Source organism: Mauremys reevesii, linkage group 9, assembly GCF_016161935.1.
Source record: "Mauremys reevesii isolate NIE-2019 linkage group 9, ASM1616193v1, whole genome shotgun sequence".
NCBI lineage: Eukaryota > Metazoa > Chordata > Testudines > Geoemydidae > Mauremys > Mauremys reevesii.
Genome location: NC_052631.1, coordinates 15,691,097 through 16,267,812, shown reverse-complemented (window position 1 = coordinate 16,267,812; position 576,716 = coordinate 15,691,097). Strand labels below are relative to the sequence as shown.

At 42.1% G+C, this 576,716-nt stretch overlaps 15 protein-coding genes, 3 long non-coding RNA genes and 1 other non-coding gene across 61 annotated transcripts; 11 read left to right on the top strand and 8 right to left on the bottom strand.

Annotated features, from left to right (window-relative positions):
- Window positions 1-11,085: 11,085 nt before the first annotated feature.
- Window positions 11,086-15,590, bottom strand: LOC120371791. Of its 2 annotated transcripts, none has more exons than XR_005584580.1 (3): window positions 14,921-15,590; window positions 12,587-12,651; window positions 11,086-11,437 (listed from the first exon to the last, which is right to left on the bottom strand). It is a non-coding gene; the product is annotated as an uncharacterized LOC120371791 (long non-coding RNA). The 2 variants fall into 2 exon arrangements; XR_005584579.1 differs by having other exon boundaries at window positions 15,276-15,546.
- A 779-nt stretch (window positions 15,591-16,369) lies between these two features.
- Window positions 16,370-21,451, bottom strand: ACTRT3 (actin related protein T3). The gene is made up of 2 exons (XM_039488040.1): window positions 21,177-21,451; window positions 16,370-17,428 (listed from the first exon to the last, which is right to left on the bottom strand). Exons 1-2 carry the CDS (start codon window positions 21,377-21,379, stop codon window positions 16,510-16,512), a joined length of 1,122 nt encoding a protein of 373 aa, XP_039343974.1. The 5' UTR covers window positions 21,380-21,451; the 3' UTR covers window positions 16,370-16,509.
- A 109-nt stretch (window positions 21,452-21,560) lies between these two features.
- MYNN (myoneurin) lies at window positions 21,561-46,284 on the top strand. Of its 9 annotated transcripts, XR_005584432.1 has the most exons (10): window positions 25,754-25,960; window positions 27,090-27,382; window positions 31,089-31,891; window positions 33,729-33,888; window positions 34,584-34,762; window positions 35,115-35,198; window positions 35,872-35,958; window positions 40,327-40,503; window positions 44,805-44,937; window positions 45,372-46,284. XR_005584432.1 is itself a non-coding variant. In XM_039487356.1 (9 exons), exons 3-9 carry the CDS (start codon window positions 27,117-27,119, stop codon window positions 40,593-40,595), a joined length of 1,848 nt encoding a protein of 615 aa, XP_039343290.1. In that variant the 5' UTR covers window positions 21,561-21,710; window positions 24,949-25,091; window positions 27,090-27,116; the 3' UTR covers window positions 40,596-41,077. The 9 variants fall into 9 exon arrangements, 7 of the variants coding, with proteins under 7 accessions (XP_039343290.1, XP_039343288.1, XP_039343286.1 ...); XM_039487356.1 differs by lacking the exons at window positions 25,754-25,960; window positions 44,805-44,937; window positions 45,372-46,284 and adding exons at window positions 21,561-21,710; window positions 24,949-25,091 and having other exon boundaries at window positions 40,327-41,077; XR_005584431.1 differs by having other exon boundaries at window positions 40,327-40,652; window positions 44,805-46,284.
- TRNAV-AAC lies at window positions 23,756-23,828 on the top strand. Its single transcript has one exon. It is a non-coding gene; the product is annotated as a tRNA-Val (tRNA).
- Window positions 27,694-67,869, bottom strand: LRRC34 (leucine rich repeat containing 34). 11 transcript variants are annotated; one of them, XM_039487371.1, is made up of 13 exons: window positions 67,812-67,858; window positions 66,992-67,076; window positions 60,829-60,949; window positions 58,731-58,852; window positions 58,513-58,577; window positions 57,333-57,416; window positions 55,960-56,088; window positions 55,195-55,290; window positions 53,734-53,888; window positions 52,410-52,565; window positions 50,409-50,535; window positions 49,890-50,098; window positions 27,694-28,934 (listed from the first exon to the last, which is right to left on the bottom strand). In XM_039487371.1, the coding sequence occupies exons 2-12, from the start codon at window positions 67,011-67,013 to the stop codon at window positions 49,895-49,897; spliced, it is 1,281 nt and encodes a 426-aa protein (XP_039343305.1). In that variant the 5' UTR covers window positions 67,014-67,076; window positions 67,812-67,858; the 3' UTR covers window positions 27,694-28,934; window positions 49,890-49,894. The 11 variants fall into 11 exon arrangements, with proteins under 11 accessions (XP_039343305.1, XP_039343306.1, XP_039343309.1 ...); XM_039487372.1 differs by lacking the exon at window positions 27,694-28,934 and adding an exon at window positions 31,966-32,072; XM_039487375.1 differs by lacking the exon at window positions 27,694-28,934 and adding an exon at window positions 35,561-35,745.
- LRRIQ4 (leucine rich repeats and IQ motif containing 4) lies at window positions 67,820-80,763 on the top strand. Of its 6 annotated transcripts, none has more exons than XM_039487364.1 (6): window positions 67,820-67,965; window positions 72,120-73,244; window positions 76,612-76,785; window positions 77,914-78,052; window positions 79,030-79,226; window positions 80,457-80,763. In XM_039487364.1, exons 2-6 carry the CDS (start codon window positions 72,141-72,143, stop codon window positions 80,604-80,606), a joined length of 1,764 nt encoding a protein of 587 aa, XP_039343298.1. In that variant the 5' UTR covers window positions 67,820-67,965; window positions 72,120-72,140; the 3' UTR covers window positions 80,607-80,763. The 6 variants fall into 6 exon arrangements, with proteins under 6 accessions (XP_039343298.1, XP_039343300.1, XP_039343295.1 ...); XM_039487366.1 differs by lacking the exon at window positions 67,820-67,965 and adding an exon at window positions 70,698-70,835 and having other exon boundaries at window positions 79,030-79,151; XM_039487361.1 differs by lacking the exon at window positions 67,820-67,965 and adding an exon at window positions 70,698-70,835.
- A 4,227-nt stretch (window positions 80,764-84,990) lies between these two features.
- On the bottom strand, window positions 84,991-100,419 carry LRRC31 (leucine rich repeat containing 31). 3 transcript variants are annotated; one of them, XM_039487359.1, is made up of 10 exons: window positions 100,289-100,419; window positions 99,064-99,321; window positions 97,515-97,664; window positions 96,957-97,124; window positions 95,430-95,597; window positions 93,946-94,113; window positions 92,372-92,539; window positions 90,265-90,432; window positions 87,517-87,684; window positions 84,991-86,217 (listed from the first exon to the last, which is right to left on the bottom strand). In XM_039487359.1, exons 1-10 carry the CDS (start codon window positions 100,299-100,301, stop codon window positions 85,898-85,900), a joined length of 1,749 nt encoding a protein of 582 aa, XP_039343293.1. In that variant the 5' UTR covers window positions 100,302-100,419; the 3' UTR covers window positions 84,991-85,897. The 3 variants fall into 3 exon arrangements, with proteins under 3 accessions (XP_039343293.1, XP_039343292.1, XP_039343294.1); XM_039487358.1 differs by lacking the exon at window positions 100,289-100,419 and having other exon boundaries at window positions 99,064-99,428; XM_039487360.1 differs by lacking the exon at window positions 100,289-100,419 and having other exon boundaries at window positions 97,587-97,664; window positions 99,064-99,428.
- A 20,921-nt stretch (window positions 100,420-121,340) lies between these two features.
- Window positions 121,341-148,349, top strand: SAMD7 (sterile alpha motif domain containing 7). Its single transcript, XM_039487322.1, has 10 exons — window positions 121,341-121,429; window positions 130,118-130,185; window positions 130,798-130,926; window positions 134,555-134,681; window positions 136,065-136,201; window positions 137,505-137,583; window positions 139,098-139,780; window positions 145,726-145,847; window positions 146,608-146,718; window positions 147,788-148,349. The coding sequence occupies exons 3-10, from the start codon at window positions 130,824-130,826 to the stop codon at window positions 148,058-148,060; spliced, it is 1,635 nt and encodes a 544-aa protein (XP_039343256.1). The 5' UTR covers window positions 121,341-121,429; window positions 130,118-130,185; window positions 130,798-130,823; the 3' UTR covers window positions 148,061-148,349.
- On the bottom strand, window positions 129,200-160,406 carry LOC120371525. Of its 2 annotated transcripts, XR_005584423.1 has the most exons (5): window positions 160,154-160,406; window positions 153,745-153,798; window positions 151,705-151,755; window positions 148,983-149,086; window positions 129,200-130,107 (listed from the first exon to the last, which is right to left on the bottom strand). It is a non-coding gene; the product is annotated as an uncharacterized LOC120371525 (long non-coding RNA). The 2 variants fall into 2 exon arrangements; XR_005584422.1 differs by lacking the exon at window positions 153,745-153,798.
- A 1-nt stretch (window position 160,407) lies between these two features.
- Window positions 160,408-191,150, top strand: SEC62 (SEC62 homolog, preprotein translocation factor). Its single transcript, XM_039487323.1, has 8 exons — window positions 160,408-160,554; window positions 169,153-169,261; window positions 174,780-174,885; window positions 180,434-180,644; window positions 180,921-181,013; window positions 185,270-185,330; window positions 187,120-187,239; window positions 188,981-191,150. The coding sequence occupies exons 1-8, from the start codon at window positions 160,519-160,521 to the stop codon at window positions 189,448-189,450; spliced, it is 1,206 nt and encodes a 401-aa protein (XP_039343257.1). The 5' UTR covers window positions 160,408-160,518; the 3' UTR covers window positions 189,451-191,150.
- Window positions 191,151-217,326: 26,176 nt separating this feature from the next.
- Window positions 217,327-233,186, top strand: GPR160 (G protein-coupled receptor 160). Of its 2 annotated transcripts, XM_039487324.1 has the most exons (4): window positions 217,327-217,582; window positions 229,157-229,205; window positions 231,131-231,238; window positions 231,882-233,186. In XM_039487324.1, exon 4 carries the CDS (start codon window positions 231,945-231,947, stop codon window positions 232,941-232,943), a length of 999 nt encoding a protein of 332 aa, XP_039343258.1. In that variant the 5' UTR covers window positions 217,327-217,582; window positions 229,157-229,205; window positions 231,131-231,238; window positions 231,882-231,944; the 3' UTR covers window positions 232,944-233,186. The 2 variants fall into 2 exon arrangements, with proteins under 2 accessions (XP_039343258.1, XP_039343259.1); XM_039487325.1 differs by lacking the exon at window positions 231,131-231,238.
- Window positions 233,187-246,436: 13,250 nt separating this feature from the next.
- Window positions 246,437-361,403, bottom strand: PHC3 (polyhomeotic homolog 3). 10 transcript variants are annotated; one of them, XM_039487328.1, is made up of 16 exons: window positions 347,492-347,617; window positions 341,507-341,654; window positions 338,457-338,615; window positions 335,137-335,214; window positions 331,912-332,070; window positions 328,583-328,681; window positions 272,036-272,276; window positions 269,692-270,566; window positions 264,328-264,478; window positions 262,198-262,451; window positions 261,061-261,220; window positions 256,079-256,193; window positions 252,058-252,208; window positions 251,731-251,962; window positions 251,446-251,563; window positions 246,563-246,717 (listed from the first exon to the last, which is right to left on the bottom strand). In XM_039487328.1, the coding sequence occupies exons 1-16, from the start codon at window positions 347,530-347,532 to the stop codon at window positions 246,696-246,698; spliced, it is 3,003 nt and encodes a 1,000-aa protein (XP_039343262.1). In that variant the 5' UTR covers window positions 347,533-347,617; the 3' UTR covers window positions 246,563-246,695. The 10 variants fall into 10 exon arrangements, with proteins under 10 accessions (XP_039343266.1, XP_039343265.1, XP_039343267.1 ...); XM_039487332.1 differs by lacking the exons at window positions 251,446-251,563; window positions 347,492-347,617 and adding an exon at window positions 361,311-361,403 and having other exon boundaries at window positions 246,437-246,717; XM_039487331.1 differs by lacking the exons at window positions 251,446-251,563; window positions 347,492-347,617 and adding an exon at window positions 361,315-361,397 and having other exon boundaries at window positions 246,437-246,717.
- AKAP4 (A-kinase anchoring protein 4) lies at window positions 276,356-279,058 on the top strand. Its single transcript, XM_039487339.1, has one exon. The coding sequence runs from the start codon at window positions 276,499-276,501 to the stop codon at window positions 278,872-278,874; it is 2,376 nt and encodes a 791-aa protein (XP_039343273.1). The 5' UTR covers window positions 276,356-276,498; the 3' UTR covers window positions 278,875-279,058.
- On the top strand, window positions 313,238-316,011 carry LOC120371528 (A-kinase anchor protein 4-like). Its single transcript, XM_039487338.1, has one exon. It carries the CDS (start codon window positions 313,362-313,364, stop codon window positions 315,828-315,830), a length of 2,469 nt encoding a protein of 822 aa, XP_039343272.1. The 5' UTR covers window positions 313,238-313,361; the 3' UTR covers window positions 315,831-316,011.
- Window positions 361,404-361,663: 260 nt separating the features above from the next.
- Window positions 361,664-414,145, top strand: PRKCI (protein kinase C iota). Its single transcript, XM_039487340.1, has 18 exons — window positions 361,664-362,024; window positions 376,405-376,526; window positions 380,945-381,034; window positions 382,854-382,904; window positions 384,897-384,982; window positions 388,292-388,432; window positions 389,608-389,662; window positions 392,230-392,288; window positions 392,722-392,898; window positions 393,191-393,288; window positions 394,579-394,665; window positions 396,466-396,601; window positions 404,455-404,542; window positions 406,215-406,340; window positions 407,135-407,214; window positions 409,112-409,201; window positions 409,518-409,633; window positions 411,208-414,145. Exons 1-18 carry the CDS (start codon window positions 361,894-361,896, stop codon window positions 411,293-411,295), a joined length of 1,821 nt encoding a protein of 606 aa, XP_039343274.1. The 5' UTR covers window positions 361,664-361,893; the 3' UTR covers window positions 411,296-414,145.
- On the bottom strand, window positions 390,319-429,003 carry LOC120371531. Of its 3 annotated transcripts, none has more exons than XR_005584424.1 (6): window positions 428,971-429,003; window positions 422,154-422,233; window positions 410,215-410,304; window positions 408,538-408,753; window positions 405,937-405,982; window positions 390,319-391,705 (listed from the first exon to the last, which is right to left on the bottom strand). It is a non-coding gene; the product is annotated as an uncharacterized LOC120371531 (long non-coding RNA). The 3 variants fall into 3 exon arrangements; XR_005584425.1 differs by having other exon boundaries at window positions 428,918-428,984; XR_005584426.1 differs by lacking the exon at window positions 428,971-429,003 and adding an exon at window positions 427,495-427,537.
- Window positions 429,004-429,195: 192 nt separating this feature from the next.
- Window positions 429,196-463,974, top strand: SKIL (SKI like proto-oncogene). 3 transcript variants are annotated; one of them, XM_039489440.1, is made up of 8 exons: window positions 429,196-429,307; window positions 430,898-430,992; window positions 431,771-432,884; window positions 440,220-440,317; window positions 445,639-445,877; window positions 446,118-446,359; window positions 451,427-451,651; window positions 458,522-463,974. In XM_039489440.1, the coding sequence occupies exons 2-8, from the start codon at window positions 430,943-430,945 to the stop codon at window positions 458,681-458,683; spliced, it is 2,130 nt and encodes a 709-aa protein (XP_039345374.1). In that variant the 5' UTR covers window positions 429,196-429,307; window positions 430,898-430,942; the 3' UTR covers window positions 458,684-463,974. The 3 variants fall into 3 exon arrangements, with proteins under 3 accessions (XP_039345374.1, XP_039345376.1, XP_039345375.1); XM_039489442.1 differs by lacking the exon at window positions 429,196-429,307 and adding an exon at window positions 429,311-429,327; XM_039489441.1 differs by lacking the exon at window positions 429,196-429,307 and adding an exon at window positions 429,774-429,909.
- Window positions 463,975-469,161: 5,187 nt separating this feature from the next.
- On the top strand, window positions 469,162-484,780 carry CLDN11 (claudin 11). Its single transcript, XM_039489947.1, has 3 exons — window positions 469,162-469,595; window positions 472,528-472,692; window positions 483,610-484,780. Exons 1-3 carry the CDS (start codon window positions 469,370-469,372, stop codon window positions 483,840-483,842), a joined length of 624 nt encoding a protein of 207 aa, XP_039345881.1. The 5' UTR covers window positions 469,162-469,369; the 3' UTR covers window positions 483,843-484,780.
- A 17,537-nt stretch (window positions 484,781-502,317) lies between these two features.
- On the bottom strand, window positions 502,318-576,312 carry SLC7A14 (solute carrier family 7 member 14). 2 transcript variants are annotated; one of them, XM_039489024.1, is made up of 8 exons: window positions 575,943-576,312; window positions 541,194-541,655; window positions 521,982-522,218; window positions 518,643-518,860; window positions 514,952-515,098; window positions 513,796-514,004; window positions 511,150-512,027; window positions 502,318-503,855 (listed from the first exon to the last, which is right to left on the bottom strand). In XM_039489024.1, the coding sequence occupies exons 2-8, from the start codon at window positions 541,492-541,494 to the stop codon at window positions 503,533-503,535; spliced, it is 2,313 nt and encodes a 770-aa protein (XP_039344958.1). In that variant the 5' UTR covers window positions 541,495-541,655; window positions 575,943-576,312; the 3' UTR covers window positions 502,318-503,532. The 2 variants fall into 2 exon arrangements, with proteins under 2 accessions (XP_039344958.1, XP_039344959.1); XM_039489025.1 differs by having other exon boundaries at window positions 575,975-576,312.
- Window positions 576,313-576,716: the final 404 nt, after the last annotated feature.

Sequence of the window (576,716 nt, the reverse complement as noted above, 5' to 3'; positions counted from 1 at the left end):
TTATCCTGCTTTAACCGTGTTCCTGAACCAGGCAACACTCCGGGCAAGGCTGTAGTATAATTCAGGAATATGATTAAAACATGGTTTGAACCCATCTGTGCTGCAAGACTAAACCCTATTTCAAACATGTTAGACATTACAGTTTTGTAACCAAGTCCTACAAAACAGAGTTTCATCATGCAGGGGTGACCATCAATTCAACAGACAACTCTATGGCATTATATCACATATACAATGTTGGTACCACTGACTGAGAAACTTGAGTGTGGTAGAAAAACACTTCAAAATATGTCAGTCCTGCAGTATGTTGTGAAGTCCTTTTAAGAGCCTGGAATACCCAGCACTGTGTGTGCTTTGATATTTTCAGTGTTATGTACAATCATGATGCATGAAATAAATATTTCCCAATAAGAATTTACCATAGAATCAATAATTTGACCACTAATTCATCTATCTGTTCTTGAAGAGGGTATGATGCTCATTGAAAGGTCATATGAGACTTTTGTCCATAAGATGCAGTTATGCTATAGTGAGGAATAGCCTTTCCCGAGGGCAAAGAAATTGGCTATTTTTAAAAGCTTATTAATGTGCATTTATTTTAATTTTATTTATTTCATTTTGTTAGGAATAACAATTTCCATTTAAGCAGAGATGTTAACCATATTTTTTCATCAAATTAATTTGTCATAAAATGTAATTTATGATTAATTGCAAGGCATATAATTAATTTTTCATCAATTACTTCCAATGAAAAATGGTTTGTACAATGTGTTTTTGCGCAATGAATCACTCATAGAAAGGCCAACAGAAAAAGCATTTTCATCAAAACGACTGTCCTTACACCCCAGCCAATTATGCATGCAGTGCTTCAGTGGCTGAGCTATACAAAAGGATCCTCTCTCAGAACATGCCCCCTGAATGTCAAAGTCTGCACAAGGGGAGCTGTTCTCCTCCAGACTTTCTAGGTGCACAAATGCATCTCCTAATGTGAGCAAAACAGGATCTTCTCTCCAGGCAGCCCCTGGGAAAGGCCCCTTGCCCATTACTGTGGATACAATTTTGTCATGGTAAAATTAAGCAAAATTCATGGAACTGTCATGGTAAAAATGTACAAAATCAGGGTAGGGTCACAGCAAGGCTGACACTCAAGCCTGACCACAGGTGGCTTATGCCAGAGTCCGAGCCCCGCTGCCTAGGGTTGACAGTCTGAGCAAAACCCCACCACCCAGGGCTGACAGCCCAAGCCTGAGCCTTGCCACCTGAGGCTGACCCCGCTGCCCACAGCTGACTGCTCCAGCACCAGTTCCCTCCCCACTCACCCGCCTGCAGCTGACAGCCCCGGCACTTGGGGCTAAAGCCAAAGCAGTCACAGAGATCTGCTAAAGTCAAGGAATCCGTGACCTCCGAGACCAAATTGTGTCTACCCATTACATTCTAACCAGTGACTCTTGAGTCCAATGCTCCTCTACTGCTGCTTCCACATCCCTGTTACTGGACCCTCTCTACTACCGTGTAAAGTTTTCTACTTGTAAATTATAAGCACATGTGGTTTTGATATGTACATTTTATACAGTTATATATTTTCTATTATGATTTTATATGTCTAATCTTTGCAAGCAGTAGTTATGGCTGAAATTTTCAAAACCGGCTAGGGATTTTAGGATGTGCAATTCCCACTGAAATTAAAATGAGTTGTGCATCTAAATCCCCTAAGTGGTTTTGAATATCTTAGCCTATACATATAAAAGTTAAGCATTTATAGTCTACCGGGGAACACTGGTCAAGTCAGTAAATGGGGAGGAGAAAGTATCTGCCTAGGACTTAAAGCATGGGATGGAAACTGGCTGAGGGTCTTGGAAGCAGAACTGGCTACAAAGCAGCATTAGGGAAAACAGGGGACCAGGGAAGCAGTAATATCTGCTGTTTAAAACTCTTCTCTTCCTGTGGAGATAGTTTTAAATTACATTAATTTTTTCTCTGTTCAGCACTCAAAGCTTTCAGCCTGCCAGGCTCCTGCAGCTTCATATGAAAGTGCCAGACTGAGGAACCTGTAGCATCACTAAAGCACTTTCCACCAAGGATGCAACGTTTTAAACGTTTTAAAGGGAGATAATAATTTGACAAACTCTGCAGCACTCCCACACCCATCTAGACACTCTCACTAGCCGTTCAGCAAGTTTCCACTTCTGGGTGCCCAGCCTACATACGTATTATTTTAAACACTAAGAAATTCCACCATACAAAAACATAATTAACTTGGAGTTGAGGTTTCCCACGCATTTTTCCTTACAACATAAGCTCTGAAAAGGAAGGAAATCATAAGTTAAGGCAGCACTCACACCCAATGCAGCACCAGTCTTCAGGCATTAGCCCACTACCATCATGACACTCAATCACCCCAATGCACTAACAACCTCTCTCAGACATTCACTTTCAGATCACCAGTGTTACCATCCTCAATACACATATCAAAGATTTGAAAACATGTTCATGTCATGTTTTTAGAGGAGTTAAATGTTTTTAACATTTAGCCCTCCTGGTTAAGTTTCTTTCTATAAAACAGAGATCCCAATTCAGTAAGCCTGTTTCAGGCTAATTTTTCACTGAAGTCCATAGGCGTTTGCATGAATAAAGAATGCATGAGCAGGATCCCAGTTTGCATTTCCCGATATTTATCATTCATTCTGATGGCTCCAAATGTACAGAAATTGATTGTATTATGGGTCTCATCCTGCTCCCATTGAATTCAATTAGAATTCTGCCACTGACCTCAAACTGTATAATTGAACTCCATAATTTAAGATAAAGGAAAGTAAGTCATGTAAATGCAACTTTTCAAAAGTTTTTAACTTTTACCATTATCATGGCAAATCCCAAAGGGACATGGCTGCCTTGCAAATCAAGTACCACCCAGATCGATCTCTGGCAAGGTGCCTAAGTTGGTCTGGTTGTGTATTCAGTGTATTTATGCCCATCAATCACACTCTTGTCGCACCACTGAAGCTTTTGATGCCCATGTGACCAGCAGTCAGGTAGTAGCATTCCATGGTACACACACTTCAGAATTCATTGGTCTTCCAGTCTAATATGTCCATACTAAGAATGCCACCAAAACAGAGCTAGTGTTGATGGAGGCAGTTGCTGGGTTTGGCTTCAAATATCCTCATTTCTGATCTTGTCCTGCAACTTGGCATGGAGCAACTGACAAAGACAACAAGAATGAAAACATCAATCCAGCATTCTTCAGCCTCTCTCAGCACCCAGATTACGGTTCCATACAACAGAGTTGATATAACCATGGTTCTATAGATCTGTGGCTTCATAGCAAGCTTGACGCCAACAACATCCCCACAGAAGAAGCTGAAGGGCCTGAAACATGGCAGCAGCTGTTGACACACAAGCATCTACATCTTTCGAGTATCTTCCAGTACTGTCTATGACACTGCCCACATATTTGACACTGCCAAATGCTTGATGTTCCACCCAATTAGTTAATACTAAACTGGTTGTAATCTAGAGCTGGAGACTGTTTGATGGTAATGGTCAGGGACTCCGTTATAATAAAATGAAACTGGCAGAAGCAGGCCGATTTAACTTTCACCAACTATTATTAAACATACTTATAAGAACACAGACCCCTAAAACTAGTCTCATTTCAGCTGAATATTCTTGAATTTTAAGAAAACTGACTATATGGGAGCTTCTTCCTTTATTCACAAATTTCCAGTTAACTAGGTTCACTACAACATTATCCAAACATTGATGCTAAGCTTATATTCATTTCATATTTATTAAATGAATGGCCCAGCCTAGTGAGAGGCTGAATCCTTTCAGCTCCAATCCTAGACAACTCTGAGTACATTTTTATGCACCTCTTAATCCACACTGACAGAGATATACGTGCTTCAGGGGGACAGCTACATTTAAATTGTAGACGAGAGCCAGAAGAATTTATTATAATAACAATCAATTCATCTTAGCTCTCATCTTAAGCTTAAACTTGCTACTATACCAACACATATGTGTCAAACTTTCAGGGTAACTGCACCTGTAACCCTCCAGGTACCATTCCAGAAGTTCCCAGTCAGGTCTCCTGCTATCACTTGACTCTGGGCAGAGACCCTTGTCCCTTCTGATTGTGGATTTTAAAACTTCACAGCCCCCTGACATACACTGTGATATCTGCAGCAAGCTAGTCTCCTGACAGCCAGCACCTGTGTGTTGATTTCTCTCCAAGTACTACGAACAGTGTGTTGCCACCAGTTACAGTTGCCACACAACTCTTTCTAAGCAAGCACATTTACTCTTAAGGTAAAAGCACTACATAGAAAACACAAAAAACCCCAAATGTTCCTATATGCATGCTAAAAGCTGCCAGAGGTCACCCATCAGTTTTATGGGCGCACTAGAATGTAGGACTGGAGCGCTCCCTAGAACAGAAAGTCCTGTCCATTTGCTAGATATGAAAGGAGGCCCTGAGCCAGTTTAAACTCAGCCTTTTTTATATCAAAAGCCCTTTATTTCTCTGCTGCTCTCTTGAAAACCTAGTTTGAACCAGCATATGCAAGCACACCCATGAGGTGGTACCTCTCTGAAGTTGTTTACAACCTAAGTGATTCACTTTAATCACACCCCACTGTTTTTGGTTCCTGGGGGCACTACACACAATCCCTGGCCCACAGTGATACATCAACTTAATACAATATGGTCCCCAAAGGCATTGCTTGTGGTTGCAGTATCTGTCACAAGATGGAAACTAAACTTATTCTTGGTCACATCTAATGAAAGAGCAGAGTGTGTTTAAACAATGCTCTGTTTAAATACTAAATAACATTTTAGCACATAGAAGCCAATAAACCTCTGCCCTTTAATGAGTCTTATGATTGTCTCCACTGAAAAAATGAGTTTTGTTATGCTTGTCAACTGTGTTGCATCACTGTCCTCTACAAATTGCAACAGCCACAAAAAACTCAGCAGCAAAACAACTACAAACTTTTCTGCTTAATCAGATCAAGATCAGACATGTCCTAGTCTACAGGTTTACCTTTTAGCTATAAATAAAAACACAGTAAAATTAACATAAGTACACAGCAAAATTGCTATTCAATACAGCAGTGAGTATCCCTGTTTGCCTGTAACGCCCCTTCTGTAATCTCTGATAATTTCTTGGGAGCAGAATCAAAGGGCTGTAGTATGTGACTTCAACACTATATAAAAACCAGCCAGAATAAATGGAGAAAACACAAAAACAGCGATTTTCTGGCACTCTGTTTAAAAGGAAGAGTTAAATTAATACATGAAAAGATCTTATCAGCCACAATTCGTCTGAGTTATTAATTGAACACCTTCTTGGAAACATGTAGATAAAGAGGTGTACCTTAGAGAATTTGAGATAAGAGTGAAAGAAAAGGGAGGGAAATCAGCAGACTTTTGCCAGTTCACTCCCTTAATTGTCATGCTAAGCTTGTGCAAAGCTTCCTAGAGAAGCATAATATGAAATTGTAACTCGAATGTAAGCTGATGGTGCAGAAGATAAAAACTTCAGAATTATACTTAAACATACTTATCTTTAGACACAGAAGAGGACATAAAGGCACCTGAACAGCATAAAGCTATTCTAAAACAAGACAAATGTATACTCTATGTGTTGTAAGCAGTTCAAGCTGCTTCCTGTGATGAAAAACATGTACTGTATGGTGGACACACTTAGTTAAATATAGTAGATCCCATGATACAGTTGTTTAAAATAAAATAAAATAATATTAGTGTGATGAAAGGAGTGATATAATTCTGCTCTTTAGAAGGCTCTTAAGGCTGAAGGAAACAGAATTTAGAGCAAATATGGTAGCCTGATGGGTTTGTACTGATCCTGAGAATTTGCTGTTAGAAGGTATGTTCACATTATGAAAGGCATGACCTCTCAAAAAATAATAGGGGTGTATCAAGTTTTTGCCCTGAGTCAGGGGGATTAAGAGAATAATATCATTAGCACTTTTCATCTGTAGATCTCAAAAGAAGGTAAGTATCATTATCCCCATTCTATGGATGGAGACACCAAGAAGTTAAGTACCAAAGGGCACAACAGGACTCAACAGAATAGCTGGGACGAAACCCTACATCTCCTAATTCCCTGTCTAATCCTCTATCCTCTGTACCATACTTTCCCCCTCACAGACCACAGCAAACCATTCAACTGTACAATTCACTTGACCCAGATATGCATCAAAAAGAAACAAAATCTTAAAGAAAAAATATGTCACCAATACAATATTATCGTTTCTGTGAATGATCCATAATTCACTATATTATCATCACACAAAAGTCTGGTCATCTTCTTAATAAAACTGCAATTCTTGAGACCTGTTGTCTGCTCAGAATGTTAATTATTACAATAACTCATGAGAACTTTTGAAAATTTTGTAACTGAAAACCAGTGCTGTGGAGTGGTTGTAATTTTGGGCGACAGACAGCGAGACCACTCACTCTCACACCTGACATGACTGACATTCACACTTGCGGAGCAAACCAGATATTCCACAGAATCAAATAGTGAAATTATTTAAACAGTAAAAGAAACTGAAACATATTATATACCTGCATTGGCTTAATTTTTCAATTTTTTTCATATTTAAGTACTAAATAAAGTGACCTGATTTTCAGAAGTGTTGAGCAATAAAAGATCACTGAAGTCAATGAGAGCTGCAGGTACTCAGCACTTTTTAAAAATCAGGCTATTCATATTTAGGTACCTAAACAGAAAGGAGCTTAACTTTAGGTACACAGATTCAAAAATTTTGGCCATTATCTATTTAGGTACATGGTATCCAAACAAATTATTAATCATAATGAGTGAAATCCTGGCCATTAATTTAAAAGGAGCCAGGATTTGAAACTCTTACTTCACAAGGTAAATCCTAAAGTTAAAGGTATAGAAAACATATTCTCCATTTTGCACATTTTCTAAGCAAATGTAACTGGTATTTGAGACAAAACTATTAACCATTTTACTTGCAATCAGGTGTAGGTGCTCAACCAAGATTCCTTAGTCTTTTACAAAGTTTAATGTAAGTATATATTAAAATATATGCTTATTCCATACTTCCATTGATTAGGAATGAGGTTTCACAGTGGTGTCCTGCTGCAAAGCTTAACAAACATCCATCAAATCAATATGAGAACTAGGAATCTGCAACAACCGCAACTGCAGTTTCCAATTTCACTGTAACCCCTCCCTGAGTTGGAAAACAAATAATCAGAATCTTAGCATATCAGGGCTCATGTCAATTGTTTCACTTTGAACCTACAACTGTAAATGATCATTTTAAGAATGATTCTATTTCACACTGTTGATATTTTCAGGCTTGTACATTAGGTTGTGTAATGTGTTGAATATTTGTGTTGGATTTTTGCTACAGGTGAATGGATGTTGCCATCTACTGTTCAAAAAATATATGATGGCTCAGCCAAGATATATACATCTAGGACAAACTTGCTTCGGAGCACTGATTTAAAAAGCAAAAACAAAGACTTATAAAGTTATAGGAAAGAAACTCATTAAATATAAATCTGCATAACTGTACCATTCTCCTGGACAGAAGGAAGGAGAAAAAGGTAGTTCTGCTCCTAAACCATTATTATATTAGGGGCTGATACAAAACCAGCTGATACAAAACCATCTCCTAAACCATTATTATATTAGGAGCTGAATGTCCATGGTTGCTTTTTTTGTGCCCATAAAACTGGGTACTCTTAATTACCATTGACTTCAAAAGCTGAAACTCCACTGAAGCAGATAATTAATTTTAAGATAACATGAGTCCTGATCCTGAACTTTTATTTTTATTATGTTTTTGTTAGCAGCAGGCAGTGATTACATAGGAAACAATTCATCCCTGTGCTGTCTGTGCAAAGTTTACACACTACTGAAGTCTCACAAACATGCATAGACCTTGTTAGTACTCTGTACAAAGATGAATTTCACCCATAGAGAGGCAACTTGGTCTACTGGCCTGGGCAATAGGAACTCCTGATTTCTAATACTGGGTCTGGGACTGACTTATGTGGCATTAGGCAAGTCTGTGAACTCTGGAGACAACATCCTGGCCCCATTGAATTCAATAGGAGGTTTGTGTTAAACTCAATGGAGCCAGGATTTCACTGAGTTTCAGTTTTCCCCTCAGTAGAGCAAGGACAATACTTACGTTTGTAGTGCACTTTGAAGACAGAAGTTGCTACGTGTTATAAAGATACAAGAGTATTTTTATTTTACTTAATTTCAATTGGCTAGAGTAAAAGCATTTAAGTCATTTCATTACTTTTTGTTACAAATTCATATTTATCCAAATAACATGTAGACAGTAAATACAGGATTAATGAAAGACTGTAATTAGGTAATTCAAGGACCAAAACAAAACAAACAAAAAACCCAGCAATCCACAGAAAGAAGATTAATTTGAACTGTGAGAACACAGCTGATAGCATAATGGACCTACCGGAAACATCCAGCCCTCTGGCCTCAATTTCCTGAATCAAGCATGTCAACTTGAAAATGCAGATCTTTGCAAAGCAAAAAGGGATATATAAATATGAAAAGCCAGCATGTGTTTCAGTTCCTATTTTTATTAGTTATGCAGATTTGATTGAATAACATTTTACATATAAAGATTATTTCCAAAAATCAATACAACAGTTAAAAAAGCTACATCTCTCCCATTGCCTTTTTGCCAATTCATATCTGTATATATGACATCACACCTACATTTTAAAAATTTCCATATACCCTTAGATTAGTCTAGGAACAGGACTAGGTTAAGTTCTATTAATGTTTAGCCAGATTCGTCAGTAGTTAATCAATCTTTAAAGAAAACAGTTCTTCGTTCTCTGATAACTATTATTCCTCGCCAGGACACTTTTTTGTTTGTTTGTATCACAAGTAAGGTCAAGCTGTTTTGTTAGACTTTATACTGTAGTTCAGTCTAAACTCTACCTTCATTTTCTTAGACAACCACATGAATATTAGTTTTTAAAAAGAAAATATTTTATTGGAATTTTCTTTAACTATAATAATAAATAATATGAATAAGTAGCCCTTATATAGTATTTTTAAAGCATAGATCTCACTGTTAGGCATGGTCTATACAAAAAGTTGTACCAGTTTACCTACTAATGGTGTGATTTTATATGATTTATTTTAACTGGTACAACTTTATGTGTGGACACCATTTTCATATGATTTAAACCTGGCTTATATTGGTTTAGCGTGCATCAGTAAATTTACAAGCACAAACTAAACCAATATAGTTAATTTTAAACCAATAGGAGAGTTCACACATGCACACACACAAGTTGCAGCAGCTTAACTGAATTTTAGCTAAACCTGTGCAGCTTCTGCATATAGATAAGCCCTTAGGGCTTAGCCCTTAGGTGGTTACATATTATTATTATTATTCATATTTTACTGATGGGGAACTAAGATTCTGTGACTTGACAGAAGTCACATAAAATCAGTGGCAGACCCAGGCATAGAACATAGGTCCCATCTCCAGCACAGTGTTCTATCCACTGAACCACTAACAAAACCAAAGTACACGTTGCAAAACATGCAGAAAAAAGAGCATATTAAAAATAGAGGGGGGAATGTGCACACTTTTATGTCTCACACTGAAATAGCACACACAAATTCTTCAGGGCCATCAAGATTCATTTTGTTTCCCTCTGTGGGTTTCTGTCACTTGCAGGCACAAACTGGGCCTTTGTTGTTTTCAATTAAAAAAACCAACAACTTTTCTCCAAATTCTTTTACAGGAATTGATACCTCAATGCCTCAACCTGCAGCCCGTTCAAGAACCACACAGCTCTTGGGGGATACATGGGAGGAGAGGGACATCTATGTAGCACTCTGCACTTGCAAACTAACTTTCTGGTCCCTTTCCTCCTCCAGCTCCTTGGCAGCAGCACTGCCATTTCCACTATCCTGAAAGAGGTATCCCACCACATAGAAGGTCTCTGAAGGAAATTTAACAACAGCCCCAGGCTGTACTTTTTTACAGATGCTCCACAGGGCTGGTGGAGCAATGGGGAATATTTCCCATAGCCTGCCTCTAGCCACAGCATCTCCCTGCCACTATGGAGAACATGCCAAGGTAAAAAGAGGCACAATACCAAAGGCAGCTACCCATCTGCCTTAAGTGGAACGTTCATGCATAAATCACCAAGGCCATGTTTTAAAATTAAATCCTAACATGATGCAAACCTTATGAAAGCAACTTCATAACCTTATTGTATGTAAATCCTTCTTTTCCCTCCTTGAGTGATGTTCTCTCTCCTTGTATCACATCATGTCATATCTATCCTTGATTATGAGGTCCTCGAAGCAGTGATCATGTCTTTATTCTTTTTACACACAGCAAGTGTACATATGGCAGTGTACACAAATGTTAAATAAGTCGTACAATAAGTTATGCTTTAAAAAAAGAATTTAAAACTTGAAACATGAAATGAAGCAAGGGACAACACGACTGCAGCGTTGCTTCCCCAAGCTGCTCTCTCTCCAGAGGCTGCAGCTTGGTACCAATTGAATTTCAAGGGGAGAACTATCAAGTGTGATTTTCTTCACTTTCTGTGGTGGCTGCCACTAACAAATAGTTTTAAGTTCTTAAGGGGAAAACTTGCTGAGAGCTTCAGTTATTTTGGTTCCTGAAAAGCCACAGCAGTGCTCTTTTGAACCATTTCTGTGGTAAAGCACTAGTGCAGCTGGGAAGGCAGCACAACCGCAACAGCTGAATCTTCCCCGATTTTTTTTGTAGAATCATCAGTAGTAACCCCCCAAGGTGGCCATCTCGCACAAAACTCTGCTTGCTGTCATACAGACCAATAGAAGTAAATTTGGAGTAATATACTTCCCAGTTTCCTAAAGACCTCAGTTCCCTAACATTTGTAAATAATTTGTAAACTCCACTAAAATGAGGTACACAAGGAATAGATTTGGCCCAGTGCTATTTTCACATGCTGGACTGAAGATCTGGAAAACCAAATTAAATCTAGTAAGACTAGGAGCCTAAGATTTAAAAAAAATCGTGGATAATGAACGATGTAATGAATTGCCAATTTTATTTAAAATTGTTGAAAACAATGTTATCTTCTTCCCTTCTGTGGTCTTCAAGGCTCCTTTCTCTTTCCCTTGCTGACCAGAATGCCACAGATCATGTGGTGACGGATTGTGGTATCGATATGCAAACACACAATCCTAGATCTTTTTACTGCTCCATATGGACCATTCCTTCGCTATTAAACCATCTAGCCAACATTTTTATGTTGATGAGACAGCTGACAAACTCAAACCAAGTACAACAGGTGACTTTCAGAGCAAAGTGGGAGTATTTTGAGAATACTCAATTATTCAGGGAGCATACCCCTACTGGCCAGAGAGATGCAGAACCTGAAGAAAGGGAGAGAAGGAACATTGAAGGGTTGGTCTCTTGACTACTTTAGCAACATCTCTAGAGAGCAGTCAACTCCAGCACATGCTTGAGGCTCACTCATTTCTCTTATACAAAGATCTCACCACACTCACTGCCATCCTCAGGTTAGCCAACAGCAATGCCCACATCACTGAACTTTCCATGCAACTGATCTAGAGGCTGCGATCATTGCCGCACATGGCTGATATCACTCCTTTGCATAGGAATTACATCGGTCTCTGCAAGCTACAACTACCAATATAAAGCCTATCATCACCTAGGCCCCAAGTACTTGAACAATCACATCTTGCCCTAATCATTTTAATTTATAAAACATTAAACCCAACTAGTAAATCAAACCAAGGGTTGTTTCTTAGGCATTAGGTCCTGGCCAGACTGGGACTTTTCCAGTAAAGCATATTTAATTGTGAACTTTTTTCTCCAATTCCACCTTAGGTGGTCCTAGAGCAGGGTTCTCAAACTGGGGGGTCACAAGGTTATTACACAGGGGGTCACAAGCTGTCAGCCTCCACCCCAAACCTCGCTTTGCATCCAGCATTTATAATAGTGTTAAATATATAAAAAAGTGTTTTTAATTTATGGGGGGGTCACACTCAGAGGCTTGCTATTTGAAAGGGGTCACCAGTACAATTGAGAACCACTGTCCTAGGGCATTTGGCAAGATCCCCTTGTTTTACCTGGACCCTTCTTTCCATCCAGGTTTGCATTTTTACACTTGCCATCTCCCTTTCACCTACCTTGACCAATGGCATATCTAGAGGTAATTATTTCATCTAGTGCCAGATTTGTTTGACAAAAAGGCATGTTAAACATAAGACTAAACAGATGCACCTTGAGCTGTTTCCTGCTTACTTCTAACTTGCAGGAAATTTGAAAGGAGAAAACAAGAGTGAGGTTTTTTGCAGAGGGGATTCCAACTATTCAGCGACATGGCAGAGACACACATTTACTTTCCAGGAAATAAGCATCTTATAGCAATTAACAGTCAAGCAAGGACTGACACTTGTGTAGTTTCAGGTAGGAACCCCATACAATTCTATTTATTATTATCAAAGGAGGGGTGAGGGAGGGAGAGCCTTGAAGGACAGCAGGGTAGGAACCCTTACTTGAAAATATTTTACTTTAGGCTGTTTTGTTGAGTGTGAGGAAATCTTGCCTTCTCTTTGGTTACCTACAAGTCCCAAAAGCAATATTTGATAGATGTTAAGCTAAAGTTTAGATGAAAAAAAACAAGAGATGATATTCTGAACTTCTCAAATAAAAATTAGTAATGCGGTTACTTTGAACTGAGAAATTGGACCACATGACAATGGTAAAGGGTTGTAGAGCTTTCTATTTTTAGTAAGAACAAATTCATTAGACGTGTTATACATAACCTCTATCAAAATGGGAACACTTTTTTTTTTTTTTTTTTTACCAACGAACAGGACACACATAGTTTTATTACTTTTCTTTTGGCAATGGAGCATGTATTTCCCCACTCACTCCACCTTGCCTTAGTCTACCCCCATTTTACATGGAGAGAAAGAAAACAGCCACTAGGTGGTGCTGGTCAAACATCTATTCAGTTACTAAACTGCAGCTATACAATGCAGTTAGCCTACACCGAGTTTTAGGCCTGGTCTTCACTTAAAATATAGGTTGAGATAGCTATTCATTTAGCGAAGTCAGCATAGGCTGCATCTACACTTTGGGATTATGCCAGCACAGTATAGTCCCATAGTGTTAACATGGCCTAAAATACCCATTCATCCAAAATATGATCCTAAAACTTAAGTTGACCTGGCTACATTACTCACCTGGTTGTGAAAAATTCACAGCCCTGTGAGATGTAGTTAAGCCAACCTAAGCCCCAGTGCAGACATCGTGAGGCTGATAGAATAATTCTTCCTTTGACATAGCTACCCCCTCTCAAGGGGATGGATTTACTAGACAGCAAAACTCCTACTGTCACTGTAGTGTCTAAACTACAGCAGCACAGCTGCCACACTGCTTGAAGTGTAGATGTACCCTGCCTAAGCAAAACTCAGGCTCTGTAACAAAGAGGTAAATTAGAAGACAAGCCTGAACACTTTCTCCTACACCCTCCTCACACCTCCCATTGCACAATCCAGGACATTATTTGCAGACAATTTTCCTTTGTGCTTGTATAGTCCGGATTGTTTCATTTCTCCCACAATTAGCCTCCATGTCAGTGATACTTAGATTCAGGAGCCAGATTAGTGATCAAAAGAGCCACAGTAGTGTGAATTCATTGTTTCATTTACAATAGTACTATATATTCATATTTATAGTGATTAACACAGAAAAATGACTGACCAAGTATTATTTTATCAACTGCAACTGGTTAATAACATGGTTACTGCTTAATAATTAAATCAGTGTTTTAATATCATGAGCCTCGGTCTGAGTATCACTGCATGTATGTCTGAGTTGTAGCACTTAAAAAAATAAAAATCTTGTTTAACTATACATGGCAAGATTGATAGGCAAGTGAACTGAAATCAACTCTGACTTTATTTCCAGACAAAAAGAGGCTTCTCTAGAGACACTGAACATTCAAGGCCCCAGAATCCCTACTTTTGTTTCTACCTACAGACCTCCTCTTGGATGCAGCAAGTCCACAGATAATGAAATTGGGTCTCTGTGAGCCTCCCTTCTCCCAAAAATCTCTTTACTATGCTTTGACGCTGCTATGCACACACAGCCAACCTGTGACCCTTCTTGCCATACTCACACACTACCAAGCATGGAGAGTCACAGAGTATAGCCCTGTGTGCCCGGGGGGAGGGGGCCAGAGGGGGAAGAGTAACAGATCGTGGGTGTTTGGGGGGGGGCACACAGAGCAAGACCCTGTGCTCATGTTGGGGTCTCAGAGCAGGACCCTGGGAGAGATGGGGGTCACGGAGCAGGCCCCTGGGTGGCCACGGGTCATGGAGCAGGGCCCCAGGGGCAGGTCTGAGGGGGGTTAGAGAGCAGGGCCCCCAGCATGTTTGGGGGGATGCACAGGGTAGGGGGTCCCGGCACATGTATTTGGTGGGATGGGGTCACAGCGTGGGGCCCCGGGCACATGTTGGGGGACAGGCACACGGGCTCCAGACGCAAGTGGTTGGGGGCAGGGTGGGGGTCACGGAGCAGGCCCCTGGGTGGCCACGGGTCATGGAGCAGGGCCCCAGGGGCAGGTCTGAGGGGGGTTAGAGAGCAGGGCCCCCAGCATGTTTGGGGGAGACGCACAGGGTGGAGGGTCCCCGGCACGTGTATTTGGTGGGGCGGGGTCAGGGAGCGGGGCCCCGGGCGCATGTTGGGGGACAGGCACACGGGCTCCGGCCGCGAGCGCTTGGGGGGGGGTCACGGAGCGGGGCTCCGGCCGCGAGCGCTTGGGGGGGGGGTCACGGAGCGGGGCTCCGGGGATAACGGAGCCGGGGGGCTCCTGAACCCACCCGCCCGCCGTTGGCCGCAGCAGCACCGCGCTGCAGCCTCCTCACGGCGGAGGGAGCCCGACGCAGATTCCCGCGGCCCCTCGGGACCGCAGCCAGACGGCAGCTGCTGCCAGGAACGGCCCATCCTTGGCACTGGCCAGCCCCGCCTCCGCCGCCTCCGCTCGGCGTGTCTGAGCGCAGCCCCGACCGCGGGCCCCACAGCTCGGGGAGGGCGGTTGCGCAGGGGCCGCCGCTCACGTTTGCTCTCCCGGCCGACCCGCCCGGGACCCGCCCTTCCACCCCGGCCGCCCCCGAGGCTGACAGAGACGAACTCTTCGCGGCAGCAGTGGCGCGAGCCGGCTGACCGCGGCCTCACCAGGGCGGGGCGACGGGGACTTCCCTGGCGGGCCCCACACCGGCCCAGGTCGGCGTGGGAGGGGAGGGCCCCTCGCTGACGTTTTTTGGTTGGTGTCTCCGCCCGCTCCCCCCGTCCGCTGAAAGTCAGCGAGTAAAACAGCGGACGGCTGCGGCGGGGAGGGGCCACGTTCCGCTTAGGGTTAGAAAGACTGAGCCCTCCCCGCCACCGCAGCGAGCGAGCCCGCCTTGCGGCGCGTCTTATATACCTTTCACCGCCCCGCCCCCGCGCATGGATTGGCTAGCGGCAGTCCCCTCTGTTCCCATTGGCTCTGCGGGGCACGGAGGGGGAATGGAATCACTGGCGGGAGATTGGAGATGCCTGACTCCGCCCACAAACAAACCACGGGGCCTAAGAGTCTCTTTTCTTTGTCTAGTCTACCCCAGTTCTAGCAGCGGTATATAGGGTGGCCAGCTTGTAATGTTGTTTCCTGACCTGCGCCGTAGGCACAAAAATCACATGGCCAGGAAACCTGTTCTGTTCTCCCCCACAAAACCCACACACTCCAATAGCACCACATCTCTATGGCCAGAGAGGCTATTGTCTCTTTAACATGGGCATCAAATCCACATGGCCAGAATTCTCTCCTCTACCCTATTCTAGGGAGAATTTTCTCTAGGGAGAATTTTCCCTATTCTAGGCAGGCCCTTAGTTCCACCCAAAGGAAAACAAAATGGATCTCTTTATTTTGTGTTCATAACTCAAAATAAAGGAGTTTCTGTTCTGCGAATATCTCCCTTCCAACTAGATCACTAGAAAAATAATCTACCAAATATGTGCTTAATAACATCGCAATGGCCTGTGTCCCTCAGTTATTTCCTGCTCAACATTACATTTTAGTAACAGAAATGTCTGTTAGAAAGTGTGGGGATATTACACTTATACATAGATTCAGTAATAATGGGATAAGATTGCAAAAGCCATGTTGTAAAACTGTCAATTTCATTTACTTCACTTGTTTTCTGCACTGTTTTGTCCTCGTGTAAAAAACTCTCACTAGAAATCCAAAACATTTTACACATATTCATAAAAATATATTCTAGAACAAGCACACCCAGAGTTATGATTTTTATTAGTCTTTCACCAAACAAATACTACTGGCGTAGGCCTCCTAGAGTTTTGGGGTTACTATAATTTGAGGTTCTTTTCTTTCCCACAACACTTTCAGTAAGATCCTTTTAAAAACAACTGGATTTCAGAAGCATTTTCTATGCACTATGTTAGGCCCAATTTCCCTGTACTCTGCCATGGTAATCCACATTTGCTGGAAGGCAGAGAGGGAGGAGAGGATGGAGCCCCCCATCCAAACAGAGAGCTTCCTGTCAGGGGGAGCCATGACCTTCACCTCAGTGTCACTGGGGACCATGCGGATTATTTCTTTGGTGATGCGCTCAGCCATGCCAGGGAAGAGGCTGGAACCGCCAGACAGGATTATGTTGGAGTAAAAGTTGGTCCTCAGGTCAATGTCACACTTCATGATGGTGTTGAAGCAGAGCTTGTCAATCCCTGGGGCCTCCATGCCAATATTAGATGGGCAAAAAAGGGTCTCAGGGCAGCGGAACCTTTGATTCTGGACTTTAATAACCTGTCCATCAGGCAGCCTGTAGGATTTCTCTACTTCACTTGGTTTCTTAGCCATCTCCTCCTCTGGATACAGACACACATAACACAAGTTCTCCTTCATGTCTCGTACAATCTCCCTTTCAGCTGTACTAACCAGGGAGACACCACTCTCTTTAAGGATTCTCATCAGGTAGTCTGTAAGATCACGGCCAGCCAGGTCAAGCCGGAGAACGGCATGGGACAAGCAGTAGCCCTCAAAGATAGGTACAGTGTGGGTAACGCCATCACCAGAGTCCATCACACAGCCCGTGGTAAGGCCTGACGCATAGAGTGCCAGTACGGCCTGGATGGCCACATAAAGGGCTGGTACCTCAAAGCGCTCAAAAAGAATCTTTGTCATATGTTCTCGATTGACCAGTGGGTTGAGCGGTGCCTCGGTAAACAGTGCTGGTCGCTCACTTGCCTTCATCTTCAGGTCATGGTCATAGACATTCTTCCACACAGCCTCCATGTCCGCCCAAGATGTGACAATCCCATGCTCCACTGGATACCTACATGGGGTTCAAGCAGACAAAAAACAAAGGCAGCATTCACCATTTACCAGGTTCACTTTGTCAGGTGTTTCCCAAATATATCATTTCATGAAGTGTACTGCATATAAAACTCTAAGTCACAAGTGTTTCCTTGAAAAATAAAATTAATAATGGCCTGGGCTAAAGAAAGATGGTGATTGCCTCCTGGAGCGGCTGACTCTCAGCACATCTAAGAAGGGATGTAGCACATTGCAGGATTAGGATCTACATTTTAAAAAGTATCTAAACATTATTTAAAAAATATTACTGAAAAGTTCAATATGAATCTTTACAATTTATTAATTTCACTATTGATAATGTATGTTTATTAAACATTATTGTGGGAGTATTTCTTCTGCCAGCCCTCAAAAATTCATCCAGTAGATTAGTAGCTCGGAGATTTACCTTACTCTCTGATAGCACTCAACAAGTATAGAGAGTGTAAAGGGTAGAGAAAGATGATTAAAGATTCTTGGAAGTCCCAGACATTAGCTTTGTCTAGAGAAGGACCTTTACATTGTCTAGAGAAATCTTGCATAAAATCACTAGAGAAATCTTGCAAAAATTCACCATCAACGTTGGGAGCCTTAGCATACACTGGGTGCTGGCAGTGTTTTAAGAACCATGTCGATTAATTATGATCTGGAGAGGGCTAGATAACTAGGTATTTAAAACACCGCTGGTGGCAGTGGTCATGGTAGTTCCCCCAACATTGCTAATACCAGTGGAGCTGAACTAGCATTAGCAGTGGTAGGCAGAAACTGAAGACCAGATTCTCTATTGGCCTGCATCTTGTACAGTCATCTACACCAGAGCTTAGTGACTACAACGTGGGTGCAAAATGCTACTTTTCTGATTTAGTAGAATTTTACACCTATTATGCACACCTTTTGAACTGGCACAAGTTGCAGTGCATGGAGAATCTGGCCCTATACAGTCCTCGATGTTAACACTGAAAAGAAGCAGTTTGTAGCTCTCTAAAGTTGTTTCAGGCTGGCTGGCTGGCTGGAAACACAAGGATGGCTGGTCTATGTTATGCTCTGGGTGAAGCCTTGTTATGGGTTGAATTAAAAACTCATTGAGATTGATGAGTGTGAACACTCCCTTCACTTAAGATAATGAGGCCACACCTAAAACAAAGCCTAATAAAGTCTGCCCAGAAACTAGCACCATGTAGGCGAAGGGTTCAACTGGGTATTGTGTGTATTGCATGTGGTTGTGTGAGAGAACAAACAGACCATCATGTCTACATTACCGAGATTATAGCAGCATAACCATGTAGTGTAGACTCAGCCTCCATCAATGTAAGTTTTTAATTCACATCTTTTATTATTCCATGTAAAGTGTGTGTGTGTGTGTGTATGTGAATTGCATGGAAATAACAAAAGGTATTCATTAAAACTAGTTTCATTATATCAGCGCAAGTTTCTGCATGGGTCACACCAAAGAGAGCCCAGCCTTCACATTCAAATTTTCCTTGCAAGTGCTAGTAACCTTTGTCTTTAAATTCCAATCCTGCTGAGGTTGTGGGTTTGTCTAGACTAGGGTTTGTAGTACTGTTTTCTTTTGAGGGAATTGGTTGTTTGTGGTTTACCCTGGGCTAAGTCCTAAAGTAAAGTGTAACCATTTGTAGCCAGAAAAAAAATGTCTGTGGAGTATTTAGTTTAGCACTTTACACCACATTTGCTAATTTGAACTAATTGGTAAACTAGTCTAGACAAGCCCTGAGAGATCAATGTATTTATCTTTCCTTTTTCGGTCTCCTTTTTTACTTTTCATTGTGTCCAATTTTCCAGTCTGTTCTTTCTTTTCATTCTCCCCAATTTTTCTTGTTCTTCTTTTAGTGCTTCCTTTTCTCCACCAGATCCCTTGAATTCTTCTTTTCCTATTCCCTCCTCTCACTGCTCTCCATGCTACTGCTCCCTACACAACCTTCCCACCTATTTGTAGGTGCATTGTCAATCAATAGCTTTATCTACATCAGAGAAAACTGCGGAACTGCTGTAAATTGTAATGGTGCAGTGTGTCCACAAACGAGCCATCTTGGCTAATACAAACCTGTTCAGCATGTCACACCACTCCTTCCAATCATTGTACTTCTACTGTAAAATGGGTGCAATGTTTCTAGCACAGGCCCCTAAAGCAGTGTTTTGTAGGAGTTATCCATAACTGGAGAAGTGCTATACCATTTAAAAGAAAACTGGAACTGTATAAGGCAGTATATTTCAATATACAAAGTAGCACATGCTTTATGGAAGCTTCTCTGTTTTTTTAAACAAGAAAACCATGAACATTGCATGCATCGCACCTTATTAAACAGAAAACTCTAATGTGTAAAAATAATAGACGCACCAGTAATTTAACACAGGAATATAGTTTGAAATACAAGAAACGCTGTACATTGCAAGTGCTAAACATATTACAAAAGCAGTAGCGTATTATTGTGTGTAGCTGCAGCCTAGGCCTATGAAAAGGTGCAGCTGCAATTACAGCATTTTCTGTCTACATTAGCAGTGCAATAGGGAAGGGGGATGCAGGATACAATGGTGCTCGGGAAGTACAACTGCGCAGCAGTGCACTCCTGCCACTGCTTTTGTGTGTGGACATGAGGTGTGTTTCAAGCATAATAGGTGTTTGCAATGTTGCTTTCATACCCAAATGCACTAATGTAGCTACATGTCAGAAGAGCTTGTTTTGCACACTTCCCCATGCCCTTTGGAAACCTTCACACTGGCTGCAAAAGTGCATAAAGCTGCTGTAGTCGAACTGCACAGAATTTGAGATGCATCTTTCTCTGTCTCTACCCTCTCTCTCTTTGTTTCTGTGGCTCCCTTCCCTTCTTTTCTGCACTTCCAGCCTCCTCTGTTAGTCTCTACTCTTTCTTCCTTGTTTTGTTCTCCCTCCCACTTTTTGACCTTGTTTGGCCTTGACTCGTGTTTACCTTTGGGATACCTGTATTAGTCTGTGCAAAGCAAAAGTCAATAGCAACAGCCTTTCATTTGGAAAAGGCCCTGCAGGTTCCTTGACAATTTCCTTCTGCAGACCCTTCCATGATCAAACTGGCACAGAGGAAAACTTTTCCTCTGTCCTGTACCAAACTCTCTCCATGAAGAGAGGCCTTCAAAGGAGACTGCTGTCTGAGGCAATGCTCCCTCCTTGTTCAGATACCAGGTTTCCTTTCCCAGCTCATCCTGCATTCACTTAACTGCTGCTTCACAACCTTCCCTCCCACAAGGCTAATGGTACCTGATGGCAGGGCCTCCCCAACTCTGCTTGGCATGCTTCTCCTGTTGAGCAGCGATGGCTGCTCCTCCCTCCTCAGTACCTGATGGACACATTCTTCACTAAACCAACCCACCTTGGGCAGGGCCCCCATCATCTCCTTTCCTACCTAAATAATATATAAAGATATACTTATCTCACAGAGCTGGAAGGGACCCTGAAAGGTCATTGAGTCCAGCCCCCTGCCTTCACTAGGCAGGACCAAGTACTGATTTTGCCCCAGATCCCTAAGTGGCCCCTCAAGGATTGAACTCAACCCTGGGTTTAGCAGGCCAATGCTCAAACCATTGAGCTATCCCTCCCCCTCCCAATGAACAGGACCCCCCCACTTGACCTGCTCCCTACCCACTTTCCATGTCCCCCTCTTTAGACCAGGTGGAGAGGACCTGCTCCTTGGCCTGCTCTCCTCATTTCCCCAGGCCTAGTTCCCACCACTCTCTGATACCTGATGGAGAGGATCCCCCGCTTGGCCTGTGCCTCATCCCCAATGTAAAGGTCCTTCTGGCCTGCCCCCAGCATCACGGACTTGGCTTTAGGCCGGCCTGTTATGTTGCTGTAGATGAAACGTGGTTCCTTGTCCCCAGCTATGCCTGCCTTGATCAGGCCTGAGCCATTGTCTATAACCACAGCCGGTAACAGATCCCCCATCCCAGGAGGTGGCTTTCCACCTGCCACTTCCCACTCAGGCCACTGGGGAGTGGTGGGGGCCAGCAACTTCCCCTTCATGTGATAATCCCCTCCTATTGTGACAAAGGCACATACAGGAGTAGTGCCCTTGTTGCTAAGACACCTCCTCAGCCCTTATCAAGCTAAGAAAAGTTCAGCCTGTTCACTACCTGCATGGGAAACTCCCTGACTGTTGGAGGAGCTGGCTTAGAGCCCCAGGATTTAACTTGCTACCTGTCACTGTAGTAGCTGAATGCCTCGTTGCATTCCCCATGAAAACTAATAACATGCCTGGGGGTCCCTCCTTTTTAAGGTAAAACATTTGATTGGGGTAGGGTTTTTGTTTTAAAATTTTATTAATATACTTTAAAAATAATTAGAATAATCTGCTAGGGAGGCCCAGGATCTGAAAGTTGCCCCTGGGAATTGATGGTGTTGATTCTGGTGGTGGGACTTTTCCCTCTGAGTCAGTAATGAAATCTTCTAACATGCCTGTAGGGCAGGCAGCACCTTGAAACTGGTAAGCCTGCCATCATCATGTGGGCAGACCCCAACTTTGCTCTGGACAGTGGCAGGGAATCTCTCCTTGTTCTTGTGCTTGAAAGGGTGGCTGGACAAATCCACAGAGTACTGAATTAGTTCTCTGGGTTCCCAATACACAAGTCTCAGTAGATGCCTAATTTGCTTTTGCCTAAGGCAGGTCCTAGCAGCTTAATTTAATATATGGGATATTGGTCTTGATGATTTGAGGTAATTAAAGAGTCCAAGACACTTTTTGTAAGAGTCGAGATGTTAACCATTGTGTCCAAGACAAATTCCAACCCAGGCAACTGAATTTTGCAGTCTAGGTTCCCAATATAGTTTTAACTGGGCAGTCTTCTTTACTTCCTCTAAACTGAGTGGTATTGTTAACAGTGGATGAATTTCATCCCAAAGATGGTTGCATTTCTGAGGTGAATGACGTGATTCCTATATATAGTTTGCATATCAATTTGTTAAATTTGTAAAGGGATTTGTTATTCTTTGGGATTAAAGACACTGTAGGTATACGTTATTGCTAATATAAATACAACCTATTTATTTTTCTTTTTATAGCTCTTTTCATCTTTTTATATGAGAAATGTTGCCCTCTTGTTGCTATAATATTGCTATAATGTTCTTTTTTTCTTGGACCTACAAATTAAGGCCAGGATTTTGTAACTGGGTCTATGTAGGTGGCTACTGGGGCCTAGCCATGTGCATCTGATTGCAGGATCAGAGCCATAACTTCCACTATTTACTAACACAATGCTGCATTATTTAGACACAAACATCGGGGGGCTGTTTGCGTTCTGATTTAACGCCCCTCCCCTGCTTTTACTGTTCTTGTTTTTTAAATTAACAGCAATGTTTGACTGATTTTTGGTTTTGTAAAAAGTTATTTTAACAACATTTAAATTTTAGTCCAAAAACTGAGCTCTCTTTAATACTACAGTACTAAAAGAATATTGAGTCACTTAATCTACAGGAATAATATTTTATTAGAATTCACATAGTAATTTTAATATACTCTGGTTGTTGAAGGAATATCTTCCACCAACCATCCAATCTTAAAACGAAAAATTAAACATGAATGGTGGTACGCCGGGGAGGGGCGGGGAGGAGAGAAAGCGTGTGTGTGACTCAAAAGAAAGTCAAACTCTGTGTATCATGCTTAACTACTAAAGAACACCATGTTGATCACGAAATTAAACTCCTCCCACCCGCGCTATGAATCGGTTGCAATTAATTAGGTAGCCTTTGAAAATGCCAAGGCAGGGACATTATGCCCTTGTGGAGCCCTGCCCCTGGTCTTGGCACCAAGCACTGGAGCGAGCAGACTGACGCTTGTGGCTGGGCAGGTGTCAAAAAGAGGAGCCCGCTACGTAGCCACAGGTCGCCCGTGGCGATGTGACGGCTGTAGTCGTTCCCATGCCGTTCTGCCCGCTGTGCGGTCCCAAAGCGGGTACGGGGCGTGCTGGGGCTGGGCGCACGCTGCAGGCCCGATAAGGGAGGGAACCGGCGGGAATGTGCTCGCGGGGGAGGGGGGTGGAATACACACCACACACGTGCAGCGATCGGTTGCAATCCCCGTGAGGCCGGGTGCTGCCCCTGCTGACCCATATTTGTGTTAGGAGCTCCACTGAGGGCCTGGAGACCTGGTCAGATGCACATGTCCTCCACGTGAAGCTAGGCGGGGGTTGCTTCCCCAGTAAACGTGCCGGTTTCAGGCACTAACGTTGTAAATAAAGAGCCCACATATTACAATTCTTAGTAGAACACGGAAGGTACTCCAGCACATTAATAAAAGAGACAGTTTGAAAACTCTTTACCAGGCAAGTTTCCGTAGTGTAGTGGTTATCACGTTCGCCTAACACGCGAAAGGTCCCCGGTTCGAAACCGGGCGGAAACAGTTTTGTAAATGCACTTTGTAAATTTGTGTTTTAAAACTTCTTTTAAATACATTGAAATACATTGGATACTGTTGCATTAGAAAAAAAAAGTGTACATTTCCAAAAGAGGCAGTTTAAAATCTCTTTGAGTGGTACCATTTTAATCCTTTCATTTTGCCAGAATGAGATCTTCGAAAAAGTAAGTTAAATGCTTGATAGCATTGACCAGGCAGCTGTCTGGTTGTTGTTGTTGTTGTTTTAATAATTAATACTTGAATGTACACTAGTGAATCTGTTTCAAATTAATAGTTTTTTTAGATTATTTTTAAATGAGTGCAAAAATACACAATTTGCAGTTGATTAAAAGTTTTAAGCACCATTTTAGGTTTCAGTTATGTGTATTTTGTAATGATATCATTCATACCTCATATATGAGAAGAGCATAAGGGCAATATCAAAGCCCTGAAAGTAGTGAATAATGTTAAGCAGCTTATTATTTTGCTAGTCTTTCTTTGTTAACAATGAAATTTGTCTCAGTATCAGAGGGGTAGCCGTGTTAGTCTGGATCCCAAAAAAGCGACAAAGAGTCCTGTGGCACCTTATAGACTAACAGACTCATTGGAGCATAAGCTTTTGTGGGTGAATACCCACTTCGTCAGATGAATGTAGTGGAATGTAGGGGAACGGGCACCAGGTTGACACCCAGGAGCTCATTTCTTCCAACTGCATTTAATATTTCTGTGCACTTCACAATTTTAATTATTGACCATAGCCTCATATCCTCAGTGTGGAGAGAAGCAACTGCATTCCCATCATTTACAGATAAGATAGCTGAGAGGTAGCATAAAGTCAGAAATAAAGACCTACAATTTCCCTTTCTAGATGAGGCAAAGGAGACCAAGAAGGCTGCACAATCATCTGAGAAGATCTAACTAACTAATCAGATTTTACTATCAAACTGTAACAGTTATCTGTGTGTGCAGATGGTTCTATGTGCATGTTTCTCTGTGCCTGTCTGTGTGCCTGTGTGTTCTTGTTTGAATATATGTATGCATGTGGCTGTGTGTCTCAGAGGACATATTCCACACTGGAATCTACATCCTGAAACTATGTTTTAAAAGTTCTGTATGTTTTTGCTAGAGAAAGGGTTAAGCCAACCATCTGGAACCAGACTCGCTGAATCATGGCTTGAGAGCTGGATCTTAAATTCAAGGTTGGCTCCTTGCTTTAAGAGGCCACGTCTACACAGGAAGGCACCTGCTCCCGCACCAGTTTAAGGCAAGGTGTGAATTTTTCAGTGTTTCTTGGGAAGAAGTTTAAGCTAACCTGAAAAGCCACTCGGACAGCAGAATGAGAGGACCCCTGCGGGGGTTATACTAGTATGGCTGTATTGTGTAACTAGTAAACTATCCCACTTAGTCAAGGTCATCCGCAGCTTGGGCTCCTGCCCCTCTGTAAATCACACGTGGGACTCATGGGAACGAGCTACCCAGACTTTGTAACACGAGCTGCCACATCTCGGCGTTGGAGGCCCATTTCTGGCAGCCCCATGACCCGTCACCCCCACTGTCTAGAGGGGCAGCCTTGCCGGGACTACATTTCCCACCGTGCACTGCTCCACGCTGAATCGGGGCTCCCGCTTGCGGTGCTGCGGTGCTCGATGGGAATTGTTGTCCACGCCCTGCCCACCACCTCTAGTCCACCCCCCGCAGCCCCACGAGACCGAGACCGGAGGATGACGCCGTGCCACTGTGGGAGGCAGGTCCTGTTAGCTACGTAACGTGGAGCCTGGTTGGCTCCAATGTGGATGGGGGCAGAGAGCTCCGAGGTTGAGACCGGAAGTGATATTCCGGAAGCGGACAAGCGGTGCGTGGGCTGTCATCGTAAAATGGCGGCCTGAGGTGAACGGACTGGGTCTCTCCTCCCTCAGGTGTGTGTACAGTATCCCCCACCCCACCCGGGCCTGTCAGCTGGCTCCGCCGCTTGGGGGATGGGCAGGCGGGACCGAATCGACCCATCCTGGGGGCTGTGGGAGCGGACGGGACTAAATCGCCCCGGTCCGGAGGGGTGGTGGCAGCGGCAGAGGGGACGGAACCAACTGCCCCTGGGTATATGTGGGTGTAAACAGAGCCGCGTCCGCCACTCCTTGGAGGTGAGCGACTGGGCCGAGCCAGTGGGAGGCTGATGGGGGGGCGGGGCCCGGACCGAACCAAGTAACGGGGGGGGGGGGCACGCACTGGGCAAGGGAACCGCCCCAGGCAGCTGAGGAGGGGGGAGGATGGAGTCGCCTGGGAGCGAGGGTGGCACGAGGCAGGTGCCCCCTTACGCCTCCCTGCTGCCATAGAAGCAAACTGCAGCAGCCCCGGGCCCTTGCTACTTGGCGAAGCCTTGTCTACGCCGGGCGCTTTACTCCCCTCCCCCCCGCTGGGTCGGGGCAGGCCTGCCTAGTGCTGCCCAGCCCCCAGGGGAGGGGGCACCGTCTGCTGGGGATCGAGGCTGCTTGCAAGGAGCAGTTAGAAGAGTGAGATGCAGACCCCTGGCACTTGTGCTGGCCTTAGGCAGATGTTTTCTTCTCTCTCTTGTTGCTGTGTTAACGACCCGCACTGACAGCTGCTACTGACTGTAGCAAAGTGAGAAGAGGGCCTAGCCAGGGCACTCACGTAGAGCCAGGTGAAGTGATTTTTTACAAAGAGTTGATAGGATCCCTGATCTTCACAGCACTCCTGTGACATAGCTGTAAGTAAACAATATCCCCCTGGTATGCCCGGAGAAAGTTATGCACAGAGAGGTTGAGTCTTGCTAAGAGCCACACACTTGCAGATCTGGCAGAACTCAGTAGCCCCTAGTAACCCCTCCCATGTTCTGTCCAAGAGGGGGGGGGGGAATCTGTTTCTGTAGGGAGTTAGAAACTTTAACATTCATCTTACAGGACCATTTCTGTAGAAGCATCAGATTGATAGACTTGGAGCAGTGAATGATTCACCTAGTGTTCAGATTTTGGGTGCAGGGGAAAATTTATATCTATATACACACACACACACACACACACGTGTCCTTTTCTCTCCCCCACCTTGTCTCTGTATGCGTTAAGACTAACCAGTCCCACATTGAGAGGGATCCAATGCTCTGTTTCTGTTTTTTATATTTTGTACAAAGGACATAATATTAAAGTGAGTTGCACTGCAGTAATCATGGGAACAGTATTGGACACTGTCCCACTTAACTTACTGTGTTGAAAGACATGAAATTACAGTTGTAAACAAATTCCTTTGCTTCTTTAGGCCAAGACGCTCCATCCCTCTACCAAAATGCAGTATTCCCATCACTGTGAGCACCTTCTAGAGAGACTGAACAAGCAGCGAGAGGCAGGCTTCCTTTGTGACTGCACGGTAGTTATTGGTGAATTCCAGTTCAGAGCTCACAGAAATGTGCTTGCCTCCTTCAGCGAGTACTTTGGTGCATTTTACAGGGATGCCTCTGACAGTAATGTGGTTTTGGATCAGACTCAAGTGAAGGCTGATGGATTTCAGAAACTCCTGGAGTTTATATACACGGGAAACTTAAACCTTGACAGGTAACTTTTTTTTTTTGTTTAAAGTTAAAGAGATCCAGCACTGATGTGTTCTGCCATAAATTATGGCAGAACACATTTAATTTCAGATACAATACATACCAACGAATAAAGCTGTCTACTTGGCTTTTAAAATACTGCTTTGCATATGAACCAACTAGGGTTCCTTTATTATTTTCTATTCAAAGTGTGTGATAGTGTCTAGCTTGTTAAAACTGGTTTCCTATTCTCTCTCTTGCCAAGGTATCTAAACTCATTATTAGCCCTTACAATTACATTTTTCAGATTGAGTTGCTGTAGTTCTACCCCCCCCCCCACTCAATTTCTATACCAAAGCCTTTATGTGCATGCCAGACTCACCATGGTGACCCTGATCGCTCTATTATAAATATAAAAACAATTACGAATTTAGTTTGTGTAAGCCATCCAGAAGCCATTTAGAGTGTCTGTTTTTCACACATCTAACTACTTTGTCAAGGTAGTAACTAGAATCAACTTTCCAAAGTGTCTATATAAATCTTCTCCAAACTATATTTGGTTAAATGACTTGCTGGTAGGAGTTTTTGTATTTGTGACTATGACTCTCTGGATTGAGATTAAAAAGATCCATCCTACTTAATTTCTGGGAGGAGAAGGATAACCCCCACAGTAATGTTCGTTGTACAGGAGCCCATTTTTCCTCATATACATAGACAGACCTAGCTGCATAAGAGGGGCAAATACCAGCATTTGAGAGAAGATGTAACAGGGCTCACCACCACCAGAGCACCCTCCTGTAATCAACCATGATGGGTCAGGGCTAGTCCTCCCTCAATTTCTCCTACAATCTCCAGGGTTGAGTGAGTTGACCATCTTTTCCTCCATGGATCACCCTGAAGGTCACCTTTCCCCACCCAGGAAAGGACTGTCATCCTTCTAGGTCTAAATGAAGCTCTTCTTAAAAGGTCTAACTTATTAATAGAATTTCAACCTCTAGCAAGTCCCTCTGAGTAATACAGTTCTCAAAAACCTCAAAATAAGGCAGGTTGAAATGCAGCAATCCTCCGGGTCCACACTCCTGGCTGCCCACACAAGAGTAAACAGTCCCTCTTCTCCAATTCCTATGCCCAGGCTGCCACATCTCTGCCACATAACTATTGTTTCATTTCCCAGGCTCCTTTGCTTGCAAGTCCTACCCTTCTTATGGGAACCTCCCTCTAGAATCAGTTGTCTAGTTCATGGGCTTGGCCTACTCTGAGCTAGTTCTTCCCCTTTACCTTGAGGCTTCTATATGAGTCCTCTATTTCTCAGAGTTTCTTCATCTGGCCAGTTCTTTCCAACAGCTCCCATCTACTTCACTCTCCCAACAGTTTTCTACATTTCTTTCTCTTCACAAGATACTCCCAATTATCACTGTCTTATGTAGCATTCTCCAAGTAACTCTGACGTGCTCCCTTTTCTGAACTGCTGCCATGGTATTTATAGAGGCAAGGTACCTTCTGTCAGGCCCTGTTGGGAGGCAGGTAACTAGTCACAGGTGAACTGGATCCATTTCCTCTTAAAGGGGCTATTCACCCTGTAATAGATAGTTTAGGGACACCATCAATTCAAAAATTGCACTTCTGTATGAATTGGTTTTACCTGTTACTGTTACAGGTAACATCTCTTATTACTGTACCTGAAAGTGATTAGAGAACAAATATTTATCCGCATTTTAGTTATTAACTTTGTGCACTTTACATCACTTTGTGTAGTCAGTTTTTCCTGTTGTTTGTGTGGGGAAAGAAAACAATTGCTTCCATGCAGAAGTAGTTAAAGGATTGGAGCAATAGACAATTTCACTCTGCAATCAGTGCTTGAGAGGAAAACTTGTATAATACAAGGTATTCTAATCACTACCTCTGAGTACCAAAAATAGCAGTTTTTAGTTATTTAGGCTCTGATCCTGCAATTGGATCCACTCTGGCAGAAATTGAATGTAAAACTGTTAATACAGCGTCTTGGTTGCATAAATAAAATGACAAAAAGTCAGGCAACGTGAAAGCATCATTAGTTCTGCCACACTGCACATATTTAGTACAGTGGTTATTAAAAATATGGATTTTTTTTTTACAGCACCACTGTATTTACTTTTTATACCATTGTATTTTTGGTAGTCCCTATTAGACCAGATATATCTCATGTACCATGATAAATGTCTAGTTTTTAATAGTTTCCACACTATTTTCTATTCTTTGTGTATCTTTAATATATATTTTTGTGGTAAAATCATGTACCTTACGTATAATAAAATTTAATGTTCCATCAGCAATGCAGACAAGTTAACGCAATAGATGGAACCTTAGTTTTGTATTTCCTGGCCTATTGTGATTTGAACTGTGCAACCCTAATGCTGAACTAACTTGGGGGTTTGTGTTCAAGGTATTATTCTGTAGTTAATATTATCTTTCTAAGCTATTACAATCAGTTACTGCAGTTTTTCTTTAAGAAAGTGCTTTTACAAACCACTGTAGCATCCTTAGAATGCTTCTGTAACTGCTGGCCTTGTCCTTAATGAAGAGAGGTAAAGAGAGGAAGAGGAGGAGAAAATAGATGGACAAGAAGAAAGACAGGAAAGAAAGACAGATAAGACAAGAAAGGAGAATGGGAAGGAGATAAGAAAAAAGAGGTTGAAAGAACACCTGTGGTAAATTCTGTTTTACTCACTTTAGTATTACCTATTATTTCATATGAAGGAATATTAAGAATATCAGAATTTGGGCTGACCTTCTGAACTTCACTACTTTTCTTTTTTTTAATCATCATTTTTTCCCTTTTGCATTTATACTGAATGCATGTAAGCTTAGACCAAGGTGATCTGTATAATTCTTAGTCATTTTATTGTTCTGAAATTGCTTTGTATGTTGTGTTGACGGAGAAAAGCTTTATTTAAAACCTGTCCTGTGGGTAACCTATTACCATACTAAAATCACTTTGTTTACCACTGATTTTGTATTCAAGCATTGTTAGGTCAGAGATAGTTATTTTTTTAGAATAGTGTATAACCCATTTTTTAAACTTTTTTTTTTTTTAAATCACTGTAGGTTGACCTCTGTTCAGGTATACCAAAAGTATAGTGGCCTAAAGATATACTTCCTGGGTTTTACTCCTCTCTTTGCCACTGAGCCACAGTAATGACCATTTGAAAACAATTTTGTCTGTAAAATGGGGCTAATACCTATTTCACAGAGGTGTTGAGGTTTTATTCATTGTCTGTGAAGTGCTTTGAGATCCTTGAATGAAACCACAATAGAATTATTATTTTTGTCAGCTTGTACGTCTCCTATCATATATCAGTGTTAATTAATCTCAAACTATCAAAGATATAAAGTTAGATTTTGTTAGATTCTCCCCTGACGGTTGTTGTATCTTTTTAACCATGAAACTATTTTTAAATAAGAGAACAGCCATGTAAAAATCTTAGTACAGCTCTACCCCGATATAATGCCACCTGATATAACACGAATTCGGATATAACGCGGTAAAGCAGTGCTCCGGGGGGGCTGGGCTGCGTGCTCCAGGGGATCAAATCAAGTTCGATATAATGCGGTTTCACCTATAATGCGGTAAGATGTTTTGGCTCCTGAGGGCATCATTATATCGAGGTAGAGGTGTATTTATTTATATTGATTCTTAGAGACACATGTTTTCTTTGTCCAGAATATTGTCATTTAGCCTTGTTTCCTTGCAGTTGGAATGTTAAAGAAATTCACCAGGCTGCTGACTATCTCAAAGTGGAGGAGGTGGTCACTAAGTGTAAAATAAAGATGGAAGACTTTGCTTTTATTGCTAATCCCTCCTCTACAGAGATTTCTAGTATTACGGGAAACATTGAACTGAACCAACAGACTTGCCTCCTCACTCTTCAAGATTACGATAATCGAGAGAAATCAGATGCCCCTTCTGCAGACTCAGTTCAGCCACAAGCAAAAAAAGTGGGTTTAGAAAAGAAATCTACTCAGACCAGAAAGCGAAAAAAGACTTTTAACTCTCAGAAAAACATGAAGAATAAACCAGTGCAATATCAGAATGACATAATTGAGAACTCATCAGTCGATATGTTTTTAGATGCAAATAAACTGGCCACACAGATAACGGAACAAGCTGCCCAAGGCAGCGATAACTCAGAGCTACAGTTAGCGTCAGTGGTGGAAAGTGAGACTTTTGCAGCACAAGATGTTTTGGTTCAGACTATTACAGTGAAACAAAAACGGGGGAAGCCACAGCAGAACTGTGCATTGAAAGAACACAGTATGTCTAATATAGCTAGTGAAAAGAACTCTTACCAACTGGAGAGCTCTGGAGAAGAACTCGATCAGAAATACTCCAAGGCCAAGCCAGTGTGCAACACTTGTGGGAAAATATTTTCAGAAGCCAGTAGTCTACGACGACATATGAGAATACACAAAGGAGTAAAGCCTTATGTGTGTCAACTATGCGGGAAAGCATTTACACAGTGTAATCAGCTGAAAACACATGTCAGAACGCACACAGGTAAGCTGTGGCCTTGGTTTATAAGGACTTCTTCCATTTTTAATGATAGCATGGGGAAGCATAACTAAAAAGGAGCCCTGTTTTCTTCTAATATGTTGTTTCAGAAGCTTCGAATCTTCATGCTGACGTTCTGTATATTTGGATGGTAACTGCTGGTCAGTGCTCTTTGCATTCCACCAGTCTGTAATATTTAAAAATAGAAACTATGACTGTGTCTAGAAAAATAGTATAGCTAGAAAGGATAGCACTGCAGTCAAAGCACTCTGTAGGGAATACCTTGACTTCCTAAAGTCTCAGCAGATTTGATTCAGTCCTTTATCCTTGTAAGATAAATAAGTGGAGTGCAATGCAGAAAATGTCTGATATACAAGAGATCAGACTCTCCTTTCTTGCTATGTCACATTAATGGCATTTATAATTTATTAGTTCACTGGCTTTCAGATTTCCATGATGTACACAATATAGTAATCTGTGCAGCTATTTATGTCTGTCAAGTCTTGATGTACCAGAATGAGTTTGATAACATCAGGGGTTGAAAAATCCAATCTCCAGTGGCAAGTAGGAAGCTTCAACAGTGATATCTTGTTTATAGTGCATTGCTAAGCCATAAATTGTTACGGAATTTGAGCTTTCATTTAATTACATAAAGTTTATAGCACATGGTTATGAGAATAACTTTCCAAATATGAATTGATGCCATGCTGTCTGCAAAGAGCCCTGGTGCCTTTGCTGCTGCTGCTCATAGCCTTCTCAGTAGGTGACAGAGTAAAATTGTCTACACATGGGTGCCTTTTACTGCTGTTATTCAGGACTCTAGGAGAGTAGTGAAACTTCCAAAAATGATTTCAGTTTCATTATGCTCCTCTTTGGGCAGATTCAGGCAATGGAGCTATTTCCAGGAATCTCAGGACGGAGTAGAGTAGGGGGAAATAAGAGGCTGTAAGGGTGGGCCGAGGGAAGAACTTTCCTTTCCAGTAGTCAAGGGGGAGGGCTTCTTATCTACCAGACGCTGACTAGCCAGAGTCTAATATGAAAGTTGGAGCCCCTGAGCAGGCTTCAAAGACCGTGTTTTTGGGAGAAACATCAGCAGTGCATTTCCCTTTCTGGTTCTTGCAGCTGGACTTTGCATGGATGGTTGGGAAACTTTGTCATATGTATCAACCACTGGATGGCAGATTTAGTCCTCTGGAGAGCAGGTGTCTGGTCATTTATTTTTTTGTCAAGCCTTGATCTATGGCATTATGTATTACATTTAAGGATCCCTGAAACCTCTGCCTACTAACAGATTCTGCACTACCATAGTAATATAAATTCATGTTCTCCTACTATAGTCCCATGAGACCTAGGAATAGTACTTGGCACATATTTATTAGAGAATGCCCTAATAGCAATTCAAAAATAGTGAATGGTCATGGAACTGCTGTTAGCATGCTGCAGCTGACCCTAACGAAATATTAGCAAGAACTGAAGAACATACTAGCTGGACAGACCAGATGACTTAACAGGTCTTCTCCATCTCAAATATCCAGGATTTTGCATAAGTTAAAATGATTCTCTGCCTACTGACAGTGCAGTACTAGTATTAATTGTGAAGAATAGATTTTATTAAAACTAATAGTTAATTACCAGAGAATTTTCAAATGGTAATGCTTTTAAAAAATTATCTGCTGCAGTTCTCATAATGTGCAGGCTCAGCTGCTTGATTGTTGGGTGCTATGTGGCATCACTAAAGAAAAAGTACTAGGGTCAACCTCTGAGTTTGGGTCAACTAACTTAACTGAAGGCTTTCTTACATAGACACCAAGACAGTGGAAGCGTAACAGTTTCTCTTTCCCAGGGGAGAAGCCATACAAATGTGAATTGTGCGACAAAGGCTTTGCCCAGAAGTGCCAGCTTGTTTTCCACAGTCGCATGCATCATGGAGAAGAGAAACCATATAAATGTGATGTATGCAATCTGCAGTTTGCAACTTCAAGCAATCTTAAGATCCATGCCAGGTGAGTGAAAGTACTAACTAAAGACTTGATCCTGCAAACACTTATGCACAAGCTTAGTTTCACGCATGTGAATAGTTGACTTAAACAACCACTTGTGCAGGAAGTTCAGTGTGTGTGCACGCACTTGCAGAATCAGGCCTAAAGAAATGTTGTTGTACTTGTTTTTGTCATTCCCAGTCCCTTCCCTACTTTCAGTAGTGATTTGGAGCAGTCCATGTGGGATCATTCATCCTAGCGTCCCTGTTGCATTTGATAATTTCTTCCCTTTCTAACCATACTGAGAGAAGAGAACTTCTCTGCCATTATTGTCTTGGTGAAGGGATGAATCCATTTATATTCTCTGGCAGGGGAGAGAGTACAACATATCTCTCTGCAGTGGCTGTCAGTGTTGGTAGTCAGCTTTCATAGTAGAGTGACACAAGTCTTGCTTACTTCTTAGGGTTGACCTATTGCCTGTGCAATGCCCTTAGCCTGATCCAGCAGCCACTGAAGTCAGTGGGACTCTTTCCGTTGACTTTGGGAATTGGAGTGTCCCTGAGGGTGAGACACTTCCATCTGAAAACTAGACTCTAATCTTACTCCTGTTAGGCCACAAAATATCACCACAGTGAGGCCAGATATAAGATATTAACTGGTGTAATACAAAGTTCCTTTCATCTTGTGCGGGATTCTCTAAGGCATGTGTTTCTTACTAGGAAGCACAGTGGTGAGAAGCCCTACGTGTGTGATAGGTGTGGGCAGAGGTTTGCTCAGGCCAGTACGCTGACGTACCATGTTCGTCGCCATACAGGAGAGAAGCCATATGTGTGTGACACCTGTGGGAAAGCATTTGCAGTGTCCAGTTCTCTGATCACTCATTCTCGAAAACATACAGGTGAGGATAAATGGGCTGCTGAGTGAGCTGGCATAAATTGGGGATCCGTCTTGGAGAGGGTTGGCTGCAGCGGAAGAGGTAAAGGGAGCAATTAATGATATGGGAGTCTAAAGAGCTGGATTTGGGGAGGAGTGCACTAATGGAGTCTGCATTAGTGGGTATGGAATCTGTATAGGAGAAAGTACTAGAGTCATGTCAGCTCTTTCCTTGGGGGTTGCTTAGTGTTGCAAATCTGAATTTTCATTGCGGTTTGGGGAGCTCTTCACAGCATTGTACACTGACTCTGTTTAATATGTATTTTACATACACATGTCTGTATATTGAAAAACTAACCACCTTGTGTACCCTTCAGGAGAGAAACCATATATATGTGGCATTTGTGGCAAAAGTTTTATTTCCTCAGGAGAGCTCAATAAACATTTTCGGTCTCATACAGGTCAGTTTCCAGATTTTTTTCAGGATGCTCTTTTGCATTTAAAATACGATGTACTGTACTATAATTGACACATAAATTAAGAGGACACACTGTGAATCTGTTAACTCATTTAAAATTGATTAGATAGTTTTTCTTTAAATAAATCTAAACTGTTGTAAATCTAAAATAACAAGACTTCAGCAGAGCAGGGAATCAAGAACTCTGATGCTAAAATGTCTGTGTGAGTCAGTATGCCACTTAACCTCTTGGAGTCTCTGTTTCCTCAACTGTAAAATAGAGATTATACTTTTTTATCCATTCCTTGGATTATAAAGTGCGGTCTCTTTGTAAAGCATTGTAATATGGAGTAACATGGGAATTATTTAAATATTAAAGAAAATATTCACGGTGCAGTATTAGTTTTCAGATAAACATTTGTACAAAGACAAGTTGGGTGTATGATCTGTTTCAGATGAAGCAGTCAGTCCTGTATTCACCATTTTCATCTCGTCTTTCTTTGAATGTTTTCATTCTGGATACTGTTTTTAAATGGGTTTAGTTCATAAAGCTGTTAAAGTAATTTTCATTGCAGTTATTTTGCCTTTTGTCCCATAGACAGCTTAAGAAATAGTTTTTCTCTGTTGCCATTTTGCAATTATGTTCTGCAATTCTAACTGTCAACCCCATTTTTCAGGTGAAAGACCATTTATCTGTGAACTGTGTGGAAATTCTTACACAGATATAAAAAATTTAAAAAAGCACAAAACAAAAGTTCACACAGGTAAGTGTTAGTCTTATAAAAATGAATTTTTGGGGTCACAGAATAACAATTCTGCTTTAGTGCTGAATAAATGTTTTTAAATGTAACACAAAATTAGATAAGAAAAGAGGTCTGGCTAATAGCTCTGTTTAATGCCTAGAATATGTGCTCTAATGGCACCCAAATCTTTCAGATAAGGATTGAAAAAAGCAGGCTTTAAAATGGAATGTCCTGGCGAGATGTTAAAAAAGAAAATACAGTGACTACAGGGTTAAGCCACTATTGTCAATAGGGAGTGGGGGGCTGCTGACAAGACTATTTATGTTTAAAAATCTGGTCTCATCTAATAAAACTGAAAGATTTCTGCTCTAAGACAGCTGTGAAAGTCATCTGGGTCACACAAGACTTTTGTGAATCCTATTCAGTATGGCTCTACCCCATATTCTGAGGGCTCTCACAGGTATAGATTTGAGGTGAATGAGACACACCAGTTCCAGGAATTACTCTTCCTGATTCTTTGTAGGCCCATTCCTTTATGCAATGGTTAAAGATGGTGGGTTTGTTTGGTTTGGGTTTTTTTTTTATATAGTCAAAGTTAATCCATATCATAGCTGGATTGACAGGCACGCAAGCTCAGATAGACAGCTGGTGCAATGCTTACAATTAGGAATTCTATTCTAAAAAAGATTTCTCAGTTATACCTAGTCCTATTCTTCCTAGATTTACATGCAAGTGTTTGAATGGCAGTAACTTTGGTATACAGATAGCTTACAACTCCTCCATGCTCAGTACTGTATGTGGGCAGTTCAGATGATAATGTAAACAGCCTCCCTCCAGATTGGCTCCACATGCCTTCTTACACTGGATCACATCTGTCCATACTTAAGTGCATTAATACCACAACCTCCTTGCCTCTAGTTGTATAAAAAAAGAAATCACAGGGGCTGGCCCAGATAGTACAGGGGAGAGACTAGCAGAACGAGAGGAGAAGTAACGTGCAGCGGCAGCTTTGAGGATCACGGACTGGTGAAACTGCATGTAGAAGATGGGTGGGGAAGATCTAGTAGATAAAGGAAGGGAGTGTCAGGGAGAGACAAGCTGTAAGCTGCTGGGGAGGATTTGGTGGAAGTGGAGCTGGAAGAATAGTGAAGAGACGGGTTGGGAGAGGGATGTAGAGGCTGCCAAGCAAAGGAGGGCCAGGCTGAGGGAGCTGGAGTGTGGTGCAGGCTGAGTATGTGGACACATGGAAGATGAGGTGAGAAATAAGCCAAAGTGGTGGCAGGGAGAGAAGGGAGTTAAAGCAGCATCAACAGGAGAACTGCAAACCTTTGCTTTGCTACTCTGAAACTTTGCTTAGTGCGTGGCCCTTGTATTAGCCTGGCACGATTAATTAATATCCTTATCTAGCCTCAGCAGGGCCTGACTCAAAGCCCTACAAGGATTCAGGGGCAGGGGAGACATATGTCAAAGTTTAATGGAAGGTCCATTGTCACCCATTTCAGCTGAGACCTGAACAAAACTGAGCTTTCAAGTGCACTTGTACTCTAGACAGTGACTGTGTAAAAACAATCTTCTCCTGCAAAAGTTCTGTTCTTCCTAGCCCTGTGTTAATTGAAGAGATGATGCCTGACATGCCCAAGGTTCTACAGCCCACTGCTAGAATATTTCAGGGAATCCCTGCTGATTTTCCTCATAATTTCCCATTAACTGTGACATTAAGAATTTGTTACTCTACTGTGGCCCAGATAATGGAGGCTCTGTTGTGATGTATCATTTCTCGAGCTGTCATGACCTGGACACAGGCACCAGGGACTTGATTACTTAAAGCTCAGACTGGGTTGGAAGGGACCTCAGGAGGTCATCTAGTCCAACCCCCTGCTCAAAGCAGGACCAATCCCCAACTAAATCATCCTAGCCAGGGCTTTGTCAAGCCTGCAGTTAACACACCCCTACTTACTCCACAATGTGGTGCCATATAGACATACTGCTCAGCATTCAGGATTCAAGGCCACCATTTAGAGACAGCCCAAGATGAGATTTCAGGCCTCTTTGAGCTCTCTGCTGGCACACCCCTTTCTTGGATACAGCATATTCCCCCGGCAGGCTTGGTAGGGGGGAGGGGTGCAGCCAAGCCCCCAAGTTCTCTTATCCCTTTGGGACACTGTGTACCCCTAGGGTGGAGTAGCCCGTGAACTGCTTTAGGTGGAAAGAGCAGAACCCTGGGAAGGCACAGCCCCAGCTTGTGGCAAAGGGACCCACTTCATTCACTCGATCTACCAACCGTGGAGGAGCAGGGAGCGATGCAATGTGCAGCAAGGCAATGGAACTTGCTGCTGATATGAAACTGGGTGGGCCAGCCAGTATGAAGGAAGAGGAACAATGCATTTGGAGTATTGGGGCTTATTGACATCAATGTACTGTATGAAAAGGAATGAGTAGAGACGGGTCCGAGAAGCAAGGCTCTGACCCAGATCTGAAAATCCTCGCAATTCAAGGGAACCCAGAGTTTTGAGTCAAGCCCTTCTCTAGTAAATGAAGCCACAGACAATACAATTAAGGAGGAGGAGCAGCCACATAAACATTGAAGAAGTGGGGTTACGATGGCTGCTGTTCCTCATCAATACAATGCTTAGCAGCAGTAAAACAGACCCTCCAGAATGGTAAAACAGGGACACAGACTGTACAGGAGGGACATTTTATAACTGCATATGCTACCTGAAATATCACATTTATAACACTGCATGCAAACAAAGGGGACCTCAGTCACTGAGATGTGCAATATTCTAGAAGGAATAGACAGGCTGCAAAGCTACTTGATCTGGCCAGAATGAAGGGTGTCAACTTCAGCTCACAAATTGGGCAATAAAAAGAGGAACTTTTTTATACAGAGAGACAAGTGTAATCTACAGATTCCAGCTGAGGAATAGAACTTTATTAAGATATTGCAGTGAATCAGAATAAGGTCACAACTTCTTTCTACCCTAATTTATTCATCTTTCAAACAGGGATAATAAACGTATTGAACTGACACGAACAGAGCAAAGCTTAATTAACCTTAGGCATGCAGGAGTTTAACTAGAGGCGTGATTTAACACTCGTTAAGTGAAAAGTCTGTGTGGACACTCATTTTGATTTAAGAGTGGTTTATAGCTGTTTAGATTAAATCAACTCCTAAGGCCTTGTCTACATGGGAAAGTTGCAACAGTTTAACCTAACACAGGTGTCAAACCTGTATAATTAAACTGGTTCATAGACACTTATTTTGGTTTAGGAGTCGCTTAAATAAAAATACCTATACCGGGAAGTGCACCAGTTTAATTAACCTGTCTCATAGGGTTGCCAATCCTACAGGATTGGCCTGGAGTCTCCCGAAATCAGCATTGATCTCCTGGTGACTATTGAAAGCAATCCAGGATATTTTAATAGGATATTTTGAGAAAATGACACTATGTCCTGTTTGAGGGGAAGGAGGAATCTCCCAGAATAACTTAAGTCAGAGTTGGCAACCTTACTCTCTCACGTAGACAAGCCCTTAGTTTCTCCAAGTGCTTTGAAAGGCACTATGGTAAGTGTAAAATACTAGTGTTGTTACACCATGAAATAAAATGAAAGGGCAGCTTTCCGAAGAAACAGTGGTAAAACTATAGGGTTTTTTTGGGAGGCAGGGGGAAGAAGGGAGTTAGTTTTGTTTTTAATAAAAAGGGATGGATTTGCTGGTTTTCATCCATGCTCAAAATTCCCAAGTTACAGCTTTCAGAGAATCTGTCTGACAGAACTGGTATGACAGGTTATGTAACTCAAAACAAAACAAAAAGTAACCTTGTCGCCAAGTGATGGAAGAGCAGCAACATTATCTGCCTTGTTCAGTCACTGAAGGTTTTGGGGTTTTTTTTTTTTTAACTCTAACTGAATTACAAGGAGTGAGTTTCAGACACCCCAAATGCTTACACTTAGAGAACTCTTTTTTTAAGCCTACCAGCCAGCCGGATGAAAGGGATAGCTTTGCAGTGCTGCAGAGCACCCTTGATGAATTTTGAGCAGTTCTCTACCCAGTCTTTGTTCCCTAGAAGAAAATAGTTGTAATGAAGTGTTGTAAGGGGACTGAAGTAGGTGTACTTGTTCCTGCTTCCAGGGTGGGGGGAGAGAGAGAGACTGGACTGGATGACTTCTCGAGTTTCCTTCCACTCCTGCATTTCTATGATTCTATCATTTGATGGTGGGGGAGTGTTGAGGTTTTTTGACGGATAAAAAAGGTTCATATCTTAATTTACCTCACCCACTCAATTGTTTTTCCTGTCACTAGTGTACTTTTCCTTACATTAATTGCAGGCATTTTACTTTTTCCCTCGTGAATAAATGTGTTACAAATTTTGTTTGTTTTGTTTCGAGGATCTGAAACCACCCTTGATTCTAACACAGTTGATAATTCCTACAATGAACAAGAATCCATTCAGAATCAGAAAAGCCCTTTGTCAGAGTCTGTAGATGTGAAGCCTTCTGAGATGTCTTTACCACTTCCTCTTCCCATTGGGACGGAAGACCATCAGATGCTGTTGCCTATAACTGGTAATCAGTCTCCTTCTTCAGACACATTGCTGAGATCTGCTGTGACTGGATATTCAGAACCTCAGTTTATTTTCTTGCAGCAGTTGTACTGACTCTGTGCGATATGGGAATCAACTAGACAATCCTGATAGTGAACACACACATTACTGGTAAGGTGAACATCATCATCCAAGCTGTTGGACTTGCTCTTACTCATTCTTTTGAGTGAAGACATTTGGTAATGTATCTACCCTGTGCAGTGCTGTTTCTCACTTCTTGTTAAATTTTGCTAATCTGAAATCATATTTACCATTGTAATTGACCACTGACATTTCCTAGGAGGAAATATCTTTCCAGAGCACCTGCCTTAAAAATCGTCTGTTAAATAGATACATAACTGTACTCTGGAGATCTCCTCAAATGCTCATGCAGAGCTAACATGTTAGTGTCATTTGTGAGCAGACTTTCAAGCCATATTTTTGTTAGTTGGTTTACTTTAAATACCTTAACTCACAGGTGTGGTCCTTGTACACAGCCTTGTTTTAAAAAAAAATATTGCATGAAAAATGTATTAAACACAGGCTCCCAAACTCGAGGCCAATGTCAGAGGAGTATATGATGGCAACTGGGCCAGTTCTCTGGTGAAATGTTTTTGAAGCATTATTGGTATTGATCAGAAGTAGCTTTTGCCAGTCTGAGACTAGATGGAAAGCTTTGGGCAAATGCCACTGATAGGTGAGGGAGGCTTTTTCCTTGAACAGTGATTTAGAGGCTAGATAGCACAATGCCTTTCCCTTTCCAAGGCCTGGATTCACATTCAGAAGTGACAAAAATGAGTTTGACCCTAGCTGTCATCTCTCCACATCCCCCAAACATCTCTTAGTTTGACAGAAGTGACAGTCTTCTGCTCAGGAGAAGTCAAAAGATGGAATATGATGAATGCTGTAGGTCAGATTGGATTAAGATTATTGTAAGTACGAAGGTGTGTTGAGTTAGCTGTGAGGAGACATGGGTAGCACGTCTGACTTTTATCATCATAGTTATTAACATTACAGTAGCACCTAGATAGAGCTCCCAGTCAGGATCAGAACCCTTTTGGGTTAAGTACTGTACAGACACATCAGAGGAGACAGTTCCTGCCCTGATGAGCTTACAATAAATGAGCAATAAATTTACTCTTAAAAAAATTAAGTGAAAGCTAAAGTTGGGGGTGTTTTAATAAAGAAGATTGACCAGAGGCCCTAAACTTTTGGGTTGCCCACAATAGGCTCTTACTATTCCATGCCAGAATTCAGGAGGGCATAATAGAAAAATATTTCCTTAAAAAAATAAATGCAGTGTTTATTTCCCATGCCAGTAGTGCAGTTTTAGGCAGTTCCTGTGGTTTCTAGCAAGACCCATGTGAAAAAGGTTTTTTTTGTTTGTTTTTTTTTTAAACAAACATTCTTGTTGGCACACAGGGCAGATATTAGGCTCTTCAATTCCTCTGTCTTTTGCTGCTGCTTCTGTCTGCTCTATGGTGCTGAGACAAACTATTCTGCCCTCCCTCTCTAATGGTTCTTCTTAAGGTTTCTCTTGGACTCCTTATTTTCTCACACCAGTTGGTTTCCACTGAACAGCTTCATGTGGAGTCTTTGTGCTGACATCCAGAGTACATGCCCCAGATATGTTCAGGGCTTCCTTCTGAGTGTGGTGGAAATGAGTTGCTGATTGATGATTTCATGGATCTCTTCATTGGTAATGAAGTCTCTCACTCTCCAGAATCTTACACAGGCACTTATTTTCAATGGTGTCTAGTTTTCTGTCTAACCATTTGGTAGATCTACATCTGTCACAGCCATATGTTAGCACTGAGATTACATTAGAATTGAAAATTCTCAGTTTTGGTCTGATTTTCTATATTAAGGTTAGTAAATGCTGTGGGTGCCTTTCCTATTCTTGATGTCACTTCCTTCTTGTGATGTCCATTGGTCAATCTAGTGCTGCCAAGGTAGATGAATGGGTTTACTTTCTTGATATTTTTGCCAGTAATATTAATATTACTGCTTGAAATCTAGGTTTCAAAGATGTTTGTTTTAGCATGACTAATTTTGAGCCCTGCTTGGCCTGTTGTTGGCGGCGGCAAGATTGTCTGTCTTTATTAGTAACTTTTCATGGGTGTCATTCAGCATGTCATCAGCAAAGTCTGGGCCTTCTGGACATCTGCCAACTCCCCCATGCTATACCAGTGTTAGTGTTGCTAATACACTTCTTCAATATTCAGTCTATGGCAATGCCAAACAACAGCAGTGATAAAATGCAGCCCTGTTTCACATTAGTGTCCACACTGAACCATTCAGTTGTCTGGGTGTCCACCCTTGCAGAGCACTTCACATCTCTGTACGTGGCCTTGATGATGATTATGACTTTAGCTGGGATTCTGTAGGAGTGAAGAATGAATAGTCCATAATGTATGTCTATCTTTGAAAAAAAAAATCAGTGAAATTGTTGAGGAGAGCTTGCCATTCTATAATTTCTTCTGTCTGTAACTGAATATCTGGTCTACACAGAATCTTTTGGGCCTGAATCCAGCCTGTTTTCTACACTTTGCATCCACTGCCTCTTTCATCCTGTTTAGAATCACACTACAGAAGGCTTTCCCTGGAACAGAGTGGTGTAACTCCTCTTCAGTTGTTACAGTCAATAAGATCACCCCTTTTGGACATTCTGATGATTCCATATTTCCATTGGTCAGGAGGCTTCTCTTTTTCCCAAACTTTATTGAACAGCTCTGAAAGTTTCATTAAGGTGATGGTATCAAATGTTTTTAGCATTTCTGCAGTGATTTGATCATCTGCTGCTGCTTTGTTATTTTTTTCAGCTTCCTGATTGTGGCCTGTACTTCTGTCATCTCTCTTGGACTGATGTTAATGTCAAGTTGGTCAGGTTTGCATGTTTAAATGGAAGTCTGGTGCTGAAGTCCACCTTGGTCTGTTGAGGATTTCTGTGAATGCTCTGTCCATTTATTTTTTCTGTTCTACCTCAGTTGTAAGCATTTTTCCATCTTTGCTTTTTATTGGCCCATGTCCTATTCTGAAATTGACACACAGGATTTTAATCACTTGGTAAATAGTCCTGATAATCGCTTAATAGCAGCAGCTTCAGCTGCTAGATCTTCAGTGTATTTTCATTCTTCTGCCCTTGCATTGCTTTTCACCACTCTATCTGCTTTCATGCACTCCTCTGCTTTTTCCAGTACTCTAGTTGGTTTTAGTATTCAGGATTTTTCCTTTCGGTATCTTTCCTTCCTCAAAAAGAACAGGAGTACTTTTGGCACAAGTACTCCTGTTCTTTTTGTGGATACAGACTAACTCAAACTCCTTCCTTCCTCAGTGAGACGTCATCTCTCTTTAGTTATCCATATCTTCTTCTGCCTCTATTGATATCCAACTGTGGCTACTGCAGCTTGAACCATACTGTCTGTAAGCCTGGCCCAAGGAGTTTACATTAGCTTTTTCTTTTACAAGCAGTGTTTCTGGTGTCTGACAGCGTCACTGCTTAAGGTCCATTGTGATTAGTGGGAGTGTTTTTATGCCTCACCAAGTCAATCTTAGACCTGTCAAGAATCATCAAATAAAGAGCCACAGAGGCATGTTTTCTCCAGTCAGACAAACAGCACCTGTGATATTTTTAAGTGCATTCTTTGTTGGTTGGTTATTTGTTGATACCATTTTATCTGCATTGGTGCCTTGGGTCTAGGCCCTGGTAAACAGAGCATAGAAGATGCCACTTAATATAATTCCTACTCTACTCCATATAACAACTCATCTTCACCTTAATTAAAAGGGCCTTGTGAAAAATTTTGTAGTGGATTTATCCCCTGCAAATGGATTCCTGAATCCTGGGCATGGCTCTGTCTTTTAGTTGTTGCTTTCTTTATCCATGTGTCTGTTTTCCTCTTTGTCTGTACCTTTTAAATGAAATAGACCTTTCATCTTTTGTTGTTTATAAATTTTAAATGTGACGTGTAATACTGTTTTTGGTTGTTTAATGCTTAATTACATGTGGTCGATTTGCTGTTGAGGCTTACTGGACATTATGAAGTACAACCAAGTCTCCCAAGAGTCTTCTTACTGCACTGAAGCCAATCCTTGCCATTGCTTCCTGAACTTCACTGTATTTGCTTTGCACTTAGCTCCATTACAGCATTTGCCAGCATCTACTGTCCTTCAGCACATGAGTGTAGGACACTGGATGAATCATTTTGGGTTGTCAGTGGTGCGCAGTGTGGCTTTTTTCATTCTTTTGAAATCTTTGTTTTTTTCCCCTCGTAATCTCTCAAGGATTCCGTGGCCAACTGGTAATTCTGTGACTGAAGAACCGCACCAAAAAGCAGGGCCTTGAATATAAGTGACAAAGGTCCACTCCATGTGACCAGATCTAAGGCTGCATTTTCTGACCAAAAATACAGCAAAGGTATAAGGATGAACGCAGTTTTAGTAATTAGTATTGCACAAAAGAAAAGCCGTCTTAAGCGCTCCGCCAACTCATATGGTTACACTGCTATTTGGCAAGTTCATCTTTTAAATGTACTAAAGTACATCTCTTCTGATGTGCTATTACTATTTTTTTTTTTTAAGTTTAACTTGTTCAGAATTACTGAGTAATGCATATATTACCAGGAGAGCAAACTAACTCTGAAAAACACATTCCTATGTAGAATATGCATTCCATAAGAATGCTTGTTTCAACTGTTTTTATATTTCTAAAATTTTAGATTACTACAGTATTCTTACATTTCAGACTTTTTTTAAAAAAAATCAGTGCTTAGATTTATACTGGATCCAGTTTAGATATTTATAGAGGTGACATTTGCTTTATATTACTCATTTAGTTTTCTTTATACACAGGAAGATCATCATTTTTACAAGACAACGGTTTTAAACCTCTCTTCACAGAATACACAGGTTCTGATAAAGTTGTTCTCTTGCAGCAATAATTTAATGATCTGTACTCTTGAGTACCAATTTTTATCCTCAACTTTGATGAAAATGACTCAGCTGCTGAGTTCATTTCCCTTAAATATATTAATTTAATAAACCTATAATGTAAAAAACGTGTAGGAGTGTTCCAGCTGGGTGCTGTCGAGCTTTGAGAGAGAGCTCTACTGCATATCTGTGACAATGCCGGGAGTACTTTCCATGCATCTCTTATGTGAAAGCGTTCTGCTCTCAAGTTCAATTTGGAGCTGGAAGTTATCAAGAGGATTGATGGTCCATGTAAAGAGTGAATAGGGGGAAAACGTGGACATCTTAAATAGTCAAATGCCGTTAATAGTTAACCAAATTTCTCCTTTCTGAAAAATGAAAGCGAGAGCATTAACATTTCTTTAAAATTTTGAAAGACTTCTAAAGAATATCTCCAGTGTGATCCAAATCTCAGCAAGTCCACTAACTTCAATGGAAGTTTTGCCTGAGGGCTTGACTACTCTTGGAAATTTACCAAAATAGCTAGCTATTCCAGAATGGGGAGTTCTCCAGAATAGCTACTCTGCAATAATTATTTTGGTAAGTTCCAAGGATTACAAGACTGGACTTTGTGAGAGGCTGTTGGTAAGACTTACAGAAATAGGTCTAGATAAGAACTAGTAATTGATTTGGGTTAAGTTATTTTTGAAGTATTTTTCCTGTATATACAAAAAGTGTTTTTCCTTCTGTTATGTATATATAGTTGTTCTTTTTTTATAATCCCCTGTGGGGGTTTTGTACATACTTAGATTGCAGTGTTTATGTTAGGCTTTAATAAACTTGTTTTGTAATTTTCCCTCAGCTTCTGTCTGGTGTTTGTAATTACAAAGGGTAGTAATTAAAGGAGGAGGAGAGACAGTCTAACATAACCACCATCACAACGCACTACACTAGCGTCACAGAGGGCTCAGAGACAGCCCTTAGCACCGTATACAGCTGTATAAGGGTTATTTGAGAACAGCATCATTCATTACATTTTCCTTCCAACAGGAAGAAAACACCCAAGTCCCTTGCAACAAGGTAATATTTTGGGTGTAAAGGAATAAAAACATTGTTCTAAATACACCTCTACCCCGATATAATGTGGTCGTGGGGAGCCAAAAATCCCTACCGCGTTACAGGCACTGGCAGGGCTGCAGCGGTGATTTTTTTAAAGAGCCTGGGCTTCAGCTGCGGGGAGCCCCGCTACCACAGCCCCGGGGTAGCAGCGGCAGGACACCAATGGTGATTTAAAGAGCTCCAGGCTCCGGCCACTGCGAGGAGCCTGGGCCCTTTAAATCACTGCCCTAGCCCCAGGGTAGCGGTGGCAGGGCTCTGGCAGTGATTTAAAGGGCCCGGGGCTCCCCGCAGCAGCCAGAGTCCTGGATCCTTTAAAGCGCTGCCTGAGCCCTGCTGCTGCAGTCCCGGGTTAGTGGTGGCAGGGCTCCAGTGGTGATTTAAAGGGCCCAGGGCTCCGCAGCGAACCCATGTTATACCAGGTCACGTTATAGCGGGGTAGAGGTGTACTACTTACTATAATTAATTTTGAGCTGTGAAAGATTCAAAGCACTGTGGAAAACAATGTAAGTTTACCCCCATGTTTTAAAGCAGATATAAACTAGTTTGCAGTGAATGTCTTCTACAGAGGTTATCTTAATTTTTTTTTTTTTAAATATCACTTGTATTTTTTTCTATGGAGACAGAGTCTGTTGGCTAAAGCACTGCCACTGACTTGCTGGGTGACTTTGGGCAAATCATATCTTGTCCCAGTGCCTCAATTTCCGCTTGTAAAGTGCTTGGAGTTCCAAAGATGAGAACTATGTAGCATTTTAGCTATTACAGTTTATTCACAGGAATAAAGTAGTAGTTTCTTGCCTATAGTAATTTTTTAATTCAGAAGTATACAAGATAACTTAGTCCTCAGGCAGAATTTGTTATTTTGGCTATTTTATTTTGAAGAAACCTGCTGAAATAAGTACTATAATAGATTTAGAAGTAGTCATTTTATAGCACACTCTCATAAAAAGTATATGAAGGAATTAGTGGTGTTAGAGATGTGGACAACTTTTGGTGAATGTCAGTAGAACAGAATGCTGTCACAGGCCAAGGCTCTTACTGTTAAAATAAATAATGAGGTGCAGTGAAGGTGCTCTTTGAAAATACACATCACTTATTTTCAAAATGGATGCCATTTATCCTTTCACATTTTGTTTGTGATGTTATTGCTCTCCTCAAACCAATTAAAATTAAAACACTGCTTTTGGCAGAGTCGTGGTTACTTATCACAGCCCATTTTAAGCTTACATTATTTTTATGAATAAAATTATCCATCATTAGCATTAATCATTAATTAACAATCCATAAGTTGTTAATTTAATCAGTGGAAGTACTTTGAACATAAATGTGCAGCAGAAGGGGAGGATGATCTAAGATTTTGACAAAGAATATAAACATACTCTCATACTTCTAAAATAAACCTACCACTAAGGGTATGTCTACACTAGAAACTTAAGTCGACCTATATTAGGTCTACTTAACAGCCACCACAGTAATTACTGTGGTGGTGCATGTCCACACTACCCTGCTTGGCACAGTAGGCGCGCTTCCACCGACCAGAGGGGCAGCATGGGGAGCCTGGTCTCTCAACTCTGTTGGCAGCTTCCTGCTGGGAGCCTGGCTGCACTCCCAGCTCCTCACCCCGGCGTCCAGATAGCCAGGTCTCCCAGGGAATGGGTGCAGCTGGGCTCTAGCTATCCAACTTGCTTGTCAATTTCACAGCTCATGCCATGAAATTGACAAGACAACCAACAACCCATGTAAGTAACAGCCACTGCATCACCCTAACTACGCCGACATAAGCCCTACATCTTTTGTGGAGGTGGCATGTCGTCAGTGTAGTAGGGCACTTAACATCAGCAGGAGCAAGACTGTAGTGTAGACACTGACATAATTAGGTTGACGTAAGCTGGCTTATGTCAACCTAACTGTAGTGCAGACCAGGCCTACCTAACAGTAGGAAAACGAGTCCGGTGGCACCTTAAGGACTAACGGATTTATTTGGGCATAAGCTTTCATGGGTAGAAAACCAAGAAGTGGGGTTTTTTACCCAAGAAAACTTATGCTCAAATAAATCTGTTAGTCTTTAAGGTACCACCGCACTCCTCATTGTTTTTATGGCTACAGACTAACATAGCTACCCCCTGATACTTAACTGTAAGAAGAAACTCTATTTGGAAGCAGGCTATTCCATAACTGTCTGTTATGGGCCAATATGCATCTTTCTCATGGACACTGAGACACAGGATACTGGAGCAGATCAACCACTGGCTTAAGTCATTACAGTGATTCTGATCTGCATGGTATCTAAACTAGAGTGACCAGACAGCAAGTGTGAAAAATCGGGGCAGGGGTTGGGGTGTAATGGGAGCCTATATAAGAAAAAGACCCAAAAATCGGGACCATCCCTATAATATCAGGACATCTGGTCACCCTAATCTAAACAGGCACAAAACCCCAATATCCCTCTCTCCACTTCCAGGGCTAAGGCTAATTTTGTGCACGCACAATCAGTATCAATACCCTCTTGGATATTTCTGTCTGATACAGTAGGGCCCTAAGTAGTCCCATAGCGCTAGGATAGCAACGTTGTGGCACTGAGAGTCCAACTAACAATAATACATAGTTGCTTTTTAAATGCATTGCTGTAGCTACTTGACAATTTTGCTTTATTTTAGAAGCCTGATTTTCTTGCCAATGTACACTCTTTCTATTTAACGGCAGTATAATCTGTCACTTAAAAAAACCCACAACTTTCTGCTGTACCTGTGGAAGATATCAGTGCAAAGTACTGCTGTCATAGTTGGTTGTTCTTCCTCTGTTACTCTGTGGGAGGGTGGATCATATTGACTAAATGAGTGGGCACAGAAAGAAAACAGACGCTTGAGAGAGAGAGCATCGTGTCTCCTTATATAAAAAATGACAGCAATTAAACCCATGCACTTTCATCATAAGAGTCCTTTAATCATAGTCTGGGCATCATCTACCGAACTTCTGTTTATCTACAGCAGTGGTTCTCAACCTGCAGCTCAATCAGCACACAGCTGTGGCCCATATGACATCCTCAGGGCTATATAGGTAGTATGTGTTGTGGGCTGCATCCACACAATATACAGAGAGAGCTGCATATATGGCCCACAATGCTAAATAGGTTGGGAACCACTGCCTACAGCAACAACATATACTACTTTGTTAAAAACCTCATGTTGGCCTCAGTTTGAGTTGGTTTTATCTCTAGTACTTTTCAAATGTATATTGGCGCACTCCAAAATAACTTCAAGAAACTACATACTATCATTTTGACTTACAAAGAAATAAGACAGAAAAACCCACACGCTGATAGATATAAATGCATCAAGTTGTTACCTTGTTCACAAATGTTCTGCAACTGCTCCTATTGCAAGACTGGCATTAGCATCTTTGTTATCAACCGCCCCATAACTTGGTGTCCAATAGTAATGCCTTTTAAGGCCATGAGAGAGTTCTGCAAGATATACATGCCCATCCACTTCATACGGATCCACGTCTGTACAATTTGGTTTCAAGCGGCCAGTTTTAATTAAGTCTGAAAATGCCTGAAATGAACAAATGCAAAGGATTTAAATTTAACATTCTTCTAACATGTTCTACCTGCCAGAGGCTTAGAAAGTCCAAAGCAGAACAGTAGAAGATGATGCAGACTGGGTCAGCACTCAATGGCATTTTAATCATTTGTATATTTTTACTGTCCCATAATTGCTTGGTATGAGAAGACCATGCCACAACTACCATAATTTTACAATAAAATAAAATATAAAAAGTTTTACAAATAGTTTTAGTGAGCATATTAGTTGTATAAAATGAAGATAAGCTGTGGAAAAGGTCAATGATGAAGAAAACACTTACGACACAGGTGGCCTCATCAAATTTGTTTCCCCAAATATAAATGTAGGAAAGCACCATGTTTGTTTTCATTGAATCCGAAAGAGCAACAAGTCCTTTTCCACTTATATTGTTGCTCACTATTGCTAACCTAGTAAACAGAAAAAATAAAACAACAACAAATTATATAAGTAAATTCCAAGCCATTTGATTCCTACCTCATAAGTATGGTATTTGGAACAAATCAGCAACAAAAATTATTTTTATAGCTCAAATCTGTTAAGTCCTATATAATTCTAATATTCCTCAAGGCACTTCCTTGATTTGGGTGGCAAAGACTTTGACGATTCATTTCTTCAAAGCAGGTGACCCTATGCTTGGTGGCCAGCTCTCATATTTAGTCTGTTTTGAAGCATGGCCCTGGCTTCTAGCCAAGTTAAACTTTGATCCTGAGCTAGGAGAGGTATTCTTGTATTGGTGAACCTGAAAGTTTTTCAGAGGCACCTAGCAGACCCTTTGATCTTTACTCCCCAAAACTAATGGCTTCAGGCAAACAGGTATGATCAGTGCTTACATCTAGCCAAAGGTATGGTTTTCTGCAAGACACAAAATATATCCTGTAGGAGAGATTAGACAATCTCCTGGTGAACCTGAAATAAACTAAAAAAAGGCTTCAAGAAAATCCTTTTTAAGACCTGAAACAACACTCAGAGACCCTTATTCTTGCAGTGTGTCACACTGACTTAAATGGCACTGAGTGCAGCAATTAGGATTTTTGTTTGCAAATCCTCTGCAAAGCCTAGACAGTCAAGACACTAAGGGTACATCCAGACTACCCACCCTATCGGTGGGTAGCGATTGATTTATTGGGGATCGATATATTGCGTCTCATCTAGACGTGATATATCGATCCCCGAACGCGTTCCCCATTGACTCCGGAGCGAGCGGCGGTAGCAGAGTCGACGGGGGAGCTGCGGACATCGATCCCGCGCCGTGAAGACCCGAGGTAAATCGATCTAAGATATTTCGACTTCAGCTACGCTATTCACATAGCTGAAGTTGCGTATCTTAGATCGACACCCCCCTAGTGTAGACCAGCCCTAAAGGAAGCGAGACCCAGAGCTGACCACCAATGTTCATTAGAGTGACTTGAGATGTGTACTGTGACCAAATATAATACAGAGGAAAATACTATCAAATTAATTTTAGATTCATCCATAAGGGGAAAAGAAGAACTTGCTAAAATATCAAAAGTATGAGAACAAGCAGTAAAAACATTTCCAACAGAAACTACTGTTCTATAACAACAAATAACTTAAACCAAGGGGAGAGGGGAAACCAAGTAAAATGGAAAAAAGGGCTTTTAGTAGAATTGACCATAGGAAGGGTAAACCAGAAAATTTAGCAGCTTGGAAGTGTGCCTGGTGGAGGGAGGAGAGAGTTTGGGACTTTTGCCATGAAGGGAAGGGCTCGGCAGCAGTAGTGTTCCAGGGTTTAGTCACTGACGTGGTAAAGAGTTTGGCCTCCTTTTGCCACGTGGATGATCAAATTTAGGGGTCAGAAGCTAGATAGGGAAACTACTAGAGCTTTGTCACTGGTGGGAAGGGAGCATCTTCATGTTTTCTCCCTCTCTTGTCTCTCTTCCCTCTGCCCCTAGCCTTTCTTGTTTCTAGCATCCCTCCTCCCAAGAGCGGAGAGTCCATGTGACTTCCCTCCCACAGATTGACCCAGCAGTTCAACCCAGCCAGTCCAGACATTCAGGTTTGCTTTGCAGAGTAGGGAGCATTCCTTGGACTGGCATGTCACTGGTTCTGCCAGAGCCCAGGTGAAGCCATGGGACTGTCATCATCAGTGTCCCCAGCTGTCCCCATCTATGTGTGATTTTGGAAACTGTTTGACTTTGCAGTTTGGATCACTAGCGTAAAAAAGTGATGTATTACATATACATATACTGCTGTGTCACATTTTCCGATTTTCCACTAGTTACACCTGCAATCTCTTTTTGGGAGTTTTATCTATACTAACGCTTGAAGAGTCCTGTTGTACAAAGCCAGGGCTTCACTCAGATAGATGGCTCCATCATCTTCTATCCTGTTTGAATTAAGATCTAGGATTTCCAGAGTTTGGTTCCGTTTCAGCAGTTCTCCCAAAAATTTCACACCATCACGAGTTATTTTATTACTGAAAGAGAAATATTTTTTTTAAAGGGGGGATACTATTGAGAAACCTGCAGTATTACTTCCTAGGCAGAAAATGCCTCATAGGCTGCTGAATAAACTGTTCTGAAATTTACAGCTGTTGAAGCAATGTACAATACATGTACTCTAACCAGATTTTTACTCAAACTGGCAACTATTAACACAAGCTAACAGATTAATGGGATTTTTAGAACCCATTCTAGAAATCCATGTGCAGGGACTTCCAATAGTTGCTGGATAACAGGATCAGGTCCTAAATGTCTTATATTGTATTTTTCCAATGTTTGATTTTTTACATCTTCTGTAGAGTGGCATAATTTCACACACTGTCTGATTAGTATGTACCGTAGAGTAAGTGCTCTTTCTTCACTCAAGTGTACAGTACTACAGAATTTAAGGCCACAAGGGACCATCAGATTATCTAGTCTAACATCCTCTACATCACAGGCCACCAACACCACCTAGCTACCCTACCCCCACACCAAGCCCAACAACAAGAATTAGACCAAAGTATTAAAGCCCTCAGGAGACTAAACTATTGCGTGACAATGGGTAGAAAAAAAGGAGGGACTGAAATGCACTCAGGCCTGAGGCTCCTGCAAGGCAGGAAAATGATTTAATGAGATATAGCTGACCACTTAGGTTGCAGCTTGTAAATTTAGGATTAGACTATGGCATAGCCCTTAAGCAGCAGGGGAGGGGAGAGAGGGAGACCTCTCTTCTGCTCCTTCTGTAGCCAGAGTCATAGCAGAGTTGACCAGTCAGGCCGGGGAGGGTGGAGGATGCTGCACCCCTTAAAGGGGTGTTATTAATTGCTCCTCCATATACACAGAGGGCACTGCACCTCCCCGAGGCAGAATGTTTTCTGGTGCTCCTTCTGTGGTGGCATATCTCCACCATCCTCACAGCCAAGGCTGTGGCTAAATACTAGTTTATCCCTTAATAATGTTGCACTCCCTCCAACTACGGCTTCCACCTCAACTCTCCATTTCACCTAGAAAAATCACATTTTTTCTGGAGGGAATGGTATCAATATCATATAATACCTCTCATGCCTGCTATACTGATATTGCATTGTGCACAAATTTCACCAGCAACAATATACTCTATGTTTGTGTAATTTAAACAAAAACAGAGGGTGAATCTTTTACCAACTGAGGTCAAGATATCGCAGGCTGCAGTTTTCATACAATGCATGACACAGACGCTCCACACCAAAGTTCTTCATTTCATGTTTGCACAAATGCAGTTCCATAAGACAAGAGTTATTTTTCATCATTAGAGCTGTGTGAACTGTGGTCTCTTCCTAAAAATAAAATCTCAGTTAAACTATAATTTTAACGTCAGATCAGTTTTTAGGGTCAAACACCACTCTTCGGTGTTTGGCTCCAAGAACAAGTTCAACCTTCCCTGCAGTCAACGGTAGATGTCCAAGAGCAGAATTTGGCCTTAACTCATCTTCCTTCTGATGTATTACAACTTGATATACAAAAAATCAGGAAACAATTGCTTATTGTGATCGCTGGGAAAATAGTGAAAGTTACCAAAATGTGGCTGCAGATTTAAGGAACTGTATACCCCTGCAGTGTAAATCTCAGGCAAGTCAGTACTCTAACAACTACTAGTTCTCTCATCTACCTTGATCATTTCTTTTCCAAGTTTCCATGACACAACGTTTTAGGACTTGATCCAATTCCTATTGACGTCAATGGTGTGACAGAAATAGGTATCAACAATTATTTTATGAAGAGCAGAAGTCTTTGAAAGAGGGATTAACTATAGAAAAAACATATATCCTGCCTCTATAAGAGGCAGCAAATTGGTTTCAAAGTTATCACCTTTGGTTAAGACAATAATTTATATGGGGCTTCAGTCAGGTAGACACAATGGAGAAGCCTACAGACCAGAGAGGAGTAACAAATGGGAAGACTCCGATAAACTTCAGTGGGTGTTGGATTGGGCCCTTAGTATAGCGTGGTGTTTATTCTGGTCCAGATTTTTTTCAAAAGCAGGAGACTAAAATTAGGCTTCTAAATCCATGGTTAGGCACCTATGGTGTTGTCTACACAGGGAAGTTTTTTCAGTAAAAGCCAAGGTGTGAATTTAAACGGATGTAGTTATACTGTCAGAAACCCCCAAATGGATACTTACCTCATTTTAAGAGTGATATTTCTTTGGTTCTGTTTATGTCACTTAGCAAAGAGTTTAAGCTAAACAAAAAAAGCCACTCTTACTCTGCAATTCCCATTTAGACAACCCCTAAATAAGGGCTGATCATCCAACTGCTTCCATTGAGATTAAGAACTGAGCACTTTGAAAAGAAGGCTGTTTCTTCATGTGCCTAAATTATGATTCAGGAGCATAACCCTAGGCAAGGAGGTATGAAAATTTTGGCTCCTGAGTCTGTCTACAATCCTTTTTCTTGGTGTTCTCTCTTCCTTGGGCAGAAAGACTTAAAAAACAACCCTGGCAGCTCTCACACAAGCATATAAAGAAGCCCCAGAAAGTCACACAGTCCAAGACCATTATAGGCCTCCATAAAGCTATCAGTATTGCTTCTCTGTATGCGTATATCTGTTTAATTGAACTGACCCTACAGTATATACACATACCTCTTGGCTGTACAGTATAGGACGGTTTAGGTTTAGTGCTTTCATCGCTTTGTTATGGCTCATAACTGTTGCTATTGCTATTAGACTTTGTGTACCCTGAAAACAAAAACAGAAACTTTTTAGAAAAACCTGTTCAACATATAAATAAAGCAACATACCAAAGATACCATGCCTCCTTACAGAATGTCTTTTTAGAAGATCATAAATATCAAATTGACACGAGTTAGAAATACTATTATTTTTAGCTCTATGTGTGTTGGAGATATTCAGTGGTCATCTGCCTCTGCAGTATTGCAATCCATACAAACATTTCCTGAAGATATCAGCAGGCAAAGGATGTTAAGAGAATGGAACTGAAATAATTGGCATGAATTACTATGAGACCTGCTGAAAATAAACAGAATCTGATACATTACGAAAAATTCTTCTCGTTTATGGGGTAAGACTGTTAGTAACATCATGGGTATGGAGAGCAGAGCTCCCCAGGTTCGGGATAGGGTTGTGGAATGCAGGGCTATCAGGGCTAAGGTTAGGTGGGCCTCACTGAGCTAGGGTGAGGGTTGTGGAGGAGAGTGTTCTCTGGGCTAAGGTTAGGGTTGTTTTTAAAGGGACAGTCCCGTTTTTGGGGACTTTTTCTTATATAGGCGCCTATTACTCCCCATCACCTGTCCCGTTTTTTCACAGTTGCTAACTGTTCACCCTATTTATAATACACTTGAAAGGCTATTAGTTTGCAGTTTAAGTTGATAATTTTACTTTACTCACCAGATCACAGTCTCCAAGATCTAACTTCTCTAAGGTCGAATTAATTTGCAGCATTGAAGCAAAGTACATCCCCCCTTTGTTTTCAATTTTGTTGCCAGTCATTCTCAGGTGTAGGAGCGTTTCATTCCTCTAGGCAAGAAAATTTAAAAGGATTTCCTTTGGCATAAAGACAAAATGTCATCTTCTGTAAGGAATACAGCCAACTGCTAACAGTAACTAAGTAACTGCCTATCTTTTCACTGGGACTAGTTGCCTGAGTAAAGTCTACCAAGAGCATAAGGGTTTGTAAGGGTGGGAGGGCTCTGAATGATTTATGGGTATCTGTGCTTCCACTATAATCTACCAATTTTCATATGTTTATTAAAGAATTCCAGACTGATATTTGTGTCCAAACTGCTTAAAAATAGAGTTAATTCCATTCATCATTATATTTTATTATAATGCCTGTCATTTCACATATTTAGCTAATAGCTGAATTTTTTAATTTAGAATACTAGAAGTTTGAAGGTCTTTCATCTGCCTTTATCACATGAGTAATCAAAGCCCACTGAAGTCAACTGACTTCAGTGGAATTACTCATGTGCAGACAGTTAAGCTTGTGTGCAGATCATTGCAAGATTGGCCTCTTTTTTGGCAAACTAAGGGCTTGATCTAAAGTCCACTGAAGTCAAGGAAAATATTCCCATTGACTTCAGTGGGCATTGGATCAGGCCCTAAGCATTTAAAGGATCAAGCCCTAGCTGTAGTGTATACACAATCATTTTCATTTTTTAATTCCTCGGTGTCACTGTAACAGAAATTGCACTGAAAAATCCATTATGAGTAATTTAAATATGAAATTACAAAAAACACATTTTATAATGCTGCTATGTGAGATTATACAGTCATGTCCTAGACAAACTGATGTCAAGGCAAATAATGTCACCACAAAAAAAGGAAAATTTAAAAACAAAGACAAAAATAGGCATATAAAAGTTAGCAAGTTTCAGAACATAATGGAAAAATAAAAAAATTCTTGGCTATGTATGGAATTGTGTGAAATTTTGCCCCATCAAATTTTGATGAAATTTTTTGTTTTATTTTTCAGTTTAATAATTTTCACAAAGAGATCTCCAGCTATTTTATAGCTGAAATCAATAAATATCAATGGCTGCAGAGGGCAGTTTTCTCTTCTTCTGAAAGATGATCTAAAAGTAGCAGAGATACAGTCTGTCTTGAGAAGACAAAGCAATCTCTTTGTTATAACAAATACTGGATATAAGGAAAGAAAAGGTGTTTTTCAGATTAACTTTGATGCTGATGTCCATCGCAAGACACAATATCAAATCAGATGCTATTGTCAAAATTACTATAGTATATCGATTAATACTTACATGCAATGCTTTAGCTATCAGTTCTGCTCCACTGGCGCCAATATCATTAAACATCAGATTGAGGTAGCACAGGGTTGAGTTTTCCTACAGTACACAAACAGGAAACCAACACCAAATTCAAAAGTATATTTTACAGAGCATTTTCTCATTTTAAAGAGCTGATGCCTCACACAGTTTTGAAAGACATTTTGTTTAGAAACTGTTTTCTCCGTAATTAATATATTGAGCACCAACCTTTAAAAACAACACAAAAATGAACACAGCATTGATTAACCAAAAACTAACATCCTTATTAACCAATGGCCCAGCTTCAAACTGCTACATTTGCATAGTCAGTTTTCAACATGCCAAAGGTTTTTGTATCTACAACAAATAACCTCATCACGGAAGATGACAAGGGCCAAATCAGAGGTTTAGGCAAATGGGGAAGTATTTTTTTAGATAACTGGGGAGGTGTGGGAGGCAGCTTGGGACTGGGGGATACCAGTGCTAAAATGCTACTAAAATGATCATCAATAAAAAAGTTAATAGTGTTGATATTTAAATTGTCATCCTTAGGTTTCAGTTCAAAGCCCCGGGAAAAGACTGCAATAGTATATGCCTCAGAGGTACTGTTTCAGGCTGTCTGCAGACTCAGGAAAGCAGTACTGCATTGGTTTACACTGATCCCATTTTCAAGATTTTCTACACAACTATTAGAGCTAGAGGTATAAATTTTCTTTTTAAAATGAAAGTTTAGGTTCGGAGCATGATTCTGCACCAATGAGCTAACTCCATGGATGTGGAGTTGCAGACTACAGGGATTTTTGTATATAGCTTGCTTCTGGCTGGCACTAGAAGCCTATGTTTTTAAGTTTCCATACATACTAAGGATATACATTATGTTTTTGTCCATTTCCATTAATTTTGTCATGCACAATATACTACCAAAATGCTACACAAATGTCTCTTTTTCAGACTGTACTGTAAAAACCACATATATTGAACAACTGCAAAAAGTTTATGATGAATGTAATCTGATATTCTAAATTGATGGATCTGGATACGAAAAGCCAAGATTTCTGGAATTTTTCCAGAACAACACATACTGTCACCAATATATTGCACATAAATGTTATCATGGCCAATGAAACCACAAACTTGAGGTAAAAATCAAATATTTTGGCCCAGAGAAAACTACCTGAAGGAATTTTGCAGCATGCTCTGCTCCAACATCAGTTAATACATTATATCTAAGGTCCAGCCCTGAAAGGGAAAGAATACAGAAATAAATAAGACTAACACCACTTATTAATAACGAATTGATCTTCACATGAAAGGTAAGAAGAAAGAACCAAGACTCAAAACTGTTTCTTGTTTCCAATTTATAAAGAGATATGAAGTAATGAGATGACATACCTGTAACAAATGTGTTATTGCTTATGATGCAGGCAAGCATTCGAAAATCCTCATCTGTAACTTTCTGTACTGGCACCAAGCGGTTATTTCCAGCTATTTTTAATGTGATCCCTTTTGTCAATCTGTTGTAATGTAGAAATACTTTAAAGCATAAGAATGGCAGGAGAAAGAAACATTATACAAAGTATTACACATCTACCTCGATATAACGCTGTCCTCGGGAGCCCAAAAATCTTACCGTGTTATAGGTGAAACCGCGTTATATCGAACTTGATTTGATATGCTGGAGAGCGCAGCCCAGCCCCCCCCTCCCCAGAGCGCTGCTTTACCGCATTATATCCGAATTCGTGTTATATCGGGTGGCGTTATATCAGGGTAGAGGTGTAGTTCCATATGTGTCATAGGGTGGAGATGCAATAGTGCTTTCCCCCCACTAGTATATTTATCAGGATTGTGAAATCTGGATTAAAAAAAATCCATGGAGAACAATGCTCTACTAGCTGTAATTCATAATTGTTCATTTTGGCAGCCTGATACACTGTACTGCCTCAAGACCCCACTTAGAATTTTAGCAACAAAATGGTTCAGGAGATTATTCTGGAAGGTTCATTCTCTCCTTTTTCCTTTGTTTTACTCCACCCCACCCTCAATAATTGAGCACAGAAGAAAGCAGCTCTCTTTCCATTTTCTCTACATCATCTTTCCTCAGACCACCCCAACACACAAAGAAATCTGTCATCTATAGCCAGCACCCTACACTGGAACCCATATACAGTGCCCTCAAACAACCACAACCCAGACTCAATCAGGACCCACCCCAACCTGAAAGAAATCTTTCCTGAACCTCCACTTCTGGCCTTCAAACTATCCCCCAACCTCTCCAAGCTCATCGTCAGAAGCAAGATCTCCACAGACCAGGATACACCAACTCAAAGCAGCATCAGACCCTGCCAGAACAACAGATGCAAAACCTGCAGACGTATCTCCACTGCCACAATGATCCTTTCAAGATCCATGGGTCCTATCACAACATGTGGTATATGTCATCCAGCGCACTAAATGCCCAAATAACAATTACGTGTGTGAAACCAGGCAATCACTATGCTCTCGAATGAACTCACATAGAAAAATGATAAAGGACAAAAACACCCTATCACCTGCGGGTGAACACTTTTCACAAAGTGATCACTCTATAACTAATATATCTGTCCTCATCCTCAAAGGAAACCTACTTTCAAAAGATGAGCCTGGGAGCTTAAATTCATTACTCTGCTAGATACCAAAAATCATGGGCTGACCAGAGACAGTGGATTTATGGCTTATTACAATGATCTGTAACCCACTAACCCCTTCTTTTTATCCTATGACTGCAGAGGTGTTAACGGGCCACTTTATCTTGAATAAAGAACAGGAGTACTTGTGGCAGCTTCTAAAGGTTTTCAAACTGTGGGGTGCAAAGAAACGTTCGGAGGGGTGAGTGGCGACGCCAGGCCCGTCTGGGTTGGGGGCGGGGGCACATTCAAAAATTGTAACTCAAAGGGGGAGCTCAGTTCAAATTTGGGTGGCCTGCTGAGGTGACTCAGGGTGGAGGTGGCGCTCCCCACCCCCCAAGCCCCGCTGCCTGGGGCTGGCCCAAAGTGAGTCAGGCAGTGGAGATGGCACTCCCTCCCCGAGCCCTGCCAGTTGGGGCTGGCCTGAGCTGCCTGGCATCGCCGCTCACACCTCCCCCTCCCACCACACGAACATTTCTCCAGGGCATGCTCCAGTTTAAGAACCTCTGTACTAAATAAAATGTGTTGTCCGCCATTACAGGATTTTTCTCACGTACCTGTTGACGAGAGCTTGCATAGTTTGGAAACTACTGCTCTGTATGTTTTGTACATTTTGAGTTTTCTGCCTGGAAGGAATATGCAACTACAGACTTTTGCCAACCTGTTGTCAACTTGAATTAAACCAGAACTCTTGCAATCTAAACCCAAAAAGAGTGATGTGTGTTTAAACCAGAAAACTCTGCTTTTTCATCATTCCATTCCTGGTCCTATTACGCTGTCCAAAGCTTTCAGAAGTATTTAAAATATGCTATTTATTATTTCCTTACGTTATATCTGCTTTCTCAGCTTCTTCAAGCATGTGGGCAATGAAAGGGTTTTCTGGCTGGCTTGACTCTTGGCAGGCTTGCAAATACTCTTTATGGAGACTTAGATGAGTTGACATGACAGCTTGAAAATAAAAGCAATTTAGTAGACAGTTTTATGCATTTCTAACGTGCCTATCATATAGAATCTGGGGCCCCATGAGAGGCAGCAGTAAGTCAAAGCACACTATAGACTTTTAGTGTCCTATAGGAGTTTCCATATGACCAGTTAGTACATAGCAGGCTAGAGCACTGTAGATTTACACTATTTCCCACACACTAACTCTCCATACAGACAAGCCAAGAGTCATCTTTAGTGTTAACACCAGGTAAGAGTGTGTGTTGCAATAATGCAATCTAGAGAATGCACATGCATGAATCTCTGTAACAAGGCCATAACAGAGAGGAATAGTTCAACCACTTAGCCATTTCTGAATGGAAAAAATGCATTTCAGGCTACTCCTTTTTGAGCATCTAGGACAAGTATTAGGATCTGGGACTATGAACCATCTTGACTTTTTGGCCATGTCTACATTACAAACTTTGGTCAACGCAAGCATAAAGCTGCCACGGTTAGTATTTTGGCTCCTTGCTTCAGTGCTCTGCATATTCACCAGGAGTGCTTGTGTTAATGCACAGTGGTGCACTGTGCATAGGTATTCCAGTGTGCGACTCACCATCATCCAGCACACTGTCTTTTGGGAAATTCTAGCAACACCTGGTGGGGCAGGAATAAGTTGTGCAGGGATGACTGGGAACAAGGGGTCAAGTTCTCATTATGCAACTTTCTCTATCCCATAATGTCATTCATATCCCTTCATTTTGGTGCCTTTTTAAAAAATCCTACAAAACTGCACAGTATTTCTCACTGTCTGCCATCTCTGAAGTATGGAGCCCACAAAGCTCTACACTCTTATCATGAGCATTGCAAACACAAGGATGTATAATCCTCTGATATTTGCAGAGCTTCAAGAACTGCAGCAGCAGAGGATATAAACATTTATTGGAGGACAGATTATTGTGGGACATAGCAAGAACCAATTCAATGTTGTTGTTGGGGTTCATGGAGCAGCCGCAGACGGTGGAATGCCGCTTCTGAGCCCGAGAAACAAGCACTGACTGGTGGGATCATATCGTAATGCGGATTTGGGAAGACAAGGCTTGGCTGCAGAATTTTCTGATGCGAAAGGCCACATTCCTGGATCTGTATGCTGAATCCCCAGCCCTCCAGCACAGGGACACCAGAATTAGAGCTGCATGGACAGTTGAGTAGTGAGTGGTGATCACACTGTGGAAATTTGTAACACTAAACTGATTGCTACCAGTCAATGGGAAATTATTTTGGAGTTGGAAAATCCACCATGGGGGCAGCTGTCATGCAAGTATGCAGGGCCATTAATCGTCTCCTGCTACGCAGGACTGGACTTTTGGTAATGTGCAAGACATAGTGGATGCATTTGCATCACTGCAGTTCCCGAACTGTTGTGGGGTGATAGATGGCACGTATATCCCTATTTTGCCACCAGCCCATCTTGCCACAGACTATATCAACGGAAAGGCTTTTCTATGGTAATACAAGCATTGAGGGCTCACCGGAGACACTTCCCCAATATCAGTACTGGCTGGTCAGGGAAGATGCATGACGGTTACATCTTTAAGAACAGAGGACTGTTCAGAAAGCTGCAACCAAGGACATTCTTTCCTGACCAGCAGATTACCACTGCCAACGCTGAAATGGCAATAGTGATCCCGGGGGACCCAGCCTACCACTTGCTTATGAAGCTGGCCATCTCAACAGCACCAAGGAAAGATTCAACTAACAGCTCAGCAGGTGCAGAATGACAGTTGAATGTGCTTATGTTAGATTGAGGAGAATCTGGCCGTGTTTACTGTCATGATTGGATCTCAGTAAGAAAAACACTGCAAATGGTTGTAGCTGCCAGTCATATCCTGCATAATATCTGTGCGGCAAAGGGGGAAAAGTTGCCACAAGGATGGAGGTGGAGTGGCTGTCTGCAGAATTTGAACAGCCAGACACAAGAGCTATTAGAAGAGCTCAACATGGAGCTATGCACTGAAGGAGGCCCTGAAAGAGCCCTTTAAGAGTTAGCCACAGTACTGTAATGTGGTGTCATGGACTGTGCTCTCTACCTGGTCCTGAAGTTTTGGGGGCTGCAGGGTACTGTGCAGTGGTTGATGTACATTTATGAATGTAACACTGTCTGTTAATGCACCTATTAATATGCAGTGAGAGCTGTAACTTTATAATTATTACAATATGTTTGTCACTGATCCTATGAGTTCTGTCGTCCTGTACAATAACAAGTAGTGGGTGCTTTCAGTAGATATTCAGTAGCATATGTTGTGAAGTAATAAAGATGCCAAAAAATAGAATTCTATTGCATCCCAAAACTAGTACAAAAAAACTATGTGCAATTAAAAAACAAATACAATAAAAAATTCTGAAATAAATTAACAGAACTTACAAGGGGAAAATGTTCATGTCCATTTTAGTCGATTTTGCCTACACAAACAGCAACCAGGGCGCTCTCAGTTCAGTTTATGTTAAGCTGTTCTTACTGTTTTCTAGCATGGATTGGGAGCCATAGAGACACGGCTCCTGATGCCACATGGAAAGTTGGGGGTCTAGGGAGGTGCTAACATGGAGTTCTCCATTGGCTGCAAAGGGAGGTGAGCCCATGCTTGTTGAACCTGTAGGTCAAGAGGCTGCAGCATCTGTGTTTTCTGCTGGAAAAGCCCCATTATGTCCTGGTGCAGCTCCCTCTCTCTCCTTTTCCTGCTGGGACTCCTGGGCCTTTCTCCACGCTGTCAGCAATATTCACCCACCAGCCCCTCTGCTCACAGTCTGAAACGGCACTGTCTTGCAGGATCTCAGAGACCATATCCTCCTAAGTCGTCGTCTTTTTCCTCCTTATCCAGGTCAGGCTTTCAACAGGTGTGGAGGGGGACCCCTCCAGGCCACAACCGCAGAAGACAGAGAAAAAATACACAGTGGTATCGTTGTATTTATAAAGTGAAAGTTAAGTTTCAGAGCTCCCTTCCCTTGCTCTCCTAAAGTTTTAAACAAGACATGCTTATTGACACTTCAGCTCCAGAATGCCTGTGCACAGCACTGCTCTCCAGTTTCAGCCATGGTGAGTATGGCCCATCAGGGGCACGGGGGAAAATGAGGAGGGAATTGTTCTGTAGGATGAAACAATCAAATGTTGGTCCCCATCTCCATGGGTACGAATGTAGGGCAATGGTACTGAGTACTGGCACTATTTTCCACAGGCAGTGGTGATTGTAGCAGGTCTCTTGCTTCTGAGACTAACAAAGGCACAGAGAGCACAGCTGCTGCTGACATCCCAAAGCCACTTGGGCCCATATGCTGCTAGCCTATTAACCGCTATGGTGCCTGAAGAAGTCATTGCGGACTGGCGTGGGAAAGTGTCCTACCGCAGAGGAAGAAATAAGACTGCCATCCCTAGAAAGCTTTGGGAGAGGATTGTGGAGATCCTCTGGAGGATCTCTCTGGAGGATTCAAGGGACATCCCTGTGTACATAAACAAAGTGCTCTGCATGGCCTCCCTTGCCTGACTCTACAAGGAAATGAAAACCAGACAACTCTACCTCTGTTTGATGTACCACTACCTCTTCTATGAGTAAACTAATGAAAAGTCAATACCTGCTTCCTGCTGCATTGGGTCAGGCACCATCTATACATTTAATCACTGTAATGGGAACTGCATTCACACATTTACCCAAGGTTCCTTTCCCTACTCATCCGAGCTCTGCTGCTGGGACTGACTAGATGGTGGTGGAGCCTCAAACAGGTCCTGGCTCGCAGCATAGTTGGACACCCCAGATCGCATGCCCCCCATCCTCCTCCTCACTGTTCACAGCAGGGATCTGTCTCTCAGGCTCCTCAGCAAGTATGGCATGAAGCTCATTGTAACAGCAGCAGGTCTGCAGCTCAGCACTAGATCAACTGTCGGGCCCCCTGGCCTTCTGGTATGCCTCTTGCTGTTCTTTAGCTTTCCCACATCATCGCTGATTCCTGTCATACCCCTTCACCTGCATCCCCCATGTCATCTGTCACATTTGTATGGCTGTTCCATGCCTGCACAGTCTCTTTTCCCCACAGGCCAAGGAGATCTGATACCTCTTGTCTATTCCATGCAGGAGTGTGTCTGGAGCATGCAGCCGGGCATGGTCGGTTTGGCAGTTGCACACAACAATGTGCATGGTGTATCCACAAGCTGGGCAATCAGGAAAAGGCATTTCAAAAACATGTGGGGTTTTTAGTGAGGGTGGGTGGGTAGCTTCGGATCTCTGTGACCCATGGGCAGCAGAGTTCACACTGCTGACCAAAGCAGTGAGTTTCAGTGCTTGTCTACACTGCACTCCATCACCACAGTACATTCACCATGGCTCAATGCCATTTGGGGAGGTGGTGTTACTGCATCGCTTTATCAGCAGGAGACAAATTTGAATGCAGACTCATGCAAAACTAGGATGACGCAAGGCGACTTACGTCAACCTAACTTTGTAGCATAGACCAGGCCTAAGAGGCAGATACTCAGAGAGTGAAATCAAAGTTCCTCAAAATGATTCCCCCTACTGATATACATTATTTCAGTCCTACCTGTAGTGAGCTTGAGATGTGAACTTTTAAAATAACTCAATTAAAAGTAACTGCAACTCTTTTGGCAAATAAACAACAGAGCAATTCTGCCCCTGTGGGCTGAGGTTCAACAGTCAGCCGTTCTGATAGCAAGATTGATTCCATTTCCAAACTTGGGGGGAAAAACAAAAAAATACTACCTTGGTAGAAAGACTCTAGACTTAGCACTTTTAATCAATATTCAAAATCAGACAAATGACAGAGTAATAGAGATGAAAGACAAAACAACCACTTAAGCATCCTTCATCCAGTTTAGGGTTATATTTTGTCCTTGCATATGTACCTATGTATTCATGCACTTCCCTAGCACTCCACACAGGTCCTTGTCTTCACTGGGGGGAAAAAAGATGTGTTCCTACCTCGAAGTAAAACCCTACTGAAGACAAGGCAATTTGGAGTTTTTACATAAATTAACAGTTTGGCCTGTTAAAGGCTGTGTGTCAGACATTGGAGACAAGGCCCTAACTCACACAGGGGCTGACACAAACAAGCCCACAAAATCAGGAACCACTCCTCTGCTCTACTGCACTGAACAAATCTTGAATGCTTGAGAGAATCTTGCCATAATGTTTACTATAGGATTGTACATACAGGGTATGTCTACACTGCAGCTGGGAGCTACCCTCCCAGCTCAGGTAGACAAACTCATGCTAGTTGGGCTTGAACTAGCACAGGGGTAGGAAACCTATGGCACATATGCCAAAGGCAGCACACAAGATGGTTTTCAGTGGCACTCACACTGCCCGGGTCCTGGCCATCGGTCAGGGGGGCTCTGCATTTTAATTTAATTCTAAATGAAGCTTCTTAAACATTTTACAAAACTTATTTACTTTACATACAACAATAGTTTAGTTATATATTATAGACTGATAGAAAGAGACCTTCTAAAAACATTAAAATGTATTACTGGCACGCGAAACCTTAAATCAGAGTGAATAAATGAAGACTCGGCACACCACTTCTGAAAGGTTGCCAACCCCTGAACTAGCATGTAAAAATAGCAGCATGGATGGCTCTGGTGGAGACGCAGGCTAGTCACCCTAGCTCAGATCCAGGAGGTCAGGAGTGCTTGAGAGCCCAAGCCACAAGTTCCACACTGATATTTTTAGTGCGATAGCTCAAGCCTGACTAGCACAAGTCTGTCTGCCTGCTCCCAGCTGCCATGTAGACATACCCCTATGTTCCTCCATGGCAAAATAACAAGCCCAAGTCTGTGAGTACTGAATTTTTTACTAAGCAAAACCAAGAGAAAGATTTCACTGTTTCAACATACTTGATCATCTTTAATCTACTTTTAAATTAAAACTATATTCTCAAAGGCCTGTATCTTATATTGATATTTCCTTAAATAATAAATAAAGTGTGTCAATATGCAGCAGTGGAGAATTTCAACACAAATTAAATATTAACATGGTATAACTTGTCTAGCAATAAAGTTACCTTCAGAGGTTTGAGCTGTCATTTCAATGTACTCTAGGTGCTTTCACTGATAACTCCGATGTCACACTACGGGGGGGAAAATAGCCTAATATTAAAAAAAAATGAAAAAAAAATCTCCTTTTACAAAGAGCCAAACACACACACACAGACATCTGTTTTAAAGGCTTTCCCCTTATTTCTGTTGGGCAAACAAGCGACTCCTACTAGTCAATTACAAGTGGATATTTCAAACATTAACTATATTCCTCACAGGTTTTAGTTTCAAAAAAGATTTTTTAAAATCAGGCGCAGCAAAGCACGCCTCACATGCATCCGACGAAGTGGGGATTCACCCAGGAAAGCTCATGCTGCAAAACGTCTGTTAGTCTATAAGGTGCCACAGGACTCTCTGCTGCTCTCACCGGTTAGGGGCCCGATCCAGCCGCGCCTGCCTCGCGTTCACGGCGGACGGAGGCACCCCCACCCCATGACACCCGCTAGTAAGCGCTGCTGGCAGAATGGGCCCCGGGTTAAGTTCCTGGGCTGGGGGTCCTTCCAAGCCTTGCCCCACAGGGCCGGTCTCTCCCCAGCACGGAATGGGGGGGGGGGCAGATCTGATCACGCCCAGACACGCCCTGGAGAACCCCCCCCCCCGCCCCCACGTGCTTGTGCGCCCTACACGCCGGGGTCTCCCACCCCTGCGGCGCACCGAGCCCCCCGCCCCGCTCCAGGCTGGGGACGGGTCTCCATGGCCGGCGGGCCCCTGCGCTCTGAATGCCTGGGGCTCCCCGGGGCTGAGGGTCAGGGCCCAGGCGGCAGCCCCTGTCCCCGCGGCGGCTACCTGCGGCCGTGGCCGGGGGGTGGTTCGCAAGCTCAGGGCCCCGGCCGTGGTTGCCATGGAGACACCGACCGCACGCGCTTCTCTTGCCGCCCGTCCCGCCGGAGGGTTCTCCAGTGCGCCTGCGTCCCCTCATCCCACTCAGCGAGCGCCCCGGGTAAGGCTCGACCCTCGCCGGGCACGGCTCGGGAAGGAGCCGAGCGAGAGTCGCCCTCACGCGCCCCCACGTAGCCCTCCTTCTGCCAGCAAAGCCCCTCGCTTGCGAGACATGACATGCATGGGCTTGGGGTATCCCCTGAGAGCCATGAAACCGGGGGGTCCCTCCCGGTGAATGCATTGAACAGGAGTGCTCTGCAACGGGGTGAAACCGGGGGGTCCCTCCCGGTGAATGCATTGAACAGGAGTGCTCTGCAACGGGGTGAAACCGGGGGGTCCCTCCCGGTGAATGCATTGAACAGGAGTGCTCTGCAACGGAGTGAAACCGGGGGGGGGCCCTCCCGGTGAATGCATTGAACAGGAGTGCTCTGCAACGGGGTGAAACCGGGGGGACCCTCCCGGTGAATGCATTGAACAGGAGTGCTCTGCAACGGGGTGAAACCGGGGGGGCCCCTTCCGGTGAATGCATTGAACAGGAGTGCTCTGCAACGGGGTGAAACCGGGGGGACCCTCCCGGTGAATGCATTGAACAGGAGTGCTCTGCAACGGGGTGAAACCGGGGGGGCCCCTTCCGGTGAATGCATTGAACAGGAGTGCTCTGCAACGGGGTGAAACGGGGGTCCCTCCCGGTGCATGCATTGAACAGGAGTGCTCTGCAACGGGGTGAAACTGGGGGGGTCCCTCCCGGTGAATGCATTGAACAGGAGTGCTCTGCAACGGGGTGAAACCGGGGGGGTCCCTCCCGGTTAATGCATTGAACAGGAGTGCTCTGCAACGGGGTGAAACCGGGGGTCCCTTCCAGTGAATGCATTGAACTGGGATGCTCCGCAATGCCGTGAGCCTGGGGATCCCTCCCCATGAAGAGCATATGGGAGCAGGGTCCCCCGACACACCTATGAAAATACCTCTCCATACAGAGGAGTTCTGTTCTGAAAAGCCATACACTTGAGGTTCCATCCACAGGAGGATGTTTGATTGGGGTCTTCCCTGCAAAGCTATGAACTGTCCACCTCCCTCTCCCCCTCACTTGTACAAGCCTTGAAATTGGTTGTCTCTCATCCTGTGATGGCATCAATTTGTCAGAACTATGAAATTGGAGGGTTGATGGGGTGCCCCTTACAGACTTCACTGGAAGAACTCTTTTTTCTGGTGCTCTGACCTGTTTTGTGTGTCCCTTTAATGGTTGCCTTACATGTTACTTAACGGAGGAATTGTTAGGAGGCAGTGTTTCCCCCTCCCCCGCTCCCACCCCCACCCCCACCCGTTTGCTGAAATAGCATCCTGCATAATTGCACTTTATTACTAGGCAATCTCTTTTGTTGTGCCCAGGGTTGCTGGATCAGTAACCTACCACCCAGACTTCTCCCCCTCAAGGGAAATTCTCCAACACGGTGGAGCTGAACCCTTCTGAAACCCTACATCTAGGGCTAGCTAGGATTCTGACCCTTTGAGAGCTTCCCCCAACCTCCCATTTTTGCTCTCTCCCATGTGATACTCCCACTCTGCTCAGGTCTCTCCCTGGATGATGGCCAAAACCACTTTACTCAACGTTGGGCTCCCACAGGCAGGATCTACAAGAGTGGGTCCGGAACCACCAGTCAATAATTGTCTCTGAGCACAACCAACAGGTAGCAAGGTCCTGTAACCACTGCACCATCTTCTGCACCCAACTTCACCAACCTGTGTTCTCCACCACATGTAGGCCACTGGTCTGTCTCCCCGACCTGGGAGGAACTAATACCCAACACTCTCCCCTCCAACTGAGCTTTCTCATCCCTTTATAGGGAGCTCCTACCCCTCCAGCACTGTGTCTGATAATTGAACAGGGCAGGTTGGTCCCTGGCTTCCAGACATCCTTAAAGGGGCAGACTACCCTGTTACACATAGGTGTCTGTATCTGTCCCTCTCATTTAGTATATTTTTTCTACTGTCTGTCACTATCTTAATATTACCCTTGTATACAAGACATGTGCTGCTGCCTCTCACAGGGCAGAAGCAGGGTGTATGACAGCACAAACTTTGTTTCTACATCAAAAATAGAAAACTGGGGACTCTCACTTTGTATTAGAAATTGGTAATCCCAACCTGGACGGGTATGATGGCTGCTGCTTTGTCTCCAAATCTGAGCTTCTTTTCCTTGCTCCCCATCTCTTTTTCCATTTATAGGAACACAAGAATCACCATACTGGATCAGATATGTGGTCCATCTAGTCCAATATCCTGCTGAGACAGTGGCCAGCACTAGATGCTTCAGAAGAAGGTGCAAGAAACCCTGCAGTAGGCAGATGAGGGATAATTTGCTCCCTAACAATTCTCCTCTTAGCCCCTAATAGTCAGAGATTGGTTTAAATCCCAAAGCATGAGATTTTATATGCCTTCCAAAACTTTTTTTTTATCATTTACTATTATAACTCTGGATATTCTTGTTATAAGTGTCCAATCTCTTTTTGAATCATGCTAATTTCTTGGTTTCAAGGGCATCCTGTGACAATAGTTCTGCAGTCTAATGTATGGCTTGTGTGAAAAAGTATTTCCTTTTATCAGCTTTGAATTTGCTGCCTTTCAGTTTCATTGGTTGTTCCCTTGTTCTTGTTTTATGAGATGGGGCAACAGACATTCCAACTCCAATTTCTCTATACCACTTGTTATTTTGTATATTTTTCATTCCTCTCTCCCTTTCTGCTGGTGCTTGCAAACTGCTCATCGTTGAGATTATGACATCCTTTTAGGTGAGATTATGATGTAGAGGTAAATGAGTCAGCCACCAGCCTCTTAGTTTTTCCTCCCATTGCTTTCTCTGCTGCTGCTCTTTGAACATTGACTTGTGGGATTGTGACATCCACCCCAGTAGGTTTGTGACATCAGATGCAAGTGAGCTAATCATCTCCTCTTCCTATTATTCCCCATTTTCCATTATTCAGTAACATTCTGCAATCCTAGGTTTTTAAATGCATATATACATATGATTCAAATGACACTTAGCTTGTCCGTATTGGTCAGAAACGATAGAAGTAATATGTGTCATGTAAAATGGTGATATCATTTGTAAAACTCTGCTATTATTGAATTATTATGTAATACAATAGTGGTCAGAGGCCTCATCTGAGATCTGGGGGCCATTGTGCTAAGGGCAGTATAATCGTAAAACTATATCCAACATGATGCCTGTTACACAAAACCCATAGAACAACTCTATGGTCCTGATTCAGCAAAGCATTTAAACACATCCTTAGCCTTATATGTGAATAATCCTGTTCCTATTCAGCAAAGCACATAGGCACATGCTTTAAGTTAAGTGTTTTGCTGCCTTTGAGCCGATAAAGGCATGATGCTACTTGGGTTCATCAACTCCCACTGAAATCAAGGTCATGCCCCAGTTGAGCAAAAATTCCAAAGCAATAGTAGAATATGAAAATCGGGACACTTTAATGATAGAAAAGATCTAATTTCCAGGAGGTATCACTGGTGCACCAGTAAACTGGAAAAATTGAAAAAACACTGAATTTTGGGAGGAGAAATCCAAATTGATCTGTACTGAAAACATTTTAAGAATATAAGCACATCTCCTCTGCTGGTGTAAATTTTTATAGCTCAATGGAGCTATGCTGATTTACACCAAATGATGATGTGGCCCATAAAACTTAAACTCAAGACCTCTTTTGAAGTATTTCAAAACACACTATGTAAGAACTGTTTATTCAATTTAAAATCACTTGACAATATAAGGCCAAATTCTGCTCTTGGTTACACTTGTATAAATTGCAGTAACTGCTTTAGCTTCAATGGCATTACTCCAAATTTACACTGGTATATCCGAGAACAAAATTTGGTCCATATAATTTTATACCGAGGACTTTCTGGCTCATTGGGCTAAATTCAGTCATGATGTAAGCAGATGCATCTCTGTTGACTTCAGTAGCATTTCATCCACTGAATTTGGCCCTTTGTGCCTTTACCAATAGATTAAGGGCCAAAAAATGCCTTCATTTACATTCTTTCAAGCTTTGGATGTCAGTGGGTAACATCAGTTTCAGTGGTATGGGTGCATCTGAAGTCAGAATCTGTCCCTAAATATCGAACTATTTCATCCTTTTATTGTTATTTAAGTGGGTTAAAGTTGGACTACTGCTGATTCCTTATTTTTTTTCTCTTTAGAGTTAAAAATAAGTAGCACAGATGGTTGAGTTTCAGCAGAGCCCTGATGCCAACGCAGTGAATGTTCATTTCTCAAGAGCAGATACCACAATTCTTGAGAAGGACAGTTCACAGATTTCACAGGAAACACAAGTGACGAAAGAACTAGAGAAGGACGCTCTACCTGTACACGTCACAGATCGGATATTTTTTATTGATTTAGCCAATAAGCAACAGACAACTATCCCTTTACAAATCTTTGAACTGGAAGATCTGGAAGAACTGCACTTGGAAAAAAACTTAATTGAAAGCATCCCAGGAGACATCCATCATCTTAAGAAGGTGAAAGTTCTTTATCTGAATGAGAACTACATACACGACATCTGTGAAGAACTTGGGGAGCTGAAATATCTTCAGAGCTTAGATTTAAGTAGCAATCCACTCTCTTACAGTTCGCTGCATATCATCAGCAAACTGCAGGCGCTCCGTCAGCTCAGGCTTTATGATGCAAACTTGGATGAGTTCCCAGTGGAGATCTGTAAATGCCTCCATCATGTTGAGCTGCTTGGACTATCTGGCAATAATCTAAGGTATCTGCCTAAAGAAGTAGTGAATCTGAGAAAACTTAAAGAGATCTACCTGCAAAAAAACAGATTTGAAAGCTTTCCCCTGGAACTTTGTCATCTTCTTAATCTGGAAATAATAGATCTGGAACAAAATCTAGTGAGTTTTGTCCCTGAAGAGATTGTCTCTTTGACAAACTTAGTGAAACTATTTTTAGCTTTCAATAACCTGTTATCAGTCCCTGATACATTGCATCGCTGCCGGAGACTGACTGTGCTTGATTTGTCTAATAACCTCCTGCGTAGGCTCCCTCCTAACTTCAAGCAGCTCACAGAAATGAACGAGCTTGGTCTGTCTGGTAACAACTTGGAAAAGTTTCCACGTCAGATTTGCCATTGGAAGTCCCTTTGCCTCATTTATTTGAAAAACACTGGCTTGCAAGTGCTACCTTCTTCCTTTACCAGATTAACCTGTATCAAGATATTAGATCTTAGTGAAAATTTCTTTGATGAATTCCCTAAGGAGATCTGTGCTATGGAAAATCTGGAAATATTGTCACTGGATGACAATCAAATATGTGAGGTATTGATTTCTTTATTTTTGGTGTGGGATTCTATATACACTTCAAATTCACTAGGCTAATCTGCATTTCAAATGTAATAGTATGAGCCACTTAACTCTACAACATAGGGAGATAATAATATGTATGGTCTTTTGGGGCAGGATACATCTTTTTGTTCTGTGTTTGTACAGCACTTGGCACAATGGGGTCTTGGCCCATCACGGTTGTTCCTAGATGCTAAAATAATAAATAGTATTAATAATAATACAAGCCTGAATCCAAGGATGTGAGACTCAAGAATATATAACCCTCTAAAGCGTGCAAACCCCAGCAATCCTTATGCCAGGCAGCACAGCCAAATAGAGATGCCACTAGTTGGGGCAGCAGGAAACAAAGGATTCTGTTCCTGGCTCTGCTATTGTCCAGCTGTGTGATCCTGGGCAGGTCACCTCACCTCTCTTTGCCTCAGTCTCTCAATCTCTAAAATAGAGCTGATGATACTCACTCTCCTTTGCAAAGTGCTTTGAGATCTTTGCCTGGAAAGCGCCACTGTAATTGTTAAATATTATTTTACAGGGAAGAGATCTACCCAATGCAGAAGCCAAAATGTTTTCAACCACCCATAGAGTGAGACTTCCTATTGTCATTTATCTTCTCTCTTCCCAACTTAGGGACATGCCTTTTGCTGGGGTGGTCTCATCCATAATAGTCACTGGATGGAGGCAGCTGTAGAAGCTATATAATTTACCTTCCCTCTCTCATTTCTCCTTCATTACATTCAAAGCTGGTTTACCATGACTAAGTCTACCCTGCACTAGGCAATGGAGTTAGGTATCAGTAACCTCGCAGTTCCCACTGTCCCTGCTAGCCCCATTCAGTGAGTGTCAATACCAAAGCTGTTCTGCAACTTAATTTTTAATCTATTCAGATATCTACAGCTCTCTCTTCTTTAACACATTTACAGGATGGCATTGAGCTATCTAAGGTCTTCTAAGGGATAGCTCAGTGGTTTGAGCATTGCCCTACTAAACCCAGGGTTGTGAATTCAATCCTTGTGGGGGCCATTTAGGGAACGGGGGTAAAAATCTGTCTGGGGATTGGTCCTGCTTTGAGCAGGGGGTTGGACTAGATGACCTGCTGAGGTCCCTTCCAACCCTGATATTCTGTGATAATTATTCATTGTTTTCCTTTAACATTAATGGGAGTCTTGAAACTATATCCCAAGGCATCAAAAATCCTTTCACCTCTAAGTACTCGATGACCCCAATTCGGTAAAAAGGTCCTTGCAGGTACTGGGGTGCAAAGCATGAACTTCACTAAGGGTGGGAGCCTAGATTTCCCAAGAATTATATGATATGGAAGAATTGTACTTCAGTGCTTTACTTGGAGGATATTTTCTTTGATGCTTGTGCAGTGTTCATTATAAGGCAGGGGTGGCCAAACTTACTGACCCTCCAAGCTGCAGACAATAATCTTCAGAAGTTTGAGAACCAGGACCATCCCTAGCTATTCTGGGACCCTACGCAGCCCCCGTGGGGGGTGGGGCCCCAGCCCTCGGGTGGGGGGACGGACTAGCCCCAGGCCTCCACGGGGGTGGGGGGGGGAATACTGGCTTGGGGGGAACCACTCCCAGCACTCACTGGTGGCACGTCTGGGGCCAGGTCGCTGCACTTCCCACCACCGGTGAGTGCAGACCCAGCCCTGCTGCAGTCCTCAGGGAAGTGGGGGCAAGGCTGGGACAGAGCAGAGGTGGGAAGGGGGAGGCTGGGGCAGGGTGGGTGCCCCAAATTTCCTGGTGCCCTACGCAGCTGCATACTTTGCATATGGGTAGGGACAGCCCTGTTGAGAACCCAGCAGGCCTGCCAGGGATTGAGGCTTCTGCCCTGCGGCGGGATGGTGGGGTCTCAGGGTTTCTGCCCTGCAGGAGGTGCCTGTCAAGGCTTGGGGGTTCTGCCCCAGGGAGGTGCCTACCAAGGCTCAGGGCTTCTGCCCTGCTTCTGTTGAAGCCCTGGCAGGTGCCTCCCACAGGGCTAAAGCCCCAAGACCTCTCTCCCTGCTGGGTAGAAGCACCTAAACCCAGACGTGGGCAAACTACAGCCTTCCCTACCTGGCCCTCCATACAGTTGTGCAACCCTGATGTGGCCCTCGAGCCAAAAAGTTTGCCCACCTCTGCCCTAACCCCACCACCCCACTGTGGGGCTGAAACCCTGAGCTCCCCCCATCCAGTGGAAAATGTGGGGGATGACATGGTGGGCTCCGCAAGCTGCACTTTAACTATTAAAGACCCACATGTGGCTCGCAAGCCCCGGTTTGGCCACCCCTGTTATAAGGCATTAGTACAAGGTGTTTGTGATGTGAGACACTGTTATATGCTACCCAAAGGCAGCAAGGTGCTAGAATAACACATTCTTAAGGCCATTGGAGCGGATGAGTGACGGTAGCTTAATTAAAATTGCAGTTAATAAAACTGATAGTTATTATGTTTACGTTTGTTTCCTAATGCTGATGTGCATCACAGCCTCACCACCCCCGGTAACCGATTGTCACTGACAGACAGATATTCAGCCAGGAAAAAAGGAACCAAAAACAAACCACTAAAAAGTGAAAAGCTAGACATGGTAACCTGCTTTGAATAGTAGAGATTAGATGCTAAAAGGGCCTGGTTCTATTTATTCCTAATTTTTTCTGAAGTAATGGTCTGATAATTGCATTTGCCTAGGATCAATAAATGTGACATACTATTTGAAACAGAGCAGGAGGCAAGTTTACAATGGATGTACAAGTTGTTAATGCTTTTAGATCCATTATTTTATGCTTGCCTAGGGAACAATTATACAGCTGAAACCTGTCAATATATGAACAATAATGGGTGTCTTCCTCTTATGGCATCAAAACCCATTTCCCTTTTGTGATATAATGCAATCCTCCCCATCTTGTGCCAGGAGATCGTGATTCGTTTTATTTTTTTTCCCTTGAAGGCTACATTTGTGGAAGTGGTAATATATGCAAATGGCCCAATATAACATTTTAATTTATGTAAATTAACTTATAATACACAGATACTATCAGAGGGATCGGGAGCACTGTTACATTTCATTCTCCAGGCAGCCACTTCTGGAAAGAACATATATATGCTAAGAATTAGCCTAATTCAGATGAAGTTTACACAGAGACACCTTTCAGTAAGGGAAAATAGCAGGGAAACATTTAAAAAATTTCAATCATAATGTGGCAATATCATAGAATGTGGCCAGCATGATATTCTTCGTTGATCCGTAGTAATGTGACAGAGTATTTCCCAGAACAGCAAACAACAAATAACAAAACATAGCTATTTAATGGATATAAATGTTTTTTTTTAAAATGTATGTTTTGGAACATGCCTAGATACCTCCAGAGGTGACGAGACTCTCTAACTTAAAATGCCTTGGTCTGACTGGAAACAGATTCAGTGTCTTTCCAGAGGAAGTCTTTCTCCTTCAGTCATTAGAGAAATTATATCTGGGACAAGATAAAGGGATCAAATTCATGACTCTTCCAAGAGACATCAGCAAACTGCAGGTAGGAAAAAGAGCAGAGAGAGGAGCTCAGTAATAACTCTGCCTGGTACCACAAAGAAGCACAGAAGAATTAAGCTGTTTGAAGAGAATGAATCCCAGTCCTACAGGCTTTCCACAAATGCACCTTCCATGGACAATGGGATTTGGTGCACAGGGCCTGTCAACAGCAGGTGCTGAGCACACTAAAGTCCCATTTAATTTGATGGGACACAACAGCTTGCAGAATTGGACCCACTGAGGTCTGGCAGGATTGGGTACAGGGCCAGCTCCAGGTTTTTTGCTGCCTCAAGCAGCAATAAATAAATAAAATAAAAATAAGATCCACGATCGCGATCTGCAGCTCTACCACCACCACTTCAGTCTTTGGCAGCAATGCAGTGGCAGGTTCTTCGCTCCGAGAGGGAGTGAGGGACCCACTGCCGAATTGCCACCGAAGACCCGGACGTGCCGCTCCTCACCGTTGGCCACCCCAAGCAGCTGCTTGCTGGGCTGGTACCTGGAGTTGGCTCTGATTGGGTAAAACATTTGTAACAAACAGGTTTTGTTAAAGTTGATGGACCCAAAACTTAGATATCTCTATATTATATGTAACCTATTTCACATAGATTCTCTCTATTATTTCCATCTCCCTATGTGGAATAAGTTATGTATGTATATCTTTCTGATCCCAGGCTCTAACATTGTTAAACCCATGTTTTACTGGGTGATCAACCACCACTAAGCCCTAGGCAATAAGCCACTTTACAATTGCTGATGGAATTCATGTTTTCCCCTCTCTCTGCCTGCCTACAGAGCAGCCGCTATACCTTTCAAGAGGTTGCTAGCATGCAGGAGTGACAGAAAGACCACATAGTGCATGTGCATAACTATGAACCAAGGCAAAGGAAAAAGTAAATCCTCAAGCCTTGATAGGTCATGCTGCACTTTAAAGAGATGCTCAAACACTGCTGGATAAATTTATCCAGTTATATCACACTCATTACCATAGTATCTGAGCACCTAACAATGCTATCACCCCAGTCGTACGTTTTGCATTTGCCAATGTTCAGTTGTGCATTGTTCAATGATCTCCCTAAGGAAACAAATCCTTTTTTTTTTTAAATAGAAAATCATGCATATTTTTTTCCAGAATCTGAAAGAGCTGTACCTAGAGAACAATTGTCTGGAGTACCTGCCACCTTCCATAGGCTTGCTGAGCAACCTAGAAATAGTTGACTGTCACAACAACCTCCTTAAAGAACTCCCAGACTCCATATGTCAAGTACAAGGTGAAAAAACATCCTATGCATTTCTGTCTGTAAGGGCACAGGTTTAAGCAGGGATTTCAGAGTTCAAAAATCTTCCTCTTCTCACCCAGACACCTTTCCTGGTCCAAATGAGAGACTAGATTGAGTAATCAGTATTATTAAAAATTCTTATTGTCTGATGATCTGTTGAAGACTTTCCCTATTGAATAGATTCAGATGCAATATACACCACAGGAAAGTTAATGATCCGCAGATAGAAGTGGCATTGTTTTTTTCAAATTGGTCAATTTATGACAAAGTAGAACAATTAACAATTCTTGCGGCTTTCTTACCAAGAAAGCATTTTGCTGCTTCACAAAAACTCCCCTGAGTCTGCGGCACAGATGCAGTGTGTAGGTGGTGTTTATGTAACCCACACCCACTCAGTGTGGCCTTCTCTCCTCCCCTAGTGGTGGTTGGGCCACAAATAGAGGTTAATAAGCCTGATTCAGCCTTGGCTAACAGACTGGTGTCTTTTAAGCTTAGAGGATCATACTTTAAGATCCCCAGCTCCCAAGTCTATTTCTTGTTGCCAGCGACCCACCTCAGGGTGTGGCATATCATTTAGGAAATGAAGCTCTCTGTTGAGTGCTTCACTCTAGTTCCTATTTTGGGGAAAAAACAATTTTGTATTCTTGCAATTATCTTGAGCCTAAGCCTAAAAACTCATAAGTCAGGGTTGTGGAAGTAGAAAGGCACAACAACAGTAACCCTTGTTGATATTTTTGTAGAAAAAAAGAATTTTGATCATAACATATTGGTGTTATTGAAATCCTGTGAAAAATCTCTCTTTATACTATAGAATGAAACAACCTATTGATGTGCTGGGAAATATTTATATACACAGAGTAAATATTTCACACCCCAGCAATACATTGTTTAATTGTAAGCACACCCAGGGGAACACTCCAGATTATTATTATTCTGTGCATTGCAGTTTTGTGATTTTATTTGTTCAGGTTTGCAAAGATTGCTTGTTCAGAACAATCAGTTGTTCCAACTCCCAGAAAACTTGGACAATCTTCAGAAGCTGCAGCTTGTCTTGCTGGATGGGAACCCTATGACAGACCCTCCAATTGAGGTGTGCAGCCAGGGGAACTTGGCTATCAGGGAGTATTTACAGGAAAAGAGGCATCAAAAGGCCAAGGCTACAAAGGTACAAGGCATAAGAGATCTAATACACTGCACAAATTGCATTAATAACCCAGTGTTTTACACAACATTCTACAGGGCATGCATGCAAGGTCCTGAAGTATCTTAAAAATTCTGTCAGCTATGATGGGGCAGTAAAGCAGCAGATACCTCCTTGTGTTCTATGAAGTCTCTATCTCATTGCCAAATGGGGAATGTGGGCTTGGCAGGGGAATGGCCACTGGGTCCATGCACAATGCAGAGCCATTAAGCCAAATCCTTGCTTGGGGAAGAAGCTATAAACTGCATCCTTTAGTCCCAAGACTGTAGAACCTGGAGGCACAAAGATTCAGCCTGGAATGGCCCTAGATCAGTGATACTCAGACTGAGGCTCAGGAGCCGCAAGTGGCTCTTTAATGTGTTTCCTGGAGCTCTTTGTAGCACATATTAAAACAGTGATAATTAACCACCAATCAGGATGCTTGTACTATGTTATTAACCAATTGTAGAATACTTAGTTGTTTTGCTGTGAGATTCTAATTATATAATATAAGAGAAAGTGAAACAATTACTGTGGCTCTTTTGGGTAATAGTGATTGCTAAGTTGGCTCCTGAACCACTGAGGTTTGAGTATCACTGCCCTAGATGGTTATTAGAAGCTCAGTGTACAGCACCAGTAGGCAATAGAGTCATTTTGCTCAAAAGATGGGGATGAGGAACAAGGGGCAGGTCCTCAGTCGCTGATTCTCCTGTACTTCAAATTCTTCCCTTCCCCCAGTTATTGTCTCTTATTTCTAACACATTGCTACCCAACATCTGAAAGGAAACAACTTCCCTTTCATTGGATCCAATGTAGGACCATTAGCTAGGTCCAAATTGGCTGTGGGTACATGGGCTAACATAACAGCCAAAATAGTGACATTTAAAGTTGGGAAGCTGACTTCTCCACTTGAAGTCCTTGCCTTGACCAAAGAGTTGAGAGAACAACAATGAGAGTGTTCCCTCCCTCAGAGAAATTTTAGTTTAATTTTAAAATAGCACATGGAAATAATCTGAAAAATATAATTTTGTTGGTTGGCACGTCCTCTTACTTTAAATTAATTTAGTCTAATCATGAATTTAACCCCAGTTTACTCCAGCAGACCCCAATGCATTCAGCTTTTTGCATCAATACTAGCCAACAGTGCTCAAGTCAATTGTTTGAAGTCACCCTCCTCTTCTCTAGGTAAGAATATTGTTCCATCCTCTCTTTCAGATCCAGGCTTGGTGGCGTGGGCAGATGGTGCGGAAGGGGCTTGGAATTTTTGCTGAGCTTCAAAAACTGTTAAAGAAAGGAAAGAAAGATAAGAAAGGAAAAGAAAAGGGGAAAGAAAAGCCTGGCAAAGGTGCAAAGGGCAAAAAGTAGTAATTCCGTAAATGATTTGTACATCAAACTGTTTAGAACTCTTGTACATTGGGAGGGCAGATACTTTCTTGCTTCTCCCGGTAAGGGATAATCAATACTAAAATTTCCAGAACACTGAACATTACAATTAAAAAATAACTTAGGTGTTTTATGGCCAGTTTTGTGCATGTGTCAAAATTTCTCCAGTTAAATGAGGTTAGATGGTAAAATAATTTATGATTGCAAAGCACAAGTGCAGTTGATTAACTGGAAGTGAATTGTATCTGTGGAGCTCTGTGCTGACTACATTCTTTAAAATTTATGTCTTCTGTAATAAGAATGGTCATACAGTGGTTTAGCGTTTTCATAACATCCCCACTGGGTCAGGCCAATGGTCCATCTAGCCCTGTATTCCATCTTCTGACAGTGGCCAATGCCAGGTTCTTCAGAGGGAATGAACAGAGCAGGCAATCACAGTCTACTCCCAGCTTCTGGCAAACAGAGGCTAGGGAAACCCAGAGCATAGGGTTGCATCCCTGCCCATCCTGGCTAATAGCTATTGATGGACCTATCCTCCAGGAACTTATCTAGCTTTTTTTTTTTAAAACCCTGTTATAGTTTTGGCCTTCACAGCATCCCCTGGCAAAGAGTATCACAGGTTGACTATGCGTTGTGTGAAGTAGGACTTCCTTTTGTTTTAAACCTGCTATTAATTGTATTGGGTGACCCCTCATCCAGCTGCACCTCTATAGAGTTTTAAATGTATGTATACCATTAGACAGCACTTTGCCTACCACTGAGGTGCAGCCACCTCTGGGGAAAAAAAATACAACTGTAGCACCAAACAGAGCAATACTACACAAGAGTTTAATGAGAAGTGATGACTGCCTCACTCAGCAATACAAGAGGAATGTTAGGTGAAATATAATTGTTCCCACCAGGACATAAAAAAGTCCAAAATTTCTAGATGTTTGCAAAAATGTCCCTTTTTAATGGAAAATTTTGAGTAGGTCTAGTCACAGCATTTAATAACTGCAAATTGTCAGACCCTCAGATTTATGTCTAGTCCCAAAAACAATTCATGCAATTGCAAAATGTCTTCATATAAAAGGCATATTTGCAACACAGTGAATTTGCAAACTACAAAATGGTACTGTGATTTCTGGGATTCACATATTAATGCCCCTGCTCATATAGAGCAATTTATGGATGTTTCTCATGCGTTAGGATAACCCATTTACACAACACTGCACAAACAGAGGGCCATACTCTGAATCACTGCCTAGTATTGACTTAGTACTGCTCAGGCAATGCCTCCTTCCCTTGACTTCGCTGAGATTTATATCTGGGTAAGGCCTGAATCCAAATTGAGAGGCAGGCTGTGACTAGCCCATATGCTGCTTCACAGAGCATGAGTGGGTGGTCTGTGTGAGGGGGAGGCAAAAATTGCAGTCCTGCTCCCTCCCAGCATGTACTAGAGGTGGGGAGAAGAAGGTAGGGCGCTGGCCCTTCCCCATTGGCTCACACAACGGAGGGGTATGATAGGGTCACCATATTTCAGGTTCCCAAAAATAGAACACTGCTATGCGGGGATCTGGAGGGGTGTGTGTGTACTGGGGGTGCTGGACAGGGTACCTGGAGCCTCATTCTCAAGGTGAGGGGCAGTGTCACTCCCTGTCATGGTGACAGAGCAGCTGGCCCAGGCCCAGGAGGCAGTACCTCCCTGTGGGCCTCTCCCCCGAGCCAGAGCTGGGAGCCAGGGCTTGGGCAGGTAGGATCCAGCAGCTGAAAGGCTGTGGCTGAAAGGAAGGGACCAATTGGTGCAGAGAGACAGTGCTTTCTGAGTTGTAACAGCTGCGCCGCAAAAATCCTGGACGTTGCCTCTTATTTGAAAAATCTGCCTAGGCTGAGGATCAAAAAAAAAGAGTCCCGTCTGGGAAAACTCTAGATATGCAATACTCGCTGAAGGGATGTAGAAGCATGGGCAAATCAGATAGAGTACTTCCATTCTGGAGCTTTCTATGCAGGGCAGGGCCTACGTTCCACAACTAAGGATTTGGTCAATAGATTGTTGACCTTCAAGACTCCCTGCAAAAGCCATCTATCTAATAGGTCTTCTGATGAAAGCAGGGGCACTTTGGGTGGAGTGGGATGGAGTTTTGCTGCTGTTTGAGTTGCATGCAAATACTTCCATTGTATTGGGTTACTAGATGATATTTTAATGGATTGGGGGACATGATTGCTGTTAAGGCCCCTAGAGCTTATACAAAGGGGTTTGGAGGTAAGATTTTTCTTTTTTAAACCAGAAAAACAAATAAATAAGGCATGTTTCTGACCCTTGAAAACCTTGCAGACTAAATAAAACAAAACATGACACAAGACAGTAATTCAAGTTAGGGAGGGTACAGGACTGATTGAAGAGAGTGTTGCTGGAAGGGGGTGGGATTTGAAGGAAATCTAGGACATTTGGCAGATGTGAATAGAGACAGGAGGTTACTGTAATCAAGGGAAGAGACAACCTGCATATTGACAAGGGTTTTCACATTGAGGACAATCATAAGAAGTTGGGGGTTTGGAGATAGCAGAAAAAAATATTAATCAGGTCTTGATTACTTGCTATGGGATGTAGCAAAGGAGAGAGGTGTTTCGGTAGATCATTGTAATGTTACCTCAGTTTGGATGCCACATAAAGTGTGTGTTAAAACTAATGTTAAAATGTTTTCAGTGCCTCCATATTAGAAATAAGATTCTCCTGGCATGATATTTATTGCTAGAAATGGACACATGCTCTTTGCTTCTTTTTAATGTTTGCATCATCAGAGTTCCATGCTCACCTTTACAGAATTTCTTTTCTGAAAACAGCTTTATGCCACGTCTGACCAAACATACAATTTGATCTCTGTTTTGCCTCCTGAGGATAGTAAAGTGTATTTTTACAATCAAGCTGTTACTAGAAAAAGGAAGTTCAGAGATGCCCAAATGAAATCATAGAGTAAACAGTGTAGTAATTCAGTATGGGAAGGGTAAACAAAGCAGCAGTCTATTTGGCAGTTACACATATTGAGCAGCCAGAAGAGAGGATTTTCCTCTACAGAAATTAATGCCCACAGTATAGCCGGTGCTGAAAGCTGCCAAAGAATCTTCAAAATACTAAACTCCTGCACAGAAGGGGTTTCCGGCAGAGGCTCCTTCCTGAGTAAAGTGACTTGGGCTGAGAATGAGCCTAGTGTGTCTTTGCCACTGGGAAAAGCTTTCTGCATGGAGGCTCAGGGCTAATTGAGCAGTACTTTATTACTCAATTTGTCCCATGATTTCAATAGGACTCCTCACTTAAGGGGCAGCTTCTGATACTACCACTTAGTAACTGTACCTTACTTTACAAATAATCCCATTGAAGTCAATGGGGCATCTCATGGATTAAGACGCTACTCAACATGAGTACATGTTGCAGAATCTGGCCCTTTTAAAGGCAGCAATTAACATGAGCAAGGGTGGGTGTATCTGGCCCTATCAAACAAAACAGAAGGGTTACTGAACATTCTAGTCAGCTCCTTAGTTTAATGGGTCAGATGGGCTGAGCTCAAGATTGGGGACCAGGAAATCCTAAACTCTCTTCCTGATTATTCTGCCCTGTCTTGCTGTATGGCCTAGAGTAAAGCACGCAACTTTTTTGTGCTGATTTTCTCCATCTGCAAAGCAGAAAGAATAATAATACTAACAGTACCTACTTCACAGGGTCATTGTGAGAATGTGATGAGAGGCTTGTGCTGTATATCAAACATGTAATACATGCCCTATGGGCCTAAGCCAGGACCCAGAGACAGGAGCAGCAGAAGCTTCCTAAAAGTTGGGGCCCACTGGCATCCTTCCCCAAAACCCCTCACCACCACCCTTCCCCAGAAGCCCCATCTCTCTCCACCCATCACTCACCCTCCAGCCATGGCCCCCATCCCCCATTCCAGCACCCCTGCTCACAGGAGTCACTAGAAGGACTCTGTCACAGGGGATGCTCTACTCACCACTGGATGGCACCTCCTGCTGGCAATTAGCTCCAGCTGGTTCAGCAATCCCTTTCTTCTCTTCCCACATGCCACTCTCAATCCACTCCACAGACTTCCAACACAGCTGCTTTGTGACTCAGCCAGCCAGCCAGATTACACTGTGGTTTCCCCTTCTAGGGGAGTCTCTTAAGGTCTCTCTTCCACCAGCAGCATTAGGCAGGCCTCAAACCTGCTGTCTTGTCCCACAGTAACTCAGGCAGTCTTCCCATTCACTGCTCCTAGCAGTACCACTCTGCAGTAGATGGTAGGAAAACCCAGGCCCACACACTACTCTAGGTTCCAATTCAGGGTCCTGTAAAAAGCCATTAAGGTCTGTGTTTACACCCACTTTATTGCTCTCATCCCTAGACCCCTTCCTACCATGCTGCTTCTCCCTGGGGTAAGGGAGAAGATCTGCAAACTCATCTCTGTTGCTAGCTTCCTGGCTTTATAGAGGCCCTGCCTCTTCCCTCACAGTTGAGCTTCTTCCTAATTAGTGCCCTCCAAGCAACCTAAACCTCCCCCATTTGGAGCTTAATTGATGGATTGGGCCCACCTGTCCTAATTCAACTCTCTCAGGGCTGGTGTGAGGAGCACACTGCATCACAGAGTCCCATTGCTTTCAAGGAGCAGTGGATCAGACCCTTAATGCTAATGGCTAGACTCCATGGCTGTACCTACTGAGAGAGGCAACACAGAGTAGTCTAGGTAGAGGGCAATAAAGATTGTTGCAGGGGCTGAAGCAGACCCTCACATAAGCAGGAAGAGCCCCAAGGGATCCTGTAATTTGTTGCAGTCGTACCCAGAATGCCTATGGCTTGTTCTGCAGCCCTTCAATCTGCTGTGGTCCTTTTATAGCCCCCATATGTCATTGGCATAGCATACAGGGGCCAGAATTTTGTGCAGTCCTGAATTATGAATAAGTGTTCCAACGTGCTCCAACCTTTCTATCAGCAAATATGCTTAAGGGCATTACCACAAATGAGGCAGAAGAGGCTCACATTTAAAAGGTAGCTTATTAAAAACAGTTAGATATGTATATAAGAAAGATAGACCTTCCTTACATACCCAGACATTTGGAGTTTATGTGATCAAATGGAGTTATCTGTGTATTTCACACATCAAATAACGTTGTGTAGTTGGGGACTATTTCAAGAGACATGATGAAAACAGATTTACTAGTAAAAAATAGGCTATTTTCTGAGTCAGAATCACACAATACATAATGCATGTGCTACTTGGAAAGGTCTTTTCATAAACCCAGGCCCTGCATCAATAGTCAAAGTGAACATTCCTTTTCGCGTCCTGCTTAAAGCTTTCCAGTTGTCTCTGCTGTGATTCTGGAAGGGCCCACCTTTGCATCCCTATCTCTGTGAATGCAGGCAGCTTTGACAAATCTGTTAACAACTTGCTGAACCACATTCCACAGTCGCGACAAGATGATGGCCGAAGACTGACGTCCAACTCTGAAAGTTCTTTGAGTGCAGTTAAGTCTTGAAAGAAAGTGGCCCATCCTTCATCAGAAACACTGTCATTATAACTCAGGTCTAGCTTCTGTAATTTGGCTAGATGACCAGCTTGGACCTCTAATGCTGAAAGAAATGGAGATTGGAATACACATTGAATATATACTTACAAATATTGTTTCAAAAAGCATATGACTAAGAATAGTGCTCTTTAACTACCGTGTTATTTAAGGTCCTTTAGGAATAAAACATGGGAATGATTGGTTACTAAGTGATATGAAACATGTTGCTCAGACTAATCAGAGATACTTGCTATTGGTCTCACAAACCCTATTTTATTGCAAAAGACATTGTGTAGTTTACAACATGCAATTTAAAGGGAACTAAAGGGATTACAAAGGTGTTAGGTTAAAAGTGTGTGGCAACCTCATGAAGGATCAGCCAGATGGAGTTTAATGTCAAGCATAGGATGAAACTGGCAGGAAGATTTTACAGTGAGATTTGGAGAGAGAAAAATGTTGAAAGAGCCATGCCTAATTCTGGAAAGTTCATGGGAGTGGGGGCTAGGGTAGAGTCTTGTCTAACCTAAGAAAATTAGGACCTGTAATTTACCACTGGTGCCATTTGGACAGTGGTAGCAATGGTGAAGGCTGTAGGGTCAACAGGGCTCAAGCATTTTTTACCATTGTGTGGTCTACAGGGACCCCAAAAGTTTTAAAGCAGCTGTTACTGTACTGCCAACTCCAAGCATTCAAAAGTCATGTGTCAGGCTCCCAAAAATCAACAGACTGACTTAAAAATCATGAGATTAAAAAAAAATTATGAGAATTTTAAATTTGATTTCTGGTGTTTGAAACTTCAGGGTTCACATTTTCCAGCATTTCTCAGCAACTAAGAGGGCTAGAAATTTACTTTTAAAAAAAGCTGATATTCTCTTCTAATAACATGACTCCAAGAGTTGGGGCTTTCACAAAAAAAACCCCTAAAATCAAGAGATTTGGCACCACTGCAGTTACGTGTAATGCTGTTAAAATATAATTTAGCCGGAGTTACTGAGCCCAGAAATACTGGTTGTGCAATATATTTTCTCAGAAGTGGCTTTAAATCTAGTGTTTGCATTGTACATTTATATTTTTCTAAGTGTTGTATTTGTGAAGTAATACAAATAGCTCAGCTAAAATGGGTCCCTGCATATTTTTCCAGTATTGTCTACACTCTTCAGTTTTTGCCCCCTTGCTGTGTGAAGTACTGAGTAAATATTCCTCATCAGCAAGATGAAAATTCCCTGGTGGAAAGATACTGCCGCATTCTGCCTCCTGTCATCTGATTTATGCATAAATCTGCTCTACCCAAGGAACAAGTCTCTGAATTGTGGTCTAAATGCAGCAGCTGCTTGCCTGCTAGTAAACATCACATTATACATACCTAAAAGAGTCAGATCCTCAGCCACCAAATTACAGCTGCTCAGTCTCAACGTTCGAATCTCCGTTGCCAGCTTTAGTGCTTCCAAAAGCAGCTTTAGGTTCCCACCAACGCATTTATTCCAAGAAAGGTCTAATATCTCCAGTTCAGGGAGGTGAAGGGCAGTCTCAGCTGAAAAGATTAACACCAGCAACTTCTGCTTACTAATAGAAATCATCGTGGCCTTAGCAGACATTTCACCATGTATTCACCTGTAAATAGGTTTTAAGTATGTTGCCTACTTACTTGTGCTTAGAACATAGGTTTATTGGATCTCAGTAAAAGTAAGACAAAATAAAATCTCGCATATTCCTTAAAGAGTTCAACATTTGATTTTTTACATATAGAATGGGTATTTAACAGACAAGTCCTTGAGTTGTCTTTCTTAAAAGGGGTTGGGATGGTGTGACCCTATTGGCATCCCAGTGTCAGATGGCCTGGAGCTCCCTGATATGTAGCAGTGATGAGTATCAGCTGGCCTGATCAGCTCAGTGCATCCAGCTGTGCTGGAAATATGTCACTAAAATGTATTTAAACCAAGCATGTCAGGGGTAGTTGATAAACAGGTTTTTCGTGACAAAAAAAGGAGCTGACCCCTCAAGCTAGGTGTGCCCAAGGACAGTGGCCTATTCATTTGTATCACAGGTTGCAGGAAGATCATTTGCATTGTAAAAATCACAAGTTGGGGAGAAGCCAGCATGGCATTTACACCAGAAGCCTGGTATCTACAGCCCCAGGGGAAAGGAACTTTATTTGGGGATACACTTCAGAAGAATACATTTCAGAGTTTTACTGGACTATAAAGAGAGTAGGAGAAAATCCCTAAATTATCCTTTATCTGAGCAGACAAAGAAACTAAGTGCTGTGAACTTTGTATCTGGATCCTGGCTAAGGACTAGCCATACTGGAAGAATGTCTATGGTGAGAAAACTATGAACAAATGACTAGTTTGTCAAGTTGTGTTTCAGGCTAAGTAGAGTATTTTAACTTTTGTTTGTTTGTAACCATTTCTATCCTTATTCCTTCTACTTGATTGAGATCACTTAAATCTATGTCCTTTTGTTAATAAATTTGTTTTGGTTTTACTATTAACCAGCTTGGCACTGTGATTGAAGGGAAGGATATGTTAACCCCAGTTAAACTAACAGGCTGTGGGTTTTGTCTCTTGATAGGAGCGGCAAACCTGAAAAGGTTTTGTGAGTACTACGGTGCATGAGGCTGTGTATTGCAGATTAGGGTTGCCAATTTTGGTTGTACGTATTCCCAGAGGTCTCATCACACCACATGATCTTTAATTAAAGATTAATCTTTCATTCCTGAAGACTCTAGGCCAATACTGGAGGGTTGGCAACCCTACTGCAGAGACATTTTTTCGGGGAGAACTTGGGGTTGGAAGGGTTGTTGAGACCCCCTGGCAGAGTAATAGGGAAGTGAAAGCCAAGGTGTGATCAGCAAGCTGTTGGTGTCAAATCTGTGGGCATACGAGATCATGTGTCCCCTCACAGATTCGCTGCTTGGCTTGTATTGAGCATGCTCACATGGACTGAGCATGCTCAGGAACACTGCTGAAGCCGGCTGCCCTCTGTCTGCCCCTCCCCACCCTCACTGTCGGCAAGCACAGGTCATTTCTGTCTGTGGGCCGCACAGCAGCAGAGCATTTAGGCACCCAGAGCTGCAAGGCAGGTGTTAACTGAACCCCTTACCGGCCTGGGTGAAACACCCAGATGGGTGTTTTGTTTTACATTAGCAATATTGGCCTGATCCAGCCCCACTGAAGTCAATTTAATGTAAAAAGAGCAATTTTGACCATTTTATGACAAATTAAAGGGAGCAGTTCTTGATGCAAACCCATGAATTAAAGGCAAGATTCATTACATTTTCTGACAATGCTGACTTCAAGTTATCAAGAAATCACTATTCAATAATAATATTTTACGCTTCTTTAGCACATTGCCTGCAAAGTCCTCAAACCAGTGCTAGCTTGATCCTGCTTCCTCTGAAGTCAGTGGAAATTTTGCTATTGACTTCAGTGGAGCAAGCAGTAATAAACAACAGGTTCTTTTTTCTGTATGCAACATTTTACTATAATCCCTTTTATAAGCTCTTGATTTGCACACATGCTGCTTACTTGGAGGCTAGAAAGTTTTTGTTGGTAACTAGAGATGAAAAAACTTTACTCAAACAAAGTTATATGCTCACGACTACAGGTCTCTATTATGGGCATGTGTCAAGATCCCTTTGCACTCAGGAGTAGTAAATATTAAGACATCAGTATTAAATGGATAATTATTACAAGGTCTGCCCACTAATGATTAAAATTCCAGCCAAGTATGAGATCATATGCTGTAGCTTTCTTTTCTAAACTTAGTAAATACATTATAGTTCTTTGGAAGATGAAGGATTAATAGGACTACATTAAAATCGGGTATAATGTGGTCAGAAGCTGTTACAATGCACCTAAGTCCTGACCTATAGTACTCCTAGTATTCCACTTTCAGACTTCCCTTTGCAGACAGACCAAATTATGTGATGGTTTTGTGATGTGGGCAGACAGAGCCAAAGGTGAGACCGAAAGATACATTTTTACTCATGACCATAGCCAGAATTCCACCACAGATCTGCTGAGTCCCATCAAAGGACAATGCAAAACAACTGCATTATCGCATCTTGCCGCATACAGAGAATATATAATAGTTTAAAAATCATTCCTACCTAGTGACGCAAAAGAATCTTCCCCTAAAGAGCAACTGCTGACGATCACAGATTTCAACTTTGGTAAAAATCTGAGCCTGCTAAAAAGGTAGTTGGAAGACACTCCAATATTTTTATTGGATGATAAATTCAGCTCCTGAAGACTCGAGAGTAAAGGTATCACCTGTGCTTTAAAAATACACAATATTTATTAGTCATTGTGATCCTAAATTACTATATAGCTGTAGTTTTATTTGCTACAATTTCTTTTATTTATAACTCAACCCAAAACACATTGCCAGATTCTGACGCCCTTGCTCATGCTGAGTAATACTTTACTCCATAAATAGTCCCATTGTTTTCAATAGGACTACTCAAGCAGTAGGTACTATTTTGCGTTGAGTAAGGGTGTCAGAGTCTGGCCTCCAATAGATAGAGTAGCTGAGATTTTCAAAGCCAGCTAGGGGGTTTAAACACACAACTCCTATTAAAATTAATGGGGGAATCTATGTCCAAATCTCACAGCCTTTGCTAACCTCAAGTAGAATATGTTCATATAATATATACCAGTAGATAGTTATCAAAGTCCTATTACATGTGCATCAAATGAAAAATAAATCACTAGAATTATTACTTAAATGATTAAGTTAACTCTTCTCCTTACTAGTATTACTTCATCAGTAGCTTTTCACATTATCTTCCCTATCAGGAGGACCAAGCCTGTACACTTCAAGTCATGGGATTTTTTTACTCTAAAGGTTAAAATCCATGTCAAAATACAATGGTAACAGAAAACAAAGAAACCAAACCATCTCCTTGGTGGGAGGTGAACTGTATATTTCCTGTAACATGAAGTGAAAATAGTGCTCTTGAGAGGGGTTTGTACAACGAGCCCTGGAGCATGAAGTCTTCAGTTTCTTCAAAGAACAGCAGTACAAGCTTCCCTAACACCACCCTGCCATTGTATTTCTGCCTTGATATGTAGTTACCACTACGGGCCACAGGGGAGTTCAATTTTCATGTGCATTCATCTCTTGGAGACATGCCAATTTACACCAGCTGAGGATCTGGTCCTTGGTTTCTCCAGTGTGGTCAATTAACAAAACACGATTGCCTAGTTGGTGCTAGTCAGGGCCAGCTCCAGGCATCAGCGCAGGAAGCAGGTGCTTGGGGCGGCTAACATAAAGGGGCAGCATGTCCGGGTCTTCGGCAGTAATTCGGCAGCAGGTCCCTCAGTCCCTCTCGGAGCGAAGGACCTGTCACTGAGTTGCTGCCGAAGAATGAAGCGGTGCGGTAGAGCTGCCGCCGACCACGGCTTTATCTCCGCCCCCCCCCCCACTTCGCCGCTTGGGGCAGCAAAAAAGCTGGAGCCGGTCCTGGTGCTAGTGTCTATGATGTGGACATTTGTCCAAATGGGCCTATATCGCTTGCATTGAGAAATGCCCCTTTAGTGTTGTGGCCTATCAAAAATAATATTCTAACAGTATTTTCTCTCCATTCAAGGGTCTCAAAGTACTTTACAAACATTAATGAATTAAGCCTCACAAAATCTCTGTGAGGCAAGTAACTGTTACTAGCTCCATTTTACGCATGAGCCTAAGGCCTAGTCTACACCAGAAAATTAAATTGGTTTAACTGTATGAAAAATCCACGCCCCTGAGCGGTGTAATGAAGCCGACCTAAGTCCCCGTGTAGACAGTGCTACGTCACCAGAAGAATTCTTCCGTTAACCTCTTGTGGGGGGTGGATTACCTGTGCCAATGGGAGAATCCCTCCTGTCGGCATAGGTAATGTCTACTCTGATGTGCTACAATGCCTCAGCTGCAGTGATGCCACTGTAGTGTTTAAGTATAGGCAAGTCCTAAGGTTCTGAATAAGGGAAATTGCAGTTTCTTAGCACCTCTCAGGATCAGCCCCCATGTGACTAACCCATGATCATGACTCTCAGTCCTGTACCTTAACCAAAAAGCTAGTTGTTCTCCACAATCACTGCACTGCCAAATCTGTGTGGATAAACTAGTCCTGACTATTACAATCTGATGGAGGTAGGGTCCATTTTCTGCCTGTGAGAAGTTTTCAAAGTTAAAAACATTTATATTCTTAATGAATTTTCTAACAATGTTCTTACTGAGAACCACCATGTCCTCTTCTGTTACACAGCACTGGTGGAGATCCAGGACTTCTAGGTCTTTAAAACTGGCCAAATGAGCTGCTGAGTCCTTAAACCCTCCACCAATTTCTTTATTGCACGATAGGTCTAATTTGTTTAGCTCTGGTAAGTACTGGAAAGCCCTGTCTAAAAGGAAAAAGGCAGAATTCATGGTCACTGAATATTCTAACACATAAGGCAGACTGTGGACTTAACATTTGTTTACTCTAGTATTAATATTTGCGAAAGGTGTTGGAATGACAGCTCTGGAGAATGAGGTTTTCTGTGTAGTTACAACAGAAGTAAGTCAACATTGCAAAGCTCTTCCCACCAATGTCACTGAACCTTACTCTAAAAGAACCACCCAAAAGTGAGAGAGCAGCTCACCCTTCATACCCATTAATACTAGTCTATTTACTGAGAATACCGTCAAGGGTGCCAAAGAGCACCAACTGTGATACTGAGTTTTGTGTGGTGAATAATTAGTCCACTAGGAACTAGACAAAGATAATCTGGACAGACTTCAGGTGATGACTTTTAGGTTATGTCTATACTGCAATGTAAGCTCATGCTTGAGCCTGGGCATCTACATTATACTACAGTTGTGCTAACCCAGGGCTTGGACCCATGGACCCAGAACCCTGCAGGGCTGGAAAGTCCAAGTTCAAGTCAAGCTGAGGCCCAGGATCTGAGCCCTATTGCTTTACAGTGTAGTCACAGCCCTACTTGACTCAGGTCCCGGGAGTCATCCAGAAGTAACCCACAATTCCATGGGACAACTTACATAGTCCTCTCTATCTCAACAATTTGCAATCCACTCTATTGAAAATGGAAGACCCTCAACCTCCCCTCACCCCGCCTCTCCAGCAAATGGCAGCAGCTCAGGTCAGTGTTAACCCATTCTGTTCTGATCACCAATTTGCAAGCATACTATCAGAGAGCCTCCTGGGTTTGCAAAGGAAAGCGAACTGGTCAAGCCTTTTGCAAAACGAGCTACTTCCTGGTAAGGTGCAGGCCAGGCAGTAAAGTTTCCCCACAGTGCACTACACTCCTAGGGCTAGAGCAGCCACATTTCAGGAGGTAGGGAGGGCGAAGCTCTAGGGACTCTGGGATATGATTATTTTGGCTTGGGTCTGCGCACTGCAGTGTGGATGCCAGAGCCCTAGGTTTGAGCATGGGTCACAAAAGTCTTAACCTAGGGTTAAAATACAGTGTAGATGCTCAAGCCAAGGGTTCCCTAACATGGGTCAGCTGACTCAAACCTCACTAACCCTGGGCTTACATTGCAATGTAGACTTACCTGTGTTACTAGCCCCTTAAGATGACTTTGAACCAAGAAACTAGAGCTGAAAGTCTGTTTCCTTTACTAAACAACTTAGTCCCCAAACAGAAGAGAATAATTGTCTAGCAATATTTTTGACATTGTTATGATTCTTATGATTTCTATCACACAAAATACCTATTTCATTGCCTGTAGCCTAGACATTTCCTTAGATGGGTTTTAGATTTAGATTTGGGATTCCAAATCTAAACCACACTAAATCTAGACTAACCTAAATACTGGAGGCCATCTTGCTTTAATCCACACATGTGCAAATTTAATTCTTTCAAAACTGGCACATTTTTCAATTCCTGAGCAATACTCTTCAGACTGCAGCCAATATTTCTGTTAATAGAAATATCTAATACTTCAAGGTCATGGATGACATTTAGAACCTGAGCTGAAATAAAAGGAAAACAGAATTGATTAGTTACCAGATTTACTGGAAGGATATTGCAGAAAACACCACTATAAACAGGAATGAGACAACTTGTTTTGTCTACATTCAAACACATTCTAACAACATGGGCTCAAAAGTTTGATTTAGATTAATTGGGTTCATGGCCTGCTTAAGAAATGCAGTGAACAAAGGAGTTAGGAGGGACCAGAGAAATAAAATCAGTGAAACAGTAGGGTGAGAAAATGGAAAAAATACAAAGAACTGTACAACAAGGAACAGTGAGGGGAAGAGAGAACACTCTAATGCAAAAGGATGAACTATATATATTGAATACAGACCACCCACTGGAGCTATTCTAGCTTTGGGGAGTGGGAAGAAGGTTTAATCCTTTATCTTTAGTTCATAGCACAAAAGTTTCCCTTTAGACAGGAAAACTTTTTCAAAATACAGAATCACTTCAAAAGAACACAGTATTAAGTCATGGGGTGGGTGTAGAGGGAAAAAATAAGTGTCATAAACTCAACTAGTTTTGCAAACCCCATGAATCCTCCACCAAAAAACCCACAAGGTTCAGGAAATGTTGAACACTGCAAGGATCATAAATGCCAAACTATGGCATCTTTCCACTGACTTCCATGGCTTTGGGTCAGGCCCTACAAGTGAATAAACAACATATTTCTAGTACCTTCGTCCACACTAGCACACTTCTTGGTGAAACAGATATTCTTACCCCATTTTGGGATGGTAAAAACCATGGCACAGACAGACTTGGACCAATTATACATTTGGGCCCTATTCATGTAATGAGCTTCACAGCGTTGGGGCTTGGGTTCCCAAATTTAGTCACATAAATATAAATGGCCTGATTTTCAGAGAGGTTTAGCACTTGAAGCTCTCACTTAAGTCTTTCTCTGTTTGAAGAGTCTCCAGACCTCTGAAAATCAGGCCATTTTTATTCACATGCTTAAATACACATTTAATTGTCTAACTGTAGACTCTCAGCTTGGAAAATTTTGGCCTAAGTGACTTGCCCAAGGTCACACAGGAAATCACTGGCAACATTGAGATTCAAGCCCAAATATCCCTCTTCCCAACCTCATGCTATAACCACAAAATTATCCTACCTCATACGGTTAGAAAAAAGAGCTTCTTTGGAAACCAATACAGATAATGTTATAGTGGCCAGCCAGAAATGTAATAACTTTCAATCAATACTAAGCTTAATATTGATTCTTGTAAAATGCCAAAACTGAAACCAAAACAGTTGCAGTTCTGAGGAGCCAGTATTTCAACATAGGTACATGAAATACACTTACCTAGAGATTCTCCATCTTTTGCTGTTAGACTGCAATCTGTAAATTTTAGGATTTTGATCTTGCAGCCTGTCTGGAATCTTTTGGTCAAGAGGGATAGTTTTCCACCTATGCTATTATTCCAGGATAAATCCAGTTCTTCAAGGTGAGGAATGGTTTCAAGTGCCTCTCCTGTTACAAAGCACCCAGAAGTCTAAGATGAATCATTCTAGATACTATTTTCAGTACAGGATAAAAATACAGTTTAACACAATATGAAAGGATGTCACTAGTCATTTCATTCTCATTTTAATTATGCAGTTTTGTTGGGTTTTCTTCTTTGAAAAAGAAAGTGCAAGTCAGGAGGTGATTTGCTGTTGCATAAGTACACATACCTGGAAACACACACAACCCTCCTACTCTCCACCCTTGACACTTAGGCCTTGTCTACACTGCCACTTTACAGTGCTGAAACTTTCTCGCTCGGGGGTGTGAAAAAACACCCCCCTGAGCGACGCAAGTTTCAGCGCTGTAAAGTGGCAGTGTAGACAGTGCACCAGTGCTGGGAGCAGCGCTCCCAGTGCTGGTAGCTACTCCCCTTGTGGGGGCAGGTTTTTTTACAGCACTGAGAGAGCTGGTGGATAAAAGGGCAGAGACAAGCTAAAGGGAAAAAATATCCACTAGAACAGATAAAATATAAAACACACAAGAAAGAAAAGAAAGGTAGAGAATATAAAAAAAGGAATGAGAAAAAAAATCAAACAATAAATTAAAAGCAGACTCAAGCTCATGCCATAGTTTGTGAACCTCCAAAATAATCCATAAACTTGCAGAGCCCCAACTCCACTGGGTTTGCCCTTCCTTTGTACGTACACAATCAACTCATTCACAGTATAAATTCTATGTTCAGTGGTAAGTGTTTGCAAGATCAAGGTCTCTTATACAAATACCATCTCTAAAATGGGACTTCACCCTTTGTTGGGTGGCCTGTTGCAGCCGATTACAGCAAAACAGTGCGAGGACGGCAAATCTTGGCCAAATTTCTTCCAAAAAGCAGAGTGATCTTGAATGCTTACACTGAACAGACAGCCCGTCTGTTTTTAAGGTCTCTTCCAAAAGATATCAGTATCTTCATCTGCACGGAGCTCCCTATATCTGCTGCTGAAGGAAAAAGGCCTAAACTGATCATGCTATGATTTGATCTTCCAATTCTGAGCAGTCTACCAGCAGGCATTTCAAGCTCATTGCTTAAAATGTTAAGCCAGTTTGAGTAATTTTGTTGCACTTGCACAAATAGGCCCTGATTCTTCACCCATTCTGCATGTGAGTGACTTTTTGCCCATGAATAGCCCCACTGAACTCAATGGGACTAATCTTATGTATAAAGTTACTCACAAGTATATGTGTTTTACACTTCTTTATAGCTGAGAGTTTACAGACACAGATTGAGATTTTGGCTGCTGTGGTGTGATCGAAGTATAGATTTAATAGCTCACAATAGACCCTTGGTAATGAGTGGTTTGGAAAGTAAACGTAACTGCCATACTGTACCTAAAGAAGTAACATCCTCAGCTGTCAACTTGCAGTTGTTTAGTTGGAGGATTTTTAATTTGCTCACATGATGGAGCCGAAGAGCAAGGGGTTTCAGAACCCCTCCCACAAAATCATTCCAGGAAAGATTGAGCTCCTCCAGCTCTGGTAGAAAAGGTAACACAGCAACTAGAGGTAAAACAAACAACAGCAAAAATAACCAACTTAATTTGTGAATGTATGTGTGTCAATATGCCTTATTATAGAGGTGCTTTTCTAAACTAATATGGTAACATGATACAGAGTGATTTGTCTTCAGAATAAACTGTGCCTCAGTTTCCCTATCTGTAGAATGGGTATAAGGCTATCTACCTGATTCACAGCATTGCTTTGTGGCTTAAATTGTTAATGTTTGCAAAATCCTTTGGGATCTTCAGATGAAAATCCTGAATAAGAAGAAAGTATCATTACCAGAGGGGGAGAGGAAAGGAGTGGGGTTGGACTATTTTATTGGCAAATGAGAATAGAAGACTCTGTTCCAGAAGCTTTCAGTAGGTAGGTGGGAAAACTTGTGCTTACCCAGCTCCAATAAATCTGTTGCATCTAATGCACAATTATTTAGGTCCATATTCTTGCTGTTGGGCTTCTTACCCAGTTTCTGCATGAACTGCTTAACGCTCCACATACCAGATGTTGTGTTTGTTTTGGAAATGAGATGTGGAGGTTTGTCTGCATAACCAAAAAAACCAGGATTGTGGTTAGCTTTAACAGTAATCTTATTGATGAGATTTTGTCTTGTGTAACTACAACTGTCATCTTAAGACATAATGAAACATACTGACCCTGGCAGAACTTGTGGAAATGGCTGCGTTCCCATTTTAGAGATTACTGGTGGAACCTCTGTACCATGTCAATTGTCCATTGTTACCCTGAGTAATGGGAACAGGTTCACCATGCCCTGGTTGATGGTACCTGATGCTCTGATGTTGATGGTACCTTATGGTATCTGATTCTGTTAGTGTCAAAAGTCTCTAGTGAAGTCTTTGGGCTGGTCTACACTAGAGACTTTTGACACTTACAGCACCAGTTCAAGCACACAAAATGCTTGTAAATCACTAAGCGGATGTATTCTGTGTATCATTACCCCTTCACTAGTCCTGCACAAGTATTATAACCCCCTCAGTTCAGCCTGACTATTACAGTGCTGGTATAGTTTGGAAGTACAGGCAATGGAGCTTCACCAGTTCAATTAGTCCTTGCAGTGCAATCCCACAAGGCTTCTGCTCCGTCCTTCAGCGACAGCTCTGACCACTGTCTCTGCCATCCGTTAACCTTGCCGAGTAGGTACTGAGGTGGCTCTTGGCGAGTCTTGGCTCTGCACAGCAACCCCTCTTTCATCTTATTTATTCATTCCAATTCGTACATAAAGTAACAGTGCACCTATCCTGGCCTTTAGGAACACTTAGCAAATATGTAAAAATACTCCTGCAGCAATTTTACTTAATACCCCTAGCCAAAAATGAGCAGCCAAAAGCTGCACAAAAGACAGTAACCCCGTCTTTCTACATTTTGCCTCTCCACCCCATCTCCACCCCTTTTGTAAACCTCACCTTCCACCAGCCTTTCAATAATAGCTTTATTTCTTCCGTGGCACAAAGGTTAATAGCAACCTTGTATACACACACAAATTAGAAGATTGATTTCCAGCCTCACGATATCAAGTGGTGAGAAATATCTGCTTTTGTTGTTGTCTTAAAATTGCTCTAGCAGCAGGGTGCGCAGAAGCTGACCTTGAACACAAGCAAACCAAGCTACCGCTTGAGGTGCTGATGTCCCACATAAACTCTGCAACTGATGAGCTGACTCTGATATTGACTTCTGGCACTAGGAATCAAGAGTGAGGTAACTCAAAAGCTTTATCCCTCCAGCCTCAGCAACATGGGTCCCAGTTCTTGATTTATGTCCCTCAGATTATAAGGCACAGCATGATAGTGGCTTAATCAGGAGAAAACAACACATACAAAATAAACTACCAACAACAAATCAGAGGATTCTGGCTAGCAGTAAAACCAAGCACTCATTCATCAATACATTTCTAATGCACCCATCACTGTGGTATCAGCATTACCTGCTACATGGGGAGCTTGCTCCTCATTCTGATTATCTGGTCTAGAGTTACTGATTTCTGCTCCTTCACTTTCTCTTTTGCTTTCGCCGTCAGATTTCCCAGTGTGTAAGCCCCTGAAGAATCTAGTGCCTGATGAGCACTGAAGTTTTGCCTTTTCCACAGAGGATTTCTTCCTTTGGATTTGGTTCATAATCAACTGAAATGGGGATCTCTTCAAGATGCCCTCTTCACATCTATCCTGGGAACTCTGGTTTGCTTCTTTCAGAGGATTGACAAACATAGGTAGAACAGTTTTTAGCAACATTTATTAATCGGTTACCTGCCCCCACCGCCAATAGTGGATATTATCAGGAATTTCTTAGCTACTCTCACATCATTCTCTCCATGTCAGTATCAATAGTATACAATTCAGTGGACCAGATTCTGAACTCATTGCAATTCCTGTTGCCTTCAAAGGGAGCTGAGGATGTTTAGCACCACAGTGGAGGTGCTCAATATTTTGCACAAGTGGATCTAATGATCCCAAGTCTCTGCTATATTGGTGCCATTTTATGTTAGTTCATTGGGTATAGTAGTCCTAAAAGCCAGTTTATCTCACCAATGGAGGGGGATACCTGGATGGGTGGCCTCTATTTCACCTCCTGCCTAACAGTCCACATGAAAATTATTTGCAGACATCTCAGTGCCAAGTGTTGGGGATGACATTCTGGAAAGGCTCCCACTGGCTTCAATGGAGTTAGGATTTTACCTTCTGTATTTACACCAGCCAGAAAAGCCTTGTGATTTGCTTTTACCAGCTAATTTCAGGTACAGTGCAAGCATTACTTCTCTCAAAAGAAAAACAAAATTGTAAAGTAACAGAAGAAACACTGGGTCCTTCATATATAGTTCTTATGCTATTTTACCAGCAATTAGGCTGAAGGAAGAAATGATAAAAACAAAGTCTGTTGGCAAACAGTCCTTTTACATACAGCTAATTTTTATGCCACTTTGTTTTTAAATGTTTTATTTGGTTTTCATGTCTGTGCAGAGGTGGGAAAGGAGAACTTTTAAATACAATTTATTTATTAGTTGATTAGTCACAACTATGTTTCTCATGACCAATGTACAAAACAAATGATATAATATAAAGCAGAATTATATATACATGTAAAGCAATGTTGTTTACATTTGTAACTTTTCATGCATTGGGACTGTAATATTTTTAATAGACAAAGTTACATACCTGTCTTTTCCATTTCTGGAATAAAGGATCCGTTGCACCTTTTAAAGCACTTTCATGGCTTGGAAAACAAATGTACCATGCTCTAGAAGTGAAGTTCTCTCTTCCTTAAATGCCAGATTTGTCTGGGTGGTTTCATTTTTTATTGTTGTTGTCTACCAGAGAGTTTCTGTCTTCACAAATTTGAAATCAGCTGCTCACTACAAACCGGTTGATCAACTGCAATTTGTTGGGCTGTTTGTTCTGCTGATTTTGAAATATCAGGTCTCGCAAAATATTTAGCAAAACCTCTTTTTGTAACCAGGTCCACGAATAATTCATTTGACTAGTCTTGTCCGTTTTCTTTTTAGAATAAATTAACAGTAAAAAAATGAGGAAGTCATTGCATGGACTTCGGTACTGAGCTTTCTACCTCCCACAGGTTGTTGGAAACAGCTGATTTTAGAAGGGCTGAGTCAGTTTATAGATCAAATTACATGAGTATCTGAAGAAAAAGCTCTTTGTTTCCTCCACCTCTTCACTCACCCTCGGTACACTCCAAAAAAACTGCAGGAATGTGAGCAAAGCAGAGCATTTAAATAGTTTGCATACTTTGGTTGGAAATGTTTTAGTAAGAGGGATAATAGAGGCTAGCTCATTTTCATTCACCTTAGGTACTCGATTGTCTGGACTGTAAACTGATGCAATTCTGTCATGGGCCAACCTTGAAATCCTTGCTCAGTCACAGCTCCAGCTGAAGTCAGTTTTGACTGAGTAAAGTTTGCAGGAGCTGTCCCTGTATGTTTAACTGTATGGCAATATTAGTTCAGTTCCTAGTCGACAAGAGTCCACAAACCGAGACACACCACCATGACTACTACTAGTAGGGCCAGCCCTAGATCAAATGGCACCCCAGCCGAGGAGTGTCTTTGGCATCCCCACCCCTCCATTTGTTAAACTTTTGAATACCTTACAGCACCCCGAGCCCAGCACCCCAGGCGGTCACCTGGCTCGCTTGCCCCTAAATCCAGCCCTGACTACTGGTAAGCAATTGTGTCTACAGTCACAGAAGAAAGACTAAGGACTGTATTGCTCATGGAGACTGAACAACCCTCATCTGCAGAGGCAATTCTTCCGGGTCAAGGAGGAGGCATCGGGCTATATATGGAAGCCTGCTCTGCCATTTCCTGCGTTGTACAGACGCTCCCCGGGTTATGCAAACCCGACTTATGCAAATCTGCACTTATGGAAAAAGTTCCGTAAATTCCGTAAACTAGAAATTTTTATTATTATTATTATTATTATTATTTTTGCATAATGGTCGGGTATACATTCCCGACTTATGCAAAATTCGAGTTATGCAAGGAGTTCTGGAACGGAACGCTTGCATAAGTCGAGGAGCGTCTGTATCTGTTTTGTGGGTAAACAGAGTACCTTCATCTCCAGGACCATGAGAATGGCCCCCTGAGTGAGCATTAAATCCATTCAAATAATACATTAATAAAAATTAAGGAATATGAGTTACTAAATCCCTCCTCAGAGGAGTCTGTGTCCCCAACACACAGAAAGCTACTGTGATCACAAACAGAGGCCCACTGATAATAAATCATGAACCCAGCAAAACCTACCCAAACCACCAAAGATACTGGCAAACCAGAAGGCATTTGGCAAAGAACAACAAAATTGATCAGCGGGGCTGGAGGGACTGATTTAAAAGCAATTACATAGGTTGGCTAAAAGACAGGTGGTGTGGGTAAACATGATACCAGTCTGTAAATAGCTGCATGGTTTAAACACCAAGGAGAGGGAGGAATTATCTAGGGCGATGCACAGGGGTATAGCTAGGAGTAAACAGGATAAGATTAAGACAGGAAAAACCTGGAGTGAATATCAGGAAAATCTTCTTGACAGTATTAGATTGTGAAAGAGTCTCCCGGTTGTGCTTGGGATGGGGTGTTTACACTAGACTGGAAAAAAAGAATAGAAAACATACTGCAGTGAACTCACTACACTGCTCTGGCAGGGGGATGGAGGAGTTGGCCTAATAGGTCTTTTCCATTTCCAGCTACTATAATTCTCCAAGTAGGTCTCTACTGGCCTTTATCATTCTTTAGTATTATCCTACGCTAGGAATAGTAATGCTATCCTGACTCCCGATGCTAGTTTCTTTGCATGGGTGATGCTCATTCCGATTGGTCCCATTCTGTGAGCTACGCTTTTATCATCTGACTGTGTTCCATCTCATGTCACGTCTCTGAGCACATCATCTCATAGTTGCTGCCACTGTCAGATCAGTCTATCTGTCTCCAGTCTATCCAACCCACTGCTTTGCCTTGCTCTTTTCCTTTCTGCTTGGGAATCGAGTGGTGGGGGTTGAAATGTGGACAAGCTGTTCCCTTCTTTCCTGCAACAAAGGCTCAGGTGCTGATGAAACAGAATGCTGCACTCTCACTGCAATGCCACAGAGCCTGTTAAATTGCAGTTTGTGACAATCTGTGCTCATGGCATTTGAGTATTTGTTTAAAGACTCATTCAGGTTCTTTAGCTTAAAGCTAACATTAATGCTTTGACACTAACACTTCATGGGGTGTACTGTCCGTTCAAAAATGCTTTCACTGCTACAGGTTTTTAAAGGATTATGCAGAAAATCTAGTGCCACAGCAACAGCATCTAGAAATGCTGTTTGGCAGTGACCTAATTTCTTCCTCCCTTAGGGTATATCTCTGGCCTTACTTGCAGGAGCTATGATGGGAAAGGGGGCAGCAGAGTGATTCCAGTGCAGAGCAGGATGATTCTGGTCAGACAGCTGCAGAGTGGTGGAGTAAACACTAACATTGCTTTGGAATGGCCCAGTTTGTGCCCTGGATTAGCCTGTGCTGCAGATTGCAGTGTATGGGCCTGGTCATGTCCTCCTTACCCAGCAGTGCAATGGTCGACTTTCCCTCCAATGTGCAGTCTTGTGTACTTGTTCTACTGCTGCATGATGAAAAGACTCTGTGTCTTCTTCCCTCAGTAGGGTACCCACACTGGGCAGGGCAGGATTGGCTAATGAAAGATCAGCTGTATCTCCCAGTTGCTATGCAGGGAGGTGGTTTGTGATTGCACCACTGTTTGAGTGCCCCACGTAAACACACTTGCATGTTCTTTCCACTGTGTAATAACTGGGGTGAGGATAGGAACAGAACCTGCTCTAGAACAAAGTAGTTAAAAATGCATCCTGTTCAGCATCCACTATAGAGAGATTAATTTGGATTTTTGTACTTTGCCTCATCGTGACTCCTTAATCCAGCATATATTCCAAGGGAATAATGCCATTAGAAGATTAATGCCACAAATTGATTTGAAAAAAGGATTTGCAAACACTGAAATCCTATATTCCATGTACTTAATCACTGAGTATCATTTTGGGGATTTTCTCTTCAGTTTAGTAATGCCTCTTCTAACATAAATCCACCCTCCCAATTATTTATTTCATGCACCTATTTTAAAAAATACATCTAGTTAAAATAACACAGAACATAAGTATAGTGGGCCAAATTCACCCCTATTCTTATTCCATTCCCTTCAATGGAGTTCCACAGGGATGAATTTGGCCCAAAGTCTATAGAAAATTTAAGGGATTTATATATTTAATAACCAAGAATTTAAAAAAAGTTATTTTGAATTCAGACTATAGCATTTAATGGTGATGGAGTCCTTTTTCTAATGTGGGCAACTTCTTAAGACAGAGATCCTGTCTTGTAGCTTTGCTCCTACATCTATTGAAGTCAATATAGCAAAGCTCCCATTAACTTCAGTGGTGCCGGATCAGAAATCATCACCTCATCTTAGCAAACAACATCCCAAAACTGGTCCCACAACTTATTTGCAGCAATTTCAGGTTCTGGTTATATTAAAATGTTATGCTACAACACTGTTAAGGAGACTGGATGAAAATAAACTTGTTTTAATGTGATTATTATGGCTGCCCATTCTTCTCTCCCCTTAATTTGTATATCTGCTATTTTAGTTCGTTTTCCTGGGACAATCTCATTGTCTGCAGCCTTCACTACTATAACCTCTTCATGCCTCTTCCCAGTTTGGTTCAAATTTGTGTGTTGGTGTCATCCACTAATCTGTTGCTGGCTACATTTAAACCAAGGGAACTCCTGCCAAAGACAGATGTGCATCAACTGTGCAAAGTCCTCCAAAAAGTCTTTGGAAACCCAGATAAGTACCCTGGACTAGGCTAGTTAGCAGGAAATGTCATTACTTGAAAATGGGTGCAGAGGAAGCAGCTCCATTGACCCTCACTGGTGTATCTCCATTGATTTCAGTGTGCATACATGAGGACTGAATTCAGCTGAAAGTTTTTGGAGTTTGGCCTTTAGCTGATTCTGCAAGACAATCTGTTTTCTTGGGTGGCTGTTTAAATCAGGTTTCATTGTGTTATGAAAACTTAAACCAACGCCTTATTCTAATATTTATCTAATGTCTTAGAATGACCAGAAAAAGAGTCTTTGAAGTTACACTGATTGTATTACAGAGAACATATCAAACACTCCCACAAACATGTATGCATAGGAGTAATTTTGCACAAGTAATCCCATTGAACTCAATGACACTACTCATGCATACAAGGGTTGCAGGAATAGGGCTTCAGATTTAAACTTTTCACTATGTTTTTTACATTTCAAAAATACCATTCAAAATGTTCTTTGCTAGAGTTTTTGTAATATTTTGAAATAACGGTGCTGGTATCCTCAATATTTTTCTCCTGTAGAAGGTGACTGAGATGTTAATACTTACAAACTGAACTTTTTCTTTAGTCCTGCCCGTGACCTTCAAACTGTCTCAGTTAGGACACTGTGTGTTTCCTAAGAGTATGAACTCGTTAGAGTGCTTATCTGGTCCTCCCAAAAGTTCACTATAGCAATAAAGGTGCCAGGCATGCATTCTCATATATGTGACACAGGGGCCTTCCCAAAAGTATGCATTTGTAAGATTGGGACTAAAATTCATTCAATTTAAGTATTTTTTAAAAAGAATTGACCTTTTTGCTAAATTCCATTCCCAAGAATCCCATTGAGAATGTGCTTTGATTTCATAAAAGAAAAAAAGTGTGATTGATCATACGAAATGTATCTTTATATTATCATATTTGTGTTCTTCGTGCTTTGATATTAATTATTTTGAAAAATTGCAGGGATAGAAAAATACATTTACAATTTTTTTATACTGTATTACCATTTCCCAGTTTGTCAAGTAGCTTTTCAGTGCTGGAAAATTCTTTTTGGTTGAACTTATGCCAGGAGTAATCCCCTTTCAGTTAATCATTTACATGAATGGGTAATCTGCTGAGTTCATGCAAGGCCTGTAAACTATATTAATTACTAGAAACCTAATTAGAAATCAAGAGAGTCAAAGGCTCAGTATTTCTTCCATACGGTACCATCTGGTATAACGGATCGGATCCTACAGGCCTCACTTCAGGAAAACTCTCCATTAAATTCTATAGAACTTTAGCCAGAAATAAGTATTACTGGATTGAGCATGTTTGTATTTGGTGATAAGCAATTCATTCTAAAGTACTTTTGATAGTCATCCTAAATAATGATGTCAGACTGTGTATTTCACTGCGTAGATGGGGAGGAGGGCAAGTCTTCTAAAAACGGACAAGTCTGAATTCATGGATATGCCATAATTTTAAACCCATGATTTTCTACCCTTTTGATTTAATGAGCTGTGACACAATCTCCTTTAAAAATATAGGTTTGGGCTAGAAATCTGGAACCTCCATTTTAAATTGTAATACAGGTCAGACTAGATGATCTAATGTTCCCTCATGGCCTTAATATCTATGACTCTGTGAACTGCTAAAAGAAAGGAAAGGAACTCAAGGCCACTGCTCTGTGCTCAACCTCTGACCTTTGTATTTGGGAGCAGTCATGGACAGGTTCAATGGCTTCTAGGTATGGTTTTCCAGTTTTGTCTTTGGGTGGCTCCCATTTTTTGTTGCTAACTAGATCAAGTCAGATTTCCATTGAGACTGAAGCAGTTGTGTCATCAGATTATAATCCTCCACGTCGCTCCAAAACCTCCTTCAGTTGCTTTTGTAAACTTAGTAGATCTGCTTGCAGTATAACATGCATGCTGTGTTTCAGTGAAAGTCCAATATAAATTCACTGCAAATTTCAACATACATACAAATGCAAAGACACAATCTTCCAAAGAGCTCCACTGAGATCATTGGGAGACTAGGGCATCTGTCCTCTTTTCACAATTAACCAGCTATGAGTCTGATGGTGATTCTGGAAGAATTTTTGAACCCCCACCATGTGCTCTAGGACTCCGGTAGGTGTTACTACTTTCTCAATAAGGTTTGTGTTGAACATTGATGTGTCAGATGCTTAGGATGACTGTATCACAATCTGGCCCAGTCTGACTAGAGACAGTCACCAGTCTGTTGCAAGTGGACCCAATTGCAGTGCCCCAAATGCTTCTAAGGCAACTGGGTCAGAGACTGGGTAGAGTCTAGTCACTGTTCCTAACTCTGGGATTCTAGGGAACACTTCCCTGGCTCAAACCTTCCTTGCGTCATGAGATTCCATAGTCCAGTCATCCTCGCTCTCAAAAACAGGGCCTCGCACCTCTCAAGCCCTTTAGGGTATGTCTACACTGCAATTAAAAACCTGTGGCTGGCCTATACAGCTGAATTGGGCTTGTGGGGCTCAGGCTAAGGGACTGTTTAACTGCAGTGTAGCTGTTTGGGCTTGTGCTGGAGCATGGGTTCTAGGACCCTGCGAGGGAGGATGTATGAGGGAAGAGGTTTTTTGGTATGCCCAAGCTGAGAAGCTGCAAAACCTGCAGCTATAGTGACACTCCTGTTAGAAAATCCATTTTTCCATGGGATTGGGCTAGTAATTGAGAGACAATCAAAATTAATGTCTCTAGATTGCTCAATGATGGCTTCTCAGTGGTAGATGTCAGGCACCTTTCTTGGGCAGGGTAGCTGTCTGGAGCACATCATAATAGACTTGCCTTGGGCAAGGTTAGACATGTGCTCTGCACATAGCTCAAAAATGGGAAGTTATGATTAGGGTGACCAGATGTCCCGATTTTATAGGGACAGTCCTGATTTTTGGATCTTTTTCTTATATAGGCTCCTATTACCCCCCACCCCGTCCCGATTTTTCACACTTGCTGTCTGGTCATCCTAGTTACGATTCAAAGTGGAATTCACAATTGGACATATTTCACTCTGTTGCAGATTGCACACAAGAAGTTCACTCTTCTTTCTCATTTTATCTTTATTGTCTTGAACAAATGGCAAAAAGCTTATTGTCACTTTCTTCTCTGCATTCGTGGATGGCACCTTCAGCAACTCAGACACAAAGTTCTCTTCTCAGAAGCAGTATTAATGATATTAAGTAGGAATGTTTGCCCACTGGTACGGATGCTTGCAGACTTTATCAGGCCATCTCTCATGTTTCATCAACCATCTTGCATTAATGTCAATAACAATTCTATTAGTCCTCTCTTTAATTTTTCCAGTTCCTTCACATTCAGCCTCGTACTTGCAAGTTTAAATCTGTCTTGAGGAGTCAGACATGACTCCTTAAAACAAATAACTGGACTGTAGAAGGTGTGTTCCCCATCTGCCTTTTCACACCATTTGAACTAGCTTGGACTTTACTGGTTGTGTATCCACTGTGCCATTTATTTGAGTTCCTTACACCAACTCTTACAGTCCCATGCAATAATACTACTGTACTTACAATGTCCTCTGTGCTTTAGACCCTTCCCTCAGGAACTGAGAGGAGCAGAGGTCTCCCTTCCCTGAGGCCTCTGTGAGACTGGGTTCAGCAAGCACTAGTGTTAGCTGCACCTACCCACCTGCTGCACTTCCCACCTGTGTCTCTTTATCAATCTTGAGCTGATGGACTAATTAGCTCATGCGGCCTACCAGCCTGATTAGCTAATTATCATTAATTACCTCAATCAGCTTTCTTGGAGAGGGAGGAGGGAGGGAAATACTAATTGGTGTCAGAGTGATCAGAGTGCAGGGAGTTAACAGGTTAGCCTGCACTCTGTCACATGGACTCTTAGCGCCATTTGACCTCTTTTACTGAAAGAAGCTGGATTAAGGAAACAGACTTCTTTACACAAATTCTAATTATTGAAATTGTATCAGCTTTTCCATACTATCTTATGATTTATGAAAAGTCTTAACTGATCTTTAGCTTTAAACTCTCTTTTCTGTGGTTTATTAGGATAAAAACTTAGAGTCTGTTCTGGAACTAGATAATTAGACATATTCCACTTGGCATTTATGCTTGAGAATTTAAACTGCAATTTTTGTACCTTGCCTTGTTGTATCTTCATGGCTCACTCTTATTTCTCTACAATGGGGCCAAACTTGAGCATAACATCAGAACAGCCCTGAACTTTGGGAAAAATCTGAACTCCAATACAAATCTAGTTCTGAACTTAAAGGATAAGGCCCATTTCTAAATACAGTATGTATTTTAAATTTGCCTCTGCCCTGTTTCGTTCTTTCTTTTTCTAGCAGTGTGGTTATTCTGGAAGGATAGCAACTCCAGAAAAAGCAACAGGGCATACTACACTAACCTAATAGACACAAAGCACAAAAATTGCATTGACTTCCATATGCAATATACAGGAGTATCCTTAATGAGGCATGATCTTTGCATGTTTCTTGTACATATAGCCAGAAACACCCCGTGTAGTACATGTAGTTCATGTCTGCACTACAATGGCATAGTGTAGACATACCCAGAGTTGTTAATTTTTAGTCTCTTCTACAAACTTCTCCAAGGCAGCTTTTCATGGCTGGAAGTGCTGTGCTGCTTTTTTATCTGAGCTATCCACAAATCCAATTTCACACTGAATAAATTCACTGAATCTGTGTAACATATTTTTTTTTGTCCTGATGCTTTTAATTGACTGTCAACTTTTTAGCAATGTCCATCAGAAATGCAAAGTACTCCTCCTGTGATGCACACCAGAAATACCCAGAGTTGAGAGTCACCTCAACACCACCTGCCCCTAGCGTAAGGAAGTCTTGTCTGTGCGTCTAGTGGATCAGCTCCCTGAAACACCAGCCTCTGGCAGCACAGGCACTGCCTTCCAGGTCTTTGCAACATGCCTCATTTTCTCTGTACAGGTTAGCAAGAAACATATACCAATCCCCGAATCCTCAGAAACCTTTAGTATATAAAGGTTCTGAGGAGTCTTAGCAGAACCTATTGTCGTGGAAAAATTGACCACACCATTGATTTTGGGTCAGACACACTGAGGCACCTTTATTAAAATTCCGATATGCATAAAGGGAAGGTCAACATGGCCCCACACAAAGAAGGTGGGGGTAGCTGCCTTGCCTTTAACAGACTTTCACCAAGCTTATAAAGGCCAAAACCACAAAGCATAATTACACATCACACACATTACACGTTACCAACTCCTTATTTGGCATACTTTCTTACTTTTAGCGAGCCTGTCACCATCTAGGGCTTTTCCTGCTATTGTCCCAAATGTGGTTTTCGTTGGTAGTCTGCCTGCCTTTGGACCCCTGCTTGCGGTTACTTCTGCAAAAGCTCTAGCTAGACTCTGCGTATTACAGCTGGGCACCTTAGGGCCGCTTGGTTCCTCTTTTTGCTTTACTTCCTGGTGCCCTTTATACAGACAAACACATTTTGCAGAAGTATTAAACTCATTGCTTATATATGCTAGTAGGGCAAGGGGTTAAGGCCTACAAATTATGCCAAGCAGCAACGGGGGGTTAAGGTACGCTTAAAATTCTGGGCCTATAAGCGGGGTGGGGGTGGGGGATATTTTCCCTATCATTCCCTCCTTTTGATGCCAATGGCATCAACTCCCTCAATGTGAATATTCAAAGAGGTTCTGGACTTCAGAACTCATAGGCTCATTTTATAGGGTGCTTCCAGGGTTTCAGGCAGACAGGGATCTAATACCCTCAAGGGAACAAGGGCCACTTAATAAAGTGGCATAAACAAAGCAAATATAGGGCAGGGACAACAAGCTCTACAGCAACAATAACAAAAAACAAATATGCAATGACAACCCTCCTTTGGAAAGGCCTCAGTATATGTACCTAGAGGTATGGAGGGCTAGAGGGTTTTGATAATGTCCTGTAAAACAATTGATTTAACAAGAACGCAGTTATCATTGGTCTGGATAAGACGTTGGGAAGCAAGGGTTGTTAATTGGCCGTTATCTCCCCAACAAATATGATCACGGACAGTAACAATTTCTCCAGGGTTAAGCTTTCAGATAGACTGGAGATGAGGGGGTTCTAAGGACCATAATGTCCATAGGTTACCTAGTCCTATCCAGAGATCCGGTTTTAGTTTCGTGGTACCAATTAAGAACCGGTTAGGGCTGTGGGGTGGTTTTACTGTTGTATTACCTCTACTCTAGTTCTAAAAGCAAGCTCAGCTGTTATAATATAACAGATATTCTGGTTTCCCTTATCCAATTCTAGTTCCTCTTTTTGGGGCCCTGACCACATCTTTCTGCCCCCACATGCCCTTTGTACAGAAAAGCCACTGTTCCATTTTGGGAACTTTCCACTGTGACTCCTTTTACCTTTTGACACACAGAAGCAACTCTCTATCACTCTTTCATCGCTCTGTCCCCCTCCTCTCTTACCCTTATACACAGAGACAAGTTGAACCAAAGTTCAACACAGCCTGAAGACAAACTTATCCAAAGTTTAGGCCTAAAAGCTTAGTCAAAGTTCTAAGCCCATCGTATTTGCCTTCTTGTCCTGCTTATCCGTATACACATTCATCACTGCTTCTGGCTTCCTTTTTTTCTTCCAACTGTTGCCATAAAGTTCATTAACAATTATTAGCTTCACTCGCTCTTATGCATTAAATCTAGCAGGTTTAGGACTGGGCAAGTAATGATAAATGCATCCATTACAAAGGCAACAGTAACATAACCCCATACCAAACAATAATAATAAAAGCAATAACATTTCTATGGCAATAAAACAATGGGCTTGGGATTACTAAATGGCTTTAGTTACAAAACACAAAACATCATATTTAGTACACAAAATAGAAACCCTATAGGCTATATAAAAAGCATTATTTTCAATTTGATATATATTCTGGAATATGTGAATTTGCCATTGAAGCTCAGAAATTTTTGTACTACTGGTAAGACTGCAAACAAATTCTGGAACCAGTCAGGTACTAGGGTAGTCCAATTAAAGGGTATCTAAGCCTAAAGGGCTGGTTACAAAATTTCTCTTTTTAGGCCAATTCAATATATGACTGTCTGCAGCAGCAGTGAGATTAAATGTATGTCTTGTAAATAGTGGCCTCTACAAGCACACAACTGTCACTAGCTTAGAGAAGTGGGTGTCCTAACAGGATAGTTTTCTATATCCTTCTAACAAAACTGTGACAGTTTCTCCTGGCTTCAGTTTACATACACACTGAAGCTATAGGGGTTCTAATGGCGAGAGCATCCATCGGTTTCCTATCCCAATCCAAATATTGTTATTTTAGGAGCACTGACTATGAATTGGCCAGGCGTATCAGATGGCTTGATTTCCCAAATGTCTTGGTGAATTACCCAATCTCATGTGCATCCTCCCCACGGGCCTGGCAGGATTCGGTATGTGGAAGCTCACACTTCCTTTAACTGGTCCATATGCTTGGAAGGAGCACTGTGAATGCACACACTTTTGCCCAGAGAATTTTCAATTATGCCTCCATGACCACAGGTCAGATGGTACTCCTAAGATGTCTGTAAGGGCCGTGGGCCAAGCCTGGTGCTCAAGATCACCCTGAATGGCCATTAGCTGGTCACCCAGAAAATCCCAAACATGCCAGATCCCACTGCAATTCCTTTCCAGCATCAGTGATATTTAATACCACCTCTCTTAATACTTTATGGGTCATAGAACTAAGGGCTGAAATAACATGCAATTCACCCATTCCCGCCTACGCGCTCTGAGGGTGGTGAGCACAATGTAAATGCTGCTCAATGTGGAGAGTCTTGCAGACTTGCTGCATGTCCTGACCCATAAAGTGGGTACCTCGGTCACTGTTTATAGAAACAGGGAGACCAAATCATGAATAAAAATCCCTAGACAATTTCTTTGCCACTGTGATGGAGGCAGCCTCTGCACAAGGTAAGGCCCCAATCCATCCAGAGAATATACAGACACATATTCATATGAGCAACCTTTTGGCATGTTGATAAAGTCAATCTGGATATTTACAGACGGGCCCCACAGAGTGGGTGAGCTGCCGGTTTAGTCCGGACTGGCTTACCACTATTGTGTACTACTAGTGTCGTGACACCAGTGCAATCATCCCTCCTTTGCTCACGTGGGCCAAACCATGGGTCACATGAGCAAAGCAAGGCAACAAAGTCTTGGGCGCTACCGAGCGACCATTCAGCTGCTCCATTAGCCCCATCCCACCCTAAGTTCATTAAGGAGGAGAGTTTGAGGAACACTACAAGTTTCATTTTCAGGTTGTTTTGGCTAGCTTCCGCAAGCTATTCTTCGAGATTTCGTAGTCTTAATTCACTTAGCTGTCCGGCAGTGAGGCAGCAAGGGAGAGGTTGCTAGCACAATCACCTTGCTTGCTTGGAGGCTTTATTATGTCCTCAGGTGGAGAGGTTGTTTTCTCAGCAAGATTCAAAGGCTCAGTGGATCTGTCAGCAGACAAAGGAAAGGTCACCACATCTTTACCTTGTCCTTCACTTCTGCTTTCTAGAAGGAGCAACAACGCCAGAAAGAAAGATAGACCGATCATCAGTCGGAGAGCCATTACAGTGAGAAACATGGGCAGGTAGTCAGTTCCTGACACTTCACAGCGGTGTTGGCAGTTAACAGGATTTGATAAGGGTCTTTCAGAATGAGGCCAGAGTAGTTTCTCACTGGTGGACCACCATGTAGATCCAGTCTTCTGGTTCAGCAAGCAGCAGAGCTACTGTATATAAAAAGACCTAACACATTTCATTAGTCTCTTGCAATAATTAAGCATTGTATTATTTATCAAACGAATGTCCATCTTAGCCAAAGCCAGCAGGGCACTGTTGATAGTTGTATTGGGTGCCCTGGTACAAATTTTATAAAAGCTTAATCAGGCTTTTCAATTGGGAGCGGCCTTCAAAAGGCATGTGACCATACTAGATCTGTGAAGCTGCACATAACTTATTACAATTTGTCCAGTATATTAAGTTCACAATCACTGTTGCTACTCACAGGTATGCCAAAGTTTTACAGCAGTTTTGGCATCTGTCTTTTTACAAGAAAATACTTTACTAAAACTAACACATACTTACAACTACAACATTCAAACATAAAATTAATTTAAATAATTTTCCTTTATAAATACCCTTACTGATTGCAGGCAAAACTGAGGAATTACTCAAATTACTCCCCATATTTGCCTGTATTTGTTTTATAGACAGGTCAGGTTTTAATAGTTTTTTTTTCTTTTAACTTCTGTTCTTAAATATATGTTGATTTTTAAATGGAAAACACAATCCATTTTGGCTTTCCTTTGACAACGTAACCGTTGATTGCATAGAGCCACCTTAAGGTTCAGTGTGGGGTTCTTACTACAGCTTCTATTTGCTATTTGTTACCAAAACAGATTCAAAATCTCTTACCAAAATTTTATAACACATTAAATTACCTTAAGGATTAAATACTAAATTCCAAAATCAACACTAGTTTCTTTTTGTTTGTTTTTACAACCCCAAAACAACACCAATTTATTATAAAACAAAGATTGTACCCACCATACGTGTTTTTAACAAAACTGACTATCTTTTTATAGTCAAATGATTTTACTCAAATAACCTCTTGCCTGGATTATTCACAGACACTCCCAAAGGAATGACTGCAAAGAAACCAAGATTTTTCTTTTCATAACACCTTCTTTTAATATTTATACATAGTTTTACTGCTCAATTTCCTCCAATAACTTCAGAGTTAACTTTTAACTTTCCTTCTTTTAACTTCCTCAAACTGCGGTTGCCTGCTTGTATGGGCCCAATCCTTTTTTCTTGCTACATTTTTTCTTTTCCGGACTTAATACAATCCTCCTCTGAGGCGGTGACAACCCCTCAGTACCGAAAACAACAGCATAAACAGCACAGTAAAATTCCTCTCTCGGTCTAGTTTGAGAGAGGGTTTACTACACTTTGGGAAGTGGTCCTGCTGGGTTTAGACAAATTTCAGCCAGTTGGGCAGCCCCAATGTGCCCAACCCGGTTGGCATGATCGGCTCACAATGTCCACAGGGAGGGAGAGACCTTAACCAGCTGTTCCTGTTGCAACGAGGAAGGGCTGGGGTCAGTCTGCTCCATTAGAGTGTCCTTCTGAAAACCTGCCAGGACCTCATTGTGAGCGGGATCAGACACATCCAGATACATACCATTTGGGGTACAACAGATTGCACAATTTAATTCACAACGCAAATCTTTTGATATTTTCTTCCCTCAGGGCCAGTGGAGGCTGGGCAACAGCTCCCTATTTACTTTCTAGGACCATAATTTGGGTATATATACGTGACTTGAGTACCCTTCTCTGGCATGGGAATCTGCTTAGATTCCCCCTTTGCCCCCATTATGGATACCGGGCAGACAATTACAACCCAGCTGACAGGCATCCCTAAAGGGCTAAATATAAAACACTTAACAGACAGGCTAGCACAGTGGACAAAACATACAACAAAACACATCACACCCCTTTGCCCCTCTCACCAGCAGTCAGGGTGTAACTCTTAATTATTTCAGCATTCACTGGCACATCTACGGGCTGTTAGCTCCAATTACTGGCAGCTAGTTGTACGGCCCCTCCACTGTCTGCCTATTGCTGACGGGAGCCTTGGCCAACCTTATCTCTAGGACCACTCCGGGGTTACTCACTTCCCCAGGGTTCATAGTGGCTTCTACCTCGGGGTTCTAACCCCAAACCTATAACCGACACAAAACAACCTTCACAATACAGGCATGGCGTTGACAAGGAGTGCACCCCTGAGGTGTACAATCCTGTCAAGGTCAAAACTTCCCTTCAGGGGAAATTGCAGTTTTGGATCATTTCTGGTATACCAATTCCATTTTTCTAAATATTTACACGTCGACAACCTATAATGTACGTACATATAAGCAGCAGGTGTGCCTTGGGGTGGGACCGGCAGGATTTTCGATCCTTTGGCCCCCATTCTCTCCACAGCTCACTTTTACTCAAGCCAGTCACACCAGGATGCTAACTCAGGGGTCACCACAGTTCTACACTAATGGCCCAACCAGGCCTGCCCTTGTTTCATGGCAGGAACACAAGGGAGCAGGTTCCCAGGCATTTCTCCTCTGGTGAACCTACAGGAAAGCGGACAAGGGGGGTGGGCTGGCCAAACAACCCATGTCTGGACAACCCGTGGTCCCCGCACGTCCCTCTTCAGCTCTGGGCACCAGCCTTCAAGCCAACGGTGCTGCAGAAGCCTCAGAGCCGACGGTACGGTTTCCTGGGGCTTCCCTCCTCTCCGAGGAAGGGAAGGGAGCTTATGGCTCCGGGGGGAACAAAAAGGGACCCCGCGGCCTTACACAAGGTGGTGCTCAAAGAGCGGTCACAGGGCCATGGGGAAGTGGAGGGGTAAGGGATAACAGGATGGGGAACACACAAGCACACTGGCTGGTTAGCCACTTACCAAGGCCTGCCAGTCAGGGAAGCTTTTCAATCTTTCTACAAGCAGTGTTGTGGAGCTTGCTTTCAGAACACCCCCGGTCACGAGCTATTGCTTCGCAGGGGGTCTGGGGCGTCTTTCCACGACCAACACACTCCGGCCGCTCGGCCTTATACACACACACAGGCCGCACGGCCACACACACACAGGCACGTTTCTTGGCACAGGCACCAAGGCGAAACCAGATGCCCCTGGTCCCTCCCAACCTAGTGGCTCCGGGACCCCGAACGCCCAGCTTAATAGGCGATCAGTCTCCTCCGGACCAAAAGAGCGCGGTCCGAGGCCCTGGGGCTGCCGGCACTTCCTGAGATTGGGACCCACCCAACCTAACTGCAGGCTCACCCTGCCCTGGGACTGGGACCCACCCAGCCCAGCATAAACCTGAGACCAGGACCCACCCAGTCTAACACAAACCTGAGACCAGGACCCACCCAGTCTAACACAAACCTGAGACCAGGACCCACCCAGTCTAACACAAACCTGAGACAGACAAACAAACCTACTGAGGCCTGAATAAGGGCGTCAAGTGTGTCTGACTTTGTTCCAAGGTTGGATCCAGCTTGTGACTTACCCCAGCCGGAGCCTACGGACCAGTCCTCTTCCAAACCCCTGCAGAGATTTCAAAAGGTCTCTTACCTCTCAGATGGGCCCGGGGTTTGAAAGGGAACTGCTCGCGGTCCTCCGATCCGGGGTGTCATCTGTGGATCCCGGACGAGCCCCCAAATTGTCATGGAAAAATTGACCACACCATTGATTTTGGGTCAGACACACTGAGGCACCTTTATTAAAATTCCGATATGCATAAAGGGAAGGTCAACATGGCCCCACACAAAGAAGGTGGGGGTAGCTGCCTTGCCTTTAACAGACTTTCACCAAGCTTATAAAGGCCAAAACCACAAAGCATAATTACACATCACACACATTACACGTTACCAACTCCTTATTTGGCATACTTTCTTACTTTTAGCGAGCTTGTCACCATCTAGGGCTTTTCCTGCTATTGTCCCAAATGTGGTTTTCGTTGGTAGTCTGCCTGCCTTTGGACCCCTGCTTGCGGTTACTTCTGCAAAAGCTCTAGCTAGACTCTGCGTATTACAGCTGGGCACCTTAGGGCCGCTTGGTTCCTCTTTTTGCTTTACTTCCTGGTGCCCTTTATACAGACAAACACATTTTGCAGAAGTATTAAACTCATTGCTTATATATGCTAGTAGGGCAAGGGGTTAAGGCCTACAAATTACGCCAAGCAGCAACGGGGGGTTAAGGTACGCTTAAAATTCTGGGCCTATAAGCGGGGTGGGGGGGGGGATATTTTCCCTATCACTATATATTAAGTACTGTGGTGTTAAGCAAAGTGGTGAACCTGAATTCAATCCTACAGCTGGTGTATTCTGTATTCTCTGGCAACACGCTTTCTAGAGAGTAAACTTAGCTGACAAGTTACGCTCCTGTCTAAAGAAGTTTATCTCACCCAAAGTTCTCTCCAGCATTTTCAACTAAGCCTAGACGAGATCCCTCTTCCATTTAGCAAACTCACTTTCCATTTACTTCCTAGGTGAAAGATGACAGGGTGTCTCCGTTGTGCCCCAAATATATAACAGCAAACCTTGATGTGCAGCTCAAGATAGGGTTCACCGCCCTACACGCTCCATGATGTTTACTTCTTCATGTTACCTTTTTCTCTTGGAAGTTTTCACAATCCTTCAGCAGCATTCAGTTCAGACTGGAGATAGGAGATCCATTGTGAACCATGCAAAACTTAATTTACATGTAAACAGGCAGATAGATAAACATTTCTTGTCTGACAGAAAACCTGTTTTTCATCTTTCCTGGTACCCAGACCGTAGACACAGACCTTTAAGAACATACTTTTCAGTGTATATGCATGACTTCTTACACAACATCCATATATACATTTCACAATGATATTGATGACCAGTGTGACACCATCTTTTATTTGAGACCTCACATGACACTCTTTGGTGAACTAAAATGTACATACCAGACCCAGGCGATCCCTATGCACCACTTCGCCAGTTAGCATCAAGAGGTTCTCAGGCCACAACTCCTTGTTGGCAAGATCATGTTTCTCCATTTCTTGATTCTATGATCTCAGGTAAAAGACTGAAAAACCTTTGCTAAACTCTACTTTGGCCCAACAATCTCATCTCATTTTGAGTAGGGGGAGACCTGGCTTAAATGGACTTGATGAAACATATTATTCATCATAATGTGCTGGCTGATAACTAAGGCAGTGATCATTTAGAAAATCAGTGTCCGGTCTGCAGCATGTGATAAAACCTGTTTGGATCCAGTTAAAGCTGATGCTGCATCTGCTTACACAAACCAGGTCCATCGTTACTTTGTTGTAAATAAAGTACTTCTTGAACTTTTAATAACTTCCCCTCTTGCTTATTTCTTCACAGGTGGCTTTGTCCAATATCTCCCTTTACACTGCTATTTTCAAACACAAATATCACCAGCTGAGTCATGTCAATCATATCCATTGTTTCTGTCAAATTGGAGAAGACTGCTCTGCCTCAAATTATTTTCCCACTGTTGTCAAACCTATTGTGACAACAGTTTGATTCATCTCGCCTTGTCTCTGTATTTGCAGCCGGTTGCACACCACCAGCTGAATTAATAATTCTTTGCCTATTTCTAAATTCTTTAAATGGAAGCTGATCTAATTAATCCATTGTTTCTTTCACCAGTGCACCATCATTGACAACCTGGTACGTTTTGCAGATACATGAGCATGTCTGAAACTTAAGACATACCGGGGCAGCCTTCTCTTTTGTAATGGCTTGAGAAAGACACTCTCTTGGGTTCTCAAGGCATCTTAAAGATAACTTACTTACATTTTTGAAGACTGCTATTTTGTTTTGATAGTCCTCTTCAAATTTCTTATGATACATGATAAAGTGACACCCCCCCCAAATTATCCTCTTAGATAATGGTGACACTGACATATGTGGCAGCTTACATGGAGCAGTACTGCTCATTCCATGATCTCTGCATCAGCCTTTAAATAGTTAAACAACAAACACTGAGAATTTGGCTGTCTGTGCAATTAAACGAGCAAAGGAACATAAAAGGTAACTGCTTGTTTGCAGCATTTTAAGCAAAGGCCGTAGCCTGCCCTTGGAGTTCAGGGTTAGTATTCAAGCACTCAGTTCCTACACTAACCTCACCCAGCACTCTCCCAAAGGTTCAAGAAAGCCTTCTTAACTGGTTTACTGGCCCCTGATTGGTCAGTGTCTCCTTCTGGCCCTTCTAGTCCCCTGGAGGACTAAGTCTTGTTGGTGGCCTGGCCTGGCCAGGTTTTCCTTAAGCAGGGAGATGTCAGGGCACTGATGCCTCCAACAGGTGGCAAAGATGGACTGATAGGCTCAGTCACAACGTGACGTAAGAGGAGATTTCTTTCCCCCAACGTCCAGCTCATGATTACATTTGGTTCCATTAACCATAAATTCCCCTCCATTTCTTTGCTCCCTTCCACATTTCATCCCTTGGGTCTCTCTCTTCTCTCCTTGCTGCTCTCCCCACTTCCCCTCCAATGAAGATGTACAATAGGAGTAGTACTAGAAGCATAAAGAGATGTGAAGACCACTGCATGATTCAGAACCCTGTGCTTCAGGGCTGGTAAAATCCAGCCAAGACCAACTAGACTCACTACTGATAGATGTGCTTAGTGACTCCTTCAGAAAATGATGTTATCCCACTTCCCTAAAGCATGCAATAATCCTGCTTCTTCTCAAGAAACCAACTCTGGATGCCACCGATCTTGCAAAGTTACTTCCCTATCTCCAGCCTTCTGTTGCTAGGTAAAATCAAAGAAAAAAGTCATAATTATGTTGCTGATTTTGTTTCAGCCTGAGAGGGTCTTTTTGTCTGTCTGTATTAAACCCTCTTTTTGAAACCTGATTCATGTTTCCCAGCAAACTTTGTGAGAGACTCTTGATGCAAGACCCTGCTTTTGGTCTACTGGGGAAACCGGCCAACTTACCCAATGTTTCCTAGTTTTAGGCTGCAGCCATGCTACTTAAAAATTGCCCAGTTAGGAAACATTTTTGCAGATTAGTTCAACTAATTACATTTCAGATGTTAAAGTTTTGCATGTAGGTACCTGGCTGGGTGGATGGGAAATGCAGATGGGAGAAATTATTCTTGAGCATTAGGATGCTTCCTAGCACTGTCAAGCTTGTATGGGTTGAACAACTGTATTAAAAAAAGTTTCTCAGTCTATGCCAGCTATTGCCTGCTGGGACAATTATGTTTGTGAAATGAGTTTCAAGATCTGATACTGGAAACTGTCAGAAGATTTTGGACCTGGCCTTCATGTTCTCACTCATCGTGAAACTACATGAAGTTAATCCAGTAACCATGACAATGTCCACAACAGGGAAAATTTACGTTATGCCAACCCCTAAAAAGCCTTCAAAATTAATGTCATAATACTCTTTAGGAAAAGGCATCATTAAAGGTAAATAACCTCTCTTTATTGGTGAAAGCTTCTTTCCATGAGCAATGATTAGTGGGAGTGGCTCTGTGTTTTTCCAGGTTTAGCCATTAAGTTAGAAGTTTTTGGACATTTTACTGTTGCTTCATTTAGGTTCTCTCCCTTCCCTGAACATTAATGCCAGTGCACAGGGGATTAACAGTCACAACAACATTAGCAAGTTTCCTGTTGACTGAGACTGACATTAGAAGAAACAAGTAGATGTCTGACATTTTAAAGTCTGCCCTTTACCATGCATTCACTCTGAGAGGTGTTAATTCACTGACTGAGAATTAAAGAGTAAACTGTCAGCTTGAGCAGTATAACCATCTGATCCCTGTGTTAGCCTCACAATATGCTTAACAGGATTGTCATCCTCTAGTTCCCCCGAATCCAATAGGATACATAATTCTGAGCTATCTGCTTGCCAAATGGCAGAAGTATGTAGCTTCTAAAAATCAATAGGAAAAAAAGTATTATAGATAAGAGCTGAGGCAATTCTGAACCTTCTCTTGTATTTCTTTTGGGAACAGTAAGATTTTAAGTGAATGCACCAAGCATCTTAAAGGCTAACAACAGATTAGCAGGTTAACTGTTGAAATAGGTTTATCAGATCAGCATGATGCTCTTCTTGTAATTATGTTTTTACAGCCTCTTTAAGAGATGGTAGAGGAGAAGGGCTTGTGATGTCAGAGTGGGTAGGGCTTAAAAAGAGGGATGAGAGCTAATCAAGATAAGTTGAATTTGTATTTAAAGCAAAGTCAGCGTTAGTTAAGACAGTTTTTTGACGTGTTAATCTTCATGTGTTTTAAAAGCTGCCAATCATGCGACTAAGGCAGCTTGAAATGAAGACTGATGGTGAACATACAAACTCTTGGATGTTCATGGTGTTCTCCTTTATCTCGAAACTAAGGTCTTCATAATAGGTGTAAGTATACATGTTAATGGAATAAAAAAATGTTAGTTATTTTAGCATAATGTGGCAGTATAATCATGGTTACATAATATCAGGAAATGTATGATTTTTCAGACGTTGGTATTAAATATCCTCACATCACAACAGAAAAATCATACCTCTACTTAGTCTCCTTTATGGCATATTTAAACCATGATAACTCTAGATACAGTAACTTTAGGAAGAAATAGGCATAGTATATGATAGGTAATACAGATGATAAATTATGTGTGTTGGGGCATTGGCTATCTGTTAGAAATATTCTCTTGATATATACTCCTTGCACATGTGGCTGGAAGCTTTAAAATTTTTACAAAATCAAATGGATCAGCTTGAAGATTTTTTCAAAATCTTTCATAAATAGAACATGTCCTGTTTTTCTAGATGGTTCATTGTTGCATATACATTTACTCTTCTAAAAAAATGCTGCCATGCTTAGCAGAAAATCTCAAACAGATACAATAGAAAATTGAATGCCACTTATCTTAACCCAGAGGAACTAAAAATATTTAATGAAAAAATATTCCTTAAAATTAACTAGCTGTTAAGCGGCTACAACTTAGTCTTCATGTTAATTTCTCTTATTTGAAGTACAGTAGAAAATCTCAATTATTTGCACTAATGACTGGGAAACACTTTATGGACTATTCTGGCTACTGAACCATAAAATATACTTCATTGTTTTATTTTTACAAATGTAGTTTAGGTCGATCTATCTGAGATGTCTCTAGCATGTGTAGCCTCTTGATATCTAATGGGTCCTAATGCTACTATTCTGCAGGATAATCATATTTTGTACATCTTTATACATTGTATTATCTTTTGTAAAAATATTGAAGTCTAAGGTGAAACTTCCTTACATACAGCTATTAAAGGGAGTATGACCACTAAAACTTGAAGAGAGTTAATGGATTTGTAGACTGAGAAAGATTGAGGCTCTACTTTATTGCACTGTAGACTTAATATTTCAAGATCTCTGGAATTTCCTTAGCATTTTGGTGAACATGAACTACATGTTGTCTGTTTTCATGGTGAATAATTTCTCTCAAGACCATGGAAAATCAGGATAGTCTCTTCTCTCCACACTCTGTACAACATACTCGTATCTTCCAGTCACCATCTTATGGAGAGAGCACTGTACTTACTAAAGACAGTGTTGACCCAAGTTACCCATGTATGGGTCTGATCCTGTACAGTACTGAGCTGAAAGCCCTCAGCTTCTGCTGAAGCCACTGAATGTTGGGCTGCTCAGTACCTCTCTGGATCAGGCCTGAAGTCTGAGATTTTATGTAGTAATTTCACTGAATAAAATGTAGTTTGGTTTAAGTCTTGTGGCTATGCATATTAACTCAGAAAATAACACTAGTCGTTGTGGGCTTGGTATTTAATTACAGCAGCTTATATATAATCTAAGGTGATCTCCAAAGAATTTTTTTTGGGTTGGTTCCCTTTTTACTTCATGATACATAAAGAAGGCCTGAAAAGTTTTTGTTTTGTTGTGTTTTTTTTTAATCAGCTTGTTTTATCTTAGACATACAAGAAATGTCAAGTTCAGTTTTCTCTGATTTTGCTGGAGAAGTTCTGGAAGGTTTTCGGGATGTTTATTGTGATCTCTAATACCTTAACTGAAGGGGGAGAGCATTGAATATTTACCAAAGGCTTTCTTTAGTCACACTGTTAGTTAATCACTGCAGTTGAATAGGTGTATAAAAAAACCCCAAACACCAAACAGTTTTAATCAGGCTGAATAAAAGTCCCTTCCTCTTTCAGCAGCTCAGCTTTTATTCTCTTGGCTCTGGTGATGATATTATCTACACTTGGATAGGATTTTCAAATAAATTTAAATCAGATATCCAAATCCCAGTGAAATTCAATGGGATTTGGGAGTCTAACTCCCTTAGGTTCCAGTCTAGTTCTCCAGTTGTCAAAGAGTTTTCCAGCTTATCCAGGACCTATATTTCCAATGTTACAAAACAGACAATATAAAAAACCCAACCTTTTCATGCCAGCTTTATAAATCAAAAAAGTTAAAAGGTCACTAGGCTCCAATTTTTTCCTCTTTGCTGGTCCCCATTAATACAATAGACCATCTACTGCAAGGTCATAGGTCTGAGGCATTTAGTATGATGTACGAAGCCTGGTAATTATTATTAATTTGTTTTCACTGTACCACACCTTTATGTTTCTGAATAGTTTGTGTTCAGGAGCAGCTCCTTTACTGGGAGTCCTGGTGGATGCAGAATGCTCGAGAGGATGTACACACAGAGACACAAATGTACTGTGCTCTTATTTAAAATTAACTTCCATTAGAGGTCTGCTTGAGCCTAAGTTTATGGCCCAACCTGGACCCTAACCCCTGCCCACCAAATCTGAGTCAGCACCATCACTATCTCTGCCTGTGGGGTTGGCACAATGGCTGTGTGCCCCACTCCTGCCAGCCATTGCTCTTTGCTGTGCTGTGGGTGCTACAACTCGTCAGCACACTCACTCCACAGCACACAGAGAGGCAGAGGCCAGCAGGAGCAGGGCACGCAGTTGCCACTGTGAGAACCCCGTAGACAGGAGAAGGCCATCAGAACTGACCAGATCCAAGCCCAAGAGGGTCCAGTGGCTTTCTGTCCTGACCCAAACCCAAAATTTGTAGTAGGTTCCCTCTGGGGTTGGGTTGGGTTGCAGGGCTCTTATCTTGTTTTGTTATTTCCCTTAATCTAAATATGTAATTCAGACTGATACTAGATTATACACTCTTAGGAGCAGGGCTTGTGTCTTCTTACATGTTTGTAAAGTGCCTAGCACAATGGGGCGCCTCAGCTGAAGCCTTTCTTTGCTACCACAAATAAAAATAAATATTAATAGAGCTATGGTTGTGTGAAAGATGGTCCTGTGGTTAAAGCACTACATTGAGACTCAAAACATCTGGGTTGAAGTCCCAGTTCTGCCATGACCTCCTGTGTGACCTTGGCCAAATCACTTAATTTCTCTATACCTCAGTTCCCCATGTGAAAAATGGGAATAATAACTCTTCCTTTCTCCCACCTTTTGTCTGTCTTATCTATTATATTGTAATATCTTCAGGGCAGGAACTGTATCTTACTAAGTGTTTGTCAGTTTGTAGCACACGGGGGTCATGGCCTGATCTTGGTCATGTCTTTTAGATGCTAGTGTAATACATGTAGCTAAAGATTGCCTTAGAAGTGTGCAGAATAATTAGCCTGCTCCTATCTCCATTAACTTCAGTGGGAACAAGATCAGTCCTAATAATAACTACTATTAAAATCAGCCCCAGCATGTGGAAATTAAACTCCATTTACTTCAGTAGGGGCTGCACCCACTAACGTCAGGATTGAATTTGGCTCTAGAATTATTTCTTAAGGCCACTATACCTAAAAGACTAGATGAATGAACTACAGCTTCCAATTTTGGTATTCAGATGGGTCAATAATGGTGTAACATGCTGATATTTTCTACAGTTACACACATTGTAAAAGTATGCAAACTTCATTGGCGACATACACAGAGTAAATATAGTTATTTTTCTTCCTTGAGGAGGAAAAATTATTCTCAATCCAGTTTTAGGACTAGACTCTAATCTCAGTCTCAGAGCAGTTTGCGCCCACGTATCTGGGATTAGAATTTAGCCCTCTAAATCTAGTCTGTCAATTTGTACCTTACCGCAATCAAAGAAGCATGTTTTATGCTGTTGTCTGATACATTAGCATATTTTTTTCTTTATTTGTTAGAACTGCCATTTATTTTGCTAAGTGTGGACTCATGAATCCAGCACAATTTTGAACTTTAGTAGTTATAGGGTAGTTTTAAGGCAAAAACAATACAGATTTCAGGTTTTACTGTTGGGACTAAATTTATTTCCTTTTAAACAGAATCTAAACTTGCTATAATTGAGGCAACCAAGAAAGCTTTTCTAAAAGAAGAGGCAAAAAATGTCAGGAGAGAAATATACAATATTTACATCAATATTATGTTGAATACTATTCAAGAATAAGATGTATTTTTTAAAAAATTGTTTCCTTTCTCTTTAACTTACTTGAGGATTTTAAAACTACACTTATGTCCTTCAAAAAGAGTAGAGCAGAACCATTGCAATGATATATTGCAAATTACTTTTTAAATGGTAATTCTGTATGCACATGAAGTATGTCAAAGCAGTATTTAAATTAATGAAATCTTAATTTATATAACTATAAAGAAGGACCGTCTTCCAACAAGTCCATATTATACATGATATATTGTGATTGTTAGAGTAGGTTTTGCCAAAAGCAGTAGATTGCTTTGAATAAATTGTCTAGATACATATGACTGCTATACACATTTTAACACTGCACATAACATCATTGAATTTGTGAGTGCTTTTAGTTCATGAAGTTTGTGTCTTGCCACCTCTTGCCTAATAATTTGAGACAGAATTAGCACTGGGTGAGTGGTTCTGCCTGCTGCCAAGAAGGGTTTGTTGAGGGTAAGAATCCAAAGCTAGAGATTAACTTGTCTTCATCCTTGTAATGTGCTGTACAGCCAGGATTTGTGCAATAGGATCAGAGAAGAGTCATACATGAATGTAGCACTGGACAGCTGGTGTGTATGCATTTTTTATATGAACCCTGCTTCAAAATTTTGAGCAGCCTTTCAGTTCTCACCAATGTTCTAGCTAATATATGAATCATAAGTATGCTTTCTGTATTTTCAAAGTGGTTTTGTTTTATGTGGCAGTTTGTAATATGATAGCTGTTAGGAGGCAGAGTGAGCCTTTTAAAAGAAACATGAATTTGACCCATGATTTAGGGCACAAGCTAATTGCTGTTTGGTATGGGTAGGAATTTTCCCAAAGGAAATAGCATTACTGAGCTTGCCATGTACATTGTGTGTGTTTTTACTTCTCTCTGAGGCTAGGTCACTTCTAGCCTTGAAGCAGGCTGAACCTAGACAAATTACTGTTCTCTTTCAGTAAGGCAGTTTCTGTGTTTTCAGGTCAACTGAAACAAAACATTTAAGTTCTAATCTTCCTGCAGAGAGAAACCATATGCAAGATTGTGTCAAAATGAACATAGTCCAAATTCACACTAATGATATTCTGAAGTTCAGTATAAAGAATTAGATTTGGAATTTCAAAGACGAGCAATTGGGAAATTTTCCAAGTATAATCAAAAGAAAACCTAATGTAAATTACATGGGATTTACTGAGGCACCAGTAAAAAACAAAATGCCTTCATAGAGCCATTAACATGAAAAACTCACATATGAGTGGAATCTTCTCTCCGGCTTGTAGATTTTCAAAGCCTGGTGTTTCACTAAAAGCATCGGGCCTTTGTGGAGGAAGCCATAGATTTATAAATGCAGCAAAAAGTCCTGTGGCACCTTATAGACTAACAGACATATTGGAGCATGAGCTTTCGTGGGTGAATACCCACTTCATCACATGCATCCGACGAAGTGGGTATTCCCCCATGAAAGCTCATGCTCCAATACGTCTGTTAGTCTATAATGTGCCACAGGATTCTTTGTTGCTTTTACAGATCCAGACTAACACGGCTACCCCTCTGATACTTGACACTACAGATTTATGTTGCTCAATTACATTAGTTAAGACCATAGTGACTTGATGTGGACAAAACCTAAGATTCCTATATTGAGTGTATCAATTGATACTAGTTTGGGTCTTGGTATTTGCTGATCTTTATTCAAATGATAACCACATATCTGCAAATATTTCTCATGCTTCATCAGATTAATGGAAGCTGAATTATTTGCTGCCATATTTCGAGAGGACATTTCCAGTAGAAACATCACCAAAAACAAAAAACAAACCAACAACCCAAAACAAAACAAAAAAAAGCAAAACAAAACCCATCCAAGTTTCCCTAACAGGTGCTTCAAGGCAGTATCTGAAATAGCCCTGGCACTAGCTCACAGAACAAATGTGCTATTTAGCAAGAACATGTTTGTCAGCAGATTGTAACTTTCTATACAATCCATGACCGTAGTTAACTTGTCAAAATCCAAATAATTTTATGAATGACATGGAAACTAGTGCTAATGGTCACCTGCTAACTACAGTCACCTTTACCTGGTCTAAACTGAAAAGTTTTAGTGGGCTAGCTATTTTGGTTAGGGATTTTTTTTTTGTTTTTGTTTTTTTTACTGAAATAGTTACACCAGTAAAAGTTCTAGTGTGGATACAGTTTATAGTTGATGTGGATGTGCCTTATAGTTATACCAATATAGCTTAGTCCTTTTCCCACACAGGAATAGCTATGCCACAATAAAGCACTTTTATACCAATACAGCCATGCCCATGTTAGGGGGTTGTAATGCTTTATTCTGGTATAGGTAAAGCAGAACAACTTTCCAGTGCAGACAAATCCCCTGGCAGCTGTTAATATCTTATTAATGTCAGGTTTTTGTATATAGTTTTTCTGGTTTACTAAAAAGGAAAGCAAAAAGACACTTCCTAGTCTCCAAGCTCTGTCCCCACACCCAGCCCTTGCCACTTCACCTCCCACCTCCAAATACCCCACAAGCCAAACCCTGAGGAGGTTACGACGAAGCTTCCCCTATAGGCAGGCTGTTTGGTAATTGCAAAGGTTTAGTGCTTTCCTCTGAAGCATCCAATCTGGCCACTGTCAGATATAGGAAACAAATTAGGTAGACCACTGGTCCAATACAGTATGGCAATTCTACATTCCCTCCCGCTAGTTACCACCTATGCCCTGAGCCATTGTAAAAGTGTTTCAGTTCAGCACTAAAGAGCTTTAGCACTAAGGCACCTTTGAAAATGCTTTAGCGTCTCAGAAGCACTTTGGCAGCTCAGATGCACTTCAGCAAACATCCAGCATCCTAAACCACTTTATGACTCAAGTGCCCTAAAAGAAGTGAATGGAAACACATCTCAAGGTGCATGTTCAAACCCATATCTTGAAAACTTGAAAGATACTAAGCTATTTATCTTCAAATTTGTCTTGATTTTCCTCCTCCACAAGGACTACTGTCATGGTCAGCTTGGTGTCTAGTGTTTTAACCATTTGTGAGTCATGAGACTTTTTTTTTTTAAAAAGTCATGTTTTTTCATGGTGACAATAATTCCCTCTCCTGCCACCGTATACCTCAAATGGCTGAATTAATTTAATTCACATTCCTTCAGTAAAATTCACTTTGGGACTAGACCAACTATGGGAATTGTTATAAGATGGTAAGGTTTTCTGAGAAATGGGGGCTCGAATGGAATCCCACACTCATTCCGTCTCACTGAAAAGTATTTGTGATTCAAGCATGACTCAACTATGCATATACAATTTATTATAAAGTAACTAAGGACATGGTTACTCCCTTGTTTTGGAATTGGTTTGGAATCCACACAAATTCTAAGGATTGATTCCCTGAAAGAATATAGATATCTGATAATGAATTACCCTTTTAAAAGTATGATTTTCTGTGGAGAGCTTGTAGATTTTGGAAGTCCATGTTCATTGTCTCTCAAAAATTTCCATAGAAAGTGGGCTCAGTTTACAGCTGAACTGCTTACAGATTGTTTTTTCCTGCTTTCATGCCATCACCAGTGCTAAAGCTTCCTCCCTGGGCCAAATTCTTCCTTCAGTGACACCTGTGCAACCCCACTGTCTTCATGGACTTTGCACAGGTGTAACTGATTGGCCCTATAATTAGATTTTAGTGAAAAATTCTGTTGATGATGACCAGACATGAATAGACTACACCTCACTCAATTTATTGGCTCAGCAGGGATACAAGAATGGTGGGGGGAAAGGGGAATATCAGTAAAAAAAACATTTTAATCTATGACGTTAGCCAGTACAGCATGACTGAATACATGCAAAGGGGTAGATCTAAGTAAGAAGTTGCCAAGACATTTTTCAGAGGAGAATGGCACTTTAATATATCAAAACTTATCACCATATGCCAAAAATAAGTTGGTTAACAAGCCATATAAAATCAGATAAACCAAAGCCCTAAAATGGTTTGGGCCCTGCCTGCTTCAGAAACTATGTCCCTTCTTGTGTGAAAACATGGCTTTTGAGATTAACTGAGGTGCCTCAGGTGCCAGCTCCCTGCTTAAATGGGCATGGCTGGTGGCAGGGGATTTTCAGTGAAGGTTCCTTTACTCTGGGGTTTACTTCCCTCACTTGGTCCAGCAGCATATGACCAAGACCTATTTCCTTAGCAGTTTAGCACTGGCTAAATAAATAGTAATAGTGGCCTAAATCATAGCTGTAGTTTGACTACCATATTTGGAGGGGCAGCTCCAGTGAGACCAATGGGGCTATGCATAGAGAGGCAAATTCCATGCCTGCCCAAGGCTTGCAGTTTTGGGGGGGGGGAATATCCCCCACACTCCCCCCCCCCAAACTTTACCCATGGGCCCAATCCTGTTCCAATAGTAGTTATAGCAAAACTCACAGTGAGTTTAATGGGAGCAGGATCCCTGCCTAATATGAGCAATACAGCATGGACTTAACTTGTCTAGCTTTGGGCTTCATTCCCCAAGGCACGGCTGTGAAGATTCTTGAGTTGAGAACTGCTGATTTAGAATGAAGTTGGTACAGTCTTGTGTTCACAGATGAGAGTGCCATCCGCCGAGTTTTGATTCAGCACTAGTACAAACATTTTCTGTCTTGTTTTGTCTCCTAATGATAGAGCAGAAAACATCTGATCGTTCTGAAGACCCAGACCGTAAAAAACAGCTTGTGGCACCCCAGCAACAGGTAGGCACCTTAGAGTTATTTTTAAGGATAGCTTATTAAAAGTGTAGCCTAAATTTAGTTGTTTTTGTTTATTTTTTCCAAAGAACAGCAACTGTTGTGCTACTGAAGGCTTAGACTTTGGGACAGATTCTGATCTAATTTAAACTGGTATAATTCTGGGGCACCTTCCTTCACTGAACCTGATGAGGATGGACTAAGTTTACCCCATCTCTGTGTGTTTTTCTTTGCTTTATTACCTATGTAAATTTCATGATGTTTTGGTTCACTTAAAAAAAATCCAGGGGCTTTTGGAACACACAGGAAAATTAGTGTTGGTTTAAGTTGAAATTTTAAGTCTCAAAGATTTTTTTTTTTTTTAGCTTTGGAAGGAAATAGTAGCACTAGAATTCTGGCACCTTTGACATGGCTACTAGTTGTGAAAAATTCAGAAAGGCAAAATCCCACAATATCTTTCTGTCATATGCCCTATGGTATCTACAAGCATTGCATGTTGGCTTTGCAGATCTATCTGTTTAATAGAAAAACTATATGTGGGACCTGAGCTCTTTTAACCTGTTGAATATTTTATGATCTTCTTGGGCCCTTCTGACTTCATTCTTTACATTGGAAAAGGGAGGTCTGCTGCATCACTTCATGACATGACTCCCCGAGATCACATGAGAAAGATGTCTATACTTGGGGAACAAGGGACGTTGGATGAAAAGCACTTATACCGATTAGCAAGTGGCATGGCAGCAGGAGGTAAGCTAGAACTAAAACTTTCCAAGACCGTGTTTATAGTATTCACAACATGTATTCAATATGTAAGCAATAATGTCTGATAAGTCTAATGTTCTGGAAAGATCCCCTCCAGATTCCTGACCAGGACTTGGGAAAAACTGAATAAATGGCTTTCAAAAAGTTCACAACAAATTTTATATGGAGCCCCAGTGGGTCTTTGGGAGTTTAAAGTTTGATTCTGAGGTGCTCTAGCACCTGGGAGGGCACTGCTCCTGTAACTCCCATAGATCTAGGGCCCAATCCTGCAAGGTGCTGGGTACTGAGTGGAGCCCTGATCTTCCACCATTCAGTGGCAGCTTTGTCACTGACTTCAATGACTGTAGGATTGTGACTTACAGGAGGTACTTATTACTTTGCAGGATCAAGTCTTTAGTCAACTATGAGCAAAGCTGATCATTATGTTCCCCAATGCACAGTCTTTTCTTTGATTCAAGAAACTCCCAGAACTCTGGGACACAATAACAGGGCATGCACAAGCTGTGTGGTACAAACTTAGCAGCACAAAATGTGCATCTCTCTAATAATTTATGGTCATACAGGATTCTTTAATAATAAATATACTATTAAACAATGTTATTTTACTAAGATATTTTTGTTGGTTAATTTGTAGGGGGTAATAATTTTCCAGGGATTTTAAGCATATAATCTGAGGGGCAAATTTTCAAGGAATTGGTGTCTCTTATAGGTACACATTGTACTACACTCTGAGAATGCTCAAGCTTTGTGGGAAAACGGGCTGCTTACTGGTGAGCCCTATCAAGGGCAAGACCAAGTCCTGGATATGTACAGATGAGGGAATTTTGAAAGGAGAGTCTATGACTGTGCCTTTGCAGCCCCATCCTGGCAGACCTAAGAGCAGCAGAAGTGTCATTCAGTTGGTCCTGTTCTCTTCCTCAATTCTCCTTTGTTCCCAGCAGGCTGGTGGGGAGCTTGAAGTTTCCATCTATTGGAATATGCCCCAACTAATACTCTGTATATAGTGCATTTGAACCAAATCAAACTTTAATGGTCCCATTTTATATTGGGGGTTCTGTTTATAAAGGGTTAACAAATGATTAATAAATGTTATAAGCATGTCATAGACATGAGCAGCATATATTACAGATGGTTAAAAGCACATAGGTAGAAAGTGGTGTGGAAGGTTTATAAGCCATGGTTATAAGCAGCTTTTTGACCTGTTGGACTCTATAACAACTGATAACCATTTATTAAAACATCTATTAATCATTTACTATTACCCGCAATGAAAGTGTGACCACTGTAATAGCATACTTCAAATGCTAGCGTCAAACATTGCAACTATTGGTCCTGCAAAATAAATGAATAAGGAAAAGACCATTTCTCAGACCCTACATCTCTGCAAGAAAAAGCAGAGGAAAGAACATCAGTGGAGTTTAACATGACAAACAGTACTGCTGCAGATGCATGTCCTAGCAGCAGAGTAAAAGACAAGTTATAATAAAATCATCCTTTTTCCCCTCTCCACTGTCATCTGAATTTGAGTTTAGTTGAAGATACTGATACTTCAGGTGCAAAGACTGAGGCTGATGATGGAATCAATCAAAAAACTAGCATCACCTCTCACAGGTTCTAAGGATGTGAAGGGTCCTTGGACCCGTGGAACTTTTAATTCATTTAAAATTTAAAAATAATTAAAAACAATCAAAACAAATAGGAAAAATATATTTCTCTTTTACCTGACTTCAGTGGAAGCCACGGGTGCACTGAAAATCAAGTACTTATGTCCTATTCCAGAATCCATTCAAATAAATGTGAGTCTTTCCATTGACTTCACTGGACTTTGGATCAGACTCTTATGAGATCCTTATATATGGAATTCTGTATTTACCTTTCAACACCCAAATCTGAAATAGTTCCTGACTCAAAGCCCCATGCTTATTCCATTAGATTACGCTATTTCATATCAGGACAGGTTGGCGTTTTTCTTAGCTAATTAGAGTCTTCCATTTTTTCATAGATCTGCCCTATCATTAAAAATACAAATTTCCACAAACAGCACACTTCCTATACATCACTACTCCTTCATACTTTAATAGTGGTGAGGTATGCATCAACATGGACTGTGTAAACTGTCACTGTGTTTACATGAGGCTTTGCACGTCTTGTTTATTTCTGGTGCAGTCAAAGATTGTATAATATTAGGGCAGCTGGTTAATTGCAGTTAGCTCACATGATTAACTCAAAAAAATGAATTGCAATTAAAATGAATCACGATTAATCGCCGTTTTAATCAAACTGATAAACAATAGAACACCAGTTGGAATTTATTAAATATTTGTGGATGTTTTTCTACATTTTTCAAATATATTGATTTTAATTACAACACAGAATACACAGTGTACAGTTCTTACTTTATATTATCATATTTGATTATAAATATTTGCACTGTAAAAATTATAAATAAAAGAAATAGTATTTTTCAATTCACCTCATTCAAGTACTGTAGTGTAATCTCTTTATCATGAAAGTTGAACATACAAATGTAGAATTATGTACAAAAAAATAACTGCATTCAAAAATAAAACAATGTAAAACTTTAGAGCAGGGGTTGGCAACCTTTCAGAAGTGGTGTGCCGAGTCTTCATTTATTCACTCTAATTTAAGGTTTTGCGTGCCAGTAATACATTTTAACGTTTTTAGAAGGTCTCTTTCTATAAGTCTATAATATATAACTAAACTATTGTTGTATGTAAAGTAAATAAGGTATTTAAAATGTTTAAGAAGCTTCATTTAAAATTAAATTAAAATGCAGGGCCCCCCAGACCGGTGGCCAGGACCTGGGCAGTGTGAGTGCCATTGAAAATCAGCTTGCGAGTCGCCTTTGGCACGTGTGCCATAGGTTGCCTACCCCTGCTTTAGATACTAGAAGTCTACTCAGTCTTACTTCTTGTTCAACCAGTCACCAAGAGAAACAAGTTTGTTTACATTTGCAGAAGATAATGCTGCCCACTTCTTGTTTACAAGTAGAACTGAGTGGACTAACAGGCTGTAAAGTTTTACATTGTTTTATTTTTTAATGCAATTATTTTTTTGTACATAATTCTACATTTGTATGTTCAACTTTCATGATAAAGAGATTGTACTACAGTGCTTGTATTAGGTGAATTGAAAAATACTATTTCTTTTGGTTTTTACAGTGCAAATATTTGTAATAAAAAATATAAAGTGAGTACGGTACATTTTGTATTCTGTGTTGTAATTGAAATCAATATATTTAAAAATGTAGAAAACATCAAAAAATATTTAAATAAATGGTAGTCTCTTATTGTTAACGGCCTGATTAATCGTGTGATTAAATTTTTTTAATTGCACAATCACAATTAATTTTAATCGCTTGACAGCCCTATTATAATATGCTATATTGATCAATGAGATGCTCAGTGTAGCTAAGCGGGGGATATAAGTCTACATTTTTTAAAATGGCAGTAAGTACTTTGTGTCTTGTTTTCCTTATTAATAGGTGGAATATAAAAGATTATATGCTAATTATTATATTTCTGGTAAGGTTCATACTGAGTATAGAATCACTTACTGAACTTACAATAGAATTTTATATGCTTTGTGTTAGAACTGCGACAGCGACAAGAAGTGCTAATGAGAAACCAGATGATGGCAGTAAACCCTCAGCTAATGGGAGCAGGCCAGCAGAGAATGCAGCCAATTCCTTCACAGTTTGAACCTCGATTTGTAGACAGGTATTTCTCCCCACTTCTCCATTGGATTTAAAGAACAGCAGATCACCTTATATTCATGAATGTGTAAAGTGTTAAGATTTGAGATTATTTTTAACACAGTCTCTAGTCTCTAAAATAGCCTTAATAACTAAGGGATGGATGAAGCTGTGTGTGTCTCCTTAGCTCTCCCTTATATTTAAATTTTAATATCCCTGTCTTTGGATACAGAATACTACATTGTTCCTGCTATGCTCCTATCCACCTTTGCGCATAGCCCTAAATTCCACATGGACAATTGCTGAGGCAACTGTCTAATACCAGTTACTCTGATTTGAAACATATTTATTAAGTCCCCCTCAAGTCCTAAGGTGAACATGGAACATTTTCTGACATAACTGGATGGCCTATTCCATCAGTACCCAGAAAGACCAACATTGAAAAGACATGCAATTACTGACTCCTACTGCTAAGGACAGGAAAGTGTTTGAGTTACTTCCCCAGGATGTAATGCCTTTCCTGACCACTATTGATACAGACCAATCTGCCAGGAGAGATGTCCAAAGGACCAACGGGCATCAAAACATTACACAAACAATACAAACCAAACAGGGCAGTAATTTCTTTGACAAATGTCTGCAGCCTCTACTACCTTAGGCTGTGATCTATTCTAAGGAGACTTGTGGTATGTCTACATTGTGATTAAAAAAAACCCTGGCATCAAGTCTCGGAGCCCAGTTCAGCTGATTTAGGCTTGCAGGGCTCAGGCTGCAGGGCTCTAAAATTGCACTGTAGATGTTCTGGCTCAGGCTGGAGCCCGGACTCATCTGAGCCCAAATATTTACACTGAAATTTTATAGCCCTGCAGCCCAAACCCTGTGGGCCTAAGTCAGCTGACTTAGGCCAGCTGCGGCTATGCCACAGGTCTTTTCTTGCAATGTAGATATACTTTTTTGAGATTTAGAATCTAATGAGAGTTGTGACTAGTCAGTACTTGCATGGGAGACCTTGAGGAAATGCAGAGTGTTGCTATATGTGGCATGAATGATTCAGTAGATCTTTCCTCTGAGTCACTTAAAAATCTGTGCTCGAGGGGAGTGTTATTGGTGATGCTGTTTTTCAGCTGAAAGGTAAAATTGAACCTGACCACTTGGGCTTGTAAAAACCCCCAAGGCCTTTTACATAAGAATTTAGGTCTTAATCCAAGTTATTTTATTACCTTATTACTTTTTAGCAAAAATTTTTGAGCAAATTCTGCAAATAGCATCCCAGTTCTGCCTCAGTCAAATGTGCCAGTCCTATTAAAGTTAAAGGGAGCTGAACCAATGTACGTGAGTGTAGAACATGACACATTAAGTTAGAGCATATACTTTACATATCTAATTGTAATTTTCTCTCTTTCCCTAGAGATTTGTTGCCTTCCACTGAAATGATGGCACCAGCTGACCCAAGACAGATCCATGTAGCTTCCCACCTTGGACCTTCAGTCCCACAGCATGCAAACATGCCAAACATATTGTCCAATCGGGTTTATCCTGGTCCAGGTAACAGCCAGTTGAATGATCCTGTGAAGTAATAGGGTACTACTGAAAAAGTGGATACTCCTAGTTTTTCATCAGGTTTGTCACTGATGACAATAAATAAGTTTTATTGTATTTACGTTTGTAAAATAGCCTTGAGAAAGGAAGCAGCCTGCCTAGCAGAAATCCCAATCTGCACCAAGATGAGACTTCAGACATGCAAACTAGAATTTATTAGGCACATTGGGCTTTCAAGATCCATCTCCATCCTATATGCTTGTGTGTGTGTGCACACCCTCCCCTTGCTTTTGCATTTTCCAAATAGTATGGCATTTGTCCATCTCTCTCCATATAAGCAGATGTTCTAGCCAGCAACATTTATCTGACTGGCAATGTTCTTTGTGTTACACACATTTAACTCTCCGCAATAGGATTTTTTTTGTCTTAGCTGTTTTAAGGGGTTGTTTCACTGGTCACTTTCTTTGATCCTGTTGCCAGGACCTATGTTACCTGGATATAATTTATTCCCATAAAATGGCTACATATTTATTTTAATAAAGTTTAGCTTGTGGTGCTCAGTCCTAAAGCAAGGGGTGGATACAGTAGCAAATTTCATGGTTGCACAATTGTGCAACACATGTCATGCTGGGAATAAGAAGTTAATAATGGACCATATCTTGAGATTCTTACTCAGGTCTGAGTAAAAACTGAGCAAGGACCCCAGATTTGCTCAAAGATGAATAAAAAGGCACTAGAAGCCACGATGATCCAGAAACAGGAACTTTTGGCTTCAGCTTCTCACCCTTCTGTGAGTCTCTGACTTTGATTTACCACATTTGGGTCTGAAACAGTTCTCAGAGAGGAAATGCTATTAAAAAATTACATGTAAGACCATTGCAGCTAGCCTGTAAATAGACTTTTAAGGAGTGTTCTTACATTTCTTTTCCTTTTTTAAACTATCAGTTATTATGTACTCAGTTGGTCCTCCATGTTCTTCAAAGACAGAAGTTATCTCATAAATGTCACTGCTCTCCCTTGCCTTAGAAGTATCGATGACAGGTATTCCTAAGGTCCTGACCCTACAAACACTTGATACTAGGCTTAGTTATTACTACTGTTAGTCCCATTGAAGAGAGAAATGTTTGCAGCATCTGGATTGAAGTTATACCAGTGACTCTGAAAAATATTCCATAGGCTACATTTTCAACTGGCCTTTTAACTGTTAACTTTTAACAATACTTTTAGGAGCATCCAACTATTTCAGGGAATGTCTGAAGTGTGAGTGCAATTCTAAACCTTTCTAACCATATATATTTATTTTTTCTAGGATATAGTTTTCTCCAGCCAGAATCCATGGAAGCTGTGGCCAGAAGGCAGGAGTTGGTTCAAAAACAAAATATTGCCAGGTACCTGAATGTAAATTTTGCACTGAGGTGCAGGCCTGGAGTGGGGAGAAAGGAGGCAGACTGGGATGGTTAAGCTGCAGATTTTGTAATACACAACTTTTGGTGCCCCGTTAAAGGTAATTGCAGTACTTGTTCAAACCATCCAGATATATAAAAAATCCTCTGTTTCAGGAAGCCAGGGGCACAGAAAAACTTTCTGCTTTTCTCCCTCATTCTGCTTTTAGCTTTAAATAGCAGATATAAGATATAGGCCCAAGCTGGAACATCCAGAACTTGGTTAAAGATTGGATATGGATCTAGACTTTGCAGCTTGGAACTCTAGATTCAAATACCCTTGACCTTGGGAAAACTCAGAACCGGATCTGAACTTGGCAGTTTGGACTCATCACTCATAGTATTTTTTAAATTTGGATTGGAGGGTTGGAAATCCCTACACCCTGTACAGGATGCCCAGATGTCCTGGTTTAGTGAAGCAGTCTTGGTGTCATGGATGATTATATGGAAATCTGGTGATTGGTCCCAGTTTCAATGTAATCAGCTGGATTCCTTTTCCCATGTAGCGAACCCCTCACCTTTATCTTCCAAGAGGAACTTGAATCCAAACTAGGGTTACCATAGTTCAGTTTCCCAAAAAGAGGACACTGCTAGAGGGGGGAGGGGAAATTGGGAGAGGTACAGCTGGGGATGCTGGAGGGAGTACCTACAGTGGGGGTACTCACTGGAGGTGGGAGGGGAGCCAGTCACAGCTTCCTGCTTCTGCACTGGCCTGTCCCCCTAAAGGATCTAGTGCCAGGAGAGGACTGGTATAGCATAGTGGAGCGCCACCTGACCGTCAGCATCTACCTCCCTTCTCTGGCAAGCCACCCTATGCCAGATACAGTGGTGGGCGGCTGGTACAGGAACCTGTTCCATTGGCTTTATATCAGTGGGTAGTTCCCTCCACAAAGGTAATTCTCATATTGTCATTTACTGTCAGAATACAGCCCTTTGCACCATCTGAGCATTAGACAGAGACCAAGGTGCATTGGAGAGTTGACCCAAGGTCTTTACTTACTGTTAATTGGCTCTGGCAGTATAGTCAAGGCCCCATGCATAATACGATTATATTACTGTATCAATTGCCACATAAGTGCCCTTTTTCAAGGTGTTGTATAATTTTCTGCTTGGAATCTAAGCTTTTTAAGTCTCTAGCCCTTGTGGTGGTGAACTGAGTGTAATTGATGCTGGGATGCCCGTATTATCAACTTACAAATCATGCTTTTGTTGGAAAATATTTCATCCCTTATTGTCACAAGCATAATATTCTGTGAGTTTTCTTTCGTGCATTTGACAACACTTTGTGTATAGTCACTTCCTCTATTTCCTCTGTTGTTCATATGTTTCACACACAGCAACATGGGAAAGAAATATTTTTCTATTCATGTATTATATCGTTCTAGTTTAATCTGTCATTGAAAAAGAAATGACAAGAGAACTGATCAGTCCTCACTGCTAATGCTCTGTTTACTTCTTAGGATGGAAATGGAAATGAGTGCTATTTTTCAACAAAAAGAAATTGAGAAAGCTCATCGTAAAGGGCTACTAGGTTTGGAAGCACCTTTCCTCTACCATGGAATCCCAGCTAGCCCAGTTGCTTTCCGTGGCAGGCACAGACATCCTGAAGGCCACCTTTCTAGCGACCTATATGTTCATCGAACCACCCTTGATGACCTTCATGGCAATACCATGCTCATGGCAACCAGCCCATATCCTCCAATCAGCAACCTGCAAAGGGAGAGAGGCCGTCGGCCAGGGAGAAGAGCTGGGAATCACAAAACTAGTGATTGCAATGCCAATGGTGCCAAAAGCCAAGCTGAAGACAAAAATGCAGACTCTGCTTCCACCACTGCTGATGATGAGAAAGAGGACAAGAAAGAAACAGAGCTTGAGATGCTGAACAAACATGAGCAAAGCAAAACCCATGTTGAGCCATCTGCTACTGCTGTGAAAAGCTGTAAAGAGTATGAACACAGCCTGAGAAAAAGTTGTGTTACTCATGAAATTTCCACTGAAACAAATGGCTGCAGCAGTGCAAATGAGAAGGATCCCAATAACTCTTCCACAGCCTTTGATGACAAGTATATGTATCCTTCTGCAATCCCATTCTCAGCACTGCCATATAGCTTCCCAGTACCCAGCAATCCATTACTGCCTCCAGGTTTGTCAAGTTGGCCTCTTTTTTTTTTATTGATTAGCTTTCTCATCATCCTCTTTTTATTTAAACCCCACTTACAATGATAGAGTCAGGGTTTCAAAATGTGGACTCCATTAATCAGGGGCATATGCTGCAGCTAACATGACCTGATAAGTACACATCAGTGATGGCAAACATAGTTATTTCTCCCATTTATAGAGATCTCCACATGTTATTTGCTGGCATATGAACGTTTCATTCTCTAAGGCAGTGATATTCAATCTTGCAGAACCACGTGGGAAGTAGATGGAGTTACAGAGGAGCAAAGTCACAAAGTAACTTCCTGATGCAAACATCACAATAGTGTGTCATGCCATTATGTTGTTACAAAATGATCTCATCACATGCTGATGGGATACTAACACATATATCATGTCAGGATAATTTTGTGGTTCTCTGCAACCCCATTTGATACATTCTGTCCCCGCAGCTCCTCCAGGCTGCCTGGTGGGATCCTGGCAGCAACTGCCCATTTGAGCAACAATCCTATGTGTGTGTCAGGCAGCACAGGAAGTTCTCCTATCAGCTGCCCTCTGCTTGAGACCAAATTCATGCCTCAGGTTTGCTATGTACACATGATAGCTTACGTCGGTGTAAATTATGTCACTCAGGGGTATGAGTAAGACCTTGTCTGCACTATACAGTTTTGTTGATAAAACTCAGCTTTTGTCAACAAAACAATGGAAGTTTACACAATGAAATGTTCCTCTCATCGATGTAACTCCACATAATAAAACCACCTTGACGAATGACATAGAGCTTTTTGCAACGTAGTTAGAGTGACGCAGCGGCAGTGTAGACACCTCACTTGGTTATGTCACCCTAACTTGCCTCCAGAAGGCGTTCCACAATGCCCATCATGACCACTCTGGTCAGCAGTTTGAACTCTGCTACCTGAAGGTACATAGGTATGCGACCCTCCTCCGTTTAAAGGCCCGGGATTTTTTGAAATTCCTCTTCCTGTTTGCTTGGCGTGCTCAGTTCACATAGCATCTTCCCAGGTGACCATGCCGGCTGTATGCAGCAGACGTGCTCCCATGTGGAGCACACCAGAGCTGTTGGATCTGCTGAGTATATGGAGAGAGGCAGCTGTGCAGTTGCAGCTTCACACAAGCCGTAGGAATTTCGATAGCTACGGACTGATTGCTAGAGGCATGCAGGAGAAGGGGCACAAAATGGACACACAGCAGTATCGTGCTAAAATCAAGGAGTTGAGGCAGGTATAGCGGGAGGCCAACCAAGACACGCTGCTTCCATAAGGTGCTGCACGCCATCCTCAACGGTGACTCCACCTTCACTGTCAAGAGTCCCATGGATACTTCGAGGGCAATAGAGGCAGCGGCCAGCAGACTCAACTCTGATGAAGAAGTGATGGATGAGGAGGTGGAGCTAGAGAAATATGTGGAGCACACAGCCGGGTTGTCTGGTGGTGTGGTGTGTCAGGACCTCTTTTCCACTCCGGAGGGGTCTAGCCAGTCCCAGCACTCCAGCTATGACATGCAGGATGCCGGAGAGGGGAGCTCTGGTAAGTGCTCATTTTGCTTTCATACTGCACGGTGAGAGGAGATTGAGCTCTCATGTACTTTGTTATATGGCAGAGGAGGGATAAGGGACAGAAATTAACACCAGAACTTGTCCATCTACGCCAGTGGTTCTCAAACTTTTGCACTGGTGACTCCTTTCACACAGCAAGCCTCTGAGTGAGACCCCCTTTATAAATTAAAAACATTTTTTGTATATTTAACACCATTATAAATGCTGGAGGCAAAGTAGGGTTTGGGGTGGAGGCTGACGGCTCGCGACCCCCCTTGTAATAAACTCACGACCCCCTGAGGGGTCCCAACCCCCAGTTTGAGAACTCCTAATCTACGCAGTGAGGCCATGGTGGGAACGTTTGGTAATATACACGGGGATGTCTCTGGAATCCTCCATAGTGATCTCTAGGAAACTTTCCTGTAGGTATTCTGCAATCCCCTGCCAAAGGTTCCTTGGGAGAGCTGCCTTGTTTCTCCCCCCACTACAGGAAACTTCCCATGTCACCCAGCTCTTATTTCTGCAGGGGCCAATGCGGCACACAGGCCAGCAGCATATGAAGCCAGTCTGAAGCCACACAAATGCAGGAGATGCTCCCTTGCAGCCTAGGTTACCCTTAAGAGTGAGATATTGAGTTTGATTACCCTAGCCTGTGGAAAAAGTACAAAAATTCAGATTAGGCTCCCTACCACCTTATAATAACCCCCTTCACAAACCACCCTTTGTCCCTTCTTGTCCTTTCTGCCTTGCCCACCCCACCTCCCTGGGAACGCATCATAATTGGGACTTGCAGCAACCTGTGTGCTAGCCAAGAGGCGGTGAGAAAGAGGTGTGTGTGACTTTTCTGATTCACAGTTGTGAGCGTACTCACAATACTGTCTCTCTTCATTGTTTCTTTGCATTCTGCAGATGTGCCCTTGAGAACACATTCCTCCATGCCGGTGGAGTGCCTCCATCAGATAAGGCAGCAACCCAGGAGGAGTAAGGATATGTTTCGTGAAGTGCTACAGTCAAGAGATGCAGCAAACAGCCAAATAACAGCATGGAGGGAGACAGTGAAAGACTGAGGCTGAATAGCCAGGAAAGGACACAGGGGAAGAAGCAGATGATAAAGTTCATGGAGGACAAGACGGAGATGTTGAAGTCCCTCATTAGCCTGCACTCAGAGCTATCTGTGCTCAACTCCCACTCCCACCACTACAGAACTCCAATCCATGCCCTCCCCAAACTCCCACACCGCATTCATCATGTGCTCCCGGTCCCTCACAGTACCCCATGCACTCCATGTCTAGGGACTGATTTCCAATGAAAATGGGAATTTCACCCAGCTGTGAGAGCCCTAACCACAAGACTGTTCCTCATTTTCATCCTGTTTGTTCAAAAGTTTGTGTTTTATCTCTTTATTAAACTTGAGTCTTTGAAATAAAATGAGTCTGTATTTGTGAAATACATACATCACTCAGTGCTAACATTGAAACACAGTGGCTATAGGTAGGAATATTTGCTTCTTGCAATTAACGCTCATGAAGCAAACACTACAGGGATAATTCATGGCAGCAAGTAAACATTGCCTGGTCAAATGCATCAAATAGACACATTATTATGAATCATTGTCAAACTGCTCCTTTAAACCCTCCATAATTTGAATTGCCTCCCGCTGCACCCCTCTAATTGCCCTTGTATCTGGCTGCTCAAAATCAGCTCAGCCAAACAGCCTCAGCAGCCTATTCCTAGGGAAACTTTTCCCCCTTTGATTCACAAATATTATGGAGAGTGCAGCAGGCTGCAATAGCCATCGGAATATTTTCCTCACTGAGGTCTAACTGGCCACCAGTGACCTTTTAATCAGCCGAAGGCACATTCAACAGTCATTCGGCACCTGCTGAGCCTGTTGTTACAGCACTCCTTGCTATTGTGTAGGTTCCCAGTGTAAAGCTTCATGAGCCATAGGAGCAAGGGGTATACAGAGTCTCCAAGGATCACTATGATCATTTGCATATCCCGCATTGGAATCTTCTAGTTTGGAAAGAAAGTGCCAGTGTGCCGCTTTCTACACAGTCCAGTGTTCCAAAAGATGCACCTTCCCTGACCACCCTGCACTGACATCAGTGAAATGGCCCTGGTTGATGTGCGCTGTCACATGATGTTTGGGGGCCAAAACTGGGACATGCATTCTATCTATTGCCATGCCGCAGTTAGGGAATCCCATTGCCTCAAAGCCATCAATTATTTCCTGGATGACAGACCGGTAGCAGTCTGGAGTTGTCAGCTTCCACACACTGATCGCCACTCGCTTTTGCACAGTGAGGGAAGCTCTCATTCTGGTGTCCTTGCACTGCAGTACTGGAGCAAGCGCCACATGCAGTTCCAGGAAGGTGGCTTTGTGCATCCAAAAGTTCTGTAGCCACTGCTCATCATCTCATACATGCATCATGATGCGATCTCCCACTCAGTGCTTATTTCCTGAGCCCAATACCGATGATCCACCATGGCAACCTGGTCCGTGAATGCCAGCAGCAATCTTGATTTGTTTCCATGGCAGACAGAAAGGCAGGCATCACCAATTCACTCTCTGTTTTGCAGCTCATGAAATACTGCAGGACCAGCCGTGTTGTGTTCATAATGCTCATCACCAGAATGGTCAGCAGCTCAGGATCCATGTCATCAGGCAGAGATGGCGGGCACACAGTTTACAAGGGCTACTGAAAAACAGCACAAAACAAAGTAGGAAGCCCATGGAATGATAGGATGGAAAGAACTGCATCAATGGATTGCGAGCAAGTCCCCATGATGCACTGCAATCTGTTCCCAGAGCTCCCAGCAGCAGAGGGCAACAGTGGTTGGCGAGTTTCACTGTGGGATAGCTACCCTTGATGCAATGCTCTCTCTATTGATGCAAGAGCAACAACTGTGGATGTGCTCATCTGACACAAGGGCCATTGTGTAGATGTGCTCCACTGATGTTATTAAAGAGACTTATGATTGTTGACAAAACTTAAGTCGACTTAACTCTGTACAGTAGATCCCGTGAGTGATTTAAGTTACACCAACCTAAGCACCAGCATGGACAGTGCTATGTCAGTGGGAGAGCTTCACAGGATCACTGTTCTGCAGCCATTGCTAAGTGCTCTAACAGCAATGGGTCCAATCCTGACAAAACTTCCATTCACTTAAATGGCAGCAGGTTCAGGTCTTTATCCTAAAACATCCACAAAAGCCAGTTTGTATTGCTGCAAAATGAATTCATTAGCTTGCAGACTTGCGTCACATGTTTGTTTCCTGTCTGCAAAATGAATTTAGGTTAATACAATGCCAAACAAACCAAACAAAAATTGCTGCAGTTTCTGAACTAGCCTCTCTCTTCTGCCCATACTCTTTCTGCATGTATTTACAGCAGATATTAGTTGTGATGGGCTGAGTTGGGTGCATATATAATCTGTGTATAACAGCGGTTCTCAGACTTTGGGTTGGGACCCTGAAGTGGGTCACAACCCTGTTTTAATGGGGTTGCCAGGGCTGTTTTAGACTTGCTGGGATCTGGGCCAAAGCCCAAACCTGAGGGCTTCAACCCTGGGTGGCGGTCTCAGGTTATAGGCTCCCTGCCTGGGGCCGAAGCCTTTGGGCTTTGGCCACCCAGCCTGGGGCAAAGGGGCTTTGGCTTTGTCCCCCTCCACCCAGGTGTGTGGCTTGGGCAGGCTCAGGCTTCGGTCCCCACTCCTGGGGTCCTGTAGTAATTTTTGTTGTCAGAAGGGGGTTGCGGTGGAATGAAGTTTGAGAACCCCTGGTGTATAACATGCATTCTGAGCTTTGTTATATTTTTTATGAAGTGCTGTTTTGTGATTTTACAGAAGATGTCCCTAGTACAGTGCTTCACCTAGAGACTGATGTGCCTTCAAACAGTATAGAAGATGTTGCCTTTTAGTATTTACCTGGAGACTGACACACATAATGCAGTTCATGCTTCATCATGATATGAATGAGTGTGACACAGAGCACTGTTATCGGCTTGCCTGTTTGTTCACTTGAAATATTAGTCAGTCAAGTTAAAATAGTGGTAAGGTATAACAAATCAAAAGCATCAGATAATGTAGTCTTTAGAGAAAATGCTGTGGCATGGTAGGCATGTACAGTACCATCAGTAGAGAAAATAAAAGTAATCAAATAAAAGAAAAAACCAAACCCTTCAGAATTAGAAAGTGATGAGTGACTATTTAGTATGTTGCTTATGACTATGCTATAAGTACGTGACCATATAGTCTTGTTAGTATATGAAGTAGGTCCTGTAGATGTGTAAAAACTCTTACTTTTAATAAGGTTTTCTATTGTTTTGCCTGTTGAGATGACATAAACACAACATTTTTGTTTCCTTCTCAAAGGAGCGCATGGCCTGATTTTGAGTGGAGAAGATATTTCTTCCATTGAAGATATTCGCAAATGGACTGTTGATGATGTATACAACTTTATTATTAGCCTTCCAGGTTGTTCAGATTATGCACAGGTGACCACAAGTATTAATCACACTTACATTTTTAGATGTTTAAAGATACATGCTCTGGATTTAAAGTTCTGCTAACATTATTTTATCTACTGAAATTAAATTATTATTACTATTTATTATTTGCAGTAGAGTATCTTGAGGCTCCTTTGTGCTAGGCAATGTGTAACCATGCAGTAAAAGATAGCAAACAATGTAGGTTAATGCTCGTTTGTGGTTGTATGCTGCAATACAGAGTGTTCTATCATGGTGTAATATGAGAATGTTAATAGGAGAACAACTGTATAAGGAAAGTGTTTTAATACCCCACCCTCTGCCAGTATAGCACTTGCACAACTTTCAAACAGGCAGAAGCAATTGCATGGTCCTGTGATGTTAAGCAATGTTTTAAGCAATAGTGAAATTACTTCATTCAATTTCATGAAAAATCATAAGCAGTGTAAACAGGAGGCTGAAAATCTGCATATTCATGGATAAAAAATGAATGACTAAGACATGAGCCTCCCTGTAATTGATCACTTTTGTTAAAATAATAAAACTAAATGATGTTGCAACATTACACAGCTGGAACTCTGAGAGCAAGTGGATGTGCTGCAGGCACAGATGATGACAGCCACATCCATCTGCTCTCAGATTAATATAAAGCTGAATTACTTCCATGTTACTGTTTCCTTCCTTTATTGTCTGGGTATCAGGATTAAAATAGAAGACATAAAAGAGTCTGTTTTAACAAGCCATTGTGTGCATTTTATTGTTTGATAAGGTATTTAAAGATCATGCTATTGATGGAGAAACCCTGCCACTACTCACAGAAGAACATCTGTTGGACACAATGGGATTAAAACTTGGACCAGCACTAAAAATTCGATCTCAGGTACTGAAATGCTAAATGGAGAGAGAATGAAAGATTTGTGTTGCATGGGAAGGTGACAAAATTGTGTTGATTTTCTTTTAAGTTATAACACTCTTTCACTCATAAAATATCTGAAATAGTATTGTGACAGGGTGCACTATCTAGTCCCAGTGGACAGTGCATTAACTCCAATTCAGCTTCCCTTTGCTTTTCAAGAGTGCCCTAGGGAAGAACTATGAACAGCTGCTTGAGAGACAGTGATGGAAGAGAATGCCTTTGGGAAGGTTGGGATACATAGCCAGGGTCATAAGATTGGGTTGAAATTAGAAAGACTTGTCTGATCAATTAGTTCATCTCCCCTTTTTTCCCTCCCTCCCCTGACCAACAGAGGATTGTTCTCTCCTGTAGCTTCTCCATTACTTTGACCTGTCCTTTAAAATAACCCAAGTGATGAAGCTTCCATCACTTTCTTTGGGATAGCATTCCACACTGTTACAGATCTCACTGATAAGAAGGTTTTCCTGCCTATCAGTTACAAATGTCCTGTTCTTAATTTCATCCACTGACTTCAAATTTGTTCTCATTTTTCTTTGTCTCATCTATCTTTCTCCTAACCCATGTTCCTTTTCTTCTTCTTCTTAACCCATGTATATCTCTCATTCTCCTCTTATTAAACCTATTTCTCTCTTCTCTTAATCATTTGTCTTATGTACCACCAATAGCCTGCATTATGCATGCTGAAGCGCACCACCTACTGGGAAGAAAGGAGCTTCTTGTCTAGATTCAAAGGGTGCTTGCTCTCCTTCCCCTACAGATTGTGCTGAGCACAGCCAAACCAATTCAGCAAAAGTTGGGCATAACTGAAACTGAGAAGCAGGGGCAGTGGAGGACGTTTCTGAATTCTTGCTAACCATCCTTAGATCTGGCCCTATGAGATGGCTGGAGGCGATACAACCTGAAGGCTCTGAGGTCATGTCCCCATCAGCCCTGTGGATAATTTGGACCTACATTCAAATTTAAGGTTAAGATGAGCAATTAGTTAAATTGACATTATTTGAAGTAATTATTGTAATTGCTTATGTCTTTAAAGGTGTCTCGGCGGCTGGGCAATGTGTTCTACATGATGAATCTTCCTATGTCCATGCCCCTTCCTTCTGCTACAGGCAAACCATCAGAGCAGCCCTCCGACATGACCTCCCCTATGCACTGCAATAGCAGTGGTGATACACTGGGCAGTCCCTGCTCCCAAGACCCAGAAACTTCAAAAACAGTGGAGCAGACTGTTTCAGAAAACAGGGAAAATCCATGTGACACAGCTGGAGCCCAGACTGACTTTCAGATGATCAATTTTCAGAAGAGCTGAGCTGGGTCCAACATGTACAATGTTTTCAGTAATACAGTAGAACCCCTATGTTACAAATGGTTTCAAGGAACATCTGAAACCTTCATAAAACCAGGGATAGTGAAATAACCTCCAAATGCAGCAGGACTCAGTAAGGTATTTTTAAAAGCATTTTTTAAAAAGTGCAAATACACATTAGTGCAATTAATTTCAAGTGCAATTCATACAAGTTAATATTAATGTAATTAAAGCCTAAATGTAAATCAAAACTCCAAAAGTATCATTCAGAACTGTTAGGATTCAAAGAAAACTGTCTTAGGGCTTGATCCCGCAGGCTGCTGAGTGCTGAGGAACTAGCTGTTAGAGGGAAAAGAATAACACTGAACAATTGGCTTTTGCTCAGCATCTCTTAGTGACTTCTGCTGAGAGCCCAATTCTGCTTTGCCAGTCAATGGCAAAATTCATATGGAATTTAATGTGAGTATATGGGAACAGTTTCAAACTATAGAGAAATTTGCCTAGTGCTCTGCAATTTGAGTAAATCTCAATGCCCTCCCTGAACTGAGCACTTGTGTGTAGTGGAGAAGTAGATGCAGGGTGTGGGCATCACAAACTGGTTAAATCCTGGACATTAAAATGATGCATGGAACGGCCATATTCATTATTCTGGGATACTCCTGCTGCTGCCCTTGAGTGCTGCTTTGCCTGATTGCACATATGAGCTGAGTTTAGGAGAAAGTGAGAGCAGAGGCTGTCATGAAGACAAGCCAAGAAAGAAATGTTTTCCAGTTCTTGCAGCTGGCTGGCTCAATGCCTCAGAGTCGCAACCAATGATGGGCTCAGAATTCCTGCTGGCCTATTGACCTGCAGCAGCACCCATTCCCCGTGTCTTAATTTACCTTATTAGACCACTTATTAAAAAGCACCACGCGCAGCAGCATACCTTTTGCATATAACACATTTCAAGGGACGTCACTCATTTTAATGCCAAAATTATCTATGTTCTGCACTAATTTGGTGTCCCTCACTTTTTCTGTTGAAAATGATCTGCAACAGAACAAACAAGGATCATGAAGCTGACGTTTTAGAAAGGGATAAATCTCAAAGCATTTTGTGATGTTTCCTGCATTAATTATTTTGTGTGTTCCTCACTGTAGGTTTTTGTCACACACTTTGTCCCATATTCAGGTCTTGGCAGGTTGAGAGATATAGTCAGTAGCCTGCTGCCTTAATGGTGGCTCTGTAATGCTCTCTCCCAGTCTCATCCACATCCCTGCAGGACTGAGCCCTTACGCCTGGAAACACACGCATTTTTTGGATAAAATGGAGTTTTGTAAATTGAGGTTTGATAAACTGAGGTTCTACTGTATGTCATTAACAGAGAGTCTCTTTCCCCTAGTCTACTTGATGTGGCCTTGAGTAATTAAACAAAAGGAAAACTGTGAATGGCTTGCCAACTACAAAACCAGTTTCTCCTCCCTTGGTTTTCACACCTCAACTGCTAGAACAGGGCTTCATCCTCCCTGACTGAACTAACCTCGTTATCTCTAGCTTGCTTCTTGCTTGCATATATATACCTGCCCCTGGAAATTTCCACTACATGCATCCGACGAAGCGGGTATTCACCCACGAAAGTTCATGCTCCAAAAGGTCTGTTAGTCTATAAGGTGCCACAGGATTCTTTGCTGCTTTTAAAAGGAAAACTGATGCTTAGGATAGTAAGTATGTTTTTAATTTACCATGATTGTGGGGGAAAAGTAATTTAACATTTTAAATTAGGGGAACCTGTTCTTTTGTTTTATCTTTAAGTAAATCATGTTATATTATGACAGGTTTCAGAGTAGCAGCTATGTTAGTCTGTATCCGCAAAAAGAACAGGAGTACTTGTGGCACCTTAGAGACTAACAAATTTATTTGAGCATAAGCTTTCGTGGGCTACAGCCCACTTCATCTGATGCATAGACTGGAACATACAGCAAGAAGATATTTATACATACAGAGAACATGAAAAGGTGGAAGTAGCCATACCAACTGTAAGAGGCCAATCAATTGAGATGAGCTATCATCAGCAGGAGGAAAACAACTTTTGAAGTGATAATCGAGATTACCCATAGAAGGTGTGAGGATACTTAACATGGGATACATGTAAGTATCCTTCTATGGGTCATCTCGATTTTCACTTCAAAAGTTTTTTTTCTCCTGCTGATAATAGCTCATCTCAATTGATTGGCCTCTTACAGTTGGTATGGCTACTTCCACATTTTCATGTTCTCTGTATGTATAAATATCTTCTTGCTGTATGTTCCAGTCTATGCATCCAATGAAGTGGGCGGTAGCCCACGAAAGCTTATGCTCAAATAAATTTGTTAGTGTCTAAGGTGCCACAAGTACTCCTCTTCTTTTCATGTTATATTATGTCCTTGGTCTTGTAGATCATATCTTTGTTCATTAGATAAAGTGTGACAAGATGCTAACAGCAGCAACTAAATGAAGAAGCTTATCTTACTGTATTGTACTGTTCATACTGTGTGGCCTTTAGGAGTATTCTCTTTCTGAAACAGCGAAGTTTTGGGCTAAAAAGAGTAGGGGCCTGATTCTGCTTTCAATGGGAGTTCTGTCATTGACTTCTATTGGAGCAGGATTGGACTTTAATACTGACATATTTGTGTATTTTCTCTACATACTAGAACTAGGGTTTCCGGTTTTAGGGCTAAATTAATAAAACCCAATAAAGCCTATCAATACATATGTCTGATATATATAGCAAAATACCCCAAATTTGTCATTTTTGCAGTATTTAAAACTATTTATAGTGCTGATGGACCCTACAGTCCTCTCATACTCATGAGGGCCCTGATCCTAATCCTATTGAAGTCAATGGGAGTCGTTCTGTTGACTTTGGGTTTTAGATCAGATCTTTGGAGATCATCCCTGGGAGTAAAGAGCTACAAAGGGGAACAATCTTTGATATAATTCAAAGAAAACAATGTTTTAAGCAGAGATTTAAAAAAAAACTCATTTTGTTTACTTCTAAATATGAGTAAAAAATTCCCTAAAATTAAACACCTATAATGAGAAAAAAACAAAATAAAAACCTGAAGCCGGAAAACCTAAGTATAACTCCATAAGGTTCTCTACAAAAAAAAAAACAAAACCAAAAAAACTAAGTAAGTGTTATAAACTTAGAATGGCAATTAGTTCGCTGTTCAATTTTTCTCAAATAACTTTAGCAAGTATTGACCTCTACCCTTTTCATTAACTTTTCTGTATTTTTCATGGCTAAAAACTTTCTAAGAAAGGATTTTGGGTTTTTCTGTAAAATAATCAAAATTTACTTTTAAAACTTTTGGATAAAAGGCCACTGTCAACTTAAAAAATCACATTCTTCCTGAAACATCTTTACCTAATACTCGAGTCAGTAGTGCCTATGATTACTAAAAGTGAAAGCGATTAGAGTAAAAAATTATTCTTCATTCTTTCATTTGCTACTAGACAGGGCCACATATTCAGCCCTTGTGTGTTTATATATATAAACATTAGAGGCCTTATTGATTCTCAATACCTGCAAATTCTTTCTATATTTTTAACAAATATTACATGCTGCACCAAAGGTGTAACTAGCAGTCTCAAATATGTACCCATATTGGCTGAGCTTTGTAACTTACTGGTGTTCCAGTGTCCATGCCACCTCTGTGTTCTTTTGTTCTGATGTGCCACTGAAATCACAATTGAACACAGATGATGCACCTGAATACATGTGGTAGCACTGGACATTATTTACTTAATATATCTGCCATATTCGGCAGCAGTGAAGCAGTTAATGAAGGGGTGTATGTCTTATATGTGTTCAAATTATTTTGCCCGTGTCTGCACTAGATGTGTAAGCTAGTAGGGGCAGGGACTGTGACTTTTTGTTTGTACAGAGCCAAGCCCAATGACAAGGCTTAATAAATAAAATGTAATACCGGATGTGTTGAAAATCAATCTCTGCTAGGAATAACTGAATTAGAAATACTTCTGACAAGAAGAAAAAATAGAAGTTGGAAAGTCCATCAATACCAGTCTTCTCTCACCCCATATTGCAGAATTTGATTATGTGGACTATGCCCATATAGTCTTAATAGATTATTCCATTCTTAATAGTCCAAAGTAAGGTGAAAAATCTCTAAAGGAAACTCAGTATGATCAGTGAGAGGAATTCCAACCTGACCCCAAATCAGATAATTATTGTAATTCAGTGCATCAAAGAAAGAACTGCCATTTAAGAATTACCACTGATGTTTCAGGCCATGCAGTGACCAAATAATTGCCCATTTTTAAAAAAAGAAATCCTAGAATTGTGGAATAGTCTTCACAGGACAGAGAATTCAAAATGTTAATTTTTTTTTGAGTGTGGAGGGAAAAAAAGCATCTGAACTTTTTAACCTAAATTTATGTTTTCTGAGCTGTCCACATATTTTCTTACTGTAGCTCAGTTCAAACAGAGCCTCACCTAAACTTTTGAGGTCTCCTTTTAGTACTGTATTATGATCCCCATAAGCTTCTCTACAAACTCTATAGGCTTCTGCTCACCAACCTGCTGTCACAGCTATGACCTTACATAACTTTTATCAGTTGAGCCGCTCTCCTTAGAATCTTCTCCAGAATTTGAGCATTCCCACAAATGTTTTACAGGTGGTTACTGAAAACTGGACACAGCACTTCACATGGTACTTCCCTCAGATGCTGTACAATGGTATAATGGCTTCTCTGGTTTTGTTTGTAATACTTCTGATGCAGCTCAGGAACTGACTAGTCTTCTTTGCTGCAACTGAATAACACCTTCCCATACAGCTGACTTGAATCCCTATCAGCATAGGCAGCTGGTGGCTAGGGCTAGAGGAGATCAGTCCCCACAAATTGCTCTCTGCCAGGCGCACATGATCTTGCTGCTCAGCGTCTCTGGCTCTGACCTGTTTCCCCCTGGACACAGGATCAGTCACAGGGGGCAGAGCCTGGGACTAGGAGCAGGAGTCCATGCACTGGGTTGCAGTGTCACCCACATTTGGTTTGGCTGTCCCTTCATCATGCCAGCAGGGAACAATCAGCCGATGGGGAGGTGCTAACTGGAGCTGGGTGGCATGGGGCAGATTTGGACTCAGTGCTGATGGGAAAACAGAGCTGAACTGAATGGTCTGAGGGAGCAGCAACTTCACTAAAATAATGTGCCCCTCAGCGCCCCTGCTCAATCTGGGGTTGCGAACCCCACCGCCTTACTTTAAGCACTTTCCTGGTGCTCAGATTTGCTGGTCCTGGGTGCTAATAGGAATGGGCCATTGGCCCACCTGCGGCTATCCCCAACTCAGACCCAACCACAAGAATATTTGCACCAGTCATCTATGCATGTCAGTATATTCCAGCTCTTTACACGGCATCATATGAGTTGCTTTATGATTCTTAGAACCAAAATGCCTCACTTTATATATGCATACATTAAAATCCACCAATCATTACTGATTAAATCTCATGGAATATACTACCAGTTTTACCATTGGTTGTATGTAAAATCTCACATATGGGATGTTACCCCCAATTCCTAGTACCTATTTACTTGTTTTTTATATGTAAAATGTGCCCAACACATTGTGTCCAAGTGCAAATATAAAATTACTAAAGTCATACACAATTTATTGACCAATATAAACAAAAGTAGAATAAATTCGCACCTCCACACTGTGAACTGTGTCCATCCCTCAAAATCAGTTCCTTGAGATAAAAGCCTACGAAAATAGATCCTAGAATGGTCAACAAACTCTGTTTCTGTTAGACTAACAGAAATATACATATTAGAAACAAAGGCCCCAACTCCAGCTTCAAGATTTTTAAAGCTAAGGAAGTACCTGGCTTGCCTCGACATTTTGAATTACAAATAGCACAAGGTGTCATCTCAGTTAGACAGATCCCAAACAGGAGTCGTACATGGTTTTATAGATCAGGGGTTCTCAAACTGGGGGTCGGGACCCCTCAGGGGGTCACCAGGGTATTACATGGGGGGTCACGAGCTGTTAGTCTCCACCCCATGCCTCACTTTGCCTCAAGCATTTTTAATGATGTTAAATATATTAAAAAGTGTTTTTAATTTATATGGGGGGGTCGCACTCAGAGGCGTCCTATGTGAAAGGGGCCACCAGTACAAAAGTTTGAGAACTACTGTTATAGATCATCGTCAATAACCTAAATTTCACTTGGAAGCAAATAGGAAGCAAAATCAGTCTGGAAAACTGGTGTTAAGTTCTCCTTGGAGGTGGTCAGCTGCTTTCTGCAGCTGTTGTAGCTTCTGAGTTGTTTCTTGAGGGTATCCCGTCAAGTGCATTGCAATAAGTAATTTTGGAGGAATGGGTAACAGCAGCAAGGCCTACACCACAGAAAATAGTTACAGTTTCGGTTTCCTAACCAGACTTGGACAAAAAAAAGCATTTTAGGCTGTAGATACCACTTGAGAATTCAGGAGCAAAGTTGGATCCAAAAGTTTCCTCTGCCCAAACTGCAAACCTCATTGACAAAATGTAGTCAGTCCTACTCAATCATGGAGGCAGGCATCACTCCATCTTGCCTTCTGCTAGATGCTGCTCCATCCTACCAGCATCAACAACTTGTCTGGATTGAACTGCAACCACCTCACCCTATCCACATTCAATCCTAGCCAGGCACTGGGAAATCGATACGCTACTCCATCTACGCTCAATGAAAATCAGATATAGAGCTGTGTGTCACCTGAACACTGATGGCAGCATAGTCCAAAATTTCTCACTATCTTCCTGCAATGGCCTCACATATTGTACACATTAACCAGAGCAGTGACAGAATAGTACTGGAACAGTGGACCCCATATGAGAGAACTTTTAGGCATGAACAATTCTGTAACCCCACAATTTAGGATATATTTGAGAAGAATAAAAACTTCCCATCTATCCTAGCCAGTATCTGCAGGTGTGTTAACAGAACTTCACGGGCACTGGTATCAAAAACTGCTGACAAATCTTTAAAAGAAAAAAAATGAAAAATCAGCTTCAACATGTAATTTGTCTATTTCTAGGAGATCATCAACCAATGAGACCACTCTTCCTGACATAATCAGGTCCAAAGCCAGACTGAAAGAGATCAGGGAATCTGACACCAGATTACACCAAAGTTGCCCAGCTATAATCTTCTTAATAACCTTCCTGGAAAGAGAAGGTTAAAGACTGGGCACAATAGAGTATAATTCACTTGCAGTCATGGCCTTCTCTTTATATTTGATCTATACTTGTAACGCAATGCACAGTATGCATTTTAAAATATATTTCATGTTTTTTGGCAAATCTGCATTTATTACTTCAATATCAAATTGCACAAGGATTTTTTTTTTTTTAATATGGAGGATTACTGTTCAGGTTGTCCGGATTCTCTGATTAAAGACTCCCTTTCTATACATTGATGCAATACAGCTTTAAAAAAGCTGGTAAGGCTTAAAGTGCCAGTGATATGCAGATCAAGTTGTCCCAAAGTATGTGTTACATGATGGACCATACTGGTTCCATTCTTTTGTCTGGGCCCTGTAGTGGGTTACTGGGTGACTTCTGAATCGTCCCTTTCAGTCAATTGTGTATTATTTGTCTTAAAGGATACAGAAAGCTGTGTTAGGATTTCCCTTAAAAAGAAAGACCAGTTTGAAAGTTCGTATCATTGCAAAAGCTTTACACCATGTATAATCTGTGAAATGTATTAGAAAATAGGTTTCTAACTAAAATGGACAAATGTATGTATATGTGTAGTGATAACTATGACAGGTTAGACCCCCTTTTTGGGATGCCACCTGATGTACTGGGGTTTCACTAAGCCCCTGCTGCTCCACCAGCCTGGCTTCTCTCTCTGTTTTGCTGAATTAGGCTCTCTGGCCTTTTGCAGCGCACACACATAGGTAGGGCCACACCCAGGTGCAGACACAGACTTAAGTCAGCTCTGTGTGACAGTATTCACCTAGCACTCATGTGCACACCCCCTTTGGTGAATAAACCCAAAATAATATTGTCTTGCGCTGTATAGAAAGATCTGCAGAGTACAAGCTCATAAAAATTCACCCTCTCCCTCAATGTGAAGAGAGATATGCACAACTTCTTGCCCCGCCCAGTTAGAAGTTGCACAAACTTGGTTTAATAAACAAAAATTTATGAACTATAAAAGGCAGATTTTAAGTGTTTATAAGTGATAGCAAACAGAACAAAGCAGATTACTAAGCAAATAAAACAAAACACGCATACTAAGCTTAAGATCTTAAAGAGACTGGTTTCAAGAAGTAATTTCTCACCCTAAATGTTATTTTAGGCAAGTTGCAGAGTTTCTGTAGCTTAGAGTTCCGGTTATTTATTATTACAGACTGGACCCCTGTCTGTCTGGACTCACCCCTGCCTTTCCCCTCAGGTTAGTTCCTTTGTCCCTTCAGGTATTTTCAGCAGCCTTTCTTCTTGGGTACGCAATGAAGGAGAGTCCAGATTAACCCCCTCCCCAGCCTTAAAAAAGATTTACCCCAGGCGGGAAACCTTTGTTTGATCTCCATCCGCCTACAGAGGAAAAGTACCAACAGTGTCCCAGATGGTATTTTGTATCAGGTGATCTTATCAACTGGCCTTGCAGTGTCAAAGCAACTATGAAAACAGGTTTATTTGCAATGGCCACGGGAAGGAACTCCAGGCCTTATTGGAAATTCACATCTTCAAAGACTCATTGTCATTTTCTAATGACCCATTAAGGCTGATTACTTACTGTCTGATGGGCGTTTCCCAAGTATAAACACAGATGTAATTGTTACATAGTCAATATTCCTAACTTTAGATACAGAAATGATACATGCATACAAATTTGATAATCACATTCAGTAAATTATAACCTTTCCAATTATACCTTATATGAGCCACCTTGCATAAAATATATCTTAGTTATGCCATATTCGTATCATAACCATCTTTCTATGAAGAATATGGGGTGTAGCGTCACAATAGCCATCTTGATTTTTAAGAGCAGTGGCATTTGTAAAATCAGAGACCCCAGTATCAGGGATTACAAAGAAGTCTGTAAACACTGGTTCCATAGTTGTGGATATTTTACAAAGACATTGTCTGTGCCCCATGCAACTTACTATCTAAATCAGATAGATACAATACAAAACAATCTTGACTATTTGAACATCACGCATCCAAAACCCACTTTGTAAGCTGCTTGTATTCCCGCTCTACTCCTAACACAATATACAAAATTCAGAACTTAATTCCTGAAGTCCTACATTGCTGCCAGCAGATCCAGTCTCCTCCTTACCTACAACATTTCTCTTACTATGCCCTATTCAAACTCCAGCAAGGCAAGAGCATGATCCTACTCTCCTAAAGACAACAGGCCATTGGAACAAGTGAGATACTCACATTATGAATTGAGCCATCTGACTCGTTTTACTTGGTGGGAGATAACTACCACCGTAAGTTATACATCTGGAATTCACATGAACACAGATCACCTTGAAAGGTTCTCCTACCTGCAATCACTCAATTTTGACTAAGCCCTATCATACTAATGTCTGGACACACCCCAACTCCATGAAGGTTGATGCCATCTCTTTCAGCTGCACTGACACAGGACGTCCCCTGGCAGCACTGGACTTTGTTTTACAGATGTTACAATCTCTTTCCATGGGTCAGGTTCCACCATGGGAAATAATTGTTTTATATTCCACATATCCACCACAATAGAAGGCAATTATAAGAAAGGCCAATAGTTCCCGCCTCAATTCTTGGTATGCATTCCTATTCCTATTTGATTCATTCCTTGGAGTTCCAAAGTCACTTCATTCTTCTCTGGGATGGCTCTACCATCTATTCAACTCTCCTTCAGTTCAAGGCTGTGGCCACAACAGTTCCTCTGTTTTGTTGGCCTTCAGGTAGTCCTCTGTTTGTTGGAGAGCCAAGTTCACCTACGTCTGCATTCTTCCAGGCAGACTTTCCAAGTACTGCTCCAATACCATGAATTTCCCTACGATACAGGTTCCAGAAATTGTGTAAGATGCCTTTTAATGAAAGATCAGTATGTAGGTTGAATTAAGAAACTTTGCTGTTCCACTTATTTAAATTCCTAATGTGATGATGACTCAGTTAACAAGTCTGCTGTTTTAACAGCAGATACATGCTACCTCACACGCACGACAGAGAGGTATAGCACAGGACATATTTTGCTGTTACAGGGAGTGAGAGCATTTTCTTTCTAAAGTGTTTTGTATGTGTTTGAATATGTCTCTAACCTGAGTAGCCAAAGCTTTCTTGCAGTATTAGCAGAATGCTTCTCATAAGATAGATTTAAGCATTACATCACATGCCATTTGTCATTATTCTGCATCTCAAGTCATGTTTCTACTCAGTGTCCTGTTAGCACTTGTGCATTCCACCACTTCTATGCCAAGTAAAGTGTTGTTATCCTTGGTCATTCAGGAGACGGGCAAAACCTCTTTCACAGGAAAGTTAAACCAACAGCCTCAATTTGAACCTACTGTTTTGTAACTTCAAGAGCTAAGCACATTAAATAATTATTAAAAGTCTACTGCCAACCTAAAAATCACACTTTTGTCTGAATATATTTTACCCACTATTTTTAGAAGAAACACCTAATTTTACTCTATCTAAAATAGATTAAAACTTTATTTCCCTATATTTTCAATTTATTTTGTGTATAATCCCCTCTATAGTCAGACAGTTTAACTTGTAGCTTGTGTGTTGTCCAGCACCAACGGAGAGAAAAACATTAAAAAAAAATAGGAAATTGTGATTATAAAATCACAGACGTGCACAGGGTGATTCAGGGGCAAGTATATCTGAAACTTTTAAAAACTTTTTACTGTTTTCAATTGACAGTATAATTTTCATTTGCGCATGAATACAAACTGAGACAAGCTGAGTGCTTCCAGATTAGCAGGAGTAACCAGGTACAAGGTTTGGTGTGGGTTGCATATTCTGATACAGAACTAAACATGCTTTGCTAATATATATGGCCTATTAGTAAAAGCATGTGGTGAAACAATCTCAGGTAAAGAGGTATTTGATTTTTATGTAAGATGTATATCTGCACCTATCGCTTAAACTATGGGAAAGGGTCTGACTAACCTAAACTGGTACAATGCCTTCATAACCTGTGGACATATCAACAAGCATCTACAAACGGAGGCACGGTGCATCAACTACTGTATCTTTGCTTTAGTCTAATCTCTTATCTAGGAATGTGTAGTCAATTGTCCATTCTAAATGTATGTGCCTATATTCAAAAGAAAGGGTTATTACTAACCTAGCTTTGAGGCAGACTTTCAAGATAGAGAATAACGTCTATGACCATTTACAGATACTTTTTGGTTTGTTTAATCTATTGCCTGGCATAAAATAGTGTACCTGGCAGAATGTACCTGGAGTGCTGCCACACACATTTGGTACATCGTGACGTGCTTTGTATTGTACATGAATAGAACACATGAGCACAGTAGGCAGAGATGAAGAAAAACACCTGAGTAAATATAGATTTAGGAGCTTAACTTTGGGCACTCGGTTTAAAATTTTTGACCAAGGACTTTGTAGCCTTTTGGACCAAATTCTGGACCTTTTCAAAACAAGATGCCTCTAGTCGATGTGCAAAAATGCATGCACAATTGGGCACCTAAATTTGTGGGCTCATTTCAGGCAATTGTTCTAAATTGTGATAGCTGCATACATGAGTTTGTGAATGCTGACACAGAGTCCTAGTTGAAGGCCAGACGAGAACATCCCATCAGATTCTAGGCTGACCTCCTGTTTATCACCCGGTTATCCCTTGAATTGAACCCAATAACCTGGATATTAGACTAAAGCATTACAGCCCTCCACAGACTAAACTATTGTGTGGCACAGGAAGAGACTAGCAGGGACCGAGGTGCACCAATGCCCCAAAATGGTGGTGATCCTGGACACAAGGGTGAGAAAAGAACTCCAGGGATACAGCCACACTTGAATGGTTAGTGAATTAACGTGTTAATTAAGATGTGTTAACTAACACCACTGTGAGCGCTAGTGTAGACACCACACCAGCACCTACCATCGGTGTCCCGTCCAGGGGCGCTAGGTAAGATGCAGACACCACAGCTCTGCTCCGCTCCCCTCAGGCGGAGCAGCGGCGGGGCGATGAGGGAGCGCGCTACTGAAGAGAGACGCTAGGAGGCCGCCTAATACCCAGCGCGGTGCTCGCCCCCGCCTGGCTCGAGCCCCGCCGGGAGCCCGCCAAAACCGCCTCCGCCCCCGTCTGGCGAGCCGGTCCCTAGCCCAGCCCCCACGTCACCCCCTCCCGCCAGTCGGGAGCCCCAACTTAGCTACCAGCCAGCTCCGCCCCGCTTACATAAGAGCTCCCGCGGCCTCTCGCGAGACTCCCGCCCCCACGTCACCGGCAGACCAGACTTCGACAACATGGCGGAGCGGAGGAGACATAGGAAGCGGGTCCAGGTAGTGCAGCTTCCCTCGGGGACTCGTTGTGTCCCCCTGCCCTGTCTCTGCTCCCGCTCGAGCCCCCTGCGGCTGGCCCTGCTCCCGGCCTCCCGCCCATCCTTGGGCCCCCCCACTAGCCTCTCGCCCCAGCCCCCGTCTCCCTCCCGTAAGGCCCCTCTCCTCCCTGGAGCCCCCCTGCCCTTCCCCCGCCTGGAGCCTGCGCGCCCCGCCCTGCGCAGCGTCCCTGGCACCCCGCATCCTGTCAGCACGCGGGGACCCCTGTCGTGATCTCGTAGCAATACATCACCCCCGCCCTGTCCGTGCTGGCCTGCGTGCACCCACCCACCCACCTCCTGTGCATGCTCACGAGCCCCCACACAAGCACCCCTGTGCACCCGTGCGCTACACCTGTCGCAACAGCGCAGCTGTGCGCTGCCCATTGAATTAATGGGAATGACAATTTTCTTCTCTTGGAGGAGGGGACAGAAGGGGTTTCCAGATTTAAGAACCAGTATTTTATAAAGAACGTCTGAATTTCTCATACCTTCTTGCAGCTTAAAGACCTATTCAGTTGTAAACCAAAATATGTGGAAGGGATTTTCTTCATAATATGGTTTAAAACGTTTTGTTGTTTTTCTTAAAGAGACAAGGTGGGTGAGGTAATATCTCTTATTGTAACAACTTCTTTTGGTGAAAGAGATGAGCTTTTGTGAAATTTAGACAGGTAAATGATTACTTTTGTGAATGATGGGTGTTCTTTCAGGTACAGTAAATCACCCCTCCTCCTTCCCCTCTCCTCCCCCCAAATCCTACATATTTAAATGTTTATTTAGACAAATACTAATGGGGATGGGGGAGGAGCTTTTTTTTCAATAAATATTCAAGTGGGGGAATAAAGTGTTTCTTACAGCTGGAACCATAAAGGCATCTGTAGTTCAGGTTGCCAAAACGTATTGGGTGGGATCCACAAAGGTACTTAGGTTCCTAAATCCCACTTTTGGTGCCACTGAGATCCATAAAACACCCACTAAATGCTGTAGGTGTCTAAACTAATTTGACACCTAAGTTTTCAGGGTAAAAGTTCTCCTTTGTGCCTATGTTTATGTCTCTGAGAGTGTACATGTCTGCTTTCCTCAAGGTGTTGAGACACCATCTCCTGCCTAAACCCCAGAGTCATTCACAAGCCTGGGAAAGATAGGTATGTGGCTGCCTATCACACATGCATGGCCCAAACTGGTAGGTGGCCTCTAAATGTGCCTACCAGATTGGGTCCCATTCAGAATCTGGCCAGAGGAGGAGGAGATGGTGCTCATCTTATAACTTTAGCCCCATGGTTAGAGTATTCACCTGGGACTTGGGAGATCCCTGTTCAATTCCTCCTTCACTAGCAGAGGGAGAGGGAGGATTTGAACAGGGGTATCCCATATCTCTCAGGAGAGTGCCCTAATCACTTATGTGGGGTTCCCTCAAAGTCTCCTGCTGAAGCTGGTCCACTGTGGATAAATAATAAGTGAATGGAGCAGAGGAACTGAAGCCAACTTCCCAGGTGGATGCCTTACCCACTGTACTACAGTCATTCTTTCCCTCTGTCTCTGGCCCAATGACTACATCTCTACCCGGATATAACATGAATTCGGATATAATGCACTAAAGCAGTGCTGCGGGGGGCGGCTGCGCATGCTGGTGGATCAAAGCAATTTCGATATAAAGCAGTTTCACCTATAACGTGGTAAGATTTTTTTGGCTCTTGAGGACAGCGTGTTATTGGGGTAGAGGTGTATTTAATGATTTATCCACTGTGGACCAGTCATTGAGTGAGAGTGTGTTTCTGAAAATTTACAAGTTATTTTGTTGTTAGTTTAAGTTAATTAAAGACAATCCTTTAAGAAATTAAGCAGCTATCAGTCTTTTCTCTGTCCCAAATGATCTTAACAGTGGAATAATTCAGGCATTTTAGACTTCCCATATAGTTAAAATTAATTGAAATCTTGTGCAGGAGCACAGGGGGAATCCTGGGAGCACAGAGAGTCACTGACTAAGATCTGTTACCCTCCTTCACCTATCACCAGTTTTGCTAATACAGCCCTCTCTCTTAATAAGTCAATTGCAAATTAAGAGTCAGATTCTCCAGTATGCTTAATGCTGCTCTGATGATGCAAAGCAGCTGTAAAACCATCTTAACTAGCTGACGTGCTCTGGCTGTTTTGGTGTACTGGTGAATTTGCCCCTAAATTTAAAATTAAAAAAAAAGATTTGAGGTTGATACTGCAGATCTTCAAATAATTAGAAATGTTATATGGTAATATTCTTCTTAGGTTTCTTGTTTAGTATTCATGACTGAAAAAACCCTAGAGAAATTGAGACAAGAAACTGCATTAACATGGAATTAAGTTTGAGAATATATATATCAAATATATCAGTAACTTCTCAGTTGAAAACATTATAGAGAAGTTGTAATTATCGTATACACACGCATTACAAATCCAGAAAATGATGCCAGGCAGGGAGGGGAATATGTGAAAAAATCTGTCTTTAAAAATAAATTTAATCTGGGATCACAAATATTACATTACTTCAGGACAGAGATAAGGTTGTTTAGAGTTCTTCACCATGTTTTTTTTTTTACCTGAATATGTTTGGAGTTCTTTTAAATGTAACCTTAACTCTGAATTTCCTGGGTTTGTAATGTATCTTTTGGGAATAATTACACCATCCCCATAATGTTGTATTACTGATGTATACTCTCAACCTTAACTTCATTTTAGCATATTTTGTCAGGGAAAATATGTGTGTGTATGCACATTTGTGAACTCATGGATGCAGTGTTCATGTAATGAATTGTAGAGTTGTACAATATGTGTATTTATTCACTTCGATCATCTCATGTGCCCACTAATGTATCACACTGGGACTTATTCTAGCATGCCATGCCTGTGATCAGTGTCAAACAGCCACCATTAAAAACCACCACTACCACCCAGCAACAAAAAAACTGTCAGAGAAGTGTTTTCTCTTTCTTCTTCCCAGTGTGGAATTTTCTGGGGGAAAAAAAATCATACCTGGTTTGAAGCCCAAGAAGGACAGGACTCATTCTTATGCTTGTGATCTATTCTTTTTTTTAACTTTTAAAAAAAATTACTATTAAAAAAAGAAGAAACTGGAAAAAGTATAGATAGAACAAGAAAATAATCAGGTGCTTACAAGTTAGAACTGCATCCATTGCAATAATATGGTACAATACTCTAAAGTGTCAGTGATTTGAATTATTCTTTATATAGCAAACAAAGTACAAACAGGATTTAATACAATCCAGGAAAACACTCACCAATAACAATTTACATATGACATTTAATGTCTGGTGTAATAACAACCTAAGGCTCCAATCCTGCAAACACTCATATGTGAATTTAAAGCATTTAAGAAGTACTCCTGAATTTAACAGGACTATTCACATGCTTAAAGTTAAGTATGTGTATAAGAGTTGGCAAGACCGAGACCTAAATTTGTAACACACGTACGTAGATAAACATATGTTGCCTTAGCAGTTTCTCCATCATATATCAAACAGAATTTAGGAGATGAGTCCACAAAGAAAGTACTCTTTAATTTGCAGAGTTCTTAATTGGCCAAAATGAGTCAATTGTTTTTCTTAGCTTCTTGGACTGTCTTGGCATAGTTCAAAAAGGATCACTAGTTTTCAAAGTAATACTGCAAGCTGCCTCTATTGGATAGTCAATTTTTCCATTATAAGGGTATATCAGATTTTCTGGAACCAAGGGTGGAATCCATGAATCAATGTAGGCTCCTAACTTCTATTTAATCAGTGGAAGTTAGGCGCCTTAATATAAGTTAGAAGTCTACATTGCTTTGTGGACTCCACCCTAACTGTTTATTATAGGCCGGTGTTTAAACTTCCAATTATCTGCCAGTGAATAGCTATAAAAAAGCTTGACTTTAAAGTCTGGCATCTTGTGGCCTTGCTGGGCAGTAAGTAGGAGCTTTATCCCATTGAGAAGGGAGAGAGTCCCAGCAATGGGACATTAGATGCAAAGGTAACAGTATAGTCAAAACAATTTTATGTTTAGAAAAACTATTTAAAATAACTTCTTAGGGGGTTTTATGTGTCTGACATTGAATTCATGGTAATTAAGTCAAATGACTTTACACGAGGGGAGAGATGAGATGAAAACAAGCTCCAATAAAAACTTTTAAACTTCTGTAAAATGTTCTTAAAATAGTTCTTTGCTGGTAGCTGTCAATAGAATGCAAGGGCTAATAATAATATATATTCATAGGGTTTTAAAGAGGAGACTGCCTGGATGCATGGCATAGAGAACAATGTATAATTAACCATGGCAAACATTAAATGGATTAAAAGATGGCTAACTGATGGGTCTCAAAATGTAATTGGAAACAGGGAATCATCAAGTAGGCGTGTCTTTAGTGAGGTCCCACAGGGATCTGTTCTCGGCCCTACACTGTTTAACATTTTTATCAGTGATCTGGAAGAAAACATAAAATAATCACTAAAAGTTTGCAGATGACACACAAATTGGGGGAATGGTAAATATTGAGGACAGGTCACTAATACACAGCAACTTGGATTGCTTGTTAAACTGGGCACAAACAATATACATTTTAGTATGACTAATGTAAATGTATTAATCTAGGAACAAAGAATGCAGGCCATACTCACAAGAGAGGGGAATTCTATCCTGGAAAGCAGTGACTCTGAAAAAGATTTGGAGTCATGGTGGATTATCAGCTGAATATGATTTCCCAGTGTGATGCTGTGGCCAAAAGAACTAATACAATCCTTGGATGCATAAACAGGGGAATCTCAAGTAAGAGTAGAGAGGTTATTTTATCTTTGTATCTGGCACTGGTGCAACTGCTCCTGGAATACTGTGTCCAGTTCTGGTGTCCACAATTCTAAAAGGATATTGAAAAATTGGAGAAGGTTCAGAGAAGAACCATAAGAATGATTAAAGGATTAGCAAAAGTGCCTCATAGTGATAGACTCTGGGAGCTCAATTTATTTAACTTAACAAAGATGGTAATGGGGTGATTTGATTTCAGTCCACAAGTATCTACATTAGGAATACATATTTTTATAGTGGGCTCTTCCATCTAGCAGAGAGAGGTATAACACAATCCAATGGCTGGAAGTTGAAACTAGACAAATTCACACTGGAAATAGGGTGTACATTTTTAACAATGAGAATAATTAACCTCTGGAACAATGTATCAAGATTCATGGTGGATTCTCTGTCATTAGTAATTTTAAAATCAAGAGTGGCTGTTTTTCTAAACAATATGCTCTAGGAATTATTTTTGGGAAATTTTAAAATAAAATAAATAATTGGAGATATACCAATCTCCTAGAACTGGAAGGGACCTTGAAAGGTCATCGAGTCCAGCCCCCTGCCTTCATTAGCAGGACCAATTTTTGCCCCATATCCCTAAGTGGCCCCCTCAAGGATTGAACTCACAACCCTGGGTTTAGCAGGCCAATGCTCAAACCACTGAGCTATCCCTCCCCCCTGTGCTATACAGGAGGTCAGACTAGATTACTACAGTTGTCGTTCTGGCCTTGGAATCTGTTAATCTAGACATAGAACAATGAAGGAGATTAGGCTCTTGACTTAGGCAAAATAAGAAAAAAATAAGTTTCTCATATCCCACCAGGATCTATTTCCTTTCCATAGTTATGTAGTCTCTCATTTTCCCCATATCTAGTTCTGGTGTTTTTCTCCCTCTTGAAATCCCACCCTCATGTCTCCCTTTTTGCTCTGTTTCCACTCCGTGGTGTTTCCCTACCACACAGCTCTCTTCTGTGTAGTGTTCTGGCAGCAAGGTGAAATTTATAAGAATTTTGGTCTTTGAAGGATCAATAAAAGGGATTTTGGAGATAAAGATTCTAGTAAATCTTACTTGGGTGGCAGTTTAACTAAGGTAGTAGGAAGAGCACTATATTAAACAAAATATTGAAAGAGAAAATCTGGAGGGAATCAGATTGCTAAAAATGGTGTGATACTTAGTGATATTGAGGTTTCTGAAGACCCAAGACTTTAATTTCTCTGAGAAAGGTGTATGTGTATGATGTATTTAAAAAAAATAAAAATCTTTTCCTTTACAGACTCCAGGTTAACATCTTTTTAAGAAAAAGTCTAAATACATATGGTCAAAAAAGAAAAACACCACCACAATAACCTTCCCTCCCCCTGAATACCTGTTACCTAAGAAACCTGATCCAAGGTGCACTTTCATCTCTAGTTTAAAAAACAAACATGTTTTATAGCCTACAATGAAAGTATTCACTTAAACACAAAGTCGTCTTAGTCCAGTTCATTTGGACAGGTGTTCAGTTGAACATCACAGCTGGCACTTTGTTGGCAGTTTCAGAGACTAAGCTGTTGACTGAATAGGCACTTAAGTTGAACTGCACTGGCCAAATTCTAAAGTGGATAATTATATGGTGCCTACCTGAAATTGTACCTATACTTTCATTTGGATAAATAAATAATACTTATTAAATGCCTCTCATCTTCGTGTCACTGTATTTCACAAATATTAGTAAATATGACCACTATTACATAGATGGAAAAACTGAGGCAAAGGTTGTGGTTGGGCAATGGCTCAGTGGAAGTTGGTGGCAGACATGGGAATAGAAATCCAGATTTGACTTTCAGTCAGTTTCTCTAACCACTATACACAGGCTTTTGGGATTCAACTGAGGTCTTCAAACTGCAATTTGGGGACTTCAGTAACTCAGACATAGGCTAGGGGTTTGTTCTAGAAGTGGGTGGGAGAGATTCTGTGGCCTGCATTGTGCAGGAGGTCAGACTAGATGATCATAATGGTCCCTTCTGACCTTAAAGTCTATGAAATGAAAGATGTGTTGGTCGTTATTTTTAGAAGACATTAACATCATAATCCTACAGTTGGTTCTTCTACATTTGGGTTGGAATCTGTGGGTAGGACATTGTACAATAGCTTGCACCACTGTTTCCGTGGTTTACCCGTTCGGTGGATGAATAAAGGACTGGTCTTCAGAAGTGACAATAGAACACTTTTTACTAAAACTAAACCAATGTTCCTATTTGCTACGGCTCTTTTCAGTTAGTTTCATGGTGATTTTTTTTTTTTAAAAAGTAGTCAGATGCTGGGTGAAGAGACAGGGAGAGAGAATGGCAAGAGAGAGAAGAGTGTATACGAGATTTCAGATAGTAGAGGAGGAAGAAAAAAAGAACAAGAAAAACAGGAGAAGTAGCAAAACAGGATATGAAGACAACAATAATTTTTTCCATGATGAAAGCACTTACTGTCAGTCAGACAAGTAGTATGGTCTTCAAAAAATCCAAGTCAGGTGTGGGGAAGGGACCAAATCACCTGGCATAAGGTTAGGAGAAAAAATTAGGCATGACCTTTGCTTTTAAAATGTTGTCTCCTCCTATTTTGTCATTAATTATTAATTTTGAAATGTGATGCTTTTAGTTGTTGCACAACAGAATTAAAGCTATGACTGAATATAATAAATGATTTTTAGTGAGAGAGATTTATATGGGACACGTCAGTGATCAATAGTAGAGAGAGAGGAGTTTGGTGAGGTAATATCTTCAGTTGGACCTTTGGAGGAAGGACCATGCTATTCATTATTTATATATTGCCATAAAAAAACTTGGTGCTTTTTAAAGTAGTTGAGATTTAAGTTCAAATGAAACTGTCTTGGCTAGGGGCGAGCAAACTTTTTGGCCTGAGGACCGCATTGGGTTTCGGAAATTCCCACCCCCCCTGCTTCCCCCTGATCTCCTCCCCGCCCCGGGACTCCTGCCCCATCCAACCCCCTTGTTCCCTGATGGTCCCCCCGGGACCCCTGTCCCCTGACCGCCCCCGGAATCCCCACCCCTGACTGCCCCCCGCCGCTCCATCCAACCCCTCCTTTCATTTCTGACTGCCCCCCAGGACCCCTGCCCCATGCAATCACCCCTTCTCCTTGACCGCCCCCAGAACCCCTGCCCCTGACTGCCCCCGGGACCCCTACCCCATCCAACCACCCCTTCTCCCTGACCGCCCCGGAACACCTGCCCCCCACTGCCCCATCCAACACCCCCGCCTTCCTGACTGCCCCCTAGGACTCCTGCATCCATTCAACCACCCTGTTCCCCGCCCTCTGACCGCCCCGACCACTATCCACACCCCCGCCTTCTGACAACCACCCTGAACTCCCTTGCCCTCTATCCAGCACCCCCTGCTCCCTGCCCCCTTACCGTGCTGCCTGGAGCACCGGTGGCTGGTGGTGCTACAGCCACACCGCCTGGCTGGAGCCAGCCATGCTGTAGCCACTGCGCAGCACACAGCACCGAGTCAGGCCCGGGCTCTGCAGCTCTACTGCTTGGCCAACCAGAGCATTTGTGCCAGCAGTGTGTCGCGCTGAGGCTGCGGGGGAGGGGAAACAGTGGTGGAGGGGCCGGGAGTGAGCTTCCCGGCCCAGGAGCTCAGGAGCTGGGCTGGAGGGTCCTGCAGGCCAGATGTGGCCTGCGGGCCATAGTTTGCCCACCTCTGGTCTTGGCTGTGTGTTTAAACCAGCATTAATTTTATATTTTTATATTATAGGAAGTTGGTGAGCCGTTCAAAGAGGAGAAAGCTGTAGCCAAATACCTACGTTTCAACTGTCCAACAAAATCTACCAACATGATGGGCCACAGAGTTGATTATTTTATTGGTAAGATTACTTGTAACCAAATAATGATACTGCATATTTACAAATATTATACTTTTTAAAAAATTTAGGATACTAGTATTTTTAATTAGTAAGCTGTATATCATGTATAGCCCAGGGAAATTAACAAGGCACTTACTAGTCAGAAGATTACCTTTACCAACCTGAAGTAGATGCAGAAGACACAGTCAGGAAAGCAGAAGTGAGGTCCAGAGTAAGACACCCTGGTGAAAAGCCCTATCTGTCTTCAACTCCTATCTGCTGGTAAGGGAGGAGGACTGAGATTTCTAACGGAGTTATCCCCGCACCCTGCTTGGGGGCTCTAATGTTCAAATCAGTCACTGAGTAGTAGGTGTCTGATAAATCTGACACCACATCCCACCTCTAGCTGCTGAAAGGGAGAAGTAGCTTTCTGTCTCTTTCCCCATCCTCTTGAGTATCCTGGTTGCTGTGAAAGGGACAGACTCTGCTACTTTACTTCCCCAGAGCCTTCAAGCTGCTGTGGGGGAAGTGGCAGCAAGTTCCCACTCTTAGTCTCCAGTTTTTGGGTCTTTTTTCTCTGTGAATAAAGAGCTTTCTCAAACAGCAGTAGCAGCATTAAACTAACATGATTCATGATAGCTTCACAGTATTCCAGTAGGTTCTGAATGGAAGCAGGAAACTAACCAGAATCTTGTTAATTTCATTGTCTTGCTGCCTCATAGAGCTATGAGGAGTAGTAGAGGTACTGTGTGCAGACTTGGCAAGGCAGTACTACATTGGCTATTCTATTCTTATCCGGAAACGTATCTTTGTAATGATAAGGGGTATAAATGATCTTTTAATATGAAATTGATGGCTTAGTCTCTCGTGATCGCCAGGGAAACCATCCCATGTGCCATGGCCAGTGATTTTTTTTTCAAACCCTATTTTTAGTTCGCTTTTCATTGTGAAGTAATGTTACAAAAATTCTGAGGTGTTTTGTGTGGCATTAGGATTATTAGACAAGAAGTCCTACTTCTACTTATAACTTCACACAGACTCCTTTCTGTAGCCTTGGACGAGCTTCTGGACCTTCCTGCCCTAGTTTCTCTATCTGTAAAATGGAAATGAAGGTAATAATTACATACCTCAGATGGGTGTAGTGAGGCTCAATTAAGCTTCATAGTGTTTTTCAGATATAAAGGGCTATGTAAGAGCTATATACACCTCTACCCCGATATAATGCTGTCCTCAGGAGCCAAAAAATCTTACTGCATTATAGGTGAAACTGCGTTATATTGAACTTGCTTTGATCCGCCGGAGTGCGCAGCCCTGCCCCCCCAGAGCGCTGCTTTACCGCGTTATTTCCAAATTCATGTTATATTGGGTCATATTATGTCGGGGTAGTGGTGTACTTGTATTATAGCTTTCTTGGTAGTTTGAATGGTTATTTTTTATATTTTTCAATCACTTATTTCCTTGTAACTTTTGGAGATGACACCCTATCCTCCTGATCTTGTATTCACTGGTAAAATTTTATACAAAAATGGCAGTAATATAACAGCAGATTCTACTCTCATAGAATGAAAGCATTTCTTGCTTGAGTGTTCAGTAAGTCATGCTCATGTTTAAAATGTTTATGCTAATTTTTTACTTTTTGAAGGGCGTCCATCACTTCCTTTCTCCACCCCTTTCCCCCATCACCACCCTTAAAAGCCCCAAGTTAAGGTGACCTTCCTGGCTGAGGAGAGCTGGATTTTGTTTCCTTCCTCCAGGGGCTAAGGATACTACTTTCCTTTGTACCCATCCCCTGCTGGCTTAGGGTGGTGTGGTAGCAGGATTACTCCACCTTTATTTGGTATAACGGTGCTGTAATACTATAGTAGTTCAAAGTCTCAGTTTTGCCTGGGTAGAAACAAAGTGCTCTGTTGTGTATCCCTCAGTATTATAAGGAAACCTCAATGTGGGCATCCTCCTGCTTCCAACATTAGTAGCACAGGCATAGCCTGCCTCAGTTTCCATTTCAGCCATCTATGCAAATGAGTATTGTCTCTCTCAACAGCAAATTCAGGCGCTTTTATTCATATCAAGTGCCACAATCTTCACATCCCTCATGGTAAAAACAGCTTCTCCCCAAACCCCAAAGTAGAACACAGCATGCTTCAGGGTTACAACATAGCACTCTTCAATCCCGTTCAGAGGTCACCATTCTCTGGTTGCCCACCTGAGAGTCGTTAACCCTTCAACCTCAGTTTCTTTATCCCTGTTCCAGAACCCTCACTCTCCAAGGCATTCATCTGAGAGTTCCAAGACGAGTTTCTTTCCCACAAGTCATCTTCTATAGCCGCACATTAGATGCCTGCAGCATTCCACTCCCCAGGCCTCCTTACTTATGAATTTTACCTCTGGTCCTGCGGATCTTCCTCTAGAGTCAACTCCTTGCATCTAGGTCTGGCTTGCACTGATCAGACTGGTTCTTTCCCTCATTCCTAAGGCCTCTGCACAAGCTTCCCTGCAACTCATAAAGGTTCCCCCGCGCTAGTCAGTCCTCCCAACAGCTTTCCTCCGAACTAGTCACCAGCAGCTCACAGTTACTGTTTCCCTACTGTTCTTTCCCTCTAGCCACTCTTTGCTATACTTTAGTTTCTCCTCTGGTCTCAGGCTGCTCATGCCTGCTGCCCCTTCCTGACTCTGACATGCTCACACTCTCTCTCTTTGTCTTAGTCTCCTCCTTTTAATATGGCCCTGCTCTGAAGCCCAATTGGAAGGCACAGGTGCAGTGGGTCCCTCTCTGTCTTAAAGAGGCAAGTCTCCCTGTGACTCCCAGAATACAGCCAAGATGATGAGTGTATTCCTAACTGTTTTTTAATTCTTTTACTTCTTACTGTGGGATATTAAACAGGATTGTAAATAGTTTGTAAAAAGGATTACATTCAAAAAGGACAAATGCAAAGTACTCCATTTAGGAAGGAACAATCATTTGCACACACACAAAATGGGAAATCACTGGGGAAAGGGATCTGGTGGTCATAGTGGACCATAAGCTAAATAAGAGTCAACAGTGTAACACTGTTGCAAAAAAAGCGAACGTCATTCTGGGATGTATTAGCAGGAGTGTTGTAAGTACAACATGAGAAGTAATTCTTCCGCTCTACTCCACACTGATTAGGCCTCAGCCGGAATACTGTGTCCAGTTCTGGGTGTCACATTTCAGGAAAGATGTGGACAAATGGGAGAAAGTCCAGAGAAGAGCAACAAAAATGATTAAAGGTCTAGAAAACATGACCTATGAGGGAAGATTGACAACACTGGGTTTGTTTAGTCTGGAGAAGAGAAGACTGAGAGGGGACATGATAACAGTTTTCAAGTACATAAAAGGTTGTTACAAGGAGGAAGGAGAAAAATTATTGTTCTTAACCTCTGAGGATAGGACAAGAAGCAATGAGCTTAAATTGCAGCGAGGGAGGTTTAGATTGGACATTAGGAAAAACTTCCTAACTGTCAGGATGGTTAAGCACTGGAATAAATTGCCTAGAAAGGTTGTGGAATCTCCATCATTGGAGATTTTTAAAAGCAGATTAGACAAATACCTATCAGGGATGGTCTAGATAATACTTAGTTCTGCCATGAGTGAAGGGGACTGAACTAGATGGCCTCTCAAGGTCCCTTCCAGTCCTATGATTCTACGATTGACAGAATAGTTCAACAATATATTTTGCCATGAAGCTATTCTAGAGTTCCAACAAACTTGAATTTGGAGTAAGGACTCAATTGTGTTCCATGTGATTGGACTGGATTTTGGAAGTGTTTTCATGACATTTACACTTTACTGGTATGATGCTCTGACACTGTATGGATTATAGTTCTATGACATTATGCTTTTTTTTTTTTTAAAACCCTCAATAATAAGAGATTGTAAAACAAAATATACGTAATACACCAGACTAAAGAGTGGAAAAAACGGTAACTCTTTTCCTAGCTCTACACACAAACAGCTGCATTTGTGTTTTATATCCATTCAACCTCAAACTGGGAGATCACATGGTATAATCAATAACATTAATAGAATACTTCAGTAATGATCGGCTGAAAACAAAGGCTTTCAGTTCTGAAGGGATAAAATTGGAGTCCAGATTGGCAGCCTGTTTATGCGATAGCTATTGTGCTAAGTGTAAATATTAAAAAAGAAGGGGGAAAAGGATGTATGATCAGCTGTGCCAGAGCTCCAGTCAGTGCAGCTGAAGAGTTGGACAAAGGTAGTTTTGCTGTAAATTACCTTCTTACTAAACGCCTGACTGCAGCAGCCCCCACAGAGCCATTCTGTAGCCCAGGAATACCAGAGCACAGCAGCACTCCAGCCAGGCCTCGTGTCCCCAAAATGCCCCCTACGATGAGACTGGGAAGCAATGTTATAGGGCTGGCTACAATATTTTTCTGCCATCTGAATATTCCACTATGCCAGAGAAATTTCCTTATACTGGTATCTGGTTAAATTGGCTTGAAGGCTGCATTGTACTACCAGTGCAAAGTAACTTTATTGGGGGCCAGGATCTGACCTGGAGCCTTTAAACTTCTAAAGTAACTAATTGGATCACTCAGAGTTGAGTTATGGGAGTTGAGGTTTTGTTTTGTTTGGTGGTTTTAAGCTTTAAAATCTTCATTATGATTTCAGACACTCTTTCTGAGCCTGTGTGCATATGCTTACACCTTCGTACATGTTTGGACATTTGGTGTCTGCAAGCCAGTTATACAGAAGGTGTGGGACAGCAATTTCAGGGAACAGGCTAATCAGAATTGTCCAGCATAAACAAATAACTCTATGCTTGTTCTTTTTATCTTATCTGCCCCATGATTAGTGTGTTGCTGTTACTTTTAGAGCCTGGACATAACAATCTGTTTCATATTTTGTGCCAGATTTTTGCTTTAGTCACATGGCTCCCTTTCATAGAATTTAACCAAGAATATTTAAAGATTTAACTGTAATGTTAAAAATAAAAAAATCATGCCTTGAAATAAAATTTAAAAATATGACTTTTTTTTAAACTACTTACATGTTGTACTTCCTGCATTTCAACATGGATAGTAAAAATGGACTAATCAGTTTAACTTCTTTATTTTCATTCACTAGCAGCACAAACTACTGTAGAGGATAATTTTTTTTTTTTTAAGGTTCCATTGGAATTTCTTAAACGGAAAATCCTCACTCCTTAGTTTTGGAATTATAACAAAATTCTTCTTTAGGATAGGATTTGATCTTGCAATGACCTGTTAAAATTGGTTTGTAATATAATATTGTGTAAAGTATGCATCTGAAACTGGATTATTTATGCAGGCAAAGTTCCCATTGGCATCAGTGGGAGTTTTGTTGCAACACCGTGGCCTCTCTCTCTAAGAGTGGGGTGTTTTTGTTTCGTTATGCAGGTAGGGTTGTTCCTGTATTTTGCAAAACCGAGATAACTAATTACAGATTCTGTTTTTGTAGTATTTGGGTGGATCAAATATTGAAGTGAGCTCTTTCTATATTTTATCACAGATTTGTTTTTTCCCTTTTTCCTTTCAGCCTCAAAAGCTGTGGATTGCCTTTTGGATTCTAAATGGGCAAAAGCCAAGAAGGGAGATGAAGCCTTATTTACAACTCGAGAGTCTATAGTTGACTATTGCAACAGGTATGGCCTTTTAGTCAAGATAAATAGTCTTAATAACAAGTACAATTTTCAAAAGCATTAAAGTCCCATTTTCTGAAGGTCCTAAATCACTTGGGCCCTTTTGAAAATGGGACAGATATTTTAAAAAAATATTTTTCACTATTTTTCTTAACCTTTTTTGTGTACATTATAATTACTTCAAAAGAGATGCCAAAGCAATGTATGTTTTTGATTAGAGTGTTTGAAAAAATATTTGTGGCATTGTATCAATAACATAGAAATAATGTAGTTTAACGACTATACAATTACAATGATTAAAAATTAGAAGAACTTATTGGGCCCAATCCTGTAATAACTGGTGGCTTTGCCACTGGAGCAGCACCCCTGGAGGAAAAAGGAGACAGTAAAATAATAGCAAAGTAAGTATCTTTCTCCCAATTCCACAAACATGTTAATGTTTATCTAGCAGAATAGCTGCTCTTTCAGATGAAGAAAGTATTTCTTTACACAATGCACAGTCAACCTGTGGAACTCTTTGCCAGAGGAGGTTGTGAAGGCCAAGACTATAACAGGGTTCAAAAAAGAACTAGACAAATTCATAGACGATAGGTCTATCAATGGCTATTAGCCAGGATGAGCAGGGATGGTAACCCTAGCCTCTGTTTGCCAGAAGGTGGGAATGCGCAACAGGGGGTGGATCACTTAATGATTACCTGTTCTGTTCATTCCCTCTGGGGCACCCGGCATTGGCCACTGTCAGAAGACAGGATACTGGGTTAGACTGACCTTTGATCTGACCCATTATGGCTGTTCTTATGTAAGAATTCTTGTGGGACTGCTGCTCTGAAGGCCTGGGCTCTATAACCCACAAATCTCCAGGAGCAGTCAATCAAGAGCCTATCGGCTGCATCGGAGGGCAGCAAAGATAGATTTTAAGTTCCTACTTTATGACTTGTAGGAGCAAAACGAATCTTCCAGTAAAGACTGAAATTGGGAGAAGCTTTAAATGCCTTGTTGTTCAAGTGACTGTCCACATGGATTCCACCTTATGTACACCAGATTGGATTTTTTTGGCCAGCAGTGCTTGTTGGGGGTGGGCCTGTGCTCTAGATGTCATTCAGCCCCTGCACTCAAGGGCATAAGGGCAGAGTGGGTCATACAGTTCCTCAGTTCCTACTCATCAGTCACGGCTCTACTGGGCTGCCTGGTGTATGCAACCATATGCCCTCAAACCAATGTCCTCTTCCCTCACGTCTAGGGTAAGATCGCCTTCCCCTAAGACGGAGAAGGCTATAACAGGCAGGGGTAGAGGAACAGTTGATCCCGGCAACAATTTCATCCTCCTCCCCTGATATGGCAGCCAATCTCTCTACCTTGTCCAACAGATGACTTTAAGGCATTCCAAAACTGAAGAAATGTATGGCCAGACCCTTGACATCCCGCTGAAATTAGTGCAAGAGAAATTGCAAAAGCTGCTAGACATTCTGCACCCTTCCATGTCTGATAGACTATGCTTATTAACAAGGGATTATTAGAACCTGCAGTGGACTTGTGACAGGCTCCAGCATCGATACCTGCCACTTACAAAAGCGTGGATAGACAGTATGAAGGTCCTCGTAAGGGCTTCAAGTATTTTTATTTGCTTCTTATAGGCATCAGGTTTAAAACAAATATAAGGAAGTTCTTCTTCACACAACACACTGTCAACCTGTGGAACTCGTTGGAAGGCTAAAAGTATAATGGTTCAAAATAGAATTAGATATGTTCATGGAGGACAGGTCCATCAATGGCTTTAAGCCAAGATGGTCAGGAATGCAAACCCATGCTCTGGGTGTCCCTAAACCTCCAGCTGCCAGGCGCTGGGACTGGATGACAGGAGATGGATCATTCAGAATTGTCCTGTTCTGTTCATTCCCTCTAAAACATCTAGCACTGGTCACTGCCAGAGACAGGATATTGGGCTACATTTGTCTGACCCACTATGGCCATTCCTGTAGTGCCAAATTCACTTGTCATAGTGGCTGTTACAGAAAGATCCAAGCAGAAAGGGCCTCCAAAAACATCACCAAGGAAAAAGGATCCTAAGAAACTAGATCAGTTCAGCAGAAAATTTGTCTTCTCTGCTAGTCTCCCAACTATCAGCTTTTGGCAAAATATGACTATCTGAACTGGGACAAATTCTCTCTGTTTATGGAAAGACTGCTGCAGGAGCATAAAGAAGAATTAAAATCCATCATGCTAGAGGCGCAGCTGATGGCTTTAACTTCCCTGTAGGCTGCTTTGGATGTATCTGATACATCCACATGCACCATGATCACATTGGCGGTGGTTCAGAATTGGAGAGGTCCAAAACACTAATCAAAAATGGATGAGGCCCTCCACTGTTAAAGGACTCCTGAGTCGCTGAGTTCTCTGGGTTTGTACAGCTCAGCCCCAAGAAGAAAGCAAACCAGACCGCAAGATTCCCACATAATCGCTCTGCTCCATACTGTTATAACTTTCTGAGGGCATTGGAGCGAGTAAGGGAGAAGCAGAGCTTCCAGAATAGACAACCCATCGCTTCTTCCTCTGCTACAGTGCACTCAATGTCTTCCTCTCAACAGCAGTTTTCATGCCATAGTTGAGCCCTTTTGGAAACTGCCTTTCTTTTTTCAGGGAAGCCTGGGCTGGGATCACTGGACCAGTAGGTGTTGAGAGATTGTCAGCAAGAGGTATGGCGTGCAGTTTGAGTTGCTTACTACCCTTCAGGTACCTTCTCCATTCCTCTTCTGAGACCCTCTCACAAGATACTGTTGAAGCAAGAGTTGTTTTTTCTCCTGCTTCTCTGAACAGTGGAAGGAGGTGCCCTTTAAGTTCAGGGGAATGAATTTTTATTCACATTACATTTTCATTCCAAAGAAGAAAGGTGGCTGGTGTTCTGTTCTGGACCTTTGATGTCTCAACAACTTCATCCACCATTTCAGGCTCAGGATGGTGACTCGAGCCTCAATTAGATCCTCAAGACTTTCATGGCTCTAACCTTTCAAGACACCTATTTTTAGATATCCATACATCTGGCTTATACGAAATACCTCAGATTTCTAGTAGGAACATTTCATTACCAGTACAGTATTTTGTCTTCTGGACTTTCCACAGCACCAGTACTGTTCAAGGACTTGGCAGTTGTAGCAGCTCACTTAAGGAGAGAAGGGATCCAGGTCTACCAATATCCCAATGATGGGTTGATCCAGGAAAGATCACCGCAACAGGTGACCAACTTGATTAGAGTAGCCTTAACTTTCTTTGCCACACTGACTCAAAGCAGAGAGTTCATAGAAGTCTTGTTAGATTTCAGGTCAGCAAGAGTCATCTTCCACAAAAAAAAATTTAAACTATTGTGGCCCTCAACAACTCTCATTTCAACTAATTGGACTGTTTACTAGACCTGAACCAACTTTGGCTTCCTATTATTTCCATAAAGGTTTAGCTAGCAATATCATCTGCACATCACCCTGTTATCCAGGGCCAAACTGTATTTTTTCCATCCTAGAGTAGCTAGATTCCTTAATGGCCCTATTCATTAGTTTTATTTTTTTTTGCTCCTTCCAGTTCAGGAGTCACCTGCCTCTTGGGACCTCAGTATAGTTTTAACAGGATTGATGGGTCTCCTTTTAGAGGCCTTAGGTGGTATAGGGAACAGGTTGCTATCAGTGAAGACTGCCTTTTTAGTTGCCATTACATCAGCTTGAAGGGTTGGAGATTCAGACTCTTATTGTGGGGACACTTATTCTTTGGCAGAGGCTTCCAGAATGGATGCCTATCTTGGTAGGGCTGTCTTGCCGTTTTTGTTTAAGTAGGACAGCTACAAGCAAATGGATTGTTTGTTACTCACCAAGTATAGAATCTATGTGAACAATCACTGAAAGAAAGAGCGCTTACTTACCTTACGGTACAGTAACTGGTTCTTTGAGATGTGTTGCCCAGGTGAATTCCACACCCTGCCCTCCTTTCTTGCTACTAGAGTCCTACTCTTCTGCGATTCTGTTTTGGCTAAGCACCATGGTTGGGGTTGCACCACCCTGATGCCTCAGGTGGGGAGTGGATGGGAAGTGAGGACATCTAGGGCACAGGTGTGGCCCCAATGGACACTGCTGGCCAAAAGAGTCCAATCTTACAGGCATGAGGAACATGTACACCGAGAGTGGAATCCATGTGGAAAACACATCCCAAAGAACTTAAGTTACTGTAAGGTAAGTAACTTTTTTTTCTTTCTTTTGAATAAGGGGTTGAGGTCCTGATTCTACTGCCATTTTACATTAAATATTCCTACTGGCTTTAGTGGGAGTTTGTGTGCATAGGAACTGCAAGGTCAGGCTGAAAGCAATGTAGCTTAGGATCAGATTAGCAGAACTGGACTATTTTTCAAACATATTCTTAGTAAAGTTACTCTGCCTTAAAAAGGAAAAAAGAATGAAACCATGCTTTGCTTTTCTTTCTATCTGTTCAATTTTTGTTGTGCCTCCAGCTGTGTGTTTTATTTTAATATCATTCTGCATATAGTTTTTCCAATGAAGTAGTTCAGCTGATTTCTTACCTTGTAAAATATTTAGGTAAATTAGCTCTGACAAAGGTACCTGATCTGTAATAATAATAGTTTAAATGAAAGGATGAGAATCAGTTACTGGGTGAAGCAATGGCAACAATTCAAACTAACTAGACCACAAAATAAGGACCAGATTCTCTGGTGTTTTAATCCCTGCCTCCTGCAGCCCCAGTCTAACCTGCCCTTGTCATGGCAAAGGCTATGACCACAGTACTTTATGCTCTGGCTAGCTCAGTTGGCATATACACCTCTACCCCGATATAACGTTACCAAATATAACACAAATTCAAATATAACGCGGTAAAGCAGTGCTCGGGGGGAGGGCTGCGCACTCCGGCGGATCAAAGCAAGTTTGACATAACGCGGTAAGATTTTTTGGCTCCCGAGGACAGCAGTATATCGGGGTAGAGATGTACTTGGTTTCTCAGATGTAAAAGTCTCCCCAACACTTTTCCCCTCACTTGGAACCAAGTTTCTGTTTGGGACTGCACAGAATGTGGTTGTCCAAGTGTGTTACCTTGGTTCCAGTAGTACATCTTGGGTCAACCTACAGCTCTGAACCACACAGCCTGGTAAGTTGTATGTCCACTTCCCATATCTCCTGCTGCTATGAGAAATGTTGACATGCAATTAAAGAGAAGTATTGAAAGGAAGTGTATCAAATGAGAGGGTGTAAGAAAAATAATTTTAACAATGTACCCGATTTTCCACTCTCTTGCTCCTGGTGTTATTTACATCTCTGCAAAATGCAGCCAAATCAGGAAGGTAGAGGTTTTACTCCCACTTTGCACAGGCGTACAAAGAAGGCACACAGGTGTGAGGCAGAGGAGAATCAGGCCCACTATATTTATTAATAATCAGTCCTGCTTGGTGTGACACCGTTTTTGCATCATTCTGTCAGATATCCAATAACATAATTGTGTTCTAAACATATAACCATACCAGTAACTCCTAAATGATTTAGTAATATAACCTTTTTATTGTAAGACTCCTAAAGAAACAGTTCTTTCACCGAGCATTGAAAGTGATGAAAATGAAGCCTGATAAGGACACAAAAAAAGAAAAAGAGAAAGGAAAGACTGAGAGTGGGAAAGAGGATGAGAAAAAGAGCAAGAAGGAAAGTGGCAAAGATGAAAAGACTAAGAAGGAGAAAGAGAAGGAAAAGAGAAAGGATGGTGAGAAAGAAGAGTGCAAGAAGGTAAGTGCAACCCAAAAAAGAAGACCGTCAAATCTATTAGCAGATACTACAAACTACTGTGGAAAACCTAGTTATTAAAGGGTAAGGTTGTTCGATCCAAAATGGGGAGTGCTTCTGCAGTAGTAGTCTTGTTACTCAGCACTCATAAGCAACTTTGTAATAATATATGGATGCAGCCAAAATTTCAAAATGGGATCTATGAATCTAGGGCCTTTTACAGTCTCTAAATTCATTTTTAATTATTCCTTCTGTTTCATGATTGATATATGTTCTTAGGATGAGAACCCAGGAACACCCAAGAAAAAGGAAACCAAGAGAAAATTTAAACTTGAGCCACATGAAGATCAAGTTTTTCTGGATGGAAATGAGGTGAGGTTTGTGTGTAACTTTTATTTCTACACTTCCTGTATTTATTGGTGACCAGTGCATTGACAATAAAATACTGAAACTGATTAATTTCTCCAGACTTTTTCCTTCTGCCCTTTTGATAGTTACCAGCATGGGTAGAAACTTGCTGGCCTCTCTTGCTAGTAGGTCATGCCATATTGAAGTATTTTTAAATACTTCAAATTCAGCTTCAAATTCAGTTATAGGGAAGAGAGTCCAAAGTGGTTGCCATCTAGAAGCCTCATGGTCTGAACATGGGCCTGGGAGTCAGGCACGCCTGAATTCTAAACTAGACTCTGCCACCAACTTTCTGTGTGGCCTTAAATTATTTAACCTCTCCGTGCCTCACTTGCCTCTTCTTTAAATCAGATGATTTACTTCTCTAATGATACCATACTGTCTGGATTCCTGCCCTTGCACTTACATCTTGAGACGAGGGAATTTCTGTACTTCTCAGTGATTTTACCCATTTAAACAGAGGGAAATGTGTCTCATACTTAGGGCGTGGCTACACTTACAAATCTGCAGCGCTGGTAGTTGCAGCGCTGGTCGTCCAGCTGTGCAGGGCCAGCGCTGGTGTGTGGCCACACTCACAGCTACCAGCGCTGCAGTGTGGCCGCATTTGCAGCGCTGTTGGGAGTGATGAATTATGGGCAGCTATCCCAGCATTCAAGTGGCAGCAACGTGCTTTTCAAAAGAGGGGGGTGTGGGGCAGTGTGACAGGGACGGGGGGTGGGGGTGGGGAGAGTGGATTTTTGGAACTGACACTGTGCAAAATCAGAAAATTTTCCCACCCCCTTACTGTTAACTGCAAACAGCCTGCATCCAACATACTCTCTTTCCCCCCTCTGCCCCCTCCCCCTGTTTCTCTCAAGCAAAGCAAACACTCAACCCCTGTGAATGACTCCTTTTCTCGCTGCTGGTCAAGCAAAATGCAAACACTCAACCCCTGTGAATCACGCAGGGAGGAGGATCTCATTTGATTGTTCACAGATTGATCACAGCAAACAGGAGCTGATAAGCAGCTCCCGTAGCAAGGGAGCTCCGGAGGTTCACAACAAAACAAAGAGAGGCTGCATAACAAAACAAAGGGAGTAATTTAGTTAAAAGTATTCTGGGATACACCCTTATACCCTGGAGGCCAATCACAGCGCTGGTGTGTGGCCACACTTGATGACCAGCGCTGCAGCACCAGCGCTGCAATCCTTATTCCCCATGCTGAGTGAGGTGTACGGCCAGCGCTGCAGCCAGGGAGTTGCAGCGCTGGAAGTGCCCTGCAGGTGTGGCCACTTACTAATTGCAGCGCTGGAAAGCCTCCACCAGCGCTGCAACTCGCAAGTGTAGCCATACCCATAGACCAACTGCTGTGTCTCATTGGTCCCTGGAATGTTTCCTTAAATTCCTTTCTGACGGTGGTCAGCAAAGGAGTGTCCCGTTAGGACTGTGACTGTTATGACTGGTTCCAGTTCTCTGCCTATCCTGCAGACTATACATCAAGAGAAACTTTCTTCACAAAATTGGTGACTACCTACAGTAGTGGGTTTGTATATGTCTGGTATGCAGTTGACGTAACGGTCACCTTCTTTTCAGCTGTGAAGGTCACCAGTTACTGCTGTCAGGTACTTTGAGTCTTCACTACTAGATGAAGATGTTATCTGGCTTTAATGACATTCATTAATCATACTAGTTCAAAGTATTCCTCACTTTGACAAGAAGCTTTTTCCTTAGGGTGAGTGAATTCATGGTTCAAGTGGATTGTGTAGTTCCCATGAACACCTTTAGTACAATGTGATGCAACTGTGGGGATTAAGATGACACTGTACTGGGTATAAATTATTGCTCCTAATTGCCATTTGTTTGAGCCTATCAGATAGAACTTATCTCCCTTACCTTAGTTTATTCCTACATTTGTCTTCTTTCGAGCCTCCTGGCTTGCTGTCTGTTTTCCCTTGATCTCTTTCTCCTGGGTGCCTCTTGGCACCTAGAGCAGTATATATTTTTTCCCTTTGGGAACATGAGTGAGTTTTGTTTTTTACTGGAAGTTATTGCTTCATGGCCAGTACCTCCAAAGCTCCATAAACACTTTGATTTAGTGTTATTTCTGAGGCTTTCATTTCCGTGAGTCTGTTACTTAATGTGAACTCCTAGAGAAAACATCTTTCATAAATTCTCCTTGGCTAAAGCTTCTTTTAAGAAGTAATGCTTCTAGGAATCCATTCCGGAAAGTGATTTTGTTGCTTAAAAGAAGGGAAAATTATTTACCTGTAATTCTCTGAAGATATCCTTTGATGTGTTCCTACTTCCTTACAGTTGAGAGATGAACCCTTGATGACTTGCCTTTTGTCCATTTAGCTAATTTTTTGCTCACAAATTATTCTTAGAGGTTAGAGAGCTCCATACTTCCTACTCATTAAAGCATTACAAATGAATGCTCAAGTGGGACATTGAGGCACCACTGGTTGGTCAGTAAATGAGACAACTACCAGCACTGGAAAATGCCAGTCTTTGAGAGCTAGGGAAGTTAATGCCAGTCTCATGCTAAACTTCAAGTCCTAAGTAGACATACACAGCTAAAATGGTATTTTCAAATAAGCCAGATGAAAGTAACTTCCCTTTCTTTACCTCTGATGGAGCTATGAGGATTAATGTTTGTAAGATGCTGAAAGTCTAAAGGGCTATGTATTATTAATGGAAAATAATATACTCCTGGGGGAATTCTGTGCCACTGCACATGTGCAGAATTTATGTCCCCCGCAGATTTCTTTTCTTCCTCGCAGAAAAAATGACTTTCTGACGGGGAAGCCACAAGAGCAGTCATGCAAGACTCCCCAGCAGTATGTTTTGGGTGCCTAGGGCAGCTGGCACACAGGTAAAGCACTGTGGGGCAGAGGGTGGGACTGGGGAAGACCCAGCTGGTGGCTCTTACCCTGCACTGGGCTCAGCTGTTAGTCTCAGCTGGGCTGGAGAGGACTTCCTCTTCCCCTGCATGGCATCTGGGGCTGTGTTAGACCCATCCCCAGGTTTCTCCCCTGGCTGTAGGAAGCTCTGCAAATTCTCTGCTTCCTGCACCCATTGCTCCTCAGCTGAAGAGGGAGAGATCCCTGTACAGGAAGCTGCTCCCCCATGCATCCAACCCCCATGTGTCCAGACCCCCTCATACCCAGACCCTCCTGCCAAGCCTCACTCCCCCCCACACCCAGAATCTCAACAAGCCCCATTCCCCCTGCACCTGGCCTACCCCGAGTCACCTGCACCTGGGTCCCCACCCTGCTGAGCCCAACCACCTTCCCCTGGACCCCCCCTGCAGACTTCCATTACTGTTGCAACAAGAACCACCCCCAACAAGCGCCTGTGCACCCAGATCCCCCACGGAGCCGCCCGCACCCACAGTGCCCCACACCAAGCCCCTCCACACTGGGATCCTGCTTTGCTGCGCCTGCCCGCCCACTGGTGCACATGGCACTGAGGGGCATGGTTCTGGGGTGTTTCTGGGGCAGGCCTAGTCCTTGTGCAGTATCAGGGTTGGGTGCAGCCTCACTGCTGAGTCTATGTTGTGGGTGGGAGCTGCACAGTGATCTCCCACATCTGGAGCCTCCACATTTATTTGACAAATAAAATTTGCAGAATTTTAAAATACTGTGTGCAGAATTTTTAATTTTTTGGCACAGAATGCCCTCAGGAGTAAATAATACTAGTAAGTCATTAAAATATTTTAAATAAAGGCACCAACACACACCAGGGTGTGAACAATATATTCTAATAAGAACATTTATCAAATGCTGGAAGCTCCCAGCCTTCATCCTTGTGCCTGACAAGATTTGGCACCAGTGTAATATTAAATATTTATATTATACATCCTTCTCCAATAAAAGTACTGTGTTAGGCCTTCTGCTCACTGAGTCAGATTAAGATCAGTGCATTGCTGAGGCAATTTGTGTAGGCTTAAAGGGGTGGTACTGACAAGTTTATATATCTGCTTCTGCAGCTACTTCACTGAGCAGAATTGACATAGACCTTGGCTTCATGTCTCATCCAAAAATATGGAACCTCCAGCTGTACCGTGGTTCAGTGCTGACTTAGAGGACAGAGTGGCACCTGGTGGTGAATGTAACATAGTAGTAGAGTAATATGGTAATAAAGAAACATGCAGATGAGGAAACGAATCTGAAAGCTCTTACCAAAGATCTTTATTTGGGAATATAATTTGTTAATTTTAACCTGATTTATTCTTACTGCAGGTGTATGTGTGGATCTATGACCCAGTTCATTTTAAAACATTTGCCATGGGACTTGTTCTTGGTAAGTAAGAATAGATGTTAATGTTCCTCAAGACATCTGTCTCTTTCCCATGGACAAACCTTTTAGTGTTTACACTTTTTGCTCTAATTTGATATCTGCTTCAGCCTTGGTACCAATGAGAGAAAAGGTGCATGCAGTAAAAACCTCAAAATAGTAAGGCTCCTTTTTATTCTCTCAGATTCGGACACAAAATTAACATTTTTATCAATTTGCACCTCACTTACAGTTACACCTACTAACTGATCTGTAGATTTCAATTACTTAACACTAATAGATTGTGTCCTTAATAGGTACTGAACACTCATAATTGATACCCTTTCCCTTCCACCTCCCAGTATTATTTATGTAGATCATTGGCCTAAGCAGTTTTTTTTTTTAACAGTCTGGATCAATTTTAATGTTTACACACTGGTCTATTCTTCTTCATTAGCTGCTGCTGTGTAATGGGGAAATGGAAAAAGTTAGGGCCTAAAAGGCACCCAACTTCCCTGAGTTTAGAAATCATGGTAGCACCTTTCTAGAGAATCATGTTGACACTTTATGCCTAACCACCATGGTGATGGGCATCTTGGAAATACCCAAGGTAGATGGATAAATATTTTTGATCAGTATATAGAGGTCCTAACCATGTTACATGCTACAGCTGGTGGGGATGTTGTGTACAGGATGTTTTGTATATTAGATTCTGTCTACACTTACTAGGGAATACTTACTACTTCTATGGTGCTTTTTATCTTGAGAATTATACAAATCATCTTTTTAAACCCTCCCTGAGGTAGGTGAATATTGTTTGTTCCAATTATAAGATGAGAAAAACTAAGCAGAGAGGTCAAGTGACTTGCCAAGGCAAGGCCACATGGGTAAGTCAGTGTCAGAGCTGGCATTAGAATGTAGGAGTTGCTGGCTCCCAGTTCCATCTTCATATCATATCTCTCTATCAGCACAGTTCTCTATGGAGATATAATTTATATGACCAGGATATATTTAGGACTTTGAAAGGTAATGTGCTTAGCTTCTAAAGTGGTGTTGGGAGCCAGTTATGTATTTACACAATCTTGTAGACTTCAGCAAATGGCAGGAGGGCAGAAACTGTACAACTGTAAGGAAGACAAGGGGGGTGAGGGTGGCAACTGAAAAACAAGCAAAAAATGAAAGGGTGGGGATATTCACTTGCTCTCCAAACTTAAGCATGTTCTATTGGGTTTTTATGGCCTAAGCTGGTCATTTATATGTGTGTATTTGTGGGCCAAGAGAAATCCTACTCTGTTTCTGAATGGCAATCAAATAATGGGAATGCCTGGCAGTGGTGTAGCCAGGTGGAGGGAACAGGGGGAGCGATAAAAAAGGTGCCACCCGCTGCGGCGCTTTTACTTACCCGGTGGCGTGCCAGGTCTTCGGCGGCGGGCCCTTCACTTGCTCTGGGTGTCTTTGGTGGCACTGAAGGATTGCCACTGAAATGCTGCTGAAGACCTGTGGAGTGAGTGAAGGTCCTGCCGCTGAAGACCCAGAGCGCCGCTGGGTAAGTAAAATAAAAGAGCTGCACTGGGTGGCACTTTTTTTTTTTTTTTTTAAATTCGCTCCCCTGGGTGAGTACAAAGGCTCCAAGAAATTGACAAGGCGCCACTTGTGCTCAGTGTGGGAGTGGCCACTGCCCCGCTCCTCCCTAGCTATGCTACTAATGCCTGGTCAAAGTCTGTACAAACATTACTACAGGCAACACCACCAGACCACGATAGCCCTTTAATTGGTATCTTATCCATGTTTCTCAAACTCTTATCTTCATTTTTAGTGATTGCGGTTATAGCTGCAACTCTCTTCCCGCTTTGGCCTGCAGAGATGCGAGTAGGTGTTTATTACCTCAGCGTAGGCGCAGGCTGTTTTGTAGCCAGTATTCTCCTCCTTGCTGTTGGTAAGTGTCATTTGTTATCAATAGAAGTTAGATGAACAGGACAAGCAGGATAAAATTTTCAGATGTGTCTAAGTGACTTAGAACCCTGTCTAACCTGTAAAAGTGGAATAAGTACTTAGGCTCCTAAATCTGTCAACTTAACTTTTGAAAATTTTACCCCTATTCTTTAAAATAGCCATAGACCAGTGGACCCCCAATCAGTGAGGCATGCACCCCTTCGGGGAGTGTGGAGGAATGTCTGGGGGACCCAGGCCAGCTCCCACAGGGAAGAAAGTGCCACCCAGCCCCACTCTGCCCTCAGCTCTGCTTTCAGCCCTGGCTTGACCTCCCCACCACAGCCCTGCTCCTGGCCAGGGGACCGTGGACACATTCCATTACTGGTAAGGGGGAGGGGGCGATACGAGAGGAAAAGTTTGGGGACCACCACCATAGATTAATCTTATGTGAGTCATTCCTTAATGGCCACTATGTCACTATTGTGGCATTGGAAAAAAGTGTTTCTCAGGGTTCATTTCAGTCTGCAGGCTTACACCAGGGTGTGCACTCTTGATCTTGCATATTGGAGATCATAGTCCTTAGGACAGAGTGCATGTGCTATCCTATTAGGGCTCTCTGGGCCACTGTTCGTGTTAGACCTCTCTTGCTGCTTCACTCTTGTTTTAGGCACTAGATAGTAGCAGCGGCTCTAATGTGAGACATGTTAGTAAGGTTGGGAGATGAGATAAAGGTGGTCATGGTGGTGGGGTCTTTAAACTGGAGGAGAAACAGTGGCCAAGGTGAAGAGAAAAAGTTTGAGACAACAGGGAGGGGAAAAAGGACCATCATCTACAAATTAGAGGCAGTGCTTCTTGTTGGTCACAGAATGTGTGCTTCCTCCTGAAAAGCCAGTTCAGGCTTTTGGCAGAGGTGGAATCACCAGACCTAGAAACAGTGTGTTACTTATAAACTTATGGGCATTGCTTGTAGATAGAATACAAAGGAAAGTAAAATAGCTTGAGTCACATTCGGGTATGTGTTGCATCATGATATCAGAGGCCTGCATTTTGGCCATCTGCCTTCTAGGCAGAATTAGATGCAATACCCTAAAGGAATAGCTCAGGACCAACCCATAGGCACTTGCAAAAGAAATAAAACTGAGAACATGACTCACCTGTTAAGGATTTGGGTCCAGATCCTCACATCTGAAATCAGTGGAAGTTAGGAGCTTAATTACCTTTGAGGAGCTGGATGCAGGTAATCAAGCTTGCTTTTTGACTTGCATGGTGTGTAGCTGAGCAAAACAGTGCTTAAAAATGCAGATGGGAAATCACTGACCCTCTTATTTTTCATGGAGACTTACAAACTGTAGTAGAGAGAACTTGGTCTTTGGCTAAGATCAAATGATCTTATCCCATTGCAGGGGAATAGACTTTTCTGTCTATTAGCTGTTTACAGTTTCTAACTTTTATCATCAAACTTTGTATCAGACTTTTATTTTTGGGAGGGTGTTGAAAAATGGCACCTTTTAATTCTCCCCCTTGCCGCCACCTTGATCACCACCATTAAGTATCAGAACATGCTGTTAGACCCATCCTTCCAGCTGAGGGATTTGGTTTCATTTGTATTTTGTGTGTTTTCTCTGTCCTCAACTTGATTTTGAGTACAGCAGGGGAGAGACATCTACTGAACACGGTTGTTATATGTTACAAGTTATATGTAAATATTTATATAAAATATTTGGGCTCTCTCTCTCTCTTCACAGCCCGCTGCATTCTCTTCCTTATTATTTGGCTGATAACTGGAGGAAGGCATCACTTCTGGTTTTTGCCAAATCTGACAGCAGACGTGGGTTTCATTGACTCCTTCAGGCCCCTGTACACACACGAATACAAGGGACCAAAAGCAGACTCAAAGAAAGAGGAGAAATCAGAGTCCAAAAAGCAGCCAAAGTCTGACAGTGAGGAGAAATCAGATAGTGAGAAAAAGGAAGATGAGGATGGAAAAGTCGAAGCAACAGGCAACTCAGGAGCAGATGGCTCTGGAGGAGAGCGGCATTCAGACACAGACAGTGATAGGCGTGAGGATGACCGATCCCAGCATAGTAGTGGAAATGGAAATGATTTTGAAATGATCACAAAAGAGGAACTTGAACAGCAAACAGATGAAGGAGATTGTGAGGAGGAGGAGGAGGAGGAGGAAGAAGAAACTAGGCCTTTACATGAAAAATCCTAACTCACTGTAGTTTTGAGACTCTATATGTGCAAAACAATTGGATTTTCTTCATTGGCTGATCACCAAAATGTAGTTACAGTAACATTCTTTCCATTTGTTTGAAATACACATTATCCAAACAGTTTTATATCTAGTTTCATCATTTAAAAAAAACTATTAGCTTGATTACTTGATACAATCTGAAGTCATTAATACACATTTACAAAAGTTGTGTCAATTTGACAAGTTTTCTGTCAGATCCTATAATTTGTCTAGATAGTCCTCAAACATACCGAAGAACATAGTTTCCCTATTGTCATTTTCTGGTACTTGCATAACTTTTCAGTAAGTATAGCCTACTCAAAATAGCTTTGTAAAATGGTAAAAGTTGAATGACCAAATCTCACATTATTCCTAGTATATTCATTTGATAGCTAGTTAAGTAAAGCACTTCTTAGCTCATGGCTCTCTTGACATTCTTCTTGATTTTTATAAAATTGTAAGAAAAAACTTTAAGACAACTAGTTTTAGCAGAAGGTAATTTTAAAGTATTTTGCTAGACATACAAGCTGGTAGTGCTTATTTGGCTGCAGTGTTTTCAGTTGTGTACAAATTGTGTACCACCAACTTAAGAAATTCAAACTGTTTTGTACATCTGGTTCAGAGAAAGATGTCATCTCGAGAGGCAAAGGGAACAGCATAGTTTGGAAACTATGGCTGTCTTCTTTTCACCCTCACTTCCCCCACTATCATAATTCAAGAAGAAATTATTCTGTATGTAATTTTAAAATAAAGCAACCCTTTTTATTTTAACTGTTACTTATTATTTAGAAGTTTTATCCAAATTTCAATTTGTATAATTGAAGCCATTTCAGGGTGTGTTTATTAGAGAAATGCAAGATGGAGGACCTCACAGAATCTGTTTGATTGGTAGATTTGTCCCAGGAGCTTTAGTTTCCTGCCAACATTCCATGTATTTGAGTGAGTAAATTGATCCTTATTAAACAAAAGCAGATAACACAGCTGTCTGTATGCCTTAATGTTAATCTTAACATTTTCTATATTCAGAAACTGGAGTACTATATTAACTGATGAGTAGGCACATCTTGAGAGTATTCACTTGTTCAGAAGTACAGATAACAAAAAAGCTAATTCAAAAGATGACCAAGCTCAAATTATTTTCAAAACTGCTGAAGCACTTTGAATGTTCAGTTTGTCTCACACATCTCTTCTTTGCTAGACTGTTGGAGGACATTTTGTGTTTAGTTATATAAGCATTTAAAAAGTTAAGACAACATAATTCCTCTGAATCATTCAATTTCAGACAAATTGAAATAGTGAATACAGATATTATTCCTCCCTGACACCACTGTGAGGAAAGAATGCTAGTTGTTGTGTGAATTTTCAATAGTTGACAAATCTTTTTTTTTTTCTTGCTCTTTTCCATTACCAGTGTTTTGAATGAAGATGTTAATTTTTCTGATTGTGCAAATATATACATTTTACATGTGCAGTGATAAGGTCTAATTTGCATACTACTTCTGAATATTTATTGTATGGGGAACAGAAATTGGCTCTGTTATGCATTTTTTCTATTGATACAGAAGAAATTTTTATTAACCTGTTCCCTGGCAAACTTTGACATTTGTGTGTTACTGGTGTTTGCAGTGACTTGTTTTAACAGATCTGTCACTACCATCCCCTACCTTAGATGTGCATGTGTAATGGGATAGTACACTGGCTCAAGACTCTTCTCTCCACTCAGTTTAGCAGCTCTTTTGAACAACACCCTGCCTTCAGGCAGAAGCTGATATCTACCATGCTTGCAGTTCCAATCTCCGTTGCTAGCATTGGGAACTGAACTGCAGTCCTTTGTGTACAACAGTCTTTAGCTATTTGGTTCTGTGTTGTATCTCAGTACCCCCCTAAACACCCACTATTATCATATATAAAATGGTACACATGCATCTTCCTTTCAGATGAGCAAGAACAGCACGGAACCCTTGCTTTTACTATAAAATGTAGGGTGGTAAAACCATTTTGTAGTCTACACTGAAGCTAAATTTTTGTCTTTATTCAAGTAAAACTCCCATTGAGTTCAGTGAATTAAAATCAAGACAGACTGACATTTGGCCTCTATCTAGTTTTTAAAAGCCAGTTAGAGAACAACACCTGAAGTGTTTAAAAAAAAAGTGTGTAATACTTAAGTTGAAGATGGTTTTACTAATATTTTTGAAAATAAGGTCCAGCATTTTTCCAAGTAATTGGGCTATCCCTGTTTTGAAGCTTTTAGGGCAATGCATTCATCTCTGTCCCCAGCTAAAATGAAATGACATCTTAATAATCCTGTTGAAAATTAAGTTTATTATTCCAACTTAGAATGATTAATACCTTTTTAGTAAAGCTGTCACCTGCTGTCTGTGCAGTGACCTATTTGAAATGAGCTTGTGATGGCAGGCTATTTCCTAGTTAGACAGGTGTCTAGATCTCAAAACCCCTACCAACCCTGGCAGGAGAGTTCATAGCTTAACTAGGCATGGACATGGAACTATCTTCTAATCCACTGGCTCCCAAACTTTATTGGTTCATATATCACCTTTAAAAAACTGAGCTGGATGGAACATCCAGCTCATGTACACATTGAACCCCTAATTACCCTTAACCCTAATTTGCAGTGCTCAGCTCTGAGACACATTGACAGGGTAAGACGAGAAAGGGTGCACTATTGTTGGGAGCTGTTCTGTGGACAGAAAGCATTTCACTGCCCAGTTCTATTCTGTCCACAAAAACTAAATTCACTGTACTTATTTTAAAAATTATTTTAGGGTTAGATAGGAGATGAGTGGCTACAATTTGATATGCCAGCAACAACTAAAGAGAAAAAGAATCAGTGGACATGTGACATTTTGCATACACACTTCCAAAACAGACACAGGGTCCAAACAGAGATATGGAAATAATGAAGGTACTGACCAGCATTCAGTTCTCTTAAGATATGTGGCTACTTTTAAAATCAAAGTATTTCAGAGTAAGTTGCCTCTACTCCCCTTACTGGTTTTTACTTAAACTTCGTAACTTATATGCCTGTCTAGTAGGATGACTTTAATGGGAACAATTTTATTTATATTTAGTGGAACATTTAAACAGTTACTCTATTAAAATTTCCTTATTGCAATAAAATGTTAGTGGTCTCATTGATTTTTCTCCCTATAGCTGTATAACAAGTGTAATAAAGTTACTCCTTTCTGATAAAATGTGATTACTATTAGTTTAACCAATTTTGAAAATAAATTATTAAACGTAAGCAGAAAACTGTGCAAGTCAACATCTAGAGGTGATGTTATACTGAAACCTGCTCTGGGTACAGGGTAGACTAGAATTTTCAACTTAATTTCTCTATCAACTAGTGCACATTAATTTTTTTCAGATCTTTATCTGGTAATGTATAAGACTCAATATTCAATCAACTCATTCTCAAATCAGTACTGTATGCATTAGAGAGTATGGCAGTGGAGAGGAGGCTTACTAGTAGCTGTGGAAACTGAGCAAATATGATTACTAGAAATTTAGTAGAATTTTAATACATATTAGACAAATGGGACCATGACCATCCTGTGATGTGTGTGTCAGATTTTCTTATAAATATTTTAAATATTGAAGTCTCTGTTGTTGCCCCAGTTGAGGCCTGATCCAACTTCTAGTGAAGCCCATGGGAACTGGATTAGATCCATAGAGTGTAATGTAGCTTCAAGGAGAGACAAAAGGGAAGGGGAATGACTCAAATGACTGGTAAATTACACTTTAGTTATGAGCCTTTTTTATGTCTGATTAGGGAAAGAGCCTAATGGCAGAGATGCTGTAGGAATACAACATTCTGACTCCCTGAACCTACAAGTTCATAATCCAGCTGTCTTGACTTATCGCAGGGGTAGGTAACCTATGGCATGCATGCCAAAGGCAGCACAGGAGCTGATTTTCAGTGGCACTCACACTGCTTGGGTCCTGGCCACCAGTCCGAGGGGGCTTTGCATTTTAATTTAATTTTCAATGAAGATTTTTAAACATTTTAAAAACCTTATTTACTGTACTTACCTTGTTAAAATGTATTACTGGCATGCAAAACCTTAAATTAGAGTGAATGAATGAAGACTCAGTACAGCACTTCTGAAAGGTTGCCAACCCTTGACATTTAGCTGTCTCAGGAGGCTGAGGTGATGTTACTTACCATGCATTTTACCATATTATGCTAAAATCCAGAAACTTATCGCAAGTAATTTAATTGGTCATTTCCAAATGAGATTTCAAACTTGTGCTGCTGTGAGGTGCTAAGTGCCCATGCCTTGTTTCTAAGAAAAGGGAGTCACCCAGTGTCTTAACCAAACTATCCCCTTTCCCTTCCCTCTGCCATTGTGCAGACCACTCAGACTTTCGCCCTGTTTTCAGATGTGTTTCAGGAGTGCTGTATTGGAAACCTTCAGGTTGAAAGATTGTGTGAGACTATTGTTACTGTCAGACCTCTGGAAACCCCACATGCTTAACTTTTTACATCTCTATTAATTGGAACCAAATTGAATTTGGAATCACACTGGTATCAATCCAGAGTAGTTCTACTGTCTTCAGTGTAGCTGAGATCAGGATTTGTATCTGCTCCTGCATCTCAGCCGCTCTGCCTCCACCTGTGATGGACAGTCAGTGAATGCTGCTTTATAATTGGTCAGAGATTGGTGCCAAAGCTCATTTCTCTTGGAGGCAGCATGTTCATTTGCTAGTGTGGCTTTTTAAATAATTCCTAATTACATGGTTGACTTGAGTTTCATATCTGATATCTTTTAGTACATCTTAACAGCAATCCCAGAAACACTTGCAGAGGTGCAGGAACAATTTTTAATAGTATGGTGCTGAAAACCATTAGACAAAACTGTAACCCCCTCTGCATGATGGAAACCATGCATTGAGTTGCTATTATTACTTCAAGCTAAGGGGTGTGCTCGCGTGCTCTCTCTCTCTCACTCACTCACACACACCCCCAATTTTGGGCTACTTAGAACTATAAACTCACTTGTGCTGTCCTTACTGAGGAATATTTATCAATCATCCAATGTAAGGAGAGTCTTTCTACAGTTATGATCCAAAAAAATAAAATCTAGTAGCTACTCTAGGTTGTAATATTTTGGATTATCAATGAACATTGTAGCATTATGTTTTGTAGGGGTTTTTGTTTTTCAATTAAAGGGTTCCTATCTCCATTGCTAGCAGTGAGAACTGAACTATAGGCTTTTGTGTTCAATATTTTTCATACACATGGTACCTTAAAGCTGCTGTCAAACCTTTTGAATCCAGAACAAAAAGGAGATAATTTCTATTCAGTGTTCAGAACTAGAAACTCCTGTATTCTGATCCCAGTTTTGATACGGACTCATTCTTTCACACCAGTCAAACTACATAGGGCCAAGTTCTCGGTCAACCTATCCGCCACCATTGCAAGTTGGAGGCATGACTTGCAACTCCATTCCAAGTCATATGACTGACGGAGAAATAGAGTCTTAACCTCTTTACAACATGACAGTAATATAGTAGTTATTTACCTGCCATACCGGGGCACTGTGGTACGAATCATCCTTTGTAAAATACTTAGAAGTCAAAATTCATTTTACTGCTGTGCACATTTTTATTTCAGAATTGGTATGTATGTGTTTTACGGCTGAACTCAGTTTATCATTAATTTTGATCATGTGCCTTGAAAAGTTTGTGAGGACAATGGAATAAAATGGTGCAAGGCTGCATTGTACTCTGAGTTACACTGTAGCTTTCTTATTTACAGACAAAGAGCAGGACAAAATAACTCAAGCACTGCAAATGAACGAGTCTGTTTTCAATAGACTTCCTGTAACAGCTGGTATAATTTCACAGTTGCTTCCTGCTTTACTTAATGAAGATTGGATGATTTTATTCATAGTGTAGCAACTGAACAAATATGAAAAGATATAGCTCCTGATTGTGTATACAGTCCATTATTCCATTGGTTGATATAGTGGTCATTAGTGCTGAACTTATGTTTATTTAATGGAATAAATGATTTCAAAGAACATTTATTGCCCCTGCAAAGAACTTTAGAAAAAGTGTTAGCGTTGGTGATAGAATCATGTAAATAATTCCAGTATAAGTCTTGAGAGGGAGAAATACTATACACTTGTCATGTTTCAGAGCGAGATCAAACCACTTCGCAAAAGATCATAAATGATCCTTATTTTACAAGATGGGGGGAAAAAAGGCACATGGGGCAGATCCTTAGGCATTGCTCCACTCAGCATTGCAATGCCTAAATCCTAGGCAACCTGCCACTCAGTGGAATTTTCAGCCCCAGGGGAAGTACCCTGGCTCCCCCCTATAATACACAGGGAGCGTTAGGCACCTACAGAAGGGATTTTTCACAAGCCAGACAGCTGAGTGGGAAGCTAACCAGGAGTAAAATGTTGAGGAGAGGGGTTTAGGCACCTATATTGCTGACAGACCAGAGACAGACACCTCCCTCTGTTTGGGGGCTTCAGCTGTGAACTCTCTCCTGAAACAGGGCACCTAAGCAGCTGAACTGACTTAGAGACCAATGCCCTAACAGCTATTTCTCTCTCTCCTGCTCACATTTAATACCTCTCACACTTGCCCTATGTTTCCCTGTGCCCCCAGCTTTCTTCTGTACAGTCCTCTGCTCTCCCTCTACCTAGTAGTGGCCTGCCTCCACTCACTTGATGAGGTGGCTGGTTGGTAACAGCTGGTAGGTATTCTCTGAGCATGCCTGCAGGTTCAGGCCCCTCTGGTGAGAAAGGTACTCCCCCACCCACCTTGTTTGAAGCTATAAGATCTCCTTGCCTTTGGCTTGTGGATCTTGATATAGCCAGGTGCTTGACAGGCAGCAGAGAAATGTGCAGAATCATTTATAATGAACCCAGTTTGCTAAATCCCTTATTATAGTTCCAAGCTATGTAGTGCAAATCAGCCATGTATAATAAAATATAAAGTACATGTAGGGCAATTCAGCCTATCTGCTATACATGCAAAATTCTCATGTGACAGGATTACTAAAGATTAGAAGACAATTCTCATTTGGATCAACAGACAACCCTGCCTTATATCAGTGATGCACTGATTCTTCTTCGAGTGCTTGTTCTTGGCGATTCCAATCAAGTGTGTGTGTGCGGCACGTGCACAGTTGTCAGAAATTTTTTTCCCTTAGCAGCTCCCGTCGAGTTGGTTAGGGAGCCGCCTGGAGTGGTGCCTTCATGGTGCTCAATATATGACACTGCTAACCTGACCCCCCCGCTTCAGTTCCTTCTTACCGTCTTTGGAACAGTGCCAGGGGCGGCTCTAGAAATCGGGCTGCCCCAAGCAGCGCGGAGCGCTGCGCCGCCCTTCCCCGGTCCCGCGGCGGGTCCCCTCTTCCCGCGGCTCCGGTTGAGCTCCTGCTGGCATGCCTGCGGCAGGTCCACCGGAGCCCGGGACGAGCGGACCTGCCGCAGTCGCGCCTGCGGGAGCTCAACCGAGCCGCGGGAAGCCGGGCCCCGCCGCAGTCATGCCTGCGGCAGGTCCGCTCGTCCTGGGCTCCGGTTGACCTGCCGCAGGCATGCCGGCGGGAGCTCCACCGGAGCCAAATGCCGCCCCCCCGGGAAACGGCCGCCCCAAGCGCCTGCTTGGCGTGCTGGTGTCTAGAGCCGCCCCTGAACAGTGCTCAGCAAGTGCTCCCTTAGCTTTTCTTGTTAGATCTAATTGGTGTTTAGTTTTATTAGTAGTTTATTGTATAAAGTTAGATAGTAGGTGTGGAACGGGGTACCTCCCCAATCCCTATCCCTTCCCTGGGCTCCGGGGCACGCCGTGAGCCCACAGCTTTAAGGCATGCAACACTTGTAATAAGCCCATGACCATAAGTAGACCCCCACGATTCTTGCCAAAAGTGTCTTGGGGAGGCACACCAAACTGAAAGGTGCAGAATTTGTAAAGCTTTTCGGCCAAGAATGAAGAAAGAGCATGACTTCTGCCTGAAACAGCTTTTAATGGAGTCTGCTCTTTGCCAGCAACTGGCCACAGAGTGCCAGGATCCAGCACCGAGCGTGTCCCTACGGAGTGCTCCAGCATCTGTATGGAGTGCTCCGGCATCTGTATATGACACGGGGCTGAGGAAGAGACCCTCGGCACCAGTGGTCTCCGGCACTGCAACCGGGATCAGTGAGCTGGCACTGCTCAACTTCTCCAGTGCCACACAAGAAGTCTGAAATCCTGGCACTGAGCATTGGTACTTGGGACCTCTGCACCGCCATGGTACTCAAGATCAGCCTCAGCCGCCTTGGGTTGCGGCCGGGACATCTCCACCACAGGACCAGCCCCTGGTATCAACTGTAGTGGCCACAACCGTCTGTACTGACCAAGAGGAGGTCAGAGACTTAGAGGGACAGGAGGACCCCAGTACCTCCACTAGCCCCCTTGTCTTCTTCCCCAGACAAAAGCTGTAGCAGGGGCATCAGCTTCCAATAGATCACAGGGCACACCAAGCCCTCTTCAGGCGAATCACCTGCAACATGGGGTTGAAAGCAGAGGAGGTTGTCAAGACCAAGAACCCCATGGTGGACATTCTCACCCCCGAAGGTCCATCACAGGTGGGTCTGCCCCTAATCAAGACTGTGCAGAACAATATAAAAACCTCTGTGGCAGACCCTGGCCTCAGTCCCGCCAACTGCTAGAGGCATCGAGTGTCAATACTTCATCCCTTCCAAGGGATATGAGTATTATTTGTTCTCAACCCACAGCCATGCTTGCTAGTTGTGTTGGTGGTCAACAAGAAGGAGCATCAAGGATAGCAAAGGCCGGCCCTCAAGTCCAAGGAGGTGAGAGGATGGACCTTTTCAGCAGAAAGGTCTATGCCATGGGCAGCCTACAACTGAGGATAGCCAATCAGCAGGCTATCCTCACAGGTACAACTTCAATTCATGGACTACCATGTTGAAGTTCAAAGACATGATCCTGGTGGACTCCAGAATGGAATTCTCCACTATACTTGAGAAAGGGAAAGCGGTTGCATGAATCAATCTGCAGGTGCCACTGGATTCAGCAGATTCATCCGCCCGTACCCTCTCCTCAGGAATAGGGATTCAATGAACATCATAGCTCCAGGCATCTAGGTTACCCCCGGAAGTGCAGCAAACCCTGCAGGACCTTCCCTTCGAGGGCGCAGGACCTTTTTTGGAGCAGACTGACTCCAAGCTGCACAGTTGGAAAGATTCCAGGGTGACCATTAAGTGTTTGGGGATACACACCCCTGCAACCACTTTAAGCCCCAACCACTGCAACAGCAACGCCCATCTCCTCCTTGGTCGCGGCAGGATTTTTATAGGCAAAGGGGCAGAAATCACAGACGCAAGCCTTAAAACCCACTTTCAAGGCAGGATCAGGGCCCAACTAAGCCATTGTTGGGCTCCAAACAAAGATTTTGAAGGGATGCCCGAGGACGGCGTACCCTCCAATATCCTGGATCCTTCCTGGTGCTTCCTGAATCGTCTGTCACACTTCTACCATGTTTGGTCACAAATAACATTGGATTGCTGGGTGCTTTGCACGGAAGAAGTGGGATAGTCTCTCTAGTTCTGCTCCTCCCCTCCCTCACCCCCCTTCCCTGTCACTCTTCAAGGACCCATCTCATGAGCAACTCCTTGTTCAGGAGGTGCAATGGCTCCTTGTCATAGGGGCAGTGGAGGAGGTTCCTCAGGAGCTAAGGGGAAAGGGATTCTACTCCAGATACTTCCTTATCCCCAAAGTGAAGGGAGGTCTCAGACCCATTCTAGACCTCAGAGGACCCAACCAGTTCATGGTGAAGTTGAAGTTCCGCATGGTCTCTCTGAGCATGATCATACCTTCCCTGGATCCAGGAGACTGGTACGCTGCCATCGACATGAAAGATGCGTACTTTCATATAGCCATTCATCTGGCCCACAGACGTTTCCTGAGGTTTGCGGTCGACCATAAACACCATCACTTAACGGTGCTCCCATTTGGTCTATTGACAGCCCCACCCCCCCCAAGTGTTCACCAAGTGTGTGTCAGTGGTTGTGGCCTTTCTCCGAAAGAGGAAGGTATAGATGTATCCCTTCCTCAATGACTGGCTGCTGTGTTGGCGCTCCAGGGAGCAGATGGAGCCCCAAGTCTGGTTAGTCAGAGACACCTTTGAGAGACTACGATTCCTCCTCAACGTGAACAAGTCCATGCTTTCACCGACCCAAAGAATAGAATTTATCGGTACAGGCCAGAGCAATTCTGCCAGAGTCCAGATTTCTAGCAGTGACAGATTATCCAGACTCTCAGACAGTATCCCACCAAAACTGCAAGGGGATGCCTGAGTCTCCTTGGTCACATTGCAGCCTGCACCTATGTGGTCAGACATGCTAGACTGAGGCTCAGGCTGCTCCAGGTATGGCTCGCCTCAGCTTATCACCCAGGTCAAGACAGCTTGGACTCGGTAGGGACAGTACCGGAGCAAGTTCTAGAAGCCCTTTGCTGGTGGCTAGACCCTCGCATAGTCCGTGAAGCGTCTAGCACCCCTCCATGACTCTAGTAACAGACACGCCAGCTCTGTTTGGGAGGCCCACCTAGGAGACCTACAGACACAGGGTCGGTGGTCAAGGTCGAGCGCTCACTCCACATCAATATCAAGGAGCTCAGAGCTGTATGTCTAGCCTGCCAGACCTTCCAGGCCAGAATGCAGGATCAGTGCATGGCAGTGATGACCAACAATACCACCACGTTTTACATAAACAAGCAGGGCGGAGCCCACTCCTCCCCTCTCTGTCGGGAAGCTCTCCAGTTGTGGGATTTTTGTATAGCCCACTCCATTCACCTGGAGGCATCCTATCTCCCTGGAGTACAGAACAAGCCTGCAGACCACTTCAGCAGGTGATTTTGTAACCATGAGTGATCCATCTATCCAGATGTCATACATTCCATCTTCCAAAGGTAGGGGTTTCCCAGGTAGACCTATTTGCCATGAGGAGCAACAAGAAGTGTCCAATGTTTTGCTCTTTCCAAAAAAAGAACACAGTCCGGGCTCGATCTCAGATGCATTCATGCTACCTTGGGGAGACAGCCTAATGTATGCCTTCCTGCCGATACCACTCGTCCACAAGGTGCTGCTCAAGATCCGCAGGGAGAAAGCAGAGGTAATTCTGCTGGCCCCAGTATGGCCACACCAACATTGGTATACCACGCTTCTGGAGCTGTCAGTGGACACCCCGATCGCACTGCCGCTCTACCCCGATCTGATCACACAGTCCCTCCATCTCATGGCTTGGAATCTTCATGGTTAAACCCAATGGAGCGTCAATGCATGGAATGGGCGAGAGAGGTGCTGCTTGGTAGCAGGAAACCTTCCACCAGGGCCACTTACCTAGCTAAGTGGAATAGGTTCTCGTGCTGGTGTGAGCAGCGTCACGTACCTCCACTTCAAGCATCTATCCCGTTCATTTTGGAGTATACTGCATCTGAAGCAGCAAGGTTTGGTGGGATCATCCATCAGGGTACACCTCACAGCCATCTCGGCATTCCACCCAGGAGAGTTGGGGCGCTTGGTATTCACCAAACCTATGGTGGGCCGTTTCCTGAAAGGCTATATCCACAGTCCCAACCACCGGTACTTGCTTGATATCTCAATCTGGTCATCTCTAGGCTAATGGGGGCCCCATTCGAACCACTGACTACATGCGGTATCCCTTCTGTATCTCTTGTAGAAGGTGGCATTCCTGGTTGCCATCACATCAGCCAGGAGGGTGTCCGAGTTAGAAGTGCTAACCTCTGACCCCCCCTACACAGTCTTCCATAAGGACAAAGTACAACTCAGGGCGCACCCAGCCTTCCTGCCCAAGGTGGTATCCCAATTCCACATTGACCAAGACATTTTTCTACCAGTCTTCTACCCCAAGCCGCATGTGAATTCGCAGGAGCAGAGACTTCACTGACTAGATGTCTGGAGAGCACTAGCATTCTACACTGAGCGCAAAAAGCCTTTCAGGAAGTCGAATCAACTGTTTGTAGTGGTGGCAGACCAGGTGAAGGGGCTTCTGGTCTCCTCATAACGCATTTCTTCCTGGGTCATGGACTGCATCCGTACCCACTATGACATCACCAAGGTCCCAGCCCCAGCTATTACGTCCCACTTGACACGAACTCAAGCCTTGTCCACCACTTTCCTGGCCTAGGTGCCCATCCAGAAGAGCTGCAACATGGCAAACTGGTCTTCGGTGCACACGTTTACCACCCACTATGCCATCACCCAGCATGCTATGGAGGACACAGCTTTTGGCAGGGTGGTTCTCCAATCGGTGATTCCTTAACTCTGACCCCACCTCTGGGGGAGAGCTTGGAAGTCACTTGATTGGAATCTACGTGAACAAGCACTCAAAGAAGAAAAAACGGTTACTCACCGTCTTGTAACTGTTGTTCTTCAAGATGTGTTGTTCACGTCCATTCCAATACCCACCCTCCTTCGCCTCTGTCGGAGTAGCCAGCAATTAGAAACTGGGGGAGGAGGGTTAGGTCGGCAGGGTCATATATTGAGCCATGAAGGCACCACTCCAGGGGGCTCCCTAGCCAACCCGACGGGAGCTACTAAGGGAAAAAGTTTCTGACGACCATGCATGCGGTGCGCGCACACCTGATTGGAATAGATGTGAACACCACATCCAGAAGAACAACAGTTACAAGAAGCCAAGTAACCATTTTTTCTGCTTGCAGTGGGTATAATGCAATAGATCTCAAACCAATCTATCTCAGTTCCTATATAGCACCCATCACCAGACAGCAACTTCAGAAACAAACAAGGAGAGAAAAGTTATTGGTAAACTAGTTATTTGAGTTAATGCTCCAGATGCTGAACAAACAGCATTATAGATAACTGCACCTCTCATTTAGGCCTGGTCCACCTGCCAGCTCCATCTGTGTTTACCAGTATGATTCTCATGGCAGGGGAGGCAGAGACTTACAGTACGCACTCTGCCTATCCATCTACCAAAGCCATTATGACCAGATAAAGACAAGCGGAGAAAACTGCAGCGTCATAACACATAGGAGCAATGGTTACATCACAGATGGGGAAACATACTGCAGTTATAAATGTTAAGGAAACTTGCTAGTTCAGTAAATGAAATACTGATCATGATTCAAGACTGGATTTGAATATGATTTGTGACTTGTGTGAAAGATGAGCTGCAACATGCAGCAGAAAAATACACCGATGTACAGTAGGGTTTACTGGTCTTCAACTGAGTATCTGGAAACAGATTACGACTAAGAGAAGCTTTTTGAATTAAAAGTTGACAAAGGAAATTGTTGAAGTATCTACTTAAGAAAAACAGCCCAGGAACAAATGGTAGGAAATAGGTCTGAACAGGAGCCCTAATTAATAGCAATAAGGAATCCCTTAAGAGACAGATTATAAGAAACAGAAAACATCCCATTAATAGAATAGTAGTGCAGTATTTTTCTTAGATGTAACAATTTTTTTTTCCAAACACATGGCTCTTTTTTCTCTGTCAATTAAATAGTTTATTAAGTTTACATTAATACAATAAAACCTTTATCACCACATACTGTCTCAGCCCAACCATTTTTTTTTAAACAAACATACTAGTTTCTCATACAATACTCCTGATAGAAGTTCCTGCCACTCTCAGCTCCTTTCATTTCTCCCAGTATACGCTTACATTATTAATCCCTTTGGAAGCTTGAAGCTTAGATATGCTTCTGATCCTATATCTTGCTCCCTGAGGATCAGATTGTAAGATGTCCAATTGCGGGAAGAAGACTCTGTGAGCCTATGCTCACATCAAGGACTCAGCAGCAGCAGGGAAGTCAACTCGTTTCTACACATTGGTCAACAGGAAGCTGATCAACCAACAAACCACAGCTTTTCTCTTGCAACAGCCTTTTGTGCTCTCTGCACTCATTGCGGGACAATGACAGTTTTTAAACCACCCAAATTTGAGGAAGCTGTGACATGAAATGCACTAGGGCCAGATTCACTGCAGAACCCAGGCTGCGAGCTCCCAGTAGCATGCTGTGCATGCTAACTGCAACCCTGGCTCTATCAGGGCCCTGCCTTGAGCCAGTGCAACAGTACCTGGATGATGCACTGATTCAGCACATCCCCCACTCTGCTGCTGGAAGGGTATTTGCTATGAAGCTCCAGCCAACATTTAAAGCTGCTCTCCCCTGGCACAGGTGGCACCACTTCCTGCATGCCACAACCCCGGCTGAATTCCCTCTCCTGCACAGCTACCCGTAACTGCCACCACCCTAAAATGTTTCCACAGTTGCAAGCAGGTGTAAATGCCAACATCCTAAATCTGGAGGGGCAATCCAGCCCATTATTTACAATACTTACTGACAGATGTATAACAAAAAGCTTGTGGGCTTTGTTACATAGTTAAAATCAACATGTGCTAAAGAAAAGATAGTGAAGAAGGGGGCAGTCCTGTGCTACACTTAGGGCTCTCATCTCTCACTGCAATCAAAAGAGGCTGGCAGAGCTCAGCTCAGCACTTCACAGGATAGGGCCCAAAATTACCTCTCTTCTCAAGTGCAAGGTATTTAGTTTTTGAGAAACTTTATTCTACGTGATCTATTTGTTTGTTTTAAAAAAAACAGGAGTACTTGTGGCACCTTAAAGACTAACAAATTTATTTAAGCATGAGCATGGTTAAATAAATAAATTTGTTAGTCTTTAAGGTGCCACAAGTACTCCTGGTTTTTTTGCGGATACAGACTAACACGGCTGCTACTCTGAAACTTGTTTGTTTTAAGCACTCTAACACGAGACACCGCATTTGGAATAATAGCAATTACCAGATTAATTCTGGGGAGATTAAATAATGAGCAATAAACAAACTTTCAAGCACCTACCACAGTAACTGCTGGGGGAAGCGATGGATAGGGACCCATGGGAAGCAAAGTGGAAGCAGCCTTGAGGCTGCTGTAACTCATGCTGGGGTTATAGCACTTCCAAACAGCCTGAGAGTACATGGAATGAAAATGTGGTTTAAAGCCATCCTCCCTCGCCCCCAGCCACCAATCCATTCCTACACTCAGCACAGAGGAAGAACTGGGACCCAAGTCTCTTATGTAAGTTTTATAGCACACATTCTAAATACCTATACAGGTCACACGGATATTTCTCTCTGCAATACATAAGTGCCAGCTTGTAACAATGCAAGACTCACCCCTGCGGCACCTCCTGCTGGTTTCTTCCAGGAATTAGCTCTCCAGCCTCCACAGCGCCCTCTGCAGGCCAGTGTCCCACTACCGCTTGGCCCCCATGTCCCTCCCAGGACCGGGTGCCCCTTTATCTGGGGCACTGCCCCCTGGCAGTAACCCCTCAGTCTTAGGGTCTCCCCTCCACAGGGAACCCCCACCCACTATCCCCACCTCACCTCAGTATACAGCTACTGCCAGTCATTGTCTAGGCCCTGGGGCAGACAGCAGTATCAGCCTACTCAGAGAGAGACTGCTGAGCTCCTGGCTCCTAGCCTCTTTATACAGGCCAGCTGTGGCCTGATTGGAGTGTGGCCCAGCTGCGGCTGTTTCCCCAATCAGACTAGGGTTTTCTCTCTCAATCCCAGCCCTCTCCAAGGGCTGTCTTTAAACCCCTCAGAGCAGGAGCAGGTGACCACCCCGCTACATAGCTATATACCCAGAAACCCAATAGGTATACAGCTATATACAGTTAGCTCCTGCTCAGAAAATCCTCATTTGATTCCCAACTCTGTCAGTCTCCTAGTCCAGGTGCTGTGTCCCTATGCCCCAATTTTATATTTTCTTCCTTTCCACAATGACTGCAGCCTCTCCTAGCATGTAGGGCCCTACTTCATTCTTATGATGAGGCACCTATGAGCTAGATAGAGGTAGCACGGCAGTTGTGTGTGATTCCAAAGCTCACAGCCAGGGTATCAAGCTAGAAGCATTAAACTGTCAGAACACTCTTCGGCTGTGATTTCCCTGAAGAGATCACACTGCTGCTAGCTGCCTTGTATAAATTAAGCCTTTGAGATGTCACCTATGCCACATCAGACAGATCTAGAGACCCAGGAGAAAGAGGAGAGAGGAAAACAAATGTCCAATATAACATTTGGGATTTTCATTTATACAGACAGCAGGGCTGCCCGGGGGAGGGGGGGCGCAAGTGGGACAATTTGCCCCAGGCCCCTCAGGGGCCCCGCGAGCCCTGGCCCTGGCCCTGGCCCGGCGGTCTGGGTCTTCAGCAGCATTTTGGTGGTGGGGGGCCCTTCAGTGCTGCTGAAGACGCGGAGCGACTGAAGGGCCCCCCGCCGCCTAAATGCTCCGCGAGCCCTGGCCTGGCGGCAGTCTGTGTCTTCAGCAGCGGGGGGCCCTTCAGTGTTGCCAAAGACCTGGATTGCCGCCAGGTGCGTACAAGCGCCGCAGCTCCCTCGCTTTGCCCCAGGACCCCTGAATCCTCTGGGCAGCCCTGACAGACAGTGACATTGAAAGGTCTGAATCTTCTCTTGATTCTGCACTGAGAAGAAGCAGGTTTTAAAACAGGCTCCTGTAAGTAAGGGAGATGTCTTGGTACCTTCCCTGTTTAGGGAGATAGAGCCATTCACCTCCACCATTTCAGGAGACCTGTAAAAAATCCACATCCAATTTTTATAACATTGTTCCTGAGACATAACACTCAAAAGCTTTAAAGAGAACCCCAGAAGCCTTATGAGATCAACAGAGGCTTCTATGGAAGCATGTGGCCTACATGGTGATAACCAGTTCACAGAATGAGCTGAGTCTGCCCAGCTCAACTCTCAATGCATACATGAATGAGCAGAGAGGATTCCTATTCCAAGAGGTTATCCATTCAGATCTAAAAGGGAGATGGGTCAGTAAGAATCTAAGTGATCCTCAAGATTTCTGTCTTTACAGAATCAATGCCTGACTGGAGGAAATGAGTAATGAGCGACTATCCTGAGACAGAACTGCATTTAGCTTTTGTATTTTTCTAGGTCAAAGCCATCTGTCTTAGGTACATTCCTTGATTTCAGTTCTTCAATGACCTGAGCTCTCACCCCCACAGCTGAATAAGTTGCAAGGGACCCACTAAAGAAAAATCCAAAAGAGCCACCCAATCAAAGAAAGAAAATCATTTTTGTTTTAAGTATAAAGAAATGCTCAAAAAAAAAATCAAACATAAGAAACTAGTGGGTTTTATGTATGCTGCATTTTATTTCCCTAGGATGGGGCAACACCTCAAAGTCATTCCATTCTGAGAGCACAGTTGAGCAGATGGGGATAGAAGATCAAGATAGTGAGTCATAGACAACAATAGTAAGACAAAGTGGAATATGAACTTAGTTCTCTTCCAACTGAGTTAGTGACTTGGCTGGACTGGTGTGTGCGTGGACTGGTGTGTGAAGGAAGGGGACATTTTCACTTGAGATTCTTTTTAAGGCGGGTTTTAAGTGCTTCTTTCCTGAGAGGGAGGATTTTGCAACACATTCCAATGAGACAACTAAAATCTCACTCATTCCAATTGTCATAGTTCAACACAGTGGCACACGGGTCATAATGCATGAGTACCTACTAAGTTATAAGATGGATAATACATGTGGCAGATCCACTGATCCGTTCCACTGGAAGGTGCCTTTCCTCTAACTCATTCCTCAGTGTACTGCTTTGTTACATTTTGAGATTTGGTAATAAGAAGCAACAGGAAATGTCACAATGCAAATAAGTCAATGTTTCAGGTGACAACAAGAAAAGCCACACCAATTCCTGAAAAGCAAAGTATCACCTCACAAACTTCCTCTGTAATTTGGTATGTTTTGTGAATTCAAGAATACAGAGAAAAAGAAACTGCAGTGAAGAGGTTTATTTACCCATCAGGGGATTTCAGAGTTCTGATCACTGCTGTCATCCAGGTGTGTGCGTGCAGCCAGTTACATTCTAGGAGCGAACTCCAGGATATATAACTTGCTCTGGTTTGTATCTAATTGCAATTAAACCTGAAGCACAATACTAAACTCTATCAGGGCCCTATCCTTACTTACTTGTGGCCAAAATGCTTAATACCTCATAGTGTACAGCAATAGCCAGTAGTAAGTTTCCTTGTTGCATGGGTACTTTTTGTAAGAGTCCCATGGAAATGGTGATCAGACACATGACTCTCACTAGGCTAGCTTGTGGCATCTTTCCAAACTATAAGAGTGATCATATTTTTAAAATAAAGAATTATTGAATTTCTCATCTTTCACAAGTTTATTTAACCCCTGAAATTGAATGAAACAGCAAACACAGAATTGAGCACCAATTGCTTCTGAATTTACCTCCTGTGAGTGCCACAATGTCTCTTGTCAATGGTAGGTGCTCTACTGGCATTAACAACTTTCCACACAGAGCAAAACATAGACTCTCAGTCTAAAGTAATAAAGTCTTCATGAGAGAACAGAGTGTCTCTCCATTCTAACAGGCTACACCAATCCTGAGTAGGGTTGTCAGGTGTCCGGTTTTAACGCCCACTTGAAAAGGGACCTCTGCGGCTCTGGTCAGCAGTGCTGACCGGGCCATTAAGAGTCCAGTTGGCAGCACAGTGAGGCTAAAGCAGGCTCCCTGCCTGCCGGGGCTCCGCAACCATGGCCAATGGGAGCTGCAGGGGTGGGACTTGCAGGCAGCACACCGCACAGAGCTGCCTAGCCACGCCTCCATGTAGGGGGGACATGCTGCTGCTCTGGGAGCTACCTGAGGTAAGCACTGCCCAGAGCCTGCACCCCTGACCCCTTTCTGTGCCCCAACCCCCGTCCCAGCCCTGATCCTCCTCCAGCCCTCTGAACCCCTCTGTCCCAGCCCAGAGCACCCTCCTACACCCCAAGTGGTTAGGGTACCCACCTAGGGGGCAGGAGTCCTTCAGTCAAGTCCCCCTGCTCCAATCAGTCTTTCATTATTTCTCAACGATAGAGCTTCATCAACAGGAGAGACCGAAGGAATCTCAAGTCAGACTATCCCTTAGTTCAGTGGTCAGCACACTCTCCTGAGAGTTGGGAGTCCCCAGTTCAAATCCCTTCTCCCACTACTGCAGGGAAGGGAGAATTGAACCTGGGTCTCCCACATCCTAGGTGAGTGCTCTAACCACTGGGCTAGAAGTTATAAGATGACCACCATTTCCTCCTCGTTTAGCTAACTTCTGAATGGGGGCCAATGTGGTATGCATACTCAGAGGGCACCTATCAGATCGGGTCCTGTGGGCAAGACTGGTAATCGAATACCTATCTTCCCCTGATTCATGAATTGCCCTGGGGCTTAGGTGGGAAATAGGCATCCAGCCACCTAGAGTGAAGCAGCAGTGCATAAGCCCAGAGGCAAAAAAGTTAGTTAACCCCCATTCCTGTACCACCCTCTACCCTGCCTCCAACCTGTTCCATCCCCATATAGGAATCCCTATTCTAGTCAAAGGCCCTCTGGGAGGTTCAAGGACAAAGGTATGATGTTACAGAGGGAACCAACCTCCTTATCCAGACCAGGGGCGGCTCTAGGGATTTTGTCGCCCCAAGCACGGCAGGCAGGCAGGCAAGCGGGAGGTCCACCGAAGCTGCGGGACCAGCAGACCCTCCGCAGGCAAGCCGCCAAAGGCAGCCTGCCTGCCGCCCTCGCAGCGACCAGCAGAGTGCCCTCTGCGGCTTGCCGCTCCAAGCACGCACTTGGCGTGCTGGGGCCTGGAGCCGCCCCTGATCCAGACACTCCTGCTGGTTTTCTTCCTCTTCACAGGCAGAGGGGATAATTTGGCCCATTATTATTTAAACAGCACAGTAGACAGTGCTATACAACATATAAAAAGACCAGGTCCCAGCCCTGTAGCACTTATACTCTGACAAACATGATGCACAGGACAACTGTTATTATACTAACAACACTTTGCACTCCTGTACTTAAGGAGGATTTCAAAAGGCATTTAAAGCATTAACTATTATCTATGTAGCTTCACAACACCACTATGAGATGAGTAAATATCACTACCCACTTCATATAGAAGAGGAAATTGAGGAATGGAGTGGACTATTTGTGTCCAAGAGACAAGCATTTAAGCATCCTATGATGAAATCAGCACACATTAACATCACAAATGAAGGCCAAGTAGGCAGGCCACCAACAAGAACCAAACATCAACCAAAGCACAATAAATCTCCTGCAACCTTCCTAACCACAAAAGCAGAAACTATTCCCAGTTAATGTAAGGACTAGGAAAGGAATGGGATTAATACATGGGGCGGGGGGAGAGGGAGAAAGGAAAAATACAAGAGGAATCAAAAGCCAAATAGGAATGAACCTGACATAGTATATGGACTTTGCATAGTGCCCTAACATCAACCCTAAACTGAGAAAGCTGTATTGTAGATTTGCTCCTAAGAACCAAAAGCCAGTCCCTCCTAGCTGACTGTAACTAAAGACATTACTCAATTACTGAGGGCCTAGATTATGAAAGGCCAATTATAGCAGTACCAGAATTGCAAATTAAGTTATGTGGGGCCAGAATTGCAAATGTTAAGTGACTAAAGGCATAAGGAGTACAGTTCCCAGAGAAGTCACAGCAGGAGCAAATGTGGTTCACTTGTAAGGTTCACTAGAAAGCAACTTTCTTCCTGGGAGCAGCCAGTGTAGGTAGATTGATATCACCTCACTTCTCTTAATCAAAGAAATAGATCATCATCATGACAGCTTTCACAACAATGCAAAACAGACACAGAGCTTAAACCATCTTTCCCATTTGAGTTCAGTGGAAAAATTCCCATTGACTTCAATAGACTTCAGATCAGACACAAACACAAGAGGGTATTGCCTGGTCCTGGTGAGAAGAAATTAACTCTAGCTCACCTTATATAGGTGTCCACGGAAGATTTTAAACAGTTGCTTCTTGGGAACCAGAAGGGAGAGAATGCCTTTCGGACTGCTGGGCTCCACAGCTGGAGGTCACAGGACCAAGCTGAACTCCAGGAAGGGGCACTTTTCTTTTTACTCTAATTAGATTAATCTAATTAACTTTAAATGTTGAAGCTCATGCTGAAAATCAGTGGCAAAACTGGGACTAGAATACAGTCCTGGCTCCCAATCCTCAATTCCATTTCTTATCCTTCTTCATGTCAGCTAAGTGCTCTCACTATTAGTCCTGATCTCTCCCTTATCCTCACACTCACAGAAGGATTCTTGCTGGCCCTAGGTTTTGTAAGTTTAACAGGGTGATCATTCTCAAACAATTAGAAATTGCTAGTAACACTTGATCTCTGAGGGGTATTTTATTCTTTTGAATAGTTCATACTTATGAAGCTCATTTATCAATATAAAACTCCCCAGCTACATCTTACATGCTGTAGTAATGCTCAGTTGGTTCTCCAGAAAAGATCAGAAGAGGCTTTTCAGAATAATGTGGAATTCTTGTGTGACATGCTTAGGGTACAATCACTTGAGGTCATTATACAACTAGAAATTCAGCTCATTGAGTTGCTGACACTACAGCTCTGAGGGAGGCTATAGGATAAACTGAGTTATGACTAGAAGAAATTAAGAAAAAGAAGGGGGTCATGGATAACTTGACATGAGAAGATGGAACCTACTTGGCTCTGACCAGGTCAGTGTTAAACAAAACTGTAATGTTATTTATATATAGACTCTGTATTGAATTCTATACTGTCACTTTAATGCAGAGGAATCTGAACCAGTGTCTCAATTTGCAGTTGAGAACAACAGGTGGTCAATCTAAACCTTTCAACTTCCTAATAATGGGCCAAATTCTTTCTTCTCTAAGAAGAACCTATACAGGCGAGGAAACTATAAAAGGTCAACTACCTGCATTTATTTCCTTCCAGCTTAGCTGTATCGTGATGAGCTCTTGTTGGTATGAGGAAATGGAAAATGGTATTGGGACATAAGTGAGTTTGTTCTCTGCATTGTAAAATAGGTTTCTATTTTGCAGTGTTGATTTGAAACCTGCCATATTGATGTTTTTTCCTTGGGTTAAGAAAAAAGAGGTAATCTCAGTGCAGCTAAACTGGTTGCTCCCAGGAAGAGACAGCTAAGAGTGACACTTGTAATTAGATATCATGAGCCATGCCTGCCCCTGCAATAAGCAGGCATAGCTTCTATTGATTTCACTGAGAGCTGTGATCCTTATTCCAGAGATGAATTTGGTCTAGTCTCCATAGTGTAGCTGTCTGAAAATTCACTGGGTATGTGATGTTACAAGAATGTTCCTTATATCTTAGAGTGAAACTCACTTGTCCCTTTTAATAAGGGATGTCCTCTGATGCCTAACATTTAGCATCAAGAATCCGATCAACTAGTGTAGATTGGTGTAGCTGTCTGTTATTACTCTGAACCACTTAAATCCTACTTTTTATACTTAATAAAATAACTTTTGCTTATTAATTAACCCAGAGTAAATAATTAATACCTGTGGGAGCAAACAGCTGTGCATATCTTTCTATCAGTGTAATAGAGGGTGGACAATTTATGAGTTTACCCTGTATAAACTTTATACAGAGTAAAACAGATGCATTTGGGTTTAGGCTCCCAGAAAGACTGAATACTGAGTGTTGGGAAAGTCCCTGTTAACTGAGAAGCTCCTGGGATAAGTGAATCTTAGTCTCTGTGAACTGTAGGGGCGCGTGGCTCAACCTCTTGGTCTGCGCTGTAGCGGACTGGTGTGTCCAGCTCAGCAAGATGGAAGTGGAGGGAAGCCTTCTCTGGCAGGAGAGTTTGTTCTCAGTGGTATCCCAGGACATCTAGTGACAATCTTGAGGGAATTTCTGTGACCAAACCCATCTTCTATAAAAGAGCAAGGAAGTAGCTATAGGCAGCAAATTTACAGGACTTTTTATCTTTAAAGGAGTTAAGTATTTGTAAACTTTCCTGAAAAAATATTAAAATATTAATGTAATGGGTTAAAGACTCAGCTTTTAGCTGTACTAGAGTATGTTAAATAAGAGTTTGTGCTTTAAAGAGAAGTCAAGGTTTCCATATGCACTGAAACAATCCCAAGAAGACTTTATTTCTGAATTTCTATAGACAATCCAAAATACTGTAATATCTTTAACATACCATATCAGCAAGTGGCTTTAAAAAAACACAAAAGTCAATAGCTTGATCTGGAAACAGGAAGAAATTGGTTAAGGAAAGTTCTTAACTTGATTTAAAAAAACAACAGAAGTGACACATCAAAGATAATATGCAATCAAAGTCAACTAGCTTTAAATCTGACACATTTCCTTCCTGAGGTCATTGCAGGAGCTTTTGTGGATGTTCAAAACAAGCAACAATCTCCTAGCTTCATTACTAAAGAGTCCTTAATCTTTCAGAACATCGAAGATGGGAAGAAGCAGCTTGCTTTTTGTTTTTAATGCTAACCGTTCCTCTTCTAAAGTTATTATAAACTGACCTCTCAGAGTAGTTATTGTGTTATAATTTGAAATACAGTCAAGGGTCACCCCGTCCCCAAACCACTGACTGGTATAATTTACTCGGCAGGTGAGAGATGGGTGGGTGTTACACTGTGAAAAAAGGTTATTTAATGGTTGGTAAGACAATACAACTGGTTGGGGTTTTTTAAAAAAAAAAAAACACGTAACAGGGATTTTATGTAAACCAGAAGAAACAGAACTGGATTCCATCTACCTACAATAACATTAAATATATTAGTAATATATATAATAAAAATTATTTGAATACACACACACAATAACTTACTACTAAGTGTACTTAACTATATATAACCTGGTCTCTCAATATATATGTGTATGCACAGGCTATTATCTTATAGATTATTATTATTAGTTCAAGGTTCCCCTTTTCCCAATCTTTCACTAGGTGCTCTCTAATGCCCAAATGAGTCTTTGAACCTCAAGCGCTTCGCAGAACTTCCTGTAGAGATGGACTTGACTCCAGTGGTGTTTACTTAGAGGGGTACACAGTAGACTGAACCCATGGGATCTGAAGGACCTTTGGTTCTCCTGTTCTGGATCTCTGGGACAGTATGAAGCAGTCATAAGAGATGGCTGGATCCGATGCTCAAGGAACATGCCATCAAATATGGACTGACTTGATCAGACAACTCTAAAACTGAAGAGCCCCTCTCCTGCATGTCTCTGTCTGTCCTGCCCCATCTCAGCCTCTCCATCCACTCTCGGTTTCTCTGTCCTGGTTTCCCTCTGTCCAGCCCCTCCCCTTGCCCTCTTTCTCTCAGCTACTCCCAGACTGTTTCTCTGTCTCTCTCTCAGGCTCCCCCTGCTTGCCTCTGTCCCTCAACTGTCCCCATTCTCCTCCACTCACTTCCCTTCCTCCTGAGGGGAGGGGCCACCTCCTTTCCACAGAACAATGACATTGCATTTGCCCTGAACACACCCTAAATCATATATCCCCAGCTAGAGTCAAGTCCCATCCCTTTACCATATTTACATTCTGTTAAAAGAAAGATTCCTGGGGAAAATACCTTCTCACTTGTATACACAGTATTGTTACATGTAAGGGGTTACCAGCTCGATACGACGTTCTCCTAGGAAAGAACAAATATGGTTATGAGATTAGATAACATATGCGCTGTACTATGGATATGAAAACATTCAATAAAAGCACTAAGTAATGTTAATAATTTAATGCCATTGTAACCAGGACACTAGGCAGAATTTCCAAATTTGTTTCCTGGTTTTTTAATCAGTCTTAAGTGTGGAAACATGGTGCAAAAATGTTGACTTGTCAAGTATTCAGAGGCTTTGCTCTGTAATGGGGAACAGACTCAGGGCCCAATCCTGCCCTCTTCTCCATGGCTCTAATTCCCATTGACTACACAAGAATGACAACATCATGATCATCTTGGTCCAAATATATAGGGTGGGAAACAGTGTTATGCATTCTGGAACTCTTCAGTTAGATTTAGTTACAATTCCTACCCAACACGCTGTAGGAACAGAAGTCCCTGGCAGTCGAGCTGCCACAGGTTCCCATGTGCTGAGGGCAGGGGGATGTGGAGAGCCCATGAATGGGATAATCACCTCATGTGCCAGTAAGCCCAGCTGCCACACAGGAGCTTGGGGTTTGAGCAGGCAGATTAATTGTTAATTACTAAGCAGATCCATTGGCCATATCCACTGTATACAAGACTTTATTTATGGCAACTTATTTTAAAAAGCACCTATTATGGGCTCCAGGCACTAATATTTTATAGGGGGTATGTCCTCCACTTTGAGCAATCACTGTGGGGCTTAAAATTGGTCTCTTTTCATTGCCTTCAATGGACTTTGGATCAAGTTCCTACTGCGCTTCAGTAATTACACTTTCAGGACAGGAAGCAGCTTTAGCAACATGGCAAGGGCCACTGAGAATTGTCTTTCCCATGTTTATGGCATTACAAAATTTTGCATTGAAAACATAAACTTTGTTTCTTGCACATTTATCTACTCTTACTACAGTGTTTATTTCCCATTTCAAGTTGGAATATTTTTGTTTCAAGGGAAACACTCAACCATCTGAAAATCATACAATTCTAACATCTGGATTATAAAATGCTTCCTAAAGTGTTGACAATGAGATTAGATGAAGGCTAATGGACACAGTTGACCTAGAGCTGACTGCACTTATTCTACAGACATGTTTCTGATAATAAATTCAAGATGTGCAGATGCCTAAGTTGAGCAATTAGAGATTTGTAATTGTGGAGCTGCTGGTCTGGTTTTGAGGAACTACAGAGAGCTACCACAGGGCTGTTGTGGCTGTCAGGAATTGGCCAGGCCTAACGACTTTCTGGCTACATGACTTATGCTGGAAAGAAACAATGGGATTGGAGCTGCTACACTGGCTTTATGTTTCCTGGTGATTTACCCCACCCTACTTATGACAACTTGTTTGCTTGCACTGTGAGAGCAAAAGCCGGGCTCTGGTACCAGTTTTTTATCCATAAGCAGTATTTGTAGCTTCATCTTTTTCATTCTATGGATCAATTTATAAAATAAATCTTTTCCTGGACCAACATCCTCATCCCTCACTGTTTGGATCTCAACATGTTTCACTGGCAAATGCTGCCAAGTTGCCTGCAGTTTGCAAGCTAAGGATCACTGTAACACAGTAGGAAATAGTATCCACATTCACCTGGAATTATCTTCTCTATCAGCTGAGTGCCTAGAAAAGGAATATAACAGCACACTAAACATTCAAACTCCAACAAAATCATTTCAAAACATAACATGTACACTCCATATTCCAAACTTTAACACTCCTGGAGCCTGATGCTGTAGGTTGCTGATTTCACTTGGACTTGACAATTCATTGGCCTCATGACTGACCCCTAGCCAACTGGTTCCCAAACTTTTTACTAAGGCTACCCCCACCTGCATTTTGTCTTTTATTGTGGCCCAGCCAGGGTCCAAATTCATAATGGTGGCCCAAAATCATAGGTCAGTGTCCTTTGCCTACTCTTGCTCCTTGCCCTGTCAAGGGAGCATCCACCATGCACAACAGCACCCTGTGCCTCAGCACTGCAACCCTAACCCCAGCCCACCACAGAGGGGAGGCCCCTGTATGTGGGGAAGAGAAGAGGGGGCGGGGAGAAAGTGAGCTCATCCCACAGTAGCACTCACTCAAATGTGGCCTGTTTGCCCCTTCATCAGCACAGAGGGGCAGTAGTGTAACCTTGTGCTTCAGGTTGTAGTACCTGGAGTGGGGAGCAGGACCCAGACCTCAGGACTGGAGCCACTGCTGTGGAGTGAGTGCAGGGCAGTCTTATTCTACAACTCCCCTTCCCTCCCAGTTCTCTCCTCCTCACTGGGCCTGTGACCCGTTGCCAAGAGCCTTCTGCAATCCACTGGTGGGTTAGGACCAACCTTTTTGGAAACACTGCCCTAGACCAGGGTAGGAGTGCTTGGTTCCCATCTCCCACTCAGGGAGCACAAGCACAGTCCCCAGTCTCTGACTTCAATCTACACAATAATACCTCCATCAGGCTCCCTTCACAATCTTCTCCTCCCAGTCCAGTAGCTCCAACAATGGCTTAGGGTCTCCCCCAAAAAACTGCAGCTACCGTGAACTCCACCCTCTGCCTCCCTGCGTGTGCTTATTGCCACTGCTCCAATGGCCCTGGCTGGGCATCGGAGAGAGGGGTCACCACTACAATGGTAGTTAAGCTCTAGAACAGGCTTCCACCAAAGGTTGTGGAATCACCATCACTGGAGTTTTTAAGAGCAGGTTGGACAAAACCCCTGGCGCAAGGTTGGTGGAGGTTTAGCTGATTCTGTTGATGACTTCTCCAGGTCCCCGCCAGCCCTACATGTCTAGGAGCCTATGACTAGAAATAGGACAGCCCAAAGCCCTGTACCCAAACACCCCTGTGCCCTATGCTCTGACTTTCGGTGCTTGCTGGGCCCTTCTCTGCTCCTGGGACCTGAAGACATGCCCAACAGTGGTAGGGTAACTAGATAGAAAGTGTGAAAAATCGGGATGGGGTGGGAGGGTAATAGGGGCCCATATTAAAAAAAAGCCCCAAATATTGGGACTGTCCCAATAAAATCGGGACATCTGGTCACCCTAAGTGTGAGGAAGTTGGGCGCCTGTTTTCCCAGCATGGGGCCCTGGGGAGGGGAGAAACTAAGCAAACTATCTTTCCAGTCTGGGCCCCCGCACCCTTGACCCCGGCCGGCAGGACTCCAGCTAGCTGGGGAACGGCGTGTGACGGGTCTCAACCACGCCCCGGGTGCAGGGGGCGTGCGGGGGCCAGGCGCCCCCAGGGAGCGGCAGAGGGGCCCTGCGGTGCGGCTACACCCAGTTCTCGTCAGCCCCAGCCGGTTCTGCGGGCCCGCCCAGCGCCGCGGGTGCCAGGCAGGGCAGGGCTGTGTGCGCTGTTCCGCACCAGCAGTCCCCTCCCTGTGGGCGGCTGCTCCTCCGCCAGGCCCGTCTCACTTCCCAGGGCGGAGCCCGGGGGGACCCCGCCAGCCGCAGCGGCCCCACGGGGAAGCTGGGGGAGCAGCCCCGAGCCCCCCACGCGCGTGGCCAGAGCGGCACGGGACAGCGCCGACCGGGGAGCTGGGGGGGAAGGAGGCTGGGGCGCAGCGAGCCACTTCCCGCGGGCTGCCAGGCGAGGAGGCAGCGTCTGCAGGTGGGTTTGGCTCCTCCGAGCTCAGCGAGCAGGAACTTCCCACCACCGGCACAAACCGCCCGTCCCAGCCTTGGGCAGCCCGTCTGCCTTCCCTGCCCCGGCCGGTTGCGGGAGACTCCCCCTCACCCGCCCGGGGAGAGCCCCCGCCCCGAGAGCCCGCCTCACCCGCCGGGTGAAAGCCCCCGCCCCAAACCTCGCCTCAAGACCCACCCCGGAAAGAGACCCCCCCTCCCGAGAGCCCGCCTCACCCGCCCGGGGAGAGCCCCCGCCCCAAACCTCGCCCCGGGAGAGACACCCCCCCTCACCCGCCGGGGGAGAGACCCCCTCCTCGCCCCAAGACCTAGCCCTAGGACCCCACCTCACCTGCCGGGGGACCCCATCTCACCCCAGGACCCCACCTCACCCACTGGGGGAGAGACCCATCCCACCCTGAGACCCCACCTCACTCGCCAGGGGAGAGACCCCTCCCACCTTGAGACCTCCCCCCTCGCTCTGAGACCCCACCTCACCCGCCAGGGGAGAGACCCCTCCCACCTTGAGACCTCCCCCCTCGCTCTGAGACCCCACCTCACCCATTGGGGAAGAGACCCCCTCCAACTAACCTGCTGTGGCCAGCTTTTCCCGCCTCTTTGTCCACAGACCTCAGCTTATCCACAACTCAACTCACCCAGCATGAGATGCCCTTCCCCCCAGTCCTAGTACACCCGCCCTGAGAGATGTCCCCTTCCCCTCCGCCCCCAGAACTCAACTCACCCAGCTGCAAGAGATGTCTCCTACCTCTGCCATAGACTTCAACTCACCCTCTATGGGAGATGCTCCCTCTCCCCTCTGTTCCCAGACCTTAACTCACCCACTATGAGGAAGGACCCCAACTCCTCCATGCACCTCTGCCCCAGCCCTCAGCTCACCTGCTATGGGGGATGCCCCCTACCTGTCACCTTCCCTCCAGATCCCAATTTTCCCACTGTGGGAGATGTCCCCTACCTCCCCCCAACATCTCAACTCACTCCTTGTGGGAGATGCCCACTGTCCCTTTTCCCCACACACACTCACCCCCAACTCTCCTCTCTGTGAGCAAAGTGGAAGGAGGGCTCTCTGATCCCCCTGGCTTGGAGAAAGCAGGCGTGTGAGACTGTCAGCCCCCATCTGAGAGGATGGGCACGAGGGCTGGTGCAGCCTGGCGAGGAGAAGCATTGCTGGGTCGTAGGAGGGAAAACAAACAATGGCACCAGGCAGAGAACAAACCCCCAACCAACACTCAGGCTTGTGGTGATTCTGGGAACTGAAAGTTCAAGTTTAGATCAAGTTTAGCTGTGAGAGCAGGATGCTAACACGCTGGGGTTAGGGAACTTCAGAGCATAACTTCTGACCCCTAACCATTAAAGTAATATGGGATTATCAAGAAACACAGTATATGGGTAGCCCAGTGGTACCCATATACTGGTACCCATTTAAAGTCCCATTAAAATAATGTTTCCTATTCTCAGCTCTGAGCTCCAGACTTTGGCCCAGTTCACTCATATAGTATGATAAATAGATATATTGTCCCCTCTGCAACCTGTTTGGGTTTCAGAACTCAGAGTTATGCTGAAGACAGACAAATCCTCCACATTTCAGTCTGGGCTCCTTTCTTATAATGCTGATTATTCGCTCCAGAAAAATTTCTCTCCTAAAATGGCAGATCTTTTGCCTCTCTTCATTATCCTCTGGCTGCACTTTCAGACACAGCCAATTTGTTTTCTTGTTTAAGGGGCATCTGGCTTTAAAAAAAATCACACTTAGAAAGATTTGTTTACCCATTTTATTTTTAATATGCTAGATTATTAAAAGCAATTTTATAAATATTAATTTATTTTTTACCACTTCTGCTGCTCTTTCATGCTTGTATTTCAGCACAGATGTGAAAATAGACTTGTTATTTCATGTACTGGTTCTAGGCTTGATCAAGGATGTCTGAGTCCATGGCAGTAGAAAGTTTACAAAGTTTTAATTTACTATAATGATGTTTTTGCATTAGGACTTGTAAAATATGTAATCTGCTTTGGTGGCACACACTTCAAGGGACTATTAATATTGAATTTAAAATGAAACATTTCTAGTATCATATTTTGAAAAAGATTCTTTTTACAAAACCTAAAGTTTGGTTGGTCCATGGCTACAACATAGCTTAATTTATGTAGTGTGGAAAGGAATTGTTTCCCCATAACTGGGCTAAAACCTTGCTCAGTCATGTTTGATAGCCAGGTTTGATTCATACTATGAATTATAACAGTGCTGTAATGTTGTCACCTGACTTAGTTCTATTTGTAGTGTAGATGGGGCCTCAGAGCATTAAGGTAAGATGGCAAGCCAAGCTCTTTGCCTTTGGGCTGAATTTGAGAGAGGCAGACACACACAGGGTCAAGGAAATTCACTATTGTTTCTAACTTCCCTCCAATCTTTTTCTTTTGCTGATTCCTTCCCCCACTCCTCCAAATGTGGCTGCATCTTCCTAGTAAACGCAGATATAATTCACCACTAGTACAGCTCCACCAATTGTAGCATTGGTGGAAGGTGTAGTTGTGTGTAAAAACACCGCAGTCCTGTTGACTCTACAGTTTCTGCTATTGCAGAATTACAGCTACAAATCTTGTTTGTGTAGATGCAGCCCTGAAGACTGAAGTCTGTCTCTACAGTATAGATGCAGTACAAACTTTGTTTTGCACTTGTGCATCTATGCTGGACCACACCTTATAGATGGAAATACCTTCTAGCACCTGTGATTTCTAAGAGAAGCAATGTGTTTAACAGTCAGAACAGAGTATGCAATGGAACTCCAGGATTTTACTCCCAGTTCTAGTGTTGATTTTCTGTGTCCAGTCACTTACCTGTGGGTTGGTTAGTTCACCCATTGTTTCTTCCCTAAACACCTCTCTCTGACCCATTGCTCTCACTCCAAGACCAAGAAAAAGAAAATATTAAGTGTTCCTACTCAGTGCAACCCTCATCCCTTGTCTCAAATATATCTTAAAAAACAACGTTGTTTTGGTGGCAGTTATAATACAGTAAGATTTGTTTTAAAGTGTTTGGCGAGCGCAAGAGGGGAGGACTCCTGCCTCATACTGAGAAAAACAGGATGATCAGCGAGTTATCTTAATTGCCTATACACAAATGCAAGAAGCCTGGGAAACAAGCAGGAAGAACTGGGATTCCTGGCACAGTCGAATTATGATGTGACTGGAATAACAGAGACTTGGTGGGATAACTCACATGACTGGTGTACTGTAATGGATGGATATAAACGGTTCAGGAAGGACAGGCAAGGGCAGAAAAGGTGGGGGAGTTGCATTGTATGTAAGAGGACAGTATGACTGCTCAGAGCTCCCGTATAAAACTGCAGAAAAACCTGAGAGTCTCTGGATTAAGTTTAGAAGTGTGAGCAACAAGAGTGATGTCATAGTGAGAGTCTGCTATAGACCACCAGACCAGGAGGATGAGGTGGACGAGGCTTTCTTCAGGCAACTAACAGAAGTTACTAGATCACAGGCCCTGGTTCTCATGGGGGACTTCAATCATCATGATATCTGCTGGGAGAGCAATACAGCAGTGCACAGACAATCCAGGAAGTTTTTGGAAAGTGTAGGGGACAAGTGAAGGGTTTCTTCAGGTATGTTAGCAACAAGAAGGTCAAGGAAAGTGTGGGCTCCTTACTGAATGGGGGAAGCAACCTAGTAACAGAGGATGTGGAAAAAGCTAAATGTACTCAATGCTTTTTTTGCCTCTGTCTTCACGAACAAGGTCAGCTCCCAGGCTACTACACTTGGCAGCATGGTATGGGGAGGAGGTGACCAGCCCTCTGTGGAGAAAGAAGTGGTTCAGGACTATTTAAAAAAGCTGGATGAGCACAAGTACATGGGACCGGATGCCTGCATCCAAGGGTGCTAAAGGAGTTGGGGGATGTGATTGCAGAGCCATTGGCCATTATCTTTGAAAACTCATGGCAATCGGGGGAGGTCCCAGATGACTGGAAAAAGGCTAATGTAGTGCCCATCTTTAAGGTAAGAATATGAAAACTGGCAATTGAGGGGAGTTTAACGGCTCCAGGCTCTTGGCGGTGGGTCCCTGAGTCCCTCTTGGCCATTATTGCTGCCGAATAATGAATGAAGCGGCGGCAGCAGTTCCTTCCCTCTGAGGAAAGAAGGAAAAAAAGGGAAGGGAGGGGGAGAAAAGTGTGTGTGTGGGGAGAGTGGGGGTGAGGAAGGCACCATATCTCTGGTAAAAAAACAGCTAACTTTTTTTTACATATGCTATTTTTTCTTGTGTTTTTTGTATAAATCCAAACTTTAAAAAGTAATCTTGTTTTAATTAAAAAAACCCACATATGTAAACTCCCCTCAATTGCCAGTTTTCATATTCTTACCCAGTTGTTGTTTTGGTTCTTTAAAAACACTATTTTTAAAAGAACAGGCTAGTATCTTAAACCTTTTTAGTTCACTACAAAATATCCCTAAGAGGGGGCCTTGTTTTGTTACAGCTCAGGCAATACTGCTTTTTCATAATAAACTTTAAAAAAACATAATGCTTCAAATAGGCCTCACTGCATACAGAATATCCTTTTAAAAGGTCATGTTATGTTACATTTCAGTCAATTCTGTATTTTCATGTTAAAAACCTTTATATAATGAAACACTGTATGTTTAGCAAGTGTTAAAAGTATGGGGGAAAGTCAAGGGGTGAGGGTAGTCTTCAGATAGGCTATCTCTAAGCGTCATGCAGTCACAAAGCGATGGTTTTTGTCTTTTACAATCAGTAAATGGAATAAAATACTTCTTATAACTTTCATAAAGTATCTTTCAATGCAATCTTGCCATTTTTTAAAACTTGAACAGCGTTTAAAAAGTTAGGAAAAAAGTCTGTGTAAAAAAACAAGCAAACTGAAGGAGTGACCCCTAGAGCCTTGCTAAGGCAGACTATAGTGCATGAAGCACTGGCTAGCCTAATTAGTCTTATCTGTTTTTAAAGTGTAAAAAAAGCTCCAGCTCCAGCCTGTGTTGTATTATTTTAATAAAATCTATGAACCCAGAACAAACACAGGAGCTTGTACCTGTGTCTCAGCACGAGTTGCAAACATTTAAAAACAAAAAACATTCTAATAATGCAACAAAAAAAATCACACTTAAATCTAAAAGCCCTAGGAAAATAAAAGCTTACTATAACTTTCACATAAATTTGTTAAAAAGTGGGGAGGAAAATAAATTTCTAATCCACTGGATTACAAAATAAGGGGAATATAAACTAGCTGTTACTAAGGTTCTGTGGTTTTCACTCTGGCGTGTTTTCTGCATGCTCTTTTTTTTAATTGAAACATGCATGTAAAAATGTTAAATAAAGGGCTCTGGGTTCATATAGGTTTGTCTTTTAAAGTGTTTATTCCTTTACAAAACAATATAACTTTCACTTGTATTTGTTAAAAAGCAGGCAAAGAAGCAGCCTTCTTATCTCTGATCTACTGGCTTACAGAGGTTGTTTTTGCTGACAACTGTTTTGCTGCAAAAGCCTGCTGTCCTTACTTTAAAAAAAAAAAAAAGACCAGTGCTAGTCTAAAACCTAGGGGGAAACTTTTATAAACAGGCTTTCTGTGTATTTAAGTCTGGGTTGTTTCTGCAGGCTTACATGTTATTGAAACACCTATGCCTAAGGAACTAAATGAAGGTATGGGTCTTCAGGTAGGCATGTCTTTTCAAGTGTTTATTCCCTTAAAAGCCTTAATATAACTTTCACTTCTATTTGTTAAAAAGTAGGGGAAGAAGAAATCTTCTTCTCTAATCCACTGGTTTACAAAATAAGGGGAATATAAACTGTCTGTCACTAAAAACCTGTGGTTTTAAACGTAGGGTGCTTCTGCATAATTTTTATTACAACATATACAAAAGGGTTGTGTCTTCATATAGGTTTGTCCTTTCAAGTCATTATACCTTTGCAAAACTTAATGTAACTTTAACTTGTGTTTGTTAAAAAGTTTGGGAAAGAAGCAGCCTTCTTATCTCTGATCCACTGACTCACAGAGGCTGCTTTGCTAACAGGCGCTTTGCTGCAGCTTCACATTGTGCTTACTAAATAAATAACTCGTTAGTTTAAAACCTAGGGGAAAACTTTTAAAAATTGTTTGTTACTAAAAGCTTATGGTTTTAACTTTTATAAAAATCCCCCTGCTTGCTCTTTTTCATTGAAACACTTATGCCAAGGGGGTTAAATAAAGAAATGTGTATTCATTTAGGCGTGTTTATTCCCTTAAAAGCCTTAATATAACTTTCACCTCTATTTGTTAAAAAATGGGAGAAGCAGCAATCTTCTTCTTCTTTCTAATTCAATGGTTTACAAAATAAGGGGTTTATAAACTGTCTGTTACTAACAGGGGCGGCTCTAGGGATTTTGCCGCCCCAAGCACAGCAGGCAGGCTGCCTCTGGCGGTTTGCCTGAGGAGGGTCCGCTGGTCCCACGGCTTGCGGGAGGTCCTCCAAAGCCGTGGGACCAGCGGACCCTCCGCAGGCAAGCTGCGGAAGGCAGCCTGCCTGCCGCCCTCGCGGTGCCGGCAGAGCGCCCCCCGCGGCTTGCCGCCCCAAGCACGCGCTTGGCGTGCTGGGGCCTGGAGCCGCCCCTGGTTACTAAAAACCTGGGGTTTTAAACCTAGGGTGCTTCTGCCTGCTCTTTTTTTATTACAACACATACAAAGGGGATGTGTTTTAGGTTTGTCTTTTCAAGTCATTATCCCTTTGCAAAACTTAAAAAACTTGTTAAAAAGCAGGTAAAGAAGCAAACTCCTTCTCTGTGATCCATTGACTCACAGAGGCTGCTTTGCTAACAGGAGCTTTGCTGCAGCTTCACATTGTGCTTACTAAATAAATAACCCATGTTAGTCTAAAACCTAGGGGAAAAACTGTTAAAAATTGTGTGTTACTAAAAGCTTATGGTTTTAACTTTTATAAAAACTCCTCTGTAAAAGGACTACATGGTGGGAAAATGCTGGGGGTTTGTTTCTTTAGATGAGAATAAAACAGTTAAAAGGGCGGGGGGAGAAAGGAGGAGAAGGGAAAGGAAGGAGTTGGCTCTTGTTTAAAATCTTGGGACTCTAGGATTGGTTCAGGAAAATGAATTCTATGACGCTGCTGTAAAACAACCTCTAATTGGGTCGATCCAAAGGCGGTGATAACAAGTCTGAGAGGGTCTAAACCAGGGACAGAAAGACTTAAAAGGTGAAAATTCTCTCTCTCTGACTCAACCATGTGTTGTCTATCTTTGCTCTTTGCAAAGAGGGCTCTCTTTTCTTTTTTCTTACCCATTCTTTCTTTTAACCTCTCTTTTTTCTTAACCTACACTGGTATGCCTGACTAACCTAATTGCCTTCTATGACAAGATAACTGGCTCTGTGGATGAGGGGAAAGTAGTGGACATGTTATATCTTGACTTTAGCAAAGTTTTTGATACAGACTCCCACAGTATTCTTGTCAGCAAGTTAAAGAAGTGTGGGCTGGATGAATGCACTGTAAAGTGGATAGAAAGCTGGCTAGATCATCAGGCTCAACGGGTAGTGATTAATGGCCCCATGTCTAGTTGGCAGTCGGTTATCAAGCGGAGTGCCCCAAGGGTTGGTCCTGGGGCCAGTTTTATTCAATATCTTCATTAATGATCTAGAGGATGATGTGGACTGCACCCTCAGCAAGTTTGCAGATGACACTAAACTGGGAGAAGTGGTAGATATGCTGGAGGGTAGGGATAGGATACAGAGGGACCTAGACAAATTAGAGGTTCAACAAGGACAAGTGCAGAGTCCTGCACTTAGGATGGAAGAATCCCATGCACTGCTACAGACTGGGGACCAAGTGGCTAGGCAGCAGTTCTGCAGAAAAGGACCTAGGGGTTACAATGGATGAGAAGCTGGATATGAGTCAACAGTGTGCCCTTGTTGCCAAGAAGGCTAAAGGCATTTGCGTTGCCAGCAGATTGAGGGACGTGATCATTTTCCTCTATTTGGCATTCGTGAGGCCTCATCTGGAGTAGTGTGTCCAGTTTTGGGCCCCACACTACAAGGATGTGGAAAAATTGGAAAGAGTCTAGCAGAGGGCAGCAAAAATTATCAGGGGGCCGGAGCACATGATTTACGAGGAGAGGCTGAGGGAACTGGGATTGTTTAGTCTGCAGAAGAGAAGAATGAGGGGGGATTTGATAGCTGCTATCAGTTACCTGAAAGGGGGTTCCAAAGAGGATGGATTCAGACTGTTCTCAGTGGTACTAGATGACAGAACAATGAGTAATGGTCTCAAGTTGCAGTGGGGGAGGTTTAGGTTGGATATTAGGAAAAACTTTTTCACTAGGAAGGTGGTGGAATCTCCTTCCTTAGAGGTTTTTAAGGTCAGGCTTGACAAAGCTCTGGCTGGGATGATTTAGTTGGGGATTGGTCCTGCTTTGAGCAGGGGGCTGGACTAGATGACCTCCTGAGGTCCCTTCCAAGCCTGATATTCTACGATTCTATGAAAACAAAATGTTATGACTACATGAATTGAATTTCACCTCTCAGTGAACCTTTTAGGCCTTTTGAAAATAGTTGTTTATAATAGAAATGCTGACACAACTTAACTAGTAGCTGGATAGTTGAAAATGACAGCAACAACATTTGGGGCATGAGCTATGGGCAAAAGTTCTCTCTCTCTGAATAAAGGACTCTGGTATTATTGTTCAGGAGTTAATACCACTAACCCCTTTGATGCTGATTGACCACAGGTCCTTCCTCACATGTTCAGCAGGTAGGAGAATTGATGTATGCAGAATAGTACACATTATTTTTCATCCATTCATAAGTGCTTTAATTTATATTGTATAATGTTCTTTGCCTACATACACACAAAATTGCTCCTGCCTGACTTGCAGAGGCAGCTCTAGGCATTTTGTCGCCCCAAGCACGGCAGGCAGGCTGCCTTCGGCAGCTTGCCTGCGGAGGGTCCGCCGAAGCCGCGGGACCAGCGGACCCTCTGAAGGCAAGCCGCCAAAGGCAGCCTGCCTGCCGCCCTCGCGGCGACCGGCGGAGTGCCCCCAGTGGCTTGCTGCCCCAAGCACGCGCTTGGCGTGCTGGTGCATGGAGCTGCCCCTGCTGACTTGTGCACATGCAACAGCCAGTACACAATTACAGAGTGAACTCTTGCATGATGTGCACTTTTGAAAATGTGGGCCATGTTGCACACAGTAAATTGAGTTAAAGCCAAAAGCAAAAGGAGCTGTACAGTGAAAGGAGGCTAACGATGCTACCAGATGAGATTAGAATAGAGGTGGAAAAATTCATGAGGTGGAATTATAGATCTAGTTCAGATAACATGAACTTCAGTAGAAAAAGCTCTTGCAACAACAGTGGCCAAACAGGAAGAAACTGGTACTCAAAGAGCAGAGGAATAGGAAGGGGAGTTCAAAAGACAGACTGCAGCAGAATCATAATTCTAGAATCAAAAGCAATATCTTGCGCGTGTGGTTTAAAACGGCTGAGCAACTGAAGTTTCCAGTGACTTCAGTGAGACTTATGGGTAATAAATAGTGCTGTCAATTAATGGGGGTTAACTCAAATTAACTAGATTAAACAGTAATCATGGTTAATCACAGTTTTAATCACACTGTTAGCAATAATAGAATACCAATTTAAATTTATGATAAATATTTTTGGATATTTTTCTACATTTTCAAATATTGATTTCAGTTACAACACAGAATACAAAGTGTACAGTGCTCACTTTATACTATTTTTATTACAAATATTTGCACTGTAAAAACCAAAAAAATAGGTTTTTTTCCAATTGACCTCATACAAGTAGTGTAGTGCAGTCTTTTTATTGTGAAGGTGCAATTTACAAATATAGAATTTTTTTTTCCCATGAATGCACTCAAAAACAAAAGAATGTAAAAATTTAGAGCCTAAATTTTTCAGGGGAAAAGTCCAGTTAGTCTTACTTCTAGTTCAGCCAATTGTTAAGACAGATAAGCTTGTTATATTTACAAGAGATAATGCTGCCCGCTTCTTATTTACGTCACTTGAAAGTGAGACGAGATGTTCGTATGGCACTGTTGTTGCTGGTGTTGCAAGGTATTTATGCCAGATATGCTAAACATTCATATGCCCCTTCATGCTTCAACTTGCACTCTCTTTTTACACTGCAAATATTTGTAATGAAATGAAGTGAGCACTGTACACTTTGTATTCTGCGTTGTAATTGAAATCAATATATTTGACAATGTAGAAAAATATAATAAATTTAAATTGGTATTCTGTTGTTTAATAGTGCAATTAAAATTTTTAATCTTGTGATTAATTGCAATTTTTAAAAAATCATTTGACAGCCCTAATGATGAACATTTCTGAAAATCAGGACAGTTATACTTAGGTGTCAAAGCATGGCTTTAGAGCATAACTTTAAGCACTCATCACTGAAAATTTTGATCTGAAGGGCAAATTTTTCAATAGAACCAGCCCTCCTCCTAATTTTGTGCGTGCAGTTCTGAAAACACTATCAATCACTTGTATGCACCACTGACTAAATTTGCACATGCAAACAACATTTCTAGGTGCAGGTGATGGTGCAAACAAAATTAAGAGCCATTTATTAAGATTGGACCTTTTTTTGCCTCCTGATTTAGCAGTTCACCTGTAAAGTATTTTCATTGCTGTTTGATTAAACGTGGAAAGATCTGTCCAAGTGTAACCAGGTTAAATGTGTCCCGAACTTGACAATATGCTTTCAAATGTACAATTATTTTAAAAGTATAGTATAAATGTGTGTATAGTATATTGAAAGCCTTAGGGCCACCTTCTAACCTGAGGTATATATCCACTAGCTATCACTAAAGTGGGAGACATAGTAAAATTCAAGCTCCAGATAACTGTCTTCTCTTCCCATTGAGAGTAATATTTAAATTACACATAGTTCACCTATGTTGTCTATTTATGCAAAATGGTAACAAAATGTGGATGGAGATTTATATATGAATAAAGCAGGCATAAAAGAGACTGGAAGAATAATTCTGTATCTATTTACCTTAATGGCCATGGCATGAGTTCTGGGGTTTTCCCCTGCAACAGTTGATCACACCACCCTAATGCAGGCTGAATGCTTGCAGCTCTCTTTTACCTGAAGCAGGTGAAAGTACTGACAGACAGATGAGTTTTGCAAGAGGAACATAATACACGGACTAAAGTCTTGGCAGGTAAAAAGTTTTTCAGCTCCCCTGGAAAAAAAAATTTTTGGACAATAAATTTAACTTGTTAAAAATAGAATGTTGGAAGCAGAAGTTGGTCTGTAGCAGCTGAAAAAAATTGAGAACTGAAGAAGAAACCTCTGAGGGGACAATTGGGATAAGGAGGAAGAGAGAAGGGTAAAGTGTAGGGAAGATGAATGAAAATGTTTCATGAAAATGTCTCGATCTGATATATGAAGTTATATTAAGATAATTATACGTGTTACATTCGCAGTATAATAGAAACTGTAAAGATTTTCTTATTTCTGGAAAAACGCAAACTGATACTGAATGAAAAGACAACTTATGTTCTTTCTCTCACAGGGCAGCTATGGACCATGCTTTCAAGAAACGGGGCTCTTTAATAATGATGGTACAGTATTTATAAGCATCCTATTGCAGTTTAGTAATTCAGGATTAAGTTATAAAACTGCATATCACAGTAACTAAAAACATGACAAATTAATGGGATCCAGAGATGAAAGTAAGCTGGTACGCCCCAGGCAGCAATTTAAAGGGCCCAGGGCTCCCAGCAGCAGCTGGAGCCCCGGGCCCTTTAAATTCCCGCCAGAGCCCCGCTGCCAGCAGAGGTGGCTAGGACCCCCGGGGCTCTGGTGGCGATTTAAAGGGCCCGGGGCCCTGATGTGGTAGCGGTGGCTGGGAGCCCCTGGCCCTTTAAATCACTGCTGGAGCCCCACCGCCGCTACCCCAGCAGGGCTCAGGTGGCAATTTAAAGGGCCTGGGGCTCCAGCTGCCGCTACCGCCCTGGGCCCTTTAAATCTCTGCTGGCTCCAGCAGTGGGGTTCTGGCGGCAATTTAAAGGGCCTGGGGCAGTAGCAGCGGCCAGAGCCCTGGGACCTTTAAATCGCCGCCCAGGGCTACAGGCTCTGAAGCTGGTAGCTCTGGCAGTGATTTAAAGGGCCCGGGGCTCTAAAGGTCCCGCCCCCTTCTCAGGACTCCAGCGTACCGGTAAGTCCTTTAAGTTACTTTCACCCCTGATGGGATCCTACATAGGATGAAGAATGGGATTAGATAAGTTACAATAGGGAGAATATCAAACAATCTTGGGAAAGTGGTATTTAATTTTTGTGTAAAAGCTGAGAAAGATATGCTTAAAGATGTGTTTAACTATGGAAGTGGTAGCATACAAGTTCTCTAAGGAAATCGAACCACTGTTATTAAAGGCCAAATCCTACTTACCTTACTCAAGTGAGTATTATTGAAGCTAATTGAACTAAAAAGTCCAATTCAAAATTAATTGAAATCAGTGGGAGTTGAATTGGAACCTCACTCATGTGTATATGGCACACACGATTTGGCACTAGTATATGCCCACCTTTGCTGCCTCAGTTTTTTAACACAGGAAAATGCCTGTTTTCAAAATGGCCACAGCCTCCAACTGTCCCCAACAGAAATGAAACCAAGATTCCCTCAGAGTGATGGTGGACCCTGACACCCTTGAGGACAGTTGGTGGCTTTAGTCTCATAGTGAACAAGAGGAGGAGATGGCTGCCATTTTGAACGAGGGCAATTCTTCATAGAATTCTCTATAGTGGAATATTATTCATCAGTCTCTGCTGAAGGAGAAACTGTTATGAAGAATAATGTCAAAAAGTTACCATTAATTTTCCCCAAAATTCTTCAAATGTAGCCGATGCACAAAATTTGAGTTTTAATTATTTGAAGTGTCTTACTCTGTTCTGAAACCATTAGACACAAAAAGTCTGACACCCAATGCGAATTTTTTTAAAGGACCCACTTTTGATTACTTAACCTAATTAATGGATTTACTTGTAAATTTTCAGAAAATTAATTCTATATTCAAAGTACTGTAATTTAGGGAAGGATACGCTCTGTTCTTCATATGTAACAAAATAGTTGAACATTGGCTGAAAGTGCAAAACTTAACTCCACCTTAACTACAACTGGTACTGCCATACTACACATGCCTCTGTGCACAAGGGCCTAAGAGTGCTCTAGACTCAGGCTGCTTCAATCTGCAAGGCTTCCTTGGCAGATCAGGAGGAGCTACTCCTGGGGAAACTGTGGCTTAAAGCACCCCACACCCTATTTTCTCCAAGAGGCAGGCAGAGGAGAAGGCAAGCGAGCAGACATCACCCACAGGGTTGTAGTGGCTTCTTTGTAGAAGACTGGGTGAGGAGAGAGAGAGCCACTTTTAAAAAAAAAAAATGAAAAAGTGATAATTATTGGCTTTGTGGGATTAGGAAACAGATTTTTAAAATTATATGAGGTGGCAATCTAATTCATTTACTCTTATTCACTTCTCTAAACACACAGATAAGGACAGTTGATCTTACCACATCCTGATTCTCTAGGAACAATGGAGGAAAGCTAAATGACTTCTTCCAGAGGACAGCCTAAGCATGAGGATGTTACCATGCCGATGTAGGTGAAGCAGCCATCCCAGGCTCACTTTGTATAGAAATGAATGTATGCAAACAAGTTATAAAAAGAAACCCAAAAAATCCAAATGGAAAACAAATAGTGAAATCGCTCAGTAAAAATAAAATCTAAATTTAAATTATTTCAGATGACAGATCTTTTAATTCCCAAAACTAAGAACATGTACAGAAGATAAAGGAACTTGCTGTCAATAAAATGGTGTTTCATTTAAGCTTTATTCACAATCAAAGACTTGTGAAAATTCAAGTAGGAGTTTTATAACTGCTCGACTGACAACAGAGTTATGATAGTATGCAGTGTGGTTGTAGCTGTGTTGGTCCTAGGAAATAAGAGAGACAAGGTGGGTCAGGTAATATCTTTTTTTGAATCAATTTCTATTGGTGAGAGAGAAGTTTTGAGATTACACAGAGCTCTTCTTCAGGTCTGGGAAATGTACTAAGAGTGTCACAGCTAAATATAAGGTGGAACAGATTGTTTAGCATAAGTGGATAACACATTTCAAGGGACCATTGAAAGTCAAGTGGCTCGTAACATCCCTTCCGGAGGGGAAGTTATGATTGGCTGGAGAGTTACAACAGTAATCAGTTAATATACTTTCCAAGACTGTCATTAACTCTCTTTTCAGGTATGAACAACTGTGTCCTGTAAGATTTATTTTGCTGGCTCTTATCCTTGAAGACTGGCTGCCATGTCTTGTGCAAATTGTTCCCTTCAATACTACAACCAACTCAATCAACCTCTTGAAGCTAGCTGTATGCTGCTCCTGATTATGCTTGGAAAAGTGTCGCTCAATCTCTTCATGTTGGGAGTTAAAAGATGGGATGTAAAACAAAGTTTTATGGGATATTTCTGTATTTCACTGGCACTCCTTGACTTCACACTTCTGGTGAATATAGCTTTCATCTCCTATTTTGAGGACTTTGCACTTTGGGGTGTGAGATTTACCAAGTACCACATTTGTCTATTCACTCAGATAATTTCCCTTATGTATGGTGTCTTGCATTACCCAGTTTGTCTTGTGTCTGTTCTGGATTATTACATGACTATAGCTCAAACCCCTAAACCTGCTAGCATAGGTCAAAGACTACTTTATATACTTGCTGTGATTTTTATATGGATTTCAGTCCTCTTTTATATTCTGAAAGTTCCAGCTGTTTCTGCAGAGTTAGAAATACAGAACCACTTTTTTACATGCCCTTTCTATATCAGTGTTCAGAGCTACTGGCTATCATTAGCCATCCTGTTTGTTATAGGTGTGGCTCTTGTGATTTGTTGGTCGGAAGTTATAACTATGGTGCGGTCTGTCCGGATTATTTCCTTTACAAGTGTGACTGTTTTAATCTTTTCATATGCATCTGACTGTGATTGCACTGTCTGTAAAAAGCAGCTTTTGACAAGACTCCTCATCTGCTTTCTTGGCACTTGGACACCTTTTGTTTTCCTTCAGATGATCATCTTGTTGCTTGGTGCTCAGATTCCAGCCTACATGGAGATGAATGTCCCCTGGCTATACTTCATAAACAGCTTTCTAATCGCAACAGCATACTGGTTTAGGTGTCATGACATTCAATTGACAGAGGGGATGTGGTCTGCAGATCCATTTGTCAGCTGGAAATTCTGCTTCATTCCATTTAACAATCAAAATACAGAGCAAGCTGAAAAGCCAGGCACAGTAATCATCTGTTAATGAACTGCTGTGTGAAAAGAATACAAATAAGTGCTGTGCATCAGAGGGTGTCTGACTATGCTATTTTGATGTCCTCTGTGAACACATGTAAATGGGTTATACAAGGAAATTCCTCAAACTACAATATGAAGAAAAATTCACCAAAATTCTCCAATGTATAATGGAATATTGCATTATAATGGAATACTGAACTGTTTTCCAAGCTAGACTTCAAATAAAAATGGGTGCTTACTGCACAAAATATTTTAATGGAATGTGTTATATTTTCAAAATATAGTTGAAAACAGGTAAATAAAAATGTCCAATACTTCTGCAAAAAACTGCCTGATTTTAACATTAAATGCTAATAAACAAAGTTGAGATTGTTTAAAATTGTCTGATTGTCTGATGCATGAACTTGAAAAAAAGAAGAGAGAGGAGTAAAATCTTTAGCTAACCTTGAGACTTCTACAACTATGGACAAGTATTATTAATTGTCAAATGTTTTAGCTTTAAACACCTTTATAATTTATCAGTTCTAAAAAAGTTTTACTATTTCCTATTAAAAATTGAAGTTTCCCTCTTTGCTTAAGGAAAGAGAGACTGTCTAAAAGGAATGGATATAACTTTTACTACCTTCTCCCCCCAGAAAGTAAATATCATATAAACTATGTTTAAAACTGTCTACAAAAAAGGAAAGGTAGGTGAGGTAATATCTTTTATTGGACCAACGTCTGTTGGTGAGAGACAAGCTTTCGACTCACACAGACCTGAAGAGCTCTGTGTGGCTCAAAAGCTTCTCTCTCTCACCAACAGAAGATGGTCCAATAAAATATATTATCTCGCCCACCTTGTCTCTCTAATATTCTGGGACTGACACGGCCACAACTACACTGCAAGAAAGACCAATAAGATGCACAATTACCAGGGTGACATTAAGTGTGACAGTTTAAACTTTTTGTAAGCACTAACTTATACATTCACAACATACAATTTGCACTGTAGAAGCAAGTGTTATTTATTTGTGTTACTTCATTTCAGTCTTTACATTCCATATTTAGTGTTGCAGTAACTTTACCAGTAACATCAGAATGCAGTGGCTTTCCTTAGTGTGCAAATAAATATAAAAATTTACTTTAATGTCAAAGGTTATCTTGTTTTCCATACAGTTATTTGGTACAAATAAATTAAACTGCTGATAGTATAAAAAATGTGAAAGAATAACGTATCAAAATGCACATAGTTGGTGTGAAAGATCTGCAGCTGTATGTAAATCTGCAGAAAGAATCAATGGATAAAATAGGAGCTTTAGCAGAAAAAATATTTTTCTGCACATTGTGTTGCTTAAGTAATTAAGTGGCCAGTGAGAAAAAATAAATGGAATATCTTCACAGAACATTAATAAAAACAAAATAGTGGTCAGTGGATAAAACACATGATTCACCACTATATTATAGTAGTGCTTAATGATACCAATGCAGATTGTTCCAGGCACTCTGCAAACACATAGTAAGCACTATGAAGATCATCATCCAAATAGACTTCATGGACAAAGGAAGAAAGAGAAGTGACTTGGTTACAGTGACACAGTAGGTAGACCAATGGCATAGCAGATACTTACCTAATGTAAATTGTCAGAGCTGAAGATCTGGCCTCTAGTGTCCTGACTCTCAGTCTAGTGCTCAACCCACTGGACAACACTGCTTCTTTGTACTCGTGAGTGGAGTTGACATAAGAAACTTATTCTGCCTGTCCCGTATGTATGTATGGGATACTGTTCTGGGAAGGAGGAGTGCTGGGAAAAGATGGGGTCCAGCTAAGAAGGGGAAGAGCATATTTCAACGGTGTGAAAGTAGAATTAATTATATTGTAAAAATAAGAATGGATTACAGAAATGTTGTATGTACCTTTAAGCAGAAATAAGAAATGTTGAAATACAGGTGTCAGGAAAAGAAACATTGGGCATAAACAATGAGTCCACTTAAGCTAATGGTGAAACATTAACAGAAGATCAGTAATAGTAAGGAAATAAGATATGCATGTCTAGCCCAGATAAACTTATCAGATTCTGCTTCCTTTGTTATCTTGTTAAGATCTCGCCCTTTTATCTGTATAAATAAGATAGTTTGTGTCTTGCATGGTGCTCACATTATCTGGGTGTTATTAGCAGAGCACTGTGCTAATAAAACAGAGTGGTCTGACAAACTGTGAGTCCTGAGTCTAACTTGGACAAGGGTGACTCACCAAGCTAGTGAGAAGGAATGGTAGATTACTATAGAGTCGTATGAGCAACAGGATGGAATTAAGTGAAAGAGTATGGGGAACAAACAGGAAGAACTGGAAGTTTTAGTGCATAATCTAAATTATGACTTATTTGGCATCACACATTGGTGGGATACATCTCATGACAGGAATGTTGGTAAACGGGTATAGCTTGTTCAGGAAGGTCAGGCAGGATAAAACTGAAGGAGGTGTTGCATTATACATCAAGAATATGTACACTTGTTCTGAGACCCAGAAGGAGGTGAGAGGCAGACCACCTTAAAGTTTCTGAGTTGAGATAAAAGGGGGAGAAAATAGGAGTGACACCATGATAGGGGTCTAAATCTGGAAGAGGAGGTGGATGAGGAATTTCTAGAATAAACAGAAATATCCAAAACACAAGACCTAGTAATATTGGGGAACTTTAACTACCACAGATATGTTGGAAAAGTGATACTGGAAAACATTCAGAAAAGTAATACTGGAGACATTCCAGAAGACTGGAAAAGGGCAAATATAGTGCCCATCTATAAAAAAGGGAAATAATGACAACTCGGGGAATTACAGACCAGTCAGCTTAACTTCTGTACCTGGAAAGATAATGGAGCAAATAATTAAGCAATCAATTTTCAAACACCTAGAAGATAATAAGGTGATAAAATAACAGTCAGCATGGATTTGTCAAGAACAAATTGGATCAAACCAACCGGATAGCTTTCTTTGACAGGGAAAAAAGCCTTGTGGATAGGGGGGCAGCAGTAAATGTGGTATATCTTGACTTCAGTAAGGCTTTTGATACTGTCTTCCATGACCTTCTCATAAACAAACTAGGGAAATACAACTTAGATGGAGCTACTATAAGGTGGGTGCATAACTGGTTGAAAAATCGTTCCCAGAGAGTAATCATCTGTGGTTCACAGTCATGTTGGAAGGGCATAACAAGTGGGGTCCTGCAGGGATTGGTTCTGGGTCCGGTTCTGTTCAATATTTTCATAAATGATTTAGATAATGACATAGAGAGAGTACACTTACAAAGTTTGCGGACAACACCAAGCTGGGAGGGGTTGCAAGTGCTTTGGAGGATAGGATTAAAATTCAAAATGATCCGGACAAACTGGAGAAATGGTCTGAAGTAAATAGGATGAAATTCAATAAGGACAAATGCAAAGTACTCCACTTAGGAAGGAACAATCAGTTGCACACATACAAAATGGGAAATGACTGCCTAGGAAGGAGTACGTGGAAAGGGATATGGGGGTCATAGTGGATCACAAGCTAATATGAGTTAACAGTGTAACGCTGTTGCAAAAAAAGCAAACATCATTCTGGGATGTATTAGCAGGAGTATTGTAAGCAAGCCATGAGAAGTAATTATTCCACTCTACTCATGCTGATTAGGCCTCAACTGGAGTATTGTGTCCAGTTCTGGGTGCCACATTTCAGGAAAAATGTGGACAAATTGGAGAAAGTCCAGAGAAGAGCAACAAAATGATTAAAGGTCTAAAAAATATGACCTATGAGGGAAGATTGAAAAAATTGGGTTTGTTTAGTCTGGAGAAGAGAAGACTGAGAGGGGACATAAAAGTTTTCAAGTACATAAAAGGTTGTTACAAGGAGAAGGAAGAAAATGTCTTCTTCTGAACCTCTGAGGATAGGACAAGAAGCAATGGGCTTAAATTGCAGCAAAGGCGGTTTAGGTTGGACATTAGGAAAAACTTCCTGTCAGAGTGGTTAAGCACTAGAATAAATTGCCTGGGGAGGTGGTGGAATCTCCATCAGTGTGGATTTTTAAGAGCACGTTAGCCAAACAGCTATCAGGGATGGTCTAGATAATACTTAGTCCTGCTTTGAGTGCAGGGGACTGGACTAGATTACCTCTTGAGGTCCCTTCCAGTTCTATGATTCTATCAAAACAGAGAATTCCCAGTAAGTTCTTGGAATGTATTGGGGATAACTTTTTTTTCAGAAACTGGAGGAAGTAACTAGGAGGATAGCCATTTTAGACTTGATTCTGACCAACAGGGAAGAATTAGTTGCAAATCTGAAGGTGGAGGAAAATTTGGGTGAAAGTGATCATAAAATGATAGATTTAATGATTCTAAGGCAAGGAGGGAATGAGAGCAGAAGAATAAGGACATAGGACTTTAAAAAAACACTTTGTAAAGCTCAGAAAACTGGTAGGTATGATCCCATGTGAAAAAAATCTAAGGGATAAAGGAGTTCAGGAAAGCTGGCAGTTTCTGAAGGAGACAGTATTAGAATCATCGACTTTAAGGTCAGAAGGGAACATTATGATCATCTAGTCTAACCTCCTGCACAATGCAGGCCACAGAATCTCACCCACCCACTCCTGTATCAAACTTGTGTCTGAGCCATTGAAGTCCTCAAATCATGGTTTAAAGACTTCAAGGTGCAGAGAATCTTCCAGCAAGTGACCCGTGCCCCACGCTGCAGAGGAAGGCAAAAAAACCCCAGGGCTTCTGCCAATCTGCCCTGGAGGAAAATTCCTTCCCGACCCCAAATATGGCGATCAGCTAAATCCTGAGCATGTGGGCAAGACTCACCAGCCAGACACCCAGGAAAGAATTCTCTATAGTAACTCAGATCCCACCCCATCTAACATCCCATCACAGGCCCTTGGGCATATTTACCACTAGTAGTCAAAGATGAATTAATTGCCAGCACATCCCTCAGCCTGCACCGCTTCCCACCGCCCCCATTGGCCTGGAGCAGCGAACCGTGGCCAGTAGGAGCCGCGATCGGTCGAACCACAGATGCAGCAGGTAAACAAACCAGCCCGGCCCACCAGGGTGCTTACCCTGGCAAGCTGCATGCCAAAGGTTGTCGACCCCTGCTTTAGATGATACTGATTTATAGATATGGGGAAGACAGGCAGGCTGATGTAAGGATCTTGGTTGTACAGAATGGGTAAAGAAACTAGACCAGTGTTTTGTTATTTATGCCTTTTTTAAAACGATGCTCTCAGTGACATTTTTTAAGTGTTCCATGATTTGCCAAGATGTGTCAATATGCCTAGTTTATATGCACCAAAAACAATAGATATGTGCATGCATTTAAAAAAACTAAATTGCAATCTGATAGCAGTCAGAAAGGATAGTTACTTCCTGGTTAAAGCTAGAAGGAATATGAAAGCAAATGTTTTAACTAAAAATTATATTTTAAAAAGAGCTACATTAGTGGGAAAAATATTAACTTGTAACTGCTAACCCAACTCAAGTGAATAGATGTTATTTGTTCTTCTCCTGTCCTTAAAGGTTTATGTAGCATTTGATTTTTCATTTTAAAGTGAAAAAGTAAAACAGATTAAATAATCAAAGTAAACAAATGGAAGTAGCTTTTATTTCTGAAGCACTGAACTCACAATACAACATAGTATTGAAATATAATGATATCAGTAAATGATGCTGTAGGTTGGCTAATTTTCCACTTAGACCCACAGGGAACAATGTTATCACGCAAGAATGTTCAAAAGAAAAAATATGCAGATAACAAAAGGTGCAATTACAAACAAATTTAAGCAGCATAGTATAAGGTGCTTTGATTCAACATTTGTATAATCAGATTACCCATTCACAGACATGTTGTTAAAGGTAAATTTTACTTCACTCTGTTACAGACTAACAAATATGAGAATCTATAATTCATTCACATGCTAGCTAATAGGAAAGTGCTTTTTCTTTAAAAATGATACACAAAGTGAAGATAATATTTTACATAGATCACTGTGCTCTTCAACTCTAAAATTTCTTTAACTTAATTTTTGGATTAACATTTACATTATTACACTTTAATTATAGACACTGATATTACACTTTAATTATAGACATTGATCTAGGTGCTGAATTTGATGCTACATATGCTAAAACTTCTGGGTAAAGAAGAATCCAGTATGATATCACTCCATGATAAGAACAAACACATATTATTCTCTTTATATATATTAATCTAAAATTTGTTTCTGCAAACAAATTCCAATTGTTAGTTTTAATACATGACTTTACCTTGCATAAAGCTTCTCTCATCCACCGCATGCCACATCTTTCTGAGGTTTCAATAACCAAAGTGTCCTTTTTTTAAGATGTAATTAAAAGGAGGAGCAAAATTTAAACATATGCAAAATGATTGGGGGAAGTATGGTTAAAAAGCAAGTGAAATGACTGGTGTCATTTGCTAAATTACCAACAAACAGTTGCATTTTAAGAACTAGTGCAAATAGAAAAAGGCAATATTTAACAATATGTAGTTTGAAATGTTTGGCACCACAATCACAGCTTCATCCCTTATGCTGGCTTCCACAGCATGGAAACATTATTGTATTTGATGTTAAAAATAGGAAAAAAACTAAAATACCTTCAAGAACAACCCTGAAAAACACCAACCAATACACTTAATTTCTAGATACTATTTGAAAAGATATAGGGCAAACCCTGCCCTACTACATTTCTGAACACTCTGTTTCTTCAGCCTCTACAAACTGGATACACATCTAAAAGGGCTGATAAAATATTTACAAAAACCTAATGGAATTTAAAAATCAGCATATATCGCAAATGTATTCATGCACCAGGCATTTAAAAAGATAATGAAATAAGTGAAACTTTACCGAATCTACAGGTATATGTATGAAAATACTTCATTTTAACTTCATATGACAATAGATGGAGATTATAAGGTTATGTCCTGTCACATCCATTTTAGCAGCTCCTGTTTAATGAGGTTAATCTAATCTCTAGTCCAATAAGAATTCTGATACATCAGCTTCTCAAATGGAACTGGAACTATAGATGAAATTGTAAAAAGTTAGATAAGGTTGCTAACATATTGACAAGTCGGATTTGGCTTTTAAAATCTAGATCTAATAATACATTACACACATTTTTTCTGTCCTGAGATGGCAGCATTCTTTATATTTGCTGCAATCATTTTAAAGCTAATGGTAATTTTTACAGGAAAACGTGACATCAAAACAAATCAATTTCAATTCACAAACATTATATTTCAAAGAACACTTTTAAAGCAAGATTTGGAAAACTTTAAAAGAGAATAGTTCTCTTTATTTTACCCATACACTTTGGGAAAAGGTATCAGATTGGCAGCCTGAAGGTTGAAATCCTATGTATCCACTGAACAGATAACAGCAGGAAGACAAACTTCCACATACCATCCTCCTACTGTGCTTTAACCCAGTGTTAGAGGAACCATCTTTAAATATGAAATGGCAGTTTTCTCTTTATGCCCATTTAATCCTTGTCTTCTTATTTAAAGAAAGAAATTAAAATGTGGAAACACTGTTCACTAAACCCTAGACTGAGATCATAGACTCATGTCATGTAGGATACCAGCTAAAATAATGATTTTTTTTTAAATCATAGTTGAACCCTAGTGACTTATGATAAAACTATGTATGCCATTACCCTTCCACAAGATATCTGTGTTCAAATAAAGGATCTTCTCTCTATAGCCCATCTTCTTCTCTTAGCTGATACTACAGCGAAACTACAATGCTGCATCTTTAATATAACAATACAACTGCACACCATGATATGAACAGGGCCGGCTGTAGGTTTTTTGCTGCCCCAAGCAAAAAATTTGCCACCCCAAGCTCAGGTGGGGCTGGGGCTCGCAGGCGGCGCTGGAAGCGGAGGGAGTGATGTCATCTTCTCCCAATGCCTGCAGGGGCTTTACCCTCCTCCCCCGCCCAGCCATGCAGAGAAGCCCCGATATAAGGGGGGCATAAGGCAGAGCAGCAGCCAGTGTGCAGATGAGGTGCCGCAGCCCCGGCTCCCCGACAGGCCTCGCTCCCTCCTCCCCAGGTAGTGGCTGGGGCTTCCTCTTCCTGCTGCAGCCGGGGGCTACGGTGCCCTCGCCCCATCTAAGTGGTGCAGCTCCGAGAGTGCAACTGCCCCGAAAAAAAGGTTGGCCAGAATGCCGCCTCTTGAAATGTGCCACCCCAATCTTGTGCTTTCTTTGCTGATGCCTAGAGCCAGTCCTGGATATGATTAACAGGATTACAGATTCACTGCAGAATCCAATAGGAAGAGAAACTATGCTGAGAAGGTGGTAACTGCAAATATTTCAAATACTGGCAAAATGACAAGAGAAAAATCACTGACAAATAATGTGCTTTGTGCATTACTTTATGAGCATGCTTGTGTCAGCATTAAAGTCCTCCTTTAACAGGCCACATGCCATCCAAATGCTGTATAGTCATCTAGCCATCATTATTATAAACATCAAATAAATTCATGATGATGAAGGTGCTACCCTTATTAAGAACCTTCTGTACCCATCTCATCTTAGATTCCATTAAGAAACCAACAAATTGACTCAGATGAGACAGACAGTGTAAATCTGTTCTTTAATGAGATATTCTATTTGCTTTTCAGCTCCAAATGGAAATATTAGGTACTTATTAATAAACCTTTTATTTTTCTTACGAATGCTAACCCACATCTCTCCTGGATCAAACTGGTTTCATCTGCAGTGCAGTTGTACATAACAGACCATTCTATACTTGTGTCAATTATTTTTGTGCTTCTATTCCTACTTCCTCATCAGGAGGCTGAAATATGCTGATTTATTATGTGTGAACAATGCTGTACTTTCCCACTACAGCTATATAAGAATACAGTACTTTAAAAATGTTCATTAAGTATGAATTAAACATTGTACTTATTTAATATTTATTATCATTGTGCTAATATTTGTGCTCAAATTATCATTCATATAAAAAAATCTCTTCAAAAGGCTCCATTTCTAGATGTCTATTTCATATCTAGATGCTATTTTGGATAATTTAGCAGTAAGCAGCTTGCACTGGAAGTCAGCCTCAAATTTTCATTCATCCTCGCAATTTCTCTTGAAATATATTCACATCACTGATTCTTATGCATGTGTTTTAAGAAAAGCTGAATCCATATCTATGTCAACTCCAAGTGAACAGCAAGCTTATTGGAAAATTTAAATAATATGCTGCTTTATATTACCTTTCTTCTCAGAATTTCAGCATTTCAACATAAAATTTCCCCCATAAGAGCATATGAGATGTATAAATATTATACTCAATTTATAGAAGGGTGAAAACTGAAGTCTAGAGACGTTAACCAAAGTTACACAGTGATTTTAATGTAAGGGATTTGAATAGAACCCAGAGATCCTAATGATCAGTCCCTTGTTCTAACCACTACACAAGAGACACTGGTGCACACAGCCTACACTCATGATGTAAATATCACATTTTTTAATCTCTATGGTGATGCTTGGGGAGGAAATCTGGCATAGTTTAAAACTTCTCCTTAAGATGTGTGGTACGAGAAGACAGCACTATTTCTCTCACTCAGATATAATTATTTCCTAGAATCCACAACATTTTAGTATTTGCAATGCAATAAGAACACAAATTAAACAAAGAGAATCAAATTCTTCTCTTCCATAACCAGGTGCAACTCTATAGAGTTGAATTTGCTTATGCCAGCATTGCCTAATTCACTTAATCTTTCAAGACAAATATTAACGTATCTAATTTTAGTCACTATTTCCATTAAAAATAGTGAAACTCCCCTCTCTCTTTAAAAATATACTTGGCCATGTTCTCTAAATTACATTTAAAACAAACAACAGGGGGGAAAATTACCTTTTAATCATGTTTACAGACATTTTTGGCAAAACTGATAAAACGTTCTTACCTTGTGGCTCAAACTTACCTGATAAGCACACTGCAAAACCTGGCTCAAACTATAACTTATTTCACTATAAATATATATACACAGAGAAATCTTCAACAATTAAGAGAAAAGACTTGCAAATACTACTAGTGAGATTTCTTGACTTAGTAAATTAAGGTTATTTGGTAGTGCACAGTTCAGTAGCACTTTCAAATCCTTCTCTGTTTAGCTTCACTGAAGACCTGATTCAGCACCCATTGAAGTCAAGAGGAATCAACCTTCAAAGAGTGTTAGGCCAGCCCCTAAATGCCAAAAGGTACATCCTTTTAGCAAAATAAAGCACAAAACAACCAACTCATAAGTTATTGCAATAGTAAACAAACAAAAAATGCTTGTAAAAACCCTACTATAACTGTACTCACAACTTGAATGAAGGTGTTGACGGGCCCTACTGCATAATGAATAAAAAATAATATAAGAGTATGTCCAAAAATGTATAGAGCCTTTATAACACAAACATCTCTCCTCTGGTTCCACATAATTATTACACACTTAGGCTCAATACAATTTCCCTTGTCTCCAGAGATAGTTGGATCAGGCCCTCTTACTCTTAATTTGTAAGTCATTGGTATTCTAACACTTTAACTGTTTTCTGATGTACAGTGGAAAGGTTTATTTCATGTGCATCCTACTACTTTCAATCAAAATAACGGAGTTGTCTTTTAAAAGGCCTTGCACATGATAAATCAATAAAGCTTTTGTTAGTATGAAGATGCAACAACACCCCTCAAACATGGGTCTAACATTTCAATGTATAGAAGAATCTGAAAATGATACTGGGATTAAACTTTTTTAAATGCCCCCACATTTTCAAAGCAATCTGCAGGGATTTAACCACAGAGTCTACTGGCGCTAATGGAAGTCACATGACTTATACCCATATTAATTCCTCTTAATATGTAGAAGTTTTATTCTATTTTAAATCTCTTTAAAATATTTCCAAACTGCAACTATAGCTCATTGTGCAAAAGTGACTTTTTTTAAAATTACAATTACTTCTATAGGAACAATAAATAACATCAAAGACTGAAAAATATGAATTTAGAGCTCTGTACAGCCCCATATCCCAATCAACATTCAATAGTAATGATTAAAAAAAAATACTCCAAAACCACACATATTAGAGAAAACCATAATCTTCTCTTTCTTTTTGATCAATTAGTTTTGAAGCAGCATCAATTAAAAAAAATGGTCTTACTGAATACATTGTGCCAGGAAAAGCCCCGGTGGGTATGCAGTTATACCAATATTAATTACTGTATTCCAAGATAGCTTATTTCACCTTGCCAAACCAGAATAAGCGATATTTTTATACTAATATAACTGTATCTACACTAGCTTTTTTTAGTTTGTGCTGCTTTAATTATGCCAGCATAATTCTCCAATCCATGATATTTTAAAGCATACGTAGTGTTTTGTGGCTCTCCCTGCTCTATAAGGAATTATGCATAAAAGTGTAGCTCAGCAAAAGAGCCAGAATGAACGTGTACAGCAATCTGGGTTACTTTGAGCTCCTGGCAGTCTGTCAATAATTTGTCAACAAGGATTTATACATATAAAGACTAATATATATATAAAAATCCTTGTTGACATTTATACATATATATATTAGTCTTTATACACATATAACAGCTAACTGTAGAAGTGTTTTTTCTGAAAACTGTCCAACAATTCAAGATTAAAACAATAATGAAACTAACACTACAAACAACTGTAGATCTAGGATATAAGCCTCACAATATAAGATCACACTTTCTAACATACCGTAAGTCATTATCAATTACATGTTGTAACATGTACTTTCTACATTGCCAAACAAAGAACACAATAATCAGACAAAGATTAAAAAATAACCAAATAGTATTTTTGCATAATCAACCCTGTCTAGTTTTGACAAATCCAAGAGATAACTATCAACATATCTTTAGTCTTCTACTAGCTTATCAAACCAGCACACATAAGGATTAAAAAAAAAAAAAAGCGCAGCTAAGGAGAACCCAAAGTATCCATTATTTTACCACTGAAATGAACATCGCCAAATATCTGTACAGTACCCATTCAGTTAAGGAGTTTGATTTAACCACACTGTGATTAGCCAGATTAGACTGTCTTCCCCACACCATGAGATGTGCAGAAAAAAATAAATCTAAAAGTGCTTAGCAAAAAAACCCCAGCTTTTGGCTGTGTATTTTTCAAAATCTTTTGGTGCCCCACAGGGTGTTAAGCTCTCACCATACATGTTGCATTAGTAGGTAACTTTGGGCAATCCTAACTTCCAGCTTCAGAGGCTGATAGAAAATATCAGAACAGAATCTTTTGAGAGAGTCAGTTCAAGAAGTTATAATTAAATGCAGTGGTTCTAATGCTGACCTCTGGTAGATATCGACAGAAAGTCTGCTGATGGAAACAAAGTGTTATGTCTACTGAAGGAAAGGGAAGTAGACATTTTTCTGCAGGTCCAATTTGCTCTTCAAGGTCATCTGTGAAATAGGAGCCAAATATCAGCACACCTTTGACTAATTCTTTTCTTTTAACCAGCAAGTGTGCATTGGTCTAGGTTAACTAGCAGCAAGCAAACTAGAAGTATAACAACTTAATGCCCTCTTAGTGCATACCAGCATACAAACAACAAAAGTAATGTATGTGCTTCAGTACTCTCTGGGAAGAGTGTCATGCCATTTGCATGTCAGTAGCTCTACCATTGCAAATATCAGGATTATGAACATCCTACATACATTTTACAGAATGCTTCCAAACGAAGAAAATACTACAGTGGCAAACAGATAAACTTTAGGCTATAAGAAGAAGAGATTTGTTACAAATTCCCTTCAAACGATATGCTCAAGACTAAATGAAACTCAGAGAGTATGCCTAAATGCATAGCATTTTACCATAAACAGTGCTTCCACACACTTTGGCCTGGTCTACACTAGGGGGCGGGGGCGATGTAAGATACGCAACTTCAGCTACGTGAATAGCGTAGCTGAAGTCGAAGTATCTTATTTCGACTTACCTCCCGTTCTCACGGCGCGGGATCAACGGCCGCGGCTCCCCCTGTCAACTCCGCTACCACCGCTCGCTCTGGTGGAGTTCCGGAGTCGACAGGAGCGCATTCGGGGATTGCTATATGGCATCTAGATGAGATGCGATATATCGATCCCCAATAAACCGATCGCTACCCGCCGATCCGGTGAGTAGTGTAGACATACTCTCAGTGGGCTCTTCTGTTATTCCATAGTCTAAAAAATGCTTCTGTGGGAAAATCTGTTTTTCTGAACATATGAACATAATTTAAATGATGATCAGATTGTGTTAAAAAAACCTTAATCTTGTATGATACAGACTATGGGGTTTTTTGGGGGGGAGAATAGTATCATCTACCACAACATATTACATTTTATATGTGCCATTCATCCTACCTCACCCTCTGCTTTATTCTAACGATTCCCCAGCATTGCTTATAAATCTGCTAATTACTGGAAGTTTTGGAGGATTATATGATACAGCTGGAGGAGTAAATTTTAACGTCTTTATGTGAAAAAAAAAAAAGATATTTAACAAAACATCACAGTAATAGGTATGCCATAGTGTGTATCAGTCTGTTAGAGAGAGGCTACTGTCTAAAGCTTCCCACTAGGACTCCTTCAATGAGTTGATTCGTGCACAAATTTTCAGTGCAGGTCCCAGCTTAATGTTCATTGCACTCATAAGGTGATCCTCTTTCAACAAGAGAAGGGCCTGTCCATCGATCTCTTGTGCTCTAAATTCATCTGCAATATCTTGACAACCTGCAGTGGAATAAGAAATAGTAGGTTAGAAATAAATGCTGACAGATGCAATGGCCTTGTATACACTGGAATTTTTCTGATTCATAATTCCCAACAGCTGTATTTTTCATTGGTGGAAGTTGTAGTGTAGATAAGAATTAGACAATGATTGCAAGAACTCCTGAGTTCAGCTGAGTCCTACCTACATTACATCATCGACTGGTGCTACCAATGGCAATTTTCCCCTATTTTGTTTACAAGAATGATTGCCATGATTTCAGAGTCCTTTGAAAGGATCTGAGATGCAGACTAAAGAAATGCCTATTAAATAAAAACACAGAATACATCTGGGTTCTCTCCGGCAAGAAAAGATGACATTAGTATTCTGCAGGTGCAAACAGCTCAAATCTCAGAGGCTCAGAAAAAAATTACTTACCTGTAATTTCTGAAATATCCCCAGTTTTTGAGTTCCCGTGTGCAACTCTGATGACTTAAATTTTCAGAATTTTTAGCTATGAAGTTTTATTAGAACTCCCCCAACAAAAATCATTAATATTACAGGCATTGATTGAAGCGCATACTCTATGTCCGAAGGAGGAAAGATACACCTCTACCCCGATATAACGCGACCCGATATAACACGAATTCAGATATAATGCGGTAAAGCAGCACTTGGGGAGGGGGGCGCTGCGCACTCCGGCGGATCAAAGCAAGTTTGATATAACGCGGTTTCACCTATAATGCAGTAAAAATTATAGCTCCCAAGGACAGTGTTATATTGGGGTAGAGGTGTAGAAGATTGGCATGTCAATGGAGGTGAGCTAAGGTAGTTGGGTGCCTCGTTTGAGGAGAGCCATAATGATGCATTTCCCAGGTTTCTGGTTTTGTTTTTTTTTCTTTCCTTAACTAACATTCTTGAAAGGTGATACGTGGCTGCAATCTTAACACAGAAAACTGGGATGTTCAGTGGGAAAGACTGTTTCAAATAACCAACAATCTCTCCCACAGATTGACATTGGGGGAAAGAAAATGATTCTCTGAGATGTCCTGATGAACAATTTTCCTAATCCAATTAAGTGGGGAATTCTGTTATATTTCAACCTGACCTGCAACATACTTGCTATTCCAATTCCAGCCCAGGCATCTGTTAAGCAGAAACTGTCAACTATGCCAAACTGTATGGTAGCTGTGTCCTATGGAGAATGTATAAATGTCCTCTAGCACCTAGAAGACGACTCATTTTCAGTTGTGGCTTGAAGATTCTCCTTTCCCCTATAATTCATATTTTTATTGTTTTTAAATTAATATACTTATTTTTTTAATCCACTTGTCTGACACGTCTTCTTCTAGTCTTTCAGATGTTTTCTCCCTTAACCTTCCACGCCCCCCATTCCTGATTTTAAATTATTACTCAATAAGTTTTATTTTCTTGATTTCATTTAATGTTTTTGGCCTTTCCCTTTTATAAAGAATCTGTACAGTTAATGGGGAAATTCTCAACATGGAAAAGTCCCTATTTGTGCTCCCAACAGAACTGGGCACCATGGTCCCTAGGATGAGAGGAACTGACTAATTCTGGATTTAGTTGTAACTTCATATTTAAATTCTATAAAATAATGAATATTGTCCTCTTTTCAGTCTGATTTATAAATGAGCAAAGGACAGTAAATAGAAAGTGGTGAAGAAGTGTTAGTTCAGCTTGAGTAGAGTGTTATTGCATATGAAAGCAATAAAATACATGAGTTGAAACAGGAAGCCCTCTATAAAGAGTAAACCCACTTTCTACTTCTGTGTATAGAGTACTAAAAAGGATTTGGTTATGTACCAAATCAACTGACAATTTATTAAGGAGTTATGGCCCAGGGCGATGCAGATTAGAGGATAGTTGAGTTAAATAGTTAGGAAACAGGAATGCCTTGCTGGGGAATTCCATAGCATAAACTATGTCTTCAGAAACTTCAAGATACAACTCAGTATCACAGTAATTAAGATAGCTACTGTAAAATGGCAGACTGTCTTCTATGTTAACTGTTTGTATAGCACCTACACAATGGGGCCTTGATACCGGATTGCGGTTCCTGGACACTAACAAGTATAGAGTGGCATAAAAAGGGGAAAAGAAAAATTAAGCATCTCATAATAAGGACTTATAACACATCAGAGAAAGGATTACATATTCTATTGTGTGCATCAAGTGATAGAACAAGGGGTTTTTTTAGGCTTAGGTCACAAATTTATTACGTAACTCCTACTACACCACTAAGCATTTCAGCTGTAACACAGTGATGCTTTTGTGGGCCCTATCTGACTAACAACTAGATCACAATCTGTATGCTAAGAACCATTGATGTAGTTATAACATACTTTTGCCATGGATGCTTGATGGTACAGACATATACAGAATAAAAACAACTTTTAAAAGCATCAGAAATCAACCTTTCAGCTATGAATTGAAGACAATGCCTCAATAAGCAGAAATGAAATTAAAACAGCATAGGCTACTGGTTCCCACACAAATGACTGCCAAACTCACACCCTTGATGATACAACTATTGCAGACAGATGTGATGTTTTAGACATCACTATAAAGTTCTTATTTATTGATTGAATGTAGCTAAAACTCTCACAAGTAAACATTTCTGTGAAAGGATATCATCCTATGTCTAGCATGGGATCTGAACATGGCAGTTGACAGACATTCACATGCATTTACAGAGATGGACAAGAGCAAATGATTATTTAAAAAAAAAATCCAGTTAGAAGAGATTACCTGTTTTTTTTTTTTATAAAGAGATTAGCTTTACCAGGTGCCTAGATAAGAGTTTTACTAAGAAACCTGTTTTAAAGTCAGTTTTGGAAAATTGAGGGATTGGAGTCTGGATTATTTCAATTCCCTTATTCAAATACATACTAGTATTCACAGCTGCCAAAAGAGTGAATATACTGTATACACCTTGTATTGCACCCAGCTGGTAATGAGCACTTGGGGTTATATAAAGACCACTAACCTTGGAACAGTATATGTGAAAGTGGAACATCTCTGGAGGAGCATAGCAGATCCAACAGTTCTTCCTTTTCTCCAGGAGAAATTAGTGGCAGTAAAAATGTCACAGAAACCAACAGTCCTTAAAAAAGCTCCAAGGGAATTCAGGAAAAGCTATGTATTGAGGCCAGATGAGGAGACCCTATTCTGTGCTTAGATTTCAGTTCATGGATTCTATTTAGAAGGCTGTAAACCAAAAGGTATCTAATGGATTACCAAAGACAGAAACTGACAAATCAATGCTGTATAACAAGACTGATGGCCTGTATGGAGTGCATTAGATTCATAATCCAAAATAACACATGCAGTCCAATTACTATCCTGATACTTTCCTGTACAAAGGTCACTCAGCTTTGCCAATTCTGTTAGCAATCTAGGAAAACATCTTCTAGAATACTGCTTGAAAACATACTGAAGCTGTGACGAGAACCTGGAAGTGCCCAAAAAGGTAAGAAGTGTAGCCATATAGTAATAAGGAAGCTTTCTGATATGTTGAGACCATCATTTGGATATCTAGAAGACAAATAATTTCCAAAGGGGGCAGAAAACAAGAGCTTACACTGGTCTGAAACATAATGTTAACGCTAGAAAAAAATTTCTGAACAAGTCTCATTTAAATTCAGAAATCAACATGTTTATCAAACATATATGAGGAACAGATTCAGTATCCTGTAGAAACTTCCTCAGGTAATTGTTTCAAAGTAGAGAACTGTACATTAGGATTTTAAGAACAGTGTCCTTGTTTAACACAGTTGTACAGGAATTTCTCATGCCTACGCTGCGCTGCATGTTTTAAAAACATACTGTAGGGTGATCCAAGGTAGACAATGCAGCTTAACATACATCCATATATTATAGTCACCAGATGGAATGTACATCAAGGGTAATTTCTGTGGATTTAAAACTTCCACCTCTTTATAGAAGCGTCACTTACTGTTGGAGATTAAATTCTTCTACTAAATTTGATTTACTTCATAAAAGACTAGTGGCAAAAAGGCAAGTTTTATCACCCAGGGATGAAGATACTTTCCCACAGAAAATCATCCTACTAAAATGTTTGTGTTTCAAAAGACTGTTTGATATCACTATAAATCCCAGAAGTAAGTAAGCCAATAAGAACAGAGCCAACCTGAGTTTCAATGCGCACAGATGTAAGTGCCATGTTTTGGTGAGAGAAGAATCTTAGATTGGTTCAGATAGTGAGGTAGGCCTCATCACCAGCAAAGGGTAAGATATGTGCTTGGGGAAAATGACATTCCCAAAGGGGGAAGCAGATATGGGAGCTAGTCACAGAAGAAAATGCCAAACAAATGTAAAATCACAACTATGAACACTGAGCTAAAAGAGAAAATATGTAAATAACGAGACAGGAGACCCATCCTAGATATTAGAATGGAATATTACAATTGTCTGTATGATTTCTAATACATGCATTCTTAGAGGCTACATAGAAAAAAGGCTCTCTGTATTTCAGGTCCTCTGAAAAGTCATACAAAACTATGGATTTAGTTTTATATAGGAAAAAATTTAAGCCAGTCTTTTATATTATAAAAGATCTTTAATGTTAATCTTTCAATAATATATAAGGAAAGAAGAGCCCCTTTCTTGCTCTCTCTTTTAAATGAAGAACGAGTAAGGAGGGAAGAGAATAGAAAGAGAGAAGCATAAAAGGGAGGAAGTGTGTCTGATTCAATCTCTCTACTGACCTCTTGAGAGAAATCAGACTGAAGGGAGGAACACCTTTACTCTCCATCAGCTGGGATGCCACAGCAGAGGTGGGGCTAGCTCTATCGACATGGGGCTTGGAGGGGAAACCCGGTTGTGCTGAGGGAACAAGCAAGAGGAAACAAATCACATTCCAGCCTCTACTACCAATTAACTAGCATCTGAGTGCTGTTACCGTACCTCTCCATCATAACCATTCTAAAAAAAAGCAAAGAGCTTTATTGTTGCAAAACAGTAAAAAAGTGAAAGTACTCTACATTACATACCAGGCAAAGAACGTATGAAGGCCCAAACTTCATCAACTGTCCACACTGATGGGTCAGCTTGTACAGATGGTAGCAAGTCAACATTCTCTGGCATTTTCCTAATTTTTAGTTCCCTAAGTTCACGCTCTCTTTCCCTCTCACTTTGTCTTCGCAGACGAGTGGTCATGGCAGCTGGCACAGCATCATCATGAGAAACCAAATCATCTTCTGCAGATGGATAAGTAATTGGAAGCTGGAAAATGTAATACAAATAAATAAAGAACAGTATTATATTTCTTTTGCAATTCCTAAAATGATGCTCTAGTTTTAAGCAAGTATTCCACAGACCTGTCTAAGGAAGTGCTCTCGTGATGCCCCATCAGAGCCACTTGGTCGACGTGCACATCGTCCAAGACTTTGGCTATCTGACTTCCGATTCCAACGACTGTTCTTGTCTGATGTAAACAGCCCAAATTTTTTAGTGCAACTAACGTTGTGCCTAAGGAAACAAAATATATTCAGTAGTGTCCTGATAACTCAGTAGAATTAAGTTAAAAAAAATCAATATAAACAAAATTTTATGCTTCCTACAGAAATGTAGTCTGCTTGGTGGAACACGTTTGTTCCAATCCTGTTTCCCTAGAAAAGTTGGAGAGCTGTAATAGGGCGTGGCCTGCACACGAATACTTCAGTATTCCCTGAGCCAGCAGTACCCATTATTCAGATTATTCTTAACTTTTAGTAGGGGCAGAATGCCCACTGTGGCTGTACATATAATTGCCATTATCCAGATTACAGGCACACATTAGCACTGATTTTGCAGTGTGTATATTTTGGGGATAACTATACGACTTTTCACTCCCTTATCAGAATTTGGCCATATTAAAAACAAATAAACAAAATAATATTTTGAACAGGTGGCATCAAAAAAAAATATCATGCCTTGACAGCTTATGACCAAAAATGATAGGACAAGGTTACTTACCAGTAACTGAAGATCTCCAATATATTTTCTCTGCAGAGCCACACTGTAGGAGCCACAAACTTACTTCACAGATCATCGAACCATTGCCAGCAGTAGCAAAAATCATCAGTGCTCAGTGCATTTCCCACCCAGAGATGTTCTGGCAGGTAAATCTTGTCTACACTGGGAAATTTATAAGATTAACACAAGTGGGAGAAGTCCCAGTACAGACAATCACTGTCTACACTGGGGCTCCAACTGACTCCATCTTTGGGTTTGAAAGGTCCTGCCTGCTAACTGTCCTTCTGTTTCTCTCAATTCAGAAGAGCCTAACACAAATTCCAAAGTTAGAGGGGAAAATGTCTGGGTCCAGTATGGAGTGGCAGAGGTAATATAATTGGAGAACTTCTGTTACTATTATGAAACATACTTTTTTCACCCCTCTCATGAAACCAGCTCCACAGATCAAACAGTGAATCCTCAGGACAAGGGCTACATGGTACTACATGAACAGAGATAAAAGCACTGGTCCTCTCACATGAATATTCAACCTTGTCGCCAAATAGAGGCAATTCTTTGTAAAAGCAGGAACTGAACTTCACATGGCAGCCTTGCCAATTTTCACAAATGACATTAGTTTAGCCAAAGACCAGCAGCTACCATTCTTTTAGTGAAATGGGCTCTAATGAAAAAATGGACTCTAAGGTGTGTCTTTCCTGTGGAGGTAACTGAGTTAGACACTCTAGCTGCTTTTACTGAATTAGTTTAACATGAGTGAGAGTAGCCGTACTGCAAAATTAATCTCAAGTTGTTGTGTCCATATTAGCATTGCACTCATTCATGTGTTGCACTAAGACTTATAGAGGCATATCCCACGGTTCTTTGCACTGCAAAAAGCTGAGCTGCTCTGTGACTTCTTTCCCAAAGAATTGTGGAAGAACATGTCTAGTCTTTCTGGGCACAGGAGGAACTTATGGGATGCCACTGAGGACTAGTGACACTGAAGTGCAGTATGGACTCAGACTAGCTCCAGAATGATCATGTTAGCAGCTGTTGTGCTAACTTGAGCTGTAGCATGAACCCCTGATGAGTCAGCCAATTCAAGTGAAAAGCACCACACTTGAGTTAAGGGGTTTTGTGTTTGCGCATGGACGGGAAATACTCGAGTTATAACTCAAATTAACAGCAGTGAAGACAAGCCCTAAGTCATTCTGGCACTGGAACACAACAAATCTGAATACATAACTTGATCCATTTTGATGATTTCTAAACTTCAACGGAAACTAGGTTTTCTCACCAATGCCACGAACAAATGAGGTGACTTATAGAAAGGTTTATATTTCTATCTAAATTTAAAAAGAGAGAGACAGCATCCTTGTAACATCTAACCGATGGATTCTGAATCTGGCCTCTCAACATAAATCACAAGGTCTAGGAAATTAAAGGTTACAAACAAAATAAATGGTTTGGGATGAAATTTCCTGTAAGGTACCATAAAGAAGGATCAGCCACAAGGGCATGGATTTATTGACCATTCTAGCCAAAGTAATGGCAATAAAAATGCAAGCTTCAAAGGATAATGGTGAAAGCAGCCGCTCATCAGAAGAGCTGGTCAAAATAGTTCAAATTTTGATGAAAAATGGCAAAGAAATTGATTAAATGTTTGTGGTTCCTCCCCCCACCCCCTTTTTAAAAATAGCTCAATTTATCAGTACCCAAAAGAGTTGGTCGGATCAAATTGAAATCCTGAAGACTTCTACAGTTAAAAGTTAATAAATACAAGTGTGACAAGTGTGACAGCCCCTTAAGGAACAGTTTTTCAGTCTCTTTTCACCCCCTTGTATAGTAACCCACAGGTGCATGGTAAACTTAAATGACTGCCAGATATACCTTAGACAGAAATCATACCATCTTTGTCATAAAGAGAGGGTAACCAAAAGTAACTGTGATTGGACAAGTAGCAGGATCAACATTTTTAGGACTTGACTACTCCTTTAAACATTTCCACTTGGAAGTATAACAGTGCCTAGTGAAATGCTTTCTGGATTTCAAAATAAACTTTCCAACCTCTGTTGAGACCAAAGATGGAATTCTATGTAGCCTCTGAATGACTAGATTGTAAAGAGAATTTAGCCAAAACCCTAAAGCAGATGCATAAGAAGTCTCATAAATGGCATTATGAAAGTACAACTGCCTTTCGTAGAATCAGCCTTGAACCGCCTCGGAGCCAGACCTGCTGGCTATGCCAGCACAGGAAGGGACTACTAGCCTGTCTTAGCACCGCTGACTGGACTTTTAACCGCCCGGTCGGAGGTGCTGACCGGAGCCGTCAGGGTCCCTTTTTGACCGGGTGTTCTGGTTGAAAACTGGACACCTGGCAACCCTATTTAGATGCCTCCGTGCCTGGAATCCTGAATCCACCAGAAATCAAAAAGAGTTTAAGTTCTAGGAAAAGCAGAGTCACCAAATCTCATCTCTCCTTGGATCTATAGTACCTATGTCTAGCCTTGAGTTTAATAGATTCTATCTGTTTACTCAACTAATTTGAGACAGAAACTGTCTGACTTTTTTGACTCATGATGATCTCATTCAGTCTTCAACCATTTCAAAAGAAGATCAAATTGGAGAAAAATTACACATACTTTTTGTTTTAGAACGGTCAGTGGATAAATCATGCTTTCCTCTCTATGCTCTGGAATTAATGAAAGCAGTTCTATGAAAACCTGCAGTAAAATGAATTTAGCTTACTTTTTCATTTTAAATTAAAACTGGTTTTAAACACTCAAACCAGCAAAAAACACAAGATAAAAACTTCTACAGCAAAAGATCACTAAAAGAGTAATACGTCTAGCTAATTAAGTGTAACAGTGTATCTGTAGACTTCAATATTAAATTTTGAAGAGCTCACAAATGAAAGTTTGATTTTTTTTTAAAACAAAGTCAAATATAATCAGACCAGAGAAGGACCTGAAACCACCTGTTACTTTGTTATTTAAGTAAATAACTAACTGCTGTGCAGCTTGGTTTATTTGGAGCATCAGAGCAGCTTTGGAAAACACCAACTAAACTATACTTGCTAATTATATTTTTTATTTCTCTTTTATGTATGTAAGTAAAGACTATTCCCACTCAGTCTAATAAACAGCTAAAGCCCTACCTATTCTGTGCAGCATTTCAGCTATGCCAGAACACATCATTCTATTTTCTGAATTGCTTTTTAATATATACACTGTATCCCCTCATCACCGTAGATTGTAAAATCTTTGGGGTAAAGACCCTGTTTGTTATTTAGCATGGATGGTTTAACTATTTTTCAGGGCCATATACAATTTTAGTGTTATACCCTGATTAATAAATAAATACATTATTAATAATAATAATAATAATAATAATAATGCAGAATACCTTTTGGCACAGGACATGGAGCAGAATCGCTTTGACCGTAGGAACTTATTAGCATATCCCATTTTTCCACAAAACTCACACTTCAGGAGATCATTTTCCATTTCATCTAGTCCCTCTAAAGAAAGGAGTGACACACATAAGAAGTCAGTTTGAACAATTTAAATATGATGCCATTTAGTTTCTCATCTCTTAAGGAGGCACAAAGTAAAATTCAAATATCAATATCAACACATTTAACTGAATGCCTTTAGAAAGGTAAACAGACAATTGATGCCAAATCAGTAGATTATACAAATCATTGTTTGACCAGAGTGAAGTGTTACTTAATTTATCTAATGAATTTAGCCTCTCTTGTTTTGTTTCATTTCATGAGCTGATAATGTCCTCAAATTTAATCAAGCTTTTTTTCCCCTTCTATGAACCAATCATAAACAGTTCACTGTGAGCATTTGACAATCCATATTCAAAATTCAAGCTCTGTCGCTTAGCTGTAATATGTCACATCATTACAAAGTACTATTTCTCTTCCCTGAATGGATGAGAATAACTCTTATAATCAGGAGCAGGATTGAGGGAGCCACTGAAGCACTGAATCTAATCTATGGAACAGACAGCAATTTAAGAAGAGAATAAGCCTACAGGAAGGGAATTAATATTATTAAGGTATTTTCCTTTTTAAGCCACACAGGCCATGCCCAAGGCAGGATTCCTAAAAATATTAGGCTACTGTAAGATGTATTGCCTATGTTTAGTTTATTTTTTCTTTTTAGATTGCATAATGTAGTGACGTGTGTGATCAAATCTTTGTCAGGCTCATTTGATTGTCTTTGTGCTCTGACAAGTGGTTCGGGGAATCCTGTTCTCTCCTGAATTAAGCAGTGTTCCCATCTTATATAAAATATACTTCATTTGCTGTTTTAATAATATTATTACTTCACATATTTTATCACCATAGTTATTAATGCACATTGATCACCACACTCAGTGATTTAATTATATGTGAATTCATGGTCCTAGTTACAAAAGGAGTGGTCAGAGCTGTTGAAAATTTAAACATTTTTCAATACTTTACTTTGATTCATTTCAACAGCAAATTTTCCCATTTACTGACACACAAGAAAACTTAAGGCATAGAAATTATCCTTCATTATCCTTTAACTCCCCAAAATATTATAAAAGAAATCAGACTTTAAATCGTGCCTGGAAAGTTAACAAATCCAGGTTCTGCTGGAACCAGGAGGGAAGCAAATGCCAAAGATGAGGACCTGTCATGCTTTAGACACTGCTAGGTTGACCTAGCTACTGCCTCTGAAGGGGGTGGGTTTACTTAAGTGATGAAAAAATCCCTTCCATTGCTGTACCAAGTGTCTACACTATAATGCTGCTGCAACTGTGCTGCTGTAGCCCTTGTAATGCAGACACACCTAATGATGTAGTGACATCTGCCTGCTTTTGCAGCACTGGAAACAGCTTTTAGAGGTGCGATCTGCCCCATTCATCTCAACGGTATCCCGCAGCTCCTGGTCGCCACAGGCAGCGGGGGACCCTGGGAGCTGCAGGTGGCAGGGATATCCCACAGCCCCCAGCTGCTGCAGGAGGCTCCTAGCCCCTGCGCAGCTGCCCTGCTTCAAGCAGTATGGGACCCACAGATCCCCATTTTGTCCAGGATATTTTTAGTAAAATCATGGACAGGTCACGGCTTCCATTAATTTTTCTCTTTTGCCCGTGATCTTTTACTAAAAATATCTGTGACAAAATCTTAGTCTTACTTATTGTTAGTACACAAAGAACCCTAGAGAGTTCTGTGAAAAATGAAACAGTCAGTATTCAGTGTAACTACCAAATTTAAGATGACTTGCTAATTACTCCACTGAAACTGCAAACACTCTAAAGCGTACACCAAAAGAAAGTAAAAGCCCTTAATATTTTAAAAATATCTCACATGAAGTAAAAAATTACTAATTACTAATGAGTCAGGTAATTGCCATCTTGATAGTCTAACACAGGGGTCGGCAACCTTTCAGAAGTGGTGTGCCGAGTCTTCATTTATTCACTCTAATTTAAGGTCTCGCATGCCAGTAATACATTTTAACGTTTTTAGAAGGAATCTTTCTATAAGTCTATAATATGTAACTAAACTATTGTTGTATGTAAAGTAAATAAGGTTTTTTAAATGTTTAAGAAGCTTAATTTAAAATCAAATTAAAATGCAGAGCCTCCGGACCGGTGGCCAGGCCCCGGGCAGTGTGAGTGCCACTGAAAATCAGCTTGAATGCCGCCTTCGGCACACGTGCCATAGGTTGCCTACCCCTGGTCTAACAGCTTAATATAAATCAAGAAGTAGAGCTCTCCACACACAAACATGAGGTAGGAGATTTACAAAGCTGTTACAAGGTAAGTTTTGTCATTTATTTGTCTAGAAGGGTATTGTATACAGTATTGTTAAATTAACAAAAAAAGTCACAAGTAACAGAACTTACCACATATAACAACTTTGAAAGCCTCCTGCCTCTCTTATGATGGCCAGTCAGTAAAATCAGCAAAGAATCCTGTGGCACCTTATAGACTAACAGACGTTTTGCAGCATGAGCTTTCGTGGGTGAATACCCACTTCTTCGGATGCAAGTGGGTATTCACCCACGAAAGCTCATGCTGCAAAATGTCTGTTAGTCTATAAGGTGCCACAGGATTCTTTGCTGCTTTTACAGATCCAGACTAACATGGCTACCCCTCTGAGTCAGTAAAATGGCAGCTCTCACTGAGAGATATTGGCACCATTCACAATTATGAAGACAACTAAACAGTGATAGATCTTTCTAAAAGCTTTTGTAAAATATTCTGTCACTTATCTTTTCTTTTACCATACTCCATATCCCTCAACTGTTAACTCCTTGTCTTGCATGTCCCTTATGTCACTTTCTCAGGGAAAAAGACAGGGCTCTGAAGAATCTTGCCTACATATGACACGGAAAGGCCAGAGGCTCAAATCTCATTGGTTGTACACCTTATAGAGTACAGAATGTTCCACTGATGACTACCAAATAGCTGAACATGGTGAAATGTCTGTGTTTTTTAATTTTTATTTTTAAAATATGTAGGAAATGCAATTTAAAAAACAGCATTGAAAGAATGTTAAGGTTTCAAAGTGAAGTCCTCAAACATCAGGAAATTACTAAGTTAAGGCTGTCCTTGAAAAATGCAAAAAGGTTTTGGAGGACTCATGAGCCGTATCAGCAATTGTGATCTCTCAAACTAAAACAAGTCAGAAAACCTTGGACTGGAAGCTTAAAATTAATTTTGTATTTAATTTTTAGCTACCATCTCACGTGTTTTGACTTACAATAGGACTGCAAACTACTATATCTCATTTCAATAAAGTGTTTCCAAGATAAATAAGTTATCGATGTGGGTCTGTTCCAATGCGTTACTGAAATGAACTACTAAGATGAGAATTTACATGCAATTGGAACCTCAAGGCATCTGGCCCCAAATACCATTTGAGCTGCGACCTGAATCTCAGGTTTAAATAAAAATCCAATAGTGATTAAATTTTCTATTATGTCACCATCAACAAATATTCCTCTTAGCTTCAGAACTGTTAGCAACACTATGCTTTTTCCCTCCCCAAACACCTGCAATTCTCCTCTCTTAAGCAGTGGCAAACCATGATAATAAAAACAATTCTAATTGCTAGAGAGGTCTCTGATGTACTTATGAGGAAAGATTAGAAAAAGATGCACATATGGTACAGCTTGGCTAACTAACAACTCATTTGGGGTAGGGGACAGGACAAGGTAACAATATATGGATATTTGAAGGACAGAAAGGAATTATGGTACAAGGAGGTATAAACTAGAAGCTGAGCTGGAAAATAAAGAAAATCATAGGCTTAGTACCAAAAACAACTTCCTGACAGTGTCAACTGTATTAGACTGTGGAAGAGACGCCCCCCCCAGAGGAGATGGTGGAATTTAGAACTTTAAAATTAGACTGAAAATATATTAGAAAATGCAAGGCAGAGAATAATACACCATTCACTGGGGCCTGGACTAGGAGGTCTAAATCTCTTCTCTCTATATCTTTTATGATGCTTTCCATACTAGGGCATGAACACAGAATGTTGATGAATTGGAGAGGGTTCAGAGAAGAGCGACAAGATTGGTTAAAGGATTGGAAAATATGCCTCAGTGATAAACTAAATAGACTGAACACCTGGAATCTAACAAAGAGGAGGCTCAAGGCTGACTTAATCACAGGCTACAAATATCTACCATGGGCAACAAATATTTGATAATGGGATCCTCAGTGTAGCAGACATAGGTGTAACAGGATCCAGTGGCGGGAAGTTGAAGCTATATAAATTCAGACTGGAAATAAGGCAGCAATTTTGAACAGTGAGGGTTATTAATCATCAGAGTAATTTAACCAGGGCTGTAGTAGATTCAGTCTTGATTTAAAACTTGCCAGTGATGGAGAATGTTTTTCTACAAGATATGCTCTCATTCAAATAGGGATTATTTTGTGGAAGTTTTATGGCTTGTGTTATGAAGGTCAGACTAGATGACCACAGCGATCCTGTCTGGCCTTTGAATCTATGAACCATGGTAGTAAAATAATCCAAGTTAAAAAAAAAGTTTGATTACCAGGGTTCTAACAAAATTGTCTGTAACTGTTTTGCAATGGAAAAAGGAAAGGAAAGGAATTATTGTCAGCGTGGTTTCTTTTTTGAGAATGGTGCTAGCCCAAGCTATGCTATATTACTTAGGTAAGTCAATGACACAGTTTCTTAAAACAGCGTGCATCCATACTGAACACCATTACAATCTGTGTTTGGCTATAACTGTTTGAAAATAGTTTCAAACATCATCACTAGATAGAGTGTCAAAAGGATCTAAGATAGAGAAACAGTCCTGATGTACAGACTGCACAGTCTATGCCATAGCATTGACTGGAATAATGTGTATTAAATTAAATCTACAAACCTTCTGTAATTATGTCCTCTATCTCTGTGTCTGAGGAGTTCTCTGCATGTTTTGTATTGTTCTGCAGCTCTGACTCAACACACATGACACTCATGACCTGACCCTCCATTAGGAGCCTTTTTTTCGCAGGCTGCTCAACCAGAAGAGATGAACGACTTACCTGTTATAATAAAAGCAGAGTACTATGAAACAACAATTAGAAGAAAATGGCACATGGTATTTAGCTGAGCCACAACAACAGTGTTTGCATTCTTTAGCCTGTTCATCGTTATGATACATAGTGCTACACATGCACACATCATTTTATAGACAAATAAAAGGACAGGTTCCTGCCCTACAGATCTTACAATCAAAACTAGACTTAACTATAGTAAACAAAGGGAGATGAGAAAGGTGAATGAGAGCATGAGAGTTATCCAGTAAGGTGATTAGCAATGCAGAAGACATCACACTTTTCAAAACTAGAGACCCAGTAGCCTGGAACTGGACATTTCTGGCTTTAAAAAGTTTCCAGTGCTTAGCGACAATCTGCTCTTACAGGGCTAACTCCTGTCAGTGTTTTGTCAGTGACTTTAATGGGATCAAAGTTTGTCCAACACTTCTTAACACCAAAGTCATAGTATATGCAGAGCACCATCTCAGATATCTACACGCAGTAATTTTTCTATAAGATGGATAAAAGTAAAGCTAAATATTATAAACAATAATACTAAAATAATTTCATCTCACTATACACCTCTCCTCACAACAAAATATATACTTTTTAATAGCCCTCTTTTTTTTTTTTTCTCCAGAAAATTTTTCTGCTATGGTTCTTTTAAAAACTAGTAACCTGCCATTCAATTATTCAGCTGGATGAAAAAGTAGCATGAATTTGAACAATACACTTAAGATAAACCTGATTCACATATGCTGTAATACATGTAAATATGCATATAACATATGCATATATAAAATATGCTGTAAAAGTGCTGTAACAAATTGGCTATAAACAGAAGGAAAAGAAGGTCAATCCCAAAATTCTGAAAAGGTATTCAGAATATAAGGAACTTAACTATGTAATAGCCACAAATAACTGAACCAGATTTGTTTGTCTTTTAAAACATATGTCAATAGCTTTTAAACTTTTACACTTACAGGAAATGGCTCTAAACCCTCCTGAATCACAAAGCCCTCAATAACATGGGTCAGGATCTGTGGTTTAACGATAGCCTGTGGAGGTTTGTTTTCTAGGTTAGGAATGCTATTAGGCATTGATGTGATGTTACTCCTTGTGGCAGCTGCTGGAAGCAAAAGAGGAGGTGGTGGAATAGAGGCATGTGAAGGGTCTGATGGAGATTTAATTACTGAGGCACTGACTGATGATGCCATTGCAGGAAGTCCCACTTGTTCTGGAAAAAAATAATTTAAAATATATTATACTTTTAATCACTGTGTCCAGATATTTTCACAGAGTAATAGAAAGCAGAGATGGAAAACACCTACATTAATGCATTCATGGTCTTGTCAATGAAGATTTTTTTCTCCTATAGTTTATATTATAAACTTTAAATTATACCTTTACTTTCCGTGGAACAGTCTTCCAAGGAAAGTAAAGTTATCCTAATAGCCTGCACCATTAGGACATTTTTCCTGACATTCAACCTAAATTTCCCTTTGTTCAGTATTTCCCAGCTATACTCACCTTTGTCCACAACAAACATCTTTCAAATATTTGTATCATATAGCTCTTAGCCATCCATCTAGATTGTAAATCCACAAGGCAGGAACAGAGACCAACATTTAAAACTTGGGAGTCTAAAGCTGGGCTCCTAAAACCATATTTAAGCACTTCAATAGAAATGGCCTGATTTCCAGTTCCCACTGAGCTGCAAATTCATAAACACATTAGAAAGTCAGGCCACTTCTATTTAGGTGCCTAAATATGGATACAGGAGCCCAACTGCAGGCACCCGGATTTGAAAATTTTGGTCTGTCTCTCCTAGTGGCCATGTAAGATGTCATGCATGCTTATGGTATATAAATAAATTCACTATTATTATTCTAATCTTCATCTCAGTGGGTTAATTATTTGTTACAGTGCATCAATAATACTCACTTCTTGTCTCTTATTTTATACAAAAAACCCCAAAAGTAACTCAAAACCAACAATAGGGCAGCCTGTACAAAATGACTTCTTCAGTCCAGGCAGGATCCCTCCTCGCTTTCCAGGAGGGCATACTATGCTGGCTCCTCCAGGCAGGAGTAAACTATACTTGTACCTGATGTTGGCTAGTATTTGCTTTGGACTGAGTAAATACAGTTACTGATCCTGATATCAGTCAGCATTCTCTCCTGGCATGTGGATGCAATAAATAAATCCTGTCCTGCTGCCTGAGGGAAGAGACTTTCTTATGCCTTCTTCTCCCTGTTCTATTCCAGGACCTGATCCTACAATGTGCCGAGCACTTCCTGCGATGTTCAAAATGCTCTGAACTCTCTCTGATTTAGAAAGGAATTGAGGGTACTCAGCACCTCATAGGAGTATCCATCTACCTGCAGGATCAGGCGCTAGTGAAACAGACAAAGTATATTCTCTATAATTAAACTAAATAAAATTATTTATTGGTTGCTTTTGTCTCACAATACACCATTCTCATGACCTACCAAAAAACGAAGTGAATTGTAATAATTACAATGCAGCTGATATCCTTATAGCATTTTCCAACTAGAGTCCTTGATCCTGCAAGAAGATCAGCTTGTATGATCAGGGCTGCAGTGTGTTGGGGGCAGTTCACAAACCAATGAAGATTGCTACTGTTATTAATTAATTCATTGTGGTAGTGCCTATGGGCCCCAATCAAGATAGGTGTTCCATTTGCTAGGAGCTATACAAGCGCATGTGGAAGCAGAGTCGCTGCCACAAAGACCTTGTGTCTAAGAGGTCAAATGATATACAAGCTGTAAGTCATTTATCTTTGTTTGTTTTTAATATAAAAATCAATTAAATTTAATCAAAAAACATTCTCACTATATAAATAGCTTTCTTAAAAATAAATAGTGTTTTCATATATTTCTTTATAACTGAATACATCATTCTACCATCCTGCTTTCTAGTATATTTCATGAAGCTTCATTAATTGGAGAACTATCCCATTAAACCTTAAAAACAGGTGAAAGTCACATGCTTTTGCTTTAAATATTTCAAGCTAGGAAAGGTACCTGATCAGAAAGAGATTCAGGCAGAAAAGCTGACCTAATTCCAACAGTCTCTGCACTTGTGCTCACCTGACAAAGGCGCCTCTGAAGCAAGCTCCTCGCCATTTCCTAAGGTTATGATCGGTGGAGACAAGGTTGGTGGGGTAGGTGTTCTAACCATACGGACGCATTCAGACTCCTCTGGCATCTCTTCCTCACACACGTTCTCCACTTGGTAAATCTGCATTGAACAGATCATTGCTTTACGAAAGATTTCCATTCTACTATAACACCCTAAAACAGATACATGAATGTAATCTTGACAAACAAATTGCCAACTGATTTTTAAAAATATACTATCACCTATTAATAATATACTTCAATTTTTCCACACTACAGACACCCCTCACCCCCATCTATCCATGACTGGATTCTGATGATATAGTAATAATGAGAACAAAACTACAGCATTTGTAATATCAGCCAAATTCTAAGACATGTGTACCATTCGCTTCACAGACAGGTGGTCCAGAGAACTTAACTGGCCCTCTCCATCTTTAATCTCTCTAGTCTTCCCTGTTTTATTATATATATATTTAAAGATTACCACTAGATTTAAGCAATAAAACAGAATGGCAATTTAGTACAGAGGACATGGATTGAAGTTGCAACACTTTACATTATAAGATCCCTATTTTCATTTGTTTATCACTTTGCCAAACTAACTGTTTCAGCTGAAATTTAATGTGCCAGGTGTGTCTGCCTCAGACTGAATGTTTTTGGAAAGTTTCAGCAAACACTGTTCACCTATTTCTCAGAATGAGTTATGCCCGTGTTAACAACAACAACAAAAAAATCTTACAACTGTTTCATTGAGAAGTTCTAGCATCCCTATGCTTTGGACCAGAAGTACTTGAAATTTGGCAGGTGGGGTCACCCAGGAATGAGGGACATGACTTTTACCATCCTCATGAATGTCCACCCAAATTTGGTCAGGTTATAAACCTCTGAAAATTGCAGTTCGTACATGGCCAGTGGAGATTTGTTAGAGTTAGGCATCTAAATTCTCTGAAGATTCTGTCTGTACTGAGCATGCTCCATCCTGGGTCTACAGGGTCTGAGTGAGACCTTCCCATCAACTTCTCCTCCCAGCTGTTGGGGCACCAGGCACAGGAACTGAGAGTAGGATAACTCTCTCTCCTGTGCTCACAATGCTCGCCCTGCTGGCATTCAGGATGCATAGAAAAGGAGGGGTCTTATGGGAAAAATGTGAGATCATTCCATTAAAGACTCTCATAATGCATACGCACAAGGGGGTCAAATTAAAGGTGGCACAGGCAACCTTAATTCTGCCATTTCCTAACTTTTGAGTATTTGACTTCGCAAACTTAACATTCTTTTAATGTCATTTTTTTAATACAATTTTAGGTAGAGTTTACAAATTATACCTTTTCATTAAAAATACAGAGATTCACAGTAACCCATAAAAAAGGCTTCATTTCAATAGAGGAAGTTATATTTTTCAATCAGTATTTCTGAACTGAGAGCAAGAATCACTTCAGTTTGGAGTCTTTAATGTACAAGGTCTCCAAAGTTATGTGCCTTCCTACTCATACAACTGCATACTACAGTAAGCAAAACAAAGATTTCAAGAGAACATGCCAAGTTTATCAGCTAAAGTTGTTATAAATGATTTTCTCCAAAACTATAATGTAAATTGAAGTGATTTACTGACAGTCAACTCAGCAGATATAGGAGTTCAACGACAAGCTGTCAAGAGACACCTTGCTTCCATCGGGCCTTGTCCCTGTCTAAACTAACAGGGGACTGGGATTAACATTATCTTCCAAATGCATATCAAACAATAACTACAGTAGTGTTTTCCTCAGTTAGGTGATAGCCTGAAACAAAGCCTCTGAAAGGTGTGAATTCCCCTGCACCATTAATCTCATTGGGGTGTTATGTCTAAAGCCTAATGATGATGCTTTAAATGGCAGTATTAGCTATTTCACAACTGATCATTTTAGTAGATGGTGAGAGAGAAGATCTTGAGGGTAGAATTGAGAGTTGCTGCAGAGATGAAAATCCGGAAGGAAGAAAGAGACACAGAGTTGCAGATGGAGAAGAGAGAAAGAACAAAAACAAAAACAAAAACAGGAGGCTAGAGAAACAAAAAGGAAGGAACACTGGTGGTCTTGAATACATAATACTGAATACATACAAAATGATAACTGGTGACCCTCCTCTAATAACCTCCTTGGAATAGGACTTTACTCTATCAGTAGTCCTGTTAAAATCAATGGGACTATTCATCAGGAGAAGGGGCACCAAAATCCAGTCCCAAAAAGTTTAGTGCTATATAAAGGTCATATTCTACACTTGATCTTTGTGCAAACTTCCCATTCACATCAAGGAGTTCCACTGATGGCAGTATACAGTCCCACAGATTATAATTAAAAATGGAATTCAGCCCTCCCCATGGAAGGAGTCTGATGCCCCTGTTCTGGCTTCAGGAATATTAAGCACGGTCATATAGACAGACAATAGTCCTTTTCCACATAAAAGGTCTGTAAGAAAAATGCATATAATTTCCAAATATTTGTGGGCAAGGAAGAGGGAAAGAATTTAGACAAAGTCCACGGTATAAATAATACATGTCTGAATAAATCAGAATAAAAGATCAGAAGCAAATAATACATAATCTTGTTCACATTACAGTTAGGACTGTCGATTAATCGCAGTTAACTCTCGCAATTAACTCAAAAAAATTAATCACGATTAATCGGACTGTTAAACAATAGAACACCAATTGAAATTTATTAAATATTTTTGGATGTTTTTCTACATTTTCAAATATATTGATTTCTAGTACAACACAGAAAAAGTGTACAGTGCTCACTTTATATTATTTTTATTTCAAATATTTGCACTGTAAAAATGGTAAACAAAAGAAATAGTATTTTTCAATTCACCTCATACAAGTACTGTAGTGGAATCTCTTTCTCGTAAAAGTGTAACTTACAAATGTAGATTTTTTTCGTTATTGAGCAGAACCTGTCATCAGCATGGATGCATGTTCTCTGGAATGATGGTTGAAGCATCAAAGGACATATGAATCTTTAGCACATCTGGCATGTAAATATCTTGCGACTCCTGCTACAACAGTGACATGCCAATGCCTGTTCTCACTTTCACGTGACATTGTAAACAAGAAGTGGGCAGCAAATTGTAACTAAACTTGTTTGTCTGACCGATTGGCTGAAGTGGGACTGAGTGGACTTGTAGGCTCTAAAGTTTTACATTGTTTTATTTTTGAATGCAGGTTTTTTTTGGTACATAATTCTACATTTGTAAATTCAACTTTCATGATAAAGAGATTGCACTACAGTACTTGTATTAGGTGAATTAAAAAAATACTATTTATTTTGTTTTTTACAGTGCAAATATTTGTAATAAAAAATATAAAGTGAGTACTGTACATTTTGTATTCTGTGTTGTAAATGAAATAAATATATTTGGAAATGTAGAAAACATCCAAAAATATTTAAATGTGGTATTCTATTATTGTTTAACAGCGCAATTAATTTTTTTTTAAATCGCTTGACAGCCCTAATTACAGTAGCACTAACTCTCTTTGGAAATTTACTTTGGAACAGATACTGTTAAATTGCTGGGCCATCAGAACTCAAGCTGTGATGGATTCAAGAGACCCCCTACTGAAAAACAGCTGGTCAGAGACTAGGAAGCTGGGGCGGTAACAGAGGCGGGACATTTTATTTTTGTATGTCTATTGAAATCTAATCTTGTACAATCCAAAGAAATTAAACACAATTCTGGTTCAAGTCAAATATTTTTCACAAGCTCATTGGGGATGATCCCAGCTGGCTGGCTGGCTGAACAGTGATTTATAACTCTGCCTCTCTTACACATAATATTTAAAAGGTAATGAAGATTGTCACAGTGTTTCCCTTATGTATTTTCACCATTTTTTTCAAGTCTAAATAAGCTTAGGAACATTATTTATCTAATAAACTTTCTCTAAATTATCTTCCCTCCTCCACCATTATATGAGCATAGAGGGCTTATTCATTTTCCTTATGTGTACTGGTAAGCATAGATGTTTGACTTGACTTCTATTCTTAGTTTTTCACCTTTGATGCTCTTTTTGGTGTAAATCCTCACCTGTTTAATATTTCTAAGGATACCAGTTTGAAACATAACACCACCCTCTCAATATTTAATAAATGGACACATGCAACACCACAAAGAACATATAGTGTGTGAAGAAATAAATGCATTTATGAATAAATAAGAAAAGATGCCTGAATGAAAAAGAATATTTTGCAGGTGTGAATGAGTGAAAAATCAATGGAAATGCATGGGTGTATGGTAAGTGAATGAGCAAATGTTTTAATTATGATAGCAATAGGAGTTGTCAAGTAGGTGCACATCAGGAAAACCAGATGACAAAGGCTCTAATCCTGCAAAACACTTAAGCATGGTCTTATCTTTAAACATGTGAGTAATTCCACTGTCTTCAATGGGACTACTCATGCTTACTGTTAAGCACATTCTTAAGTGCTTTTCTGAATCAAGGTCAAAACGAGTGAGCCACAACTGAAAACAACAACTATTAAAATAATAAGAGCTAAGACTAGCAAAGAACTACTTGGTTAGTGCAGTGGCTGTGAACACAAAGGGGGCATAAACATTCCCTAAATCTCTCTTGGTGGAGAGGCTTTTCAGTTACAGTACCAACTGAACTATCCAAAATTCAGTTACCCATAACTTCTTTTTATGTTCCCTGAAAATTCCCAAAGCCTTGATTAGACAAATGTATTTGAATATTTAAAATTGCACTGTATTTAATATAGAGGGCCAAAATTTCATAGTCCGGGGGGAACCTGACACTGGCATAAAGCTGGTGGAGGCAGCTCTTGCATCAACTGTTCCTCACCCTAGCATAAGGGGAAGAAGGGATTATGTTAATGACATTCCATGGGTATGGTGGAGCTACTGATTCCCTGCGGGACCTTATGTCAGTGGTGTAAGTTACAGCTGCTCCTGTGCAGTTCTGTGTCCCTCCACCTCCTTCAAATGCACTCAAGTGGAATTTGGGGTAGGATGGAGAATACGCCCCAAAACATTTTCTTCAAAGGATACAGTTTCAAAATGGAAAAGTCAGTTCTGCAAAGATAGTAATATTATTTGCTTATCCAGCAATAAAATGAATGTCAGACTGGGAGCCAGTTTTTCAACACATCGCTTTGTTTAGATGCCATGCAGCAATGCCAGTTTTACCAAACCTGTAAATGATTTTGAGAACAGATTCTTCTTTCCTTATACACACACGAGATTTCTGTCATCTATGGCCATAATAGAATGTTGGTGGAGAAAGCGTTTTTCACTTTTAGTTAAATATCAAAACCAAAAAGAAAATTTCTGAGAGCTTACCACAGGGGTTTCAACAGGTACTGATGGTTGTACTTGAAGGTTTACTGCAACAGTCTGTGGTGGCGGAAGAGTCTGAAATGGCAGTTGGACCAAAGCTTCTGCAGCAGGAAGCTCCTCCTCAGAAACCAAAGTATTTTGCACCAAAACCTGGCCCTGGGATAGAATTTCAGGCTGCATTTGTAAAGATTGCACAGACTGCAAGGGCAGTTGTTGAATCTGGGTTGGAGATGTTGACAGCTGTGGAGGGGTTGCAACTGGGATTGGCACGGACTGTAAGGTCGGATATTGCTGATGTGGTGTTGGAGACACTGTCTGCTGGCCCGGGGACATCAAGTTCGGCTGATCTACTGGCCCAATGTGTACTACTGGGGAAGGTGGAACTGTAAGATGGGATGGAAGATTAAGCTGTTGTGCTACCGGTCGTACTTGACTAGTAGTGGGCTGCTGTGGGTTCTGCTCCGACTGTAGAGCTGATGGCATAAGAGGATGTGGTTGTGACTGAATAAGTGCTTGTGGATGAATTATTATGGTGGGCGACTGACTAGGTGAGTGAGCAGGCGTAGGAGACACCACTACTGACTGCTGAGCTGATGGGGATGGAGTAGGAGATATTGTTAAAGGAGGAGGATGGATGTGAACAGGTGAGCAATGTTGTGACTGGACACTATTAGGAACTGGAGGAAGACCATGGCTTTGGAGTGGAACATAGTGTTGTGATGGAGGTGGTTCCTGATTAGGAGGAGTCTGAAGTGTGATAGGCTGAACTTGCTGCTGTTGTAATATCAGCTGATGATGGGAAATCTTTGGAGGAGGTGAATGAAGAGGTATCTGCTGATGTTTTATTAGAGAATGAGGTTGAATTGCAGAATATGAAGCTGTGAGGGGGGAAAAATGACAATTAGTATTTGTTTACTTAAGTTCAAAGAACATTACAATAAATGTTTAAATGAGGAAAATTTTCACATCAGATTACTAAAGTCTGCACAGAACTTGACCAAGCCTTTCAGACGAGCACAACTTAGAAATGCCTTAGAAAATACCCTCTTCAACCATATACAGTGTCCTAAATGTAACACACAAATGGAATGCATTTATTTTGGTAAATTCCAAAGTGAAATATAGCACTGAACAATTAAATAAAACATGCTTGTTTTAGCTACACAAATGTTTCTAGAGAAAGACATCTATCTTTCTGCCACCAGTTCTAAGACTATTGTTAATAAGACTTCTTTTAGTTAAAAAATACTACCCTCAACTTTGAAAAGAACAGCATTTGCCTGCTTTAAAATAGTTGTAATATAAAAGAGGTAAGTACTTTAGAGTCAATAAGGTTGGATTAAAATTGCTAATTTTATGTCAGTCAGTGCTATTTAAAAATAGTTTTTTAAAAATAATGGGCTCAAAAAGTTTTAAATTAGAACATTTAGACTAAGCCTGTAAAAACTAAGTGCCTAAAGTTATGCAACTAATAAATAATTAGGAACCTAAAACGTGTTCTCATTTTCAGAGATGTACTCCCCTTCCTCCCAAAGGAGCCAGTGACTCCTTGTCATAACTGCCTACAATGGGAAACTGAAGTGCTTGAGATTTTCCTCTGGGGCACACCTTTCCTTTTCTCCATCCCTCTTCCCAGCCCTACCTGTTTTCTCTTTCATTTGAAAAATAATCATTTGATAGCTAATTTTTTTTAAGTAGGGGATGGATTACTTTCCTGATTGACAACAACGGGGGGGTCAAAAATTCAAGAGCTGTCTGCCTTGCAGCCTCTCTCTCTCTCTAAGCCTGAAATTAAGCAGATGTGGCTCATCAGCCCTACTCAGCCCACTTACTATGGCAAAATTTCTACTCTTTGAACCAGCAGGAATTATTAAATTATGCAATAGCCAACCTAAGTGCATAGTCTTAGCTTGGTTAACCTTATCCTCTAGCTCCCCACTTTTTTTCCTTTTGTTTGCCACACTCATTTTCTTGACTTCTTGTAAACTAGATTATAAACTCTATGAGGCAGGGAGAGGTCTACCTATGAAGTTTATGCACTGTTGAGCACAATGGTGTCCTGATCATGACTGGGCCTTTGGGTGCTAATGCAACAGAAATATCGTAACTACCACCACTCTGGACAACACACAGACACATACACACACTCCTTTTTAAATTCTTTTTCTCTCTCTCCTGCCCTTCTCTCTGAAGGCATAGGAGAATTCTAAGATACAAATATTTTAAGCACCACTGAAAATAATTATTTATTTCCAAATGATTTATTGAGGCATTAGACACTTGTTTGTGGGCTATACATGACAGGGTGAACTTTAACAACCTTTTTAAAGCTAAAGATTCATCGCACCTGGTGCTATTAACTGATGTATACTTGATGTCCGTGTGACAGATGTACTTCGACACTCAGATGTTGGGCTCTCTCCTTTTCTGTTGCTGTCTGGAGAATCAGGTTGGCTGGCCTTGGTACCGGTCACAGTTTTATTAGTACATAGAGCCAATGACTGAGCTTGACTACTGCTCTTTGGTGGGCCATTCTGTGAACTACACAATACGCCCAACTTCTGACTGCGCAATGTTAAGTTCTGAACCTGATAAAAGAACCAAATATGAAAAGTATAGATAGAAATCTAATACATTAAAGACAAAGATGATAATTATTATTGACTTTATATGATGCATTTCATCAAATGATACCAAGATATCTGTAAAAAAAAATAATAAACTACACAAGTTAGTATCAAGGTATTTTACAAATCCCATAATTTCAGGTAAGTAAGACGACTACCATTCAATTCAGCTTTAAACTGATGACAAAGGAAATATCTTCAAAGTGCTGATCTTTAAAAGCTTTATGGCAAAGGCCTCCATTCTTTCCAGTCTTTTGAAAAGAAACTGTAATGGCTGGAAAACAACTTTGCTCTAATTTGATTTGGAGTCTGACGAATTGCTCCAATATTGCTGTTTCTTTACAATTTAAAGAGATACATTACTGCATTTTCTTGATACTGTAAAGATGCAATCACCAACATGCGTACATTAAGAGAGGTTGTTTAACTTTATTCAGGGTCCTGTGTCATACAACAAGACCATATTCTTCTGAAAGTACTCTTAAATTCGGTCATAATTAAATACCCTTTATTCCCAACCCAAACCACAATATACACAACTATGTCTCATGAAACATAAAATTAGTCAATGATTATTGTCAAAATGATTATTTTTGACAATGGATTTTTCTGTTATGTTTTCTAGGTGGCCCTGTCTCGGCACAGATCTCAGCTCCCACAATGTTATCCAGGCAATCCAGCTCAGAAACTTTTTCTCTGCAATTCGTGATGGAGAAGGGAGAGTTGGTAGCCAGCTTCAGTAGCTCACCTCTCCAACTCTCCAGTTGTTGGTTGCTGTGCCATTCTCCAGGCAACCCAGCCAAATGCTCCCTGATTGTAAACTGGACTAACCTGTCTCCTCTATCCCTGGCTACCTGGATACATGCAACAATGCAAGGAATGTACTCTGTAATCCAGAGGGAAAGCTAGAAATCAAGAGGCAGCTACAGGAAGGTCTAGGCAGGGCTGGGAGACAGAACAATACATCAGGCACATGGCTGCAGCAAAGTGGCCAATTCCATGACAAAAATGCCAAATTTTGTGGCATCTTGGAAAAATATCTGACTTTAAGGCTATGGAATCATAGAGGCCATAGCACCCTGACTGAGATTAACAGTCACAGCTCTGTAACCCAATGGCAGTTCACATTTCTCATAGCTATTTTTTCAGCTTCTCTGCACCAGACAAGCATCAACTTTAACTATTTGCTATTTTTGCCACCACGAGGGATAGAAACCATTTTTAAAAAATGAAGACAGATTCTGGAGCACAATGCTGCAAATGCCACATTTGCAGAACTGCAACCTTAATTCAGTCTTCTTGTGCATATGCATAACAATACACTCTAATTACTTGACCACATACTATTTTTCTTCAGGAACTTGTTTCATTCAGTGCACAGGAGAGATGGCACTCAGTTAATAAGCAGCCTTTCAATATTTTTCTTCTTCTCATTATTCACTGTGTGCCCCCCATGCCTTAGTTACTGCACACTATTCAAACCCTGCTCTAAAGACAGAATTATTAATTTCCTCCTGGGCTTTTCTATGGTGTTCATCACTATAATATCTGCATGCTTCACAAATAACTAATCAATCTTCACAACACCCGTATGAAGTGAGGGGGTGGTGGTATCCCCATTTTACAGGTGAGGAACTGAGGCACAGAGAGATTAAGTTAAAAGTTTCCATTAATTTTGGGTGCCCAATTTGAGACACTTAGGAATTGTGGTGTCAGTACCCAGCCCTGCCCACAGCAACACCCTAGTCCAGATTTGCCCTTTCAATTCTGCTTGGAGCAAGGAGACTCTTCGGGGAATTTGGTTGAGAAGCTCAAGCAAGTCTCTAGTGAGAAAGTAAAACTGGGATTATTAAGCAAGAGAGAGACAGAGACAGACAGACACACACACCATGGAACATTTCAGCTCAAATGGTTAAAGTTTCGCAAAAGTTATAAGCAACTGAAACCAGGGTCTTGCAATGGGAAGTTTTATGCAACCTTAATCACAGGCAACATTACATCCCTACCTGTAATATCCAATCCTTTTGTGAATCCTATAAAGCCCTTAGCCTCAATGATATCTCATAGCAATTTTGAAGTATTTTCCATTTACCTATTTCAAATGTGTTCTTTTTAATTCCATCTAATGTCTCCTTGTTCACACATTATGCGAAAGAATAAACAAACGTGACCAGTTTATCTTTGCTAAACAGTTCACTATTTTATACATCTCCATGTTCTCTACTATTCTCCTCTAAACAATCCCAAACTTTTCAATCTCTCATCCTTCCAAAAGCATTTCCATGCCTGAAGTCAATTTGGTTGCCCATATCCGAACCCTTTCTGCTAGTGTGTATCCCAAACAATTAGGTCACTTGCCTAGCTTCAGGCAACCAAATTTTATCAGTTTGACATCAACCTGAAATGGATATATGCATGGTTACCAGGCAACGAGAGGCATTTTCCACATACGCAGTGAACTAAGGTATCAAAGAAAAGGGAAAAAAAATACTACTTCAAAATATAAATAATACTTCAAATTATTTAATTTCAGATAGTATTCAGTTATGTTAGTGCTCCCAGAATTTTGTCAGCTTTTAATTCTTATGGAAGCTTTTATTTTTTTATCTCCTGGGTCTAAACTACTCTACTACCTGTACTTGACTAGGGTACCCCACTGTGAACCCTTTTCCTGCATCATCAACATCTGTTATCTGTCAAATGAACTATAATCCACATATTTAGTTGGTATCTGGTACTACACACTGAAAGTAGTTGTGAAATATTGGGCAATATTTCTGCACAAATGTTTTATACAAGGCAAATGGAGCTGGAAAAAAAATCACATAATGGAAGGAAAATTGCTGCAATGATTAATATTATACAAAATACTCAACTGCAGACAGTCACAGAGATGTATGTATGCAAGTATTATTTGTAGTATAATCATACCTAGAGGACCCAACCTAAACTGGAGTCCCATTGTGCTAGGCATGGTACATATACGTAGTAAGACACAGCCCCAAAGAGCTTACTATCCAACTAGACAAGACAGGCAAAAGGTGAAAAAAAGGAAGAATTATCATCCCCAATTTACAGATGGGGAACTTGGAATTAAGAATCAGACTGTTTAAGTGACTTGCTCATGATTTAACAGGAGATCTGTGGTAAAGCTGAGAACTGAACCTAAATTTCCTGAGTACCAGTGCAGTGATTTAACTCAAAAAAAAAATCCATCCTTTCCAGAGCTACAAGGTATGAAATAATCTACAAACAGAAATGTCATCTGGGAGATTTAACATTAATCTCACATGCCTATGGTAAATATTTTATAGGGAACAATCCTGCACTGGATAACAAGAAGTCTTTTCTATATATAATTTCTACGATTTTATGATTTTTCAACCATCTGATAATAGGGGGGTATAATCTCAGTCACACTGCCTGTGCTTAGATTTACAGATTTTATTTTATTTCAGAGTAGAGGGGAAAAGATAGATATACAGGCTAGTCAAAGAGAAAAAGGAAGGAAGAAAACAAAAGAAAAAGTGGGGAAGAGAAAAAGAGAATGAGAGAAAAAGCAGGGAATGAAAAGAGAAATAAGACACTTTTCAAGTCTAGAGGTTTTTTGTTCAGCTATTATTGGTGAGCGCTGATCTTTGTGATGTCACCACTTCAGGGAGAACATCATGAGACTACCGCCATCTTCATTCCCAACTCCCTCTTCTAATAAAAAGGTAACCTCCGTCTTATACTATCAATATATTCACTGTATATCCAGAAAATGCAGTTTAATGCTAGTTTCTTTGCTAAGTGGTGGTGACTCCTTGTTTATGAAAAAATGTTTTTGTTTATATAGAAAACAAAGACAGAATCTCCATTCCCTCAGCCCACCTATCGGAAAACACCCTCCAAAACCAAAGGGCACAGATTTAACACAGGCTAAAGGAAAAAATGTATAGCAGCCCACTGCTAAAGCATTGCCAACACATCATAGGTTGGTAGTGAAACTGGTTCTTTGTGATGTCACTGCTGCTATAGAAACCATGAGTCAACACAGGTGAAGAGCTCATCTGGCAGTAGAAGAGCATGGAAAGCTGAGAGAGGAGGCAACATCTCGAGTCTGGCAGGGTCATCACAGAAGCTCAACTGATAAAAGAACACTCTACGGTCCTGGGTACGGTCCTATTATCAACCTGCAAAGATGTCTCAGGAAGTTGACTGGTTACACAGTCAGGCAGGTGTGTGTAAAGTAGACCTCTACAACCCTGATGAACAGAAGGACCAGGACCGGAAAGTGATCTGTTTTGTTGATGTCTCCAGCCTGAATGTAAAGGACAAAGATTCAAAAGCAAAGAAAGCTGCTAGCCAGTCCAGCAGCATCTCTGAACCTTCAAATGAACTTGATCTGGGAAATCTGGAGGAAAAAGAAGTCATTGTAATAAAGGACAATGAGAAGCATGATCATTCTAAAACTGAAGGAGCGGTATGTCTTTTCAAACAAGGTTCAACTGATGAACTCAGCGTTGTGAGCTGGCTCAACAATGACCTTCAGAAATATGCAGTTGGATTCCAGCATGCACTGACCCCTTCAGATGCCCCTCAGAAACGCAAAGTTAGCGAAACCTTCAATGATCCATCATTGTCCCAGAACAGTGACACATCTTTAAAGTCTGCCGGTGCCCAAAAGGGAAAGAGAGATCCAGATGATGTTTCATACTATGTAAATAAGCTCTGTTCTTTGGTTGTTCAAATGGCACGAAAAGAGATCACAGATAAATTGGAAGGCACTGCCAGTAAGTTTATACGTCAGGGGATTCATGGTTCAGCTGGTGAAGGGAAAAATAACAATTCCCGTGGTTCTGTGAGCAAAATCGCATCACAAATGGTGAATGAAGCCGTTGAAGCAAGCACACAGGACCCCCAGGGTAAACTACCATCCCCAAGACCATCTCAAGAAAAGACTATCAAGAAGGAAGATACTTCAGGTTCTAAGAGAACATCACTCTTCTATGGTGAGATGTCTAATCAAAATGGTTGTAAACAGGGGGGAAAGCCTGGAGATAAACAAATGTGTCAGCAAGCAAAACAGTCTGGGCAGGATGATTCTGGTACTTCTGTAAGCAAAGGGTTAATGGTTTATGCAAATCAAGTTGCTTCAGACATGATGTTCTCATTCATGAAGACCATGAAAGTCCAAAGAAAGGATGGTAAGACAACCCCAGCTTGTGTAGTTTTGAAGAAAGTAATCCTCAAACATACCAAAGACGTCATATCAGACTTGATAGACTCAACCATGAAAAATCTACATAATGTCACAGGGGTGCTCATGACAGACTCTGATTTCGTTTCCACGGTGAAAAAGAATCTATTCAATCTAGGAAGCCAAAAGTCTACTGAAATTTTGGAAGCAATGGTGAAACGCCTGTTTAAAGCCCTAGCAGGGGATGATAAGCAGTCCAGGTCTCAAAGCCTAGCATACACATCACTTAAAACAGGCTCCCAAGACAGCAAATCTCAAGGCATGCAATTTACAGCAATGAAAAGTGAAATGCATAATCAAGGGAAGGACAAAGACCGAGGAGCCAGCAAGTGTCAATCATCATCAAGCAAGGATTCGGAAAAGCATTGCTCAATGGATAAGTATGCAAAAGACCTCATTGTGACTGCATTAATGTTGATACAACAACATCTATTACAACAGACAAATGGCAAAGACTCAGCACGTGAATCGGGCGCCACTTCGTTTGGATACGTGTCTCGTGATTCTCATTTTGAAAAGGCTGGGAGCAGCCAAAGTTCCAAGTCCCTTTCAATGGCTGCTGGATCAAGGCACTCAGGAGCAAAGAATGACCACCAACAACTTGACTCCCAAAAGGGGGACATATCAAGTATCCTGTTATCAATCATCCAGAAGGTCTTACGTGAGGCTGGTTTCAATATAGATGACAATTCCAGTGAAACAAACAGGAATTACAGAGATCCTGCCACCACTGATAGCAAGTCCAGCAAAAAGTCCTTATCTAAACAGCCCAGTTCAGCCATGGATCAGTTTGACAATATGGATCAGGTGAACAAGCAATTTATTGATCAACTGGTGGAATCTGTGATGAAGTTATGTCTATTCATGGCCAAAAACAATAGCCCAGATTTAGCTATAGGTGACCTGTTGGATGAACAAAATGCATTTGGTGCTTCATCCTCAAAAACGCCAGCAGTACCCAGGAGAAGTTCACAATCCAAGGGTAATGGAAAACAGCTATTAGGTTCATCATCTGGTTCTGAAGTGATTGTGAACAACCAGAATTCCAACAGCAGCTTACTGAACAAAGAACTCCAGGCTATCCTCCAGTGGATGGCTGCTTCCCACTTCAACGTGCCCAACCTGTCATTCATGAATGAAAATGAAGGGGATTTGAAGAAGCTTCCTCAGTTGGCTGAAAAAGCTGCCAAGAAGGGCTACAGCGTTGGGGATATTCTCCAAGAGGTAATGAGGTACTTTGAAAAACAACAGATGGCTGCTGCTGTGGGAAACATGCCTCGTTGTGGGCTGATGGACTGGTTGCTTGCTAACCTGTAAGCAAGTGCCGACTCTTCCTCCCTCTCATGTTACTTTGACCCAGCCCAAGCGCCCAAATCAAATCTTTGCTGGCGCAACAAATAAGAACATCACAACCCATTTGCAAGAGACAACACTGCATTGAATTCAACAGGTTGTCATACACTAGCTGGGCAAGATCATCAATAAAAAAAATTTAAAAAAGGAAGACTATTTTATTAAGTACTTCAGCAGAGTGTGAGATATACAAGGCACTAGCCAGAGCAATAAACCTGCTTCCCCACAGGTAGATATGAAAACTAGAGTAGGGTGAGGATGAAATGAAAAGATAGGAGGCAAAGAGAAGCAGTAAGCAGCGGGGAAGGGAGGTCCATCTGGGAGGTCCGTTGTTAGAAGCCTTCCTAGAGTAGCTTGAAAAGGATAGGTGGTGTGATTTCTATCAAGGTGTTGGCTTTGGACACTGATTGGACATTTTATCTTTCATATCAACCTTTGACTAGTAGGTGTCTGATAAGATTGGAAACTCCGCCCTCATCTTAGACAGAAAAGGAGTTTTCTGTGTCTTCTCCCTTTCAAAGACTACTAGCTCCTGCAAGGAATAAGGGGGAAATGTCTCCACTTCTCTGTCACTCTCCCAGACTATTTAAAAAATTTTCCCTCCTAATGAATAACCCCAGTGCTTGCCTGTGCTGTTACTCAGAGCTTCCTCAAGCAGTAGCAGCATTAAATTAACATCATTTTTACCAATTTTACTGCTGTCCACTGTCTTCCAAATAGTAGTAGTGAAACTGACCACAGTCTTATTAATTTCTTAATAACTAACTGTTTAGCAAAGTACATGTCTTCAAAACTTTAAGGGCTAGAAATTTCATTATTTGAAAAAAATGAAAGCTTAGATTCTGTGGAAGATGATATAGATCCCTTCACAGTAAGCTGCTCACTTGCCCTGGTGAGTCTCTATTTGAAATTTCTTACTTCTGTAGATGGCATTTATTGTAAAACACTGCAAAAATGGAGTTTAGAAACACATCTGAATATTGAGAGAGTGGAGAGATGAGAGAATGCAGAAACCGATTCCTACAAATCTCTGACGATTTCCCAAGTAGGAAATAATGCAAAATAAGGATTAGTTCCTGCCTTGACTTTTAAAACTAGTTTATTAGATACTTTCTAAATACTGTTCCCTACCCTGACTACCACCTTCAAAAATCCCTTCCACTGTGTTAAAGCTTTTTTTGTGTCCAATTTTAACATTTTCTTAGCATCAGAATTTCTTTTTTATTAGTTAATTACGCAATGGATATTATCTAGTAGGCATCCAATTGGAATAAACCTGGAATACATGTTTTGTTTCTATCTTTTTTAACATTGTATAGTTGATATTTAGGAATGAAATTAGGCTATACAATTTATATTGTCTATTATTATTTATACTGTGGCAATACCAAAAAATGCTGGCCACTTTGCAAATACAGAGGAAGAGATAGTCCTTATCCTGAAGAGTCCCTACCCTTGAAAGACAAAGTGTGGGGGCATAGGATATATATCATGCAAGCAAAACTATCAATGGGAAAATAGGTACATGTCATATTAGTTAAAAGTTTTGTTTTCTAAATACTCAACACACTTAAATTCCCCTCCTCCCTCTACCATTCAACCTCCTTCTGATGGGATATATACCTCACACTTGCACTAAAAGGGTTAACTGGAGCTAGAAAGTTCAATTAAGGTACCTGGAGGGTGGGCCAGGCCCAACTGAAGATGAAGCTCAGCGGGGGAGAAGTTGGGTGGTGAGCATAATGGAAGAAAGATGAGAAGGAGGGTTACAGGGAGAAAGGAGAATTTTGAAGTTCCTCTCTGGTTGCTAGAAAGTAGAAGAAAGATCTAGAGAGGCAGACACCAGTATGCTCACGATGTGGCTATGGGAAAGGGCCTGAAGACAGGCCAAGGTAGTAAGATGTCCAGGGAGGTAGAGAGGAGTCTGAGTGAGCAGAAATTAGTTACTTGCCACAGGTTCCTGGACTGCGACCTGAAGAAGAGGGAGGGTCTGGATTTTCCTACTTGTTCACTGGAAAAGGTGGAACAGAAACACCCTGGTGCAAAGGGGAGGACAACTACTGAGTTTGGAGCTGGGCCTCCTAGGATGCATTGCTCTGCACCCTGCAGAGCCTGGTAAAGGGTGAAGAGTCTGCAGGGGGTGAGCCCAGACAGAGGAGAAGAGATATATTGTCTTTCTTTGAGTTTATTGGACTCTTTTTACCCTGGAAGGGGTCAGTTTAAACATGACATGGACAGAGAGCTGAGTCATGAGAAGAGGCAAACCACCACAGGGCCAAAGCAGCTGTTGGCAGAGGTGGAAGCCTACAATGCCACTTACAGCCACAAGGGGGTGCACCAGCAGTTAAGTCCATACCCCTACACTCCTCAAGTTCCCTCTCACAAGTCCCCAAGGTCATGTCCAGTACCCTTATGCCCTTTCTCTCCAAACAAACGAGCAATTCACTCCTAAGATAAACAGATGAAAAAACACAGAGTTGAGATGATGTAATATCTTGTAAGTACCGTGAAAAAAATGGGACTTCTGGAAGGATTTAAATGAGGAAAGTGGTGGTGCTCAGGAGAGACATTCCATATATAGGGGCAGATATGGAAGTTTTAATTTTTTTCCCCTCCTCCAACAGGCAGTGTACCTTTAAAAATTACCTTTTAAAATTATAGGAATCATATAAGTGCAAGCACCATACAAAAGTTTTAGGAAAATGACAAGACAACCGCCTACTGAACCTTGGTTTCATAACAAATTCCTTTATTAAAGCAATAGAATATTGATCATGTTCTCTTCTGAGAGATACCAAACTGTATAATGGGGCAAAATCATTAACTTTCTCACCTGAGAACCAAAGTAAACACTCTCTCCAGCATAACAACCATAGGTTATCTCTGTAAATATGATTCTTACAGCATTTAAACTCTTAACAGAGATTGAAAGGAGAGATGCTAAAGGAAAGTTGTCCTGGAACTTGAGGTATTTTTCAATCCCATAAACCAGGATTTTAGGAAAAGTAAACGATATATTAACATTCATCTGAAAACTAATGTTAAATGAAAGAGTTTTAAGAAGGTTGCCATTTAAAAGCTTTTCAAATCTGTATACCAAAGGGATACTTTCTTCCCAAACTTTCAGAACTACCCTCTCCCTACCCCCCCCCCCCCAATAATTTCAAGTAAATTACATGTTTGCTTTGGTTCTGACAAGTTACACCAGTATCACCATTAACTTGACACTATACTTAAACTACTATTTGTCATTTGGAAAGAGATCAGAATAGCACTGTTTAGAGATGTTACATATGAGGAATAGTAAGCAATCATATTAATAAAGGTTGTTTAACTTTTTGATACATTTTTGTCCAAGACCTTTAATCCTACTTTAAAGAAAAAATATCTCCATTTTATTAACTCCCTTTATTCTCATCTTTATGTTGCAGTACAAGTTGCTTCTCTGAATTGCAGGGAAAGAGAAAGAGCAACAGTAACAACATTTAATACAGCAAAAGCTCTTAGTTACATATTAAGCTGTATTTTCAAAACGTCTGCATACTTAAATACAAAACACAAGTGTGAAGTATACCCACTGCACATTTTCAAAGAGAAGTACAACCAGAGTGCAGTCAGCAGCATCTGGCCAGATGTGCTCACTAGGAAGGAAAGGACAGGTAAAAACGTTGCAATAAGCTTCCTGCAGTAACTCCTCATTTAACGTCGTCCCGCTTAACGTTACATCCCTGCTCAATTAGGGAACATGCTCGTTTAAAGTTGTGCAATGCTCCCTTAGAACGTCGTTTGGCTGCCTGCTTGTAAGATTCTGTGGAAGAGCAGCGAATTTACAAGGGAGTATTGCACAAGTTCCGCTTCGCCACCTCCTCCTCCCTCCCAGTGCTTCCCCCACCACCAAACAGCTGTTTAGCGGTGCTTAGGTTTTTCTACGAGGGAGGGGAAGGAGTGGAGACATGGGGCTTCTCTGCTCCTCCCCCTCCCTCCCAGCACTTCGTGCTTAGGACTTTCTGGGAGGGAGGGGCAGGAGCGGGAAAGCGCTGCATCTCTTCTTCTCCCCCTCCCTCCCAGAAAGTCCTAAGTGCCACCAAACAGCTCGGGGGGAGGGGGGTGGGAAGGATTTGGCATGCTCTGGATAGGAGGTGAAGTGGGAGTGGGAAGAGGTGGGCCTGGAGTGGAGCGGGGACAGAAAGAGGTGGGCCTGGAGCATTTCCGACAAAGTCCAAGCCTGTCCTTCTCCGGGGAAGCTGCCGCTGATGCAGCAAAGGTGTTTCCTAGCGTCCTTGCCTGCAGTGGGCTGGGCACTTCCCAACCACAGTACAGTACAGTACATAATTCCTTTTGTCTGCCCCCAAAATACTTCCTTGGAACCTAACCTCCCACCTTTACATTAACTCTTATGGGAAAATTGGATTCGTTTAACGTTGTTTCACTTAAAGTTGCATTTTTCAGGAACATAACTACAACGTTAAGTGAGGAGTTACTGTACTTAGTGACCACTTCAAACCACCTGCCTTTCAGTGGTTTATTAGATTAGCTATTTCACACACAAGTCAGACATACAGTCATCAGAAAGCACATCATGGCTGCTGGGCACAGCACCAGCAATATCTTTACAGCTTACATGTGGGCCAATCCCTAACAGGACCAGAAAGGAAGCAGAGATGAAAACTCTCAGGTCTTGTATTTGGAACAACATCCAACCAAACTCCTAGCAAGAGTCACCAAACACAAGTAAGCAGAAATAAAACCAGTTAAACTGCCATTTTGAGTTTCCAGGGGGCAGAGAGACACAAAGGATTTATGCTATGCCAGTCAGGGGGAGGGAAGGAGAGGAGCCATCACTGTATGTAGATAGTGATGAGAAGTATGACTAATATGTGTAACTAGATGGGAATTTGCAAGAAACAGTTTGCATCAGAAACCATTTTATTTCCTTCATCTGCCTAGAACAGTTCAGGAGTTACAGTCCAAAGATACCAATTTATTAGGGGAAGTGTGTCAAAAAAAAAATTAAGTCCAAAGAGAGTAAACTCATAGTGCAGAGTGGCCATTCAGTCCCAGGTGACACAGACTAAATTCATTTTTGCATCAGGTGACTTTTCAAGGACTGAGGAAACCTATGGGAGCAGGAAAGGGCTACTATCTATGAATATATAGCACTCTTGCAACACTAAACACCCAACACAAACAATGGCACAGATACCAGGAGCATGTCATGAGTAGAAAGCTCTCAAAAGGTAGACACTGTCATGGCAGTTGAACACCAGGGTGGTAGGGTCTGAAGGCTTATTAACATAATGGACTCTAGTCACAGTAGAATCCCTATGTGGGATACCATTGAGAACAGTTTACCTCAGAAGAGAAATGATGCACAAGATACTGCTCATCCTTTAAAAACCGTGATAATTACTGTTGAATCACATCTTCCCCCCAGAAAGAGTCATTCTGCAATTCCACATACTCTGCAGTTCAACAACCCAATACTCTGGCTAGCTGCTATGTTTTGTCCTGAGGTTTCTACGTCAGAGGTGAGAGTAGGCCATTATGGGCTGCTGCCTGGCCTGCTAGAAGGGATTCTGACTACTTCTGCAGGGACTCGCTAGCTATTTGACTTGCCTGCTGTTCCCTGAGATATATTTCTCAGAGGATCCCTCACTCAACACCTACTAGCCCTTACTCCTCTCATCTCCAGTGGCAGTTTTTCCTGGTTTGTCCATATTTGTTCTGTGATCTTTGGGGTCCCTTCCTTTCAAGTTCATCCTCCTCCACTGTACAGAACTGAGAAAGGGAGAAATGGTTAAACTAAGTGGAAGGTAGGCAGAAATGTAAAAAAATATAAACCATGTAAGTCACCCCAATATTCCCCTCAAAACTGAGGCAACAGCTGGTGCTGTGCCCTACAATAATGTACTGAAATAAAAGTATTTGTGGCTTGTGTAAATGAACTGCTTTAGAGGGATGTCCAAAGCAGTCTCACCATTTATGAACCCAGACCAATTATAAACTCTCAAATACAAGTGGCCTGATATACAGAGGTACTGAGCATTCACTGCTCACTCTGATGACAGTGAGAATTGCTCAGCATCTCTAAGAATTAGGCCACTTTTATTTGAGTGCCTAAACATAGATTTAGGTGTCTATATTTAGTTCTATCATTTTGGCCTCTGTCTCAAAGATTCACGCATAAAGGGTCACCAGGCAGAGTCATTTCTCATTTTAACCAGTTAACTAAGGTAGCAGAAAGAAAAGAAAAGAGAAAACCATTTCAAAATATAAAATAATGCTTTCCACTATATTATTTCAGTGATGTGGGCTAGTAATGAGCACTGCAGTGGGGGCTAGGAATACTGAATTCTAATCTTGGCTCAAAGACACACTCCCTTAGTGGCCTGGGTTGTCCAGTCTAAAAACAGAGATAATACCAACCCTCTCCAAAGAGCTTGAGCAAGGGGAGAAGCCTCTAGGAGGTCAGGGAGACAAATCTGAAAGTTCAGATAAACACTGAGCTCTTGGTGCCTATCTAAACTGAATCACATAGCCTTTTGAGGTTCATAGATTGCTATGTTAAAGCTTAAGTGGGGACAGAAGAACATTCATACTATTACTGCTACTAAACATTACAAAGAGCTTCACATGTTTTACTGACATATTACTAATGAGTATTACTAGTTAAACAAAGGCACAGCTGAGCTATTACTGAACACAAATTGTTTACCAATGACTCCCAATGCAGTGTATTTAGTCCAGTGAAATATCACCTCCTCAAGGAAAAAGGAATCTTTTCATCCTTGTGAGCATGTGGCTTTGAGCAGAAAACTGGTAAGCACATACACTGATTCAGATGGAAATCAGATTCTACTGTTGACAGAAACTTAGGGTGTAGCCTAACCAGACTATGTCTCTGTAGAGCATTGAGTTTCCCCCACTCTCCTACTGAGGTGATGGCCACTAAAAAGGCTAACTTCACTGGCAGGTTCAGTGGAACACAGCTGAGCCAGGCCCTGTGGATGAACCTCCAGTTGGCAAATCAAGTGAAGCTGCCCCTGGGGAGGAAGTGGTTGCTGGCGTCCCACTTGCACGTCACCTCAAACGCCTTGCCCTGGTCCAGCTTCTGCTTCACCTTTTCCACATACTGGCAGCAGATGGCATCCTTCAGGATCCTCTCTAGCATGGTTCTAGCTTTCAGAGTGAGGATTGGGTGGTCCGTGTTCTTCACCTGTTGCATCAGGACTCCCAGCTCCTGGCGTCCCTTGCATCACGTCCAGGGGCAACCGATACGCTTCTCCAGTCATTACACAGCATTGCGGACACGAGTCCAGAGTGAAGCAAAAAGTCTCCCCCATCTCTTCCAAATTCACCTTCCAGCAAGCTGCTCAGGTAGGTGGCAACATCTTGGTTGGAGGGGGTCCTGGTGATTCACTTCTTGATGACATCCTGCATGGCACTTTCTGCAATGTTCCTCACCACGGCATCCGGGCACATCAGAAGGCGGAAGGTGTGAGTGATCACTGCAATGTTGCACAGATCACTCATACGAGGGATGTTGGTGCTGCCCTACCTGTGCGAGATGTACACCAGTTCATTGCTGGCTCTCTGTGGAAAAAAACATCCACTTCTTCACTAGCTGCCTGATGGTGTTGCTGCCTTGTTCAGAGGTACCTTCACCATGGCAGATCCTCTCAGGATGAATGAGATACGGGGGATCAGGAAGGTGTTTAAGGCATTGATCGTCTGCCATGGTGTCAGTAGGGAGGAGTCGATCCTGGCCACATCTCACAGGATCTCAGCGATGGTATCCTCAGGTGTCTGCTGGACACGCAACCCGTGGGCATGCCGAGATGTTGGTATGCTTGCCCGTCCTCGAGGAAGATCATAGGTTCACCCTAGATCTGAAAAGGCGTCACCTGGACCAAGTCCCTTCTACTGCCAGCAATATGCAGGGATGCACACTTCCTAGCATTGAAGCAGAGTCCCATCCAGTTGGCAGCCTGGCTGGTGATGTCGAGCATTTGTTGGAGATACTCAAGGTTGTCTGCGATCAGGACCAGATTGTCTGTGTAGCCCAGGATATTCACACTGTTGCCAGACAGGTCGAACTGCCTAGACCGCTGGAAATGGCTCGAATGAGGGGCTTCATGGCTAAGTTGAAAACAATGGGGCTGAGGGGACAACCTTGCTTCATGCCGCTACAGATAGGAATTTCAGGCCTCTCTCCTTCCAGGGAGCAGATGGTGGTGGTGAGGCCTTAATAAAGTTCCTGGATCAGTTGGAGAAAGTTTTCAGGCATCCCAAACTCTCGCAATGTGGCAAAAATGTGTTGGTGGGGCATTGATCCAAAAGGATTAGCCAGGTCGAGCCAGGCTATGGCACATTGCCTCTGTGCCCTCCTGGCCACGTGGATGGCAGCCTGAAGGACAAAGTTGTGTTCATAATAGCCTTCGCATGACATGAAGCCTTTCTGGATGGAGCTGATGGCTCTTCTATTCACAGACCAGATGCTAAACATTTGTATGCCCCTTCATACTTCAGCCACCATACAAGAGGATATGCTTCCATGCTGATGATTGTTAAAACAAATAATGCGTTAATTAAATTTGTGACTGAACTCCTTGGGGAGAATTGCTTTGGATTGTTATCGAGCAGAACCCGTCATAAGCATGGAATGATGGTTGAAGCATGAAGGGACATGTGAATCTTTAGCATGTCTGGCATATAAATATCTTGCGACCCTGGCTACAACAGTGCCATGAGAATGCATGTTCTCACTTTCAGGTGACATTGTAAATATGAAGCAGGCAGCATTATCTCCTGCCAATGTAAACAAACTTGTTTGTCTGAGCGATTGGCTGAACAAGAAGTAGGACTGAGTGGACTTGCAGGCTCTAAAGTTTTACATTGTTTTATTTTTGAATGCAGTTCTTTTTGTACATAATTCTACATTTGTAAGTTCAACTTTCATGACAGAGTACTATAGTACTTGTATTGGGTGAATTGAAAAATACTATTTTCTTTTGTTTTTTACAGTGCAAATACTTGTAATCAAAAATAAATATAAAGTGAGCACTGTATACTTTGTGTTCTGTGTTGTAATTGAAATCAATATATTGAAAATTTGGAAAACAGCCAAAAATATTTAAATAAATGGTATTCTATTATTGTTTAACAGTGTGATTAATCACGATTAATTTTTTTAATCGCTTGACAGCCCTAATATAAAGGTAGTCCAGAATTCTTTGAATCATACTTTGAGTATGGAGGACACTATGGGTGACCTCCCAGATGGAGGATTACTTCTACTTGCTCTTGTTTTCTACTAGTAAGGAGGACATTCTAGACTGCCACTGAACAGTATGTGTCCTCTGTAGTCAGCCACTGATAAACCATGCTGTGACGTATAGCACCTGAGGATCTGGGTGCGGCACACACCTGTGATTCTGAGTTATCAAGTGCCTGGTTAGCGACAATAGCAAGGGTTCCCAGGTAGACAGCTTTTGTAGATCACAATACCAGGGCTGCCTGAGCTACAAGCATCAATTTGCCTCAATCTTGTTTCAACCTGAGAATGTCTCTGGGAATCAGGGGCACTTGTGGACATGCATATGCATAGAAACAGGAAACCATTCAAAACTGACCCAGCGCTATGACCTATTCTGGAACAGAACTAGAGAAATTTTCTGCTCTATTGAGTCACAAACAGGTCCACCTTCAGAAACCACCATACAAAAAAACACTCAAGCTAGAACCACTGAGTTGAGAGACCATCTGTGGTCTCATTTGAAGTATCTGCTCAAGCTGTCCACCAGGCCATTTGAACACCTAGCAAGTGAGAGGCCCTGAGACTGACGGAGCTCCAATATACAGAAATTCCACAACTTGACCGCCTCCTGGCACAGGCTGTCTGACCTAGCGCACATAAACCACCCTGTAACGTTGTTAGAGAACCTGGACAGTCCTGAATATGAGGCAGGAACTGCTCACAGGTACAGGATATTACACACAAGTCAAGAACATATGTGTAACCTGGCCTCGTGGGCAGTCCACAAAGCCTGAGCCTGAAGATCTCCCAAATGTGCTCCCCACTCATGGCTGAAGCACTGTTATCAAAGTGATTGAAGGGAAAGGTTGAGAAAACAGGACATCCCTCTTCCCCATATAGTCTTGGCTCATCCACCAGTTCAGAGACATTTACACTTTGTCTAGAATGCATACCAGCCTGTCCAGATGCTGAATCTGAGAGTGACAGACTCACGTTGGCCACGTCTACTTTTCGCTGAGGTAGAGATGGACATGAGAGGTCACATAAGTACATGCTGCCATGTGACCTATGAGCCTGAGGCAATTCCTTACATGGCTGATCCTTGAGCAAAGCATAGAGGTCTACTACAATCTGGATTCTGGGGAAAGGCTGGAAAACCCTGTCAAAAATTGAATCCAGGACCATTCTAATGAACTCTATTCTTTGTAGAGGTGATAATGTTGACTTTTCAGTTTTCAGGCCCAGGATGCTGTATGTTCAGATTGTGCAATGGATAGCAGCCTCTACTTGGTGTCTGGAGTGATCCCAAAGCAACCAATCATCCAAGTAAGGCTACACAGACATCTTGCTGGCACAGATAGGCAGCTACCACCATACATATCACCATGCTGAAAACCCAGTGTTGATGATAGACAGAAGGACAGAACAGAATGATGAACTGTAATTATCTCATACCATGAAACTTAGGAACTTCCTGTGACTTGGGTGGATCGCCACATGAAAGTAGGTATCTTGTAAAGTTGAGAGTACCACACCAGTCTCCTGAATCTAGAAAAGGGATAACAATAGCAAGAGACACCATATGGAACTTTTACTTCTTGTTGTATTTATTTAGGTTCAGAAGATCTAGAATGAGTCTGAGACTGCTTTCTGGCTTTGGGTATTGGAAAGTATCAGGAATAAAAAACCCTGCACCAAAGAACATAGTATCTTGCACTTCTTGTCTTAGTAGAGACTCATGTGAGGGGGCCACAAAGAGGGACTGAGGGGGGGAGGAAAAGAGGGAATAGAAAGGAATTTCAGGGTATGTCTCAATACCACTGTGCATAGCAGCCATTTGTCCAAGGTGATAGCCTACCATGCATGCAGGAAGTGGGACAATCTGTTCTGCAAGAGCAGGGAAAGAACGGCAAGCTCCTGTTAACAACACGGAAGTCAAACAGGATGCTTCAAGGCCTGTGGTTGCCCAGATGACAAGAAGGGGATAGAGAGCAGAGGCCTCCTTCTCTGAGACCTTTGCCTCCTCTTGAACTGATCAGGCTGCCTGAAGGTGAAATACTGCTGCCTCAGCTGGAACTGACGACAATATTTAGCCTTTTTTGTAGCAAGAGTGTACCAACCTAACAAATTTAGGACTGCTCTAGAGTACTTAGTGCGCATAAGCTTCATATATTTTGGATCAGAATAAGGCACATCCCTCGAAAGGGAGGTCCCTCAATAGTCTGTTTCACCTCTGAAGGAATCCCCTAGGACTACAACCAGGAGGAATGGCATATAGTCACTGCCATCCCCCTAGCCCTAGACCCAGAATCTCATGAGTTCAAGGAAGCCTGCAGAGCTGAACGAGAGACCAACTAACCTTCTGCAACAAGGGGTTGGAACTGTTCCCTAGAGCAGTGGTTTTCAACTTATGGTCAGTGGATCCCTGAGAGTCTGCAGGTTATGCCTAAGATTTCCAAAGGGGTCCACACATCCATTTGAAATTTTTTAGAGGTCTGCAAATGAAAAAAGGTTGAAAACCACTGCCCTCAAGCTTTCTAGCAGTTTATTTGCAAACTGAGAGATTGCCTCCCAGGTAGGAAACATCTATATTGCACACAGCAGGGTGTAAAGTACATACACTGCATGCACCTCTAGCGTGGGTATAAACATCAGTGTAAACAGTGAGGCACTTCTTAGGCAGATAAAGACATAGCTGTATAGGGTACATAGCTTAAGGGTTCAGCTCTCTACACGCTGAAGTAGCACCTTCCCAGTCTACACTGTTATTTTCAGCAGCGTAGTCTCCCATTGTCTCCCTACTGCCAGAGTCTTGCCATGCCACAGAGAAAAGCTCCAGCAGCAGGGAAAAGCTCTGGCAGCTCCCGGCTGCTGGAGCCACTCTCGGCCACAGAGGGCTGCATGAGCCTTTTCCCACTGCAGGGAAAGACTTTAGCAGTGGGGAAAGTCTCTAGCAGGGGGAGGCAATGGGGAAAGAACCCACTCTGGGAGTCTTTCCCTTCTGCCTCCCCCTGCCAGAGCTTTTCACTATCATGTGTAGCTAAACACCAGTGTGGACACAGCCTGCTTTTTCACTCCCACGTGTAACTACACGTACCCTATTTGCCGCTATCAGTTGTGTGCAGCATACACCTACCCTTAGAATAATCATATCTGGACATTAAAATCCAGCGATTGGCAGTGATTGGAGTAAATTTGCTGTGGAATAAGTCTTTCCCCCAAAGAGCTCTAACTTCTTTGTATCTTTCACTTTGGGAGTAGCCTTAGTGCAGTCTTGCCACTGCTTCTCGTTTACTGAAACTACTACTAGAGAGCCCAGCATAGGGTGTGAATAAAACTGCTCAAATCCCTGGGATGGAACCTGGTATTTACATTCTGTTTGTGGAATGGACAAAGACGTATGGCACAGGGTCTTGATAGATCTACCCATAAATTAGGCCATCATGCAGCCTACCTTTCATGCCAAGCCACATGTAAAATATCAGTTTGTGCAGGGGTTCTCAAACTGGGGGTTGGGACCCAGAGGGTCATGAGGTTATTACATGGGGGGTGGTGAGCTGTCAGCCTCCACCCCAAACTCCGCTTTGCCTCCAGCATTTATAATGGTGTTAAATATATAAAAAAGTGTTTTTAATTTATAAGAGGGGTTGCGCTCAGAGGCTTGCTATGTGAAAGTGGTCACCAGACCAAAAGTTTGAGAACCACTGAGTTTGTGGGTATTCTCTTCCACTAGCTTATGAAGAGAAACATCCATTCGCCAGAGGAGCTGGCATCCTTTAAAGTCATCTAGTATGGGAGAGCATGTCTCTGGAACCAGGACCTCATCTGGTGATGAGATTGATGCATTAGAGGGAGGCAAGGGAGGAACCTCTTGAGGTTGGTCCTACAATGCTGGGGCAGGCTGCTGTTCCGAAGCAGGCTGAGTTAAGTCCAGCAATGCTGAGTCAAAAGGTAGATTGGCACCGAGCATGACTAGCATCTCTCATACATGATCTGCTCCTGTGAGAGAGTGGAGATATTGATTTGGATGATGAGGGCATCCCCCCAAGGCATTCAATACAGCTAGTGAGGAGGCTGGTATGGCCCCAGATCACAGTTGTGCCTGCATCAAGTGTTGTAATCTCTGGCTCTAATCTCCTCATATCTCCTTTTGTGGGTATGAGAACAGGGCCTGGAGGAAGCCCTAGACTGTCAGTAGCATGAGACCCAAGAGCCCACCTCGGATTCTGACAAAGAAGTGGAATATTCTGAGAGCCAAGGTGGCACAGTACTGGGAGCAGGTATCGGAGACTGACCAGGATCTATTCCAGGAACTTGGTACCAGAGAAAGCATGGACAGCTTCCTGGCTGCTGGTATTGTGTGACAAAACAGAGATAATACAGAAGTGGAGGAGCCTGAAGAAAGTGTAGCAGGCCTATGGCTGATGTGTCCACAGCATACTGCCAGAGCAGATGAGAACAGTACTTGGAATGGTGCTGGATGAGGGTCTTCACCCTGAATTAACAGCAATGGTGGCCTGCAAGGCGTAATAGGTCTCTCACTGCTGCACAGGCCTCTAGCATTGTCAGTACCGATGAAGGCAGATGTTCCACTAGGATCAGAGATGCCGGATATAGTGTCAAAACAGTGGAAGTAGCCAGTCTCAACCGTCCCTTGGAGGACACCAGAGTTAACGTCTAAGGTCAATGAGAGTCAGTGTGAGCCAATACCAGAAAGTGGGGAGCCAAAGGGCATGCTCTACCATTGGCACCAGAATGAACCTCCGTGGAGGAATCTTGCAGCGCAAATGTCAAAGAGCCCAATACCAACTTCTTCTTATACTTCTGAGGCGGGAATTGGTCCGATGTCTTAAACCTTGAAGATGATGGTCCCAGTGACAGGGATCTCCTATGGCTCCTATTTGCCAGTAAAATGGGAGGAGTACTCTGGAAAGGAGTCATCAATTAAATCCCCTTGGAGAACAAAGGGATTTCAGATATTGGTCTAAGGGAAACCTCCAAAAGAATATATCGAGGGTGCTCTTCCTGCAGCTTCTTTGTCCTGGTCTTGAAGCCCTGGCAAATTGAGCATCTGTCTCTTACAGGGCCATCATCCAAGCACTTTAGATAGCAGGAATGAGGATCACTGCCAGGCATCAGCTTTGAGCAACCACAACAAGGCTTGAAACCTGAGGACGTTGGCATGGGATCCCTCGGTACAGGGCAACAGCCTGAAGCCCGCCTTACTCAGAAAAATTAACAGAAAGCTTCTAACAAAAAGGAAAATAAGAAAAATGTGCAATGAACAAAAACAGAACCACTAGGAAGAATAAGTATGTATCCATAACTCTGTTCCCAAAGAACAACATAGACTGTTCTGACTACAAACGGTAAGAAGGAACGGAAGGAGTGGAAGGGTGTAACCATCCTTTACCGTCCTTTGGAATACAAGGAGCCTTGGTGTGGGTGGGGCTGCCTCTATAGCAACTGCTAGGGAAAACTCTCTGGCACAGGTGCACAAGACATGTAAATACCTCCAGTGTAATGGACATATGCAAGCACTCAAAGAAAGTATATTGTATTGCACAACATATGTGACAAATTGGGTTGGAAAAACAGCAAAATAAAAGGAAAAATACTGCAGTATCTGCTGTATGATATAAAATACTTAACAGAAGTACAAAATGGGTTATTGATATACACGAATTTTTTTAGTTCTGGGCATCTCAGAATCTGGAAGAATACTGACAAATTGGAAAGAGTTCGAAAAGAGCAAATTATTGGAAGGCTGAAAGAAATGATTTATGAGAAAAGATTAAAAGCACGAAATATGTATCTCTTGGCTACGTTAGACATAAGAGGAACGTGTTGTATGCAGTGTAGTTGTGTCTCTAATATCCTGGGACCGACATGGCTACAAGGTGGGTGAGATAATATATTTTTTTATTGGACCAACTTCTGTTGGTGAAAAAGAAAAGCTTTTAGACCTGAAGAAGAGCTCTGTGTGGCTCAAAAGTTTGTCTCTTTAACCAACGGAAGTTAGTCCAATAAAAGATATTACAGAGACAAGATGGGTGAGTTAATCAGAGGAACATAACAGTTTAAGTGTAAGAGTGTCAACATCAACAAATGGAGAGGAATTATTTAGTGTGATATAGTGCAGATTGGAAGGGATGTATTTTAAGAACTGTCCTAGACTACAGTTTTTGGTTGTACTGCAACTCGAATTAATTGGTTCCAGCTAACTCAAATTAGCATTGTAAATGCTAATCTAGACACTCTCAAAATATTTGTTTTTGGTTAACCTGAGTTATATCACAAACAAAATTTCAGTCTAGACAAACGGTGGAAATAACTGGATAAAATTAATAAAAGAAAACTCTAGTCAGATAACTAACTCCCTGACAGTGGCAGGTATTAGAATATGAAGTATGTATTGTAAGCTAAGTGGTATAAGCCACAGCATTTGAGACATTTCAAATGATCACTGAAGAGAGAGTACTATAATCAATAAGGAACAATCATGCATTGACAAAGGAAAGAACTAGATAACCGAATAGGTTTTGACTATCTGAGATTGCTGTGATTTACTACACAAAAAATATAACTTCACCAAGGCCTGGTCTACACTAGGAGGTTATGTCGAATTTAGCAGCATTAAATCGAATTAACCCTGCACCCGTCCACACAACGAAGCTATTTAGTTTGACATACAGGTCTCTTTAGTTCGATTTCTGTACTCCTCCCCGACGAGGGGAGTAGCGCTAAATTCGACATGGCCACGTTGAATTAGGGTAGGTGTGGATGGAATTCGACGCTAATAGCTCCGGGAGCTATCCCACAGTGCACCACTCTGTTGACGCTCTGGACAGCAGTCCGAGCTCGGATGCTCTGACCAGCCACACAGGAAAAGCCCCAGGAAAATTTGAATTCCTTTCCCTGTCTGGCCAGTTTGAATCTCATTTCCTGTTTGGACATCGTGGCGAGCTCAGCAGCACTGGCAACGATGCAGAGCTCTCCAGCAGAGGTGTCCATGCAATCTCAGAATAGAAAGAGGGCCCCAGCATGGACTGATCGGGAAGTCTTGGATCTGATCGCTGTGTGGGGCGATGAGTCTGTGCTTTCGGAGCTGCGCTCCAAAAAACGGAATGCGAAGATCTACGAGAAGATCTCCAAAGCCATGACAGAGAGAGGATACAGCCGGAATGCAACGCAGTGCCGCGTGAAAATCAAGGACCTGAGACAAGGCTACCAGAAGACCAAAGCAGCAAACGGACGCTCTGGATCCCAGCCCCAGACATGCCGCTTCTACGAGGCACTGCATGCCATTCTAGGTGCGGCCGCCACCACTACCCGACCACTGACCGTGGACTCTGAGGATGGGATAGTGTCGACGGCCGGTTCCTCGGAGATGTTCGCGGACGGGGAAGATGAGGAAGGAGATGAGGAGGACGAGGCAGTCGACAGCGCTTACAACGCTGATTTCCCCGACAGCCAGGATCTCTTCATCACCCTCACGGAGATCCCCTACCAACCCTCCCCAGCCATTAACCTGGACCCTGAATCAGGGGAAGGATCTGTCGGTAAGTGCTTTAAACATGTAAACATTTATTTTTAACAGAACAGGAATATTAACAATGGAAAAGAAGGTCAATATGTACGGGGATAGAACAGAAATCCTCTTGGGAGATCTCCACGAAGCATTCCTGCAGGTAATCGAAAAACCTCCGCATGAGGTTCCTGGGGAGAGCGGCCTTATTGCGTCCTCCGTGGTAGCACACTTTTCCACGCCAGGCTATCCTCAGGTACTCGGGTATCATTGCCTCGCAGAGCATGGCGGCATAGGGCCCTGGTTTTTGCTGGCTTTCACGCAGCATGCGGTCTTTATCTGTCTCACTGATCCTCAGCAGGGTGATGTCGCTCATGGTGACCTGCTTTGAATTAGGGGAATGTTAGTATTGGGACTGCTTGCCTGTTCCTTTACATAACTGTAACAGGCGGTTTACAGCCACGTGGTGGAGGCGGGACAGGGGCAGCATACAGGGATCTTTCCTGGGGACAGCCGCGAGGGGGTGGGACAGGGGCAGAGTTCATGCTTTCCGGACTGCCGGCAGCAGGAACTAGCCAACGCTAGGAGCATTGCTTTGACCGTGAAAGGAGGACACTGCTATAAATTAAGTTTTAAGCATCCAAAAGTCTACGGCTTACCATGTCTGCCTGCTACATGAATTCTGCTGCCCTGCCCCGCTTGTCTGATCTCCACTAAAAGGCCCCAGGCACTGAATGTGAAGGCCGAAAAGTCGACCTTGTCCTGAGTGCGCATGAGATAGGTGCTGTGCATGGTCTTGTTCACAGAGATAGACTAGACTATGTTCATTGTTCGCAAAAATGTATCTTTGTAAGGAATTCATTCCCTTTTTCCCATCACACAGCTGCGACTGTCTCCCGACCTACCCCGGCATCCCCCTCACAGAGGCTGGCGCAGATTAGGTGGCGAAAGAAAAGGACACGGGACGAGATGTTCTCAGAACTTATGGGCTGCTCCCGAGCCGAGGCGGCCCAGCAGACCCAGTAGAGGGAGAACATGTCGCAGTACCAGCGCTCACACAGCGAACGGGAGGACAGGTGGCGGCAGGAAGACCAGCAGGCGACTCAAACGCTGCTTGGACTAATGAGGGAGCAAACGGACACGCTCCGGCGCCTTGTGGATGTTCTGCAGGACCGGAGGCAGGAGGACAGAGCCCCACTGCAGTCTATCTCTAACTGCCCTCCCCCACCACAAAGTCCCATACCCCCCTCACCCAAAGTAACAAGAAGAAGGGGCGGCAGGGGCCGTGAAAACTGTCACTCCACCCCTGCAGAGTGCTCAAGTACAAGAAGGCTCTCATTCCCAAAATTTTGATAAGTCCTTTCCTTCCCGCCTCACCCAAGCCCCCGTCCCAGTTTCATCCCCTAACTGTCTAGTTGATAATAAAAAATACTTTTCTGTAAATTACTGTTTCCGTCATGTTCTTTTAGAGGAGACTGTGTTTGAAGGGGGTTGGTAATTGGACAGGACAGTCACCTTTACCAGGGTACAGACATGGGGGCAGGTTCAGCAGCAGGTCACACACACAGTGCAGTCACTAGGCACCCTGGTCAGTCTGGGAGGTGGTTTTCATGTTCTGTGGGGGGGAGGGGGCTATGTGACTGTGGCGGGGGAGGGTGGTTAGAGAACTTATGCAGCGGTCCTTATCCTGGATCACAGAGCCATGCAGCAGGGGATCTGTAACCGTCCTCCCCCGCCACAAAGTCACATAGCCCCCACACACAGAGTCCCGAAAAGGAGGGATGGCAGGCTCCGTTGAAACAACCAGTCTGCCACTGTGGACCACTCTAGGAGCAGGAGCCTGTTATTCCTCGAGTTTAGAAGCGGTCTTTACATCACTACACACCCTACCCACCACAGTCTGCGTCCCACTTTCAACCCTTTAACGCGAAATCAGTAATAAAGAAAATGGTGTTAATTAACAAAGTTCCATGTATTTTATTTTTAAACGTGTGTTGGAAGAGGGGGAATGGGGTGAACGGGGAATGTAACTGCAGAGGATAGTCAACAGTAACTGGGTAAAGAAACGGGGGCAGGTTCAGCTTCTCTGTAAACAAACTTAATAGTCACAGGTTACCCTGCTCACTGAGGAACCTAGCTTTCAAAGCCTCCCGGATGCACAGCGCTTCCCGCTGGGCTCTTCTAATCGCACGGCTGTCTGGCTGGGCGTAATCAGCAGCCAGGCTATTTGCCTCAACCTCCCATCCTGCCATAAAGGTCTCCCCCTTGCTCTCACAGAGATTGTGGAGCACACAGCAAGCTGCAATAACAATGGGGATATTGGTTTCGCTGAGATCTGAGCGAGTCAGTAAGCTTCTCCATCTCCCCTTGAGACGTCCAAAAGGACACTCCACCACCATTCTGCACTTGCTCAGCCGGTAGTTGAAGAGTTCTTTGTCACTGTCCATGGCGCCTGTATAGGGCTTCATGAGCCAGGGCATTAGCGGGTAGGCTGGGTCCCCGAGGATCACTGTAGGCATCTCCACATCCCCAACAGTTATTTTGTGGTCCGGGAAGAAAATACCTTCCTGCAGGTGTCTAAACAGACCAGAATTCCTGAAAACACGTGCGTCATGAACCTTGCCCGGCCATCCGACGTTGATGTTGGTAAAACGTCCCCTACGGTCCACCAGTGCTTGCAGCACCATTGAAAAGTAGCCCTTTCGGTTAATCTACTGGCTGGCCTGGTGGTCCAGTCCCAGGATAGGGATGTGAGTTCCATCTATAGCCCCACCGCAGTTTGGGAATCACATCACGGCGAAGCCATCTATGATGACCTGAACGTTTCCCAGGGTCACTACCTTTGAGAGCAGTAGGTCAACGATTGCGTTGGCTACTTGCATCACAGCAACCCCCACGGTAGATTTGCCCACTCCAAAGTGGTTCGCTACTGACCGGTAGCTGTCTGGCGTTGCAAGTTTCCAGAGGGCTATGGCCACTCGCTTCTACACAGTCAGGGCTGCTCGCATCCGGGTGTCCTTGCGCTTCAGGACAGGGGACAGCAACTCACACAGTTCAAGGAAAGTTCCCTTATGCATCCTGAAGTTTCGCAGCCACTGTGATTCATCCCAGACCTGCAGCACTATGCGGTCCCACCAGTACGTGCTTGTTTCCCGGGCCCAGAATCGCCGTCCCATAGCATGAACATGACCCATTGCCACCATGATCTCCGCGGCGCGGGATCCCGTGCTTTGTGAGAGGTCTGTGCCACTCTCACACTTCATGTCCTCACCGCGCTGCCATAGCCTCCTTGCCCGATTTCTCACCATCTGACTGTGAAAAAGGTGGACGATAAGGTGCGAGGAGTTGACAACGGCCATAACTGTAGCGATGATCGCAGCGGGCTCCATGCTCGCAGTGCTGTGGCGTCCGCGCTGTCACTGACCAGAAAAGTGCGCTAACAGATTTCCCGCCGGCGCTTTCAGGGAGGGAGGGCGGGAGTGACGGTTGAATGACGACAGTTACCCAAAACCACCCTCGACACATTTTTTCCCCCAGCAGGCATTGGGGGCTCGACCCAGAATTCCAATGAGCAGCGGGGACTGCGGGAACTGTGGGATAGCTGCCCACAGTGCACCGCTTCCAATGTCGATGCTTGCCCTGTTAGTGTGGACTCACAAAGTTGAATTACTGTCCTTAGTGTGGATACACACGTTCGACTTTGTAATATTGGTTCCACAAATTCGATTTAAGTAGAATCGAACTACTCTGGTAGTGTAGACATACTCCAAGAGTCACATAATCTTCCTTAGGCTATGTCCACATAGCAGCTGGGAGATGCGATTCCCAGCTTGGGTTAACATACATGTGCTAGCTCTTCTTGAACTTGTATGCTAAAAATAGCAGTGCGACCACAATAGCCATGGCAGTAGCTCCAACTAGCCACCTGAGTACAAACCTGTCTGACGTTCTAGATATGTACTTGAGTGGCTAACCCAGGGGTGGGCAAACCTTTTGGCCCGAGGGCCACACTGGGGCATAGAAATTGTATGGTGGGACATGAATACTCACAAAATTGGGGTGGGGGTACAGGTTCCGGGGTGGGGCTGGGGATAAGGAGTTTGGGGTGTAGGAGGGTGCTCTGGGCTGGGACCAAGGGGTTCAGAGGGTCAGAGGGGGATCAGGGCTGGGGCAGGGGTGTGGGAAGGGGTGCAGGTTCTGGCTGGGGATGCAGGCTCTGGGGTGGGGCTGAGAGGTTTGGGGTGTAGAGGGTGCTCTGGGCTGGGATCGAGGAGTTTGAAGAGCAGGAGGGGGATCAGGGCTGGGGGTTGGGGTGTGGCGCTTACCTCAAGCGGCTCCTGGAAGTAGTGGCATGTCCTTTCTCCGGCTCCTATGCAGAGGCATAGCCAGGTGGCTCTACACGCTGCCCCATCCGCAGGCACTGCCCCTGCAGCTCCCATTGGAGTGCATAGGAGCTGGAGCGGGGCCATGCTGTGGCTTCCGGGAGCCGCGTGATGCAGCCCCTGAACCAGTGCCCCAGCCGGAGTGGGGCCAAGCCGTGTGGTCCGGCCCCTGACCCAGCGCCCCGGCCGGAGCAGGATCGAGCCGCATAGTGCGGCTCTTGGGCCAGCTTAAAATGGCTCGCAGGCTGGATCCAGCCCGCGGGCCGTAGTTTGCCCAACCCTGGGCTAACCCAAGCTGTCACCTGTGCTGCCATGGCCAAACTTCTGTTTTTAACATACTAGTTTGCGCAGAGCTAGCACATGTATGTCTACCTAATCAGAGAATCACACCTCCCAGACGCCATGTAGACATACTCTTAGGCTTTTTAGGACACCAGAACTTGATAAGCCAAACATTTCTGAAAAAACTAGGGAAGATATAGCAGTTCATTGTAACTGGGTTCACTGTTGCTATGGTCACTAAGAAACCAAATGATCTAACTCCCAATGTTCTTATGTCATAAAGCCAAATCTAACAGGAACTGGGCTCCGTGCTGGTAATCTAATGAAGTCAGTCTTGATAACCATTATCTTCTCTATGATGGAAGGAGCAGATTACTTTCTTGCCTCTTACTGTTGCTTTGTATTGTATCGTAGGGTGGCATGGGTGAAGACTGAGTAGCAAAATTCTCTAACATGGCGAAGAGGAAGAGCCACAATAGCTTCAGCAATTCTACAACAAATTTAGCTTCATGTTGGGCATGTCAATTGAGAAGAAGGTAAGTGGAAATTGCTGTGTCAGAGCCAGCATCATGTGCTATTTTGTCTCTGCAGCTGTAGTCCTGCAGTGGTAATGGGAGCTGGGATACTTTCTCACAGCCTGTTACATTATTCACTTTGCTCACTCTGGCATCACTCAAAATGCTACAGTATTTATCTTATGTCACTGAGAAATTGTTAGGACTTGATGATTGAGAACTAAGGATGTGACAAAGGGTTTTTACAGTTGCAGTCTAGCTAATGCATGGGTTGACATATCCATATACCTTTGGGCACTGTAACAAAGTTTTCAAAAATTGTAAGAATATTTTATCTTGTAAAAACAAACAAATTAAAGTCTGAAGGATGCCGTCAACATGCTGTGGCCCGTATGTAGGGAGGCAGTATTGAGTCATAGGCCTTCAACAGAAAAGGCCAAGACTTCTGTTTGTGCAAGATTTTAATGTGGGAACAGGGGCAGCTAATAAACGGTCTTGTTTTTCTGCAGAAAAAAGCAGAATGGCATAGAAGGGAGGAAGCTAGAGGAAGGAGAGAAGAAAAAGGATCAAGTAGCCACTGTGCAGGAGGGGCAGAACTACGTGAGTGATGCTTCATGGTCTATGGCTTTCAAGGAGAGTCAGGGTATGTCTACACTACGGGATTATTCCGATTTTACATAAACCGGTTTTGTAAAACAGATTGTATAAAGTCGAGTGCACGTGGCCACACTAAGCACATTAATTCGGCGGTGTGCGTCCATGTACCGAGGCTAGTGTCGATTTCCGGAGCGTTGCACTGTGGGTAGCTATCCCATAGCTATCCCATAGTTCCCGCAGTCTCCCCTGACCATTGGAATTCTGGGTTGAGATCCCAATGCAAAAACACTGTCGCGGGTGATTCTGGATAAATGTCGTCACTCAGTCCTTCCTCCGGGAAAGCAACGGCAGACAATCATTTCGTGCCCTTCTTCCCTGGATTGCCCTGGCAGACGCCATAGCATGGCAATCAGGGAGCCCGTTTTGCCTTTTGTCACTGTCACCATATGTGTACTGGATGCTGCTGACAGACGTGGTACTACACTGCTACACAGCAGCATTCATTTGCCTTTGCAAGATAGCAGAGACGGTTACCAGTCATATTGCACCCTCTGTCATGCCATTGTAAATTGGCGATGAGATGACGGTTATCAGTCATTCTGTACCATCTGCTGCTATCATGGGTGCTCCTGGCTGGCCTCGCTGAGGTTGGCCGGGGGCGCATAGGCAAAAATGGGAATGACTCCCTGGGTCATTCCCTTCCTATGTTTTGTCTAAAAATAGAGTCAGTCCAGCCTAGAATATGGGGCAAGTGTACTAGAGAACCAGAGAGCACAGCCGCTTTGTGTCAGAGTCCCAGAGATCCCGCAGAAATGATGAGCTGCATGCCATTCTAGGGGGTGCCCCTGCAACAACCTCACCTGTTGCTTCCCTCCTCCCCCAACCCTCCTGGGCTACCGTGGCAGTGTCCCCCCATTTGTGTGATGAAGTAATAAAGAATGCAGGAATAAGAAACACAGACTTTTTAGTGAGATAAAATGAGGGGGAGGAAGCCTCCAGCTGCTATGATAGTCCAGGCAGGACATTAAAGGGTAGTGGGGGAGAGGAGACCAGCCTTCCGCTGCTATGATAGTCCAAGCAGTACAGAAACTTTTCTTTAGACATGACCGGGGGGGGGGGGGAGCAGATGGAGCTCAGCCCCCAGTTGCTATGATGAGGACGGTTACCAGCCATTCTGTACCATCTGCTGGGAATGACCAGGAGTCATTACTATTTTTACCCAGGCGCCCCCGGCCGACCTCACCGAGGCCAGCCAGGAGCACTCATGGGCTGATGATGAGAACGGACACCAGTCCTTCTGTACTGTACCATCTGCCACCGGGGAGGGGAGAGGAGAGGATGCTGCTGTTTAGCGCTCCAGCACCCCGTCTACCAGCAGCATGCAGTAGACATAGGGTGACTTTAAAAATAGGCGAGAAACGATTTTTTTCCCTTTTCTTTCGGGGGGGGGGAAAGGGTGTAAATAGACGACATACACCCTGAAACACCCGGGAAAATGTTTTTGATCCTTCAGGCACTTGGAGCCCAGCCAAGAATGCAAATGCTTTTCGGGGACTGTGGGATAGCTGGAGTCCTCAGTACCCCTTCCCTCCCTCCATGAGCATCCATTTGATTATTTGGCTTTCCGTTACACTTATCACACAGCACTGTGCTGAGTCCCTGCTGTGGCCTCTGTCTATCATAGCCTGGAGATTTTTTCAAATGCTTTGTCATTTTGTCGTCTGTAACGGAGCTCTGATAGAACAGATTTGTCTCCCCATACAGCGATCAGATCCAGTATCTCCCGTACGGTCCATGCTGGAGCTCTTTCTGGATTTGGGACTGCATCGCCACCCGTGCAGATCAGAGCTCCACGCTGGGCAAACAGGAAATGAAATTCAAAAGTTCGCGGGGCTTTTCCTGTCTACCTGGCCAGTGCATCCTAACTCAGATGGCTTTCCAGAGCGGTCACAATGGTGCACTGTGGGATAGCTCCCGGAGGCCAATACCGATTTGCGGCCACACTAACCCTAATCCGACATGGCAATACCGATTTCAGCGCTACTCCTCTCGTCAGGGAGGAGTACAGAAACCGGTTTAAAGAGCCCTTTATATCGATATAAAGGGCCTCATTGTGTGGACGGGTGCAGGATTAAATCGGTATAACGCTGCTAAATTTGGTTTAAACGCGTAGTGTAGACCAGGCCTCAGCAACAAGAGTCTCAGGACCACTCAGCCTTTTTTCTCCACAAAAGACAGCCACTAACACAGTGCATCTCAGGCTGTGCCCAGAGAGGAGCAGGGAAAAAAAAAAAAAAAAAGGAGTACCAGGCTTGTACTGTGTCTTCAGAGGAAGAAGAGGACCTTAAGCAGTGGCAGGCAACTCCAGCTACCATCACACCCTACAGGAGTGAGGTAACAGACCCTCAAACATTTGTGCTGTTGTACTCTATTGGGAGCACTGCTGAGCAGTTGGTGGATGAAGTCTATCAGAGGTGGAGAGGTACGGTTTTTACATATTCAATAAAAAAGGGAATAGTGGATTTAGTGGAAGAAATTAATGTAGTAAATGTAATATATTTGGATTTTATACAGTTAAACAATCATGGATTTGATATTCTCTCCTGAATTCATACTCAGAAAATTATGAACATTAGTTTGTGACAGTAAAAATGGTGGAATTTGGTACTGTACACTCAAAAGCATCAAACTACAGAGATATAAATAGCTAAATAGCTCTGATGAGACAGCTAACTTCTGCACTCAGTATTGAGAAGATATTGACAAACTAGAAGGATTTCGGAAAAGAGCAACAGCAATGAATAAAGGACTAAAGGGAGAGGTTTGTGAGGAAAGATTTAAAAAATTAAATGTATATAATTTGGCTAAACGATTAAAAAGGATAAATAATAAGGATATAGATTTTCTTGCATAAATATAACTAAAAGAAATTAGATGAAATTAAAAGAGAAAATGGAGGGCACAAACACTTCCTGCTAGTTAAATGATCTTGCAAGGGAAATATGGGAAGCCACATAAACTGAGAGATTAAAAATTATCCTGGACAAAGCCATGGAAAATATTCTGAGGGCTCAATCCCATTTTGACAGAAAAATGGACCAGATGACATCATCTCCACCTCTGACATTTGTTTCTATGACTTTTCAGTAGTCTGAGAACAAGTATCTAGAGAATAAGATAATTTAATGTCCCAGTCACTGTTCCTCCATCCCTTTAACAAATTTAAATTTTATATTGCCAGATTAAAATAGAGAGTGCAGACAATGGAATTGCATTGTTAGGGCCAAGGAAATTTCTCTGAGATGTTATATTTGAGGTGTTGGATAAGGCACTCTGTCCACTCAGAGTACGCCTTCACTGATGAAAGGGGGCGGGGGCGTGTTCTTAACTAAGGTTAGCTAATCAGCCAACTCAGGTTTAAAACAGCAGTGAAGACATGGCAACTCTGCTTTTAACTTGGGTTAGCAACTCAAGTTCCATCCCAGGCTCCTATATAGGTATTAACTCAAGCTGCTAACTTGAGTTAAAAGCAGTCACTGTATTGTCACTACTACTGTAACCCGGGTTAGCTAACCTGAGTTAGGCCTGGTCTACACTAGGAGTTTATGTCAAATTTAGCAGCGTTAATTCGATTTAACCGTGCAACCGTCCACACCAGGAAGCTAATTAGTTCGACCTAGAGGGCTCTTTAGTTCGAATTCGGTACTCCACCCCGACGAGGGGAGTAGCGCTAAATTCGACATGGCTATGTCGAGTTAGCCTATGTGTGGACGGAAATCGACCTTAATAGCTCCGGGAGCTATCCCACAGTGCACCACTGTGTTGACGCTCTGGACAGCAGTCCAAGCTCAGATGTTCTGATCAGCCATACAGGAAAAGCCCCGGGAAAATTTGAATTCCTTTTCCTGTCTGGCCAGTTTGAATCTCAATTCCTGGTTGGACATCGGGGCGAGCTCAGCAGCACCGGCAACGATGCAGAGCTCTCCGGGAGAGGGGTCCATGCAATCTCAGAGTAGAAAGAGGGCCCCAGCATGGACTGACCGGGAAGTCTTGGATCTGATCGCTGTGTGGGGCGATGAGTCTGTGCTTTCAGAGCTGTGCTCCAAAAAACGGAATGCAAAGACCTACGAGAAGGTCTCCAAAGCCATGGCACTCAGAGGATACAGCCGGGATGCAACTCAGTGCCGCGTGAAAATCAAGGACCTGAGACAAGGCTATCAAAAAATCAAAGCGGCAAACGGACGCTCCGGAGCCCAGCCCCAGACATGCCGCTTCTACGAGGCACTGCATGCCATTCTCGGTGCGTCTGCCACCACTGCCCCACCAGTGACCGTGGACTCTGAGGATGGGATAGTGTCGACGGGCAGTTCCTCGGCGATGTTCGCGGATGGGGAAGATGAGGAAGGGTTTGTGGAGGACGAGGCAGGCGACAGCGCTTACAATACTGCTTTCCCCACAGCCAGGGTCTCTTCATCAGCCTGACAGAGATCCCCTACCAACCCTCCCCGGCCGTTAACCCGGACTCTGAATCAGGGGAAGGATCAGTCGGTAAGTGCTATAAACATGTAAACATTTATTTTTAAAAAAACAGGAATAAAAACTATATGAAAAGAAGGTCAATGCATATGGGGATAGAACAGAAATCCTCTTGGGAGAGTTCCACGAAGCTCTCGTAGAGGTACTCGAAAAGCCTCCGCAGGAGGTTCCTGGGGAGAGGTGCCTTATTGGGTGCTCCGTGGAAGCACACTCTTCCGCGCCAGGCTATCCTCACGTACAGTGGGAGCATTGCCTCGACGAGCATGGCAGCATAGGGCCCTGGTCTGTGCAGGGTTTCACGCAGTATGCGCTCTCTGTCTCTCTTAGTGACCCGCCTCAGGGTGATCTCGCTCGGCGACTGCTGCATCTAATTAGGGGAATTAGTGTAATGTTACTATTGGGAATGCTTCACTTTTCCTTTGCATAACAATAAGCGTCGTTTAACAGCCACGTGGTGGAGGCTACAGAGGGGAAGCATACAGGGATCTTTCCCGGGGACAGCCGCGAGGGGGTGGAACCGGGTCAGAGTTTATGCTTTCCAGATTGCCTGCAGCAGGAGGGCACTGCTATACATTAACTTTTAAGCAGCCTAAAGTTTACAGCTTACCAGGCCTGGCTGCTACACGGATTCTGCTGTCCTGCCCCGCTTGTCTGATCTCCAGTGCAAGACCCCAGGCAATGAAAGTGAATGCTGAGAATTCGAACTTGTCCTGAGAGCGCATGAGATAGGTGCCGTGTATGGTCTTGTTCACAGAAACAGACTAGACTGTGTTCAGTGTTCGCAAACATGTATGTTTGCAAGGAAATCACTTCCTTTTTCCCATCACACAGCTGCGGCTGTTTCCCGACCTGCCCCGGCATCCCCCTCACAGAGGCTGGTGCAGATTAGGCAGCGAAAGAAAAAGACTCGGGACGAGATGTTCGCTGAACTGATGGCCTGCTCCAGAGCCGAGGCGGCCCAGCAGAGCCAGTGGAGGGAGACCCTCTCTCAGCAGCAGCGCTCACACAGCGAATGGGAGGACAGGTGGCAGCGACTCAAACGCTGCTTGGCCTAATGAGGGAGCAAACGGACACGCTCCGGCGCCTTGTGGATGTTCTGCAGGACCGCAGGCAGGAGGAGAGAGCCCCCCTGCACTGTATCTGCAACCTCCCCCCCCGCCACAAAGTCCTGTCCCCCCCTCACCCAAAATCACAAGAAGGAGGGGTGCTAGGGGCCATGAAAACTGTCACTCCACCCCAGCAGAGCGCTCATGTACCAAACAGCTCTCATTCCCTAAAGTATGAGAATTGCTTCCCTTCCTGGCTCACCCAATCCCAAATCCCAGTTTCATCCCCCAACTGTGTAGTTGAGTATTAAAAATAGTTTGCTATTAATTACTGTTTCTGTCATGTTTCTTTGCAGAAGACTTTGTGTGAAGTGGGGGGAGGGGTTTGTTAATTGCATAGGACAGCCACCATTACCAGGGTACAGACATGGGGGCAGGATCAACAGCAGGTCACACACAGAGTGCAGTCACTAGGCACCCGGTTCACTCTGGGAGGTGTCTGCTGCCCCAGGTCAGTCTGGGAGGTGTATGCTGCCCCAGGGTCCGAGCGCCTGGCATCCACAAATGGCAAGGCAGGCTGCCCTTACCATGCCCTTCCACCCTAGCCATGAGCCTCTCCGATGCCCTGAGCTCCAGCCAGAGCCATCATCCCCCTACACCTACTCACCCTTCCCACACACCCCTCACCCCTTCCTGCAAACCCACCCCTTCCTGCACACCCTCCTGTAACCGTCCTCCACCCAGAGACCGCTGTAGGAGCAGGAGCCTGTCATTCCTCGAGTGTAGAAGCAGTCTGTACATCACTGCACACCGTACCCACCACAGTCTGCATCCCTGTTTGAACCCTTTAACGCGAATTCGTTAGTAAAGAAAACTTTGTTAATTAACAATGTTCCAATAACTTTATTTTTAAACGTCTGTTGGAAGGGGGGAAACCTGGTGAACGGGGTATGTAACCGCTGAAAAAAGTCAATAGTAACTGAAACAGGGGCAGGTTCAGCTTCTCTGTAAAGAGACTGGACAGTCATAGGTTACCCTGCTCTCTGAGGAACCTAGCTTTCAAAGCCTCCCGGATGCACAGCGCTTCCCGCTGGGCTCTTCTAATCGCACGGGTGTCTGGCGGAGCGTAATCAGCAGCCAGGCGATTTTCCTCAACCTCCCATCCCGCCATAAAGGTCTCCCCCTTGCTCTCACAGAGAGCACGAGAACTGCGGGAACTGTGGGATAGCTGCCCAGAATGCACCGCTTCCAATGTCGACGCTTGCCCCGTTAGTGTGGACTCACAAAGTCGAATTAGTGTCCTTAGTGTGGATACACAAATTCGACTTCATAAGGTCGAATCCACAAATTCGACCTAAGTTAAATCGAACTACTCTTGTAGTGTAGACATACCCTTAGTTAAGAACATACTCGCTCCCCACAAAGTGAAGACATAACCTAAGAATCAGGTTTTTCTGCGATGTCTTGTTCTGTGTATCATCATCACTTATTGGTGTTTGTGTTTCCCCAGGCACAAACCAGGAAGAAGATAAGAATAAAGAACTTGACCAAGAAAGCGTTCCAAGAATGGATGACATCAGCTCTGTGGATGGAGAACTGAGACACGGAATACTCAAGGAAATGGGGGGAATCAAATCATTCAAGTTGAGAGGTTCCTAAGCATGTGCTATAACTCCCAACATGAGCAACACCAAGAAGAGGTCAGTTCAAGCCACACAGGAACATCCCCATCACCCTTCAAGGAAGGATGCTCTGAGGATATAAATGAGGGGTACATCCTTCCTAAGGAACAGGAAAATCACCCATGCTCTCCAACATCAGTCTAACTGAGCCAAGGGAGGAAGCTTGTTGCACTTTCCCGCCATCTAACTTCCTTTCTGGTCTGTCAGAGCAACCCAAACGGTAGACTGCAGCAAACAAGCAAAACAAACACCATATCATCACAGCCATTTCTGGATACAGTGACAGAAGCAAAAGCAGAAACACTGAGGAGAGAGCATATGATGAACTCCCAAATCCAGTCCTCACACAAGATGAATAAAGAGGATTCAGATTTATTTGGCCTTTATCTGAAAAAGTTCAGATAAACATGCACTAGGGCCTGCTTCTGAAGACCATATGCTCAGTGTTTTGCATATGCATGCTTTTTGTATTTGCCATATTTTGTTTATTTTAATGAATGGCTGTCTCGCCACATGGCCTATGAAGAAGCAAGTATGCCTACCAGCAAGGACACAGCACCACAAAACCATTCACTAGGGTCCCAAATCAGCAAAACTTAAGCACATGGGTAACTTTACACACAAATAATCCCATTGACTTCAGTGGGACTACTCATGAGTTTAGAAGTTAATCTCTTGTTTAACTAGGACCTAGAGCAGCAATCATCTCGGTGGTGGAAAATTGTGATAAGCGAGGCTTGCTATGCACATCTCTTCAAATGCCACCACAGGAATGGGTTTGTATTGGCAGATATCACTTAGTGTTATGTATATCCCTTTACCACCCATAACGCCTTAGACTTGTCATCCAGGAGGCTGTCACAGCATTAGGCACACCAAGTGCATTTGGTGAATGAGGGTAAATATCACTTTATGATAGAAATAATTTATAACATCACAGTAGTGTTATGACATTGGCTTTTCCAACACGCACAGATGTCCTTTGTGATTCAGGTTGCATCTGCAAATGCACCTTTTTACATTTTGACAGTATATGAGAAATGCAGTGAGAAATCATTGAGTGCTATTACACCTTGCACACATTTTCTTTAGATTGCTACTGCTTCTGCAAATGCAGCCTGCATCACAAAGTGCATTTATGTGACTTGTGTTGTTCCTTATGACATTATAAATCCTACATAATGTAATTATTCATTCATTATTTATTCAGCAAACACACAGTGTAAGTATGTACATGTTGCTGCTGCAGGCATCAGAGATATGCACCCTGTGATCAGGTGAAAGGAGAGTGCTCATTTTCTGTTGCCAGTGTGTTTCACTGCAGCACCAAGGCCATTCCACATAGTTTAAGAGGCTCTTCAGGACTGTGCAGTTATCACGCAATATATCATATCATTCAGCAAACATGTCACTACGTATGTGGGCTTTGCTGTTGCTTCCTGCAGCAGTGTGCGTCTTGTATAAGTGATGATGACATTGTTTCAGACTTGCATAATAAAAATTTTGGCTTTTTCAGAATAGGAAAAAAGGTACGTCAGAAAATTGTTCATCATTTCATCATCCCCACCTACAAATGAAGTGTGTATCACTGTGAATGAATGTTTAAGACTACACACACCATATGAACCCTGTAAACAACAAATTCATGTATTTCTGGATGTACGTTCATGAAAATAAATTGACTATTACCTTCTATCCAGATGATAGTCATGGGCATGTATTGCATAAAAGTGAATAAAAGTATATTCTGGGTGTGCTGCAGTCTTTCCCCTACCAAAAGCTTTACCCTTTCTAAACATTTAATTTCATAACACACTGTACTAATAAGAAGGTATTGCATAACTGTGGCCAATGGCAAACTTTATATATCAAAATTTAACTGGCACTTTCTCTTTATGTACTCTGCACAGAGTACCTTCCCTCAGCGGCACTTATAAAACACATGAAAAAGCAGACTGGTCAAGCCATCAGTAGTATGAGATGAGGGATACCCCATCACAAGGAAGACCCTTGCCAGAATCTCCACTAGCAGCTACGGCAGCAGCCTCAGCCAATTCTATCTCAGTGGGAGCAGGTGCATCCAGGGCATGGTCTTCCTCCCCAGCCACATCATGAACAAGAGATTCTCACCCAAAATCAGAAGCAACCTATTCTTCCGAAAACCCAACAGAAGAAGGAAATTTGTCAGCACAGTCTCAAGGAACAATGGCTGACCATAGACAGAAACATTCAAATAATCCAGAAATGCCTCTGACTGGTTCTCTCTGTCTACACTTGCCCACTGCCTGATATCTTCAGCCAGCAATTTGTTTCCTCTCTATTTGCCGCCTGAAATTGGAAGCCACCTGAAGTCTGCACTTCAAGCTGTGCTGCGACCTTGCGAAGTAGCTATTCGGAGATATGCTATGTAATATGATCACTCCACATACACATCAAATTATGGTCCCAGAAGTTGATGGAAATGTCATCACCTAGGCAACATCTAGCCTCAATCCTCCTCCTGACTGCTGATCGGTATGTGTCTGCTGTATGAAACTGAGTGACAAAGAAGTATACTAGCTAGCCACAGGAAGAATTTCTTTCAGTCTCCCATAATAACTTCCTATCTAAGTAAACTTCCTACTCCCATACTGTTCTTAGACAAAGACTGTATATATACAGGGTGGCAGGAATGGGACTCCTCAGCAATGATAAAATGAATATGTTCATATGTAAACAAGCATATGTATAGTCATACTGAATCTATTCATGCACACTTGTATTCATTTCAAATAACATTGTTCTCTTTCAGAACTTTATCTATTCATGACAACTAAAGGGCACTGATTCTGTTGAAATAAACCAGAGCTTTAGTATTGGTAAATGCCATATTTTACTATTGGCTCAGCTCTATAAGAAGTATGCTCTACCTTGAAAAGTGACTATGTAAAAAGAGCACCTTCTTAATTAACGGATAAGCCAGTGTGTCTATTCAGTCACGTCAGCTGACTTCAGTGAAAAAAGTAAAGGTTTGAAGGGTTGGGGTTTTCTTTTTGTGGTTTTCCCCCCTCAGCCTTTTTCACACACACACACACACACACACACACACACACACACACACACACACACACACACACACACACACACACACACACCACAGCCTTGCAGAGGCAATGTAACTAAGAGTAAAGGTTCCAAATGTAAAGACCCCAACTGATTTTAATGGGATTTTACTCAGACCCCATGCTATCTTCCTCATCATTATAATTGTTTACCAAATTCAAAACAGCTACACCTGTGCAATCACTAAAGGCAGAGAGGCTGCATAAGGCATAATGTGAAGATTATGGGGTTGCACAAGAATCACAGAACATAAGTAACTCTTATAGCTAGTTGTGATCAGGAAGGAAAGCAATCAGCTTGACTCTCAGATTCTAGACTCATTGCAGGACAGACAGTTAGGAAAAAGCTTTTGACTTGGAAATTGAGCACATTTCATCTAGAATGAAAGTAAAACAAGAAATATAGAATCCCATAACCCCAGTCTTACAAAGTAAAAGCAGCAAAGAATCCTGTGGCACCTTATAGACTAACAGACGTTTTGCAGCATGAGCTTTCGTGGGTGAATACCCACTTCTTCGGATGCAAGTCACTCATGCTGCAAAACATCTGTTAGTCTATAAGGTGCCACAGGATTCTTTGCTGCTTCTACAGAACCAGACTAACACGGCTACCCCTCTGATACTTACAAAGTAAGTTTCAGAGTTGAACCGGATATTAATAATGCATGGTTGTTCACCATGTATTTTAAGGTAGATAAAATGAAAGCTTGTGTTTGAACATGCCATAAGTGCTAGCAGGTCTCATGAACATCTATCCTTTCAATACATACAGGAAAATCCTTAATACAACTGCCTCCCTGTTAACACCACAGCTACTACAGCAACTATACTATCATGGGCACTTGCCCTAGCCCCCATTACCCACTGAGTAGAGTAAGTAATAAGTACATTTTGCTTTATTTTTTGGGACTAATAAAAAAAATTTCGGACTGGACAGGACAACAACATGTGTCACATATTTTAAAACATAGTCTCAGGGTGGCCTCCAGAAAAATATCTCCAAGGTGTTTGTCTCCAGAGGTCTCTTCTCCTTTAAAGCTGAACTCTGTGTTATACTATCAGTATACAGATCTATATCTCAGGTGAAAGCATAAATATTTTGACAAAAAAAGCATTAAGCTGCATTTTTGCTGGAGTCGTGTTGCCTTCTTCCTTGGTTATGGTTCTGATAAGTGCTTCTGTTTATATGCTCAAATAGACCACCCTCTTCTCTTGCACCTCCTGTATCTAAATCCAACTTCCCCACAACGCAGGACAGACTTCTCACAAATTAAAAAGGAAATAAAAATTATAGCAGCTCCTTGTTAAAATTGGAAACACACCACTAGTTGTGGCTAAAAATCTCTTCTTTATGATGTCACCACTACTATAGAAACGATGTGTTAACAAAAGGTGAAGATACCATCTGGCAGTAGAAGACCATGGAAAGTTGAGAGAGGAGGCAACATCTTGAGTCTGGCAGGGTCATCATAGCAGCTCATCTAACACAAGAACACTGGTTACAGTTCCATGTTTAACCTGTAAAGATGTCTCAGGAAGTTGACTGGTTACATAGCCAAGCAGGTGTATGTAAAGTAGATCTCTACAACCCTGATGAACAGAAGGACCAGGACCGGAAAGTGATCTGTTTTGTAGATGTCTCCAGCCTGAACGTAAAGGACAAAGATTCAAAAGCAAAGAAAGCTGCTAGCCAGTCCAGTAACATGTCTGAACCGTCAAATGAACTTGATCTGGGGAATCTGGAGGAAAAAGAAGTCATTGTAATAAAGGACAATGAGAAGCATGATCATTCTAAAACTAAAGGAGCAGTATGTCTTTTCAAACAAGGTTCAACCGATGAACTCAGTGTTGTGAGCTGGCTCAACAATGACCTTCAGAAATATGCAAATGGACTCCAGCATGCACTGACCCCTTCAGAGACTCCTCAGAAACACAAAGATAGCAACACCTTCATTGATTCATCGTTGTCCCAGAACAGTGACACATCTTTAAAGTCTGCCGGTGCCCAAAAGGGAAGAAGAGATCCAGATAATGTTTCATGCTATGTAAATAAGCTCTGCTCTTTGGTTTTTCAAATGGCACGTAAAGAGATCACAGATAAATTGGAAGGTGCTGCCAGTAAGTATATACACCAGGCAATTCATGACTCCGCTGCTGAAGGGAAAAATAACAATTCCCGTGGTTCTGTGAGCAAAACTGCATCACAAACAGTGAATGAATGCACTGCAGCGAGCACACAGAAACCCCAGAGTAAACTACCATCCCCCAGGCCATCTCAAGAAAAGACTATCAAGAAGGAAGATACTCCAGGTTCCAAGAGAACATCACTCTTCTATGGTGAGATGTCTAATCAAAGTGGCTGTAGACAGGGGGAAAAGTCTGGAGATAAACAAATGTGTCAGCAAGCAAAACAGTCTGGGCAGGATGATTCTGGTACTTCTGTGAGCCAGGGGTTAATGGTTTATGCAAATCAGGTTGCTTCAGACATGATGTTCTCATTTATGAAGACCATGAAAGTCCAAAGGAAGGATGGTAAGCCACTCCCAGCTTGTGTAGTTTTGAAGAGAGTAATCCTCAAACACACCAAAGACGTCATATCAGACTTGATAGACTCAACCATGAAAAATCTGCATAATGTCACAGGGGTGCTCATGACAGACTCTGACTTTGCTTCCACAGTGAAGAAGAACCTATATAACATGGGAAGCCAGAAATCTACTGAAATTTTGGAAGTAATGGTAAGACGGCTGTATAATGTCCTTGTAGCAGAGCATAATGATAAGGGACAGTCCAAGTCTCACAGCCTAGCATACACCATACTGAAAACGGCATTCCCATCAGATTCAAAATCTCAAAGCATGCAGTTTGCAACACTGAAAACACAAAAGAAGGATAGGGAAAAAGCAAAGCCAAAGAAGTTTACCTGTGCTGAGAAAGTAAGTGAACAGATAATTAAGGAGGGACTAACCATGTTGCATTCCAAACAAATGGCAAGCAAAGCTCCAGAAAAGGTAAGAGGGAGTCAAGAAAAAAAGCCAGAAAAGGTCAGCACCTCAATAGAGTCACTAGCAAAAGACCTCACTGTGACAGCATTAATGTTGATACAACAGCACTTAATCCAACAGACAAACAGTGGCAGAGATTCAATCGCTCGTGATTCGGGCACTTCTTCACTTGGGTTTGTTTCTCGTGAATCTCATTTTGAAAAGGCTGGGAAAAGCCAAAGCTCCAAGTCTCTTGCAATGAATACTGGGTCAAGGAATATTCCCCAAGAGGGCGATATATCAAGTATCCTCTTATCAATCATCCAGAAGGTCTTACGTGAGGCTGGTTTCAATATAGATGACAATTCCAGTGAGACAAACAAGAGTTTTAAACAGGTTGCCACTACTGATAGTGAGTCCAGCAAAAAGGCCTTATCTACACAGCCCAATTCAGCCATAGATCAGTTTGACAACATGGATCAGGTAAACAAAAAATTTCTTGACCAACTGGTGGAATCTGTGATGAACTTGTGTTTATTCATGACGAAATGCAACAATTCTGATTTAGCAATAGGTGATCTATCAGATGAGCAAAATACAACTGGTGCCTCATTCTCAAGAAACAAATCCACAGCTTTGGATAAGGAAGGGTCAAGGGAAGCTTCACAAGTGAGGTCAAGTGGAAAACAGCTATCAGATTTATCATCCAGTTCTGAAGTGATAGTGAACAACCAGAATTCCAACAGCAGCACACAGAACAAGGAGCTCCAGGCTATCCTCCAGTGGATGGCTGCTTCCCACTTCAATGTGCCCAATCTGTCATTCATGAATGAAGAGGAAGGGAATTTGAATAAGCTTCCTCTGTTGGCTGAAAAAGCAGCAAAGAAGGGCTGCAGCGTGGGGGATATTATCCAAGAGGTAATGAGGTACTTTGAAAAACAACAGATTGATGCCGCTGTGGGAAATGTGTCTCGTTATGGATTGATGGACTGGCTGCTTGCTAACCTGTGAACAAGTGCCAACTCCTCCCTCTCGCGTTACTTCAGCCCAGCTAAATGCCCATCTTAACTCCCTGCTGGAATAACAAGAACAATACAACTGATTTTCCTGAGACAACACTGCACTGAATTCCTCAGGTTGTTACACGCTAGCTGGGCAATATCAATAAAAAAAAATACCATCCCTATTGCCACTAATTCTTTTATTAAGCACTTCATCAAGACATTTAAAAACTGCCACACACCTACTAGCCTGAAGACAGTACTGGAACAAAGGTAGATATGATAGATAAGGTGAGGAAGGTATCCACCAGCAAGATGCAGGGGCAATGCCCTAATGAAAAATCTAGCTCCCCTGCCATAAGCTGCTGGGAAGTGGAAGGGTGCTGATCATGGGCTCTGCTCACAGGTTTGTCTTTCATAGCATCCTCAGATTAGCAGGTGTCAGATAAAAACTTATCTCCATCCTCCATTAGTTTCTGGAAAGAGCTTTCTGTCTCTTCTCCCTCCTCAGAACCTGCTGGATGCTGCCGGGAGTAGAGGGTGAGATTGAAGAGATCTGTGTTCCTGTAGCTACTTCCCAGTTACATTTTTGTGTCCTCTCCATTGAGTTTGCCTCTGCTCCTGCTTAGAGCCTTCTAAAACAGCTGTAGCATGGAATTAACACAATTCTTGTCAGTTCTGCTATCCACAGGGTTCAGAACAGTAGCAGTAAAAATGAGCAGAGTCTTGTTTATTTCACACTGCTGCTGTTTGGCAAAATTACCAACAGCAGCAGAAGCACTGGAGCCATCTCTTTGCAAAAAGATGATGCAACAATAGTTTATGCTCTGTCCATATTTGAAAGTTGTTGTTTTTTTTTACAACTGGAAAGGCTAAAAAGGTTGGTAATTTTAAAATAAAAATTTAGATTCTCCAGAGGTTGATGGCTCCTTCTTGCCCAGAGTGAGTAGATTTTTCAAGCCCTGTACTTCAAGGGACACAGTCAATTTAAAAATAAAAAGCATAAATGTATCTGTAAAATATATATATATATGCAATATTACAATAACTGAAAGTTTAGAGATTTTTTTTCCTATTTATTTACTTTAACTGTACAAAAATGGCTGCCAAATGAAGTTTCACTATAGACAGTTCCCCATTTGTTTAGATACAATGCAACTGTAAAACCTCAAAACAGGGTGGCACAAAGTCAAATGTAATCCCTAACATTACTTTTAACTTTCTTTTCCCCATAACAATTAATTGATTTCAAGTTGGCATTGTCCCTTAAAAGCAATACTGACATTTGCCCTGAGATATACACCAAACTGAAAAGAGAGATAAGGACTATTAACCCCAGTCTCACGGCTTGTTGTGATACTCTATACCCTACATGACTATCGAAGGAAACATTCCCCATGCCAGAGACAACAGACTATCACAGAGGAAATATTAGGGAGTATAATCCCAGAATTTAGGATCTCCAGGTATTTTTCAGTCCTATAATTCCAGGATTTCAGGAAAAATAAGGAGAGAGAAATAACTATTGTGATCAGTTTTCAGATGCATAAAGAAAATAAGTTCATGAAGGGTTCTCTTTACAAACATATCACATTTCTAAGCATTTATAGCAATGGCCTCACTTCTTCCAAATCTTTTGGACAGAGAATAACTTTCCACATTTACTGTGGTGGTTTACAAATTACTCCAATTTTGTTGTTTCTTTATGACAAAATATTAAGATAAATGTAGTATCCTTTTTTTAAAAAGGATTCAGAATTGCATTATGTAGAGATGCTTCAATGTTGCATTTTAATGTTTAACTTGGATTATTTTAGGTACAGGTGGTAACACCATCTATTATTAAGGTTGCCCAACACTTGCATTATAAATACCTTATTTTGAGTTGCATACAACTTTGTCAAGCTTTAAACAGTTTGAGCTAAATTTTTTGATGCCAGGTGTCTATCTCTGACTTTGTTGTTTTGTTTTGGGAAAAATTTAGCCAAAATGGTTCAGCCACTTCTGAAAGCAAGCCTAGGGGAAAGAAAATACATTGTTTTGCCTAAGTTAAAAAATTCTGGCAACTTTTTCTTGGAAAAACTCTAGTGTTTCTGTGTTTTGGAGCAGATACATGAAATTTGGCTAGAGAGTGGACTTTGTTTCAGGGTTGTGCCTTGTGCCCAAATTTGACCAATTTATCAGCCTCGGAGGAAAAAAATTACAGTTTACACATGCTCAGCTGACATGGCTTAGCTTTGAGCAGCTGAATTCCTCAAAGATTCCATAGACACTGGGCATACTCCAGCCCAGGGCTGAGTTGTAATTACGCTGCAGTTATAGCTCTGGACTGCTGCAGGTTATGCCAAGTCCAGATCCGAGCATCTGAGCTGAAAGCAGGGAGACTGTCTCTCCTGCACGGTCATTGACTCACCTGCTGGGTCCAGGCAGGTTGGAGGAATAAGTTGCCTGGCTCAAACGCAGAGGGGACAAGAGCCAGACCTGCAGGAGGACTGGGGGAAGAGACTGGAATAAGGAGCCTGGGGGTAGGGGAACAGAAACTGAGACAGAATGAGAAAGGTGGGGGAATGAGATAAAGACAGATCTCACAATGAGACAGAATGATGGGGAAAGAACTGGGAATGGGTGGACAAGAAGCTGAGGGAGGGCATTCAGACTGAATCAGGAGCCCAGGGAGGGAGACTGGGACTAGGAGCCAGTGGGAATGAGGAATGTGGGCAGAGGGTGCACGTGAGACTAGAGTTGGGGAGAGACACAGATCACCTATGGGGCCGGGACGGTGGAATGGAAACTGGGAGTGTAAGAGTAGGAGTGGGATGAGAAGCCTGAGGAGCGGAGTTTGGGACTGGCTAAGTGATGAAAATGAGACTGGGACAAGGAGCCAAGGGGGCAGGAAGAGACAAGACTGAAACAGCGAGACTTTAGAGAGGATGGGGCAGAAGGGATCCCAGTGAGGAGGGGATCAGAATCTGTGCCCACTGGGGAACATTCCCGTCCAGAGCTGTCAGTAAATATCTATGAAACCCACCAGCTAATTCCCTCCCCTTCTAGTGCTGCTCCACATAGCTGTAATAGGTTGTCATCCTCTATCAGTTATTCCTTAGCTCAACTGGCAGAGGTTTGTGTGGCGAATCTAAAAGTTCCATCCCTGCTGACCACCAATGATGCCAAAATGATAGGATTTTTTCCAGTGTTTTTTTTAAACTAGGAAATTACATGCACAAACTACATTAAAAGAACATTAAGATTGCAAAATCAAGCACTCAAGTTAAAAAATGCCAGTATTAAGGTTGCCTGTGCAACCTTAATTCAGCCCCCTTGTGCACATGCATTCTGAGAGTCTTTAATTACTTGATCACATACCATTTTTTCCAAAGGACTCATTCAGTACACAGTGAAAGTGAAGTGAAGGAGACTTTTGAGGCAGGCATCCTACAGACATTTGCTGGAAAAGTAGGAAGGTGCGTAGTGAATGAGACAGGGAAGTGCAGGAAGAGAAAGGATGATCTCATGATTAAGGCAGCTGAATGCTGCCCTACAGAAATAAAGTCGATCCCTGCCTCTACCACAGAATTCCTATGCGATGCCAGTCAAATCACTTAAACTGTACTTTTCACAGGTGGTCACTAGTTATGTGTTCCTCATTTTCTGAGTGCCGGACTTAAGACCCTGCAGTCTGATCAGCAGAAGTGCTGAGCACACTCAGCTGCAAGTGAAGTTAATAGGAGCTGTGCTTCGAACATATGAAGTGCTATATAATTAGGCATGGCAGAAATTGATTTTTTTATAATTGTAATGGATATATCAATGTTTATTTTAAAAAAACTTTTTCAAATTTAACTATTTAAATTTTCACAATTGAGGAAATTATAGGGCGGGTCAGATAATCATTTGTCAGTAGATGTTGACATTCAAAAAGTTAAAGCTATATATCATTAAAACACAAATTTTCATCATCATATGTCAAAATGTACGACGTAAATACCCTTAAAAATCACACTCTCATACAGGGGCTCTCAAACTGGGGGTTGCGAGGTTATTACATGGAGGAGTCATGAGCTGTCAGCCTCCACCCCAAGCCCCACTTTGCATCCAGCATTTATAATGGTGTTAAATATATTAAAAAGTGTTTTGAATTTATAAGGGGGGTTGCACTCAGAGGCTTGCTATGTGAAAGGGGTCACCAGTACAAATGTTTGAGAACCACTGCTCTAATAAGTTCTCAAGCAGCATTTTTCTTACTTTGGTTATCTGCAAATTCCAATTACCAATATAAATGTTTTTGTTGGTTTGTGTGCGTACAGTGAAATTGACATTTACCAATAAAAATCTAATCCTTCCAAGCCTTATTATAATGCTAAGGATTCTGAAAAATTACCAACGGGCACCCAAAATAAGTGGATATTTTTCACAGAAATGTAGAGCAGGATGGCAGCTTGAGAGGTCACCACTAGTCCAGTTCCCTGTGCTGAGGAAGGACCATTCCTGACAGGTGTTTGCCTAATCTGTTTTTAAAACCTCCAGTGATGGGGGATGCCGCAACCTCCTTTGGAAACATATTCCAGTGCTTAACTATCCTAATAGTTAGGTTTTTCCAAACATGTAACCTAAATCTCCATTGCTGCAGATTAAATCAAATACCTCTTGTCCAGCCTTAACATATTTGAAGACTTATCAGGTCTTCCCCCACAATCTTCTTTTCTCAAGACTAAACATGATAGTCCAGATATTTTACCCATTCTTCACAGGTCAGGTTCCTAAGCTTTCTATCATTTTTGTGGCTCTCCTCTGAACTCTCAGTTTGTCCATATCTTTCTTAAAATGTGTGGCATCCAGAACTGGACACAGTACTCCAACTAAGTCCTCACCAGTGCTGAGTAGAGTGGGACATTTACCTCTCATGTCTTACATACAACACTTCTATTAATATACCCCAAAATGATATTAGCCTTTTTCCACAAGTGCAGCACATATCTGAATCATAGTCAATTTGTGATCTACTATAACCCCAGATCCTTTTCAGCAGTATTACTGCCTAGCCAGTTATTCCTCATTTTGTAATTGTGCATTTGATTTTTTCTTAAGTGTAGTACTTTGCACTTGTCTTTATTCAATTTCATTTTGTTGATCTCAGACCAACTCTCTAATTTCTTAAGGGCATTTTCAATTCTAATCCTGTCCTTCAAAGTGCTAGCAAGCACTCACTGCTTGGTATCATCTGCAAATTTTATAAACACACTCTCCACTCCATTATCCAAGTCATTAATAAAAACGTTGAACAGTACCACACTCAGGATTGACCCCTGCAGAACACCGTTAGCTATGTCCCCTCAGTTTGACAGCAAACCACTGATAACTTTGAATATGGTCTTTGAACCAGTTTTGCATCCACCTTATAGTAGCTTAATCTAGACCACATTTCCTTAGTTTACTTATAAGAATGTCATGTGTGACTGTGTCAAAAGCGTCACTAAAAATCAAGATATATCTGCTGCTTCCATCCATCCATCTCTCACCTGCCACACCCCACCCAAGATAGGAGCAGAAGAAAAGTCCTCCAAGTGGCCTGGAGTGGCTGCAGGGGAAGCAGCCAATCAGAGGGGCTGCAAGAGTGGCCAGTCAGGGGCCAGGAGGGCCATATAAAAAGGAGCTGCAGAGACAAAGGCAGTCAGTTGCTGCAGGAGCTGGAAGAGAGAGGACTGTGTTCCTGGCTGCTGAAAGTGCAGCAGGACCATGGACAGCTCAGTGTAGGCAGGGACCAGGGGAACTAAGGCCTGGTCCAAACTAGGACTTTAATTCGAATTTAGCAGCGTTAATTCGAATTAACCGTGCACCCGTCCACACCAGGAAGCCATTTAATTCGACATAGAGGGCTCTTTAGTTCGAATTCTGTACTCCTCCCCGACGAGGGGAGTAGCGCTAAATTCGACATGACCATGTCGAATTAGGCTAGGTGTGGATGCAAATCGACCTTAGTAGCTCCGGGAGCTATCCCACAGTGCACCACTCTGTTGATGCTCTTGACAGCAGTCCGAGCTTGGATGCTCTGACCAGCCACACAGGAAAAGCCCCGTGGAAATTTGAATTCCTTTTCCCGTCTGGCCAGTTTGAATCTCATTTCCTGTGTGGACGTCGTGGCAAGCTCAGCAGCACCGGCAGCGATGCAGAGCTCTCCAGCAGAGGTGTCCATGCAATCTCAGACTAGAAAGAGGGCCCCAGCATGGACTGACCAGGAAGTCTTGGATCTGATCGCTGTGTGGGGCGATGAGTCTGTGCTTTCGGAGCTGCGCTCCAACAAACGGAATGCAAAGACCTACGAGAAGGTCTCCAAAGCCATGGCACTCAGAGGATACAGCCGGGATACAACGCACTGCCGCGTGAAAGTCAAGGAGCTGAGACAAGGCTACCAAAAAATCAGAGCGGCAAACGGACGCTCGGGCCCAACCCAGACATGCCGCTTCTACGAGGCACTGCATGCCATTCTCGGTGGGTCTGCCACCACTGCCCCACCAGTGTGCGTGGACTCTGAGGATGGGATAGTGTCGACGGGCAGTTCCTCGGCGATGTTCGTGGATGGGGAAGATGAGGAAGGGTTTGTGGAGGACGAGGCAGGCGACAGCGCTTACAATACTGCTTTCCCCGACAGCCAGGATCTCTTCATCAGCCTCACGGAGATCCCCTACCAACCCTCCCCGGCCGTTAACCTGGACTCTGAATCAGGGGAAGGATCAGTCGGTAAGTGCTATAAACATGTAAACATTTATTTTTTAAAAAACAGGAATAAAAACTATATGAAAAGAAGGTCAATGCATATGGGGATAGAACAGAAATCCTCTTGGGACAGTTCCACGAAGCTCTCGTAGAGGTACTCGAAAAGCCTCCGCAGGAGGTTCCTGGGGAGAGGTGCCTTATTGGGTGCTCCGTGGAAGCACACTCTTCCGCGCCAGGCTATCCTTACGTACAGTGGGAGCATTGCCTCGACGAGCATGGCAGCATAGGGCCCTGGTCTGTGCAGGGTTTCATGCAGCATGCGCTCTCTGTCTCTCTTAGTGACCCGCCTCAGGGTGATCTCGCTCGGCGACTGCTGCATCTAATTAGGGGAATTAGTGTAATGTTACTATTGGGAATGCTTCACTTTTCCTTTGCATAACAATAAGTGTCGTTTAACAGCCACGTGGTGGAGGCTACAGAGGGGAAGCATACAGGGATCTTTCCCGGGGACAGCCGCGAGGTGGTGGAACAGGGTCAGAGTTTATGCTTTCCAGATTGCCTGTAGCAGAAGGACACTGCTATATATTAACTTTTAAGCAGCCTAAAGTTTACGGCTTACCAGGCCTGGCTGCTACACGGATTCTGCTGTCCTGCCCCGCTTGTCTGATCTCCAGTGCAAGACCCCAGGCAATGAAAGTGAATGCCGAAAATTCGAACTTGTTCTGAGAGCGCATGAGATAGGTGCCGTGTATGGTCTTGTTCACAGAAACAGAATAGACTGTGTTCAGTGTTCGCAAACATGTATGTTTGCAAGGAAATCACTTCCTTTTTCCCCATCACACAGCTGCGGCTGTTTCCCGACCTGCCCCGGCATCCCCCTCACAGAGGCTGGCGCAGATTAGGCGGCGAAAGAAAAAGACTCGGGACGAGATGTTCGCTGAACTGATGGCCTGCTCCAGAGCCGAGGCGGCCCAGCAGTGGAGGGAGACCCTCTCTCAGCAGCAGCGCTCACACAGCAAACGGGAGGACAGGTGGCGGCAGGAAGACCAGCAGGCGACTCAAACGCTGCTTGGCCTAATGAGGGAGCAAACAGACACGCTCCGGCGCCTTGTGGATGTTCTGCAGGACCGCAGGCAGGAGGAGAGAGCCCCCCTGCACTGTATCTGCAACCGCCCTCCCCCGCCACAAAGTCCTGTCCCCCCCTCACCCAAAATCACAAGAAGGAGGGGCGCTAGGGGCCGTGAAAACTGTCACTCCACCCCAGCAGAGCACTCATGTACCAAACAGCTCTCATTCCCTAAAGGATGAGAATTGCTTCCCTTCCTGGCTCACCCAATCCCAAATCCCAGTTTCATCCCCCAACTGTGTAGTTGAGTATTAAAAATAGTTTGCTGTTAATCACTGTTTCCGTCATGTTTCTTTGCAGAAGACTTTGTGTGAAGGGGGGGGGGGGAGGGGTTTGTTAATTGCATAGGACAGCCACCATTAACAGGGTACAGACATGGGGGCAGGATCACCCCTTCCTAGGGTCCTAGCGCCTGCCATACAAAAATGGCAAGGCAGGCTGCCCTTACCCTGCCCTTCCACCATAGCCCTGAGCCTCTCCAATGCCCCAAACCCTCAGCCCCCATTACCAGGGTACAGACATGGGGGCAGGATCAACAGCAGGTCACACACAGAGTGCAGTCACTAGGCACCCGGGTCACTCTGGGAGGTGTCTGCTGCCCCAGGTCAGTCTGGGAGGTGTATGCTGCCCCAGGGTCCGAGCGCCTGGCATCCACAAATGGCAAGGCAGGCTGCCCTTACCATGCCCTTCCACCCTAGCCATGAGCCTCTCCGATGCCCTGAGCCCCAGCCAGAGCCATCATCCCCCTACACCTACTCACCCTTCCCACACACCCCTCACCCCTTCCTGCAAACCCACCCCTTCCTGCACATCCTCCTGTAACCGTCCTCCCCCCAGAGACCGCTGTAGGAGCAGGAGCCTGTCATTCCTCGAGTGTAGAAGCAGTCTGTACATCACTGCACACCGTGCCCACCACAGTCTGCGTCCCTGTTTGAACCCTTTAACGCGAATTCGTTAGTAAAGAAAACTTTGTTAATTAACAATGTTCCAGGCAGAGCCCTCATCCTCCTACACCTCCTCCCCCTTCCCACACACCCGTCACCCCTTCCTACACCCCCACCCCCAGCCCAGAGCCTGCACCCCTCACCTCTTCCTTCACACCCACCTGTAAACGTCCTGCCCCCAGTCCTCCCCCGCCACAAGGCCACATAGCCCCCGCACACAGAGTCCCGAAAAGGAGGGATGGCAGTCTCCGTTGAAACAACCAGTCCGGCAGTGCAGACCGCTCTAGGGGCAGGAGCCTGTCATTCCTCGAGTGTAGAAGCGATCTGTACATCACTGCACACCCTACCCACCACAGTCTGCGTCCGTGTTTCAACCCTTTAATGCGAATTCATTAGTAAAGAAAACGTTGCTAATTAAAAATATTCCATTAACTTTATTTTTAAATGTCTGTTGGAAGGGGGGAAACCTGGTGAACGGGGTATGTAACCGCTGAAAAAAGTCAATAGTAACTGAAACAGGGGCAGGTTCAGCTTCTCTGTAAAGAAACTGAACAGTCACAGATTACCCCGCTCCCTGAGGAACCTAGCTTTCAAAGCCTCCCGGATGCACAGCGTTTCCCGCTGGGCTCTTCTAATTGCACGGGTGTCTGGCTGAGCGTAATCAGCAGCCAGGCGATTTGCCTCAACCTCCCATCCCGCCATAAAGGTCTCCCCCTTGCTCTCACAGAGATTGTGGAGCACACAGCAAGCAGCAATAACAATGGGGATATTGCTTTTGCTGAGATCCAAGCGAGTCAGTAAGCTTCTTCATCTCCCCTTGAGACGTCCGAAAGCACACTCCACCACCATTCTGCACTTGCTCAGCCGGTAGTTGAAGAGCTCCTTGTCACTGTCCAAGGCGCCTGTATAGGGCTTCATGAGCCAGGGCATTAGCAGGTAGGCTGGGTCCCTGAGGATCACTATAGGCATCTCCACATCCCCAACACTTATTCTGTGGTCCGGGAAGAAACTACCTTCCTGCAGGCATCTAAAGAGACAAGAGTTCCTGAAAACACGCGCGTCATGAACCTTGCCCGGCCACCCGACGTTGATGTTAGTAGAACGTCCCCTATGGTCCACCAGTGCTTGCGGCACCATTGAAAAGTAGCCCTTTCGGTTAATATACTGGCTGGCCTGGTGGGCCGGTCCCAGGATAGGGATGTGAGTCCCATTTATAGCCCCACCGCAGTTTGGGAATCCCATCGCGGCGAAGCCATCTATGATGACCTGGACGTTTCCCAGGGTCACTACCTTTGAGAGCAGTAGCTCAACGATTGCGTGGGCTACTTGCATCACAGCAACCCCCACGGTAGATTTGCCCACGCCAAAGTGGTTCGCTACTGACTGGTAGCTGTCTGGCGTGGCAAGTTTCCAGAGGGCTATGGCCACTCGCTTCTGCACACTCAGGGCTGCTCGCATCCGGGTGTCCTTGCGCTTCAGGGCAGGGGACAGCAAGTCACACAGTTCAAGGAAAGTGCCCTTACGCATCCTGAAGTTTCGCAGCCACTGTGATTCATCCCACACCTGCAGCACTATGCGGTCCCACCCGTCCGTGCTTGTTTCCCGGGCCCAGAATCGCTGTCCCATAGCATGAACATGACCCATTGCCACCATGATCTCCATGGCGCGGCGTACCGTGCTTTCTGAGAGGTCTGTGCCACTCTGAGACTTCATGTCCTCACCGCGCTGCCGGAGCCTCCTCGCCCGATTTCTCAGCATCTGACTGTTGAAGAGGTGGACGATAAGGTGCGAGGAGTTGACAACGGCGATAAGTGCAGCGATGATCGCAGCGGGCTCCATGATCGCAGTGGAGTGCTGTGGCGTACGTGCTGTCACTAACAGGAAAAGTGCGCGAACTGATTTCCCGCCGGCGGGAGTGACGGTTGAATGCTGACAATTACTCAAGACCACCCTCGACACAGTTTTCCCCCCAGCATGCATTGGGGGGAAATCCCAGAATTCCAATGGGCAGCGGGGAGTGCGGGAACTGTGGGATAGCTTCCCACAGTGCACCGCTTCCAAAGTCGACGCTGGCCCTGTTAGTGTGGAATCACAAAGTCGAATTAGTGTCCTTAGTGTGGATACACAAATTCGACTTCGTAAGGTCGATTCCACAAATTCGAATTAAGTTGAATCGAACTACTCTTGTAGTGTAGACATACCCTAAGAAGGGAATTCTGGCTGGCTATGGGGATTGAGCCAGGACTGAGCCTAGGGAGGGCTGCAGGAAGACAGAGTCTCCAAGGAAGAAGCCCTGGGGGTCTGGCCCCATACTAAGGCCAGGAGAAGGTAAAGACTGTATACTCTGTTCCACCTACAGACAGTGTGTGTGACTCAGCTGCAGGGCTGAGTCACTGAAGACCCACCAAAGAAACCACTGACCAAGGATGGGAGGCATGCACAAAATCTGGGTGCCACCCCATTCTACAAAAACTGAAAGACTGCACGTGCATGCATCTGACCAGGGGGGCACTTGTGTGAGGTGAGTGGTGACCTGGTTACAGTAAATTAATCATTTTCAGGCCTTGAGTGCTGCACAGTAAACAAGACACAGGCTCTACATTGAACAATGAGCAGAAAATAAAATATTGTATAGCTTCTCATTAAGTGAGTATTATCCACTCTGGACTAAATGATGCAGAAGTCCTATGGAAAAACAGAATGTGGTCATGTAATTAAAGACTATTATAATGCATACACATAAGAGGGCTGAATTAAAGTTACATAGGTAACAAGTAACCTTAAATTGTGGAATTTGCTAACCTTTGGGTGATTGACTCTGGCACCTTAATGATTTTCTCACATAATTTTGTGTGTGCAATAGTTTATACAATTTTTTTTCAACCTTTCATGAGCTTGAATTGCACACAGTGCATAGAATGAGAGTGTTACATATCCCCAAGGACAAAAGCCTGTTGTTTGAATTAACAGACATGTAGTCTGCTTAGTTCAGAGTGGTTATCCTCCTCTGCCTCTTTGACTATATTTTAAAAGCATTCTTTCTTGCCTTTTGCAAGAGTAATTCTTCTGAGGAATTACTCTTTATCATTGAATTCTGAGTGTGGGTTGTGGGTTTTTTTGAGAGTCTGTGGCAAGTCCAATGCAACATCAGAATATTCTGTAATTGAAAACAAGTTTTTCTTGACTATTGTTGAAACTTGAATTTTTATGTTCATTGTATAGTAAAATTACATCTAGCCACCCCCGAACAGAATAGGCCAAACAATAAATCTACCACCATGCAAGCAAGATCTTCTGGACATTTTCTCCAACCTGTTAGTAATATCCCCATCTTACCCAAGATTAGTTTCAATCAGCTCTGCCATTAACTCATCAACCTTGATCAGACAGGGAGAGGGTAATGAGGCTGACTCCTGGGATCTGAAAGGATGGTTCGAATAGATCCAGGTTCTATTAACATACTGACATTACTGAAAACCCTGCCACTTCTCAATTCTCTGTGGCTTCACACATTGAACAATAGTAACACATGCCAATATGTAAATTAAAATTTGTAAGATGTAATAATCCTATTAAATTACTTTTTTTAAAATTAGGTCAGAAGTTATTGAATGATACAATGAAACTATGAAGAACTGTCAAATGTAAACAACATGAGAATAAAACAGTAAGGTCTTGATCTTTAAAGGAATGCATCTGCTGCAAAGCAAGACAAAACAATGTAACCTACAAAATAATTATTACTATGTCAGTTGTGGAAGACTGCAGTTAAGTTGTTTTGGTACAGTAATAATTAGTTATCTATGGTTTGTAACATCTTGAAAGCCAAATATTCAATGTATTTGTTATGACATTAAAAGAGCACATTAAGGACTTATAGACACTATTACAATATAAACACGGAAAACATATGCACATTGATATTTCACTTAGAGCTCTAGCTCAGTGAAGTAGATGTACAATAAATCCAGGCAAGCTCACCTGAGTAGCTGCAGACTGACAGGAAGAGGACGACGATGATGAGACAACAGGAATGTCAGACTGGACAGCAGCCACAGTGGTAGCAGGAGTAAAAATCAGCTGAGAAGACAGAAAAAGAAAACTGAAGAAAACACAATTCACAGATAAAAGAGAGTAGTCATGTAACAGTAAACCCTTTACATTTATAGTAGGGAGGAAAATGTTACTTAGGGATGGATGAATGAATTCTAATTTAAATTCTCATTGCCTTTAACTCCACTTTATTTTTTTTAAAAGCAAATGTTTGTGGGATCTCAAACAATATACATTATATAAACATAAGTATTAATTTAAAAAATGTGTTCTGCTTTTTAAGGATAATTACTTCTGCACTTACGTTGCTTTCCATCCATGTGTCTCAAAAGAGGCTTACTTAATCTTACTTTCATTTTCCAGAGCAGAGGAGGGGGTGAACAGAAGCATAAAGTCAAGCAACCAGAGTCAGATAAAAGATATGGAATGATGCATATGGAAAGCAACAGAACCTTACATCTCTTGACACCCAATAGTCTGCTCAGACAACTGGATTACACTGCCTCAAAATGAATTTTCAAATTAAAGAATATCATGTTTAGTAACACAAGTAAGTGACATTTTCTTTTTTTCCCCAAGTATACAAATTGAGTGTTTTGTGAAAACTGTCACAGCTAGAGACCAAAATCCTCTGTTCATTAAGATAACATATACCATACAGATAACACCAATGTAAGCTTCCCCAAAAAGCACCACCAATGTGTCTCAGTCATAACCTGCAAGGACTTCTTTTAGGGACAGTTTAGACTCTGTCCATTCAATCCTCTCTATCTAGGTGCTGAGATTGCCAACAAGACTGCAAATTAGTTCTAATGGTGGTGGGGTTTTGGTGTGGTATATTGTCAAGCTTACTTTAAAAATATTTCAGTTCATCCCACTGAGAGAGACAGAATAATTTGAAGGAGTAAGACTAGACTTGATACATGTGTTCCTCAGAAGAATTACTCTTGCAAAAGGCAAGAAAGAATGCTTTTAAAAGATAGCCAAAGAGGCAGAGGAGGATAACCACTCTGAACTAAGCAGACTACATGTCTGTTAATTCAAACAACAAGATTTCATAAATATAAACAAAAATATAAGGGCCCAAATCTGAGGCTATGATTCAGGAAAAAGTCTTCAAGACTGGGCCTTGTAACAGAGTCCTGGCCCTTTAAGGCCAAAGGAAGTAACGTGAGAGACCAGTCACCCCATTCCATGTGTCTAGAGATGACAGAGGAAGGCCGAAGGAAATCCAAACAGCCACTGGGTCAGAGGAATATAGTCTCAGAATAATTAGTGTCTGAAGGGGGCAGGGATAGGAAAACTCAGGTCATTGCTCTCTATAGCAGCAGGAAGGCCCAGGACCATGAGCCTTGCAGAGGGGGAGGAGCAGGGCTACTCACCCACGTGTTTAGGATAATTAGACCCACATGGGAAGGGTCAAGGGAGCAGTCATATGATGGGGATGGATGACTCAAAAACAAGGTTCCAAGCCCAGTCAGGGAGAGCTTACTGAAGGGAGGATTTAAAGGACACAGTTCTACAAGGAAAGTTGTGAAAAGCCCGAACTAAACAGGTGAGTTTGCGGATGAAGGAGGCCAGCACTTGAAGCACAGAGTCCCAGAAAGGAGGATTTGGGGGCCCTGAACCTAGGGTTGGATGAAAAGGCAGCTCTTTTGAGAGCTGGGTTATGTTTAATAAATTGGAACCCAAAAGAGTGAGAATATTGTTCCCAAAGACTTTGGAGTGTAAATTAATTATATCCAGAAACTGAGGTAGGGGACTGTAGTAGTAAGCCATGCTGCATGACGGTGTGCTTGGAGACTGCGCTCTCCTACAGGTCTTTATACAAACAAATAATATTTTACATTATAAAGAACTGTATCATAACTAAAGAGACATGAAAGTCATATGGCATTAGAATATCTTCTGCACTTTCCACATCACTCCTGAATTTCCCAAGGTTCAGTAAATAGCTGTTCTCAAATATCTAAAAGGGAACTGAAATGGAAAACTGCTGATATTGTATTACTGCTGTATACTACTGTATGTTACATTATTTACTTGAATTGAGTGTCAAATGTTGAAATATCCAATACCCTTTATTTTTCGGCACACTGGAGACAGCTCTTTCCAGGCATCCACAAAACACTGGTAGCATATACTAGATTGCTGCATCTACAGTTTTAACTACTTTCTCCATAAGTATGTAGGAAATTTAATAGGATAAGAAAAAGCTCTACCAGTGTATACCTATATTGTTTTACAAATCTCAGGGGGACGAGGGGATTTTCCATAAATATAATTATAGGTCCCAATTGTGCAAGTCTTATGCATGTACTTAACTTCATGCACTGTCAGTAGTCCCACTAATATCAAGAGCCCCTATTATGGAATGAGATCTGAAGTCAGTGGGGAGTACTCAGTGCACGAAGCACATGCATAAAAGTCTTTGCAGGACCTGGGCCATAGCTTGTAGGCAAACAATAGAAATATCTATGGCCCCACACCAGCACTGAATACCACTTGGATGGATCTGTGCACTTGTGCAGAGCCCCAATGCCTTCAGTGAGGCTCTGCACAAGGGCAGGGGTCTGCCCATGCAAAGCTCATTGCAGGACAGGAGCCTGTGTTTGCACTGTGAACAGCATTAAATTTTTTAAATCTCTAAGGTTTTACAACAGTCATTTTCTTTTACTGTAGAATTATTCAAGCTTTGAAAATTACCCTTTGTTTAAAAACAGAAAATACAAAACTGACAAGAAATTGCAAAAATCAAATGAATCCCATATGAATTTTAACAGAATGAAGTCTATAAACCCAACTCAGTCTCCAGAGGCAATACTCCATCAAAGTATATTCTTAGTTAAATGTGAGAGCTTTAATCAAGAGCCTGTGAACTCTGATGCTAGAAACACATTAGAACATTCTGCTGGGAATACAAACAGCTACAGTATGTCTTGTCACACATCCACTAAGCAAGGACAGATGTTCTCTTCCTATTTTACAAGTGTTCAATCATCTCATTAATTACAATATGTACCAAACTAATAACATTGAGCTGTTTCTAAAGCATAATTTCTTTTTTCTGCTCTCAAAGGACTAAGCAGCCCCTTTGTCTCTGTGGCTCACATTGCTCTAAGAGCTATTTATGTACAAAAATAAGCTACAAATTCCCAACACTGCCTGAAGCTAAAGATACCTGAACCATTTACAAAAACACAAAACAGTAAAACTTTCAAAAACTAACAGTGATCACAGCAACTTGTGAAACTTACCATTTGTGCTCGGAGGTACATTTGAGCCTGGCTTGCACTCAGGGTAGGAGAAGTGCTCCCCAGCAACATAGTCTGTTGGGTTATACTGCTGCTAGTAGTGTTGGAGGTCTGTGAACGGCTTATTAATTGTGGAGGTGTAGGAGAGGTGGAAAGGTTAATCTAAGGAAGTAAAAATTTTACTTTGGTCAAGGCCCTTCATCCTGGGTTTTAAAGTCAATCAGCCTTACCAAATACATGAAGGCAGTTGTAGCATCCAAGCTGTAAAGACTTCAACAATATTTTGATCTGAAGTCTATGACTGCTACAGAGTCTCATCAAAATAAGTCAGCTACTGTGTGAATGCTCACACAGTACTTTTTTTATAAGTAGCAATATTAATGTGGCAGTATTGTACATTTTCATTATAATAATGCAATTTACATGCAGCCATGCTTGGGCAGTTCAATCCATGAATTGAAGAGAGTTACTTGTCACCATAAGTTTTATTTTTAGTTTTGCATTGAACATGAAACACAAATAGCTAAAGCATACACAATACAGAAATGTGTGGTCTGTCACTAGTTTAAGACACCAATTCAAATCGGTGACATCAATAATCCACACTGTAACACTATCTACTCCTTTTCTCACACCTTAATACTTATCTGCTGCCCCCTCTAAATTAGGATGGAAAACGAGTTGTTTACATATCACTACTGAGGTGCATGGTGTTTATATAAATGAAGTAAACAACAAGAGTTCAGACAGCTACATTTTCAAATGAAGAAATTCACAGTATTTTGGTAAAATTCTAAACTAGTGAGGATAATAAGGAATGAAATTTTAAGCCAACATTTTCACACAGTGTCAAAGATAACTGGTTTTAAAGAATTGTGCGTTGGCATAATTCACCAGAATACAGGTTCTAAATAATTAATGATTCACGTGTACATAAAAAAATACAAACAGTAAATGTGGGGCTTAAGTTGCATAAATGTCATTTGGAGGAAGACAAGGCCAAGGCCATTACAAACAAATCCTTAAATACCACTGCCAATTTAAAATTTACACTGTGCATTGTATTCTTCACATGAAAATGCATAATTCCCCATAATGACTGTTTGGTTTAATGCAAAGCATTCTTAATGAATGATAAGCTTTGATTGTTGGATCAATGGGTGTTTTTTGTGAGTTGTGAATGGAAGTTCTAGCTACAGAATGAATGCACTGGAGAAGACAGCAATTAATTTATTATGGTTGAACAGAAACAAAACTAACTAATGAAAAGGTTATTTTCCTCTGGATAATTTACCAGAGTTACCATGAAATAAGGAAAAGATAGCATAGTTTTCATCTGATGAAGCCAGTTGTTTGTACTATCCAAAGAATTGCCCTTATTTTATGCTAAATGGCCACAGAACGTTAAAAGTCAAAGACTTAGTGTGAAGTGTCGTTGTAAGCTGTGTCAGTCCCAGGATATTTAGAGAGACAAGGCTGGTCTCTCTAAATATTTAGTAGTCTATTATAATTGTTAGTAATCTTACCAATTACTATAAATTAGTTTAATATAAAGTGAGTTACTACAAAGTGAAAAATAAGATTAGCGGCTCAGAATTAAGCTCACAACTATGAAAAACATTAAGACACAAATATTTTGCAAGCATAGTAATCTGTCACATCTAGTTTTTCAAAGCTATTCCATTATACAATATTCAAAAGTGGAACCTATTGAAATAGTTAAATCTGTCTTCCTGAGACTTACGATGTTTAGACTTTGAAGATATTACACTTTCCGGCATTGCCACATTAAAATTTTGTTATTCTTATATTGGCTTTCAAAGAATCAGAATCTTAAAATTATGTATAAATCGCTTGTCTGATTTCTGTATACAGTTATCATGAATGCATATACAAACCACGTATGAGGAGACTGGCCAGTTAAGTTTTTCTGGCCAATCTGTATACCTAAATGCTCAATTTAAATTCACAATGACAATACCTAGTGTTACAAAATTAGAAATGTGAAATTTGATGCAACAGTGGGCTTCTGAGATTTTGAAAAATTAAAACCTTATGTTTAATCAGTCCTCAGCATTTCCAATTAACAGATGCAAGTTAACAGACTGACAAGCACTTGTGTAATAGCTCCCTACTAAACATGTGTATTTTATGAGAACATAACTGCAAAAAATTGTATGTCATACAAATAAGGTGTGGTATTTTAAAGGAACAGCACTGAAAATCTGTAATTGTAGAGGACAAACAAAGTGCTTCTATTTTTGCACTACACCAGTGGTTTTCAACCCCTGGGGGTCCACAAACTATGTCTAAGGGTGCCACAAAAGGTTGTGGTTACCATATAGCAGTGGTTTTCAACCTGGGGTCTGCAGACTGTCTAAGACTTCTAAATGGGTCCACACCTCCATATGAAATTTTTTTAAGGGTCTGCAAATGAAAAAGGTTAAAAAACAACTGCACTACACATAGTGGCCTGTAATTCATAAATAATAATTGGGTATTTGTGTACTTTAACACTGTCTCAATCAGAATCTGAAACAATAATTAGCATAAAGGGTAATGTTGTGGAAATGGATTAAACAGCTACCATGAACAGATATTTACTGAATGTGGTACAAGCCAGCAATTAATATTTTAAGAAAAATAAACTTTAGACACCCAAATGTTACATGCCTAAATCCATATTTAGGCACATGAATAAAAGTGGCCTGATCTTTTAAGGTGCTAACTACTCACAGCTTGCTCGGCAGCTCTGAAGATCAAGCAAGCAACTTTTATTTTATCTACCCACATATGGGTTTAGTTGCCTAATTTTAGATATTCAAGTTTGAAAATTTTGGCCAATAACTGTAAAATATTATGCAACTTAATGTTAAATTGTGCTTCCTAGAAATTGTACTTAATATTTTCTTAAGATAAAGGTTGAGATTTTCAAAGGGGAATTGGGCAACTAACTACCTTGGATTCCTTTGAAAATCCCAGACTAATCGGGATACTAGTTTAACACATGATGTCCTTTTAGAGGAGTAATGAATGGATTCTATGATCTAATACATCTTTTTACCTTTAACTACTACAGTCTCATTATGTACCTACTTCTCATTATGTTGCAATAATTTTAGTCAGATTTATTTATTTTAAACATGAAAAATGTTTTTTCTTTACAAGAAGTTGCATTATAGCCATTGAAGGCTAGGATGGGATACAGAACCTTGTTTGATTACATACCGAGGTCTGTGATATGCTTGACTGCTGAGTGACGCTCCCAGTAGGGGATGAACACTGCCTTCCACCCGACAGGCTTGCCTAAATAGCAAGAACATGTGATAAATAGGTCATCTAAGCAGAAATAAAAGTTTAAATAACACTGGTATTATTACATGAGCCAACAGAAACCCACCTCTAGTTTTACCCTTTCTCTGAATTACCAGTAAAAATAAATAAATTTTACCCAGTAAAGTTAGGGATGTGTTTACAGCATAGTGCACTCCATTTATGGGCCCTAAACTGCATGGTGCCCAATGTCCTCAATTCACATTAATATGAAGGCACTCAGAATTTGCAGGCTTAGTACCTCTGAGAGGAACACAAACTAACAGAAACCAGGAAAGTGTTAATGATGGAGCTGGGTGTTTAGTCCACCACATACAGCACTGAAAACTTACATGACAGGCCACCAATGTTAAAGTGTAAAAATCAGTCCTCACTAAAATCCTTACGAAATTGATTTGCACTGTGATTAAAAATCCTCATAAAATACCTTCCAAAGGTAATTACGCATGCTCCAAAAACACTTTTCAGAGTTAAATGTTTGGTCATTTCAGTTATTTTTTCAAAAGAGAAAGCAATACAATAATTGAATGGCAAACTCTGAAACAAAGTGTCACCCTCCATTTTTGTTTAGCACACAAAACTACTTTATCATTTTTAAATGATAAATTCCAAAACACTAAAAGTCAAAATATTTTGAAATTTGAGAGGAAAAAAGTTTATTTCCAGCAAGGCTTTGCATCCCTGGTTGCAGCAGGAACCAAATTTTTATGGCTAAGACAAAAGCCTCTCTCAATATGGGGTTGTGAACATCAGCTTTTCCATTCTAAATTATAAGTGCATAAGCATTTCTGCAATTGTATTCTGGATGATTTTTACTGCCATATAATTCTTAATACTAAAATTAAATCCTATGGAAACCCATTTAATGGACAAAAAACAAAATTATGTTTTTCCAGTAGCAGATCATGTAAGTAAATGAAGGTTTCCCTCAATTTTTACAGCTTCTGCCTGTCACAATTGCTTAAAAATTTTATTCATCTCTCTATTGGCTACCTTTGAATTTGTTTACAAATACTCGCTTTTATTTGCATGGCAATCTTGTTTTGCTTTTGGGGGTGAGAGGAGGGTTACCTGCAACGTGGATAACAGCGTAAAACATATGAACAGCAAGGAAACAGGATCCACTTTCTAATTAAGAATGCAATCCCATTATGCTTACTCACATGAGAAGTCCCCCATATATTTTAATATGTAAGGATTAAAAGGTCAAGTCCTGTGTGGATTATATTTAATGGTCTTAAATTCAAAGTCCTTTATTGAACATGGATGCAACGTTAGTTACCTTCTTCTGAGTATCTCAATTTTAGGTTGAGATCATGTGACTGTCTCAGGCAATCAGCATGATCCAATGCAAGAGGTACATGACTGTGATCCAGCAACTCCGAGTCCTAATCCTATGTCTGACAAAATGAAGCTGTATAGCCTTGAGGTCTTTAACTCTTCATGTCTCAGCCTCTCCATGTATAAAACAATAATTACTTCTCTCACCAGGATTCCGTTCCCTTTCCAATAACCACTGAGGTCAATGGAAGTCTTTCCATTGACTTTAATGAGCATTGGATAAGTCTTATTGTGATGATTAATGCTAAAGCCTTTGCAAATGAGAACAGAATATGGTATTGTCTCGTACTTTCTTTTCCAATTTCAGAATTACAACTAAGGTTTGTTGTAACTTATTATGTACCCATATTCCTCAGCATGATTCACTAAAATTAAGTACCAAAATAAGATATAAAACACTAACTATTTTTATTTTATCTGTATTGGGGAGTACTATGTTCCTTCCCCACCTCATCCATATTTTGGGAAGGGGGGTTGACGGTTGGAAAAGTTTGGATTTTTTCTGTTAACATCATTAAGTCCTTTATTGTACCGAGTAAGTATCTGTACAATTTAATATATGTAATGGACACCCAGAGCATTGGATGGGAACCTACTGAGATTCTTACAAAACTAAAAATATTCAAGTGGGTTTGCAGTCCACACAGAGAAAATTGAAAGAATAAAGTCACTAAAATACTACAATGAATTATTGTGAGATATTTAGACATGCACAGTAAAGCTGTTATTAGGTTTGGTAATGGTTTACGTTTTTCATCCTAGAACATTAGTTTTAGACGTGTGATCCTGGGATCCCGCAATATCAACTAACAGAGGGCCCATCATACTGTAGTTCATATCAGGCCTGACACACACACAATGCACTGTTGTCATAATACGTATCTAAATGGTGTCTTGTAAGGTATTATATGTAAACTGATGACACGCTGGTTCCAAAAATTGTGATATATGTACAGTTTGTGTACAAAGGGGTGTGTGTGCGCGCGCTAGAAATATGTGCTTACGATGTGCTTGGGAGGCAGTGCATTCACTAAGTTGACAGCCTAAACAAAGGAATGTGGATTTGCCTGTCTGACCATCTTGACTGCAGGCAAAGGAAGATGAAAGTAAATTTACATATAAGGTAAACAAAGCCATCAAGCTAACAAATGGAAGGAGGAGGTTAGTGAGCTCACCAGGGGACAGAACGTGTACCCAGGGTGCCTTCCTGGCTCTTAAGGCAGAGATAATGGGCTTTGGGTAACATAAGGGGATCAAAGACCTTTTAGCTATCCATTACTTAGGGGACATAGCATACAATACACTTTCAGCCTGTGAAAGTTGGATCCTGTCATCTGAAAGGTTGGGGACGCTGGTAACCTGATATAAGTAAGAAAACTACTTAGGCAAAGTTTGTATCTTGCTAAAATTAAATTTTAAGTCAATAGAAAGTATGTTTTGTATATAACCATACCTGTCTCCCTCTCTTGCTTAGTATCACTAAAATTTCTTTTAATAAAAACTTTTTCTAAATTTTACTAAGAATCATCTCAGTGCCATTATACTGAAGTAAATGCAAGTCTTCAGCTAAGTTAACAGAATAATATGTACACTGTCTCTTTAGAGGGAGAAAACTTAATTTCTGTGGTTGTCCAGTGAGAGACACCACACACAGAGGGAGGAACTGAGGTTCATTGACTGTTATCTGCAAGGCAAGATTAACGCTGGCAGAGTCTTGAGGAGTTTGCTGGTGAAGCAGACAAGTTGCTTTGGCAGGAAGCAGGGACACAGTTTAGTCTCCAGCAAAACTCACTCTTGCTGAGGTAGAGGGGTAACATGGTGGCTCGCAGTTCTGGGTGTCCTAAGGAGATCACCACAACATATTTAAGCCTCACCTGTGGAACAGCTGCCAGACTCTGAAACTGGGTACTGCTTAAGTGCTGCTGTTGTAGAGCGGCAGTCTGCAGCATTAAATGCTGCTGTTGGGCTGCGTACATCTGCTGAAGATACTGAGCAGCTGAGCTGGGGGGACGATGCAAGGCCTGTTGAATAACCTGCAATATACCAATAAGTAACAAATCACAATTACCAAATATTAGGGCTGTCAAGCAATTAAAAAAGTTAATCGCGATTAATCGCACTGTTAATAATAGAATACATTTATTTAAATATTTTGGAGGTTTTCTACATCAAATATATTCTGTGTTGTAACTGAAATGAATACAAAGTGTACAGTGCTCACTTTATTTTTTATTACAAATATTTTGCACGGTAAAAAAGAAATAGTATTTTTCAATTCACCTAATACAAGTACTGTAGTGCAATCTCTTTATCATGAAAGTAGAATTTACAAATGTAGAATTATATACCAAAAAAAAAAGTTAAGACTTTAGAGCCTACAAATCCACTCAGTCCTACTTCAGCCAATCGCTCAGACAAACAAGTTTAGTTACAATTTGCAGGAGATAATGTTGCCCGCTTCTTATTTTTAATGTCACCTGAAAGTGAGAACAGGGGTTCTCCTGGCACTGTTGTAGCTGGCATAGCAAGCTATTTACATGCCAAATGCGCTGAAGATTCATATGTCCCTTCATGATTCAACCACCATTCTGAAGGACATGGGTCCATGCTGAGGAGTTCTGCTCAATAATAATCCAAAGCAATCCAGACCAATGCATGTTCATTTTCATTATCTGAGTCAGATACCACCAGCAGAAGGTTGATTTTCTTTTTTGGTGGTTCAGGTTCTGCAGTTTCGGCATCAGAGTGTTGCTCTTTTAAGACTTCTGAAAGCGTGTTCCACACCTCGTCCCTTTGGAAAGCACTTCAGATTCTTAAACTTTGGGTTGAGTGCTGTAGCTATCTTTAGAAATCTCACATTGGTACCTTCTTTGCGTTTTGTCAGATCTGCAGTGAAAATGTTCTTAAAATGAACATGTGCTGGGGTCATCCAAGATTGCTATAACATGAAATATATGGCAGAATGCGGGTAAAACAACAGGAGACCTACAATTCTCCCCCAAAGAGTTCAGTCACAAATTTAATTAAAGCATTCTTTTTTTATTGAGCATCATCAGCATGGAAGCTTGTCCTCTGGAATGGTGGCAGAAGCATGAAGGGGCATATGAATGTTTAGCATATCTGGTATGTAAATACCTTGCAGTGCTAGCTACAAATGCCTGCTCTCACTTTCTGGTGACATTGTAAATAAGACACGAACAACATTATCTTCTGCCAATGTAAACAAACTTCTCTGTCTTAGCAATTGGCTGAACAAGAAGTAGGACTGAGTGGCCTTGTAGGTGCTGAAGTTTTACCTTTTTTTGTTTGTTTGTTACATAACTGCACTCAAAAACAGTCTACATTTGTAAATTGCACTTTCACGACAAAGATTGCACTACATTGCTTGTATGAGGTGAATTGAAAAATACTATTTCTTTTATCATTTTTACAGTGCAAATATTTGTAATAAAAAATAATATACACTTTGATTTTAATTACAACACAGAATATATATGAAAATGTAGAAAAAATCCAATATTTAATCAATGTTAACTGGTATTCTATTGCTTAATAGTGTGATTAAAACTGCTATTAACTCAAAAATTAATCGCATGAGTTAACCGCGATGAATCGACAGCCCTACAAAATACTAAACTATATTAATCTTGATAGTGCTATAATGGAAGTTCACTACTGCAAGAAAATAAAAACAAACACTCTCCCCACTTCCCCCCCACACACACCTGCATAACACTAAACTTCCTACATAATCATTGTTCAAGTGAATTATAGATTGTAACTAACACACACATTCTGGTCTACAGTATAAGCCTGTTCTTTGACAATCCACATTATATAGCACCTTTCAGCTCAATTGTTTCCAAATTATTTTACAAATAAAATACATAATATACAGCCCTACTGAAATGCTGGTTCTTCTCAGGTGAATGACATATAAGCAAAGCAGATAACTGGCACTAAGAAATGTTACACAACAGCTGGGATTGGAGAGAAAAGACTGGAAAGAACACTGGGGCAACCTTCTACACTTACTCTTCGAAAACGTGTCACAGGACCTTTAGGATAAAATTCTAGCTCCAATGAAGTCAATGGGAGTTTTACCACTGACTTCAATGAAGCCATGATATTATTAATGTCTATGCATATTGGTTTTTAAAGGTCTCATCAGAAAAACCTCACATACAACCTTACAAAATACATGGTATGTAATATATCTATGCAAAAGACCGGTGAGCTGAGCTGACCCTTGTCATGACAAGGCTGTAGTTTCAGGGAATCTAGATATTTCATCCACTCCACTACTTATGATTGTGATAACAATTCTAGTCTGTATATTGTAAGATTCAAGTCATCAGCACTGTTTCTACCACTGAAAGTTTTTGTAGACAATCAATATTTCATGAAAACACTCAAACAAGCCAGACAGTAAGAACTAGAAGGGAAAACATGAGTGAAACTAGCATGCAGCACTGCCCACTTTATTTTTATAAGCCAGTACTGTTGCCTATGTTTGAGTTTTTAAATCAGTAAACATTGGTTATGAATTTCTTTCCATTCCTCTGTACACTACATCAGAGGTTCTCAACCTTTTTCTTTCAGAGCCCCCACAACATGCTATAAAAACTCCCCAGCCCACCTGTGCCACACAACGGTTTTTCTACATATCTAGTAGATTAAAAACCAGGGCCGGCATTAGGGGGTAGCAAGCAGGCCAGGGGCCACAGGGAGCCCAAGTTGCTTGGGCTTTGGCTTCAGCTTTGCATGGCGGGGCTCAGGCTTCAGCTTTCTGCCCTGGGCTCCTGCAAGTCTAACACTGGCTTTGCTCTCTTATTTTGGAGGCCTCCCTGAAACCTGCTTGTGACCCTCCAGGAGGTCCCAGATCCCTGGTTGTGAACCTCTGCACAACATCACAGCCCAGTACCTGTACAGCATGTCTGTCGGAGCCACTGTAGACAGATATCTGTGGTGGTTGTGTCCGAGAGGAGGAGGTGGTGGTGATGGTAGTTGTACATGCGGAACACGTCGTTGCATTTGATTCATTCTCCATAGCAGTGCAATGTTCTTTCAGTCTGGAAGGAAATTCAAGCAGTTCATTTATACTAGTACATGCTGTACTGAATTTAAAGAAAAAAAATTAAGTTATTCCAAAAAAAATAATCATGGACAATTTAGGTTAATTCCTAAGAAAAGGACGCATTGTATATCACTTGTGGACAGGCAGACATAGTTCTAAGCTTGGGAAGGTATTCTATTTCAAATTATTAGGTATAATACACGTAAGCTACATCAAGAACTACATCAATAATCTACGAAGAGTCCTGTGGCACCTTATAGACTGACGTATTGGAGCATGAGCTTTCGTGGGTGAATACTCACTTCATCAGATGCATGTAGTGGAAATTTCCAGAGGCAGGTATAAATATGCAGGCAAGAATCAGTCTAGAGATAACGAGGTTAGTTCAATCAGGGAGAATGAGGCCCTCTTCTAGCAGTTGAGGTGTTCACACCAAGGGAGGAAAAACTGCTTTTGTAGTTGGCTAATCATTCACAGTCTTTGTTTAATCCTGAGCTGATGGTGTCAAGTTTGCAGTCTGGTCCTCAAGTCTTCAAAGAGAAACTGTTGAGCTTCAGTTCATTTGCAAATTTAACACCATCAGCTCAGGATTAAACAAAGACTGTGAATGGCTAGCCAACTACAAAAGCAGTTTCTCCTCCCTTGGTGTTCACACCTCAACTGCTAGAAGAGGGCCTCATCCTCCCTGACTGAACTAACCTCGTTATCTCTAGACTGATTCTTGGCTCCATATTTATACCTGCCTCTGGAAATTTCCACTACATGCATCTGACGAAGTGAGTATTCACCCACGAAAGCTTATGCTCCCATATGTCTGCTAATCTATAAGGTGCCACAGAACTCTTTGTCACTTTTTACAGATCCAGACTAATACGGCTACCCCTCTGATACTTGACATCATGAACTACTACTTTAGGAATCACCATCAAAACTGAGTACCACCAAGCTATACATTACATCACCATCCTCCAAAGAAGCACCGTGGGAAAGCTTGACATCTGTAGTATGTAAGGTCTTGGAAAAAATTTTGAAAGAGAAAGTAGTTAAGGACATTGAGGTCAATGGTAATTGGGACAAAATACAACATGGTTTTACAAAAGGTAGATCGTGCCAAACCAACCTGATCTCCTTCTTTGAGACGGTAACAGATTTTTTAGACAAAGGAAATGCAGTGGATCTAATTTACCTCAATTTCAGTAAGGCATTTGATATGGTTCCACATTGGGAATTATTAGTTAAATTGGAAAAGATGGGGATCAATATGAAAATTGAAAGGTGGATAAGGAACTGGTTAAAGGGGAGACTCAACGTGTCATACTGAAAGGTGAATTGGTCAGGCTGGAAGGAGGTTACTAGTGGAGTTCCTCAGGGATCAGTTTTGGGACCAATCTTATTTAATCTTTTTATTACTGACCTTGGCACAAAAAGTGGGAATGTGCTAATAAAGTTTGCGGATGACACAAAGCTGGGAGGTATTGCTAACACAGAGAAGGACCGGGATATCATACAGGAAGATCTGGATGACCTTGTAATCTGGAGTAATAGGAATAGGATGAAATTTAATAGTGAAAAGTGCAAGGTCATGCATTTAGGGAGTAATAAGAATTTTAGTTATAAATTGGGGACACATCAGTTGGAAGTAACAGAGGAGGAGAAGGACCTTGGAGTATTGGTTGATCACAGGATGACTATGAGCCGCCAATGTGATATGGCCGTTGAAAAAGCTAATGCAGTTTTAGGATGCATCAGGCGAGGTATTTCCAGCAAAGATAAGGAGGTGTTAGTACCGTTATACAAGGCACTGGTGAGACCTCATCTGGAATACTGTGTGCAGTTCTGGTCTCCCATGTTTAAGAAGGATGAATTCAAACTGGAACAGGTACAGAGAAGGGCTACTAGGATGATCCGAGGAATGGAAAACCTGTCTTATGAAAGGAGACTGAAAGAGCTTGGCTTGTTTAGCCTAACCAAAAGAAGGTTGAGCGGGGGATATGATTGCTCTTTATAAATATATCAGAGGGATAAATATTAGGGAGGGAGAGGAATTATTTAAGCTTAGTACCAATGTGGACACAAGAACAAATGGATATAAACTGGACACTAGGAAGTTTAGACTTGAAATTAGACGAAGGTTTCTAACCATTAGAGGAGTGAAGTTCTGGAACAGCCTTCCAAGGGGAGTAGTGGGGGCAAAAGACATATCTGGCTTTAAGACTAAGCTTGCTAAGTTTATGGAGGGGATGGTATGATGGGATAGCCTAACTTTGGCAATTAATTTGGCAACTGATCTTTGATTATCAGCGGTAAGTATGCCCAGTGGTCTGTGATGGGATGTTAGATGGGGTGGGATCCGAGTTACTACAGAGAATTCTTTCCTGGGTGCTGGCTGGTGAGTCTTGCCCACATGCTCAGGGTTTAACTGATCGCCATATTTGGGGTCGGGAAGGAATTTTCCTCCAGGGCAGATTGGCATAGGCCCTGTTGGTTTTTCGCCTTCCAGCATGGGGCACGGGTCACTTGCTGGAGGATTCTCTGCAGCTTAAGGTCTTCAAACCACGATTTGAGGACTTCAATACCTCAGACATAGGTTAGGGGTTTGTTACAGGAGTGGCTGTGTGAGATTCTGTGGCCTGCATTGTACAGGAGGTCAGACTATATGATCATAATGGTCCCTTCCTTCTGACCTTAAGGTCTATGAGTCTACTCACATCATTCACCTGCACCAAGATAAAGTTTCTGAAACAAAAATAATTGGTGGTTCACTTTTGCCCTCAGGAGACAAGACAGTGGGAAAACTGCTTTTACTTCTCTGCTGCCTTATAAAGAAGAGCAGTATTGTATGAAGGGAGTCTTCTTATCCATTCTGGCCTCTCTTTACCCACTACCTGAAATAGCAGATTCCATTCACTTAATGCAGATCTCCTCAGCTTTCCTAACCAACCTTTCTTTCTTTCTTTCTTTCTTCTGTAGAAGATGACTTCTCTTCATAGAAGTCTTGTTTAAAATTTAAATAAACTCACTATTGAGTTTCTGGTGGAGTTAACATTTTTGTTCCATTTTTTGTTTCAGTATGGTCGAAGCAACAATAGAGAGCAGGGCTGCTATTTCTGGAAGGAGCAGGATCATGGGAGAACATACTTTTTCTTTTACTTTATGTTTTTAAGAGAAGGTAGCAGAGCACAAAAAGGCAGTCCTTTATAGAAAGTTGCAGACAAACTGCATTCTAAGATCATCACAAAGCTCTGTAGAGTGCTATCTTACAGCACATAACTTGTAATAATCAATAAATTCTAACAAACATGATAAGCTAGGACTTCACACTTGCCACTATGCTGCTTGCCATGGCCATTGGCAATCTCATGGCAGTAGTGGGAAAATAACTCAGAATTCTTGCTCCAAAAGCATAGGCCTCTTACCACTTGAGCTAAAAGAGAATCTCCATCTGTAAAATGGGAATAATTATACTTGTTTGCAAAGTGCTTAGAGATCTATTAATGGAAAAATGATATGTAAGAGTTAGGTGTTATGTATAGGGCTTATGGTACAAAGCTGACCAGTTCTGATACTCTCCAGCAGAGGACAACAGCCCTATGTGCACATGCCAGTATCATTCAATATTAAGAAAAAAAATGTAACAGGTAAGAAGGCAATTAATATAAAGGCAAACTGTACAGTATTGTATCTCCCTCCTGTGCAGGATCTTGGGTGCACTTCAATGAAACATTTACATTTAAAATTTCTCTTTCCGATTTGAGCAGAATCTTGTATCATTCAACTAAGTTATCATGAATATAGGGAATCACTCGATGTTTAATTTTCCTAATTGATAAGTATTTTGGAGCTACAACACTGGCTATGTGTGTGATGCATCTGCCTCTAGTGGCTAATCCACAAGAGGCCAAAAGGCTACTATTTCTGTGAGATAATAGTTACTCCTTTATCTTAAATAAGGGTAACCAGATAGCAATTTTGAAAAAACAAAATGGGGTGGTAATAGGCACCTATATAAGAAAAAGTCACAAAAAATGGGACCGTCCCTTTAAAAACAGGACATCTGGTCACCCTAGCTTAAATGGTTCCATATGCTTAAAAAAAAAAAAAAAAAAAAGCTTTATTATTCTTCCAACTTTCCCTAGCATTAATTTGTTGAAAATTAATTCAATAATTATATGAAGAAAACATACTATAATTATGCAGTTTTTGTTATGTTTAGTTTGAGATCCATTCTTAAACCCACTGTGCACATTACTCACTCAAATCAACCCTGCTCTTGTGTTTTTGCCACTGATTGTGTGGATAGGGCTTAACAGAACAGGGTCCTTCATTGGTGGCACCTAGGTACTATCACATTACAAACAATAGCAATGGAAGCAACATTTGGACATTTTATGTGTGTGTGAAAGAAAAAGAGAACACTAACTTCTCTATTGATTGGTTGCAGCACAGAAAGAACTACAGGTATTTCATTAGGCGACAGCGAACATGATTTTTTGTTAGCTCAAGTGACAGAGACCTATAATTTTTGAGAAATTTGTATTTTGGGGGCTGAAGAGGCTGGAATCCAGAATCAGTTCAGCAAGTGGGTGATAATTTATGATGCAGAGGATAACCTCTCCATATTGAAGGTTGAAACCAAAGTCCCTTTATAAGACTGACTTGATCCCGTTCGCGTAGAGCAGCTACATGAGAGAACTTACAGTGGCACAGCTGCCTCTCTAGTGCCGTGGTTCTCAAAGCTGGTCCACCACTTGTTCAGGGAAAGCCCCTAGTGGGCCGGGCCAGTTTGTTTACCTGCCGTGTCCGCAGGTTCAGCCAATCGCAGCTCCCACTGGCCGCGGTTCGCCACTCCAGGTCAATGGGGGCTGTGGGAAGCGGCGCGGGCTGAGGGATGTGCTAGCCACCCTTCCCGCAGCCCTCATTGCCCTGGAGTGGGGGACCGCGGCCAGTGGGAGCCACGATCGGCTGAACCTGTGGAGGCATCAGGTAAACAAATTGGCCCGGCCCGCCAGGGGCTTTCCCTACACAAGCGGTGGGCCGGCTTTGAGAACCACTGCTCTCGTGTAGACATAGCCTTAGACTAGAATTTGGAGCAACCCAAGCAACAAACAACTAAGTGAACCCAAAAAATTACCAGATGACAGAGGCATCAAACACCAGGAACCAGTAGAACCACAGTGTTAAGGGGACAGTGTGATACCTGTTCAGTTATATCCGGTGGTACCTCAATTTTGCCAAGAAGATCCTATGCAGGTTAATCACAAACCCAAGTAAGCTTAACAGAGTCCATGAAACTGCCTGATGAGGCCTAGTCACCCCAGCAGTCTCCACCCTCCCCCACCCCCACGCCGTGCCCTCAGCAGATTGCCCTGTGGTAGAAACACACACACACCGTCACTGCCCTCCCCGTGCCACCACCCGCTTTCAGACACACCACAGCGCAGCCCTGAGCTACCCACCCCATGACCCCAGCGCTATACAGCCTCCCACCATGACGCTGCCACCTCTGGGCCAGGCCACCCACCACCGCCCCCTCAGGTCACCCACTCTGCCACCGCCCCCTCAGTGGGGCGGGCTGGCCAAGATGGGGCCCCTGCTGGGGGCAGCGTAGCAGGCAGGCGCCCTAGAGCCAGGAGGGGCCCGTGGCCCAGCGCCCGACGATGCCCCGCCTGGCACCCGCTGTCAGACGGGACAGGGGAACAGCTCCCTGCATGACAGTGGACCAAGGTCGCCGCGTTATCAAATCCCAGTTCCCGGCCCGGCCCCGCCCGCAGCCGCTTCCCCCTCCCCCATCCACCCCAGCAGGACCGGATTCGCCTCGACCGAATTACTCACTCCGCTTCCGCCATCTTCTCTCCTCCCTCACGGGGAGGCATTGCGCATGCGCCCCGCCGCCGGGCGCTCGGAGTCGGGGGAAAGGGGGAGTTGTGAGTCCCCGACTCCAGACGTCCCGCCCCACGGCGGCAGGTACCTCACCTAGCACCGCGGTCCTCGGATCTGTGTGAGCGCCATAGTGTGGCAGACAGCTGCTCCTCCGAGTCCTGCTCCCCTCACGCCGCCCAGCCGACAGCTTGTGTTATCAATAAGCTTCTCCTGAGGCCTGGTCTACACTGGGGGGGGTCGAACTAAGGTACGCGACTTCAGCTACGTGAATAGCGTAGCTGAACTACCTTAGTTCGACTGACTTACCCATCCTGATGCTGCGGGATCGAAGTCTGCGGCTCCCCCGTCGACAACGGCGGTGGAGTTCCGGAGTCGACGGGAGCGCGTCCGGAGTTTGAACTATCGCGTCTAGTTTAGACGCGGACGCGATAGTTCGAACTCCGAGAAGCCGAACTCTCCGCGTCGACCCGGCGGGTAAGTATGGACCTACCCTAAGGCCTGGTCTACACTAAGAAGGGGGTTCGAATTAGGGTACGCAAATTCAGCTACGTGAATAGCGTAGCTGAATTCGAAGTACCCTAGTTCGAACTACTCACCCGTCCAGACGCGGCGGGGTCGAACTCCGCGGCTCCCCCGTCAACTCTGCCAACTCCTTCTGCTGAGGTGGAGTACCGGAGTCGACCGCGGCGCTTCCGGAGTTCGAACTATTGCGTCTAGATCAGACGCGATAGTTCGAACTCCAAAAAGTCGAACTCTCCGCGTCGAACCGGCAGGTAAGTGTAGACGTACCCTAAGTCGCCACAGACTTAAAGGGGGCGTGAGAGGCGGAGGGCTAATAGCCCTGGCCCAGGATCATGGGAGTTTTAATTAAGTCCCGTGTCCCAAAATTGCCTCCAGCCAGGGCCCATGAAAGGTTATCACGGGTCATGGTAAAATGGTGGCTGTGCTTTAGCCCAACACAATTGCACTCCCTCCCAATGTTTGTTTTTGAGACTATCTAAAGAGGGCACAGGAGACAGGTTGCAGAGTAGCAGCCCTGTTGTTCTTTTTGTGGATACAGCCTAGGAGTACTTGTGGCACCTTAGGTCTGGTCTACACTACGGGGGGGGGTCGAACTAAGGTACGCGACTTCAGCTACGTGAATAGCGTAGCTGAAGTCGAACTACCTTAGTTCGACTGACTTACCTGTCCAGACGCGGCGGGGTCGAAGTCCGCGGCTCCAAGGTCGACAACGGCGGTGGAGTTCCGGAGTTGACCGGAGCGCGTGGAGAGTTCGAACTATTGCGTCTTGATTAGACGTGATAGTTCGAACTCCGAGAAATCGAACTCACCGCGTTGACCCGCGCGGTAAGTATGGACCTACCCTAAGGTGCCACAAGTACTCCTGTTCTTTTTACAGGAGACAGGCTGGTCAGAATTGGAGGGTAGCTAGAGCATGGGACTGAGGTAAAGGGAAACCTGGATTCCATTCCCAACCCTGTCCTTGGCTCACATCGTGCACGTCACTTAATGCCTGATTTTCAGAGGTACCAGCCTTCACATCTCCCCCTGAAATTAATGAGACTTGCAAGAGGTCGACAACTCTGAAACTCATAGACTTTAAGGTCAGAAGGGACCATTATGATCATCTAGTCTGACCTCCTGCACAGTGCAGGCCACAGATAATCACCCATCCACTTCAGTAACAAACCCCTAACCTATGTCTGAGTTACTGAAGTCCTCAAATGGTGGTTTGAAGACCTCAAGCTGCAGAGAATCCTCCCGCAAGTGCTGCCAGGGGCCAGAGGCTGATGCCGGGGGCAGGCGGTGCAGAGAGGACCTGGGGGCGCTGCTGCCCCCTGGGCATTGCAGGGTTCCTGGCTCAGCCCAAGGCGAGAGGAAGGCCCCCAAGGCTTTGCACTCAGGGTAGGTCTATACTCACCGTCCGGGTCGACGCGGTGAGTTCGACTTCTCGGAGTTCGAACTATCGCATCTAATCAAGACGCGATAGTTCGAACTCCCCGCGCGCTCCGGTCGACTCCGGAACTCCACCACCGCAAACGGCGGTGGCGGAGTCGACCTTGGAGCCGCGGAGTTCGACCCCGCCGCGTCTGGACGGGTAAGTCAGTCGAACTAGGGTACTTCGAGTTCAGCTACGCGTAGCTGAACTTGCATACCCTAGTTCGACCCCCACCCCTTAGTGTAGACCAGGCCTCAGTTTTCCCATCATTAAATCTGTATAATTAAATGTTCCTCTCAGAGATGTTGAGGGGTAAATTAGTTAACATTTGTAAATCACTTTAATTTGTAAGTATTTTAAGATCCTTGGATAGAAGGCACTATAGAAATGCAACTAATCTATTTTTATTGTTGAACAAATGTATATAATATATTAATTTCCCCTTTGATATCACACATTCAGTGATGATATTTTTGTGACTCATGACCACAGAAGGAGGTGCGGAGTGCAGGAGGGGGCTCAGGGCAGGGGGTTGAGGTGCAGGAGGGGTGCGGCAGGGGGTTGGGTGCAGGTAGGATGCAGGGTAGGGCGGGGGGGGCGGGGTGCAGGAAGGGTTCTGGGTGCAGGCTCTGGCCTGGCGGCGCTTAGCTGGAGTGGCACTGGAGTGCAAGTGGCATGCACCGGGGCCAGGGCAGGTGCAACCCATTAGGCAGGTGCATAGAAGTGAGGGCAGAGCTGGTGCAACCCATTAGGCGACCTAGGCGGTCGCCTAGGGCACTAGCATTTGGGGGGCGGCCTTTTGGGTCCTTCAGTGGCGACCGCAGTGGCCGGATCTTCGGCCATCCTGGTAATCATCAGCATTTAGGTGGCAGGACCTGGGGCAGGGGGTTGCAGGGAGGGCCGCCAGCAGCAAGTAAGGGAGGGCTGCCCCGCTCTACTTCTCTCCCTCCCAGGCTTGCGGCGCCAAACAGCTGATTGGCGCCACAAGCCTGGGAGGCGGGAGAAGTGGAGCGGCGATGGCATGCTCGGGGAGGAGGTGGAGCAGAGGTGAGCTGGGGCGGGGAGCTGCCGTGGGGCAGGGGGCCCTCAGGGCAGAGGGGTGGAGGTGGGGAGCTGCCACGGGGGGGCACCTTAGAGCAGAGGGCTGTCACAGAGCTGAGGGGGGAGGCGCAAGGTGGAAGTTTCACCTAGGGCATAAAACATCCTTGCACCCACCCTGAGTGAGGGTGGCAATTCTGTGACCCTCCTCCTCCAACTTTCAAGCTCCCCCGCCTCCCCGCCCCATTATCCCATTTTGGGTTGGATCTAAACATCTGAAATCGTTAAACTGACTAATTTTTAAACTCTCTGGCCATGAAATTGACCAAAATGGTCCCTGAAGTTGGTAGGGCCCTATTTATAGCTCTTCTAGCAGACTGACAAGCCTCCTAACAGAAATTGTCACAGCAGGGCCTTCCCCCGAGAAAGAATAGGCTATGCATATAGTATGTGGACCACTGCTTTGAAGCTAATCTTCTACTTCCTATGCATACCCAGGTAAACTAGTTACACTCATTCACATAAAGCAAGTAGCTGGTCTTTCATTATAACTAGGGCTGTCAAGTGATTAAAAAAATTAATTGTGATTAATCACAGTGTTAAACAATAATAGAATACCATTTATTTAAATATTTTTGGATCTTTTCTACATTTTCAAATTATATTGATTTCAATTACAACACAGAATACAAAGTGTACAGTGCTCACTTTATATTTATTTTGATTACAAATATTTTGCACTGTAAAAAACAAAAGAAATAGTATTTTTCAATTCACCTAATACAAAGTACTGTAGTGCAATCTCTTTATCATGAAAGTAGAACTTACAAATGTAGAATTATGTACAAAAAAACCCCTGTATTCAAAAATAAAACAATGTAAAACTTTAGAGCCTACAAGTCCACTCAGTCCTACTTCTTATTCAGCCAGTCGCTCAGACAAACAAGTTTAGTTACAATTTGCAGGAGATAATGTTGCCTCCTTCTTGTTTACCATGTCACCTGAAAGTGAGAACAGGTGTTCGCATGGCATTGTTGTAGCCGACATCGCAAGATATTTATGTGCTAGATTCGCTAAAGATTCATTCATATGTCCATTCATGCTTCAACCACCATTCCAATGGACATGCATCTGTAGGAACGTTACACTTCCTAAGCGCTAAGGGGGTTGGAATGCCGCCCCCGGATTTAGAGCGGCTGAAGTGATTCCCACACCCCCACACTTCCGATCAGGAGACACACAGATAAAGCGCCGACCAGGTGCATACCACTGGAATACACAGGGCATAAGGCACCAATCAGGGGAGGGGGCGAAGTAGTTGGATTATGTTAGCACATGCGCATAATAGAATGATTTATGTAACCACTTATAATAAATAGACGTGGACAGCCCCGTTGGGGGCAGCTCCACGGCACTCCACCGGAATAGACTGACTGACTTGGCTTCATTCATTGCTACATCTGGTGACCCCGACGTGATACCCCCTGCTCACCGGCTGGAAAAGCATTCGATGCATCGACCCTCGCTAAATAGCCCCGTTTCGTGAGTATGGGTGGGAAATTGTCAGCTCAGCAGAAGTTTCATGCGAAAGAGCTGCAAGATATTATACGACAAACTGGCAGGCCAGTTTCCCTGGGTCAGTTAGAAAAGCTATTAATTGAAATCAATCGCCAATGTCCTTGGTACCCGGATCACGGGTCACTGTCAGTAGATGATTGGATAAAGATAGGGGCGACACTGCACGCGGAGCCTAGAGCCGCGGTGCAGTGGCTCCTGCTTTGGCAGCGATGTACAGAGGCTCTGGATTCAATCAGGGTTGGAGCGTTATCCAGGGCTATTCTTCTGACCCCCGCGCCTTCAGCCCCCCCTCCTTACCCTCTGATCTTGCCCCCTCTGCCGCCTGAGGCGGTACCCGACTGCCATGATGCATGTCCAGGTACAGATGGCTCTTCACAGCCGAATTATCGGCTGTCCCCTTTTCAGGCAATGTTACAGAGGGAAAACGCGGAGGGAGGACTGAGCTCTGAGGAGATAAGAAAGTTATTGGCTGCGTTCCCAGTAACACATCGCCCTGGCAACGCAGAGGGGCTGGCTGAAGGGGAGATCACAGCCTCCCCTATCCTGTTCTGCGAGAGGCGAGACGAGCGGCTACTGAGTCTGGATTGGAATCCACCTTTACCCGAGGCATGTTAGAAGGGACTGCAAATGGGTATAGCATGCTCCCCCAAGATTGGAAGGATTTTTGTAGGATGCCTTTAAGCCCCGCGCAGTATGTTATTTGGGATAGTGAATTTCAACAGGGGCGGGCATTGGGGGGGGCCTATACTCCCGAGCAATTGTATGGAGCAGGACAGTTCGCCGCTATACGAGAGCAGGCAGATAATCCTGATGCCCAGTGGGAATTAATGAAGCAGCTCGCTTATCGGTATCCCCCTTGAGGGACCGGTAAGATACTGGAGCTGACGTTACAGTCATCTCCGCTTGGTAGTGGCCGTCCACCTGGGACAAGTTTGAAGTGCCAGCCATTTGGGGAGTGGGCGGATTGCAGGCTGCTCAACAAAAAGCACCCGATGGATTGCTATAACTCCGAGAGAAGGGGGAAAGGAGATTTTCCTTAAGCCCTATATTATGGATATTGCTGTATCCCTATGGGGAAGAGACTTGTTAAGCAAATGTGGATTGCATTTTACTATTTATGACTGAGGCCGGGGCTGTTAGTGCCTGGCCAAGTTTTGCCGCTTTTGCTTGGGTGTAGTTAGGCCCCCCTTTCTCTTGGCTGTTCGCCAAGTTTTGGTAGCTAGTGGTGTTTTTGAGGCCAGTGTTTTATTTTCAGCCTTTTTTAGTTAATTTATTTTGTTCATATTTTACCATTCATGATTGAGTTTACTGCCCTTTCCCTTGTATGGCTAACCAGTACCCCTGTGTGGGTGGAATAGTGGCCACTGCCCCAGGAGAAGCTTTTTGCATTATATCACTTATGTGAGGAATGATACCAGGCGAGCCATGTGGAAAAATCCACTAGCCCCTGGAATTCGCCGGTTTTTGTTATCAAGTAAAAGGTCTGGTAAATGGCGAATGCTCCATGATTTTAGAGCGATTAACGCCTGCATTCAATCCATGGGACCCCTGCAGTGTGGAACCCCAAATCCCAGTTTTATCCCATATGATTATTAGCTTATGATAATAGGTTTTAAAGATTGTTTTTTTTAATGATTTTTCCTTGTTTTAAAGATAGGGAGCTTATTTTCCCCAGGGAGGTGGTGGTGGTTTTTATTTAATTTTTTGGACCCCTGCCCCCGGGCACGATGGGGCTAATCCTCCCTCGTTTCCATGCCGGAAAATATGGCGTTTAGATAGTCCCCAGGGTAATAGATAGTGATTATGTGGGAAGTATTTATGTTTAAAATTGGGCTCTTATGCCAAAACAGCTGCACCAAGGGGACTCATGGGCCCAGATGGTGATTTTTTCCCTTTCCTTTTGGCTAATATATTTTGCTATTGCCTGGCCGAGTCCTGCTGTTTTCATTGCAGCTTTTCTTGGCTGTTCGCCAAGTCCCCCTTCTTCTTGGCTGTTCGCCAAGCCCTCCCTTTCTCTTGGCTGTCCGCCAAGTTTCAGTTCTTGTAAGGGGTGTCCTTGACTGGCCAGCGTTTTTTTTTCTTTAATTTTTTCAGTTAACCCATTCTGTTCTTTTTGGATTCCATTGATAGTCATGCATTTTTTCATTAGAATGCTGAATTTTTAGTGAAGCATTTTAAGATCCCCCTGATTCAGGCCCAATGTATTGTTTAAACCCGTAATTATTGTGCAAGTTTTTTTATTATTCCAAACTGGGTGTTAATCCCCGCGGTTTTTACTCCAACCAAATTTGGCAAATGGATGTTACGCTTTATTTTTCTTTTTTTTCTGGAAATATTTACATGTTACCATTGATACCTATTTTCATTACATTTGGGCCACCCCCCAACGGGGCGAACAGGCCAAACATGTAATTAATCATGTTTTTGCTGCGGTGGCCATTATGGGCCGCCCCCGACAGATAAAAACCGATAACGGCCCCGCCTACATTTTTCACAGATTTGCGGATTTTTGCACGCAGTGGCAAATTAACCACGTCTTAGGTATTCCGTACAATTCCACTGGTCAAGCCATTGTGGAATGGACCAATCGTACACTTAAGAGTACCTAAAAAGCAAAACAAAACAGTGGGGGATGATGGGCCAACCATGGGAGCCAAGCAAAATCAATTAGCGATAGTATTGTTTACCCTAAATATTTTAAATATCTTTCAGAATTTTACAGCCACTGAACGACATTTTAAGACGGAAACCCCGCTCCCATGCCCATCTGTCAAATATAGGCAGAGCCCAGACCCTAATTGGTATGGCCCCGTTCCATTGAGAATTTGGGGACGGGGGCATGCCGCTGTGCTTACTCCCACAGGTCCGTTGTGGGTCCCTGCCAAGAATGTGCGACCGTGGCACAATGACGTGGCATCAAAGCCTCAAGAACCCGATATCCAACTTTAATCTGCCTAACCGAGACCTTTCCAGTGTGCCGAGCCACAAAGACGGCACCAAAGGTTACCTGGGGGCAGGTGAAACGACTGGCGCAGCAGGCTCAGCAAACGCTGGAGAATAACAAGGCCAAGCCTACCCCCGAGAAATTTACTGCTGCTATCTTTGCTTGTTGATTGCTAATTTTTTTATCATATTGTTGTGTTGTTTTTGTATGTTACCGGCTAGGGTCGAACCCGAATTGTATAGCCGCATGTGTTATAATATATGGGCTCGATTTGTGATCCTTGCCAATTAATCCTCCTTTTGTTTACAGCAGGCCCCTGAGATGCATGGCCTGTTGGGCACCTGCCTGGTCCCAGTATGTAAGGCACCAGGCGATGCTGCATATGCAACGGGGATGTTTAATTTTATAAATGTTATATTAGATAATAGAGCGGTAATTGATTACCTGCTATTGCTTAGCCATGTGGGATGTGAGGAGGTATATGGCATGTGTTGTTTTAATCTGACAGACAATTCTAAACGGATTCATGCACACATGGATAACCTCCAAGAATTGGCACAATATATTTAGCAGGACAGGAACCCACCATGGTGGGATGACCTTTGGGCGTGGCTGCCATCCATGGGATGGGTCCGAACTGTTTTGCAATATGCTTTGATCGTTATCGCCTGCTTGATTGGTTTTTGTTGCTTTGCTCAGTGTATTTCTTAATAATATTAGGATGTGCTATACACCCTGTCGGCGCAAACCCCTGCCTACATTCCAAGCCATCATGTATGCCCATAGAATCATGAAACATGCGGACCAGGCACGGGTCGATAAAACAGAAAAGGAGGGGATGTAGGAACGTTACACTTCCTAAGCGCTAAGGGGGTTGGAATGCCGCCCCCGGATTTAGAGCGGCTGAAGTGATTCCCACACCCCCACACTTCCGATCAGGAGACACACAGATAAAGCGCCGACCAGGTGCATACCACTGGAATACACAGGGCATAAGGCACCAATCAGGGGAGGGGGCGAAGTAGTTGGATTATGTTAGCACATGCGCATAATAGAATGATTTATGTAACCACTTATAATAAATAGACGTGGACAGCCCCGTTGGGGGCGGCTCCACGGCACTCCACCAGAATAGACTGACTGACTTGGCTTCATTCATTGCTACATGCATCCATGCTGATGATGGGTTCTGCTCAATAATAATCCAAAGCAATCCCGACCAATGCATGTTCATTTTCATCATCTGAGTCAAATACCACCAGCAGAAGATTGATCATTTTTTTTGGTGGTTCGGTTCTGTCGGGTTCTGTAGTTTCCGCATCGGAGTGTTGCTCTTTTAAGACTTCTGAAAGCATGCTCCACACCTCGTCCCTCTTAGATTTTGGAAGGCACTTCAGATTCTTAAACCTTGAGCTAGTTAGAAATCTCACATTGGTACCTTCTTAGGATTTGTGAAATCTACAGTGAAAGTGTTCTTAAAATAAACATGTGCTGTGTCATCATCTGAGACTGCTATAACATGAAATATATGGCAGAATGCAGGTAAAACAGAGCAGGGGGCATACAATTCTCCCCCACGGAGTTTAGTCACAAATTTAATGAATACATCATTTTTTTAATGAGTGTTATCAGCATGTCCTCTGGAATCGCGGCTGAAGCATGAAGGGTCATATGATTGTTTAGCATATCTGGTACATAAATACCTTGCAATGCCAACTACAGAAGTGCCATGCAAATGCCTGTTCTCACTTTCTGGTGACATTGTAAATAAGAAGAGGGCAGCATTATATCCTGTAAATGTAAACAAACTTCTTTGTCTTAGCGATTGGCTGAACAAGAAGTAGAACTGAGTGGACTTCTAGGCACTGACGTTTTACATTGTTTTGTTTTTGAGTGCAGTTATGTAACAAAAAAAATCTACATTTGTAAGTTGCACTTTCACAATTGCACTACAGTACTTGTATGAGGTGAATTGAAAAATACTATTTCTTATATTTATCATTTTTACAGTGCAAATATTTGTAATAAAAAATAATATACATTTTGATTTCAATTACAATACAGAATACAATGTATATGAAAATGTAGAAAAACATCCAAAATATTTAGTAAATTTCAATTGGTATTCTATTGTTTAACAGTGCATTAAAACTGCGATTAATCTCAATTTAATCACAATTAATTATTTTTTTTAGTTAAACGCGAGTTAACTGTAATTAATCGACAGCCCAGTTTAACTATGTTATAATTAGAAGACAGTGTGGATAATATTATTATTTTCCTGCAGTATCCTACATATTTGGTCTTAAGGTTAACTGGACACAGTTGCATACATAATTAAGGTAATTAAGTAATGAAAGGAAATTAGCATCTACAAGCTAATCTGATTACATTGTTAAACTTCTAACAAGATATAGATAAACAGAGGCCTGGTCTACACTGGAAAGGGGATCGATCTAAGTTATGCAACTTCAGCTACGTGAAGAACGTAGCTGAAGTCGACATACTTAGATCTACTTACCGTGTTGTCTTCACTGTGGTAAGTCGACAGCTGACGCTCTCCTGCCAACTCCACATGCGCCTCTCGCCCTAGTGGAGTACCGGAGTTGACGGGAGAGCGCTCGGAGGTTGATTTATCATGTCTAGACTAGACACGTTAAATCGACCCCCACTGGATTGGTTGCTGCCCACCAATCCAGTGGGTAATGTAGACAAGCCCACAGACAAATACATTTAGTGTCTACCTTTCATTTCTTTTACTACAAATGAATGAGTTGATGATTGCTAGTCTAGTAAAGCATTTCTCAAATGTGGCCACCAGGGGCTTTTCTTGCGGCCACAGCCTCTTGGGCAGTGATTAGGGGGTGGGGGTGAGGTGCAAAGCAGTGGCCCCTCCCCCAAGGCTATCAGCAGGGGTTTGGCACTGCCCCTCCCTCTGGAGCCACAAATGCCAAAGGAACAGGCATCCAGTGTGAGTTCCCCACCTTCCCAGGGGCAGTGAGGCTCGGGCTTCAGCCCTGGGGTGGCGAGTAGCAGGCTCTGGTCATGGGGGTTTGGGCACCAGCCCTGGACCCTGGCTGCGGGTGCCAGCCCTCAGCTCACGCCCCCCCCCACACATAACCTCTGGCCCACACCTCCTCCCCTGCTCCCCATCCATTGCCTTTCGCCCCTGCTGTCTCCTTACCCACCTTCCCATCCAGGGCTTAATTTGTCCCCTTGCTTGCCAGAGCTGAGTAAGTCTACTGTGAAAATTGGTATTTGTATGTTTGTTATCACTTTTCACAGCCTCCCAGCTAGCTGGTAAATCTGCTGTGGAAGTTGATATACAGTACAAATTGATAACAAATTGATAACAAATATTACTTTTTGCAGCAGCAGACTTACTAGCTAGCAAGTCTTTTAAAAAAGCAAACAAAAAGCAAAACAAACAACAAAAGAGACAAGAATGTGCAAAACACCTTATTTGTGTTTCTATTCTGTTTAGGTCCAGTAAAGAACAGAGACAACTGTACATTATTTTTAATTATTGAGTCTGCAAAAAAAGCCTCTGCAAAAATAAATTACAATGATTTGGACATGTATATATGCATATTTATTTGTTTTTCCTAAAGTTAAGTATTTTAGGAAAAATTGTCAGAACGGCCACCAGCAAGAGTTGGTGGCTGTACTCTGAGGCCACCAAAAAATTTATTGTGAGAACCCCTGGTCTAATACATCTTGAAATTTACATACAAGTAGATTGACTTGATTACAATTGTAATGCCTTCTGTTAAATTGTTATGGATCATACCATATGGGTCATCAGGTTGGTTGGTCTGTCAGTGATACAATGATAGAGTGAGATAATTTAAGATTTTGCATTACAGAAGCATGGCAGGATGATTTTGTCTGGATGCCTGGCAAGCCAAGGGTTAAAATCTTGTTCCAGGTAGTTAGCAACTAGATTTGTAATCATTCCCCAGGAAACAACTGTTTTCTTATCAAAGCTAATTGGCTTCAGTCACTTGATTCCCCTCCCAGAAAAGGTAGTAAATTAACAATAGAGAATGAACTAGAAAATAACATACTGGGAGCTTGAAGAAGCAGTAGATAAAGCATGTGTTTGACTAAGGGCTTGTCTACACTGGCAATTAACAGCACCTGCAACTTTGTCACTCAGGGGTGTGAAAAAACACGCTGTAAAGCGCCAGTGTAAATAATCAGAGGGGTAGCCCTGTTAGTCTGGATCTGTAAAAGCAGCAAAGAGTCCTGTGGCACCTTATAGACTAACAGAAGTTTTGGAGCATGAGCTTTCGTGGGTGAATATTGGATGCATGCATCCGACGAAGTGGGTATTCACCCACGAAAGCTCATGCTCCAAAACTTCTGTTAGTCTATAAGGTGCCACAGGACTCCTTGCTGCTTTTAGTGTAAATAATGGCTCCCAGTGCTGGGATCTACGCCCCTCGTTGAGGTGGTTTTTTTCGAGTGCTGGGAGAGCTGTCTCCCAGCGCTATGCCGTGACCACACAAGGCACATTAAAGCGCTGCCGCAGCACTGCTTTAGCACTGCCAGTGTAGACTAGCCCTTAATTACAGATATTGTCACCCTATATTATTTGAGGTCTAGTAAATGCAAATTTTAGGGAAGGGCTATACTACAGAGGCTATATCAGCATAGCTAAATTGCTGTAGTTATACTGGCATTACCTTGTAGTGTAGATGCAGCCTACACCGAGGGAATGGGTTTTTCCCATTGGTGTAGGAACACCACCTCTCCAAAAGATAGTAGCTACGTTGACAGAAGAAGACATAGCTGTGTCTACACTGGCAGTTAGGTCAGCATAGCTACATCAGTCAAGGAATGGATTTTTCACACCCTTGACCAATGTAGCAATGTTGACCTAATTTTTAAATGTAGACCAGACCTTATTTGTTTGTTGAATGATGGTGAATGGAAGTTCTAAATTAGGTTAGGTCCATAGCTGAATGGGTGGATTCCCCTTTGTTTTTCCTCTGGAGGTGATTAACAAGTGCACTGACCGGCTTGTCACAAACTGTTAAATTATCCTATAATATTTCATTCCACCTACCTAAAAGCAGTGGCAGCAGGAACAAGGTCTGTAGCTGATTGTCAGGAAAGAAAAAACAGATCTAGAAACCTCTAATGGTAAGATTGCTTAAAAGAAATAATTTAGACAAAGAGCTACCATAGCTCTATGTTTCCTTGTGGTAAATTATTGATGACCTGTTTTGCTGCCTAAAGAAATAAGTTTAAAATTACACCCATATGAGTGTGTGTGTGTGTGTGGGGGGGGGGGGGGGAGTTGGGAGGAATGAGAATAGATCACAGAGGTTTCCTGAGTATTCTACAGTACTGCAGAACACTCCTCACCAAATTACTTGTCTCCCTTGAAAACTTGAGTAGATTATCCTAGCAAATTGTTGCTGACACTCTATCCTGTTGCACCTGAATGCTGTAGTGAACAGTGTGAAACCTGCATGCAGGTTTCAATCATTTGTTGAATTCAAACCCCCATTAATTAACCATAACCTCAAAACAGTGGTAAATCATATAAGTGTGCTAAAAAAAGGATTTTTGCAGTGGGTTTCAGCAAGTGCTGCTCTAGGTGTCACTTCTGCTCCCAAAACAACTGATATATTACCATTAAAATACATAGAGAGATACAGGGCAGGTGAGGTAACATTTTTATTGGACCAATTTCTGTTGGTGAGAGAGTGAGCTTTCCAGCTTACACAGAGTTTGACTCTCTCACCAACAGAAGTTGGCCCAATAAAAAAAATGTTACCTCACTCACTTCATCTCTGTAGTATTCTGGGACCAATAAGGCTACAATGACACTGCATTAAAGTAAGAATTGGATTAGGCTAAAATCCAGCAAAGCATTCAAGCATGTGCTTAACTTTAAACAACAGAGTGATCGCCTTGACTTCACGCACCACATGAGTGATGATGATGAGGAAGAGGAGGAAGTAGCAGTTGTTCTGGAACAACCTACAAGCTCCCCATCCTTAACTCCTCCAAGTGAAGAGCACTACAACCTTAAGAAACCTCTATCAGAGGCTGCTATTCCACCCCAGGCAGATCCTTCCCTATAAAATCCTAACACCCTCGACACACGTCACCTACACATACTACTCAACCATGGCAAGGATAGGGAACAGCCGCAGCGCATGCCCCCTGATTCTGAAGCTTAGTGACTACAAGCCCCAGAATTCCGTATGGCTTTTGCCTGTTCCGCTGTAATACCCCCAGAAAGCTGTGGACTATACCAACTGCAGATAGTAGCGACATCAATGCTGTTGCGCGCCTTCACGTTACAGGATGCGAGAGAAGGTGGTGAGAGCGCCTGTCTTTTTCTGCACAGTTGGTCTTCGGCTGAATCGCTTCGGTGCCTGGTTAAGGAGATTCGTGTTTGTTTCCCCCCACTTCCGTCCTAACAGCGTAGAACAGTCCCCTCAACAGGTGCGCACTGGAGGAGACGGAGGAGGCAATTGATAGGAGGATTGGGTGGGTGGTCTCTTCCTGCTCTCGCCGCAAGTAGTGGCGTGTGTCCCCCCCGTTGCTGTGGAGAGTAGGCTGATCCCGCCTCCTCCCCTCACCAGACTGGTTTCTCCTCATCTTGCTTCCCTCCGAGAAATGGTTTGTCCCTGCCTCCGGGTATGGACCCTTGGCTCGGCCCGTCACGGGCGGGGCTGACTCTGAGGCGCTCGTAGCGGCCGGCCAGAGGCGGGACGGAAGAGCTTCCTGAAGCCTGTGCGCTGCGCTGCGCTGTTTGTGCCACTACGGGGGCCGCTCTCGGAGTCGTTCGTTTCCTCCCTTACTGCTCCTCTGGCGCCTCGGGGGGCCGGGGAGATGCCGACTCAGCGGGACAGTAGCGGCGGCAGCACCAGCACCACCACCATCATGTCCCACCCGACGCTGGGCGGGAGTAGCCTCGGCGGGGATAGCGCCCACCAGGTCCGGGTGAAAGCCTACTACAAAGGGTGAGTGACACGGCCTGGGCGGGGCGCCTGGCGGAACGGAGCTCGGGGGCTGGGGGGAGCCCGGCTGGGGGGCTCGGTGGCTGGGAGGGAGCCCGGGGTGGGAGTGGAGTCTGGGGGGCAGGGGCTTGATTGCGGGAGGGCGGTGCCGGGGCGGTTGGGGGGAAGCGTACTGGAGTGGATGGGGGGAGGTCCGGGGGGAGAAGCAGCCTGAGAGGGGACTTGGGGGCGGGGAGCTGAGGGGTAGCAGCAGTAGGTGACATTTGTAGGGCCGTGGGGTGGTGGCTACCGGCACTGAATGGGCAGGTAATGGAACAAGGCCTCAGGGGAGAGGGTGTTTGGAGGGGGTGAGCCTACAGAAGGGGGTATCAGCAGTGTCTGAAGAAGCTTGGAGTGAGGGGAAATTTGGGGTGTCAGCAGTTGCCTGCAGTGATTATGGTGGGATTCCAGAGTTGCATTAGAATGGAAAATCAGAGGATACAGGAAGGAGTATCTACTGAAACTGAAGGGGATCTAAGGGAGATGGGACTATGTGGGGGGCACCCGTGTTAGGAGAAAACTGTGTTCAGGAGTTAGAAGAGAACTGTGTTCACGCTGACTAGATAATGTGGACTTTTGGGCTGGCTGGCTTTTTGAGTCAGTGATTTGAAAATATTCATGTTTTTACATAAGAACATAAGAAAGGCAGTACCGGGTCAGACCAAAGGTCCATCTAGCCCAGTATCTGTCTACCGACAGTGGCCAATGCCAGGTGCCCCAGAAGGAGTGAACCTAACAGGCAATGATCAAGTGATCTCTCTCCTGCCATCCATCTCCATCCTCTGACGAACAGAGGCTAGGGACACCATTCTTACCCATCCTGGCTAATAGCCATTTATGGACTTAGCCACCATGAATTTATCCAGTCCCCTTTTAAACATTGTTATAGTCCTAGCCTTCACAACCTCCTCAGGCAAGGAGTTCCACAAGTTGACTGTGTGCTGCGTGAAGAACTTCCTTTTATTTGTTTTAAACCTGCTGCCTATTAATTTCATTTGGTGACCCCTAGTTCTTGTATTATGGGAATAAGTAAATAACTTTTCCTTATCCACTTTCTGCACATCACTCATGATTTTATATACCTCTATCATGTCCCCCCTTAGTCTTCTCTTTTCCAAGCTGAAGAGTCCTAGCCTCTTAAATCTTTCCTCATATGGGAACCTCTCTAAACCCCTAATCATTTTAGTTGCCCTTTTCTGAACCTTTTCTAGTGCTAGAATATCTTTTTTGAGGTGAGGAGACCACATCTGTACACAGTATTCGAGATGTGGGCGTACCATGGATTTATATAAGGGCAATAATATATTCTCAGTCTTATTTCTTATTTTCTATCCCCTTTTTAATGATTCCTAACATCCTGTTTGCTTTTTTGACCTCCTCCGCACACTGCGTGGACATCTTCAGAGAACTATCCACGATGACTCCAAGATCTTTTTCCTGACTCGTTGTAGCTAAATTAGCCCCCATCATGTTGTATGTATAGTTGGGGTTATTTTTTCCAACGTGCATTACTTTACATTTATCCACATTAAATTTCATTTGCCATTTTGTTGCCCAATCACTTAGTTTTGTGAGATCTTTTTGAAGTTCTTCACAATCTGCTTTGGTCTTAACTATCTTGAGTAGTTTAGTTTAGTTTCACCCCCTAACAGTTGGTGAAATGATGTGAATGCCTCATTTTTTGGAATGTTGCTCTTGGCTGGGAGGGAGGGGAGTGTGAATTCTGCCCATGCTGTTTCTTGTAACAATGCTCGGGGTGGTTTTCAGTGCTAAACTTACGTATCTTAGCTTATGCAATACATCTATAGACAGTGTTAAACTGTGCTGCAGCACTGGCAGTTAAGTATTTCTTTTAATCATCCATACATCGCCAAAACTTGCCAACTGCAGTATTTTTCAGAAATGGTTCTTAAGCACTCTTTTGAACATAGTTGTAACCAACAGGGATTGTGCTCCAGGGAACATCTTGGGGGTGGTGGTGTCAGGTTTCACGAAGCTGCTTGTGGGAAGAGGCAGTCAGGGGAGAAGTGAAGAGATGAACCCATGCTGGCTCCAATTCCTCAGCTGCGCTCATTGCAGTTGCATTACTCACAAATATGAATTTACCTGTGATAACCTTTCCATTTTGCCTCTTCCCTCCCAAATACCCTAATCCATTTTACAACAGCTGACAACTGTTCAGAATGAGCACATTCTGCTTGATTTACTTACAGTATTTTTAGAAAGATTTGAATAATTTACTTTATGAACTAAGGTGGCAGTATAGGTCCCAACAGAGATTGTGACCCTATTGTGCTAAACAGTGAACAGACATGTGCCCCACAGAAATCACAATCCAAATAGACAAAACATAGGTGAAAGTTCATTTCAGATAAAGGTACACATAGAGAGACCATCACATTTCTTGACAGACAGCTGGATGAAGGTATAGCAGCAGTTTTGTTAAGTTTGTAGTGATTTCCATTCAAGAATAGTGAATATTTAAGGCATGTCTGCAGTTGCATAATTTTAAAGGAAAGTTAAAAAGTCATGTGTAGACTGAGAACTATAAACCTTTTCTGCATTTGTTAGTTATCACTCAATTTCATTCCTGACCTAATATGTAAAGGAGTCTGTTTCTGGGCTTCTCTTGACCAAGGTCTGTATGTATTATACCAATTGGTGTGATTATTTGAATTGGCATCACTAACAATGAAATTCTTCTTTTTTTACAGTCGTGTTTATTGACTTCTTACCTGAGTGGTGTTAATGCAGTCAGTAGTTCATTACTAAACCTGGAACTAAAATGACTCACACAGGAAGTTGGTTATAAACAAGCTATATGACCAGAATGCTTTAGTCATAATTTGTATTAATGTCTTAAATTCTGACAGGGTTCTTTCATCATGGGATCCCCTATTTTGATTTCCCCTTCCCCACAGCCAAAATACTTTTGGCTAACCTGGCAGACTTTTCACCTTGCACCATTAAGAAACTGTTGTTAGCATGCAAGATATTACCTACTCCTACTCCAGGCCTCTGCAGGCTTCGGACCTGAGGACCTGAAACTCTGAACCCCTGTGTGGCAGCATAGCTTTCTTCAGCAGTGACAGTAACTCAAGATAAAACAGATCTTTTACTCAAACACTTACTCGCTAGAGTGGTCATTGCAGTTAGAACATAAAATAAATTCCTAAGAGTGGGAGGTGGCAAGAGATACAACTGTTGCTCATAGGACTATGTGGCTATGTTAGGCACCTTAGCCATATTCTTATTTATTTACAAGTAAAAATTTTTACATAGCACTTGCACAGTGACATTCATAAGGAATTCAGCAACAACAAATTAGAAGAGCCAGCACCCATCGGTATAACCATGTGAGCTCTCATGTACATTTTCACCACTTTGTGTTTGGAAGTTTCTTGTGATGGGCCCATATTTTAGTAATTGACCTAATCTATGATAGCAGTTATCAGTGCTGTACAATAATACAACTATATGATCTCAATACTGTAGAAGTAGATGAATAAATTATTAGTGGCATGGTTTAGAACAGCTAGAAAGAGGTAATGCAGTAATTATGCTATTGTATGCAATGATAAAGGCAAGTCCTGAGAAGGAACCATTATCCATCCAGTTTAAGATGAGACGGCAGGAACTGCTGAGTAGTGCTTACCTTTAATGATTGGCGTAGATGGAGTGTCAGAAAATTCTTTGCTTATTTTTCAACAGCATAAGCTCTAATTTAGACTAGGCTTAGAGCACAGTTAGATGACAGGGTAAAGATACTTCGGGCCCTCTCAACTGTATAGCTTATACCAATGATGAAAAGTTAGATTCCCAGGAAAATTGGTAGTCAGTTTATAATAGATCATGAAGATCTCCTAAGTGAATGCATAGTAAAATAAAACTGAATTCTTGTTCTAGTATGAAGATTAATTCATCATTAAATACTGGGAATATTGGAAGGCCACAGAGCATAAGTAGTCTTGTCCCAAGAACAAGCAAGAAAATATTTGTATCATGAGCTTTGTGGTATGTGTTAACTTGCCTTTTCTTTTTTACATTAATATAGCAGCATTGAATAGGAAAAGGAAATAACTGTTTAATATATAACCAGGGAGCCAAAACATAATTCAGCAGACACTTGAAATTGATTTATGTATCTTCATTTTAGAATTATTTTCTGGACTTTTAGTGGTATTGGGCAAATTATAGCACAAGTTAGTATGAAGTTAGTAGCCCAGAAAGTTTTTCTCCATTATCTTGACCAAACTTCTTATGGTCTTCTGTGGAGGAATATCTTAAGAGGAGTAAACCTTTTACTCTTTCTTTTCATAAATATCTGTCTGTGCTGTAAATACTCCACTGTAAAAATTAATCTAGGTAGGAGGATGACTGGGTTTTCAGGCATGGTTAGCAATTAAATCTCACTGTGCAGGAGTGGGTAATCTCCAGACCTGAAAGTGTCCATTATGAGAAGGGTTACTTTAAATCATGCTCTAAAGAGTTCTGATTTAGTACTTGATGAGAATATTGAAATAGCACACTCACTCTGGGAGTCAAATATTGTGTGACTTTCTGAGTGATGTAATTAGACCTCATCAAAAGCATAAATGTTTGACGTGGGAGCATGATAAATGTGTGGAGGAGTTTTTTCCAAAGCATCTAGATGTAAGATTCTGAAGAATTTAGTCTCTCTTCCCACTGTGCATAGTAGTTAATCTTAGGCTTCTATGGGAGACCAGTGGTATAATAAACAGTGGGATAAATGTATCCTTTATATACATCCTTTGATTTAAAAAAATAAAAAAAATCAATGTTATCAGTTAAAAAAATTAACTGATAACATTGATTTTTTTAACTAAGTGTGTGTGTGTGTGTGTGTGTGTGTGTGTGTGTGTGTGTGTGTGTGTGTGTGTGTGTGTGTGTGTGTGTGTGTGTGTGTGTGTGTGTGTGTGTGTGTAATCAAAAGATGTATATAAAGTGACCTTTTAAGGATAATGAAGAAAAGCCACTTGATCTCGATTGAAAAGTGGGAGGGCAGCAACAAGGTGTACAGCATGCCTTTTTAGATACTATAACAAATTAGTCTGTTTTGAGTCTTTACTGCACTGAACTGCAGGAAAGACAATAGTGATAAACACAATTTTGCTGTAGCTCATGATTTACTAACTCTATTGGAGAGGCTACTCATGTGAAATGTTGCTTTAATTTTTTTCTTCCGGGGTGGAGCAGGCCTTTTATTTACTGCAGGAGGATCCTATTATCTTAAATGTTTACAAAGAGCTTTTGAATATTTGTTTTAAATGCAAGGTATTCAGGCCAGGGTCTCTCTCTGTACAGGTCCCTGTAAAATGAGTCCTTGATTTGGGCTTATGGATACTACTGAAATTAAAATAATAAACTCTGAAAAACAGAGTTTTTATAGTGGAGGTGTTTACACCACCATTAAGGGTTAGTAAATAATAGAAATATAGGCCTCGAAAGGGACCTTGAGAAGTCAAGTCCAGCCTCCTAAGCCGTGGCAGGACCAAGTAAACCTAGACCAGTGGTCACCAACCAGTCGATTGTGATCTCCGGTGGTGTAGCAGGGGTGCCGCTAAGGCAGGCTTGCTCCCTGCCTGCCCCAGCCCCATGCTGCTCCCGGAAGTGGCCAGTGTAGCCCTGGGTTCGGGAGGCAGGGATCTCCCTCTGCACGCTGTTCCTGTCTGCAAGCACCCCCCTCCCCCCCGCAGCGTCCATTGGCCACAACTCCCCGTTCCTAGCCAATGGGAGCTGCGTGGGCAATGCTTACAGACAGGGGCAGCATGTGGAGCTACGTACCCCCTGCCCCCTCCCCAGAGGTGGCAGGGGTGTATTGGCCCCTTCCGGGAGCGGCGTGGGGCTGGGGTAGGCAGGGAGCCTGCCTTAGCAGCCACGCTGGGCTGCCAGCTTGGAACTGCCAGACGTAAGTGCTGCCTGGCAGGAGGCCGCACCTCAGGCCTGAGCCCGCTCCTGTACCCCAAGCACCCTCCTGCATGCCAAGCCCTACCCTTGAACCCCCTTCCAGAGGCAGCGCCCTGTACCCCCTCCTGCACCCCAACACTCTGCCCCAACCCAGAACCCCCTCCCAGAGCTTGCACCCCTCACCCCCTCCTGTACCCCAACTCCCTGCCCCAGGTTCAGCCCAGAACCCCCTTCCACACTGCGAACCCTTCCCGAACATCCTACCCCAGCTCAGTGAAAGTGAGTGAGGGTGGAGGACAGCAAGCGATGGAGAGAGTAGGGGATGGAGTGAGTGGGGTAGGGTTTTGGGGAAGGGGCAGGGTAGATCCTGTGTTGCCCTTAAATTCAAAAAGTGATCTTGGATGTAAAAAGGTTGGAGACCACTGACCTAGACCATCCCTGACAGGTGTTTGTCCAACTGTTTTTAAAAGCTTCCAATGATGGGAACTCCACAATCTACCTTGGAAGCCTATTCCAGAGCTTAACTTTATAGTTAGAAAGTTTTTCCTAATAGCCAACCTAAATCTCCTTTGCTGAAGATTAAGTCCATTATTTTCTTGTCCTATCTTGAGTGGACATGAGGAACAACTGATCACGGTCCTCTTTATAATAATCCTAAACATATTGGAAGTGTGTTATCAGCTCCTTTCTCAGTCGTCTTTTCTCAAGACTAAACATGCCCAGTTTTTTAACCTTTCCTCATAGGTCAGGTCTTCTAAACTTTTTATCATTAATTTGTATACATTTTTCCTAAGTTGTGGTACCCAAAATTGGATACAGTATTCCATCTGAGGCCTCACCAGCGCTGAGTAGGGGGGGGCAGTTATCTCCCATATCTTACATACAGCGCTCCTATTAATGCACTCAGATTAGCCTTTTCAACTGGATTACACTGATGACTCATATTCAGTTCATGGTCCACTATAACTCCTAGATCCTTTTCAGCAGTGCTACTGCCTACACAGTTATTCCCCACTTTGTAGTTGTGCATTTGATTTTTACTTCCTAACTACTTTGCACTTGTCTTTATTCAATTTCATTTTGTTCAATTCAGAGCAATTCTCCAATTTGTCACGGTCATTTTGATTTTTAAACTTGTACTCCAAAGTGCTTGCAATCCCTCCCAGCTCATTCTCATCAGTAGATATTATAAGCATATTCTCTATTCCATTATGCAAGACTTTAATGAAAGTATTGAATCAAATATCTAATACCGGGATCGGCAACCTTTGGCACATGGCCCGCCAGGGTAAGCACAGCCCATGCCGCTGCCCGCCTCCCCCATTGGCCTGGAGCAGCAAACGCGGCCAGTGGGAGCTGAGATCGGCCAAACCTGCAGACACGGCAGGTAAACAAACGGGCTCGGCCTGCCAGGGTGCTTTACTCTGGCAGGCCGCGTGCCAAAGGTTGCCTATCCCTGATCTAATACATAATAGTTTTGTTTACTTGGAGCATCTGCAGGCATGGAGCTCCTGAGTTCCCTGTGGCCGCGGTTCGCCGTTCCCAGCCAATGGGAGCTGCGGGAAGTGGCTGGAAACAGCAGACTGTGGCCACAGGGAGCTCAGGGGCTCCATGCCTGCAGACGCTCCAAGTAAACAAAAAGCCCAGATCTGCCAACGGCTTACCCTGACGGGCCAGGACCCACAGTTTTCCAGCCCCTGAAATATAGGGCTGGCTTATGAAAGGGTCGTACAGTTTTTGCTGTTTTTACCTATCCATTTTGGGGGGTGGGGTTGGCTTATAAACGAACGGCCTAATGAGCAAGTATATATGGTACTCTTTGAGTATGGTTGTGCAACCATTTGTGCACTCATTTTATAGCAGTGGTTCTCAAACTTTTGTACTGGTGACCCATTTCACATAGCAAGCCTCAGAATGCGACCCCCATCCCTTATAAATTAAAAACACTTTTAAAAATATATTTAACACCATTATAAATGCTGGAGGCAAAGCAGGGTTTGGGGTGGAGGCTGACAGCTCACGACCTCCCATGTAATAACCTCACCACCCCCTGAGGAGTCCCGGCCCCCAGATTGAGAACGCCTGCCTTATAGTAATTTCATCTAGATCACATTTCTCTTGTTTGCTTATAAGAATGTCATGCAGAACTGTATCAAAAGACTTAAATCAAGGTATGTCATGTCTACTGTTTCCTCCTAGCCACTAGGTCAGGAATCCTATCAAAGAACAAAATTAAATTGGTTTGGCATGCTTTGTTCTTGACAAATCAATGCTGACTACTCCTTATAACCTGGTTATCCTTCAGGTGCTTACCGACTGATTGTTTAATAATTTGCTCAGTATCTTTCTAGGTATTGAAGTTAGGCTAACTGGTCTATAATTCCCTGGGTCCTCCTTGTCCCCCTTTTTAAAGATAGATACTATGTTTACCTATCTCCAGTCTCCTGAGACCTCTCCCATTCTCCAGGAGTTCTCAAAGATAATTGTTAATGGCTCAGAGATTGCTTCAGCTAGTTCCTTAAGTTCACTCGAGACAAATTTTTTGGTGGCCTCAGAGTGTGGCCACCAACTTTTGCTGGTGGCCGCTCTCACTTTTCCCTAACATAATTAACTTTAGGAAAAAAATAAATATGCACATATACACGTCCAAATCACTAACTTATTTATTGCTAGCTAATAAGCCTGTTGTGAAAAGTGGTATTAACAAACATGCAAGTATCACTTTTCACAGCAGACTTACTCAGCAAGCCTGGGGACAAATTAAGCTCTGGGTTGGGGGGAGGATGGCTGAGGGAGGCAGCAGGGGGCTGCAGCCTGAAGCCCCGTGGCCAGAGATCGGAGCCCAAAGCTGCGCAGCCAGGTGCCCAGGTCTGGAGCCCGAAGCCCTGCGGCCAGAGCCTGTCCCCCTGCAACCTCAGGACTGAAGTTCAAACTGCTCCTGGGAAGTTGGGGAACTCACCAGGCTGCCTGCTTCTCCAATGTTGTGTCCCAGGTGTCTTGGGAGAGGGACCCCTGCTGGCGGCCCCAGCAACCAGCACCAAGGTGGTGCATCTAGGACAGAGGTTCTCAAACTGGTGGTCGGGACCCCTCGGGGTGGTGAGGTTATTACATGGGGGGGGGGTTGTGAGTTGTCAGCCTCCACCCCAAACCCTGCTTTGCCTCCAGCATTTATAATAGTGTTAAATTTAAAAACACTTTTTTTTTTTAATATATTTATAAGAGGAGGTCACACTCTGAGGCTTGCTATGTGAGAGGGGTCACCAGTACAAAAGTTTGAAAACCACTGATCTAGGCGCACTAGGGAGGGGAAGGGACCCCTGCTTTGCTCCCCGCAACAGTTCAGGAGGCTGTGGCAGCAAGAAAAGCCACTGGTGGCTGCATGTAGCCACAGTGGCAGCATTTGAGAAACACTTCCTTAGGATGAATTTCATCAGGCTCTGCATATCTAAATATTCTTTAACCTGTTCTTTCCCTATCTTCACTTGCATTCCTTCCCCCTTGTTGGCATATGTGAGAGGTGCTGCCTGTACTGGGGGGCATAAGTTAAAGGGGAGGACATGTGACCACCCCATGTGCCTCCTCCCTGCCCTGCCCCCAGCCCGGGGCACTGTGCTCTTTCTGCCCCCTCCCCGTCACACATTACCTGCTGGGGAGTAAGGAGGGCCTCTGTCCTCCCGCTGCACTGGCTTCCCCCTCCCCACCGCCTGTATTCAGTTGCAGGATGGAGCTGTTCCTGGTCACTGCTCTGCACAGTATAGCCAGCTGCCTGGGAGAAGACACCCCTCCCCAGGAAGGCTAACAGCAGCCTGCTGCCTGTGTGCCAGGAAGGAGAGGGGGAGGGCTCTGGCTGGCTTGGCCATTGCCCTCAGAACTTGAGCCTAGGTGGGGGTGCGGGTGCGGCAGCCTGCCACAGCTGCAGCCAGGTGCTGTCCCAGGTGGCTGGAAGAGGCTGTGGCCTGGCCCCACCCCTTCCAGGATGGCTGCTGGGGGGGGGGGGGAGTGGGCATTTGATCCTGCATTCCCTCCCGCCCCATGCATCACCTCCCTTTGTGATGTGAGTATTAGTTGTGTTGAGTATCTGGTCATCATTAACCTTTTAGTGAAGACTGAAGCAAAATAGGCATTAAGCACCTCAGCTTTCTTGATATCATCAGTAATTAGCTTTCCTTCCCCAATAAGTCAAGGACCTTTCCTTTGTCTTTCTCTTGCTCCTAATGTATTTAAAGAACCTCTGCTTTTTGTGTCACTCTTTTTGTGGCTTTGCCTTTCTGATTTTATCCCTACATACTTGTGCTGTTCTTTTGTACACCTCATCAATTTTACCATGTCTCCACTTTTTGTAGGATTCTTTTTTGATTTTTCAGGTCTTTAAAGCAGGCTGTGTTAGTAGTTCTTTAATCAGGTCTTTATTTGCAGGTTTCATGTTCAATAGCACCACCATTCTGTAGGAAAATGTTCCCAATTCTAAAGCACCTAGCCTATAAATCCTGCCTTTAAACTATTTTGAAAAAATAGACTATCAACATTTACCTTGTTGAACAAGATAGCTGAAGGAGTTAATCATCAAAATAGTGACACAGAGTCCTGTGGCACCTTATAGACTAACAGAAGTATTGGAGCATAAGCTTTCGTGGGTTAATATGCACTGCATCTGACAAAGTGGGTATTCACCCACGAAAGCTTATGCTCCAATACTTCCGTTAGTCTATAAAGTGCCACAGGACTCTTTATCGCTTTTTACAGGTCCAATCATCAAAATGTTCAGTATATCTTAAATTTGTGGACATCTTGTCAGAATACTTTTCTCTGTTTAATATAAACTGCAGTTACGCTAGTCTGAGTTTTTTGGATTCTTAACCTCTAATTTTGAGCTGCCTCATGCACTCTTTCAAATGGAGTGTCTCATCTTTTCTTCTAAATAATCCCTTTCCATTTCCTGCTTTTCCTGTTGCTATTGATGGCTCTAATATCTCAGGTTCAGCGTCTCATCTAAACTTCTTTGCTTTTCACTCTCAAACATCCAGTTGCTCAGCGACTCTTGTCACTGCTTTAATATTAGCAAAGAAAGGGTAGGTTTTGATATCTCCACAACTTAAATCCTTAGTCAACTTTTTCTGTGGTCTTTCCACTTCTTGCCTCTTCTCTAGTCTATCAAAAATGCTGCAGTTGAACTCCTCTGCTACTCTGAATGTTGGAGTTCGCTTTAGCTTCTTGTCTGTTTTGGGGTTGAAGTGAGTCAGATGTTGGTATGCAGAGCTATCACTTCTTAGTGCCCCCTTCATTTCTACAGAATTTAATCTTTCATTTTAAAAATGAAACAATAGGTTTCATAGTCTTTATATTTGCAACAAACTTTTCAACTGTAAATCAATTAAATGCCATCAAACTTTGTTAACACAGAACTAACAAAGTGCTCAGTGGTGCCCCTTGCCCTTCCAGAATGCGTAGAGCTGCTCAAATGTAAACCAGGAAAGGTAGAGTTGAAGCATACGCAACCCCTGCAATGCAACTTTAACTCTGCCCTTTGGAACTGACAATAGCTTTGGAAGTGGTTCAGTGAGGTTGATGCTATAGGTAGTAGACATGAAGCACTGTGACAAGGTATCATTGTTTACATTACATTCCAGATTAAAATTGCAGCATTTATTTGCTTGCACTCTTGCAGCATTCACTCTTGGGTGTAACTGTCATAAATTGTGGCAGGATTAGTTAGAGCAGGTTGGAAGATTTGTCACTGTGAGGAGAAGAGGTGCACCTGTTACTTTAGGACTCAACTATGCCTCACTTTAGCAGTGAGTTCTGTAGTTTGTTAGTGGTTCACAGCAATTGTCTTGTCATGGAGAGTGTCAGCAGTGTGGTGGCATTACATGGTCCCTTTCCACCATCCTTATCCAGCCTCCAGAAGTGGGGGAGTTCTGGGTTCTTTCCTCTCATTGGGTAACAGCAGAAGGAAGGGGACCCCTTGACCCGCCTCCCTTGGCCTGGTGGGTAGTTGAGGGAGAAGCTGCCACAGATGGAGGGTATTTGTGGGTGAGAGGCGTGGTGCCACAGGTGTGCCACTTCCCTGGTCCACCCCCCCAATGTGTCCTTGAATGGGAAGTTCATAGAATCATAGAATCTCAGGGTTGGAAGGGACCTTAGGAGGTCATCTAGTCCAACCCCCTGCTCAAAGCAGGACCAAAGTTGCCCAACTTTTCCCGTTTATAGTTCTTCACTTTTGAGCTCCCAGAAATCAAAGATCCCTTTTGAGAGCAGTCCCTCATTCATCATGGAATCATAGGAGAATCTATGTTTTTGGAAACCCAAAGCTCTAGTAATCAAGCTGGATTTTGAAAAAAAAAGTGTCTGAATGATCCCCCACCCCCAACATGCTATAAAAACTCCAGGGGCCACTGGGATCAGGATGGCCTCCAGATTTCAGTTGCTGGGCTGGAGGAAAAGGGGGCTAAGGACTTCTGCTCTGTGGTGGGACTCCGGGCTCCAGCTGTGGGGCAGTGGGCCTCTGGGCTTCTGCCCCACGGACCCCTGAAACTGTCTCATGGACCCCAAGAGGGCCGTGGATTTCCAGTTGAGAAGCACTGGTTTACACCACACAGCATCAGGCTGGAGTCAAGGTTTGAAAATATTTACTGGCTCTGCACTCTGAACAGTCTGGCTGAATTTAAGCCCTGATTATACCAGTATAGACTTAATCAGAAAAAAGCCAGTCTTATTCCAGAATATTTTAAACTGCTTCTGAAAGGACATAACTTAAACCAGAAAAGGGCACACTGTTTTATACCAGAATAAGGCCATGGCTACACTTGCAAATTTGCAGCGCTGCAGCAGGGTGTGAAAACACACCCTCTCCAGCGCTGCAAATTGCGGCGCTGCAAAGCGCCAGTGTGGTCAAAGCCTGCTCCCAGCGCTGTACGTTATTCCCCACAGGGAGGTGGAGTACGGACAGCGCTGGGAGACCTCTCTCCCAGCGCTGGCACTTTGACTACACTTAGCACTTCAAAGCGCTGCCACGGCAGCGCTTTGAAGTGCAAGTGTAGCCATAGCCTCTGTGTGTCCTCTCGAGCAGTTATACTGGCATAACTTCAGTGGTTTAAATGCACACCCTACTTTGTACCAGTATAACTTTTCTGGGTAGACAAGTCCTCAGACTGGGGCCACATTGTGCTAAGTACCATAGGTTGTTCCTGTCGTGAAGAGCTTAAGGTCTAAACAAGGCAGAAAAAGGGTAGCAGAAGGTGATGGCTTAAAAATTTAATGTTAGATCATTAATATATAGAAACCACCGACTTACTTCCACAATTTATGTTTGTGGTTGCAGTGCTATTAGTTGCTGGTCATTTTAATAAAAATACTTTGGCTTCTCTGGGATTGCAGGTAGAGCCTTGTTACAGTACCACCACTGTTTCCTACCCCAGCTCTTCACTGACAATGACTCATGTAATTTTTTCTTGCATCTTTTTCCTGCTATTCCCCTTTCTCCCAAAACACGCTTTTTTTGTTCCTCCATCTGTTTCTGTTCTTTGCTTCACTGCTTCATGCCCCCCCCCCCCCGAAGCTGCTTCCAGTAGTGGGAGCTGGTTTCCCACCTATCTGATAGGTTACCCATTTCAGATACCTTCTTAGAACCCACTTACTTCATGAATCCTTCCTTTGCTGGCCTCCTGCCCAGTTATTACTGGAATTGTTAATGTTTTGTTTCATCTGTCAGTATTAGCTCAAAAAGTAGGGGCAATGATTTCTTCTGTCTTGTCAATTGCCATGTACATCTACAGATTACATGAACATTTCATAACTTGTTACACATTTATTGCAGAAAGAATTTATAGATTTTATTTCACTATAATATACATTCATGAAACAAACAAGCTTCTTAATATACTGCTTACCTAACCTTAACAGAGGTGTGGTTTTTTTTGTTTTGTTTTTTTTTCTTCCTAGCTATAAATTGTAGCATTTCCCTCTTCTTAATCCGGCTTCTGTTGATACTGATTACTTGCATGTATAGCTAAAATCTGTTTTGTTCTGTTGATAAGTGATTGGTGTTTTAATGATGTAGCATGTCGCCATACATCTTAATCTTTCACAAGTAGATGATTACTCTTTCAGTTTTCAAACGGGTAATAAAATCATTTGAAGCCCAGGTTTTAAATTGCAGAAAATAAACCGGAGTGCTCATTAATTCTGTTTTAATGGCTTACAAAGGCCAAATTATTTCCCTAGCTCTGGTGTATTCATGTTACACATGGATTATAACAGATAAGAGTACAAGGAAGCACTTTAGTATGATCAACTTTTTTGGGAGACTTTTTTGGCATTGGCAAACAAAAAGCAGTAGAGTTCAGGAAATGAACATCTCTGTAGTCCTGCATACAACATTATAGTTTGAATAATTTTGTTAAACTTATTTCTCATTCAGGGACATCATGATAACCTATTTTGAACCTTCCATCTCGTTTGAAGGACTATGTAATAAGGTTCGAGACCTGTGCTTCTTTGACAATGAACAACTCTTCACTATGAAATGGATTGATGAAGAAGGTAAAGTGACATCAAGTAGTTTTTGTCTTGTGGAAATTTATATCTCCATCCTTCTCCTACATAAATTAAGAAGGTGTAACTGAGTTCAGAAGACAACCAATCATCCCTTTCCTCTGTAAACTTATTTTCTTAATGAAAGTATTTATTTAAAAAACATCCATTATGGTGGTATCTGGATTCTATACTAAATAATTAGTTCCAAACAAAAAACCTTAAATTCATAGCTACCACTAGGATCAAATGTTGCAGAACCTACCCACCTTCTGTTCTCCAACCCTAGTCTTAAACTATGGAAATGGTCTTAAGCATCTTATCCACAATGTCTTAATGCAACATATAAATCCTATTGAAGTCAAAGAAGAGGCACCCCCCCCATTGTTTTCTGTGAGCTGTCAATCAGACCCTTTGACTCAAAACCTTATTTCTTCAGGGGAGAGGAGTGGTGCTGTAGAATGAAGGAACGTTAGTAGCAGTTCAGCACATACATCTTTCTGAGGAGCAGACTTGTAGAGCAGTAATATACCTCTACCATTATACTGATGTGGAAAGTTTGCTGCTTCCATGCTGGGGACACTAGTGACTATGACTACAAATAATTTTCCGTGTTCTTTTTAAAGAGAAATGGACTCTGTGCACAAATATCTATAGCTGTATGTACAAACTAAATAGATATTTCCATTTTGAAGAGAAGGCCTGAAAAAACAACTTTTTTTCCCCCAAATGTGCAACGGGAATAGTTTAATTTCTGCATATAAGGAATTTACTTGGGACTTAATTTTTGTACTCAATCTGAATTGTAATATCAGTATTTTCTGCCAATGGTCTTTATCCCTATCCTAAGTTAGAGAAGGGTGAAAAATTGGGCTTCTTAATGGTGCTGTGGTTATGTTGAAATCTTTTAGTTTCATATATTATGTACCTTAGTACATATAAGGTGGGTTTTTTCAAACGCGTTCAGCATTGGCCTGACCACTGACTTCACTGGGAGCAAAGTTCGTCCGATGCTGAGTGCTTTTGAAAATCTCACCCATATGTACTAAGTATAGCTCTTCAGTACACATTGTTTGCCTGCCAGCCAAAGAAAATCCTTAGTCATGTTAGTTTTCCTAGAAACTTGTAATTTAATTTATTGCATAAAATTCCTTTCCCAAAGCTTTTTTTAAAAAAATACAGCTTGTTTATTCTAGTATGTAAACTGACAGCTTATAATGCACATGCTTTTACTTTCAATTATTTTAGACTAAATTATTCATGCTTGTTGGGAATATAATACAGGAAATATGGCGTTTAATAAGCAAGCAGTGAAACTATGCCTTAAAACTACCCGTTGAGTAAACAGTTTTATTGGAGTCACACACACACATGGGATTTTTTTTTTCCTTTGTTTGTTACTAGGTCTAATGTTTTAAGCTCTTGTAAAATAAAAAGCTTGATGCATTGTAACTTCTATTTTTTTCACACAGGAAGCTAGACCTACCTTAGCTGCTAAATGAGGAATTCAAAATGACTATTTCTAAAGGGTTTATGAATGCATACTGTTATACAATTCATTACTTCCAACTTTCTTTGAATGCATACAAAACAGCAAATGTTGATGTTACTCCACAAAGGATACTTGCTGCTTATTCCCTGTAAAATCCATCTCCTTTTTTTTTTTTTTTCCCCCCTCCTTCCTTCATGGCTTTGTTCATATGTGCTCTTACGAGATTTCCTGTACTTATCTAATAGCACTTAATTGAATAACCTGCCATGATTCTTAGCATTGGGATCACACAGTTGAAATCTGTAGATCGTGTCAGAGCTAGCATAATTTTTTTCAGAAAAATTTACTCACTGTTAATGCTCTGTTAGTCTCTCACTCTAGACCTTGGGTGTATACGAGCGGACGGGTGACCTATTTATGTTGTGGTGGAATAAGTCATTATGCCCTTTTGTGAATGAACACTTTTATTGTTCCCTTTAGAATTTAAAGGAAAGATTGTAGGTGAATGTGATGGGGAGGACAGCACATTGTATTTCCCTGGCACACCTAGAAAAAGCTATTAGTACAGGTTTCTAGAATGAAACCTCTATCTCGAGCATTATAGGCATTAAATCTCCTTAGAGATATTTAATAGCATCTGCCCATTTTCTTGTATTTTTGAAACCTGTGCCACAGTTCTCTGTTCCTGCTTGGTGGTAGAAAAACTGGTTTGGTTGGTGTTGCAACACCATTGAATAAAAATAGTTGATTTTTTTTTTTTTAAGCCTCTGGAGCACATGCATTTATGCAGTGAGTGGGCAGTTCCATGTCCCACAGAACTAATTTCTCACATTGGATGTAGTGAGACGTGACAAAATCTGGCTTTAAAGAGCATATACATTATTTTAGTCTTGACAGATCATAGCTTGCAGGAAAGAGAAAGTTAAAACAGAGAGCTTAAACACTTGCTGCCAAAACATTTTAGTAGGTGATCACTAACAACAAAAATTGCAAAGGGTAGGGACATTAAATGCCATATCAGTGATAAAATCACATGATCATGAGAACTAAAATTTAAAATATAGTAAAATGAACATTTTCTGTAGGTAAGTGTAAGGCAAAAAATGGTCAGGTCAGTTATGATGTCTTGCAGTGAATGATTTATGGCCTTTCTGTTCTCTTACAATAGCTAATTAGTCCCTGTACAATTGTGTTAACATTCGTATTACTGACTTGCCAATGACATTGCATTCTCATACATTTGGAGCAACTAGCCATGTTAGTAATATGAAGTTTTATATAGCTTTTTCTAATCTTCAAAGCATTCTAAAAATGTTAACTGATCTTCGCAATCTCCTTGAGAGTTAGATTAATATTGTCCACATTTCTCAAATGTGGAATCTGAGATAGAGAGCCTATAACTTGCCTATAGTTCAAAAAGAAATCTGCCAGAACTCAGGAGCTCCTGGCTCAGAGTCCTGTACTTGGCCTATCTAACTTGATTTCTCCCATAGTGTTAGGCCTTAGTTATAAGAGAGTTTCGATAGTTTAACTTAAGATGTTGGCTTAGTCACACTGGTGCAAACCTCTATGTGGGCTCTTATTTCTTTAAGAGAAAGCTAAATCAGAATAAGCCATCTCTGTACATAAATAAGAGTATGCACACTGGTATTTGCACTAGGGTAAGTAATCTGTCACTTTTAGTTAAACCAGTGCAACTTTACCATGTAGATAAGGCCTTAGATTCGTTCTAAGTGCTGGTGTGTGATGATTTTTCCTTTTCAAAGTTTTAGAAAAGGCTGCCTTTATTAAGAATAAACCTCATTCAGCTGTGATTCATGCTGCAAAAATTAGGGCAAATAGTCCCTTGTGGGCAAAGGGAGGGAGAACAACTACACATTTATCATCCTTCAGATTTTGGGTTTAAGACTATCATTCATTTTATATCTTCATCCAGGTTAATCTGAGGAAAGTACTAAAGTATTAGCAGCCTGTTTTTTTTCTCTTTATATTTTCTCCATCCTTCCTATCAGACACAAAATCTTAAAGTGAACCCAGTTTTAACATTGTGCATTTATGAAATATTTGTGTGAAATCTTGAGTGAAATCTTATTAATCTCATGTGGTGAAATAGTACATACTCAAATTTGTGAACCCCAAAACCACTCAATATTTGAGAGCTTTAGTGTGCCTGCCTCTTACTGGGCATGCCTTTTGAGGCTGAGGCAGCCCTGATTCTGATGGAAGTTGGAAATGCACATACCTGCTGTAGGAGATAGTTCAATATGGGGGGAAAAAAGACACCAATTTGTTGAAGAAAGATCTAGAGATAGGAGACAGCCTTCCTATGGGATTCATAGCTCCCTTGAAAGTAATGCTGTGCTACAGGTAAAATAATCTTTTCTAGCATCATAGACACCAGATGTATGTGCAAGAACAGCATGATGTTTAAGAAAGAAACTCAGGGTTTGTCTACGCAGTGCCAGTATTGTTTGAAACATGACCATCAGTGCGCACTAGGGAACTTTTAGTGCACACCAACAGGGCCCACATGTACAGTTAGTGCATGACACACTGGTGCACACTGAAGTTTACATCCCAGTTGGTACACACTAATGCACAGTGTAGACAAGCACTCAGATCTGTAGCTCACATTTAGTCCTACCCAGTCCGAATGGGTGTGATGACAGGTCAAGTGTGTAAAGACTTGTAAGTCAAAATAGTTACTGCGTAAATAAGTCTGAAATTCTTATTTATCCTGGAGGGAGTTCAGATGCTGTCTCTGGAATATGAGTCTTTCAGAATGACTGTTGAAATATTAATATTACAGGCTAATATTAATCTAGATACTAGCATAAATATTCATAGTATTACTGTGATTTGAAATTAAGTGTCGTTATCTTGGGAAGACTCCATAACAGTGCTGAATTCTAAAATTGAATTGATTCTTTTTTAGGAGACCCATGCACAGTTTCTTCTCAGCTGGAGTTAGAGGAAGCCTTTCGGTTGTATGAACTAAACAAGGATTCAGAACTTCTAATTCATGGTAGGATAGAACTTTGTCTTTCTCCTTACATGCATGGGCCAGTACATATTCTTTTCTATATACGTTGGTATTTTATGGATTCCTAATGTTAATCATCTTCACTATGTGAAGGCATAGGGAAGAGGGAAAATTCCATGTACTTAATGTAGTATCTAGCATTCACTTCTTAGAGTGTCTGTAGGACAAGAAGTAATGGGCTTAATCTGCAGCAAGGGAGATTTTGGTTAGCTATTAGGAAATTGCAAACTGTAAGTGTAGTTAAGCTCTGGAATAGGCTTCTGGGAAGGTTGTGGAATCCCCATCATTTACGGTTTTTAAGAATCTTTCAGGGATGGTCTAGATTTAACTAGTCCCGCCTGAATGGAAAGAGCTGGACTTGAGGACTTCTCAGGATCCTTTCTCGTTTCCACTTAGTTCAAATAGATCATTACCCAAGTCTTTGCATACATGGTGACATACTGTATTCAACCTTTCCAGACTACTGTACCCTTTTCAAGAGTCTGATTTGTCTTGTGTACCCCTGAGTTTCCCCTCACTTAAACTACTTGCTTACAAAATAAGATAAGAATACAAAAGTGTCACAGCACACACTTTTTGAAAAATTGCTTGTGTTCTCATTTTATCATATAATTATAAATCAATTGGCATATAAATATTGTACTTACTTTTCAGTATATAAAGCAGTATAAACAAGTCGTCTGTATGAAATTTTAGTTTGTACTGACTTTGCTAGTGCTTTTTATGTAGCTTGTTGTAAAACAAATATCTAGATGAGATGGCATACTCCCAGGAATACACGTATCCCTGGTTGAGAACCACTGCTGTAATATGCTTTCCCTTCTGCCTTGACTCCACTTCAGTTGTGACAGGCTGAAGTGATTAAACTAGCACCATGTCTAACTCTACTCAGTGGTCTACACTAGTGCTTCCTCTGTTACTATTTCCAGTGTAAAGTCCCTGGTGCTAGGCAAACTGAGAAAAGTACTAGTGTAAGCAAGACCATAAATGCCTGGTTATTAAAGCACCATGACGTGGGGTATTTGTGGTTGAGGTTCCCAAACTCGGGTCCAGGGCTTGTGGGTGGTCTGTAGAGAGCTGGCTGGTTACATGGTGCTGGCTTCTCAGTTACTGTTGCTCATTTACCTTATTTGACATATAAAAAATACACTAAACAGTTTCCTAATCTTACTTTGCCATGTAGGCAACTGCTGTAGCAGCCACATGGACACTAAAATTAAAAATGAGTTGAGAAGTAGCCATCAAAAATCTGTTACAATGTAGTTCATCTTATAGAAGAAGTTTGGAAAGTCTGATCTATAGATTTGGTAGCAATACAGCTCCTCTGATGAATACTTGAAGCCAGTTTTTGTGTCCATGATAATATCAGATGAACAAACTTGCATTAATCATTCATGCTCTTGTGAGGGAGGGATTGTAATCCCCATTTTACATGAGGAAATGAAACCAGAATGGTGGTTATTGCCAAAGGTCACAGAAGAAGTCAGGATAGTCTTAGAATGTGGAAGTTCCCGGCTCCAATTCTTTGCTTAAGCCTAGTCTCTAGCATAGCAAGAGGTCTGCAGTGGACTAATTCAGTACCGGGTGGCTTACGGAATGCAGGAGACTTCTCAGGCAATTGTTTAAAAAAGCCTTTTTCAACGAACCTCATTGGCTATACACCATAGATCTTACATTGACCTTGACATCTACTTTCTTCCCAGATGATACAAGTACTTTTTGTAACTGTTGTATATCTTGAAAATGTATCTTTATATCTGAAGTAAAAGATTAATCTGGAGCATTACTGTTTACCTTACAGTGTTCCCTTGTGTACCAGAAAGGCCTGGCATGCCTTGTCCAGGGGAAGATAGTAAGTAGGCATTTTTGTAAAAGAAATACTTTCTGTAAATGGTCATTGCGCGGTTATCCAATAATACAAGCTGAACTGATTAAAATAGTAGCTTTTTGTTTTTCCTCTTGATAGGTTCTATATCAAAGCTTATCTAAGAAATTGAAACTGAAATGTGGCTATTACTCTTCTAGACAGGCTATCTGGTTTTCCCCAAGGGTGAATAGCCATGATGACTAACAGTGCTGTCCCATCTTATTAGCTGAAATGGCCAAAAATCAAACTACGTTTCAGGGACCTTTCAGGCCCTCTCCCATTGCTGTTTTTCCATGGACTCTGAAAATTGTATATGGTGCTGAAAATGCTTTACAATTCAATGAAATGGTGGAAGAGGGAATTACTGTTACCTCTTAAATTATACTCTTGGGAATTCCTAGTCATGCCAATTGAAATTACTATTTCTGTTAAGATTGGATTTGCCCAGATAACTTTTGAATGGATTATGCAGCTCGGGATGGCAGGGGCTTTCCTTCCCCATGCTCCCCAATATATTTTATTGTAAAATGGTTTGCATTCAACCGTTGCTCTTAAATTAAGATTGCAAACCTGCCCATTTATCCTTGGATGTGGTCCCACGAGGTCAGGCTTGTCATGCTCATAAGGCAGTGTGAGGAATCTTACAGTGTTGCTATGATGACATACCTCTTCTCTGACACCACAGAAGACAAGTCTCCCAGAGATTGGGACTTTTGCACACATTCCTACACAGGTTACAGAAAACTAGGAGTTTCTTGTATTTTACAGTTAGCTTCCTGTGCTGGGAAACTCTCATGAGAACCAATTAAAACCTTTACAACAGAAGTAAACCCACTTGATGCACGTTGTGTGTTTTCACATTGAGTTAATATTGTAGGTCTTGCTACACTCAAAGTTGTGCTGTGTTTTGTCACTCCTGGATAAGCATTTACCTCATTTATAACCACTCATGCCTCTTTGTATTACTTGCTCCTGCTTGCTCCATAACATGACAATTTTCTTTTACATGTCAGCTTCTCTTGGACAGCTACCATTTTGCTGGTTGACCATTTGTAGTCCTCGTCAGAGTAATGAAGTGTCATGTTTTTGTCTTCCTGGGTACAGCAGTGGTTGTCAATTTATAGACTCAATTCAGCTGCTGCTCTTGAAATTTGAGGTCATGTTACCCAACTGTTGCTAACTGTTAGTTCTCTACTAGTCCTTAAGAAAAGCCTCAGCTTTAACTTGGGTGCTTAAAGCTATAAAAAAGCATGCTATTTGTACAAATTTTGTATAGGAAAGTAGCTATATTTTTAGCTATCAAGATATTGACACTGCATTGACAATGTTAGCATGATATCTGAGTCCCTGATTGATTTAAACGCATTTAAAATAATTTGATTTGCTTGACTATACACATGGAGACTGTGTGTGACACCAGTCAGTTTTTTAAAAACTGACATTGCCAAACCATAAGTAGGTTTGAAAAACAACTTAAGATGCAGTTCTTTGTGGTTCAGTGTTAATCCATTGAGTTCCTAATGTGGTACTGTCAGTGCAAAATGCATTGTGTGGTGGCAGTTGTGGGCCTAAAATATCAGAGGATTATAGTGCAGCAAAGCACTCCTCTTGTATTCTTTCAATTTAAATAAAATAGTTGCTTTTTTATCAAATATTTGTAATACCTGGACAATCTCCCTTCTCTTGGCTCAGTCTTGAATGCTTTTAGACAATAGCAATTATTTGTAATTACCATCAGTGTTTTAAGGGTTTTGATTGGTGAGGGCAGCACTCACCTCAGTGAAGAGGTTTTAGAGTCCCAAACTGTAGTTTCTGTTCATGGCAAGACATTCCCATTGACATCAAATTCTGCTGGAGTAGAGAACTACAGGATTGGGCCCTTTATTTGAAAATTAGTTTGTATAAAGTGTCCATGAATATGTTGTATGGTGTAATGTTCACACTTGCATGGATATAATTGTATTTTACTTATCTTAGAATCCATTTATCGTCGTGGTGCCCGACGGTGGCGGAAGCTCTATTGTGCAAATGGTCATACTTTTCAAGCTAAGCGATTTAACAGGGTAAGACTTTCTGTGCGTAGTTGAATGCAATGTTAAAACCTTGATGCACTGCCTGTCTCTTCGGCAGTTGTACTATTACTGCCTCCAAAGATTAAAATGTAGATTGTCTAGAGAAAATGGACTTTGCCCTCAGTACATCAAATAAAGTGGTTCCTTTTATATAAGTTCTGATAACCAGAAAGTATACTGAAGTAACTCAAGTTTACATTTCTAGCTTCAACACCTCTCATTTATTTGTCTATAGTATAAGTAGTTTGGTTTTTTAAACTTAATCTATGGCGTTTGGTCTTTTGATAACCCTGTGCTTTCAGTAAAATTTGCCACTTGGGCTATTTAAATGTTATGCACTTAAATAGGTAAATTATAACCCAAATTCACTGATTATTTTTTTTTAATCCAAAGCACACCAAAAGAACTACTACTTATATCAGCAGTACATAACACTGATATTCTTTTAATTTTGTTTGCAGAGGTTAGATGCCAGCACTGATTTTAAATGGCTGTGAGCTGGCAGAGCACTCTGGGTACTGAGCTCCCAATAGGCATTGTCAGTGTTTTGAGCTCTAGGAACAAACAAGTTGGCATCCGACGAAGTGGGTATTCACTCACAAAAGCTCATGCTCCAGTACGTTTGTTAGTCTATAAGGTAACACAGGACTCTTTGCTGCTTAAACAAGTTTGAATCACTTGTGTTGCAGGGAGTTCTCTTTATGGTTTGCCAGTAAGAACTGAGGTGTTCAGCCAGCCTCCATATGCTGGAGTAGGAGCAATCAGAAGTAACAAGCATGTATTTGTCATATTAACTGTAAGAAATTAGATACTTTTTAGGTACTTTTTTCAGATTTGTTTAAAACGTGTAACAGGGTATAAGAAAATCTGCAATGTGTAATGAGTAGTATTTGTATAATACAGGTCCATACACAATATATCTTCTCCACCTTCACCACTGGACTCATTAAAAACATGGAATTTCTCTCCAACTCCCTCCTTGGCCCTCTCCAAATCTGGTTTCTGCTTTTCATTCCACTGAAGCAGCTCTTTCCAAAGTCTCCTGAGTGACCTCTAACTAGCCTCCTCTATGGTGGTTTGTCTCCAGTTGCTTTGTTAGCCGGGTTTTGTGGATTGTCACTTTGTGTATGGCCCAAAGCTCAGTCTTTGAGGCCCTCCTACAAACACCTCTAAGTGTACTGAAACTGCTGCTTTATTTTAAGTTTTATTGCTACCTTGTGCTACTCCGGGGGGGCCCTCTGTGCACAACCCTCTGTGCACAATATTTTAAAATTCTGCATATTTTGTTTGCCAAAATAACACAGTATAATTATGCTAGTTTCAATTATTTTGGTAATTTATTTCAAAATACCTGTCAACAAGTATGTCTGTAATAATACAGACAACAACAAAAAAATCAGGAAATGTTTTTTGACAGTTTTCTTACTAGGCATATTAATACAGAACTTTGAGTAGTAATTCATTTAAACTGCAATACAGAAATGTATTTCCTGCACCCCTCAAAAGCAGTGCGAAGGGAGTCAAGGATAATGAGGGCTCCAGCTTGGGGTGGGGCCAGAGATGAGGGGTTCAGAGTGCAGTAGGGGGATAGGAGTTGGGGCCAAGGGGTTTGGAGTGTGGGACGGGGCTCCAGGCTGGGGCAGAGGGTTGGGGTGCAGGAGGGGGTGTGGGCTCGGGGGAGGGGGTGTGGGCTCCAGGAGGGAGTTTGGGTTTGGGAGGGGGCTGAGGTCTGGTATTGTCTAATGTGTGATTTTTAGGGTGCACGCTCCAGGTGGTGTTTACTTCAGGCAGCTCCCATAAGCTTCCAGCATCTCCCTCTGGCTCCTAAGCAGAGGCGTGGCCAGGCAGCTCTGCACACTGCCCCTGCCTGCAGGCACCTCCCCGGCAGCTCCTGTTGGCAGCGATTGGCCAATGGGAGCTGCAGAGCTGGTGCTAGGGATGGGGGCAGCACATGAAGCCCAGGTGGCTGGCCCTATGCCTGGGAGCCAGAGGGAGATGCTGACAGCTTACGGAGCTGTGTGGAGCCATGCAGGCACCCTGCCTGTCCTGCTGCGGGCTCCCCACTGGACTTTTAATGGCCCTTCCAGTGGTGCTGACCGCAGCCATCAGGGTCCCTTTTTGACTGGGCGTTCTGGTTGGACATCTGGCAACGCTCTGAGAGAGAGGGAAGTAATTTCTGGGAAGGAGCCTGGGAGTGAACCTGGAGGGTGGTTGGTTGTAGGTGGGAGAAGTATGGAACAGTTTTTTTTGGGTGAGGGAAGAGGGATTGTTACAGAGTTGGGGTGCCTCCCCCATCCAGACCCTGACTGACCCCCTATCCTCTCCCATTCAGTTAGGCGCATCAGCCCTTGTCCCCGTCTGTCCCCCCCACACTAGCTCTCCATATGTGCCCTCCTAGCAGCCCCATGTGACCTACTCTGTCTGGTTCTTCTCTCCCCCACCACACACTTGCCAGGCCGCCTCACCTAGCACTGCAAGCGGAGCCTGCTGTGAGGAAAGCAGCCTCTCCTCCCTATTGGCTGTTGACTGCTGTGGCTGAGCCAGCTTCCCTCTGTTCCAATGCCACAGCCAGCCCCTGCTGGACAAAATGCATAACTGCAGCTTCTCTACAGCAGAATACATGTTCTGCGGAGGGGAAAAAAAAAATCTTCAAGGGACATGAATTCTGCCCATCGGTAGTGGTGCAGACTTCCCCCAGAAGTATCACTTGTTTTCTCTTGTCATATACTTAGATTGAAAGCTATTTGTTGCAGAGATTATCTTTTTTTAAGGGTACAGTGGCAAGTCTGATGGGGTCCTGATTCAGGTTTGTGTTCTACTGCAGAGGTTCTCAACCTTTTTCTTAGGTGTCTTTCCCCTGCGCCGCCCCCCCCCCCCCCCCAAAACATGCTATAAAAACTCCACTGCCCATCTGTGTGTCAACAATTTTTTCTGCATATAAATGCCAGAGCCGGTGTTAGGGGGTAGCAAGCAGGGCAATTGCCCGGAGCCCCATGCCACAGAGGCCCCCATGAAGCTACAATGCTCAGGCTTCGGCTTCAGCCCTGGGTGCAGGGCTCAGGGCCCCGGGCTTCAGCCCCATGCAGTGGGTCTTAGGCTTTCTGTCCTGGGCCCCAGCAAGTCTAATGTTGGCCCTGCTTGGCAGACCCCCTGAAATCTGCTCACGGCCCCCCACGGGGGCCCAGACTTCTGGTTGAGAACCACTGTTCTACTGTAATATAAACAATGAAAATGCTGCTGGTCGCTTTCCTGTTTCTAATGTTCATTTTTAATCTGAATTTTGTTGATTTGTTCTCTTAGCGAGCTCATTGTGCCATCTGCACTGACCGAATTTGGGGCCTGGGGCGTCAGGGATATAAATGTATCAACTGTAAACTCCTTGTTCACAAGAAGTGCCACAAACTTGTCAACATTGAATGTGGCCGCCACGCACTACAACCAGTAAGTGAAATTATCTAGTAACTATTCTGAAACAAAACTTTATAGCGTAGTGGAATGGTAACTAGGGCAATGGTCCCCAAACTCTGCAATGCTGAAGACCTCAGTGGCAGTTGGACAGGAGCCTGATACCTGCACCCAACTTGCATATCTGTATATCAAAAATAAATGTACACCCCTGCCTGTTGCTTGTATCTGTATCTTAATTGATGCTACTTACTACTTCAAAATGCTGTGGGCGGGGAAAAATGGTTTCCCCACATATCACTGAGTGGGAAAGTATAGCTCCCATTTTACAGATGGGAAAATCTGAGGCACAGACGTTGCAGTTTGGCCAAAGCCACACACTGAGTCAACTATGCTTAGCCCATTATATCATTATAAGTAGGATTACCTGTCAGACATCATCAAAACATTGCAGATCAGTTTGTCTTCACCCTGCTATTAAAAAGGAGACAACTAAAACCACATCTTAAGAATTCAATAGGCTGTATTTTGGGCATTCCTGAAGTAGTCAAATGACTAGTACGGCCATTTGAACTTTTCTTTGTCTTTCCCATTCCCACTGCTGTATTTTTCTCTACTGAAGTGGGTTGCTATTTCAATATCTCTGAAGTGTGACTAAATCTAGATCTATGTAGAATAGGTCCCAAGTAGTTGCCGCCTTCATGCATTTCTGATGTACATTTTTTGTAGTGAGGATAATTAACCATTCAAACAATTTACCAAGATTCATTGTAGATTCATCACTGACCATTTTTAAATCAAGATTGGATGTTTTTTTCCTAAAAGATATGGTATTGGAATTATTTTGAGGATGTTCTATGGCCTTTGTGTACAAGAGATCAGACTATATCACAATGGTCCCTTTTGGCCATGGAATCTATGAATCTGTGATAGCTATTTGAATTATGCCAGTATGGATGGTGTTTAGTCTAACTTTTTAAATTTTAACTAGATTATGTTAATCAGACAAAGATCGTATATGGTAGTGTAGTTTTTAAAGTAAAATGTGAAAGGAATAGGAACTGGATTTGCCGGGTTCAACTTGTCTGTCTGAATTTCAGACTTGAAGGGACAAATGCCTCTGCTCTTCCATGTTCAGTCATAAAGATATAGTTAATTGTTACAAACTGTAATAGGCAAGAAATGAACCATTACTGTGAACATTTTTGTAGGAGCCTGTAATACCTATGGATCAGTCATCAGTGCACCCAGATAACATAGAACCAGGTAAGATGAATAAATGTATTTTTATGTAAAGTTTTTGCAACTTCAAGTACTTTAAATTGAATTAATATATTATTTCAGAGTTGATTATGATTTGTTAAATTTAAAACGTTTCATGTGAACAAACAAAAAATAATTTTATGTAGTGTCGTTGTAGCTGTGTTGGTCCCAAGATATTAGAGACACAAAGTAGGTGAGGTAATATTTTTTTATTGGACTAAATTCTGTTGCTGAGAGACAAGCTTTTGAGCGGAGTTCTTCCTCAGGTATGGGAAAGGTACTTAGGGATTTTCTTCATGTATAGCAGCACAGCTACACCACTGGACCTGCGCCACTGTAGCACTTTAGTGAAGATGCTACTATGCCTACAAGAGAGTTTCTCCCATCAGCGTAGTTAATCCATCTCCCTGAAGGTGGTAGCTATGTTGACCGAAGTTCTCCCATCAACATAGCACAGTCTACCCAGGTAGTTAGGTTGTATAACTACGTTGCACAGGGGTGTGGATTTTTAACACCCTTGAGTGAAGTAGTTATACCGATCTAGGTCTGTAGTGTAGACCTGACCTTAGAATGTTACGGCTAAATACAAGATCAAACAGATAGTGTAGCATAAGTAGTTAGAATATGTGCTAAGGGGCCATTGAAGGTGAAGTGGCCTATTAACACCCCTGTAGTCATAGGACAAAAAGAAGGGGTAACTGGTTACAGGTTATCGTAAGAAGCCATACATCTGCTGTCTTAAGACCATAGTGTCTAGCAAAGTTATGAATTTAAGCTCCCAGGCTTGTTTTTTGAAAGTGTTATGCAGGCTTTCCATTCAGGATGAGGACTTATAGGATGATCAATTTGTGAATTGTTCACCCACAGGTTTTTTGTCTTTTATCATTTCTTGTGATAGTTCATTTGAGATCACAGTGATTGTTTGGTTTCACCCAAATAGTTGTTGTTGGGGCATTTAGTTCACTAGATGAGGTGTGCCATGTTGTGATAGGCATGTTTAGGACCCATGGATCTTGAAAGATGTGTTGGGGGTGGTGTTGATTATTGTAGCAGTGAAGATGTCTGCAGGTTTTGTTTCTGTTCTGGCAGGGCCTGGTGCAGCTTTGAGATGATGTGTCCTGGTCTGTGGGAGCTTGCGTCTGATGAGGTTGGGGCATTGTTTGAAGGCCAGAAGAGGAGGTTTAGGAAAGTGTGGGGTGGTTTGTTTTTGTTTTTGTTGTTTTTTTTTTTCCCCCCAGGATGGGATTCCCATCATATATTTGATCTGTTTGATTTCCCTGTATGGATTCAAGTGTGGGGTGGAAGATGACAGCTACAGGTGTGCATTTGGAGGGGGTTTTATTTCTGAATTGAAGCAGGTTGTCTTGGGGTATTTCAGTGGAGTGTCCTTGTTTGGTAAAGGTGGCTTTGAGTGTATTAAGATATATTCCCCGGACTTTCTCCTCAAAGCATATTCTGTGGTATCTGAGTGCCTGGGTGTAGATAACAGATTTCTTGGTATGTTTGGGTTGGTTACTGGATCTATGAAGGTACATCTGGTGGTCTGAGGGTTTCTTGTATATAGCTGTCTGTATGGTTCCATTGTTGAAGCTCATTGTGTTGTCCAACTTGATGCTAGCATGGGAGTGTTCCAGAGAGAGTTTAATGGGTGGGTGGTAGTGGTTGAAGTTGTGGTGGAAATTTGAGGGAGTTTGTCATCTGTCCAGAGCACAAAAATATTATCCATGTATCTCAGGTGTCTCATTGGTTTCATGGTACATTTGTGTGGAGTATCATAGCTTGTAGTTTGATACTTGATGGGGACCCCATTTTGAAAAGCTATTAGGAAAACATCCCTTACTCTGTTCCGTTTAGAGAAAGAGACCTATTTTTAAACCTGTTTGTTTATATGCATGTGCACAGATCTTTGTATTACACCTTAATCTCCTATCCTGCTGTTTAAATCAAAAGTTAAAGATGGCGAACAAATATTTCCTTATGTTTTAGATTTACACTTCTCTGTAAATAGGGTAGCTCTTCAAAAGAATGTGGTGGTTGTGGTTTGATCTGTAGAAAAACAGAATAAAGTTAACTAGTTAGCATCATGGCAATGTCTTTTATACAGAAATCAAGTTGGAGGGGTAGCTAAGTAGGAGTAGTAATCTTCACTTTCAAACTTGGATCTAGTCACTATTCTTACCAGTAAAACCAAAATTTACCAGACTGTCTTTTTTTTTCTCTTTGTGAATTCTGCAGACAGATAATGATAGTTTGCATCATCTGGGTTGATCTCATGCAGTCATACATTTTAGAGGTTCAAATTTTTAACTTGCAGTCTTGTATTCATTATGAATGGGGGATTCTTAAACAATGTGGGAGTGAAATGGTTTACCAGCTAAAAAGCTTTGGACACTAACTTTTTTATATCAGTATACTCTATTTATCTTAAAATATTTGCTGAAATCTTTTCTGCTACACTGTAATCCTCTTTTTTTTTAAACTCCCATGCACAAAAATAGAGAATACCTGTCTGTCCTTCATTTAACAGAGTGAACACCATTTTTTTTTTTTTTTTTTGCTTGTTCTTTTAGTGATTCCATATAATCCTTCTAGTCATGAGAGCTTGGACCATGTTGGTGAAGAAAAAGAGGTAACATGTTTTTGAGCAGTACACCTAACTATTCAAAAGTCTGGAAATGTATATCAGTCCTAACTTTAAAATCTTAACAGTTTTAAATACACTGAGACTTAGCACATAGTGACCTACGTACAGATTACCTAATTTAACTCCTGTACAAACTCAAGTTAGTCCATTTGTGAGACACAAAGTTTGTGATCAGATACAGAATTCAATATGCAAGTAAAACTTTAATATGAAACTGACAGGAGAGATTAAGCATTTTAAAGTACAAAGCTGTTCTTAAAAATAAAATAAAAAAAAGGGGGGGAGGGATAATTATTACTACTGCAGCACAGTAAATGAGCTATTTGAATCCTCAATATCCTAAAAACAAATCTGCAGTTACCAATATATTATAATATTGGCAAAGTTGCTCACTTGCATTTAAAATCTTTATTTATAGGCGATGAGTATTAGAGAAAGTGGCAAACCTTCCTCCAGTCTGGGCCTTCAAGATTTTGATCTGCTCAGAGTTATAGGAAGAGGTAGTTATGCTAAAGTACTACTGGTTCGATTAAAGAAAACGGAACGCATTTATGCGATGAAGGTTGTGAAAAAAGAACTAGTCAATGATGATGAGGTAAGCAATGTTTCTACCAATGGACTAAATAATTCTTCCTTCAGAAAGAACTTGCACATAGTACCCATAAGCACTAGATTTGAAACCTTACTGTAATCACACTATATATTATGCATAAGGCTGCAAGTTTGTCACGGAGGTAAATTGATACAAGTCTGTCTTAATTTAGCCTAAAACTAGATGTAAGATGTAAACATTTCAGTGTGTCTGACTGATACAGTTTAAATAGTATTTCACCTAAGAAATGCAAAGAAGACATTGTTTTCTAAGCTTGGGATGTTTTTATAAATAGGATATTGATTGGGTACAGACGGAAAAACACGTCTTTGAACAGGCTTCAAATCATCCTTTCCTTGTTGGACTACACTCTTGCTTCCAGACAGAAAGCAGGTAAGGTCAGAAACTAACAAAGTGTCTATTTGTGACACTTCTTTGTGACATTTTTTATATTGGTAGGTATCCCAAAGGGCTATCCAAATATTGAATGCAGAATAATTACTAAAAACTATAGCACCATAAACATCTGTGGTGATTTGTAAACAAAAGGATTCTGAGAAGAAGGGAATTTGAAGGAGGCATGCTTCGTGAAGAAGGAAACTGTCCTAAGCACAGGAGACAGTATGATAGAAGAAAAAGCCCAGTATAGGAGAAAAGAAGTAGAAGCATAGAGGATGAGAGAGAGTATGAAGAAATGAGAATAGATGTAATAAGGGATGAGGTTACATGAAGCTTCGATGAGGGAAAGGAGCTTGAATATGATACAATTAAATAGGAAGTGAATGAAGGAATTCAAAAAGGAGTGATGAGGTGGTAGAAGAGATTATTTTAGTAGTGGTATTTGATAGCTTGGATATGAGAGAGAAGGTTTAAAATAATCAAGGCAAAAGATGGCCAAGATGGCTTAAGCAGCAAGGATAGTGAGGAAACTGCATTTTGTTTATATTGTATTAGAGGGACCTAGTGGAAGAGTGGCTATATGGGTGGGGAGTAGTCAAATACAACACTGGATAAATGAAGGATAGTTGGGTTGTCAGTTATGGGGAATCATGAGGAAACAAGTTCAGCTTTGAAGTTTGTGATTGCCTCAGATATCTCAAAGGTTATGAGAGGCACAGCTGGACTAAGTGGTGGGATTGGGTGTAGAGAGGTAGATTTAGGAACAATTCACATAATTGGTGGGAGTGGGTAGTTCAAACAGAGCATTGGTTGTTCACTGGTAGAATTCTTAGTTCAGAAGGAATTACTTTGGGAAAGTTCTACAGGAGGTCAGACTGGATGCTCACATGGTCCCTTCTGGCCTTGGAATCTGAATAATTGTTTTTGTATAACACTTATAAATGTTGTTAAAGAAACTTAGAAGCCCTGGTGGTTTGGGAGCCTGGGAAGGGTTAATTACCTTCCTTTAGTAATAAAGGAAGGCCCAGGACAAATTTTGTGGAATATTCATTGTTTGACTATTGAGAGAGGCCCTGAAATATGGAGACCTGAACATAAGATGTTGGAATGGGAGTAACCCATTCCAATCCATATTATGAGAGATGGAAGGAGAGTCCTTGCTAGACCCTGTCAGTTCTACTGTTGAGAAGTTATCAAGCTCCAAGGACTCTGAGGGTAAACGGGAAGATCAAATGTAAAGTTGAAACAATCCATTTTTGCATAATATACCTTTTTGTGTTTCAGATTATTTTTTGTAATAGAGTACGTAAATGGAGGCGATTTAATGTTTCATATGCAGCGGCAGAGGAAACTGCCCGAGGAGCATGCCAGGTATGTTTAATTTGAGATGTTCACATGAAATCTGCGTTTCTGACATGATGCAGCGTTTATGCAAAGTTTATGTTGACACTGGCCTCCCAACTCTTGCATTCCCTATATGGAAAGGAGTTAAGAGACGGAGATATTTGGGTCAAGAAATTATCCTTTTTCCGTGAGATGAGTTCCTATAATGTACCTATTTCATTTTTAGTGCTGCAAGCTACAGTACCTTTTTAATTCAGAATAAAGACAGCAATATTAACCAGAAGTACTTGGTCCTGTTCACACTACAATCACCCTGAAGTCTAAAGAGTGACTGTCATTTTAAAATTTTAGAGAATAGAATTGGAGAAATCTAATGCTGGAAAGGACCTTGAGAGGTCATCTAGTCCAGCCCCCTGTGCTGAGGCAGGACCCAGTAAACCTAGACCACACCTGTTTGTCCAGCCTGTTCTTAAAAACTTCCAAAGATGGGGATTTCACAACCTCCCTTTGAAGCCTATTTCAGTGCTTAACTAATTTTAAAATTACATAGTTTTTCCTAATATCTAACCTCAATCTCCCTTGCTGCAGTTAATCTTTCAATTAAAACTTGTCCTATCTTAAGTGGACACTGAGAACAGTCAATCACCGTCGTGTTTGTAACAGTCTTCAAATATGTTAAGAGCTATCATCAGCTCCCCCCTTGCATTTCTTTTCTCAAGACTAAACATACCCATTTTTTAACTTCTCCTCTTACATCAGTTTTATCTAAACCTTATTGGTTTTTTCGCTCTGCTCTGGGCTTTCTCCAATTTGTCCACATCACTCCTAAAGTCTGATGCCCAGAATTGGACACAGTAGTGCAGGTAAGACCTCATCGGTGCCAAGTAGAGCATGACAGTTACTTTGTGTCTTAAACCCCCTGAACATTAGCCTTTTCTGCAACTGCATCACGTTGTTGACTCTCATTCAGTTTGTGATGCACTGTGATTCTCTGAGATCCTTTTCACATTACTACCACCTAGCCAGTTATTCCCCATTTTGTAGTTGTGCATTTGATTTTTTTCCCTTCCTATGTGAAGTACCGTGCACTTGTCTTTTATTGAATTTCATCTTATTTCAGATCAATTCTCTAATTTGTCAAGTCACTTTGAATTCTAGTCCTGTCCTCCAAAGTGCTAGCAACTGCTCCCAGCTTCATATAATCTTCAAATTTTGTGTGTGTACTCTCCACCCTATTATCCAAGTCACTAATGAAAATATTGAATAGTACCAGACCCAGAACTGACCCCAGTGGGATCCCACTAGATACACCCTCCCAGTTTAAGTGTTGCATATAGATTGTATATTGATAAGATAAATGTATTCCCTTTACAATCAAAGGGTGTGTGTGTGTATATATATCTTCCCAACTTCCATCTCTGTAAACTACTTCTGTGATCTGAGGATTCAACGGAGTTCTTTCTGTTTATGTATCATCACTACTAAGAAAATTCTTCAGCCCCAATTTACATCTGTGCAGCTTCAGTGGGGTCACAGGTGTGATTGAGGTCAGACTTTGTCACTGCAGAATGAACTTGGTCAACAATGCTGATGTGCAAAAGGAATAGAATCCAATTCACTCTTAGCCCTGCAGAGCCAATACATTTATCAGCAGTGAACATATTTTTGTACTTATAAGCAGCTATGACTGAATAAATAGTACTGGTTTTCCGAGTAGAATTACACTAAGGACACTTCATTGCTGCACTATTTATTATGCTGTAATTGTAAATCTATTTTGCAAAACTAAGGGACCTTGTGTCATCAATGTATCTTACTTCATTCTAGGTTTTATTCTGCAGAAATCAGTCTAGCATTGAACTATCTTCATGAGCGAGGGATAATCTACAGAGACTTGAAACTGGACAATGTGTTACTGGATTCTGAGGGACATATTAAACTCACAGACTATGGCATGTGTAAGGTGAGGGAGAATTATTTCTGAACAGATAAAATGTGAAACTTTCTGCTTGGGTACCTTGTAACTTACGGTAGCTTATTAACTGACTTGGTCTGTTATCAACTTGTATACACCTCATGTGGAAACAGAAGGCTTTATCCCATCTGCAACTAAAAGGAAGAACAAGAAATGCTGAACTACTCAGATGTGTAAAAACACTCCTGCCTTCTGGTTCTACAACCCATTGTAAATTGGATCTAAAGCTTATTGCAGAATGTAGCAGGCTAAAATAATAAACTGAAAATGGAAAAACATAAAATGAGAGAATTACCCCAACCCTCTGCCCATGAATGTTTCAGCCTTGTGTTATTTTAAACAGATGAACCCTAATACATGAATTCAGTGTACATGTAGATGGGAGTAACAGCTTTCTGTGTCTCTTAGCCAGAAGATGTGTCCACTCAGTCTTCTGAGAATGGGAAAGAAGTACACTTCTATAAAGGGCCTTGGCCGCCTCTCCCATATCCCAGTGTGCCTCAGCCCAAACAGAAGGGACAACCTTTTGATGTTTGTCTTGAAGGCAGGTTAGGAGCAAGGCCCTTTCTAAAATGATCATCACTAGGCTGCTGGTCATTGCTTCCGCACCACAAGAGAACTGCCTTGTGTAGTTTTTCCCCACATTTTCCAGAGGAGTTAAATATTCAGACCAGACTGAAGATAACTCCAGGGAAAAAATTAAGGCACTACTTTGCTTGCAGGCAAAGCAGACAGATAAGTATGCTTGGGCTACAGAATGAGCATAACAATTCTTTCAGACACTTGAGGGGAGAGAGGTCTCACCCTAAAAATAGCCGGAAAATAGGTCATGTAAGGAATATCAGCATGTTTCTTAAAGACTGCTTTGCTCTCCCCTTTCCAAAATAGCATTGTCCACTTTCATACTGTGGATGTAATACTGAAACATGAACTTCTCTTTCCCATGTTGTGCACTTTTCAGTTGTAAGCTGATTGTTAGGCGTTGGAGAAAAATAAGTTGCATGTTAGGTGCTTGGCAGGGAAATACAATCACAACTCATTACAAAGTGTGGAATTCAGCTTTCAAAATGGTCTAGTTTACTTCTGATTTAAATGATGTTCTTATAAAATGTTTAGGATCGAAAGCCTGTGTCTGCTTGCATGAATTTGCTCATTCAATTAAAGTGATGGGCAATTAGAATTTCCTCATTGAGCACCATAATGGGTCAATTCTCCTAAACTGGATCCTCATCTCAGAAAGTTTTACTTGTGCTTTTCAGGTGCTTCAGTTTTACAGGGTAGAGCATTCAAGTTTCAACTATCTTATTAAAGGCCAGGAGTGGAGCTCCGCATATGTGCCATTTAAGCTGGGCTCAGTGTGTGTGTTTTCAGGGAGGAGTAAGAACTACATTGTCTTAAACATAGTATTAAAAGCTTTTAAGATTGGCATTTGTCTTCCAAATCTATGGCACTTTATAGAAGTGTTCTTTTGGCTGCCAAGTCATTGTTTATGGGGAATGTCTCTTATTGTGGTGTGTCGATTTAATGTATATAGAATCTTCCATCAAATCTAGACATACGTAAGACAAGCTTTCCTAAAAGAGTGATGAGAGCCTTTCCTTCATCTTTTTGACAATTGAAGCTGCTTAATTTTTTTCATGAAACTTTTGTTTCAGTGGTATGAAAGGTAGGTGCTTCCAACAAATTATTGAAATTTGACTAGAACTGCTACTCAGCTGTTAACTTTTCAGAATCACTATAAACTGTTTGACCATTTTTTCCTGCATTTTGGCTGTCTATTAGGCATTAAATGCCTGGTTGAAATGTTTCAGTCCCTTACGCTAAAATCCTCCTCCTGTTTAACAAGTGTAGTTGTGAATTCCTGTTCTAGTGCTGTCTTGTTTAGGCTTTTAGTGTTCCTTGGGTTGCTTTTTAAGGTCTGTTAGAAATTTGCCAGAGTTCATCACAAATATACCTGTTCTCGCTGTATTCAAATTTATTAATATGTGGGTATTTCAGAGAGCATCCCTATAGATCATTAAATTTAGTAACCTCAAGAGAGTAAAGGATGACTACTTGAGTTTTTGTGAAATCTTAACCTGATTAATAACTTGAAATAAAAAGAGCAGCTTATGTTTGGGTTGCAGGCACTCAGGTGAATCTTTGTTTAAATCCAGACATTTGTTCCTGAACTGTGGTGAGTCTTCAGGAAGCCTAATGGATTATAATGCAGTATTATATAACACTTGGACACCTATGAAGACTAACTTGATTTTCAGCACCTGTAGGAAAAATGAGCCAACTCAACATTTTATCTTGTTTACGTAGTAAAAGTGTGGAGAATTGTCAGCCCTTTGTAAAGAACAAAATACAATGGGGCAGATTGTAAAGGGGCAAATGGCTTACACAAAGTAAAGAAGCTCACTCTGTGGGGCCTATTTAAAATATCACATAACTATTAAATAAATTACATATCACTCTTAAGGTATTTCAGTAGTAAATCTTGCATTATCAAAATAAAGCCACAACAGAGCAAAGTAAGCATGGAAAGCAGCTTCATTTAAAAGGGTTTTTTTATTTCTGTGCCTGATTGTTACACTGGTCTACAATTTTTGAGAAGTCATCTGCTTCAGAGATAAAATGTGATATTTATTATGTATTTTGATGTGCTGAATTCAAATATGACAATTAAAACAACTGATTGGCTACTGTTTCTAAGTTATTTAAGTTTTTACATTTTATGTCTATGTATATTGTGTAGATAGAGTTTTAATCATAAATTGTAAATCTAGGTCTTTTCATGTGTTTATGGTTGCTTTACATGATATTTCACCTGTCCTGTTTATGTAACACTTTAAAAATCAGCAAAAGGGTTATCTAACTAAAATTTATTATGAAACAAAAGGCAAAAAACTATTATGTACGTAGTTTAGTCCTATTCAGTGTCTACTCGGCGCTTCTTGGCCTGTCTCTTGTATTCATTAAATGGAGCATCTCTTGTCACTGTCCAGCAATAGTCTGCAAGCATTGATGGGCTCCATTTGCCCTGATAGAGTTTCTCCATTGTTGCAACGTCCTGGTGAAATCACTCGCCGTGCTCGTCGCTCACTGCTCTGCAGTTCAGTGGAAAAAAATCTAGATGAGAGTGCAAAAAATGTATCTTTAGTGACATGTTGCAACCAAGGCTTTTATATGCCTTGAGGAGGTTTTCCACCAACAACCTGTAGTTGTCTGCCTTCTTGTTTCCGAGAAAATTTATTGCCACTAACTGGAAGGCTTTCCATGCCGTCTTTTCCTTGCCACGCAGTGCATGGTCAAATGCATCATCTCGAAGAAGTTCACGAATCTGAGGACCAACAAAGACACCTTCCTTTATCTTAGCTTCACTTAACCTTGGAAATTTTCCACGGACGTACTTGAAAGCTGCTTGTGTTTTTGTCAATGGCCTTGACAAAGTTCTTCATCAGACCCAGCTTGATGTGTAAGGGTGGTAACAAAATCTTCCTTGATTCAACAAGTGGTGGATGCTGAACACTTTTCCTCCCAGGCTCCAATGACTGTCGGAGTGGTCAATCTTTCTTGATGTAGTGGGAATCTCTTGCACGACTATCCCATTCGCAGAGAAAACAGCAGTACTTTGTGTATCCAGTCTGCAGACCAAGCAAGAGAGCAACAACCTTCAAATCGCCACAAAGCTGCCACTGATGTTGGTCATAGTTTATGCACCTCAAAAGTTGTTTCATGTTGTCATAGGTTTCCTTCATATAGACTGCATGACCAATTGGAATTGATGGCAAAACATTGCCATTATGCAGTAAAACAGCTTTAAGACTCGTCTTCAATGAATCAATGAACAGTCTCCACTCATCTGGATCATGAACGATGTTGAGGGCTGCCATCACACCATCTATGTTGTTGCAGGCTACAAGATCACCTTCCATGAAGAAGAATGGGACAAGATCCTTTTGATGGTCACGGAACATGGAAACCCTAACATCACCTGCCAGGAGATTCCACTGCTGTAGTCTGGAGCCCAACAGCTCTGCCTTACTCTTGGGTAGTTCCAAATCCCTGACAAGGTCATTCAGTTCACCTTGTGTTATGAGGTGTGGTTCAGAGGAGGAGGATGGGGAGAAAATGTGGGTCCTGTGACATTGATGGTTCAGGACCAGAAGTTTCATCCTCTTCCTCTTCCTCATCTGACTCAAGTGAGAATGATTCTGGTGCATCAGGAACCGGCAGTCCTTCTCCATGGGGTACTGGGCATATAGCTGATGGAATGTTTGGATAATGCACAGTCCACTTTTTCTTCTTTGACACACCTTTCCCAACTGGAGGCACCATGCAGAAGTAACAATTGCTGGTATGATCTGTTGGCTCTCTCCAAATCATTGGCACTGCAAAAGGCATAGATTTCCTTTTTCCTGTTCAACCACTGGCAAAGATTTGTTGCACAAGTGTTGCAGCATATGTGTGGGGCCCACCTCTTGTCCTGATGTCCAATTTTGCAGCCAAAATAAAGGTGATAGGCTTTCTTAACCATAGTGGTTATACTGCGCTTTTGTGATGCAGAAGTCACTTCACCACAAACATAGCAGAAGTTATCTGCACCGTTCACACAAGTACGAGGCATCTCTGCTCACTTTGGCTAAACAGAAATGTGTCCCTTTGCAAAATCAAACACTGACAAATAAGAGAGCACGACACTGTATGATTTCTAGAGCTGATATAGGGCAATTTGTTCAGCAGAGTGATGTAAGCTTCGTTATGATTGCATCATCCATGACTTCTAGGAATAACATGATGCAATTCATATCATGTATGACGCAATACCAGCTTCATTGCATCATTCATTGTTTTGCCTAAAAAGCAAGTACTGTCCAAACCCAGTCATAGATTTATTCATAGATCCAGTCAAAGATGTATTTTAGTCATTTCTGGTTTAAATTGAGATCCCTTCCCTTTATAACTCACTTATCCTCCGCTATTCCCAAGTCAAGGGTCATATATACTGACCCAATAGCATATGTTGAAAACTAGAGCCAATCAACAATTTTAAGCATAATTTTCGTTCTCAGTGACCCAGAATTAGTAAAGTTTGACTACATTTATTTCAGAAGCATTTTGGCTGTAGAGCAGTGTTACAGGGCAAGTGCACCCCATACCCTCTTGGGGCAGAGTGAGGGTAATTACTTCCCCACAGCCACATCTTTACAACCACTCCTTGTCTTGAGGTAGCATGGCCTAGTGGTAAAAGTCAGTGTGGCTGCTCTCTCTCAAGGTTGTATGGACTGATGGCTGGAGTCAATATAACTGCCCACTTCAGTAGGTCTGTGTGGCCTACTGGTCAGTCAGGAGAGTGGACCACTACCCCAGGATGGGTGGCAGCTGGGTAGGGGGACCCGGGCCATCCCCCGCTCCACTGGCTCATAGCTCAATGCTTTATTACTGGCAAGTATGTCTGCCACTGAATCAGTGGGGAATCCACCAGAAACACACTGACCCCACTCGGCACAATAACTAGTCCCTCTGAGCTAATTCCTACCCTGTCCCTGGTGCAGCAGTTCCACGGTCTCTGGGCTTCTCAGTCTGTGTGGCTCCCAGCAGCTCTGTCATTCCTTGGGCATCCTGAGTCTGTGTCTCTGGCTTCCACTGTCTGGGGCTTCTACGGTTCCCGAGCTGGAGCTCGCAGTGTGCGTCCCGCCTCTTCGGCAGTCAGCCCAGAATGAGCAGAGTTTCTCCCTTTTATACCTAGTCTCCAGCTGGAGCATGCCCAGCAGGGCCGAGGGGGCTGGGGTCTCCTCAGCACAGAGAGTAAAGTTACCCTCGCAGTACTAATGCGGGGCAAATGCGCCCCATCACACTGATCCTCAACCTCAGCTACAATTTCAAGTTTAAACTTAGTTTTGAAACATATCAAGTGTTTGGCCCACATAATGTAGTTCAGAAAGTGAATGTTTATAATATGGAGAAAATAGTGTCTGAAACTGGAAGTGAAAACTGTTTAAAGGATTAATTTTATGTCTGAGACTTCTGTGGACTAAAGTATTATGCTAAATCTCTTACATTTCCAAGAGGCCTATGTCCAGTTGCTTAGTGTACCCCATATTTGGAGTGATCTTTTAAAAGTTACTTAGTATTGCTGTACTTTTCTAGAAATAGGGATAATGTTTGACTGCTTCTCAGGAGTTTTGTGAGGATTTGAGCTGCAAGGCTCAAGGTGCAAAGATGTTTTAAGTAGGTTATCGTACCAACTCTAGTTGCAGCAAAGGTGTAAATGACTGACATTTAGGGCTTTAATTCCACGTTTGTTAGCATAGGATTGCCCCATCCTCAATACTACTGCAGGTGGAATCAGCTAAGAGAGCACATCGAAATTTTTAAGAATCCAAATGATAAAATATTCAACTTTCTTAGATTTTTGGTCCTTTGGAGAAGTTATTGGTGGTGACAAACAGCTGTGCAGAGCTGCCTTCCCTCTGCTTACCTTCTCTAGAGCATAGTCCAGTGAGCGTATTTGCCTTCAGATTAAGCAAGTTTCAGTCTTAGGGTCTTTCCTTAAGGCTACTGGATGCCCAAATAGCCATGGCAGCAAAAAACACCCTGTCCCTGTGTGATTGACCAGAGGATTGTGCTCCAATCCATTGGACGGAAATCTGGACATGGCAATCAGGGCTGTTGCCTTCAAAATCCTGAAAAAACGCTACTTTTTTTTCCTTTGTTTTTTTTCCTCAGTTGGGAAAATAAAAGGCTTTATGAAGTGAAACACAACACATACTATGACTTAACACCATACATTTATTTATACATCAAAGGTAAAAATGCACGCACTTTCTAAAACAAAAGATAATTCCCAGTCTGTTAACTAGTTAAATCTGCCACTCTTTTGTATCAGCTCTTGCATACCAGTACTTTTCTATTTACTTGTTCAAGCAGTAGGCTGTTTCACCCAAATCAATACAAATGTGCTAAAAGCACACTCTGACACTGAACTGGCTGGAGAACAGTTGCAGGTTTTTTTGTTTTGTTTTTTAAATCATCAAAATTCTGAATTCAGTGGTGGTCTGGTCAGGAACATCATTTCTACAATTTCCCACCATTTTGATGCAACCAATTGTGATATACCACTTCTGCAAACAAAGGTTTGGGATAGGAATCTGGAGTCTGTTTTAAATGCTAGAAGGAGAAAACAAACTCATTACTTTCCCTCAGCCATACTTCAACATGTTCTGCCTGTCCTGGGTTTAACTTCTGACCTTCATTGTTTGGATCAATCATGCTGACTAGTAATAGGAACAGAAGCTTCTCTGAATTGTGTTTTGACTGTCATTTTGTGGTTTTTAGCTTTTTTTAGATTAGATGAAGCCAGATTTACATTGACATTGCAATTGCTTTAAATTGTTTTAGATCTGAGTTGTGCCTTGCATGCCATGGGAAAGCACTACAATCCATTATACCTAAACACAGATTTCTGATTGGTAATTAAGGTATTGTTGCCTAAACATGATTTGGTTTTTTAATGAACATGCATTTAACATAGTGGTTTTTTGTATCTTAAACAGCTACTGTGCTATAAAGGGAATATATAATTTCATTCTTTGACCATTATTAGAAAACAGTGACTGTAGACAGGTGCAGTGAAGACATAGCTTTTCTTAGTGCACTGTACACTCTGCATACAGATCTATTTTTGTTGAAGAAATATAGTGCTTTGCATGCAGATTACATGCATAAGTCTAGTAATTTATTTTGGTATGGGTCACTTCACAAAGTATAGTTGTTTTATAATGTGACAGCAGGTAGAAGGAATTTTTAGCAAATGGTGTAAAACTTTTCCACTCTGTTTTCTTTTCTTTTTTTAGGAAGGATTAAGGCCTGGAGACACAACCAGTACTTTCTGTGGAACTCCCAACTATATTGCTCCTGAGATTTTGCGAGGGGAAGATTATGGTAATTTGATTTCAGTGCTGTCATAAAATACTTGAGCTGTAATGCATTTCTGTTAAAACTTCCTTGTAAAATGATTTGTAGAAGAAAATAAGAATCACCATACTAGATCAGACCCATGGTCCAGCTAGTCCAGTATTCTGTCTCCAGCAGTGGTCAGCACTAGATGGGGCAAAATACCTCATTTTATGCAGATATGGGATAGTCTGTTCTCCCCCCATTAGGTAGTGGTTTAATCCCTTATAATTAGCATTAAATCCTGAAGCATGAGGTTTTAATATCTTCCACAGTTTATTAACATTAGCTATTATAACTTTGGATTGTTATCCATATAAATGTCCAGTCAGTCCCTTTTCAATCTTGTTAACTTCTTGGCCTCAGTGACGTTTTGTGACAGAGTTCCATAGTTTAGTTATGCATTTTGGGCGGGGCGGGGGGATTCAGTTTTGAATTTGCCACCCTTTCATTTCATAGAATATTCTCTTGTTGTGTCATGAGACAAGGAATAGAAACTTCTAATCTACCTTCTCTATACTATCCATTATGTATTTTCATCACATCTCATTTTATTCATCTTTCTTCTAAGGTAAAGAATCATTCTTTTCTGGGTCTGAGATAAATTTGCCTCTCTCCTATCTCTGTGGTAAATCATCTGTTAGCTTAGAACTTGATCATTTGTTCCCTTTTTCACTGTAGCTCTCTATCTTATAAATCTAAGTATTGGGTTGCAGATACTATCAAGTAAACAGGTACTTAAGCATTTTAAAATGCTTTATCCATATAAACATGAAGAAAATGTATCTAGTGACCTGTAATAGCTATTAAAATGTATACAAACACAGTATGTACAAGTTCTATTGTAGGTGTAACACTTTTTTTCAGGATTAATTTGGCCACTTTTAGTTATACAAATGCAAAAGGGTATTTTGCTAGTTGCAGACAGTTCTGGAACATTGCATTATTTGGGTCTTATATTTCTGGCAAAAGCCTGAGGCTCACCCTATGACCTATCATAGTTGCCTTCCTTCCAGAGGAGGGAGGTGGCTTAGTATTGTCTTCAGAACTAGTTAGGTGTGCTTAATTTTCAGTGACACAAGGCCCTTCCTCTTTTCTGCCAGATTCTCCCCAGGCTAAGCAGACTATCTTTATAGCAGTCCTAGCCTTGAGGAGAATCAAGATACTAGAACTGTTAATTGATCCCTGTCTTCAGCAGTGAACAATAGAACATGTGATGTCACCTGCATAAATAACAATTTTTATTTATTGCAGTGTTTGACACTAATAACTGTGTAGCCTTCCACCAAAAAATGCTGTTAATACACAGCTGAGATTGTTTTTTTGTTTATTCCCCCTTAAGTACTAAAATTTCTATTTAAACTTGAGGTTCCAGCACCAACCTTTTAAGTCTCCATTCCTTCTCCTTCCCGAGTACTGCCTTCCACCCTGCACATAATGAACAAGAGGATTCCTGTTGCCATTGTCACACCCATCTTAAACGTACAGTAGTCTTTAGGTCATAACTTGCCCATTGTATGCCTTTCTGACAGTCAAGATATCTGATTATTCATTAGTAAAATATACCTTGTTCTTCATATAGTTAGCACTGATACTTATTAAAATAAGTCCTCCCTGATAAAATAGCTTATATTCTGATTTGTATTCTTTAAAATCCTAGGCTTCAGTGTTGACTGGTGGGCATTAGGTGTACTTATGTTTGAAATGATGGCTGGCAGATCCCCATTTGATATTGTTGGAAGCTCCGATAACCCCGATCAAAACACAGAAGATTATCTCTTTCAAGGTGAGTAGTGGTGGGGTTTTAATGTACAATAGATTCTGCTTATTGGCAATCCTTTGGCTGACAGCAGAAAGTTACCATTATCTGGCAGTTGCCAAAAAAAAGTTAGGTTTGCAGGGCTGCAGTTGGAAGCACTGGAACGTACCTTCCCTGGCTGCAGCCCTGCAAATCTGTCTGTGGGGAGGATGGGTGTAGCTCAGATGCCAGGGCTTTCCCTGGGGAGGGAAGGCTGTGGCTAGGGCAGCAATGGGGGTGCTGGAGGGCCACTGTTCTGCACAGTACCTGTCTCCACTGCTGTCCTGCCCACAGCCTCCTCTCCCAGTCCGCAGCACTGGGTCTCTGGCAGGGTTGTGGATGTGGGCATCTCTACCCCATATCTCCTGTTCAATCCCTAGGCACAGGCAGGTTTGTGGGACTGCAACCAGGAAAGGAAGCACTGGTACATGGCAGTACCAGCTGCAGGCAGATTTTTTGGGGTTGCTACCAGGAAAGGCACCTTCCAGTGCTTCCTTCCTGGCTGTAGCCCCACAAACCTGCCTGTGGCTGTGGCCTTTCTACCCCCACCCCACCCAAAAAACAAAAATATTCAGTAAGTGGCATGCCATTGCCAGTATCCAAATCCTATTAACATTAATTAATGGATGGGATTGGTTCCAGGAGGTTGTTTATACTGGGGTTGCTATTAAGCGGCATCCACTTTATTTAGTGTTTTGTTTTCTCTACAAAACATTGTTTTACAAAGAGAAGAAACTTTAACCATACAAAGTGCTGATGTCTTAAATTCTCTATTCTTCTAGTCATTTTGGAAAAACAAATCCGTATTCCACGATCCCTTTCTGTTAAAGCAGCAAGTGTTCTAAAAAGTTTTCTTAACAAGGTAAGAGCTAAAGCCCTATATTTGGACTAAGGTTTTCAAGAGCTCCCATTGTCAACTTACACTTTACAAGTGTATAACTGAAATTAAAATTGCCCCTAAGCTGAAGCTCAGCAGACAAGGTCTGAGCCTGGGATGGGCTATTCTAAAACAGAATTCTTAATAGATGGAACTGACATGTTTGGCTTTTTTTATTGTTTAATTGTTTTTAAAACCTGAAACTTTGCAGATATTCAGACCTATTGGGTAAGCCACAAAATAAAAGGCCTAGAAATGCACAGAATGGCCATATTGACCAGGCATTGGGGAAACAGATGTTTTTACTATTATTTTTGAAACATCGCTTCTGAAGTTCTCTGGTACTTTATGGTCTGCTAGATCATAATTATTCTGAATGGTTGGAAGTAGGTGGACTTTGTGTGTGTGGAATTTTGCATTGAAACAGAATTGCCAGAATATTTCAGAAGGGAGCTTCTGAGAGATCACTTAAGGCTTATTTCAGAACAAAATGCCTCACCCCATGTTAGTTAGTGAAGGACTTGAATGCTTGTTTCTGGGCTTGACAAACTTCACTTTCAAATGTGACGACAAAGTCTAAGTGCTGCCCGGCGGGAGGCTGCACCCAAATCCCCATCCCTGATCCCCATCCCAGAGCCAGCACCCCAAGTCCCAGCCCTGACCCCCCCAAGCCCACACCCTGCACCCCAACACTCTGCCCCATCCCAGAGCTCCCTCTTTCACCCAAACTCCCTCTTAGAGCTTGCACCCTTCACCCCCTCCTGCACCCCAACCACCTGCCCCAGGCTTAGCCCAGAGCCCCCTCCCACACTGCAAACCCCTCAGCCAGAGTGCCCCTCTGAACCCCAACCCCCTGCCCCAGCCTGGTGAAAGTGAGTGAGGGTGGAGGAGAGGGGGGGTGGGGTGGGGTGGGGCTTTGGGGAAGAGGCGGGGCCTCAGGGAAGGGGCGGGGGAGATCCTGGGTTGCCCTTAGATTCAAAAAGTGATCTTGGGCATCAAAAGGTTGGAGACCACTGTGCTCTAGCATTGCTGCACCTGACCTACAACTAACCCACAGATTTGTTCACAAACTAGGCTTGTTAGGATTGCTTCATTTAAATTTGGAGTATTACCAACTCATCTGAGCTATGGACGTTTTGTTATACAAAAATGGGTGTGGAAAACTAGAAGAAAAACACACCTTGATCCTGACTTTTGGTCTTTTTTTTTTTTTTTTAAATCTTTTTGTTTAAATTATTAAAATTTCAGTGGTATTACATTGGAGGTAGCCATCCTTAACAGTACCCAACTAAGCACTACTTGACTTACGTAATGAAGCATTTTTCAGGGGTTGCTATTGTGCTTTGAAGTTCCATTGTCCATCTCTTTCCCTCCTCCTGTCCTATTACACTTGCTGTAGCATGGTTGTCTCTGAGCCGAGGAAGTCTATAGGAGACTCCCAGTGAAACCAGCAATATAATCTTCCATCAGTTAACTTTATCTGTAAGCTGGGGTCTTCTAATGGGATTGTCAGACATTCTCCACCTATGAAAATTCCCAAATTAAACCCAGTTGTGACCTGGGTCCCAAGCATGCAATATATTTTAATGTTTGCACATCTTAACTAAAAAAAAAAAGGGGGGGGGAAGAGGCGTATAACTAAATACAGATGCTTGTAACTGAATTACAGCGTATATTAGGCAATTCTTATTTCTGAAGGCAGAGTAAAACACTTCCAGATTTAAATTTGAGAATAGAGCCAGTGCATTAGCCTAATGCACCTTACAGCTTTGACATGAGTGTGTCTTATGAAATCTATAATGAGTAACTTTATCATTGTGTGCTAGAGATCACACATTCTCCAAATGATTTTTCACTTTGAAACATTTTCGTTCTTCCATAGGATCCAAAGGAGCGTTTAGGCTGCCATCCTCAAACAGGATTTGCAGATATTCAGGGACATCCGTTCTTCCGCAATGTTGATTGGGATCTGGTATGTAAACACTGATGGGTTTGTTCTGTTATATGCAGTATAACCCTGATAGCTTGTCTTAACTGAAAGTTAAAAGGGATGCCAAATTTGATAACTTCATAATTTTTTAAACTATACTGTGAAGAGATGATGTATATTCCATTAACCCTTTTACACACAGTAACCATAGAAATTTAATTAATTAATTTGCTGGAATATTTGTAAAAGGTACAAACAAGAAATTTAAGTAATCTTTTCAGAACTCAGTTCTTTTTTTAAACATAAATATAATCTCTGTGATAGGCTGTTACTCATACTTACTTTAAATTATTTATAGATGGAACAAAAACAGGTGGTTCCTCCATTTAAACCAAATATATCAGGTGAATTTGGTCTGGATAACTTTGATTCCCAGTTCACTAATGAACCTGTCCAGCTCACTCCAGATGATGAGTAAGTAACTCAAACTTAAGAAAACCTTTTTTTTAAAAAGTTAGTAAATTATAAAGGTGCAAAGAGACATTTTGCTAACACAAGCACAGGTGCTGACTTTCCAGTGTGCTGGGGGGTGCTCGACCCCTGGCTCTGCCCTAGACCCTGCCCCAATTCCACCCTTTCCTCCAAGGCCCTGCCCCTGCCCCCTCCCCCAGCACGTCGCTCCCTCACTCCTTCCCCTCCCTCCCAAAACCTCCTGCATGCCCTGAAACACTGATCATGGTGGGGAGGGAGGGAGGAGGAGGTACTGATCAGCAGGGCCTGCTGGTGGGCCACAAACACTGACGGAGGCAGGGAGGGAGCTGATGGGGGGGCTGCCAGTGAGAGCTCAGCACCCACTGAGTAGGTGCTTATGAATACAAGCCATAATTTGCAGTATGGTCCATCTTTTAAAACCAAGATTTTGCGGTGGTTTTAATTTCATCATTTGATTTCTTGGGACGCTGCCGTCTAAGAATTTGTCTCTCAAACACTTTTGGTATTTGACAGGAAAAAAGGGTGGTGTGTTTTTTTTCCAGTCGTGTTAGATGTAGAGTTACCTTAACAGGATTGAAAAGTCCCATTCAGATGCTGGTTAACTCAGATGAAGCTGACAGTGTAGCTTAGACTTCCCTGCTGTCCAGTAGGGCCTGAGGGAGAAAATTCAGTCATAAGTAAGATTTGCCTTTCCTGCCTCCCTTAGTAAGTAGCCTAAAACAGACTGCTCTCTTTATTTTAGGAGCTTGAGGGCTTTCTATAGTATTTAATGAAATAACTTCAGAACATTATGCATGAGTAACTTGTAAGCACTATCAGCTGATACAAATGTTCCATAATGATTATTGTTCAAATATTGAGGACGTCTTACACGTCTTAAAGACTGACAGCCTGACTCTCCCCTCACGCTTATTGTAAATAAGTATCTCGCTTGAGATAGTTAAGTGAAGATACTACTCCTCTCATGAGTGTAACTAATTTCTTAATTTTTTAAGACACCATCCATTCTAGAAGGGTTTAACCTAGCAGACCTAGGAAGAGAGCACTGTGCCAGAAGGACCTAAGGGAAGGAGTAGCAAAGTCAGCTCTCCTAAATGGAGCCAGACTCATACCTTTTTTCCTTCAAGTTTGGAACACCACCTCTGTATGCAGTGTCCAGCCCCCACCTCTCTTTGGTAAAGAGCAGGGACAGCAGCAGCCACTGGGAGGGCAGAACATGGTTTGAAGCCAGAAGTAACTTTGTGTTTAGGGGCTGGCAGAGAACTAAGTTAGTGTGAGACAATTTTGCTGCACTGAGATTGAGTGGCTGGACCTACTTTGGTGCCTGGATGAAGACCAGAACAGGGCTGTTGCCTGTGCTCACTTCCCTGCAACTTCTTGACTCCAGTTCCTCAGAGGACTATGAAATAATGTCCTCCTTTGGGTTCTAAAGTTTAAGACCAACTCTTTATGCTTTAGTTTCTTAATCCTTTTTATACAACTTTGATATTCTGAGCAATATTGCAAGGAGCAATTTTGTGTTAACGCAAGATACTAACTAGTTTTTATTTTAACAGTGATATTGTGAAGAAGATTGACCAATCTGAATTTGAAGGCTTTGAATATATTAATCCTCTTTTGATGTCCGCTGAGGAATGTGTCTGATCTTTCGTTTCTGGACTGTGCCATATATTGCATCTATCACTTGTTTTCTGCATGGATAAACAACTTGCCATTTGGTTACACTTGTATCAAATGAAAAATATTTTACCCTTGCCACCAGCTGTGGAGTCAGATTTTTAATCTTGATTGTAACAACTTGCTAACATGCTGAACTTTTTGTGTTAGGTTGCAAAAAAAAAAAAAAAAAAAAATTGAAATGTTAACCTACCAGCAATCTTGCCAAAGTCTAATTTTAATATAGAAGCAGCCATTGGTTGCTAACTCTCAGCTAGTGGATTTTTCAGTTTAAACTGCTGTAAGTAATGTAGCTGTCTGCTTAGAGAAAAATCCTCTTACTGCTTTAAGAGCATGTGTTGCATTAGGGCACATAATGAAACAGCATTAAAAGCCGTTAATACTTGCATTTTAACAGCAAGACTGACAAGACTTCTAAAGCCTCTCTCCTCCAACTGTGCTATGTACACTGATCTTTCCACGTTTACAGTTGAACCTGTAGTGTTTTCCCCATACACTCAAATGACAGTAGGACAGCAGTTCTTTAAAGTGGGTAGAGCGAAGGAGAGTGGCTGCGTTCTTGGACTACAGAACATTGATTCTGTTCCAAGAGAAGATAATGCACATGTAATTGAATGAATAGATTCCACTCCTGAGCTACTTCTGATTGATAAGCGGGGGTAACGCACACACTTTGGTATGTGAAAAGCGAGTGCCTTTCCAAGCCTGTCCCTTTCAGCAGGGGCTGTAAGTGATGTAAAGTATCAGTTTAAATGAGTGGAACTCACTTCATACTTTTTTTGAAAGGAAAAAAATCTGCATAGAGCATTCTTTTTAGCAGAAATGGGCAGCTAATATTCAAGAATGTAGGACCTCATGCTATTTATTCCTTAAGTTTTGGTAGATCTGAAATGGTTATCTTACAGCTACAGCTTAGCTAAGGAGAAAACAGTAAAATTTTATTTTATTCCAACCTTATTGCCATGCTGTTGGAAAAGCGTTCCATCTTCCCAGTGGAAAAAAGAGTGCATGTTTTTTATTCGTGTAACCCAGTATCTGAAAAGTGGAAGGGCTAGCCACAGTGACTCCTGAACTTTTTTTGGTGTTTTTCAATTATGAATAATCTCTTCCAAATCTTAGGTCTCCACAATGGACTCGAACTAACTGGCAGAAAAATTGGAATAAATGAAAGTAATTTAAACAAGAAGTGACTTGATCGGAAGTGAGATTCTTATAAATGTCCATATGGATAGCTAAATACTCAAATTATTTTTTTTTGAATCTTTGAGGGATATATTGGCTGAAGAGATGCCAAATATATTTTATACTTGATTTTAAAACATTTGTAAGGAAAAGGGATGTTAAGAGACATTGAGTCAAATCTATATAAATTCTCCTATAAAAGGCTTAAGCTAAACTGCTAAGTATTAGTAAAAGCAGACTTAATAGAACACTATTCTGAAAACACAACATACCTTAGGGCTTGTCTACACTGGGCTGGCAAAGCACATTGGGGGTGTGATTTGTAGAGTGCACTAATATTCTGCACTGTGTACACCCTGCTGGCGTGCTCCAAAAGGTACCTAGTTTGCATTGATGTAGTTGCAAGAGCCATGTAGACAAGCCTTTAGCAAGAGTTACCTAAGGTTAATGAGCTTCCCCTCTGCTGCTGTTTTCCCTTGAACGCTATAGTGCATTGACACTATAATTTCAGTTTTGGTGATGTGAATTCTCTTCATTTGTATACTTAAACTGTTTCGGACACTGACTTAGTAGCTTTAATAAAAGAGGTTGACACTACTTGGTACATGCCCATAGTACAGTACCTAGGCCACTTTTGTTTACAAGATACATTGTAGGACTAATATTTAAAAAAATATATTAGGCTACATTTTCAAAACTGACAAGCTGTTTTGGGTGCCTCAACTTTTGGGAAATACTGAGTTTGCCCCCCCGCCCAAAGTCTCATGAAAATAATGTTCCTGTAAGGTGTCTCAAATTGGGCCCTTAAAATCAAAAGCTGCTTTTTAGGCTTTAATCTATTTAAATCTTAAAGGGTTTTTTTCACTACACAAGTTAAATTTGGGATAATCTTGAAGTATTTAGCCTTTGACTTGTGAAGTCGTCATCTGTATAGAAGTCTGGAATTTGTTGGTATTAAACTCAGGCTGCTATCAATAAGGAATGAACTGAGCTCTGTACAGTGACTTAAATTCATAGGATATCCAGTGCAAAACAGTTTTATGTAGGGAAGTGTATTTTCAGATTTTCATCGTATACATAAAGATAAATGGAATTCTCACTTTGAAGTTTTTGTGCTTGATGCAAAAACATTTTTTATAGATAATGTTACAGAAGATGCACCTTTTTATTTATGTATTTTAACCTTAAGATCTGCCTTCTGTTTTAGTATCAACTTAGTTAACAAAAAAGTGATAAATATTTTAAACAATTGTCACTGCAAGTCTTTTTACTTTCTCTTCTAAACTCTAAGTGCCATGACATTAACTGTTAATTTTTTTAAGTTGTTAAATGTGTAGTGACTGTCTTTGCATATTTAGCAGGGAAATCAGGCATGGACAGTCAAGTACAGTAGGTTATTATATCTTGTAAAGAAACTGTCTACATCAGGATCATGATGTGTTTATGTGGTGTAACCTCATTTTTGTATACAAATTGGATTCTGGGTGCTCTTCCAGTTTAATACTGTTACTACTGTATTTTTCTGCTTCACCTAGAACACTATTTTGAACATTATACTGTAATCATTTCCTGTATTTGTGCACACACTTTTTTTTTACTTGTCTTTAAATAAAAAATTTATATTAGGGCTCTGAATATTGTATTAACACTAGTATAACTCGAGGGATGATGGATAGTTTCATGTAACTGGATTGTATGCTGTAGTTGGAACCTCTCTATAGTTTTATCCAAGTCTCTTCTGCAAGCAGTCCCACAGCACACTGACTTGCATTTCAGAATTATGTAGCCATAAACATTCACCCAGGGCAATCCTGAAATAGTGACCCAACAAAAGAATCAAGTTTGTGTGCAAGAGGAAGGAGCAAGGCTTAGGAGTACTTAGAGTGATACTAGCCAGTGAATGAGTTGCTGGCATATATGACAGGTTTGGGATAAAATTTTGACACTTTCTGATCTGAAATAGCACTGTAAAAAAGGGATAATTTTGTAGCTCTCATATGGAGATCATGTAGCAACTGTAACCAAACAATTGATTAGTGCTGTTTACAAAAGGGATAGCTCAATGGAGGAGGGAGGGATAGCTCAGTGGTTTGAGCATTGGCCTGCTAAACCCAGGGTTGTGAGCTCAATCCTTGAGGAGGCCACTTAGGGATCTGGGGCAAAAATTGGTCCTGCTAGTGAAGGCAGGGGGCTGGACTCAATGACCTTTCAAGGTCCCTTCCAGTTCTAGGAGATTGGTATATCTCCAATTATTACCTTTAAGATATTATGGCAAGGATATTGTGTTTTTTAAGACTGCCAGATCATATTCAGTTCATCCCAATTGTGTGCTTGGGTACATCCAAGGGCCCCACAAACAGGTTTCATTCTGCTACAAGGAAAACATCTTTTTCTGGTTTCTATGTGGACTATGTTGCAGTAAGGCCCTTGGAAGATTTTACTTCTCCCTAGGTGAGTGCTGCAGCCACCTCCTACACCACCTAACTGCCTCCACTATACACCATAAAAGCAAAAAGTATTCTTTCTCACCAGGAAAGCATCTCATTCTCAAGATAGGTCTGACCAGCTTCTCCTAACTTGTGAGGCCAAAACATAGTCCAAGCCTATGTCCCACCTATCCTCAGAACCTGTCACTTTCCAATATTTGAAGTTGAACTTTGATGCTAGAGCATTTCCCTGAGTTTTAATGAAGGGCTCAAAAGACACTTGCCCTCCTTGTGTGATCCTGTGGTTGATTTCTCGAGTGTGAGGTGGTCAATCTGGGTCTTATGACCACCACGCCCTTCCCACGTTATTAAATGGAAGAGGGGTTCTGCAGGGGTCCTATTGTGGAAAAAGTTGAGAATCATTGCTCTTGAATTTCTTTCTAGGTGTGATTTTGAGTTGCAATGACATCAGCTATCCAAGGATAGGTGAAACCACAGATTTTCTTGCAAAATTCTATTAACTATATTTTGCCATGACACACAACTGGTGCTGAGAACTGATGCAAGTACCAAAAAACCCCTCCGTGTTTCACATTGATCAATTCCTCCTGTCCTGGTGTCCCATCATAAAATGAAATAAAAGGATATACATCGGTATCTAAACTCAGGCTTCAATCATTTTGCTAAAAATAACTTACTGTATATGATTCACATTGAAACAACCTGACATTTTCTCCTTCACAGGTTTTTTTAAGTCTTTTTAGATTGTCAAATGGCTGACACAATTTTATATGTACATTGTAACATTCTAGTTACTATAATTTATCAAATATTTAAATTGTGTGAGATTGTTACATTGCCTTCTGAGGGGTGGCTTGCAAAGAATATCAGGCTGTACGTTGGAAATGCACACAACACAAAACAAGTAATGCAACTGTTCCAGATTTCTATTCTAGATGGACTTGTGAAGATTTGTGCATGATTTGTCCTCAGAATATTCTGTCTTCTGCATAGATATATTGGCTGTGCTGTCATTTTTCCACAGATGAGGAAATTGATCAAAATGACTTGTAAAGGAAAAATAGGCTTCTATTTATTTTTGCTGTATCTAGAGAGAAAATTCACCTACAAGTTTGGTTTACTTTAGAAATTCACATGGACTACCCTTGAATACTCCTATGGCTGATGTAGTAAGATTGACATCAAATGTCAGCACTACTAATTAAAACACATGGAATAATTAAAGTTCTCTGAGCTCAACACCTGTTTTTCAATTCAGGGCTGCATGTTCCTGCACACATTTGAGATATCCAAGAGCCCTCCACCAAGAAAGGCAGATGACACTTGACCTTCCTCGTATTTCAAAGGGGAAGAAAGACCTGTAGAGCAATCTTTTGGGGGACACTAACAAAATGAAAATGCATATTTTTGTCCTTTGCCTCTGTTCAATTAAATTTTATTTTTTGGCAGTTTGAGACTATGTATCAGGAAACATTAGCAAATGCTAAATTTCTCTGTAGAAAACTCCCTTTGTTCACAAATGTGCCACTTGAATGGAATCTGATTCAGAAAACAGTGTGACAAGATTTTTTTACACACTTAGCAGTTTGACAAACAGTTTTAGTATGTGTGTTAACCAGCTCACTTGAAAGATTATTTTATTTTAAGTCTTAGTACAACATTAATTGACACGTCACTTTGCAGGCAGTAATTTGGAATTAAATTTTTCACTTACGCATTAGAAATGCAAATCAGTTGTCTCACTCTCTCCCCTTATTGCGTGGGTGAGAGGTATCGCCCACCCGAGACTACATTAAAGAATGTTAAAGGTGACCTGTAATGGATTTTTAAGTGTCCTTTTTTACTTTATTATATTGAAGACCTAAATTTTTGTGGGTGTGCTCTGCTTATTTTTATTTTAGAAATAGCAGGAATGTCATCTCTTGCCTTTATGGCTTTTGTAGGACCTGTTGGCTATCTTAGACATGGATCCGTTATCCCACTTCAACTGAAAAGTAAACACCCCTTTCAGGCTATATTGATACATCATAAAATACAGAAAAAATCCCCTTTATGTATTGCCTTTAAAGGTCTCACATAAAAACAAAAAAATCAGTTGAGGCTGCCTTAGACTTAAACATATCAGTATTTTGAATACCTGCAGGTGTCCAGTTTTGCATTGCACTGTAAGACTGCCTTAAATATGAGTTTCCTTAGCATCCTAAGAACTTGATTAATTTTAGTTTGTGCACAAAGAGGCTAGTGGTAAAAATAAAATTCTCCTTGTTTTTTTAAAGCAACTCATGAACAAGAACTGTAGGCTAATAATGTCTTAGTTATGTAGCACCATTTGTGCCAAAACACTTTACAAACTTTTATATGTACAGGAATTAACTTACAGATAAAATGTGATGGCCAGGCTGTAACGGTATCTCCCATAAGGCTATGTGGAAATATGTTTAGAATGTGTTTTATGCTACATATGCCACGTAACATATCTCCATAAAGGTTATGATCTACTGAATGTATTAATCCTATTTGCATGTATCTATTTGTATTCAATGTTATGAATGTTGGCTGTGTACTGGCTTGATTTCTAAATAACTTTAGTAGAGCGTTCGGTCAGTTCCTGGAGAAACGAGTGTTGAAATTAAGTACCTAATCAAGAAACACTTAAAGGACAATTGATCTTGGAATGCTCCAATCCACATAAGAAGTCTACTTGAGGACGTTCAAGGTAGCATGTAAACAATGGATGCGACCTGTAAAAACTGTGTCATTCATGGACATGTGGCTTGCCCAGGTGACTCCTAAACTCCATCTTGGAGCTGGACTTTGCATAGGAGTGAGGAGAGGGTCTCCATCCACAAGAGAGAGTCTATTTAAACCCCTTGGAGACCCCTCCATTTTGTCTTCAGCTGGCTAAAGAGGGAGCCTCTCCACCTCCCAGGATATTTGCAAGAAACTGGAACAAAGGACAGTAACTACCCCCTGTAGTTACTTAGCCTGGGTCCAGTGTTTGCTGGACCCAGGCTAAAAGGTGATTAGCCTGTAAAAGGGAGCATTCTGGAACTGGCGAGGATCTTATCTGTATTCAGTTTGATTAGACATAGATTTGCACATTTTATTTTATTTTGCTTGGTGACTGACTTTGTTCTGCCTGTTACTACTTGGAACCACTTAAATCCTACTTTCTGTATTTAATAAAATCACTTTTACTTATTAATTAGCTCAGAGTATGTATTAATACCTGGGGAGCAAACAACTGTGCATATCTCTATCTGTTATAGAGGGTGAACAATATGAGTTTATGCAGGGTAAAACAGATTTATTTGGGTTTAGACCCCATTGGGAGTTGGGCATCTGAGTGTTAAAGACAGGAACACTTCTGTGAGCTGCTTTCAGGTAAACCTGCAGCTTTGGGGCAAGTAATTAAGACCCTGGGTCTTTGTTGGAGCAGACAGGCCTGTCTGGCTCAGCAAGACAGGGTGCTGGGGTCCCAGGCTGGCAGGGAAAGGAAGGGGCAGATGTAGTCTTGGCACATCAGGTGGCAGCTCCCAGGGGGTTTCTGTGATCTAACCCATCACACAGGCATCCAAGTGAACTGTACAATAGGACAGAAGGCTAGAGAAGTTTTGGACAAGGTCAGCACATGCTAACACTTAAAAATTCATGCAAACTAATGTCCAGGCAGGACAGTTCCCATACTCCGTATTCTTCAGGCTCAGCCCCAAAGACGGGTAGATCCAAAATGTTTCTAGTTGATATAATCCATTGCTATGGCCCTGAATCCCTACATGTTACATGAACACACAGTATTAGTACTATTTCAAAGTTTGCTTTGAGATCATTATATGCTTTATAAGTGAAAGATGGTGGAAGTAGTATTTCAGTAAGGAAGAATCATGCACACAACTACAAGATGAGGTATAAGTGGCTAGGTGGTAATACTGAGATCTGGGGCTTATAGTGGATCACAAATTGAATGAGAGTCAACAATGTAATACAGTTATGGAAAAGAATAATATTGTGGGGTATATTAACAGCTATATGTAAGGCATGGGAGATAATTGTCCTCTTCTAGTCTGCACTGGTGAGGCCTCAGCTACAGTATTTTGTCGAATTCTGGGCACCACACTTTAGGAAAGATATGTCCAGAGGAGACCAACAAAAATGATTAAAGGTTTAGAAAACCTGACTTATGAGGAAAGGTTAAAAAAACTGGTCATGTTTAGTTTTGACAGAAGACTCAAGGGGCACCTGACAAATCTTCAAGTATGTTAAGGGCTGTTCTAAAAAGGACTGATCAATTGTTCTCTATGTCCACTGATGGTAGGACAAGAAGTTATTTGGCTTAATCTGCGGCAAGGGAGATTTAGGATAGATATTAGGAAAAACTTTCCAACTATAACGTTAGTTAAACTCTGGAATAGGCTTCCAAAGGAGGTTGTGGAATCCCCATCATTGGATGTTTTTTAAAACAGGTTGGACAAACACCTATCAAGTATGGTCTAGGCTTACTTGGTCCTGCCACAGTTCAGGGGGTGGACTTGATTTCTTCAGGTTCCTTCCAGCCCTGTGTTTTTATGATTCTATGATTCACATCCCATGCTTCTTTCATATTTAACCTTCAGCCAGTCCCTAACATACTCCTAGTTAGAGAATATGACTTCTTACTGCCATGATTATAAACACACAATTGTTTAAGAATGTGTGTTCTGATGTGTGTACTACTGCCCTCTACTGGAAACAATATGTCTAAGCTGTTTCTGCCTAGATTCCCTTTATAGCATGAGTTAATCTTGCTACTTTATTTCACTGGTGGCTGCAGTTGGGAGCAGAGGGAGAGGAAGCGGGTTGATCCAAAAGCCATCTTGAATTCTGTCAATGTTTTCCTATACAGCTATCTGATCTTGGTGTCCATTTTTATTGGTGTCCATTACTCCAGTTATTCATTAGATGCAGTGACCTTTCTGAACACTTTTTAAAATGCCTGCTATAAGGATGCCCCTTTCCCATATGGGTTTGTAATGAAACTTTAGTTGCAATAGTCATCCCCAGTAACCTAATTATTATTTGGAATTAAAAACTTTTAAATTTCAGTGGTAACAGTTTTAACAAAAATCTGTGCAACTTTCAGTTTTGGAGATGCATTCTTTGGAACTTCACTAATTCTCAAACTTTTCCCTTGGGCACCATAGGCGTATGCACAACAGATTCATGACTGCCACATTTCTGTCATCAGATACAGCACTGACGGATGCTATAGAAAATCCCCAAAGAGATTGTGCAAACTCTTACATTTTCCTGCTTTGTGGAAGATTTTCCCTGCTGCAGGTAAAACCTAAACCTATGGAACAGTGGTAGGCAACCTGCAGGCTGCACATGGCCCACCAGGGTAATACGCTGGTGGGCTGCCAGATAAGTTTGTTAACTTTTGTATGGCTGCCTGCAGTTCCCAGTGGCGCAGTTCGCCGTTTCCTGCCAATGGGAGCTGCGGGAAGTGGCGCAGACTGCAGGGACATGCTGGCTGCCGCTTGCGGCAGCTCCCATTGGCCAGGAACGGTGAACCATGGCCACAGGGAGCTGCAGGCAGCCATGCAAATATAAACAATCTGGCAGCCTGCCAGCAGACTACTCTAATGTGCTGCGTGCGGGCCGCAGGTTGCTCCCCATTGCTATAAGAACCAAACATGTAGGTGTATACTGTGCCTCAAAATTTTAAGTCTCCTGTTCTTCTTACCACTTATGCCATATCTATTTATTCAGTGTCCTACAATTTTCTAGGAGTTGGTGTGGGACCACATCTGCAGTAATGTTATAGTGTTGCTCTGTATTACTTGGGTTGTTGTTAAGCTTCTGGATGGTTATCCATGCTTTCTTACTGGTGTGGGTCATGTCCACACACTCAATGAGATTTTGCCATAACTTGTGTTTTTCCTCCTTTAGTGCAGAGACCAGTTCTACACCTGTGATGGTAACTTCAGCGAATGGGTCTGCTTCTAAGTTCTGCTTGTATTTTGCATAGCAGGCCAATAACTCTTATATTAGGCAAATAATTTGTTTTCTGGCCTTGTGGAATATGCTTCTTCAAGACAATGCACACAGCATTGACAAACTGGTCATATTTTTCTGGCATTGTTTTGATCTCTCTTAGAATGGCTTCTAGGTCATTGGTGAAACCCTTCTATTCCAGTTTCTTAAAATTAAAGCAGCATTGGAATGGTACTGGGCATTGATCTGGATGGTGATAAGCCAGTGCTGTGAATGCAGAATCGGACCCAAACTAAGTTTGTTACCCACTATGTATGTTGTTGCTGACAAATGCCAAATGAGAATTGAAGCCCCATTTCCATCACCTACAGTTGAAATAACCAGGGAGCTTAGGGTTGTGAATTAAGCTCAAGTGGCGTCCATCTGCCCATGATTCAACTAGTTCACCATTTTCATCAGTTACGTTATAGCCCCATTTGATGCTGTGACTTAGTCACTGATGATCACCTGGTGTTTTGTCATGTTTGATGTTATGTGGGGTAGCAAACTTGAAGCTGGAAAAGAATGCAATGGAGCCAAAGAACTTCAGACCTATATCACTACTGTCACTGCTACAAACTGTACAAGTGTCTCATCCTAAATTGTCTATCAGCACTCATTGAAAATCACCTAATCCCTGAGCAAGCTGGATTTCCCCAGGCAAATCATGCACTGGTCAAATGCTGAGCATCACTCAATACATCGAATATGGCTTTGAAAAGATATGATAACTGGTGCCATGTTTATCAACCTATCAGCAGCATACAACATGGTAAGTCACCAAAGGCTCCTCACTAAAATATACAATATGACAAAAGATCACCACCTTGTAAGACTGATACAATCTCTGCTAGAGAACCAAAGTTTTCATGTCAAAGTATTTGGGAAGCATATCCAATGACAGCAGCAGAAAAATGTCCTACCACAAAGAAGTGCACTCTCGCCAATATTCTTCAACAGTTATATGAATGATCACGCAATCCACCTCAACACAAGAAGTTTTATCTATGCTGACAATCGTATGTCACTGTCCAAGCCAAGGATCTTGCCCAGTTTGAAGCTATGTTAACACTGGCACTGTCTGGGGTCTCAGTTTATTACACCAAGACTCAATCACACACCAACCCAGTCAGAACACAGAGTCTCTTCCATTTTTAGAATCATGAGGCCAATAGACAACTCACCATCATTTGGAATAGGGTGTCACTTTCCCTCTGTTGGAATCCAATCTACCTTGGAGCGACGCTAGACCACTCTTGCTCCTCTAAGGCACATGTGGAGAAGACAAAAGGCAAAATTAGTGCCCACAAAAACATACTTAGGAAGCTTGCAAATTCAAAATGGGAAACCAACACAACAACACTAAGAGCCACCACATGTGCACTTTGCTATTTTATGGCCAAATACACATCTGGTGTCAGAAAGATTGGCTCATGCAAAGCAGTTAGGCCCTGCCCTGCATGATAGCTGCTACTACATCACAGGATGTCTAAAACCAATGAACATGAACAGCTTTGATGTGCTTGCTGGAATCGCTCCACTGGATATCAGGAGATTGGTCACAAGCAAAGATTGAAGGTACCAGACATCCGTTACATTACCAACCTTATTATCACTTAGCTTTTCTTGAGACAGCACTCTTGTGATTGCTAAGTACTAGTGTTATGGTGGGATGTATGTTTCATCCCTTCTCTACCCTACCCCCATTTCTCCTTCACGGGCCCATTGCTTCAGCCCTTATTCATGTGAATGTAATGCAGAACCCACAGGTGGGATCACAGTAGTGAGCTCCAAACCAGGATGTCTGGCTCTAAAAGCATGAGCCTATACTACCTATACCAAAAGATTGAGTTTTGTTAGCTCAAAGGCTAGAAAAACTCCTAAATTTCTTTGGGATCTAGCCACTAGAAGTGGAACTGAGTGCCAGATTTTATATACACGAGGAATAGTTAGTCTCATTGACTTCACTGAGACATAAAGAGGAGTTTCATTTAGTTTTGGATATGCCCCTTCCCTACAAAAAGTACATCTCCTTCTCCCCTTCCCATATTCTCTCTTCTTTACCCTCTTCCCTCCCTCCCCCCATATTTAATCAGTTTTGTCACCTTCCTCTTAGAAACTCTCATGGCAGCCCTTCAAAGCTGCAGTAGTCAGTTTGGCTCTCCTTTTGGTGGTGGTCTCTTCTCTCCTACAATGTGGTCTTCAAAGCTACATCAGTCTCCTCAGCTCTACACTGACCAGGGCCCCAGGGTTCTTCAGAACTGCCACAGCTGTTTCACCTGCATCTCAGCTGTCCTTGGAACAGCTCAATTCACTTCTGGTGGTGGCTCGACAAGTTCCCGAGTACACCAAGGATGAGAATTACCCACACATGTATTGGCTGAAGGATCAGTCCCTGACTTCTGACTTCTTTGCTGTTTTTCTCTGCTCTTTTCCTTCTGAGTTTTCTTCTATCTTTCACACTATTTCTTTATCTATTATTATGATGTGTATCTTCCTCTCCCTGAGAATTCTTCTCTTATGTTGTCTCCCTTCTCCTTCTGAGGTAGGTCTAAGGAAAGTTGGTTGCTGGCAAGGGAGCAGTGTTGTGCAAAATGGTGCTCACATGTGACAAAGAAGAAACCATCCCCACAATAGGTATAATCTCCTGTAAGTTTTCTATTCTTGTCAGAAAGTGGATGCTTCTCTCAGTAATGATGCATGTGGAGAACACTGAGGTTCACATGGAGAATTGCAAATGGGATTTTTGTGTATTTCAGTTTGCAAGTACATCTCATTGACTTTTGGTTTTTACTGATACTTGAAGAAGGGCTAATATGACCTATAGCCAGCTGGGAAGCAGCAACTCAGACACTGGTGTCTAGCCATTCTGGTTCCATACCTGGTTGGCTTCTAATGTTGCTGGGATAGTCCTGCAGTGCTTTCACATTGGCAAATCTGGATAATTTCAATTTGCTATGCATTCTATTTCTGTTATCTAATATTAAAAGTCCTTCCCTGCCCCCTTCACAGGAAGAAAAAAATATTACAAGCTCAAACATTTTACTATATTAATTAAATTGTCTCTTTGGGCAATGATAGACTCAGCATTTCTTTGACTACGTTAAGCCCCCTGACATTTTCAATTATGCTAGTTTTTTAGCCTGCAGCAAAACAGTATTACTCAGGCCTGTGTATATATGCTCTTCCTCTACTGGCTCCTGTACTGAGCACATATATTTCTACAGCACCTCCTGCTTTCCCAAGGAAACAGTCCAAGAGAGGTGTAGCTTCACATAGTGTAGGCGAAGGTAGATAGGGGTATATCAGTCTATTGTGCATATACTTACATCTTCTGCTTGTATTCTTCCGCCACAATCGTAGATTTTTCTAGTGTTGGGCACATGGTATGGTTCAGTCTATAGCCCTGGTGAGATCTTCCATGGTGCACAATTCCTCCAGGAGCTGGCAGACCAACAGAGTTCCATGGTGTGTGTTTCACTGCTATCATGTTTCTAGGTTGTTGGAATAGCCCCGCTTCTGCATATTGGCTTTTTGACCTGCCAACTCTTGTTCAGAGGTGATTTAAACATCTCCAGGTTGACAAATCCCTCTCCTCATGTGCAGGAAGGCGTTCTGCAACATCAATGTGCATTTTAAAATCCTCGTTGAGTATTTTGAGACATGTGCACTACATTTCCAGTTGCGTAGATGTTGGTTATGTTTTAAGTGGTTTTGTTGCAGCTAGGAAGATTTTCTGTGATTTCAGGTTACTAATCAGGTGGATGAACAAACGAGAAGAAGTTAAAGGGACAAAAAATGATGAGTGTATTCAGTGGCTGTTTTCTGCACTACAGAGGTAAGAGGTTTTGGTAAGTTTTCTTCATTTCTCTGACACACATGGAATGGAAGGAATTCACCCCATGAAAAAGGGAAACTCTTTTTGGAAGCATTCAAATGTTTGTGGAATGAATCGGTTTCAAACATGGACGGTTGGATGCACATAATATTCAATAATTTGGAGGTTTAAATCCTTTGGCAAAGTTAAGGCTTTGCTTTGGCACCTCTTCAACCATAACTTGCCGGCAAGTTAAAAAAGTATGGATTGGATGAATGGACTATAAGGTGGATAGAAAGCTGGCTAGATTGTTGGGCTGAATGGGGAGTGATCAACGGCTCGATGTCTAACCGGTATCAAGTGGAGTGCCCCAGGGGTCCATCCTAGGGCCTGTTTTGTTCAACGTCTTTATTAATGATCTGGATGATGGGACACATTGCACTCTCAGCAAATTCGCAGATGACACTAAAGTAGATATGCTGGAGGGTAGGGATAGGGAACTAGACAAATTGGAGAATTGGGCCAAAAGAAATCTGATGAAGCTCAAAAAGGACAAGTGCAGAGTCCTGCACTTAGGATGGAAGAATCCTATGCACTGCTACAGGCTGGGGACTGACTTGCTAAGCAGCAGTTCTGCAGAAAAGGACATGGGGATTACAGTGCATGAGAAGCTGGATATGAGTCAGCAGTGTGCCCTTGTTGCCAAGAAGGCTAATGGCATATTGGGCTGCATTAGTAGGAGTATTGCCAGCAGATCGAGGGAAGTGATTATTCCCCTCTATTTGGCACTGGTGAGGCCACATCTGAAGTATTGCGTCCAGTTTTTGTCCCCGCACTACAGAAAGGATGTGGACAAATTGGGGATAGTCCAGCAGAGAGCAATGAAAATGATCAGGGCTGAGGCACATGACTTAGGAGAGGCTGAGGGAACTGGGCTTGTTTAGTGTGCAGAAGAGATGAGTGAGGGGGAATTTGATAGCAGCCTTCACTTCAACTACCTGGAGCGGGGTTCCAAAGAGGATGGAGCTCGGCTGTTCTCAGTGGTGACAGATGACAGAACAAGGAGCAATGGTCTCAGGTTGCAGTGGGAAGGTCTAGCTTGGATATTAGGAAACACTACAGGACAGGAGATGAGTTTAGAAGTTGCCTCCCACTCCTGGCCTGTTGATGGAGGGGTGGATATAGGGAGTTTCCTGCCAGGGAGCTATGTTCACCTGGCTCATGAATTACAAGTTTCCACAGGATGAGGTGAGCTTGAAGTATCTGCTTAAAGGATAGCCTTGTCCTTTATAAAAAAACAGGTCTTCTATGCAGTTTGAGGCAGGGCCTAATTTGCCATTTCCCTGTATCTTCCCCCCATCCACAAGGCTTGTTACCCTGTCAAAGAAAGCTATTAGGTTCATTTGACACTATTTGTTTTTGAGAAATCCATGTTACTGACTGTTACTTATCACCTTATTATCTCTGAGATGTCTGCAAATTGATTGCTTAATTATTTGCTCCATTATCTTTCCAGGTACTGAAGTTAAGAGGACTGGTCTGTAATTCCCTGGGTTGTCCTCATTCCCCTTTTCATAGATTGGCACTATATTTGCCCTTTCCCAGTCCTCTGGAATCTCACCCATCTTCCATGACTTTTTGAAGATAATTGCTAATGGCTCAGATATCTCCTCAGTCAGCTCCTTGAGTATTCTAAGATGTATTTCATCAGGCCCTGGTAACTTGAAAATATCTAACTTTGTTTAATGGCAGGTCTACAATACTACTTATGTTGATATAAGTTATGTCACTCAGAGGTGTGAAAAAGCCATCCCCCTGAGCGACGTAAATTACAACAACTAAGCGCTGTCCACATGAGTGATATGTCGGAGATGGAGTAATTATGCTGATGGGAGGGCTCTCTCCTATCAGCATAGAGCATCATCACCAGAAGCACTACAGCGGCACAGCTGCATCAGTGCAGTTATGCCAATGTAGCACTTCTAGTGTAGACTATCCCTAAGTAATTTTTAAAGTATTCTTTCCCTATTTCCTGGCATTCATTAAGTTAGATGGTCAATTGCTACTAAAATTTTTGGTGCAAACTGAAACAAAAAGTAATTTGGCACTTCAGCCATTTCCACATTTTCTATTATTGTTTCCCCGCCTCATTGAGTAATAGGCCTACCCTGTCCTTGGTCTTCCTCTTGCTACGAATGTATTTTTAGAATGTTTTCTTGTTACTCTTTATATCTCTAGGTAGTTTAATCTTGTTTTGTGTCTTGGTCTTTCTAATTTTGTCCCTATGTACTTATTTTTTTATATTCATCCTTTGTAATTTGACCTATTTTCCACTTTTTGTAAGATTCTCTTTTGAGAATCATTGAAGATCTCCTGGTTAAGCCAGGGTGGTCTCTTGCCATACTTCCTATCTTTCCTAGTTTGCTCTTGTGCCCTTTTCTCTTTGAAAAACTGTCAACTCTCTTGAACTGTTTTTCCCCTTAGACTTGCTTCCCAAGGGATCTTACCTACTAGTTCCCTGAGTTTTCTATGTCTGCCTTCTGAAATCCATTTTCTCTATTGTGCTGTTTTCCCTCCTACCATTCCTTAGTATAATGAACTCTATCATTTCATGATTACTTTTACCTAAGCTGCCTTCCACTTTCAAATTCTCCCTTTTTTGTTAAAAGCAAATCTAGAACAGCTTCTTCCCTACTGGCTTTCTTTACCTTCTGAAGTAAAAAATTGTCTCCAGTACATCTTGGTTGGATAATCTGTGCCCTGTTGTGTTATTTTCCCAACAGATGTCTACATAGTTGAAGTCCCCCATCATCACCAAGTCCTGTGCTTTGGATGATTTTGTTAGTTGTTTATAAAAAGCCTCATCCACCTCCTCTTCCTGGGTAGGTGGTCTGTAGTAGACCCCTACTGTGACATCACCCTTGTTTTTTACCTTTTATCCTTACCCAGAGACTTTCAACAAGTGTCTCCTATTTCCATCTCACCCTCAGTCCAAGTGTATACATTTTTTATATATAAGGCAACACCGCCTCTCTTTTTTCCCCCAGTCTGTCCTTCCTGGGCAAGCTGTACCCTTGTATACCAATAATCCAGTCATGTATATTATCCCACCAACTCTCTGGGATGCCAACTATGTCATTCATGTTTATCAACTAGCACGTCTAGTTCTTTCTGATTATGCCCCATACTTCTTGCATTAGTATACAGACATCTAAGACACTGATTTGATTTCCCCCGTGTTCTCTCTTCTCTCCCCCTTATCCCTGCTGTAATGGCCCATGCTCCCCCCAGATTCCGACGCTTCACCCAGGTCTTCATGTTTGTCTCATAATGGAAGAAAAGGGGAGCTGCATTGTATGTGTGGGGGAAGTAAGGAGGGGTCTCTTTGGTAGAGGGGAAGCATCTCTGTGAGGAGGGCCCTGGAAGGGTTTCTGGCTGCTTGTTGCCATGAGCAGTGGGGAGGGAGATGGGCTTTGTTTAGGAGTCAGAGGGGAGGTCACTGGGTGGGGAGACTTTCTATGGTGAAGTAGGAATATGCGCTCTGCCAAACAATGGGGGTCTTTGTGAAGGTGGACTCTCTGGACGGAAACACCTGGGGGAAGGGACTCTATGTGGGAGGTCGTCTCCCTGGGGGTGTTGCTGAGAAGTGGGATATCTGTGAGGTGAGTCTCTAGGTGGGGGAGGGTTGAGACCTTCTCTGTGGGGTGAGGGGCTTCTGAGGGAGGGTAGGGCTTGAGAAGAGGGTCTCTGTGGAGGCAGGGGCTTACTGAGCAGTGGGAGGTGAGGGTGAGGTGCTCTGGGAGCGAGGGAGGAGGAGAGCAGAAGGCCACCCTGGCAGATCGATTCACTGTGTGGCAGGAACCCCTGAGAGACCCGTGAGGAATGAGGAGTCCCTGTGGGAGGATGGGGGTTCCTCACAGTAGGGGGGGGCTCGGGGAGCATGGGGCTCTCATGGAAGGAGTGGGATCTCTGCGAAGGAGGGGGAGGGTGTGCCAGCGTGGGGGGGGGGGTGTCTCAGAAGGGGGTGTGGGCCCTGTGAGGGGTTGGGGGTGTCCCCGTGGGATCTTTCTCGGAAGGGGCGGGGTCTCTCAGGGGTGAGGGGATCCCCACAGGAGCGTTGAGGTCACTCACGGAAGGGGGCCGGGTCTCTATGAAGGAGGAGGGGTTAATCTGTGGTCACTCACGGAAGTGGGGTGGGTCCCTGGGGGAGCGTGGGGTTCTCTCAGGGAAGGGGGCGGGAGGGCGCGTGGGGGTGCCCGTGGGGAAAGCGCTGCGCACGGGGGCGGGGAGACGGGGGAGGACGGGCTCTCTACATGACACCAGCTTTTCGCTGTGGGGGGAGGGGGAGCTGCTCGCAGCCGCCGCGGCGCTACCCCAGACAGTAGGCGGGGCTGGAGGCGGGGGCGCGCGCCCGCCGGGTTGGTGCCCGCGCGCCGCCGTCTCCGCAGTGAGGTCACGGGTGGGCGGTGCGTGCGCGGCGTCTGCTCCACTGTTGGGGTGTCGGAGACCCCACGATGCAGGGTGAGCAGCCGGGCGGCGGGGTGAGGGGACCTGCTACAGGCGCGGCGGGCAGAGCGCCCCGGGGGTGGCGGGAGGAGTGCGCGCGGCGGAGAGGGGAGGGGTTTATTCGTGAGGGGGTAAATCCAGGGGACTGTGTGGAGAGGAGCCGATTGTGCCTGCGGTGGGGGAGTGTCTGAGGGGGATGGGGGTTTAGTCCATAGGCGTCTGTGGGGGAGGGAGCATTGTCGCTAAGCTGGGGGAGTGTCTGTGGGGGATGGGGCTTAGTGGGGGGGAGGGGTGTTATTTCGTGGTTGGGTGTGCGTTCGGGGGAGGGGGACCCCATAAGGAGGGGGGGTCATAATGTGGGGAGTCACTGAATGAAGGGAATTGTTCCTGGTCGGGAAGGGTGGGTTGTGTGTGTCCCCTGGGGGTGGGGTTGTGAAGAGTTGGTGGTGGGGTTTGTGTGTGGATGGGGCCGAGGAGAAGTTGTGTGTGACGTGTGCCGTTGAGAGGTGGGAATCAGGGGGCTACACGAGAACTGTCGGGGTTGGAAGAGTCAGTGGTAGGTCTGAATGCAGGATCACTTCAGTATTTGGGGTGTCTGTGAAAGGAAGGAGGAAAGGGTAAGTCCTGTGTTTGGTGGAGTCCAGTCAGAGGAGAGCCTGGGTAATGGTTGAGTGAGTGATGTAGACTGAGGTGGAGGTGAGTCATGGGCGGGAGGGGCAGGCTAGTCTGGGTGGAGCGTGAGAGAGACGGGATGGTGGTGAGTGTTGGGGTTATTCCAGGAAGGGTCAGTGTGTCAGAGGAAAGCATGGGGGAGGTAATCTCAGGGAAAATATAGCACATGTGAGCTGTGGAAAAACGCATAATAAGTATAGAGGTTGGCTGAGAGGAAGCAGTAGTGGTGAGTATTGCATGGCGTCTGGTGTGGGAATGGGTCTAGGCTGTTTCAGTTTAGTTATGTTGGATTTGTTTGGATGGTACTGAATGTAAAAAGTGTGAGAATTGAGGTTAGGAGAAAATACCTTCATTTCATGAACATATTCAAGGAAAGAGAGGCTGGCTAGTTGTCCCCTTTCCTTGTGTTAATCTTCTCTTATTTTGCAGCGTATGGAAGAGAGATGTGGGGTAGCTCAGTGGTTTGAAGATTGGCCTGCTAAACCCAGGGTTGAGAGTTCAATCCTTGAGGGGGCCATTTAGGGATCTGGGGCAAAAAATTGTCTGGGGGTTGGACTAGATGATCTCCTGAGGTCCCTTCCAACCCTGATGTTCTATGATTCTATGTGGTAATCCCTTTTTTTCTGGATTCTGTCCCTGGGCTTTACAGAGCATTGAATGGGGCAAAGGAATAGGTGATTTCCCCTCTGCGTCCCCTTTGCCACATGTTTGCAGCACTCTGAGTTACATTGCTGCTGCAAGGTTTATGCAGCTGCCATAACAGGGTTTATGATTTTAAATCAAAGCTCTCTGCAAATTAGTTAGTTATTTAGGGAACATATCCCTACCTTGCTATATTGAATCCATTTAAAAATTGAGAGACTGTTTTAGATAAAGATTGTACTCTTCAAATAAATTCAAATGATGATTACTGATCTTTTCCTCTTTTTACAGGTTATATAAAAGGATTGACAGAGATTTGTATTACTAGCCCAAAAAATGAATCTTGCCGGTGGCCTGGATCTTATTTTCATTGCCAATAATTTGGGGTAGGAAAACTGATACATGCTAGGGTAATTTTTACTGATGCTGACACTATAGGGATGTTTAGTTTCCACCAGCAACTCTGGATCAGCCTTTAATTTGTGGATTTATCACTGAATTACTATAATAAATTTCTCCACCACTGGAGGTGTGATTTAAACTTGGCTGCACAATAAATAAATAAAGCAACTAAGCTCTGTGCTCGATCCTGTGAGTTGAAAGGGATGTGCTACATAAAGTATACACACAACTGAAATTATCTTTTGGAAGATTTGCATAAACACCAGCACTGCTCAGTGAGAACAAGTGATAATTTTTGTATTTAATACTTAAATGCAAGCATATATATGAAAAGCCAGTATGTTTTTTAAAAGAAAAACTTGATCAAAACCAGACTTTTTTTGCACCAAACCGCAATTTTTCTACTAGATTAATTCATTAGAATGATCTATAAATAATGGTGTAGGGGTATGAAATTATACCCTTTTGTATGCACATTGTGTTGTCCATTTAATAAGAGAACTGAACAAATATTTTTAAACCCAAAATAAAACTCTTGTTAACCCTTCCACCCTTGAATTTGATGCTGCTACATGCAAAACGGATTACGTTTGTAACTCTTGAGGTCAAAGGATTAAATCCTCACTTTAAGGAGGTGGCACAACATTTGCTGGGTGTGAGATAATTAAAATAGTTGGAAACTGGCGTGTTTTTAAGAAAAACAAAACAAACACATAACTAGGAAGATGCACATTTCAAACTTATTTATTTAAAATTCTGCAGTTCAGTGATGGAAAGTCCACAAACAGATTTCTCTGTAAGTCCAGGTTCTGAGCAAAAAGAGAGTGAGGTCCAAGAAGATGGCAGTCCACCAGTAAAAAAAGTAATGACAGAAAAGCATGTCAATAGCAAAGTACAAGCTGTAGTAAATAAATTGCCAACAATAAAGAAGGAAAATGTGGATGAATATGAAGAAACTCCCATGGAGTCTGATGGAGAAAATGCCAAACCAAACAGTACTACATTATCTGAGTCTTTGAATTTAAATCCTGGTTTGAAACACACATTGGCACAGTTCCATTTAAGCAGCCAGAGTTCACTGGGTGGACCAGCAGCTTTTTCAGCTCGTTATTCCCAAGAAAGCATGTCACCTACTGTCTTCGTGCCTCTTCCATCACCACAGATACTTCCTAGTCCACTGCTCATTCCTTCAGACAGTTCCACTGAGCTTACTCAGAGTATATTGGAGGGAGAATCTATTTCTTGTTTTAAAGTTGGAGGGGAAAAGAGACTCTGTTTACCTCAAGTGTTGAATTCAGTGCTCCGAGACTTTTCACTACAGCAAATTAATACAGTGTGCGATGAACTGTATATATACTGCTCGAGGTGCACTTCCGACCAGCTTCATATCCTAAAGGTTTTGGGAATCCTTCCATTTAATGCCCCATCCTGTGGGTTGATCACACTGACTGATGCTCAAAGACTATGCAATGCTTTACTGCGTCCTCGCACTTTTCCTCAAAATGGCACTCTGCTTCCTGCAAAAAACACATTGGTCCAATTGAAAGAGACTGGGAGTGCCTTTGAAGTAGAGCATGAATGCTTGGGCAAGTGCCAGGGTTTGTTTGCACCTCAATTTTATATTCAGCCGGATGCTCCATGTATCCAGTGTTTGGAGTGCTATGGAATGTTTTCACCCCAGACATTTGTGATGCATTCGCATAGATCTCCTGACAAGAGGACCTGCCACTGGGGCTTTGAATCAGCCAAATGGCATTGTTATCTTCACGTTAACCAAAAATATTTAGGCACTTCAGAGGAGAGAGAACTGAAGCATCTTTTGGAGGAAATGAAGGAGAAGTTTAGCATGAAAAATCAGAAAAGAATTCAATCCAAAGTAAGTTAAACTACTCTTGAAAAACTTGTGGATCAAAGATTAAATATTTATTTTTAAAAGTATGTTCATTTTTATCAATATGAATAAGTATCAACCCAAGTATAAGTTAAGTCCATTGTAAATCTTCAATACAGATAATACAAAGCAATAATGAATATTCCTTTCATGTTGGAGTTTTTATGGTGGTAGGAAACTTGCCAAAAATGTTTAGTCTAAAAGCTAGGGTTCTTTTTCTTTAAACTGGCAAAAGCTAGGCACTTTAGAGCCATCATGAAAACACTGCAAATTTTCTCATTTCAGTTATCAATTTTGTGTGATATTCCATGGAGTGTGTGCGCCATGGCTAAGCAAAGCAGGAGGGAGCCTAAGAATGGAGCGTCAGCTTTAGTTCTGTTTTTGTCAGTTAATTAGCTTTCCAAACACCCAGTAGCATGTCATGATTTTTCAATTAATGTAATGGTGCATTGATAAGATACTATTTAAAAATGGAAGACTCTGATAATGTTTTTTTTCTTTCATTAAACAGGTTATATATAATATAGATATACCATACATGGTTTTTTAAGCAATCTAACTAACAGTTCTTTATGCCAGCACATTGAGATACTATGAAGGGACTTGTAATAAAAATATGCAAATAATATTGCTATATGTCTATACATTGCTTCACAAACATAAAACTGGTTTGTGCCCAAAGAGCTCATAATCTGAATAATAAGACAAATATTATCCAAAATATTAAACAGTCCTAATGAAGGAATTATTAGTGTTTGAAGAAGTGGGTTATAAGAGATTTGGAAGAGAAGTGAGGGTAAGTGATGGGTGAAGAGAGGAGATTGTTTGAGGCACTGGTTGCCTTGATGTTTGTGTGCAACGACACCTCTACCCCGATATAATGCGGTCCGATATAACGCGGTAAAGCAGCGCTCCAGGAGACGAGGCTGCTTTACTGCATTATATCCGAATTTGTGTTACTGCACGCGGTTCCTCTGCATGCCCCCTCTCCCCCGTTACTTGCTGCAGCCCTCCCTGGGCCCCACCCCCCAGCTCACCTCCGCTCCATCTCCTCCCACGAGCGAGCGCGCCACTTCTCCCCCCTCCCTCCCATGCTTGCCACGCCAATCAGCTGTTTTGCATGACAAGCCTGGGAGGGAGGAGAAGCGGAGCTGAGCGGTATGCTCGTGGGGGGGGCAAACCTGGGAGGGAGAAGCGGAGCTGTGCGGCGCACTCGTGGGAGGAGGCGGAGCAGAGGTGAGGTGGGGCGGGGAGCAGTTCCTCTGTGCCCCCTTACTTGCTGCATCCCCCCCCGCCCCAGCTCACCTCTGCTCCGCCTCCTCCCACGAGTGCGCCGCACAGCTCCGCTTCTCCCTCCCAGGTTTGCCGCACAAAACAGTTGATTGGCGTGGCAAGCCGGGGGTGGGAGGAATACGGATCTGCGGTGAGCTCGTGGGAGGAGATGGAGCGGAGGTGAGCTGGGGTGGGGCCCGGGGAGGGCCGCAGCAAGTAACAGGGGGAGGCAGAGGAACCGCTCCCCGCTCCAGCTTATCTCCGCCTCCTCCCCTGAGCGCGCCGCTGCCGCTCTGCGCCCCCCCCCCCACCTTCCAGGCTTGCCAGGCCAAACAGCTGATTGGCGTGGCAAGCTGGGGGTGGGGGTGAGGGAGGGAGAGAAGCTGGGGCCGGAAGTGGTAAAAGCGGTTCCTCTCCCTACCCCGATGTAACGCGGTCTTACCTATAACACAGTAAGATTTTTTGGCTCCCGAGGACCACGTTATATCAGGGTAGAGGTGTATTCATTTCTCTGTAGAGAGAGTTTCAACTTTGAGGTTTTGAAATGCTTCCCTCTTCCTGTTGGGTTACATTGTGTTCTTTGAAGCATTTACCTGTCCACTTTCAAGCTGCAGGCCTGATCACACACCCATTAAAGTAGGCGCAAGTTTTTCCATCCAATTCATTGGGAGCAGCAGCTGGCCATGAATGTTAAAGGTAGTTGGCACCCCTTGGAATCAAGTCCTGAGAAACCATCAGTGCAGGGACCCAGGGGCTGCCCACTTTACAACAGTAATGTGACAGTTATTAATAGGCCCATAGAGAATTTTAACATTATAGCATGCCTGTAACACATCCTCCTTCTACACATATGATTATTACTAGTGTGCACAGATGTTCATAGTATGGTTGGTGGTGTGCTTGCTCCTAGAACGATTAACCACTACATCGCTCTATCATTGCAGTGCCACACACTGGTATAGCAGCTGCAAAAGTACAAATATTCTTTCTGTGCTTTCTACCTCTCAGTGAAAGTTTTGACAGTCAAAAGCACTGGCTCTGTCACTTCTCAAGCTGGCTGTATGCAGGCCCAAAAGTAACAGGGGCAATGTTTAGGTGGTCTCTGCTGGGTCTAGTCCATGAAATCTGCCATCTCAGAGCATGTCTGAGGGCGGCAGAGGCAGTATTCAGTTTGTGTTGTCTTTTCTTGTTCACCTTGCAGAACTCTTCTCCTCCTCCCCCCAGCAGAGGAGGACATGGAAATAGAATGATAAATACAATTTTATGATAACTTTGGACTGCCCCACTCCTCTTTCTTGCAGCTAAAGGGAAACAAAAGAGAATGAAACATAAGGCACCTGCAGAACAGGAAAACAATAACACAAACTCAATTTTAAAAATTACTGAATAAAGAATTGAAAGTTATAAAATCAAGCTCCTTGAGCACTGCCACTTCCAGACCCCAAGTTGCCTCACTTTTTTCTTCTGAACTTTTCACTCTCCAGATTCATTCCCCTCACAATACAAGTATGCTTTGATCTCACCTATCTTAAAAAATAAAACACCCTCGACCCAAACGATTTCACCAAAATTATTTCCCTTTTCCCCTTCACCTCCAAGCTAGCTGAATTGACTGTCTACAGCTGATGTATTGACTTTCTCTCATTCAGCTCAGTTCTTGACTCTCAACAATCCAATTTCCACTCTCTCTATTCCATTGAAACTGCTCTCACTAAACTCTGTAATGATCTCTTCAGTGGCACGTCTACACTACAAGTGCTACTGCACAGCTGTGGTACAGCAGGTATGGTGCTGTAGCATAGATATTTGCTATAGCAATGGAAGGGGCCCTCCAAGATATATATTGGGACCAGTGCTGTTCAGCATAAATGATCTGGAAAAGGGATGAACAGTGAGGTGGCAAAATTTGCAGGTGATACAAAATTATTCACGATCGATAAGTCAAAAGCTGAGTGTGAAGATCCCACTAAACTGGGTGACAAAATGGCAGATGAAATTCAATGTTGATAAATGCAAAGTAATACACATTAGAAAAAATAATCTTAGCCATACATACAAAATGTTGAGCTCTAAATTAGCTGTTGCCGCTCATCAAAGAGATCTTGCAGTCATTGTGGATAGGTCCCTGAAAAGATCTGCTAAATGTGCAGTGGCAGTCAAAAAAGCTAACAGAATGTTAGGAAAGGGGTAGATAGTAAGACAAAATATCATAATGCCACTACATAAATCCGTGTTACACCCACACCTTATATGTTGCATGCAGTTCTGGTCCCCCATCTGTAAAAAGATATATTAGAAGTGGAAAAATTTCAGAGACAAGCAATGAAAATGATTAGGGTATGGAACAGTTTCAATATGAGGAGGGAGAAAAAAGACTGGGACTGTTCATCATAGAAAAGAGACAACTAAGGGGAGGTATGATAGAGGTCTATAAAATGATGAATGGTGTGGAGAAAGTGATTAGGGAAGTGTTATTTACCCTTTCACATAACACATGAACTAGTGGTTGTCCAATGAAATTAATACAATTTAAAACAAAAGGAAATATTTCTTCACACAGTGTACAGTTAACCTGCGGAACTCATTGCCATGGGATGTTGTGAAGTCCAAAAGTATAACAGTTCAAAAAAGAATTAGATAAGTTAATGGAGGATAAGTCCATCAGTGGCTATTAACCAAGATGGTCAGGAATGCAACTCCATGCTCCAGATGTCCTTAAACCTCCAACTGCCAGAAGCATCTGGCACTGACCACTGTCAGAGACAGGATACTGAGCTAGATGGATCATTGGTCTGACCCAGTATGCCTGTTCTTCTGTTCATATGTAATCAAAACTGAGCTGGCATCTCCCCCAAGCCATTGCCTTCCTTTCCTTTCATGAAGGCGCAGGTAGCCTGAATGTCATCACAGCCCTATCTCTGGACCCACATATATAGTCAGTGTCTAAATCTTGCTGCTTCTTATGTACCAGTTCAAAGATCTAACAACTGTCTATCCAGGATGCTTAAATTCTTGCCCTTATCACTGTGATCTCCTCTCTGGCCTTGACTGCTGCTGTCGTCTTCTCACCCATCCCCACTTTGGTCTGCCTTTAGTTTATTCAGAATGCTGGTAGGATCATTTTAGTAGAACATTGCTCTGACCACCTGACCTCTACCTCTTTGCATCCCTCCATTGACTATGCTTCTGATGAATGATTTTAAATGTAAAGACTATTTAACCCCACCTTACCTAGATCTATTATACTGTTGACCTTCACCTTAGCTCTGTCCATGATCTCTGTTTTGATTGCCTGCTAGTCCGCTTTTCCCACAAGTGCCACCACACTGCTCAGTAGGAATGTGGAAAACTCCCAGTCACAATCTGCAGTCAACAGTTTTTCTTCTGAATCTCTCCTTAAATCCTACCTCTGCAGTAGTACTTAAAAACAAACCAACAAAAAACAACCAACCAACCAACCAAAAACAAAAAACAAAAAAAACCCATTCAAACCCCTGTCAGCTGATAATGGCTAAGCAGGTTATGAGCTGAAACCACTACCTACTATGCTCATTTAACTGATACCTTGTCTTCCCACTCCATTACATCACTATTTGTCTTTCATTCATGTGTTATGGCTTGTTTTACCTTGTGAGCTTTTTTGGGACAGAAAGGGTCTGAGTTACTTGTTTGTACAGTACCTACCACAGTGGTCTTCAGATCCCTGACTGAGGCCCTAGATGCTACCATGATACAAATATAAATACATTTCTTCATTTTATATTCATACTTTTATTAAGTTTTTGGCAATGACTTTATTTGTTTTGGTTTTTTTAGAAAAGAGCCTGGAAGAATTTGTTTTATGTAAAAACGATTTTTATATAGCCTTTACAAACATGAGTAAAATGAGGTCAAATTTTAGGCTTACCAGCTTTGATGATCTCTCTTTATGTATAGTATATTTAAATATTCGTTAACTACTTAAAATCTTTGATTTGGTTGGACGTGCTTATATGTGCATATGCAGTCTTTATTTAAATGAACACTCCCTCAGGGTCTGAAAATGTTATTAATAGTTTGGTTTAGAATGGCTGGACCTGGACAGTGAGTGAAAGAAAATGTTTTTAGGAAAACATTTCAATTATATATTTAAATATATCTGCCAGAGACTTTACCAAGTAAAATTTTTCATTGTATTTGGAATAATTCTGTTGTGAAATAGACACCGAAGGAGAACATGTGCATTAAGAACACTGGTCTGGTAGCATAGTAACGTATAACATAATTGTATAAAAGGTCATCTGTAAATTAAAACATCTGATATATAAGGTGGAGATAATGTAATCCAGAAAAGGTAAAAGTAAAAATCATACTGTACAATAGCTGTTATATAAGTAGAAGAATGAATATAAAGTATTTAAATTATCAGAATGACCTCACTAATAGACTGGAATCCAGCTTCTCAGGCCATTTGTGTGGAAGTTATGTGTTCTCTGTATTTCAAATCCTTTACATTTAAGGCAGTATTTATTGTCTTAAAAGCTTTTACCATTCCGGGACCTAGCTCCTTTGGGGCCTACATCTTCCTAGTGTCCTGTCCTGAGATCAGTAGGGAGCATTCTTGATTTTAGTTCCTAAGATTGAACTTGGTAGACTGAAGATTCTGATTGGAAGGTTGTTGGCTACGGAGCTTGCTCTCTGTCATGATCTGTTAAAGTTCAAGTTTGACTCTACAGGGCGAAGTGCAAGGTACGCTTATCTAATCAGGTATTCTCTCAACAGCTAAGGATGTAGTTATGAGAACTTATTTTTGGGATTCCTACTGCAAGGTTGTTATATACTGGTAGATAGATGTGCGCACACTTTTTAAACAAAATTTTCATAGGTGTTAAAATGTGTGGTGTTCATGTGTGTATCAGACTCTCTTATAGTAATATTACTGCTTTTTGCACAGTGGAACATTGAATATTGCCAGAAATTGATAAGGAATGTTTGCCAGGCTCAATATTCTTGAAACAAAATGAACAAGAATTTCTATTCAAATATGAAATGAGGAAGGCTTTTAAGATGTCACTCCTTAGCAATATCTAAAGTATGTCAGTATTTCAAGATAACCGTGTTTAGTCATGTTATTGTGGTGAATCTGTCCCTTCTCTATAAACAGAAATCTATGACTAGTAAATCCCCTAGTGTGTGATTGGAGTAATTTGCTGCTGCTTTTTTTTTTGTAGACTTCATTTTGCAATAAAGTATGTGACAACTGTGTAAAGTGAGGTGAACATTTCATTGCAGCATAGGCCCTGTCCTTGCCCCCATTAGCAGTCCTGGGTTCTACTTCCCTTTACTACATATAATTATAGTATGCTTCTGGCAGAAATTCGGAAAGCCACTGAAATCTTTGTATGGATTTTTAAGGAGTTTTCCCATGCAGTTCGTATGAAGACTAGGCTCAGGGATAAAGTGCATATTACTACTTTTTCCCTCTTGCTTTCTAGATATAGCTAATAAAGATATTGTTAAAGTTGAATTTATGTGTAACACAATACATTTCTAAAATAAATAAACAGCATCTTTCTTTTTAATCAAGAAGTTAATATCTGTAGCTTTAAGGTATATGGGTGTCTACACTGCAAATATTCTGTCTTTTTGCATGCCATATTTCAGTGTAAGAGTTATCAGTTACTGAGATGCCGTACATGAAAAAAATCCATTTGTGTTGTGTTTCTGAACCAATTTTAAACTAGCATTAGTGAATGTTCTATGTTTATATTTAATGCAGTTTCATCTTTACCCATAATTGGATGGGACAAATTAGAGGTCATGCAGCTTTCCTTGCCCCACATTGCTGCTCTTCATTGGCCTATATTTCCTTTCTCCTCTCTCTGTTCCCCCATCCCCATCTGCCTTAATGCTGCCTAGCTTGAAATAAAATGAGTTTATTGTATAAATGCCATTAATAATTGAATAACATTTTTACTAACTCTTTAGCAAAGCTGACTTCTTAGAAGTTGAAAGATGAGTAAAAACAACCGTAAATTGGTTTTATTTATTTATTTATTTTTTCTTCAGGCAGATCCTCAGCAAAGCCTAGAATTGCAGCAATGGTATCCAGTTATAAAGCATGAAGCAGACCCTGTTACTCAATCACATTCATTCGTCCATCCCAGGTAACTGAACATCTTCTACAGAAATGTGTATGTTCAGTATAATAGTTCTTTAATGATTCAAAGATTATTTTAGGTTTTAAAATGTAATTATAACTTGTTAACTGAAATTTTATGGGAAAATTGCAGCATATTGCACAAGGATAAGTTAAGTCCACTGAATTTTTTTAGTGTAAGGTAGTGAAGTTGTCATGCTTAGTGCTAATAAACAAATGATACATCACTTAATAGTAACTTTGTTTTGCTTAATAGAGATGTTTGAGCATTGTTGAACTGGAAAAAATTGGAAAGTGCAATTACAATGAGTCACTTTTCAAAGTAAAAATGGCTTTGTGGTGGATGCTAAATTCTAACCTCCCTGTAACTTAATGTGTGCGTAGAAAGCCATATACCTCATTAATGCCATAATTGAAACATAATTTTCATATATAACTAGGACCAACTCTTTCCATAGTTTGTATTCTACATTGAAGCAAGGTGAGACCTCCCGCTTCTGATGACATGTCTGTAAAATGCTGACTACTGCAGTTGATTAGTTAGTTCCTTGATTTCACAAATCAAGCACATTTCTTCAGTATAGCACTCACTTCATCCCCATAGCAGTCAGAAAAACAGTGTTTTTTCTTTGAGTATGTGTCAGTGTAGATGCATGTGTGCTTCATGTGCGTGAGATAAGATTCCTTTGAATAGCCATGTTTATGGGGGCCACTCATGCACCCTGTGTTTCTGAGTGAGGGGCATAAAGGATGGAGTGGCCATGAACCTCCCTCAGTTTCCTCTTACTGCCTGTGGTAGTGAAACGGAATTTAACAAGTGTCTAAACCGGTACTCTTGAGAGCTTCAAAACCTCTGTTTTTCACAAAAAATGGGTGAAGAACTTCATCTTCTTTACCTTTTCATGTTGGATGTTTCCAAAAGAAAAGAAAAGAACTCCAACATCAACGTTCTTCCCCTCTGCCAGACACACTGTTATGGCTAGGTCGCCTCTTTTCATGGTAGACTAAGCTGTCAGGGTTCAAACCCTGCTTGTCCTGTGATGGCCTCATCCCACTTATGGATGGACACAGTCTATGCCTTTCTCACTTGGGAGAGAGCCACATCCCAGACAGGTGCTCTATGTGCTGGTCTTTCCCCTCAAGGATTCACAAGTCCAGTGATGCTCAGCTCAGGTTACAGCTGTTAGAGCAGTCTATGCAGGTCACTTATGACCCAGAGGAGATCCTAACGGCTCAACCTGAGCCAAAGAAATAATCTGCTAGCACTCCTCAAGTAGACACCATACTCTGGCGGTTCGAAAAAAAGAATACATTGAAGAAGGAGCCAGTAACATTGGTACTGATAACTTCAGTGATGATAACTTCTATACCAACTACCTTGGCACCAACTCTTACAAGTTCAGCATGTGTGCCACTAACACCAAAGGGAGACTCTGAAAGGCAAGGGTGGATGGAGCGCAAGCACTGTGCCAAGCACCAAATCAGACCACCTCACAAAAAGGACTCAAAACCCTACTTCTCCAAAGGTAAAGCTTCCAAATTCCTATGGCTCCCAAATTAGACAAGAAAAGCCAGTCAGCTGACGTAGCAAGTGGTAAGGAAGTCCTGGTGCTGGCCTCACCATTGACCTCAGGACTGGTAGCCAAACCTGTCAAGGGTTTGAACTATACGTAAATGGAGGCTCTAGAGACATCCACTGCTCTAAACAGCGACCAGTGCAGGCTCTCCTAGCACTTGGATCATGCCACTCTACAGCCCTACTGTTTGAGGAAGTATACTCCACTGCCAAATCATTCTTGCCGATGTTGAATAGAGGTCTCTCTCCCCTACTGTTGGAGAGTGGCCCTAGGAAGAGTTCTGGAGGCCACCAGTTCTGGGCCCCACCTCCGGCACGCCATGAATGGCACCGGGACGACCATCCTTAACCTGGCCAGCACCCCTGTAGCGTGTCACTTTGGCCATTCTGGCCGTACTGGGGACCAGTGTCAGATATGTTCTGGAGCAGACATCTCTCTCATACATTGAGGCAAAGGACATCTTACGTCCCAGTAGCATCATTAGCCAGGCAACTCACTCCAGAACCAGAGGTCTACATCCAGGAGAAGGTGACAACTGAGGGACAGCAACAATCTCACTCTCCACCTAAGGAATCATTTCTGTCATCAGATTTTTGTACCAGTTTCTGTACCAGTAGCAGTAGCACGAGCAGTCAACTTTGAGGCTTTTTGGGACCTTGTGTCCCAGATCACGGAGATCCTGGACATTGAAACCACAGTCATCCAGGGAAAGTCCCACAAACTTTTTCATATACTGAGCTCTATAATTCCATCCAGGATCGCTTACCTTTCAAAGAGAGTATACCTGAGTGCCTGCCAAGAGATACCTACCTACTCCAAGAGATTTCCATTGTCAACCTCTTTAGTCACGCATCTGGCAGTCGTAGAGACAGCAGGTTTGATAGGAGTGTTGAGAATGACACTGGAGCCAATCCAGAGCTTACTACCTTTGGGAACCCCTTGCGACTGGGTGTGGGATGCTATAACAGCCAACAAATGGGTGCTAGATATCATCTAGGCTACCACATCCATTTCTATTCCTTGTCTCCATCCACCTTTCTTCCCCATCCCTCTGCAGGGACCCTTCGTGCGAGAAACTGGTACAAAAATAAGTGTCTTCATTGTTTGTCTAGGAACCACAAAGCTAAGTTTCCTGTAACTGTGCAGCTGCACAGCAGGCTATAAAGGGCTGTGCAGGTGAGGAGAGGTGCCCCTCCCCTGGCCCAGCCTAGGCCCATCGGAACTGCTGTGGCTGGGGAGAGGAGCCCCTCCCCCAGCCCTGTCCAGGCCCTCTGGAACTCCCACAGCCGGGGAGAGGAGCCCCTTCCCTGGCCCAGCCCAGGCCCCGGAGCTGCTGGGGAGAGGAGCCCCTTGCCTGGCCCTGCCCAGACCCGCCAGAACTGCCGGGGTGAGGAGCCCCTCACCTGGCCCAGCCCAGGCCCGCTGGAACTGCCGTGGCTGGGGAGAAGAGCCCGCACTCCAATCCCCTCATCCCCGGCCCTAACCTATAGTCCGCACCCCCTGCCAGAGCCCTCACCCCCCTGCACCCCAACTCTCTGCCCCAGCCCTGAGCCCCCTCCCAACCCCCTAACTCCTCGGCCCCACCCCCACCATGCATAACCTCCATATTGGTGCACATAACAAAATTCATTCCGCACATGGACATAAAAAATTAGAGGGAACACTGCCACAGAGGTACCGCTTCTAGGATATAGGAGAAGAGGTTTCTACTCCCAATATTTCCATATACCAAAGAAGAAAAGGGGTTGGTCTTTGTTCAGGATCCAGAGATCTAGGATGAACAAATACGTACACGGCCTCATATGCAAGATGGTAACACTTACCTCCATCGTTCCATCTCTTCAGGCGCTTTATTGGTTCATGGCTTTTGACTTACAGGACAGGTACTTTCACATAGCCATCAACCTAGCCCACAGAAACTACTTGAGGTTCACAGTAGGGCCAGATCTCTACTAATACAAACTACTGCCATTCAGACAGTGGTAGTGGCGCACCAAGAAGACAGGGCATCCAAGTCTCTTCTTATCTGGACTATTGGCTGATCAGAGACAGGTCCCAGCAGGAGATGATGATAAACCTCAAATATGCACTCTCTGTTTGCTCAGATGAGCCTCCTAGTGAACTATTGAAAAATCATCTCAGTCTATCACAGATGATAGAGTTCATGGAAATTATGGTCAGTTACAGGTAAGAGAGAGTGCATCTTCTCGTGGACAAATTCCTGTCATTGCAATTACTACTCCTCACAGTAAAAATGAAGCTTGGCTACAATGATGCTGGCCTGCCATGGAGGTTTGGGCCATATGTCAACATGCACATACATGATGCTGCTTGTCTGACTTCTTCTGTGGTTTCTATAACTCTGGCTTTTGTCAGTCTACTTTCTGGTGATATGCTGGATGGACAGGAAGATGTTGCCACCTCATGTTGTTGCAGAATTAGGATGGTTGCTAGAACTCAACAGAGGCTAGGAACCCCTCCCACACTCCAAACCCCTCAGCCCCACCCTTGCCACACATCACCTCCATATTGGTGCACATAACAAAATTCATTCTGCACATGGATGTAAAAAATTAGAGGGAACATTGCACAAGACCTAATAGTTAAGATTGGTGGGAAGAGGTTTTCTTCTGAACTGAAAATGTAATGTTCATTTAATTATGATTCTTCGAAACTGTATGACTATAATGCTTTCCTTCTGTCTTTTTGCTGTCATCCAAGATGTGAATTCTTTCTGTGAAAAAATATATTTGCTGTGTGACTGATGTATTGGTGATTAAATATACATTTATTTTTGGTACTGAATGAAGTAGGTTGGGAGATTCCAGCAGTGCATTGTACATAAATCTGGCTCTCAAAAATAATTTTCAGAGAAGAAATGACCCTTTTAACATCCCACTTAGTTAAGGAATATGATTAATCTCAGAGTGCAACTGCTGATTTCACCTTGGTAATTTTCTTTAACAACTTATTACAGTGATGTACTGTTAATGAAAGAGTTGTAAGAGTTCTAAGGTGTCTTGTAACAATCTAGAGACTCTGAACTCAGTTTTTAAAAGAAGAATCTTTAATGGGATTTCCATATCCAACATTTGAATCCTCAGATTAATACTTGAGAAACCAAAATGATTATTTAACATGCATAAGTGCCTTTATATTTTTAATTTTATTTTTTGCATCCAAATGAGGAATTTGTGTCATGTTAAAGCAATCAGTTGAAAATTGGATTGCTCCACTTGATTTGGTTCTGAAGAGCCTAGATTATGTAATCACTGCATAAAGATTCAGTAGATAGCTATGCTTTCTATTATACAAGAACAATTTAAAAAGGGAACATAAGAACAGCCATACTAGGTCAGACCAAGGGTCCATCTAACTCAGTATCCTTTCTTCCGACAGTGGCCAATGCCAGGTGCCCCAGAGGGACTGAACAGAACAAGTGATCTTTTCCTTGTCGCCCATTCCCAGCTTCTGGCAAACAGAGGCTAGGGACACCATCCCTGCCCATCCTGGCTAATAGCCATTGATGGACCTATCCTCCATGAATTTATCTAGTTATTTTTTGAACCCAGTTTATAGTCTTGGCCTTCACAACATCCTCTGACATTCATTTATTTTTTCCTTTGCAATTTTTTAATACTTATAAAACATTTGATATTTGAAATCATCTTAAACATAACTTACTGCTGCTTTAATTCACTTTTGTTAAATCTTAGTTTCTCTTGTTAATTTTGCTATTCTACTCTTTCAGCTATTACCTTTACATGTGTGATAAAGTGGTTGCTCCAAATGTATCCCTTACATTGCAATGTAAAGAAGCTACAAAAACAGCAGTCAAGATTTCAGAAGTAATTAAATCTTTACCTGGACAGTCACAGAAACAAGTCAATAGTGTTAAACACAAAAAAGCTGCCTCATATCCAGAGCTCTCTCTTGAAGAGCAGGAAAAAATCGACTTAAAAACTAGCACAGAACTGCATAAAAGTGTGGGTGAGTAGATAATGAAATTTGAAACTTGCTTTCATGTTCTTTCAGTTTTTATACCCAATAATATTTATTTTAGTAAAGATCAAAGGTAAGCCAATTTTGTAATTTTCATATATTACTGCATTCTTTTTCTACATTCTTATGCATTTTACATAATCTTATAGGTTGCTTTGTATTTTTGCAATCTGGAATTTCAACAAACAAATTTCCACAAGTGTTTTGCTACCTTTTTGTCTTTTAAAGATCCACCTATGTCAACTAATTCTACAAGACAAGGGAAATCTGAACATGCCACTTCCAAAGCCACTGCAGAATCTAACCAGGTTGAAATAGGCAATGGTGCACAAACCTCATCCCCAACTACTATCAAGGACATCAGTTGTGAAGATGACAAGGGAAGAATCATGGAGGAAGTAATGAAAACCTACCTTAAACAGCAAGAAAAACTGAATACTATTTTGCAAAAGAAGCAGCAGCTTCAAATGGTATGGTACCAACCTTTGATTTTATTACCAGAAAACTGTTGTTCCTGTTAGCTTCTTGGTCCTAGAATCAGTACTACTATTAAAAATAAAGCACAAGTGATATTTCATATTAGGAACCTGACATTCACTATATTGTCTTTCTAATGTAAGTTATGTTAAAATTTTCAGTATAAGCTATAAAACCATTTTTAATGGATTTTACCGAGTTTCAGATCTTGGTACATGTGTATTGCCAAGATCACCGCTTGGGAGAAAAAAAATCCATGTGCTTCACTTTCTAATTAATTTTTGGTGCTTAGATATTTCTTTCAATGTGCATTACATATTTTAATAGAATTCTTTAAGTATAATTGTAAAAATCCATTTTTTAACTAAAATAGTCCATAGGTCCTATATGGTGTTAATTTGTATGTTTGGAGGCTAAATACTCAACTAGTATATGACCTTAATAATTGAAGTATAGCTTAATAGCTGACTGTATTCAAACCCTGTGTTTTTTCTATCACATGCCAGGTAGTTTAAGATCTTGCTGCTGTTTGAACCATTACCGGAATAGAAACTTCCTTCCTTTGTCTAATACTGTTTCACTAGCAGTTGACATCATTTACTCTACATTTAACTATTTCAAATGAGCAGCAAGTTGCTAGCTACTTGAACAATAAGTATTTGACTCAGTTTTAAATAAAATTTAAGATCACCTCTCACATACTGTCAGATCATGTCTTAGGCTTTTAACCTATTCAGTAAAATTAACAAAAGGGAAGAATTCTTAATGAATAAAACTATACTTTGAGTTTATATCTGTGGTAGAAAAATTGAGGAGGTTTGGTCACTAGAAAAATCTCAACCTTCTACTAGCTATCATTGGCATTTAGGATTGACAGATAACAAAAGCTTTGCCTTTTATCTTTGTGTGTGGTACAATATGGTACACTTACTTTTGAAATAATGTAGCAATGCTGCATTCATTGATAGCTAAGATTTAATTCAGCAATAATAAAATGTCATTTCCAGAGAAGTGTAATATATTTTTAAAACACAGTTCAGGTACTGTACTTAAATTTCTTTTTTACAGGATATTTCTGTTGTTAACTAGAATTAAACAGCATTGGCATTACAAAAATAGTTACCTAATATTCCTGCTAAAGTTGTATTCACACAATTTTTATGCATGCATACTACATTTGTATACCAAATTTTACTCTAGGCCTTATGTACGTGAAAATATAATTTAATAGTAAATGAGGCTGAAATTCAGCCCACTGCAGAGGTTAAGGGCTTGCATGGTGCCCAAGGCTTTGTGCAGGCCCTCTGCAGTGGGGTGAATTTCATGCTTATTTAGTTTAGTATGAAATAAAGTTTTTTTTGTTTGTTTATACCTGAAATTTGCATCTACATATGCACAAGGACCTTTGCTCTACTTGAGTCCCTCTTAAACCCTGCGATAAAGTTTAGCACTGTCAATGGTATATAGGTCCTGTTGACACTGTGGTAATCTTTACTCTGAATGAATAAATATTAGCACTGATCCTGCAACTGGTTCAGTGTGGGCAGATCGGTGTTCCTACACAGAGTAAATTGCAAGATCTGGACTTAAGTAACTTCACTGTGTTAACTCTCCAGTTCAGTTAGCAGGTAAATATATACTCCACAGCCATCTTCACAGAATGACAGATTAAGACCACAAAGGACCTTTATGATCACTTAGTCTGACAAAACATTGAACTTCACCCAGTAATTCCTGCCTTAAAGCCAATGATTTATGGCTGAACTAGACCATCTCTTTTAAGAAAACATCAAATCTTGATTTAAAGACTTAATGTAACGGAGAAAGCACACATTTGATAAGATGTTCCAATGGTTAAGTACTTTCATTGGTTTTTCCTTAAAAGTGCATTATTTCCAGTTTGAACTTTTCTAGCTTGAACTTCTGGACTTTGGAACTTGTTAGGCCTTTGCCTGCTAGATTACAGAGCCCACTAGTACCAGGAGTCTTCTCCCTTTGTGTAGGAACTTACAGACTGTGATCAAGTAGCCTCTTAACCCCTACTTCAGTAAAATAGATTGAGCTCTTTAAGAGATCGAGTCTCCCTCTGTAAAGCATGTCCGCCAAACCTTAAATTACTCTTGTAGCAATTCTCGGAACTTTTTTCAATTTTCAACGTCATCTCGAGGTGTGAACATCAAAACTGAACACACTGTTCAGCAGTAGTGCCACCCAGGCCGTATGAAGAGATAATGACATCTTTTAATTTCTATTTGAGATTCCTCTTTATACAGTCAAAAGGATTTTGTTAGCCTTTTACCAATGCATAACAATCGAAGCTCATGTCACTTAGTTATCTATCCTGACCCCTAAATCCTTTTCAGTGTCACTGCTTTCCAGGATACAGTCCCCCCCATCCAGTAAATATGGCCTACATTCTTCCATCCTGGATGTAAGATCTTGCATTTGGCTGTATTAAAACTCAAGTTGTCTGTTGTGCCTAGAATACCAAGTGATCTAGAGCAGTGCTTCTCAAAGTCAGGCCGCTGCTTGTTCAGGGAAAGCCCCTGGTGGTCCGGGCCAGTTTGTTTACCTGCCGCATGCGCAGGTTCAGCCAATCGTGGCTTCCACTGGCCATTGTTCGCTACTCCAGGCCAATAAGGACTGTGGGAAGGGCGGCCAGCACAACCCTCGGCCCGCGCAGCTTCCCGCAGCCCCCATTGGCCTGGGACAGCAAACTGCGTCCAGTGGGAGTTGCGATCGGCTGAACCTGCGGACATGGCAGGTAAACAAACCAGCCCAGACCGCCAGGGGCTTTCCCTGAACAAACAGCGGACTGGCTTTGAGAAGCACTGATCTAGAGTGTTCTGTATAAATGATGTCATTATTTCCACTCCACTAATCTTTGTGCCATTTGCAAATTCTATCAGCAGTGATTTTATCTTTCTTCCAGATCCTTAACAAAAATATATACTGAAAAGTATAGTGCTAAATATTAATCCCTGTAGAACCCTAGTAAAAACATGCCACTCATTGATGATTTCCTACTAACAATTGTGTTTTGACATGTCAGCCAGTTTTTAATCCATTTAATATGTGCTATAGTGATTTTTATAATGCTTGTTTTTTAATTAGAATGTTTGTTAATTTTAATCTTGATTTTCTTCTTCAGCACCAAGAGTTAAAAAATAAAAATTTGTCAAAAACTATTGAATAGTGTTTCAAACCCCAGTAGGGTTCAATCACTTCTCAGTAGGCAAGTCTCTCTTTTCAGGTGGATTGAGCACGGAATTCAGCAAAGGATTGAGTTGCTCTAGGTCATTGTTCATCTGTTATGATTTTGTTCTAGATTTTTGTGAAATTTATTCCAGGATTATTCATTTGTGGCTAAAAACATTGCAATTGATTGTCCTGGGCCCCTCTTTGGCCTATATATGTTCTGCTCCTTTGTGCTCCAAACCATCAACTTTTCTGTTTAGTTGGTTGTGGTTTGGCTGATCCCACAAGGTTTTTTTACCACCAAATGATAGCTTTTGAAATATTGACTCTGATTCCATGCACCACAATATAGTTTTTCACCAGTCCTTCCCTCTAGTGCCACAGTTTGGTAAATGTTTGATTTTTATAATGGGCACCAGCACCAGGTACAAGACTTGTTTCAGAGTTGCAGGGAAATTTGATGGTTCAATGTCTAGGGCACCAGACTTGGAGTCAGGAGGTTTGGGTTCTGTCGTAAGCTCTTTCACTGTCTCACTGTGACCTTGTGCAAGTCAGTTTACTTTTCCATATTTCAGTTTTTATATCTGTAAAATGGAGAAAAATGATGGTTATCTACCTTTGTAAAGTGTGTTGAGATCTGTGGATGAAAGATGTTATGTGTTGGTATTTAAACAAAAATAAACTTTTGTGAAAGTATAAATATTATCTTCCTCTTTGGTTCCATGTAGTACTTAAGTTTTCAGTTAACTACTTCTGCCAGCTTCAAATATGTTTATATTTACTGTTTAGGCTGCTTACAAAGATTTTCCTTTTATAGTAACTTTCTAACTAAATATTCCAGCTAGGTTTGTCTGTTTTTCCCCTTGCAGCAGAAAAATATCTCTCCCCTTGAAAGTATATTGTCATCACCAGTTTGGCTGTGCTTCTTTGTTAAACTCAAATCAAGGAAAAAATAATTTAAATACAGAAGATTTCTTTCCCTTCTATTTGTGGTAGCAGAGACCTCTGCAGCTCTCCATAGCTAGCCTTAAAACCCTCTCTTCCATAGATACTTATCAGAGAAATTGTAGTACAGGAACTGAATTGAAGAAAAAGCTAAATATAATTATTGTAAGCTCTAATCACAAACTAAAGTCTGTACACTTGAGGCCCCAAAGCAAGATGCCACTTGCATCAGATTGGTCATATCTTCACAGTGTGATTCTCTCTCTTTCATGCATGCTTTGCATGTATTCATGTCAGTTGATCGTTGTCTTTGTTTCATGTGTTCTTTGACCAGCAATAAAGTAGTTAGTTCCATTTTAACATTGGTATAATTAACTTTAGAATCAACACAACTGAGGTAAAATGGGATAACTCATGCCTCCCAGATCTGCTATTTCAGGCTGCCTGCAGACTCTGGTATATATCACTAGTTTGATTACACCTCGTTCAGAGACTTAGCTTTCATTTAAAAAAATATTAAAACTACAGAGGAAAAGATGGCAATATCCAGAAAAAATACTGACTTGCTAAGCTGCCACAAGCCAGCCCATTTTGATCTCTGCATTTTCATATCAAAGAACAAATGTAATCTTATTATTATTTTAATTGGTTTACAAAATGAAATGGCTGCTCACATAGGTTCACTTTTGTGACCTGTGAGTTGGTTTCTGGAAGCTCTGGATGTTTGACAATACCACTTTGTTATATTGCATAATTACTACAGAATTCAACACTCCTATTTACAGAGCAGCAAAGTGGACAATCTGTTTGTTTCTCCTCAGTATTTCCAGATACCCATTTAAATTAATAGAAACACAGATTTTGATTGTAGTGATTTTAGAATCACTCTGTGTATAATCCTCATCGTTTCTTGACAGGAAGTGGAAATGTTAAGTAACTCTAAAGTTATGAAGGAACTAACTGAGGAGCAGCAGAATTTACAGAAGGAACTTGAATCTTTGCAAACTGAGCATGCTCAAAGAATGGAAGAATTTTATGTTGAGCAGAGAGACTTGGAGAAAAAACTGGAACAAGTGATGAGGCAAAAGTGTACCTGTGACTCCAATTTAGAAAAGGACAAAGAAGCTGAATATGCAGCACAGGTAAGGAGAAAAAATATTGTTTAAAATCTTGTGTTTTGTCCAGCACCACCTAGTTAATTATGAAATTGCCAAGTAAAATGAACTGTACTAGGCTGTTGCCAGCTCAGCTTTTAAACTTTATGATGAAGTGTGTTACCTGTACCACTACCAGCTTTCATCATCTTCTTTGGCCTTTTCCCTCTTGTTCACCTAATGGCAACATAGCTCATGGAGATAGGACACCTCTGTACATGCCTGTTGACCAATGTTGAAGGGGACATAGGGTACAGAAACTCTTTACCTGTCAGTATCTCTCCTTAGAGGTTATGCAGTTCTCTTCTTTTTGGGGATGCCTGCATTAAACCATACCACAGTAATTTAATAAAAACAAGACTTTTTAACAATGAGGAGAAAATGCAGTTAAAACAAAAATGGTTTGCTTAATACATTTAGATTTGCACTTGTAAGCTAAACAAAATAAAATATTCTCATTTTTAGTTGTAGAGAAAAAAAGAATGCTTATATTTCTTGAAAGCAGCCACACTTTGGTTAGACCAGGGGTAGGCAACCTATGGCACGGGTTTCGAAGGTGGCACACAAGCTGATTTTCAGGGGCACTCACACTGCCTGGGTCTTGGCCACTGGTCAAGGGGCTCTGCATTTTAATTTAATTTTAAATGAAGCTTCTTAAACTTTTTAAATACCTTATTTACTTTACATACAACAATAGTTTAGTTATATATTATAGACTTATAGAAAGAGACCTTCTAAAAATGTTAAAATGTATTATTGGCACGCGAAACCTTAAATCAGAGTGAATAAATGAAGACTCGGCACACCACTTCTGAAAGGTTGCCGACCCCGGGTTAGACTGACAGCTTCCCTTGGTGTCAGAGTCCGCTACAGTATCAGGTGAGGCCACCTCTACTTTTCATAGAAGCATTTGATTAAGAGTCCTCTTGGAGAGGAAGGCCACAGTCTGGGTTCCTCATCCCATGATTGTCTACCGATTCATTACCTCTGGAAGTTCGCCCAGCTTTCCTGTCTCCAATGTTGCTATGTCAAAAGCTGTGGTGACTTTCACCTCTTTAGACTAAGAGTCCTGTAGCACCTTATATACTAACTGACATTTTGGAACATGAGCTTTCATGGGTGAATACCCACTTCGTATTCACCCACAAAAGCTCATGCTCCGAAACGTCTATTAGTCTATAAGGTGCCACAGGACTCTTGGCTGCTTTTACAGATGCAGACTAACACGGCTACCCCTCTGATTCTTTAGACTAAATAACTTTTAATCTATATCATTGTTCTTTTCTATAGGAGCTAGCAGCTGTCATCCTGCTAGATACATCAGCAGGTAGCATGGATTCTGACTCTTCTAAATATTTTGTTTATTAATTTTGCTTACCATGAAACTTGAATTATTTCAGGTCTCAGTCCTTCTGTCATAGAGATCTAGTCATCCTAATTATTTAAAAACCAATTCTAAACGGCCAAATCAATAAGCTTTGTGATCAACTCATCAACAAAATTATATTTTCCTTTCTATACTAAAAGTACCACAAGATGAAAAGCAGCTACTGGCTTGTCACAGAGTCCCCGGGCGATGCTCTGGAACTGCTCCCTACGAAGCCAGTCAGGACTCTGGTGAATTCTCTTCTCTGTGAGCAGACTGTCTTCAGAGCAAGAAGCTCACATGGCTTCACCTTCCTGGGTCTGACCTTGGAGCATTTAGCATCCTCTGCCCCTCCGTGCGCTTCCCACAGCAAGTCTGCCCAGGCGGGGTCCTGGGGAAGCCAGAGGGTCCTGCACACACCCCCACTTCGCAGTCAGACGTGACTCTTAGCCAGCCAGTAAAACAGAGGTTTATTAGATGACAGGAACACGGTCTAAAACAGAGCTTGTAGGTACAGAGAACAGGACCCCTCAGCCAGGTCTATTTTGAGGGGCAGTGAGCCAGACAATCACGTCTGCACTTCACTCCACAGTCCCCAGCCAGCTCCAAACTGATTCACCCTCCAGCCCCTCCTCCTCTGGGCTTTGTCCCTTTCCCGGGCCAGGAGGTCACCTGATTCCTTTGTTCTCCAACACCTTTAGCTATCTCCTTGCAGGGGGTAAGGGCCCAGGCCATTAGTTGCCAGGAGACAATGTGTCGGCCATTTAGGTGCACTGGCCCTTTGCTCTGCAACAATTACACCCCCTTATCCCACCATTTAGCGACTTAAGAAATGCATAGGGGAAACTGAGGCATCCCTACAGTATTCAGAGGAAACATTGAGAACAGTCCCACTTCATCACATGGCTGAATGAAGAAGTATTTGGTTTAGGATCAGAAATCCTTTCTGTTGACCTTAATTTCATGACATTCTGCTCAGTAGGATTCCTAACCTCTGCTGTCAGAAATAATCCTTTCTATGTGTAGTCCGATTTACTAAACATCTGGTACAAGCCCCATTACTGCAGACAACAGCATATTCTGTTTTATGAAGATAATTGTGTTCAATATGTTTTTTGTATAGTGTACATTCTTTGGAGGGCACAAGCAGTAAATTATTCTCCAAAGGGTTTTTTTAAAAGTTAGATTTATGAGGCTAAACACATTTCTTTCATATAAACTTCCAGTTGTTTAGCTGTGTGGTTCAACTGGACAGTATAGCTTATTCAAGCGTTTTTCTCTAATTATTTCTATGTTAGTAGCAATTGATTTTGGCCATACCTGTCAGCATCAATCACAGCCACACCTGAGTGAAATATGATTCTTTTGAACAGTAATTTCTTCAGAGGCTGGATGTAGCATTCCAGAGATCCTGAGTTCACTGTTTTTATCATAGAAAGTATCTGCAGGCTCTGCTCTCTACCTCTGAGAACTTTAAATTGTGAGAAATGCCCCTCTGCTGGGATGCCAAGAAAAAGCGGAATTCAGAGCTAAACTGGATCACTGTTCTTCCTGCTAGACCAGCCTGAGGGTGTTATGGGTGCAAGTCCCTTCTTCCTGGCTCCCTCAGTGAGTGTAGCAAAATAGTCTAGTCTAATCTGCCATTTTACCACACTTGCCACCAGTTCCCTACAAAGTACGGTGGAGCAGTTTAGCCAGTATCACTAGCCTGCCAATGGATCCTTCTAAATGGCTGGAATCCTGCAAGAAAGTGCAATCAGAGGCTCTCTTCCTGGCTCCTGCACTGCATACATCACAGTGTCATTATGCATATTATTTCATTGCACCTGTTACCTGCTCTCCACAGAAGCACAGTAGTAGAGTCAAGGAGTCCATGCTAAGAGCCTGCCACTGTCAAAGGACCATCTAATTGGCCTCGATCATGAAGAAAGAGGTCAGTACTAAAGGGGAAAGTGCCCCAAATGTGGCATGGTTCTAAATTCAAAGCAACTGGGTCTAGCTGTGCCTGGCACACTTCAGAAAAAGTAGAAAATGCTTACGCTTGTGTAAATGCCCAGCTATCTGAATCTCCTACTTTGCTAATCCTGTTCTCCTTTATCCCTCCAAGACATTTGAGTCTGGGTGGGCTACCCACAGCTGTAGAGGTAGATGAGTTCTCCAGATTTCATTAGGCCCTTTTGCTATAGATAAATTATTGGATTATCAATATACATGAGTCAAATAGGGAGCTGGAGTATAACTGTCATCACTGTTTAAGGTACCCCTCTGAGCAACTTGGCTGAGCTCCCACAAAAAAAAAAAAAAAATCAGCAGGCTTCTCCAGTTTCCACTTCTCTCCTAAAAAGAGTTTTGTGGAAGGAGAGGAATGGAGGGGAGGAAAAATCTAGACTAAGATACCTTGATCGTTCCTCTGGGGGGAAGGAGTTTGAATGTAAGAGACACTCTAACCAAAACCCAAATGAATGTTATATTTATATTACAATTCTCTACTAGATGGCTTCAGTATTTGATTTATTTCTCTCATTTCTCCTCTTTGTTTTTACTGCATTAGGCTTAATGTCACTTTTCAAAAATGCATCCATATCTGCTGTTCCCACCACCTTCTTAAAAAATGAATGGGGAGACTTAGGGATAAATTAGTTCAGTTCAGAGATCTTTTCAAACCAGTTTAGACTCATTAGGACACAGTGGATACGTTTTCCTTTGTTCTTAAAATGTGAGCTCTTAGAGCCACCATCCGGCCAAAATTATGGTGTAAATGCTTGGTGTATGTGTTTGTACAATTTTTATATGTACCTATGGATACTAAAGAGCTGCTTCAGACAGTTCTAGTTTTACAGGCACTTGGCTGTGAGTGCTGTAGTTTTACATAGTCTCAGCAGGGCAGTCTTATTTGCTTCAGATATATTCCCTGTACTACTAGAAACAGAAGAAATTTTAAAACATACTACATGTAAAGGTAATTTAATTCCAAGCCTTTAAAAAGCTGATTGGAAAATCATCTGGAAAATCCCTTGGGAACCTATAGGAATCCTCCAAACATCATAATTTGTTTCCAGAGTGTTGGTCTGGTATGTATATAAAACCCCTACATAGGAATTAGACATACTCCAGTGGCTGAAATGGATAATGAAACATTCACCCTTTTAATGGTCCTTGAACCAGTGGGGCAAACTTGTACATTTTTTTCTCCTTCTGAGTTGGTTCCACCTCTGAGAGACATACTATAGAAATTATATTAAAAAGTGGTACTTCGTGGAAATTCAAGTGGTTTCTCCTCTTTTCTACTTTTTTGTCTTGTATATTAGCTGAGTTGCTTTTATATATAAATCTTTCCTTATCCAAGATCTTTAAGACATGCTGAACTGAATTTTCAGAAGTGACTGATGATTTTGGGTGCCTTAAAATTTGGATGCCTAACTTGCAATATCTTAAAGGAGCCTGATTTTCAGAGGATGGGTGTTTAGCATTTTCTGATAATCAGGCTCCTTAAGGTATCTCAGGTTAGGTATCCATAAGTTAGAGCCCTGTATAAATCACATTTTTTTAAAATAGTGAATTCACAACAGTGTGAATGGCAAAGTATTGAATTTCCCAGAGTTTGCATTAAATGAGTTTTACAAATACATTTAGTCAGTTTTAAGGATAGAATTAATTTTACAAGTGAGTTTAATCAATTGATTCTGTCCCTGAAATTGACTAAATTTAGTTGTGAAACTCATCCTTGAAATTGACTAATATTCACAATTTGGGGGAATTTTTACAGTTTCTGTGCTCTGTGAAATCGTGATTTATGCAGGGCCCTACCTGCATAAATTATCAGTAGTAATTTTTGATAATTTAGGCCATTAGCCACAATCCCTTTACTGATGTTGGTGCATCATTAGTCTCTCAAAACAATATTTCTTCATCTTCTTCCACATCACCCATTGTACATGGAACACTATTCCTTAGCAGATGGGGAAAAAAGGCCTTCAAAGATCACCAATTACTAACTCTTTGGAAAACTGAAAACAATGCAAAAATGTCATGTTTTTGTCAAAATGTTCCAACCAGCTCTAACAGATCACCTCCTCAAGCTATCAGATCAACAAAATTTTCATCAGTGTCATTGCCAGAAATGAACGAAGAATTCTATGAGAGAACTTGTAGCTTGGCATTATCATATCATTTGCATAACTGGTCATCAGGTTCTTCAGTTTAACTTCAACATTAAGTAATAAAATATATTGAACATATTGAATTGATTGCTAAGGAGAGAAGTGTGTGTATGCTCATGGCGACCAGGTTAACTTTGGGTATGAGTTTCCAGCATGATCGACATGTGACATTGAAATGATAGCATATAATCCCAAGAGTATAGTGTATACACTAATCAGTTTGCCAAGAATGATTTGGCATGGGGGTCATTGTCTTTGCAACAATAGGTAACTTCATGTAGCAAATTAATTTAAATTCTCTATCGCTCTAGTGAGTTTGAACTATAACTCTGAATTTCTTGGCTTTGGAGTATTTTACAATATATTTTTCACTTAGCATGGCTTTCTTAGTGAAGTAAGCACATTGATTTTATATTATTCAAACTATTTGTGCTATATGTATGCTCATGTTTTAACTTATACATATATATGTAGGTTTCAGAGTGGTAGCCGGGTTAGTCTGTATCAGCAAAAAGAACGAGGAGTACTTGTGGCACCTTAGAGACTAGCAAATTTATTAATTTAAATAGTCTTCTTCTCTTTAGTTTGCAGAGTTCTCTTTGGTTTGAACTAAAGGTAATCATACCTGACCATCCCATCATGTCTTATTCTGGTGACATCCTTAGTTATAGAGGCACATTAATGCCTATGGAATAAAGTAGCATTTTGTCAGGCAAGGCAAATAAACGGAGAGAACAAAAACTATGGAATATGAAAAGCATCTGGTATTGACCACTGGCAGGGACTTAATATCTGATTACATGTACTAATGATATGATGTGGTATGGCAGTTTATATACTAATATGAAAACATATATAAGTACACCGGACCCTCACTAGAATGTGCATCTATATAGCGCGAATTCGCATATAACACGGTCGTGGCCATGGATCCCAAATTTAATTACTTTAATTGCAATTCATTTGAACGTGGTCCTCACGTTAACGCGGTACCGCACATGGATCCCAAATCCTGCGTTCTAGCAAGGGTCTGGTGTATACACAATGTGGGGATCTACTTGTATTGTACCACGGTGGGTATGCATGTATAGTATTACATTGTTTTCATTAAATAGTGTACCAGTACATTGCAACTTTTTGAAAAAGATTCTTTATTTTAAAAAAGGCTATGTGAACTAACCTGAGACACATTGTTCATCTGAAATATTTTTATCTGATACTTACAACATTAATCAGCTGGCTCATTAAATGAATACTTGGCCTTTACAAATATATATGTTAAAATTAGAAAAAGAAAAATTGCTCTCTCCTTTTTTTTAATTATTTGTGCAGTTGGCAGAACTAAGACAGAGACTGGATCATGCAGAGACAGATAGACAAGAGCTCCAAGATGAACTGAGACAAGAACGAGAAGCAAGAGAAAAGTTAGAGATGATGATTAAGGAACTGAAGCTTCAGATTTTGAAATCTTCAAAGAATGGAAAAGGAAAATAGAAGTTGGTAGAGGGAATCTCAGTTGTTTCCTTCAAGCTGGGTTGTTTGTAGTTGAATTGTGCGCAGCTTACCTGTATGATAAGACCAAGTATTTGTAGTTCCCAAAACAAAAACCAAGGTGATGATATATATCTTGATATACATTTTTAGATTTTCTTAACTAATGAAAATCTGCATTTATTTGTACTGGTGTTTTTTCTCAGACAGCTATTAACAATATGAAACCTTTTGTTTTAGAACTATTTCTGCCTATATTTCTAATGCAGGCTTGAGGACTCTGCACCTTTTTAAAGCAGCATTGTATGTTTAAAATATACTGTGGTCATTTTTATTTTGCTACCTATTGCATATCCAGTTATAGAAATATATATTTTTTAATTTTGATCTTTTCAAAACCTAAAATAGAAAAACAGAATTTAGGTTACAGTGAAAAATTCAGTGACAATAAGGGCAGCTTTTCATTTGTAAATTAATGCTGCATGTTGGCACGCTGATAAAAGAAGATTGACCATCAGAAATTTAATAGCCAGAGTTTTTTTCCATAATTTCATCTGTATGAATTTTCAAACAGTTATTTTTAATAGTTGCTATTAAATGTCTATTATCAAAATGGAAGAATTTCAAAATCTAAGTTGTGGTATTCTGTGGGCATTTTGGAGGATGATAACATTATTATGCATTTCAGTGTGAAAAGGAACAACTGAAACGGAATCCTGTGCATTTTAAAGTATAAAAATCTCCTTCCCTCTGCTCCCCTCCCATCTCCCCCCTTTCCTTCCTCCCCCCCCCCCAGCCTTTTCAGGTAACAGCTATTGAAGAAAGTCTTTAAAAAAAAAATTGGGGGCTATATTGTAGAAACCCTGAACATTTGGATTATTAACATTGTTTTGAAAATATTAATGCTCTGGAGAATAACAGTTGTTATCATTCATATGTGTTAGTTACTTTGATATCCAAAAGTGTCTCTTCTCTACAGATTTATTTTAGTATGTAGAAACAGGCCTTATTGACAATTAGGTAATTAGTAAAAAGTTAAAGAAAAAAAGTGAGCTATGACACTTCAAAAGTAATTTTGATACTTTGTATGGTTAAATAACATTGCAAATATTACCATAATCTGCAAAAGTGCTGCATGTTCAACCCATAATATTTAAAAATGGATAGCAGTACAGAATCCCTATATTGGTGTACCTGACATTAATGTTGAAAAATCCTGGTCACAAAGGGTTAGATTTAGAATGCCTTATTATTAGAATCCTGACATATTAAAAGCATTATTACAAAATTGGGTGAAAAAATACAGTCTTTTACTTCTTTCCAAAAAGTTTGAAGGATCTCTAATGACAGACTTTAGTTGTTGATTAGAAATATTTTTAGTAGTTTCATGTTCCATGTTCCATAATCTGAATCCACTGTTAACTAAAATTGTTTTGCTATGGTGTTTGTGTCTTTGTTGTTCTCTCCAGGGTTAAACTAGTGTTAGATAAAACCATGAATAAAAATGTCTGCTTCCATTTTTGTTCTGAGTGAGCTAAAATTAAAAACTTTGCATGCATTTTAATTTTTTCACAATCTATTTAAATGAAATAGGAAATATTGTACAAAGAAAGATTAAGTTGGCATATGTGCCATATACTGCTTGTTCAAGTTGGGAGAGGTAAAATTAAGAATATGTGTTGGACACCCTTTTAGAATTTTAATACATTCTTAATGTCCCATCTACACTGAGGATTAAAGCAGGTTAAATGAAGCAGTTTGAAACATTGTGTCCCTTGCCATTATGGATTACAGAGCACAAATTTTTCTCTCTGGCATCTTTGGATCATTCTTTTAAAAATGGGCATACCTATCTAAACTGGGCAACTCAAGCTATTTAAAGGGGGCTGCGGGGTGGGGACAGAAATTCCTGTTTGCTCCTTATATGCTTTTGTATTCAACGTCATGTCTGTTTGCTTTAAAGACCAAAAAAAAAAAAAAAAGTCTTACTACTGTATACATAGTCAGTACAGCTATGGGAGAGTGAGCTGTGTTCTAGTCTAGTTTACACACCAAAAAAACTGTTGACCACATTCCAACTGCAAAATCCTTATTATTGGATGTTGGCGCCTGAAAGAACACAGCTTGGCTCTCAGGCCTCAGGCTGTGAGTGCTAGTTGACAGCTGGGAAAATACCCTATCTTCTCGTAAACTGAAAATGTTTGATCTGAATGTCATTGAGGCAGTAAAGAATCCCATTATACCATTTTTACTTACTTTTCAGAGCGTATCTTGCACTTCAAACGATGTTGGCTCACATAGTGTAATCACCAGTGTAGATAGGGCCTAAAGGGGTTGTTTAATAGTCTTGAACTAGCTGATTTACCGCAGTATTTCATGTATTAGTAGTTGAATGGGTAGAGTCCTCACTGGATAATTATAGTAGTAGTAATATATTCAGTTTTCACTTTTAGACTCTGTCTACGCTAGGTGATTTCTGCAAAATTTCCCATTATTGTTGCCACTGGTTCAACTTACCAGTGGTAACAACAGTGGGAGTCCAGTGCTACTGTAGGCAGGGCTCCATGGATGTCCCAGCATTGTAAGCACATGCTATCTAACTCTGTTCAAAACCTGTCTATATGACACAGTGTTTAAAATGCTAGTGGCTACAGTCTATACTAGTATTCTCATTACTGTAACCAGAGGTGGAGCTGTGGTAAGTTTTAGCAAAACAATTCCAATTGCAGATAAGGCCTCTTAATTATAAAATAATTGTCTCAAAAAGCCACTTAAAATTGATTAAAATCTTTTAAAAGGTAACTTTGTAAATATACCATTTAATTCTAAATTTACAATATTTTTAAATTACTGTAATCCTCCTACATTGAGTAAAGAAATAATCATTTACATAACATAATTTCCACATGTGTAAACTTAATTTTATACGAATTTTAAGTAATAAAATATATACAAATGTGCCATAGGTTTTGTGTCCATAGTCATTGAAAGATAGTTTCCTAGTACATTGTAAATACTGTATAAGTTCTAGAATAAATAGTTTTATGTTGAGCTGTTTTACTGACTTAGAGTAATTATGATGAATTGCTTATTTGACAATGTATACAGAGACTTAGAATGCCCATTTAGAGAGACTGGTGGCAAAAATTAATCTGTTAATATGAACTTAATCTCTTAGTCTCATGATGCTAATTTTATATATTAATAGTGAAGTTTGTTTTGATTCTAGTTTCTGTGTGTTGGTCTTTTTACACAGGAAGTTTGTTTCCCAGATTTTCCTAATATTAACTTTTTTAGAAAAAAACTAAAATATTCTTAATTTTAAAAGCTTCATTAATGAACCCCTAGAAGCAAAGTTGCCTAGAGCACTTTTGGAAGAAAATAATTAATATTCAACACAAATACCTAGTTTATTAATATACATTTTAATTTAAAGGAAAACTTTCATATACTAGGTGGACTCGACTCTGCAAGAAAAATGTAATGACTTTAGAAGAGTAGTAAATCTTTTGTAATTTTGGAAGCTGTAAAATCACCCAGATTCAAAAGTGCAGCCATTTAACACTAGATAAATAGAGGTTAGCAAAATCTTGAAGTTAATTCAAAGAAACTTTGCTTTACTTTTTGTTATCCTTTAGTTATCCTTTAACTTTAGTATCTGGCTAAATATAGTGGTTATGTTTTACATTCTTGAAGTAATTTTATTCTATATTTAATATATTAATAGCTTAGGTGTAAAATTATTTGTATATAGTAAAGGTAAAATGCAGTTAGCGAAGTAGGCAAAGTTAGAGGGTGTATAAAGCTACTGGTATGTTGGCCTATCAGGCACTGCTCAGGCCCACCTTTTAGAAGTCATGAACAACTTTTTATTCATACATTCTTGGCTTTAGTTTGAAAAAAGCATTAAATTAAATTTGAAAAAATAAATTTTCAATTAACGATAATGATGGGATATGAAATTTTAGAAACATTTTTGTAGGATTAGTTGTGAAGTTGGCCTTGAAATACTTTCATAGTCAGCTTCCTAAAATTTACTTCTTGATAGTAGGGTATATATTTTGACTAGTCAGTAAAAATATTGACTTTGTATTTTTTCCCCTGCACTTAATCCATGTAATTAATCCACATGACAGAACTTTTTATAGTAAGGTAAAGTTAACAAAATACTTTAATACACCTATCTGTAATTCTGTGCTTGCAATGGCTAAGTAATTTTATCTAAGCTGTCAACAATAAAATATTTTAGTACAAAAAGCTGCAGATTTCGGTAATGTTACATTTGTTGCATTTTTAGTATGAGAGGCAGTCATACATTTTCCTTACTGGAATGTTGGTTCTAGTATTTTATGTTTGTTACATTTCTCCTTTAGTTCAAAAGGACAGTCAGTTTTCTGCCTAGTAGTCACTTTTGTGAAAGTAAAGGTCACCAACTTACCAACTGCATGGTACATTTCATGATATGTCTCCATTATTATTAAGGATAGAAATTTTGTTTTCTGTTGTTACTATTTCAGTTGGGAAAACTCTTGAAAAATTGGTGAGTTGAGACATTTCTTCATCAAGCACAGCAAATCAAAAGGTTTTAAAAATAAAGCAAAACACTTGAAAATCAGCTAAATGTAATAAAAATCTATTAAAATATTTTTCTTCAAATGTAGATACCTCACTTGAAAACAAGGAAAGCACAGTTGTACTGTATTTAAAATAATTCTAGGAAACATAAAAGTTTGTCTAAAAATGTTTTGCTGCAGTTATGTTGCCTTCCAGGGTTATAAGGTCTGTGATTGACCAAATCTATTTTTGTGTTTTCATGCTCACTGTTGGAAGTATTTATTGATGCTGACATGGTAGTATAATTAATCTTTCAAATACAAAGAATAACTGATAAAACATTGTAGAATCTATCTCTAATCAAGGCAACAAGTGGAATAACTATTCTGAAATTAGTAAAAGCCTGAGATAAAATGATCAATGCATTCAACAATTTTTAATTTTCTGCCAATGATGTACAGTTTTATGGTTAGCATTGCTGTGGTTGCATTACATGACATGCAAAGCTGTCCTCTACCTCACGTGAGATTAACCAATATTTTATATGGTTTTAGTAAAACAAGATGCATCTATCTGGTCACTTAGTTTACAAATTTTGAATTATATTTATTGAAACATGACATACTGTGCTCTTAGCTTATACCTCAATTGTATTTTGTGCTGTTTTCCATTTTCATGCCTTGTAAATATTCTGTATAGATTGTGCATTCAAATACAAATAAAGAACTGTACTGTCAAAACACTTGTTTTCATGGTATTTATTTACAATGCTGTGTGAACTTAACCATTGTGCAAGGCCTTTCTGAGTATTACAGTTCTACACAGGTCATTGGAACATTCAGGGCTTGTTTTCAAAAAAACACATAACCTTCCTGCTACAAAATACTTAGATTGGGTTTTTTTGTTTTTTTGTTTTAAATGCAAGGGCTGAAATCCAGGCCCCCATTAAAATAATAGCAAAATTCCCATTGACTATAGTGGGACCAGGATTTCATTACTAAAACTTTTGCATTCCTAAAACTTGTAGGTCCACTTTTTCGTAACTGTCGCTGCCCTTAGCATCAGTACATTACCGTGGAATTATGAAGCCAAGAGTCTATATACCTGGAAATACTGGTATATGTATTTATGTAAATAAAACCTCCTATGTGTGCTTGGCAGATTCTGTCAGGAAAACAGGCCTTTCCCCTAGCTAGCTACTGTAAAAATACAATGTACTGGTAGTCTCTCTTTGGGAAAGTGCAAACACGAGCAAATTTATTTTAAAAGAAAATTCCACCCCTTTCTTTGCAACCTGAAAGTGCACAAGGTAAGCACACGTCATCATATGAAATATGTTGGTGACAAAGGAATTTAAAATCATAGTTGGCATTTCTGAATCTTCTGATGCTAGGGAGCCATTATGCTGAGTAATAATTTGTATCACTGTTAATGTGGGAGTTGTAGATCAGTTTTCAAAATGCTTTAAAAATAAAAATATATAAATTCTTTCTATTTTAAAACCAGTATTAACTATTAAAATTATTTTTAATTTCAAGATCATGTCTGATTATAGTCTAACATGGTCTCATAAATCAGCGTCCTGAATGTCAGTCCTCAGCCGTCAGAAAGCTCAAATACAAGTAGTAAACTTTAACATGTTGGGACCTGTTCCTGCAAATCCTCTATGCCCAGTTCTCCTATTAAAGCTGAACGTACTCCTATTGCAACATTTAGGGCCTGATTCACAGCCTGTTGAAATCAGTAGGACTCTTTCTGTTGACTTTAATGGGCTTTGGGTCAGGCCTTTTTATATACTCCTGCAGTGACTGAAGTTAAATTATTTTACTTTTAGTTAAATAAAAATTGTATGTTTTCAGTTGACAAACTATGGAGAATTTCTAGCTGATTTTGCTCTCTTGCTGAGGAAACGTTAAAATATGTATGCTGTCTAATATTTTTGTTCTTGTGAGAGAGGAAAAATGTCTTGTGATTATGGCACTGGACTAAAACTTGGCAGGTCTTGACCAGCGCAAAATTTTAGTGTGATTGCGGGCAAGTCTTTTAATTTTTTATTGTAAAATGAGGTACTTCCTTATCTCATAGGGATAAATTCATTAATGTTTGTGAGGAGCTCTGACATCAGAGTAGAAAAAGTGAATAAATAGCTGTAGTTAGATTAATGCAACCAACAGAGTAAACCTGCTAGCACATACACTTTTGGGTATGTTTACACTACTCGCTGGATCGGCGGGCAGCAATTGATCCAGCGGGGGTCAATTTATCGTGTCTAGTCTAGACGATAAATCGATCCCTGAGCACTCTCTCATCGACTCCTGTACTCCGCCGCAAGAGGCTCAGGGGGAGTCAAGAAGACGCCACGGTAAGTCGATCTAAGTACGTCAACTTCAGCTACGTTATTCACATAGCTGAAGTTGCATAACTTAGATCAAACCCCCTCCCCCAGTGTAGACTAGGTTTGTGTTTTTGCATCTTGTGAGCAGTCAATATACCTGTTGCATGCTTTTGCTTTTGTTTGGTTTCTAAACCCCAAAGCCAGTCAACCTACTTTTCATCAGTGTTTCAATAGTAATGCTCAATATGTTTCTGTCTCTTCAATGGCCAAAATAATATCTTGACCTTCCCATAGATGCTGTGGCTTCCCTTGAACAGTTGCAGTGTCATTGGGGGAAGGAGCTCAGGGCAGTTTTTCCCACACCCATGCAGGAAGTAGTTAGAAGATGGACACTGTTTCTTGGAGCACTAGGTCTTTTGGCTAGCTAATTCCTTTGAAGGAATGTTTTGCAGGATTCCATAGAATTTTCCTGTTTCCATGTACCCTTGCATGGCTTTCTCCATGTAAGAGATTATTCTGTCCTCTGAAAGGACTCCTGTTATCTTGCATCATGCCCTTCTATTAGTGGGAGTAAATGAAGGGATGTTAATAGCTACAGAAGATTGTCTTGTCAAAATCTTTAGAGATCTGCATATGGTAACCAGCAGCTGCTTCTTATAAAAGCAGGTTTGTGCTGCACCCAATAAGGGACCATGTTATGGATCTGGAATAGTATCAGACCTAGGTTCTACCCAAAGCTGTGCCAATGACCTGCTATGTGACTGTGGGCAAGTCACTTCACCTCTCTGACTCTTTCCCCTCCCATCCTTTGTCTTTGTCTAATTAGATGGTAAATTCTTCCAAGATGGACTGTCTCTTACTATGCATTTATATGGTGCCTGGCACAATGAGACACGGATCTCAGCTGGGGACTCTAGGTCATAATACACATAATAAGTGTTTCAATGCCAGAGCCTTGTCTATGTGAAAGCTACTTTAAAACTGGAAGTATGTTATCCTTTCTTTATGATCTCAGAAGAAGTTAAAAGGATGTCCTATCAAAAATGTCTTTGGTATCTCCTACCTTTTAACACACTTTAGGAGAATTTAAAGACAGCCCTGGGAAACTAAATAGGAAGGACAAAAACCCAGAGAAATTAATCCTGTTAGCTATTGAGTCAGAAATGTGTTGGTCACTGAAGCTTCCACATTACCAGCCTTTCTCAGCAAGGTGATCACTAGCAACCGTAGTCTCAGAAATGACAACTACTCATACCAGGAAGACAATAGTATATAGGAAGGCTATATACACGCTAAGGACCATATCCTGCAAATATTTACTAACGTGCAGTTCCTACCATGAGTACTCATGGGTCTACTCTGAAGCTTTTGCAGGGTCGGGGTATAAAGCTGTATTTTTATTATTGTGTGCAATTCTGGGCTGCTCATCTCCTAATGTGACTTTCCATTTTTTAGAGTTTACTCTCTTTCATAACAGATCAAAGAAACCTGTGCATGTTTCAATTTTTTTTTTGAAGTCTATAGTTTTCAGGTTAATTTTCCTGTAGCTTCACAAGTCCCATCTAATAAAGAGACCACCACCACATAAGGATTTCTTTTAGAAGGTGTGGTCTTCTTGTGCTCTGACTCCTTTGTAACCAACATTTTTTCTCAAATCCTTATTTTTTTATGAAATCTACCACAAATTCTGGACAGCATACAAACAAGAATTCATACTTAACCATGTCAAAACAAACAACGCAGAAATCCATATGCAAAAGCTTTGTTAATTTAAATGTACCAAAAAAATAAGTATTTTTACTACGCTCCCCTCATTCTGAACCTTATATTATTGTTTATATAGTGCCCACAATGTGCTAGCAGCTGTTTTACAGACAAAGCCCCTGACCCAATGAGCTTTAAATCTAAATAACATACAAATAGGAGCTAGGATGCAATAAAAAGTAAAGTGAATGACCGGAGAAGGTTAGCATGTGTCTTGTTAGTTCTTGTGCTTTTGTGTAATTCATTTGCTGAGGTGTAAGGCTGAAAGAACTTTTAGAAGAAGACTTGAAGTTCTAATATTTTTCAAAGCTGAAAAATAACTATATCTGACAGGGAAAACATTTCATTTTAATTCTATCTAAAATAATTATCAAATTCATGTTTTCTCTCTTTTTATACTTATTTCTAAGATTTGAAAAATGAAGATTTTGGAGGTGAGATTCTTGTTAGAAGTTGACTAGTTCATTTCTTTTTATAACCACGGGGCATGATTTCTCACAAGTTTGCAAACACTTTAACAAACTATATGCCAAGTAAGACCTGCTCTGATCAATCTGAATTCATTAGATGAATCTGATTTCTCCACTGGAATGACAGTGATGAGCAGACCCTGGCTGCTATTTATTATCAGTATCTTAATGGTAGCTTCCAATGCTTTCCTTTAACAGCTCCAAACACAAATTAAGAGGAGAAAGCATTTGATGTATCCTTTCTTCACATTAGATTCTTCCCTTACACAGTGCACTGGTAAAAGAATTCCACTAGTGGTCTCCACAGGCATGTTTTATTTGTACAGATGCAAAGCATTGCAATTACACTCAAATCTCTTTGACAGATTCCAAACATTGGATACTGCAGCACTATACAATTTTGCTAGAACTCTGCTGGCATTGGAAATACTTTATGCTTTTTTGCAAATCAGGATAAGAATAGGAAGATCTCCTGTTTCTCTCAACCCTTCTTTACCCTGGTTCAGACTAAGAAGGAAAGGTGAATTTTTATTTTTTTGACATTAAAAAAATGTATTGCTGCTCTCTTTACAGAATAAATAATCTGAAATGCACAAACCTAAGTAATTATCAGAGAAAAATCAGTTATTCTGGGTGTCATGATTCAGAAGCAGAAATAAGATGATGCTGTAAAATGGATCAGTGAGTCATTTTGAGTCTGAATTACAAAGTACTTTGAGAACTGGGGCACAGTAGAGGTAGTGGAGGAACTTGTCTGTTCTTTCTTTCCATCTACAGAGAAGGCATCAGAAAAGATCCCAAGGAAAATATGACTGATCTTCACTAGGCTGCTTACTACAGACAGCTTCTGTTTTGGTAAGAGGATCAATTTCTTCTTTCCAGTAACTTTATCTGCCAACTCTATTCCCTCCCCACTCCATTCCACTGGGAGTGTCTTAGCGTGATGACCTGTAGTCAGCCCCACAATGTTGCGTAACCTCCACTTTCTTCTGCATTTCCAATAGTCCAACTATTTGATTTTTTTTTTAATTAAAGCTCTGGCCTTTCCTTTTATTAGTTCAGTTAGCGAGTGAGAGAGAGAGAGAATGTATTTATAAAAATGCAAAGCCACACTCAACTCTATTACATTCTGATGGGTTTAGTTCTCTGACAGTAACATCGGACCCCCAAGGGAAGGTAATAGGAATGGGATAAGTCTACATTTCTGTACCCTTTTCTTCTCCACCCCTTCCTGCGCTCCGATGGGCTAGTTTGTCTTTCAGCTCCTTCTTGATTAGCTGGAAGAAGTAGGGCTCCCTGTGTTACTCCTCCCCTCTCTGTTAGTGGGGCTGGCAGGAGTTCCAACCACTCCCAGAAGCTGAACTGATCAGAGGCATCCCTGCCACTAGAGCACCACTCAGGATCTGCTTACACCAAACTCCAGTCCTATCTGCTGACAGCTTAGGGCAGGTCCCAGCACTTGTTTTCTTCAGCACCAAGGCTGCTCCAGCTTACAAAGCCCAGTCATCTCCTTTACTCTTTACTTTTTGTGCTTTTCCTTTCAGCTGCCTGGCTTGACAGCTTAACATGGTTGCCACCTGCTTGCACCTAGTTGGATTTGTCTCTAGTTTTGTCGGCTGGATTGGTGTGATCGTGGCAACAGCCACCAATGAGTGGGTCGTGACTTGTGGCTACACCATCACCACTTGCAGGAAGATGGACGAGCTGGGATCCAAAGGGCTGTGGGCAGATTGTGTCATGGCAACAGGGCTCTATCACTGCAAGCCACTAGTGGACATCCTCATATTGCCAGGTATGGGCTCCTTGCTGTCTCCCTTTTGATACAGAGATGAAGGGAAAAGTCCTGCTCCAGAGTGAGACCATGGCAAAACTCCAATTGATTTCAACAGTGCAGGATCTCACCCACTAATTATAATACACATAGAATTCAAAATTCTGTTAGATTGATACTATCCTATAGTTACAGCTAATATTAAAGAGAGATTATGGCTAATATTTTAAATATGTTTTAGGTATGATTCTAGTTTATTACACTGTCAATGATCTATTTTATTTTTTATTCTTATTTGCTATCATTCTTGATACACTAATTCTCTCTCTCTCCCTCTCTCTTTCTGTCTCTCTCCACAACTGAGTCTTCTGAGTGCTACTGCCATAGAAACAATACATTATAATAATAGGATATGGCCTAGAGTTTTGAATTATACAATTATTTCTATTAACTTTATTATCTGAAGTCAAAAACTAAAGTTTTTTAAATGAATAAATAAGCTGTTCTTACAAATATAGATCTACTGTATTAACATATTGATGAGTATAATTAATTTTTAATACTAGATTAACACAATTGATTTTAATTTAGAAGACTAAGTCTTGATATTCAAGTGCTTTCTGCTCCTATTAAGACTATACAATATAGAACTTTTAATTATACATTTATGCCTATTTGCTATATTTAATTACTGTTGATATTTGCTAATTGTGCAATTTGCTAAACTAATTTCACACTAAAGTCCAACTTAAACATGATGTGTCACTAAGTTTGAATATGTCCTTTTGTGCTAACCAAACTTCTAGACCTCAGCATATGATTCTTCTTACAATCTTGGCATCTGTAAATAGTTTAGCTAGCTGGTAGCGTTATCCATTTCCATCAACATCAATTTTGTAATACTTCTTTGTTGTTCTGTGACTTTGGCTGTACTGTGTGTAGCTACTCTCAGACACCTCCTCCCTACAATTCTGGAGGGGTAGGAGGAAGTCTGCCAGCCACTTTTCAGTGAATTGTTTTTCCTTATTTGTTCACATTTTTAAAAGGTGCTCTGAAGAGGGTTTCAGTGAAGGTGGAAAGGCTCTGGATTTGTTTCAGATATTGTCAGTCAGTCAATGTTGTAGAGCACTAAATTTTGTTGATCACAGGGTTTCTTGTAGTGTCCACCACCATAGTAACTAATTAGACTCAGCTTATATTTCTGTTTATTTTCCTGTGCCTTAGTTTTTAGTAAATTTTACTTCTTGTTTATTGCTAGTATAGTGCCAAACTACCAATAATATGCTTGCTGCTGTAGAAGACACTAAGAAAACCCCTGCCTTGAAGAAAAAAAGTTGTACAATTAAACTTTCATTTATAGGTAAATACATCTTTTAGCAGCAGAAAACAACTCTTCAACAAAAATAACATATCACAGCCCAAAATACTTCTTGCAGTAACTTCTTTAATACCAGTGGGTATATATCAGGGACTAATTTATCCTGATTTGTCTAGTAGCTGAAATCCACACAGTACCTCTTACTGAATGAGTTAAAAGGATTTAAAATGAATGTGTGTGTACGTATGTTTAACTGGGATCGATTCTACTGAAACCACACAGGGCTTTTCAGTCTCATTTACCATGCACTTTTTAAAGAGTTTGTTTTCAAGCAGATGTTCAAATGTACACAGAATCTACATGTCCAAGAAGAGGAAAATGCTTGAACCCTGGTTTCTCATCGGCATGATAATTAATTCTGTGACTCTTGGTTCAAGGCACTATTTGCAGATATACTGTGTGGTATAATCAGAGTTCCTGAACTCAGGAATCCTCTCTCCTATGGCAGTGCTGTCATTTCCTTCTGTTGGACAGGATGGGAATGGGAGCTGGGAGTATATGTGCATTTCCCCTAGAACCTCCCTATCCCATTAAGACTGTGTCTGGAGCAGATAAGAGACTTCCCAACAATAGGAACAAACTTTGTACCAAAGCCAAACAGGTGACCCTTTTAACAAAAGCAAATTTTAGGATTATTATTATGTATGTAATTACTTTGTTAGTTATAATAGGAGCGTATGGCACTTCACAGACAAATATGAATGACAAGTGCCTTGTCCTGGGACGCTTACATTCACAAGAGCTCTGTGATCTCCTGCTGTCTTGTGTTGGGCTGTTGTTGCCTAGGTGACAGGAAGCTCAGTAGAGGACATGGTTTACCTGCCTGCTGAAGTGGCAGGGGGTTCAGCCTATTAAACCCTTGAATCCCGTGATATCCATATTGGCCTTAGGGATTTGTGGAATTCCTATTTGTTAGAACTGGTGCCCATCTCTCAATCCACCATCTAGCCTGGCTGATCAGAGCCTCTAGACGTTTGCCTCCACTGTGTGTCGGGGGGCTTCAACAGCACTGGAATATTATACAATGAAGTACAGAGTGGAGCTATCTACTGAAGTTCCATTGATTTGGTGGGGGGTCAGTGCCCGTCCTCACTGCTGGAAGTCCAACCCCCCTAGATACCTCCTAGGAGAGGCTACCATAGGGTTATGAGAAAGAGGTTTGATGTTACAGAGTTGATCATTTCCTCACTTTATGCTCCTTTCAGGATCTATTGGGTTTTATCCCATATCTCAGCTATGTCGGAGTGGTTTTATATCCCTAAGTTAGAAGAATGTAAATGACCCTGAATGCGCTCATTTTGCAGACCACCTGGATGGGCTTTGTGGTGTGGACCGTGGACCACTGTCTGAGAACCTCCATTTTAAATTTCCACTGTTAACCAAGTTCATTTCTGTGTTAGGGATTGGGAACCTAGGAAAATTCCTCCCACACCAAATTCTTCCCTTGCTGTCCTCTCTTCTGCCCCCCAGCTTCTTGGAGTTAGGTAATTAGTTATATAGGAGTGTTTGGCTGAATATCTCCACCTGTTGTTTTTGTTTATTAATCGAGACTCTGCTTCCTGTCCTTGTCAACAGGCTATGTCCAGGCATGCCGAGCACTGATGATTGCTGCCACAGTGCTGGGCCTCCCTGCTGTTTTCTTGCTGCTGACTGTTCTGCCCTGTATTCGGATGGGCCATGAGCCTGGAGCTGCCAAGTACCGGCGTTCCCAGCTGGGAGGAGTCCTGCTCATTCTCTTGGGTAAGGTGCACATCTGGCCCCTGGACATACTTCCCTTCTTTTGATTTAAGGATAACATGTTGTACAAACTGAATAGGCAGGAGATTACCTGATCCGTCGCTCAGAAGACATGGCTGTCTGGGCTTGGCCTAACCACAGTCTGGACAAGTGGACTAACTACATAGTCTGTTGGAGAAAACAAATGCATAAACATGAGGAGGAGAACAAATAAAAGAAGCAATGAATGATGGCGGGGGGGAGGAGAAGGGTTTCTAAACCCTACTGTGCATTGTCTTAAGGAGTCCTTTGGCATCTTGCTCCAAGTAAAGCACCCAGCACAAGTCTACAGTAGGGTGATCAGTAGTGACAGACACACAGCTGCCCATGGGTGATTGATTTGGCTAGCTAGCCTGCAGTAGTGTTACTATGTTTGTGGGATAAGGGAGGGGAGAGAGGGGACATGAATTAGATTCTCATTGCCAGGGGTGCTGGAACTGGGGGTGCTGCCGCACCCCCGGCTTCAAGTAGTAATAACAAACACCAAATGCCTGGTTTTCATCATCAGTACCCGCACTGTAAAAATTGTTCCAGCACCCCTGCCCATTGCCCCAACGTTGCCTAGAGAAAAAGACTAGCCCCAAATTCTCCTTGTCCTAGCTCAGTGCCTGTGAAGCATCACAGGTGCAATCACATAAAAATAAGTTGAGGTGCAAGGGTGAGGAAAGCAGGATTAAGAAGGTACAAGTCTTGCAGACACACTGGCTTCAATAACAGGATAGAGTATAAAGTTGAGGGCAAGGACATGTGCCCGCATAACCTCAGCAGCTCTTTTCTACATGCCCCGTCAGTCTTGCCCTTTTCCCCTTGACTCTGAGTTACTCTCACAATTTTCCTCCCTTTCTCTGTAACTGAGTGGGAGATTGTTTTGACCAGAATCGGACTGTGAAGCTCATTGTCCCAAGTGTAACACCTGTGTATTCTTGAGGCTTCGTCATCTCGACAACAGCCTTGGTGCCTTGTTTTTATCAGTTTGTTTAGCAGAGGAGGCGGGGCGAGGGAAAGTGGCCTCTTTGTGCAAGCTCTGCCTTGTCGTTGGCTTTCTCAGCGTGGCAGCCAGCACTGACATCATGCAGTTGTTGAGGTTTTTTTTTTTTTATTAAAGTGAACACTGGGTGTAGTTGCCACAGCAGAGGTAGTCAGTGCTGGGGCTTGGGAACTGATGAACGGCTGCAGCGCATGCCAGGGCTGGAGATTTGAGCACAAGGGTTAGTCAGTTAAAGAGGAGTGAGCACAGCAGAACAGCTCCAGTCACAGGCCCCTCCAGTTCTGAGGTTAGCCTTTAGTTTGCTGTTCATTCTGTAAATCGTTCCAGCAACTAAAAACTAAACAAAAACTAAGCACCTATAAAAACACCATGTGACTTCATGTTTTTGAAGAGCACTCTGGAGAAGACCTTTTGAAGTCCTTGGAAGAGGGGCAGCTCCTCTCATCCCTGACCTAGAGGGAATCCCTTCCATAACTAGACTGAGTCTCCATGCCTGCTCAGTCCTTGGGCTCTCTCCTGAGATTTCCAACAAGGGTATGATGGTAGGTTTTGCCCCCGTGTGGCACACTGGGAACTGGGATGAGTCCCCAGAGTCATTTAACAGGCCACTGGACAGAGGGTAATAATGTAATGTATAGTGAGACTGATTCCATGCCTGTGCTACCGGGGCCTATAGCAGTGCATCTGGATTTTAAAAGGATGTTGTCATGACTCGTGTCCCTAAAATCAGATATAGAGGCCCTGTGTGGGTTTGCCAGACCATCCCTATTGTAGGCAGTCAAAATAGAGGGTTAATGTAATGTGTGAACTTATCACTGACCACAGTCTAAAACCTTGAGCACCAAAATAGCCGAGCTTGGCAGCGAGGGATCCTGGTGGAGGAGAGGCAGGCGAGGCGAAATAGTCCTGGCTTGTGTGTCCCAGCTCTGTGGGGTGCAGTGGTTGGTTGATCTGAGTAGAGATGGATCCGCTAGCCCTACCATAAAATCGGGACGAGAGAGGTCTGAATAATGGATTTTTTGGTTCACTACCAATTCCAAAAAGTCAGCACAAAAATTTGTTTGGGGTCAAGCAGATGTTTCCCTGACCTGAAACAAAATGTTTTATTTAGATTGGAACATTTTTTAATGTGTTTAGATTTTAAAAAATAACTTAAAGGAAAATCTCAAAACAAAAAGTCATTTTGTACTGAAAAATCAAAACGCTTCATTTTGAAAATGCTAAAACAAAACATTTCAATTTTTTCAAAATTTTTTTTTTTTGACCAGAACGATTTGGCGAAGTTGACACAATTTGTGAAATGTTTCGGTGTCACCAATCTGCATTTTTCACCTAAAAAGTTTTGGTTGAAAAATTTAGCCTCACTCTCATTGGGACACAGGAGTCCAAGCAGAGCTGGATGTGAATGATTGGGTAGGTTCCAGAAATCCTGTGGCTACATCAGGATCCTCTGGAGCTGCAGATGATGAAAAAGGGTCTGGCTTATAATTCTTTTCTTCTCGAGATTTCAGTTACTTTCTCATTATTTGTGAGGAGTTTGTTCCAGCTGAGTAGCTTACGCCAGCTGACTGAGTGATAGGATTTCACTCAGAGAGCAGGGGACAGACAAACGGGTAACAAATTACAATGACAATGTTATGTTAGCCTATGATGCAAAGAACTGAAATCTCTTATTGTAAACAGTGCTGTGCCATGTGCTCATAGGTGGGCTTCTTGGGCCCAAATCGCTACTCACTGATACTGGTTTTACATTGGTGTAATTCCACTCGATTCATACCAATATAAATGAGAGGAGAACCTGGCTCCTTAAATCCAGAGAAAAGCAAAATACATAGCCAGAGAAGCACCCACCGCGATACCACACTCTCAGTCACAGTAAGTAAGGGTATGTCTACACTGCAGCTGGGGGGTGGCTTCCAGCCAGGGTAGACAGACACAGACTAATTGTGTTGAGCTAGTGCTCTAACAATAACTGTGGATTTTGCAGCACAGGCAGTAGCACAGACTAGCCACCTAAACACAGACCCAGGGGGTGGGGTGGGCTTGTAGTCAGGTGACTAGCCTATGCCATCACCTGTGCTGCATTGTCCACACTGCCATTTTTAAGCATGCTAGTTTGAGCTGAACTAGCATGTGTTATCTACCCTGTCTGGGACGTACACTCCCAGCTGCAGTGAAGACATACTGTAAATTTCCAACCTAGCAACTCCTTTGAGAAAATTAATGTTCAAATGACATGGACCAGTTAATACTCATTAGGCATAATTCTGATCGCTCACTGACTTTTCTCCATTGAGACCAATGGAATAACTCCTTATACACACTCGTGTGCATGAGATCAGAATCAGTCCCACTGTCTGTAAGGGCTCAGTCCTGCAAGGTCTGGACTACCCATGTCAATGGGAGTGGAGTGTGTTCAGGAGGATCAAGCCCCGAAGTGCCTAGCAGATGTTTGGTGCTGTATAAATAAAAATAAACAAATTTCCTAACCCATGTTACCAATAATACTATAGCTGATTAAAGCCGAACGTATTTGCTTTCTCCTTCTCATGTTGTCTGCTCTAATCCCTTTGGCCCTAGTATAGCACCTTACAGTACAACGTTGCTTACTCTGTGCATTTCACTGTTCCAACAATGAAAATACATTACTATAGTCAGTTTTGCTTTTTATTCTAATCAGTTTCAGATCACTCTCACTTTCTGGCTCTCCTGCAGTAGCACAGTGCTGCAATGTTTACATTGTGGGCATTGCAGGGAAATGCTTAAAATAAAACTGCTTCAGTTAGATTACAAAAATCATGAATGCACCATAAGCTTTTTTTAACATTAATTTTTACAACACCTAAATTTGGCCAGGCAGTGTCCTTGGAATATGAATATTGGACACCAGTCCGTGACTTTGATACTACTGCAGTTTAATGATTTGTCCTCTGAAAAACAAATATGGTGTTGCCAGCCCATAGCATTCAACAGTCATGAGTCAGGCCCCAAAAATCATGAGATTAGATTAAAATGGTTGTTTTTATTTGCTGTCGGATTATTGAACCTTTGTGGTTCATGTTTTCAAACTCTTTTGAACAACCATGAAGACTAAAAACTTACTTTTTTCTTAAATGAAGGCTGAAAAAAATCTCACTTAGTCACCTGACTCCTGGAACATAGACTTTAAGAATAATACCAAATATGGTGAAACTTGAGCTGAAATCACAAGAGTTGTCAACACTGTAAATATCCCTATTAATTTAAGAAATTGATGTGCATTTAGCACTGAAATTGTTAAAAAGAAAAACAGAGGTTGTGATACACATTATGGAATTTAAAATAACTACTGAAATCTTGCCAGGAAAATAGTGGGCTCAGATATTCCATTGATTTAATGTCCACTGAAAATAGCAAGGCTGCAGTAAGAACAATTGTACATGTGCACACCTCTCTATCTTGCATGCTGACGTATATTTTTATGTCTGCTTTAATCTTGTCTGTACTAGGGAATTGATCTATTGCTGCAAACAGCTGTCAGAAGTGATTGACTCTGATTCAGTGCTGAAAACAGTTAAACTGCTAGTGTTGATGGAACAAAAAACAGACTAGCAGCCAAACTGTTGACACTTGTTTTGTGGGGACCCATTGCTGATAACAAAAGGTCAATTTCCTAGTGTACATTGGGTGGAGTCTGAAATAAAGGATGCTGAAAAAAAAAACCCCAAACCTACTATTCTGATATTGAAAATTAAGACAACTGAAAACCACATTGGTTGTTTTATACATTGAATAATGGAAAGTCTGCAAAAGATTAAATTGAGGTCAGCCAGTTCTCTCATAATAGCCCCATTCTTGGAAGTCTGATAGTTTTGAATGTTATAAAGTCACATTTAAAATAAAATTATCACAGTCAAGAAGGAAAGAGTGCCTTTTATTTTTTAATCTCAAATTTCTGCTAATCTTCTAACAAACTCTAAAGGAAAACTCCAGATTGTTTCCCCTTTGGGAATCCAGAACCATTTCATTTTGTTGTAAAAGAAGTTTTTAATATAAAAAGAAACCCCAAAATTCTATTAAGGAACTGGAAGCTGCCATTTGAGTAGAATGAGGATCATGGAAACTCGCTCTGTATAACACTGAATAGGAGAGAACAGGAGACATATTGAGGCAGATTTCAGGGAAATTTCCCTGTGTAGTGACATGCTCCCTCCTCAAGTATAACACTGTTTTAATATACACTGTCTTTACTTATTTCTTCTGCAGATACTTTCCAATGCTTTTAGAGTAAGGCAGGTAGTGGGGACTCACTCCCCTTGACAATATGTCAAGCTAGATTCACACTGCTCTATCCTCCACACCAGCCTCCAACCCCCTTTTATGCTTCCTGTTTAGATGAATGTACCACCCAATTAAATTAAATTTATAATGCAGAAGATTAAGAGTTTCAGTGCTGTGGTCTGAACCCCTGCAGGTACATGTCCAATCGACATTAATGGCATGGTTGGGTTTTAATGTGGAGGATATGACAATGTGAATTAATAGTCGCATGATGGAGCAAGTATAAATATATTGTGTGTCAACGCCCAGTCTCATTTGTGAGGGGTCATGGGCTGGCTTAGTCAAAATCCTAGGCAGTATTAGCAGGAGAAGAGCAGTAGGGGCAGTTTATATTCAGACAGTTTGTAGGGAAACCTATTTCAGTAAACCCTGAATCCTGCCTAAAAATTACCTCCAAAAACTCCTGCCTTTTCCTTGCATTGCTATACAGAGCAAGTTTTCTTGAATCCTACTCTCTGTCACTTCCAGAGTAAAATCAGAGCCCGCTGACTTGTAGAAATATTGAAATTGTGCCATGTACTTTCCCAATATTTCTTGTGGGATTTAAATTGAAATGTTACTCGTGCCAAGTATTGGGAATCCAGCAGAGTTTGAGCACATCACTCATCAGGATCAACAGACTCATTTAGAACTGGTGGCAGCTGGTGACAACCAAATGGGGGGAGGTGAAACTGACCCATAGAGTGTCTTTGATTGGCTTTTGTTGCACAGAGTTTCCCAACGTTGTCAACATCAAAATAAGGTGATTTGCACACAGTTTAGCCACATATACAAGAGATGTTATTGTTTTGATGACCCTGAGAGCTCTTCTCATATCAGAGCAAGTGTTTTCTTCTGTCCTGTGTTGTGGGGGAGAGGTCTGGAAGGATAAGGCTCTTATAGTCTATGGACATAAATATATTTTTTTTACCCAGTGCCGACAGAAAAGAAAAGATGATTGTCCCCTTTGTGGGCAACAAAGAAGCTTTTTACATGAGCCATCAGATGGCTTTGCAGATTCTCAGTTGAAACATTCATGTTTGAAAACATTAGAAGCTCATGGATTTTCTTGTTTGTAAGAATCAGATAAAGTTGACCTACATGCAGGACAAATTCCATTTTTTCCCCAAAAATGTCCTTTAAAATCCACTGGGTCTTTCTCTTTGGTGAGGCTCAAAATTATTATTGGCTTTATTAGCATCCTTCAAATGTTCCTCTCTTTTCCATAAACAAATATTTTCTCTAATAATAACTGCAGCGATTGGGGTTGCAATCTCTGCTTTCCTGGACAGAGTCACTCATTAGTTCTCTGTTTTAACCAAACAGGTTTCCTTTTTCTCTCCCCCCCCCATCTTTCCCCTTGCAACTTTAATTTTTGACACAGCCTCAAGATATCTTTTAACACGGTTGGTGGAAATCTGTAACTCTGCCATAGTCTTGTTATTGTTTTGCTCTGATTCCCTGATAGCCACAAGGACCAAGTCCAGCACAGCTTGCTCCTGCAGGAAATAAAATATTGGCAGATTGATTCTTCTCAGATGTATGAGCCATAAAGAAGTATTGTTTTAGGGTCCAATCCTGTGAGTGCCTTGTACCATCAACTCCTATTGCCTTCAATGGATGTTAAGAGCACTCAGTGTTTGCAGGATCAGTGATAGACCCTTAGTGAGAGTGATTATTATGAACTCTCCTAGAAATGAGCATGGTCAGAATGCAGGGGCATGTTTTCTCACTGCTCTCAACAGCCACGATCATATTATGCCGAGCTGTATTTTTTGACCCTGGTTGCCTATAAAGTGCTGCATTGTTTTTCAGTTGGTCACGGCTGGCTTTTAAAGCCCTTAAGGGTGTGGCCTCTGGCTGTATGTGAAACTTCCTCTATAACCTGGGGACATCTGTGTTCACACACCAACTGCTTCATAGGCATCACAATCACGCTGTACACTGGAAAGCCATTGTACCATTCCTGCAACTTTATGAAGAAATCCTATAGAATTTAATTTTTAAAAACCCCTCTGCGGTAGAATTTAATAGATTTCAATCCTTGTTATAGAATCCTACAGGATGGTTCAAAAGCCCAGAAAAAGAATCTCATTTTGTTTAATTCTATAGGTGTTTAGAGTAACTTCTATAGACCCCTGTTGGTTCTGTCCCTACTAAAGTCTATGGACCTTCCCCCACAGGGGAAGCGGAATTTGCTTCCCCAGTTAAAATCTGTCTCACCTTTCTCTGACCCCTTAAAAAGAAGTCTGAGCTTTTTTTCCCCAAGCTATTTTTTACCTGAATATTGTCCATCTCTCCTCTTATCTTTCCCATCTCCATTCCTTTTTTGGACTTTCTCCCTTACAGCTGATTCCTTCTTGTTGCTTATTCTGATTTTTCTGAGAGTGTTTTTAATTTGCCTATATTATGTTTATGTTGAAGTATGTTTTATGGTGCCCTGAGTGATGAGGCACTTCCTAAATGCATGTGGGACCTTTCAAGGGAGAGTATTATAATAATAATGAGAAAGGGGCCCGCGTCTCTGCTCACTTACTCTGGGGTGACTCTATTGACTTCCCTGTAATTGCTCCTAGTACAAACAAGAAGAGAATCAGGCCTAACCTGCATAGTTGATTTATTTCAGCTGAGGATCTGACACATACATTTTACTTGCTTACCAATAGATATTGCTTTTATGTTTGAACTGGAGATGGGTTTTCTCTGCCTCCTATGGAATTTTCCTTATTTCTGAATACCTTCAAATCATCCATTCCAGGGATGACTTTTGTCCTTGGGCCATAACTATACTTAGGTTTTGCAGAATTTAATTTTTATTTTAAATCATTTTAATGGGCAAATCAATGTTTATTTTTAAATATTATTGTCAATTAAAATTTTCACAGTAGCTGCAAAATAATGTGTTTTAAGCATTTTTTCAATTTTTATCTATTTAATTGTTCACAATTGTGGGAAATTACGGGAGGCTCAGACAATGTGGGGTCAGACCATAATTATTTAATAACAATAGACGTTGAGATTCAAAAAGTTAAAACTTTATAACTGTTAATACACAAATTGTCAACATCACATCAAAATATACAAAGTAAATATCCTTAAATCAAACTCTAATATGTTGTCAAGCAGCATTTTTTGTACGTTTCCTCAATTTGTGGATTTCTGGTGAAACTGACATTTACCAATAAATACCTAATCCCTGCAGTTTTAATTAAACTTCTGTATGTTGCCTTTAGAATGCATCGGATTGCACCAAATGGCAAGTGTTTTTCTGGTGTTCTTTAAATGTCTGTGAGGATATTCCTACTTTCTCTCTTCCACTCCGCTCAGATCTCTCCTAGAAAGCTTTTATCCTCCCACCTTCAGTTTCCCACCCCTTCTGCCGGTTACTTAGTTCAAATACTGAAGAGAAGGTTCATGAGAACCCACAGAGGGACTGAAGGACAATGGGGGAGGGAGGGCACACTCACTGTTTTCTCAAGGAAAAATAGGCTGCGCCCGTCACATCTAAACTACGCACATTGAATACACAGACAGCGCAAGTCTCTGGTTTCTGAAAAAACAGCGAGGAGTCCTTGTGGCACCTTAGAGACTAACAAACTTATTTGGGCATAAGCTTTTGTGGGCTAAACCCCACTTCATCAGATGCATGGAGTGAAAAATAGAGTAGGCGGGTATATATATTACAGCACATGAAAAGATAGGAGTTCCTTACCAAGTCGGGGGTCAGTGCTAACAAGGCCAATTCAGTCAAGGTGGATGTGGCCTATTCCCAACAATTGACAAGAAGAGGAGACTATCAACAGGTTTCTGTTATGCAAGTGCATAGTGCAAGTGAAAAATATTCCTTCTACTATGCAATATAAAAGGACTATGAAGTATCTGCATACTCTAACCTCTATGGTGCGTTTATGAAAAGGTCCCATTTATCATCTTTTCTAATTGGTAGCAGTGGTTTTTAACATCTGTATATATCACAATAGCGTCTTTTTGCATTCTGTGTGATCCTCCTCTCACTGAAGTCAATGGGAGTCTTTCCATGGACTTCATTGGGAGCTAGACCTTGGAAAGTAACTGAACTATTGAATGTGATCTTTAAAATCTTAAACATAGCCTTAGCTTGGAGTAGATAAATGAAGGGAAGCAGAGGGAGAATTAATTTGCCTACCCTGTCAATAGCCCATGGAGTCTACGCACAAATGTATTCTGTGTGCACTAACTGTAAAATACTCAGGCTAGTTACACTTTATTTGTTGATATGGATAATAGTTTAGAAAATCATACTTATTTACTAGTGATCATCCGCACCAATTGGAAACTCCCTGCATAATTCATAGCGTCATGTGCCTCAACTAGACCCAATCCCAACTGGCTGTATTTTGGGAGGATGGTTCTCATGTCAGTAGTATTGCTAAATCTGCTGAGACACTAGGATTGGGATTGTGTATTTATTTACATCGGTGTAAAATGGGGGTCATTCTGATCTGGTAGCACTTTGCTCTGGTGTACATGAGCTGCTGGGCAATGAGTGTCAGGCGCCAAGTGTTTTGCTATATTGAGTTCTGGTTGGATTGTCTATTGATATTATGCATTTTGATGCCATTTTTCCAGTCAGATGCCAGTGCCTTTATTTGTTTTCTTCAGCACTAAAAGCAACAAAGTAAGGCCTCAAAAGCCACTTTCCCCCGCCCTTGCCAACCCAAAAGTTAACTTGGAAGAATGGGTAGTTCACTGCTTGTCTTTAGGGGTTATTGGAGTCAATTGCAAGAAGTCATTAAAGTCAGAAGTCATTGACTTCTGTGGGGCCAGGATTTCATACCCTCTGTTTCTTCCTCTGTTATTGCGCTTTTTAAACTTACTGGCAAGTGACTTTCATTAGTAGCACTTAATGGTTTGTAGATAGGCTTGAAAGGGTTAAATCTGAACTGATAAGTATTGGTAATGTCTGTCCGCCCCACTGGATCATAACCTGAGTTTCATTGTTAACCGTCAAAATAGATAGAGGAAGCAGCGTTAAATGATAGGAAGAGAGAGTGAGGACCTGAAAAGGAATTTGCTATTCCATCCTGCTTAAAACCAAAATATTAAGAAGTGAATATTGTGAAATATTGTGCTCTATAAGTTTATTCCTGAATCTGTTGCACATCTTGACATTCATTGAATGTTGATTGTTAAACAATGGTGAGTGACCCTGAGGTCTTAAGTCTCCTGCAAAAATGTGCCAATGGATAAAGATCTCTAGCAGTAAAATCTACTGTGATCTACCGAGTCCCTAAAGGACTGAAAACAGAATCCTTCCAATCTTGCCATGAAGTGTCCCATACCATCCTGGAAGGTCACTGATGTCAGTGGAAGCTAAGGGCACTTTCTGTCTCCCAGGAGGTACCATACAGAATCAAGACTCAGTGCTCGAAGTGCTAAGTACCTTGCCATTTTTATTGACTTTGGTGGGAATTGTATTTGCTCAGTCTGTCTTGTGATCAGGCTAGCTGCAGAAGCCTGTGCCTCACATTTGTTTAACGTAGTTCACATGACTACATCTGTGATTGGACTGGATTTATGTGCTGCAATTACTATTGTTTTTAATGTCTCCCCAGCATTGTGTGGTATCATCGCAACTATCTGGTTCCCTGTGTCTGCTCACCGTGAGACCACAATTGTGAGTTTTGGATACTCCCTTTACACAGGCTGGATTGGGTCTGCCCTTTGCCTCTTTGGTGGCTCCGTCATCGTCTGTTGCTCAGGAGATGCTCAGTCGTTTGGTGAAAACCGTTTCTACTACGCATCGGGATCCAGCTCTCCTACCCATGCTAAGAGTGCTCATGTATAAGCAACCTTGAGACTCCCAGAGCCTTCATCATCACATGCTTTTACTGGTGGACTTGGGTGCTTTGGGTTTGCTTGTACTGTCACACACCATTGCCAAGCTCCACAGTAGAGGATTTTTAAAAAACCGTCATGAGTGCCTGATAAAGCATGAAACCCCCACTTTTGCCTTAAAAGAAACCTCTAGCAACTCAGACCAGGCCATTCCCCATTTACTTCTTGCTGATTATCCGTCCTAAGTTCTTGCATTCATGATGCTCTTGGATAGTTCCACGTTAGCTGGTGGTTGTTTAGTTATTCTTTTTTTCCAGCTCCCCTGATTATGGGAGTGTTGAAGAAAAGAGACACTTTCCCACTGTTAAAGTGACTCAGATAGCTTCTCTGAATGCATTACCGTAGGCTTCTCCCCCACTCAAGGTCACTTCTTTGGCAAAGTTAGGATGGAAAGGGCAGGGACAGGGAGAGACTCTGTGCATTCCAGGCACACAAATGTTTCTCTTTTGTAAGATTGGGGGTGGAGGGAAGGTTGTTTGCCTTTCTCTGTAAATACTTCTTTTGGAATTTGATCATTTTAGTAACAATGTTTTTCTAAATTCATCAGTATGAAGGAAATGAAACCCAAAGGTTTGAATTACAAGGTAAATGGTGCATTTGTGTATAGCTTTAAATGACATGAGGGGGCTCTAATCCCCACTATCCATTTTATTTTTTTGGTACAGATCGGTTACTAAAAAAATGTATTTTTACATTGATTTTTTTTAAACAACTTACTTTTCTTTATTCCAATTAATTTGTGTTCTGACTTGCATCCTTGAAGTGGAAGTTTTTTTTAACATGCAGTATAATGTACCAGTTACAAACACAGTAAATTCCAGTGAATACTGATGATGCCTTTGTACTTTAAATGAAATATTGTACAATAAACAACAAAGTATGTGCAAACACTGGCTTTTTCTTCCTCCCTGTGTGTCTGCAAATATCTACTCCCTGTTATGTTTTTATTCAGTTTTCTCAGTGATTCTGAAGGATTTTCTTGGTGATTCAGGGAGAGTAATTCTACTCTGTAGTTGGTCTGTACTGCTCAGTATCGTTTTGACGCTGTGTTATAATTATCAAAACTAAGTAAGTATCATACTTCCTGTGCAGAGGGTATTTACAGTACCGTTCATTCCTTGTATTAACGTTCCAAATGGTAGCTCGAGTCAGCATAATTATCAATAATCTTTTCTATGTCTGGAAAACAGAAATCAATATTGTTAAAGTGATACAACACAGTACCATGGACATAGTTATACCATTATAAAAGTGCTTACACGGATATGGTTTATAAGCTATACCAGTAGAAGCACATGTAGAACAGAGTAAAGGCATGAACTTGGGCCCATAGAAGTCAATGTTATAGCTCTCATTGATTTAAATGGTGCATGATTAAGCCCTAATTACATCCGCACTGGAGGCTGTGCTGATTTAACTATTTTGTTAAATCACATCCTTATCTGAAATAGTTGAAACAATTCAAAAACTGCGTAGACCAAATCTTGGATCTAGAAAAGGGAATAGCTCTGATATTAGCAAAAGCAGTAGTGTGTTCTTAATTCAAATTACCTACCTTGAGTTAAAACGGTAGTGAAGACATGGCAACTCTGCTTTTAATTTAGGTTAGCAGCTCGAGTTCAGTCCCAGCTCCACTATTGGCTTTAACTTGAGCTGCTAATCTGAATTAAACACCAAGTTGCTGTGTCTTCATGCCTGTTTTAAACAGAATTAAGAACATACTTTTTCTGCAGTGTAGACATACCCTTAGTGATTGAGGGTCTGATCCAAAGTCCATTGACGTTAACTTCAGTTAAGGCCCCCACTGACTGTGATGAACTTTGGATGATGCCATAGATAAAGACCTTGAGCTGGATTGTTTTCTTACACCCCAAAATGACTCCACTGATTTCAGCAAAGTTATTTCCAGTTCATCCCTGTGTCAGTAACAGGAGAATCTCTCCCCCTGTGTGTGTCTAAAAATTCCCTGAGGGCCTAATGCTGCAGTTCTTAGTGTGCTAAGGCAAAATCCTGATTGAAATCAATGGAAGTTTTGACTGAGCGAAGATTAGAGAGTGTTGGCCCTTCATGTTTTATTAATGTACCCATTGGCAGCAACACCTTTCTTCATGTTCCTGCGACTCCAGTGCAAAGGAAATGCCTTTTTGAAGTACTCAGGGAAATCAAATCAAACATTTTGGGCTTTTTTCCCCTCTTTTGGCTGGTATACATTAAACAGAACACGGAGAACTAAACTGAATTATTGTATTGAGGGAGAAGGAATCCTAACTATTTCAAGCAAATAGGTGAGAGCAATATGAATTTTCTTGAGCACCAATTTACTCCAATATTTTTTACCAATAACTTTAAGATAATAACAGGCAACACTTTTCCAAGCCATTTATTTCATACGTGGTATAAGGCTAAACATTAATTGGAATGTTAACAATGTGAGGTGCCTTCCTTTTAGAACACACTGCTAATTTCTGTTTTGATCATTACTGGATAATCTTTGACTGCAGGCGATTTCACTTTTACAGATCTGCATTCCTGACTCCAGCCTAGGTTGACTGATGTACACACTGCTAAAAATTTCCTTCTGAAGAATGATGGGGAAGGACAAGTGCACTGTCTGGTCTATGCTGGCATTTGACTTGCTTGGGAAGACATTAAAAATAGAAGGGAGGGGGTTGATCCGAGCACAGGTCTGGGAGCCAGGAACTCCTGAATTCCAATCCCTGCTCAGACACTTGCTTTCTTCGTGGCTTTGGGTATGTCACTTAACCGCTCTGTACCTCAGTTTCCCTGTCTATGAAATGGGAATAATAATCCTTCCTCATAGAGTTGCTGTGAAGCTTAATTCATGTTTATGATACTCTGGTGTGAGGCACTGTAGAAGTTCATATTATTACAGTAATTTATTTATTATTCACTAGTGTTGACAGTGGAGATGGAAAGGCAACTGGTGCTTCCTGACTGACCTCAGGAACAGATCTGTCAATAGGGAAGAGCACTAAAGAAATCATGCATGGTCTACATAGTAATGAAAACAAATGGTAGCTATTGGCAAAGGTAGTGAATGGGGACTAGACATTTCCTGATACCGAAACACTGAATGGTCCTGGGGGTGGAGTGTGGCACAACCCTTAGGATCCAGGCCTTGCAGTCAGAGAAAGCAGAGCAGAAAGCAGTGGCTAATCTTGGCCAGTTGTTTGCACAGATGGGGGTCAAAATGGCTGAACGTGTCCCAGCTGAAGACTCAAGAAGGGGAGAATTTGGAGTGTCCAGCTGGGGGGGAGGTTATATGATAGAATGGGAGAAGAATGTTCAGAGGAGGTAGGGTTGGAAGTGGGGAGGATTAGGAGGAAAGGTTGTTCATGTGCCATTAAAGTTTTGGTGGATCTGGGCCTTGCTGTGCCTTAATCCTTCTCTTCCAAGGTACTTAGAACAACACGGCTCACGAGGATGGGGCACTGGCCTCTTCAGCTCTCTTCCCCCCTTCTCCTTTCCTGCAGAAAGCCATGCTGGAAGGCTTAAAGGGATTGAAAATGGGGCATGGCACTACCAGGTGACTGTACGGTTACCACTCTCAGACTTTAAATGTTTTTTTTTAATGTATTGATTAGAATGAGGCCGAAGCCATGACACACAGGCTGGAGCGGAATTCCCACAAGCTTTGGGGGTGGGGAGGATGGGGAGTTCAGATCCAAAGCTCTATTTCAGCCTCCTCTCCAGGGCTGACTCACCACAAATAGTGTTGTTACTGAGCTGCCTTTGGGGCCAAGCAGATCCAAATGTGGTTTTCTCTCACGGCATTTTGTTGTGTTGTATTGTTCTATACAATGTACACAATGTGAACTGTAACGCCCCAGTTCTTTGGCAGAACACTTGTGCTCATTACATCACAGGCCGGGCACAGTTAGTTGTTGTATACACTCAAGAGGAGCAATAAGTGCTGTCTTTGATACGTGGGCACCATGAAAGAATGTGTAACACACAGATGTGCAGCGTTGTGGAGACTGGCCTGTGATTGTGGATTGTGCGTTGGGGAATGCTGCTTTATGCTGAATAGCTCCTCTTCAGAGAGCCAAAGGAGGTGATTGCCTCTTGGAGAATTCCCACAGCAAAGACTGGTGGAACACCAACCTACAAACCAGGTAAACCCGGAGACCTGTTGATTCCCAAAGCTTTAACCAAGCTCCCATTCAAATTGTACTTTTTCTGTGAATAAAAATGTCTCGAGTTGTTGAAAAGTAAATTGAGGAATAGAATACAGGGTTACGCAGCTACATCCTGGGGCAGGAGGAGTGTCTCTCTACTAGGTGACACAAATTGCAGCACAAATATGAATATTGAAATGTAAAAGCTAAATAGGGACATTCAGCAAGAGCTTCCCATTGAGGGTTGGGCTCATCATTCCAGGTGGAGCGCCGAGAGGCATGGTTCCTCACAGCAAGGACCTCCCACTACCTTGAGTGGCGGGGACATTAGCTGCTGCGCTGTTCCTCCACAGCCAGCTACTAGTGTTAGATTGCAACAGTCCTTGTGCTCAGGGTCTGCAATTTCAGCTGCCCCCATGTGGGTGGCACAAGGGCATGGGGAGGATGCACGTGTCTCATTGCTCACTCACACGGGTTGGTCATAGTCTGGCCTGAAATGTCTTTGTTTGGTTTGGAGCTCAGTCAGTGACCTCACTTTGCTTCATCCTCCACATTAACCCCCTGCCACACCTTTGCTGCTCCTTTTTTATAGGCACCTGCGTAAAGCACACACTGGCAATAGTTCTACTCTGTAGCCAATTGTGGTCCAGGATAGTGGGTGCAGCTGTCTGACAGTCAAGAGATCCACTTTCTATTCCTGGCCCTGCTACTAGCTCATTGTTTGAACCTGGGCAAAATTCCTTGCCTGTAAGTTGGAGAGAATGTAAGGTGTGGATGAAAAGTATAAAGTGCTAAGTATCTTTATTCCATTCAAGTACAGGGCATCTCTTCAGTTCAGTTTTGTCTTGGCCTTTGTTTTTAGTAAACCTAAATGCATGTCATTAGTACAACAACAGTTTGCTTTGAAAGGCACCTGTGCATTTCATCTACTCTAATTTTTCACATGATAGAGCCAAACCAGTAGTGGAAAATGAGACTTGTTCCTTGCAAAGCTCAGAATCAGAAATACCCTGCATGCAAAGGCTTATGGCCCACAGCCAGTGCTAATTTAATTTAGTGGCTGCTGAATGTTGTCCAGCTTTCTTTGCTTATACTAGACTATAAGTCAATTAGTAAGACCTTCTTAGTGCTCTTAGTAAAATATACAGCAGACCCTGCAGTCAAATGGCTCCCCTGGACCCTCCTTGCTCTCACTGGTGTGATTAAGTCTCTGCTTTGCATAAATGCAAGTGTCATTTCTGCTCTGGGCTTCAGTTCAGCTGAAGGCTTCAATCTCTCATCCGACTGAACTGCTCAAAGGCAACTATTCCATGATAGTCCCAGACTGTCACAGCATAAACGTGGGTGAGTATTTATTTTCACAAATCCTGCCTCACATATCTTTACCTTTCTTTCTTTTTACCCTGTGTTCATCATGTGCAGTGAGAGGGAGCAGCTCAGGCTTTTAACTTCCATTGCAGTTTAGAACTGTTAAAGGGATGGTTTCAATTAAAAGATGTTTCTTGGTTGATGTATGCTTAAGTTTGTTTTGGAACATCAGGATTTTAAATCCAGAATTTTTGATTTGACTGATTGCAGAGCTGGAGCAAAACCTCTAGATGTGGATTTGGATTCTGAATCCCCCACCTGCAGAGTTTGGAGCTGTCTGGATCCAGATTTTTGGGTGTGGCTATTTCCATTATGGCTGTGTAAGACTTTCATACTCAAAGCACAGACCATCTGGTTTGTAATAAAACTTGAAACCAAACACAAATGTCAGGCCCTATTCACCAGTTGCACAAACCTTTGTAGGCCGAGTTTCAGGGAAAGCCTCCACTGAGTTTTAGAGTGAATGAAGAGGTGGAAAGGGATGAGTTTGGGCCCAGTTTCAAGTGTTGAAGGCCAATTTACTGTTAGGGGTGGAAACCGTGAAACACTCTGCTGCTACATCTGAGTTTGACATTGAAAATTGGGTTAATTTGAACACAAACTCACAGTAAAACTTGGAGTCAGTTCCTCTGATGGTGGCATACAGTAGATGTACCCTAGCTAGTGAATCAACAGGCACCAGAATGGAAAGAGAAGGGCACACAAGGCGGAACTACTGTCCTCTTTCCAGGCACGCTCCAGTCATTGCAAAGGGCTGTATTTGCATTTTCTTGGTTTATAGGTTGATGGTGTTTGATCCCAAATCTAATCCACAGAAGCCCCAGGGAGACAGTTCTGATGCAGGAATAAAGTTTTGCTACAGGGAAGAAACAGACATAGTCAAAGCAAAAAATGTGAATCTCTGTAAACTCCAGTGTCCTGCCAAGTGATTGGCAGGATATTAGTGTTGGCTGAGGTAAAGGGACAGCTATTGGAGGCACCACAAAGGATCAGAGCACAAATACCTGTTTTTCACACTTCCAAAGCCTCCCTCTGTTCTGGCAGGATCTCCAGCTCCTACATACCTCTGGGCTGCATGGGCCAAAGATTGCCTTTAAGAAACATTCTCATCTCTTGGCTCTTATTTACTGACCTAACACCTCAACATATAATTTTCCTGGGTGGAAGATGAGCTCCATATTGGGTGTAATATCGGCCTAAGAGCTAGGCAGTTGTGTTATTCACTTGGTCGAGGCTGCCCTCATCACACAATTAATGATTCTTGGTGCAGCTGGGAGGTCAGAGACGCAGTGTGACCTACACAGCAAGAATCTCTCTCTGCTGAACACAAAACTCCATGCCAGGGTTTCTCTGAGATTGTGCCAGATGCAAACCATTACCTGTTGGGTATGTCTCCCGGCCTGAGTAGAGTGACTCACACTAGCAGGGCTTGAGTTAGCATGCTAAAAATAGCAGTGTGGCTATTGTGGCTCAGGCTGGAGCTCAGGGTTTCAAGCCTAGGGCATGATGGGATTGACAGCCTGAGCTACAATGCTATTTTTAGTGCACTAGCTTGAACCCAACTAGTGGGACTATGTCAGTGCAGGCTGGGAGGTGCTGTGTAATAAACAGTAGAGATGACAAACCCAAGTAGGGGAGGATGTCCTAAAAAGAACAGACATGCAGTTATCAGTCTAGAAAGTGGATGCAAGGATGAGGCTCCAGCTGAAATGAAAAAGCAACAGAAGGCTCAGGTACATAGCAGAGCTCGGGCAGGTTGGAAAACCAGTGAAATATTTCGGGAACATTTTATGAATTTAGGTTTAAGATATTGATGAATTTTTCAATTTCAACAAATTCCAGTCAACTCTAGAGCTGCTTCAAGACAAAAACTGCTTGATTATAGGAATGTTCAGGGTTTTGTCTTTATTTTTGTTAAAATGAAATGAGAAAAACGGGGACTGATTCTGGGCAGAACAATTCAAAAGTAGAGCATGGCCCCATGGCCTGCAGGAGCACCTTACCCCACAAATTCTGAACCTGTGGGTCATGACCACCAGGGGGCATCATGAGCAGATTTTCAGCAGTTGCAACCATCTTTATGGCTAGAGGAGAGTGTGAAACATTTTTTCTGTTGTAACATGGGGTCACAGAATGGAAAAGACTGAGAACCAGCAGCCCTTTGGGCCTTTTACACCCACCTCTTATTAATACAACAGCTAGGGTGACCAGATGTCTCGATTTCATAGGGGGGACAGTCCTGATTTTGGGGTCTTTTTCTTATATAGGCTCCTATTACTCCCTACCCCCCGTCCCGATTTTTCACATTTGCTGTCTGGTCACCCTAGTTCTCCCCCAGCGGGTGAGGTGGGGTCTCACAGGGAGGGGGGAGGTCTCAGGGTGGGAGGGGTCTCTCCCCTGGTGAGTGAGGTGGGGTCTTGGGGCGAGCCCGGGGTTCTCAACAGCCCAGGCCCCAAGTACCTTGACGAGGCCTTTATCCGAGCTTGTGAACCTGCTGCTAGCATATGGTTTGAACGGGAGGCAGAATGGAAAGAGACAGACACTATAAACTCAGTGAGCAAAGGGCAAACACCCAGAGAGTGGTGTGTTTCTCTTGCAAACACAAATCCCGACAAGGCTTTTTGTGTATCCTCTAATCCTGCATGCTCCCAGCTGTGAAGAAGAAGGGGTGGGACCCACAACTGCCACTTTGAATTTACTGGTCTGAATCAGGGCTGATGCAAGTGGTCTTGGTTGCTGGAGGGGAGGGTAAAAGAACTAGGCTAAGAGGCAGAATATGACACTGACTGTTTGATACTTAAAACTTTAATAGTCAACCTGCTGTCATTTTCTCAGGTTTTTATTGTGTAAACTAATAACCATTTTTCACAACAATGCAAGTAAATTCCAAAATCAGCCCATTTAAATGTTTCTTCTACAAAGGAAATTTTGGAGCACTTAAGGCAAAGTTTGTCTATATTTAACTTCAATTTAGCATTGAAAAAAATATCAGACCTTCAGATACTGATCAGTTTAACAAAATTTATATGGGATTTTTTTTCGTTCCTTTTTTGGTGTAGTCTTTCATTTAAAAGCTTTACATTATTATGGAAATTTAAACTAAGACACAGTTTTCTCTGGCTTCCTTTATAAATTCATTTTTTAAATGTAAAGGCACACAATAAAGCTTTATGCATTTATTAAAATATACGCATTTTGGTAAATTTAGATTTCTTTTCTTAGTATTTTGATAAGTCTCTATATATAATATATATATATATATTAGTATCAACAACACTCATTTGAAAATAAAAATCACTCCATAACACATCTGCATATTTTTTTCTTTCTTCATGACACAGCACAAGTTCCCATTGTACAGTGCACCAATGGGGTTTTGGAAACCACAAATAAAATAAAATAATAATATAACAAACTTGTTAACAAATACATCAATTCATACCAGAACTGTAGAGAATTGTTACACCAGAAAATACCATCTGCATAAAAGCAAGTTATACATCATAAGACCAAACAAAATGGAAAAAAAAGTAACCATCGTTTACAAGCTGAATTTATAACATCTGATGTCAGCGTGTGATTTATTTTCTGCAGTGAGGATGCTAGAATGCTGGGTCTTGTAATCAAATTATTGTAACCACGTGCTGCAAAAAAGGGACTGAAATCTGAAGTGGGCCAACAAAAGTTGAAATATTTATGCTTCATCAGTATAATATTCTGGTTCCTGAAAGGGAGGGATTATGATCATCAGGATGTAGTCACCACTTGAACAGAGGGAATTAAGTGTGTAATTTCCATTAATGTGAATTGGAATTATAGGGTATGTATAGGTTTGCATTTTCTAAAAGTGCCCATTAAGTTTGGATGCCCCCCATTTCCGAGGGCCCAATCTGAGACACTGTACATGGAATTACAGAAGTGCTGGACACCCACTTCTCCCATTGACTTGACATGTTGGGTGTGCTCAGAACCCCTGAAAGTTAGGACCTTTAAGTATCTTCAATTGGCCACCCAAAAATGGAGGCATCCAGAATTAGTGGAGATTTCAGAACATTTTGGCCTTGATTTTTTCCCTGCACATCAAAGAGTCCCAAGATTCTGCTACTAAGGGAAACGTAGATGACCTGCAACCAGAGATGGACCTGGACCCCAACTTTCAGGGGTTCTGAACTTTCCTCTAAATTTGTGGTAGTTGGATCTAGGGTTTGCATTGAGGCCCATCTCTGCTGCAAATTGGTAATTTACACACTTGCTTAGACACCTGTCCATTGGTAGTTTTAATTGTTTGAATAAGGGAAAATATTATAAACCCTAGGCTAATATCTAGGCTGTTTTCAGCTTGACATTGGACTATGTTAATTGTTTCTTAATCTACTCCTAGGAGTTATCAAGGAGATTATAAATTTTATTAATCTGTGCAATATCTTTAGAAAGAGCCTATTCTTATGGAACACAGCCCTCCAGTTCTTTCATTACACTTTTATATGTGTTTTATGCTTTCCATACACATAAATACAGCTTCATTATCCCTAATGCTACCAAAGTTAATACTGCAGCACAAATTTTCTTCCTGCATAGGCTCTTTTCTTTTCTAGATGAGAGTAGAGTGGATGATTCCCTCTAATAGCCCATGACATAAGAGGTGATTGTGAACAAAATGTTCAGAATTTACAGAAATCCACAAATCTGCCTGGAAAAAAAAGGGATGGTGGATATAGGAAGGCTAGAGTCAAGTATAGCGATATTAATAGCCACAGGGTTGTATCCAATGGGCCCTGGATCAGTTACACAAGTATTATTAGTGATTGCATGATAACAGGTATTGTAACTGGTGACTACTCTGGTACAAGCTATTTAGACTGCATGGGAATATGATGATTCAGCAAGGAACGTTGGCATGTGTTTATGGCTAGGCACATGCTTAACTACCTTGCAGAACTGGGGCTACAATGACTATTTTAAAATATTATCTAGTTCAGGAGCTGGTAGGAAAATAAGGCGCATTCTTTCTCCCTGAAAATGTTGGGCCAGACCTGCGTAGGTGCCATCTATCTGTCTAAGGTATTTCATACACATTTATCACCATGATATCTAAGCACCAGATTTCAGTGAGAGATGATCTTTTCAGGAGATGCTCAGCACGGTTCAGGATCAGACCCACAGAGAGGATATCAACGCTGATTAAATAGACAAACACATTGAAAATACAGATTCTCAGTGGGTGGGAGCCCAGGATTCCTCCTTGTAAATTGTAATATATATATATATAAAGTGGGTACCTGATGTAGATTTATGGGGTTGTATTTTCAACGGCACCTCAAACTGCACCTGCAAAATGTACCGCCCACCCCACCATGCATCTGAGCCGCATCTGCAAATACAAACCCTGATTAGGTTCTCATGCCACAGGCACCAACAGTGGCACATGCACGTTGCATGCATGCAACAAGGTGCATGTGAAAATTCTGTCTCCGATCCTGTCATCTTTATTAAGGGCAAAACTCCCATTGGGATGTTTGCCTATGTAAGGGCTGCATTTTGTGGATGCTCTATATGAAGGCCCTTTGGAAATGTACTCAGATTTTCTTTTGGACAGGGAAGAACATTTGTGGAAGATCAAACAAACACAAATACATTAAGTTAATGAGGTAAAGAGTTAAATAAAAATGCGAGTTTACATTAAGGATGTGATTTTGTTGATATTTCAGTTTTAAAAAAAAATACACCCAACCAGTATATATTCAGAGGCTGTTTTTATCACAGGACTCTGGTGACATACAAATCATGCAAGCTTTGCTCTTGCTTAAATTCAAATCAGACATCCTGGATGAAGATACAGCCATATATCATTTAAGAAGAGAATATAGTCTCTCTCTCTCTCTCTAATAGACTATACTATGTATATGCGTGTACAGATGCACACAGTAACTTACACAGAATTTTAAAAGCATGGTAAAAACAAGAAAAAACTAGGAGATTCAGAGCCTACATCCTTCCTCCAAAATCTAAATATAAATGTTCTTGAGTCTAGCTGAGGTCACATTGGGGCTAGATCCACTCTCCGATACAGCTTTGCAACTCCTGTTAAAGTCAATGGGTATCTGTGGGTAAAACTGGGGCCACTTTGACTTGCCTCAACAGATGAAATTATACACAGAACATTCCATCCTTCATTTCCTTGCTTTTACTATTTATTTCTCATAAATTGAAGGTACTTTTAGATTTTCTGTATGAACTCAGGTGTTTGTAAAATCAATTAGAATTAACTACATTCTATTGAACCCAGTCCTCTAATAATTAGTCACATGAGTAATTCTTACACACATAAGCAGTTCTGCTGACACTGAAGGGCTAGACTCTTATTGCAGCCACACCAGTATGTAACTTAACTGGCAGGAACTCTACTGAGATCATTGACGTTATTCTGGATATTTACTGGTGTAACTGAAAGCAGAATCTGGCTCCCAGGGGCTACTCATGTGAGTAAGAACATAAGAACAGCCATATTGGGTCAGACCAAAGGTCCATCTAGCCCAGTATGCTGTCTTCTGACAGTGGCCAATGCCAGGTGCCCCAGAGGGAATGCACAGAACAGGTAATCATCAAGTGATCCATCCCCTGTATCAGGGATGTAAGGATTGCAGGATCGGTCCCATTGGTTTCATTGAGGAAGCTGTTGTGAATGAATGTGTATGTGTGTATTAAAACATGGCTCCCATGCACTTCAAGTGCACGTATACAAAATCTATCAGAGTTTTTATATGAATTTTTTTACGGTGCATATACAGCCACTTTTAACTGCGTAGGTGAATTTGGTACAGGATACAGCACTGAACGGAGCCTGGCATAGTATGGGCAAGTGCTGTGCAGTCTTCACACAGATCTGCCTTTGAACCTCAATCCTGCTCTACAACCCCCTATCCTGGCATAGTTTGCCAGTTGGGCTGTGGACAGATGCTGAACAGAGACTTGGATGAGACCACAACATTTACTTTCATTTGTTACCTATCCCAGGATTTGAACCTAGGTCTCAGGAGGATAAAGGCTAGAACATAAGATTGGTCATATTGGGTCAGACCAGAAGCCCACTATCCTGTCTCTGACAGTGGCCAGTGCCCAGGGGCGGCTCCAGGCCCCAGTACGCCAAGCGCGTGCATGGGGCAGCATGCTGCAGGGGGCGCTCTGCTGGCTGCTGGGAGGGTGGCAGGCGGCTCCGGTGGACCTCCCGCAGGCGTGCCTGCGGAGGGTCCGCTGGTCCCATGCCCCCGGAGCCACGGGACCAGCGGACCCTCTGCAGGCACGCCTCCGGGAGGTCCACCGGAGCCGCCTGCCGCCCTCCCGGCGGCCGGCAGAGCGCCCCCCGCGGCATGCCGCCGTGCTTGGGGTGGCAAAATGTCTAGAGCCGCCCCTGCCAGTGTCAAATGCTTTAAAGAGAATGAACATAACAGGGCAATTGTCAAGTGATCCATCCCCTGTCATCCATTCCCAGTATCTGGCAGTCAGTGGCTCAGGGACACTCAGAACATGGGGCTGCATCCCTGACTATCTTGGCTTATAGCCATTGAGAACCTATCCTCCATGAACTTATCTAATTCTCTTTTGAACTCAGTTATAGTTTTGGCCTTCGCAACATCCCCTGGCAATGAGTTTCCTAGGCTGACAGGGCATTGTGTGAAGTCTAGTGCATTAATCCACTGTACCATTTCAATCTTTCTGACATACACACTCTCTCTCCCCCACTAACTACGATTTAAAGAACATCACCACTACTGCAGTATGGTTACTCAAAGGCACTAACCCACATTATGGCAGGAGCATCAATATCTGTATCTGGAATTCAGCTATTCCACCAAAGCTTTGTCATTTACCAGGCAGTTGAAATGGACAAGTTGATGGCAAGAGCCTGTTATATTGGAAAATCTCATACATCATTAATTTTTAAAGGCCTCTCTGAACTGATAGGTGAAAAGTTTTAAAGTGTGAGTAAAAGTTTTGGAAAGATCAGTTAGCCAGTTTTGCCCCCAGATTTTTTTTTTGTGCTAAAAAGTAATAAAGCAACTGAAAGAAAGAAAATAAAAATAACTGTTGTGCCCCAAAGATGCCACCCTGAGACATTTTTATGACCAATTATTGAAACAGGGGATTAACACAGAAGCTGTAACATTCAAATTCCACACAAATGTGAAGATATTTGGACACTGAAGGAATTTGGTTGAAGTCCGTCTCTGACAGAACCTTTCATGGCGCTAGTGAGCTCAGCTATGCAATTGTAACAGTAACTTTGGAGGCATATTTGGGCATCTAAAGTTAGAATTTGGCCTTTCAAATAAGTTCCTTGTCCTAGTTACCTTTTTCAGTGAGCTCTTTTCACTTATTAACTGCAGCCCAGTGCATAACTGATTTTTTTTTTGTTTGGTGACCAAACTGAAACATTAAAAAAAAAAATCAGTTTTCAGTGTAGCTCAATTTAGTTCTTTTAGTTTTTAAGGTTTTTCTTAATTATTTTGGGGTGTTTTGTTTTTTAAATAACTGAATGAAATGGAAAATCCAAACATCATTTTGAAAATGTTGAAACAAAATGTTTTGACTTTAAAATTCCATTTTTGGGGGCCAAAATTCACCTAGTTCAGGCCAAATTTGTGAATCAATTTGGTTGACATGAAGCCGCATTTTTCAGTGAAAAAACTATTTGCTTGAAAAATTTTACCCAGCTCTACTCCCTACTGTTTGATCAGCCACTTATAACTAATGGACCAACCCTGAAAATCTTCCTCAGTTCTCATTAAGTCCTTATGCCAAGAAAACTCCCACTGACATCAGTGTTTTTTCTGTGTGTAAACTAAGGGACATAACCTCCCTTCCTCTCCCCTTGACCTTGTGGAAGCCAGCGGGTGTTCTGCAGGGTTCCAGCACCACAGAGTTTATTATCACAGTATATAAATTGTTTGTATAGCACCCTGAGCACATGGGCTGGGAGTCACGGTATAAATAAATGTGTTCTTGTTTATGGAGAATTCTAGTGTTATTTGATTTCTTGTGCAGCCATCAGGAAAGGATCTATTCCTCTTTGCAGTTTCTTGCCATGTGTCTTAAGTTTTTAAATGTGACGGCCGGTGGCATTCCAAGGTGTCCCATTTAAATTTCAGCTTAGCTGTGTGATGATGTTAGAAAGTCATAATGGTGACTACAATCTGCGTCCAGCTGGGCTTTCATCTCAGAGGGAAAAGAGAGAGAATTATTGCAGTTTAACTTGGAGGAGTGGAAGCAAACCACATGCTCCACAAGAGAAAAATTCAAGGAGGACAAGTGTGACTAGTTAGCTGGCTATGGTCTATAAGGAATGGGTTTAGTGTTTGTGCCATACAGTTGCTGATCAAGAACTTTTGTGACCTGTGCTGCATTGAGACTGTGCCGCCCTATTGCACTGCATGGAACCCGTCATCTGCTCTTGTGTTGGTAGCTGAGACACGTGATGTAAATCTAGTTCCAGGATTTGCTGAGTGATCATAGCAATTCCTCTGCCTCTGTCTAGAACTCCATCTTCCTTGGCAGGAAAAGGGGCTGGGTTTTAGTGTCCAGATTTTACAATGTTCCTTTTTCCCCCTGCATGTGTAATTTTTTGAAATGGGGGGAGGGGGGAGAGAATACTCTAATTAGACCGTTCCTCTGGCTTTTCCAAGTGTTGTCCATCTTTTCCAACTGCACATTTTCTGGGGCAGGGACTATGCCTCATACAGAGCTGAGCACAGCTGGTCCTCAACAAATCAATGATACTAACCAGCATGAAAATGGTAAGGAAGATTATTTAAATCCTATAATAAGTAGATAGAACCTTCGCAGCTGCATATGTATTTAGACAGTAAGCTATTTAGGTATGGATTTTGTTCTGCGTTTGTACAGTGCCTAGCACAGTAGAGTCCTGCTCCATGACTGGGGCTCCTAGATGCTATAGCAATACTACTAATAAATAATAATGCAAAGGCTACTAATACTGGCCAAGATCCTAGATACTTCTCTCTCCTTCAAGGGAGATCTGCCCTGGCTTAGGTCTGGGAGATCAGGCATGAGGAGCAGCTGATAGATAGTTTGGAGCCCTGGAGCCACCAACCTCCACAAATGAGTTCTACCCATTATCCCTCACTGGTCACTTGTGGATCTTTTATCTCCCCTGCACATGGTCTGCACATCCTGCTGCAGACCTGGGTCTGCAAAATGGTCTGTACCAGTGAAAGAGAGGAGGGCTCAGTCAGACCTCTTGAGCTACTGGGCGTGGGGATGAAGAGCTCTGTGCTGCCTCTTGCCCCCTTCTCCCCGCCCCCAACCACCTGGGGGAATATTTTGGGTTTGTTTGCTGATGGGCACCCTTCCTTTTGGAGATGTCGGCCATCTCCTGTATGTGGGGGGAGATGGAGGCGTGCTTAGTGCCCTCTGGCTGAGCTCCTCAACTGTTGGTCAGCAAGTGAGACCTGCCCCTTATGCAAGAACATGGCCTCTTCCTAGCACCCGTACTCCCTTACATGGCAGGAGGGCAGTGGAGTCAGAGGCCTCGCCCCCAGAGGGAGAGGGTGGAACTGGGCACAGCTTTATCTTGATCCAGAGGGTGCTCTGGGTCTGGGCTCAGGCCAAGCTTCACTCAATCTGGAGGGCCTGCTCCTAAACTCACCCCAGGAACCTCCCTGATTTCCATGGAACTACCCATGTAAGTAAAGACCATTCACGTGTGTGTTGTGGTATCAAGCCCTTACTTGTCTGAATTACTGTCTCTCTCAAGCCCCAGCATTATTTACTCTTGAGTCCCTGTGAGTGAAAACTTGCTAAATGCACCACGTTCGTGCTAATGTAGTGCAAACGTCTTCCCATTCAAATGACAAAGTGACACAAGTACATTTCACCTGAATATGCACCATGCAGTCTGACTTTGCTAAGCATTGGTAGGGAATGTCTGGGGGAACTGTGGTCCTGATTCTGTTCTTGATTACACCAGTGTACATCTGGAGCAATGCTAATGAGGTCAGTGGAGTTTGCTGGATTACCCTGGTCAGGGGCGACTCTAGACATTTTGCTGCCCCAAGCACAGAGGGTCCGCTGGTCCCGCAGCTTCAGCGGACCTCCTGCAGGCACACCTGTGGGAGGTCCACCGAAGCCGCGGGACCAGTGGACCCTCCGCAGGCAAGCCGCCGAAGGCACCCTGCCAGCCGCCCTAGCGGCAACCGGCAGAGAGCCCCCCACGGCTTGCCGCCCCAGGCATGCGCTTGGAGCGCTGGCGCCTGGAGCCGCCCCTGACCCTGGTGCAACTGAGGGGGGCAGAAATTAGCCCTGTAGCCTTCAGCAGAGACTAGTCGGTCTCATGTATTTGATATGATCTCTGTTCATTAAAAACAGGTTTTGGATAAAAATCTTTTTTCATGTATTGCAATAATTTAAAACCAGATCTTCTATATAGGCCATTGAGCTAGGAATGGATCATCTGTGTGGAAGCTGCCGATCAATAATTTACACTAGAGATGCCACCCCATGCTCTGAGTGTCACAAGCCTGTTTGCCAGAATCTGGGAGTGGATGACAAGGAATGGGTCACTCTGTGATTGACTGTGCTGTTCATTCCTTCTGAGGCACCTGGCATTGGCCACTGTCGGAAGACAGCACCAATTGGTCTGATCCAATATGGCCGTTCTTATGTAAATACACAGTGTGATAAGAACCATAACAGATGGTTTTTAAAGGGAAGAGACAATAAAACATTTCTTTTTGGCTCTGAAAGTTATTAGAATCCAAATGTGCTACGAAGAGGACATTAGTCCTATATGGTATGGGTGTGAGCTACATCAGAGACAAATGGGTGAAATCCTAGTGCCATTGAAGTCAATGGCAATGCTCCCATTGAGTTCAATGGGGCCAGGATTTTCAACCAGACTCTCTGCTTCTGCATTCCAAAACTCAAAGTCAGCCAGGACCCTCCAGCTGATAGTTTTGTAATTCAGGGGGCTGGTGGCAGACTGTTCTCAGAAAGGGGGCTCTCAGCCCTGGAATGTACCCCTCTGCTGGTCTAGTAGAACCCAAGTTTGCTGGCTATCAGGTCAGGCTGCAAGGCCTGCTACATACCCTCTCTGAGATTTTCAAACCTGCCTAAGGGATTGAGAGACACAGCCCATTAATTTTAATATGATTTGTGCATTTAAATCCCCAAGGCTGCTTTGAAAATCTTTATCTCCGGCTTTGTCCTGGTGAGGTGAGCGCCAGTTTGGGCAGGTGGTGTTCCATGATGACTCTGTATCACTTTAGGGTTTAAGGTGATGGAATATTCTGTACATGTGCCCAGTAGTGCTGAGAGGTGCATTTAGCATATTGCAGTTAAGTTACTAAATAAACAAAAACATGGCTTGGAGAGAGTGACTCAGAAATGTCCAATTTCTTCATCAGGCCAATTCCTACCAGAGTTTAGTTAACTATGTTTCTTTTATATACTGAAGGAAAAGACATAGCAGGCCAAAGTCATCCCTGGCATAACTCTACTGGCTTCAGTGGAGTTACACCACAGGTGAATTTGGCCCAGTGTATTTGTGATTAGATATGTGGAGGCTGTGTTATTCCTATTGGGTCTGATCCTGCAGTCCTCACTCAGGCAAAACTCCCATTCACATCACTGGGAGTTTTGCTCAGGTGAGAGTAGGAGGATTGGGCCAGTTCTCTACTAGTAGCCAGTGGATTAACTATCAATAAACATTCATCGCCTAAGAATCCCTCCCTTGTGTTACATGAACTCCCCTCTCCCTTTGTCTATTCCATTTGGTTTCAAAGTGAAGTGCGATTCTATGGAATTTCATTAACTACAGTAGCTAGTTGCACTTCAGTATTTTTCATAGTAGCACCCAACAGTCCAGTGGTTAAATAGCTCAAAAACATATACAAGTTAAGGATCCTTAATACAAAGTATAGTTTATGGCAAGGAATGAGATTTCAGTGGCCTGGTTATCTACAGTTGCCACAAATATTGTCCAGTGATGACCTAAAGTTAATGACCCATGTGACATGAAGTAATAAATAGAAACTTCATCTGAAGAACTGAAATCTGAATGACAATCTGGACTGTGCCCAGCGGGAATTATTATGGATCAGTGAATCAGCAGAAGACACACAATGATGGAAATGGAGTCCAAGCCTTGGTACTTATGGTACCAAGAGAAATGGAGTTTGATATTTAGGAGTATTTATAGAGGAATGAATTAAGCCTAGATGAGGAGTGGCCCTCATCATGATTAAGGATGGGCCCAAACCAGAAAGTTTAGATCCAGATCTGAGAAATTCAGATGTGCTGGGATCTGGTCTGTCCTACAGCATGGTGCAAGCCATGAAGGTTGCATTTTAATCCCAAAGCTTGGAGTGTTTGGATTCATGAAGTTTGGATCAGGCCCATCCCTAGCCATGGTGTTTGCAGTGAGTGCCATGGTGCTGAAATGGAGGATGAAAATGTTGCTCTGTGAGACCAAGATCCCTGGATCTCCTTTCAATCTACTCCCGAGATTCCCTTGGGAAAGATTTTACTGCTTCAGTATGCTTACACCTAGCTAGCAAAGGTTTTCTTTCTATAAATTCAACGAAAAAATATACTTGCTAAGAAAATGCCAAATACGTTGCTTCACACCAGTATATTCATGGGGTAAATATTCTCTCTGGAAAGCACAGAGAATATGTCTCATGCCCCCACCAATTCACCTGGTCATGTAACTGCTCTCATGAAACCCACCCTATTTGGCACATGTCTCATTTAAATCACATTGTCAGTGCTGCCAAAAGAGGTCAATAGGATGCTTAATAGACATAGAAAGAAATTTCCAGTCACCCAATCCATCCACGTGCTGGCCCACTTGGTAACATGCACCAAGATAGGCCGTGCTGGTGGACTCCAAATGGGTCAATTGCTTGTTTTGTTCAATGTGACAATCTCAGAATTCAGGATAAACTTTTTTATAGAACTATCCTGAAGAGTAAAAAAGTGAGTGAGTAAGTGACGTGATTCTGGGCACTGAAATTTTAGGAAGGATGGAATTTAAAATGAGAGCCAAAGAAGCCTTCACATTCTAGCCCAAGGGTTAGGTTAGTGAGAAATAGCATTGTGGTTTTGTTTGTGTTATGCCTATTCTGGTGAGTAGTCAAGCTCATCATTTGCAATCAGGGCCTCGAAGTTCTGTTTGTGTTTGCCTTTGCTTTTCGATTTGCTACTCGTCCGACTGCTTTCCTTTGCCTCCGACATCTGCTGGTAAGAGAAGCCTTTGTCTTCTGAAGGCTCCCAGCCCTGGTAGTTGTCACTCTCATTAGCATAGGAAAAGCCTTCTTCGACTGAGAATGGGTCAACATCCACATCATAGCGCTGGTATGTGCTCTGATGAAGGACCTCTTCCCGGGCGCTGATCTCAAGTGTGCTGTTCCACATGCCGTAGCCAAAGTAAATGAGCAAGCCTGAGAGGGAGGTGGGGGGAGACATCGAGGGGTACAACTGTTAGCTATCTGAGAAAGGAAACACTTTGGAATAAATAAATAGTGTGTTCTAGTTAGTCAAAGATTAAACAGTTAAACACAATGATCTTATAAAATTGATAGTGTGATGTTACTGCACAGCTGTTTGTCTCTCTATTAGAATACATGGAATACATATATTTTAGAGTGGCAGGAAGAGAAGAATAAGAAATACACAGTCACTGGAGTTAGGCACCATTGCTCCCCCTGGGATATATGGGTCACATATTTGGGCCAGATCCCAGCTAGTGTAAATCAGTCTAGCTCAAGGGACATCACTGACGTCAATGGAATGACACTGATTTGCACCAGCTGAGGATCTGGTCAATGCAATATCAGACCTCCAAAATCATGAGATGGGTTTATAAATCATCATGAGATTTTAAAATAATATAATTTTGGATTCTTTTCATTTGCCTTCTGGTTTTTGAACCTTTGGGATTCATGTTTTGAAGTTTCTCTCTGCAAACACAAGGGCTAGAACTATACTTATTGTTTTAAATGCAAGGTGAAATTCTCACATAAACACATGACTCCAGGATCTGGGATTTGAAGAAAAACATCAAATATCATCGGGCTCACGATAAAATACCCAAATTGCATTTTCATACCTTTATCCTCCCCAGCTACCCTTTCTCTTCAGTCTGTTTGGTGTTCCCTGCATACCCACTCTCTCTCTCTCATACCATTTGTTGCACAGAGCCAATGTGCTTCACAGTCATCAGGTTAAATATGTTTGATGCTAAAATGATACAGAAATCCTGCCCTCCTGTTGCTGTTAGTTTCTTTTTAAGTTTTTCTTTCTCACTCTCTTCTCATGTGACAGTACACAATCTCTTCCTCCCACCTACCATGAATGTTTTTTTTCCAGAAGCCAAGGTATATGGAGATTTAAGATCCTTAATTGGTAATGGATTCAAGAATCCATCTACTGCAGATGTGTTCCTGCAGGAATTTCATTGGCTCGGGCCTGTCTGAGCTCTGGCAGCAGTTGACATCATCGTGTGAGATAACAGAAAATTCGCACACCACTACTGCAAGTCTGACACAACAGCAAACTGTACCCACTTCAGCTCTTTACCTCAGAAGCTGCAGGGAAAATAATTAAATTTAAGAGAAGCTGCCTTTCTTTAGTAATTGCCTGTGGCTGGTAACTGAACTGATGCCATGTAAGCCACAGGGGAAAGTTAATTAAATCTAGCAGACTTTGTTGCTGTTTTGAAGTCACCCTTGATTTAAAGCTGCAAGAGGAAGTCATTATATTTGACTGGAGCCGCAGCTTCTTAAGTGACAGGGTACAGTGTATGGCTATTTCTCCTGAGAGTCAACAAACATTTGTGTGTGTGACCTCCAGCCTCAAAAGCATGTGTAGCAGCTACTGCAAAAGAGCTATATTTTGTAAAACAGGCTCCTCCGAGATAGACGTCTCATGCTCCAGGGTGTGAACTGCCTGCAAAGGTCAGGAATAAATGATCTCCCATGAACAACTGAATATGATCACAGAATTTCTGAAGCAACTGGGTGTTGGCCACTGGCAGAAGTAAAGTACAGTAGAGTCAGGGCTGGCGCAACCCATTAGGTGACCTAGGCGGTTGCCTAGGGTGCTAACATTTTGGGGGCGGTGACTGCGGTGGCCAGATCTTTGGCCGCCCCGGTCGTTGGCGGTATTTCGGGGGCGGGACCTTCCGTCGCCTCTGTTGGGGGCGGCATTACAGGGGCGGGACTTTCCGCCACTTCTGTGGGGGGCAGCATTTCGGGGGCAGGACCTTCTGCTGCCTGGGGCGGCAAAAAAGCTGGCAGCGCTCCTGATTAAAGTAGAGGATTGCCAATCATAAGTGTTCAAAAACAAGGAGTCAGGTCCACAAAAAAAGAAAAGAGAAGAAATCATACGATTGACAAACATCACTAGACTTACAAAATAATAATTTGGGGGTTCTTTTTATTTGCCTTTTACCTTATAATTTTTGAATCTTTAGGTGTCATATTTTCAAGCTTTTCTCTGCAACTCTGAGGCTAGAATCATAAGTCTTGTGCTATTTGGTGTTTTTTTTCTTAAAGTCCCAGCTCCTGGACTCAAGTGATTATGTGAAAAGCTCAGCTTTCATTTAAAAAAAAAAGTTTCTAGCCATCATGGCTGTGGAGGGAAGCTTGATAATGTGAACCCCAAAGGCTCCAGCACTACAAGCAGGGGTGAAAGTAATAATAAATTCTTACTGGTATGGGGGCTGGCGCCTTGGGCAGAAGGGGCAGGGTTGTGGGGGTCAGCCTCCCCCAGCCAGCCCATCCGAGCTGCCTGATCCCTACCACCCGGGGCTCCGGTAGTGATTTAAAAGGGCCTGGGGCTCCGGCCATTGCCGCGGTAGCAGCGGCCAGGAGCCCCAGACCCTTTTAAATCGCCAGCCCCAGGGCAGCTGCCCCTCTTACCCCTCCCCCATTGGTGGCCCTGCTGGTAGGGTCCCTTCTGGCAGGACCGCTGACAGGGGGAAGGGGCAGCCATGTTAAAGCACTGCTGCAGCAAAGGACCCTCCTTAAAGTGCTGCTCTGGGCCGGTACCGGCTTCTTACCGGTACGCTGTACCAGCCCATACTGGCTCACTTTCACCCCTGACTAGAAGGCAACTAAAAAGAGCCCAGAATATATTATTTTTCTTAAATCTCATGGTTTTTAAGCCAATCTCATAATTTTAGGGGGCCTGACTCATGATTTTTGAATGCTTGGGGTTGGCAATACTTAAAATACTGAAAACTCCACTGATTCCTGCTTGCGTAAGCTCAGAATTTGGCTGTTTTTACTAATAGTCTCACATGAAGCAATAAGGATTTCTCTTCCTGCCACTGAGTTCCTCATCCCCAGTCAGCCTGGAGTATTAAAAAATAGATGAGCCAGGGTCCTAGATATCTCCTGATATAGTTGAAAATTATGGATCCTGCACCGCCAGATGGTCTGTCTGTTCATAGAAATTTAATGAAGCTGCAGTTCTGAGCCCTGGGAAGTGCTAGTCTGCACTCAGTCCAATTAAATCCTAAAAATACATCTTGTGAAGCTCTTTTGTGAAGCCCTCTGCTTACTTTACTGCTCAGCTGCATAGGGCTGCTTTGAAATAAAAAAGCCAAAGCAAAACAAATTACATTGTTTACCACTATTTAGAATCTGTGTGAGTGCTGTGGAGCTACAGAATGTACTGCACTATTTCTGGAGTGCAACAATTATGCAAGTGTGCCTGATTGGGAAGTAGGGAGAGAGAGAGCACCTTTGGGACAGGACTGCTTGGTTCTCAGGGCTCTCAGGACTCAGGGGAACCTCTGGGATTGTACGTAATTGACCTCTTTCCCAAAGAGTCTGTATAGTTCCCCCTTTCTGAAGAGTACAGAGCAAGAGGGCACTCTCTCTGCACAATACACTCCAGAGCTTAGGGAAAGGTTGAGGTTTTAGGATTGTCACCTGCCCTCTTTTCGGCTTTAAAGCTGAGGTCCTTTTTTTTTTTTTTTTTAAACCAGAGCTCAGCTGGAATTCCCATCCAGAAGCTGAGAGCACGGATCAATACTCCACTGGCTCACTTTCCAGTGAAAGTGAATAAAGTCTCACATTGCAATTAGGAACATAGAAGCCACAGGCACTGCCATATTGGATAAGCCGAGTGGTCCTTGTATCCCATTAGAGATGCTTCAGAGGCAGGTGCAAGATACCCCGTTACAGACAAATCATGGAATAACCTGCACATAGGAGAAGTACTTTGCAAGCCCCAGGCAGTCAGTGACTGTGTTATGCCCTAGAGCATAAGGACTCATATCCCTTATGCTTATTTTATTTTAATGTAAGGTAAATGTGGCTGTTCTTGTTATTCATACCAATGTCTCATTCTTTTTAGATACTGTTAAGTTCTTGGCTTCAGTTATTTCCTTTCCCGGTTTTAAATGTGTTGCCAATTATTTCATTGGTGTCCCCTTGTTTTAGTGTTATGCAGGGGCAAATAGGAAACATCTAATGCCCTTCTCTGCACCACTCGTTAAACACTTCTATCATATTACCTTTTATTTGTCTGCTTTCTAAACTACAACTCTGCACATGGAGGTCTTTCTATTCCTCTAGCCATTTCTGCTGCACTTCTCTGTACCTGTCCTGTTTCTGTTATAACCTTTTAGAAATGAGTGACCAGAACAGAACCCAGTATTTTCCTATATCAAGAGCAGAAGGGCTGGGCTTCATTGCAGAGGTAACTCGATTTGTAAGTTGAATGGAATGTTACTCCTCACTCGAGTTCTGTCCATACACAAAACTCCTTAGATTGAGTGTGGTGATGCTTTCAGCTCTAGCTGGCTGGCCTGTCAGCGGGTGTAGGCTAAAATGTCTTACTGCTAACTTGGATGCAGCTTAGCTCCATTTGAGTGCTGCTAGTCCTCCAATGCCTTCCAACAAGTTCTTCCCAGATTCACCAGGAAAGGCTTAGGTTCCTGCAGAACCATGGGGTGTGCCCCCAGGAGTCTGAGTGCCATGCACAAGTGATTGTAGTGTCAGTGAAAACACAACAGCGTGAGAGTTATTTTGCACTCTGGCTGCGCTCCCGTGAGCCAGGCTAACTCAAGAGGAGAGACTCGAGCGTAGCTATCTCCCATTAACTCTGCAAGATGTACCCTAAATGGTGCAGTTAGTATGAAGTCTGGCCTGAGACAAGGAATGTTCAATCAACTCCTGATAGCGTGGGAGTAGGCAGAATATGCTATTGGTGAAGACCTTTTGGAAAAATTGAACCCAAATCTGGGTTCAGTAACAATTGTGCTGATTATGGTCCTGATCCTGCAATTTGACCCACATGATCCCTTGTGCCTATGGAGAGTCCCACTGAAATCAGTAGGACTTTGCAGGCGCACAGAGGCCCATCCATGTGGATCGGGGACTATGACTAGAAATGTTGGAAATGAGCTGTTACACTAAGTAACACAAGCTTATCACTTCTGCTATGTGACTTACCCAGCTAGTCTGCAATGAAGAGATCAGGACAGTGCTTAGAGCCAGTTTAATTTGGCTGTGCCCTTCAGCAACTATGGAAGGGAGAATAATTCATTTCACTGAATAAACCGATTTATCTCTAGCCATCGCTCTGGTGCTCTTCTCCTGGAGGACGTTCCATCAAACAACTTCAGGGTTCATTTACGAGAAACCAAAATTTGAACAGGTACCCAAATTAGTTATGGAAAAAAACTATTAAAAATGAGATTTAGTGCAACATCTAACTCATAAAACAGGCAATTTACTTGCTAGGGAAAGCAGCCCCCAAACTATGCAGTGCAGGTGAAAGAGCAGCTGCTGAAATCTGCCCTGGCCCTGCAGTTCTGTGATGACAGATAAGGGAGTGAGACCCACACAGCTTTCATGGAGGGTGGGATAACCGGTCCCTCTGGATTCTTTTACAAACAGGAAAACCTGCCTGCTGCTGATAACATATATGGACGGGTTTTTCAATGTTGATTGTTTTTCACTTTTAGTCAAATGGAGTAAATTTCTACCAGTAAGAGCCGTTGATAAGGCCAGACTTTGCAGCTGCCAGCTGGAATGGAAATATTCAAGTGGAACCCAGCAGCATCACTGTGGTAAATGCTGAGCTACTCTTCTCTCCCATCACAACCCCTGGTAGGGATGCTGATGATGAGAAGAAGACTGCTTGAATTTGGATCAGGCTGACACATGGCGGACAAGCTGTCGGCTCAGATGTCAATCATTGTTCCTCTTTAAAAAAGGCTTTATCTTGTAAGCAGAATACCACTGAGCATACAGCTTCCCAGCTCTCACCCTGTGCCATGTGGCCACAGTTGCAATCAGAGGAGGATTCTGAGCTCTGATTGGATTGGGAAGGGGGCTGTTGGCAGGACATCTGGGGCAGGAACAGTCTTTTTGTTCTGTATCAGAGGGGTAGCCGTGTTAGTCTGGATCTGTAAAAGCAACAAAGAATCCTGTGGCACCTTATAGACTAACAGACGTTTTGCAGCATGAGCTTTCGTGGGTGAATACCCACTTCTTCGGATGCAAGTGACTTGCATCCGAAGAAGTGGGTATTCACCCACGAAAGCTCATGCTGCAAAACGTCTGTTAGTCTATAAGGTGCCACAGGATTCTTTGTTGCTCTTTTTGTTCTGAGTCTGTACAGCACCCTAGCACTATGGGGTCCATGACTGGGTCTTCTAGGCCCTATCATGATACAAATAATAATATTCCTCATGAAGGGTCCTTGACTCTGGCATTCTCGTCCTGCTTTGGTTCTCTATGGCCCAGATTTGTTAATCTTCTGGACACGCTACAAGGCCCATTTTTCCCCCTGGGCATTTGGAGAGGGTGGGTTGGTAGATGTGGGACTGTTATTACGATTGTGATGATAGTGGGGGGTAGTCATGGGGGGGGGGACGAGAAATGTAAATATTTCAGTGATGGGAGAGGAGTTTATTGCAGAGATGATCATTTTAATGTTGATACCGACTGTCTGAATGTTTGTAGATCTACCCGGACAGCAGGGTGGGAGATGGGGAAAAAAGCAACCAGAAATAAATACACACCTACATAAACATGAATGCTAACCGTTAAGCGCTGGCTTTAAGAGATGGTGTTGTATGATTGTTAAAATGGGAGACTGTGAACCAGGTTTCCTGCCTTCTAGTCTCCAGCCTGACACTGGCTCACCCTACAGCCTGCGTAGCTGGAGTGTCAGTGTGGTTGGCTGCATAGATGGTCAGATTGCAAGTAAGGCCTGGATTCTATTCCTGATTGTGCCTCTGCCCTGCAGGGTGACCAGGGGCAAGGCACTTCACCCCTCTGTGCTTCAGTGTCTCTGTTTGCAAGGTGAGGATAATGATGCTAGGCCACTTCCCAGGGGTGCTGAATTAATTTGAGTTTTTAAACGTGCTTTGGGATTACAGCTGAAGATGCTGCAGAAGGGAGGAGGATTGTGATGTACCCTAGCTGACAACTCACACTGGTTAGAGTGACAGCATGGTCCAATTGTTCTAATTAGTAAAGTTCTCCCCTCCCCCTTTATTTTGGAATTTATATTATATTCAAAAAATCTCCCCCAAATAAGGGGAGAACATGGAAAAAAGGGAAAAAAAGGGGGCAGAAGAACAGAAGTAAAGAAAAGGAGGGGAGGGGCAGGAAGTGGGGGAGAGGGGGAAAAAGGAGAGTGACATCTAGGTTTCCATCTGCTAGAGAAGTTACTTTTACAACAGACTAACTTAAAAAATCCAAGACTTACCCACAAAACACCAGACAGCAAATCGGACCCATGTGATCGTGGAGAGCTTCAGCATGAGATAAATATTCACCAACATGGCAAATGCAGGGACGAAAGGGAGACAAGGTGCCATATATGGCAGCTTTTTGGGGTTTTCTGGCTGTTGCAAGATCACAAATACCAATGCAATGATGAGCAGGACCATCAAAACCACCAGGAGAATAGCCCACCAGCTCTCGTCATAGATATAGTCTGCACCGAAAATGATGAAAGAGCAGAAGATGAACATCAGGACGAAAAGCAGGAGCACACAGGTGGTGACAGTGCGGCCAGTAGCTGCAGTCGGGCGATCCATTTTCCCTGGCAGTCCCAGGTGAATCCTAATTGTGTAATAACGTGGCCCTATTAACTTCTTCAGCTTGATGAGGTAAATGTTTTCAGACTCATCTGCCTCGATTCCTGAGGTCATGTCGACTGTGCCATAGTTGGGGTGGTTTATGTTGTAGGTGGGTTTATCTGCTTTCCCAATGAGCATCTCGTTGTCACCCAACGATGGCAGATTTTTTGCACCGCACGTGTTGGTGAGTGGGCCAGCAAACTCCTCCCCTTCGCTCACTGGAGAGCAAACCTCCTTCTCACAGTCAGCTAGAATCCCTTCCTTCTTCTTGGTGTGTTCCTCAGAGAGGAATTTGACAAAACCGTCAATGTCACTCTCTGGCTGGTACCGGAGAAGCAAGACACAAACAGAGACCAAAGTGTAGGCCAGGAGCGTGCCGATGGACATCATTTCTATCAGGTCCCTTAGGCTGACCAGCAAGGAGAGCAGTGCTGCTAGAAATCCTGAGACAATACAAGCCACCACTGGAGTCTCCGTGTAAGAACTCACATGGGACAAGAATCTAGAGTGTGAAACAGTCACAGAACGTTAAAACTGCACCCAGTGGAGGCTCCCCTGTGACAGTAACACTTACCTGGATGCAAAGCCGCGGTACTAGGGTTTGGAGCTAGACTCAGATCTAGTATAATTGCTTCTCTGGGTAAAACTCCAGTGCCTGACCCTCCCAAAGAAATGACTATAATGACAAGGGAGCCCACCCTGAATTTTGGGTAGCTTGTAGCTCCAAGCATCTCAGTATGATCTGAAGTGCACATCAGATCATTTAGGGTGAAACTCCCATTGACTTCAATGAGAGCAGAGTTGGGCCAATGATGAGTGGTTTTGAGCATCTCCCCCATAGGACTTGATCGTGCATTCTTTGCACACCCCAAACTCCTATTAGTTCACTAGAAGCTTTAGGTGCACATAGCACAGAGGAGAGAGCTCACAGTCATACCGACTATGGTTATATCTACTATTGAGTTTGCTAATATGGATAGCCCCATTGACCACAGCTGGGATTCTCATGGTAGAACCCACCAAGCTTGGTAATATTTGTAGGATTGAGCCTTTTACAAACACGTTTGCAAACATATCCATACGTGTTTAACATGCCAAGGCCTACACCTGTCTGTTGGCCTGTGGTATTTATATAGCATCAGGAGTTAATAGTCTAAAAGGCTGATCCAAAACTCACTGAAGTCAATGGAAGGACTCCCATTGACTTCACTGAGATTTGGATTGGGCCCTAACTACTTGTAAATTCAAAGTGGTAATTCAAAGCTCTGCAGTGCAAGTGTTTTACAGTAAAGGTGCTGTGACAAATGGAGTATATTTAATTCTAAGTTACAGTAGAAGTATTACTCCTTTTCTTTTATAAAACAAGCAAACACAAAGTTCAGTAGGTTTTACACTCTAGATGTGAGTTTATTCTAGGGAAAATATTTAGATTTAATTTCTGTACAATTCTGGCTGTTTCTTTTACTCTTTTTCCTATGGAAAAAACCCAGAGTGCATTTCTCAGTAGGGAAAGGTATCTGTAATGATGTTGGTATAATTTAGGTTGCTGTGCTGAGTAATGAACCAGGAACATCCGAGGCAATTTTTAAAATGACTTTTTGGGAAAAGCAAAAGTCTTAAACCAAAGTGTGACTTTGGCCTTGATATTTTTACTTTGAGAGGTATGTGTTTGTTTGGTTTTTGTTTTTGATCGGTGAGTTATTGCACATTTACTCCTCTGTGTGTGAACAGGATGCGATCATTTTGAAAGACATAGGCATGAGTTACTTTGTTTAGACTATTCACCCCGCCCTCGGACAGGCAGACACACATTCCCTGTGTAAACTCTGACATCAGCTATTGCACTTGTAGATCCCTCCTGATTTCCCGGATTATAGGCTCTGATTTGTGCTCACATTCCCAGTTGCTTATTTTTAAGCTAAGCTCCCATTGCCCCCGTGTTCCAACCAATGGCAGGTTATGGCTCTCAGAGCCTGGTGAAGTGTGGAGACAGGGTATCCCACATAGTTCCCTTCCTCTTTTAGACCTTCTGAGGATTCCTAGCAGGCCTGTGCTGCTGTGAAGCCTTTTCACGGTATCACTGCTCCCCTGACTTTGAAGCTCTCTGGCTACTTGATCCCATACGTGCTAAAGGACAAATGCAGCCATTAAACTGAGAGGTTTCCATAGAGAAGATGAAATGACTGACTTTGAATCAATCATTTTTAACTTGAACTCAAGTCACAAAGCATCAGGGGGCAAAAATAAATGACAGCAAAAGCAGGACTCACCTGAAGAGCAGCCCATCACCAGCCATGGCATAAATGACTCTTGGCATTGGGAAAAGGGAGCCCAGCAAGCTCACTGTCAATCCTGCTACAGATCCGATGGCAACAATGAATTTAGCGGTATAGAATCCGTGGGCTACAAACATTTCCATCAAAGGGGATTCAGAATCAATGGCAGAGTACGGCACCATGAGAGTTAAGATTACACTCACCTATCAAAGACAAAAGAAGACACCGAGGTAGGAGTGGAGGAGTACAGAGGGTTGTTCTTGACTGCAGCATATATTTCTGCCACAGACTCACAATGGATAAGATCAGTTTCTCAGTGATAAAAGTCAGAAATATTTAAAATGTGGCTTCAGAAATGGCCATGCGTCCTATGTTTCTTATATAGCATACTTAAACCATTATTTGCAAAGGACAAAATATGGTCTTCAGTGAAGAACAATTATCTAAATGAAAAATAAATGAAGGGACTTGGCTGGTAACTGCTATGATTAAAGAAAGAGGATAGCCTGATAGCCTTTGGATAGGTTTTGGATAAAACAGTCAGAACAACATTTTCCCCTTATGACTCACTCAATTTTGTTCCATTACCCTGAAGACAGAGGTGTGTTTATTTGGACGCAGAGAAGCAGAACAATGCTTCTGCCATTTCTATGCTTGCCACCCACACCTGTTACTGCCTATGAGCTATGATCCGTGCTGCCTTGGGCAGCGTCCCGAGTTTGCAGCAGTGGAAGTGGTTCTTCTTCCAAAGATGCAGCTCGGGAAATGTGTCCTTCATCTCGGGTGCTCTTCTTTGTTTTGCTGCAGTCTTAAACACTGACCTCCCCTTTGTATCGGAGGATGTGGGTTATGCACAGGGAAAAGACAGGCTGTCACATGCTGTCACATGCTCCATGTAGCTGGCACAGGAAATGAGATCCCCATCAGAATGAAACTATCTGAATCCTCCGCCTGGAAACAACAGACTGGGAGGTCAAAGGGCAGCCACAGAAAGACACTGACGTAGTCAAACACATCCACAGCTGATGTAGTCGTGCACATCCACCAGAGAAGGAAACATTTGTTACATGATCTCACTGGCACATTATCTCACTAAAGAAAGCAGCACAGAAGCTACAGTAGAGAAATGTTGTATGTAGTTGGTACTTACAGATACATATGCCGTCAGGCATGTGACCAGTGAAGCCGTGATCGCATAGGGAATGGAGGTGTTGGGACTCTTAGCTTCTTCTCCTGTGGTGGCGATTATGTCAAAGCCAATGAAGGCATAGAAACAAGTAGCTGCGCCTTTTAGCACCTGCACAAATAATTGACTTAATCAGATACATGAAGGAAAACTAGCAGAATGAGAGATGCCTCCTTGTATTCCCTGCCCCACCCCCATCAAGGGCTGGAAGATCCACTTTACTTTTACATGGGGGTGAGGAGAGAAGGGGCACCACGGCCGTGGAGGCCTCCAGTAGCAGCCACGGAGAAGTTCCATTACCAACCCGATGGCCTAAAGGGAGGCTTTCCCCTAATACTTCCTCCTACAGGGTTTCCCAGTGCCGAGCCGAGTTATTCCTGCTGGGGAGTGGATTTTGGCTTCTGTGAGAACACTGAAATCAGTGCGTATTGAACCAAATCCTACCCCCCTTTAACATGAGTGGAAGTCAATAAGCCTATGTAAAGCAAGGCAGATGTGACTCAGAGTGTCTCTAAGTTTTCAAACACGGATGCTTAAGCTAAGGAACCTGGTTCCATTTCATCTGGTCTTTTGGACACTTAAAGGCTGATCTGAGTGCCCAAACGGAGCATTCTGATTTGGGGCCTGCACCTGGGAGAACCAAAAATCCAGTGATTTAATCTAGTACTTCTATTTCAACATGCCACTTGAACATCATGCCATACAATGAAATATCTAGAAATAAAAGAGCATTCAATAACATTAAAACAAAAATGTTAAACCAAGGCTAGGAGATCCATTGGATTTGAGAATACTCAGCTTGTACTCCACCCTTTGAGGCAGGAGTCGGGCTTGGGTTTTCACTAAAAGAGGGTCATTTGCAACTTACTAATGCTTGACACAGGTCTGTAGTTATGCAGCCCCTGAATCTGTTGACAGATCCTGACAGTGACAGATAAGACAATTAACCAGTTTTATATAGTCACTTGCTTTCACGCTATTAGAATCCAAATCTGATTAAATTAATAAGGATTTGTAACATTCTCACACATTACATATTAGCAAACTTTTTAATGTGACAGCAAAATGTGCTAATAGATGGACCAGAATAGATATAATCAGATGTGTGGAGCTTTCAAAATAACTTCTGTTTTGTATGGAAACTGCAGATGGGCTAGCAGCACCCACTGGGAACCCTTGGATGAAGAATTATTTGTACTGTTTAAATATTTCATTGTGTTTATTTTCTTTAAATATACAATATTATCAAGGACAGTTATCAAACTGAGGAAACAAACACTGAAGCATGTGCAATGGCTGAAAATTACATAAATGGCAAGTTACGAGTCAAACTGAAAGTGTATTTAAATACAGAGGTGGAAAGAATTGGTCTTGGCTTTCTGTAAGGTATTTTATGCAAGACAGACAAAAAAGGAAGTGATTTTAAAGTGTTGGTATCTCAGAAAGACACAAGAAGTGGGTTAGTTTGCAGTGTGTGTGTGTATGTGTATATAATATTAATCTATATAATCTGTCTATTTAGAAGTGCACTAGATGGTAAAATTCACCTCTCTGCAGAGGGCCTCTGCACCACTTAAGCCTCATTTAAATCCTATTTTAAAGGACTTCGCTGGTGCAGACGCCTCATGGTGGCCCTCTGCACAAGACTGAATTTCACCCTAAACAGAGCGACTGCGTGATTATTTTTACAAAAGCTAAATTTTGGGGCCAAATTTAGGTTGATCCAAAACCCATTTAAATTAATGGGAAGGCTCCCATTGACTTCAATGGGCTTAGATCAAGCCCCTTATCCCTTTAAATTCTGTACTTTTGCCTTGAGTCTTTTGTAGGTTTGGATACAAGAGAAATGGCTGGTTTTTCTCTATTTCTCTTTGTTTATTGTTCCTAATATGTGGCATAAAAAGGCCAAGCAGCTTCAAAAGATAAATGCAATATATGCTCTCAAGGGGGCTTCTTTCTTCTCTTTAGGTTTTATCTAGCAGAAAATATTGATTTATTTAAGAGAAGAGGGAGGAAAAACATCAGACAGCCCAGGATCTGCTCTGATAACCAAGAATCTTGGTTTACTTTACTTTCCTGCTTATTTTTCTGTACAAAACCTTATGGAGTTGAGCAGTGTAAATCTGAGAAATTATCTTGGCCTTAGTCCAGCCGAGATATTTTCAGTCTCTGCTCATCCTTGGATAAAAACCAGTTCAAGCAGGCTGAAAAAGCCAAATCTGTCCAAATTCTCAGTAAGCTGTGAGCTAACATCCATAAAATAAGCACTGGCAGGTGGCTTTATGAAGTGCACAAAACAAACAGTTTAGAATATTTTTACTGAAGACCAACCAAAACAAATATCAGTATGTTTCCCCCTCTTTATAGAAATGGCACTAACCCTCCCTTAACTCCTTTTCTATCCATGGCTACTGTATTTTGGTATAATGTTATAACAACATATCACTTCAAATGGTTGGCTCTCGAGCTTAGAGTTATGAAAAAGTTCTAAGCTTATTCTGATGGAGTGGGGGAAGACTGGACCACAAGTGACTTTTTCAAAGATGGGCAAAGGTTGTCATTTGGGATTTGGTTATGCAGATACAAAGAAGGTTTGGATACAGATCCCAATATAACCCAACTCACCATGTTCAGCTGGGAGAGAGCAGGGCTTCAGTAAAACACCTTGGGTAAAAGGTTCAAAAGCACTTAACTCACTCAGGAGCCTGATTTCCATTGGAAAAAAAAATCAATGGGATGTAGGTCCCTAAATCACTTAGGCACTTTGGAAAATCTTACTCTTCAGCTTATTGCTGTCAGTCTAGTTGTTTGAGGTGGGTCAGGGTTTGGTCTCTGGATCAGAGCTGGGACCTGGATTCCGTATGGTTTGGACTCTCATGGTTTGAGGGGGTTTGGAAGAATGGTGCCAGATGGTGCCAGTTATTGCCCTGTAAATCTGTCTCTGGGAGTTCAGTATACAGCAGCGCTGGCCTTCCCTTTAGAGAGCTCAGACAGCTCCCTCCCCACTGCTGACCAGATTTCCCCTCTTTCTCAGATGTACCCACAGTGCATAGAAACTACCTCAACTGCTCCTGTTTACCTGTGCTCCACCCCCTCCGGCTGTGGTGGCCCTCCCCAGACTCCCCTGTTTATCAGGTCCTATGACCTCTCTACATGGCCCAAGGAGTCAGGAGATGAAACCAAAGTGGTGCTTTCTAAGAAGGAAGCAGGGTGGCTAAAGACTTCCATTGTTACATAGCCTGAGGGGCAATATGGGCCAGTGACTAGGGCCCTGGACTAGTTATCAGGACACCTGGGTTCTGTTCCCTGTTCTGCCACTGACCTGTTGTGTGTGACCTTGGGCAAGTTGCTTCACCTCAGTTTCCTCTCCCACCCTTTGTCTGTTATGTTTTGTTAGTCCCTGCTGAGAAGCGCTGATAGTCTATCTCTTGCTATGGATGTGTACAGAGGGTGTCCAGCACACTGGGGGCTCTGATCTCAGTTGGGGCCTCAATGTACTATGTAATACAAATAAATAATGATGACCTGCTAGCACAGCAGATGGGAATTGGAGTGGTGTGGCTTCTATGGTGTGGGCCCTATGTGACCAGTTAGGATGCTTCAGTTGAAGGCTGCTGCTGCCCATAACATACCAGATTGTGTGTAAGACACTTACCCCAGACCATCCAAATGGCAAGAACTGCCCTTCAGACCAGTTGTTGCCATTGACAAAGAAAAGCCCAGCGATCATGATGAAGAGCCACACTACCAGGTTAATTGCATTGAGCACGTTGTTAAATCCCACAGAGTTCTTCACCCCCATGGCCACAATGATGGTTACAATAACAGCAATAACCAGAGCGAGAAGATCTGGATATGATTCCTCTCCATTCCCTGGACAAACAAAACAAAATACATGTGTAACTTTTCATGCACAGCGAGCGAGAGAGAGACAGAGAGAGACAGAAAGGACCTCAGGAAAATCTCTCCCCTGCCTTCTGGATTCTGGAGCAATATAAAAATTTGTAGCGCAGCTCTGATCCCAATGCAAAGGATTAACGGTTATCAATAGTTAATGTGCAGCAGACCCTGGTTTAGGAGGCACAAATCAAAGCACCTCTGCTTACATTAGCTACGATACATTTCAAAGATGTTCACCTTTAAGGCACAAAATGATTATTAGCTAGGGTCAGGAAGACATTTACTCCCATTTCATAGACTGGCACAACAACCAGGTGCCTTACAATGTTTTAGCACTTTCCTTGTAAGAACCAGGATACTGGACTAATGGTCTCTTCTAAGTACGGCATTTCCCGGTGCTTTCAGTTGTGTGTCAAATTGTTTACTGTGAATGGACTGCCATTTTTCATTCAGGATAAAGGACCCACCCTCCATTCCTTGCCCTGAAGTCAAAGGGAATTTTGGGTGAGCAAAGAACGAAAGATCAGGTCCTAAACTGTATGACATGCCTCCATTTCCCAAAATATAGTCATCCACTCTGCTGGCCTCCAATTAAAAATGAATCAAACATTAAATTTTGTATGAAACATTTATCAGAACTATGATCTATTGCTACTCATTAGCATCTGCCACAGAGTAGTACTGGGGCTGCTAGACAAATAGGGAAATCACAGAAATTAGCAAGCAATTACTAGATGTTTGTGCTCCAGGCAGCTGGTTGGTCCCTGTAGAAGGAAATCTAGATGGTAATGATTAAAAGTGGCTCTGCAGCATGGTCCCTGTCTGCGGAAGCCATGTTGCTGAATCCCTGAACCCTGAAAGCCCTCCACTGGCTCACAGACTGCCATCTGCGTCTGGCTAGTCACTCGGCATTGATGATAATGAAGGAATGTAAAATTAAACAGCATAATGTATATATTATGATTTGGCTCTAAAACTGCCATTGGCTGGGTGCTCAGAAATGTTTGTTTTCATTACATTACAGATGCAGCCCATCTGATTAACCAGGAATTGGGGTCTGGAGAAGTTGCTTTGATTGCCAGTTTACTAACACAGGATCTGTGCATGCACTTTCTCACCTGCTGCTGTACTAGAGTGGAAGCACACTGCTTCAGCGAGCAGTTATCTTCATCAACATGTATGTATGTGTGATAGGCACCCCCCTGAAACCATGTAGTGTCCTTATACCCCAGTAGTCAGAGGGAACTTTAGCAAACGCAGAGAATAAAACACAGGTTGTTTTCCAGGTGATGAGTATAAATTAGAGATGGGCTCAGACAGAAGCCCCAGACCTGTTCTCCGCCCAAATTGCAGGGAAGTTCCACTCCAAATGCAGTTTCCAGCTTCACTTCTTGAGCCTGTCTCTAAACCAAGTTGAACTAGAACACTGGATTGGAACAAGCCAAGCTCTGAGACTGTTTGCATTTGGAGCAAAACATGCTGCTTCAAACCCATTGCTAGCACCAATAAAATGATTTATTCTGGCCCCTCTGACTGCGTCAAAGAATGCTCCCTCCAGCCAACGAATGTTTTCCAGTTGTGTCACCAGACGAAGAACTCCCCTCCCCTCAGCCCCGGCAAACACCAGGCCCTTTTCAGAGGACCCCAGATTGTGTGGCTTTTTAAATACTGTCTCCACTTTTACACTGCGTTTTGTGAGTTTTTAAACTGCCCTGTGTCTGAGCAGCATCCCGTGTGTATCAGCAGGAGAGAGTCACTGTGTGAATGAAGGAATTAGCAGCAGTATTTTGACATAGTCACTCACAAAGGTCTTTAACTCATGGATTAAGGTTCCTCCATCATGAGCCAGTGAGGAAACAACAGGCTCCCACTTCCACCTGTTTATCTGCATTAATCAGTAAGGGCCTGATCTTGCAAAGTGCAGATTTCAGTGGAAGTTAAGGGAGCTCAACACCATGCAGGATTAGGCCTTAGGTGAGGAGGGAGGACTCACCAGGATTGGCAGTTTCAGACATCCCTCCTGAAAACCCACCTGTCACATCTCATCTAGAAGCAAAACCAGGCATGGGCCAAAGTCAGGCTCAGACTCAGGCCCCATCTATGCCTGGTTTTTCTCCTAGGTGACTATATGCTACAGCAAGGCCTGATGGGAAGGGTGAGACAGGGTAAAAGACAAGCCCTCCTTCCTGGTGTAAAGCGGGAATGGGACTTGGGTGGCTCCCCCGTAGTTAGAGCCTGGTGGTCCCCGGCTGATAGGAAGGTGAGGAGAGCCAAGGGAAGGACGGCAGCGGGGTAAGGAAGCTCTCCAAGGCTGGAGGCCTGGTCAGCGCTGGTGTCATTCCCTGCTGAGAAGAAGCTGGGAAGGGAGTCCAGGAAAGATTCTAAGAAGGTTCAGGGTGACGTAGGGGAAGTTGTATGGAAGCCGCACTGGGAATTGTGAGCAGGGCAGTTTGGAGCGGACAGGCAGGCAGCCACTGCATGGTACAGGGTCAGAGGGCGTGAGTCTGGACTAGTGAAGAGCCCGGTCTCCCTTACAGTGCCCCTGGGGTGATGGGAAGCCCCTGAAATGAAGGGAAAGGATTCAGAGAGAAGTCATGGCCTCGTGAGAATGAAGGATGGGTCGGCCCCTGGTACAAGAGGAGAAAGTGATGCCTGTAATTAAGGAACAGGACTTGCAGGTCGCACAGACCCTAGGCAGAGGGCTGCTGCCCAAGGAGGGGGCGGGACTTGTTTTGGGCAGCTATTAACTGGGCTTTCTTTTGAAAGACTTGTGCTTTAGCTACGGGGCCCAAGCCCCCAAACCAGCCAGAGGAGGGCTCCCTCCAGAGGAGAGAACCAGAACCACAGAAGGAGGGGACCTTGGGCATGGCAGCACACCTGACATCAGAGAGGTAAGCTGCCGTCTCACTCCAACTCTACTGGGATGCCCGCAAGTAACTACAAGACTGCCATTGGCAGAGGTGACCGGGTGGTAAATAGTGAACAGAGCATGCAATCCTTGTCTGATTTCCAAGGAGGTTCCACTTGCGTTTCAGGCCCCGGTTAACACACGTAACAACACATTACATGACAAGAGTATTAATCTAATTCTCACCCAGTCCATTTAACGTTCCAACACTGGCAATCATCCAGCGGCTGATGGTGTGATTTGCCAGGGAGTCAAACATGCTACTCAGAGCACTTGCGCCAGCTGCTGTGCCAATCAGGTACTCCAGGATCAGGTTCCAGCCAATGAAGAATGCCACAAACTCCCCAACTGTCACATAGCTGTAGGTGTAGGCAGAGCCTGTGGTTTTCGGGACACGCACTCCGAACTCAGCATAACAAACACCTGTTTAGAAAGCAGAAATGGCCATGAGAAAATGCAGAGTGCTGGACAAGGAGAAAACTAAGTATGGGCTGGGCTGTGCCTGGCTCTTACATGGGTGTTCAGTGTAGGGGAGGGCAATCAGCTTTCCTCACATTGCATGGCCTGCATAAAGACCCTGGGCGCAGTTACAGTCCCTCTGCTCTGGGGAGTGCAGGGACTACTCCCTCCCTAATCCCTTTAGGTGCAGAAAGGAGTGGGAAGAAGGTTGGGCCACAGCTGCTGGCCTGCAGAGCAAGAACATGCTTAGCATGTTCTGGGCACTACCACACGCTACTAATATAACAGAAATAATCCGCCTAGGCAGCTCAGTCTGGAAGGGTTAGGTGGAATTTTGTGTGCACACTCTCAGCAGGCTTTAAGGCCAGAAGGGACCATCCAGCCTGACCTGCTCCTAACACAGGCCAGAGATCTCCACTCAGCTATTCATGATCTCAGGGGCACATGAATGTGGATTTGTGTGGGCAAAGCAGGAGGCTGGCAGCAGATGAACACTTGCAAATGCAATCTGTGCATACATATCCCGCATGTGTGTGTGCATGCCAAATGTGGCCTCTTTCAGAGCTCAGAAACGGAGTCCATCCATAAGTACGGCTGGTAAACACACAGCATGGAGGGCCAGGGTCTTTGGTTGGCTCCTGCGATAGATAAATATTTCCGTGCATATTATTCAACCAGGCAAAATTAGATTTAAAAAAAAGAGAAGAAATCCAATGTTAACCATCTGCTTCTCCCTTTATCTGTGGGCTGCGACAGCTCTGAGAGCTGGGTAGTAATTTACTATGCTGTCTATTGCTTGTACCGAGAATGAGTATCTGGGATACAGGTCTGAGGAACCGTTGTCCACCCCTACTATCTGCGAGGAGCTGAAAGAAGATACGGAAAGTCAGACGATTGCCAAGCCCAGGTCCTGGCTGCTGCTGTTAGAGTAATAATAGCCTTAGGCTTTTTAAGTAAGATGCTTCTCATGCAGCTTTGGATATAACAGGGATCAGTCAGTCAAACATTTCTTGCTGTGTCTCAAGAGGACTAATAATTATGTTGTAAATAAGAGAGAGACGGTGCGGGGGAAGGGCAGTGAGAGTGACTGAGCAAGTCATGCTAGGACTGAGTGACAGTGTATTCCCGTTATTTATTGAGTGATGACTGAGTGCTAGCCCTGACCAAAACCAGCAGAGGACAGGGTCCCTGCCCAGAAGCTTCCAGTCTCAGGGCCTGATCCTCAAAAGTGCTGAGCACCTCGGGCCTGATGACGTCAATAGGGCTGGGCTCCCTGCTAAGCAGCTGTGACTCCCTTTGTGCTTGTTTATGAGCATCTGTAAAAAACAATGAGTGAGAATAAGGAACCATTTTACTCGCTTTCCATGCAGCTCCTGTGGTGATGACGACTCTGGCACTGCAGGGGCAGGGTCTTTAAGAGAGTCCTTGCCCTTACCTCCAACTATCTGTATTCAGCCAGGATGGTGTAACAGAGACAAGGAAAGACTGTCTCCAAGGGGTGTAAGCATTTTAAATTGAAAATCCATTTTCCATTTTTTTTAAAAGGGGGAGGGAAATTCAACGGCAAATTTTCAGCCAGCCCTCATAAACAGTTCAAAACACCATCAGCAAACCCATAGACTCCCCCACAAGCACATGACGCATACACACACACTGCCAGACTTTGATCACGTGGCATTCTAACAAAGACTGAGACACTCTGAGGCTTGTGGAGGGTTGTTCTTCGGTTCCTCTAATGGGGGTAAGATATTACTGACATGCTGCAGCCCTGCTGTTAATTGTGGGTTATCTCAGATGAACCATGTACCATGCTAAAGAAAACAGAGGTTTAAAGACCAGCTGCCTTGTAACCCAGGAATGGGAAGTGCTTATATATAAAAAAAAAAGTGACTCAATGCATGAACCGTACGACAGTGTAGTAGTTTTGGTGGAGATAGAATTCTCCCTTCTTCCTCATCCAGCCCAAAACATTGTGGATTCTACTTTCCCCTCAAAAAAGTCTTATTCCTAGGCTCTATTTCCTAAGTTCTTTTCTGCATATTACTAACCGTAGCAATATACTGCAATGCCACCAGTACCTGTTGGCTTTAGATGTGTGCATAAATACTAGTCAAGCTAATGTCCTGTTTGTGCATAGGAGGGCAGAAATGGTTTATTTGTATTTCTTACAGGCCCTGACCACCACAGTATTGGGGGTGCCCTGTGCACGGGTAAACAGAGACCAAGGCCTTAGACAGATCAATATCCCATGAGAATCAGCATCCACTTCAGAAGGAGGAAGAGGAATGCCATTGCCAGCAGCTAGGTGAGAGGGGAGGCAGATTCAGAAATTATGAAAAAGCCTAGACAAAGCAGTGAACTTTATGGTTCTGTCTGAAAGTGGCCAGGTTTGGGCTCAGGACCGTTTCTGCAGGGAGCAAATTCCAGAGAAGAGGGCTTGCTGCTGAGAATTCCTTAGCCCCATCCAGACAAACACAGGTTGAGTGGCGGTCTCTGACATTTAGGGCTTTGTAGGTGGTGACCAGAACCTTGAATATTAATGGAGGGGTTTAACTGTCAGCCACCGATGGAACTCTGAGCACAGACATCCCCCTCAAATACGTGTACAGGCAGACACCGAGGGTGCATGTGGGTTCTCTATGGCAGCAGATTACTGGTGCTATCACTGATTCAGTGCTATTCTCTCTCTGTTATGATGGACAAGCTGTTATTAACCCCACTTAGACTAGCAGCACTGGTGCCACTCTTGTTGTCAGAACCTTATTGCTGCAGAACATGCTTCCAACTCTACTGTTTTATTCAGTGTTGTTTCATAAGCAGTCACACGCCCTTGGTGAAATCCTGGCCAGGCTGTCTCTCACAAGGTACTCTCCGTAGCACCCGGGGCACTGAAGAGGCTGCAATACTGGGAACACTGCAAGCTTGAGTGAAATTAATTGACCAGTTTCTCTTGGCATTGCTGACACCTGGGTGGTAGTTGCTGGGCTAATGAGACAAGTGATTCAGTAATTGGGAGAAGATATAACTGGAAGGAACAGCCAGTAAAGGGGGATATTTAGAGAAAGAAAATTGCATGGCAGGTTCCTCTTGCTGTGTACCTGTGCTAAATCCTGCTTGGAAACTAAGGATTAAAGGTACCTATGGTAGAAAAGAAACAGAGTGTGCTTGTAATAGGCCAGGCAGTGCTCCTCACTGGGGAGCTGATGAGATAGCACCATACTTTGGGCACCTGCCAGAGACCCCAGCCACTGGAAAGTCAGTATGGGGATAGAGGCTGGGATATTCAAAAGTGCCTAAGTGAGTTAGGAGCACAAGTCTTATTTCAGTGGTCTGCAGGCTGTCTTCAGAATCCCACCAAGCAGCTTTCTGCTCCACTTCTGAGTTTTCTCCAAGCTTACAGAAAGGCCAGGCCAAAGAGTGCCCTGTAGTGGGAGCCAGAGGAGAGAGGCTGAGATTAGGGGGCATGGTGTATGCCCTTGTGTATGCCCAGGACCTGGCAATAACCACTGTGCGCCTCACACCCAGGCAGGCAATTATTCCTATTTTGGAGCAAGAATCTGATCAGGCTGGAGCTGTGTGTGAGATGGGTGTACAATAATACTGCTTTTGCAGGGTTGTATTGGGTTGTGTTCTGTTGTGCTTCACGCTACAATTAAAGATCATTGCTAATGGTTCTGAGATTGCTTAAGTATCCCAGGATGAATTTTGTCAGGCCCTCCTGAGTTGAACATATCTAACTTATCTAAATAATAACATTCTTTAACCTGTTCTTTCCCTGCTTTATTTAGCTTGTTCCTTCCTCCTCACTAATATTATCATTTCACCTCTCTCTGCTTTTGTTCCCCTCCCCACATCTGTTATATGTAATTTGACTGTCTGCTCTTCTGGGTAGGGACTGTCTGTGTGTTTATACAGTGCCTCATGGAAATGGATCCCAATCTCAGCTGGGCCTTCTAATGCTATACTACAACTAATAGTAATAACTAGACCCTTAACAGGGCATTTGCATGAGTGTTCTTCAAGTCTGATACAACCGTAGTTAAGATCAGTGAACAAAGGTCTCCGAAGTGCACCAAAGCTACATCCACTGGGGAAAAAAAGTCCCCATTCCCCATAGACCAGAATCTGGCAAATTGTCTGAAGGACTGACCTGTGTAGTCCTTAGAATGGCTAAGGTAGCTGGATGCTGATTGGTGGGAACTCTCTTCAGCATCTTCCCAAAGTGTCTAGACCCAAGGACACCACTTATTATTTATTATTTTATTTATACTTCTGTTCTGCCCTCTGTTCAATGGGAGTGGCATGGTTGTGTCAAGGGCCAGGGTCCCACTCCAGTGCAGTGGGGACCTTTTCCAGTGATCAGAAGGGATTTTCCTGCAATTTACAGCTTTTCCCCCAAAGTAATTTGTACCAACTTAACATTTGAGCTATGACTTTATTTCCATTTAGCATGAACTTTCCTACACAGACCCTACCAGGTGTGCTGCTGCTTCTTCCAGCAGTGATTCATTTGAAAGAGATCTCTTGGAAGGAATACTTTATCACTTTCATCCATCACCTCTATGAATGGAAACAGGGCTACCTCCATACAGAGTCATAGCATTTAAAGCCAGAAAGGCACAGGTGCTGGAACTAGGGGTTCTGGGAGTGCTGCTGCACCCCATGGTTTGAAGTGGTTTCCATCATATACAAGATTTGCAGTTTGGTTGAATGGCTTTCAGCACTCCCACTATACAAACTGTTCCAGCACCACAGCAGAAAGGACAATTAGATCTAGCTGGGCCTCCTATATATCACAGGCCATTAAATACTACCCCTGCATGCAGCCTCTCAACCAGAATCTTAGAGCAAAATATTGCAGCTCTCAGGAGATTAAACTATTATGTGCCACAGGCAGAGAACAGGAGGGATGAAGGTGCATCACTGCCTGAGGCCTCCACAATGCCAGGGAGATGAATAAGTTTTGGCTAAGGCCAGCTGCATAAAGGGGCATGTGGAACTGTTGGCAAATCAAGTGCAAGTAGTCTGCTTTTAATAAGGGATGAATTTCCAAGTCCACCCCACTAGAACAGCTCGCCACACTCTGCATATCCAATTACAGCCCAATCTTGCAAGCCCTCAGCTCAAACATTTCTTGTTGACTAGAATTGGAGTTCTGAGGGCTTATAGGATCAGGCCCCAAATGACCACCCAAACTACAAAGAATCATTTTTAGGGCTTTCCCGTGTCTCTTTAATGTCACACCTGTGATGTGATACTGTGGGCTCTGGAAGGTTCCATAAGAGTAGAGTGACCAGACAGCAAGTGTGAAAAATCAGGATTGGGGGTGGGGAGTAATAGGAGCCTATATAAGAAAAAGACCCAAATATCAAGACTGCCCCATATAAAATCAGGACATCTGGACACCCTACATAAGAGTGGTAGGGTATGGGAGCTTTTTGTCTGACCTGGTGCTGAGACAGCTGGAATGCCTTTGTTGGCATGGGAGAACCACTGCTAAAATGAGAGGTTAACACCTTTCACAAGAAGGAATCTACCCTTGGTGTCCATAGTCCAAAAGTTGGTACAGATGGGAACACTGTCTTCCCTGCGGGCAGTTTGGCTTCACTCCCACTATGATCACTAGGAGCCAGTGGCCATTGTGAAAGAGGGCAGTTATGGCCCCAGAGCCCCGAGCCCCCGGGGGAGGGGCTGGGAGGGGGGGCTGGGCAGGGCTGGCCGCTCAGCTGGCCGCCGCCCGGCCCGGAGCCCCAGCCCTCCCCACACGGCGGCTCGGCTCCGGGACCCAGCCCGGCCCACGCGCCCAGCTGCCGGCGGCTGCCGGCGAGGCGCTGAGACCGGGGGAGGAGGGGAGGGGCCGGAGGGGGGGGGGGCGGGGCGGGGGGCGGGGACCGCTGCCGCCAGCTGGCGGCGGCAGCTGGCGGGGGCCCTTCCGGGGGACCGGCCGCCGGGGTCGCGGCACCGCGCGGGGCCGCATTACCGCTCCCGCACGACCGGGCTGCACAGGCGGCGGTCCTGCTTCGGCGGTAATCAGTTATGTTTTCCACAGAAGAACATTATCTGTTAACAGAGGCTGAGGAACAATAAGCTTTCAGTTATGAAAAATAACCGTGACAAATGGCCACTAATCACAAAAAGCAAAAAAAAGTCTTCAAATGTAGTCGGTGTAGGAGACTTCAGTGAGCTTTCACATACTCTTCAAGCTTCCCATATTATTGTTACATTAAGATCATTGGGGACCAAAAAAATAAGATAGGCCTGATCCAGGGTGCTAAACTTTGTAAAGAACTCCTTTAAAATTTGTAACTCTAATTAACAGATTAACTTGTAAATTCTTAGAACATTCATTCTGTACTCAGAGTAAGTGTTGTAATTTTGGGAGGGATATGCTGTATTCTTCATATTTAACGAACCGAGTTGCTGCTTTAAATGTAAAATTCATCTCCCCCTTAACTGTGTAACTGCCATCTGTGCTTCCATAATAACCATAGTACCGTGTTTTCCTTGAGGGGTTTAACAAGTAAAACATGACGTATAGCCATTATTGAGCATTGTGTAGGAAAATGTATTTAATGTTTTACCAGAAATTACTTTTCTTTGCAAATTCAGAACAGTGTTTTGTTTTTAATCAGTTTGGTATCTGAAGGAAAGTGGCTTTATAAAATTACAAATTCAATGCTCTGTAATAAGTGCAGCTTTTAAACATTCAGTGTAAATGGAAAACTGTTGATTCTTTACGTTAAATGCAATGGCACTTGTACTCTTGTTGTTGGAGTTTTTGTATGTTTCACATACTTTTTAACTTGCAGAGATAATAGTGCTTTTGAAAATGATACTTGAGTTTTTCTGACATGCAGTCCAAGCTGCAAGAGCAACGAGAAACCCTAATCATCTAGCCACATATAAAAAGTCATTATTCAAAGCTGATTAAAAATGCATGCAATCTGCAAACGTAAGACATTAACAGATTACTACATGCCTGAAAGGTTTATGAAACAGATGACTTAATGGGGGGCAGATATTCTGTTTCGCTCTCTGATGGCTTTAAAAATTATCATCCTTCTTTGAGGTTAGCCAATGAAAAGACAAAGTTCAAAGAAGATTGTGCCAGTATGAGTATGTATCAACAAGAGTGATGACTTATTAATATGACTAGATGATCTGAGGTTTTAATTATTCCACTAGAGTTGCCATATGGGATGATAATATATTCTTCTATGCATTGGTTGTATGCATCATAAATATACTCAAGTATCAGAGGGGTAGCCATGTTAGTCTGGATCTGTAAAAGCAGCAAAGAGTCCTGTGGCACCTTATAGGCTAACAGAAGTTTTGGAGCATGAGCTTTCGTGGGTGAATACCCACTTCGTCGGATGCATGTAGTGGATGCATCCGACAAAGTGGGTATTCATCCACGAAAGCTCATGCTCCAAAACATCTGTTAGTCTATAAGGTGCCACAGGACTCTTTGCTGCTTTTACATAAATACACTGCCATTCATAAATACACCCCCCCACACACTCACTGATTTCAGTGGGAGCAGGACTGGACCTATGTTTATAGGATATGATCTAGCGGATAAGGTAGTGGAGTGGGATACAAGATTTGGCTTTGCCATTGGCTTTCTGGGCGATCTTGGGAAATTCCTTTACCGCTCTGTGCTTCAGTTTCTCTGTATATAAAATAAGGCAAATGATATATTTATTGCCTTTTATATAGTGCTCTGAAATCAGTGGAGGAAAAGAATTAACTTTCTATTATGATTTTGTGCCTCTACCTTCCACTGGATAGAATTGGAATGGATCAAGCAGGCATCAAAAGCCCGAGGCTGCTCTTTGGCTTGAGAGGTAGCATCCTGTGCGTTGGGAGCAGGATGGTCTGATCTCTAACTCTGGTGTGCAGCAGACTGGAAATGTTCAAAGTCCTGATTGGGTACAGAATGTCAGCTCTTCAGAGCTCACCTAGTAGGTGGATGAAGCAGCATCAGAGTGATCTGTTGGCTATTGCCAACTTCAAGAGATCAAAAATCACGAGTCAGGCCCCCTAAAATCATGATTTTAGCCCAGAGAATCAAGACTTTTTTTTTTAAAAGATCATACTTTTCTTTTGGTGGTGTGTGTGGTGTGTGTTTTTTTGGAAACCTCCTCCCCAGCCCTGCCATCCCCAACATCTGTGTGACAATGAGTATTGACACTCTCCCAAATCTACGGGGTAAGGTGCCTTTGGCCCCTGTTGCAGAAGCTCTCACCTTCACATCTGTCCATCCACCTGCCCAGGGATTGATCCTGTCCCCTGTCACCCTCACCACTTCAACCCCCTCCTCTGCTCTTCCTAGGGTTCTTCATACCCTCTCTGAGGCTGGGGTAGCAGCATGGTCCCCTCTCCCTTTGTAGGCTGGGGGTGGCAGTTCCAGGGGCACTTCATCCCCCTCTGCCCCTGTCCAAGGCAGATGGGGGAGGAGCAGCAGAGCTGCCCTGTTGTTGTTGCTCACGGGACGGGAAGGAGGGAGCAGAGCTGCGCTGGGCTCTTTGCTTCCTCCCCCTGTGAGAATGGTGACTGAAGGGGAGATGCCTGCTGGCTTCCAGCAGGGCTCAACTTTGCGATGGGCATGGAGCATCTCGCGTCATCGCCAGATGAGCTCCAGCACCCGCTGAAACCCCGTTATTCAAGGAAAACATCAACAGTTGACAATATTGTGTGTCAGCAGCAAAGTGGCTAATATGTTTGACCATATCTGAAATATATGAAAAATGATGGGGAACACAATATGTGCATGACTCCAAACACACTAGTTCTTGCCACTAGAATGTCGGGTGTGAGCACTGGCTGTTCCAGAGGAAGTGGAACTAGTGCACAGGGGAACCTTTGTAGTGGTGGCTGGAGTGAGGGGGAACCAATGAAAGCTGCTGTGCTCTAGAAGAGGCTGGCTGCAATGACTGATGTTTAAGGAGTGGCCTGACTGGGGACCAGCTAATAAAATGGTTTCTAATAAGCTTCTCAAGAGAAGTGCTGAGCAAAAGTCCTTAACACCCACATCAGTTTAGTTTCCATTAGGAAAGCACAACTGTGAAAACCATGCTTCTCTACAGGTTGTCCTGCCCCCTTCCAATGATGCCCAGGGGAGATGAGGTCACGGTAGGCTTCTCCGCTGGCTACCTCAGCAGATGGAGTGGGTCAGTTGGCCACCTCCAGAAGATCTTGGAAGGAAAGGATTCAAGCCATAGGCAACCCAGAAGACAGCAACAGGTAAGTGAAAGGCTCTGAGGCTTGGCGAGAAGATCAGGAGGGGAGGGGAAGAAAAGGATGAGGAAGCCAAATCAGGGAATGTCACCAGGTTTGTTAGGAATTATTGGGGTTCTCATCCCTCTAAATCTCCCAGTGACTGGAAAGAGTTGAGAAGTCAGGTGACCCAAACATGCTACTTCAGCTTTGCAAGATCTATGCAAGCAGAAGTGTTTTACATAGGAGCTGCGTCTGCCAGTTAAACACCGTGCAGTGGTGTTCTTCCCCCAATGTAAATCAAGAATAACACTTCTGAAGCTAGTTGAATTACACTGGTGCAAAAATGGTGTATGAGGAGATTGGTTCCCCAACCTCCCCTAGTGTTCTTCTCTCATTTTGTGTGAGGTCATGAATGTTGTGTTAGAAGCATTCTATCAGGACAACTTAAGCCTAACACTTCCGTTTTGTAAGATCAGGGTCTCGTAATCATTAAAGTATTTGTAGAAATTAGGTTGTTTTTTTTGTTTGTTTTATTGTACTTAACCTAGACATTGCAACATCTTTCTAATGCAGGAGACCCAGAAAGTGCAACTAACTAGAAACAAAAATCCTTTTGGATTGTGTTTTCCATAAATGTAGTCAAAAAGAGAGGATCACTTATGCCCCAGTCCTCCAGACAGTTGGCATATGGTTAACTTTACTTGCATGAATAGCCCCATTGAATTCAATAGGGCTCTTAAAACTGATTCCCAAGAGTAAGTATTTACAGGATTGGAACCTTGTTGTTTGGCTTTTGTTTTGATTTACAAAAATTACTTGGTTCCTAAAATAAAAAACCTGCCCTTTTCAAAACACCTCCCTGAAAGCAACCTAGTATCTCCATCAGATGCTGTTTACCTTCTCATTGCTAAACAAGTTTCAGAGAGGTTCCCAGTACTTGTGGATTATAGACTTTTTCCACAGAATCCAATTATTTTGCCCCTAAGCCATTTTGTGTACATGGCAGGAATACAGTTCCGCGTTTAGTGCGTAGGAAACATTCATGCAGACAAAGTCGTGCTCCAAATTTGTAAATGGAGTGTTTGCAAACAGAAGACACGGTACATCTCCCTCCAATATTTCTTTGAATTCTGAATTAGATTTTTTTCCAATGAGGAGTGATTGCTGGCTTTCTACAGAAAACATACCCACAAAACAGCTGGTTGGGAGAACAATCTTTTTCACAGAAAACCATTTTTCTTCCATCCATTATTTTTCCCCTCTTGAATCTCAGCTCCAGTGTGTAATTAGTATAACAATCATTACACTGGTATAATTATATTGTTACTGATATTATTCAGGAGCAAATAAACACAGCTGAGTGGTTTGGGTTTTCAGCAGATAGGCTGTTTAAATAGTCGGGAACTATTTTATAGCTTTATTTCTAGGTGATCTTCATACTAGAGGATTTTATATACACACAAATCCCATGGAAGCTATTGCTGGTTCAGCTGATCCCATGTTAACATTGGTGGGAGCCCTAGGAGTAGAAGAGGCTCCTGGCTTCCATGAGACAGTGGCAAAAATACCTAAGCTCTGTATATACCAGTATTTATCTGGTTGCTACCGTCAGTGTAACTGCACCCAGGGGTGGCTCTAGGAATTTTGCCGCCCCAAGCTCGGCAGGCAGGCTGCCTTCCGCGGCTTGCCTGCGGTCCGAAGCCACGGGATCAGCAAGCAGAGCGCCCCCCGCAGCTTGCCGCCCCAAGCATGCGCTTGGCGTGCTGGGGCCTGGAGCCGCCCCTGACTGCACCATTGCTGATGGTGGCTGTGATATGAGTACTGATTTTTCTAGTGTACAGAAAACCTAAGACAAACAAACACATTAGCTCGAAGGCAGGGCGCTGACTACTTTGATATGAAGAAAGTGATGTCTTGGACAGTGTTGGGCATGTGAATGCTTTTAGAACTTCTGTTTTTGCTCACCTGACGCTTACTCATCTTGACAAATGGAATACCAGCCACAGACACTCACGGTTCAGTATGAATTTCTTACCAGCAGTGACGGAGGAAGCACTAAAGCATTTATGCTACAATATTTACCAGGAGTGCAATCCTGGTACATATGGCTGGCTAGACACTTAATTCCTGCCATAAGGATCCACTTGAGCGACTCCTAGCTTACTCCTATCCAAATGGTCACTGCACTCGGATTCCCAAGAGGGAACTCTATAAATAAGACATGCATAGAAGAGAGATCTCCGTCCTGCAAAGACAGGACAAGTGTTGCTAGCTATTAACACCAATGCAGGTCAGTTGGATAACTGGCTCTAACAGGCTGTATCATGCTTTACCTGCAGGTAAAGTGGCACTGAGGAAGTATGGAACTCTTCCTTACTTCTGAACACAGCAGAGCACCCAGCTGTGTGTCAAGGCAACACCAGCTGTTAGAAGTCTTTGCATTATGCAGCTTTATGATGGGGTTTGCTTTTATGGGGGTATTGGGTAGGAACCTGCATAGCGGGGGAGGACTTTAATATGACACATTGACTGCAGATACAATAAAATAATCTCACTCAGCTTTTTAAAAATGAAGGCCTTAAAAAAAAAAAAGCATCAATTATTCTCTTCAAGTGCAATTGAACTTTGAGCTACATTCTACTCTCCCTTATATTCTCGAATGAAGTCACTGGTGTAACTCCTGTGAACAGATGTTTCACCCTATATTGTAAGGAATTGAACCACCAGAGAGGGATAACAGACCTGGGTTCTGGCTTCTTAGCATAATTAGGACCAAGTTGTGCTCTGTCCCCCTGGTTTAAATCCACAGTAACACAGGGGATGTTGATACATTTACTTCTAATGTACTTACCGGTCAGTGCGGGGGTCGTCTTTTGTATAAGCAAAAGGCTGAACCAATTGCTGTAGCAGGCTTTGCAAACTAAGGGCTTGTCTACACTAGAGATTGTTGCACAAGTGCAGCTGCACTAATATAGATGCCTAGTGTAGGTGCACTGTATTGGTGAAAAATAGGCCTTGCATGGGTGTGACTTATTTTAGTAAGGGAGAACCTGCACCTGTTGTTGCAGAACTGGGTTGTAACTTGGGTTCCTGTTGGTTATAGGAAGCCACTTAGCATCCCTTGGAAACAAATACACTGAAAACCCAGCAGGGAGCAGCCTGCTGACTAGAGGATCAAGTACTGTTCATTGCTGAGCCAGCTGATCCACTTCACTAGCACACACCATGTTTGTGCCTTGAGGTCCCTCAATAATACTGCTACATAAAGACAAAATACTACTATAATTTATCTGTCACCCATGAACTTTAGGAGTTCTGCTAGATGGGACTGGGTTCAAAACCAAATCCGCCCTCTTTATCTAGAGAGACCTCAACCAAATCCCTTCTATCTGATATCAGCCTCAGCCTCTGGAAAAGTTCAGATTCTACCATTTGCTCATTCTGAAGCTGAACCAATGATTTTGTATCAAGTAGAACTACACTGATTATGGAAGCCTTCAGGGACTTTGGAAGGGAGCTTAAGAAGAAGAAAGCTCATGAGATTTTTCAGAGATCCTTCCAGTTCCATCAGCAAGAGAGGAAAGCAGAAAACACTGGAGATGAACCACTAGCTGTATGACTGGTGAAAAGCTAAAGGTTTTGGTTTTGTGGAGCGTTAGGCCCCTTTCCAAGGGGAGAGAAGGCTTTTTTTTTTTTAAACTTGCACCTCACAGGTAGGCGTTGTGTAATCTTCTCAGCTGGAGAGTAGCAGAGGTCAGCCAGAAGGGTATTACACTAACAATACAAGGGGAGAGTGCTAAGAAGACACATGCAGTTCAAACTCAGCTGTTACAGGCAAATTGAATCAATGTGACAGAGTGTGAAAAGAAGTTTCAGTTGCTTATTTACCACTAATAGGAGACAAGAAGAGTGGACAGTCTCAATGATGAGAAGAAATCTGAGATGACTGGCATTACTGAAACCTGGTGGGACAATTTGCATGATTGAAATGTTAAAATCATTGGTTATAACCAGGGTCGGCTCCCAAACAGCGAAAAAATAAAAATAAAATAAAGCTGTGATCGGCGGCACTTCGGCGGCAGGGTCTGAGCGGGACTGAGAGACCCGCTGCCGAATTGCCGCTGAAGACCTGGACGTGCCGCCCCTTTGCATTGGCCGCCCCAAGCACCTGCTTCCTGCGCTGGTGCCTGGAGCCGGCTCTGGTTATAACCAGTCCAGGAAGGATTGAGTGCATAGAGAGGGTGTGTGTGTGTGTGGTGGGGGCACTCTGCATTAAGAGTAGCTCTTCTAGAGTTTCTGATAACTCAAAAGTGCAGGATCTTGAATGCATATGGATCAGTGTACTGACTAACAAAGCCCAGGAGGAGTACTGATGGCAGTCTGCTACAGATCACCTAATCAAGCCAGAGAACAGGATGAGTTGTTACTTAGGCATCTTTCCGTAAGGTGTGGAAAGAAAAACTGTTATGGGGGGCTTCCATTTAGGAGACCTATGCTGGAGGCCTCATGCGGCCCATAGTAAAGTGTCAGAGTTTCTAAAAAGTATAGATAATTTTCTAGCACAAAAGGTTGTACACCCAACATGAGGTAGCTATTTTAGACCTTATGATGGATAAAGATGAATTAATCACTGGACTGGAAGTTAGTGGCTGCTTGGGACCAGTGATTATGACCTCCTGACATTCAATAAGGGCAAAGAGAGGTCAGTTCCAACAGTAATATATTTGGTGCATCGAAAAGGGCTAACTTCTCAAAGCAGAGGAAAAATTTTAACAGAAAACATGAACAAAAATTGGCAGTTCTTTAAAAAGTTTTAGATAGTCAAAAAGCCACAATTCCAAAATCCTAAAGGACAACTTTGGCTTAAAGCCCATCATAGGTGTGCACAGCACATTTCATTAGTGTGTGCACCCAGGGAATTTTTTTTAAAAGGCGAACATCATAAAGGTTGGGGTGCAGGATGGAATGCAGAGTGTGGGAGGGGGTGCGGTGTACAGGAAGGGGCTCAGGGCAAGGGATTGGGGCAGAGGAAGGGTGTGGGGTATATGGGGGGCTCAGGGCAGGGGGTTGGGGTGCAGGAGGGATCTGGAGTGCAGGAGGGGGCTCAGGGCAGGGAGTTGGGGTGCAGGGTGCAGCAGGGGGCTCAAGGCAGGGGGTGGGGTACAGGAGGGGTGCAGGGTGTGACGGGGGCTCAGGGCAGGGAGTTGTGGGGTGGGGTGTAGGAGGGGTTCGGGCTCTGGCCCAGTGCTGCTTACCTGCAGCGGCATGCTCCCTGGCCCCACACCGTGCCGCTCACCACGTCCCTGAGTGGCCATGGGCGTGGGGGAGGCACAGGGCTCCACGCACTGCCCTTGCCATGCCTCCAGGTACCTCCCCCGAAGCTCCCATTGGCCACGGTTCCCCGTTCCCAGCCAATGGGAGCTGCAGGGGGTGGTGCCTGGAGCAACGCACGGAGCCCTCTGCCTCCTCCATCCCCTCCCAGGGACGTGGTGACGTGCTGGCCACTTCTGAGAGCAGCGCGGGCCCTGCAGCACCACGGAGGGCAAATCCCACGGCTGGATCCAAAGGCCTGAGGGGCCGGATCCGGCCTGCGGGCATTAGGGTGTGCCTGGGCACATCCAGCACACCCCGTGCGCATGCCTATGAAGGCCACCTTGATTCAGTAGTGAAGTGAAGGCAGCAATTAGAAAAAAGTAATATATAACAAAGGGGGGGAAATAGATAGCCGTTGATAACAACTTTCTGCGCTTAACTTGAAATTTATAAGGGAAGCTAAAGACATCGGGGGTGGGGGGGAATCTATGGTTAGTATGGCTAAGGACAAGAAGAAATATTAGGAACAAATAGGAAAGATTAAGTATATTAGGAACAAAAGAAATCCTAACAATAGTATACGCCTTAAATTAGATTGAAATGACGAAATTGTTAATGATGCAGAAAAGACAGCAGTGTTTAATGTTCTGCATTTGGAAAGAAGCAGGAATGATGTATTTATATCATATGAGGAAACACTATTTCACAAGGAGGGTGGTGAAGCGCTAGACTGAGTTACCTAGGGAGGTGGTGGAATCTCCATCCTTAGAGGTTTAAGGCCTGGCTTGACAAAGCCCTGGCTGGGATGATTTAGTTGCTGTTGGCCCTGCTTTCAGCAGGGAATTGGACTAGATGACCTCCTGAGGTCTCTTCCAAACCTAATATTCTTTGATGAAGTGCATGCCAGTCAACTGGTAACAGAGGAAGATCTACATTAAACCTTTTTAAAATCAACATGTGCAGATAACTTGTGCCAAAGAGTCCTAAAGAGTTAGCTGAGAGAGTTCTCTGACCTACTGATACTTTTGAATAAATCTTGGAATATTGGGGAAGTTCCAGAAGACTGGAGGAGTGGTAATATTCAGAAAGGGCAAGCAAGATCACCCTGGTAACTATAGCCCATTTAACCTGACATCAATTCTGGATAAAATTAATGGAAAAACTGATATGGGATTCTGTTAATAAAGAATTAAAGGATAGGGATATAAATAATTCCCTGAAAACTAAACACAAATATCTGAGTGCAGTACCTTGTATGTTTAGAGCACTGCTAAATGTTAAGTGAAAACTGAACCAAAATAACCAGCTACATATACGGCCCTTTCTGGCTCCTTCACCCTCATGCAGCTTTACTTTCCAAGATGGTGTTGCTGTTATAAATAACAGAATTGTCAACAATCAAACAAGGAAATGGCTGAAGAGACTATCAAACTATATTCAGATTCTTAGGAAAATGTTTTCCCAGGGCTACAAAAGCAAGAAGAACAGTAAATATGGCAGACTACATGTAAATAATATTAAGGTTAAGACATAATCCCACAGAAAGTTGGAAGATACTGCACTCTTGTACCTAGGGGAGAAAACCCACTTTGAAGCAAGCATGCTTTCGCTCTCCAAACAGACTTATTTCAAGCTCTCCAGGCTTTTAAGTTTACTGTGGCTGAGGCTGCATGATTGAAAAAGTCTGAAGAAGAAAATGTGGACATCAGGAAATAATAAAAATACCAAATGCAAGCTGCTATCTCTGAGAAAAATAGACAGTTAAGCTTGTTGTTTTATTGTGGTGGGGGGAATCTGTCTTTTTTTGGTCTCAGATAAACATTCAGATCTTCCAAGAAAAAAGCCTGCATTTAATCATGTCTAGTTTACATTTGTTCTGGGATCCCACTTTTTTTTTTTTGGTCCCAGCTTTCTGTCTTTAAGGGAAGGGGAAATGGTAACTTCCAGAAAATACTGCACTTGAATGGAAAATTTTTATTCATGTTAGTATCTTGTAACTTTCTATTATCTTTTCTGTCAGCAGACAAGATATCTGCATTGATGGTATATGTGAAATGAGATGGCTGACTTCAGTGCAGTTTCTAGTGGGACAGAGTCACACACATTAAATATCTCCACTGCAAAGGGCCTTAAGGCCGGACTTTCAAATGAGCTCAGCCTGGTGGTGCTGAGCTCTTCAAAATCTAGCTTCAACTATGGATACAAGGCATTTGAAAATCTGTTCCCTACAGGGCATGCTTGTTTGCAGTCTCAGTATTGAGGCCAAGAAATGGATGAAGTATGAGAACTGAAGAAAGGAGGTACTTACGGTGGTAGTGCTGGTTAGGACTGAGATACATTGGAAGACATAGTGATGAGGGATATTGTAGGAAGTACCCATGTGGCTGTCCTTCAGAGTTCAGAACTGCCAAACTAACTCTTCATGAGCACTAAATCCACACACACAATTTAATACTGAAAAACATTGTTACATTTCCATGACCAGTAAGAGTTCAATTTGATGGTTCTTATTTTAGGTAGGTAGGGGGATGTGTGTGTGTGTGTGTGCGCGCACCACTCCCCACTGCAAGATGGAATTGCATCTCCTAAGTGTACGTGATTGTTGCCTGCTTGGGTTAGATTCACAAGGGGGACTTGGGTGTTGCAATGCCTAGCTTTTAAGTGCCCAACACTTCTTGGCATTCATAACCTCAAGTTAGGCACCCAGGCTCTCCATATGCTGTGTGTGCCTACCAAAGACTCTCAGCAGCCAGCATGCTGAGTATGGTTAGCTTAGGCATCTCCCCAAAGAAATACTGAAGAGAGAGGTGCAGCCAAAGCCCCACTCCTGAGAAGGACTTAGCATCTAAATTTGGGCCAGATAAAGATGACTCTCTCTAGTCAGGGTTCACAGCTATGAGTCCTCTTCTAGAGATAGATATGGAGGTAAGTCCTGTAGAGGCCTGCAAGTTCTGGTGTAATTTACATTTACTGCTGATTTACACCAGTGTATCTGTTACTGTGGATTTTAACCAGGGTGACGGAGAGCAGAACTTGGCTGTAATGTTAAGAAGCCAGAACTCAAATCGGCTATTCCTCTATAATGGTTCCAGGAATGCCTGACAATATAGGGTGACGTTCTCTCTCTAACGCTGGTGTAAACCTGTGGCCTTCAGTGGGAGCTGCAGTCTTATAAGGAAGAGGAAAATTCAGCTCAAAGTGTGGTTGCAATGGAAGAGAATAAAGCTACTATTATATTTTCTAAGGCTTTAGTTTTAGAAGCTGAGTGAGATCACTTTAATATGATAGCAACTGTAAATACAATAAGCCTTTGCCACTTCTTACCTAACACCCATATAAAAACAAACCCATCAATATTCGATTCTGCTATATAGTGCAAAGACTTCTCTTAACAGCTAGTGTTAGAACATCTTTACAGTTCAATGGTAGTGAACAGACAAGGACAAATACCAAAAATAATGAGATCATGTAGAAAGCACAGATCAATCCATATACCTGGCTGGATTCATTCACTTCTCTTCCTCCTTGAAAGTATCCAGCCTTCTTTAGAAGTGTTTAAATGACTTATCTCAGGCTTAGGGTGCTGCTTTGTCATTAGTCTGTGCCTGGTTTATGAATTATGACGTAAAATTTCAGCTGGTCTTTTAAACGTAATGGCTGAGCACTTCAAGTCTCCCGTATACAGGCAACCAGCCACATATCAAAAGGGAACTAAGTTTGGTCATTACCATCTTATTCAGGATACACCCCAGCAACCTAGAGATTAGATGAGAGGCTATCTCCTCCTTGCAATTCCCCTAGCTCTTCAGCCACTCTAAAATACTTTCAGCTTGAAAGGCTGTTTATTACAGAAAAAGTCTAAACACAATGGCTAGTTTGTTGTTTTCATGTGGTTCTTGTCACACTATGGTGAGACAATGGATGTTCTGGGTCAGATTTTCACAGCTGCATGCCTAATTTGCATGCACACCTGAGGTAAACGGGCATGCAGATACTCCCCCAAACAACCCATAGGTTTGTGCAGTTGCCAAGATGGGCCCACACTCATAGCAACTGCACGGACAAATGCATGGAAAGGGTTTCCGCTCCCCCTGTATGAATTCTGACAATCTGGGTCTTTGTCTCTTGGTGACCTGATCCTACAAGGTGAAATGGATGCCCTCATTTGCCAGTGGCTTCAGTGAGAGTTGCCTAGGCTCAGCACCTTGCAAGCTTAGACCCTCGGTTATTAAAAATAATTGCATCCTTAAAGCAGAAGGCAAAACATGCACCATTAAATTAGGGGCTCAGCTCTCCCTGACTGACTTCAATGGGGCTATACACAGGAGTAAGGGCTGCAGGATAAAGCCCTAAGTAGAAGCCACCATTTATTTTTATCTCTTACAACTGATCTGAATGACTCACCTGACAAAATGGAGGCAACTGCTGCAATGATGAAGGAAACAATGACTCCAGGCCCAGCCATCTCCTTAGCAACCAGCCCAGACACTACATACATTCCAGTGCCAACACAGCTTCCAACTCCAAGGGAAACCAGGTCCATTGTCGTGAGCACCTGGGCCAACTTGGTCCCATGAGAGGTGGTGGTGCCCGTCCCTTCCAGCATTGACTCCACAGGTTTGGTGCGTAGGATCCTGGAGTGCATGGCGTGCCATGTGGCACCCCACTGGATCCTCCTGGGGTCCAAATAGGAGAAGAAGCTCATTGTACTGGTGGGGTATTGAGACAAGACAGGAGACTTCAGCAGGGTTCAACAACAAACTTCAACAGCAGCAACTTCGGCTAGTAACAGCCCTTTTCAGAGAAGGTGTAGCACAATTTGAAGCCACATTCTTGCATTCAAAGCTTTTAGTTTGCTTTTTGGTTCTGTAAAAGAGAAGAAACGTACTCACACACACAAAAGTTTAGGGGCGCTCATAGAAAAACGATAGGATCAGCCTTCTCTAAGAGTCAGATTGGGACTCAAGAAGTCGGGGCTCAACTGGAAGCTGTGCTATAGACTTCCTCTGTGACCTGGGGAAAGTCATTTAGAGGGGATTTCAGAAGTGCTCCATGTTAGCCTAACTGTGCTCCCATGGAACTCAATGGGAGTTTTACAGTTGACTTTCATGGGAGCAGAGTTAAACCGACACTGAGCATTTCTACAAATCCCCCACCCTTAATGCCTCTGTTTGGTTTCCCTAATTGCAAAATGGGGACAACGCTACCCCCTTTATCTGCCCTGTCTATTTAGATCGTACGCTCTTACTGTGTGTTTGCAAAGCACTGTAGCCCTGAGGATTAATCTGTTGGTCTGTATAAAATGTCTTTTTGATAAAAGTGTGTAGGCTGCATAGATTAATAGAATTTGCAATAAGCTGTAATACAAGATACCTAGAAACTTCTAGGCCAGACATCCTGGCCTATTTCCTCTGTGATGCTGACAGCAACCTTTAAGACCCTTACTCAGAAAAGTAATAATAGGAGACAAACCTACGCAAATGTCTAGGGACTTTTTGAATGTCTGCTAACCTTTCACCTAGTTAGGGTAAAAAGGAGGGTATTTTTGACCACAAATGTAACACATACACCCGCAAGCTACTATATAGCTGTCATTAGTACGCACACAAAAGGTCAGCCAATGAAAACAGGTACCCTCACCTTTCCATGGGGGAAAGACAAATTTGGGCATAGGAGGAAGGATTTCTCCCTATAAAAAGGGTGGTAATCCTCCATTAGGGCAGGCGATACATCTCTCTGTTTCCTTGTCGTCTCAACCTGCTTCGAAGCCTTTTTCTCCTACGAAAGCTGTCAATACTAAGTCGTAGTATTAATTCTTTTCAAAGTTGTGAGTATGAACAAGTTCTTATTTCTGCTAGAGCATTTATACTAAGAAGGGTTTAACTTATAGCCAGTTTCTTTGTAACTTCCTCTAGCAGAGGTGTGAAATTCACTCTAGTGCTATTGCTGCAAAGTGCATTTAGAACTGTGTAATATCATATCATATCTCTTAAAGAACTGTGATATTTTGTAACTTTGTAATCTCATTCTGCTTTTAACATTTTACATTTACTTCTTGTTTCATTGATTTTAAATAAAAGGTCTTGTTTGACTAAACTTCGTCTCAGTGTAATTTCCTGTTATATACCCCAATCTCCTTGTGTTAAATTCTGTGAAGCCTGATTCAAGACTAACTTTATCTTCTGATCACACATATTGGCGAGCCATATCCATATTATTAATATTTATCACTTATTAACATTCTTAATTAATTAGAAAATTAATTATTAAATAAAACTAAATTAAGTGGACAAATTCCACTGTCCCTACTAACCCTCCCCAAATCAGGCTACAGGCTGGCGAGCCAGGCAGGAGGAGATTTAAGGAGTGTGTGACAGGAATTTCAGGTATCCAGATATTCCTGGACCCTTTGAAACGCAAGTAAATAGTTAACTTCAGTAAACTCTGAAACTCTTAAACCAGAGTCAACTTCCTGTGATTATTGTTGCTGGCAATACGCCCAGTATTTCCGTTTTGTATTGTGGTTAAACATCTTAAGGTCTTTACTTTCACTTTTGCCTAAAGGTTTTAACTGTATTGATAACTGAATATTAAAGTAATATTGTTTAAAAGTAATACGCGCGTAAGAAAGGGGTTTTATAAGTTGAAGAAAGAAATGAATGGTACCGAATAAAATATTTGCAGTAGCACGGGATCCAGTGACCCACACTAGTGGTGGCGGGGAGTTAATAAAGCAAGGTATTCATAGCTGCCAGAAAGGCCGCAATCAGTCAGAACTTAAATAGTTCAAAGATACCTTATCTTAGTCCCATTAACTCTTCCGAACTGCACCTCTGATATGTCTGCCTCAGTATTCCCCGATATTTGGCAGGTCCCGACAGAGGGGAAAGACCTCTCGATCTGCTATAAGCCATCGAGAGAAGAGAGAAGAGAGTATCCCCCACTCCCTCTATTTACTTGGGACTTTTATGATACAGTGTTTAAACCGGTTAAGGGGTATTATTCCTGTTTTTTTCTGTAAAAGGGACGCCTTTTTGGATCAGGATTAAATCAACAGAGGATTGATTCTAGTGAATATACTAGACTATACTAGATTCTAGTGAATATACTAGAAGAAGAAAGAGATGAATTCTCTATTTCGTATTAAGAGTATGAAAAGTGAAGATAGAACAGGAGTGGAGTGTGTTGGAGTTTCTAGCAGTTTAGCTTTGGAAAACTTTGCTAGGAAATATATTCAGGAACATGGTGGAGGTTTGGAGCAGCTGAGAAATAGTGGAATGATTTCTGAGCAGAGAAACCCGTGGGGTTTTGTGAGTAATGTATTTGAGGAAGAAACAGAGCAGAAAAAGAAAAGAGCTAAGGTGGTGAAGGGAATAGCTGTTGAATGCTTGCTTGTAGCTTGTAGTTCATTGAGAAAGAAATTGGATAAAAAGATGGAGTTACTCAGGGAAGTTCAGCAGATGCTGGTAGCCTATAGAGTAGACCGTGGTCGGTTGTTGGAAAAGATTAAAGAACTAGAAAAGGGAGAAAATAGAGCAGAGGAGGTTGAAGAATTGATTTCCATCCCTATTGGTATGGTGGAACTAACAGAGGTAGAAAATCCTATTGGACCAGTGACTAGAAGTAAAACAAGAGAATTATCTCAAGCAAACACAGTACCTTCAGAAGCAAAGTTGCAGATTGAATCTGTAGAGTCAGAAGAAGAAATTGGCAGTGCAGACGGTACTGACAGTCTGACGACAAGAGACGGAAGTTCTGAAGTGACAGTTCAGGAGGCAGAGACAAGTGTCACAGTCAGTGAAGCAGTTAGTGACACAAACAGAGAAGCAGGGAAAGAGGAAAAGATCTCTACTTCTGTAGAGACTGCTTCTGTGAGTGAAGAAGCAGTGCCTTTAGAATCGGTCATTGTTCAAGGATTAGAAGAGGCCGTATCACAGGTAACACTTGTAGCTAATGCATGTGATGTAGTGATCTCTAAGTTACAAAGAGAGCTACAACAACAAGCAGGGAATAGAATTCCTGCTCCTCCACCCAATGTTACATTAGCACCATATAGAGTAGAAAATCCAGTCCCTTTGGGTGGACATTTATTGGCATTCGGGCAATCAACATTGCCTAGACCCCAGGAATTTCGTGGGTCCTCTACACCCCCGTGGTATATGCTGGTATCACCTAGTGTATCGGTAGAACGCCCTACCACGCCAGACTTTAGAGGACTAAGGGATGTCCTGCGTCAGTGTGGAGACACTTTGAATGTAAGCCATAGACATTTCATGGAAAATTATCCTAGATACCCAGGATTATCTCCAGTGGAAAGTTTTGATGGTTCAGATGAGGAAAATGTGAATCCAGGTAGAAGGAGTCAAGGAATAGAAATTGTAGATTTAAGTTCAGATGAAAGCTCAGATTCAGATCCAGAAGAAGGAATTGCAGGTTCCAATTCTGATTGTCCTGTAGCAGTTGTTACAGATATTAAAACCTTAGACCTGGTGGCTAAGCAAGTAGGAATGATGGAGGATTTTTCAGTTGCTATGCATGCACAACGTGTGCAGGAGACAGCAAAAGTGTTTGGCTTACCAAGGGAAGATTGGGGTAAAATCTTACAACTCACAGTGAATCGAGCATTGTGGAGTACTTTGCCACTTAAGTTTAGGGTAGGAGAGAAAACTTTTCAAGAGACAGTAGCCCTATTGGAACATAATCAGCACCCAGGGCAAGCTGGAGTAGCAATTCTGTCTAACTTAAAGCAGAAACCTAATGAAACTCCACATCAGTTTCATTTGCGGTTAAGTGCAGCTTGGCGGAGTCATATCAAAGAGGAAACAGATGAACTGCCATATATCAGTTTGCTTGTTAATAATTCCCTTCCTCAGTTAAGAGAAATGGTTAATATGCATATCACTGATGATATTTCTTTAAAAAGAACATTAGCCTTATTAGCTAAAGCATATGCACAGGGAGGCTCTAAATTAGGTCGGCGTGGAGCCCCGGTTGCAGTACTTCAGGAACCACAAACTAATCCTACGGTGAGGATTGAGGGACCTCAACCTCAGCCAGGATTAGGACGAGGAGTTCCTAAATTTCCTAAGTATCAACGTTGGCAAAATGACCCTAACCCACGTAATAACCCTGGACCTTCGAGTGGCCAGGCCCCTCGACAGGGTTATGCGTTTGGATCCTATGCAGGAGCCCAGGATCGTGTTCCTTTCTTTTCAGATGCTGCACAGAACAGTTCACGTCTGCAGAGACCTAAATCACCGCCTTTGCACAAAACTGAGGACTCAGTTGTGAAAATGTTTAAAACAGTGCAACAGACGCTTGAGGCTCAACGACGGGCTATCCGAGAACTTCATGCCCGTGTGAATGAGCTGATGATGATGGAAGGCCAAGGCTCAGCAACCTTGAACCGTTCAGTGGCCTCCGTTGATCCATCCCCTTTTCCCCAGTGGACAGCCACTCCTCCAGAATTGGCTGCCTCTGAGGAGATAGAGGAGGAACCCCTTGATTATCTGACAGCATATGCTGCATGACTACAAACAACCTGAGTGTAGTCATAACCCCTTTAGGCAGAGATACAAGTGGAAGACCCACAATATCTGCAGTGATAGAGGGACTAGACAGGAATCTCATTATAGATACTGGAGCAGCAATCAGTATTCTCCATGTCGAGGATCCTAGATCCTCTCCTCTATCATCAGGATGTACCAAGACACTTGCAACCTTTGCAAGTAATCAGGTTACTACCACACTTTCTACACCCCTTGAAGTACGAATAGGTCACCTAAGAAAGAATCATACTTTTGCATTAATGAAGTTAGCAGACCCAAAGAATTCCTTATTGGGAACTGATTTCTTATACAAACAGGGATGTGTTCTTGATTTGTGTAACCAATTATTGTGTCTTTCAGTAGAACAGGAAAAGGATGACTCTCCGGTACTCATACCTGAGTATGGCATGGTATCTCCAGTGGAGGACTTTGAACCTGAAGGGTATGATTTGGACGAAATAGTGGCTAAACATGCAGACCAACCTGAGTTACAGGCATTACTGTACAAACATGCAGATGCCTTTGCTAAACACAAACATGACTGTGGATGCATGGCCGTCACTATTGTTGTGGAAGGAGGAGAAATTTCAGCCCAAAAACAGTATCCTTACCCAGAACAAGCAAATCCATACATAGAAAAGACTATTAAGTCCTTGCTGACACAGGGAGTACTACGAAAATGTACTTCCACTGCAAATTCACCTATTTGACCTGTTAAGAAACCGGATGGTTCGTGGCGTCTCACAATAGATTACAGACGCCTAAACCAGGTCACACCAACTTGTGCCCCCACAGTGGCCAAAATGCCAGATCTAATCAAATCCTTTGATCCAGAGGCTGTATGGTTTACTGTATTAGACATCAGTAACAGCTTTTGGACATTACCATTGGCACACATTTCACAGTACCGTTTTGCATTTAGTTTTCAGGGAGTGCAATATTCTTGGACACGTTTGCCCCAGGGATATAAAAACTCTCCAGCTTTATTTCATGCACAAATGAGACGGATACTGTCATCATTTTCTAAACCAAATGTTCTATTTCAATATGTAGATCTGTGTTTAGCAACACAGCCGAAAGAGGAGCATTTAGAAAGACTTGACGAGCTCCTGCAAATTCTAAAAGAAGCAGGGTTAAAGTGCAATCCAGCCAAGGCTCAGCTAATGGCTAATTGTGTCTCTTTCTTGGGCCTCACCCTGACAAAATGGGGTAGAACCCCAGCGCAACAGAAGGTGGATGCAATCCAAACATTGCCTTTACCACAGGAACCTACAGCTTTAAGAGCTTTCCTAGGTTTAACTGGGTACCACAGGGATTTCATCCCTAATTTTGCTTCTATTGCAGGTCCTTTGTACCAACTTCTAAAGAAAGGTGTACAGTGGGAATGGTCTGAGCAACACACGGAGGCAGTATTCCCAACTAAAACAGGCCATTATCAAGGCTCCAGTGTTGATCACACCAAATCCTGAAATACCCTATCATCTGGAGGTAGCGGTGAGTGTTAATGCGTTGGGGGCTGTGGCCTCACAAGAAAGGCATGGGAAAATCAGACCTGTGGCCTATGCCTCACGTTTAATGTCATCAATTGAACTCAAATATGACAATTGTGAAAAGTATCTATTGGCAACCAGTTGGGCCATACAACACTTTTCTTTTCTAATTGGCCTCAGCCCGATCATATTACACTCATCGCACACTCCTCTTCAGTTTTACTGTCCAACAGGGTAAAAGATGGGCAAGTTTCAAATGCTCGCCTTGCTCACTGGGCATTATTACTGCAAGGGAAAGATATCGCAGTCAAACCTATTAGGACACCATCCTTGTTACCAACCGCTCTATTGTATCAGGGAGAGCCACACAAGTGTCCCAACTTCGATCAATTGGATCTAAGGGGGGAGGAAAAACAAAAGCTCTTTCAACCTTTAATCCAGGAGACAGATCCCATTAATAGGTATAAATTCTTTGTTGATGGTTCTAGTTATTACCATCAAGGCAAACCCTATACTGGGTTCGGAATCTATGCAGTTCCCCCTGAGGGGAAAGGAGAGCCTTGGGAAAAGGCATATTCATGCACTCCACATTCGGCTCAATATGCAGAATTAGCTGCAGTGGCTTGTGTGTTAGAGTACTGTGTGCAGTTCTCCATCACCACCACATACCAAGATATCTGTCTGTTTTCAGACTCTGCATGGGTATGCAATTCTCTCACAGAGTTCCTACCATATTGGGAAACAAATGGTTTTACATCTTCTGATGGCACACCTATTAGGTATGCATCACTGATGAGATACATCTATTGGTTAACAGTAATAGTTACTGTTTCAGAGCGGCCAATCAAAATAAAAAAAGTAAAAGCTCACTGGAAATTAGACCCTTATGCTATGGAAAATGAGAGAGCTGATAAATTGGCCCGTGAAGGAGCCCGATCAGGAGAATTTTGGGAAGGAAAGGATCAGGAGTATTCTGTTATTACTCCTAATCCTAAATATCCTATAGCTGCAACTAAATTGGTACAACCCAATATACCAGATCTAAAAGACGTGCAAAAATTGGATAAGGACATAATAAAAGTAATTTTAGAGCTTTCCAAAATAGACAAAGAGGGATTACTAACAATAGACCCCTTGTATAAACGACATGAACAGCAGTTACAAGTCGTAGATGGAGTTCTCATGTATACAGGAGGTCCTTTCCCTGTGTGGGTAGTTCCAGCTCACCTACAGAGGGAAATGATGTACATGGTCCATGACACTCCTACAGGAGGACATCAGGGAGTGGACAAAACTGTCCAACATCTTGCATCTGTAGGGTGGTGGCCACTTCTTAGGATGGATGTGCAACAATATTGTGAAAATTGTCTGGCATGTGCCCAAGCTAATCCTACTCCATCCAAAAGAAATGCGCCACTAAGATCCCAGGTGTATGAAGGTCCGTGGATGGCTTTGCAGATTGACTTTGTAGGTCCTTTGCCAAGGACCCAAAGAGGTAACCAATATTTATTGGTGATTATCGATCCTTTCTCAAAGTGGATAGAGGCATTTCCTCTTAAAGCCAATACTGCAAAAGCCACTGCCAAGGTCTTGGTAGAACAAGTCTTCTCTCGCTGGGGGATCCCTGCAAAGGTAGAATCAGACCAGGGATCACATTTTACAGGACAGTTCTTTAGGGATTGTCTTAAATTGATGGGAGTCCCGCAGAGACTACACATCCCATACAGACCACAGTCATCTGGGATGGTGGAATGAACCAATCGGACTATAAAAGTGATGTTGAGGAAACTGGTTGATGCCAATGGACGTAACTGGGACACCCTCATGCCTTTAATTTTAATGGCATTGAGGGTGACACCGGCTGCATCTACTGATAAAACACCTTTTGAAGTGATGACAGGCCGAACAATGAGATTACCAGAACATTTAATTTGGCAAGCTAGTGGCACTCAATTAGAGGGAATAAAAATGGATACCTACCTGCAAAATCTGCAAAAACATTTAAATCACATTCACTTGCAGGTAGCTGCTAAATTGGGAAAATCCAGACGTAAGGCAAAGGCTTACTTTGACAAAAACCAGAGAGAGAATACTTGGGAGGTAGGAGATCAAGTAATGTTATTGTCATATAAGTCACCAGAACATGGGTTGTGTAATCGATGGATTGGACCTTTCCAAATCATTGATAAACTCAGTTCAGCAGTATATAAGATCAGAGTAACAGGAGGAAAGCATAATAGAGACAAGATTTATCATGCTAACCAGTTAAAGCTGTATCGATCGTCCAGGTCGCAGGAGCAACTTCTCCCTCAGGACTTAAGTGATCAGACGAAATCGCAACAACTGGAGCCCAGCAGTTTGTAACCATGAAATTGACATTTTTGACTTATTACACCCTTATTGTTGCTCTAAGGGTAGGACTATGCCAAAATCTTAAGTCTGAAACTGAACTATTGCAACCCCAGGAAACCAGACGACCGGATCGTACTCAGTTGTCTGAGCCCAAGCAACAGAACATACCAACAAAGAAGGAACGGACTATTATACTTAATCCAGAACTGGTCAACAACCTGATTCAACAGGTTAAGGGGATTTGGGGAAAGAAATTATATGTTCTGCATATGGGGAATATGTTGTAAGCACAATTACTGATGCATTGCAATCCTTAAAATTAGGAGAAGTCCCTGACTTAATTAAGGATGAACAATTAATGAGTTGGTATTGTCCTAAATGTTTTCAAAAGCTGGAAAAGGAAAGATCCACTTGTTTGGATGCATGCCAGCATTTGTCAGTGGGTGCTATGAGAGAGATAGGATCTGTGACACCTCACCCCAACCGAGACAGTTGTTCTCTTACAAAAGATTGTATGATGGCACGGTCTTTGTATGTCTCATTCACGGTCTCGTTACCAGTGTTTGACCCAGACAGAGATGTGTACAGGCAATTGGCTGCTATCCATTCTATAGGTCACCTCGAAGATGACATCTACAGGGAACGCGTTAATGCACCTCCCCTGGTAGTCTATCACACTCCAACTCAGACTTGGAAGGTACCACAGATGGCCTGTTGTTCTGAAAAAGGACCCCAGTATATCTGTAGGTGTAATGTGTTTGAAACAGACACTGTTTTGTGTGGACTACAGGGAGAGAAAGCACAGAATTCATCATCGTCATGCCTGGTGAGGCTGACCACATGGAAGACTCCGATGGAGAGGGTGACCTATGCTGGAAGGAACCAATTTTGCGTGGTTACCAACCAAAAGAGGTACCAGTATGGTCCCTTGGAGTGTCCTGTCACAGAGCCAAATTTCTGTTTTACCCCAAAGCAACCCACGGTAATAGGAAATCAAGTTATTTCCCCTATTCCTATTTTTGAGAACATTACCATTATTCAGTCTAACCCTGATTACCAGAATTTAACTATTCAAAGTACACCTACTTTTCTGGCTTATATTCCACCATTGGGGTTGCAACTGAAATCCTTAATGACTCGTAAAGAGACTCACCTCATTCAAATTACTAACAATATGGATGAAGCCCAGCAAGTTATTACCCAATTAATGAATGAAGGAAATGAGCCTGCAAGAACTTCCAGAGAAAAATTCGGATTAGAAGTATGGATGATTATCCAAGGAATTGGGATTGGAATTAATTTCCTTATGTTAGGTTATATGCTGTATAAACGCAACAAACCCAAACCAAAAACTAGGCAGAGACCTAGACAGACACCCAGACAATCACCTAAACAAATGCATAGACGAGCACCATCTGGGGATAAAGATGAATATATATACATGGTGCCCATTCCTGATACCTACCAAAATTTGCCCAGGTATGAAACTAAAAAGGGCCCCACAGATGTTAAGTCCTAGGTGATGGGGTTTCTTTATGTAAACCACCCCGTCAAAGGGGGGCGGGTAGCCCTGAGGATTAATCTGTTGGTCTGTATAAAATGTCTTTTTGATAAAAGTGTGTAGGCTGCATAGATTAATAGAATTTGCAATAAGCTGTAATACAAGATACCTAGAAACTTCTAGGCCAGACATCCTGGCCTATTTCCTCTGTGATGCTGACAGCAACCTTTAAGACCCTTACTCAGAAAAGTAGTAATAGGAGACAAACCTACGCAAATGTCTAGGGACTTTTTGAATGTCTGCTAACCTTTCACCTAGTTAGGGTAAAAAGGAGGGTATTTTTGACCACAAATGTAACACACACACCCGCAAGCTACTATATAGCTGTCATTAGTACGCGCACAAAAGGTCAGCCAATGAAAACAGGTACCCTCACCTTTCCATGGGGGAAAGACAAATTTGGGCATAGGAGGAAGGATTTCTCCCTATAAAAAGGGTGGTAATCCTCCATTAGGGCAGGCGATACATCTCTCTGTTTCCTTGTCGTCTCAACCTGCTTCGAAGCCTTTTTCTCCTACAAAAGCTGTCAATACTAAGTCGTAGTATTAATTCTTTTCAAAGCTGTGAGTATGAACAAATTCTTATTTCTGCTAGAGCATTTATACTAAGAAGGGTTTAACTTATAGCCAGTTTCTTTGTAACTTCCTCTAGCAGAGGTGTGAAATTCACTCTAGTGCTATTGCTGCAAAGTGCATTTAGAACTGTGTAATATCATATCATATCTCTTAAAGAACTGTGATATTTTGTAACTTTGTAATCTCATACTGCTTTTAACATTTTACATTTACTTCTTGTTTCATTGATTTTAAATAAAAGGTCTTGTTTGACTAAACTTTGTCTCAGTGTAATTTCCTGTTATATACCCCAATCTCCTTGTGTTAAATTCTGTGAAGCCTGATTCAAGACGAACTTTATCTTCTGATCACACATATTGGCGAGCCATATCCATATTATTAATATTTATCACTTATTATTAACATTCTTAATTAATTAGAAAATTAATTATTAAATAAAACTAAATTAAGTGGACAAATTCCACTGTCCCTACTAACCCTCCCCAAATCAGGCTACAGCACCTAATGCAATGGGGCATTGATCTTATTTGGGACCTCTAACTGCAACTGTAATATACACTAGTGAGTGCCTCTGACTAGATTTGTGTACCGCTGCCTTCCAGTGGATGGGAAAAGACCTGCTCAGCTGTGTTTCCTAGATCCAGTTCTGCTAACAGCTAATGGAGAGTCTCTTTTAGCTCAAGAGGTAGAGGCCTGTGCTTTTGTAGCAAGTGTGTTCATCCGTGTAGTCACTGTGGAAATTCCCATTCAGCCACAGAATGGAGCAAAGTGATAACCGAAACTGTGTAGCTGGCCATGGATTTGGTACACCATTCACCAGGTGAATGCTTGTTTTTTTAATTAGAATGTGTGTTAATTTTAATCTTGATTTTTTTTTTCTTCAGCACCTAGAGTTAAAAAAATAAACATTTGTCAAAACCTATTGAATAGTGTTTCAAACTCCGGTAGGGTTCAATCACTTCTCAGTAGGCAGGTCTCTCTTTTCAGTTGGATTGAGCACGGAATTCAGCAAAGGATTGAGTTGCTCTAGGTCATTGTTCATCTGTTATGATTTTGTTCTAGATTTTTGTGAAATTTATTCCAGGATTATTCATTTGTGGCTAAAAACATTGCAATTGATTGTCCTGGGCCCCTCTTTGGCCTATATACGTTCTGCTCCTTTGTGCTCCAAACCATCAACTTTTCTGTTTAGTTGGTTGTGGTTTGGCTGATCCCACAAGGTTTTTTACCACCATATGATAGCTTTTGAAATTTTGACTCTGATTCCATGCACCACAATATAGTTTTTTCACCAGTCCTTCCCTCTCGTGCCAGAGTTTGGTAAATGTTTGATTTTTATAATGGGCACCAGCACCAGGTACAAGACTTGTTTCAGAGTTGCAGGGAAATTTTATGGTTCAATGTCTAGGGCACCAGACTCGGAGTCAGGAGGTTTGGGTTCTGTCGTCAGCTCTTTCACTGTCTCTCTGTGACCTTGTGCCGCACCATGAGAGTTCAATCTGGGGAGGTAATCAAAAAAAGATGGAGAGGTGACTTGACCACAGTATAAAGTCCCTTCACCTTTAGGAGATATCAGCAAAGAAAGGCATAAACAAGAACTAGTAGCTGGAAGTTAAAGCCAGACAAATTCAAACTGGAAACAAGGCACACATTTTTAACAGTGAGGGTCATTAACCATTGGAACAAAGTACCAAGCGAAGTGGTGGTTTCTTCTTCATCCCTTGATGTTTTCAGATCAAGACTGGATGCCTTTCTGGAAGAAATGCTTTAGTCAAACACGGGTTATAGGGCTCAATACAGAGATAACGGGGTGAAATTGTGTGGCCTGTCTTATATAGGAGGTCAGATCTAATGTTCCCTTCTGGCCTTAAGATTTCTGAATGTTAGAGTGTATCTGTTTGGGCTGCCCAAAGCCCCTAAGCTGTGAAGTGCAGCTGCATAGGCTGCTCTTCATTCCAAGGTGCAAGTACCCCCTTTCTAACCGACACAAAATGCCTCCTTGTTTGGGCTGGACAGAATCACAGACCCCATCCCAGGCACCGTATATTGCAAATGGGTTCTTGGGAATGTCCCTGGAGACATAGTGAGCATGCTCCTAATGTTAGGGGCAGGTCCTTCCGTGGCTGAGACTTTAAAGGGGGCTGTGATTGAATATGGCTGTAGGTAGTCCCTTTCATACTCAAAGTATGTCAAAGAGAATTACAAAGAAATTTGTTACATACTAATATTGCAATGATCTCCTAGGTGGAGACAGTGGCCTTGTCCAGTAAGTGTTTTATGTTGTTACTATAATGAAAGTCCTGATAAAATTACATTCAAGTGATATAATATACAGACACTGTAATTAACTATCTACTGTATCTATGTTGTGTTTTATGTCTACCCCTGGCTTTTCCTGGGTGGTATCAGAACTTCTCCACTGTGTTTCATAGGCCCCATAGTGATTTCAGCTAATAGAGATTATCCTAAATTCTTTCATTGCTATTACTAAGTGTCAGCCATGAAGTTCTATGCAACATCAGGTTTTTTATAATCCTTTTAAGAATCATTAAGGAAGAAAGTGCATTTCAGTACTTTGAGACTAACTTTTGATAACTGCAGTTATGATATTGAAACATCTGGAAGCGTTTCAGATAAGCATTTTAATTAAACTACATCAGTACATTGTTTCTTTGCAGACTTGAAAGCTTCCCTTTGTCCCACTTGAAAGCCTAGAAAAAAATCTCATGGACATAAAACACTATATGAAGCAGTGACAAATAGTTCATTTCTGCTCTGCCCCAGTAATTTCTTATAGCCTGCTATACACAGTTAAAATAACAGATAGATAGTCTGGGAAGGTTTGCTTTGCTCTGTGTTGTGCTTTGATCATTTCTGACCGGCAGAACCCCCTACCTCCAAATAAGGCAGATCAGCATACTACATATCTTGGGTATATAAAGCTGTAGGTCTTAAGAGACTTCTCTTCATCCAGAGCCAATAAGAAAGGTGCTCAGATGGCAGGATTTGACTCCTGGCTATCATCCTCTCTTTTAATTATAAAACCTGAAAGCTCAGGAGAGCCTGTTTCAGTGTCAACACCAATAACTTGCAGCAGAAAGCAAACTCTCATTCGGTGAGTTCTAACTGGATTGCCAAGCCATACGCCATTAAGCAGAATGTCTGCATTGCCAACCAGTCTGAGTCAATTCTTCCAGCCTGCATTCTTATGAGCTAACATTTACTGCTGCAACCACACGCTTATTAGCCAGTGCTGTTTGTACTGCAACACTCTTCTTCATTAGGGTAAATTGACTAAAACAGCAATCAAATCAGCACTATCGGTCTAGGAATTTACAGGCACAAATCTTCTTTACCTCATGGATACATTTGCTGAATTATTCATAATGCAAATCTCATTGATAACCTCATTCACTGTCTTGTCTGTCCTTTTTTTAATCTTATCAATGGGGTGGATTGTGCCCCTGTGGGCCCCCTCTACATATAGGTCTGCCCCTCTCTGGCAGAACGGGGTTGCTGCTTTCACAGCATCACTCCCACCTTTGCCCCATGCCAACACGCCTCCCTTGGAGCTCTGTGCAGACAGAGTTCCTGACAGTTCAGAGGATGGGGTGAAGGAGTATGGGGTGTCTCAGGGGAGGCTGCTCTTTTTGAAGGCCCCCTGTATTTGTGCATGAAAATCGGGTGAGAGCTGTAGAACCTCCCATTAGGTCCCTTCTGGAGCTGGTATTGCCCAGGGTCAAGGTGACCCATCCAATGGTAGCAGTCTGCTGAAAGGGACTGTAGTACCAATGAGCAGAGGAGGCAGCAGCAGCCGTCCCTGCCTCCCAGCCCTGCCGGGGGTTCTTGTTACAGCATGGAAGGGGTTTTCCTTCCTCATAGATCCCTTACATTCACAGGGTTAGGATGTGGAGAAGCCACCAAAACCTGCAGCCTCAAACCTCTCCCACCAGAAAGAATGCTTTCAGGACCATGCCAGGAGCTGAAACTTGGAGTCTTCCTCTTTCCACGGCCCTGGCCTGGCCCCATGCATTTTGCTTGTGGGAGGGGAGTCAGTCTGATCCTGTGTAACGAACAGTTTCAAAGGAACTGGTACAGAATGAGTCTAAAAAGGAGAAACTCAACAGCAATAAAGACATCAAAAAGCCAAATCATAGGGGCCTTACTCAAGTTTGAAGCCAATTTTGAGTTTGCCTGAGTAATGTTAGAAGGTGGGTTTATTTTCCTCCCCGTCGCTTCCATGAATGGAAGGAATCCTCTGCACATCTCTCCTCCCCGTCCTGTGCAGAAGTGGGGCTCAGTTACCTCCAAGACACCTTCCCCTCTACCACTCTCTTCCTCTGCAAACCCCATGGAGGGTGCGCTGGAATCTGCCCTGTGGGATGAGGTGGGGAGGAGTTGGGGGCAGAGATGAAGGGGTTATATTCAAATTATATAATTTGGTTGGGGGCAGGGATGCATATTCTCGATCTGGCCCTTTGGAGATTCCCAAGAAAGATAACGAAGCCTGAGTCTCTATTTCTTTTGTTCTGGACTTCTTCCCAGGGTATGCCCACACTAGAGAAAAGGGTGGTTTTCTCCCCACCCTGATAACTCTCACGAGGTAAAATCCTAGGCAGCTTGCAGTTTTAACATGTGTTAATAGGTCAATGTAAAGACTGGGGCAGGGCGAGGGGAGCTTGGGGTTTGCCTCAACCAGCTAACGCATGTGAAAACTACAACTGCCTTGTCCACAACAGGATTTTACCATGTGGTAAAAATCCAGCTTTCTTCCTAGTGAAGACAAGGCTTGAGTGGCCTTGTAGACAGTAGTGCTCTTCCTTGGCCACATGGTAGCCTGGCTCCATTTGAATCCCATTGTGGGGGGCAGAGGGGAACCACAAGGGGCTAGAGCCAGTGTGGATCTACGAGGCCAAGTGCTATGTCAGCCCTGGCATCCCACAGATTCTGGGAGAATGCTGAGTGTTAAAGTCCCAGAGAGTTCAAATGGATCCTCAAATAACTCTTCTGGTGGAGTCCTAGAGAATGTGGTAGAAAATGGTAACCACCCTGTAGAATTTTTTGAATCACCTACTGCATTTAATAAAGATTTAGTTTGTTTTTGTATCTCTGCTACAGAATTTTTTAGGATGGTTCAATAGTTGAATAGAAAGGATATCGTTCACTAACAATTTCATCTCTATTAAATTCTAGCTCTTTTTACCCTTGATTCTCTGTCTTCTGCTCTCCGTTGGGAATGACTGTGGTTTCAATGCCCCTTTTCATATGTTTCCCTCGTTCCAGTGGGGCTGTCAAAAAAAACGACCATACTCAGCACTTGTGAGAGCTGGCTTCCATAGCCCCACACAGTGCTGAGCGCTGGCTTGTGGACTGTGGAGCTAATTAGGAAACGGTTGTGTCTCAGGCACTGAAGGAGGCTTTGGCTTCCAGCCCTGAGCTAGTTGGTGCAGACTGACACTGTTCCGGGAAAAAACATGTCCCCTTCCCTGCACAAGAGCAGGCCAAGCCGCACAGCCAGGAAAAGTCATTGCTTTCTGCCATGCTTTATGTCAGCTGCTGTCTGTCAATACTCACAATAAAACCAACTTGCTTCCCTCACTGGGGGAATGTCTGCTAATGTAAAGCTCAATATATTGTAAGTGCTCAGCTTGATTATTCGTATCTTCCACTTGTCTGTGATTCAAGAGGAGAGGAAACAGCACCGTAGGGACTTAGAGCATAGCAGGGCAATAAATGTGTTCCCACAGCGTGGCTGGAGCGGGGGTTGGATCGCTATTCAGGCCTCAATCCTACAACGGGCTCCAGATAGGTGGACTGCCATTGTTTCCACATGGGGCGGGGACCCTACTCATGGAACTCATTGCAGGATCAGGGCCTTTAAATTACTAAAACAAGAGGCAGGCCGTACTTCTATTGGTTTTTCAAATCTAAATTCCCTGCCTCTCCCTTCATGCTGGTGATTCAAGGAAAGTAGAATGTGGATCCAAACGGTCTGGTTCTCATTTTGCAAAACTATCTGCTAGCCTCTCTCTGGCCCTATTAGCCCTGCCACATCTGCTGCCATTATAGTAGTGGCTTGAACAGTGGCTTCTCAGGTGGATATGCCAAAAAGAAAGTTCATGTGTCACCTTGAGCTTCAAGACTAAATCTAAATATGCAGGGTGACCAGATGTCCCAACTGTCCCGATTTCAAACAGTTTGTCCTGCGACCCGACCGAACTACGGTTGGGACGCCAATTGTCCTAATATTTTGTTTCGGGCCTTTTTTTTTTTTTTTCACTCACCCGTCCGGGTCTTCGGCGGCAATTCGGCGGTGGGTACTTCTGTCTTTAGTGGCAAGGTTTTTTACCCGCTGCTGAAATGCCGCCGAAGACAGTCAGCGACCGAAGGACCCTCCGTCGAATTGCCGCCGAAGGCGCTCCCCCTGCAGGCTGCGGCGGTCCCGATATTTTCAAGTTACCATCTAGTCACTCTATAAATATGAGGCAATTGAGACGTATGTTTAAATCTTCAGTGCCTCGCTGCTGGCTAATAGCAAGAGACTGATGAGAGCTCTTTAAGGCTGGGTCTCTGCTGGTATTTTACTTAAACTCTCCCACTGTTGCATTAGTATTGGTGCAGCGCCACCAGTGGTAGCATTGGTGGAAGCACTAGTATAGACCAGGCCCTGGCATTTTTAGCACCAAGTCATCTAAGCCTCCCCTCAGCAGGTTTAAATGCCACAACTACAGCCACCGCACATCCACACTAGCGCTTCCTTTGTTATTAACATCAATGGAGCTGCAACAAGAGGAGATTTTAAGGGGGGAAAAGAATAGTGCAGACAAGGTTTGTCTGGTTAATGATTCCCATTAGTTCCAGTCACAACAGGCACTAAAGTAGAGGGGCTTTAAGAGGACATTTTTTTGTTGTTTTTTTTTAAGTGAAAAGTATCAGGGATGCAAAAACAAAGCACTAAAAAGAAACCCACTGATGATAAACTAAAAATGACAACTCCCACTGCGATTTCCCCACTAATCCTAGCAGGGAGCCAACCAGGGGCTCTCCTTAAGATAAAACGGGTTGGATTTCCCCTGGTTTTGCACAATCAATTGTGTTATTACAAAAGTAATTATAAAAAATCCTAATTACGCTACACTGTAGTGCGATAATCACCCCCACACACTGAGTGCTTTTTTAAAGAGACAGCTATGCCACAAATATTACCTGTAATCTTCAGACTACCTAGCATCAGAGAGAGAGGTGCTCTGCACCACGGTATGTTTTAAACAAATGCCATTTTGTCATGTGTGGGGGTTTGCAAAACTAATCTAAAAAATTCAGAAGGGCAGCTCTGAAGAATTTGCACAAAACACCATGTCAGTATCTTAGGGCTATGTTGATTTCTGGTGCTAGCAGCAGCTGACCGCATTTGGATGAAGCAGATGGTGCAGCATTAAGACACAATGGACCCCAGTTGCTACGAAAGCACTAGCCCTGAAATGAGGCACATCAGAACACAGCAAATGGAATTAGCTGGAGTCGATAATCATAGACTCTGGGCGTGCCCCTAACATCCTGACACGGGGAAAACACTCCCTCCTGCCAATGGGCGTTTTGCCTGCTTTAGGACTATAGGAACAAGGCAGATGCTTTTCCCAACCTGCTCTCAGACACAGCCTACACAGTCTGTTGAATTCAACCTTGCCCTTTTCCTGGACCCTAGTTTTATTAACAGAGATTAACACTAAGATAACAAAGTCCACCTCAAACCTTCTCCCTGGGCTTAGCTGGGAGTTGACACATTTTTGGTGATTTTTCAAGACCCACACCCTTGTCAAATTTAAGTAATGAAGGACCCACCCAGCCCAATACATTATGTAATTTATGGACAGCCCCTTAGCACCTGGCAGGATTGCAAAAATGGAACTGCTGAGAGGTATTATTACCCCGATCACTTTGCTTGTATGTTGCAACACTACACCACCCTTTGTCTCTTTAGATTGTAAGCTCTTTAGGACATGACCTTTCCTTTAGCATTGTAGTGCCTGTCTGTTTGTCTAGGTGCCTAGCACATTTTGGGTGCTACTATAATATAAATATTAATAAGGGCTTTATTTTTCCCTTGAAGAATGATTTGCTCTCATGGATGTCCCTTACAGCGTTATCTGGTATTCTTTTTTTTTGTGGACCATTGACTGCACAAGGAATGTAGTACCATGTCTTTAAAATGCGAGCTTAAAATGTTAAACCAGACTCGAATGGACTACGGACTGCTTGCTGAGTTAGCACAGCTCGGACCTGAGATGAAAGACAAGAGAAACAGAGAGGAAGAAATGCACCAGCTAGGCTTCTCTCCTCTTTATTAATTATTAGCCTGGTGATTGTGATGCAGGCTGATTTGAATGAATAGACGCTATTGACTTTAATACATCTCCTAAAGCAGGGAAAGTAATGACGTCAGTAATGCAATTCAGTTTGCCCACAATACAATTAAGTGAGTCTGACAGCAGTTATGAGCCACTGTAGATAAGGTAGATAAGGTGGAATGCTTCTGGTGAAGATGCTCATCAAGCTAGTATTTTCCCTTCTTATGTACCTTTTAAATGTAATCTGATTTGGGGTTTGTTTTTTTACTATGTCAGTGCCTCACTGTGATACAACAATAGTAGTGTCATTGTTTCCATTATAAACCTTTCTGTTAAATTAAGGCAGTGGTTTTCAACCTGTGGTCCACGGACCCCTGCGGGGTCTGCAGACTATGCCTAAGATTTCCAAAGGGGCCCATACCTCTATTTGAAATATTTTAGGGATCCACAAATGGGAAAAAGGTTGAAAACCACTGAATTAAGGGATTTATCACCCAAGGACACATCCTTGAAATCAATGGGGCTCCAGGCAGGTGCGGGGCTTCATCCATATAGTTCTAGTTTCAGGATCTGGCCCTGAGTGCTTAACATTGACATGGGGCTGAATTTTGACGTATAAATTCTCAGCCTGAGTGGAGTTGTTGTTTGCTTTTAAAATACAAATTTTGGTTGAAATTGAGCTAGTGATTTATTTTAAGCTCAGTCAAGTTTTGTTCTCCATCAACTAAAACTTTTTTTTTGTTAATAGTAAAATGAAATTTTGGGGGATTTAATAACACTTTGTGCTTCTATAGCACCTTTCATTTCAGTACCTTTGTGTTTTACCAATGTTAATGCTGCTGTAAGGTGGATGGGTATTATCCCCATTTACAGATGTTGAAACTGAGGCACCGAGGGGTTCAATGGCATGACCAGAGTCACAAGGCAAGTCAACAACAGAACCAGAAATGGAACCCAGGAGTCCTCAAAACCTGTACTGTATTCCATTAGTAGTCAAAATAACATGCATGAATCGTTAACTTTAGCAGATTCTTTTCTCTCTCTCTCTCTCTCTGTCACTTACTTTTCCCTCCACACCCCACCAGTGGGTTGCCTGGGTTAATCATTATTCTGTTTGAAGGAAGCTGGATTAACTAATTAAAGCAGATTTTTAAAAAAAAAGCAGTTTCAGACACCTGAGTACTAAAATGAGCACTAGGATGGGGAATCTGGGCAACTAATTACAATGTCCGAGATTAAAACTGGCATTTTCCGTAAGGTGCTTGGTGGTGAAGGCCATTAAGTACCTACATCAATTGCTGGTTTAACCTTTCATGCAATTAGACGCTGCCCAAGTCACAAACAATTTGTCCAGCCTACATTGGTTCTTTACAATAGTCTGCATTATTGCTATAATAAAAAATACCATGTCGAAAAGAGGGTAGGCATTGTGAAATTCTGACGGAAGAGGCCAGAGCTCTTGGAAGCAGTGAAAGTTGGATCCTTCAACCATGTGGGCTGAAGTCTCTGGGAACTGATTATAGGTTAGAAATTGCTTGAGGCCAGGATTGTAATCTGTTAAGCTTTAGACACCAGAAAGTATGTTTTATTTTTTGTTTGTAATCTTACCTGTCTTTTTCCCCCTCTTCCTTAGTATCTCTTAAATCTCTGTTCTTAATTAATAAACTTTTTCTTAGTTTTATTATAAACCAAGTGCTGCTTTGTTGAAGTGACATGTGAGGCTGCAGCTAACCTAACAGGCTGGTATATGCACACTGTATCTTTGGAGGCAGCAAACTTAACAATTTCTGTGAGAGGGACTGGACACCACAGAGAGATATCTCTGGGGAACTGGGGTTCACTGACCGTTGCCTTGAAGGCAAGGTAAAGACTGGCAGAATCTCAAGGAGTTTGTGGATGAGGTGGGGTGGCAGGGAGCTGACTGACAATCTAATCTCCAGCCAAACTCTCTTATTGAGGCAGAGGAATAGCACAGTGGCTCTCAGTCCTGAGTAGAACATCATAGGCATGAATATTGGCATAAGGTGGTATCTGCACAGACAACTCTGTCAAAGAGCCAATGGCACATTCTCCAGCTCATCTATATTAACCACTGCTGACACGTAAGAAAAAGCAGCTCACAGAATTGGGCTGACAGACAATTTGCTACTTTATTCTATCCTAACATGCTTAATGTATTCTGAGGTATCAGTAACTAATAGGTCTTACTACATCTGCCCAATAATATAAATTGACATTTTATTAGAAGCATTTCTGTAATGCTCATTCAAATAGTATCTTTACCTCCCAGTAAAATACATCCCATGTAACTCTAAGCATCAGATTATCTATTACCCTGAGCACTGTATAGTCATTTACACTTGTGGAAATCTTGTTTAAAATTCTGATTTGATTGCATTTTACACCGGGGTTCACACCCCCTTTGCACAGGTATAAATGACTACACAAAGTATAGAGCGGTGCACAACCATGCATAGTCTAAGATAGACTTAAAAGATTGTCTGAAGACTGAATACGTTCTAAGAAATGCAGTATGCTTAAAACATTCCATTTGAATTTGCAACAGAATATTTAGTGACAAAAAAGGAATCCGAATGATAGATACAGTGATAGTCAATTTACACATTTGTTAAAAAGGTCTAATATGTCATTGGTGTCTGAGATTGCAAAATAAAAGCCTTAATAGTACTGCTAATGAACATACATAAAATAGCACTAGAATAATGGTTTGAGTTTAGAATTGGGAACCAGGAACTTCTCAGTGCTACCTCTGATACAGAGTCCCTCTTTGATCATAGGCAAATCACTTAACCTTTCAGCCTCAATTTTGCCATCTGTACAATGGAGACAACTGTTATCTTGCAGGGGTGCAGTTAGGATTAATTAGCTAGTGTTTGCAGAGGAGGTTGAAGCATCTCAATACCATATCAAACACTGTAAGGCTCTACCACTTATACTACATTCTATTTAGGAAATAATTATAACAATTTTTTATACTTTCCAATTTTCATTTGCCACAGTTGAGTGAATTTGTATTCCATATGTAAACATTACTATCATTGACAACTGTCAAATACTGCAGCCCTATACTTCTCTGTGGTTAGGGGTTATAAAAAGAATAATATTTAAACGAACTGGTCAAGATGTTCAAAAGAACTAGTGATTTTGAGTACCTCAAGTTTGGTGCCCAATGTGAGATACCTTAAAGGGGCCTGATTTTCAGAAAGTGTTAATGGCAAGAGTTTTAAAGGTATTTAGACACCTAACTCCCATTGATTTCCTTTAAAACTCTGGCTCTAAGTGCTAAAAAGATGGGATTTTCAGAGTTTAAGTTATCACATGTGGGTCACCCAAATTCTGAGGCACTAGACTCAAACAATAGGTTTACACTTTGAACTCGCCAGCTCTACTTGGGGCATTAGAGATTCTGTACCCTGTAATGCAGAGACATCTGAAAAAATCAATGTGTAATATTTTCTCATATGAAGTATCTTCATAGTAAGCAATCTGTTTTCAAGTAAATGTGTGTGCGATTTTAGCGGCACAATTGCCATTAGTGTTAATTAGGGATGAGTAGCTAGAGCTTTGTGTGTTTGGAACTGTGGGCCTTTTGCTATTTGTCAGGTTATACTTTTAGTAATTATTGTCTTGGTGAGAGCTAATTTTATATAACACATCTCACTATGCCATGGTGGTCAGGCTGCCATTTGGTAGCACTGATCCAATCATTTTAATAGTAAGAAATAATTACTTAGACATAAGTGTTCATTTTTTTTAAAATAAGTATTTCCTTTAATAATATGCAGCATGAAGGCTTTATAATTACTTTGCTGCTCTTTTCTTTGCAGATCCTTTTGTTTCTCCTCATCTTCAAATGAAAACCATTACAGTTTACTTGAGGCTAATCATGAGAGCTGTTTCATTTGACATAATTCACAAAAGTTTTTTTATTAATGTGTGAAGCATTCTAATTACATGGGGTGGATTTCTACTTTTACAAAGTCTGTATTGGCAGTGCTGGCTGATACATCATAATGACAGCTTATTTCTTTCCTGGATATAGCGAATTTCAGTGGCAACAACACAGTTTATCTTGTTCAGGAAAGAACTGGCATGACACTTTGACATTACACCTTCCAAACAAGAAAAGTAATGATCAGCATTTAAAACACAGGTCTGATATCAAGAGGGACCAAATACTTACAATTCCCATTGAAATGAATGAGATTTGCAAGTGCACAGCACCTCTTAAAATCTGGTCTATATGACCAGTCTTCTCCCCCAACCTCGCTTCTTATGCTGACCTCACTCTTTGAGTAGCTTTATTGAAATTAATAGCCCGCAGTTATGGCCTGATATAATATAAAATACCCAGTGCTGCCAACTCTTGTGATTTATGAGTGATTTTTCATGAGCCTTGAAATATTTGGTCCATTTCTTAAAGCCCCAGCTCCTGGAGTCATGTGATTATGTGAATAATCTCAGCTTTCTGTTTTTTAAAAAGTGAGATTTTAGTTCTTGTGGTTGTGAGACGCTTGAAAATGTGACTCACCTTCATCCAAAAGCCTCAACCCAGAAGGCATATAAAAAGTACCCCAAATGTATTATCTTTAAAAAGCTCCTTTATTTTAAGCCAATCTCATGATTTGGGGCACCTGACTCATGAGTTTTGAACAACTGGGGTTGGCAATACTGTGTATCTATGGCCTTCTGGGCAATACAAGCTCTAGAAGACCAAGAATGCTGGAGACAGGCAGAATTATTCAAGGGAAAGGTTGACCTGTTGTGGATTATTCCATCCTGAATAACCCCACAATGGTGATACGTGGAAAAAGCACATGCAAACCTGCTCCTTGCATTCAGGAGTTGTCTGCAATTAGTGAAAGGGAAAAATACCATTCTCCTTTACCTTAGTGGTGTTTACCTCTGGCAGCTTTTGTGCTTGAGAGGGCCTGTCTGCCCCACTCAAACTGTCAGTGTCCTGAGTGGGCCTTTTGCTTCCCCCTGACTCTATCATTGCAGAAGTTATAGTTTGCACACCAAATAGTCCTTACTCCCATATGTAGTTTCATTAACTTCCATGGGACTTCTTCTGAGAGTATGGGCCTCCGGCAGGAATAAAAGTTTGTGGGATAAGGCTGAAGATGCTAGAACAGCTGAAGTTGTTGCTGTTTAACAAAGATAGTCATGTCAGTTTCAGAACACACTAAAAATTGTTATTTGCAAAAAGGAAAGGAGTGGAGCTGCTTCAGATTGCAGCCCTTTCATCTCTAGGTCACCAGTTCAAAACCCATACTGGCCTGTATTACCCGAAATTCATTATCGTGAGATTATGGCTTACAGTACATGTGGTATCTGGAGAAAGCAATTTGTGCTCCAAGAGTTGAAGACATTATAGTAGTGTTGGCAGGCTGTTGAAATATGACTATTCAACAGAAAGATTCAATCATCTAAAAATTGAAAGAAACCAGGTATTTTGAAAACTCACCATGTCCTGTTTAAGCCCCATGCTATACTCTGAAAATTTTTGTTTAAAAAAAACTGTGACTCTCTTTTTTTGAGGTTAAGTATTTTGTTTTCTTCCTTGCTTGACAAAGGCTCCCACTTTCCAGTAGCTTTTCACCCTCTCTGTTAAGTCCCCTCTGCTCAGTAAATGATCTGAATCTTCTCAAACTGTGAACACATTCGCCTTTCAAAAGTGGTTCTCTTCTTGCAGTTTTCAGATGCATTAGTCTTTTTTTTGTGCACGCGTGGGGCTTGATTAATGGGTTATCATGTTCTCTCATCGGTTATACAACTGTAATTGATTATGTCTTGCTGCCTTATTTCCATGCTTTTGCTAATCAACTAATTAATGCAAGAGATGGCTGAAGAAAGGAAATTCCTGAAAACATAATAGGAAAATGCACTTTTTCATATATAGCCTATTAATTTCCCTAAAGCAACCATATAATACATGCTATATTGCTGGATGGTTATGCACTTCATACAAGAAAGAGCGAGGCTGTCTCTATCCCTGTCTCTATTTCTATTCTGCCATTCTGCACAGACATGGCTGTTGGCCCGAATATGCCATTTTTATCTGAGATTGCCACTGGGCCAGCAGAACTGGACACGAGTATATGAATGGCCACCGCAAAGGGACATCACAACACTAGTCATGGCAAGTCAGCAGGAACTGTAGGTGTAAGTGTTTTCTTCTGGAGGCAAGCGGCTCTTCTTACCGGACATGTATATTGCTTATTTGCGCCTATTGGAACCATTGTCAGCCTTGTGTGCAGCAGGTAGTTTTCATCCGTCATAGCTCTCTATGCAGTTTTAAGGGTGATGGCATCTCAGTGAAGTTTTGAGGGAGCTATATGAGCCAATGCCTATCAATTAGACATTAGTGTGTGACTAAGGCAACCTCTAATGATACAGGTGGTAGTGTTTAGCTCTGAACCAATGAGATGCATATGCTGACTTCTTCCCAAAGTACGACACAACATTCTTCTGGAGTGAATACCTGCCCTAGGACTGAGGTTTGCAAAACATTTGCCTCTGCTCCCCAGGAGGTTCCCGCTTGCTTCTGAACAAAGGCAATCCGAGAGGTGATCTTTTTCTTTAAGTGTTCTAGATGGGACTGGTATGTTAGACTGCAATATAGTTTGATTCCTAAATAAGTGAAAGCTGGTTGGAAAAGAACTAGAGGATCCTCAACACAGACTGTAAGGGGTTAATTGGCCAGGCGATTGCTGAGATGGAAGGTTGTGGCTGCTGTCCTAGACTCACTTAATGAAAATGACCTACGTCAGTGGAGATTTTCATTAAGTGGCCTGAGAACTCGTGTCCTGGCTGAGTGACCCATCAATATTGCATAGAGTGTGCTGCAGGCATACCTCCAGACTGCAGTGTAGCAAACCTCCCACTAGAAGAATGGGAGAAGGATTGGGTCCAAGAGCTTGTATTATATGTCTGCAGGATTAGCCAAATCCTCCTTGCCCACTCACCTAGTCTCAGTGATTTCAATGTAACTGTTCACATGAATACTGTGAACAGGAGTTGACCAAAGATGATGACTGATAGTCAGGGGCAGCTCTAGCCATTTCGCCGCCCCCAAGCACGGCGGCACGCCACGGGGGGCGCTCTGCTGGTCGCCGGTCCCGCGGCTCCAGTGGACCTCCCGCAGGCGTGCCTGCGGATGCTCCACCGAAGCTGCAGGACCAGCGGACCCTCCGCAGGCACGCCTGCGGGAGGTCCTCCGGAGCCGCCTGCCGCCCTCCCGGCGACCGGCAGAGCGCCCCTCACGGCATGCCGCCCCAAGCACACGCTTGGCGTGCAGGGGTCTGGAGCCGCCCCTGCTGATAGTACATTATCTGTGTGTTAGTCATTTATCTTCATAAGTTAAGGGATGGATACCTACGTAGTATGTAGCATGAGTAAAACCCAGGCAGTAGCATGAGTGTGTTGTGATATCTCCCAGTAAATGAATTATGAACGCATATCTAAGACTAGGATGTTTCTACAATAGCATTGTTGGTCAAAAGACAATACCACAAAAAAAGTAGGAGCAATATTATTTTCTTGAAACCATGCAAGCAATCCCCAGGGAGAGTTCTAGGTGTGGAAAGAGGACCATCTATACCTATAAGTATGATAAAGAATATTGCTGCTGAAATATGACTTACAAAGGTTCTTGCTTCTGGTGGAACTTTCAGCCAAATGAACTTACAAAATTCCCATGTTCTGTTCTGTTATCTCATGTTTCCCTGTTATGTTATTACATACATGATTATGTAATTGGTTGTTCAAAACTGAAGATCTCATGGCCCCCACTGCTTTTCATATTTCACTTCCTTTCTTGTATTACCAAAACACCCTCCTTGTTCTATTAAAGCTGAAAGAATCTTGCCACAGAGGGCAGGATAAGAGGCAATGGGTTCAAACTACAGCATAGGAGATTTAGAAAATTTTTCCTAAAATTTAATCTAACTGTAAGAGCTTCAGACAGCTGTGTTACTTTGCATTCAGACTTTGTTTCCTTTTCGCTTTTCATTCAACTCTGACAACTCAATTAGATGACCCTGTTTCACTTTTGTTTCTAATTAATTTCACTTTCACGAGATGCTTGCAAACACTGCTGGGGGAGATTGAGGGGTATGTGTGTGTTTCTATTTGAATTTTTTTAAAAATCATGGAAGCATTTTAATTGGTATAAAGTTTATTTTTACACAGCTTTAAAAAATGGGCTAAACTCAACCCCAAATTGTTTCTTTAAGACATACAAAATCTTCACTGACATTCCATACGAGGTTTTGAAACGAATGTTCAGTGATACACACAAGTGTTGAATAAATGTTCGCTTGACCGCTTTTTGCACCAGCCATCTATTCTGCTCTTATGGGATTCAGCAGTTACAGGTGCAGTTATTAATCATTGTGTGTCTGTCTAAGACAATCAATGACAAAACATGCACTGACTTTAATGGGAGCAGAAGAATGGTCTAGGTACTGTAAATACCTTATTCAGTAGTAACCAGTTGTCTGTCTGTCTGTACAGCAACTACTTCTAAAGTTTTAGGGCTAAATTCATTGCTGATGCAAATAGGAAAAACTACTGAAGTCAAAGGAGCTGCACTCTTTTACAGCAGCAGGGAATTCAGCAGCTGACCTGATTAATGAACAAGGAAGGCATCATCTGAATTACCCATTGGCAATATTGTCTGAGAGATTTCTTTGACTGGTGTTGTAAGAACTAGTACTTAGCAGGCTCTTTAACAAACAGGACTTCAGTGAACTGAAGTCCATAGTATCGTATGACAGCTGAATTATCTCTGATTATCTCAATCCCATCATACAGTAATGAGCTGACTCTGAAACTGAGGCAGAGGGTCAAATATAAAGGCTTGTCCACATGGGGAAGTTGTGCATAATAGCTATCGCGGTCATTACTGAATAGAAGCAATGGGCTTAAATTGCAGCAAGGGCAGTTTAGGTTGGACACCAGTTTAGGTTGCAACAAGGGCAGTTTAGGTTAAGCACTGGAATAAATTGCCTACGGAGGTTGTGGAATCTCCATCATTGGGGATTTTTAAAAGCAGGTTGGACAAACACCTGTCAGGGATGGTCTAGATAATACATAGTCCTGTCTTGAGTGCAGGGGACTGGACTAGATAGCCTCTCGAGGTCCTTCCCTGTTCTATGATTCCATAATAGTCTAAAGAGCTGCGCTGAACCTGATCTAAACCCTGGCCAGCAAGACTGCTGATTAGTGCCTAAGGGGTGGTGATGTGGCACTGGGAACAGGAAGGAGATGGTCAGTTTATTTCATATTGGCCACTAAACATGGCAACACATTGCAGTCACTGCCAGAACAGGCTGTATTCAAAACAGTAACCTAGAAATAAGAGGCTTTATATACCCCATTACTCACTACCTGAGCCAATTTAATACACATAGGGATAATTTTGCAGCCTTTACTCTGGCAATAATCCTTTTGAATCTAGTGGAAGTTTTGACTCCATTAAGGACAATGGGATTTAGCTTTGCTTTCAATTTAATATTTTATTCAAATTCAGAATGCCACAGAGTTATCTTTGCATTTTAATATCAGTGATGTTCCCTTAAAGAATCAGTCTTGGTGCTCCATATACCGGCTCTGCTCTACTGAGCTTATTTATGGGTCAGTTACTCATTTTGAAAAACACTTGCATAAAAGATTCAGCAACTAAATCCCCCCTACATGCCTGTAACATAATAGCAATAACTATTTTATTCAGCAATAAACTACTTCCCTGCTAAGAACAAACTACTTGGCTCTGTAATTTTAGAAAGGCTCATGAGTTAGAATGCAGTGTTTGAAAAGTAGTGCCGTAAAAGCTGTTCTTTTGTTCACCTGCCAGGTAGAGTTAATTTATGGTATTATGTCTTTCAGTAAATTATTGATATAAAAGTAATGCAGAATGACAACAAAACAATAGAATCACGTGGCTGAATGTCAGTCTCCTGCATGGCTCCATCTCACTGTTTATTTTCTATAAATGCCTGGGCTTCACTTTGATGGTTTTATTGCAGGGAAAAACAATGATCTAGTAACAACATTCCAGTCAAGCCAATATAGAAAAGGGAAGAAGTGTCAACATTAGCAGGGCCCACAGCCTGTGTTGAGATCTTGCTCAATAACCATATTGCCCAGAGTTGACGTTAATAGTGAGATGCGGGAACCACACGTCATGAAAACATTTCCTAAATACTAGCAACATTGTTCTCAATTAACATTCATAACTCAGCTGTATCTCACTGCTTGAGTGAATAATATTTAATGAATCTCTTCTTTTTGTGACACTAGGTCAGAATCTGCTCTCATTTATACCAGGAGTAGCTCCAATTATTTCATGGGAGTTGCTTTGAGTTTACATTGTGGTAATTAAGATGAGTATCTGGTCTACTACCATTAGGATTTTTCCAGGCTTTCCATTATAAATCTTATTTTCAGAAATTAGCCAAAAAATTGCCATAATTCTTGATTTTGCACCTTTGCATGCCCTTGGCTCCCACAAAGACAGCTTTACTCACAAAAAGATGGTAGGTTCAGGCCTACATATAGCCTTGAACTTTACAGTTCAAGATCCAGTGTGGGAGTTAATTTCTTTAACCAGTTTGAAAGACACAAAAATTGCTCTTTAGTTTGAGGAATCCCACCACCTCACCCAAATGAGAAATGCTTGATTCTTGTTTGCATTCTTATTACTAAAGAAAATATTTAATAATTTAAACAGAAAATTTCCAGATAATTTGTTTTACAATGGACTGATATGTTTGGGTATTTCAAGGTTGGGGCTGGGAGGGTCTGAGTTAGTTTCTTTATCAACTATTTTCTGCAGTCTTTTCAATTAAAATGTCATAAGGATATTTAGCATGGAGCCCTACGGCTATATTCAACTCTATGGCCACGTCTACACTACCTGCCAGATCGGCAGGTAGTAATCTATCTATCGGGGATCGATTTATCGTGTCTCGTCTAGACATAATAAATCGATCCCCGAATCGATGCCCGTACTCCACCTCAGCAGGAGGAGTAAGCGGAGTCGACGGGGGAGCCGCAGTGGTTGACTTGCTGCCGTGAGGACGGCCAGGTAAGTCGAACTAAGATACTTCGACTTCAGCTATGTGAATAGCATAGCTGAAGTTGCGTATTTTAGATCAACCGCCCCCCCCCTCCCCGTGTAGACCAGCCCTATGTGACCCTTTGCCAACCCACTAACTTCAGGGGAGCTGCACCAGTTTACAGGGAGCAAAGAATTTGGCCATTCAAGCTTGGCCCCGCTCTCACTGAAATCACTACCAAACTCCCATTGTCCTCAATGGGAGCAGGATCATGCCCTTATTGGGCATGTGCACCCCCTGGATTAAGAAAACAGTTTTTTATCCAAAGAGGGGAGAAGTTTCTTGGGTCAGTAGTTTGATATGTGAGCAGGATTTACACAATAGACTACGGGCCACTATGATCTACGGTGTCCAAAATAAACGTTGCTTTTAAAAAAAGGAACATAAGATTGTGTATACACCTTTAAAACAAATTCTTCCCTGGTGCACTGAAGTCAATGAAGCTGGACTAGGGATGAATTTGCACATTGGTCAGATGAGTCTAAGAAGTTATTTAGATCAGTGTAAAATGTGTGTTCGCCCAAGAGGCATGTAAGATTTGTTTGTCTTTGATGCATACAAAGAAAAGTTCCTTTTAGGCAAAGTTAAAGTCTTGAGGCAGTATGAAGGAAAAAGGCAATCAAAGTTGAGGTGGCTTCTCACTCATTCTCTTCTCAGAGTATGTGCTGAAGTTCCTGCAGGGAACTGAGTGTGTGTATGCAGCGGGGATTTTTTTTACCCTGGGGCCTGATTCATCGATTCATAAAGTTTAAGACTAAAAAGGACCATTAGGTCATCTGGCCTCCTGTATATCATAGGCCTTTACATTTCCACTTACTTCTGTATTGACACCAATAACTTGTGTTTGACTAAAGCATAACTCCCAGAAAGACATCTAGTCATGATATGAAGAAATCAAAGATGGATAATCCAACCCTTTTCTTTGTAGTTTGTTCCACTGGTTAATCACCCTCACTGATAAAAATTTATGTCTTATTTCCAATTTGACTTTGTCTGGCTGCAGTATCCAGCCATTGGTTCTTGTTCTGTCATTCTCTGCTAGATTAAAGACCCCTTTAGTACACAGTATTTTCTCTCAGTGAAGATATTTATACACTGTAACCAAGTCTCCTCTCCATCTTCTTTTTGATAAACAAAACAGATTGAGCTCTTTAAGTCTTTCACTATAAGGCATTTTCTCCAGCCCTGGAATCATTTTTTTCATTCTTTTCTGCACCCTCTCCAATTTTTCAACATCCTTTTGAAAATGTGGACACCAGAAGTGGATACTAGAATAGTGCATCAGTCTCATCATTATTTACTGCTCTGCCAATCTTTGTGTCATCCACAAACTCTATAAGCAGTGATTTTTATATTGTTTTCCACACTATTGCTGAAATGTTGAGAAGTGTTGGGTCTAGTACTGATCCCTGTGGAAACCCACTAGAAACACCCTCACTCAGTGATTCCAAATTTACATTTATTTTTTGAAACCTGTCGGCCAGGTCTTAATCCGTTTAAGGTATGCTTTGTTGATATTGCTAATGGTAATTTTTTAATCAGACAATCCTACAGTACTAAGTCAAATGCCTTACAAAAGTCTAAGTATATCACATCCAGGTGTAGTTATCTTTATCAACCCAACTTGTAGTGTCAAATGACAAATTTTGGCCCATTGAACATATATCCTGCCATGGTAACGTACTTGTGTACTGTTGAGGGATATTGAGAGGATTAATTCATTAATGGGCCAGATTAATGCAGTTAATTTGTGTCAGAGGGACACTGTTTGCCCTTCTTAGAGTTTCTGCAGGGTTTGGGAAGCAACTTTAATTCCTACTGTGGGTTCTGCAGGAGCCCTGCTGACACCACCTCAGTGGGGATGCACTAAGTCATGGTATGTAAACTGACATTTAACAGGCAATGAAAACCGCAGGGGAATGTGGTCCACTGCTTGTAAAGTGGCTTAAAGATGGTTGGATATTCAAAAGTGCCTAAGGGTTTGTCTACACAGTGATTTAATGTGGTCTACAGGGGTGTGATTTCTAAAGGGCACTAATGTGTTGCACATTAATTGGTCCATGTAGACGCTGCTAGTGTGCGCTAAAGGCACTCTAGTGCACTTTAACATAGTGCTGTTTCAAGCAGTACTACTTTAAAGTGCCCCAAGGGTCTTAATGTACCAATTAATGTGCAACATGTTAGTGTGCTTTAGAAATCACTCTCCCATAGAGCATATTACTCAATGGGAGTTATGAAAATTGATGGGAGGGTCAAGCCCTACATTTGGGGACATATCCTTCTCTTAGTGATGGCAATGGGTTTTGCAACCATAGATCAGGGATAGTATGTGACAGTCATAATTTTGATGCCTTGACTTTTTCCAGCTTCAGTCATAATGTTTAATGCAAGGTGGTGGTTGTTGTTGTTGTGTTTGGTGTTTGTTTTTTAATGCCTGCATTGTCACTATCTAGTTGATCCTTTTGCTGATCCAAGAATGGAGATTTCAGCACCTTGAACAGCACCCGTGCTTCTTGCTGTACTACTGTATAGAACTCCTGTTATTTTTTCAGTCACTGGGGTTTGTTAATAATACTTAGCCCTTAGATAGCCCTTTTCCCCTTCAAAATGCTGTGCAAACATCAACTAATCCTCATAACACTGCTCCAATGTAGGTAAATTATTATATTCCCATTTTACACACCCGTAAACTGAGACGGAGAGAATTCACAGCTATGACGTGCATAGAGTTAAACCCATCAGTAAAACCCGGCTCTTAGAGAAATGGATGAATCACTTTCACAACAAGCAAAATTAGCCCCCTTTGGCTAAGGTTCTGTGTTTCGTCAACAACATCTAATATGATGATGACGTCCAGTTCCTTTCTACAGTAGAGACCTGTCTGATGGCAAAGGAGATCACATTGATCCTGTCATCTATCTGCAACCAGCTACTCACTCACTTAATTTCCTTCCTTACATTTTCTCTTTCCCTCATCCAATTTGCATCTTTTATAACCCCCACCCCTACTCCCTTCGGTCCCACTAGTCCCCTGTGAGCGTACTCTCTCTCAGAACCTGTAAGAAGAAAGCTTTTCCTAGGTTCATATTATTTAATTCAGATCAGTCTGTGTTTATCCTTTCACTTTGCTCTATCTCACTCTCTGTCTCCTATTAATCCTGAGCTCATCGGACTTAAACCCATCATGTCTTCTGCTCCTCTTTACAGTACAGGCTCCTAGCACTTTTAAAAAATACAAATTTCTCCTCTAGAATCAGTCTGGCTAGGTCATTAAGAAGTCAGTTTGGTTTTCTTCATTTTTGTTTCCTCCTAGCTTGTAACAGGAGTAGATACCAAGGCAGCACCTCCCCTTCTCTAGTGTTCTGGCCAAAGCTAGAAAAAGCTATGCAGGAGAATGGAAGGCAACGAAAACAATATCCCAGGTGAATTACTTCTCAGCTCGTGCTGGATTCTCATTTCCCAGCATTAGGGAAGCTCATATCCAAAGCCTTGGCTGTCTGCTTCTTCTCAAATGGTGATGCTGCTCTGCTCTAGGCGTGCAAGGCCTCGGCATCCCTTTAGTACATGGCAGTATCTAGGGCAGCTCTTACGGGGTGGGGGGGTGAGAAGTGAGGGGGTACCCTCACTTCCAAACACCCTGACCCTGTTTCCCTCACAGGCCAATGAGCACCCAGGTGGTGGCAGAAGAGGAGGGCAAAGAGCCCAGACAGTGTCCTCATCACCTCCACCCCCCATACACACCTAGACACCCCCCAAAAATCCATTTGTGAATGGCTCCTCTTCCGGGGATCAGACTGTCCCTCAACGTCCCATGGGCAGGGAGGAAACAGCATAAAGAGAGGGGACCCCCAAACACCCCAGCACCATCCCCTCCAGGGACGTGGGCAGCCTCTGAGCCTCTTACGGAGGGTGAAAGGGGCAACTCCTAAGTACCAAAGCATGAGAAGTGATGCCTCACCCCCACCCAGGAGAACAGGCTCCGGCTCCTTCCATCCCCTGTCTCCCCCCCCCCCCCAGTATAATCCTAATCCCAGGCAATGCTGAGGGCAGCCGGCGCGGAGGGAGGCGAGGGGGGGACCCCAGCAGAGCCGGCAAGGAGCTGGCCATGCCCGGGGGCTCAGCAGCACTCACTCACCCACGGGAGGAGGACGCAGGAGCTCGACTCACCCCAGCTGGTGCGGGGAGGGTTGGCAGCTCCGGGCTGTCTCCGGAGGAGGATGCAGGAGCTGAGCCCGGCCGGGGTGGGGGTTGCAGCACCTGCAGCCCAAGGATCCAGACGATGGAGATGGGGCGGGTGGCAGAGGCAGGGTTGCAGCTCCGAGCTCCTGCTGCCCTGGCAAGCGGCGGGGAGGGGGCCGGGCTTGCAAAGCGCCGCCCGGGGTGGAGGAGGCTGCAGCAGCAGCAGCTGGTGGCTGGAGCGGGGCGTTAGCCGCTTCCGAGTCTGACTCCCGCGGGCGGGGGAGGGGGGTCCGCGTACCGCACCGGCGGCTCCCGTCTGCCTCTCGCTGGCCGGCAGGGCGGGGGAGGCCGGGCGCTGCAGCGCCTCAATTATTCAGCGCTCCCCATCCCCGCCCCGCCGCCGCCGCCGCCACGTGATCCGCGCGGCGCGGGCAGAGCCGCCGCCACAGGCGTGATGCGGCCGGGCGCCCCCGCGGAGCAGCGGCAGCGGCCCTGGGTGACGGGTTCCCGGGGGGGGGTCAGCTGCTGCCCCCATTGGCGGCCCTGCACCCCTTAGCCTCCCATGGGGTCCCCTGCTTAGCCCCCCAGCCACAGGGGCGTGGGGGGTGGGAGTCCCTGCCTGAGCCTCCCATGCAGTGGGGAGGGGGGGCTGGGATGGTGGGGGGAATCCCAGTGGATTCCCACCCAGTGGGAGGGAGTCTGAAAGGGGGTGTGATCCTGCCTCTGTCCC

Excerpts from the sequence above, each read along its gene's own strand:
- PHC3 (XM_039487327.1), bottom strand. The coding sequence starts at position 347,532 with ATGCCTCCCCGTGAGGGAGGAGAGAAGATGGCGGAAGCGGA. Across the intron at positions 270,567-272,035 it reads ACATCAGTTAATAGCACCAG|CTTCATATTCTGCAATTCAA; the intron begins GTGCGATGAATC and ends CCCCCCTCACAG. Across the intron at positions 261,221-262,197 it reads AGGGTTTAGAGCCATTTCCT|GTAAGTCGTTCATCTCTTCT; the intron begins GTAAGTGTAAAA and ends TTATTATAACAG.
- SKIL (XM_039489440.1), top strand. The coding sequence starts at position 430,943 with ATGAATCTTGCCGGTGGCCTGGATCTTATTTTCATTGCCAATAATTTG. Across the intron at positions 430,993-431,770 it reads TTCATTGCCAATAATTTGGG|TTCAGTGATGGAAAGTCCAC; the intron begins GTAGGAAAACTG and ends AAAATTCTGCAG. Across the intron at positions 432,885-440,219 it reads AGAAAAGAATTCAATCCAAA|GCAGATCCTCAGCAAAGCCT; the intron begins GTAAGTTAAACT and ends TTTTTTCTTCAG.
- GPR160 (XM_039487325.1), top strand. The coding sequence starts at position 231,945 with ATGTCTTGTGCAAATTGTTCCCTTCAATACTACAACCAACTCAATCAA.
- SAMD7 (XM_039487322.1), top strand. The coding sequence starts at position 130,824 with ATGACTCCCCGAGATCACATGAGAAAGATGTCTATACTTGGGGAACAA. Across the intron at positions 134,682-136,064 it reads GAACCTCGATTTGTAGACAG|AGATTTGTTGCCTTCCACTG; the intron begins GTATTTCTCCCC and ends CTCTTTCCCTAG. Across the intron at positions 137,584-139,097 it reads CAAAAACAAAATATTGCCAG|GATGGAAATGGAAATGAGTG; the intron begins GTACCTGAATGT and ends TTTACTTCTTAG.
- SLC7A14 (XM_039489024.1), bottom strand. The coding sequence starts at position 541,494 with ATGAGCTTCTTCTCCTATTTGGACCCCAGGAGGATCCAGTGGGGTGCC. Across the intron at positions 514,005-514,951 it reads GCCTGACGGCATATGTATCT|GTGAGTGTAATCTTAACTCT; the intron begins GTAAGTACCAAC and ends TGTCTTTGATAG. Across the intron at positions 503,856-511,149 it reads TGCTGTCTGGTGTTTTGTGG|GCTTGCTCATTTACTTTGGC; the intron begins GTAAGTCTTGGA and ends CCTCCCTCTCAG.
- LRRIQ4 (XM_039487364.1), top strand. The coding sequence starts at position 72,141 with ATGGTTGAGTTTCAGCAGAGCCCTGATGCCAACGCAGTGAATGTTCAT. Across the intron at positions 76,786-77,913 it reads GAGACATCAGCAAACTGCAG|AATCTGAAAGAGCTGTACCT; the intron begins GTAGGAAAAAGA and ends ATTTTTTTCCAG. Across the intron at positions 78,053-79,029 it reads CTCCATATGTCAAGTACAAG|GTTTGCAAAGATTGCTTGTT; the intron begins GTGAAAAAACAT and ends TTATTTGTTCAG.
- AKAP4 (XM_039487339.1), top strand. The coding sequence starts at position 276,499 with ATGTCTCAGGAAGTTGACTGGTTACACAGTCAGGCAGGTGTGTGTAAA.
- LRRC34 (XM_039487377.1), bottom strand. The coding sequence starts at position 67,013 with ATGACAGCTCAAACCTCTGAAG. Across the intron at positions 58,578-58,730 it reads CAATAACACATTTGTTACAG|GGCTGGACCTTAGATATAAT; the intron begins GTATGTCATCTC and ends TTTCCCTTTCAG. Across the intron at positions 50,099-50,408 it reads TTGATGAGGCCACCTGTGTC|GCATTTTCAGACTTAATTAA; the intron begins GTAAGTGTTTTC and ends TGTTCATTTCAG.
- PRKCI (XM_039487340.1), top strand. The coding sequence starts at position 361,894 with ATGCCGACTCAGCGGGACAGTAGCGGCGGCAGCACCAGCACCACCACC. Across the intron at positions 384,983-388,291 it reads AAGCTAAGCGATTTAACAGG|CGAGCTCATTGTGCCATCTG; the intron begins GTAAGACTTTCT and ends TTGTTCTCTTAG. Across the intron at positions 388,433-389,607 it reads GCCGCCACGCACTACAACCA|GAGCCTGTAATACCTATGGA; the intron begins GTAAGTGAAATT and ends ACATTTTTGTAG.
- LOC120371528 (XM_039487338.1), top strand. The coding sequence starts at position 313,362 with ATGTCTCAGGAAGTTGACTGGTTACATAGCCAAGCAGGTGTATGTAAA.
- LRRC31 (XM_039487358.1), bottom strand. The coding sequence starts at position 99,367 with ATGTTGCTAAAAACTGTTCTACCTATGTTTGTCAATCCTCTGAAAGAA. Across the intron at positions 97,125-97,514 it reads AACAGATTTATTGGAGCTGG|TTGCTGTGTTACCTTTTCTA; the intron begins GTAAGCACAAGT and ends TTTTACCTCTAG. Across the intron at positions 90,433-92,371 it reads AGAGGACATGGTGGTTCTCA|CACAGGTGATACCTTTACTC; the intron begins GTAAGAACATTG and ends GTATTTTTAAAG.
- ACTRT3 (XM_039488040.1), bottom strand. The coding sequence starts at position 21,379 with ATGGGGGATCTGTTACCGGCTGTGGTTATAGACAATGGCTCAGGCCTG. Across the intron at positions 17,429-21,176 it reads CGGGGGATCCTCTCCATCAG|GTATCCAGTGGAGCATGGGA; the intron begins GTATCAGAGAGT and ends AACCCCATGTAG.
- SEC62 (XM_039487323.1), top strand. The coding sequence starts at position 160,519 with ATGGCGGAGCGGAGGAGACATAGGAAGCGGGTCCAG. Across the intron at positions 160,555-169,152 it reads GACATAGGAAGCGGGTCCAG|GAAGTTGGTGAGCCGTTCAA; the intron begins GTAGTGCAGCTT and ends TTTATATTATAG. Across the intron at positions 185,331-187,119 it reads TGCCATGGGACTTGTTCTTG|TGATTGCGGTTATAGCTGCA; the intron begins GTAAGTAAGAAT and ends CTTCATTTTTAG.
- CLDN11 (XM_039489947.1), top strand. The coding sequence starts at position 469,370 with ATGGTTGCCACCTGCTTGCACCTAGTTGGATTTGTCTCTAGTTTTGTC. Across the intron at positions 469,596-472,527 it reads GGACATCCTCATATTGCCAG|GCTATGTCCAGGCATGCCGA; the intron begins GTATGGGCTCCT and ends CCTTGTCAACAG. Across the intron at positions 472,693-483,609 it reads AGTCCTGCTCATTCTCTTGG|CATTGTGTGGTATCATCGCA; the intron begins GTAAGGTGCACA and ends ATGTCTCCCCAG.
- MYNN (XM_039487350.1), top strand. The coding sequence starts at position 25,799 with ATGGGCAGGCGGGACCGAATCGACCCATCCTGGGGGCTGTGGGAGCGG. Across the intron at positions 33,889-34,583 it reads AATCTTAAGATCCATGCCAG|GAAGCACAGTGGTGAGAAGC; the intron begins GTGAGTGAAAGT and ends GTTTCTTACTAG. Across the intron at positions 35,959-40,326 it reads CAAAACAAAAGTTCACACAG|GATCTGAAACCACCCTTGAT; the intron begins GTAAGTGTTAGT and ends TTTTGTTTCGAG.